Genomic DNA, 561,553 nt, shown 5'->3' on the forward strand with positions numbered 1-561,553 from the left:
AAAGATGAACTCCCTCATCGCAAACCTCAAGACCATCTAGCTTATGTGATCAACACGGACGACAGTCATCTCCCAGGAACCCACTGGGTAGCCGTTTACTTTCCTCAAGAAGGATGTGTGGAATATTTCGATTCGTACGGATTGCCCCCTTTGGAAGACGATATCATCGACTTTATTAGAAGAAATGCTGAAACCACCCGATTCAATAACGTGAAATTACAAGGCACAGATTCCTTGGTGTGTGGACAGTACTGTGTGTATTTTCTGCATCATCGCAGCCTGGGCTATTCCTTAGAACATTTAGTGACTCATTTTGATCCTCGTTCTTCTACTAGAAACGATGTGAAAGTAGATCGATGGTTTTGTGACCATTATGCTTATCTTTTTCTCAAGCTAGGAAACGTAGTGTCCATCAATGGCCTAATGATTTCCAACAGTGGAAATCACAATGTCATTCACAACGTTGTCAGCCCTGTTTAAAGTAGACTGTAAATTGAGAAAAAAATGTTTGTGATTTGAAAAAAATTGTTTGATGTTATAATGTTGGATTATTGTTAAAAATGTTAGAGTTGTTGTTTAGTGTTAAGTGATTATTGAATAAAAAATGTTGTGTTTTGAAAAAAATGCCTTTGTCTTTTGTTTGGCTGTAAGAATGTTGGATTCATGCTCTTTGACTTCTTTCTATCCCTCTCATGACACTCATTGAACGTTGCGGCTCGAAAACCGTGGAGGGATGTTTTCCTTCACGTCCGCGCTTTGACTTTAAGAACCGGGGTTGTTTCCAGTCTAACCATCCATTGTCGACTCATCCTCCTACGAAGATGTGCTCCAAACTAGCTAAGCTAAACGAAGCCTACGTGAATTTGCATAGGGTCAGACACAGTCTGATACCGAAGCCAGAAGAAATAGAGAATGTGAGAATGTTAAAAGTCACTGAAGACCTGATAGAAGAGCTCTTCAGAGAAGAAGTGAACAGGGAGAAAGAAGAATGGACAGAAAAGTACAGACTTCAGAGACAGCAGCAACAGCAACAACAACAACAAACTAGCTAAGCTAAACGCTGCCTACGTGAATTTGCATAGGGTCAGACACAGTCTGATACCGAAGCCAGAAGAAATAGAGAATGTGAGAATGTTAAAAGTCACTGAAGACCTGATAGAAGAGCTCTTCAGAGAACAAGTGAACAGGGAGAAAGAAGAATGGACAGAAAAGTACAGACTTCAGAGACAGCAGCAACAGCAACAACAACAACAGCAGCAGCAGCAGCAGCAACCTGAACCTGACAGAGGCTTTGTCGATTGTCGTATCGACACCAAAGAGTTCTTCTTCTCTTTCCGAAGAAGCAGACCTATCGTCAGAAAGTCTATCCTCAGAGGACGTCGCATTCTTAGAAACTAAAAGATTGCCATAGCAAACAAAAAAAAACAGCCCTTTTCAGGGCTACCCCAATACTCTAGAAAAGAAATAACAATCGAGTTGCCAATGTGTGTAGGTAGAGTAGTGTGAATATAAACACTAACTCTTTTTTATAGTGAGAGGGTATGTGTTTGTGTATAGGACTGTGTGTTTGTAAGTGCTCACGTACGTTGGTGTGGATAGTAGATTAAGATCATGTTTTTGGCTGTTTGAGGTGTGGGGAGAGTAGATTTGGGGTTTGATTGCTTTGCGTATGTGGATAGTATATTGAAGTGATTAATGAAAATTTTTCTTAGAATAGTAATGGGTAGTATAAAAAAAGTGAGTGAGTGTTTCTTTTAGGTCCGCGCGTTGTTTTGGTCATGATCTAGGTAAGATCAATTTTATGTTTTTAGGGGGATGTTTTCCTTCACGTCCGCGCTTTCACTATAAATTGAAACTCGCTGGGCAGTCTAGCTACCCTTGTTGATTAATCAACACAAGAATGAATAGCAGAATAAGCAAACTTCTTGAACTCCAGATACATCTGGAATATGTCAGGCGCCTGTTAAATGAACTGGCCGCGGAGGCTATAGTAGAAGAGGAAAGAATAAAGAAGGAAGAGGAGGAGAGAAGACAGAGGGAAGAGGAATAAAAGAAAATAGGAGAGAGGATGTCGTACAATATTCCCGAGACAGAGGATTGGGGTGCTGAAGCGAATCATCCTCCCTCTGCGCTCCCCAGAAGAAAGGTGAAGGGAGACTGGGGAAGAAGATACGTGTGTGGCGCCAGGCCAGGAAGGTGCCATCATTAGATAGGTGCATCTGGAGTTCAAAAAAAAAAAAACAGCCCTTTTCAGGGCTACCCCAATACTCTAGAAAAGAAATAATGATCCATTTGCCAATGTGTGTGTGTGTGTAGGTAGAGTAGTGTGAATATAAACACTAACTCTTTTTTTAATGGTGTGAGGGTATGTGTTTGTGTGTTTGTGTTTGTGTTTGTAACTGATCACGTAAGTTTGTGTGAATAGTAGATTATGGGTTTGTTTATTGTTTATTGTTTATTAGCGTATGTGGAGAGTATAGTTTGGGTTTTATTATATGAAATGAGAAAAGTAGGGGGATGTTTTCCTTCACGTCCGCGCGTTGTTGGGCCATGATCTAGGTAAGATTAATTTTATGTTTTAAGTGGATGTTTTCCTTCACGTCCGCGCTTTTCGTATAAGAACCCACAGTATTCGTCGTTCAAACCATTTTACAAAGAAGATGGCTTCGAACCAACTGGACAAAATGGAAAAATTACAAGAGGTTTTAGACAATTTAGGAATGATGGAGCAGATGTTAGTAAGACTCAATGAAGACCACTATTCCTATAGTCCCCATCGTGTAAAGATGGAAATTAATAACGTAAGAAAAGTAAAGGACATAATAAGTGGTGTCATGAAAGAGATAAAGGAGGAGAAGGAGGATGAAGAGGAAAGGATAAGAATAAGAAAATGGAATGAAAAAATTGAAAAAGAAGAAGAAAATGAGAAGAGGAAGAAAGAAGAGGAGGAAGAGAAGAAGAAAGGAGAGGAGGAGAAAAAAAAGAAAGAAAAGAAGAGAAAGAGTGTAGGAGAGAAAATAAGAAGTTGGTTGAGAAAAAGAAGAAATTAGAAGCAGAAGAAGAAAAACCAAAGGCCCTTTTTCAGGGCCAGCCATATTTCTCGAAAAGAGAATGACTTTTCAATTGCCTACCCCTTTTTTTAAAAATTTTTAAAAAAAAAAAAAATCCCATGTTCAATTCCCCTTGTCCCTAAACAAGCCCAAACTCTATTCCCCATGTTAAATTCCCCTTGTACATAAAGTGACCCACGATTTATTCCCATGTTAATTCCCCTTGTACGTAGATTTGCCCACGATTTATTCCCATGTTAATTCCCCTTGTACGTAGATTTGCCCACGATTTTTCGCCATGTTAAATTTCCATTGTACGTAGATTTGCCCAGAGGTCCCTGTAATGCTAATTTCCATTGTACGTAGGGTGTCCCACTTCACTACTAACATGTTTGAAGAGTCTTTTAAAAAGTAAGCCTAATTTGTGCAGCGTTGTCCTTTATACGCGATAGTGTGCAATACAGAGGGAGTTACCTAAAGTTCTGCAAAATGACAAATTCGGCATATTGGTTGATAGGCAAACTATATGTGTGGATATCGTCTGCTTGGATTAAATATGTACCCGCCTATGGTTTGGGATGTTTAAAAACACACAGAGGCATTCATGTACCACGCGGATATAGACCGAAAAAACTAATAATATTCTTTCTGATGCAAATAACGTGACATAAAAGGCACATAATAATATTAATAATGAGGACTTTGTATAGAGCCTAATCTTTAGAAGCTTTAAGCAAGCATTAGACAAGTTACCAAAGCCTTTGTGTGTCATTAAAAGTATCGTTTGTCCTCATGAACACATTTATTTCCCTATATTTTATTTACATAGTCCATGCATTAAGTGGACAAGTAACAAAGAGTTTCTATACCCCATAGTTGGCCATACCAGGGTCTTATATATAAGCCAGGGTCTTATATGCACACATGGGTCTTATAGGTACCAAATGGTTTCATATGTACATATGGGTCTTATATGTACACATGGGTCTTATATGTCCATATGGGCCTTATATTTACACAAGGGTAAAACATGTACACAAGAGTCTTATATGTACACAAGGGTATTACATACACACATTGGTCTTATATGTACACAAGGATTGAAAAGATAGGATGGATTTAAATAAAAACATAGCTGAATTATCGAAATCTATCCATTTACATTAAATAAATATTCGAAAAAGAAATGCTGGATATTCGTTTCACTTCTACTCAGACATGAAAACAAAATCTGCATCATGACAAATTAGACAACTAGACTGATAGGCAAGTGATACAGGTGTATGTGACCTGGCTGTACGTGACCTGGCTGTGCTATACATGCCCATCGCCAAAGGCCCATTTAAGCCTATATGGAAAACCTCAACCAGGTGATACGCACCTGTATCACCACCTATTAACCTATATTACTACTACTATAACGTAGGTTTATCCTTATTTATGTAAGTTTGTTCGTCCGTTTGCTTATATGTCTGTCCACATGTGTGTGCATATACACATATGATTAGTGACGTGGAGGCATCATTGTGAGTTACTGGATCAGTTGATGGATAGACTGAACATTTGGTGTCATTGATGTTCTAACAAACTGCACAATGAACGGTGACCCATCAGGTTTTGTTTTTGGTATATAAGTCAATACCGCGTGTGTGTGTGTGTGTGTGTGTGTGTGTGTGTGATTTGGAATTTTAACGTAGGTTTTGTAAATCAATATCCTTAGGGTTAGCATATAAACTGATTAAATTAAGGTGGTGTGATTTTTCGGCGTCATAAACATATTAAGAAAATAAGGAAAAAGGAAGTCATTGCACCAAAACTTGATTGATGGAAAATGTACCATGCCGGAAATATTTATGTTGGCAATATTATAGTACAGATATCGAGCATCTGATTGGTTGAAGCTGTTTATTTTGATTGAAGTAAAGTTGGTGAAAATGGGTTTCAAGGGCTGTGAATATTTGCACAACAAATTTCAACAAGTTGTTGCTCGGAACCTTGCAGGAACAGGTTCTCTCTCTCTCTCTCTCTCTCTCTCTCTCTCTCTCTCTCTCTCTCTCACACACACACACACACATGAGTTAAGTAAAATAATTCTTTCCTGTAAAAACAAAATCGCGTAATAACTAAGAATATTTTTTCCAAGATTATGGTCATACCATTCGAAGAACAAAAGACAGTATAGTATTATCTTTGATTGTTTTAGTGTAATGAAATCGTTCGAAACTTACCGGAATTCATTTAGTTTATTTTCCGACACTTTTAACGTCGGATTTATTCAAAGGAACCGCGGGCAAAAGAGAATAAATAAGTGAAGGAGTCATCGTGTTTCTTTTATTCATTGTATTTGTACATTCCATTAAGCATTAGCTAATCAGTTTTTTGTTTTCAGTCACATATATTGTTTATTTGATGCTGTAGAACTATCGCTCGCCAAAAATAATCGACTTATTGAATATTCTATAGAAATCATTTGTGCATATCTCTTAAAATATATTAACAGTGTAATCATCATCATCATCATCATCATCATCATCATCATCATCATTAAAGAATATAGAAGTGAAAGTTATCTCCATAACATCTAAACTGGCCATTGTTAGGGTGGTAGAAGCTCTGCTCTGTTGATGTTTTATTCCGTTTGTTTGTTCTTTGTGTGTGTGGGGTGGGTGGGTTGCCCGTCATTTGAAAATATTTATTTAAATTGACAGTTCTGTAAGCATTAAATTTGGAAAAATCTGTGTTCAATATTTTTTAAAGCGGCAAGGCACATAGGGAAAATCGTCCATGTGATCTAATTTAATATAAATAGAGGCCAGATAGGGAAAATCGTCCATGTGATCTAATTTAATATAAATAGAGGCCAGATAGGGAAATTGTCCATATGATCTAATTTAATATATATAGAGGCCAGATAGAGAACATCGTCCATACAGACCAGATAGAAAAAAATCGTCCCTATTATGCAATTTAATATACATACAGGCCAGATATAGGAAATCGTCCATATGATTTAATTTAATCGTCCATACAGGTCAGATAGAGAAAATTGTCCATATGATCTAATTTAATATACATACATGTCAGATAGAGAAAATCGTCCATACAGGTCAGATAGAGAAAATCGTCCATATGATCTAATTTAATATACATACAGGCCAGATAGAAAAATCGTCCATGTGATCTTAGTTAATATACATCCAGGCTAGACAAACCAATGTATAATTCACATGTTTCAAACATTTAATTCAAAATGATGTTGACTTTGTTTCTATACGACATGACCATTGGGTAATAAAATAGACTTTTATTCAATAACCAGGGAAAAGTGACACGCAAGGGCCAAGGATTTTAAAGATGAAAATCCTGTATTGATTATTGCTCCGAATGTGAACAATACAATGCATTTAACTGTAAGACAGCAGTAATGACAAGGTTGTTTCAAGTTAGATTTAGATCAAACGTATCGTATCCATGGCCAAGCAGATTAATTTGGGACGCTGTAACAGTATTTCTATCAAAACATTATTTGCATTTGTTATTGTCCTTACTTTAATGTACACAAGAATGCGACTGGTAACACAATTTAGACTTGTTTTGTCGCAGCATATCCTTCATTTTTATACTATTTGCCACAAAATTTGTGCTCAAAGTCATGAATCCAAAATTAAAAATCATCACCATAATTGTTCAATTTTCTTGACATTTGGCATGTTGGTAGAAATACAGACTATAACATAATCGTAGCGATTCTTAGCCTTCTCAGAGTTAAGTCGCAGAAGATTTAAATTTTGTGCAGTTTCGTGAGCACGAGTCTAAAGCACGAATGATTATCTGGTATTTTATTTTCTGTGAATTTTGTATCATTTGAAATTGAACATGTAAGTAGACGAAGTAAATGTAATAAAATCATGAATGTTTCGTTGACAGCTCATTTTGAAGGTAATGAGTTTTACAATTTTCAAATTTTGAGCTGGAGTTTGGGTTTATTTTCTTGAGAACACGGGGCCTGCGCAGAAAATGTTTACAGCTGTCAGTGTTATGCAAAGACTTGTACAATAATAATAATAATAATAATAATAATAATAATAATAGTAGTAGTAGTAGTAGTAGTAGTAGTGGTAATAGTAGTCGTAGTATTATTATCGTTGTTGTTATTATTATTAATAATATCATTATTATTATTAATATCATTTTGTTCCAGTAGATGTTATCATCATCATCATCATCATCATCATCATCATCATCATCATCATCAACAACATTATTATTATTACTAATACTGTTATTATTGTTATTATTTATATTATTATTATTATTATTATCCATTTCCACAGATCCATCTCAAAAGAATGACGAAGGTGATTTTGCTTGCGGTCCTTCTGCTGTTTTGCATGGTGGCTATGTTAAAAGCATTCGTCCAGAGACCAGTTTTATCAGGCGGCTCATCGGCATTTCTCCCCTTCTTACCTCGTATGTATAAGTAAAATCGCTTTTTTGTCCAATGATCATCTCCATCTTTTCTTCATATTAGTGGCTGATAAATAAAAACGCAATTACTTCCCTTTCCTGTTTGTTTATTTTAAGCAACAACATAAGCAAACCGATGACTTTCGTCCATTGTAAATTCTACCCATTACGTCTAAAGATAGCATAGCAAATATACACTCCAAAAGACATCAGTATCGATTTAGCGATACGGTTGGCCATTTTAGATATCCCCCAAACTCCGTTCACCCCACCCCTCCCTACCTAATGTAGTTCTTTGAAGCTCATTGTTTTGTTTTCTTAACTAATCCTGATATTGGGAATTAAAGGAATTCATGATAACACTGGATATGCTTTATAGCATGTTATATACCGGTCTCTCATGAAATGAAGTTTTACAACTACCTTAAAATAAAAGCTAATTGTGTTCCTGCTGCGACTATTCAATGCTTGCATTACGGCAATATTTACCTCTCTAAAGTTTCAAAGTAAAACGATGTTGTTTAAGCACTTTCTATTATCTCGTTTATTTCAGTGATCGGAGTACTGCCCTTACTGGCTGCTGTCGGAGGCGGAAGAGGGACGGAGCCAGGGGACATAAACGTGCAACTGGCAAACGATGCAAATAGCTCCAATTATGCCTACAGCGCTGTCAACGCCTCGGCTTTCTCATATTATAGTTAAACACAGTAAGTCTGTAAGTACCTCACTCCAAATAAATAACTGGGTCGACAGAAAGACTGGGGACAGACAAGCACAACGATACGATACCGTAAAAGACGAGATACATTTCTGCAAAATATACTATTTAACATCCTTTTATATATAAGGCAGCAATAGATAGATAAAAAAGGACAGAGGTAGAGTAAATAAAAGAATGGGACACCTAAAAAAATGACTACCGTAAGAGGGCCCGGGTCGAACAACACCTTTTAAATTTATAAAAGAAAAATATTGCTTGAACAAAAACTAAGAGAGCCCTGGGGGTTTCTTACCCCAGGGCCTGTGATAGCTCTCTACGGCTCTGTATTTATACAGTCTTTGATGAATATAAGGTATATTTCTCCAATTCGAAGTGAAAATAAGATATCTTTATCCAGTTCGTGCTGAATAAATATATTTCTCCAGTCTTTGGTAAAAGTAATGTTTTAATCGTATCCTCACGAATATAAGATCCTTTTTTTTCGATCATTGGTGAACAGAACATATATCTTATCCATAACAAATAGTCCCTCATTGCCAGTTTGTCTCTGTGAACATTTTGTGACAAGACATTTGGAGCTTTTCAAATAGAAACAGGCTCCACGTTACCTTTGTATCAAGTACTCAACAACACGTTATTTCGAACCTGTGTATCAAATTCTCAACAACACGTTATTTCGTACTTTTGTATCAAGTACTCAACAACACGTTATTTCGAACCCTTGTATCAAGTACTCAACAAAACATTATTTCGTATCTTTGTATCAAATATTCAACAACACGTTATTTCGTACCTTTGTATCAAGTACTCAGCAACACTTTATTTCGTCCTTGATCTTCAAATTGTATAAAATGATTTTTAAGTCTATCTTTATTTTCTTTTTAGTGCCATGACGATTCAGATATCGGCGAAAGGGTGAAACGTGCAACATTTTGTTTTCATTAAATTCCTTTAGTCAATGCACTGAGAGTAGTGTTTTCATTAAATTCATTATGTCACCGCATGTGACGTAGTGTTTTCATTCCATCCGAATTGTGTATTATCTTGACATATTACATATCTATGAGAAAGAAGAAAAGAAACCTCATTTTCCTCCCTTCTGAAAGCAACTACAGGATTTTGATTTAGGAAATGTCTTCGATTTGTATTTATACTTCAATAAGGAAAACTGAAGCATTAAAAGGAGCAATAGTAACTAGAATAACATATATTGGGTACTGAGAGATCTAATATTTGATATTAACGTGTTTTACAATATGTAATGTATCGCAAACAAATAAACTCCGAAAACTACAGCTATATTATTGAAATATAATTATGAATACTTCCTAATTTTTTAAAGAATATATATATATATATATATATATATATATATATATATATATATATATATATATATATATATATATATACCAAATTCTCTGGTAATGTTGGTACATAAATTAAAATACACGACATCAATGTACTTAATTTAAAATTGATTAATTTCCCAAGGATCAATCAGTTTTAAAAAAAAGATATATTCATGTATTTAACTTCATCGTCGGAACCATTATCATCGTCGTCATCATCATATTGTCATCAACAACAACAAACAACAATCACAACGACACTAACAGTAACACAAACAATGAACGACTACAGCAATACTGATAATTCTAAGAAAACCCACAAAATGCGGTTCTATCACTCTGGAAAAGCTTGTTTTTAAGTTTCACATTCAATTAAACTAGCCCTTTCTTATCTTTTTTCCTCGAAACTTTTGAGTTTATACCAAAATGACCAGAAAATGCCAATCATCTAACTTTGCTCGCGTGGAACTAACTTCAGTAATTTGCTGTGGTCCAGCACTCAGTATGTTTGTATAGTCAAAGTCCTACGTGACGGTAATGGGACAGCCTCTGTCCAGCATGACAGTATCCGTAATGAGACAGCCTCTGTCCGGCATGGCATTGTCGGTAATGAGACAGCCTCTGTCCGGCATGACAGTATCCGTATTGAGACAGCCTCTGTCCCGCATGACAGTATCAGTAATGAGACAGCCTCTGTCAAGCATGACAGTATCCGTAACGAGTCAGCCTCTGGCAAGCATGACCGTATCCGTAATGAGACAACCTCTGTCCAGCATGACAGTATCCGTAATGAGACAGCCTCTGTCCCGCATGACAGTATCCGAAATGAGACAGCCTCTATCCAGCATGACAGTGTTTATGTGCTAATAACACCACTATCTACATGACATTATCATGATATAAAGACAATGTGTGTGTGTGTGTGTGTGTGTGTGTGGATTGTGTGTGTGTGGGGGGTGATTTAGATTTTTTAGCGTAGCTTTAACAATTTGAAAGTTATATCGCTATGATGCCTGCAGTGTGGCAGTTTAGAGTGATGCATAGCACTGGGGCATCATGCCGCAGACATGTAGCATGATGTCCCACCAAGTCACATCATCCTGACACCAGGCCGACCAGTCATAAAACTGACCTCTTAATGCTGAGCGCCTAGCGAGGAAGCTGTTAGTACCATTTTTAAAAGTCTTTGGTTTGACTCGGCCGGGGTTCAAACCCACGACCTCCCGCATCCTTGGTGGACGCTCTAACCTAATCGGTGTTGTTGTATAGGTAATGGGACAAGCAGGTTTATACATGACAGTATAATTTGATTATGGCTGTATTACTGTATAGGTAATTCGATAACCTCTGTCCAGCATCACAGTGTTTATGTGCTCATAACAATACTGTTGTATAAGTCATGTGACAACCAGGTTCCTACATGACATTATTATAATATAAAGACAATGCTCTTGTAATGGTAATATGAGAACCTGCATTTAACATGACAGTAGGTAAGGTGAAAACCTGGATCCTACATGAATGTACCATGTGATAATGACAATACTATTGTATTGGTAATATGACAGTTGTGAGGTGACAACCTGCATCCTACATAACAATATAACGTACTAATGACAATAATGTTGCCGCTTTACTAATAAAATAGTACACTCTCAGAATTTAGTTCAAGGTGACTTTATAAAGACGAGTTTCCTTTCACACATAGATTTACATCTAACAATATTTTTTAATTTCTTCGCGAACAAATTTTACTTGTAACGAGAGGTATGCACTAACGTAACATTGGCCTCTGTGGTATGCCCGCATTACTAATGTTGTATTCGATTTGGGGCCAAATAATGATATATCCATCGAACTGTCCATTATGGACGTACGTGTTTGTCTCTCTGTCTGTCTATATGTATGTCTGTCTGTCTCCCTCTCTATATATATTCATCTGTCTATATGTGTGCGCGCCTGTCTATCTATTTATCTATCTATCTATCTATATATATATTTATCTATCTATTTGTCTGTCTGTCTGTATGTTCGTCCGTCCGTCCTTCGGTCGGTCGGTCCGTCTATGTATGTATGTATGTATGTATGTATGTATGTATGTATGTATGTATGTATGTATGTATGCATGTGAGTGTGTATGTGTATGTATGTATGCATGTATGTATGTATGTATGTATGTATGTATGTATGTATGTATGTATGTATGTATGTATGTATGTATGTGTGTGTGTGTGTGTGTGTGTGTGTGTGAGTGTGTATGTATGTATGTATGTATGTGTGTGTGAGTGTGTATGTGCGTGTGAGTGTGTATGTATGTATGCATGTATGTATGTATGTATGTATGTATGTATGTATGTATGTATGTATGCAGGCATGCAGGCATGCAGGCATGCATGTAGTGTAAGATTATTAATTGAATCCATGTTCACAAAGCATGTGAACTCATTAAGAATAAATTGCAAAGCAGTATGGAGGTTGAGAATCACTTCGAAAACCGAATTTTTCCGCTGTAGAAAATAAATAAAATTAATAGCTTCAAAGCTGCCGTCCCTTGTTTACGAAGTGATACAGTTTGAGATACACTATAAACTAGAAGTCAACTCTCCTCTCTACAGGGAAGTTTATGCACATCGACTGACCGTAGAAAAATTTGTTTAACAAAAACGCTCAAGACACATCTTTGGCTTAGAAACCTTGATATTTTTTCTAAAAAGTATTATTTCGACAAGCAATTTTTAATATTCCTTACAACATTTAATACTCCAGGCGAACTGCCCAAAGGAACATACTTAGCCGAATTAGCTGAAAATAATTTAAGTATGAAACTTTGAGGCAACTATAAATGGACTTTAGAGTTAAGAAATTATTAAGAAAAGCACCACATCATTATCTCGTCAATCACTGAATGCATTCAGTTGGTTACCCTACTAAACAAGATGACATAAGAAAAATATTTCATGACTTACTCATTATAATAGCATAGCAACATTAATGACTCTGTCATCAAATACCTAGGAAACTGTGACACGAAATCTTTTGCAGTATCATTTAAGATGAGCAATACCTGCATGTGTATTGCCAAATTGGTATTTTAAAATTCTAAGTGTCCTAGATTTAGTAAAATGAAAATACAGGTGTCATGTTTACTTCTCAATAGCGAACAAGTATTGTTTGAATGTTTAAATATTTTTGACCAAAAAAACATTTAATTGGGCTAATAATAGCATACATCTGAAGCAGTTTAACATGATTTGCGTTATGGTTACAATTTCTCCTAAATATAGATTAATTTTTAATTACTTAAAATAATAAATCTGTCACTGGCTGCTTAATTTGATTTTAAGATAATGCACGGCACTGATCAAGGTTCTTGATCACATTATATAACCAGATGTACGATTTTCAAATTTATTCTTAATTTAAAAAAATATAACAGTTTTAAATTTCGAAAGTGTATTGCATATTTTTGTTTACCTTTTTGTGTATAGAAACTTATTATATACAGTGTTCCTTGTATTATCTACAAATGCGTTGATTTTAGTGTTGATTAATAATTCATACTTCGCGTTGGTTTTTGTGGTGCTAATGGATATCCACTAAATAAAATCGTGTACTTGAAAATAAAATAGAAATCTGCTTCTAAAATATCAATTGTTTATCACCATCTTTACAGTTTTTTAAATTAGTGATTTGATCTATTTCTCGTTTCATCATATAAAGTTTATTACGGGTATGAAATGACACATGGCAAAGTTATGATGATTGTTAGTATCAGTTGACATAAAAACCTACATTAAATTTGACCTACGTAAATCTTCATGTGCTTTAAAGTTATTATTCATGTAACTAGTACTTGCTGTTTGGTATATCATCTCTGTCAGGTACCATACTATTTCCTCCACTTATACCAGAATCAGTTATTGTAAATACACGATAATCAGGTAGTGGCTATAATACTGTTTCACGTTAATATTAAAACGAAATTATGGGTCAGTCCTTGCGTACTCTAATAAGAAGCTGAATCCAGTCTGTAGCTTGCGCACATAGATTGTTAACATATTTATTCAAAATACATCACACAACATAAAATTATTTTTAACACAGTACTCGTGCGTTAAGAACACCACGAGATTTTTTAATTCAGAATGCTTTATAATACTTTTTACTAATTTATAGTGATCCTATTAAATCGGTTCACCTAAAAAACTGTTTTATATTGGTGATAAGTTAGTTTCTTCGTGCAAGTTAAAACTATCAATATATATATATATATATATATATATATATATATATATATATATATATATATATATATATATATAGATAGATAGATATAGATATAGATATTCAGTATTTTGGAATAAGTTGTGGTCAAATCTGGTCAAATTTATGACGTGGTTAAAGTTACGCCTCTCCGTATCTATTTTTGTTTAGCCGTAGCTAGTAGCAGTTTATTGATTGGAATATATATATATATATATATATATATATATATATATATATATATATATATATATATATATATATATATATATATATATATATATATATATATATATATATAGAGAGAGAGAGAGAGAGAGAGAGAGAGAGAGAGAGAGAGAGAGAGACTTTTATCGCCCATCACTGATTGTTATTTTCTTTACTATCTACACTTGGTTTCATGATAGGTTCAAAATTACAAACAAATGTACACTCAACATTCTTTGATCATAAAAAGGAAAGAAACATTTTGCAAAACTTGTTCTGTTCTTGTTTATCTGGAACGAACTCAACTATGATCAATCATTAATCCCACATTAATGTCACCGATTTCATGAAATAAACTCAACATGTCAACATAGGGTCACTTTCTCTTTCTCTGCTTCTAGCAGGCACAATATAATTTCTCCCATGTCATACATAGAATGAATAGAATGCGTAAAGGAAAAAGCCACTATCTGAGTTATAATTTTATATTTCAGTTAACTCTATTAACTCGAATATAGGCTATTGCCTTTATCTTGTCATGTTCTTTATTTTCATCAACCATGAATAATAACTGAAATGCAATATGTGTGACCTCTATATGACATTTGTGAAACCAGTGTTCCAATTTCGTCAGAGTTATAACTCCATTATTTGTAGTATATAGGACAAAGAGGAGAATTAACGCTATGGTAGAAAACAACAACTTAATACAAAACTTTTTAATGGGAATAGAGGCTTTTGCCTTTACCCATTATATTAATTATGTGTATGACTTTGTTGATCTACATGCAGTTTTAATTTAATTTTCTAAAAGCATAGCTTATGCTTATGCTATTTCAAGTCTTTGTTTAATTCTTCTAATATCATGTTATTTTTAACATTTGACTACTGTTTATGATGTTTAACGATTCCGTTCTGTGACAACATTTTTATGATGGAACGTATTTAGCAATCGGAATATAAAAGTATAACTCAAATTTCAGATGATTTGTCATCGGTCTTATTATCCGCTTTAAGAAGTGCTCAACTTCATTAAATAGTTCACACAAATCTTGGATATTTTCTCCTGAAAACCACGCTCGTTCAGTTGTTAAATGAATCTTAAATCCTTCTAATGACTGTGTTTTGTTTTTCAAACCTTCTTGTTCAGCTTCTTTCTTTGCTTAGAAAGCACTGAAGTTTTTAAACAGTTTGTCAATATTAAAACTCCATCCTTTGCTTAGGATGCATTTGAGTAGATTCAAATCTATCTTCTCAAGCTTTATTTAAGTTCTTTTATTTACCTACATTTTATTAAATAAATGTGTTATATATATATATATATATATATATATATATATATATATATATATATATATATATATATATATATATATATATATATATATATATATATATATATATATATAGATAGATAGATAGATAGATAGACAGATAAATAGATGTGTGCATGTACGTGCGTGCGAGTGTGTGCGCGCGCCTCGGAGGGACATAAAAAGAGTACAGGAAATGTACACAATATTCAGCATAATTACCCAGTGGCGTTGTGCATTGAATTTGGACAAATTAAATGTAAGAAACGTTGAAAATAAGGAAAAAGGAAGTATATATCGTGTCCTTAATTGGCTGGAAATTTACTGGGCCTGAAGCATGTAAATTTACAATTTTGTTCGTACCATTGAGCTAGCAGCCGATTGGCTGAAATAGCTGATCTTGATTCGAGTAAAGTTAGGAAAAACGGGTTTCACAGGTGAATATTTGCACGACACATTTTAAGCCTGTTTTGACTTGGAGCTTAACTGTAACAGGTTATGTCTGTCTGTTGTCTTTCTCTCTTTCTCTCTCTCTCCCTCCCTCGCTTACTCACTCGATCGATTGAGTTGTGTAAAGTGATTCATTTATTCAGATAGAAGATGTTAAAGAATATTGATATAATTTTCAGATGCAAGAAAAGGATTTACAATATAGAGTTAGCTACCAAAATGTCACACACAATGCTACATTATTTCCATGTATTTAACGTCGATGTGTATCGTACCATTGTCTCTTATTTAATCCCTCTATGTATTACATTATTTTAACATTCATAATACCAAGGTGAAGGCTAATTAGCCAAAAAGAAAGGAAAATCATGTTGACTTCGTGTATATATATATATATATATATATATATATATATATATATATATATATATAATATATATATATATATATATATATATAATATGTGTGTGCGTCTGTCTGTGTGTGTGTGTGGTATACAGAATAAATACCAAAATAGAGAGTATGGCGAAATCGGAGGGAATCATTTAAATTATACACGCAATCGGTTCTTTTAATATCGTTGGTGAAGAAGAAAGCTGTTGGTATTTCAGTATTTTTATACTTTAAATGGCTTAGTTTAACATATCTATGCCAAAAGCGTCAAAAGCTTACTTTCTGGGTCGGCAGATAATCTGCTACTGATAGATTATATATAGGAAGAGACTGATTTTACACAAAATACGCAGTTCTTTGAAAATTCTTGCAGAAACTTGCAAGTGCAAATTGGTTGAGCCGATTATGTTTTCCATGAACACGTAAGTGAAACGTTTATATAGTCGTTGGAAAAAATATTTTAAACAGAATTAAAAGTGAGTAGCGAAAGATATATATATATATATATATATATATATATATATATATATATATATATATATATATATATATATATATATATATATATTCAGAATGAGGACGGTGAGAACTCTTGGCATTCTGATCCTGGTAAGCCTGGTACCCATGTTGAACGGAATCTACAGGAGACCTGTTATTGTCGATCGTATTGCGGGCGGTTCAGGACTTACTAATGTCCTTCCTCGTATGTATCATTTTTATACCTCTGAGTAATTTTAGACCGGAACTAAAAAACATGTTTTCGTTTTAGGACGCGCCTATATTTGAACAAAGTGTGGCACATGAATCAATATCACAACAAAATATTTTTCTTTTTGGCCATTTATAAGGTCCCAATGCAACTGCAAAATAGATATGGTCCACGCAAAGCTTAATGGACACCAACATTTATAGGGACAGACTTTAGCAAGTAAATTTGAGGTAATGATAGTATTATCTATTTAATTGTTACGAGTGGACCAGTCCTACGATCGCTGGAGGAAATTCACACTGACTCGTACATGATGTGTACCCTAATAACCTTTCGTCTTTCTTGTTATTGAATCGAATGCATTTCATCATGAATAATACATTTTCATGCTCCAAAAGAAGAAGAAACAATAAAAACATCAGCTATTTTATTTTGGTGACACTGTCATCTTTTCCGCATCCCATTTCATATAAGAATTGTATTTATTTTCGGCTATTAAATTCGGTTGGTTTATAGTACTTGACTTTTGTATTTATTACATCCTTCTACCATAAACTATCGTATAAATTTACTATTGTTGAGGAATGAATATATAATGAGTGAATAAATATTTAATGATATAATTACGGTAAGAATAATGTGTAAACAGTGGGCTGTCTTTGTTTTTATCTCATGTCTCTCTGACATTTCGAGCTATGCATGATGATATCTGGTTATTTTGTAGTGCTTGCCTTAGTGCCTTTGCTGACTCTTTTTGCTGGAAATAGAGGAAATCTGGAACAAGGGGATATACGAATCGGAGTGGAAGATAACGCAACATCCAGGCAATACATTATGAATACGATCAACGCAACAGCCTTTAGCTATGCTACGTAAAGATGTGAGTATCCATTTCCATTTTCACCACACACACACACACACACACACACACACAGACACATATATATATGTAGATAGACAGATAGATACTGTGTTGCCTTAGACAAGAGAAACCATTAAATGGATATTAATTGGACGATAATTACTTTGCTGCGTATTCAAGCCATTAAAATATTGGAGATAAATATGATATAAACAATCTAAGTTAAAAAGAAGACAAAAACTCACCACTTTTTATATATTGACTAACCTCCAATAACATCATCTCAACTTCTCTTCTGATTCCTGGAAACAGAATGATTTTAGACTACAAAGAAACATCAAGTGAATAAAAATCATCGTAATCAAAGAGCCAGCAGCAATTAATTTGAGTTTTATTGATAGACTATCAATTATTGATAGATTATCTTACATAATAATTCTTATTTAATAAAAACATCCAGGCAACATATTATGAATACGATCAACGCAACAGTCTTTAGCTATGCTTCATAAAGATGTGAGTATCCATTTCCTTTTGCACCAACACACACACACACACACACACACATATATATATATATATATATATATATATATATATATATATATATATATATATATATATATATATATATATATATATATTGCCTTAGATAAGAGAAACCATTAAATGAATCTTAATTGCCTAATTGGACGGTAATGTCCCATACATACATATATATATATATATATATATATATATATATATATATATATATATATATATATATATATATATATATACTCGATTTTATGTTCACCAAAGTTCCAGGCTAGTTCCCATTTTTCAATATCATTAGTACTGCGTGTCCTATAGGACTTTTGTGAAACTCGTGTTCCAATTTCGTCAAAGTTATAACTCCATTATATGTATTTGTAGTTTCTAGGATAAAGAGAAGAATTAACGATATGGTAAAACATACATGCATGCATGCATACATACATACATACATAAATACATACATACATACATACATACATACATACATACATACATACATACAAGCGATTATCATATGGGAAATAAATATGAAATAAACAATATAAGCTCAAAAGAAGACAAAAACTCCCCACTTTTTATATATTGAATGGCCTCCGATAACATCATCGCAACTTCTCTTCTGGTTCCTGGAAACTGAATGATTTTAGTCTAAAAAGGAGCATCAAGTGGACAAAAATCAAGCTAATAAAAGATTCAACAGCAATTAATTTGAGTTTTATTGATAGACGTTAAATTCTCTAACATAATAATAATTTTTTTTGAATTATTTATTTCTTATTTTATTTATTGTATAATTCTTTATGTTACAGTGCCAAATCGATGTTATTATGGTCAGATGGATGGGAAGACAATTGCTGTTTTCACTGTAGGAGATTGTTCCCTTATTAAAGTATAACGATAAATTTTAGCAAAGTCTTTTCTTTCTTTTCTTTGTCATAAACACCTCCACCCATCTAAAGAAAATGAAATATAGCCACGAAAAGCCTGATAGTTGTGTGTGTGAAAATGGTTTTTGGCATTCTTTTAGACAAGGTCGTTTATTTTATTCGTCTCATAAAAGAAATCACGCAAGGAAGTCTTGTCATAGGACCATACGACTACAATGTGTCCAATTCAACTAACTAGTCACTCTATTCGGTCGATAGATTGCTAGAGTGTACAATGATATTTCTACACCATTTCCCAGTTTCAGAAAGTTTTGCTCATAAGAAACATATCTTATACAGGGGACCAAAATGTCCACAGTACACGTATATCAGTGTGGAACGTTTCATATTACAGGGGACCAAAAGGTCCACAGTACACGTATATCAGTGTGGATCGCTCCATATAACAGGGGACCAAAAGGTCCACAGTGGATATATATCAGTGTGAAATGCTCCATTATAAAGGGCACCAAAAGGTCCATGGTACACGAACAGCAGTGTATAACGCAGTGTGTAATATACCCGTGTGTAGTAGACACACTCACATGAAGAACTCGTAATTAGTTCTCATCTATCTACACAGTCATTCCTGATTCCTATGAAAGAAATCAAGGTAAATAGGATTAATTATAGAGAATTATAATTATGAACCGGACAGAACGGAAAGTACTATCCCTGGATTTTGTAGGATAATGCTTGATAATAGTAGGCAGATATCAGTCTTCCTGATATTGATGCATAGATCCAATCAATGAACGAAATGTATGATAAACTTGAAATTCAATAACGACGTCAATATTAACATGGTCTGCAGACGTTGAAGAAGATTGTGGCATTATTAGAGAAGCAGCCGTTATTAGGATATGCATAACAATGTAATTTCCAACACTGAAAGTAATCAAAGTCAACAATATCGTACCAATATCTTTCTTATTCGAATATAAATCTTGGTACGCGTGCCGAATAGCGAAGATATGATGTCCAGAACTGCATCAATACCTTGAGAGGCAGGTGCGTGTTTGTTGCAGCCGTAAAGAAAAATGTCTCATGTAAATTTATTTTGGGTTACATATGATGGGCACCGTATAAACAAATGTTAAATAAATATTATTATTAACATCATTAACGAATTCCACTTATTGATACTGTTGAAATTTTAAATGTAAGAACGTATGAATATGGAGGGCACTACTTGAAAAAATTCCCAAGTTTTTGATGCATTACCAGTGTTATAGGAAATACAAAAGTATAGCATCTTCACAAATGATATATTTAATGAAAAACAATTTTTGCAGTTGACATTATCAAAAGTAAGTATTATTTATTCATGTTCCAGTTCATAATTATTGGTGACTGACGTTACTAGAGTTTTAATACCATTGACTATGAATAGACGCAGATCTTTCCATTAGAGAATCGATAACAGACCATAAAATTATCCAGAATGAAATAATTAAATTTTAGTATCACATGTTTAAGAAATTAAAACTCAAAACTGAATATCAGCGCAGAGTTGAAGGCAATAAGTTACTTCATCACCTTTACACGATGAGACTCTAATTTTGATAATAAATAAACGTATTTTCAATTCACGAGAGTTTAAACGAAACAGAGAGCATGCAGTAGAGATTTGATAATTGTACGCATGTCGTCAGCACAAAACGTTCTTACTTTCTATATGTATCGAAACGGAAGCAAAGGTTAATTTTTGATCACTTGTAATTACTACTAAATAACCCAATCAAGCTGAAATGACCACTGCACATAAACATTTCGAAATTCAAGTTTTGTTTTCTTCTCTAGACTTTGCATTTGTGGATAATTGTTTAATGCGATGCAACGCAAATGTCCCTTAATCAACAGATCAAAACATTGGTGGGAAAAAATAACTAACCGGGTTGGCAACCTTGTAAGAGAACAACATAAACAAAAGAGATTCTGGAAAAGCTGAAGTTTTGTTATTGCATGCTGATAATAACCCATTTTAAACGTTTACAGTGTTCTTCATGTACACAAGTAAAATTTAAAGAAAATGAATGGTAAAATTATTATATTCATAATCTTTACAGAAAGAAACACAGTTTGGATCCCATTCCATGTTTATATAAATGTTCCGATCATGTCCATTCCAGTCTGCGATAATGTCGATTCTGGAACATGTCTAGAACGTCAAGTGACTTTTTTTACTTTCTGACTTTTGCAGTGATGTGAGGTGTGTAGTCGCATGTGCTCACATTGCATTTTTCAATAGAATCTCTTGTGTATTTTCTTTCAGCTAAAATGAAAGCCCAAACATGAAAATCTTCATAATCTTTCATCTCGCTTTTCCGGTGACTGACACCAATGTAGTACCAGTAAATAAAGAAAAGATACCAAATCAAATCAGCACTGGCATATTAAACCGTCTTAAAAGATACCAAACAGACATTCTTATTATTGAAATTGGGTTATTTTAATTCAAATGTATCTGACATATTTAACGTTAGTAGTAGTATGACAACATCGATTTGAGACCGACCGACCGAATACGCTTAAAAATCCCTAAACTCTTTCTAATACCTTTATGAATTTTCTCTACTCGGGAAGGATACATACGAGTAAGACCTGCAAGTGCAGTTGCCAGGTGGCACACTAGTCAGATATATTTCTGTGAGCTGGCACGCAGATCGATTCACTGGAAAATCATTACTCTATTTTCACTGCCGGTAAATAAGATGCCTACTTTGGGTCGTTTATCTGTATATGTGCTCGGAGACATCGGAGATTTTCCATTTCACCCTTTCGAACTCATCGACGCTAGTCGTTTTATTCTCAGTGTCCATCCAAAACAGCTTGGTAATTTTGCTGAGACTGCTTTATATCGAATTTTCAAATGAACACATATTTGTGAATGTAACCGTAACGAACTTATTCAACCAGAGCCGCATTGCAATACATACACCGCCGAATGTAAATGCGATTGGCATAACTATGATAGTTACTGTGGTCACAATTCCCGTCACACGAAGGCGCAACAGTGGGCGCAGAGGTGATTCTGCAAATCGCGTCTGCAATCCCACATTCGCGTTTGCATAATGCAAAACAAACGCTGTTATATTTGGAGCAGAACATTTGTCATGATAACCAAACATTTGAGCAGACAACCAACTAGCAACCAGACAATACAGTTGCAACCCTCTTTGTTTTTATAAAACCGCAAAACCTGTCGCTAAGGCTTGCGTCCGTTTCGCTCACATGCAAACCGAATATGTGTCTTCTTTGTCCTACAACCCGCCATCGACCGCAAACACACCAGCTCGCGATCGCAAGCAACAAAAGAATCGGCAAATTTTGTCCTACTATAAGGATAACATAGCATTTCAAAACAAATTGAAGCAACAGGTATGGACTCGAACAACGAGAACAACGCATGCAAACAGTAACAACGATGACGTAGCAAAGAAACATTATCAATCGAGCAAAGTTTGCTGGCATTGTTAGGTCAAGCGTAAAAGAGTGCATTAAAAGGGGTTTATGGGAAGAGCCTAGAGGTGCTGTAAAGCGTTTTGTTTACGCTGTTTACGCTGGTTTCGGGTTTGCGGGCATGGTCGACGTGTTGGTGTCCTGGAGATGTTTAGTTAGCCAGAAAAGTGTTGGGGTTATTCTATGTCGTGCGATCAACAAAGGGTTTTGTTTACCGAATTTGACATATCGATGGTGAATCTGCTTTGCAAGACATATATTCTATGCAATTCAACCAACATAACCAAACGATTTTTTCGTATTGCATCTGTGGTACGAACCTTGCCTATCTTGCTTCAAATCGGTGCCATGTATTGTTGTAGATTTCCTAAACGTGGAACTTGTTTTTCTATGAAGAATCCGTATATAGTGTATTCTTTTATTGTTTCCGATACGATCGCCTTTGCTATTGCATGCTTGCAAAACACAGACAGGTTCTTTGTCTTCCTAAATATAACGCTAAAGTTAACATAAACAGCGCTAAATTTGAATTGTTTGCCGCCTATGGTCAGGTAGGATCCACTATAAGATCTGGGTATTTTTCCATTTCGTGATGTTCGGTCTATGCCCCATGCGTTCTGTTGTTCGAATATGTTTCCACAAAGAGGCTTTGTTGCACTGCTCGCTTGCTACCAAAAGACATTGATCCTTCTTTATATTGTACGCTCGTTTTGCAAGAAACAATATCTACTACTGAGCCAGTTTGCGTTTGTGCTTGTTTTCCATTCCATTCACTGCATACCTTGCCTAGCGTGTGCCCGCTCAGATGCTCGGTTGGAATCTCTTGGATTGGCCAGTGCAGTGCGGTAATAGGCAAAGCAGACTTGCAATGGTCTATTGCATGAAACCAACATCGTGTTTGCCTCTCGATGTTTAGCATAGTAGCGGAGCGGCGCCGATCGATTCCTTCCTAGTCCACTTGCAGTCCGCACGGAAGATTGGGCTACCACAAAAACAGACTTCAAATGGTCGATTGCACGAAACCAATATCGTGTTTGCATCTCGATCTGTAGCATAATATCGGAGTAACGCCAGATCGATTCATTCCCAAGACACTTGCAATCTGCACTGAAGATTGGGCTACCACAAAATCAAAGTTGGAAACCGTTGCCAAGACAGCATTTTCCTATTTCTAGTCGTCGTCGCGGTTGGCGAAACATAGATAACTACATCACATGCCACGCAACGAAGATGGTTTTGTTTTGTTGGTTTGTTAGAAATAATGTCCGATCGAGTTCTTTAGCAAGATTGCCCCATTGATGGCTTGTACGTTCTTTTTAAATTTTCTCTTTGTATTCAAAGGAAATAAATTATTTGTTGACTTTTAGAAAGTGTGTTGGTTTTTGTTCTTAACTCTTTTTTGAAAACCAATGAGTCGTAATAGTTCACCACTCGTCAACCATTTGTAAATCAGTGTTCAGTATATATTCTATTTCGTAAGTGTCATTAGATGAATGCGCCAGTGAGCCATCATCAGCAATGAGTCTCGTTGCACTGAAGAGGTCATCGCCTATTTCGTCAATATGCAAAATAAACAATTACGGCCTTAAACAGAGCTATGTGATACGCCAGCCACAACATGCAGGCTATTTGATTCGGCACTATTTACAAAAACCGTTTGAAGTCTATTTGACAGGTATTCAGAGAACCAACAATCTATCTTATATATATATATATATATATATATATATATATATATATATATATATATATATATATATATATATATATCTTACATCTTATATCGATTTTATATCTATCTTATATCTATCTATCTATCTAGCTATCTTATATCTATCTGTATCTATCTCATATCTATCTGTATCTATCACGATGTCGCATTCAGGGTGAATAGCTAACTCGCCCGTTGTTACCGAAAATTGATCAGTTTTCTTTCAAACCGGTCAAAATCTCACAGACCAACAACTTTATTGTGAAAATAGTTTATTATATATACGAGGTTTATTGTTTGGAGTCGACACCATATCTGTAGATACAAAATAGTCAAATTGAACATTAGGGACACATGGCTATACATGAAACTAGTATAATTATGATTATCATAGAATGGTTAGCACGGTACGAGAAGTCAGTAGTTTCAAAGATGAAAATGGAATAGAGAAAATCTGATCCATCGTACAGGCGATGAAAAAAGCAATTTTCAACGATTGATTAAAATATTAGTTATCGCTCAAAATCGACTGAGGTTTCATCTTACCATTGAGATATTTGGCCTCGGGGACCTCGAAAATTTAATAAATTTATTTAACTGTAGACTAGGTGCTTTTAGCTAAACAGTATGACTTCAGGAAGAGGAAACTGATTCTCTGTTTTCTGGTTGGCTGGAAAAGGATCATGCCGGAAACTTTATTTTTATTCGATTAATAATTTAATAGACCTAGAAACTCGTTGGATAAACTAGCTGACATTGAATCAAGTAAAGCTAGAGAGGAAAACTTGGTTCCGAGTGTTTGACAGATTACAAGAACCTGCAACCACGCTTTGAGAGGATCTCTGTTACAGGTAGTCTTAACCTTTAAACAAGTTTAGGTTTTGATTTTTTCGGTTAAAATACTTTTTGGGTAATTATAATGGTAGTTTTAGTATAGAATAAGTTGAACATGATGTCGCTTTAAACTTTTGTTACAAATTATATTTATACTGCTGTCTAATTCAAGTATCACGACGCGATGCATAACTCGCATTCCTCTATTAGTTTCAACTTTATAAAAGGATACTAACTTTGACGGTTAACGTGCTCTTGATTGTAAATATGGTTCACTCTGAAATACCGCACAACTGCTTAATTAAGAGAAGATTTTTTTACACAGCATTCGAAATGTCGTATTGTTTCCATTTTTCAGTGCTCATAATTTCTTTTCGTTATTTGAGGTTTATGTACCTCGTCAGAACCACAAAGCACTTTCATTGTTTTCACCAAAGTTAAAACTGTTGCTTAACTGTGATATATTTATACATGTTGATCGTTGTGATTATATTTTGTCGTAATTAATGATGAAAAAATTCCAATAATGACATGATCTCTATCAGATAATGAAACTTAATTTGAAGTTACTTCTAAAACATCATTAAGAATATAAATTTAAATTTATTGATCAAACAGATCAATCCCTGTTGTGTGTATGTATGTCTGTCTGTATGTATGTATGTATGTATGTATGTATGTATGTATGTATGCATGTATCCTTTTATAAGAAACATAGATTTATTGGCGTAACATCTCTAGTTGTGCACTGACAGTGTCTGTTTTAAGCAACAGGAAATCCCCAAACATTTATATCAGCAGGTAATTTTCTGAATTTAACAGAATCTTGAAAATGAACTACTTAAAGTTTACTTGTTTACTATCTTTGTCCATTTACAAAAATAGTGTCGGGTGTTTTTTTAGTACTTTAGATTGTATTATTTTACTTCTAATTGCATAAGGACTTAGAAGACATAAATGGGTCGTTACCGGACGGCTTAACAAGTTATTATGGTTGTTATTTGAAGATCAGTTTCACATCATGTTTTTCTTGTTCTTCAGGATGAAGATCCTTAACATTTTATTCATTTTGTTGTTGCTGTGTTCAGTTTCTCCACTACAAGGACTCAGTTCTGATGGATCTAGTGGATCTGAACTCTATTTCCTTTTGCCACGTATGTACCAAACATTTTGTAATCTTCTTCTAATCTTTATTACAAGTCGCATTTAACGTCAGTACTGTAATGATAATCCCCAAATAACTAACTTGTTTCAATGTGTAGGCTTACTACAGTTATACTGCATTTTATTTTATTTTTGTAAACATTTTTTGGGGGGCACGTTTGCTTAAAAAAAAAAAAAACTTTCCTACCACGATTAAGCAACCATAGCATCAGGTAAACTAAATTAAATTTGGTATACCTGATGGTATACATAAATAGATGACTTCATTGATCTCATTTAGACACTTAGGCGTCATCGAGATAGCAGAAAATGAGGGGGAAACAGATATAAAACAAACACTGCACAAAGCACAATGATGAAATAATGATTTATACTGTTGTGTGTTTCCTGAGTCCTACCTTATTGGTAGAGTCGACATCGAAGTACTAAGGTCTGTCGTGTGCGAAAGACACGTCTGCCAGAAGGAGAACACGGATATGATCATCTTCGGCAACATCATAAAAGGACCATGATAAGTAGAGTACTATAACATCTGCAAATCAGTAATGCATAACTTCTCTGTTGAGCCTCTTGGTGGACCTTGTCGGTAGGGTCGACAGAGATGGACAATGTGTGATGCTGATTTGTTATTGATGCATTGTCGCCTCAACAGTTGCATCAGTTCAGTAGTATTCACGATCTTCTCAGTTATTAAGTTGGTCATTTTTCTTAGTATCAAGTATTCTCAATGTCTTGTCCAAGTTAATGTTTGGCCCTTTCTCAATGTCTTGTCCAAATTAATGTTGGCCCTTTCTCAACGTCTTGTCCAAATTAATGTTTGACCCTTTCTCAACGTCTTGTCCAAATTAATGTTTGGCCCTTTCTCAACGTCTTGTCCAAATTAATGTTTGGCCCTTTATCAACGTCTTGTCCAAGTTAATGTTTGGCCCTTTCTCAACGTCTTGTCCAAATTAATGTTTGGCCCTTTCTCAACGTCTTGTCCAAATTAATGTTTGGCCCTTTCTCAACATCTTGTCCAAATTAATGTTTGGCCCTTTATCAACGTCTTGTCCAAGTTAATGTTTGGCCCTTTCTCAACGTCTTGTCCAAATTAATGTTTGGCCCTTTCTCAACGTCTTGTCCAAATTAATGTTTGGCCCTTTATCAACGTCTTGTCCAAATTAATGTTTGGCCCTTTCTCAACTCTTGTCCAAATTAATGTTTGGCCCTTTCTCAACGTCTTGTCCAAATTAATGTTTGGCCCTTTCTCAACGTCTTGTCCAAATTAATGTTTGGCCCTTTCTCAACGTCTTGTCCAAGTTAATGTTTGGCCCTATTGATGACAACATTATTCGTCAAGTTTATTTGGACAGAACGTAAAATTATTACGTCACAAAGTCGTCGGAGATACAACTATACATAGACGAAAAAGATATTACTCCAAATTCCAACCATCATGGTATTATACAAAAGCATTTCCCCATAAGGGACAAGACTTCTCCCTATGTGACAACCGAAAAGCTTGTACATGTTACAACTCATACTAAAAGTGCTTTAGTCAACTTTTGGGTCTCCTAACTTTACCTGAAAATAAATAATACATGTAAACTAAACAAAATGGTAAGAACTCTGTTTACTGTGAAGTTGCACGCGGCTTGCTTTTGAAAAAGGTTCTGAAAATGTCAATATAACATTCTGCAGCGCTTGAAAAGGTCACTTCTCTAAAGATTAAGAAACCACGTGACCTTCAGTTTGGCGGGTTACATTGTAAACATTCACGGGCATTAAAGTACTAACGACAGAACCAAAATTCTCATTTTCCGAATTATCACTGTCTTTAGATTGGGTTCCAAGTCATTGATAATTCAATCATTGTTAACAACGTAAAATCTCACTTAATATTTTTCTTCTTCTATTGTAGTTGTTTTCCTTCTTCCACTATTTTTCTCTGGTTTCCGTGGTTCCAGAAATCAGAGGATAGCAGCACTGAAAGGGGACGACGTCGAGGTCGATAATAGTAATGAGGCTGACGCATCGGATGACGTAGATGTGAATGCCAATGTATTTAGCAATTCCCATGCATCATGAGGTGTTTATATATATATATATATATATATATATATATATATATATATATATATATATATATATATATATATATATATATAAAGAGAGAGACTCTATAGAGAGAGAGAGGCAGACAGACAGAGACAGAGAGACAGGCAGTTAAAATTGGATGAGTTGATGGAAACAAAGAAGAAAGAATATATAGATTAGACGATAGACAGATTGATAGATGAAAAAAGTATAACTGTATTTGGTGGCATATGGGGTTAGATATATTTAGCTTATGTGGAACGATAACACATACATGTGAAAAAAGAGAAACAGTGCAATTGATACAATTATTGGGTGCTAGGTGGTATATGGATAGAAAGATCTATAGATATATATGCAAAGGGTACATATATTTTTGTACATGTAACACAAATAATAATATTATACGGTTAGAAATTTTTTAATTGATACTCGAAAGATTCAAACACAGATCTGCTGGTAAAACCGCTCCCATTGCCTTGCCTGCACGCACCAGTTCACATTCCATCAAGACTAAGCACACATCACCGAAAAACTGATGCTACCAAGTCGGTAGTATATGCACTCGCGCGTAGCATATATACGAGTAGATCATGTATTGCGTCAAGAAATCCATATAAACTTATTTTATTTAATTATTATAGCGGAGTGGCATTGATAAACGCTAACCCTATTCTCTAGATACATATGGCATTACAGTGATATAATTCTCAATAGTGAATGGTAAGATTAGTAGTTATAGTTTCTCAAATACAATCTCTCAACTTTCTCTTGATACAGTGTCGCAATTTTCTCTAGATGCAATGTCTCAGTTTTCTCTAGCTACAATGTCTCAATTTTCTCTAGATACAATTTGTCAGTTTTCTATAGATACAATGTTTCAATAGTAAAATCAGTAGTAATTTGCATTTAGTCTAGAACCGCCCGGCATTATAATGATAAAAATTCTCACATAACGTTTTTCAGTGCGTCCGCCACATCATTTCCAAGTAAACTAGAAACATCTTCATACAAAACAAAATATTGTCTTAACAACCGAGTGTGTGTTTTATGTCGAAGTAAGTTGGGTGGCATGGGGGTTATATCCTCTAAAAGATGATTAATTTTCTGATATTTTATTTCAGGCTAATGATGTTATCGGAGTTTCGGCACGAAATATTCCTTGGAACAGATGGAGGCATTTGTTGCACAATGTATGTTTACTGATTAAAATTTATTGAATGCCAGTGATGTCTTTGAAATCAATTATTTAACGAACTAGAAACAGCTGTGACTTTAGTGGTTACTATGGCGCGTAACCAGTTGACTGTGGCTTTTTCAACTTCTCTCTCTCTCTCTCTCTCTCTCTCTCTCTCTCTCTCTCTCTCTCTCCTATGTTTTATCTGATAGATGGTGTACATTTATTTTTTTATGACAGGGTTATTATGGCACGTGCTCCACGTGTTGTATTAAATGACCCACAGGTGCAATTTATCTAGAAATAATGTCGGCAGTGCGCTAGCATCGTTACCGTTACGTATGTCACATATGGACTCGTACAGTTTTGTAGTTGTGTATATTTGACTGTTATATACTGGATTTGATACGCAAAGTCAAATAGAAACACTTCATGGCAGGCAAAGAAAACTATGTCCTGGTAGTATCAAAGAAAGGTCGAAGTCAACTTTAAATATCCTCTGAAAGAAAGGCGTTTTTCATTATAAAAACAGAATGTAGCCGTATATGTTTTCAAAATGTTTAGATACAAATATGGCGTCTTAAGTCCACGTTACCTAAAAACTGTATCCATATTCGCTAGCCAAGGTTCCAGTTATGTTAACACTATCTCACGATCTACACCTTTCACTGGATGCGGCAACAAGCCACCACAGCCAAAAAAAATTAAGTTATTCAAATTTGAACACTGTTCTTACACTATCGAGACAAAGGGAGCACATAACTTGAATGGACTAATAAATAATCAAATGCACCTGTAATATCTTATTTCTGGTACGTATTCATACTTTCGATCTTAAGCTTACAAAGTATCCTTTTGAAGTCAATGGTCTCCACCATTTTCGGTCGATATACAATTCACGCTATTGGTTAGCTGACATTACATAATAAGGGAGGCAACTCTTGAAATCCAATAAATGTCGCTAGGACATATCACTAAAATGACTGCTCGATCCGCAAAGGTGTAGATAGGGATAGCATATTTAAACCTTGCATAGGGAAGATGTGTGAGTTTATTAATCCTTATTCGGCATAATATGCTTGTGCTGTCACAGCTGGTACTTGCTCATATTTTCCCAAAGGAGCCTCACAAAAGTCAGACGCTGTAATTCAAGGATAAAAACAATCGGATTAACATGAGATCTCTACTGTCCTACGTGAAGATCTGACAACAACCGCTTTGGGGTCATATTCGGGTGAGCTATGTTAGTGTCATCGGCACTAATTTTATTAGATGAAGTCTTCTTATGTCGTCATGTTTTGGATAATGAGCAGTATGGCTGAAGACCATCACTGTGTGCCAAAGTTTTGATTCACTTTCAGAATTCTGAAAGCTGCATTTCCTCACCAGAGCATGACCTCTGACCGGTCGCTGTCAGATCTTCATCTAGGACAGTGGAGATCTGATTATAATCAGATTGGGATAACATCAGGGAAAGTTTAATAATCGACACATGTTCAGATGCAATAAATAATTTTTCTAAAGGGAAAACAATTTCATAATCACAAATAACACAACCATCATGTAGATGAGCAGAGTCTTCATCTATATTTTAATAACTGGTCAGTTGAGAAGAATGTCATAATCGATGATTTAATATATATTACACGATCAAAATTATTTTTTAAAAAACAACAAAGGAATTTGTCTTGTTACGTTTCATGTTATAATATATAAATAATTTACTTGTGTATTTTAAGAAAGATACAAAGGTAAAAAACATAAATAACGAATGTTCCAAAGGCACGTACAATAACGCATGCCAAAACGGTACACGTCGGATGACAGACACGCAGAAAATGGGTCGCAGGCTTCGACTACAAGTCTTTCGAACTGTAGATGTGCTCACTGAAATTCAACGTGTCTCGATCAAGTAAAATAACATTTTTTTAAAAAATGGATGTAAAATCAGAGTTTAAAGTTGTTGTGGATTCAAATAAATGAATCGCTTCCTTTTCAGAGACATAGCAAAAATATGTTTTAAGACCTGTCTCTGTGCGTTGGAAAGACAGAAAGAATATTTTCCATGTTTCTGAAAGCAACTCCAATATCATAATATATTTTCAAATTGTATTGTTTTCAATCAAAGAGTGTATGAAATCGCGATAATTCAACAGATGAGCGAATTATATCCAATTAAGAAAATGTATAATAATTAACGTTACAAAATGTCTCATGTGGCCAAACTGAACACCTGCTCAAAAGAGATTACGTGTATGACATCGCATTATTAGTGTAATTTTCACACTAAGGGGAGCCGTTTGACAGCATGCCGTAGCTCTAATTCTTCTTCTGAAGAAATTAATTCATCATTGTGTTTATATATTAAAATGGCCAGCAACCCAGCAAATCTTCAACTGAAGGTTTCTTAGAACACACTCACATGATGAGTCAGATCCAACAGCAGCCAAATCAACAAAGGCTACTTTGCAAACTTAATAATTACAAGGTATCACACTATTCAAAAACACAATCACTGTACTCCCATTTGCAAATACGTCGATTCATAATATAGAAGAACGCGGATGAAATGTATATTAGACTATTCTTTCTAAATTTAAAAATGACCGTAATCATTACCTGCAATACGTTATTTATTAATTTTCTCATTATATAAATAAGGCGTATTTGAAGCTGTGAATTTCATACCCTCATCAAGAATCAACTAATTTATCAAATACACTGCTGTCGGGCATTTCTGCGCACCTAAGGTTTCGTTTCCAATACTGAAGCAAAACGCATACCGAATTCGAGCGATTGACAAAACTAAAATACAGCAATGCCTAACATTTGAAAAATGCAATTGTCACCAGAATATTCTGTTAAAATAATATTAAGTTTGGACACAGATGATACCACCCCCTGTTTTCATAACTCGCGATATGTCGGCCTATTCTGCGCATAGCTTTGAAAAGATGTCATGTTTATCCATCGGGCTACAGAAATGAAATATATTACTTTGGACTGTTTCCGTCAGCATTTCAGTCGAGTAATTAGGTCAGGTTTATAGCTAGTTTTACAAAATTCAACGTAAAAATGCCAATAAATGGCAAGAGATATTAAGCAAAATAAAACGGTCTTGTAAACAAAAGTTAATAAACATTTTATGAAAAATAAGCTATTATGTGGAAGAGAAACAACAATGGGGAAGAATTGCTATAGAATTTAGAAACAGACTATACGCCGGGGAATTTGTTGATAATTTATGTTCTAGCGGCAAGTAGACACGTTGGGTAGCAAACGATTTTGTACGTGTGGGACAACTTCTTACAAAATTTGAAACTTGGATTAAAATATAGTTTTGTTTTAAGGTACACATTTCCATCTTTTATATAATGTATTTATTTGTATGATTCTAAAAGATGCATAGTAAATCGAATTTTCTGGGTTACAGGTTCAAGACGGTCATGGAGTGGGTCTTCACGTTGCCATTTAGAAGTCACAATTTTATGTGCATTTTAAGTCTAAATGTGGGATATTTTTGTACACTTTATGAATATCACTTTTCTTAATTAATGTACGATTGTTCTTTCTGGAGACAAAATGGAATTTTGACCCAAAAGAGCACGTGATTCAATGTTTACAGAAATGACGTATCGTTGCCCAGAATTACCCCACGCGCAGATGTGGCCGACATGGCGGTATATCTCGATTTCTAACTTTGTCTTACTGCAATTAGGTTCGCATGCCCACTTACAATTAATAGGTCCACTGTTGGACCCAACTCATATGTACAAGAAAATCTTCACTAATTGCTTTTAAAATAAAAAAAGGAATCTTCAAACTCTCAGATAAATCCTAACAATATTACAAAATGCATTTTTTATACACGCAGTCATTGGTTTCACCATAGTTCAGTGCAAATAGAGTCGGTTAGAAAATAATTAAAATTTATTTGAGATAATAATAAATCTTTATGAAATAGTAGAACCGTGTTAAACAAAATCGGTTAAAATAACTGTAACGGCTGTATAATGATGAATGTAAATGATAATCCTATTTCCGAATGGCGGCACTAATAACTATAATTAAGATGGAACGTATCATTATATTGTAACAACAATGTATTGAGATTAATAGTATCATAACAGGTAAACATGTATCACGGTCAGAAGCATATCTATAGCAACTAATTTAATTTTCAAACACGATAACAAATTAGATAACAAAAAGAGATGTAGAAAGGTAGACAACTCTTCTAAATATCATGTTCGAAGAAGGTTTAGTTGTAATATTTAAAAACTTTCACTCCCTATTATATTATTTATTGAGATTTTTAAAGTATTATTGTACTACAAGCACACACTTGTAATTTGCAATTTAAAATGTACTGAATATTTAAAACAGCTAAACTAATTCCATCAGGGATTTGTATTTACCTCAGATCAGTCCACATGGGATTAAAACTAATAGTTTACAGAGATACAGACTATATAGAAGTATTTTACGATGGTTTGATCAAACTCTGAAGCTAATGTGTGAAGAATTATATCCGTACAATTCACAACAGCTATAGATGAACATTATTTAAACTCAACAAATATAAGACATGTGTGCGAAAAGGAGCTTCAAGGTGCCAAGGTTCGAGGGCCACCATCACTTAATAGATAAATACAGAGGTCTAGCAAATAGCTAATTACTTTTAATTGAGATTTAACATATTATCAGTGATTTACATATTGCCTATTTTTCACATTTGTATAGATATATGTCTATTTAATCTAAAATTGTGTTATATAAATCATTTGAATGAGTAAGATACATACAAAGACAACGTCGGACAAAAATAGTTGTCCAATTATCAGGAATGGAACAAAAATATGCATGTATATGGCACGTAGCCAACTGGATTTAAATTACAGTTATCCAAACTGCAGTCATGAAATTGCAGTAGAAATATGTTCAGATGAAACTAAAAATGTCAAACTTTCAGGAAAATCATCATTTGAAAAGAGACCAACCACTGACGATGTCTTGGTATTGGTCAGTTTAAAGAAATAAAAATAAAGTTATCGAATCAAATTATTGTGGATTTATAGTGCAAGAGTTTTCTAAATAACTAATGTATGAATTTTACTACAGCAAGCTGAGAAAATTGTACGGTGACAAACCGGAGAACATCGAGTTTTCTGGCACTAATCATTATCAGAAAGATAACATATCTGGCATCCCACGAATGAAAACATACATTTGAATGATGAATGCAACGATGTTCTCATTCATTAGTTATGTGATCTCAAACGATGTTCTCATTCAATAGTTATGTGATCTCAAACGATGTTCTCATTCAATAGTTATGTGATCTCAAACGGTGTTCACATTAAATAGTTATGTGGCCATTTCAGCAAGTTCTTCTGCTTATAATGAACAAATTTCACAAAAAGGTCCGGAAAAAAAATGAATGATGAAATTAAATATCGAAAAGAGCACATATTTACTAAACTGAAAATGACAAGGACAAGAATTTACTCAAATCATACAACAATGCAATGTAAAGTATTTAAAGAATAAATTAACTTTGAGTACTTATGACGTCAACGTTTTCTTTTATAATAACATTCATGTAAATATCTTACACTACGAATACGTAAAAACCATGTCACTGATAAGGAAAATATAGCAGCATTAAAATGTTTAAGAGTATCTACAATTTCTCCTTTTATTTCATCCGGAATAGCATGGTTCCCTTCAAATGAAGTGCTCTTTTTTCTTTGTTGTAAAACGAAACAATCACAAAACGCGTATTCTCTATGAAATCTTTGCTTACAGAGTTATAATTTTGTATAATCACCCATCCTGACATTTCCAAATGCTTACTAATAAAAGCAACCTTGATTACTACCTTATTTAGATTGCCACATACATAAATTATTGACAATTTATTTGCACCTTAGCAAATATTAACCATAACTCTAGTAACGAATCTAATTTCAGAATCTGTTAACTTTTCATCGTAGGGTAAGAGTTTTGTCCCGTCAGAGAAGATGGACAAAATATTACGATGACGAAGACACGATTTTTTATTATACTTTTTATCATTTTATTTAGTCTCTATCAAATTTAGTTCATAATTAGTTTTGACACCATTGCTCACTTCATTATGCTACTTTTGGTCAATTCTTTCTAACGCTATTTATTTTTACAATACAGGGTAATAACTAAACCAGTAAACCCAAAGCCGCCGTAATAATAGTAATAATATTACAACGGAAAGTAACTGCAACAGCCTTACTTAAATGTCCTTTTCTTTGTATCCAACACAAAGATTACTTTTCTTTACTCCATCTTTCTCTCTAAATTGTTATGCTTTCATATATTTGATAGTAGATAGTTATATATATATATATATATATATATATATATATATATATATATATATATATATATATATATATATATATAGATAGATAGATAGATAGATAGATAGATAGATAGATAGATAGACAGGTAGGTAGGCAGGTAGGAAAAATAGAGGTCGTTAATAGTACAGATTCACATCTCTCTTTCTCTCTCTCTCTCTCTCTCTCTCTCTCTCTCTCTCTCTCTCTCTCTTTATCTGAATTGTCATCTCTATCCAGATACATTTAGCTGTGTATCGAATATCTCAAGATCAATATTTTCTCTCTTCCGGATGTGCCCAGTAATTTATGCGTGTATGCAGATATAATGAGACATATTTATGTAGAAAAATAAGCGGGTGACAGAATTTTGCGATACTTCGACACTTAGATACCTCAACTGTATGTATGTATGTTGTACGTATGCATGTATGTCTGCATGTGTGGGTGATGGATGGCTCGATGGACATAATGATATAACGTCGAATTTCATCAATAGATGAAATACGTATATATAACGTTCCATTTTAAAATTTTTAGCCGTATGTGGGAGTCGCAGGAAGTGTAATTTTATGCCCATGGCATCACAATGTTGTTCATTGCTTTAGGATAAAATAAGATAATGAGGAAGACGGAAGATGGATTTAAAGATTTTTATTTTAATTGGTGGAATCATACCATACCGGAAAAGTAGTAAACTTATTTTACATAGGGTAAAGGAACTATCATCTGATTGGTTGGAACACTGTGCCTTCATTGCCAGTAAAACTTGAGAAACAGCTAGCATACGTTTCAGGTAGTAAATATTTATCCCACTCATTTCCATCAGCATAGGACAAGATATTACAGGTAAGATAAACTTTCTTTGTCACACATACGCTTCTACTTCATATCCTCTCTTTCTGTTGTACTGGAATTAAGGTCGCTTTGAGAAAAAATAATTTTCACAGTAGCATTAGAAGAAGAAGTTACCGTTTACTTAAGTTGATATTTTCAAGAACATACATTGCTGACCAGTCTAATTATTTGATTTTTCGGTTTAACAATTCAAGTTATGCATGACACAAAGACGACCACAAATAATATCGCTTCGTAACCGGAAACTAATATTTCTATTACTATTTTACCTGCCTGCTTAGTTTGTGTGAATTAGTAACAATTTAATGAAACAAAGTACAAAATCTGGTTTAGAAAATAAAAAATAAGTACGTTGCCCTATCTTTGTCAGGAAATCCAGTTTAATGCTGCAGTTAATGAAGGTGTGACACATGTTTCAAATGAGATTTTTAAAAGCCTATCAAAATGAAGACTTAATTTATATATAACCCACTGATCATATTTGATAATTAGGCTTTAAAATCTGAAAATATTTTCGTATTTTTATGATCAATTAGACACTGTTTTATTAGTTTCTCTACAGAGCTTGATGACAATGAAGAGTCCGGTGATAGTGGCGATCTTTGTGCTTTTGTGCTCAATCTTTCCACTGTATGGATATGTAGTGGACCGACCAAGTGGATCTGGTGGATCATGGATCACTGCCTTGTTACCTTGTATGTAACACGTTACTGAAAACTTAATTTAAAATCTGTATCCAAATAGATAAGTAAATAACGGAATATATAAACAAGTATATCAATAAATAACCTTCAGGTGCTGTGCAATTTCAGTCCGTTTATCTACCCGTCTGAATAACCGTTATGCTTTCCCCTTATCAATATTTTTGGAAATGACATTTAAGTATAGTGTGTAGGGACTTGTCAAGTTGTGCAAATGATGTAGTACCGTTATTGGTCAAAACATAAATGCTCGAGGTATAAACAAAGTAGTTAAAATTATTGTTTTAAGTAATCGTCAGGCCCGCCTTAAGTACACTGGATATATATCTTTCAAGAGTGTGTTCCTGATTGTTTCGTTTTTATTCTTTCCCTTTTGTAATAAACGAGGCAGTTTTGACATTAAAGAATGCAAGTCTACCTGAAAAACAACAAAGCATGAAATTACATTTCTCAAGAACCGTCCATAAAGTTTGTAGTAAACATGTGTTCAGATTCAAGTATGTATGTATGTATGTATGTATGTATGTACGTACGTACGTACGTAGGTAGATAGGTAGGTAAAGGTTATTCTCATCAAACATTCGACTTAGAAAAGTCCAAACAACTTTCTCTTTAAAAAAGCAAGACTTTTCAAGTCTTTAAAATGTTCGTTGCCGTCAAATATTTCATAATTACTGACGACATCTTAGTAGTTGACGTCTATACAAAACTGGAAGATATTGCAATTTAAAATAATAGGATCTTTTTACGTAGATAAATAAATAGTAACCTTCTGCGAAATTCACATTCTAGTAATCATCATTTATCAACTAATGTGAAGATAATTGGACCAGTCATATTTGAGTAGACAAAAAATAAATATAAAAAACTACATGACCAGCCAGAATATGAATGCAATTATGTGAGTGTGTGTTTGTGTTTTGAATTTTTTACGTAGCTTTAACAATCTTGAGTCATATCGCTACGTTGTCTGCAGTGTGACAGTTTATAGTGATGTCTAGCACTGGGGTATCATACCGCAGACATGTAGCATGATGTCACACCTAGTCACATTTTCCTGACACCAGGCCGACCAGTCCGAACACTAACCTTTTAATGCTGAGCGTCAAGCTAGGCAGCTGTTAGTACCATTTATGTATATAAAAAAAAACACTGGGTTTACTCGACCGGGAATCGAACCCACGAACTCCCGTATCTGAGGCAGATGCTCTAACCACTAGGTCACCGGAGATGTCGCAATTAATTGAGCAACACACCAATTCACTCTCAAGAGTATATGATAAAAGTACAAAACAAATATTCAGCAATATGGTTGGATTACGGGGATATCATCTTGCTAAAAGTAGTATTTACAGGTGTAGTAATACCTGAGATAAAAATTAGATATTCAGTGGCTCAGACAAACTATCTAGCTGCAATATTTATGGCAGATAAAAATCAAGAAATCATAAAAAGTTACTAAAAAGTATAAATAATACTATTAACCTTCTTTTGCTTTTAGCGGATCAAAGAGAACACTAAATGTCAGTATACATTTTAAGTTTATATGATTCACTCTTGAAGCCCTTGATCACGGCATATAGCGCCGAACTGCTAAGAGGAACTTCTGCAGTTCGTTTTCTGATATAGATGAACTTTATGTTTTACTCTCCATGAGAGAACTGCTTCGTTGTCAAAGGTGGCCTCTCCAAGATCAAGTACACCAAACGATCAAAGACAAATATAAATAAATACAAGTCAAACCCCGCAGTTATGGAAAAGTTCACAATCTTCGCACAAAATACAGGGCAATGCTGTGTGAACGAATGAAGCAAACTATAAAGTAAGAAAGACACCAAGGAGGAGCCGGTCTCATATGGGAGTCACACACACAAGAATAAACAACATAAACACAAGTGACAAGATACAAACGAAATATAAAATTAAAATACATAATTTCCGGAGAACTAAATCATTTCGTGGCGGTGATTCGTTATGCATTTCCACGAATACCATGTACAGAAGCAGAATATTTTGACATCGATATGGGAATTTTACGAAAATGTATAATAAAGTTCAAACGATAAATATTTAAGAGCACAATTATGCTTACACAATATAGTGAAATAAATATACTGAAATATTTCTAGTCAAATAATTCAAAATTAAGACATATACATATTGCACCATTTCCAAAACAAAAGACAGAAGATTATAGCCACCTTAATGTATGAAGAATCAATAGACAGAATTTAAATTATTTTAAAAACTCAATAAAAATATTAGGAGTTATTTAAAAGGAAAATAAATTCGTTTAGCTTTTATACTTGGAACATTAGTGATTTATAAGAATTGTTCAATGACATTGGACGATATTGAAGAAGTTCATCAAGGGGAAAATATACAATTTGATTCATTTTGAGAGCACTACTATATAATTTGTATGCACTTAAATAATTTTACTAAATATGTTGCACAAATCAATATACATCATTTACACAAACTTGGACAAAACTGTTTGTTTAGCAGAATGCTACATTATCAAACCTTTGAGCGCAATACATTTTTATATCGGTATAATACAGCATAAAATGCAATGCATACATTATAACGAGATATAAAACATCTTCCAAATGGCAAGGAATGATTCCACGCGCTAAATAGTACTGTAAGAACGTGAGGCAAAATATAGTTTACCATAAGTACAGTTTTATTTAAGCAAAATAGTCTATTTTAATATCTGACACAGGGGTAGGCACAACAAATTTAACTATATCATCGAGATAGAATGTAAATAGTGGCTTTACTGCTGCAAGCCTACTTACCTTACGTGAACAATGACATAAAACATGGATTTGTAATACATTTTTAAGATAGATTCATTGAGTAATATTAAATGACAAACATAGAAAATTACTATTTTATCAAAAGAAAAAGCACGTAATAGTATTTCTTAGAACACATTACCTATTACTTATCTGCGATCGTGACTTTTTACGTTTCAGTGGCCCTTCTAGCTGTAGTATTGTTTTCGGGTTTCTTCCGTGATGGTACACTAGCAGAAGACGTAACCCTCACCAATAGCAACGGTGCAAAGGGCGACAACGTAATATACGCAGGAATTAGAAGTGATGCTTATTCACATACCTAACTGAGGTTAGTAACTTTTTGGCAATGAGACTGAACTATAGAAAGACAGATAAGATAGATATATTCACAGATAATGTTTATTTTTTTCCATTGTGATAACGGAGAGGAGTGTAAATAGTTATGGGTAAGAATATGGTATTTTTTCGGGATAGGTCACAGGGGCTTAAAATTGATTTGTCATACATGTACTTTATAATAAGTACTATAGTACATGTATGACAGGTAAATTTTGAGCAACGATACGAGCCCCTGTGAGGTTGGTTTGGTGTTCTATGAAAGGGTCCGATCTCAGGCCATCTTGAGCTGGGAAACTTTGGTGGAAAGAGGAATTTAATAGCAAAAACATCCATAGACTTAACATTGGGGAAACAGTGTGGTGGTATAAAAAGAATTTTACCTTACGGTTGGGTCGCACTGGGTATAAGTACCCACATACACTGACCAACACCCAAAGCAAACTTAATGACATCAACACATACTGACCAATACTCATACCTTCTGGGCGATACAGTTTTATTGACCATCACTACACTTATAACAAACACCTAAACATACAATAACCTAATATCCAATACAAGCATGAGATGCGTAAAGGGGAATTATGCACACATATAAGTTTAAATTTGTTTGAATTTCGAATTTTCTCAATTTTGTGTCATTCATATTTAAATTTTGGGTTTATTTAATTTTAAAATTGCTTAATGTAACGTTTCAAATTTTAAAAACTGTTAAGTATGCAAATATTACATTTCTTTTGAAATATTTTTGGAAATCGGTAAAATAATTTTATTACAATTTATGTAATTTACAAATAAATTTATACAAAAGTTGTACATATATTTTTGGTACCTTTTAAGTCTTCAAATTTAATTTTTGAACTTTTTAATTTTTCTCTTTTAAAGATTTATTTTTGTTATTGATTCATTTTGCGCTGGATTGTTTTGAATATCAGTAAAATTGTGTGGCCATAAACTTATTGCTGAGTCTACTTATAAGCGCATATATGCAGTAGGTGTTGGTCTGTATGTTGGATGATGGCCAATATGACTTTGTTGGTCTGTTGGCTTGGTTACTTGTACCCTGAGTGACCTAAATGTAATGTGAAATTCTCATTTACCACAAAAATAAGCCTCAAATGTAAAAACTATGGATGATTTTAATGTTAAATTTCCCTTTCCTACCATATTATCCCAATGACAAAGAGTTGGGCTTTTCCATTGACATACCCATCATTTTATCCACCATCAAATTGAATGTTAAAGATAGGATTATCAGGAAACCCATCTTTTAGTAGAACCATTTCCTTAACAATGAAACCCCAAAGTATAGTGTACTTAGTGATGTTTTATTTTTGGAGGGGGGGAGGCATCTTCCAGAAATATATGAACCTGTACAGTTAGATCAGAACCGAATTTTTTTAATATAATAACCTTCTTTTATTTTCAGTGCTGTGACCTATCGCCATGGAAACAAAACAGAAACGTGGATTGCGGTGCTTTTGTTGTATAAGTTAATTTTCTCATTTTCTCATTAAAATACAGTCAAGCAGTGCGTCTTTATTTTATATGGAAATAAGGCAGCACAGCATATTACAAATTAGTAATGCTATTTAACTGATTTTATTGATATCCAAATTGGTTCTTTCAATCACGGAAGTTATCTTTGATCTTTGAACTAATCTGACATTTATGAAAATTAATGTATCAAGAGTCTTCAGACGTGTTTCTAAAGTTCAGATAATGACTTGTATGTGTTGCTATCTACTATGTAATCATAAATATAATACACATTATACAAGCATGAACATGGATTATACATGCATATATATCATACACTATATGCAAGCATAGACATCATACACTATATGCAATCATAGACATCATACACTATATGCAAGCATATATATCATACACTATACGCAAGCATAGACAAGTCAGTTTATATAAAATTTGCGGTCCCATTAAAATTGAAGAATATGACAACTTCCTTCGCATTATTTGTAGAGGTTGCACTATGTAAGACTACATTAAAATGGTTCATAGTTTGCATACATACGATTCTAGCTAGTTGCCAACTGCTAAGTGTGTAAAATTTGTATTCTCCTTCAGTTACATTATATTAATCTTCTGACTCTCAGTAGCTTTAGGGAATGTATTTCAATCCCTCCAAAATGGCAAGTGAATCTGTATAACATTGGGAGAGGAATATCAAAGCATGTGTGTGTAGAGAGTGACAGAGATAGATCATATCTAAAAGGCTGAGCAGGACAAACCTAACTTGTCCTTAGTGACAGCTGATCTGGTCATCATATCTAAGAACCTAAACAGGACAAAACTAACTCGTCCTTAGTGACAGCTGATCTGGTCTTCATATCTAAGAACCTAAACAGGACAAAACTAACTCGTCCTTAGTGACAGCTGATCTGGTCATCATATCTAAGAACCTAAACAGGACAAAACTAACTCGTCCTTAGTGACAGCTGATCTGGTCATCATATCTAAGAACCTAAACAGGACAAAACTAACTCGTCCTTAGTGACAGCTGATCTGGTCATCATATCTAAGAACCTAAACAGGACAAACCTAACTTGTCCTTAGGGACAGCTGATCTGGTCATCATATCTAAGAACCTAAACAGGACAAAACTAACTCGTCCTTAGGGACAGCTGATCTGGTCATCATATCTAAAAAGCTGAGGAGGACAAATCTAACTTGTCCTTAGCGAAAGCGGACCTGATTGTCATAACAAGAAAATTTAACTGTTGTTCAGGATAAGTAGCACCAATAAACGTGTGGAAATGAACAAATTAATGATGGAAATCAGGCCATCACATAAGCTCTCTAGTCTATAATGAGTTAAGATACAAAACTTACATTAAAGTAATTAAATAAGACAAATGTGAATTATTGGTGTAGTTTTGGTGGATAAAGGATTTTAATTCTGCCATTCTTGCATATTATTGCATTGCTTTATAGTTCATAGTGCTAGTCCCCAGTCAAATGGGAGTATCCCCACTCAAAATAGCAGTTAGAGTCTAGAAGAAAGAACACGACACCAGTGTGATACCTTTCAGAATCACAATATCATCGGCTTTGACTTGGATGGAGACTGAAAGAACTTCAGTTCAGCAAGAGAGGGAATTAAGCAATAATAAGTGGCAAGTACTGGATAATTAAAATTAGTTTTACCTTCCCAACCAAATGTGAGGCTGATGGAAGAAGATAAGCCATCAAAGTGAACTTACTGTACTACTGTCATGAGGACAATCTATTTGACTGATAAACTGGACCCAAAGCATAAATGCCCTCACTCTGGCATTACACTGATTGATGACAATACTGACAAGAAAGTGGAGTTACATTGCCAAAGACAACATTGATAATATCATAAACAAAAGAAGATGATCCAATAGCCTTGACTTCATGGGGTATGATTTTCATGAAAAAGGTACGCGCTCTTGGTGAGGGACTGATAAGCTCCACATATAGTATATCTCAGGATGGTGACTGATGTCATAAGATAACTTTCTGTGGTGGAAAGAGATGGTAATGATATTTTCTTTTTTCACTCATGTGTCAGACAAATCTAGCTCTTTTACTAACCTTACTTTTCTTACCTCAGTCTAGTTGTCTCAGACAGGTTATCTCAGTCATGGTATCCACGCGCTAGGAACTACTTTTAAGAAGAGAAAAACCCTGTTGTCTTCGGCTGTGCCTGATGGAGTTGTTATAAAAAGTACAACAACAGCTAAAACATGTATATAACAAAAAGAAATTTACTCACAAAGCAACTTATGGCAAAATTTTTCATTTCTGTAACTTATTATATTTTCAGGTCAGTGTCATTAATGTAGCTATAAATATCTAATTCTTCAAACTTTGTCAAACACTCCCAACTAGCCCCAGCTGAATTAAACACTCCCATCCAGCCCCAGTTGAATCAAACACTCCCAACCATCCCAGTTGAATCAAACACCCCCAACCAGCCCAGTTGAATTAAACACTTCCAACCAGCCCCAGTTGAACCAAACACTCCCAACCAGGACCACTTGAATCAAATATTGTAAACAAATGAAAATTCCTGCACTTACCATTCAGAGTGGTTCATTCATTAGTCAACACGCTATTCCACAAGAAGATTTTCATGTAGCATATCATTGTGCCAGTAAGAGCAACATTTCTCATATTTCCAGGACAGTAAATATCCAAGAATATCACTCATTTTATATCTCTTCACAGCTGTTACACACTTGATTAGACTGAGCTGTGTACTTTACAAGACCATTGCCTACCATAGATTTTTTCTAAATCAGAACGGATAAAAGTTATCCGTATAAAATATTGTAATTTCTTCTTGTTATTTTCAAATGACATCCATTTTCTCGTGCTTTGAAATTGTGTACTTAAGAGTCTACTGGGCACCCATTTGCTCTCATTAACAAAAGCATATTAGTAGTAAAATGGGATACCGTAGCCTCAATGGGAATTAGCATTACAGGACCCCTTGGGATCGTTTAGCCTCAAATGAAATTTAACATGGGGAAAAATCGTGGGATCGTTTAGCCTCAAGGGAAATTTAACATGGGGAAAACTCATGGGACACTATAGCCTCAAGGGGAAATTAACATGGGTGGGACTGTATAGTCTCAAGGGGAAATTAACATGGGTGGGACTGTATAGCCTCAAGGGGAAATTAACATGGGTGGGACTGTATAGCCTCAAGGGGAATTGAATAGGGGAAATGGAATAGGGTCGGGACCCTATTTTAATAGGGTCCCGACCTGATAGGTCTATGGAAAGGGAACAGGGGAGAGGGATATAAAACACACACACACATACACACACACACACACACACACACACACACACACACACGCACATAAAAAATAAAAAATAAAAAAAAATAAAAAAAGGGTAGGCAATTGAAAGTCGATCTCTTTTCGAGAGGTGTGGGTGGCCCTGAAAAGGGCCTTTGGTTTTCTTCTTCAAATTTCTTCTATTTCTCCACCAGCTTCTTATTTTCTGTCCTACACTCTTTTCTTTTCTTTCTTTTCTTCCTTCTTTTTCTCTTCTTTCTGCTTCTCCTCCTCTTCTTTCTTCCTCTTCTCATTTTCTTCTTCCTTTTCAATTTTCTCGTTCCATACTCTCATCCTTATCCTTTCCTCTTCATCCTCCTTCTCCTCCTTTATTTCTTTCATCAGAGCACTGATCATTTCCTTTACTTTTCTTAAATTGTTGATCTCCATCTTCACTCGATGGGGACTATAAGAATAGTGATCCTCGTTTATGTTAACCAACATTTGCTCCATCATACCCAAATTGTCCAGGACGTCTTGCAATGTTTTCATTTTATCAAGTTGGTTTGAAGCCATCTTCTTTTTTATTCTTTGTAGAATGGTTTGAACGACGAATACTGTGGGTTCTTATAGTGAAAGCGCGGACGTGATGGAAAACATCCCCCAAAACATAAAATTGATATTACCTAGATCATAACCAAACAACGCGCGGACGTGAAGGAAAACATCCCCCTACTTTTCTCATTTCATATGATCTACTATCCACATACGTGAAGCAGCAATAAACAAACCCCAAATCTACTATTCACACACGCAAAGCATTAAAATGAAACCCCTAATCTACTATCCACACAAACGTACGTCAGCGCTTACAAACAATCACACACACACACACACACACACACACACACACACACACACACACAAGAAAAAAGAGTCAGTGTTTATATTCACACTACTCTACATACACGCACAGGCAAATCGATTACTATTTCTTTTCTAGAGATTGGGGTAGCCCTGAAAAGGGCTGTTTGTTTTGAACTTCAGAGGCACCTGGTTAATGGTGACACCTTCCGGGTCTGGCACCACAGACACAACGTCTACTCCAATCATTTGTCCAATTGATTGGAGTGGTTGGAAGAGCTGACGGGGGTTGAGTGGCTTCACTATCCCACTCCTCCGTTTGCGGAATAGTGAACACTTCTTGTTCCCTCTGTCTTCTATTCCACAGTCGAGGATGGACAACTGGTCTCCTTGCCTCCTGTGGGTCCTGTACTGGTTCTTGTTGTAACTGGGGTGCAGCCATTGCCTGTGGAGGTTCCATCACCCAAGGCTTCACATCACAACTCGGTCTCATGAACAGGTGACACCTGATCTCTCTCTTTCTTTCCTCCTCTTCTTTCATTTTTCTCTCTTCCTCCTCCTGTTCTATCCTGGCTTCTTCCACAAGGGCCTCCGCAGCCAGCTCGTTCAGGAGGCATCTGGCATACTCCAGATGCATCTGAAGTTCCATTAATTTATTCAGTCTGCTGCTCATTCTACTCATTTTTACTGTTGATCAATCAACAAGGGTAGCTAGAATGTCGAGCGATTTTTAATTTATAGTGAAAGCGCGGACGTGATGGAAAACATCCCCCAAAACAAAATTGATCTTACTTAGATCTTAACCAAGCAACGCGCGGACCTAAAAGAAACACTCACTCACTTTTTTATACTACCCATTACTATTCTAAAAAAATTTCATTAATCACTTCAATATACTATCCACATACGCAAAGCAATCAAACCCCAAATCTACTCTCCCCACACCTCAAACAGCAAAAAAAAAATCATGATCATGATCTACTATCCACACAAACACATACACTCACACCACAAAAGTGTCAGTGTTTATATTCACACTACTCTACCTACACACATTGGCAAATGGGTTGTTATTTCTTTTCTAGAGTATTGGGTAGCCCTTAAAAGGGCTGGGTTTTTTTTGTTTGCTATGGCAATCTTTTAGTTTCTAAGAATGCGACGTCCTCTGAGGATAGACTTTCTGACGATAGGTCTGCTTCTTCGGAAAGAGAAGAACTCTTTGGTGTCGATACGACAATCGACAAAGCCTGTCAGGTTCAGGTTGCTGCTGCTGCTGCTGCTGCTGTTGTTGTTGCTGTTGCTGCTGTCTCTGAAGTCTGTACTTCTCTGTCCATTCTTCTTTCTCCCTGTTCACTTCTTCTCTGAAGAGCTCTTCTATCAGGTCTTCAGTGACTTTTAACATTCTCACATTCTCTATCTCTTCTGGCTTCGGTATCAGACTGTGTCTGACCCTATACAAATTCACGTAGGCTTCGTTTAGCTTAGCTAGTTTGGAGCACATCTTCGTAGGAGGATAAGTCGACAATGGATGGTTAGACTGGAAACTTCCCCGGTTCTTAAAGTCAAAGCGCGGACATGAAGGAAAACATCCCTCTACGGTTTTCGAGCCGCAACGTTCAATGAGTGTCATGAGAGGGATAGTAAGAAGTCAAAGAGCATGAATCAACATTTCTATAGTCAAACAAAAGACAAAGGCATTTTTTTTTCAAAACACAACATTTTTTATTCAAAATCACTTAACACTAACTAACAACTCTAAGATTTTTAACAATAACTCAACAATATAACTTCAAACTTTTTTTCTAATGACAAACATTTTTTTCAATTTACACATTATTTTAGACAGGGTTGACAACGTTGTGAATGAAATTGTGATTTCCACTGATGGAAGTCATTAGGCCATTGATGGACACTACGTTTCCAAGCTTGAGACAAAAGATAAGCATATAGGTCACAAAACCATTGATTTACTTTCACATCGTTTCTAGAAGAAGAACGAGGATCAAAATGAGTTACTAAATATTCTAAAGAATAACCCAGGCTGCGATGATGCAGAAAATACACACAGTACTGTCCGCACACCAATGAATCTGTGCCTTGTAATTTCACATTATTGAATCGGGTGGTCTGAGCATTTCTTCTCATAAAGTCGATGATATCGTCTTCCAAAGGGGGCAATCCATACGAATCGAAATATTCCACACATCCTTCTTGAGGAAAGTAAACGGCTACCCAGTGGGTTCCTGGGAGATGACTGTCGTCCGTGTTGATCACATAAGCTAGATGGTCTTGAGGTTTGCGATGAGGGAGTTCATCTTTAGCACAGACGACAGGATTCCAAGAAGCCGTGTACGAACTGTGGTTCAAAAGGTAATAAAGTTCCCAGGTATCCATTGATTTGTGTGTTTTTTTCTTCTTCTTCACAGGTAATAATAAGTGATCAATTCGATCCTGACTTTCTGCTTGAAAATGTCCGACAAGTAAAAGGCGTTTAGCTTCGTCTCCCCACTCTGATTCAGGACAGCTTCGATACGATGAATCTCTTGAGTAGTTAATGGTGGACAAGAATGTTCACGCAAGTCTTTATACCACTGATGCAACACGACTTCGATTGAGATGAGACTCCAAGCTTCGTCCAGATACTCGTCCAATTTTTCTTCTTGACTCAGCATCAGGCATTTATCGTGTTGAATTTGACTGGGATGATCGTTTTGGCATCCATAGCACTCTTTTTGATCAATTCCGTCATTTTTTCGACCAAGTGTTTGGCAAAACAGGAGACTAAATGGGCTTCTTGTTCTGGCCATCTCGACTTCATCATGATAACTTCTTCCACGGTCTCCTTGCATTCCATGTCCAAAGTTTCTCCACTAGGTAAAGAAGGATAACAGTCTTCCATGGCTTCTAATAGTCTAGAATGACTCCTCTCAAACTGTTGATTTCTATGGTATTGTCAAATTCTGCATACAGGATGACGTTCACCGTCTCAGTTAGAGCTTCTGCAAACTGAAGTTCCACACGAATCTGACCAGATTTTATAGGGTGGAAATGTCCCTCGTCGCTGCCTTGGTCTTTAGTGAAATCAAAAGCCCACAAAGCATATCCTCCTGGATAATCCTCGTACGTAATACCGTGACTGGTGTTGGTTCCTAACTGTCCCGTGGCTTCGTACAGGGACAAGTACGACCTCAAGTAATTTTTCTTCTCAAAGTCAGGTTCGAAAGGTCGGGTACACAAGGTTTTGCCATCGCGACTGACTTCAATCTTGGACACTTTGTAATGTTTAAACTCAAAAGGATTTTGATTGTGGACTCCGTTGAAGGCTCTATTCTCGACCATACCAAGGATTAAACGTTTAGGTAACTGCCCTTGGAACAGATGATCTTCGATCATGGATCCCTGTCCAGCAGGAATGGTGAAGGTTTTCACTTCCACGCGACGTATGTGATACTTGGCGGTCGTTCTGCTCAACGTCTGACTAATGTCGTTTCCCACTTTAGGTAACACTTCCACACGTCGTATGTAGAGTCTGGCTTCTTGCATGATGGTTTTGTAATTGTCACTAGTAGCCACTAAATGAAAAGCGACGCTGCTACGATTCAGTCTCAGGCGAACATTCACCCCATTCAGCAAATACTTTTCTTGTAACCACATGTCCAAATGCAAACGATCCATCAGTTCTAAACTCTGTCCATTTATGATTTTGTCTCTTCGTTCTACAAAGCCCTCATTGTGGTCTTTTTTGCATCAATTTCGGTTTGGTCAAACTTGTCTGCATCGTCAGCTTCCCATACCACACAAGCATTGAGATGAGTGTTCTTGGCGTCTATTCCGTACGTCAAGAGATTTTCCAGGTACGCTCGATAAGGGTAAGTATCCATGCTGCTACTGACCAGTTTGTTATTCAAGTACAAATCCACTCCGCTAAACAAGGAATGCATGAAATTGTTGACGGGAGCTACTGGCTCGTCATCTATAACACCTCCTGTTTTATCAAGAACTTTGACTTTCAGGTACAAGTAACTGCTATTCAAATCGATGTAATCTTCGGGCTGTCCTTTGATTTCAAACTCGATGGGAGCGGAATCCATCAAAGAGGAGACAGGGTGAAATTCCACCCATTGGGATTCTTGCATGGTCATCATAGTGGGTGGCATGGCAAACAGATCCAGTTCCGACATGGAACAGGCGCAAGACTTTCGGTGCATCATTTTTTTGTGTCTCAATAATCGAAAACGTCTAAGTCTCGAACGGTTTTTCTTTTCTTTGCCTTTCTAGCTTTAGACGCGTGAAGTCTGGTGAAAGGGTGTTTTCTTCGTCGTCTCTTTCTGCCTTGTCCTTGCTGAATGCCTGACTCGGTAGCGTGCAGGGCATTTATAGGTGTTTCTCGTCGGCTCAAAAGGTCTTTGCCGGTTTGCAACAAGACATTTTTGCCTGCCCTCAGGAAGGCTTCTTTAGGGTTTTGTTTGTCGATGATGACATTTTGGAGAAATTCTTTGCCTTGTGTCAATGCCGCATCTTTCAAGGCGTGCAATCCGAGTGTCACCATCGGTTTCAAGACTGGGGCCACCGAGCGAAAGGCTGATTTTAACATATCTCCTAAACCGTGGCCTCGCTGTCGAGCAACGCTTCGGTACACTGGATATATGACCTCCGAGTCGTGAGAGAATCGTTTTCGAATATGGAGTTTCACTGTGACTTTCCCTTTGGTGAATGGAATATTTTGTCCCAGATCTCCTTTTATAGCAATGTTGACCGTGTCCAAATAAGATTTGCTGACGGGCAAATAGTGAGGATGTACAAATTCGCAGTGGACGTGATAAGTGTTTCCACCTTCCTGGTCATTGGTCGTGGTAGAATCCACTTTGAAAGGAATGACACGCAGTAACGGCACGGAGGTGTGTCCCACCACGTTGTACTCCACCACATCGGAGTACACTAACATCAAATTCAGTCCTTGGTTCAGTTCTACTGGGGTAAGAAAGAACTTGCTAAAAGAATCGTTGTCGGAAATGACTGGCAATTCGTTTTTCTTCATCATGGCCATCCTCATGTCCATGTCCCCGCCCAACATGTCAAACAATTCAGGACAAAATAAGAAAGACAACATTTTGTGCCCCTCAGGAAATTTCATCAGGAAGCGACGAGCTACTTTGTGGTACTCCAGGGTGACACTTTTTCTGACACTCTCCAAAGCTTTCAGAAACACGACATTAAACCTAGAGCTTATGGTGCTGACCAAATGTTGACCACTAAAATAATAGCCTGGGGGAATGATCAAGGGATAGGTCGTCTTTTGAGTTTCTGGGTTATATATTTTGTGATCATATTTGACGTGGGTATTCAAGTACTGTTGCATTTGCTCGTCATGAACTTCCACTGAAAAAAAATTTTGATTGGGAAGGACATTGAGGACTTGAGTCGGGTGAATGATTTCTACCAAAGCCACTTCCCAATGGGCTTCGTGATCTATGGCCTGAGGTAATTTGGCCGTGTAACAGCACAACGTGTTATTGGGAAACACCTCCATGGAACTGTCACTGGGTAAGGTTAAGTAAAATTGGTTAGTGTGACTCATAATTCCAGAGTTCTGTGGCTGTCCGAGGGGTTACTGGACGTCAGAGGCGTGTCTCCGCCCAAAATGGGGTTGTTGTTGTTGTTGTTGGAGTGGTGACTGACACTGGCACTGGACACAAGGTTCCCGTGGTTCCCGTTCGAGGAGAATTTCGGGGAGGGATTAGGAAGCAGGTAACCGATGCAACTGCTCAATAAAATGGTCCACAATTGTTTGTCTCCTTGTTGCAAACTCAAATTGGCAATGGCTGCCCCGATGACACAATACACCACGAAGATTTGGCAGAAAAAGACGATTTGCGTTTTAGGCACACGTTCTCCACACCACACCCACAAGGGTTGCTTTTGTAAATCTTGCAGAGAAGAACTAGGTGAAGGAGTGGTCGACGTAGCTGCGTCTGTGTGAAAGGGCATGATGGTCACTTCTTTTTATAGTCGATGACTTGCGAAGCGTCGATCCAAGAATCAAAACTGGGTGGATATCCTTTTCAACGTACTTTGACTTCTTTGACACGTCGTTTACCCACTTTACGGGTTCTGCGTTCGAGAATGCTTTCGATGTCGTACACGTCGTCTTCTTTTTTGGTGACACGTTGTAACTCGGGCAAATAAAACGTTCCTTTGAGCACTTCTCCGTTTATGTCTTCCAATTTATAGACGTCAGGATGACGGCTATGCACTTGACCAGTGACACGAAACAATTCAGTGGTCCAGTTAGGTAAGTAACCTTTGTCGAAAGTGCGTTTGGTTTTGTCAATGCGCACCCAATCTCCTACAACCAACACTCCACTTTTCTTGGGGACGTACCAAACAGGCGATCAGACACCAGCACTTCGTTATCGGGAGTCACCTCTTGTGGGGCACGTCCTATGCTTCGATGGTAAGATTGGTTGTACGCTTGCACCAGGTGGGGTAAGATGTCGATGTACTTCAGAGTTTGGTGATGCGTAAAATATTTCCACATGCGTTCTTTCAAAGTGCGTTGAAAACATTCCACGATGCTGGCTTTGGTTTCGGGATTGTCGGTGGTAAAAAAAAATGAATGTCACGTTTCTTTAATTCTTTTTGGAAAGCTTGGTTCAGAAATTCGGTGCCTTTGTCCGTTTGCCATCGAAGAGGGTGACGACCGCTTTGTTTCAACACTCGTTGCAGGGCTCGCACTAACTCGCTGCTCGATTTGGAAGTCAAGGGCACGACCCAGGCAAATTTGGAAAAGACGTCGATGACACAAAACAAATATTTGTAGCCACGATTGTAGCTGGCCAAATGAGAGACATCGGCTAAGTCGGCTTGCCATTGATGATCGATGCCTTCCACTTGGGTGCGACTTCTGGAAAACTTGCGTCGAATGGGTTTGTGTAAAGTGTAAGTAGCTTGTTCTTGTAACCATCGTTGCACTTGAGGTAAACGGAGACTTTTCAGTCGAGTTTTGGCAGCACGATACAATTTTTGAACTCCTGCGTAACCTGCAGGATGGGAGGGATCATATTAAATGCTGGCTAACACTTTTTCCATTTTTTTGGTTTGTGTGTTAATAAGGCACCCACTCTTGGAAGATGCTACTCTTTTTCTCTTGGGGTATTTTCTTGGATTGTAAAGCTTTGCGTGTGCGACCGGCAATAGGTGTCGAAGAGGAGGAGAAGAATGTCTGAACTGGGGATATTTTTTCTTGTTTCACTTCTGTCTTCACCTTCTTTTTCTCTTCTGATGAAGAAGGGGTGGTCATCATCTTTTTAATCCATCCAATTCTGGAGGTAGGTGGTGTTGTTAACTTTGCGTATTTGTTCTGGTGGAGTTTGAAACCCTTCCTCTTCTTCTTCTCTTTTTTCTTTCTTGGTCACTGGTAGTAGTAGTGGTGGTGGTGGTGGCAGTGATGGTGCTGGACTTTTCATCAAGGTCTTAAAATCTTTCAGAGTGGGAAGAGCTGTTTCGTCTAAAGCTTTTTGGTGAGAGAGTTGCAGTCGTTGCAAGAGTTGACCGTACTTTTGCGATTTTTCTGTTTCGGACGATCCATCAAGGTTTGCAATTCGTGTTGTAACTGGGACATTTCGCTCAAATGGGGATTGGGAGGTAAATGCGGTTTGCGTAGTTCTTGCCAACGATGGTATTCAATCTATCGTTTGTAAGGCACTAAAGCTAGTTTTCGTCCTTCCATGGGATGTCAAGGGTCGATTCTGAGATCTTTGGACTCCAGATGGCCTTTTTATCTTGCTCCCATCAGTCCTCCCAACATGGTTCCCAAGACTCCTTTCAGTAAATGGCCTAGCAAGAGGGGTAAAATTCCTCCACGTTGGACCAACATCTCCTTCTTTTGTCGGAGGGGGATTTTCTTTTGAACCATTTGACGCACAACGTGACGATGTTTGCCTAAGCATTGTTCCTGGTGTTTGGATCGTGCCTTTCAAGACGTTCAAACAACATTCGCACACGGTATCGATGACCTCTTTGGAGGCTGATTGAATGAGTTTTTTTCGTAGGGGTGGAGAAGCTTTGGACAGGACAGATAACATGTCCCCATGTTTGACTAAACGAGGAGGCAGTCCTTTCTTTTTCTTTCCTTGGGGTTGTTTAGAAGAGGGATGTTTTCTGGAGGGTGACATCTTTGTGTCTTCAACACCAAAAACACTGATACCCGACTTGGTCACACACCTTTTTTATACTGGAACGCGTCGCCACTGATTGTCTTTACGTCGTATCAACTTCAGGACAGTCATGACACGTCGTACAGGGGTACGTAACGGACTAAATCGAGTCAGTTCTTGCTTGGACAAATCCAGTAAACTTTGTAACATGCCCGATCTTTCTTGAACTTTGATTTTGGGAGCAGGTACTTTGTGAGCCGCAGCCACTTCCACTAAATTGGAGGGTCCTGCCACTGGGGAAGTTCTTCTTGGGGTCATCAACGGAGAAGTTCTTGGTGTGATCAACGTCTCCAAGTACTCTTCAGTTCTTGGTGATATCAACGGAGAAGTGAATGAACCTGAGGCTGCCGGAGACGCGGTCACCGCCTTTGCAGGTCGTGGTTTGCGAGTGTAAGGTTGCGTCCTGGCCGAAGTGCCTCTCTTGCGACTAGTTTTCTTCTGTGGACTTTTCTTTTTCTGGGGACTTTTTCTCTGTTTCTTTTTCTGGGGGCTTCTTATCTTTTTCCGGGGTGGTGTCTGGTAAGAGGAGGGTCCCGCCACTGGAGAAGTTCTTGGAGACACGGGTCTCCTTGGGGACCTGGTCTTTTTCTTCTTCTTGGAGCTTCGTTTGACTTTTTTCTTGGGGAGAACTTTGGGGGCATTATGATCCCATCTTAAGAGAGAGCGAATGATGACCCCTCCTAGAGTACCGCTCGCTCCAGGTTTCAAAATGATTTGTTTTTTTGGTTTGAGTGTCAATGCGGGGATCGGCCAGTTGGGTCAAAGCGACTTTGTTTCGATCGAAAAAGCGTTTGGTTTGATGAGGAATCTGAATGATTCCTTGGAGTAATTGATGTGCTGTCACCGTGAACCATCGTAAGACTTCTTTTAGACTAGCTTCTAAGACACGAGCCCGTATTTGTGGATTTTTTTCTCGGCTGATGCCATACAAGGCACGAATCAATTTGACGGTTAGATGTGATTGAAGGGACGTCATGTTCACACTGTGTGAGACAGACAAAAAGGGTCTGAGGATTTTATAGATTGTTTTGGTGCGGTTAAGTCGAGGACGGAGACGTGTACAGGACAGGCCCTCCGTCTTGGCACCAGTGGTGAAACAAGTGGGTACGAAATCGCAAATACTCGGGGGTCGTAGGTTTCAAATCGACGAGTAAATAGGCGTGTGGAGTGTGAGTGGCATCGTCGTACGCCTGAGTCAACCAAGGCGTTCCTAACTGTTTGGCTAAGACTTGCACTTGCGATTTATCTCGAGGGCTTTTAAACAAGACCACGTAATGCGCATTGAGACTGATGGTGCGATGGGCTTTACTTTGCTGAAACAAATTTTGGGTGATGCAAACGACACTGGCATTACGGTGATGCCCTTTGCGCGTGAACCACATTTTAATTTCTTCTTCGTCTTCTCCTAACATGTCGTCGAAAATGACCAAATGGGTTTGACGGGAGTCAGAGACGATGCCGTCGTCTTCTTTAGGAATGCCTTCCACAAACACGATGGAATCGCCTTGACTTTCTCGCAAGAGGCTGTACGCCGATTGCCACTCTTTGTAACACCACACGATCCGCTGAGGTGGTCGATCGATCAAATGATGTTTATGTTCGATCAAACGTTTGACGAATTCGGTTTTGCCTGAACCGCTAGCTCCGGCAATGAGCATGTTAAAGGGATGACGAAGATACAAAGCCTCCCAACTGGCACGATCTAAGTGTTCGTCGATGACTTTGACAGTGGAGGAAGAGGGAGCAGAGACAGCAGAAGCAGCCATAGTGTCAGGAATGTCACTTGTGACACGAAAACAAACAAGACGAGGGTTTATATACTTTTTTTTCAGAACACGTTTATTGAATGTTTTAAACATGAATACGAAAGACAAAAATACATAAAAGACAAAGGCTTAAGTACAACAATAAAAGGCACATGATAACTATCAACGTGGAATAGAAACAAGTGTCTGTACAACATGTTTTGGGTAAAGTTCTGACCAGTTCTATAGGGGGTAAGGTCACACAAGTGTCCTCCCGAAAGGGTCTTTCAGGCCTGTCCACGACAGTCCTGTCCTGGGTGACGGGTTCTTCTGGCACCGTCACTAACACAGGTTGAAAAGTGACTTTTTTCTTTGGACGTTGAAAGGAAGGATCACAACTCTCGAGCATACTGGGCCACTTCTTGGGTCCAAGCCTCAAAATCCCATTTTTTCCAGGCACGGACATCTGTCCAGTGGGGGTGTAAGTCACAAGCTACACACACATCGTCATACACGTCTTGGGTAGCTAAAAGTTGACGAATCTTTTTTTCTCGTAGAGGTCGAGAAGTATCCAGATGAAAACATAAGGCTTTGAGCAAAAGGAGTCTCTCGTGAACATTTAAAGGCACCACTTTCATGTTGAATGGGGTGGTAAATACTGTTCGTAAAGAGTCCACAAGGAAGCGGCTGGTAAATGAAATCCCAGAAAACAAGTCACTAAGACACACACCACTTGTCGACCCAAATTGAATGGATACAGTTCTTGTAATAATCGATGGTAATGATCCACGGTTTGAATATGGTCATTGAGTTCCTTCCACGGAATCTGTTGGATTACATGTGATAAAAGTCGTGGCATGGCAGCCTGTGTTTATAGTCTCTTTGTTTTGGAAACAATACACGTACTTTCTAGCCAGAGATCTTCGTTTTCCAGTGGGAAATTTAAATGTTGCATACTGTAACCGAAACGTCAGACTTCGTTTAGAAGTTTCCTCTTCCGTTAAGTAGATTCCACGTAAAATATGTCGGTAATCCTTTACCTTTGTCTTCCTCAATGTGTTGTACTAGGTGAATCTCGAAGTAACCAAAATGATCAACACGTCGATCATCGGGGGCCTGGAAGTACTGAACAAGGTCTGGCCACTGAAACAATTTCTGACGAATCAGTTCTTTTATGCCATTCAGGTAACAGTGGTTAAACATTTGGTGACGTAACGGATGCAACTGTTCTTTGCGTTTGACTTGTATTTTGACCAGCTCTCGGTAAATGCGTTCTCTCAACTACGCAGGCAAAGCACGAATGTTCTCTTGTAAAGTATCCATGAATAGGTCATACTAAATCCTCTTTTGTCTGACACAAGAAATGTACCGTTTGCACAGACATGGTTTTACTTCAGTGTCGAATTTAAATCGTTTAGTTACTAATTTACACATTACAATTCGTTCAGAAGTTTCCTCTTTCACTAAGTTGACATTGTGTATAAGATGTTGGTAATTCGTTAACTCTTCCTCTGGAATTCGATGCAGTAAGTTTACAATGTAGTAGATATAATCATCAATAGCAAACCAATCCTTTTTAAAACTAGGGGATCGTTGATCAATGTCTGTCCATTGGAACACTTTCAACTGAATCAGTCCTTGTATAGCATTCAGGTACCAGTGATTAAACATCTGGTGACGTAACGGATGCAATTGTTCTTTACGTTTCACTTGTATTTTGACCAGCTCTCGGTAAATGCGTTCTCTCATCTCCACAGGCAAAGCACGAATGTTCTCTTGTAAAGTATCCATAAACAGATTATGGTAAGTTACTTCAATGTCTCGGTCCCACTAAGGGTAAGTAATGTCAATTCGGTGACCATCGAGCATGTTCTACGTAGGCCGAATCTTGCGTTTCCCAGTGGTGAAGTGACACACCGCAACTGAAGCACTTGACTTTATCTCCTTCGCCCAAGTAGAACAATCCGGCTCTGGCTAATTCTTCGGGGGTCGGTCCTCCCAGATACTTAGGCCATTTTCCTTTGAACGATTGAAGACGATTTTCAAAGTCGCAGTATTCCGACAAACGCACAGGAAACGAATATTCGTCTTTCACAGGTTCGTTTCGATGAGGGTTGGGTGACATGGACAGGAGTTTGCTCAGGGCTGGATGACATCCGATGGGGGGTAAACGTGAAGGTGAACATCCACAATCACCATGAAACCAAGTAAAGAGTCCACAAGGACGAGCGGCATCACTTTCGCATCCCTCAGGTTTGACACGCACAGCATCACTTTCCATGATAGGGGTAGTGAGAACAAAGTTCCCATGATGCTTTACGGCATCGCTAAGGTCACAGCGTACAGCATCGGTCCAACCGCAAGGCTCACAATCACATTCTACTTCAGAAGCCCTACACTTAAAGTGTGCCTGTCTGAACTTGTTTTGTGTTTCTCTGAAAGTATTCATCTTGTTCGCTTGGTCTTGGTAGTCACAATGAACTATCGATCTTGCCTAGAGTTCCTTTTTATATACAGACCAATACCAACGTGTCCATACGGTAAGGTGAAATGATTGGGAAGTCTCACTCGCTTCTGGTACACGATTTGATAGACTTTTTCCAAGGGTCGACTGACGATCTGGTGAGTGGGTAAACGTACAATCTTGTTCGGTTGATAGGTGGTCACTTTAAAGTGTTCATCCTCTCCCGATTGCAAGGCTTCTTTCAATACCCCAAAGTTGACCACACGACTGGTACGATAATTCAGAGTCAATCCTTTCACTTTACACGTCGTGTGCACTTCTCCTTGTGGGTCCCGGTATTCGTAGCCGTAATTTTTGGGACCGCCACAGACGAAACTTAGAATCTTGTCGTCGGGATGCTCGTCTGTCCAGGCTCCTAAACGGTCTCCTTCGATGTCAGGGTGCTGTTGACTCGGGTGATGGATGTAAATGCAACTGTCCGTGTCAAAGTACAGGACGCGTTCCCCTAACAGTTCTAAAGCTTCGTACAATTTTAAGCGAGCATGAGCTGTCACGTAAGCTGCAATGATGACATTTCCAAAAGGGTCGTCTTGTACAAAGTCCAGATCTTCTTCGTAATTGACCAAGATTAAATCCTCGCGAACGACGTCCACGTGTTTCTTGAATTTGGTTTTGTCGTGAATCATCTGGAAGTAGCGGGAAGGTTCGGTCAAATATTCCGTCTTGGGTAAACACGGTCGTTGTGCCATTTTACCCCACAAACAATTTAACATCACTTTGGCAAACGATCGCCTGCCTTCGTTTTTCTCGATGTGATCTAAAGGGATACCTTCTTGTACCCAGTACTTCTCTTTGAATGTCTTTTGGTCTTCGTGAGTGTGACACCAGGACGGATAGCCGCTAGCTTCTTGTTTCAGTTTCAAAAAGGCATCCACGTAGTCGCCGAAAATGCCTTTCTGCGTGGGGTCCCCCTTGTGGTATTGTTGTGTCTTGGGAAAGTGGCAAATTTCGTACACTTCTAACAGTTGATATCCCATGTCCAGAGCTTTGAACAATTCTACGCTGACCCACGTCCCCGTCAAGGCACGTTCTTCCTGGGTGTGCTGACAAGGCTGATCATGGTTGCACGTTTCGGCACAAGTACGGCACAAAGGAAACATCAGTTTGCCTTGGCAATGGTGAGGTAAGACGGGGTGGCACAAGTCTTTGGGAGGCAAAACTTTGCACTTGATCAAGCCTTCGTATTGTCGAATGTTTTTCAGGTCGATGTGTTTCGTCAGCAATTGCGGGTGCCCTGCAGGAAAGTGACAATATTTGCACACGTAGGGATACAGCGAACACACGTCCAAGTATTTGATTTCTTCTCCTTTCTCTTCGTCGGCTTGGTACAGCAAACAGGTGGCATTGGTCCTTCCTCCGTACAAACTATCCCTCGGGTTCAGGGGGTCCATGAACTGGTAACTTTCCACGAGGCGTTTAAATTCGGGATCGGTTTTCAAACGGTGATCGTATTCGTGTTCCCACATTTCCACCACTTGGTATCCTTCCTGTTCTAACTTTAGGCGTCGCTGACAAGTGACCTGGTACAGGTCTTCCATGGGTCGTTGTAAAAACTGATTTTTAGTGTCACGATCAGGGTAGCAGACGGGACATCCGTGAAATAAGCAACCGTTAAACTCGTACACGATCTTGGGGTTTTCTAAGTCCCAGCCATCGACCGAATACGTTCCGATGGTCTTTTCGCCTCCTCCGTTACGGGCATGCTGAATCCACTTGTCTTCCTTGTCGCACAAGTAATGCAACCAGCGTAGGGCTTTGACCGAGTATTGACGTTTGACATAGTTAGTCGTTTGAGGGCTGATGACAGCTACGGTGTTTTCAGGCATGAATCGTTGCCGGTACACTAAGGAACACGCTTTGGCAATGGTGCAAGCTTCTTTCAAAGGATCGACCCCTCCGTGTTCCATGAACAGTTCTCAAAATTTTCCACAGCAACGCCGTAAAATGTCCACGTCGGAACGACAATACTTTAGCATTTCTTCCTGAAAGTCGAAAAGGTCTGAGGCGTGAGTTTGGTACCAAGTGTAGAAAGCTTCTCGTTGTTCGGTACGCATGTTGTCGGGGTCGTAGTCTTTAGCCTCGGGCAAATGGGGTAGAACGGCATGTTGATTGGCTTCCGTATTGAAAAAGTGTGGAAAGTACCCTTTAGCCATTTCTGTCATTCCAAATGTTTTAGGCATTCGACTCAAAGGCATGGCCAAGTAACTCATCGAATCTTTAAACTGTACTTGTCCCAATTGCATGGAAATGATTTTGGCTCCGTTCAAAATCACTTTAGGTCGTTCGGTGCCTTGTTCCGTATAGTACCTCAAAAGAAACTGTCCATCGTATCCGGAGAAACTGTGAGCCATCACCGTGGCATGACGATGACAATCTCCGTAACGTTCGATGTCCTCTTGGCTCCACGTCTTGTCGATGGGGTCTAAGACCCATTGGGCAAAATCGGCTAGCGTGTTCTGTCCCCGAAAGATTTTTTCACGCCCTCCAGGAATCTTACTGCAGTGAGGGCAATGACTGAAAATAGGTTCTTGAATGCACTTCTCGCATGCTCGATGAGCCACGCAGAAATTAGGAATGTGAATGCCGGTCTCTTGCATGCATTCGAAATCGAAAAAGATGAAATTGCCTTTCTTCTTGTGACCATCCTCTGTCTCTGATTTGGGTTGGTATTTTTGCACGTAGCAGTGGTGTTCCAAGTCCACGATGTGGTGACAAATGTGACATTTTTTCTTTCCTGAACATACGTGTGCCTTGGCATTATTGGTACGTATGCCTTGTCCACACGTAGGGCACAATCTCAGGAGTTGACAAGCACATTTCTGCTGTGAACCTTGCGTCTTCAAATGTTGTTGGTAACAGGCACGGCTGACAAACGTGCGCAGACAAGCAGGACAATGCACTGGGTCTTGCCCTTAGTTCAGACAGGGTGGAGAGGCCAAACATCCTGAGCATTTCGATCCACAATGTTTGTGTTGCTCTCGATTGTTATAGCCATAGTCACATTTCTCACAGTAATAACCGTATCCCAGGAATGCGGTGATACTGGTAATGGTATCGAAATGGTCATCGTGATGATAGAGGTGAATGTATTTTCCGTCCTTAAAGTCTTGGCCTCGAAACAACAGAGGTCCGCGCACTTCTTGAGGGTGTACTTTCAAGGTGTATCGTGGAGCTAGGGCATCTTGCAACTTTTGCATTTCAGAAATGCCACAGGGTTTGTCTTTGGGCAAGCCGGCTTGTTGTAACAGGAGTTCTGCTTCGTTTCGTTGTTTGGCTCGGTCCGATTGTCGAATAGTTTTCCAGGCTCTTTTCCATTCTACCGTGTCGTTCTTGTTGACATAAGTTCGTCCCACCACGATAGCCCTGGCTAAACACATCTGGTCTTGAGGGTTGTGAATTCGGACGAGGCTCTTTTTGGTGCTGCGAAGGTCGTCCACCAATAACATCTTTTTGCGTCCAGTCCCTTGAGGAGGAGAGACGTGGGTCATGTCCAGTGTGGCTTTTCCATCGGTGATGTCAAACTGGTCATTAGATTGTTGTACGTGTTGAATCTTGTCCATGACTTTGGAAGCGGTCAATTCTGCAGGGGTGCTAAACTCGATCCAAACAGGGGATTTCAAACCGTCGTGTTGTATGGAAAGTCTCAAGCGGTTGTCTTCTTTGGGTTGACATTGTCGCTTGAGTGTGGTGAGTAAAGAATTCCACACCCCGGTGATGAACCCTTCTGCTTTCTCTAAGGGTACTTCGGACTTGAAATCTTTAAACTTCACCGTGTATTTGTAAGCCGTGGTTCTAAATTTTCTAGAGGAGCGCTTTCCTGTCTCTCGAATGGAATAGAATTTTTCAGGGTTAACTAAGGGTGGTGAACTTTGTTTAGAGGGTCTGGATTCTGGTTCACTCATGTCCTCTTCAAAATCACTGGCATGAATTTGTGCCAAGACTTCAGCTCTGGTACGAGGCGATAGATCACGTTTCTGCCTCTTACTTTCTTCTTCTTTCTTCTCAAATGAATTGGATCGTTTCATCTTAGTGAAAAACGTCAAATGACTAAATTTTAATCACCATGGGCTACTTTATAGTCCTAGCAGACCAGCGTACATAAAGGGTGTGTGTCTTGTCCTTTCACTATTCATTTCACTCTCTAACCGAGCACAACGATGGAAGAGACTACCTAAATCGAAGCTTTGCGATGGGTCATTAGAAAATTTTCTTCAGACCAGCCTTCGGACTACTCTCCTTCCTTGCGAGATAAAAGTGAAGATAATTGCTATATCTGCCAAAAGAAAGGGCATTGGTCTTCAGAGTGTCCAGACCGTCAAGAAAGCAAAAAAGGGGTTAGAAAAGACAAAAGTCGAGACACCTGTTATCATTGTCAAGAAAAAGGACATTGGTCTCCAGATTGCCCAAAAAAGAAACAAGAGGAGTCAGAAGAAGAAGAGAGGGATTCTTTAGAGAAAGAAGAGGAAGAAGAAGAAGAAGAGGAGGAGAAAGAAAGTAGACAGGTAAAGAAACAGGAGAAGAAAAGAAGAAGGGAGGAAAGTGAGGAGGAAGAAGAGGAAAAGCCTGTGACTGTGACGAAATTTAGAAAAAGGAGAGAGTGAAAAAATGAGACAGAAGAAGTCTATGAACTTTTTTAGAGTGATTTGTTGTGAATTGTGAATTGAATTGTAAATATTAATAAAAGAATAAATTAATTATAAAAGGTAAGTGTCTTTGAGCTTTTGATTTTAAAATCAGAACCTATACTCACGCACTCATACACAGACACGTACTATAGGGGTAAATGGGTTGTTTTTTTTTTGTTGAGTTATTGGCAATTGAAATTGTATCTCTTTTCGAGAGACGTGGGTGGCCCTGAAAAGGGCCTTTTTTTGGTGTAGGGGTGAGTTTAAGCAATCAACTTTAACTGTCTTAAGCCTTTGCCACGGCCGAGGCCTACTTCTGATGATGATTTGGTTGAAATCACTAAGGGTGGTACGGTAGGCTTAGTCACAGGGCTGGAGTGTTTAGCTCGAAAAGGTCGTATTCTCTTCGGTCGTGATAAAGAAGTCAGATACATTTGTTTCAGACTTCTTAACTCCGCTAAAATGTCCAACAGTACCGTGACGGTTTGACTTTCACCCTCTTGTTTCTTTGCTACTTCTTCTTCTTCTTCTTGTTTTTTTCTTACCTCTTCTTCTTGCTGCTGTTGCTGTAAAAGAAAAGCTTGTTCTGCTTCCTTTTGCTGCTGCATAAATTTCTCCAATTCTTCTTTCTGTCTCCGTCTAAAATTCTCCACGTGTGGTAATGAAGGAGAAGGTGACGAAGGTTCTGGAACAAATTCTTGCGAGGTAAGAAAATCCACATAATCCCAATTCACCTCTTCTGAAAGTAAGTCCGGGTTCACTTGTGTAGTCTCAACGGCAGGTGCACCCCAATGGATCGTTTTCTGAGTTTCCGTCATGTTGAAAAACTGTTGCATGGACTGACTGCACACAGGCGATAGCGAATCTATATAGACTAAGTGACGTCACAGACTGCTCTCTTCGGATTGGATGTGGGCTGACTGAATTTTGTTACGCGTGTTTGGATTGGTCAACGAACTCAATCCGTTTCAATCCTTTCTGTCCCTATAATTAAGCGCAGTTCACTGTATTGATTCACCTGTTCTCGGCGCCTCAAGATGTGGACCGACGTTCAATCTTCAACCCTTGTCTCTTCGATGATGTTCAGAACGGACATACCGATGTATGTCTGATCCAAATGGACTATTGTCCATAGGACAGATACTAGTCTATGGATGAGAAGAGTTTATATAGAAAGACAAGAATGCCTCAAGAGGGTACTTGTGTACGGACCTGCAGTCAGAAGGAGTTTAAGAAGAAGAAGAAGATGTGACAGATGCCCTCTATGTTAATATTAACATAAAACCAAAGGCCCTTTTCAGGGCCACTCCAATTTCTCGAAAAGAGATAGACTTTCAATTGCCTAGCCCATTTTTTATTTTAATTTTTTTTATTTTTTTTATTGTGTGTGTGTGTGTGTGTATGTGTGTGTGTTTTATATCCCTCTCCCCTGTTCCCTTTCCATAGACCTATTCCATTTCCCCATTTCAATTCTCCTTGAGGCTATACAGTCCCACCCATGTTAATTTCCCCTTGAGGCTATACAGTCCCACCCATGTTAATTTCCCCTTGAGGCTATAGTGTCCCATGAGTTTTCCCCATGTTAAATTTCCCTTGAGGCTAAACGATCCCACGATTTTTCCCCATGTTAAATTTCCACTGAGGCTAAACGATCCCAAGGGGTCCTGTAATGCTAATTCCCATTGAGGCTAAGGTATCCCACATTACTACTCATATTCATGCACTTTAAAATAAAAAAACGCACGTTGCTCAAGATGATCATGATAAAACACTTGCAACATGCAACAATTATAAGTTTGTTTTCCTTCTTGATTATTTGTAGTGTTTCTAAGAGCACACACACACACACACACACACACACACACAGATATATATATATATATATATATATATATATATATATATATATATATATATATATATATATATATATATATATATATATATATATATATATATATAGCTGGGGCCCCGAGTGGCCGAGTGGTCTAAAGCGCTCTTCGTTATGGATCACTGCCATCTCACCTCTGTCTGCGGCGGTTCGAGTCTAAGATTCAGCCAATGTAGTTATGTGAGAAAGCTTGCCAGTACCTTCTCGTGGGTCGGTGGTTCTTTCCGGGGTTTTCTCGGGTTCTTCCTCCACCATTAATACTGTCCGCCATGTATAGCCTATCGTGTGCTGAAAAATGGCGTTAAACCCTACAACAACAACAACAACATATAGCTAGATTCTACTAAGATAATCATCCATAATTTCACAAAAGGGTGCAAAACCTGATGACCATTACAAAGAGTGAGAGGCAGTAATAGCACTTGATGAATAGTGTGTTTTGAATCTAACAATATTGCAAAGGTGTACGATTAATTTAATTTAAATGGAAATAAATTGGGCGAGGAAATAATTTATGTGTTGTACCTAGGCAAGTAAATCTCAATCGTAGAGTTATATTATTTTGTCTCTCCCCTCGGCAGAGCCTCATGAGGAAGCATATAATGTAACCCCTTGACTGGGATTTCCTTGTCTCAGCCCAAAGCCAACATAAATTCTAATATTCTCGTTTTATTTAGCTATAAACATAAACTTAAATTAGGCAAATGGGTACATCTTGACCATCCCTAGATGTGACTGACACTCAGAATTTCAATAAAAGCAGGAGGTGCTTAAGGCATCCGATTCTTGACTAAACACCCCAAATTGACCATGAAGAGAGAATGAATATTAGTTATCACTGAACCGTAAACAACTAATTTCAATGAAAAATTCTTTTCCTCCCAAGTCGCCTAAATGGTCTAAAGTGCTCACCATTCCAGATCACTACCGTCTCACCTCTGTGTGTGTGTGGGTTCGAGTCTCGGGCTCTCCCAAAGTCGGTATGTGAGAAAACTTGCCATTAGCTTATTGTTGGTCAATGGTTCTTTCCGGGGTTTTCCCGGGTTCTTCCTCCACTATTTATACTGACCATCATGTATAGCTTATGTTGTGCTGAAAAATGGTGTTAAACCCTACAAAAACAACAACCCTCTCCTCACCAGTGCTAAGGAGAGAAGGAGGATTACTGTATGGGTAAGGTTCCTTAAGCTTCACTCAAAGCTTAAAGATTTACATAAAGTCCAAAGAATAAAAACGGTTCCACCATGGCATTAAATATCTTGAGACTGGTCTCTATAGCTCAAAGCACCTGATTAGTTCTGAAAGATATCGGTCTAACCCAATAATACAGCCCTTAGAGAACTTAAAAGGAATGGAGAGGACTGCCCAATAGCCAGTTAATGCTAGACACGGATCAATCATTTTTCTTGAAAAGAACATATGTAACTACATTTATCGGGGAAGCGGGTATTAGGATCAACATATTTTCAAATTCAACAATTATAGAACCGCATTATAAACCTTTAAGTTTACTGCCTTCTAGACTGAGCCTGAGCATTTGGCAACAATGATGAAAAACTGATCTAAAGTAGTAGATTCAGATCATATTGTTCTTTTATTCATGGTCTCCAAGGATTAATTGGAGGAGGGAATACTCTTCTTGAACTGGTGACTAGCACCAGGAAAAGACAAAGTGATGGAACGACAGCAAGTAATATATTAATATTATTAAAAGTAATGACTGAAAATAATTAAAAATATAAGTCCAATCTCCAGCACATTTTGCATTAAAGTAGGCACTCGCCAGTTAATTCAAAGTCTCAGAGAGCTAATTTCTTTGACAAATATTTCAGTGACAGTTATGTTGAGGATTATCAGCAAGTCTTTGCAATGGTCAGAAGAGTGACTGCAACGTCCAAACCAGTGAGACGATGAAGTTATGGGATAATGTTTGATCCTCATAAATTCTATAGCTTTGTATTTAAACTGTCTTTAGTGTTCTTATAGATCTCACGAGTTATGTAGGTGATTTCGTATGCCTCATCAAAATTAGGCTGGAGCCTTGCTTTGACACGTTTCATCCATGCATTCAGCATGGAATTGGACTCATACAACTTTTCTTCCATGATGTCATTAATTTGCATCAGCTTTCATGCCCCCAGTATGTCAGCCACAGATATATCATTGCCACAAAGGAACATCTGGTCTTTCAGGAAGCAGGTTTCCATGTACATAAGAGACTCTGCCAGACCTAACTTGAACCTTTCAACTTTTTCTGATCAACAGGCTGGTTTCGCATCCGTTGGATGAGTAGCTGAAATGATAAATAAATTAACTATACATGAATTGTAAAAAAAAATTGTCTTCCAAATTATACAGGGTCTTAATTCAAAACCAGTACATGATGTACTCAGCTTGACAAAATTAAGGTGTGGATGGCGTGTGCATGTGTGGATAATGATTTTGGAAAACATTATTTCGGAAACTTTGTTGGGGTCATGGATGCCAAGAGGAAACATAAAATGTAAGAAGCCCTGATTTAATATGTGATTTCAAACTCCAATTCGTGCAACTGGAATAACTGTCAGCTAATGTTGATGGAAAGGAAAGGTAATGTTATATGAATTTTAGTTTATGAGGTTTATGCTACATTTGGTTTCAATCCATTGTGTCCTTAAAAAAGTACTCAGTAATAATGAAATTTGTGATGTGAGGGCAAGATTTATATGATGGATGGTTGCCAAGGTTGTTCAACATAAAAAATTCAATTTAATGAACCTTATAACATATAGGTGCACATCATATCTGACGAAGTTGTTCAAAAGCTTTTGTGTGAGAAGAAAACATCTGATGGACAGTACATTCAAGTTACCTTCTGTCTTCCGCTTATGAATACCTTGACCATGGAGGTAGCGGGGGTGACTGTGATATCATACACGATTTAGTCAAAATTAAATTATGGGTTAAGTTACGTTAAAAAAATCAAACAGTTCTAATGATACTGCTATGATCATGAAACAAGTCTCCTAATTACATATTCCGTGCTGTGGCCTTGACCTTAGGGATTGGAGCATATTGGATCAGTATGCAACACCTCATCTTGCCATGATGTTCAAATTCTGGGTAAACTATTATGAAATGATGCATATGTTTCAAAAGTTACAACCCAGGCAAAGAAACAACTAACTGAGTTAATTATTTGTTACTGTGAACTTGACCTTTTAGTGGGCAGGGTGCTACATGTCTGCTGCATGATGACGCAGTGTTAAACATCACTATAAACTGCTACACTGGAGACATTGTAGCAATATGACTGAAATTTTTTAAAGCAATGTCAAAAATCCAAATCACACACACACACACACTCCAGGGAGTCCATAATTAGAGCTCTTATACGTACCTGCAGTGTCTAGTGTATTGGCAGCCCTTATGAGTTCGATAAAAAGAGCAATCCCACATGCATGCAGTAACTTAGTGTTCAGATAAAATTCTAGATGAAATCTTTTAAAAGTATTCACTGTCATTACAAAGTGTTCATTGCCTTTTGGACTACAGCACTACTTTCTAATTATTGGTGACTCATTCAAAACACATTCTGAGTGTATCACTCTGATACATCAAGACATTGAAAACTATTAGAATTCATTTGAAACATTCTATAGTTTAGACTTTTGAATGGACATTAAAGATTATTTGGGATTTAATTAACAATACTGTAAGTGTCTTTGTATTTTCACTTTGTATTTGTTGATTTAGCTAAATTTGTTGGTTTTGCATTTTTCTGTTACATGGTTAAAGACCATATAGTCATAACAATTGACAAATCTATGTGGTTATGATCTAATCACTGAGATTTAGTAAAGTTACACTTCATGATACAGTTACCTTCTTTGGTCATACTGATATAGTATTACCAGAAATCCATCTAATTATCAAGTTTAACATAAATAGCACCCAATAAATTACCTGCAAACACGAAATTTCACTGTCTCTGAATTATACATTATAGGTTGCCTAGACCTCTATTTGCAATATAGGTTATACATACATCTTTTCACGATAAGGGTTAGTCCTTATCAATGCACACGACCTTTCCAAAATTCATTATTCTAGGAAGAATGGTATCCATACAATGTGCCAAAAACTCATCTGCTAGATGTAAAAATAACAAACAAAATATGAAATATAGGTCATGATGAGCTTCTTTTATTGTAAAACACTTAAACAGATGCATGTTTTTATCAATTTCACAAATCTAACATGTAATATTAGATAAATAACCAACAAACACAAAGTTTAACCCAAGACAATGAACATATATGGGCAGCAACCTGCTTCTACAACGAAGAAGTCCTATTCAAGATGTTTCTAAGTAGGTCTATATATACATTGCATGCAAAAACCCTATGTGATAGAGCAAATTCAAAAACATAACACAAGTCAACAAAATGTGAATTGTAGGCCACAGCGAGCATTTTGTTTATAGTTGTAATCCTAAAAGAGCTGTATAATATCATACAATTTAACGAACCGTTACAAAACACCATTGAACCTCTCACCCAGTTTCATGATTCCAGGCATATCAGCATAACATACAAGCATACTATAAGGACATGAGCTAAACACACAAATTAGACCTAAGCAAATAAAATATGAAATCAAGGTCTTACTGAGATGCATACAGTCACCTAGTTCCCTAATTCTTTCATATTACAGCTTACTCAATAAACCTGTTGGCCAAGGCACGGATTTGTCACGGATTCTGGTTATTATTGTTGTTGTTAGGTTTAACGCCATTTTTCAGCACAAGATAGGCTATACATGGCGGCCAGTATTAATGGTGGAAGAAGAACCCGGGAAAACCCCAGAAAGAACCACCGACCCACGAGAAGCTACTGGCAAGCTTTCTCACATACCAACATAGGCCGAACCCGCGACTCGAACCCAGGCAGACAGAGGTGAGATGGCAGTGATCCGTAACGGTAATGCTTTAGACCACTCGGCCACTCGGGCCCCCGATTCTGGTTATTAAAAAACGTGTATTTGAAATCCCACTCTTATATTACAGCCTTTGAAACATGCACACGGAAATAAGAAATCCGCAGGGCTAAGAGGTGGGTTATTGACCGAAATATTTAAATTAGCCCTTATTGGTTGTCAAACCTCGTGTCTTTATATGTACAAAGAATAACATTACGGATTCTCTTTGGACATGGATCCAATAGTATTAAAGTTATCCCAGTCAGTAACATTGTGTCAAGTTGCATATTCATAGACTTGAACACTGCTGACAATAAACTTATGGCATGTATATTTGCATGTTTCGTAATTTACTGGAATCAATCAGTCAGTCGTCACTGTTCATACGAGGGGGGAGTACATAATTTTGTGTAGTAACAATTACAAAATTGGTTAAGATTGATACAGTTTTGCAATAACCTGTTTTCTCAATAATGTCTTTTGAAAACTTAAATTATGTGAAATAATATGGAATAAAAAAATGTTGCAATATACATGTAATCGTGGGTAAATTTACATGTATGTGTATCATAACAAGCCAAGTTATAATGAAGAAATCTTTTCTTGAAAATATTGAAAAAAATACAATCTCTGTTAAATTAAATTTAACATTATAATAACATAATAAACCGATACATCTTTTCCTCTGTATTTATTTTTCTTTTCAAATGCACTTGCGTATGTGATTTTTTTACAATTGTTTAAAAATCTTTGTTGGAAATCAAGTTGCAACTTACATTCTGACTGCAAATATGTCGGAACCCGTGTGATCATTGTACTTCAATACATAAAGCAAGATCCGTGTGATCATCGTACTTCAAATGCATAAAGCAAGACATGTGTGATCATTGTATTTCAATGCATAAAGCAAGACCCGTGTGATCATTGTTCTTCAATGCATAAAGCAAGACCCGTGTGAACATTCTACTTCAATGCATAAAGCAAGACCTTCAAAATTGTAAGTTAAAATTACGTATCCCCTCATTTCAGCAAGTTTTCTAAGTTCACATTTCCGTGTCATTAGCAGGAATTCTACACAAGTGGTGGAATCCTGTTGATGATGAAATACCAGGAATCCTTGCTCAAATTAGGTGTCCTGCTCATGCACAATCTGGTTTATGATTTGTTCTTAAAAATCTACAGATTCCTTGTCTAAGCCGTGCCATAGCCAGGTGGATTCCTGTTCATAATTTCTTATGGGAAAAACACTAAAATGATCCTACGTCAGTGTGTGTGTGTGTGTGTGTGTGTGTGTGTGTGTGTGTGTGATTAGGACTTTTATTGTAGCTTTAACGTTTTTTCACTCGTATTGGTACGATGTCTGTATTGTTGCCGTTTTTACTGAATTCTAGCACTGGGGCCTCATGCCACAGACATCTAACATCATATCCCACCCAGTCACATTATCCTGACACCAATCCATCCACTCCTAACACTAACCTCATAATGCGGAGCGGCTGTTAGTGCCATTTTTATAAGTCTTTGGTATGATTGAGCAGGGGTTTGAACCCATGACCACCCGCATCTGAGGCAGATGATCTAACCACTTGTCCACTAAAGCGGTCCCCAAGTCAGTGAAGTATAAAATATGGATTACAGTGACCAAAATCTGTGATGAGAGTGAAGTATTCATCAAGTTGCAAAACCTGACAAAGTTTCATTACTCTGGGTATAACAGTGTGTATATACGATGCAGTAAACCCTTTTTGGTCCTCAGCTATACATAAAACCTTTAGCTAAGCCTTAAAATGTGAATGTAGGTCATAATACCTTCTTTTCTGCACAGTTATGGTACTATTACAAATATATACAATGCTATCATTGAATGATTCTAGCACGAACAGCTAAAACACAAATTTAACTCATCTGTGAAACAGAAAATGTCAGTCACATTGACCTACTTTTGCAATGAAGATAAAGCACATGTACTCATACTCATTGAGACGCATCCATTCACCAAGTTTCAAGAATGCAGGTATAACAGTATCTATACAGGGTGCACAAAAGTCTGTGTTAAATGTAAAAATTTCATCAAAAATGAACACCTTAAGCACAAAGTTTCTCCCCTTATGATGCTCAATAAGGCATAGGCGCTATGAAACCCGCTCCAAAGTGTTGGCTAGGAAGAAAGAATAGTTGAGATTAAGTAAGGCTTAGATAATATGTACATGCATATGTACATGCATATGTACATGCTTTGGTATATGTAGACACCGATTCTGACATAAATGGTAGTACAAACGTTATCCACTCCTTTGCTATTTCTCTTTTCTCAGATTATCCAGGGGAAGTAAATGGTGACCAAATAAATTTATAAGAATTCCTTATAAAAACAACCTCAGATCAATAGGCGTTAATAGTCTTGTTTTGTCTGAAAGAAACAGCCATGCATAGTATATATTAAGGCTGCGATTAAGTTGAAAGAAATATCTCAATTTTAGACAATATTTGTTTTATTTCATCCTAGTTATTAGGTTATATACACAAAATAAAGGAATAGGTCTGTACATTTTTGATAATTTAATCTAACCCCCCAAACAATTTTAATTCAAATATGTGAGTCCCAATATGAAAACCGTAAAGGTTTATATGGTCAATGTAAAGGCCAAACATATATAGACTATTGATATTAATTTCACTTTCATCAGCATGTAAGTATTAGTAAAGAATGCAACCATCACATAACAAAGAAACTAGCCGATTAGAAGCTGAAGACATGGGATAGATGGGAATCAACGTAAAGTTCATTTCCTGTGGTATAGCTTTCTTTTAACCTTTTTTTATCACCATATTTGACTCTAACAGTTTAATCAAGAACATCTCAGACATAGGTCATTTTAAGTTTAAATTTTTATATAGTTGCATATATATTTTTAATTTGCTGTATGTATCCTACTTCAAAAGTTTTATCTCTCAGGATCCACTGTTAATCAAATATTTTCTTATTTTGCTATTTTATATGCCCATAATGATCCTTTCTTTCTAATAATGTTGGTTAGTGAGTACTAGTCTTCATATCTGCACATGCATAATATTGCGTACACTGTACTACACTCTTTATAGCTGTACATGTATACTGTTGCTTAGACTGTACTAGTCTTAAAAGCTGTACATGAGCAGCAGGGAGGGTGAACAGACCATTTTTAGGAGTGCCTATTTTTGAAAACCAAAGCCTCTAACCGACCGAGATTTTCTTTTTTGGGTTAGGTGCTAGGGTCCATTTTCGTAAATTGGCCCCAGGCAAAGTTCTTATATGAAGGCTATGATGTCACGTTTTCAGCTATTTAAAGATATGATATATTTGTGAACTGGGTGTTTTGGGCTTGTGTTGTTCTTGAAATTGATGTCAGGCATGTACACCTTCCATACTTACTCTTCATTATGTTGATAGTGAAATACCAATAGTCGGCTATGAAGAAGAGCTAGCCTCACATAGAAGTAAACACATCAGTTTGGGGCAAGTAAAATATCTCAAAAACGGCATGGATGACAAGCTATTTTCAATTGCATCAGCCTGTTTAGTACACACTGTTTTGCAGAGTTGCCATCTAGGAAAAGGCTTGTGTTTGCCCTGTGAGCATTAAATGGTTTCAGAAATGACCTTCTGACATGAACATTTCAAGTAAAAATTTGGGGTTGAGTTGCATAAACTTCTGTTACGAACTGCCATTGACTTCTTTGGTCAAGTGGATAATATTATTATGCTTTGACTTAATATAGGTATTAAAAATGGACCTTTTTGACTTCACTTGTGTATTTGATTTTGTATACGATTTGTTATACTAGGTCCCTGATTGCGGCATAAAATTTGTACATAAAAATTGGTCATTCCCTCTTAGTTGATTTTGTTACTTTTATCTTTGTCTCTCGTGTTTTAAAATTTGTATGTGTGTTTTGTATAGCGGTGGCATCGCTGATCATCTACGGATGGTACCACTAAATATAACGTATCCCACTTGAGCCATCTCATGAGATTAAGTAGCAATTGCCTCTTACCAGACCCATATGGACCTATGATAATTACTCTGATATAATTTGTTAGCGCTGGATGATGCTTGACTGGCTCGTGCTTTCGTGTCGGTGAAAAATCAATGATATCCATGTTGTATAAATATAATAAATAATATGGATTTATATTGTGATTGATACATAGCATTAACCTAGAGACTAACGACAATAATAGTTTTAAAAAAATAGCGCGTACTTAATGGTAATTGTTTAAATTATTGTACAATTCAAAACAAATTTCTCTCCCTTGACAAGTCATGGAAAACATTTGGAGATATCGATGCTTGTTTAGGAAAATTACGAGGAGCTCCATGGCCTAAACATCCAGAAGAAAAACATGTTCCTGGATATAATGAGTGTGGCCCTGGAACCCCACTTGATACCCGATATGATGAGAAAGATGAACCAAGACCTACAGAATATCCAATAAATGCGATTGATCAAGCGTGTCACGTTCATGATGCAGCGTATAGCGTATAAAAATAAGAATTTACAATATCGACATAGTATTGTTTCACTCATTAAATGTCATAAAAAAAGATCTCAGAAAAACACTTGCTAGCTTCGTAGTAAAATCAGCGATGAAAGGTAAACTAGTATTAGGAGCCTGTAATTAATCAACCAATTAGTATTATACAGGAATCAAATTTCTTATAGCCCAACAGGATATTGGAGGGGTAGCGCAGCGATCAGTAAACTTGCTGATGCAGAAAATGTCACACGTTTTGTTGATGCAAATTGGTTAGCACGACTGGTGATATGACAAATGTAACTACCACCACCTAAACAAATTTAGTACGCACATTTTGATGACAGTGCTCCGAATGAAATTCATCGGGCAGATATTTTGTTTTAACCACACGATACTATTAAAACACGTAGACGTCAATTACACACATAGAAATACGCGCTGACTGCTGTTGACGTTGCAAGTACCTAGAAAAAAGCAGAACCAATATCAACTAAAACAGCAACTGAAATTGCATCTGCGTTTGAACGGATTTATAAACGAGGACCCTTGCAATGGCCACAGTCGGTACAGGTTGATCCTGGCAGGGAACTTCTTGGTGCACTATCATCTCTGATGAAAAATATAACGTCATTGACTCGATACTAGCGAATCCAGTCAAGTAAAAGTCAAGTTTTATAGCAAATCTGGTCATCTTGTGTGTTGGATGTCCAAATCTCTTAAAATATGCAGAACAATCTCCCATTCTAAGAATACGTCCAGGATAACATGCAACCATATCAACCAAGATAACATCATTATAATCGTGTATGGTATTACATAATCCGCCGTGTCCGTATTCCACACAACTGCGTTGTAGTTCTTCAAGAAATTCAAACCGTCTTGGTTTCCATGAACTTTCCTCCTGAGCAAAATGAGCACCAACTGATGGAAATGTAAAACCATTACTCAGTAATTGTTCAGTATCGTCATGGGTGAATTTCAACCGAAGAATTTTCATTTCTTCGTGGAGAGATTCTGTACGATAAATATATCCATCAGACCAAACAAACTTATCATATTTTCCATCAATGGAACTTTGAAACTGCCACATGACTACAGGATAGCTTTTGCTGATATTTCTGATAAAATCAAACTTATCACCGTTATAGAAGTTAAAAGTTCGATTTCGTGAAAATATTGTTATAGCCGAAGTCCATGCATGCGCACAATGATCAATAATAGTTATCGGAACTCCTTTCGATTTATTTTTCGATTCGTACAAAATCTCTCCGGTTATTGTTTTAGCCATTATTAGAAGAAAAAACATTCCCAGTTCAGCAACATCTTTGATAGACACTCCGGTATCTTTGACTGCTTCTGTGCCCACTCATTTTTGTTTACCTCTTAGATCTGTTAAACCGTTTCCACGTATCGCGTTTGTGAAGTGTTCTTACTTTGCTCGGTTACACAATTCAGCGTAAAAAATTGCATTGGTTTGAAATCATCAACCCTAGTTTTATTATTCAGCGGATATATTGCATAAATAACTGCACTCACAGGATACCCTCGCTCATAATACGATTTGTCAATACCGTAACAATACTTCCAACGACGTTGTGTAATCGAACAGGGTCACGTTTGCCACGGATAATCCAAATATCGTCGACCTCCGCTAGAAATGTTACATTTAAAAAATATTTTTGATTGGCGAGATAATTAATAATCGTCGCCGCTCGTTGGCTTTCATTGCAGCATCAATAACATCTTCGGTGTTGCTCATGATTCTGACTTTTGGCCACATATGAGAGACACCATTACTAAGAAATTCTTTCTTGGCTCCTGGAATATTTTTAGTCACAGTTTTCATCGGATCAACCGAAGCTTCGCTCGGCAAGTCAGGAGTTCGTTCAAGATCGAATCTAGCTTCAAACAGTTCAATTGTAGATAATCTCTCAAACTCTTCCATATTATAATTAAGACAATTATATATTTAAATTGAAGTACAATTGTGTGTGTGTGATTTTGGATTTTTAATGTAGCTTTTAACAATTTTTCAGTCATATCGCTTCAATGTCTGCAGTGTGGCAGTTTATAGTAATGTCTAACACTGGGGCATCATGCCGCAGACATGTGGCATGATGTCCCACCCAATCACATTATCGTGTCACCAGCCCGACCAATCCTAACACTAGCCTCTTAATGTTGAGCGCCAAGCGAGGGTGCTGTTAGTACCATTTTTTGGTAAGTCTTTGGTATGACTCGGCCGACGATCGAACCCACGACCTCCCGCATCCGAGGCGAACGCTCTAACCACTAGGCCGCCTGAGCGGTTGAAGTATTGAAGAATCTATGTATATACTAATAGCACTACTACTACTAATAATAATAATAATAATAGTTCAAAAACAATGAATAACTGCAAATGGTTAATGATCGGTTCTTCAGCTCCTTGTAACAAATCTTGCATAAATAAAGTATGTGTTCTTCGCATGAAAAGCGTGCGAAGTGGATGTCTAGGACCAAAACCGTGTTTAAAGTGTGGTGTTTGGGTTAGAGTAGAAACACAGTTGTGTGTGCAATGAGGTGGTAAAAAATACAGAGAGTTGAAACGATAGTATGATTAAAACAAAAACGCAGATGAATCTCCAACAAAAATGGTTGAAGACAATCTCGCCAGATTTTCAAAATAATTATTTAGACAATTAATACTATATAAATTGGAACATAATGAGTTTGTGAAACATCCCATCATCAAGAAGAATCTCGTGATGGTATTATCGTAAATTGTCGATTAATAAAACCGGTCGGTACTGTCATTAATACTGGTTATCTCAAAGTTTGTGCTGGGGAAGAAACGTTGTCTCTCCCATACCTTTATATAAGACTGTTTTCATATACTAATCGAAAAGGGTTTTGTGATTGATCATATTGATGCAGATCCAAAAAATATCTCTTTATACAATTTACAAGCTGTTACACAAAGTTCAAATTTCAAATTTGTTAAGACTGGCTCTAATGATTAGAGCGCGAAAGCAGTTAAGTCTATGAATGTAGAGACTGGTAAAGAAATAATATTCTCATCAATGAATGCAGCTGGCAAACTGATATTTTTTCCAGCTTCGCTGCAACACGTCGGGGATAAAATATACGAATCTGAGCATTCAAAAATATATAAAGAAAAAATAATATTTCAGTATCTCCCGATTGTATTAGATACAAACACTCCGGATATAGGGAGATAACTCTGTCAAGAAAAGCTCTCTCCAGTAGTGTAATTATGTAGTTACCTCTGCGTGCTATTTATTCGACTTCCACTACTATTTATTTTTGTGTCATAATTAAGTAATTTAATTGCCTATGTGGCAATGAGCAGTCAGTGAAGTAGTGTAATTTTTTTTAATTTGCTGACGAATATTTATACATTTTGACTTCGTCCCTGGTAAATTCAGAACAAAAGTAATACAGCTAATTTATTTTCAGATCTCTAGGTAAGATAGCTGTTTTCACAGACTTACATGTATTTTAACTTGACATACATAATTGTGCGATTATTTAATACGGTGAATTTGAGAACCGAAATAAATCCACGCTGCAGTTTACAGTAAATATTGACTCAGTATGCTGATCATTTCTCAGCTTTTTTATTAGTTGTAGGAATCAAGTAGAGGTAACATCATAATAATTTCTGAAACATATATTAGCAAGGATGGTCCGTGGTAAAGTGCTAGCGTGTTGGAATCTCATAATCTAGGTATGGTGTTCTAATCCCATGACTAACAAATTTGTAGATGTTGGGCGAGAATCGCAATTTTAAATTAATAGATGAGGTGCTCCGTCCCACGATTGAAACAAGTACACCTTCCCACCATGTCACAACATGATGGGTGCTCTTTTGTACTCTCCCGTGGTTGATAATGTTCGAAGGTGTGCTGAAATCTGTTGAACATAGAGATAAAACCAATATATGTATTGTGTATCTTAATTAGGATTATATATTGCTATAAATAGCTTGATATAATGCTGTAAATATGCTACTATATGTCCTTTGCATCCTTAGAACTATGATTGTATATGGTGCTGTAAATAGCGTGACGTATGCTGTGCCGTCCTTAGTGCTAAGATTATATATACTTATAAAGATTTCGTATCGCGATCTGGACTTGATAGAATGTCTCTAGGCAATCTATGGGTTTCGTATGGATATTGTACCGTCCTTCCATCTAAGTTTGTAAACACTTCGTATCGCCCACTGAGCCTGCTACAATATCGTTTGGTAATCAAGAGGTTCACATAAGGGTTGTGTTGCGTAAATATTTCGTATCGCGTTCCGACTTGCTAGAATATCGTTTGTTATTCTAGGGTATCACACGGTAGATGTGATGTCTATAGAAATAAAGTTTGTGTTGTGTAAATATTGTTTTTAACTTTATATTTATATTATTATGTAATGAATTTCAAAAATATTGATGCTATTACTTCTGCAATTCAAACAAAATCTCGTTATCAACTTAATCTTGATTTTTTTGTGTGATTTTGAATCATTACAGCAACGAAAATTTGAAGATAGTCATACAGTACCAAATCATTAAAGTGATTTAACATCATATGCTACAATCCTTGGCGACAGTCAAATATACAGAAGTTGAAAAGTTCGTTTCTCTCGCACGCGATTGAAAAAAGTAGATCAGAAATCAAACGATTCATTGTAAAAATGAACGCTTTCTCATTTAGTGATTGTGAACGTCAAACTGTTAACACCGAATAATGACACGTGTAATATTTATTCTGATTCAATTTATTTATTTGTTCCTTATCAAAGTCAAGAATGAAATTATTATTATGTAATTTATTTCTATTAGCATCTACCCCAGAAAATTCTGTAATCTGACTAATTTTCATTATTTTGAGTACCATTTATACCCGAGCAAATTATGAAATTTTGACGAGAATGATTAATAATATTTTTAATGAAATTATTATAAAACATTTTCAGTAGGATTTTAACTATTTAGAGTGCCAATTACCCCAGCAAGTTATGAAATCAGTCATATAATTATTATTTTGAGTACCATTAATCCCAAGAAATTATCAAATTTAATCAATGATCACAATTTTGAGTAACATTTACCACAGCAAGTTCAATAATCAGTGAAGGAATATATTATTTTCATTCCGACTAAAATATTTATTCAGATTATAATATTTCTTGGGTAATTTTCTGTTTTCAGTAGGATTTTCACAACGTTAAGTATCATTTACCCCAAAAACTTATAAAATCTGACTGATTTCAATATTTTAAGTATTTTTTAAAATATTTTGAGTACCATATTATCAAATTATAAAATCTGATTTTCACATTCATGAGTATCTTTTGCCTTAAATCTGACTTATGATCAGTAAAACGTAAATTACGTTATAATATGTCTATGAAATTGTAATATTTTTTCTTTCTGTTTTCAGTCTGGTTTTACAATTTTAAGTAACATTTAACCCCATCAAATTATAAAATCTGACTAATGTTCACAATTTTGAGTACCATTTACCCCATCAAATTATTAAATCTGACTGATTTGTACAATTTCGAGTAATATTTACCCCATCAAATTATACAATTTTACTAATTTTCCTAATTTTGAGTAACATTTACCTGAAATCCTGACAAGAATCAGTAAAATATAAATTGTTATAATGTACTTTATTTCCCCTGATTTGGAATCAGTATTGAAAATCAATCAGGAACGTGAAGATCTAAGAAGAGATCTTTCTGATCTTACATACATATTTATATTCAAAACTGCATGTCACAAATCAAGCAAGTGTCTGATTTGGTCCGTAAGCTTCAAATGTATCTATGACAGCGGATTCTGACATCGCAGATAAACTTGATCAACGGATTCGAACAAAATAAAAGATCCAGTGGGTGCTTGAGGTGTGAATGTGTATGAAATATACCCCTCCTTGACTGGATTTTTCAAGACCTTCTTAACAGCTGCCATCAGTTGCATCATATACAAGATTGACTGCGATTGTTGATATTATATTTGCAACTCATGGCGAAATATGACGACCTCCACCGTATGAATCATTGTTATATCTTAAGAATACCTGCCGATGGGGTAAGTTTTCTCCATGACACGATGATTTTAGGAAACGCTTTATCAATATCATTAACAGTTTTCTTTATTTTTCGCTGTTAAATGTTGGCAATTTTAATGTTGGTAATTCTATTTAAGTTATTTTAAAATGATTGAAAAACTCCTGTTTAAGGGTTGTTATATGGGGTTTTGTATAATAATCAATGAATTCATCACCAGTGCGAATCATTGTTCCAAAAATAGGTTTATTGATATATCTAAGGTCTGATGTAATTTGGTTTTGATGTATAGTTTCAATCATCTGTTGTTTTATATCATCATCGCAGTGTTGTGTAATGCTGGAAAGTAAATTTTGTAGTTTGTTCATTGATTGTTTAAACTAGGAAATAATAGGGTCGGAAAATGATTTGATCTTTTGTTTTATCGACGATCGGATTTATTTTAAAAACACGCATCCTTATATTGAAGGGAGTATTTCACAATCGGAAGCAGTAAAACGAGAAATAGTTTTCAACTGATAATCTTTTCGATAGACTGGACATTTTTTAAAATATTTATTTCATTTGTGAGGAAATTCATCTCGTTTTGGTTCTAACGGTTCATGATAAACAGGTGCTATATCTGGCCATCCTAACACATTACGAATCGATGAGTGATAAATATCGACGGCATAATCTAGCGAGTTTATTTCTATCGCAGCTGATAATGTTGGTTCGTGAATATTGATCGATTTAATTCTGTGCAGGAATCCATCGTTGATTTGTTCGATATGGTAACTGACAGTAGTTATACTCACAACATTCCAGTCTGGGATTCCATCTGATTTATTCTTATACGAAAATACCAGAGATTTATTTGCTTGCAACCCACTGAATGACGTTGATCTAATATTAGGACAAATATAATATAGTTCTATTTCTTTCTCTGAAATCGCAGTTGGAAAGTTGACGCTAAATTCAGGCTTGGTTGAGATTGTTGATATCAACGTGGTTTTTGATTGATTTGTATTAGCGATGATTTGCTGCAGTAATTCTTCCGATGACGACATTATTTATAACCCCTAGATTCTAAATCGGACGTAGATTCTGACACAGCCATTGCCTCATAGTAAATCTTAATTATTTATGTGAACTCACTATTCCATCGCTAATACATGCTGATATCAAAGAAGATAATTTGGAATATCTAACGTTGCTGCATGTGACTTTGTTGTATACTCATGCAATTTTGTATCTGTACATGTATATATTTTCTTGGGTGATGATATTAAGAATACCAGCAATTGTTGTTGCAACTGAAAAAACAAATTGTTACAACTGCTGGCGATATCATTGTTATTGTAGATAGCAATACGCCGGTTTCAGCAATAACAGCAGACGCCGAATACACAAAATATGTTAATAACAACTACACGTGTGCGATGTTTATTTTTCAAATATAGTTTTATTGTATACTTGTCAACGATCTTTTTCAGTTTGGTTTGCCATTCACATACTTGATAATATTTATAATGTTGAACGTTGATTTGGGGGAGCTCATTATATTTTAAGTAGGCGGTAGTTTAGTGACTACTTCAAGACACCACTAGTACAACAAACCTAAAACAAAATTCTTCTGGTTCCACAACAAATGTTTCCTTGTCCTTTTGCCCCAACATCACTAACATAGATCCAGAGGGTCCTATTCGGGGATAACGCCGTGGACTAGTGCTAGATATCGTAAATGTGGTAGTAATGAGTATTGAGAACCTGTATATACCGGGAACGTCTGCGCGATTTTTGATGTACTTATTGAGTGGTGTCCATAATGCCGATCCATAGGCTACTGGTTGTATTACACTGTATGTGATCTTTTTGATGTCAGAGAGCTTAATACCGATTAATGTTGGGGTTCGGAGGAAATCATCAACAAGTTATAAACGACTGTATATTCGAATCGAATATTCAGATCTACATGTGGTCATTCCATTATTGATTGTCATTAACGAGTTCATCATCCGAATGTTGCTATCGTCGACGTATTTCTTCGTTGCAGCTTCATTGCTTGAATTTGGTTCTCCAAGTCCTGTAATTCTGTTACTAGTCATATTGAGAGAACCAGTCATTGCATCACCTGCATTTAGTAAACGATCACTGATCTCAGTTCTGATCGCGTTGTTATTGCTGTATATGTATCATTTTGTTGCCATCATCATCGATTTTGGTTAAGACTGCTTCCTCCGAGATTTTAATTTAACCGTTTTTAGTAAACACCACTAAGTTATCTTTGGTCGCATCTTGGACAGGCAGAATAATATCTGTCAATGTGATATTGCTCGTCTTTAATCGTCCTTGGTTATCCTGAAAAAGTTTGGTTCATATTTGCGAGACTCAGAAGATTAGCGAGCTCATCCTTGGGTTGCATATTTAGATAAGTCGCCTTGCTGAGTTTTACTCTGGCGAGAAGATCTTCGTAAAAATCTACCATTATACTTTTAAGATTTATTTAAAACAAAGGTGGGCGGCTATACGGTCTACTTGTTTACTCGTGCACGCCTTTATGAGGTGATATTGTTGATGATGACACAGCGGCGAGTAGAGCAATTAATTCACGGCCACGTATAGGCATATATATTATTGTCTGTGTTGGTAATGCTAAATACCAGATCTGAGTGTTCTGAAGTCCACCGACGTATTTTAAAAATTCGTTAGGTTTCGCCAACCCATACGAAGCGAACAAAGCAATTCCACATGGATCAATCTCGTATGCAAGCCAGTGAGTACCTGGACCAGAACTTTCATCGAGATTAATAATACCGGTTTTTAACACAGTTTGTTTGTTTTGGTAATTGGTCATGCATAAAAACACTTCTGAAGTTTTTAATGTTTATTTTTAGCAGCATCAATTAAATAAAAATTGGACATAGGAAGAAGACGCTTTGCGTCTAACGAAGTGTCCCGTGAAGTCATAAACCCTTTCCGTACCATGAGTGCGGGTTTGCTAGCAGTCTTAGACCCTTTCCCTTCTTTTTGAAGTCTTGATTCCGTGACCAGTTGCTTTCTTTAGTGCCACCCCAGCAGCAGTTCCAACAGCACCAAATTCAGCTGATTTTACATCAGCTGGGGCCTCAGCGGCTATTAACGCTGGTATAGCTGCAAGAAGTAGAAATATACCACCCGTATTTACTGCGCCTTTCATGGCGCCCGCATAAAGATTAATCCGTACGCCAGTCTTAGATTGTTTGTAGTCACTGAAGTGCTTGATTTGACTTTAATTCAGTGATAGTTTATTTGGGCCACCTGTGATTTTTTCTTGCTTTAGTGTTATTTTTGTTCCGTATTTCTCTGCTGATTTCGATTGAAGTTTTTTAAATCTGACCAGGGATCAGAGTAACACTAACATATTGACGTGACATTATGATATCATGAGTGATTGAAATACATGTTTTCCAGTGGGGCATCAATAACTCTCATTCGTGCACCATCACCTTCAAGTAGCATTGTTTTATCCGAGAGTATAAGAGATTGCTCTGTACCCACCAGGAATAACTGATGGATCAGGTATTCTGGGTGGTGATCGTGCTCCACGAGCATGGAAGTTTGTATCAACGACTGATTGCCTGAATATATCTAAATGTTCCAAGGACAAGTAATACATTGGATACAGCGTTGTAATTACACCCTGAGATATCTGCAAACCAGAAGCAACATTCTGATCATGCCCCATAAATGTCACCAAACGATGATATGCGTATGCTACATGATTGCGATAAAGACCCAGAAATAATTCATCGGATGGTTCCTGATGCCCATTTATCCTTAAAGAAACGTCAGAAACTCCAGGTGTGTCAAATGCCATTGAATTTCGTGTTTGTATGCTTTCTCGTGCATTTTCCTGAAATGCGAGGAATATATGTCATGGTGCAGAAAGACCCTGCTTTGATGATATCTCCCATGTAAATAAACCAGCAACTTCGCTTGAAATACTATCCGTTGTCATCCTCAACTATGACAATGTTGATTGTCTACCTTGACTCATAAACGGGAGTAACGAATTGTTCTTCGTCGATCGATGAAGTCATTACAAACGAAAGTTTTTTCAGCCTTACTACATATTCAATAACTGTGTTGGGTTGCCAGATTGCATCGTTGTCGTTGTCTTTTTTAACAAGTACAACTGCATGCTTGGCTCCGAATATAGTCTTTCTGACGTCTAAAAATCCAAATATATGTGATAGTGGAACCACACACGAAAATTCCTCTTCATTATTTGACATTAATCTACGTGCCGCAAATCCTAAGTTGAATTCATCGTTAATTGATATTGCTGCAACGGTAGGTCCATCCCCTGCAGCGTTTCTTACGTTACCTATATTTATCTTTTTGCCTTCTTGATGATCAGTTGTATCCTTTGCAAACATCATTGACGGAAAAGCTGATCTCGAGTAATCATCGCTGTATCTTGCAAGGCGAAGTATCCTCGTGACAATATCGACGTTTGCCACGCATGATTCAATGGGTCTTCCGTCAATCATGTATATGGCAATTTCAAATAACGCCATAATACCGTTGTTAACAAAACCAGGTCGATCACCAATTCTGATTCATTTACCATCTGCTTGTAAAAGAAAACATTCTACTTCATGGAATTCCTTAGCGGGTAAGAAATATCTGCTTGTATCATGAACTTGCAGTTCGATTCGCCCAAGCTGATCTGGCTCTCATAAGTATACTATTGATAATCGCGCACCAATTCGTCCTTGAGAACTGGTACATCGATGTCAAATGCTGGATCAGATACACGTTTGAACATATTATTATAATTGCTATCGTCTAACACGAAGAGCACTTCCTGCTATCAGATTATCAGTTATATCTTTTTCTTTTTCTGACATGGGTACACCAGCCAACTCTGCTAGGTTTTGATTTGCCGCCTGATTGTTTATTTTACCAACATCGGAAGGCATAATTTCAGTGCTGGACAATTTTAATACCTGAGGTTTTCGTCGTATTAATCGTGTTAGTCTATCCTTGATTGCTAAGAACACTTTACTAGCAACATCACCAACAGTACCAATACCTTTATCACGAACAGCGTCAATAGCTTCCATTCCCAGTTACTGTGTAATCGGTATTGCTTTTGGAACTCCTTCTAATTAGACCCTGAACATTATCACAGAGTCCATCACCATAGATCGCTTTATAGGATAGTAGTCGTGAATTATCACCCTCACCATGATCAGTCCACGTTGATCATTATGTATAATTATAATTATCTTATTTTACTGTCACTGATCGAAATACATGCCCTCAAACACTGAAAAAAATCAACGAATTCATCGATGAGAGACCCATAGACATTAATGACCATGATACCACCTGTAAATAATCATTGACAAATATCAGCTGCTCCGCTAGTGATTTCTGGGGAATGATTACTGGCTCGTCTTCCACCAGTGAGGCTATTTAGTTGTTCAACATCTGCAAGGACGTTGCTGGGACGTGGAGTGATAAGGTGGCTTCCACTGGTACCTGTACCAATATCAGTAGTAATGTGGGGCACCCTAGCCTCAATGGGAGTTTAATGTTAAAATAGTGTCCCGGCACTCTAGCCTCAATGGAAATATAACATGGGGAAAAAAAGCCCGGCACTCTAGCCTCAAGGGGAATTTAACATGGGAAAAAGTCTTGGGCAACTCTAGCCTCAAGGGGAATTTTTTGAAAGGCATTGAAAGTCAAGGTCTTTTCGAGGCATTGAAGGGGCCCTGAAAAGGCCCTTTGGGTTCATGTTAACATGCCATGCTGTTAACATATAAGGCATCGTTTTGGTCTTCTTCTTGTCTTCAAACTCTGTCTTATTTCAGGGCCATAAATGAGAACCCTCTTTAAACATCCTTGCCTCTCCACGTATATTCTTCTTTTCCACACACAGGTATCCGTCATTCTAACAATAGTCCACGAGGATCGGACGTACATGGGTAAGTCCGTTCTAAACATCATGGAAGAGACAAAAGTTGATGATTCCACGTCGGTCCACATGTTGGTGACGAGAACAGGTGAAGGAATGCAGCAAACTGTGGGTATTTATAGAGAGAGGGAGGATTGAAACGGATTGAGTTGATTGACCAATCCAAACACACGTTACAAAATTCAGTCACCATGCGTCCAATCGGAAGAAAGGAGTCCGTGACGTCACATGTCCTATATAGAGGCACTAGCGGCTGTGCGCAGTCAATCCATGCGACACAGTGAGCATAAACATGGCGAAAACTCAGAAGACCAAGAATTGGGGTGCACCGGCCACTGAGACTACCCAAGTGAACCCGGACTTACTTCCAGAAGAGGTGAATTGGGATTTTGTGGATTTTCTTTAGCATGAATTTGTTCCGGAACCTTCGCCACCATCTCCTTCATTACCGCACGTGCAGAATTTTAAACAAAGACAGAAAGAAGAATTGGAGAAATTTATACAACAGCAAAAAGAAGCGGAACAAGCTTTTCTCCTACAGCAACAGCAGGAAGAAGAGGTAAGAAAAAACAAACAACAAGAAGAATCAGCCAAGAAACAAGAGGGTGAAAGTCAAACCGTGACGGTACTGTTAGACATTTTAGTGGAGTTAAGAAGTCTGAAACAAATGTATCAGACTTCTTTATTACGACCGAAGAGAAAAAGACCTTCCCGAGCTAAACAACCCAGCCCTGTGACAACACCTACTATACCACCCTTAGTAATTTCTACCAAATCATCATTTTCATCGACAGTACGAAGTCCAGAAGTAGGCCTTGGCCGTGGCAAAGGCTTAAGGTAGTTAAAGTTGATTGCTTGATAAATTTTGTTATTTAAAGCCCACCAAGACTCAAAGGTCCTTTTCGGGCCACCCATGTCTCTCGAAAAGAGATAGTATTTCAATAGCCAACATCAACTAAAACTCAAAAATCCCTATCTTTACCCCTATAGTACATGTGAATGATTGAGTGCGTGAGTGTAGATTCTTATTCTAAATTAAAACCAAGAGACACGTTTTATAGACTGTTTATTCTGGTACAAAGTTACAATCTAATTCACAACACCACATAGCACTTTAAAAAGTTCATCGACTTCTTCTTTTTCTGTCTTCACTCTCTCTCTTTTTTAAATGTCTTCACTTTCACAGCTTTTTCCTCCTCTTCATTCGCACTTTCTTCCCTTCTTTTTTCTCCTGTTTCTGTTTCTTCACCTGTCTGCTTTCTTCCTCTTCTTCCTCTCCATCACTCCCCTCTTCTTCTTCTTGCTCCTGTTGTTTCTTAGGGCAATCTGGAGACCAATGTCCTTTTTCTTGACAATGATAACAGGTATCTTGACCTTTGTCTCTTTTAGTTCCTATTTTGCTTTTATGACGGTCTGGACACTCTGAAGACCAATGCCATTTCTTCTGACAGATATATCAAGTATCTTGACTTTTATCTCGAAAGGAGGGTGAGTAGTCCGTCGGCTGGTCTGAAGAAAATTTTCGGATGACCCCTCGCAAAGCTCTGATGAAAAGTTCGATCTGTGTAGTCTCTTCCATTGTTCTGCTCGGTTTGAGAGTGAAATGAATAGTGGAAGGACAAGACACACACCCTTTATATACGCTGGTCTGTCATGGCTATAAAGTAACCCATGGTGTTTAAACTTTAGTCATTTGACTTTTGCAGTCAAGATGAAACGGTTCAATCCAATTGATAAGAAAGAAGAAGAAAGTAAGAGACAGAAACGTGATCTATCGCCTCGTACCATTGCATAAGTCTTGGCACAAATTCATGCGAGTGATTTTGAAGAGGACATGAGTAAACCAGAATCCAAACCCAAAGAGTCTTCCTCTAAGGTTCACTACCCTTAGTCAACCCTAAAAAGTACTATCACATTCGAGAGACAAAAAAGCGCTCCTCTAGAAAATTTAGAACCACGGCTTACACGTACACGGTGAAGTTTAAAGATTTCAAGTCCGACGTACCGTTAGAGAAAGCAGAGGGCTTTATTACCGAGGTGTGGGATTCTTTGCTCACCACACTGAAACACCAATGTCAAGCCAAAGAAAATGATCGCTTCAGACTTTCATACAACACGACGGCTTGAAATCCCCTGTTTGGATCGAGTTTAGTAGCCCTGCAGAATTGACCCCTTCCAAAGTCATGGACAAAATTCAACACGTACAGCAATCTAATGACCAGTTTGACATCACCAATGGAAAAGCGACACTGTTTGTGACCCACGTCTCTCCTCCCAAAGGGACTGGACGCAAAAAGATGTTATTGGTGGACGAGCTTCGCAGCACCAAAACAAGTCTCGTCCGAATTGACAACCCTCAAGACCAGATGTGTTTAGCCAGGGCTATCATGGTGGGACGAACCTATGCCAACAAGAACGACACGGCATAATGGAAAAGAGCCTGGAAAACTATTTGACAATCGGACCGAGCCAAACAACGAACTGAAGCAGAACTCCTGTTACAACAAGCTGGCCTGACCAAAGACGCACCTTGTGGTATTCCTGAAATGCAAAAATTGCAAGATGCCCTAGCTCCGTGCTACACCTTGAAAGTGCACCCTCGAGAAGTGCGTGGGTCTCTGTTGTTTCGAGGCCAAGATTTTAAGGATGGAAAATACATTCACCTTTATCATCACGATTAGCATTTAGATACCATTACCAGTGTCCCTGGATTCCTGGGATACAGTTATTACTGTGAGAAATGTGACTATGGCTATAACAATCGAGAGCAACACAAACATTGTGGATCGAAATGCTCAGGATGTTTGGCCTCTCAACCCTGTCTGGACGAAGGACAAGAACGAGTGCATGGTCCTACTTGTCTGCGCACGTTTGTCAGCCCTGCCTGTTACCAACAACATCTCAAGACACACGATTCACAACAGAAATGTGCTTGTCAACTCCTGAGATTGTGTCCTACGTGTGGACAAGGCATACGCACCAATAATGCCAAGGCACACGTCTGTCCAGGAAGGAAACAACGATGTCACATTTATCACCAAATCGTGGACTTGGAACACGAATGCTACATGCAAAAAATACCAACCCCAACAAGAGAAAGAGAATGACCACAAGAAGAAAGGCAATTTCATCTTTCTCGATTTTGAATTCATGCAAGAGACTGGCATTCACATTCCTAATTTCTGCGTGGCTCATCGAGCGTGTGAGAAGTGCATTCGAGAACCTATCTTGAGTCATTGCCTTCACTGCAGTAAGATTCCTGGAGGGCGTGAAAAAATCTTTCGAGGACCGAACACGCTAGCCGATTTCGCTCAATGGATCATAGACCCCATCGACAAGACGTGGAGCCAAGAGGACATCGAACGTTACGGAGATTGTCATCGTCATGCGGCAGTGATGGCTCACAATTTCTCCGGATACGATGGACAGTTTCTTCTCAGATACTATACGGAACAAGGCACCGAGCATCCTAAAGTCACTTTGAACGGAGCCAAAATCATTTTCATGCAAGTGGGACAAGTACAGTTTAAAAATTCGATGAGCTATTTGGCCATGCCTTTGAGTCGAATGCCTAAAACGTTTGGAATGACAGAAATGACAAAAGGGTATTTTCCACACTTTTTCAATACTGAAGCTAATCAACATGCCGTTCTACCCCATTTGTCTGAGGCTCACTATTACGACCCAGACGACATGCGTACCGAACAACGAGAAGCTTTCTACGCTTGGTACCAGACCCATGCCTCGGACCCTTATGATTTTCAGGAAGAAATGCTTAAGTATTGTAGTTCCGACGTGGACATTTTACGGCGTTGCTGTGGAAAATTTCGAGAACTGTTCATGGAACACGGAGGGGTCGATCCTTTGAAAGAAGCTTGCACCATTGCCAAAGCATGTTCCTTAGTGTACCGACAAAGATTCATGCCTGAAAACACTGTGGCTGTCATCAGTCCTCAAACGATCAACTATGTCAAACGTCAATACTCGGTCAAAGCCCTACGTTGGTTACATTCCTTGTGCGACAAGGAAGACAGATGGATTCAGCATGCCCGCAACGGAGGGGGGAAAAGACCGTCGGAATGCATTCGGTAGATGGATGGGACTTAGAAAACCCCAAGATCGTGTACGAGTTTAACGGTTGCTTATTTCACGGATGTCCCGTCTGCTACCCTGATCGTGACACTAAAAATCAGTTTTTACATCGAACCATGGAAGACTTGTACCAGACCACTTGTCAGCGACGCCTAAAGTTAGAAAAGCAAGGATACCAAGTGGTGGAAATGTGGAAACACGAATACGATCACTGTTTGAAAATCGATCCCGAGTTTGAACGCATCGTGGAAAGCTACCAGTTCATGGACCCCCTGAACCCGAGGGATAGTTTGTATGGAGGAAGAACCAATGCCACCTGTTTGCTGTACCAAGCCGACGAAGAGAAAGGAGAAGAAATCAAATACTTGGACGTGTGTTCGCTGTATCCCTAAGTGTGCAAATATTGTCGCTTTCCTGCACGGCACCCGCAATTGCTAACGGAATACATTCACCTGGACCACATTCGACAGTACGAAGGCTTGATCAAGTGCAAAGTCTTGCCTCCCACCGACTTGTACCATCCTGTGTTACCTTACCATTGTCAAGGCAAACTGATGTTTCACTTGTGCCGTTCTTGTGCCGAAACGTGCAGCCAAGACCAACCTTGTCAGCACAGCCAGGAAGAACGCGCCTTGACGGGGACGTGGGTGAGCGTAGAATTGGTCAAAGCCCTGGACATGGGATACCAACTGTTAGAAGTGTACGAAATTTGCCACTTTCCCAAGACACAACAATACCAGAAGGGTGACCCAACTCAGAAAGGCATTTTCGCCGACTACATGGATGCCTTTTTGAAACTGAAACAAGAAGCCAGTGGCTATCCTTCCTGGTGTCACACTCACGAAGACCAAAAGACACTCAAAGAGAAATACTGGGCACAAGAAGGCATTACTTTAGACCACATCGAGAAAAACGAAGGCAGGCGATCGTTTGCCAAGGTGATGTTAAATTGATTGTGGGGTAAAATGGCACAACGATCGTGTTTACCCAAGACGGAATATTTGACAGAACGTTCCCGCTACTTTCAGATGATTCACGACAAAACCAAATACATGAAACACGTGGACGTCGTTCGCGAGGATTTGATTTTAGTGAATTACGAAGAAGATTTGGACTTTGTAGAAGCTGACGCATTTGGAAATGTCATCATTGCAGCTTACGTGACAGCTCATGCTCGCTTAAAATTGCACGAAGCTTTAGAACTGTTAGGGGAACGCGTCCTGTACTTTGACACGGACAGTTGCATTTACATCGATCACCCGAGTCAACAGCACCCTAGCATCGAAGGAGACCGTTTAGGAGCCTGGACAGACGAACACCCCGACGACAAGATTCTAAGTTTCGCGAGTGGTGGTCCTAAAAAGTACGGCTACGAATACCGGGACAAACAAGGAGAAGTGCACACCGAGTGCAAAGTGAAAGGACTGACTCTGAATTATCGCACCAGTCGAGTGGTCAACTTTGGGGTATTGAAAGACGCCTTGTACTCTGGAGAAGATGACAACTTTAAAGTCACCACCTATCAGCCAAACAAGATTGTACGTTTACCCACTCACCAGATCGTCAGTCGACCCTTGGAAAAGTCTATCAAATTGTGTACCAGAAGCGAGTGCGACTTCCCAATCACTTTACTTTGCCTTATGGACATGTTGATATAAAACATTGGTTGTAAGAGGATAGCCATTCACCAGAAGGATGACGTCGCCACAGCAAGTATCGAGTGAGAAACTGAATGAGAACTCCAAGTTCAAACCGCACCATTTTGCTGTCTTCTTGCCTGACAATTGTGATTGTGCCAACGTGTGGAAACGTTTCAAAAATGGCCCATGGATAGGGAAGGATTACCTACTTCGAATGTTTTAGCTAGAACAGGATTTGTCTACCTGAGACTGGATTGGGATACGAAGTACAGTGTTTCAGTTGTGACCTGAAGTTACGAATGGATCTATGTATCTATAAAGATTCAGCTATTCTGGAACATACTCGATGGTCTTCGCATTGTCCTTACCTTTCTAAGGCCTTTCCACCCATTACACTACGGTACAATTATGACGGCACCTTCCAAAACAAGACATAAAAAAGGAACGATGTACAAGCTTGAGACTTCATTGAGACTAGTATAAAAAGGGACAATGTCCAACATCGACAGTTCATTGTGACTACCAAGACCAAGCGAACATGATGAATCCTTTGAAAGAGACAACATTCCAGTTTGGAGATTGTAAAAAAGTTTTATCTTCCCCTAGTGTGACTAATATTGGATGGATAAGACCCATGCATTGCGACGGAAAATGTCCGCAAGGAAACTGCAAGTGTCCATGCGGTTACCATTGTAATTGCGTAACGGAGTTTGCAGACGAGTGCGATTGTGAGCCTTGCGATGGGATCGATGTTGTACGTTGTGACCTTAGCGATGCCGTAAAGCATCATGGGAACTTTGTTCTCACTACCCTTATCATGGAAAGTGATGCTGTGCGTGTCAAACCTGACCGATGCAAAATCGATGTCCTTGGTCATCGTGGACACTTTATTGTGGTTCATGGTCAATGTGGATGTCAACCTTCACGTCTACCACCCTACGGATGTCATCCAGCCCTGAGCAAACTCCTGTCCATGTCACCCTTCCCTCATCGAAACGAACCTGTGAAAGACGAATATTCGTTCCCTGTGCGTTTGTCTGAATACTGCAACTTTGAAAATCGTTTTCAATCGTTCAAAGGAAAATGGCCTAATTATCTGGGAGGACCAACCCCCGAAGAATTAGCCAGAGCCGGATTTTTCTACTTGGGTGAAGGGGATAAACTCAAGTGCTTCAGTTGCGGTGTGTCACTTCACCACTGGGAACCACAAAATTAGGCCTACCTAGAACATGCTCGATGGTCACCGAATTGTCACTATCTACCTTTAGTAGGACAATATATTTAAATGGATACTTTACAAGAGAACATTCGTGCTTTGCCTGTGGAATTGAGGGAACGCATTTACCGAGAACTGGTCAAAATACAAGTGAAACGTAAAGAACAGTGGCATCCGTTACGTCACCTGTGTTTGAATCATTGGTACTGAATGCTATAAAAGGACTGATTCGTCAGAAAGTGTTTCATTGGTCAGACCTTCATCAAGTACCCCATGGTTTTGAAAAGGATTGGCTTGTTATTGATGATTCTATTTCTTACAATGTAAACATACTGCACCGAATTCCAGAAGAAGAGTTAAAGAGTTAATAACATCTTTTACGGAACGTCAACTTAGTGAAAGAGGAAACTCCTGAACGAACTGTGATCTGTAGGTTAGTAACTGAACCTTTCAGATTTGCTACTGGAGTAAAACCATGTCTGTGTAGACAGTACATTTCTTGTGTCAGACAAAAGAGGATTTAGTATGACCTATTCATGGATACTTTACAAGAGAACATTCGTGGCTTGCCTGTGGAGTTGAGAGAACGGATTTACTGAGCACTGGTCAAAATTCAAGTGAAACGTAAAGAACAATTACATCCGTTACGTCACCAGATGTTTAACCACTGGTACCTAAATGCCATAAGAGAAATGATTCGTCAGAAATTGTTTCAGTGGTCAGACATTGTTCAACACTTTGAGGTCGTAAACGATCGACATGTTCATGTTTTTCGTTACTTCGAGATAGACCTACTGCAACGAATTGAGGAAGAAAAGTTGAAGAATTACAAACATCTTTTATGTAACATCTGTTTAGAGAAAGAGGAGACTTCTGAACGAACTGTAGAACGAACTTTGGAGTGTAGGTTAGCACATGGAGTATTTAGATTCCCTACTGTAAAACGAATATCTCTAGGCAGAAAGTACATTTATTGCATCCGAAAAAAGAATATAAAAACAGGCTGCCGTGCCAAAGCTTTTATCACATGTGATTGAACAGATTCCGTGGAAGGAACTCAATGACCATATTCAAACCGTGGAAGATTGCTAACACTTAGTACAAGAACTGTATCCGTTTAATTTGGGTCGACAAGGGGTGTGTGTCTTAGTGACTTGTTTTCTGGGATTTCGTCTACCGGCTGATTCCTGGTGGACTCTTTCAGAACAGTACTTTTAAATGGTCACGAAAGACTCATTTTGCTCAAAGTCTTGCGTTTTCATCTGGATACTTCTCGACCTCTACAGGAAAAAAAGATTCGTCAACTTGTAGCTACCGAAGACGTGTATGACAATGTGTGTAGCTCGTGACTTACACCCCCATTGGACAGATGTACGTGCCTAGAAAAAAGGGGGTTTTGAGGCTTGGACCCAGGAAGTGGCCCAGTATGCTCGAGAGTTGTGATCCTTCCTTTCAACGTCAAAAGAAAAAAGTCACTTTTCAACCTGTGTTAGTGACAGTACCAGAAGAAGAACTCGTCACCCAGGACAGGACTGTCGTGGACATTCCTGAAAGACCCTTTCGGGAGGACACTTGTGTGACCTTACCCCCTATAGAACTGGTCAGAACATTACCCAAAACATGTTGTACAGAAACTTGTTTCTATTCCACGTTGATCGTTTTCATGTGCCTTTTATCGTTGTACTTAAGCCTTTGGCTTTTATGTATTTTTGTCTTTCGTGTTCATGTTTAAAACATTCAATAAACGTGTCCTGGAAAAGTATAAAAACTCTTGTCTTGTCTGTTTTCGTGTCACAAGTGACATTTCTAACACTATGGCTACCTCTGCTGTCTCTGCTCCCTCTTTCTCTGCTGTCAAAGTCATCGACGAACACTTAGATCGTGCCAGTTGGGAGGCTTTGTATCTTCGCCATCCCTTTAACATGCTCATTGCTGGGACTAGCGGTTCAGGCAAAACCGAATTTGTCAAACGTTTGATCGAACATAAACATCATTTGATCGATCGTCCACCTCAACGCATCGTGTGGTGTTACAAAGAGTGGCAATCGTCGTACAGCCTCTTGCGAGAAAGTCAGGGCGATTCCATCGTGTTTGTGGAAGGCATTCCTAAAGAAGACGATGGAATCGTGTCTGACTCCCGTCAAACCCATTTGGTCATTTTCGACGACATGTTAGGAGAAGACGAATAAGAAATTAAACTTTGGTTTACACGCAATGGGCATCATCGTAATGCCAGTGTCATTTACATCATTTAAAATTTGTTTCAACAAAGTAAAGCCCATCGCACCATCAGTCTCAATGCTCATTACGTGGTCTTGTTTAAAAGCCCTGGAGATAAATCGTAAGTTTAAGTCTTAGCCAAACAGTTAGGAACACATTGGCTCAGTCAGGCGTACGACGATGCCACTCAAACTCCACACGCTTATTTACTCGTCGATTTGAAACCCACTACCCCCGATGATTTGCGATTTCGTACCCAATTGTTTCACCACTGGTGTCAAGACGGAGGGCCTGTCCTGTACACGTATCCGTCCTCGAATTAATCCCACAAAAAATCTATAAAAACCTCAGACACTTTTCGTCTGTCTCACAGTCTCAACATGACGTCCATTCAGTCGCATCTTCCCGTCAAATTGATTCGTGCCTTGTATGGCATCAGTCGCGAAAAAAATCCACAAATACGGGCTCGTGTCTTAGAAGCCAGTCTCAAAGAAGTCTTACGATGGTTCACGGTGACAGCACGTCAATTACTACAACGGATCATTCAGATTCCTCATCAAACCAAACGCTTTTTTGATCGAAACAAAGTCGCTTTGACCCAACTGGCCGATCCCCGCATTGACATTCAAACCAAAACGCAAATCATTTTGAAACCTGGAGGGAGCGGTACTCTAGGAGGTGTCATCATTCGCTCTCTCTTAAAATGGAATCCTAATGCTCCCAAAGTTCTCCCCAAGACAAAAGTCAAACGAAACTTCAAGAAGAAAAAGAGCCACGGTGTCAAGACCAGGTCACCAAGGAGACGCGTGTCTCCAAGAACTTCTCCAGTGGCGGGACCCTCCTCTTACCGGTCACCACCCCGGAAAAAGAAAGCCCACAGAAAAAGAAACAGAGAAAAAGTCCCCAGAAAAAGAAAAGCCCACAGAAAACTAGTCGCAAGAGAGGCACTTCCGCCAGGACACAACCTTACACTCGCAAACCACGACCTGCAAGGACGGCGACCGCGTCTCCGGTAGCCTCAGGTTCATTCACTTCTCCGTTGATGACACCAAGAACTGAGAAGTACTTGGAGACGTTGATAACACCAAGAACTTCTCCGTTGATGACACCAAGAACTTCTCCAGTGGCAGGACTCTCCTCTTTAGCGGCAGTGGCCGCTGCTCACAAAGTATCTTCTCCCAAAATTAAAGACCAAGAGAGATCGGGCATGTTACAAAGTTTACTGGATTTGTCCAAGCAAGAACTGGCTCGATTTAGTCCGTTGCGTACCCCTGCACGACGTGTCATGCCTGTCCTCAAGTTAATACGACGTAAAGACAAAGGTCTGTGACCGAGTAAGGGTATCATTGTTTTGGTGATCCTGAAGACTCAAAGATGTCACCCTCCAGAAAACATCCCTCTTCTAAACCCCAAGGAAAGAAAAGGAAAGGACTGCCTCCTCGTTTAGTCAAACATGGGGACATGTTATCTGTCCTGTCCAAAGCTTCTCCACCCCTACGAAAAAAACTCATTCAAACAGCCGCGAAAGAGGTCATCGATACCGTGTGCGAATGTTGTTTGAACGTTTTCAAGCGCACGATCCCTTTGTCCAAACACCAGAAACAATGCTTAGGCAGACATCGCCATTTTCTTCGCCAAAATGTTCAAAAGAAAATCCCCATTCGTCAAAAGAAGATGTTGGTCCAACGTGGAGGAATTTTACCCCTCTTGTTAGGCCCATTGCTGAAAGGAATCTTGGGAACCATGTTGGGAGGACTGGTGGGAGCAAGATAAAAAGGACCTCTGAAGTCCCAAGATCTCAGACGTAACCACTGACATTCAATGGAAGAACGAAAACTAGCTTTAGTGCCTTACAAACGATGGAGGGAATACCATCGTTGGCAAGAACAACGGACCCCACATTTACCTCCTAATCCCTATTTGAGCGAGATGTCCCAGTTACAACACGAATTGCAAACCTTGATTTATCGCCAAGACTTGTCCGAAACAGAAAAATCGCAAAAGTACGGTCAACTCTTGCAACGACTGCAACTCTTTCACCAAAAAGCTTTAGACGACACAGCTTTACCTACTCTGAAAGATTTTAAAACCTTGATGAAAAGTTCATCCCCCACACCACCACCACTACTACTACCAGTGACCAAGACACAAAAAGGAGAAGAAGAAGAAGAAAGGTTTTAAACTCCACCAGAAAAAGTACGCAAGTTAACAACACCACCTACCTCCATAATTGGATGGATTAAAAAGATGATGACCACCCCTTCTTCATCAGAAGAGAAAAAGAAGGTGAAGACAGAAGTGAAACAAGAACCGCTATCCCCTGTTCAGACATCCTCCTCCTCGACACCTATTGCCGGTCGCACACGCAAAGCATTAGAATCCAAGAAAATACCCCAATAGAAAAAGAGTAGCATCCTCCAAGAGTGGGTGCCTTATTAACAAACAAAAAATGGAAAAAGTGTTAGCCAGCATTTATTACGATCCCTCCCATCCTGCAGGTTACGCAGGAGTTCAAAAATTGTATCGTGCTGCCAAAACTCGACTGAAAAGTCTCCGTTTACCTCAAGTGCAACGATGGTTAGAACAACAAGCTAACTACACTTTACACAAGCCCATTCGACGCAAGTTTTCCAGAAGTCGCACCCAAGTGGAAGGCAGCGATCATCAATGGCAAGCCGATTTAGCCGATGTCTCTCATTTGGTCAGCTACAATCGTGGCTACAAATATTTGTTTTGTGTCATCGACGTCTTTTCCAAATTTGCCTGGGTCGTGCCCAAATCGAGCAGCGAGTTAGTGCGAGCCCTGCAACGGGTGCTGAAAGAAAGTGGTCGTCACCCTCTTCGATGGCAAACGGACAACGGTACCGTATTTCTGAACTAAGTTTTCCAAAAAGAATTAAAGAAACGTGACATTCATTTTTTTACCACCGACAATCCCGAAACCAAAGCCAGCATCGTGGAACGTTTTCAACGCACTTTGAAAGAACGCATGTGAAAATATTTTACGCATCACCACACTCTGATGTACATCGACATCTTACCGCACCTGGTGCAAGCGTACAACCAATCTTACCATCGAAGCATAGGACGTGCCCCACAAGAGGTGACTCCCGATAACGAAGTGCTGGTGTCTGATCGCCTGTTTGGTACGTCCCCAAGAAAAGTGGAGTGTTGGTTGTAGGAGATTGGGTGCGCATTGACAAAACCAAACGCACTTTCGACAAAGGTTACTTACCTAACTGGACCACTGAATTGTTTCGTGTCACTGGTCAAGTGCATAGCCGTCATCCTGACGTCTATAAATTGGAAGACATAAACGGAGAAGTGCTCAAAGGAACGTTTTATTTGCCCGAGTTACAACGTGTCACCAAAATAGAAGACGACGTGTACGACATCGAAAGCATTCTCGAACGCAGAACCCGTAAAGTGGGTAAACGACGTGTCAAAGAAGTCAAAGTACGTTGGAAAGGATATCCACCCAGTTTTGATTCGTGGATCGACGTTTCGCAAGTCATCGACTATAAAAAGAAGTGACCATCATGCCCTTTCACACAGACGCAGCTACTGCGACCACTCCTTCACCCAGTTCTTCTCTGCAAGATTTACAGAAGCAACCCTTGTGGGTGTGGTGTGGAGAACGTGTGCCTAAAACGCAAATCATCTTTTTCTGCCAAATCTTTGTGGTGTATTGTGTCATCGGTGCAGCCATTGCCGAGTTGAGTTTGCAACAAGGAGACAAACAATTGTGGACCATTTTATTAAGCAGTTGCATAAGTTACCTGCTTCCCAATCCCTCCCTGAAATTCACTTCGAACGGGAACAACGGGAACCTTGTGTCCAGTGCCAGTGCCAGTCACCACTCCAATAACAACAACAACAACAGCCCCATTATGGGCGGATACACTCCTCTGACTCCCAGTAACCCCTCGGACAGCCACAGAACTCTGGAATTATGAGCCACCATAACCAATTTTACTTAACCTTACCCAGTGACAGTTCCATGGAGGTGTTTCCCAACAACACTTTGTGCTGTTACACAGCCAAATTACCTCAGGCCATCCAGTTAGATCATGAAGCCCATTGGGAAGTGGCTTTGGTAGAAATGATTTACCGAACACAAATCAAAAACATCACTGAAACTCAAAACACTTTTGACGTCGAAATTCTAGACCAAACAGTGCAACAAGCCATGATTACCACTAATCAACATAAATTACTTCCGAAGGACACAGTACCCCGCAGCAGCAGTGACACTTCTCCTCCTTTTTACATTTATCACTTTAAAATTAACCCAAGCCATTATTTTAGTGGTCAACATCTGGTGGAGGCAATCGCTGACAAATTCCATGCAGCATTTGACAAAATTCTGACCACACTGAAAAAACGTGTCACCATTGAGTACCATAAAGTGTCTCATCGTCTACTAATCAAATTTGAAAGTGAGGAAAAAAGTATACGTATTAAATTTTGCCCTGAATTGTATGACATTTTGGGTGGAGACCTCAATATGGTCACGGATAAGCAGACCAAAAGGATTAACATAGCAGACATTGACAACAACGGACATTTTGCGAGGTATTTTCGTTTCCCGGTAGCACTGAACCAAGGACTGAATTTGATCTTTGTGTACTCCGATGTGGTGGAGTATAACGTGGTGGAACACACCTCCGTACCGTTACTGCGTGTCATTCCTTTCAAAGTGGATTCTGCCACGACCAATGACCAGGAAGGTGGAAACTCTTATCACGTTCACCGCGAATTTGTACATCCTCATTATTTGCCCGTCAGCAAGTCTTATTTGGACACGGTCAACATTGCTATAAAAGGAGATCTGGGACAAAATATTCCATTCACCAAAGGGACAGTCACGGTGAAGCTCCATTTTCGAAAACGGTTCTCTAACGACTCGTAAGTCATGTACCCAGTATACCGAGGTGTTTCTCGACAGCGAGGACACGGTTCAGGAGATATGTTAAAATCAGCCTTTCGTTCGGTGGCTCCGGTGTTAAAACCGATGGTGACACGCGGATTGCACGCCTTGAAAGATGCGGCATTGACACACGGTAAAGAATTTCTCCAAAATGGCATCATCGAAAAACAAAAGCCTAAAGAAGCCTTCTTGAGAGCAGGCAAAAATGTCTTATTGCAAATGGAAAAAGACCTTTTGGGTCGACGAGAAACTCCTAAAAATGCCCTGAGCGCTAGTGAGTCAATCATTCCTACTTCCCTAACGCCACAGCAAGGACAAGGCAGAAAAAGATGACGAAGAAAACACCCTTTCACCAGACTTCACACTTCTAAAGCTAGAAAGACAAAGAAAAGAAGAACTGTTCGAGACTTAGACGTTTTTGATTATTAAAATATTGAGAAACAGAAAAATGATGCACCGAGAGTCATGCGTCTGTTCCAAGTCGGAACTGGATCTGTTTGCCATGCCACCTACCATGATGACGATGCAAGAAACCCAATGGGTAGAATTTCATCCCGTCTCCTCATTGACAGATTCCGCTCTCATCGAGTTTGAAATCAAAGGACAGCCCGAAGATTACATCGATCTGAATAGCAGTTACTTGTACTTGAAAGTCAAAATTGTAGATAAGGGAGGAGATACTATAGTAGACGAGAAAGTAGCTCCCGTCAACAATTTCATGCATTCCTTGTTCAGCTCAGTGGATTTGTACTTGAATAACAAACTAGTCAGTAGCAGCATGGATACTTACCCTTACCGTGCCTACCTGGAAAATCACTTGACGTACGGAATAGACGCCAAGAACACCCATCTCAATACCTGCGTGTTATGGGAACCTGATGATGCGGACGAGTTTAACGAAACCGAAACTGATTCATCCACAAAACTCAATGCGGGATTTGTAGAACGAAGAGAGAAAATATTAAATGGTCAGAGTCTAGAACTGATGGATCGTTTGCATTTGGACATGTGGTTGCAAGAGAAATAGTTGCTGAACGGTGTAAATGTCCGCTTGAGACTGAATCGCAGCAGTACCGCTTTCCGTTTGTTGGCTGATAGTGCTGCCGTCAATCCCAAAAGCAAAATCAAGGAGGCCAAACTCTACGTACGACGCGTGGAAGTGTTACCTAAAGTGGGAAATGAAACCAGTAACATTTTGAGCAGAACGACCGCCAAGTATCCAATACGACGTGTGGAAGTGAAAACGTTCACCATTCCCGCTAACCATCATTCCATGATCGAAGATCATCTGTTCCAAGGACAGTTACCCAAGCGTTTAATCCTTGGTATGGTCGAGAATTCAGCCTTCAACGGAGCCTTCACTGAAAATCCTTTCAACTTTCAGCACTTTAAGGTAAAGAAAGTCGAAGTCAGTTGCAATGGCAAGACCTTGTGTACCAGACCTTTCGAACCTGACTTTGAGAAGATGAATTACTTGAGATCGTACTTGTCCTTGTACGAAGCCACCGGCTAGTTAGGAACCAACACCAGTCACGGCATTACGTACGAAGATTACGCAGGAGGCTATGTTTTGTAGGCTTTTGATTTCACCCCTGACCAGGGCAGCGACGAGGGACATTTCCACCCTATAAAGTCCGGCCAGATTCGTGTGGAACATCAGTTTGCAAAAGAGCTGCCAGAGACAGTAAACGTCATCCTGTATGCAGAATTTGATGATACGATAGAAATCAACAGTTTGAGAGAAGTCATTCTAGACTATTAAAAGCTATGGAAGACTGTTATCCCTCTTTACCTAGTGAAGAAACTTTGGACATGGAATGTTTGGAGACCATGGAAGAAGAATCCCAAGACAAAGACGAAGAAATCATGATGAAGTCGAGATGGCCAGAACAAGAAGCGCATTTAGTCTCCTGTTTTGCTACAGTCCTGGCAGAAAAAATGAAGGAATTGATCAAGGAAGATTGCTATGGATGTCACAATGATCATCCCAGTCAAATTCAATACGATAAATGTCTGATGCTGAGTCAAGAAGAAAAATTTACTTGTCAGACATTTTCCAAGAGAAAGTCAGGATCAAATTGATTACTTACCATTACCTGTGAAGAAAAAAACCCACACAAATAAATGGATACCTGGGAACTTTATTATCTTTTGAACCACAGTTCGTATACTGCTTCTTGGAATCCTGTTGTATGTGCTAAAGATGAACTCCCTCATCGCAAACCTCAAGATCATCAAGCTTATGTAATCAACACGGACGATAGTCATCTCCCAGGAACCCACTGGGTAGCCGTTTACTTTCCTCAAGAAGGATGTGTGGAATATTTCGATTCGTATGGATTACCTCCTTTGGAAGACGATATCATTGACTTTATGAGAAGAAATGCTCAGACCACACGATTCAATAATGTGAAATTACAAGGCACTGATTCCTTAGTGTGTGGACAGTACTGTGTGTATTTTCTGCATCATCGCAGCCTGGACTATTCTTTAGAACATTTAGTGACTCATTTTCATCGTCATTCTTCTTCTAGAAACGATGTGAAAGTAGATCGATGGCTTTGTGACCATTATGCTTATCTTTTGTCTCAAGCTAGGAAACATAGTGCCCATCAATGGCCTAATGACTTCCAACAGTGGAAATCACAATTTCATTCACAACATTGTCCGCCCTGTCCAAAATAGTGTTCGTGATTTCAGAAAAAATGTTTGGTATTTGAAAATAAATGTTTAATGTTATATTGCATAGTTATTGTTAAAAAATTGTATGGTTACTTGTTAGTGTTAAATTATATTGAATAAAAATGTTGTGTTTTGAAGAAAAAATGCCTTTGTGATTTGTTTTGACTATGGGTATCCTGATTCATGCTCTTTGACTTCTCTCTATCCCTCCCATGACACTATTTGAACGGTCCGACTCGAAAACCGTGTAGGGATGTTTTCCTCCACGTCCGCGCTTTGACTTGAAAACCAGGGCAGTCTCCAGTCTAACCATCCATTATCGACTCTTACTCCTACGAAGATCTGCTCCAGACTAGCTAAGCTAAACGAAGTCTACGTGAATTTGCATAGGGTCAGACACAGTCTGATACCGAAGCCTGAAGAGATAGAAAATGTTAGAATGTTAAAAGTCACTGAAGACCTGATAGAAGAGCTCTTCAGAGAAGAAATTAACAGGGAGAAAGAAGAATGGACAGAGAAGTACAGACTTTAGAAACAGCAGAGAGAGCAGCAACAGCAACAACAGCATCAGCAGCAGCAACCTGAACCTGACAGAGGCTTTGTCGACTGTCGTATCGATACCAAAGAGTTCTTCTTCTCTTTCCGAAGAAGCAGACCTTATTCTGGGAGAAAGCCTATCGTCAGAGGAGGCCGCAATCTTAGAACCTAAAAGATTGCCATAGCTTCAAGTTCACACAACACCCCCCCCCCAAAAAAAAACAGCCCTTTTCAGGGCTACCCCAACCTCTAGAAAAGAAATAACAATCGATTGCCTATAATAAGTTTAAAATAATAGAAGTGCGTGTATAAGCCCATGAATTCTTTATCTTAGTTGAAAAAGTGTGTGTGTGTGTGTGTGTGTGTGTGTGTATAAGTATTTTCTTTAAGTGGCTTGTCAAAATTTTTTAGAATAGTGATGGGTAGTATAAAAAGTGAGTGAGTGTTTCTTTTAGGTCCGCGCGTTGTTTGGTCATTATCTAGGTAATATAAGTTTTGTGAGTCTCATGGTGGAATGAAGAATGCAAACAAGCCATCACTGATAAGAAGAAAGCCCTCAATAAATTCAAACGCACCAAAGATTCTATTGATTTCACTACATATAAACAAAGGGAGAAAACCCTTAAAAACCTAATTAAACAGGCTAAGGAAACAACATGGCATAATTACTGCACAAGCATCAATATCACAACTAGTACTAAACAAGTCTAAGATAAGATTAGAACAATTAGAGGGAAGACAACTAACACCACCCCAAAAATAGCGGGAGCCATTACTAATAAAGATAAAGCTGACCGACTACCTCAGCACTTCTCAGAAATGAGTAGTAACACCAACCACACCCCAGCATTTCAATTACATAGGGACAAAGTAGAAAGAACACATACTAATCTCTTTAAAGACCTCGGTCCCAAAGTCTCGAACCTAAATAAAGATATTACAACTTATGAATGGGACCTAGCATTGAAAACCAAAAACGAAACTAGACCAGGGGAAGATCAAATAGGATACACAATATACAAAAGTATCCCAAATAACATTAAACAAACAATTATTAAACTACTAAACCAAATATGGACCTTAGGCAAATTACCCGATAAATGGAAGCACGCAATAGTAATTCCAATACCCAACCAAGGAAAAGACCCTAACGATATTAGCTTTTACAGACCCATTTCCCTAACAAACAACATTTGTAAGATCATGGAAACCATAGTCACCAACCGACTAAAACACCACCTAGAGAGCAATAATTTAATCTCCGATAATCAATGAGGATTTAGAAACAAACGATCCACCACGGATCAACTAATACGATTGGAAACCAAAATCAAATTAGCGTTCAACTCCAAACGCAAAGCTGATAGGAATTTAATTGCACTATTTATTGACCTCGAAAAGGCATTCGACCTTGTATTGACAAATGGCTTATTAGCAGAACTCAACCACTATGCCATCACAGGTCGAATGTTTAACTTCATTGAAAACTTTCTCGCCGACCGTAAAATAACAACCAGAGTCGGCGACACCTACTCTGAACCACACACACTTGAAAACGGTACACCACAAGGGAGCGTACTCAGCCCAGCCCTTTTCAACATCATGATTAATGACTTGGACACCAACTTAACATCAAATCTAATTGAACTCTCACAATTTGCTGATGACAGTGGACCATGGAGAGCAGGAAACCCCTCCAACCACAAAGTAATCAGCGATATTCAAACAAGTTTAAACAAAATAGGGAAATGGGCTGATAAATGGGGATTCAAATTATCCCATGAAAAAGCCATAGCAGTAGTGTTCACCGCCAAACGTAAATCACAAAATCAGTTTCCAAAACTTACCATCCAAAATCAAGAAATTAAATTCGTAAAGGTAGCACGATTTTTAGGAATGTACTATGACTCTAACCTAAACTGGGGACATCACATACACGAACTAGTCAAAAGGTGCAATAAAGACCTTAACCTTCTTACAAACATTAAAGGAACCACCTGGGGATCCAATCAAGAAACCTTACTAGCATTATATAAATCATTAATTAGATCTAAACTAGATTACGGATGCCAAATTTACAACTCGGCACCCCAAATTAACCTCAAGGAACTATATAGCATACAAAGAAAGGCCCTAATTATTTGCACTGGAGCATTACCATCCACATCGCTGGTGGAGCTTCAAATCTTAACTGGAGAACTGCCGCTCCACCTTAGAAGACAAGAACTCACCCTCAGATATGCAGCCAGGTTAACAACACACCCCGATACACACCCCACCCGCCTAGCTATAAATAAATGCAACATACCTTTGAGAACTAAATTAACAAAAAACATATCAGCAGGGAAAGTAGTCCATCAATTAGTTAAACAACTTCCTATAGACAACCTCCAAGCAGAAACTGCAAATCACTATGACAAAGAACCATGGATAAATACCAACCCTTCAGTTAACACCCTCATTACGACATATGGAAATAAAAACGAACAAGAACTCAAACTAAACACAATCTGTACAGAAGAGATCAACTCAAAATATTGCAACTACATTAAGATTTACACTGATGGATCAAAAATAACAGAACCACCCAGAACAGCAGCAGCTTACGTAATTCCCGAACTTAACATTAAAGTAGGACGAAGACTACCAAACCTCTGCTCCATATACACAGCTGAATTCTGGTCCATACTTGAAGCACTCAAATGGATTGAAGAGAACAAAATACCCCAAGCAGTAATAATAAGTGACTCGCTAAGCGTCATAAACTCCATACTTAATAACAACACCAAATCAAGAGAAAATTATCTTAGACAAACCAATCTATTGTTAAAAAAACTAAACAATAATAACTTACAAGTATAATTTATGTGGATTCTGTCCCATATTAACATACCAAGTAACGATATGGCAGATATAACAGCTAAACAAAAACTAAACGAAACCACTCACATCAACCTAGATTATAACATATGTGAACTCTATAGCATATCTAAAACTCTCATTGACAATAAATGGCAGGAATTATGGAACACAAACACCCAAGGCAGGAAGCTAAAAACCATAATCAAAGAAGTCTGCAGAAATAGGAAATCACCCAAAACAAAAGGCAATGACCAAAAATTCATAAATAGAATGCTCACAGGCAAAACCAAGCTGGCCAACAGCTTCGAACAGTACATAGGACCACAACCACATAACCCTAACTGTTACCACTGCAGGGTCCCAGAAGACCTAGAGCACATTTTTAACAAAAGCCACACACTTGAAAAACAAAGGACTAAGTTTAAAATTAAACAATGTAATATTGGATCCCCAGTCACATACCCAGAATTCTTGATGAACACAAACCCCAATATCAATCTAACATTCGAAAACATCATACGTTTTATACACGAATCTAATCTAATTAAAAAAATTTTTAAAAAAGCATATCAAGACGAGTCCAAAATATTACAAAATCACTGTTTGGGAATTACGACGGCCGGCTAGGTTTCGTGGGTTCACAGACTGACACAGCCGTGCATAGCCCCGAATAATAAAAACCAAATAAAAAGGACGTATCTAATCTAATTATAATTAAAAGAAATACAAGTAAATCAAGACCAGTCAAAAATAATACAAAATCACTGTTTGGGAATTATGACGGCAGGCTAGGTCTCGTGGGTTCACAGGCTGACACAGCCGTTCATAGCCCTAATAATTAAAACTAATTAAGACCACAAAAACTTAAAATAGGAAAATAGGAATTAATTCAAACAGGACTACATAATAACATGCAAATAACTAAAAAACAATTTTTCACTCCAAACCAATAAGACAAGGAATCATAATAAATAAGGAACTGAAGACGTAAAATTGAAGAAAGAATTTTTTTTTAAATATATAAAAAACTAAAAATAAAAAAAAATAAAAAATTTAAATATATATAAAAAAAATATTAAATTTTTTTTATCTATACCTTCTTAATACCTCACTCTTTAACCATCTTATAGTCTCTTGACATGAAAATTAACACCTCTACCACCACATTCTAACCCAGGTGACAGCCATCAATCAACAAATAACTAGAATTACCGACAGGACCCTAAATCAGGTCATATAAGGTGGACTTCAACACAGACCATCAGGATCGTCCTCACTAAAACAGATAGGAACAACACGACCCCAAATTATCAATATATAAGGTGGTCTAAACTCCAAAGACTATCAGATCCCGCAGCACAAGGCTGCAAAATAATAAACTCTCTGCTTAAGGAAGTATAACTCCAAATTAACACGTATAAGGTGGTCTAAAACCCAAGGACCATCAGATTCAGCAGCACAAAGCAGCAACGAAAAACAACACTAATTAGAATACTAAGACACTAAAAACCAATACCAATCAAGGTGGTCTCAAGAAAAAAAGAAGAGGAGGAAAAAGAGAGAGGAATGGCTATACCATAGCCACAACAAGGAAATTTCAGAATCCCAGAGACAGAAGATTGGGATTCTGAAGCCACTCATCCCGCCTCTGCACTCCCAGCGAAAAGAGTGAAAGGAGACTGGAGTAGGAGATGCGTGTGCGGTGCCAGGCCGAGGAGGTGCAACCACTAACAGGTGTCTGTGTAGTTGAAAAAAAAAAGCCCTTTTCAGGGCTAACCCATACTCTAGAAAAGAAACAGTAATCGATTTGCCAATGTGTGTATGTGGAGTAGTGTGAACAGTCACTCCTTTCCTAGTGTGATTGTATGTGTTTATGTGTGATTGTGTGTTTGTGTTAGTTTGTAAGCGCTGCGGTACGTTTGTGTGAATGGTAGATTATTGGGTTTTGTATATGATCACGTACGTTTGTGTGAATAGTAGATTATGGTAATGTTTTAGCTGCTTGCGTGTGTAGATAGTAGATTATGATTTTTTATTTTTTATTTTATCTTTTTTGCTGCTTACCGTGCGTGGATAGTATATGTGGGTTTGATTTTGATGCTTATCATGTGTGGATAGTAGATAATATGAGATGAGAAAAGTAGGGGATGTTTTCCTTCACGTCCGCGCTTTATCTAAAAGAACTCACGGCGTTAGTCGTTCGCACCATTCCACGGAATAAACAGAGAAGATGGAGGTGACAAAATTATTCAATCTGTTAAAAGATATCTATTTCTGGATAATGGATGTTGAATATGTTGTAGAAATAATAGAAAAGGAATGGAGTGATGGAGATAGGAAAGACTTGTTAACCATTCAAAAAAGTCTAAAGGTAGCCAGAGATCTCATTGTAGGGATGATAGAAGAAGAAGTGAATAAGTCGAGAGGATTTATTGACCCCCCTTATGTCGGAGTGGGAAGTTTGAAAGAAGCACTGGATCATGTCATCCAAGTCCGGTGCTTCCTAGAAAACCTATTGTATTGGACGGAGTGGAGGAAGGTAAAATGGGGGTTGGACAAGTTGAAGAAAGGGGAAGATCTCATGAGAATGGTAATGGAGGAAGAAGTCAAGAACATCAAAGAGAAATGGAGTAAAGAAAGAAAAGAAAAAGAAAACAAAAAGAAAAAAGGAAGAGTTTTAGCGGCTTAACAATAATTGGATAAAGATACAGACCAAGTTCAAAGCGGTGGGTCATCCTGACTGGATGCCGGAAAATGATGAGAAGAAGAAGAAGAAGAAGAAGAAAGGAATAGTGGAAAACGTCAGGAACTGGATAATGAACTGGAGAAAATAAAAGAAGAACAAGAAGAAGAAGAAACCCAAAGGCCTTTTTCAGGGCCTCTTCAATGCCTTGAAAAGACCTTGACTTGCATTGCCTTTCAAAAAAATTTTTTTTTAAAAATGTTGTATATATGTTTATAATCCCACCATCTATTCCGTTGTTAAATTCCCCTTGAGGCTAGAGTTGCCCAAGACTTTTTCCGATGTTAAATTCCCCTTGAGGCTAGAGTGCCGGGCTTGTTTTCCCCATGTTAAATTTCCATTGAGGCTAGAGTGCCGGGACACTATTTTAATATTAAACTCCCATTGAGGCTAGGGTGCCCCACATTACTACTAATATCACCTACGGTGTCACCAGGGGTAGAGATCGCATCTTCATCGCTTGTTATTTGGGCTGGATGCTGTGATTGTTGTTTTGTCGTTGTTGTTGTGGCTCTTGCTGTTGTAATTGTAGTTGTCGTTGTTGAAACATTGCAAAATATTTATCTATTCCATTCATAAATGAAATATATCTGTTATCAATATTTCGGGCCTGATCAACTCCGTAGTGTAAACGAAATATCCATTTGTATCAGTTATCACGATTTACAGTATAATTAACATACTCGGGTTTCAAAAATTCTTTTCTTTGATAAAACTGCGCACGGCAAAGGCATATAATTCATTCGTGTTTTAATTTCTTTTTTGATGATGGTAATACCTTCTTCTGTAAATTTAATTGTTATTTCAGTTTTCTCTCATGTTTATTCTGGTTATGTTTCTGGTATGCGATCCTTTATCCTTTAGCTGGTCAATACCTTCAAGTATTTCTTGTATTTGTGTTGATACGTAGCACCACTATTTCACCTGGAAGTTCTCTTAGAATATTATTTGTTTTGTTTTGGTTTTTTTCGTTCTTTCTGCTTTTTTTCCAGTTGCTTTAGCGGTTTCCTCAGATACATTAGCGGTTTGCTGCAACGTGGGAAGAAGACCCATGGTAACCTTCGTAACCAGTTCGTAATTATTCCTCACCTGGTGTAAATTCCACCTGAGACTCCTGACGATCTTGTAGTTGTTGCTTGACAGAATCACGAACAGTGAGATATTTCTTAATTGCCTCTAGTCGCTGTCGAACTAGTTTAGATGTGTGAGATTACATTATTGATATAAAAATAATTTAATTACTCACAAACTACAGCAGCAAGTGACGATCAGCAATAAGTGTAATGATAGACCCACAATGCGGTCAGTACTTGAAGTATGAGTGTCGCTAAACGTATATCATATAATATACGACATACTGTGATAACATGGCCACATTTTAGGCCATTGACACATTGACACGTTCGAGACTAAAGGCACTTCAGCATATTGAACATTGGAACTTATTTGGAACACCGCTGGAATTCAAATTAAACTCCAAACGTTTGGACCTGCATAGAACATTTAGGACTATTTTGGATTTAATTCAAAATATAGTAAGTTAGTTTTAAAGTTTCACTTTGTTTTCCAGAGAAATAAATTATTTCTTGAATTTTATAAAAGTGTTGGCTTTCGAACGTTCTGCAACAGAGTTTACGACCATAAAGCCGTAACATCACACAGGTTAGATATTCAATGTCAAGAGACAATTATTCTTCACTATTAATTTATTTTCATTACAAGATAGAAATTGCACATGTTTGAAACAAAACTAATAAAAAGGAAGGATTGATTCATTTCAATGCCGCCTGGGTATTAATATAGATGGTACAAATATACAGAAGATAGTGCGGAAAGTGTATCTCTGCATCCTAGATCAGAATGCGTGATAAAATAAAGTATATACATATTGTTACGACTCAGAAAATAATCTATTTCTTTTGACTTATTGCAGGATTGCACGGTACATTTAATATCAACGTACTTATAGATGTAGACATGTGATGTTGACAATGCAGTTTCATATACATTCTAGATTTGTGTACCAACATATTGTTTTAAGCATATTATTATTTTAACTAAATATTTAGTAAGACTTGATTCATCTAATTAAAGTCTGGACATATTTTCCACACTCAAACAAATAGGTCTGTTGTTCAGTTTATAACTCGTTTAAACAAGTTTTGACGCATTTTGAAGAAACTCAGAAATCGTTGAAATGACTTTTGCAACTCATTTCAACGAGTTCAGAAGATATATGACCAACTTTAGAACTCTTTGGAATGAATTTGAACGTTGTTTGAACGAGATAAGTACTTTGAATGACTAAAATTCTCTTGTATACGAGTTTTATCTTGTTTGAATGTCGTGATAAACTTGTTTGAATGAGCTCAGAAATCACCAAAACTATTTTAAATGTCATTTAAAAATGAAGTTCTTGTTAGTTTTGAACGAGATTGATAATCATGCCAACAATACGAAACAGATTATTAAACATGACAAAAGCAACATGGAGCCAGATTGATTTTGCTTTTCATTAGTGATGATGATATCGAAACTTGAATTAAGAAAGGTACTTCCCAATTTATTGAAGACGAGCACAAATTGGACATCTGTGCCTACAGCTACGCATGGCACTCCTCCTTCAGCTCCTATTGATGCGGATATGCCAAGAAAGGTGGCGTGTTACAAATTTTATGATTCTAAAATCAGCAAAGAAGAGTTCTTTTCTTTGTCATTGCAAGACATTATTGTACTCGAATTTAGTCAGTTAAAACCATCTTTGTACTCGTTCTGCTTTCAACGTGTACCTCTTACTGTGTGCTAACAATTGATTGATACGAGTGTCTATAACGCTCTTTGGATAGTTGTCCAATTTGCTGTTGTCTTCAATGCATTGGAAAGCGTTTTTCTTAACAAATGTTTAGCTTTCTTCATCACTAACGGAAAACGCGATGAATCAATGTTCCTGTTGTTGTTGTTGGCATGATTTACAGTCTCGTTCAAAACACACAGGAATTTCATTAAAATGGCATTGAAAGTAGTTTTAACGAATTCTAAAATCATCTAAACAAGTTTATTACGTTTTTCAAACGAGATTAAAACTAGTTTAAAGAGATTTTCAGTGTTTTAAGTAAGTACTCGTCTCATTCAAACAACTTACAAATTCGTTCCAACTAAGCTCGTGCAAGCATATCGTGATCTCATGCAAACAAGATTTAAAAGTCCCTTAAACGCAATCTGAAGTCGTTCAAATAAAACCAAAACTTGTTCAAGCTAGTTCTAAACTCGATCAACCAAATTATTTTCTTGGGTGTGTGGATGATATCCATAAATCAACTTCTCTAGTAACATAATGTGTTGTTACATTAACAATAATTAAGATACCTTTCAATATAGGAGGTCCCAGATAAATTCCTAATGACTTCATAGTCAAACAAGCGCATCTGACTGGCCATCAATACAAAAGGCAATTGTTTTATAATTATATTTGACTCACCCAGTATTAGTGCCTCTGTTCTGTTGGACTTATTCTAATGAAACTCCCAGACTTCTATGAAGTGAATCAATTCTTACATTTTAGCAGTTCCGTTTCACACATCGGCAATTTTCATCTAGTATTTAGATTAAAATGATCATAAGGAATAAGGGTCTGTCGTAACAATGACTTGAGGTTAATTGCGTTACGTTTATGACTACAGCAGCTGAGCAAGAAAAATTATAATATACGTTCAATCGAATGGTGGCACGGAAATCTAGGTATTGGGGTCCCGGAACGGTGGTAGCAGACACACCCGAGTGTCATTCCAGTAATTAACTCTCATCTAATACACAATCATGTAGGGCTCCAATTCGGAACTCTAGGTACATATAAATGTATATAGATGGTAACAATATATAGCAGATAGAGAGAAAATAAGTGCTTTTCTCATATCCTACTTCAGGATGCATGATAATAGAATATATATATTGGTGTATAATTCTCTGTCTCTCTCTCTCTCTCTCGCTTTAGCATTTACAAATTTTAAAAAGCATACAGTGTCTCGTCATGTCAAATTCCAACAAACCCAATGGTATTATCAATAATATCAAATTTTTATATGGAGCCGTAGTGTCATTCATAATGTTAAGTTCACAAAGGAGGTCATTGTTTCATTTGCATAATGTTTCCCCATTTTACTCACAGTCATTATTATAGCTTATGTTAAATCTCTTACATTATCTACCATCCTTAGGCACACCACCCCACCAAATAATCAAAATCAACAAAACAAGACAAAGAAAATATAACAGAATTAGCTAAAGTAATATGCATGTATCATTCGTGTACCATCTCAAGCACTAATTTGAAGGTTGAATATACTGTACTTGGATAATTATCTGGTTCTGACGTTGAAATGTACCTATTTGTTGACAATATGAAATTGTTTTTCTAATGTGAAAGATTTTGAAAATAAATGCAATCTTAACATTTTAATGACAAAGACTGGAGGCTACGGGAAATGATTTCTTTTATTTTATTGGTCCGATATGATGATGATGTATTGTTTGTACAATTCCTTAACCAGTGTTTGATTGTAAGCTTGCCTTTTACAGCGAACCAGCCATGGATGTTATCATATTGTTATAATATCGTTATCATATTCTTATCATATAGTTATCATATTGATATCATACCGTTGACTCTTAACAAGTAGATGTAAGATCATTTTTTAACATTAACATCCGGGAACTCACCTGTAGGACTTACACCACTAATTGTATACAGCAAATGAGAGCCATTCTAGAAATGGCTGACCCTAAAATAGAATATATATGGGTTTGGAGGAATATGAATGTTTGATAATGAAAAGTACAATTTTAGTTCTAAACAGTAATGCTTGCAGGACATATCTTGTTTGTAATTAAGCGCTATAGATACATTTTTATATTGATGTTGTTTATGTCCGTTTCAAAGTTGACTTTGGAACACTCAGTGCTAAACTTAGCAAATGGTTCTTTAGCTGCCAACTTGAAAACACGTTTCAATCAAATGTACAGAAAGAAATGACGAGGTCCATAAAGTTTTTATTTTCTAACCACAATCTTGCATCATGGACGGGTCTATACCGAAAAATATAGATCTGGTTATCACCATTTGCAGCATTTATAATATTAAGTTTTGATGTTTTGTTTACATAAGCATCTATTGTTTAGTCCGTTTGAGACCGCTCCGGTGACCTAGTGGTTAGAGCTTAAACCTCAGATACTCATGGGTTCGATCCCTGGCCGAGTCATACCAAAGACTTACAAAAATGTTACTAACAGCAGCCTCGCTTGGTGCTCAGCATTAAGAGGTTAGTGTTAGGACTGGTCGGCCTGGTGTCAGGATAATGTGACTGGGTACGACATCATGCTACATGTCTGAGGCATGATGCCCCAGTGCTAGACACCACTTTAAACTGCCACAGTGCAGACATCATAGCGATATGACGGGAAAATTCTTAAAGCTACGTAAAAAATCTAAGTCACACACACACAATCCGTTTGAAGATCTACGTCACTTCAAGTAATGAAAAATAATGATGTATAGATAGCTAAAACAATACTGCCCCGGGTGAGGATCGAACTCACAACCTCCGCATCACCTAGTCTTGTGTCGAGCACAGAGAGAATACTGTCTATAAGTACGGCGCGCTAACCGATTGTGCCACCGGGGCAGCTACATACGACATATGACTAAGCAGTGATATTGTAGAATGTTGCTATTGATGGTGTTTCGTACCTCACACATCATGATAGGGATATAATTGTGCCTCAGATTGGGATTAAATGAGATCAAGGAGGTTTAAGCTACACAACTGATATTAAGCAAAATGAAAAAATTTAATTCTAGTTTAAAATAGTATCGTGTTTGTGCCAAATAATCTCATAAAATGGAACTTTGCCTTTTGAACTAATCTTTTTTCCATATGTAACTGTCATAATGTTTCTTTCATATAAAGTCTCGTTTGTACACTAAAGTCTCGCTAGTACAAAATGGTCCTATGCGTCATAAATAATACCAACCTAAGAACGGTTAATTTAGAACGGTAACGTTTTATTTTATTAGCGAATCAAAGTGATATATTACTAATTCGAGACTGACTTAAATTAGAAGCAAATAGACAGTTATATCAAATAATTTCTGTTCAGGTTATTACTGCACAGCATGGGTCCATTGTGATTGTGGTATTTAATAGAAGGTATCTCGAATAATAAGAAACATGGTTATTAGCATTTGGCTGCACATAATTCGAAATTACATTGTTTTGAACAGTTGGCCAACATTCCGAACCTACACTTTTGTCAGTTAATTAGCACCATCCCACCACCCAGTTTTACAGCGGTAACGTCATTATCCAGAAGGGGTTTATTATCGTAACCTTATGGCAGGCATATATGTGGTAACAATAATAGAGCGACTTTTATCTTGGCCTTCATTAGTGATTATTTTCAGTGCTCAGACATTTAAAAATAAATCCTGTTGCATGCATCTATTTTAACTTGAACTAATCACACTCATCTAGGAATAGTCACTATTCTTTTGTTTACTGGTTGAAATGAAGCTGTTATTTCTGACAAATATCGTATAAACAATAAGTTTAAGTTTATCACAATACGGAAAATGAATGAAACGATAAGAACAATTCGAAATAAGCGTTCCACTATTAAAACCTACCGAATGCAGACGGTGCAATGTTGCATCTATTGTAATAAGTGACACCTAAACTTAAAAGCAAACAAGTCGGAAGTTATGACATTTTGAAAGGGATCAATTCGTCATATAGATAAAGTCTTCTAAGAGCATTTTGGATATATAAATAGTAAAAAAAATTCTTTACTTGGCGTCTAATAAAGCACAACAAACAGCTGCTGTTTATGTTTCTAAACACAACTGAGATGTTTGCTTGCTTCCTTCCACTGGATAATTCCTGATCATTAGTTATTTCCCATTCTCAGAGCATATATTTCTTCAGAATTCGATCAACATTAGTTGCTGATGAAGGCAGTGTGACGCTGACGAAAAAGATTCGAATTTTGACGAAATGTATGCTCTGAGTATTTGAACTTTCAAATGATCATGTTTCTAAATATTTTTATTCTTCCTCTACGAACATGTACATATCTTCGGGTAGTGTGTAATTTATTTAAATTATATTCTTGTCGTGCCAAGAATTAATTATTTAATTATAGTGCTTAAGTAGGGAGCTTATTCGCAGTAACTATATTTGGGATAAACGATTTCAATTTTCTGAAATGAAAGCATTAAATGTTTCAATGTAGTGAAAATGATTTTGTTTTTTTTTTGTGAATTGGAGAGAATAAGTACGTTATGTATATTTAATTTACGATGTGCACCTGAACTTTGTCCATCACTGAAGATAACGTTGTGATGCGTACCTGCTGCTTGTCATGTCAGTAAATTAATGAGCTATAACTAGGTTGTTTACTTTAGTTTGGGTTCAAGACTCTGCCTTGAATATGGCCATAGAAGATTCTATAAATGAATTTCTTTACTGTTTGGTTTAATTTCCCATGACTATCATTTAGGGTGTTTTCCAATTAAGGTTAATGCGTCACGGGTTAAGTTGGGATGTATATGAAGTTGAGATTAACAAGATTATTTATTCACATCTTAGCATCCGTCTTTGTGGAATCAATTCAAGTTGTATTCAGTTATAATATGAGAGGAATTATTCAAATTGTTCATTGGAATTACAAAGTGTTCATTGCTTGGATTAATACTATTTTGGGGTTATTGTGAAATCTTTCAAAGACATTCTGATCTATATCATTGTGATACAAGAAAAGTCTTGAAGCATCAAAGTATTCAAGGCTATTGGTGCATCAACACATTCCGGACTTTTGAAATTCATTCGAAACCCCCATACATATGGATTTGTTATATGAATATTAAGATTATTTATAATTTAATGCGCAATAGTGTAAGGTCCTCTGACATTTCATATATTAGAGAATTAAACTATTTGTTTAATTTTGCTGAACTTGTTGGTTTTACTTCTTTCTCTTACTAAGTTTATGACCATAGAGTCGTACTACTACTATATTTTGAAGTGTTGGACAAACGTTATTTGTGTTAGTAATTGGAAACACTTGTATTGCCTACAGTTACGTATTGATTGATGTAAAACAATATCATGCACAGAAAATGTGGGTATTTTGGTACGATACCTATTAAATAATATATGGCTTGGTAAAGCGTGGATCAGCCAGTATGTTGTCAATGCAAATGTATTCTTATCATTTGTCAAACAACATTTAGCTGACCAGTTTGTTCAAACATTGGCAATCTCAGATAGTTGTTGTTGCGGATTTAATGTTATTTCTCGAAACTTGACAGGCTATTGAAGGAGGCATGTCGATCTGGTGGAGGAAAAACTTGGTGAAACCTGAAAAAGAACTAAAGACCCATGGAAAGCAACTTTCAAGCTTTTCGTATAACGACGTTGACCGACGAGACTTTAACCCTTTACAGAAATGATCTGATGGCTATCTTTCAAGGCAAGCGTCTTAGATCACTAGACCCGTGGGGTCCGTGCATTCAGTTGTGGAGGAATCCTCAAGATCTACGACAGATGAATAACGAAGTTCCTTTCAATGCATACATTTCAGTATTATAAAACACGTTTACATAATATGCGTATATAAATTGGTAAGTGTAGCAGACCACATCGTAAGTCCTAATGAACACAGACTGTGTGCTTTTTGTCATGTACTGGAAGACAAATACCACTTCATCATTGGTAGTAAAAGCTATTATCTGTTTAAAATTAAACAGATCGTCGATATTGGAATCCACCAAGTATTTACAATTTAATTCAATTAGGAAATTTTCACCATACTCATGTTATCAGACGTCTGTGTAATTTTTAATGATGGACCTTCTTTCTGAGATCTGGTTGGACCTTCATTCTGAGATCTGGTTGGATGGCAATATAATCACTAATATGTTGTAGATATTGATATATATTGTAAATTGTTTGATAACTTCATTGGTTTTGAACACTGACATTAATGACAATTTAGGGCACGTCCGACACACACACAACTACACACACAAATACATAAACACACATACACATACACAAGCACACACAAATAGTGAGAGACAGAGAGTTATGCATAATTAAAATATTTGTTGGTTTCTTCCATGAATATATGGTATGCATATCTGTATTTGTTATTTGACCTTTGTCCAAAATCGCGTTAGTGCTGGACCTGACCAGTAACATTTATTTTGTAACATAATACATGGCTATTATTTCTCTAGGAAATAAATATCAAATATTCAGATCATTATTAATTGTCCACAATTTTGGTTCAGTTTGATTTAAAGATACAGTCTTGATTCTCACCTTAGAATCTTCCAGAAAGAACATTTTCTATTTATTTGAGAGAATGTTTCCGGAAAGAGGTATTCGCAACAAAGGTAATTATAGAGGGGTGTATGAACTTGTTTATATTAGGATGATTCATTCTTGTTTTACAATTCAAAGCAGAATCAGTCTTCTTGTGGGTTTCTTTTTATTCTGTAATTTGGGTGGATTATTTTATTCAAATTATTATTCACTGGAATTACAAGGTTGTCATTAATATTCTTGGACTGGAACATAAATATGGAATTATAGTGAATTCAGACACAGACATTTTGGATTATATCATTGAGATACATCAAAAGACTGTGATAACATGTCCACATTTCAGGCCATTGACGCATTAACACGTTCGAGACTAAAGGCACTTCAGCACATTGAATATTGGAACTTATTTGGAACACCACTGAAATTCAAATCAAACTCCAAACGTTTGGACTGGCGGTAGAACATTTAGGACTATTTTTGATTTAATTCAAAATATTGTATGTTAATTTCAAAATTTAGCTTAGGTTTCCAGAGAAATAAGTTATTTCTTGAATTTTATAAAAGTGTTGGCTTTCGAAAGTTCTGCGTTTAAGACCATAAAGCCGTAACATCACACAAGTTAGATATTAAATGTTAAGAGACGATTATTCTTCACTATTAATTTATTTTCATTACAAGATAGAAATTGCACATGTTTGGAACAAAACTAAGAAAAAGTAAGGATTGATTCATTTCAATGCCGCCTGGGTATTAATATAGATGGTACAAATATACAGAAGATAGTGCGGAAAGTGTATCTCTGCATCCTAGATCAGAATGCGTGATAAAATAAAGTATATACATATTGTTACGACTCAACAAATAATCTATTTCTTTTGACTCATTGCAGGATTGCACGGTACATTTAATATCAACGTACTGCATATTATGGATGGCGATCTGTGATGTTGACAGTGCATTTTCACATACATTCCCGATTTGTGTACCAACATATTGTTTTAAGGATATTATTATTTAAACTTAATTTTAGTAAATATTCATTCATCTAATTAAAGTCTGGACAGCTTTTCCACACTCAAATACATAGGTTTATTGACCAGTTTATAACTCGTTTTAACAAGTTTTGACGCATTTTGAAGAAACTCAGATATCGTTTAAATGACTTTTGCAACTCGTTTCAACGAGTTCAGAAGATATTTGTACCAACATTAGAACTCGTTGGAATGAATTTAAAAAGTTGTTTGAACGAGAGAAGCACTTTGAATGACCAAAATTCTCTTTTAGACGAGTTTTGCCTTGTTTGAATGACGTGATAAACTTGCTTGAATGAGTTCAGAAATGTAATTTAAAAATGAAGTTCTTTGTTAATCTTGCCAACAATAAGATAAAGATTGTTAAACATGACAAAAGCAACAAAGAGCCAGATTGATTTTCCTTTCCATTAGTGATAATGCTTTTGAACTTTGAATTAAGAAAACTACTTCCCAATTTATTGAAGACGAGCACAAATTGGATATCTGTCCCTACAGCTACGCATGGCACTCCTCCTTCAGCTCCTATTGTTGCAGTTATGTCAAGAAAGGCGGCGTGTTACAAGTTTTATGATTCTAAATTAAGCAAAGAAGAGTTCCTTTCTTTATCATTGCAAGACAATATTCTACTCGATTTTAGTCAGTTGAAAACCATTTTTGTACTCGTTCTGCTTTCAAAGTGTACCCCTCATGATTTTATAACACTTGATTGATACGAGTGTCTATAACGCTTTTTGGACAGTTGTCCAATTTGATGTTGTCTTCAACAGATTGGAAATCGTTTTTCTTAACAAATGTTTAGCTTCTTTCATCATCAACGGAAAACACGATGATTCTATGTTCTTGTTGTTGTTTTCATGATTTACAGTCTCGTTCAAAACCAACAGGAATTTCATTAAAATGGCATTGAAAGTAGTTTTAACGAAATCTAAAATCATCTAAACAAGTTTATTACGTTTTACTAACGCGATTAAAACTAGTGTAAACAGATTTTCAGTCTTTTAAATAAGCACTTGTCTCATTCAAACAACTTACAAATTCGTTCCAAATAGTTCTAAGTTCGTGCAAGCATATCGTGATCTCATGCACACAAGATTGAAAAGTCCCATAAACGCAATCTGAAATCGTTCACATGGAACCAAAACATGTTCAAGCTAGTTCTAAACTCGATCAACCAAATTATTTTCTCGGGTGTGTGGAGGATACTCATAAATCAACTTCTCTAGTAACATAATGTGTTGTTACATTTACAATAATAGCTATTCCTTTCAATGTACAAGGTCCCAAATAAATTCCTGATGTCATATAAACATACAGGCGCATCTGACTGGCCATCAATACAAAAGGTAATTGTTTTATAATTATATTTGATTCACTCATTATTAGTGCCTCTATTCTGTTGGACTTATTCTAATGAAATTCCCAGACTTCTATGAAATAAATCAATTCTTACATTTTAGCAGTTCTGTTTCATACATCGGCAATTTTCATCTAGTATTTAGATTAAAATAATCATAAGGAATAAGGGTCTGTCGTAACAATGATGTGAGGTTAATTATAATATACATTCAATCGAATGGTGGCACGGAAACCTAGGTATTGGGGTCCGGGAACGGTTGTAGACGGCACACCCGAGTGTCATTCCAGTAATTAACTCTCATCTAATATACAATCATGTAGGACTCCAATTGCGGAACTCTTAGTACACTTAAATGTATACACTGCTGTCGGTCCTTTCTGCGCACCTAAGGTTTTCGTTTCCAATATTAAAGCAAAACACATACGGAATTCAAGCGATTGACAAAAAAAAAAATAAAATACAGCAATGCTTACCATTTGAACAGATGCAATGGTCACCAGATTATTCTGTTCAAAATAATATTAATTTTGGACACAGAGGATACCACCCCCTTGTTTTCCTGTCTCGCGATATGTCGGCCTATTCTGCGCGTAGCTTTGAAAAGATGTCATGTTTTTCCATTTGGGCTACAGAAATGAAATATATTACTTTGGACTGTTTCTGTCAGCAGTTGAGTCGAGTAATTAGGTCAGGTTTATAGCTAGTTTTGCAAAATTCAACGTAAAAATGCCAATAAATGGCAAGAGGTATTAAGCAAACTAAACCTATCTTGTTAAAAGGTTAGTAAAGTTCAATATTTTATGAAAAATAAGCTATTACGTGGAAGAGAAACAACAATGAATAGGATGTAATGTGATTACAACGTCTTGTTGATGGGGAAAAATTCCTACAGAATTTAGAAACAGACTATACGCCGAGGACTTTGTTGATAATTTGTTCTAGCGGCAAGTAGACACGTTGGGTAGCAGACAATTTTGTACGTGTGGGACAACTTCTTGCAAAATTGGAAACTTGGATTAAAATACCGTTTTATTTTAAGGTACACATTTCCATCTTTTATATAATGTATTTATTTGTATTATTCTAAAAGATGCATGGTAAATCGAATTTTCTGGATTACAGGTTCAAGAAGGTCATGGAGTGGGGTCTTCACGTTGCCATTTAGAAATCACATTTTTATGTGCATTTTGAGTCTAAATGTGGGATATTTTTGTACACTTTATAACTTTTCTTAATTAATATACGATTGTTCTTTCTGGAGACGAAATAGATTTTTGTCCCAAAAGATCACGTGATCCAATGTTTACAGAAATGACGTATCGTTGCGCAGAATTACCCGACGCGCAGAACTGGCCGACATGGCGGTATAGATGGTAACAATATATAGCAGATAGAGAGACAATAAGTGCTTTTCTGAGATCCTACTTCAGAATTAATGGCCCCTTCAAACAAACAGGAGACCTCAGGATCAAGTGATTGTCGTTTGTACCCCTGATTAGAATAAAGAAAAAGTGTCGTTAAAAGAGGATCACTGTGATCAATAGCTTCTGATTGATCCCAACAGCAGTGAAAGTGATCTCATCAAAAGCCTGACCAATACATGTGTAAGCTAAATGAATACTTTCTTTATCAGCATCATTCTCAAGAGCATTCTTTCCCATAACGCTAATAACTGCACAAGCTGGGAATAAATCGGGAATTCTTTTTCAATTGGATCGACGTTCTGATCCAAGCAAGGCTTGTCTGTTACAAGTGGATTAACCACAATGTTTTCTCAAACCAGGTCGTTGCCGAGTAATAAATGAATGCCCACAATGTGTAAAACAGAGACTGTTCAGACTGTCAAAGGTCCTGACACTAAGTCTGATGACAAATTTACACAATGAAAAACAACAATAACAAAGCCGCACTCTACTCTCTGAATAAGAACGCTCTCATTAGAAGAAGACTTCTCAGAAAAAGGCAAGGTACCTGACAATAAAAGACTGTGAGAAGCTCCTGTGTCCCTTAAAATATAAATAGGGATAGGATAGCCCGAATCACCAAAGAGTGATATAGAACCCTTAAATCTTCGATATGAATGGTTTGTAATTATCCATGATAAAATCAGACTAGGGTTTAATAGACCCAACAAATATATTGCTTTCAAAAGAAGACTGTGACCTTGCCTTCTTAGAAATAAAAGCATTTGGAATAGGTCTGTCTTGATTCGGATGCTAATGTTTCAATTTGTAGCAATCAGAAATAACTGGTCCTTTTATCTTGCAATATGTACACGTAGGAATAGACAATGATCTTGAGTCAAGCTTATCAGAAGCTTCATTTGTAGAAGTTGTGCCAGTTTGAGTTTTAGAAGGGCTTGTATTAGGCTGAAATGCTCTTCTGCCAGAAGACTACTGAGTGGAAGTCTTATTTTCAAAAGGAACTTTATGAGTTGAAGAATAATCAGCTCTAGCAGTATTTTCCAAGCTGACGCTCGTCAAAATATGACTTAATATCACTATGGACAGAGTTTTGGAAATCTTCAAGTAATATAAGTTGTTTAAGCCTTTCATAATCTTGTTCAACTTTCTTGGCTAAGCACCATCTATCAAATAACTGCTCTTTTTCTCTAGCATATTCTACATGAGTTTCCCCAGAATCTTTTCTATAGTTTCTGAATATTTGCCGACAAGCTTCAGGAACTAACTCATAACCCCTTAATATGCATTTTTTGACCGTATGATAGTCACCACATTGTTTAACTGAGAGTGAACGGTAGCCTTACCAGTGATTACACATTGTAACCATTGAATCATATGCACCCATGGCCACTTCCGACTTTCAGCAACTTTTTAAAAATACGGAAAAGATTTGTCTACTTCATTTTCTCTTTAAGGGGTCACTAATCTAGAACTTTTTGCAAGATCAAAAATTAAATTTGTATTTTAAGAAGGAATGTGCTTTTCACTTACCTGTTCCATTTCTTCCATTCCAAATTGATATTATTCCGTCTCTTCCTTCTCCCTTTGCATTTGCATTTACATATCTCTCTCTCTCTCTCTCTCTCTCTCTCTCTCTCGCTTTATCCCTTTCTTCTTTTTGCATTTGTTGTTTTTGCAATTGCATTTGTCTTTCTTTCTCTTTTTCTTCCACTTGTAAATACATTAGATTTTCTTTCACTCTTTCCTGTCTCTCTTTCTCCTCTTCCTCATATTTCACAGCATTTGTTTTTCTTGTAACTGCATTTATCTTTCTTTCTCTTTTCTTCTGTTTGTAAATGCATTTGTTTTCTCTTTCTTCTTTTTGAAGATCCGGCTTCCTCAACCCCAATTCCATCTTGTATTTTAATTCCAATTCCTTTACTGTTGTGTCAGAGTCTCAAGCAAACTTACTGATAGAAACCAAAGCACTTTTATCCAAAACATTCTTTTCTACCAGGTACTGAACCAAAATATTTCTTATTCCCTGTTCGTTAAGGACTCATTCACCTCAAAAAGATCAAATTTTCTGCAAGATGAATCAATTCATCTATTTTGAAAAGATCTAATAGTTTCTCACTAGGATCTGAAAGGAAGACTTATACTTTTGATGACATTTTAGAAAAAGCCAAAATTCAAAATTATCCAGGACGAGCTCCCAATTCTTATGTTACGTGTTTAGGCTTGAATAAACAGTAACACAAGCAAGAATGAAAACAAAGAGCGTTTAAAAATATAATAATTTATTTCCTTGGAGAAAGTCTGTTAAGATGAAAAAATAAGAATTTACTGTTTCAAGAATCAAATCCAAAAATAATCCAAGAATAATCCACGAATAAAATTTTAGAAGTCCTAATAATAAAATGTTCTAAAGATTTCAAGTCCCAACGAAGAATATAAAATGGAAGACGATGACTTATGCTTTAACCTATAGTATGTTGAAGTCTTCAGTTCCGTGTAGAAACAAGAAATAAACCTAACCCGTTTTGAAAGTCCGAATAAATTTGTATAAGAGCTGTCTTTGTTCACGATTTTCATATGAGCACACGTATTTTTCAGGCAAGAAAGAATTGATCCTTTTGAATCCGAGTAACTTGAAATAACTCCAAACGTCATAACACTCTCCAGTGTAAGTAAATAAAAGTCAACTAATTGAGAATATTTCTCTAAGACACAGGTTATATCCTATTCTAAAACAAAGTTTCGAAACTCTCCAAGTTTCGAAATCGAACATGGGCGTCCCTGATCGTGTTTATATCACGTATATCTAACATGACCATGACGAAAACCAACGATTTACTCCAAGAGATAAAAAAAAGTTGTCCCATAATGATCTTGACAACAGCCAATAATTTTAAAATAAAAATAGAACTTATTTAAGTGGCTGCTACTAATTTTCAATCAAAGCCAGGATCTTGGTCAAAATTTGGTTGTTTACAAAAGAACGATTCAAGTCAACTGCGTGTCTGGAACAATATCATCTCCAGTGAATACATTACAATAGCATGTTATGAAACAAAAATTTCAAACTGACAAAAACAAACAAATAAATTAAACTAAATATATATTAAATCAGATTTAATTCAATCGAATATGCATAACAATAGATGCATTACGTGTCTGAAGAGCAATGATAGTGGACGATGCAACTGCCATCATTCATCGACCACTGCAAGACATCCTTTAGCTTATGACTCTTGGAAACTCATCCAGCTCTTATTTTACTCTCTTTCTCTTTCTTGGTAGTGGTAGTGTCTGTTGTCGTCTCCGTGAATGATTTTTTTTTCTATAGTCATTATGCTCCATGCTGTTGAGGGATTGTGATTTAGTTTTTGGTCTCTTCTAAAACGTTCAGCTGAAACTTTTCAAGACGTTGCAATAAAATTTCCCGTACCATTGTGACAAAGTTTGATCAATCCATCAAAGTTTGTAAATGTTGTTCTAAGTAAGCCGTCTCAGTGATATCATAACTGGGTGGTTGTTTTTGTACCAGAGGTGGAGGTCCATCTACCGTTTTAAGAGACAATAGAAAAGTGTCTTCCTTCCATAGAGTCAAGTGGAAAAGTGTTGCTGTCCTTCGAGCATGCACTCTTATTTTTATTTTAATGCAGTGTTTCCAATAGAAGACTATCTACTGCTGCTCCAAACAATGAAACAGAGGAATTGTTCTTAGTAGAAGAAATCCTCTATTTCCAAATGTTTTTATTAATACGCTGCTGCAGTTTTCGCTTACGCTATGCTCGAAAAATCTTCAATGACGTTGTTTCCTAAACGCGATTTCCCCATCTTCCTCATGGGAATATGTTCAAATACTATTCACATTCAGGATTGATGGATTCTATTGAAGGTTTATGAATGATCCGACTTTCGCATCGGTGTATTCAGTTTGATTAATGCCGACAACACCTTAATGTTTGGCTAAACGAGGAATATACAGGTTCTCCAACTTGCTGTGATTGTGTCCTCCATGATAATGATGTTGTTCACACTTTAGGCATACATGTGAAAATGCCTTGTTATGCAAGAATTTTTGCTGTTTGGTCCTCGTATGAGCTTTATTTTGGCCACTGGACAAGGAAAATAATGCCTTTTCAATGGATGCGTTATTTTTGTCTTTGAATGATAAAGTTTTTAACAGGCCGGTTTTGTCTTCCACTTTAGTCTTGGAGTACTACCTTTCCTAAGCTAGGAAGGACATGCATCCATTGTGCTGTCTTCTTCAACTGATTGGGAAACACGTTTCTTAAATCAAGTCTATCTGGCATCAGCAATAATGAAAGTCAGGATAATGCTGATACAGTTGTGACTGGAGGTCCACTTTTCCACTGTTTAAGGGTTTACAAGCAGTGCTGTTTCTCTTTCAATGTGGACTCGTAGCGTTCTTAGTCTTCTTTGTTTTGTAATGTGTGTTATCTCTGCAAATGGTTTGTGTGTGACTTAGTAGAAATTTTCTTCTTTGTCTACTTTTTTGTCTTTGGATTTTTTCTCCTTGCATTGTAGGTGCTGCTTCATAGGCATTCGATCGTAGCAGCGAGCGAATAATCAAATGCATCACGAACCTACTGTAATCCTAACCAATTAGCCAACGACCAATCTGTCTCTGGAACCCTTGAACAACACCACGTAATGGGTACTGATACTGATAACACTATGCGCTTTGTTTGATGAAATCATTGTTGTGAATTGTAAATGATATATTGTGATTATATCAATACACTGCAAATTAAAGTTTAATTTCTTAACTTCACCTAACATGTCATGACGAAATGGATTTGACTATAGTACAAGTAATACACATTATGTCTGAGTTCAGTAAAGATTACTACAAAATAATGGTGTAGGTGTTTAGAATTTGATTACACAAACCTTTAAATAGCGATTTTTCACATTATTTGGATCCACATACATCCATATTACTTTTAAATATCAGTACTTATTCCCCCCCCCCCATAAAATCATAGGACAAAACACAATGTTAAACTACGTGGATATTTTTCGACGAGGTCAAGGTAATGGTGTGATCCAATACAAACGGATTTAATGTATCGCACTGTGAGGTCACAATGAAAGATATACATGTTGAAAATAAAATACGTACCCGACTGCTATTTTCTTCATCTAGTTTAGTAGCTCGCCACTATTATAAAAGTTCACAGTGATCACAAATTTTCGTCTGGACGTTTCTTGTTTCTTAATGACTCTCAAGATGCAAATCATTCAGTAATCACGACTGAATAGACTTTATTTGAATTATATAAGTATTAAATTTTACACCAATAATTAATGATTACTTTAAGATCAGTAATCCCGTCGGAAGGAATATCCTCCACAAATGAAATCATCTTGTATTTTCTTTCAGATACGAGTAAGCAGATTTCTACATTTTGTAACACCAAATTATATGTTGTGGAGTATGGACGTACAATAGTGGTATTTGTATATAAAACATTTGATACAATCAGCTTTAATAGAACCAAGAGGCGTTGCAATCAGCATGTTAAAAGGATATCGAAGATACAAAGATTCCCAGTTTTGACTATTACAATTTTTGTCACACATTCTGTGAACAGAAGCAACCATGACTGGAGAGTTTTGTAATTCTTAGAGTAGTTGATCACACATGTGTAACTATTTATCCGGACATCTGATCAAAAACATTATCAGACACGTGAATTTTCCCAGTGTAAAAGCAGTTGGTTTAAAACACTGTTGACACTTAATTCTTGGTCAGCATGTTATGTTGACAAGGTGTAAAGAACGGCTTACATTGTGGTTAACGTTCATAAATAACAATTCAAAACATTTTTAAACAACCTTATTCGTCAACAGGTGCATGTTTTGTTTCGTTTGTTGTTGTCACTGGTTCTGTCAACCCGTAAGGCAATGCTAAATATGGCATTGAGTCTGTCCAGAAACGATATTCCTCTTCTCAGATGGGTACTAAGACTATGGCCCCATTTCTGATGCTTTCTTTAATTTCAGCAGCACCTTTCAACTATTGGAGCTGTTTCACATAGTGTCGTCGTAACAATCTTTCATTTTTTACCAGGTACTCGACGCTAAACAGTGAAATATCTCTCTACAAGGAAAAACCTTTTTCCGGTTTTTGAAGCCTTTGTCACAGTTTGTGCAAAAGTAGTGTAATCCTTTAGTATTTGGGATAGCGTTAAGTGATGACATGGGCTTAAACTTTGAAGGGATATATACCGGGCTAAATCTTTTTGAATAGTCTGCATATTGTGGAGTGTGTATATATATATATATATATATATATATATATATATATATATATATATATATATATATATATATATATATATATATATATATATATATTCTTTTTTGTAATTGTATGTATGTAATTTTATCATTTCCCGTCTCTCCCTCGGATGTGTTTAAACGAAACCATATATTTTACTTTTCTGCTAGGATACGTTTCCTTGATGATTAATCCAGTACAGAAACAAAACTCAATCCAGTAGATAGCCTATGTGTTCATTATAACAACTTGTCTGTTAATTTGCATAATAGATAATATGAATGCAGCAAAGTCACTTATTGAATTCCTTTTGTTACAACGTGAAGCAGTATTTAGTGTTTCTTTCACAAATATCACCATTTAAAATCAATATAGAAGAAGTTGTTAAACACGACCACGACAACGTACGCTATGCTTGATGTTTGAAAGAAGACGACACCTTAATCCAAAATTTATAACTAGCAAGTTTGTTTATCACAACGTGTAGGAATGCTTGCTGACGTGTCCTACAAAATATATTGGAAGATCAGAATAGAAGCAGCACATGGAATCAATAATGTAATTAATGCTTGTTCTTCGAGGTATAGTTGCCCATTCTCCAACGTGAAGTAGTAAAACTTAACAAAATCAGAAATTGGAAACAACAATGTACTTTTTGCACTGCTGTTTAATCGTACATTACATCTTTACAACAAGTTAATTAGCTTTGCGTTCCATATATGTATATATGATTTCTCTTGCGTTCCCCAACAGTGACCAAGAAAATAAGAACAGAGGCAGCAATTGAAAACAACACTGTGCTTATATTTGATGTTTTAAAGTAGTCAATAATGTATGAGGAATTTGGAACTAATGACATTGTTTTATCACAAAGTGTGGCAATGACGTTTGATGTTCAACACAAAATTTCAAACAACTGCGATTGAAAATAGTAATGTACGTAATAGCTTAAATTTAAACAGTGTGGCCTTGCTTTTCAATAAGTGCAGCAATGTTTGCTGTCACGTTCCTGAACACTGGCGCAAAAACAAAATAAACTGAAACGGCAATTAAAAACGGCATTGTATTTTGTGCTTGTGCTTGCCGTTTAAAAGTTCACAACACGTTGTGCTAAATTTAAACCATTTTGACCGTATTTTGACAAACTGTATCAATGAGTGCTGTTTCGCTACCAAAGAGTGATCAAACCAGATGCAATATTTGAAAACAGCAGCGTATTCAATTAAATGAAAAATTCCACAAAACCTTACACAATAGACCTCATGCATTCATTTTTTACAAAGTGTCGTGTTCTCCATGAATGTCGTGAACATTAAGACCAGTAACAGTGATTGAAAACAATCTACGTTATGTTTACTGTTTCAAGCACAAGAGACGTTAAGCCAAACTTAGGACTTGCGAGTTCCTTTCTCAAAATGCGGTGCAGTAGAGAAACACAACTGAACCAGTCATTGAACTAATTCATTTTTTCCCTAGCTATTGTCTAAACAGGAGTTGGTAAATCAAAAGGGGTCTGGTCTAGGAAGCTTTCAGTCATAATAAATAGTGAAAAGTCACAATAGATATTGATTAGACGCAATATATATTCTTTATTAACATGGAGCTGCTCAGTCATAATAGGCAAAGCTTTAGTAGGGATTGGTAAGACGAAATATATGTTAACACTTACAATAACTATTGGTTGGTCATAATAGGATATAGACAGTCAGAATAGGTGTTGCTCAGGTCCAGTAGGTGTTGACCAGCCTGAGTTGGCCATTTTTATTAGGCATTGACCATTTAGACTAGATGCTTGTCAGTCGCAATAAATATTGATTAAGCAGGGTTAGCTTTACTCTTATATTTACGTACTATGACCTTGACATATCTTGTCATATTTTGATTTCCCATAGGCTGACCATAGCACCACCCGTTATATTCACCCCTACGTTTTGTTCATGGCGTCATGTGTTATTAGAGATATAAAATGTCAATGTTACATTCTCTAATGGACCCATAATGTCCCGTCCATGTTTAATTCCAGTAAGATCGCACTGTGGCCCAGAACTGCAAATTCTTTTCGAGCACCATACCCGCCCAAAACTGCTAATTTTAAATTCCCATACGGCCCCATAGTCCCCCTTTGACAGTATTTCCTGAAAACCGGATTGTACCCCATATAATATTCCTCTTGTAAATTAAATTAAGCTTTATATTCAGGATGAAGAGGAACGATTCCGAAAGATGGAACTAAATAATGTACATCCATAACATAAGAAATACGACAGGTTTAATAACATAAAGCTATTTTATACGAAACATGAACAAATGGGTACTATTTATTATTTCCTTTTACCCAATATATTTATAACAGATTTTTTTAAACGGGTATGTTATTACCATAACGAAAGTACAGAGAAATGTTTTGCTATAACAGTTGCGAAACTGAACGTATATAGAGCAATATAGAATTAAAGAACATACGGAAAACATATTATTTAGAACTTTGAAAATATTCTTTTATATAATGTTTCATTTCATTTTTCATCCAATAATATATCGAGAGATACTGATGAATAACGCATTTTACATTATGTTGTTCATTAGGTGCACGTTTTCATATCATTTATTAATAGTTTATTAAATAATTTCACTATATATTTGGCAACGATTATGTATTAACGAAACACTTGATGATACATGCAATTTCAAATGAAAACTCAAGATTGACCAGCCGCATTGTTCACGTAGCAATCATATGTTATTATTACATTTCCAACTGGCTATCCTGTATCGAGCATTTAAGAGATTGAATATACACAATGAAGAAGATGGAATGAAATGATATATGCCCTAACCATGATCACAAACAACTTTGGGTTTCAGTTGAATTTTCCAATTCCAACTGGGATTAAATCTGTCTGCAATGTTGATAATTTGCAAACATGTCGATTTCAAGGGACAAACATAAATTAAGAAAATATGAAAATATGAAAAAATTAATAATAAATGTGCACAACTTGAAATCTTCTTTCTGCATTTGTGCTTTGTCTATAATTGTTACTAAACTGTTTGTTTACTGGCATGTTTCAATCATGATAAAGAAATTGAATGTGCCTTCTACCAGTGAATACCCCCGTACCTAGAACAATTTCACAATTCTCATCAAAACCGCCTCAAAAATGAACTTGACATATCAATATTGAAACCCTTTTCAAGTATTCTGTTACTTCGAAGGTTTTACTTGATCTCATTGGCCTTCATGTATCTAGTGTTTGATAAGATATATATATATATATATATATATATATATATATATATATATATATATATATATATATCTTGTCAAACACTATTTGCATGAAGGCCAATGAGATCAAGTAAAACCTTATATCACATATTGTCATCTTTCTTAAAATGTTACAAAGATGGTCAAAATATGCCCTGTATCTTAACGTTAGGAAACATTACGGAATTATACATACTTTTCTGAACACTGTGAACGACATTATTCTCGTTGTATTAACATGACATACTTATCTACATATATATGGGCGCCATCTTAGTGTTAAGTTCCGTTAGGGTTCAAATGCAATATGGGTGACAGTCTTAGCGACCACTTGATGGAAATCCAGTTAAAAATTATATATCAATGAATGAAACGATTAAGTTTTGTACATTTTGTTTATAACTTTCATAACTTTCGTTTTCAAATCGGTTGTGGATGCAAGCTTACCGGAGGTGCAAGTTGGAAATGAATCAGTCATTATTTGCTTCGTGTTTTCGTCATCTTCACAATTATGATTTACTTTGATTGGCATAGTTGTTAGTTATGAATTTCGTTTCTATAGTCACAGCAAATAATAAAGCTGATTGACTTTCCTCTACCCATTCTAAGGGTATCTTACAACAATCAATGACATGCGTGCTGGAGACAGATCATTAAAGCGATAGCTCGATTTAGTAAGGCAAGAGTTCAGATTGAAAAAATGTGTAATATTTATATTCAGGGGCTCCGTATTAACATCAATGGTTAACAAGTTTAGTCCAACCAACAATTTTAATGAACGTAAAAGATAATTACTTGACATTAAATGGTTTCAGTCACTTCTATCGAATTTTACAATTCTAATTGCTATTAAATCTGTTTGCAAAGTTGATCACTTCGAAACACATCAATTTCAATGAACGAACATAAAATAAGAAATATGAAATTTTCTTTCTGCATTTGTGATTTGTCTACACTTATTACATAGCTGTTATTTTACTGGCATGTTTCTATCATGATAAAGAAACAATGTGCATTCCACCAACGAATACTCCGTACCTAGAACGATTTCACAATTTTATTCACAATCTCCTCAAAAATGAATTTTGCATTGACATATATGAACCCTTTTCAAGTCTTATGTTATTACATCAATGGAAGAATTTACTTGATCTCACTGATTTTTATGCATCGAGTGTTTGACAAGTTGAAACATTTATTTTGCTGATCTAGATTTGATAGATCGTATTTATGAAATGAAATGATAAATGCCGAGACTTGGTCACAAACAAATTCTAGCTTAGTGGAATTTAGTTATCTTAGGAATGATCAAGTGTTGGAACAATATACATGGTCAATGGAGTGTCTGGTTTAATGTCTTATTTTGAGGGGATGCAAACAAAACTCTTGTATTTTGTATTAACATACAATTGTCATTATTGTGGTATCGTATTTTGATGTAGTTCTTGTAGTACAACATTTTATTTCCTCATTTTATGTAACATTGTTTGTCATATTATTAGTTTCTTTCCTATAGTTTTGATCCCTTTTCATAGTGGTCAGTTTAGCAAGGTCTGTAATTCTGTATTTCTATACAATTTAGCTTTTCATTATTTCTTAATAATTTGGGACATTTTGTTCTTAATTGAATTTATCTAACTGAATGTAAATTCGAAGAATTGTTGTGAAATAATATTTGTTCCCATTGAAATATTTACTGATTTAATATTACAAATATTTTTTTAAAACTTCTATGTTTTTCGTTAGTAATAAATTACAATAACAAAAATCAACTATTAAGCAAGAATCTGAGGGAATTGCAAAACCAGTTAAAACAATTTTTCTCGTTACAGTCGATTTAATAATCGTATATGGACTTTTACCAAACCAGGATGCTAACTTGAGGCGAATATTGCTAATTGCGTTAATATCGTTTAACACTTAAAAAATAAAACATCCACAATTAACACAGCTTATCCTCCGACATTAAACTCTGCTCTTAAGGTAACCTTAATAATTCATTTGAAATAGCTATTAACGTATACCATTGGCCTAAAGTAAAACATGCTTATTGAAGAAGCTGTACAAATAATAAATCCGGTTTTTGTTTGCCAGTTCACACCTGATTATGTGATATTACGTGGGTAACAGCCAAAATAAATAGTCGTATTTCTGTTCTGAACATGAAGGCAAGATTGAAATAATACCTGGCTTCGTCAGAGCTGTCAAGAGACAACAACTATGAAGGAAAATATTAAACACATAGCAAGGCTGCCTAGCACATTTACAAAAGTGGGGAAACCAGTTAGTACTACGAAGTCTAATTTTCAAGGATATGCGAAACATATCCTTTATTTTGCTTTAAAGCATATTAAATGACAATATTAGTAGCATTTACTGGAGGAGCAATATATAACGGTCTAGAATTTATAGTAAGCATAAGTTTGTTCAAGCTATTTTTTAAAAATCTATATGAAGGTCACTGAAAAATCCTTGATGAAATTCATAGAAGAACTAAGGAAAACAATGCAGCGTACACTGAAACAGAATCGCGACACTTATCAGTTTGAAAGATAAGGAGATTAAGGTTTGGTAATTAACTATCTCGATACATCTACAAGCTTAAAAAATAATGAAATCTGACCCATTGGCCAATAATTCATAGATATGTACGAAAATGGAACTTTGAATATATGACTAGCGTGAGAACTGTTGATATAACTTCTAATCAAACCTTAACAAATGTAATAAAGGATTCATCATGACTGAATCTAAAAGATAGTGAAACCGATTATATGAAGCATTTCAATCGAAAAACTAATGATCACTGTGGAAGAATTGCATAATATGTTTACGTCGCAGGGTTATGTGTTAGATCGGCAATTAATAGAAGACACTAAATTTTCATGCGATAAATAGTAAAAAGACACTCATTTAGTGTTATTAGCGTAAAATATTGTTTATATTGAACATCATAGAAAATGTTGAACAAGTTAAGCCCATACAGATAAATAGTTTAGGAAACGGAGATGTACACAAAATGTACAAACATTTTGCTTGTAATGTGCACATAAATATTAAAAAGATCCAGTTCAACTCTTCTCGTCTTCTAGAGTCTAAGCTATTCGGTCCAGCCGTGGTTGAGCAGTTATTAAGTAAACGTTCCTAAATGAAATTTATGGTAAGAGTGCATATAAAATTTGCACCAACTTTGATTGATACAGTACATACAACATTTTTTTGTTCTCCTTTATTTGTTTGTTTTATATTTCTGATTTATTTTTGGTCAGAGGGGTTAAGCATGTTTATTTTAAATTTATTTTACTGTAATTATCTCGACAGCCGTTATGTACAATATGAAAAACTATCATTCAGATGTAAGCGTTATCAAATTATTTATGGATGACAGAACAAAATTTTAATTCTGAAATAAACGATCTTCGTGAAAATGTGAAAATTTACCCTAGTATTTTATACTCGAAAGAAAAAAGTCCATTGAAAACGTTTTTTGTTGGACCGATATAGTACCTGCGGTTCTTTCAGATTAAACAGCTTTAAGAAAATGTATTAGGAAAATAAAATAAATAAGCTTGACGGAGGCGAAAGAATCTGTTTGATTACAAAGTAGACGGAGCTTGAAAATTCTGACAACCAAGGGAGCAGAGATAAGGTAAAGGATTCATGTTATAACCTAAAATGTGTGCAGCATCATACGATGAAAAGTAACCGTATTGATCGATACATTATATTTCTCGTGATGGTATAATCAATATAAATTTCATCTTTTGGTGACATATTATGGCTAAAAAAAACAAGTTTTAGCATATGTTATTTGAGAATTTTAACAACATATTTTTAATATCCTTCAATTATCCTGTGTCAGTTCTAAATAAACATATCTGACTTCTAATTCAGCGAAACTCTTGCAATGGTACGTCATTCTGTCTTATCTTCGAGCAATCTTACAACATTTTATCTTAGGTAATTATATTTTATATATGTTATCGTTTATTTTTTCTCACTTTGTTTATCCCAAACTGTCTATTTTGTCCGTGATATATATAAAACTTGTGTTAATTTGTTAATCAACAGAATCTGTATATGTCGTTAAATGTTTAATTTTGTCTCAATATTGTTTTTTAATAGCCTGTTATAATAATCATCATACATCTGAAACTCACCTTTAGCACGGTAAAGCCGTCATAATATCTGAGCACAACACAAAGACTTTCACATTCACATCCTTTACCTCAAACAAAAAATATCAGCAACACCAACATTAAATTCACACAATCAGTACGAAACTTGGGTTTTACTCTGGACAGTATTCTCACATTGCACCAACCTGTCATGAACATATGCAAGGCTGCATATCTTGGGCTGAAACGCAACAGCTCCATTCGCAAATATCTTTCAGCTGATGCCACTAAAACACTTATATGTTCATTAGTATTTTCAAGACTGGAATATTGTAACTCAATTATGTCTGGTTCATCTCAATAGTTACTTCAGACACATCAAAACACAGTTGCTCTGATCATACTTAGAGTACCACGACCAGAGCACACCTCCCCGCTGTTCTGTACCCTACACTGGCTCTCCATTCGATCCAGAATCAAACACAAAATGTGTTCTCTGTGCTACATTTCACTGATAAACTCTAGTCCAACATACCTATCCGACCTCACCCATGTGTACACACCAGCAAGATACTTGCTCTCCTCTTCTGACAATCGTATACTCATTATTCCCAACTATGATAACAAAGTCATCTGGACAGCGTTCTTTTGCATACCAGGGCCCAGCAATGAATTGCCCAGTGAACTTAGACACAAAGACAGAGTGATCCTATTCAAGAGTGCTCTCGAAACTCACTTATTTCGACTGCAATAACAAACTTAAAGACCTAATAATGTTTCCTACCTTAAATATTCTGAGCATGTTTTTTGTTTTCTAATTTCATGGTGTATGTTTTTGTAATCATTTCATTATATATGTTTTTATCTTATAGGTGTTGTCTAATGTTGTAAAGCGCTTAGAGCTTCTAAAGTTTAGGTGATATACAAAGTCCTCATTATTATTATTATTATTATTGGTTTAGCTAATTTATTTTATTATTAACTGATATTATATCTTCATCTATTATTCTTTGTTTTTGTTGACCTGCTGAGGTTGGGGTTGGCAAATGAAATATCTTTTTGAAGTTTGAAATATTTCTTTGCGTCAGTAAATATTTTACATTAGTTTACTTTCCTACTTTTTTCATTTGTTTTCTGAAGACGGTATTATCTCTTGCATTTAAAAGAAAATCTTTTCAAATTCTATTGTTGATTTTTGTTATAAAGATGTATGAAGTGATATGTATGATCATTTGCGCGTTTCTGAAATTAATTTAAGTGGTATATGTTTCTTTGTTATTTTTATTCTGAACAGAAAATACAGCATCAAATAACGATAGTGAATAACATACATTTGTTTTTTTGTTTTTTTATTTTTGTTAACTTGCATAATAATTTAGGTGCTGAAGTTTTTTAAAACCATTTTATCGTTTATAAGTTTCTTTATAGTTGGGATATATCATATCACCAGAAATTAATTTCTTCTGATGCCAAATGAGAATCATTCTGTTAATCGTGAAAATCTGTTGATAATTCGAAATCTAAGTATAAAATTCCTCCAGATGCATTTTTAAGCCTCAAAATGACATGTCGACTTCGACAATTTTATGTTTCTTATTCATACTCACATTCAAAGTTTCAAACGGGAATGAGTTAGAGTGTGACCCAACTATAACAACTGCTGGTTCATATTTCATACAAGAGATGATTTAGACCAAGATGCATCGTAATCTCCAATATTTCTCCATTGTTATCGTCAATGTAGTTATAATGTTCATGGTTTGCTTTGGCATATCTATTAGGTACCATACGTATTCATCTTCCGATTCTAAATTAAATCATTAAAAACATATCCTAACTTCAGAAAATATATTTTTCCTAATTATTTTCTAACTAACATCCGGAGCTATTTATGGTGCACTAAGATAAGGTACTGTCTGAAGCTTACAACATCGTGTAACAAATTGTAGTAAGCGTTATTTCCTAATTGCTTATACCTCAAAAGTCTAGAAAATGGTTATTATTCCCCACAAACTTTGCTTTTGTGACCAGGACAGTGATATTTTGCAATTTACATATTTTCCAGAACTTTATAGATAGATTCAGTGCTGAGTAAACTTGGAATAACTTCTAGAACTTTCTAGAACTTTCAAGCAATATAAACAGTAGCATAAATATAGGGACATTAAGCCCACCAGTTTGCTTTAGTTCCAGAAGCTTAAGTGATACATATTTGTATTTTGCTGAGGCGGTATCAAAAGGCTGAAAATATCCGGCAGACTCATTTTGCTATGTCTGCGGTCAATTTATGAAGACAAGAGCGAAAACTTTCTCCGTAGAAGCGTCTGCTAAGATGCGTGAGGTCTACAATGCATATTTCTGCATGCATGTCGGGGATCAAGACAAATCCTGGTCACTCATTTCACCTGCAAGCACTGAAAAAAGACCTGAAAGGTAAGATGGATAATTGGTGCTCGAAATGTTATGTTATAAAAAATGTGTTGTAATTTAAAAATTCTAAACGTTTTTAATTTTAAAATATTTTACAATTTTAAATGTTATTGAAAACTATATCTTATATGAAAAATGTTGTGATGAATATATTACACATCCGTTCGTGAAATAGTTGTATTTTTGTAGGATGGTACAGAGTGGAAAAGAGATCCATGAAGTTCTCTATCCCACGAATTTGGCTGGCACATACTGATCACTCAAGCAACTGCTACTTCTGTATGGTGGACCCTTCCAATAGTTGAACTGGCAAGAATGCACCTGCTATCACGTATCCGGACCTTCCTTCATCCATAGCACGGTGCCACACCAACCTAAGCTCCGCGTATCCATTCCTCCGGAAAGAGAGCAGCCGTCTTTAGAAGAGAGCAGCAAATCAGAGAGCGAGGAAAACGTTGTAGATCCAGATGACAATTTCAGAGGTGGAACTGAGGAGAGAAACCCATACTACCCCCAACTAAAAAGACCTCAACGACTTGATCGGACATCATCTTGGTCTCACCAAGTCCAATGCCGAGCTTTTGTCGTCTAGACTCAAGCACTAGAATTTGTTGGATGAAAGAGTGCAAGTCGCAGATCAGAGGAAGCGTCACCAAGTTTTTCAGGATTTTTCATCCGTCAAGATTGGCTCTGCTTCTGCTACAATGTGTCCAGTCTGTTCGAGGCAATCGGAATCACCTGTAACATAAATGAGTGGCACCTCTTCATTGACAGCTCATTTAGGAGCCTCAATGCCGTGCTCCATTATAAGAACAAGTACCTGTGAGGTAATCTGAGACTTAAAAATGGTGGCATTCCTGATCGGTCTCCAAGGCGGTTTTACCAAGATTCTTTGACTTTGGGACATCAAGACAGTAATAATCGATTACTGAAAACAGGCTCGTTTTTCATCCTTTCTATTATAATTGTGAAATTATTTGTGGTTGTGAACATTGGCCATCTTGTTATTGTATTTTTCACAATCGCTTCTGAGTTTTGTTTTGCTGCCTCCTCTTATTTAAATGTCTCATGTCTAGTATTCCAATGATATTTCGTTATACTTTGTCGATCTTTACATCGTTCGTGGTTGTTATTCGACTTGCTCTGTTGGCACGTATGACATAAAACTACAACGTTGAAAGTGAGGAAACGTCTTCTTACAGCTTCCATATAATAACAGATTTAGCAGCGTCTTTCATTTTGCCAGAACATATACTGCCATTTATGTTCTTATGAAATTGTTTAAATCTTAAAGATATCATCCAGCTTGTCGTAATGAGGTAACAGCTCCTCGTAAAATACACTGTGCATATTTTCCCCTTAACGTCTTCTAATTTATATACAATACGGTCTCCTAAAATTACTTATCCAATTAAAACTACATTCCGTGAATTTGGATAGATAACCTATTGCAAAAGAATGACCTATATTTTGAGATTCTCACATATGTTGTATTTTGTGTTCCATAGGTGTATCTAGTTGTATACTGTCACGGAATTGTGTAGGAGTTATATCAATATGTATATGTTGTCAAAAATGTACTCGGGTTTCGTTGCCGCGTACAGCGTCACCCGAGGGTGGTATATTTTTTCGGCTTAGTTATTTCGAAATCCTGAGCGAAACTCAGACCATGCTGCACGAACAAAATGCTTGCAGCGGGGAACCTAAGTACCTAGCTGCGCATATCTGTCACAGCTAGTGTACTTACAGAGCAAATTCTCTATAAACAAATCACATTACGCCAAGTATTGTCAGGACGCTTACCCCTTTACAGGAGCAAATCTCCAGCTGTAGAGCTGCCTAAATGTCATGCCTTGTATATGGTTTGATGTGGAGTCACTAGCTGTAGAGCTGCTTTATACATGCCTGCCATGCCTTGTACATCGTTTGATGTGGAGTCACAGAACTCTGTGGGGATTCCTGTGACGTATACGCTGTGTTTTGGTGACGTTGAGTCGGAAGAGTGGACTGGTTTTCTCGGTGCGAGGGACCAGGTCTTTGCGACCAACGAGTCTGTGATGTGAGGGATCCTTCAGCAGACTGAGAGGAGCGGACCATGCGTGGGTGCTTCTCTGGCCATTTACTAGAGCGCGTGGAACCGGAGTTAACATCTTGGTCGTCAAATGGGCGCCACGATAGTTGTAGTGTTCCATGTTATTTCCACAATTACATTTATGTCATTCATTCCTATTGTTATGTCGTTATATGAACGATCGATAGGTTCATAATGTCATTCATCCCTATTAAGTTGTTATTTGAAAGATCGATACGTTCATAATTACACGTATTGTTATATCGTTATATGAACGATCGATAGGCGAATAATTACACGTATTGCTATATCGTTATGTGAACGATCGATAGGCGAATAATTTCATTCATTCATATCGTTATATGAAAATATCGTTATATGAACAATCGATAGGTTTATGTTGTTAATTCCTATTGCAATGCCGTGGTGTGAACGATCGATAGGTTTATAATGTTATTAATTCCTATTGCAATGCCGTTGTGTGAACGATTGATAGGTTCATCATTCCATACATTACTATCGTTATATGAACGATCGATAGGTTCATAATGTCATTCATCCCTAATGCTATGTCGTTATATGAACGATCGATAGGTTTATGTCATTCATTCCTATTGTTATGTCGTTATATGAACGATCGATAGGTTCATAATGTCATTCATCCCTATTGCTATGTCGTTATATGAACGATCGATAGGTTCATAATAACACGTATTGTTATATAGTTATATGAACGATCGATATGTTCTTATTTACACGTATTGCTATATCGTTATGTGAACGATCGATAGGCTAATAATTTCATTCATTCATATAGTTATATGAACAATCGTTAGGTTTATAATGTTATTAATTCCTATTGCAATGCCGTTGTGTGAACGATCGATAGGTTTATAATGTTATTCATTCCTATTGCAATACCGTTGTGTGAACGATTGATAGGTTCATCATTTCATTCATTCCTATTTCAATATCTGGTTACGATCGATAGGTTCGTAATTTGCACTGCGTTTCAATATCGTTTTATGAACGATAGGTTAGTAATTTACACTGCTTTTCAATATCGTTATTTGAACGATAAATAATTACATTCTTTTCTAAATCGTCATTTGAACGATTCATAATTACATTCTTTTCTAAATCGTTATTTGAACGATACATAATTACATTCTTTTGTAATTTGTTATTTGAACGATACCTTCTTTTTATATTGAGGTGTAGGTCACTTTTATTTTGTTGATCGGTGATAGGATTTACGTTTGTTTTGAAATTCCATTCGTTAATAAAAATTAATTTGGAGTTTTGTTTTCTTCGTTGAGTTAATTGTTGATAGTTCCATGTTAGGAACGTTATAATTTTCCTTATCTTTTGATTATAATGGTGTCAGATTTGTTATATTTAAATTGCGTTTATTAATAAACATCTTTTAAACGCAGTTGCTTTTGATGTCTTCCCTAATCCAGTCCCAACCCGGCTTCATCCTGTGACATATACTCAAATACATTAATCAATCCCTTAAATAAATTTTCTTCCTTCATTGCTTTCAATGGTACCATTAATGTATCCATCATAAAAGTATAAAACCGAAACCGCCAAAAACCAGAAAAAGATAATAGATAAATTCTCTCCTGACGGTATTGCCGCTAGCAAGGACCAAACCCAATTAATCAATCTTGCCGCTTATGATATCAGACCAGAGACAATAATGTAAAACCCAAATATGTTGATCCTCTGAAACATGGCGACTGGGATTGCGACATATATCGTATTGCTACTGATACTCCGCAGATCAGATCTGATGAAGATTTTAGACAGTTTAACTTTTTTTAGACAAGCAGTAGATGAGTATATTGAAGAAACAAAACAAGAAAAATGACAAAGAAAAGAAGACATGAAGCAGCGACTTGCAAAAGCAAGAGCAAACAAAAAGTTTCAAGAACAGGTAAAAAGAAAAATAGTCAAAACAATAAGTGAAGAAGATGAAGAATTAGAAGCAATGGAAGATGCGATAAGGGTTATGGGAGAAAGAAGAAGATAAATATTGTCTGGCTCCAGTGCCACTGGAAGTGGTCTTGTTACTCAATGAAGCGGTCGAATTACTCTATGTCCCAATATTGTCCTTGCCGATGTTGAACAATAAGAAATTCTGATTGGCGGAAAACGAGCCGGTAATAATTCCCCAGAAATAATTAATGAAGCAGCTGATATTTGTCAACGATTATTTACAGGTGGTATCATGGACATTAATGTGTATCGGTCTCTTATTGGTGAAATCTTTGATGATTATCAGAGTGATTGAGGGTATACAATTAGATCAGCGACAAGAAAATAAGATGATTATACATAATGCTCAACGTGGACCTGGTCAGGATAATAAATTCGCGATTAAAAACATATAAAGTTATCTACGGAGATGGACTCGGTGATATTGTTCAGGGTCTAATTAAAAGAATAGCCCGAAAAGCAATACCGATAGCAAAACAATTATCAATGAAAGCTGTTGTTCGTGATAAAGGTATTGGTGTTGTTGATGATATTGCCGGTAAAGCATTCTCGCAATCAAGGACAGACTAGCACTATTATTTTGACGAAACCCGCAGCCAGTAAAATTACCCAGTACCGAAGTTATGCCTGCAAATTTCAATAAAATAATAAATCAAGCTGCCAATCAAAAACTAACAGAGTTAGCTGGTGTACCACTATTAGAAAAAAATACAAGTCTGATAACACGATGTGGTTTTTGTGTTAGACTATAGTAATTATAATAAAATGTTTGAACATATAACTGATCCATCATTTGACATGGATGCGCCAATTCTCAAGGATGAATCTGTGTGTGATTATCAATATTATTCTTATAACGCACGAGAGCCAAAATCAGCGTGGGAAAATCGAACTTCAAGTTTAGGATACAAGTCGATAAATTTTACCTGCTGAAGCGTTTATTGAAGTAGAAAGTGAAATTCTGAGAACAAATGATACTGAAGATGGAGATGATGTTAGAGTTGGTTTTGTTCATAATGGTATTACGGCGTTATTCAACAGTGATACATACATGATAGACGGGAGAAACATTGAAATATGTCAGAACGAAGTTAACGTTGCCACGACGATAGCAAGATAGTCTAGAAAGTTATTCAGATGATTGTTCAAGACCAGCTGGTCCGTCAGTGATGTTTATCAAGGATAATTTTGATCAACCTGACAACAGACAGCATAATATAAGACAACCAAGAAACTTCGCCGACAACGCTGACGTTGATGTGTGGCCGGTGGTTCATGGTGGTAATCGAGAATTTAATTTAGGATTGGCAACACGTCGATTAATGCTTGAAGATTGTTGCATAAGATTTTCATGCGCAATTGCACTTTCACATATCTTTGGATTTTTCAGAAATGTCAGAAAGGTTATTTTTGGAGCTAAGCACACAGTTGTCTTTGTAAGACAAGCTACTGACGATGATGCAACCTGGCGCCCTGTTGGTGATACTGGTAAAGTAATGCTGACAAAACTTTCGTTCTGGATGCCTGTAATGACTCTATCAATCCACGAAGATCAACGGTTCCTGTCTTTTATGAGACAAGGTGGTAAATCAACATTATCATGGTTGATGATGACCAGCGATAGTATGGTTGATGATGACGACAGATAGTGTTCAATGTAATATTAATGGTTTATTCATATGGCATATATCATCACAACAAGGTTTTGCACCGAGACATATATTTGTTGCTTTTCAAGATGCTAGACGAGTAAACTCACAAACACGCAGTCCAATGATGTTTGACAAACTTGGTGTTACTGAAGTTTCATTAAGGATAAACGGGCATTAAGAATCAGCTGAAGATATAGTAATGAACGTTGACAATAATAATGTTGCGCGTGCATATCATCGTTTCATGACATTAATGGGACGTGATCAAAATGATCATTCTGGTCTGCAAATATCACTACTAGATTTTATAACGCTGCATCCAATTTATTACTTTTCTCTGAACAACTTAGACTGACTCATGAACTATTTCATTTGATATATATTTTCGAGCTCGAGTAAACGCTCGAGTAAACGCATTGCCCGCTGGTGGTAATTATAGAGCAATTGCTGTTATTCTCAAAGACAAAACAATGTTACTTGAAGGTTTTGGTGGACGAGTGTGAGCCATCGATGCTACAGTAGAAAACATGTAATTAGATCGCTCATGATATTTACAATGTCACCTCATCATTCTAGGGTCAGTCTAATTCCTGGTCAGATTAAAAAGCTTCAATTAAAGTCAGCAAAGAACTGTGGAAAAAGAGTATCACTAAAAAAGATCAGATCACAGGTGATCAAAATAAACTATCAATGTCAACTTAGGCATCTCAATGACGCCAAACAATCAAAAACAGGCGTTAAACGTAATCGTTCTGCGAGCGCCATTAAAGATTCAATCAAGACTGGATGTATATTTTCACTTCTTTCAGCTATACCAGCATTTATAGCCTCTACGGCTCCAGCTATTGCAAAAGTAGATGCACTTGGTGCTCTTGGAACTGCTGCTGGAATGGCATTAAAGAAAGCAACAGGAAAAGAAATAAATACTTCTAAAAAAGGGAAAGAGTCTAACATTACAAGGAACCCCTCACAAGTACGAAAAAGTCTGAGACTTCCAGGAACACTTCGCTGATACTTCCTATGTCCAATTTTGATTAACTTGATGCTACTAAAATATTAAATTTTAAAAGTTTAAGAGGTGTTATTATGCGTGATCGATTACCAAAAGCAACCAATCCGTGTTGAAACGGGTATCATTCATCTCGGTAAACGTTCTGGTCCAGGTACTCATTGGGTCGCATACGTGATTGATCCACGTGGAATTGTTTATTTTGATTCGTATGGGTTGGCACCACCAGAAGAATTTTTAAAATATGTCGGGACTCATCTTCAAAATACTCCTGTCTGTTATTCAACATTACCAACACAGACAATAAGCGATCCGTCAATTTGTGGCCATGAAGTAATTGCTGTACTCGAAGATGTGTCAAAATCTTCCGATTCTTTTTTAAATAAAAACTGATCATATAATGGTTGATATTAATAAGAAAAAAGATGATATTGATTTTTCGAATTCCGCTGCTAGAGATGATCTCTGGAGTTGACCGAGTAACGTTAGGTGGGTCGACATAGTTCGTAGAGTTCTCGGTGGACCACGTATAACATTCCAGTATTTACTGACTGCGGTATAATCAGAGACTCAAATGTATCAAAAGCAACTATCAGAAATGAAATTAGAAAGTGTTGCTACCCGTTTACGATCCACCGGTGATGCAATGACTGGTTTTCTCAATATGGCTAGTAATAAAATTAATGATCTTGGAGAAACAGAATCAGACAAAGACGCTGTAACAATAAGATATATCGACAGTAGAAACCTCTCAATGACGAACTCGTTATTTTCAATTGATAATGAAATGACCGCATTCAAATCTGATTATAATACTCATGTGAACACAAGAATAAATGAAATTGTAGACGAGTTCTTTGGAAAACCAGTAGTCACCAGTATTAAAAGCTCTGAAATTAATACAAAACTCGGTGATATTAAAACAGCTATCACAGATATTGAAACGATTAATAAAAGATTAGGTTTGTCAGAGATCCTAAATCATTTTCAGAGCCAATCATGATAGCGCAGATTAATATCGATGATATTATATAAAAAATCTAGAAGATGTTATCTGTGGAATTCCTGATATTGTTAAAAAATGTAATCAGATTAAAATTCCTCACAAGCTGATCATCAACGTGGTATACATATTATCGTCAGGATCATCAACATGGTCACAGCAAAATAACACTATTAAACATACCGCGGAAGCAAACTGCTGTGTATATGCTTTTTATGTGCAAAATTTTGTATATTTACCAAGTATCACTGGTGTCATTAAACCGATAATTTTTTTAACCATGTATATTGTGTTAAATAAAGGAGACGAAGAAACATTTATGCTTGAATCATCTGATAAAAAATTAATTTGTAGCAGAAACACCTCAATTGATTACTTAAGGATTACAATATAATTTGCATCTAGATAAATGTTCAACGTTTAAGATATAATCAAACACTTGAATGCCAAAACAAAATAAAAAATATTGGTGATAAGTATAAAGTAAAAGTAAAAAATATCGCGCAGACGTGTATTTGTTCTTGATATAATTGTTTATTCCGCATCTGCTTTTATTGCTGGAACTGACGTATTAGTATCAACAATAGCAATGACATCACCGGCAATTGTAACAATTTGTTTATCAGCCACAACAACAATTGCTGGTTTTCAAAATATTTTTGCAAAAAATGCATGTTCTTGTACAAACATGAATTTAAACAATTATTCGGTAAGAGAATCTAAAATCGCTATCACTGTTCATGAACCAACATTATCAGCCGCGAAAGAAATAAATTCGCCAGATTACGCTGTATATATTTATCAGTCATCAATCAGAAGTGTGTTGGGATGGACTGACGTCCCGCCAGAATATCTAGGACCACCAGAACCAAAACTCGCTGATTCTATCACAGATAGGAAAAAATTATAACAACTCTAAAAATATCAAAATGATTATCAAGGTATCACTTATATACATTTTCTAGAAGTAGAGAAACTTATTTTACGGCGTCTGATGTTGACAGGCTTCGTAATTTAGCAAGAACTATATATAACATGTCACCAACTGATCGAATAGATTTCATCGATGAAGATTTTATTAACGCATTTCCCGATAAGAATAAATCTGAGTATCAACGGGTACTCGGTGATTTACAAAACTTAATTTCCAATATCTCACAATATTACAATGATGATATAAAGCAACAGATTATTGAAATTATATAGCATCTAAAACCAGATTATATCAGATCTTAATTATATTAATAAAGTTATCGTTGAAAACAGTGAACGCCCCTGGTGGTAATTATAGCGATGATCTAGTTAATGTAAAAGAGCGACCTTTCAAAATAACATCCAGGCAATTATTTCAAAATGATTATAAAATGACAAAAGAACACTTACCAACATTTGTAATACCACGATTTAATACCAACGAACTAACAAAATCAGTCACTATCTTATCATTGAAAACTTTCCCAAATTACTTAAAGCATGGAGAAAAATAGCCCCAACAGCAAGTATTCTCAAATATAACAATGATCCGCACGAAACATTTCGTCATCTTTCACCAGAAATTGAAAATATAACCTAATCTTGTATGTGATGAAATTGACGGCAGTTATCAAACAGAACTTGAAAAGTCAAATCAAGCTCAACAAGGATATATTTTATATACATTTACACCCCAAGTAAAATTTTGAGATTGAATCTGTATTTAAGATCCTAGATCTTCACGTTAATGATTGATTTTCAATCCTGATTCATAATCAGGGGAAATAAGATCTGTATATATAACAGAATTTATTTTTTACTGATTCTCGTTCAGATTTCGGTAAATGGTATTTAAAATTATCCAATAGTAGTTAGATTTATAATTGATAGGGTAAAATGACAATCAAAAGAAAGAAAATCAGACAGATTTTATTATTAATAGGATAAATGATACATAAAAACGAAATTTACTTAGATTTATAATTGATGTGGTAAAATGTCACTAAAAAAAATACAAATCTCATTGAAAATAGAAAATATTTTTTTTTACATAATAATAAAAATAATTTCACATTTGATTTGTCATGTAACAAATCAATATATTATAACAGCATTTATTTTAAATGATCATCAGCTAGATTTAATCAAATGTATGGGTATATTACCGAAATTAAACCAGATTATCAAACAATTTCATCAAATTGATGGGGGTAAATAATACTAGAAATAATAAAAGTCTCATCGAAAACAGAAACAATTAAAAAATTACGTAATAATAATAATGTATCCTTGACTTTGTCAAGGAACAAATGAATATAACATGATATAATTTATCTTTGTACTGATTCTCGTCCAGATTTCTGGTAAATGATACTTAACATCATGAAAATCAGTCAGATTTTGTAATTTGGTTGGGTGAATGGAACTTAAAATCATGAAAATCAGTCAGATTTTGTAATTTGGTAGGGTGAATGGTACTTGAAATTGTGAAAATCCTATTATAATTGTATTCTTCACTGATTCTCAATTTTGATGGTGTATATGGTGTTCGAAATTGTTAAAATCAGACGGATTGTATAATTTGGTGGGGTAAATAGTACTTAAAGTAATAAATTTAGGACTGATTTTATAACTTGATAGGGAAAATGTTACTAACAATTGTTAAAATCCTACTGAAAATAGAAAATTACATAATAAATATTATTATCAGAATTTAAAATATATTATTTTCATAACTAGAATAGGTATTATTATTAGAATAAATACTGTAATATAGATAGAAATTATTATCAGACAAAAAATAAAAATCATATTCTTCAGTGATTATCGAATTTGTTGGGGTAAATGGTACTATAAAATAATTATAGGGCTGAATGAGAATAGATATTATTATCAGAAATAAATATTGAATCAGAATAAATATTATCAGAAATAAAACTAAATCTGAATCAGAAACAAATGAAAAGAAAGTTTGAATCAGATATAAATAAAAACATATGAATGAGAATAAATATTATTATCAGACATAAGTCTGAACCAGAATAAATATTATAATCAGAAATAAAAATAAATTAGAATCAGAATAAATATTAGTATAAAAAATAAAATATAAATCTGAATGAGAATAAATACTATAGTCATGTTATTATTTGGTATCAAAACTTTTATAATCGCTAGTAATTTTGTCATTGTTTTTATTTCTCAATCCGTTGCACCAGAAAAAGTTGAAACGCTCGCAGTCAAAAAGTTCACGTTCACAATCACTGGCACTGCTTTCATATTCACGATTAGGCATAATCTTTTTTGTTTTGTATTCGTGAGCTAATTCTGAGCTAATGTTTTCATTTGCACGTTAGAGAAATACAAATTTCTCAACTTCTGTATCTTTCACAGACGCCAAGGATTGGAGCATAGATTGTTGAATCAACTTAATGAACCTGTATTCTGCTGGTTATTATATATGTCTTCAAATTGTTGATGTTGTAATGATTCAAAATCACAAATAATTTTTTCAGGATTCAGTTTATTACATATTACACATTTAATGTTTTAATTTTTTAATTGCAGAAATTATAGCATTAATATTTTCATAGTTCATTATCCAATAAATATATATTAAAATTATATTCCTCAACGAAGACAGTATACAGCTGTGTAGTATAGTGGGAACAGAATCCCTAGATTACTAAATGATCTTTTACTTACCTGTTCACAAATGCACTTCTAGACTGACACCACGAAGAATGCTGGGGGCCTTTTTGTTCCAGAACAACTGAATAAATTCCAAACTAATTGAATTCCAAACCTAGTTCAATTCCAGAACTAATTGAATTCCAGAATAATAGAATAACGAACAGAGTTTCCACAATGATTGACAGAATAACCAGCAGAATTTCCAGAATAACTGAGTTTTAAAATAACCTGCCGAATTTCCAAAATGATTAACAGAATAACCAACAGAATTTCCAGAATGATTGACAGAATTTCCAGAATAACGCAATCACTTGATCTTCTGAAGCATTCTGCGAAGGCATTAATTTCAATAAAAGGCGTCCAGAATTCTTCGTGGTTTCAGTCTGAAGTATATTTGGGAGAGTGAACATGTAAGTAAAACATTTTCTTGAACAGTGTTATGTTAATTGCCACACAGACATTTATATTATTGTATATTATTGTATATTAGTTACTGAATAATGACACAAAAATAATAATACGCAGTAACAAGTGGGGTAACTACTTAATTGCTCTACCGGAGAGTGCTTTATCTGACAGAGTTGTCTCCCTTGATCTGTTTGTATCTAACACAATCAGGAGCTACTGAAATGTTATGTTGATTTGTATATTTTATTCGCGACGAGTTGAACTAAAGTTATGCAAATATCAAAATATTTCCCAACTGTATTCATTGATTGAAATAGTATTTATTCACCGTCTCTGTATATACGGATTGAATGACCCTCTTTGCAATTATTTGTACTTACCAGTACCACCGAGTGGGAATTGGGAGTATGTGTAATAGCCTGTAAGCTACTAAAGGAAATATATTTTGGATCTGAATTAATATAATCGATCAGAAGATCGTCTTCTATTGACCTGTGAAAACACTCGTAGATAAATCTGTAACAAACATATATTTTCTTTCCAGCATAAAATCTGAGATAACCAGCATTAATTAAGTTACAAACAGGTCGTTTGTTTTTTTCGAAATTGGATGTTGTGGTGTGGTTAAGACGTTTTATCATAGAGTTCTTTGTGATGACAGTAATTCCACCTCAGCGAGAATTGCGGGGGAACGACTTGATGGAGTAACCAGAGGGTGTTAGATCCGCACACTTGGGCTCATCGACTGATGTTTTAATCCATGTTTCTGTCATGAAAAATACGTCAATATTTTGGTCGTTGATAAAATTACCTATTTCTGTGCGCTTTTTCCGGTGATCCTACTGACTGGGCATTGAATAATGCAATACGCAGAGATATTTCTTGGATAGTTGACACAAAGGTTGACGAATTAATAGGGATTTGAATTAGGTTATCTAAATTAACGGTCAATTTTTTTAAAATTATAACTAATGTTTTATTTATTTCATTATCGCTATGGCCTCTGAACTTGATATACCAGGAGCGTCAAAAAAAAAAACAACTCTTGTGTTAAATAACATTGTTTTACTTCATGTCAGTGTTGTTGAGAGCGCGTTAGCGATGAATAAAACTCGTTGACTCTAGGATATGCTATAACGATTAATTCGTCACAATGATTACCTATTTCTGATACTAATATTTGGATTATTGATGATCGTATCGAATGGTCAAATTTAGTTTATCTCGCAGTGTCTCAAGTCAGAAGAATATCTCAGCTGCGGAGGGTTATTATAGACTTCGAATAAAATCAAGTTCAGAGACCATTCCGATGATGAAATAAGTAAAACATTAGTTATAAAAAGTGTGACAAAATAAAAAAACGCGACTTTGATTTCGACGCTGAATTTATCATGACGCTGAAACAGCGACGGAATAATCATTGTGCGAGCTGTAACACAGTAATGTTGTGGCAGTATTCAAATAATCATTCAGGATGGTTTACCGTTGACAGAATTAAATGTAGTTTTGGTGACACACGCAAAAATTTGATGATGACCTGTCTTGAGTGTAATCGACGTCGAGGTGATAGTTCACAAAAGTGAACGCTGTGGTAATTGTGTGGCTTCAGGAATTACTTGCAATCGTTCGCGTGCAAATCCACGTTGAGGAGCAGTTGAATCTAATATGTAGAATGCATATCTACCCGTGGATCTTACCACGCTGCAAATTTTACGTGTTGTCACACTACAAATAGGATCAGTCGCTCTTTTTTTACCACTTTCAAGTTCACCGGGTTCATATGAACACCTCACAATCATATTACCTAGTACTGGTTGTTCTGAAAAGTCATGTCTTGTATTAGTATATATTTTTTTGTGATCGCATTAGTAGGTTTCATAGAAATTGCACGAGGAATTTCATTATTTAACGCAGCTATCAAACTTGGTAGTCTTGCAACCCATTCACGAGATCTCTTGCCTTTCTGAATTATTTCATTTGCATATTGATATCCAAACAATCTCTCAGCAAGAGTTCGATTAAATCGTTCAACAAATGCCTGATCACAATGATTTGAGGTGTGTTATCGTCTTATTTTGACGTTATCTTGTTTCATCAGAGATGATACTATACCAAGAAATTCCTTGACTGGATCAACATGTAGCAACTGTGGCCATCGTAAGGGTCCTCGTTGATAAATTCGTTCAAACGCAGATGCAACTTCAGCTCCTGTTTCAGTTGAAAGTAGTTCTGCTTCTTTATACCTACTTGCAACGTCAACGAGAGCCAACGCGTATTTGTATGTACGTGAACGACGTGTACCAATTTTAATGGTATCGTGTGGTAAAAATAAAATATCTGATTGATGAACTTCATTTGGAACGCTGACATCAAAATGTGTATACTGATTTTTTAAGGTGGTGGTAGGTAATTTTGCCATATTGCATGTCGTGCTAACCATTTCAGCAACAGAACGTGTGACATTTCCTGCTCTAGCCTCCAATATCCTCTTGGGCTATATTAAGTCGATTCCTTTATAATAATAATATGTTGATTAATTACCGGCCCCTAATATTAGTTTACCTTTCGTCGCAGATTTTACTAGGAAGTTAGGAAGTTTTCCTCTGAAAGATTTATTTTTATGAAATTTAACGAGTGAATCAGCTTCACATCTGCAATATGTCCTTATTTGTATACGTTACATGATGAACGTAACATGCTTGATCAATTGCATTTATTGGATACTTTCCAGGTCTTGGTTGATCTCGCTCGTCAAGTCTGATATCAAAACGAGTTCCAGGACCACAATAATTATACCCAGGAAGATGTTTTTCTCCGGGATACTTAGCCATTGAGCTCCTGGTAATTTTCCTAATGAAGCAGCGATATCACTACCAGACACTTTGTGTCCGGACATAAATTATATTTTTTGTACCACATTTTACACATTTACCTGTAAATGCACGCTTTTTTATATTATTGTTGTCAATTCACTTGTGGGGGGTGGATGTTCTACATCGAACGTAATATAGATATATATTATTTATTATGTTTGTACAACATGGTTGTCATTGATTTTTCAGCAACACAAAAACAAAAGCAAGTAAAACATATTTCAGCATTACCGAATTCCATCAGAATGATAATAATAGGTCCATCTGGATCGGGTAAAACACAATTACTGCTTAATTTGATGATGAGATGGCTCAAGTGGGATAAGTTATTTTTAGTGGCACCATCCGTAGATTTATTTTTTGTTTGCTTGTTGTGGGGTTTAACACCATTTTTCATCACAAGATAGGCCATACATGGCGGCCAGTATTAATGGTGGAAAAATAACCCGGGAAAACCCCAGAAAGAACCACCGACCCACGAGAAGCTACTGGCACACTTTTTCACATACCCACATAGACCAAACCCGAGACTCGAACCTACCCAGATGGCAGTGATCCGTAACGGTGAGCGCTTTAGACCACTCAGCCACTCGGGGCCCCGCCATCCGCAGATGATCAGAGATGCTACGATGTGTTTAAAGATTTGAATGAAAATGCAAAATTAAAATTATTGGACGAGGATGGTAATTATATTATTGATTTCATCACCGATATTGATGAATCCCCATCTGTAGATGATATCGATGGATTTATTAATAATCTCGTAGTATACGATTATGTAATGCCGGACAAACAATCAAATACAGCTCTGATATTTTCTCGTGGCAGACAAAAAAACACCGATGTTATTTATATACGTTACTCGGGGCCCCGAGTGGCCGAGTGGTCTAAAGCGCTTGCCGTTCCAGATCATTGCCATCTCACCTCTGTCTGCGTGGGTTCGAGTCCAAGGCTCGGCTAGCGTGGGTACGTGGGAAAGCCTGCCAGTAGCTTCTCGTGGGTCGGTGGTTCTTCCCTGGGTTTTCCAGGGTTCTTCCTCCACCAATTATACTGGCCGCCATGTATAGCCTATCTTGTGCTGAAAAATGGCGTTAAACCCTAAAACAACAACAACATATACGTTACTCAGCGATACACATAAATACCTAAAGTGAACAGAGATAACTACAATATTTTAGCTGTGTTTAATGAAGTCGATACACATATTCTGCGAAACATTCATCAGACCTGGTGTTCAGGGGATATGGATATGATTCAGTTCAAAAATTCTTTTCGGAAGCACAATTGACTTCACACGGATTTGTCAAGATAATTTTACATGATCCTCAATCGCGATATTATATAGGTCGTGATACAGTATTTGGTTGCAAGACTGATAAAATAATTATTTAATTACTCACACACTAACAGTAGCAGGAAGGGTGCGACCAAAAATGAGTGTCCAACGGGTAAACAAATACACATACAAATTTGAAAACACGAACGACAAAGTAACAAAACCAGCTAACCCAGCCAGAGAAAATCTCGGTCGATCAGAGGCTTCCGTTTGACGTTATTGACCCCGTATTTTCATTTTTTTCGTTCGAAGTTTTATATTTGATAAAGGGACTTTCAAGCAAGTGATCTTTTCATCCTCCCTGCTGCTGAACTTGATGAAATCCTTCTGCTACATATGATTTCTGGTTTGAGTGAAAGGAAAAATATTCATTAATTTCACTGGACAACAAATTTTTACAAAAGTCATGTTACTGAAATAAAATTAGTCAATTCTTATCAATTTTTATGTGCTGAACACGAATATGACAGTCAAATTGCAAAATTGGCTCTAGTTTTTTTGTAATCTGCAAGAAATTAATGTTTACATAACGAAATGCATTCCAATAGTAAAAGGTCAACTGTAATAGCCTACCTATAAAAAATCAAGTCATTGACTACATCTTAGATTTCTTCGCCTGTCTCTTGTACAGCTGTTCGGGAGCATCTCTGAGGAGTGTCCAGCAGTAGTCAGCCAGCATTGTAGTGGACCATTTTCCCTGCTATCTTTGTTCCATTGTTGCGATATCTTGATGAAAACGTTCGCCGTGTTCATCACTAACAATACCACAGTTGCTAGGAAAGAAATCCAAATGGGAATGAAGGAAGTGAATCTTTAGAGACATATTGCAGCCAAGTTTCTTATACTTCATCAACATGTCTTCTACTAGTTCCTTATAGTTTTCTGCCCTAACATTTCCGAGGAAGTTTGTAGAAACTAGGCGAAAAGCATTCCATGCTTGTTTCGCGTCACCTTCCAGCAAGTTGTTGAACCGGTCATCTTTGAAAAGCTCTCGAATCTGAGGACCCACAAAAACTCCCTCTTTAATCTTTGCTTCGCTGAGTCGAGGGAATTTTTCATGCAGGTATCGGAATGCTGGCAAAGTCCGGTCAATGGCTTTCACGAAGTTCTTCATCAAACCTAGTTTGATGTGAAGGGGTGGTAGCAAGATTTTCTGAGCCTCAACCAGAGCTGGGTGTTGGATATTCTTCTCTCCAATGGCTACATTCTGCCTGTGAGTCCATTCCTTCCTCATGTAGTGCATTTCCCTTGCTCGGCTATCCCACTCGCATAAGAAACACATGTATTTTGTATATCCTTGCTGCAGTCCCATTAAAAGGGCAACTACCTTCAAATCACCACAGAGGTGCCAGCTGTACTTGTTATACTCAATGGAATTCAGTAGCTGCCTTAAGTTATCGTATGTCTCTTTCATGTGGACAGCATACGCTACTGGAATAGATGGAAGAATGTTTCCATTGTGCAAAAGCACAGCCTTGAGACTCAGTTTCGAAGAGTCCACAAATAGTCTCCATTCTTGTGGGTCATGAGTGATTTTTAAAGCATTCATGAGGCCCTCAATATCGGAACAGAATATCAGATTACTTTCCTTTCTGAAGAAAGGCTCCAATTGCTGGTGGCGCTTTCGATATGCAGTAATTGTGACATCTTCTTCTAGAAGATTCCATTGTTGGAGTCTTGATCCTAGCAATTCTGCCTTGTTCTTTGATAAGTCCAAATCACGAATCAGGTCATTTAGTTCTTCCTGTGTTATTCTGTGTGGGGTTGATGATGCACCACAGTGAAAATCTGGATCACTGCATGCTGATGGACCAGGAGAAGAACAGGTCGACTCACCTTTGTCTTCGTCAGATGAATCAAGAGAATATTCTGCTGGAGGTTCTGGAATAGGAAGTCCCTCACCATGTGGAACTGGTCTCAATGCAGACGGAATGTTTGGGTAGACTATTCTCGACTTCTTTCGCTTCGTTATTCCGCCGGAAAGAGGAGGAACCAAGCAGAAGTAACAGTCATTTAGGTGGTTGCTTGGCTCTCTCCACACCATTGGGACTGCAAACGGCATTGATGACCTTTTGCAATTCAACCACTGTGAAAGCTGTGTTGTACATGTAGCACAGCATATATGCGGAGCCCAAGGCTTGTCTTGGTCACCAACCTTGCATCCGAAGTAAAGATGATATGCCTTCTTCACTTGAGAATTGATACTTTTCTTCTGGTTGGCAAATGTCACTTCCCCACAAATATAGCAAAAATTGTCCGCGGTATTAACACACTTTCGAGGCATTACTGTTCTTTATTGTACGTAAATGGATAAAATAATAAGTTTTATGTAACAGTAGCTTGAACTGTCTCGCACAACGTCTAAAATATTTTAAATGCTGAACCTATCTGATTGGGCTTTATATAGTACACTGCTTACGTCAGCTTCAGCAGCCGCCTGGCATTAGTATAATAGGCCTACACATGTATAGTACACTGCTGACGTCAACTTACTTCAGCAGCTGCATGGCATTAGTATTGCATTGCATCAGAAAATGATGCAATCAACTGTGGATGATGTGAGCATGATGGTATTATGCAATGTTACATCATTATTCCGGATGTTGCTGCAGTCCTACTGGAGAAATTTACACAGTGAAACATAGAAAATGAGGTATATGAATATCTTCAAAACGAGAGCCAATACAAATTTTTCACGGTTATATTCGTGTTCGGCACACCAAAATACTACAGATTAGGGCCTTTTCAAGTCAGTAATGATTTCACTGTTGACCAGTGTTTTTTTATCTAAATAAAGTAATTATATTTCTATCGAACGTATTACCTTTGTAACCAACATAAACCTTTATGTACGGGAATCGTGCCTAGTCCATTGTGTAAGATGCAAGTAAACTGTTTTGTCATCGAATCTCTATGGACGGAATATTTTGTACGGTTTAAATATTGCTTCTTATCGGACACAAGACAGATGCTCTTCCATCAATAATTGATTAATATTCGTTAAAGCAGCTAGAATTTGTTTTCGTACTGCCGAAACCCTAAAAAATGTTCATTTGCTAATGTTGGTAATTTCTTAATACCAGTTTTAATTCCTTCCAAAAATAGATGTTATTAGAGATTAAACCCACAATACACCAACAAAATCGAGACTGAAAAGATAGGGCACATTTAGCCCGGTGTATACGGCATTTAGGGCGCGGTATTGACCGATATATTTATAATGGCCCTACCCAGTAATCTTGACTTGTGTACGAAAGAAAGGAAACCAGTCATGCCGTTTATGTGAGCTTGATGTGTCAAGTTTTTGTCGAAATACATGTAAACAGCTATGGGGACATAAGAACTGCTGCGCTTATTTCATTGACCAACCTATTTTATAGTACATATTTCTGTCCCTCTAACAAATAAACAGTCTAACTTTATAATGACCCTTAACCTGTTCAAAACCCTGGTATTAAATCAACATGGATATTTCTCTATTTGATAAAGTATACAGTGTGAAAATATTTATTGGTCTGGATATTGTATTATAGTTACGGCAAGGGACTGAATTATTAAGCCGTGGGGACTGCTTCTCTGCAGACATTATATTATAGGATTGACATATCTAAGCTAGACAGGATACTGGAAGTGCATCCAGTCACCTTGTATGCATTAAATTATAATAGCTGTTATAATTAAGTGACACGGGCTCAGTAAATGTAAAGCCCCGAAGCCGCCATTGATTATAAATTTCACCATTCTTCTAATGTAACTCAAATTTGGAAGTCAATTGTTTTAAAACATATAAGACATATAACATTCCCTCAAATAGCCAAGATACGAGGCTTAAACGACGTTCAAATATTTAGTTTAGAATTAAGAGGTGCCACCCCTTAACTAAATCAACGAAGTCGTTCGTAAATCCGTTCTTTGTCGGAAGTGCTCCAAAAGCAATGATGTGATACAATCGACAAATACAGTTAGTGATTAATCCAATCACAATATTCGCACTTGCTGCACAAAATTATTCGACAGCAAAAGGAAAAGAGAAAAGTCCGCCTTTTGTACTCGAAACTGAGAAGAAACAGTGATGCAATATATAAAGATAGGACCAAACGTAAACCAATCGTATATGGTTTGAACCTATATTTCCGCCTGAAATGGTTTGCGTGTATAATTAGGTATCACCTTGCTGTTCACTACAAACCGCATATAAAGCAGATAAATGACCTACACAGACATAAAAGAAGATCCAAATTAGGGAAATAAAAAGATTTTTGTTAAAAAACATACTGCAGAAGTCTGATGGAGCATGACAAAAATCTCGTTTAAGCAAAATAAAACAACAAAAAGCTGAAGTATGATGAAACATGATTAAGAATTTCGTGTATGTAACAAGGACCAAAATTTACAGAGCGGAAAGAGGAAACAAGTTCTACAGAGAAATGCGGCCTCTGCCCTGTGGGTAAGATTTTTCTTTCCTCTTCCTATCTACATGATAAATGCTTCAAGCAGTAAGGTGAGCATAGGACGAAGCGTTTTCAAAGCTAGTTATGTGGGTAATATTGTAGGTAATAAAAGTGTGGGGGCAGGGTGAGGGACACTGGTATTTTATCGTTATTTGTGAATGTGTTTTTGGGTGGGGGTTGATCGGTGTCCATACTTTTAAGATCACTGTCCTGTAATTTTCAACAAAACGTGGAACGGGGCCGAGGGTTTAGTGTCAAAATTAGGCAGTCGTCCCAAAAATTAGAAATTTGTGCGAATATGTTACAAATTCTTGTTTCGAGTGAAGAAAACAAAATATTTTTTTTTAATGGTGAGAATGAGAAATTTAATAATCAAACCCTTGAAAGTAGTGTTTTCAGCAAATTGTGGAAAAATTTAGAAACATGGCAAAACATGGGTCAAAATATTAGGTGACATCCCCGGGAGCCTAGGATCAAGAATACAAATTTGATATAAACTTAACCTAATTGTTTATATTACTTGCAAATATTTTGATATCAAATTAATGAAGAAACTTTATTAGACTGTACCACAAAAGAAAATATTGTACATTTGGAGGGAATTTGGTGTACATAAGAAATCTGGACCAAACGTTTTATGGATTGTACATATTTTACCTTTTTTTAATTCTATAAACCTTTTACAGAATTTTAAAAGATTTACAGGTTTATTTTCATGGTTTAGTACTTATTATGTATGATTTTGGGATAGCTTCATCCTCCTATATTTTCAGAGCATTTCCTTATATTCGTAAATCGAAGCCGTATAGTCATCATTGTGCTGACGTGCTGTTAAACATGCAACTGCTTCTCGCATTTTTTTTCTTCATTTTTTTGTTGCTTTTTTTGGGGTGGGGGGTTCGCTTATATTTAAAAAGCCAAATGTTATGGTTTTATTCTTGTTGCTGTCTGTTTATGATGATTGTGTTCTCAGTGATCTTTGTTTTGTAATTTTATTCTTGGTTGAGGTATTTTGTTTGTATTTTGTTGTTTACTTTTTACCCACTTTATTTGTAAGATAGAAATAACAGCCACAAGTTTCTTCGACGACGTCAAAGTTTGTTAAGATTTAATTACAGATTTTATTTTGATTATATTATTTTGGATGATTCTCATCATGCTTGTAATAAATAGTTTTGGAGCTAAGATATTTTATATCATAACATGATCGCCTTCTCCATTGACACCGGGATCAAGATTAAAGCCGTCGAGCATATTCGTTAAGGTTTTTGGTTAATGATTTATCTTTGTTTATATTTCCCAAACGTCTCCATGGATTTACTTCATGCTTAGGACGAGTCATTATGAAGCTGAGAGAATTCATTTGGCAACACGTGTGCTTGCTCCTTTAGCTTTCCAGTCAATGTCGAAGTCATAGAAAATGTGGGTAAGGTTTTGATTAAAGATTTTTATTTGTCTGCATTTCTTAAACCCCTTCAATCTTCAATGGATTTTCTTTATATTTTAGATAAATCAGTGTGAAATCAGAACGATTCCTTCTGGCAAAAGTTCGCTTAACCTTTTCACCTTACTGGATCAATACTTAAGCAGCAGAGAGGGCGAACAGACCATAGAATTCCGACAAACAAATAAAACAAACAAAATAAAATCATCTGTAGAAAGGTCCAGATTTTTACAAATAAACGTTTCCTTGAGATGTTTTTATTTCTGTTGAAACCAACCCCATCAATAAAACCCTAGTTCGAAAACGTAGCTGAAAAATAAAGTACTCTACGTGTTTATTTATTTTTTTGTTTAATTACTGGACGACCAACATTGGTAGGCGCCCTCTCTGCTGCTATTAATTAAAACATTTTATCAAGACCCACACGATATCTTGTTCTTGGATCATGTAGATTTATTGTTATAAATCCATGCGGAGTAGCTTGCGCTCGTGAGAAGAAATTTCTGAATTTAATTATATCCATGTCACCACCACACCAAGTTTGATGAATATTTCTAAGTGTGTGTGTCTACGCCATTAAACACAACCAAAATATTGCAGTTGTCTCTAATGACCTTCGGAATTTGTGTATATCGTTGAGTAACATAGATCACATCTGTATTTTTATGTCTACCGCGAGAAAATATTCTAGCTGGATTTGATTGTTTATCTAGCATCACATCGTCGTATAAAACTAAATTATTAATAAATCCGTCTAAAACATCTACGGATGGTGCTTCATCAATGTCGGTTATAAACTCTATAACATCATTACCTTCATCCAGTAATCGCGCGTTTTCATTGAAATCTTTAAGTACATCATAACATCGTTGATCATCAGCGGATGGTGCTACTAAATACAATTTATCCCATTTCAACCATCTCATTATCAGATTAAGTAATAACTGCGTCTTACCCGATCCAGATGGTCCTATGATAATCATTCTGATGGAATTCGGTAGCGCAGGATGATGCTTAACAGGTTCTCGTTTTCTTGTCGCTGAGAAATCAATTATATCCATATATAAATAATATGAATTTATATTGTTTACGCTGTAGAGTTAAAACTCCAACTACTGATTTAGCTACGGTTACAACAAAAAATAAAAAAATAGCATATGGTGGAAAATGTTCTTTATGCGGTAGAAAGAAATTTTCGTTTTTACCTAATAGGCGCGGTGGTGATATTGCTAATTTGATGTCAAAGTTTCCAGGTACTCCATGGGCTAAATATAACGGAGAAAAACATCTACCAGGATATAATTATTGCGGTCCTGGTACCAGACTTGATATCAGACTCGATAATCAAGATCAACCAAAACCAGGCGAGGAACCAATAAACGCTATTGATCGAGCTTGTCACGCTCATGATGTAGCTTATAAAAGTAAAAATATACAAGATAGACATATTGCGGATGTGAAATTAATTCATGCGCTAGATTCTATAAAAAATAAAAATATCAAAGAAAAATTAGCTAATTGGTTGGTAAGATCCGCGATGAAAAGTAAACTCGTATTAGGGTCTGGTAATATATAATGGAATTAATTTATTATTCACCAAGAGGATACTGGAGAGGCAAAGCAGCAATTGGTAAACTTGCTGATGCAGCAGCGGTTAAACATTCTACTGCTAAAACGTGGTTATCCAAACAAGCAATATGGCGAATTTACCTACCACCACCGAAACGAATTCACTACGCGTATTTCGATGTCAGTGTTCCTAATGAAGTTCATCAAGCAGATATTCTGTTTTTACCGCATGATACTGTACGTAGAAAAACGTACAAATACGCGTTAACCGTAGTTGATGTTGCAAGTAGATATAAAGAGGCAGAGCCGCTATAAACGAAAACATCATCTGAAGTAGCCGATGCGTTTGAACGAATTTATCAACGAGGACCATTACGATGGCCACAATTATTACAGGTTGATCCTGGTAAGGAATTTTTTGGTCCAGTATCATCGTTGATGAAACAACATAATACCAAAATACGACGAGGGCATACTGCAATTCATCGTGATCAGGCAATTGTTGAGCGATTTAATCGAACACTCGCTGAGCGGTTATTTGGATATCAATACGCGAAGGAATTTATTCAAGATAAAAGATCTCGCGAATGGGTTGCAAGATTATCAAGCGTGATAGCTGCATTAAATAATGAGATTACACGAACAACCAACATGAAACCCATTAATGCAATTACAAAAAAAAATATACCAACACAACGAAAAGATGTTGAAAAACAAAAAATATTGGGTGATGTTACATGCAGATATTTATATGAGCCTGGTGAACTTGAAGGTGGTAAAGCGAGAGCGACTGATCATATTTTGAGTGTTACCACACACAAAATATCCACCGTGACAAGATCGCCAGGTAGACCTGCAATCTACAGATTAGATTCGGCTGCTCCTCAACGTGGATTTGTACGTGAACAACTACAAATAATTCCCACGGATACACAACTACCACCGCGATCACTTAACTAGCACCCCGACGTCGATTACACTCAAGACAGGTCAACATGGTATTTTCTCGTGTATGACCGCGACTATTATCTTTTCTGTCTACGGTAAATTGTCTTGAATCATTACTCGAATACCTCCACAGCATTATACAATTACAACTGGCGCAATGATTATTCTGTTGCTGTTTTAACTCAATAATAAATTCAACATCAAGATCAAAGTCGCGTTTATTTTTTTTGTCGGATTGTTTGTATCCTATTAATTTTTTTCTTATTATATCATCATCGATGATGTTAAATTTATCAACGATTTCAGGAATTATAATTCTACGTAATTGAGATATTTGTCTGACCCTCGATACCGCTAAATAAACTAAATTTGACCACTCGATACGATCGTCTACAATCCAGACTCGTGTATCAGAAATAGTTAATCCCTGAGACGAGTGGATCGTCATAGCGTATCCCAACACCCATGGAGATTTGTCAGCGCGTAATGCATCTTCGACCACACTGATATCAACGGCGACAATATCATTTAATACGAGATTCTATTTTTCAGTCTGTCCTGGAATATCAACATTAATATTCTGTTTTCGTGTATCTGATGGTCTATAACACAACGGTACGGGTAATTCTGAGTATTTTTCTTTATGTAGCTGAAATAACTGCTGTTGTAAAGCGTCTCTGATTATTTTTCTGCTTGCTACTATCAGATCGCTGGGTCTCCATAATTTCAAAAAATCACTCATTGAGGTCTCTGAGATTACTCCGCGTATTATTTCACACTGAATTTTGTTTGATTGTAATCTGATTAATTTTTTTAACTCCTTTAAATTTGCATCGAGAGCTCTATGATCATTATCTATTTCTCCGTAATAATCAACGAAATTTTTTAACCAATCATGTGGAGATGGTCCAACAAAAGGCGGCGGTTGACCATGATCGCCACACACCACCACAGCGGTATTTTTCGTCAACAACAAATCAAGAAACGTTTTTAATGTATCCAATGACACCGAGCATATCTCATCCCAAATAATTATTTTAGGTATATCTTTTTCTCCCATTCGTTCAGGAGTCCATGTATCCCCGCGCCATCGAAAGAAACTATGATACGTGCACGATTGTACTTGCCGTTGTTTCATCTCGCTTGCAAGTCTATGTGTGGGTGTCAGTACGATCATATCTGAATTTCTAAAAACATTAATTGCTCGAGTCGTTTTGCCGCATCCACCGGGTCCATTGAGATATACTGTCTTATATCTAGTTATTGGATCACTCAACGATGGCGCTTTCGACATTTCTGATATTTTATTACCCTTACGATAAAAATCTCTCATTGGAACATCTGCTGATTCTGTGTAATTGTGTAATATTTATTTTTTTATCCTCCACGAACTCCATCGTTCATCATTACTTGTAAATTTCATAACAGATTCTAAATATTTACTCGAAATATAAAACGAATCTGTTGCAACTCTGACTGCGGTCTCAGGAAATCTATTAATCATCGATAATAAATTTATAGAAACATAAGCCAACATGGAAGATCTTAGATGAGTATACTGTGGGGAGACGTCATTTATGTAGCTAACGATCGTACCTAATTTTGTTCCGTCGGATAAATAAACACTTTCTCGATTTACAAATATATTTCTCGCTGTTGTATCAGCGATTATAAAATCGTACTCGGCATCATCTAGAATTAATCGTGCGTGATGTCTTTTATGATCATATGCACCACCTTGAGTAAATTTGCCTATAATTTTTCTATCGAGATCTTTTGCGGTTTTGAGTTTAATCTCGAGAATTTTAGGAGCTTCTTTGATAATATCATCTTCGGAAACATCAGGACATTTTTCCTTAAACTCGCTAATAACTTCATCGGCACTGATAGAATCTGGCATGGGTAACCAAACTTCGGTCTGCGCGTGATATGATATAATTGCCTCACTGACCACCAACGATGTCAGTATCGCACAATCTAGCATATATCGTAATAAAACTATAGGTGCCCAACGTTTTTCACAAAAATGTCTGCCAAACCAAACATAACAAATCTTGTGAAGATTTTCGTTAAGCTCGAATGATTCAATACAGGCGAATCCAGTCAGATCAAAATCAGGTAATGGTCCATTAATTGCCACTCGCGTCATCTCGTTTGTAGGGTGACCAAATCTTTCAAAGTACACAGAACAATCTCCGTATCCTAGAAAACTTCCCGGATAACATTCAACCATATCAACCGAAATAACATCATTGCAATTATACTTGGTATTCCACAATCCGCCGTGTCCGTATTCGACGCAACTTGCGCGTACATCCTCGAGTAAATCAAATCGTGTTGGTTTCCATGAATTTCTTTCTCTGGCGAAATGAGCCGCAACAAATGGAACGGTAAAACAATTAGTTAGTAATTTGTCAGTATTTTCCGCGAAAAACTTTTCCGCGAGATTTTTCATCTCGTCATGGAGAGATTCTGTTCGATATATTTCACCGATTGGTCTGACAAACTGATCAAATTCACCTTCCTCATTACTTTTAAATAACCATACTGATACAGGATCGTGTTTAACTATTTCGTTGATAAAATTAAACATACTATCTGGGAGGTAAAATCAAACAGTTCGATCACGTGGAAATATTGTTACTGCGTTGGTCCATGCGTGCGCGTTATGATCAATAATATTTATTGAAGCTCCTTTCGATTTATATTTCGATTCGTACAGTACCTCTCCCGTTATTGTCGCTACGGTTATTGGAAATTTTAATATTTTTCCTAACTCAGCAACATCTTTTATTGTAGCACCGGTATCCTTAACTGAATCGCCCACGAGTTTATTTTTTTACGTCTTAAATCAGTTAATCCATTTCCACCCATCGCGTTTGTAAAGTGTTCTATTACTCGTTCGGCTACACAATTTAACCATGAAAATTTCATGGGTGCCAGTTTATCAACGTTGGGTTTTTTATTTATCTCATAGATTCCATAAATAACCGCTGTTACAGGATACGCTCGCTCATAATACGGTTTAACAATACCCGTCAATAGACCCGGCCTGGAATTTTTACTTAATATGGCAATTTTATTGTTACCAAGGACAGGATCATATTTGTCACGGATAATCCAACTACCTGTTTCTGTTAATACAATAAATTTTACTTTGAAGAAATATTTTTGATTGCCCTCATATTCAGTGATGTAGTTAATGATAGTTGCCGCTCGCTTGTCATTCATTGTGGCGTCCTTGACAGTATTGCGAATAATCTTGAACGTTGACCATGTATGAGATGCACCATCTGTGTAAAATTCTTTCTTGGCGTCGTGAATTTTCGAGATCAAACTTTTATTTTTCGGGTCAACCGGATCTCGTACTGGTAAGTCTGGAGATAATCTGTCGAGGTTGAGTTTATACTTAACAGGCCTAGTTTGGGATAATTCCTCAAACTCGTTCATATAATTAAAACAAATATTTACATAAAAAATATTATATATACAATGTCTCAATGCGGATGGTTGATGATCGGTTCAGTAAATCGATGCAACAAATCCTGTAGAGGTGAATTTTGTTGGATGCACTTACAGGGCATACGGCGGTGGAGTCTAGGACCAATACCGTGTCTGCGGTGTGGTATTGGGGTGCGAGGCAAAACAGAATTATGTGGAAAGTGCGGGGAAAAACGGTTCAGAGAGCTTAAAAGATATTATGACAAAAAAAAATAATAATAGTGAAAACGCTATAAAATCCGTGGAGGATTATATATCAAGATTTCAGACAAACAATGATTTAAACAAATAATATTATTATAATGGAGCAAAATATATTTGTCCCACATCCTGTCATTAAGAATTACGAATCAGATCGTAATGGCACGATTAGAAATTGCATGTTGAAGAGACCGGTTGGTACTGTTGATAATACTGTCTATCTTAGATTTACTCTTGGAAATAAAAGATATCTCTGTCATAGATTTACGTACGAGCGTTTCTTCGGAGTGATCAATGACGGTCTTGTGATCGATCACATTGACGGGGACACTCAAAATAATAGTTTATCCAATTTACAAGCTATCTCACAGAGCGAGAATAATACACGTGGTAATACTGGAAGATGTAAGACAGTTTCTAGAAGGGCGGTAAATTCCACAAACACAGAAACTGGCAAAGTAATTATATTTCGTTCGATATGTTCTGCTGCGAAACATTTTGATATTCACCCGCATTCAGTACAAAAAGTATCAGAAAATATATATAAAACCGCTTTCTCGAAAAAATATAAACAGAGAATCGTCTTTCAGTGTTGTTAACTATCATCTCTATCTCGAATTATATTTATTAACTATCATCACCACCTTGAATTAATTTTTTTAATTTATGTCACAGTATTTCCTCCATACACTACTGAATTTTTGATTATATAAAGGGGAGATTACTTTGTAGTATATAGTTTTCTTCGTAGATTTTTGATTTTTTATGATCGTAATTAGTCAGTTTAACTAATTACGTCGTAATTAATTATTCGTAGAAGTATATTTATGGTTTTTAAATATTCCCCATCAAACAACATTACGAGAAATCAGGGCAATTTTACAACTGCTGTTATTGATCCGCAGGTAACTGTATATGCTGCATTTACAATCAGCTTAGAAACCGTTGTTATGGTGTACAGGTGTATTTCACAATCCGTTATTGATTTCGCAGGTTTGTATTTGCAGTCTGTTTTATAATACAGATATATTCAGAAACCGCTGTTATAATTCAGAAACCGTTATTTGAATGTAGAAATTATTATTATTCAGAAACCGCTATTTTAGTGTAAATATACTTGAAATTAGTTCCTTAGTTATATATTAACTTCCGAAACATATGTTTCTAACAAGATTCGATGGCTCAATCGGTATCGTATTGGACTGTGACGCTCGCGGTCCAGGATCGAATCCCCATGGCTGGCAACTTGTCGGTGGTGTGCGCATAATTGCGACTTTTATAATTAATTGGGGTTCCGCCTGCCCCTCTCCGCTCTCAGAACACCATCCTACCATGTCAAACGTGGTAGATACATGTTTTTGTATTTCCCACGGGTTGATTATTTGGTGGGTGGGTGTTCTGTTGAGCGGAGAAAATGGCCTCATCTCATTTTATTCATTCATTACATCTCATTTCATCTCATTCATTCATTACATCTCATTACATACTTAATGAACCTGCTAAAAGACTCGAATAGAGGTTCATTCATAATATATATTTGTGCCGTCCTTAATTCATTCATTGCATACTTAAACCTGCTAAAAGACTCGAATAGAGGTTCCATTTCATAATATATGTTTGTGCCGCCCCCCCCCCCTTGGGCCTCTAGACCGTTGTTTGGCGGGTTAGGGGCTCTCATAGAGGGTAATGTTCTGTGTGCCTGATGAACTTGGTAGAATGCGATGGCAAGCTACGAGTTCTTGGTTGTACTGTCCTTGAAACATCCCGACGAACTCGCTAAAGACTCGATAGGGGTTTTATAGGGATAAAAATTTAAATTTTAAATTTTAAAGATTTATATATTATATAATGAACCATGAAAATATCAAAGACATTATTTATGCTATCAAAAAAACTAGAAGAAAACAAAATTAATATGTCTGATGAACTAAATTCTGAAAAAATAATATCTGATTTTGAAACGTTAGAAGAGCTTAAGAATGAAAATAAGTACGTTCTATCATCTCAATATAAGTTCATAAAGCGGATTCAGGCAGCTATGTTTCAATCACTAGCTATGGTGAACGATGATCAAGTAAATAAATTTGTTCCTCTTTCTGTCGCAGTAGAAAAGGTCAGATTGGGATTATCCAGCGAGTACGAAACGAATAAAACAATCAGTACCCGCATAAGATACTTAAGAAAAATGATGTCAGCAGGTAACGACCAAAGCAACCCTGTCTGAGATTATATTTATTCTGAAATATTTTATTTATTCTGAAATATTTTATTTATTCTGAGATTATTTTTATTCTGAAATATTTTATTTATTCTGAATTATTATTTATTCTGAAATATTTTATTTATTCTGAATTATTATTTATTTATTCTGAGATTATATTTATTCTGAGATTTTATTTATTCTGAATTATTATTTATTTATTCTGAATTATTATATTTATTCTGAATTATTATTTATTTATTCTGAGATTATATTTCTTCTGAGATTTTATTTATTCTGAATTATTATTTATTTATTCTGAATTATTATATTTATTCTGAATTATTATTTATTTATTCTGAAATATTTTATTTTTTTCTGAAATATTTTATTTATTCTGAAATATTTTGTTTTTTCTGAAATTGATGGGTTAGTTGGTACTCAGATTTATGTAAAATGATCAAATTTGCAAATTTGATGGGTTAGTTGGTACTCAGATTTATGTAAAATGATCAAAATTGCAAATTTGATGGGCTAGTTGGTACTCAGATTTATTATATTTTTTCTGAATTATTATTCTTTATTCTGAATTATTATTTATTTCTGAAATTGATGGGTTAGTTGGTACTTAGATTTATGTAAAATGATCAAATTTATAACTCTGATGGGTTAGTTGGTACTCAGATTTATTATATTTTTTCTGAATTATTATTTATTTATTCTGAATTATTATCTATTTATTCTGAGATTATATTTATTCTGAAATAGTATATATTTATTCTGAGATTGATGGGCTAGTTGGTACTCAGAATCATGCAGATCAATCAATTTTGTAATTTTAATGGGTTAGTTGGTACTCAGAATCATACAAACCAATCAAATTTATAACTCTGATGGGTTAGTTGGTACTCAGATTTATTATTTATTTTATTTTCTGAATTATCCATTAGATCGTCGGGTAAAGTTGCCTGATTCTCTAATTGATTTTAATTGAACAAAATATCAAAACCAGTAAAAATTACAAAAAATCAGTAAAATTAGCTCAAATATCAGTAAAATTAACTCAAATATCAGTAAAAATTATCTCAAAAAATATGTAATTTTTTACTGATTTACTGGTCTTGATATTTTGTTCAAGTAAAATCAATTAGAGAATCAGGCAACTTTCCCCGACGATCTAATGGACAAAATCACCCAAGATGGGTAAAATACCACTCAAAAACACGAAATTTGTTGATTTTTCACTCAAATTCAGGAAAAAATAAAATATTTCTGATAAAATAAAATAAAATAAAATAAAATAAAATAAAATAAAATATTTCTGATAAAATATTAATAAAATATTTCTTAATCCACCCCTTATTTTATTCATTCTGGAATATTATTTTTTTAAGTTGATTGACTTTAATACAGGAGTGTGCATAATTTAGAATCTGATCTCTGCTACAAATGATCTCGATAATATGTTTTTGACGAAGCTCATCTAACTGTTCTTGTGTTAATAAGAAATCCTCGTTTCCGTATTTATCACTAACTAAATTAACGTTAAATTGTTCTGTATTTTGTGAAAACGTTGTTCTGATGGCGTTTTCAAGTACTTCTTTGTCATGTATAAAAACAAGCACGTGTTGGTACATTATATAATATTTACTGTATCTTTAAAATCAAAGATCTATGATTTCACATACAGATTTATCACAAGTTCTTCTCCACGTATGTCAATTAAGCGATTAAGGTGGTCTGTGAGCTTAAAATTTATTCGTGTTAACATATTATTGTGACACCGCAGATACACAGGATTAGTTGGTTCTTGCACGATTAAACTTCCAGGGGAAACTTGTGGTGTAAATGTATATAAAATATATCCTTGTTGAGCCTGATTTGATTTACCGAGATCTATTTGATAGCTGCCATCGACTACGTCACAAACCAGATTGACCACGATCGTGCTGGTTATATTAACGATTCCCGGAGATACGTGCCTGCCACCGCCATGTGGATCATTATTATGTCTGAGAACAGTTGCTAGTGGTGCTAGTTTTCTCCATGCGTCGAGTATTTTAGATAAAACTCATCAATGACATCATTGACAGATTTTCTTAATTTATCTGGATTATAATCATGAAACTTAAACGTTACAATGTCAGCTTCGGGTATTTTGTATTTGGTTGCGAAAAATCTTCTATGATCGCCCGATGATTCAAAAACCAGGTTTATGATTATATTATGAAAATATTCAATAGTATCAGCTATATTATTTAAAATTTCTACTCGTTTAATAATTTCTTCACGCGTAGATGTCAAATCAGACAAATATTCTCGAAAACTATCACGTAAATTGTCTAGTTGTTCTGCGTGATCTGAATTTATGATACTAATGACATTATTGATATTTATATCGTAAAATGAATTACCACCATCAACGTTGTGTAAGAGCCAATAGTACTCACCAATATTATTGACACGAAATTGATCCCGTTTATCCCATACACGTTTTTCTATGTTCCACCAGAAACTTGTATAATTCATTTTAACATTATGATGAAAACTTTTCGATGATGTAAAATCATCCCGAGTTGGTTCTGGTGGTCCTTCATACACCGGGGGAATTTCAGGCCAACCTAGTACGGATCTTATCGTGGATTGATAAATATCAACGACATAATCAGGAGAATGTATCTCAACCGTCGAAGATAGCGTCGGTTCATGAACGTTAATTGATATTTTTGCTTCTTTTCCGGTTATTGATTTTATTCTACGTTGAAATTCCTCATTGATTCTTCAGTCTCATAACTACCAGTGGGTATTCCAACATCTATCTAGTCAGGAGTACCATCTGGTTTGTTCTTGTTAGCAAATACAAGTAAATTATTTGCTGGTGTACCATGAAATGATTTTGATCTGATATTTGGCCAGCTGTAATATACCCGTAATTGAGCTAACGCTATTTCTTTTACTGGAATTGCAGTAGGAAAATTAATACTAAATTCAGGATCAGATGAACTTACCGAGATCATCGTTATCTTTGGCGGAGTTGTGTTAGTCACTATCTGCTGGAGTAATTCTGTCACTATTAATACTTGTATCTTTAATACCGATACCTTCGTCATATATTTTAGTTATCATTGAAAACTCGAAATCAGATATAATTCCATCACTGAGACTCGCTGATAACAACGAGGATAATTTCGAGCATGCTACCATCGCTGTGTGTAATTTTATTATGTAATCGGATAATTTTTCGTTCGTGCAAGTACATATTTTTTGCGATGATATTAAGCACACCTGCAATCGTTGTTGCTGCTGAAATACAAATAGTTACGGCTACTGGTACCATCATTGTCACCGCTGATAATATTGCTCCAGTTCCAGCAACAACAGCGGATACTGAATAAACAGTCACATCAACGATAACTAATCGTCGTCGATATTTTTTTACCTTTACTGCATATTGTTCGACTTGATCTTTTAGCGCCGCCTGCCATTCACGCACTTGATTGTACCTGTATTGTGCACCATCCATATATTTTTATGCAGTAACCAATTGAGGTGTTTCAGCTACAAATTCCAAACACCACCAGTAAGATGTTGCGGTTAATTTCTTATCAGCTGCTTCCAGCATAAATATTTCTTCAGTTCCGCTATTTAATATATAACAGATACAACCCCGGAAAATCTATCGGTTGAATAACGCCATGGATACGTTGTAAATATATCAAATCGCGCAGCACTGAACACGGACAACCTGTACACGCCAGTGACTGTTGCGGTATATTTTATATTTTTATTTTGCTGCGACCATGTTGCAAATCCCGATGATACTGTGTATACGATGTTTGTGATATGTCCGGGAGTTATTCCGGTTGGAATTTTAATCAAACTGGTTTTGTTAACGATCTCAGGAATCCCCGCTACGATGTCTTGCTGTGTTTGTTTGATCGTGTCAATGTTGGTCTTGATATCTTGCTGTGTTTGTTTGATCGTGTCAATGGAATGCGGAGAACCAAAAAAATCTTCAGCGGTTTTTTGATGGTTTCTGCGAAATCTTGAAAAGCGCCCACGTGAACATCATACTCAGCCCGTAACGTGGATAATTTATTATCTACGGTACCATAGCTAATGTCAACATACTTTTTCGTTGCAGCATCTTCACCGGATGTTGGATCTCTTAAAACTACTATTTTGTTTCCGTTCATGCTGAGTTCACCCGTCATTGTGTCGCCGGTGTTTTTCACGCGATTAGCAACGCGTCTTGCAATTTCATCTCTGATGGTTGCAAACGACATACTTGAATCCCTGATTCTGCCGCCGTCAGTAAACACAGGAATATTATCTATAACTGCACCGAGCACTCGTCGAACTATATCATTCCATCTGATATTGCTCGTTTTTAGTTTACCATATCGATCTTGAAAAATAACAACCTCATCTGGATCAACTCCAGCCAGGTTCATGATATCAGCAAGTTCATCTTTAGTCGCATACTTCGACAGATCAACATCGCCGGATGTTCTCTTAACACGTGAGAATCTTCTTCCGTAAATATCAACCATTATAATAAGACCTGTTGTTTAAAACGCTTTACGCGAAACGAATCGGTTACTTGTATAATCATGCACGACTTTATGTGGCGGTTTGGATGATTTTGATATAGCGTCGAGTACATTAATTACTTCACGGCCACATATTGGCGGATCTGTCATTGTTTGTGTGGGTAGCGTTGAATACCAAACTTGTGCGTGGAGTGGCGCGACATACTTGATAAATTCAACGGGTGGAGCTAACCCGTATGAATCAAAATAAACGATTGCACGTGGATCAACCGCGTATGATACCCAATGAGTACCGGGTCCTGAATTCGAGTCTAGATTAATAATACCTGTTTCAAGTTTGTTTGGTCGGTCCGGCAATTGATCTCGCATAAAAACACCTCTAAAGGCTTTTATTTTAAATCTTTTAGCAGCATCAAGTAAATCAAAATTTGATGCTGGAGTATCTAACGTGGAAACCTCAGACCTCTTCCCCAACGAGATCCCGGCAATCTTAGGCCGCGTCCCTTTTTTTGTATCCATTTCCTGTTGTTTTCTTTAAAGCCATTCCAGCAGCTGTTCCAACAGCACCTAACGCGGCTGCTTTTGCTACGGCTGGAGCGGCAGCGGCTATTAATGCTGGAATAGCCGCAAGAAGCGGAAATATACCACCCGTTTTAATCATGTCTTTGATGGCGCTCGGAGAAAGATGAAATTGAACTCCAGTTTTTGATTCCAGGGCTTTATTGAAATGTTTAATCTGATTATTTGTCAACGATAATTTGTTTGGACCACCACTAATCTGATCTCGTTTTAGTGATATTTTAGTTCCGCGTTTGTTGGCGGTTTTTGATTGAAGCTTTTTGACCTGACCAGGAGTCAGAGTAACATTAACATGACCATACGACATTTTTATATAAAATATATTTTTCTAAATAACATGATTAAATATTTTCCACTGGTGCATCAACGACCCTCATTCGACCACTACCACCTTCAAGTAACATGGCTTTATCGCTAAGTATGATCGCGATTGCTCTATAAGGACCATGAACAACTGGTGGACCAGCCGCGATTTGTGGCAGGGCATTAACACGAGCTCGAAAGTGTATATCAACGACAGATTGTTTGGATAAATCAAGATGTTCTAGTGAAAAATAATAAATCGGATATAGACCTGTAAAATCTAGTTGTGATATTTGCAAACCAGTATCTATATTTTGATCACGTCCCATGAATGACATTAAACGATGATATGCACGCGCTACATGATTTTGATCAAAATTTAACAATATATCTTCAGCTGGTTCTTGATGTCCATTTATCCGTAAGGAAACTTCATTAACTCCAAGGTTGTCAAATATCATATGTGAACGTTTTTGATTATTCGTCCGAGAATTATCTTGCAGCGCAATAAAAATATGCCACGGTGCAGAAACACCTTGCTGTGATGCTATATGCCATGTAAATAAACCAACAACAGAACTTTGAATAGCATCTTTGGTTACTGTTAACCATGATAACAATGATTTACCGCCTTGATCCATAAAAGAGAGTAATTTTTGTTCTTCAGTAATAGATGATGTCATTACTGGCATCCACAATGAAAGTTTTGATATATTTACTTTACCATCAGCAACACCAGCACCTCGCCAGATTGCATCATTATCATCACCTTTTCTTACGAGCACAATTGTGTGTTTAGCTCCAAAGATTACCTTTCTAACATTTCTGCAAAATCCAAAGATGTGAGACAGTGGAATTGCACACGAAAAATTTCTATTATCTCCCAACAATGCTGCTCGGCGTGTTGCAAATCTTAAGTTGTAAGTCGCATTGAAACCTCCTATAATATCAAAAGCAGCACCTGGTCTGTCTGCGTGTTCAAAATCAACTGGTTGTGGATCAGATGCAGTATCTCGAGGTGTCCTTATTTTAGTATACTGAACATGATCAGCGTGGTTAGTAATATCCTTAGCAAACATCATTGTTGGACCAGCCGATCTTGTAAAGTCGTCAGAATATCTCGCTAGACCAATTATTGTTGTAGCAACATCAACATCCTTCTGAATTGATTCAATATTTTTTCCATCAATCATGTATGTGGCGCTATCAAACAACGCCAAAATCCCGTTGTTGACAAAACCAACACGCAAATTAGCGGCATATGGCGTATTAGCTTCAACATTCGTTACAAGTCTACCTTCTACTTCAATAAACGCCTCAGTGGGCAAGAAATATCTACTTATATCATGAACCTGTAATTCGATTCTCCCCCGCTGATTTGGTTGTCTTGCGTCATAAGAATAAAACTGATAATCACGTATAGATTCATACTTAAGGACAGGTGCCTCCATATCAAATGCTGGGTCTGATTCGCGCTTGAACATTTTTATTATAGTTACCATTTTTCAAATGATGATCTAAATCATCGTCGACGAAGACCGCTTCCTGCTATTAAATTTGCTGTTATATTTTTTCTGCTTCTTCAGATATCGCCGCTAGTTTTTGATTTGCAGCCTGATTTATTATTTTACTTACGTCTGCGGGCATCACCTCAGTACTTGGTAATTTTACCGGTTGTTGTTTTCGTCGCAATAATCGTGCTAGTCTTTCTTTGATCGCCGAGAACGCCTTACCAGCAACATTGACAATTGCACTAGGAGCTTTATCACGAACAATATCAATGGCTTTCATCGATAATTGTTTTGTAACGGGTGCTACTTTTGGAGCTATCCTTGTAAATAATCCCTGAATAACATCACCAAGTCCATCTCCGTAAGTAGTTCTGTAGATTGGTAATCGTGAGTTTACCACTCTCACCTGCACGGGTTTACGATGATTATCATGTATGATCATCTTATTTAATTTGCTATTTATCTAACAACTAGTCATCAACAAGTTCATCGATAAGTTCTCGGTAAACTCCGATATCCATGATACCACCTTGAAATAATCGCCGACAAATATCAGATGTTTCATTAATTATTTCTGGTGAATTATTTCCGGCACGTTTTCCTCCTATGAGAACCTCTAACCGTGACACATCATTAATGATATTATCAGGACATAAACCAGATCCTCTTTTAGGTTCATCTTGAGGTGTTTTAAATACTGGTGGTTGCATTACAGGAGAAAGTACTTCAGTGGTGACCGGGCAGTCACTTTTTCGAAATCCATGTGGTGATTCTACTGGTGAATATGTCATTGCCGGCGCAGAAATTTTTTTACGTTGTTAAGGTTGAGGAAGCTGATACTGGGAGAGTTGTTCTTGTTGTTTCAGTCTCTCTCCATAAAGTCTTTTTACTTCTTCATTAATAATTTCATATCTTTGACCTCTAGCTTGTTTTTTGTTGTAATATACGCGATATATATATCTAATAAGATTATCATCATTTACATTTTCATGACGGGGTTTTAAAATACTAGATTTATTAAATATGCTATTTAATATTACCTCGGGTAATTGTTCTTCTTTAGTATTTCTAATTTCTTCAACAACCCCCTTCCTAAATTTTGCAATCAATTCTACGTTTTTTTTCTACTAGTTCGGGTTCAGGTGTATGTTCTTTTTGCACGTCGGCGACTTCAGTACGAAGTTTTCCAATTTCTTCAAGTATTTCTTCGCCAACGGGTGGAGGTTGAGCCGCAGCTATTTCCCTGGCTATGTCAGGTGGAAGATCTCGTAAAATCTTCTTTGTCTGTTTAGTTCTTCTTGCTATTTTTTCAGTTTGTTCTGCTGCTTGTTTTGATACCGGAAGAAGATCTTCTTTGATGACAGTTGTAACTTTCTCAGTAGCTGCAGTGACGGGCTTAAACAGTTTTTTAGTGTCTTCTTCGTATTCAACTCGTGCTTCTTGCTGCGCTTGTAGATTTTTTTCTAAATGAATCTCGCACTGGAAGAAATTTTTTAATTGCTTCTAATCGTTCTCGTGCTATTCTTGCAGTATGAGATTCTGGATGTATCATTATTTTGATATAACAATCTTTTAATTAATAGCAGCAGAGAGGGCGCCTACCAATGTTGGTCGTCCAGTAATTAAACAAAAAAAAAATAAACACGTAGAGTACTTTATTTTTCAGCTACGTTTTCGAACTAGGGTTTTATTGATGGGGTTGGTTTCAACAGAAATAAAAACATCTCAAGGAAACGTTTATTTGTAAAAATCTGGACCTTTCTACAGATGATTTTATTTTGTTTGTTTTATTTGTTTGTCGGAATTCTATGGTCTGTTCGCCCTCTCTGCTGCTACTTAGATTGTGGATTCGATATTCAGGCCAAGGCCTTCTTGTGTTTCTGATGATGGCAGTCATAAATATAACTCATGTTTGTTGAGGATGCTGGGTTATCATTGTTCGTATATTTATTCTGCTTGGATTAAATACATTTCTTTACTTTTTGAATTTTTACTCCTTTTTTTGAGTCGGTAGGTTATTGGTATTTTAAAATTGTGATTTTCAATAGAATATCTCCTTGTGTATTTTAGGCTATCTTTTTCGTTACAACTGATGGTGGTGACTAATTTTATTGATCTTGCTTTTGAAAGAAACCAGTTGTGAAGTGTAGTATATGTTTTTATATGTTCCCGTTGTGCTGAATGTTTACTTAAAGGTGGCATCTGTGGTAATAACATCTGTGTTTTAAACTGTTCACGACATTTGCTAGGTCGGAATTGCTATTTTTGGTTAATACACCACCTGATATAATTAGTTCTGAACTCTTACAGTTCACCATCAGGAGGTGTTAATTTTTTATGCCTAATCTATACGATTTGTGCGCGTTATACAAGGTAATAACTGTATATACTGCCTGAAATCCTCTCTAATAATGTAATTGTAATGTTTATTTTGTATCTGTGTTGGGTTTTGTCCACATCTGAGGGGGGTGGGCATACCTGATTAATTACTTTTTTTGTAAACACCATATTACTTAGTTAATTTTTGTGTAAGATTGCAGATACTATATTAAGATTATTATTATTTTCGAGGAAACATGTTTATTTGGTTGTAGTTGTGTTAGTTTTAATTTGAGTGGATTTATTTATTTATATATTATTATCACTGGAAATATAAAGTGCTCAAAAATTCTTAAGGAATAAATCACTATTCTGGAATTATTGTGAATTTATTTTGAGACACTTTGGATTATATCATTCTGATACATCAGGACTGTTGACACGTCAATACTATTCTAGGTTACTGGTATATCAGCACATTCAAAATTAGAAATCATCAGAACAACTCTATAAACCATTCGAAATACGTTATAATTTTGGACTTGTGACCGACGTTTTGGAACAATTTGTTATTTATTTCACAATAGTGTAAATTCTTTGCAAATTTTCACTTAGTATTGAGGGAACAGTATATTTGTTGAATGTTATAAAACTTGTTGGTTTTCGCTTCTTTCTGTTGCTTAGTTTGAGACCATAGAGTCGTAACATTTGCAAACATTTTACGGCATGCCGTTTTATCGAAACGATTTAACGCTAAAGCGCAGTATCTGTATAAATTGGTTTATTTAAAAAACGTATCGGACCATCTGGCAGTTAGACATCCCACAAACAAATTGAATCGGTTGATAAGTTTATGTACAAAACTCAAATCTGAAATGGTTGACTGGAAAATGACACTGCACAAACAATAAGACGACAAAGTGATAATAAAGGCAAAGAAGCTATAGATTATTAAGGGTGATAACATATGAAATGATACAACATGCTTTAAAGCAATCATAAAGATGGATGATATATATTTGGCCAGTTTGTAGCTGCTAGTATGTTTCACGCAAACAGTTTTTTGTTACCTTGTTGTGCTGGCACACTGATAAATTGCGAACAAATTTGATGATAACCCTTCTGTTTATCATTTTGTTTTAGGCACGTATCTTTTTCTTATCATTTAGTTTTTACGATTTGTTCTCCTAAATCTGCCCGCTTTAATTATCCTAATGAAACTCATTGTATCCGTTTCTATACTTTATAAAAATATATACTCCAAACATTGACAATATTTCATAATGTTTCAAAAACGATATTACTTACTGCAGTAAATTTGAATTAAGTTTATGTTTCTTGAATAAAATGTAGTCGCCAATATATACATGCTTCTTTAACGAAATTTTCTTAACAATACAGTTAGATGAACTCGGAAAATTATCCCGTCTACAGTTGTAGACATGTACAATAAGAGTAAAGTTTTAAAGAATAAGTTCATCAATGTTTATTAGTAATGTCAAGTTTTCCGGTCACGCACGTAGCAAAGTGTAACGTTTGAAAATGAAAGTTATCCATGGATAAGAGTTTTGACGAAAATATAAATTCGAAACAAAATGTTCCATTTAAAAGGCTCTAATAGTTTTTTAACTATAATCCCGGTCTTAAAATTACGATCGATTGTTAATTGAAACTGTACGTAAATAACAAGCCAAACGATTGAGGTTGTTTTTATTAAGTAAATTTAAAGTCTAACCCACCCACCCCTCTCTCTCTCTCTCTCTCTCTCTCTCTCTCTCTGCTATAAATTACAATAAACTTATCACAGGATCCCAGACAAATATTCTTAGCTGAGAATGTATGTATACTAACGAAGAAAGACAACTTGCCCGAATATGTCTGACAAGATTTTCTAAATTAATATCTGACTATATTAATGGATGCTTCTAGATGAGTCATTTTAAACTCATGAAATTTCACAATATGCATATGGAAAACTATAGAATTACAAAAGAAGATATAAATGCGTATTATGATAATGAAAACACAAATGGGGAGATACATGCATGGAAGGATACGTGGCAACACACACTGGGTAATAAATGCATAAAAAGATACACAGAACCACAAATGGGGAGAAATGTGCGTGGAAACAAGCGTGTAGATAAATTCGTAAAGAGATACAAGGAAACACAAAAGGGGAAGATAAATGCGTAGAAAGATAACGTGAAAACACATGGGGAGATAAATGCCTAGAAAGATACGTGAAAACGCTCATGGTGAGATAAATGAGTAGGCAGATACCTGGAGAAAAAATGGAGACATAATTAGCTCAGTACATGTAGTTTGATGTGGCTAAATAGTTTAAAATAATACGGATTAAATTCATAAGAACTCGTGCCATGGAAAAAAGAATAAATGGACATATATCTTACACATTCGTGACCTAACAGATTGTCGACACATGGAGTAACGATGAATCATGAGAGTATGCATTTAGTTATTTGAACTCTCTTTTGTTGCCTTTGTTAAACTGGGAATAAAACCTGTCATGTGCTTTTTTAGAAACGTAGCTGGCATGGTTTTCCCTGGCTGTAAAGCCGACAGCTGCTATGAAAGCGGAATACAGGTTATGATTTTGACGATCTCAGAGTATACAGGGATTGACAAAAAAAAGACAAACTAATCTTCGCTGCAGAGACGTCGAGAAACGGTTGAGATTTTGGATCGACAGTCTATGTGAGAGTTCTGGACAATAACGCCAGGTACATTATGAAATCACTAGACAGTTCTCTATGTGGACACGTGACACAAGACAGCCAATATAAATGTATTATATCGTGACGTGTTCATTTTCAGTTGTTTCCGTTATCATATATTGCTAATTATAGATCTCTTAGCAAGGACAAGTAACTAGTAAACTAAATAAGAAGTAATTGTATCGCTCTAATCTGCGAACATCGTCGATATTAGTATTGGTATTAGTATCGTCAACTATTTTAAGATATGGAATATTATTGAATATCACATTACGGAATCGAGCATTTTATCCTCCAGAGAATACTTATCCATCGTAGACAATATAATAAATTTCTCAACAATGTCTGAGGGAGAGAGGTTTTCAATTTTATTCCAGAATCTATTATTGCAGCTCTTCGGTTCTTTTTCCGAGTTAAAATAAGTGATCACTTGCTAGGCTTCTTTTCGCTACTAATGGGCCGCTTTGGGGAAGGCTGAGGATCTGGTCGAAGCTTCTGCGGTTTGGAGGAGGACGTTTTTCCCTTAAATTTGTTCTTGCTCCTTGTGTGGGGCCGAGAAAGACTGTTCAACTTTACTGAAAAGTAAAAATGTATATTTTAATAATATCTTACTGATAACGCAGCAAAGTGGTATGAATTACATGGAAGATATGGACTAAAGTCAAGGAATTCTACGAATTTAAAGAAAGATAAATTTACAAGTCTTGGCATCATATTTAGTTACTGAGCATGCATTATGATGTAGTAGTATTCTAAGTAGACATGTTCAGACAAGAATAACCATGACTGGACAAGGTACACAATTTCCTGAAACACAAAAGTCAAAGCAAGCGAAGGCAAAACTTCGCTACTGGAAATCAGGAAGACAAAGATCAAGACATTCGAACAAATCATTCTAAATTTCTTATAAGTGCAGAACGAAGTCGAGACATATAATCTTGTGTAAGTTCCGTCGGCTTATTTTTAAAGTGCTAACTTTTGAGGTAGACATATTTTCTAGTAATATATACCATAATACCTTTGATAAGAAAATGGTTTTTTGTATATTTCAAGTCATCCCAACAGCGATATATCTCAAAGAAGTTGGCCATATTTACCATTACATACATTTGGAATTATTGAAAGAAACAAATACACGTTTATCTTTACTTGATACATGATAAGAATATTGATGATCGTTCAGAAACTCTGTACTTCTTTTACAAAGACACTTTATCCGATCTGTTTACAAAATACGTGTATAAGACATCAATTACACACTGAGGCGACCTTTTTTTTACATGGTATGTTGTAACACACAAATTACACACTAGGGGAATCTTTTAGGCAGGCTTAGGTTTGAGATATCAATACCTCGTAGCCCGTTTCAATTCCAAACCTTCTGTTTAATACCACTATTGCACTGAATGCTATTACTCAGTTACACTGTTGGAATAATATACATTTACTTATGTGATATACAATAATCCAGCACTAGGCCTAACTGGTGTCTCCCCAAATGAAACTAATACATTTTTGATAATGCATATATGCACGTATTATTCTATTACATATGCAAATAAATTTACACCCGAACACACGGGTTGCTTGTTTTAATTAACGTTGCTGTATATATATATATATATATATATATATATATATATATATATATATATATATATATATATATATATATATATATATATATATATGTGTGTGTGTGTGTGTGTGTGTGTGTGTGTGTGTGTGTTGTCAGAACTTTCCTTCTTTTCTTGCTGACTAAGGGTTACGCAAGGTTTACGAAAGCCGGATAGAGGCTTGTGAGGCCAACAGCAGATGGCCAGCTATGTGTTTATTTAGTAATTATACGGTTGATCCGGCTAGTTGCTTCAAAGGGATTTTAGCTCTTGTGTCGCTAAGGAGAACAGATCTCTGGGCTCACAGTTACACGTGAGAAGATTTGTGCATACCAGCTAATCGGAATTAGAGAAATTTATAAAATCTACCAGTTGGATGAATTAATGTCCAAGACAGGCAAGCGAACAATGAAACATTTAGTCATACCTGTGTAATATTAATCAGTAGGTTCCTAATATTTGTTAGGATCGAAGGATACAAGGATGTATCAAACAGGATTCTGGGGAAAGACCACTCCTAACGAACGAGACTCGTACAAAAGGGGAAGAGGAATTGAACTGTAAAAAATAGAAAGGTTCTACAGGTAGAAAATCTCTCACCTGAATATTGGTGTTGATTTGCGAAGATAGCAATTTAACAGCTTGTATATTATAACGTATAGATAATGCATTAGGACATGGAATCTAGCATCTTGTAGAATTATTAGATAATATTACATCATAGTGTATAACTGAATCTATTAGAAAACTGAATTGGGATGTGTATTTGCATTTGTCAGTATGCAGACAAAGAATTATGTGAAGTTGATTTTTATGGATAAGTATGTATGTATTTCTGTGTATCATTCTGTAATTTGTACGACACAGGCAATGTGAACGATTACCGTAACGACGGTTGATTGCTGTGCCAGAATATAATATTTAGACGGGTTTGCGTGTGTTTCAGAACTTCGTAAGTAATATTATTTGTACGTAGAGCAAGGCGTGTATGGAATGAATAGATTTTGGTGTGTGAGCACAGTCTGGTGAAATGTTCGCCATTTGTCTGATGAAAGACTGGTAGTTTACGAAGATTAGTATAGGGAAAACATGATGTACATTCCTTATTTTTTCTTCAGGAAGCACCCAGCGTGCACGTAAGACACGGCAATGAACTCCCAAGAGAGAAAAGGAGAAAATACGATAATTAGTACATAAGGAGTGCAGAAGGAAAGAGTACAAGTGGTACCACAGGAATGGTGCAGGAGGAAGGAGAAATACCACAGGAAGCGGCACAGGAAGACTGCAGGAGGCAAGAACATTGGAGACTAGAAGAGAAAAGAATGAAGATGAGTACAAAGGACTAATCACTGAAAGGCATTAAGACGTTAACTCTCATATGATGAAATTAGACATTTGTTAATATGACCATAATGTATTAATTCATGAGTAAAGTGTAATTGGGAGATTTATATCTAGACATTACATCAAGAGGTCTTTTAGGATTAACACTGATTAAATTGTTATATATTTCACCTTGAGCTGCTCATGCATTTAGGCTCTCGTCATTGTTGACTTGAGGCTTGTGAGTCGTCCAAAATAGAAATGTCCACCTTTCAGTCATATTAGTCCTCATACTGTGACTCTCTCTCTCTCTCTCTCTCTCTCTCTCTCTCTCTCTATATATATATATATATATATATATATATATATATATATATAATCTTGATTGCTTGTTCACGTGCAGTTGTCAGCATGATAAAGTCATAGATAATACGAAACGCGAATTCGGATTTATCCGTGCTGACAATACGCGATCTAGATATCAAGAATTCCTATGATATCATTATAGTCGCTATATACCTATATATTTTCATATAAATTAATAATATCCCAAAACGTAACCGAGAAAAGAAAGTGCTTAACATTGCAACCTTTCAGACATGAAGTAAATCCTATGTCATAAACCGAATCCTATTTTTAGAAAAGCTGATAAATATCAGTTTCATGTATGAAGCGTTTGTAACAACAGTCAGTCGTTTTCACTACTTACACCTTTAGCAACATTAGCTCTGCGATTAATGAGACAAACAGGAACATATATCTAATTCAAAGTTATTGTGCAGTTGTTATATTTGTATCACGGAAGGGACCAGCTGAATAATTAAAAATGTTTCTATAAGAAAAGCGGCTGAAACTTACAGGAAACTTAAAGGATCGGCCTTAGCGAACATAGGGCCCAATTTGGATCATTTCCGCAACGGGGCCCCCTGTGAGCACAGCATTTTGAAATAAACTTTTAAACAAGTTTTATATGATATTGCACTTAATATTTTCTTCCATCGCTTTAAAATTACTTTCTCTCTATAAAAATATTATAAAAAATTAGTAACGTGGGCCCCTGTGATCTCTGGACCCGATGGGGCCAAATGGACCCAATCTCCCTAAGGCCGGCCTTGGAAACGTACGAACTGTTTCTGGCGGGTCATTGTGAGAGGCTCTGATCGGAAAGTGGCAGGGTAATTAAAACATTATTTTGACAGTTATTGACAGTGTGATTGAAGAAACGGTTTGAACTTCGTATATGATACAGATTTGTTTACAAAAATGCTACTTATTTCCTATGACTTGTGAGGCTACGGTATAATTATTATTCACGCTTGTTCAGTTTTAACCATTAAAACAACGAGGAAAAAAGTCGTTTAAGCCTCATTTAAGAGTATGGTAATACGCAATCAGAGAATGACGTCATCGTTTTTCCACTTTGGGGATCTGACGGTAAAATTCTGGCTCATTCTTGGGTAGGAAACGGATCATTATATATTCAAAAGACTTAACTGTCAAAATCCAAACCAAAATACTTAGGAAGTAATTTACATCAATACTTTTTTTAAAAAAAGTTTTGAACTCGGTCTTACCATCGTGTCATCTTATCACTTGCCTCAATAAAAATATGGATGTGGTGGAATTAAATTCCGATGTGGCAGCCCACAAGGAAGTGTTCAGATTTCAAATAGTGAATCGTCCCGTCCACAAAAACAGCAACCCTGAGGCAAATCATGTTTAGCTCCTCTATTTTCCTCTTAAAATTCGATATTTTCAGCACACGAAAAAAGGAAGTAAAGATTGAAATTACTGATTGGCGTATTAAGATCCAATCAAACTTGTCCGATGAGGAAAAGACCATTAACGAAGGTGTTGTTTATGTCAATGCTTGCGGTTGTATTAGTTCCTGTACAAGAGAGAACATATACTGCTAAAAAATATTGAACAAGTATACAAACTTTGATAAATCAGTATCGTTTTCACGATATAATATTTATGTCAAGTTTGCTGTTAGTCTTTTTGCACACAACCATGTGATTTACATTCTTCCATTCGACTCAGTTATTGACATTTTGTATTGCGTATAATTTATTGAAATTGTATTCAGCCTTTATCGAAATAGTACAGGAAAGATCAAATTGATTTATAGTATGTGCTTAAACAATTGTGCAAGTTTGTAGGATTTTCAAATATATTCCTATCATGCAAACAAATAAGCATTTTGCATGAGTTTTGACATCTGCAATCTTTAATAAGGAACACAAGCTAAATGTAAGCTATTATAAACGGATACCTGACAACGTTTTGGGATCTCTGTATAGCTAAGTTCACTACCTAAATCGCTGACGGTGACAGTTAAGATTCATATTTGAGGACAATAATTGTTTAATCTTAGGCTTCCTTTGAACGTTAAATAACAAAACATCGTCAAGTCAACATTGATATGGCGTGAATAAACGAAGAGGATAAATGAGACCGGTATGATTAACTTACGTCAATGACATCAATTACTTCATGAAGTACAATACATATAATCTTCCGTGCATGTAGCAATAACACCAACTATAAGACACTTCAAAACAAAAGTAGAAGAAAGAAGATGAATATATGGATCAAACAGCTTTCTTTACACAAGTAGTATACATTTTAATAGTATGTAGCAAAGAGTGATTTAATAAAACTGCACATCTTTACATTAACAAATACATTAAGAAATTCCTATTTCAATACTCCTAAAACGTATACTATATACTACTCTCAAATTTACTTCACGAGTCAGATTTACGAGTATTATATATATTGGAAAAACCTTTACTAAACAAGTGTGAATATAAAGACATATCCGTCAGCATAACGGCGATGAAGCAAACATACAATAACAATTGGTTTTGTTCTACACTTCATAAATAATATCGCAAAGCTATATTCTACTAAATTCTGTAGCTTCCAGATAGGTGAGAGCAATATTTCACCAGTGTAACATGGAATCAACATCGTCGGTATCAGGATATAATGCCAACATGTCTGCAAATTTAAGTAGATAAATGTGCAGCTAATGCATGAAAAGACAATAATGGGTACAAATACAATTTGACAGTGATATATATATTTCACAAGCTACGTTATCATAAAAACATAAAAACTAAATAGCAGGTTGACAAAGAGTGGTGCTTTTAGAGAAATCTTTAAGGAACGAGAACGTGCAAAACCTAAATCGCCGTTGAACTGGGAGGATTTTTAAATGACATAGATAAAGGTAAAGATAGTGCACCTTTTATTGTACGTAAATATACAGATTTTCAGGAAATATTTTTTAAGCTTTCATTTGGCATTTTTAGTGCCACAGTAAATGGTGCAATGAATATCGGAGCTACAGTTATGAAGAATGCATGTCTCTGAGGTACAGTCAGTTCCAAAATGTAACAAATCAACAATGAAAAGCTTATTAAAGAAAAAGAAAAACGGCAAACGATAGTAAAGAACAGTATAAATAACATAAATATGAAGACTGAGGAAAATCAATGAAATTAAGTTTGCATTAGAGTGGAAGAATTGAAACGGTTAAAGAGAGAAAACATGAAAAAACTACATATAAGTCTGAAAAAGAGCAAATAGAAGCTTCTTTAATTTTGCAGGAAAAAAGTCAATGCCATATTAATTTTAATGAATAATGAACATTGAATAGACAATAGCTACAATACTGCTATTGTAGATCTAGAGACCTCATAGCCTTTATGAATAGCGACAACATTGAAGAAGTCCAGTCCTAAACCATTGAACTCGAGCCTAATAAGATGCACTAGTCCTAAACCATAGACTATATTTTCAACGTGATGTTTGGCGATGGTCTTCATAATGAAACAAATAGTATAGCACCATAGTTATGTCCGGTACCTCAGTTTAACGATCCACTTAATCCAAACATTGTACAAGTAATGATCAAAAAGGAAACTTTCTGCACTGAAATTTTAAAATACACACCATTAAAAGTCCCTAACAATCCAACGTTCCAATTCGACAATGACGACTCAAGGAACAAATACAGAGCAGTTTCACATACGATTCGACAGAATCAGTTAGAATATAATGTGTGGATTGTTAGAATATAATGTGTGGATTGTTAGAATATAATGTGTGGATTGCAACACCTGGTAGTGGAATTTATATAGGCATTTATCAGATTTAAATGTTCCAAAGTTTTTAAAATCTGCTTACTGGTTTTACGTTGCTTTTCAGATGTTAATACTGCCTTCTGAGTATAAAATAGTTTTACCTGATGGGGATGCATTTACACTAACCAGCAATGGCAGAATTATGAAGCAATTTATTTTGAACAGCAGAAAGTATGACATTCCACTAAATCATAACTGAAGTGGTAAAAACAAAATACTTGATCAATAATTGGGATCTAAACTATAAAACGTTACACCAGGTTTTGGACATCCTAAGAGACATGATTTATTATAAAATTACGAAACGTTAATAGAACAAAGAAGCAAGGACTGTTGAATAGCAGAGAACACTTAAGTGTCATCCTATGCAATTGATAAGATGGCAAAAACAACGATGAGTCAGGACGTTCGACATACTCCTCTCAACAAGTATTGAATTCACTAATAGTGGAATATGTAGATTGAAGCAATGCATGAGAACATATGTAATTTGCAACTGAGATGGAGACGTTATGAACCGAATGTCTATTTCAGAATATGTTTTAACTGTTCTAGATATATTTTAAAAGAAAAAAGAGTTAAATGTTTCATGAAAACGGAGCGACCTTTGAAAAGAAATAAAAGAGTCAAAAATTAAATATGAATATGATGAAAGTGGCGATTGTACATTTCTCTTACTGAGAGGCACGATTATGAAACTGAGCATCATCCTTGGATACAATACCAATTTAACGAAACCGAGTGACTGGTTTAAACTGAGGTTAAACATTACTATCATAACCGACGTACCTAGGTCCATTATTAAAAAGGCTGATGAACAGTATGTGACAGTGCGACATAAATCTGAAGGCAATAACAAATACGAAGCGAGTAAAAAGTTAGTAATACTGTTATATATGCAAATGAGACTGTTTTGTGCTGGCCACTAATGCAGTTCTTTTGCTCATAGTTTATCGGACGTACAGATGATTCGTAAAATTTTGAAACACTACAATATACAATATTATTATGACATAAACAAATAATCATTTATAATGATATCAGCCTGACAGAGACAGCCCAAAATGTTGAACTGGAAGTGAATATCAGCACGAGCAAGTTAAAGAAAATAGATCAGATAACAAATAATAACCCTATTCGATATTTTCAGCAAAAAAAGGAAGTAAATATTGAAATTACTGATTGGCGTATTAAGATCCAATCAAACTTGTCCGATGAGGAAAAGACCATTAACGAAGGTGTTGTTTATGTCAATGCTTCCGGTTTTATAGTTCCTGTACAAGAGAGAACATATACTGCTAAAAATATTGAACAAGTATGCAAACTTTGATAAATCAGTATCGTTTTCACGATATAATATTTATGTCAAGTTTCCTGTTAGTCTATTTGCACACAACCATGTGATTTACATTCTTCCATTCGACTCAGTTATTGACATTTTGTATTGCGTATAATTTATTGAAATTGTATTCAGCCTTTATCGAAATAGTACAGGAAAGATCAAATTGATTTATATTATGTGCTTAAACAATTGTGCAAGTTTGTAGGATTTTCAAATATATTCCTATCATGCAAACAAATAAGCATTTTGCATGAGTTTTGACATCTGCAATCTTTAATAAGGAACACAAGCTAAATGTAAGCTATTATAAACGGATACCTGACAACGTTTTGGGATCTCTGTATAGCTAAGTTCACTACCTAAATCGCTGACGGTGACAGTTAAGATTCATATTTGAGGACAATAATTGTTTAATCTTAGGCTTCCTTTGAACGTTAAATAACAAAACATCGTCAAGTCAACATTGATATGGCGTGAATAAACGAAGAGGATAAATGAGACCGGTATGATTAACTTACGTCAATGACATCAATTACTTCATGAAGTACAATACATATAATCTTCCGTGTATGTAGCAAAAACACCAACTATAAGACACTTCAAAACAAAAGTAGAATAAAGAAGATGAATATGTGGAAGAAACAGCTTTCATTTTCACAAGTATTATACATTTTAATAGTATGTAGCAAAGAGTGATTTAATAAAACTGCACATCTTTACATTAACAAATGCATTAAGAAATTCCTATTTCAATACTCCTAAAACATATACTATATACTACTCTCAAATTTACTTCACGAGTCAGATTTACGAGTATTATATATATAAAAAAACCTTTACTAAACAAGTGTGAATATAAAGACATATCCGTCAGCATAACGGCGATAGCGATGAAGCAAACATACATTAACAATTGGTTTTGTTCTACACTTCATAAATAATATCGCAAAGCTATATTGTGCTAAATTTTGTAGCTTCCAGATAGGTGAGAGCAATATTTCACCAGTGTAACATGGAATCAACATCGTCGGTATCAGGATATAATGCCAACATGTCTGCAAATTTAAGTAGATAAATGTGCAGCTAATGCATGAAAAGACAATAATGGGTACAAATACAATTTGACAGTGATATATATATTTCACAAGCTACGTTATCATAAAAACATGAAAACTAAATAGCAGGTTGACAAAGAGTGATGCTTTTAGAGAAATCTTTAAGGAACGAGAACGTGCAAAACCTAAATCGCCGTTGAACTGGGAGGATTTTTAAATGACATAGATAAAGGTAAAGATAGTGCACCTTTTATTGTACGTAAATATACAGATTTTCAGGAAATATTTTTTAAGCTTTCATTTGGCATTTTTAGTGCCACAATAAATGGTGCAATGAATATCGGAGCTACAGTTATGAAGAATGCATGTCTCTGAGGTACAGTCAGTTCCAAAATGTAACAAATCAACAATGAAAAGCTTATTAAAGAAAAAGAAAAACGGCAAACGATAGTAAAGAACAGTATAAATAACATAAATATGAAGACTGAGGAAAATCAATGAAATTAAGTTTGCATTAGAGTGGAAGAATTGAAACGGATAAAGAGAGAAAACATGAAAAAACTACATATAAGTCTGAAAAAGAGCAAATAGAAGCTTCTTTAATTTTGCAGGAAAAAAGTCAATGCCATATTAATTTTAATGAATAATGAACATTGAATAGACAATAGCTACAATACTGCTATTGTAGATCTAGAGACCTCATAGCCTTTATGAATAGCGACAACATTGAAGAAGTCCAGTCCTAAACCATTGAACTCGAGCCTAATAAGATACACTAGTTCTAAACCATAGACTATATTTTCAACGTGATGTTTGGCGATGGTCTTCATAATGAAACAAATAGTATAGCACCATAGTTATGTCCAGTACCTCAGTTTAACGATCCACTTAATCCAAACATTGTACAAGTAATGATCAAAAAGGAAACTTTCTGCACTGACATTTCAAAATACTCACCATTAAAAGTCCCTAATAATCCAACGTTCCAATTCGACAATGACGACTCAAGGAACAAATACAGAGGAGTTTCACATACGATTCGACAGAATCAGTTAGAATATAATGTGTGGATTGCAACACCTGGTAGTGGAATTTATATAGGCATTTATCAGATTTAAGTGTTCCAAAGTTTTTAAAATCTGCTTACTGGTTTTATGTTGATTTTCAGATGTTAAAACTGCCTTCTGAGTATAAAATAGTTTTACCTGATGGGGATGCATTTACACTAACCAGCAATGGCAGAATTATGAAGCAATTTATTTTGAACAGCAGAAATTATGACATTCCACTAAATCATAACTGAAGTGGTAAAAACAAAATACTTGATCAATAATTGGGATCTAAACTATAAAACGTTACACCAGGTTTTGGACATCCTAAGAGACATGATTTATTATAAAATTACGAAACGTTAATAGAACAAAGAAGCAAGGACTGTTGAATAGCAGAGAACACTTAACTGCCATCCTATGCAATTGATAAGATGGCACAAACAACGATGAGTCAGGACGTTCGACATACTCCTCTCAACAAGTATTGAATTCACTAATGGTGGAATATGTAGATTGAAGCAATGCATGAGAACATATGTAATTTGCAACTAAGATGGAGACGTTATGAACCGAATGTCTATTTCAGAATATGTTTCAACTGTTCTAGATATATTTTAAAAAAAAAGAGTTAAATATTTCATGAAAACTTAGCGAGCTTTGAAAAAACATAAAAGAGTCAACAATTATATATAAATATAATGATAGTGGCGATGGTACCGTTCTCTTACTGAGAGGCACGATTATGAAACTGAGCATCATCCTTGGATACAATACCAATTTAACGAAACCAGTGACTGGTTTAAACTAAGGTTAAACATTACAATCAATACCAAACGTACCGTGGTCCATTATCAAAAAGGCTGATGAACAGTATGTGACAGTGCGACATAAATCTGAAAGCAATAACAAATGCAAAACGAGTAAAATGTTAGTCATATTGTTATATATGCAAATGAGACTGTTTTTGTGTTGGACACTAATGCAGCTCTTGTGCACTTGGTTTCTCGGACGTTCAGATGATTCGTAAGATTTTGAAACACTGCAGAAAACACTATTATTATGACATAAACAAATAATCATTTATAATGATGTAAGCCTGACAAAAACAGCCCCAATGGTTGAACAGGAAGTGAATATCAGCACGACCAAGTTAAAGAAAATAGATCAGATAACAAATAATAACCCTGTCGCCATCAAAAATACTCCCATAGATGAAGTGGATCAGTTCATCTGCGTGGGCAGCGAAGTGGCAACATATTGAAACATTGAGACAAAAGTCAACTGAAGAATTATCAAAGTTACTTGGTCTTTTACCATGCTGAAAAACATCTATAAATCAAAGTAATTTGCGAAGAAAGCCAAAGCTAAGAATCTTCAACAGCGATGTCTTCAATATGCTATTATATGGCACAGAGTAATGGAAGTTTACAACAATAATAGATCTCAAACTAGAGACGTTCCAAAACAAATGTCTGCGAAGGATCTTTCAAATAATCAGCCCAAAAGAGATAACAAACAAATAGCTGCATCAGAGGACAAATACAAAACCTGTTGTCCAAACAGTGACAAGGAGGAGATAGAGATGGATTGTATGTGTCGAATGGCACTATTGTCACTGCCCAGAACAGCCATAAGCTGGACACCAGACGGAAAGGGTAAAAGGTGTCGACCCATGAATACATGGGGAAGAACAGTTGAGAAGAAGAGGAAGGTGATTGGCCTTACATGGGAAACGATCAATAGACATATCAAAGAACGGCAGCAGTAATGATGTCTCAAGGAAACCTTATGTGCCACCTGACACACAAAGAGGAATGAATGGATAAATTGATTGGCTGAAGAAGCTAATATAATCTAGTAATTTAAATAGTTCACGAAATACGGACAAAGTCCAACTACGAATTGTTTATCCTCTTTAATAGTATGTCAGCACCTCTCAGCAGAAAATAACATATTTGTAACATAACATATTTAGAAAGGAAATATAAAAAACTGTCCTCGCAAACAATAAATTGGCAATATTTATTAAGCTCTTTTTAATTTCGAAGCGAATGAATATTTCCTCCTACTGGAGCGGCAACCTTTTCAGCTTATTCCCCTATAAAACCGTTTAACAAAATTGCCATGGACAGAGAAAAGTTGATATGGTCATCACAACAGTAGTGGATAGAACAGCTTTTGTTATACCCTTTTTTAAGTTGTTTAGCCATTCTTCTAATGATAATCTTTCTCATTTGAGTTGAAGTTTATTTTTCTAACATTTCTATAAAACCATTTCAAATGCCCAGCTAAATGCGCCATTTTTTCACTTTAGACATTTTATAACCATTCTTGCAATGCATCCTTTCTAGTTTACATCTTTTTATTTGCTGATATCTTTTGGAAGTCTTTCATCTGTTTTCCATAACATGTGCCGATCAGATTGCACATATTTTAGTTTTAATTTGATACAACATTTGCTTGACCTCGTAAATCTTCCCTCTTACTTTCTCCCCTCTTCCGTCGTCTCTCCCTTGCTTGAGTAAAACTTGTCTCATTTTAGCGAACCCGTTAGTTAAACGGCTAATATGTCTCATTAGCCTGGCAGTGTTCTCAGTGACTAATATAACTTGTTGCCTTAATACAAAAGTAAGTCCTTATTTTAATAACCTTAGCAGAATACAAATACTTGAATTTTGTTGCTTAGCATTGTCCAACCTGATATAACCAACATCTTTCCGGAATGGTCTGCAATAAAATATCTAACCACTAACAATAATATTAGCTGCTAAATCATCTTCATGCTGCCTTTAATTCAGATTTGAACTGTCGTTCAACCTGGTTTTACATAAGAGAGTTTTCTGTCTCATTGTTAAGTCATTTCCTATCAGCTCGCATTGCACTTCATTTATACATTGTATATTTTTTATCTGTTCGTCAAATACGTCAGTGAGTTCAGCGAAACCTTTTAGCGCAGATGTCTTTACCTCGTGAGGTTTCAGCAAAAGGTGCTGAAGTTTGAATGAAGGCATTTGCTATATTTACAGTATTGTCAACTTTAGTTTGAACTTGTTTATCTACCATATCGTCATCATCATAAACGGCCTGGTTCAAAACTGTTGCCACCACTGTCCCCTGTTATTTTTGCACATAAAGAATGAATCTTTTAATATATAGTTTTCTTTCTTTTTAAATAGCATAGATTGTACTGTCTGAAAACAAGTACCCACGACACTTCATTCGGCACACGTGGAATACAGAGGCCATAAATCGCCAAAACGATGCAAGACAGACCCTCGATCCCTACGTTACGAGTCCTATGCTTTACTAACACAGTCCCCTCATGCAGTAAAGTATTTGAATTAAACCTTAATTTAAGGATTTTATCAATAATGAAGTCAACAATCTTAAACATAATAACATTTATATTGTTTGTCTTTCCTCTTAGTCACTTTTTAATGTCTCGGTTGAATATCATGTATCTAGTATTTGACCACTTAAAACCATTATCATTCTTACTCAGATTCAGACAGACCATACGGAATGAAATGATCAAAATAATGGTAATCGCCACTGACCTGTTCAGGCTTTGTACAATTTAACCACCATTTGTAGAACTCAGTTGGAAAGACAATTTATCATTTATTTTATTAATTAAATTTACAAAATAGATTTTTACGCAGGTTGTCCTTCCACTGTAATATAACTCTCATTTCAAGTAAAGCAAATTAACATTATGAACATTCGAAAAACCAATATATACAATTTTGTTCATGTACGTTATATTGTTTATTTTGCGATGTTTTGTTACTCACTTCTAAGTAACGATTGCTCAATTCCAGTTTACTGTATGTTTTCGAAAATCTTTCTCCTTAATATTCTTTCTATCCTCTCATTTTATTTTAATTTTTCAACAATTTTGGTAGTCTAGCTTCTAATTACATTCTTCCTTATATTTTATCTCCACTAGAAAAGTTGTATTGATTTTGTTTGCTGTTTCTTTCGTTTGATTTTCGTTGTTGTTTATTTTCTTCTTTTTTCACTCTTTAGTATTTGTATTGTCTGTGTTAGCAACTTTCTTCTTGACTGCATTCTTCATCTATTTGTATATATTTATATTTTGTGAAACTCGGTTACATATTTAACTTCTTGACAATGACAACATTTATTTTCCCTATTAAATTTGAGCTAATTTCTTTACAATGCAATAAGAATCCATTTTGAATTTCGTTGCAAACAAACAGCAAAGATACAGCGAATGATGAGTGTAAGATTGACAAATCTTATCGAACATTAAGTGTAAGTAGCTTCACAAACAACCACAAGATCCACGTACAACTTAACGTGATAACCTTGCACAAGAATTTTAAAACCAAAATGGTGAGTGTTTGAAGAATGAATAAGAAGAATCAAAAGGACCACAATATGAATGAAAACATCAGCGATCACGATGTCAAGTAAGCATTGTTTAATAGGTCGTGGTATGTTATTCTGAGCATGCTGCTTATTGGGTCTAAAAGTCAAATTAATTTTTCTTCACACAGTCTTCAACATCAAATTGTTACAAATGCTGAAGAAGAACGAAGTTCATGCTCCGCCTTTAACAACGAACAGTCAACCAAATTACAATAAAATAAAACCATGTTTGTACTACGCCACAGGCAATGTGTATCAGAGGTACAAATCACGCTGGCAAAGCCTGCACTTCGTCAGCATTTTCTGGTCAGACTTGTGCTATATGAATCACTTTAAGACCATTTTCCTATTTCTGTTTATATTATATCATTCGGCTCTTTGTGTCTTTGTTCCGCACAAGACCAGCTCCCTGACGTCTTCCTGCTTACAAAGGTACTTCGCTTTCTCGTGGCAACTTTGGTTCAATTGTATCAGCATATCTATAAATGTTTCCAGTGTTACCGGGCTCTCATGCGTGAACTCCATACAAAAGCAGCTGCTCTCAGAAGTCCATTTGACTTCCTAGGGTGCTTCATTTGTTGAAATAATAATTTTGCTGCATTTCTCTTTGTTAGCATGCCTCGTATTTTGTGCAACTGTTTTAAATCATTCCTTAAAATGGAACTTATATTTATTTGTAACGCGGAATGTAGTTGACATTCTTTATATTGTATCGTTGTCTCTGTAGACACCAAGATCGTTCTCATTTACTGGAGATGCTAAGTTGTTTTATATACGGTTCTTGTCACCATTAATATTTGAAAGATATGTCGCTCATCAAAACGCATATTTTATCAGCTATTTTACAAAGCATACATACCTATGTGGCACAAAATTAGATCGATCAAATTGCATCCTCACTATCATAATGGAAGTGGAAAACTAAATGACGCCGTTTTATGACCATGTGCTGACCTAACTTTATATAAGAGAAGCAAATAGGATTTTTCAATGTTCAAATGGAATACAATGTTAAGATTTGTGACGGACAATCAACCATCAGGCCTCAAAGTCCTTTCCAAGCTCTTCTGCAAAGGCCTGGTCAAGTCAAACCATCAATGATCATCATTTTGACATGATAAATTGCTAGATAAATACAATATATACCATATACGTTCCAATTTGAAGTTCTAAGTACGACAAAAATCTATACTTGAACGGCCTGCGATAACACACTTTCTGACGACGGCAGATGAGATGAATTTGCAGTTGCATGTGTCCAACCAGCTCGAAATTGGCAATGAGTTCGTCAACAGGACTGAACTCTAGACTGTACACAAGTCACGAATCTGGAAAACTGATGGGCCGAAAATTTAGTTTTATTTACCCTTTCAAAGTATTAAATCTAGCTTTTACTCCAAGACTGATGCAGGTAAAATTCTGACCTGCCAATTCAAGTATAAATTATAATTCTTACATTATCCAGCCTGAGTGTGGATGTCTTGACGTGTACGTGTCCGTGACAATAGCTGTACTCAAACATCAGAACATCCGACGGTTTGAATCAAAATGTTTCCCTTTTCCTTTTCATTATCTCGCTTTTCTAGTAATTTTTAAACAGTATGTATTTCTGATGCAATTGTTCATTTAAAACAATCACATGCATACTGCAAAGTTAGACGTATGCAGGAGCCCTCTCGGGAAGGACTCAGTTTTGTTCTCTCTCTCTCTCTCTCTCTCTCTCTCTCTCTCTTGCTCCTGAAAATCATATCTCTGTAATCTTGGTTTATATGAATTTTACCTGGAACAGACATGAGTCAATTATTATTGTTATCTTGACAGCATTGTAAAGCTTTTGTTGACAGCATGAGACGAATCCACAACGTCTCCACATAATTTTGAATGAAACCCCAAGATATTGTTTTCAGCAGCTGTAAAAGTACACAATCAAAATGTATTGTTGCAGAAGACTTGTTTGAGTAAACTTTCATTCTCTGAAGAATTAAAATAAGATTCCTGTATAGCTTCACGGTATAGCAAACGATATAGTGTAAGGTATATCCAAATAGTTTATCCATGTGACAATAGCTACCACATACTTACGCATTAGGTCGGGATTAATGTCTTCCAGGTTATTCAACAAGGACGTGTAGTGAAGTGCTCCATTGTCACTCTGTCCTGCAAAATTCATAGCAAAACCAACCAGTAAAGTTCAGCAGGTACATGAAAAAAACTGACCTTGTCTCTTCTGAATAAAGTCTGATAAGAATATTGTACTGCCTTGTGTCTACGATTTGCTCACAAGATGACAATATGCATTAAAAAGAACCAAGATATATGTGCAAGTTACAACCCCACCGACTTAGGAGAAAAATATACATGAAGGCACACAAAATGTGTCATAAAGTTGTCTTTGGCCCAACATATTGGGCTGATTGGGTATTGCACAAGTGCATTATTCAGGGTGCTCTACAGGTTCTCCTGTCTTTAATGACATGTGAATTCGATACTTCAGGTAACAGCACATCAGATTAAGTAATACGGATTGGGAATTCTATGCAAACGCATCAGACTAAGCAATACGGATTGGGAATTCTATGCAAACTCATCAGATTAAATAATACGGATTGGGAATTCTATGCAAACGCATCAGACTAAGTAATACGGATTGGGAATTCTATGCAAACGCATCAGACTAAGCTATACGGATTGGGAATTCTATGCAAACGCATCAGATTAAGTAATACGGATTGGGAATTCTATGCAAACGCATCAGACTAAGTAATACGGATTGGGAATTCTATGCAAACGCATCAGACTAAGCAATACGGATTGGGAATGCTATGCAAACGCATCTGATTAAGTAATATGGATTGGGAGTTCCCTGCAAAATCATCCGTTTAAGTAATATGGATTGGGAGTTCTATGCACACACATCAGATTACGTAATATGGATTAGGTTTCTATGCAAAAGCATCATATTAATAAATATGGATTGGAAGTTCTATGCAAACACATCATATTAATTAATGTGGATTGAAATTTCTATGCAAACACATCAGATTAAATAGTACGGATTGAGAGTACTATGCAAAAGCAGCAGATTAAGTAATATGGATTGACAGTTCTATGCACACACACATTTGATTAAATACTATGGATTGGGCTTTCTATGCAAACACATCAGATTTAGTTATAGTGATTGGGAGTTCTATGCAAACACATCATTTTAAGTAATATGGATAGTGGGTTCTATGCAAAATCATCAGATTAAGTAATAAGGATTGGTATTTATATGCAAACACATCATTTAATATGGATAGGGGGTTCTATGCAAAAGCATCATTTTAAGTAATATGGATTGAGAGTTCTATGCACACACACATCTGATTAAATACTATGGATTGGGCTTTCTATGCAAACACGTCATATTAGGTAAAAACGGACTGGAAGTTCTATGCAAACACATTAGATTAAGTAATATCGATTGGGATTTCTATGCAAACACATCAGATTAAATAATATTGGTTGGGAGTTCTACGTGAACATTAAATTACGTAAATCGGGTTGCGAGGTGGTCAAACACATTACACTAAATAACACGGATTGGGGATTCTACAGGAACACATTAAATTAACTAATACTGGTTGTGGGTACTATATAGGGTTCTTTAGTAACATATTTGTCTAAACAACACTGGATGTGGGTTTTTAAAAGACCACGTTAAATTAAGTATTACGGATTGGGTGTTGTATAGGACCAAATTACATTATGTAATACTGTCTGATGGTTCTATAAGAACACTTAAATGATGTAATAAGCTTTGGTGGTTCTAAAGAACACATTATATTACGTCATATGGGTTTGCGTTTTTATATCACCACATTAGATTCAGTAACATGTGTTAGGGTTTCTATAAGAACACATTGATTAAGTAACAGACGTGAATGGTTCTACAGAAACACACCGAATTAGAACGTGTTGAGAGTTTTATAGGACCATGTTAAATTAAGTAAATGGGGTTGGGCTTGAATAGGAACATATTAGATTAAGTAAGAAGACTTGGGGTTTCTATAGAAACGCATTAGATTTTAATTAATACAGGTTGGGGTACTATAGGAACATATTACATCAATACATATTGGTGGGGATCTATAGGAACACATTAAATTAATTAATTCTGGTTGGAGGTCCTAACATTGGTTACACTGGTCAACAGTGAAATCATTACTGACTTGAAAAGGCCCTAATCTGTAGTATTTTGGTGTGCCGAACACGAATATAACCGTGAAAAATTTGTATTGGCTCTCGTTTTGAAGATATTCATATACCTCATTTTCTATGTTTCACTGTGTAAATTTCTCCAGTAGGACTGCAGCAACATCCGGAATAATGATGTAACATTGCATAATACCATCATGCTCACATCATCCACAGTTGATTGCATCATTTTCTGATGCAATGCAATACTAATGCCATGCGGCTGCTGAAGTAAGTTGACGTCAGCAGTGTACTATACATGTGTAGGCCTATTATACTAATGCCAGGCGGCTGCTGAAGCTGACGTAAGCAGTGTACTATATAAAGCCCAATCAGATAGGTTCAGCATTTAAAATATTTTAGACGTTGTGCGAGACAGTTCAAGCTACTGTTACATAAAACTTATTATTTTATCCATTTACGTACAATAAAGAACAGTAATGCCTCGAAAGTGTGTTAATACCGCGGACAATTTTTGCTATATTTGTGGGGAAGTGACATTTGCCAACCAGAAGAAAAGTATCAATTCTCAAGTGAAGAAGGCATATCATCTTTACTTCGGATGCAAGGCTGGTGACCAAGACAAGCCTTGGGCTCCGCATATATGCTGTGCTACATGTACAACACAGCTTTCACAGTGGTTGAATTGCAAAAGGTCATCAATGCCGTTTGCAGTCCCAATGGTGTGGAGAGAGCCAAGCAACCACCTAAATGACTGTTACTTCTGCTTGGTTCCTCCTCTTTCCGGCGGAATAACGAAGCGAAAGAAGTCGAGAATAGTCTACCCAAACATTCCGTCTGCATTGAGACCAGTTCCACATGGTGAGGGACTTCCTAGTCCAGAACCTCCAGCAGAATATTCTCTTGATTCATCTGACGAAGACAAAGGTGAGTCGACCTGTTCTTCTCCTGGTCCATCAGCATGCAGTGATCCAGATTTTCACTGTGGTGCATCATCAACCCCACACAGAATAACACAGGAAGAACTAAATGACCTGATTCGTGATTTGGACTTATCAAAGAACAAGGCAGAATTGCTAGGATCAAGACTCCAACAATGGAATCTTCTAGAAGAAGATGTCACAATTACTGCATATCGAAAGCGCCACCAGCAATTGGAGCCTTTCTTCAGAAAGGAAAGTAATCTGATATTCTGTTCCGATATTGAGGGCCTCATGAATGCTTTAAAAATCACTCAAATCCCACAAGAATGGAGACTATTTGTGGACTCTTCGAAACTGAGTCTCAAGGCTGTGCTTTTGCACAATGGAAACATTCTTCCATCTATTCCAGTAGCGTATGCTGTCCACATGAAAGAGACATACGATAACTTAAGGCAGCTACTGAATTCCATTGAGTATAACAAGTACAGCTGGCACCTCTGTGGTGATTTGAAGGTAGTTGCCCTTTTAATGGGACTGCAGCAAGGATATACAAAATACATGTGTTTCTTATGCGAGTGGGATAGCCGAGCAAGGGAAATGCACTACATGAGGAAGGAATGGACTCACAGGCAGAATGTAGCCATTGGAGAGAAGAATATCCAACACCCAGCTCTGGTTGAGGCTCAGAAAATCTTGCTACCACCCCTTCACATCAAACTAGGTTTGATGAAGAACTTCGTGAAAGCCATTGACCGGACTTTGCCAGCATTCCGATACCTGCATGAAAAATTCCCTCGACTCAGCGAAGCAAAGATTAAAGAGGGAGTTTTTGTGGGTCCTCAGATTCGAGAGCTTTTCAAAGATGACCGGTTCAACAACTTGCTGGAAGGTGACGCGAAACAAGCATGGAATGCTTTTCGCCTAGTTTCTACAAACTTCCTCGGAAATGTTAGGGCAGAAAACTATAAGGAACTAGTAGAAGACATGTTGATGAAGTATAAGAAACTTGGCTGCAATATGTCTCTAAAGATTCACTTCCTTCATTCCCATTTGGATTTCTTTCCTAGCAACTGTGGTATTGTTAGTGATGAACACGGCGAACGTTTTCATCAAGATATCGCAACAATGGAACAAAGATACCAGGGAAAATGGTCCACTACAATGCTGGCTGACTACTGCTGGACACTCCTCAGAGATGCTCCCGAACAGCTGTACAAGAGACAGGCGAAGAAATCTAAGATGTAGTCAATGACTTGATTTTTTATAGGTAGGCTATTACAGTTGACCTTTTACTATTGGAATGCATTTCGTTATGTAAACATTAATTTCTTGCAGATTACAAAAAAACTAGAGCCAATTTTGCAATTTGACTGTCATATTCGTGTTCAGCACATAAAAATTGATAAGAATTGACTAATTTTATTTCAGTAACATGACTTTTGTAAAAATTTGTTGTCCAGTGTTATTATCCTTCATATACTAAAATTATAAGACATAACTAAATTTTGTATAGGATATCTGCTCTTGGTACGAACAGCTCTTATTACAGCGACATTCAGTACAACGGTATATTCGTGATTAAGATATAACGTTAATGAGTTCAATGGTCTTAAGTAATAAATTTGACTTTTATCAGGGAATATTCCGCTTCCGACTCGGACTGCGATTCTGCGTTAGCACGTGCATATGTTTGTGATATATTATCCATCTCTATAATCTGTCCCTGGTGTAACCCCTCTTACTAATCACACTATCATTCCTGGGGATTTTACTTTTACTGGGAATATGTCCAAGGATAATATGGTTAATATTTATATTGTTAAAATAGTTTTAAATATGTGATATCTAAGAAATATTTAAATATGTTTCTAAGAAATAGTATATCTAACAAATATGATATCTACCTAATAATAATTCAATGAAGTAATTAAGATATGCTGTTTTATTCGTTTCAGTCATGCTTATAATAATAATAATAATAATAATAATAATAATAATAATGCGGACTTTGTATAGCGCCTAATCTTTAGAAGCTCTAAGCGCTTTACAGCATCAGACAACACCTATAAGATAAAAAAAAAAACATATAACGATATGATTATAAAAAACAAACACCATGAAATTAGAAAGAATATAAAAGAAGAAGAAAACATGCTGAGAATATTTAATGTAGGAAACATTATTAGGTCTTTAAATTTGTTCTTGCAGTCGAAATAAGTGAGTTTTGAGAGCACTCTTGAGTGGGATCACTGTGTCTTTGTGTCTAAGTTCAGAGGGCTATTTATTCCACGTTGCTGGGCCCCGGTATGCAAAAGAACGCCGTCCATATGACTTTGTTTTCATAGTGGGAATAATGAGTATACGATTGTCAGAAGAGGAGCGTAAGTATCTTGCTGGTGTGTACACATGGGTGAGGTCGGATAGGTATGTTGGACTAGAGTCCGACAGTGAAACGTAGCACAGAGAAAAAACAATTGTGTTTGATTCTGGATCGAATGGATAGCCAGTGTAGGGTAGAGAGCAGCGGGGATATGTGCTCTGATCGTGGTACTATCAGTATGATCCGAGCGCCTGTGTTTTGAACTTTTTGAAGTTACCGGAGTAGCTATTGAGATGAACCAGACATAACTGAGTTACAATAGTCCAGTCTTGAAAGTACAATGAACACACAAGTGTTTTAGTGGCATCAGCTGAAAGATATTTGCGAATTGTGCTGATGCGTTTCAGCTCAAGATATACAGCCTTGCATATGTTTATGACATGTTGGTGCAATGTGATAGTACTGTCCAGAGTAACACCTAGGTTTCTTACTGATTGTGTGAATTTAATGTTGGTGTTGCTGATATTTATTGTTTGAAATAAAGGATGTGAATGAGAAAGTCTTTGTGTTGTGATCAGAATGGCCTCAGTTTTATCATCATTCATCTGCAGCTTGTTACATGTCATCCATGATTTCAGATCAGAAATGCATTTCTCTACACCTTGGATGGTAGCATCAACTTCAGTTGGGTGGCCAGATTTGTATATTTGCGTGTCATCAGCGTAAAATTGGTGAGACACAGAATGATGATCTATGACACTTGAGAGTGGCTGAGTGTACAGAATGAAGAGAACAGGTCCAAGAACAGACCCCTGTGGAACACCACAACATAGATCAACTGGGCTGGAGTGTATTCCATTTGCAGATACAATTTGTGTCCTGTTGACCAAGTAGGACCTGAACCACAGTAAGGCTGAATCATGAATGTCAAATACATGCTGGAGATGGTAAAGTAATATATCATGGTCTATTGTGTCAGATGCTCCAGACAAATCAAGGAGGGTGAAGACTGTAATCTTTCCGCTATCCAGCGCAGAGAGAATGTTATTAACTACTTTTAGAAGAGTAGTTTCAGCACTGCGGCAAGGACGATATGCAGATAGTACATTGCTAAAAAGACTGTTTGAATTCAGATGGGATACAAGCTGGGATAGAACATCCTTTTCTAAGATTTTTTTATATGAATGGGAGATTAGACACTGGGCGGCAGTTCTTTAGTGTTGGTTTCTTCAGCAGAGGCTTTCCAACAGCAGTTTTGAAAAATGATGGGAATTCCCCGGATGAGAGAGAGAGGTATTAACATCAGTTAGTGAAGGCAATACTGGATCTATGCACTCAAGCAGCAGTGATGTTGGAATTGTATCAAGTTCACATGACTTTGGTGCACTCTTCATCAGGATTGTACGTACGAAATTCATGACAAAGATAAGAAGATAAGACGACGACGATAACTCCTCTAAATTTAAGGTATAATTCTTTACAATTATAAAATCGAATGAAATGAATTTGACTGTTGTATCGAGTTGAGTGCATTGTGTTTGCACGTGAGCATATCAATATGTCTAGGACATTTAAATATAATGCTAAGGGCTTTATCCAAAGGTGCTGGACGAAACTGCGCACAGTGTCAATTCAACAGTTCTAAAGATCAAAATCAAATTCTGTGTTATGCAACGGAAATGCGGTCTGAATGAGTTCGTGTCAGAAGAGAACCCATACTGATTGTTTTCAGTCACTGTGGATTTTGTTTTCAGTTTAGTATCTGGGCAAGTATATTTTAATGATACTTGTGGAATTACAGTTGCCATTTCAGTTTACATTAAAGTAATCCTTAAATATGGTGTGATAATGTAACAGGATCTGAAAGCATGAGTAACTACAAAGTGTATCTTCTAAATTAATAATCATTCCATTTTAATGAAAGCGGCATTGGCATGTCGTGAAATATAGTTAGAAGCATAAAAGCCTTCTGATCTGGTAAAAAGACTATTACCTTTCGCGAAATGTTTCTTTCTGCATGATAGCATGCGTATGGGAAACGTCACCTAAAGAGACCAGACTACTTCTAAAGGGATTAAATCTTTTCAACGTGTCTTGACAAGAAAATCCTACTTTCCATGGGCTGCTTTACAATTTACACACACACACACACACACGCACGCATATATATATATATATATATATATATATATATATATATATATATATATATATATATATATATATATATATATATATATATATATATATATGCATGGACATAGGTTTATCGTCATACTTCAACCAGTTTATTGTCAACACGTGTAATTCCACTATAGCTAAATTATTTCATGGCAAACGTGTTACCGAGCGATACATAAGTAAATTCCCCCCGCTGATTAATCGCGATGCGTGAGACACTTTGTGTTGTCAATGAATATCGAGGCGTTAGCAAATATATTATTATGACTAAATAAGACCGGATTACTGTTACTCACTTTCTACTCGTATAAGTATGTATGTTTCTCTGCCACCAACAAGCTGGCAGGCGTAATCTTTCAACCTTCCCGCCAAATTTCTGACTTGTCCCTCCTGGTCTACAAGGTCAAGGACGACTGGAAGAAAAAACAAATAAGTGTTAGCATCGTCCAGTTGTCACTCAAATGACATTTATGCATACAGTAGTTGTAGGCAAATTTATACTGTCAGCAAAAAGTGATCTATAAAGTATGTAAAATTTGAAAAAGAGTCGTGACGGTATTTGGCAAGAGTTTCTAATTAATTTTGTTTATTCAATTAGTGTCTGATTTGAATTCAGTATAACCAATGAGTAGGTATACTTACTGTCAGTTAAGTACAAGCCATTAACATCTTCGTTTCTTGCAACTTCCTCATTATTAGTAGTAAGGTGGGATAGATTAGCGTCAATGGGAATTAGCATTACAGAGACCCCTGGGACAGATTAGCGTCAAGGGAAATTTAACATGGAGAAAAATCGTGGGTCAGATTAGCGTCAAGGGAAATTAACATGGAGAAAAATCGTGGGACGGTTTAGCGTCAAAGGAATTTAAACAGGGTGGGACTTTATAGCGTCAAGGGAAATTGAACATGGGATTTTTTTTTTAAGTTTTTTTAAATTTAAATTTAAAAAAAGGGTAGGCAATGGAAAGACTATGTCTTTTCGAGAAATATGGCTGGCCCTGAAAAGGGCCTTTGGGTTTATGTTAATATTAATATTAACATAGATGGCATCTGTCACATCTTCTTCTTCTTCTTCTTAAACTCCTTCTAACTGCCGGTCCATACACAAGTACCCTCTTGAGACATCCTTGTCTTTCTATGTAAACTCTCCTCATCCATTGACTAGTATCTGTCCTATCAACAACAGTCCACTTGGACCTGACATACATGAGCATGTCCGTCCTAAACATCATGGAAGACACAAGTGTGGATGACTCAACTGTGGTCCACATCTTGAAGCGACGAGAATAGGTGAATCAATGCAGTGAACTGCGCTTATTTATAGGTACAGGAAGGATTGAAACGGATTGAATTCATTCACCAATCCGAACACGCGTTACAAAATTCAGTCAGCTCGCATCCAATCCGAAGAGAGCAGTCTGTGACGTCACGTGGTCTATATAAATTCGTTAGCGCTTGTGTGCAGTCAATCTATGCGACAGTGATTCAACATGACGGAAACTCAGAAAACGATCCATTGGAGTGCACCAGCAGGGGAGACTGCCCAAGGGAACCCGGACTTACTTTCAGAAGAGGTACATTGGGATTTTGTGGATTTTCTTACCTCGCAAGAATTTGTTCCGGAACCTTCGTTACCTTCTTCATTACCGCAAGTGGAGAATTTTAGACAGAGACAGAAAGAAGAATTGGAGAAATTTACGCAACGACAAAAGGAAGCGGAACAAGCTTTTCTCCTACAGCAACAGCAACAGCAACAGCAACAAGAAGAGGTAAGAAAAAAACAACAGCAACAACAGCAAGAAGTAGCAGCAAAGAAACAAGAGGGTGAAAATCAAACGGCTACGGTACTGTTGGACATTTTAGCGGAGTTAAGAAGTCTGAAACAAATGTATCAGACTTCTTTATCACGACCGAAGAGAATACGACCTTCCCGAGCTAAACACGCCAACCCTGTGACTAAGCCTGTCGTACCACCCTTAGTGATTTCAACCCAATCATCAGAAGTAGGCCTTGGCCGTGGCAAAGGCTTAAGGCAGTTAAAGTTGATTGGTTAAACTCACTCCTACACCATAAAGAAAAAAGGCCCTTTTCAGGGCTACCCACATTTCTCGAAAAGAAATACAATTTCAATTTGCCAATAACTCAAAAATAAACCCCACCCATTTTACCCTTATAGTACGTGTCTTTGTATGAGTGCGTGAGTGTAGCTTCTTATTTTAAAATCAAAACTCAAAGACACTTACCTTATATCATTCATGTATTCTTTTATCCATTTTTTACAATCCAATTCACAATTCACCACAGAACACTTTAAAAAGTTCGCACACTTCTTCTTTCTCCTTGTTTAGTCTCTCTGTTTTTTGAATTTCTTCACCGTTTTTTCCTCATTTTCTTCCCTTCTTTTCTTCTCCTGTTTCTTTGCCTCTTTTAAATAGAATTGTCTTCTTTCTTCCTCTTCTTCCTCTGAAGAATCCCTCTCTTCTTTCGAAGAATCCCTCTCTTCTTCCGAAGAATCCCTCTCTTCTTCTGAAGAATCCTTCTTTTCTTCTGACTCCTCTTGTTTCTTTTTTGGGCAATCTGGAGACCAATGTCCTTTTTCTTTACAATAATAACAGGTATCTTGACTTTTGTCTTTTTTAGCCCCTGTTTTTTTTCTTTTTTGACGGTCTGGACACTCTGAAGACCAATGCCCTTTCTTCTGACAGATATAGCAAGTATCTTGACTTTTATCTTGAAAGGAAGGAGAGTAGTCCGTCGGCTGGTCGGAAGAGAATTTTCTAATGACCCCTCGCAAAGCTCTGACGAAACGTTCCATCTGGGTAGTCTCTTCCATCGTTGTGCTCGGCTTGAGAGTGAAATGAATAGTGAAAGGACAAGACACACACCCTTTTTATATACGCCGGTTTGCCATGACTATAAATTAGTCTATGGTGTTTAAACTTGAGTCATTTGACGTTTTGCACTCAAGATGAAACGATCCCATTCATTCGAGAAGAAAGAAGAAGAAGAAGAAAGTAAGAGGCAGAAAAGTGATCTATCGCCTCGTACCAGGGCTGAAATCTTGGCACAAATTCATGCCAGCGATTTTGAAGAGGACATGAGTGAACCAGAATCCGAACCCTCTAAACCAAGTTCACCACCCTTAGTCAACCCTGAAAAGTACTATTCCATTCGAGAGACGGAAAAGCGCTCCTCTAGAAAATTTAGAACCACGGCTTACACGGTGAAGTTTAAAGATTTCAAGGCCGACGTACCCTTGGAGAAAGCAGAAGGGTTTATCACCGAGATGTGGGATTCTTTGCTCACCGCACTCAAGCGACAATGTCAAGCCAAAGAAGACGATCGCTTGACACTATCCATAGATCACGACGGTTTGAAATCCCCTGTTTGGATCGAGTTTAGCAGACCCGCAGAACTGACCCCTTCCAAAGTCATGGACAAGATACAACAGGTGCAACAATCTAATGACCAGTTTGACATCACCGATGGTAAAGCCACACTGAAAATGGCCCACGTCTCTCCTCCTCAAGGGACTGGACGCAAAAAGATGTTATTGGTGGACGACCTTCGCAACACCAAAAAGAGTCTCGTCCGAATTAACAACCCTCAAGACCAGATGTGTTTAGCCCGTGCCATCGTGGTGGGACGAACCTATGCCAACAAGAACGACACGGTAGAATGGAAAAGAACCTGGAAAACTATTCAACAATCCGACCGAGCCAAACAACGAAATGAAGCAGAACTCCTGTTACAACAAGCCGGACTGTCCAAAGACACACCCTGTGGCATTCCTGAGATGCAAAAATTGCAAGATGCCCTAGCTTCACGCTACACCTTGAAAGTGCACCCTCAAGAAATGCGTGGAACTCTGTTGTTTCGAGGCCAAGATTTTAAGGACGGAAAATAAATTCATGTCTATCATCACGATGATCATTTCGATACCATTACCAGTATCACTGGATTCCTGGGATACGGTTATTATTGTGAGAAATGTGACTATGGTTATAACAATCGAGAGCAACACAAGTATTGTGGAATGAAATGCCCAGGATGTTTGGCCTCTCCACCCTGTCTGAGCGAAGGACCAGTGCCTTGTTCGACTTGTTTGCGCACGTTTGTCAGTCTTACCTGTTACCAACAACATTTGAAAACACAAGGTTCACAGAAGAAATGTGCTTGTCAACTCCTGAGATTGTGCCCTACCTGTGGACAAGGCATACTTACCAATAATGCCAAGGCACACGTATGACGAGGAAAGAAAAAATGTCACATTTGTCACCACATCGTGGACTTGGAACACCACTGCTACGTGCAAAAATACCAACCCCCACCAGAGAAAGAGGACGGTCACAAGAAGAAAGGCAATTTCATCTTTTTCGATTTCGAATGCATGCAAGACACCGGCATTCACATTCTTAATTTCTGCGTGGCTCATCGAGCGTGCGAGAAGTGCATTCAAGAACCTATCTTCAGTCATTGCCCTCACTGCAGCAAGATTCCTGGAGGACGTGAAAAAATCTTTCGGGGACCGAACACGTTAGCCGATTTTGCCCAATGGGTCTTAGACCCCATCGACAAGACGTGGAGCCAAGAGGACATCGAACGTTACGGAGATTGTCATCGTCATGCCACGGTGATGGCTCACAATTTCTCCGGATACGATGGACAGTTTCTTTTGAGATACTATACGGAACAAGGTACCGAACGTCCTAAAGTCACTTTGAACGGAGCCAAAATCATTTTCATGCAAGTGGGACAAGTGCAGTTTAAAGATTCGATGAGTTACTTGACCATGCCTTTGAGTCGAATGCCTAAAACGTTTGGAATGACAGAAATGGCTAAAGGGTACTTTCCACACTTTTTCAATACGGAAGCCAATCAACATGCCGTTCTACCCCATTTGCCTGAGGCTCACTATTACGACCCCGACAACATGCGTACCGAACAACGAGAAGCTTTCTACGCTTGGTACCAGGCTCATGCCTCTGACCTCTTCGACTTTCAGGAAGAAATGCTAAAGTATTGTCGTTCCGACGTGGACATTTTACGACGTTGCTGTGGAAAATTTCGAGAACTGTTCATGGAACACGGAGGGGTCGATCCTTTGAAAGAAGCTTGCACCATTGCCAAAGCGTGTTCCTTAGTGTACCGCCAACGATTCATGCCTGAAAACACAGTGGCTGTCATCAGTCCTCAAACGACCCACTTTGTCAAACGTCAATACTCGGTCAAAGCCCTAGGCTGGTTACATTACTTGTGCGACAAGGAAGACAAATGGATTCAGCATGCCCGCAACGGAGGAGGCGAAAAGACCATCGGAACGTATTCGGTCGATGGCTGGGACTTAGAAAACCCCAAGATCGTGTACGAGTTTAACGGTTGCTTATTTCATGGATGTCCCGTCTGTTACCCTGACCGTGACACTAAAAATCAGTTTTTGCAACGAACCATGGAAGACTTGTACCAGGCCACTTGTCAGCGACGCCTAAAGTTAGAACAGCAAGGATACCAAGTGGTGGAAATGTGGGAACACGAGTACGATCACCGTTTGAAAACCGATCCCGAGTTTAAACGCCTCGTGGAAAGTTACCAGTTCATGGACCCGCTGAAACCGAGGGATAGTTTGTACGGAGGAAGGACCAATGCCACCTGTTTGCTGTACCAAGCCGACGAAGAGAAAGGAGAAGAAATCAAATACTTGGACGTGTGTTCGCTGTATCCCTACGTGTGCAAATATTGTCGCTTTCCTGTAGGGCACCCTCAATTGTTGACGGAACACATCGACCTGAAAAACATTCGACAATACGAAGGCTTGATCAAGTGTAAAGTTTTGCCTCCCACGAACTTATACCATCCCGTCTTACCTCACCATTGTCAAGGCAAACTGATGTTTCCCTTGTGCCGTACTTGTGCCGAAACGTGCAACCAGGACCAACCTTGCCATCACAGCCAGGAAGAACGTGTCTTGACGGGAACCTGGGTCAGCGTGGAATTGTTCAAAGCTCTGGACATGGGATACCAACTGTTAGAAGTGTACGAAATTTGCCACTTTCCCAAGACACAACAGTACCACAAGGGTGACCCTACTCAGAAAGGCATTTTCGCCGACTACGTGGATGCCTTTTTGAAACTGAAACAAGAAGCCAGCGGCTATCCTTCCTGGTGTCACACTCCCGAAGACCAAATACAATTCAAAGAGAAATACTACGAACAATAAGGCATCTCTTTAGACCACATCGAGAAAAACGAAGGCAGGCGATCGTTTGCCAAAGTGATGTTAAATTGCTTGTGGGGTAAAATGGCACAACGACCGTGTTTACCCAAGACGGAATATTTGACAGAACCTTCCCGCTACTTCCAGATGATTCACGACAAAACCAAATACATGAAACACGTGGACGTCGTTCGAGAGGATTTGGTCTTGGTCAATTACGAAGAAGATCTGGACTTTGTACAAGACGACCCTTTTGGAAATGTCATCATTGCGGCTTACGTGACAGCTCATGCTCGCTTAAAATTGTACGAAGCTTTAGAACTGTTAGAAGAACGCGTCCTGTACTTTGACACGGACAGTTGCATTTACATCCATCACCCGAGTCAACATCACCCTGACATCGAAGGAGACCGTTTAGGAGCCTGGACAGACGAGCATCCCGACGACAAGATTCTAAGTTTCGTCAGTGGTGGTCCCAAAAATTACGGCTACGAATACCGGGACAAACAAGGAGAAGAGCACACGACGTGCAAAGTGAAAGGACTGACTCTGAATCATCGTACCAGTCGAGTGGTCAACTTTGGGGTATTGAAAGAAGCCTTGCAATCGGGAGAGGATGCAAACTTTAAAGTGACCACCTATCAACCGAACAAGATTGTACGTTTACCCACTCACCACATCGTCAGTCGACCCTTGGAAAAAGTCTATCAAATTGTATACCAGAAGCGAGTGCGACTTCCCAATCACTTCACCTTACCGTACGGTCACGTCGGTATTGGTCTGTATATAAAAAGGAACCCTAGGCAAGATCGATAGTTCATTGTTCATTGAAGTAACTTACCATGTCGTTGACGAAGAGGAGTCAAATGTTGGACATCACCGAGACCAGGGTTTTGAGGCTTGGACACAAGAGGTGGCCCAGTATGCACGAGAGTTATTCAAGGAAAAAAGTTACTTTTCAACCTGTGTTAGTGACGGTGCCAGAAGAACCCGTCACCCAGGACAGGACTGTCGTGGACAGGCCTGAAAGACCCTTTCGGGAGGACACTTGTGTGACCTTACCCCCTACTATAGAACTGGTTAGAACTTTACCCAAAACATGTTGTACAGACACTTGTGTTTATTCCACGTTCATGGTTATCATGTGCCTTTTATTCTTGTACTTAAGCCTTTGGCTTTTATGTATTTTTGTCTTTCGTATTCATGTTTGAAACATTCAATAAACGTGTTCTGAAAAAGTATATAAACTCTTGTCTTGTTTGTTTTTCGTGTCACAAGTGACATTTCTCACACCATGGCTACCTCTGCTGTCTCTGCTCCCTCTTCCTCTACTGTCAAAGTCATCGACGAACACTTAGATCGTGCCAGTTGGGAGGCTTTGTATCTTCGCCATCCCTTTAACATGCTCATTGCTGGACCTAGTGGTTCAGGCAAGACCGAATTTGTCAAACGTTTGATCGAACATAAACATCATTTGATCGATCGACCCCCTCAGCGGATCGTGTGGTGTTACAAAGAGTGGCAATCGGCGTACAGCCTCTTGCGAGAAAGTCAAGGCGATTCCATCGTGTTTGTGGAAGGCATTCCTAAAGAAGACGACGGCATCGTCTCTGACTCTCGTCAAACCCATTTGGTCATTTTCGACGACATGTTAGGAGAAGACGAAGAAGAAATTAAACTGTGGTTTACGCGCAAAGGGCATCACCGTAATGCCAGTGTCGTTTACATCACCCAAAATTTGTTTCAACAAAGTAAAGCCCATCGCATCATCAGTCTCAATGCGCATTACGTGGTCTTGTTTAAAAGCCCTCGAGATAAATCGCAAGTGCAAGTCTTAGCCAAACAGTTAGGAACACCTTGGCTGACTCAGGCGTACGACGATGCCACTCAAACTCCACACGCCTATTTACTCGTCGATTTGAAACCTACGATCCCCGAGGATTTGCGATTTCGTACCCACTTGTTTCATCACTGGTGCCAAGACGGAGCGCCTGTCCTGTACACGTCTCCGTCCTCGACTTCATTTCACTCCCCATAAAAAAATCTATAAAAACCTCAGACTCTTTTTCGTATGTCTCACTCACAGTGCGAACATGACGTCCCTTCAGTCGCATCTTCCCGTCAAATTGATTCGTGCCTTGTATGGCATCAGTCGAGAAAAAGATCCACAAACACGAGCTCGTGTCTTAGAAGCTAGTCTCAAAGAAGTCTTACGATGGTTCACGGTGACGACACGTCAATTACTCCAAGGAATCATTCAGATTCCTCATCAAACCAAACGCTTTTTCGATCGAAACAAAGTCGCTTTGGTCCAACTGGCCGATCCCCGCATCGACACTCAAACCAAAAAACAAATCATTTTGAAACCTGGAGGGAGCGGTACTCTAGGAGGGGTCATCATTCGCTCACTCTTAAGATGGGATCCTAATGCCTCCAAAGTTATACCCAAGACAAAAGTCCAACGAAGCCCCAAGAAGAAAAAGACCAGGTCCCCAAGGAGAACTTCTCCAGTGGCAGGACCCTCCTCTGACCAGACACCACCACCACCCCGGAAAAAGAAAAGAAGCCCCCAGAAAAAGAAAAGTCCACAGAAAACTAGTCGCAAGAGAGGCACTTCGACCAGGACGCAACCTTACACTCGCAAACCACGACGTGCCACGGCGGTGACTGCGTCTCCGGCAGCCTCACGTTTGTCCACTTCTCCGTTAATGACACCCAGAACTGAAGAGTACTTGGAGACGTTGATCACACCAAGAACTTCTCCGTTGATGACCCCCAAAAGAACTTCCCCAGTGGCAGGACCCTCCAATTTAGTGGCAGTGGCTGCTGCTCACAAAGTACCTTCTCCCAAAATCAAAGTTCAAGAAAGATCGGGCATGTTACAAAGTTTACTGGATTTGTCCAAGCAAGAACTGGCTCGATTTAGTCCGTTACGTACCCTTGCACGACGTGTCATGCCTGTCCTCAAACTAATACGACGTAAAGACAATCAGTGGCGACGCGTTCCAGTATAAAAAAGGCCTGTGACCAAGTCGGGTATCAGTGTTTTTTTGGTGCTCCTGAAGACTCAAAGATGTCACCCTCCAGAAAACCCCAAGGAAAGAAAAGGAAAGGACTGCCACCACGTTTAGCCAATCATGGGGACATGTTATCTGTCCTGTCCAAAGCTTCTCCACCCCTACGAAAAAACTCATTCAAACAGCCTCCAAAGAGGTCATCGATACCGTGTGCGAATGTTGTTTGAACGTTTTGAAAGGCACGATCCCTTTGTCCAAACACCAGAAACAATGCTTAGGCAAACATCGTCACGTTCTTCGCCAAATGGTTCAAAAGAAAATTCCCATTCGTCAAAAAAAGAAGATGTTAGTGCAACGTGGAGGTATTTTACCTCTCTTGTTAGGCCCCATACTGAAAGGAGTCTTGGGAACCATGTTGGGAGGACTGGTGGGAGCAAGATAAAAAGGCCCTCGGAAGTTCCAAGATCTCAGAATCGACCCCTGACAACCCCATGGAAGGACGAAAACTAGCTTTAGTGCCTTACAAACGATGGATGGAATACCATCGGTGGCAAGAAAAACACACCCCGCATTTACCTCCCAATCCCAATTTGAGCGAGATGTCCCAGTTACAACACGAATTGCAGTCCTTGATGGATCGCCAAGATTTGTCCGAAACAGAAAAATCGCAAAAGTACGGTCAACTCTTGCAACGACTGCAACTCTTTCACCAGAAAGCTTTAGACGAAACAGCTCTACCCACTCTGAAAGATTTTAAGACCTTGATGAAAAGTCCAGCACCATCACCAGTACCAGTACCAGTACCACCAGTACCCGTGACCAAGACAGAAAAAGGAGTAGAAGAGGAGGGGTTTCAAACTCCACCAGAAAAAGTACGCAAGTTAACAACACCACCTACCTCCAGAATTGGATGGATTAAAAAGATGATGGCCACCCCTTCTTCCTCACAAGAGATAAAGAAAGTGAAGACAGAAGTGAAGACAGAAGTGAAACAAGAACCGATATCCCCCGCTCAGACATCCTTCTCCTCTTCGACACCTATTGCTGGCCGCACACGCAAAGCATTGCAATCCAAGAAAATACCCCAAGAGAAAAAGAGTAGCATCCTCCAAGAATGGGTGTCTTATTAACACACCAACCAACACAAAAAAATGGAAAAAGTCTTAGCCAGCATTTACTACGATCCCTCGCATCCTGCAGGTTACGCAGGAGTTCAAAAATTGTATCGTGCTGCCAAAACGCGACTGAAAAGTCTCCGTTTACCTCAAGTGCAACGATGGTTACAAGAACAAGCTACCTACACTTTACACAAACCCATTCGACGCAAGTTTGCCAGAAGTCGCACCCGAGTGGAAGGCATCGATCATCAATGGCAAGCCGATTTAGCCGATGTCTCTCATTTGCCTAGCTACAATCGTGGCTACAAATATTTGTTTTGTGTCATCGACGTCTTTTCCAAATTTGCCGGGTTCGTGCCCTTGACTTCCAAATCGAGCAGCGAGTTAGTGCGAGCCCTGCAACGGGTGTTGAAACAAAGCGGTCGTCACCCTCTTCGATGGCAAACGGACAAAGACACCGAATTTCTGAACCAAGGTTTCCAAAAAGAATTAAAGAAACGTGACATTCATTTTTTTACCACCGAGAATCCCGAAACCAAAGCCAGCATCGTGGAACGTTTTCAACGCACTTTGAAAGAACGCATGTGGAAATATTTTACGCATCACCACACTCTGAAGTACATCGACATCTTACCGCACCTGGTGCAAGCGTACAACCAATCTTACCATCGAAGCATCGGACGTGCCCCGCAAGACGTGACTCCCGACAACGAAGTGTTGGTGTTTGAGCGTCTGTTTGGTACGTCCCCGACGAGGGCTGTCCCCGAGAAAAGTGGAATGTTGGCCGTAGGAGATTGGGTGCGCATTGGCAAAACCAAACGCACTTTCGACAAAGGTTACTTACCTAACTGGACGACCGAATTGTTTCGCGTCACTGGACGAGTGCATGGCCGTCATCCTGCCGTCTATAAATTGGAAGACATGAACGGAGAAGTGCTCAAAGGAACGTTTTACTTACCCGAGTTACAACGTGTCACCAAAAAAGAAGACGACGTGTACGACATCGAAAGCATTCTCGAACGCAGAACCCGTAAAGTGGGTAAACGACGTGTCAAAGAAGTCAAAGTACGTTGGAAAGGATATCCACCCAGTTTTGATTCTTGGATCGACGCTTCGCAAGTCATCGACTATAAAAAGAAGTGACCATCATGCCCTTTCACACAGCAGACGCAGCTACGTCGACCACTCCTCCTTCACCCAGTTCTTCTGTACAAGATTTACAAAAACAACCCTTGTGGGTGTGGTGTGGAGAACGTGTGCCTAAAACGCAAATCGTCTTTTTCTGCCAAATCTTCGTGGTGTATTGTGTCATCGGGGCAGCCATTGCCAATTTGAGTTTGCAACAAGGAGACAAACAATTGTGGACCATTTTATTGAGCAGTTGCATCGGTTACCTGCTTCCTAATCCCTCCCTGAAATTCTCCTCGAACGGGAACCCCGGGAACCTTGTGTCCAGTGCCAGTGCCAGTCACCACTTCAACCACAATCAGAACCCCATTTTAGACCGAGACACGCCTCTGACGTACAGTAATATCCCCTCGGACAGCCACAGAACTCTGGAATTATGAGTCACCAAAACCAATTTTACTTAACTTTACCCAGTGACAGTTCCATGGAGGTGTTTCCCAAGAACACGTTGTGCTGTTACACGGCCAAATTACCTCAAGCCATCCAGTTAGATCACGAAGCCCATTGGGAAGAGGCTTTAGTAGAAATGATTCACCCGACCCAAGTCCTCAATGTCCTTCCCAATCAAATTTTTTTTGATGTGGAAGTTCATGACGAGCAAGTGCAACAGTGGATGGATAGCAATGTCAAATATGACAAGAAAACCCGTACACAAAAGTACACTACCTATCACTTGTTCATTTCCCCAGGCTATTATTTTAGTGGTCAACATTTGGTCAGCACCATAGCCTCCAGGTTTAATGTCGTGTTTCTGAAAGCTTTGGAGCATGTCAACAAAAGTGTCACCATGGAGTACCACAAAGCAGCTCGTCGCTTCTTGATGAAATTTGAACGAAGTAAAATCGTGTCCATTTTATTTTGTCCTGAATTGTTTGACATGTTGGGCGGAGACATGGACATGAGAAAGGCCATGCTCAAGAAAAACGAATTACCCATCGTTTACGACAACGAGTCTTTTAGCAAGTTATTTCGTGCCCCGGTAGAACTGAACCAAGGACTGAATTTGATGTTCGTGTATTCCGATGTGGTGGAGTACAACGTGGTGGGACACACCTCCGTACCGTTACTGCGTGTCATTCCTTTCAAAGTGGATTCTGCCACGAACACTGACGAGGAAGGTGGAAACACTTACCACGTCCACCGCGAATTTGTACATCCTCACTATTTGCCTGTCAGTAAGTCGTATTTGGACACGGTCAACATTGCTATAAAAGGAGATCTGGGACAAAATATTCCATTCACCAAAGGAAAAGTCACGGTGAAACTCCATTTTCGAAAACGGTTTTCTCACGACTCGTAAGTAAGTCATGTATCCAGTGTACCGAGGGGTTGCTCGACAGCGAGGACACGGCTTAGGAGACATGTTAAAATCGGCCTTTCGTTCGGTGGCCCCGGTGTTGAAACCGATGGTGACACGCGGACTGCACGCCTTGAAAGATGCGACACTGACGCAAGGCAAAGAATTTCTCCAAAATGTCATCATCGACAAACAAAACCCTAAAGAAGCCTTCATGAGGGCAGGCAAAAATGTCTTGCTGCAAACGGGCAAAGACATTTTAGGCCAACGAGAAAAACCTATAAATGTCCTGCACGCTACCGAGTCAGGCATTCAGCAAGGACAAGGCAGAAAGAGACGACGAAGAAAACACCCTTTCACCAGACTTCAAGCGAGAAAGGCCAAGAAAAGAAGAACCGTTCGAGACTTAGACGTTTTCGATTATTGAGAAAAGAGACAAAAAAATGATGCACCGAGAATCTTGCGCTTGTTGCAAGACGGAACTGGATCTGTTTGCCATGCCCCCCACGATGATGACCATGCAAGAATCCCAGTGGGTGGAATTTCACCCCGTCTCCTCACTGACCGATTCCGCTCCCATCGAGTTTGAAATCAAAGGACAGCCCGAAGATTACATCGATCTGAATAGCAGTTACTTGTACCTGAAAGTCAAAATTCTAGATAAGACTGGAGGTGCTATAGACGATGAAGCAGTAGCTCCCGCCAACAATTTCATGCATTCCTTGTTCAGTGGAGTGGACTTGTACTTGAATAACAAACTGGTCAGTAGCAGCATGGATACTTACCCTTATCGTGCCTACCTGGAAAATCTCTTGACGTACGGAATAGATGCCAAGAACACTCATCTCAATGCCTGTGTGGTATGGGAAGCTGACGAACCTACCAAGTTTGAAATATTGGAAACTGATGAAAAGAAAGACAACAATGATGGATTTGTAGAACGAAGAAAGAGAATCACGGGAGCCGACACAAGTTTAGAACTGATGGATCGTTTGCATTTGGACATGTGGTTGCAAGAAAAGTATTTGCTGAACGGGGTGGATGTCCGCCTGAGACTGAATCGTAGCAGTGCCGCTTTCCATTTGATGGCTGATAGTGACGGTTACAAAACCAAAATCCTAGAAGCCAGACTCTACGTACGCCGTGTGGAAGTGTTACCTAAAGTGGGAAACGACATCAGTCAGACGTTGAGCAGAACGACCGCCAAGTATCCCATACGACGCGTGGAAGTGAAAACCTTCACCATTCCCAAGGGACAGCGATCCATGATCGAAGATCATCTGTTCCAAGGACAGTTACCCAAACGTTTGATCGTTGGTATCGTCGAGAATACAGCCTTCAACGGAGCTGCGGAAAAAAATCCTTTCTACTGTCAACACTTTGGCGTGTCCAAAATCGAAGTCAGTCGCGATGGCAAGACCTTGTGTACCCGACCTTTCGAACCTGACTTTAAAAACAAGAATTACTTGAGATCGTACTTGTCCCTGTACGAAGCCACCGGACAGTTAGGAACCAATACCAGTCACGGTATTACGTACGAGGATTATGCAGGAGGCTACGCTTTGTGGGCTTTCGATTTCACTCCAGACCAAGGCAGCGACGAGGGACATTTCCACCCTATAAAATCCGGCCAGATTCGTGTGGAAATTCAGTTTAAAGACCGAGACCCTGATGAAACGGTGAACGTCATCCTGTATGCAGAATTCGATAATACCATAGAAATCAACAGTTTGAGAGAAGTCATCCTAGATTACTAGAAACCATGGAAGACTGTTATCCCTCTTTACCTAGTGGAGAAACTTTTAGTGTTGGATTATTGTTAAAAAATGTTAGAGTTGTTGTTGTTTAGTGTTAAGTGATTTTTGAATAAAAAAATGTTGTGTTTTGAAAAAATTGTTTGATGTTATACTGTTGGATTATTGTTAAAAATGTTAGAGTTGTTGTTTAGTGTTAAGTGATTTTTGAATAAAAAATGTTGTGTTTTGAAAAAAATGCCTTTGTCTTTTGTTTAGCTATAAGAATGTTGGATTGATGCTCTTTCATTTCTTACTATCCCTCTCATGACACTCACTAAACGTTGCGACTCAAAAACCGTGTGGGGGATGTTTTCCTTCCCGTCCGCGCTTTGACTTTAAGAACCGGGGTTGTTTCCAGTCTAACCATCCATTGTCGACTCATCCTCCTACGAAGATGTGCTCCAAACTAGCTAAGCTCAACGAAGCCTATGTGAATTTGCATAGGGTCAGACACAGTCTGATACCGAAGCCAGAAGAAATAGAGAATGTGAGAATGTTAAAAATCACTGAAGACCTGATAGAAGAGCTCTTCAGAGAAGAAATGAACAGGGAAAAAGAAGAATGGACAGAGAAGTTCAGACTTCAGAGACAGCAGCAACAGCAGCACAACAACAGCAGCAGCAACCTGAAGCTGACAGAGGCTTTGTCGATTGTCGTATCGACACCAAAGAGTTCTTCTTCTCTTTTCGAAGAAGCAGACCTATCGCCAGAAAGTCTATCCTCAGAGGACATCGCATTCTTAGAAACTAAAAAAGAATGCCATAGCAAACAAAAAAACAGCCCTTTTCAGGGCTACCCAATACTCTAGAAAAGAAACAACAATCCATTTGCCAATGTGTGTAGGTAGAGTAGTGTGAAAATAAACACTAACTCTTTTTTAAAAAAATGTGAGGGTATGTGTTTGTGTGTTTGTGTTTGTAAGTGGTTAAGTAAGTTGGTATGGATAGTAGATTAAAATGATGTCTTTTTTTGGTGTTTGAGGTGTAAATTTGGGGTTAGATTGGATTGCTTTGCGTATGTGGATAGTCTATTGAAGTGATTTATAAAAAATTTTAAAATAGTGATGGGTAGCATAAAAAGTGAGTGAGTGTTTCTTTTAGGTCAGCGCGTTGTTGTTTTTTGGTCATGATGTAGGTAAGATCAATTTTATGTTTTTCGGGGATGTTTTCCTTCACGTCCGCGCTTTCACTATAAATTGAAACTCGTTCGGCAGTCCAACTACCCTTGTTGATTGATCAACACCAAAAATGAACACGAAACTGGAGAAACTGTTGGAACTTCATGTGCATCTGGAATATGCCAGGCGCATATTAAATGAACTGGCCGCGGAAGCCATTGTGGAGGAGGGAAGGATAAGAGAGGAGGAGGAAAGAAGAAACAAAGAAGAGGAGGAGAGAAGATATAAAGAAGAAGAGGAAAGAAGATACAAAGAGGAGGAGAGAAGATACAAAGAAGAGGAGGAGGAGGAGGAGGAGGAAAAGGAGAGAAGAAGAAGAAATTTCAGAATCCCAGAAACCGAAAATTGGGATTCTGAAGCCACATATCCTGCCTCTGCTCTCTCCCCCCAAAAGGTAAAAAGTAACTGGGGGATAAGATGTGTATGCGGCGCCAGGCCTGGAAGGTGCCACCATTAACCAGGTGTCCATGAAGTTCCACAAAAACAGCCCTTTTCAGGGCTACCCAATACTCTAGAAAAGAAATAACCATCAATTTGCCAATGTGTAGGTAGAGTAGTGTGAATATAAACACTAACTCTTTTCTAAGATAGTGTGAGGGTATGTGTTTGTGTGTTGGTGCTTGTAAGAGCTAAGGTATGTTTGTGTGAATAGTAGATTATGGGTTTCTTTATTGTTTCTTAGCGTATGTGAAGAGTATAGTTAGGGTTTTGTAACAGCTCACGTACGATTGTGTGAATAGTAGATTATGGATTTTGTTTATTGTTTCTTAGCGTATGTGGAGAGTATAGTTTGGGTTTTATTATATGAAATGAGAAAAGTAGGGGGATGTTTTCCTTCACGTCCGCGCTTTCACTATAAGAACCCACAGTATTCGTCGTTCAAACCATTCTACAAAGAAGATGGCTTCTAACCAAATGGACAAAATACAAACATTGCAAGACGTTTTAGACAACTTAGGAATGATGGAACAGATGTTAATAAGACTCGTTGAAGACCATTATTCCTATAGTCCCCATCGTGTAAAGATGGAAATTAATAACTTAAAAAAGGTAAAGGACAAGATTAGTGGTGTCATGAAAGAGATAAAGGAGGAGAAGGAGGATGAAGAGGAAAGAATAAGAATAAGCAAATGGAACGAAAAAATTGAAAAAGAAGAAGAAAATGAGAAGAGGAAGAAAGAAGAGGAGGAAGAGAAGAAGAAAGAAGAGCAGGAGAAAAAAAAGAAAGAGAAGAAGAGAAAGAGTGTAGGAGATAAAATAAGAACTTGGTGGAGAAAAAGAAGAAATTAGAAGCAGAAGAAGAAGAAGAAGAAGAAGAAAACCCAAAGGCCCATTTCAAGGCCAGCCATATTTCTCGAAAAGAGATAGCCTTTCCATTGCCTACCCTTTTTTTAAATTTAAATTTAAATTTAAATTTAAAAAAACTTTTTAAAAAAAAAATCCCATGTTCAATTTCCCTTGACGCTATAAAGTCCCACCCTGTTTAAATTCCTTTGACGCTAAACCGTCCCACGATTTTTCTCCATGTTAATTTCCCTTGACGCTAATCTGACCCACGATTTTTCTCCATGTTAAATTTCCCTTGACGCTAATCTGTCCCAGGGGTCTCTGTAATGCTAATTCCCATTGACGCTAATCTATCCCACCTTACTACTATTATTTAACGGTAAGATCTGTATGATTTATAAAGCTGGACCTCCTGGTGGCTGAATGGTCTAGAACATTCGCCTTCACCGATCACTGCCATCTCACCTCTGTCCTCGTAGGTTGGAGTCTCGGGTTCAGCCATTGTAGGTATGTGAGAAAGCTTGCCAATAGCCTACCGTGGGTTGATGGTTCTTACCGGGCTTTACAGGGTTCATCCTCCACCAGTTATACTGGCAGCCATGTATGGCATATCTTACTTTGAGAAAAAGCGTTAACCCCGAAACAAAAACAACAATTAACAAGCCAGTCTGTGGAAGAGTTATAAACAGATTAACTCTCTGGGTATAATTAAAGCCGCGGTTGCGCAGCATCATAGAATTTTACAAAGTATTGTCACAGGTGATTAACCATAATTTATTTTGGGTATCTGTAATGCATTTCGTCTATGGTATGTGTTCATCTTCGTCATGATTCATATTGTTGTTGATAATTATCTTACTATTTTAAGGGGGAAAACAAACTTTAATGTTTGTGTTACAGAAGCATGAATAGCTTTTGAATACATAAATATGTCATGCTAGTATGTCATGTCCAGCCTACCAAGCTTCAGGAGTAGGCTTACGTCTGACTCATAATATAGCTCTTTCAATCGTGAATTATTGCGATGTATCAATTTCTCATTTTTTGGCATCAATCTGAATGTCTGAATGTGTTTAATTTATTTTATTTGCATTTTTGAATTGTAATTATGAATTAATTTGCATTAAGCATTAGGTACTTAAAAACACCACTGTCATGCAAAATACGACTTCGATAATTTGTCATGACTAATTATATGTAACTCATTATCTTTATGACAAATATTAGGCAATGCGTTTAGGAATGATCTTAGTGTACGGTAGTTTTTCTCAAGTGTATTTGCCGCTACTTTTAAATGTACTAGTGATTTCTTTATGGTATATGGCTATACTCAACAAATTTGACTGACTGTGCACCGTTGATTCTTATGCAAACAAATTCGTCACGGCACTGAAGACAAGGGTGCAAGTCTTCAATCTTGTCCTAAAAATATAATTAGATCACAAACTGCCAGTGTTAAAACCAAGATGCTGTATTATACACCCGTGCATCTGAATTAAGGACCCAATTGGGTATTTACAATTGAAGAAAACTACACCTATTGACGTAGTTGCGTGTGTTCAATTGTGCCTTACCGTCATCTTCGCAATTGCACTTTATCCGGATCGACTCCAAAAGGTTGTGACTGCTGCACCATGGGTTGAAGATTGCCTCCTGGTTGTCTATGAAATAAGACGGAATATTTATCTGAACTGTGAAATATATATATTCGCTTTCCATGAGTTCTACTGCTAACAGACAATATATGCAGAAGTTCAGATGGCAACAGTAAAGACTCTAAACACCGGATGACGCTGTGGACAAGACAGCACTGTTTTAATTGAACATTTGTTCACATACGGAACATTTATCAGAAGCAATGAGTGTATACTTTCATCCTTCAACAAAATTCTGGATGAACATTGAGACAATTTCAGCATTTTGTTAATCCGCCGAGTGTCTTTCACATAGGAAAAGTTAAAAGTCGCAATCATTTATAGGAAAAGGTTTTGAATATAGTACCGTAACCTGCGCCTAATCGAAACCGTTTTTATATCAATGTATGCTTTATTGACTGGTATCGCTGGGTTTACCTTTTTCTGAAAGGACCCTCCATAATTTGCTCATCACATGACCTTTTCTCACGCATATATCAGTAGACTACGGTGATTCGGAATTCAGTTCGAAAATGCCAGAGTCTCGCACTATACCGGGAAATCTAAATGGTAGTTATATTCAAGTCTCACTTGGTTCAACGTCATACTTCACGGACGGTAATATACATTTTCATAATACAGTCATAAGAAGTCATGCGGCTAGGCGATATCTTGTTTTGTTGCTTTTTCTTTCGTCAGTCTGATCAAAATCAGATCACCACAGTCCTACATGAAGATCTTACATCGACCGCTTAGGGGTCATGTTCTGGTGACTTTTGAATTAGCCAGTGGAAAAGCAGCGTTCATAAATTTCTAAGCGAATCAAATCATTCGGCACAAGTTGGTGCTCTTAGCCACGTTTAGTCTCACAAATGCGAAGATATAAGTCTTCATTCTATTAGATGATAAAATTAGCGTTAGGATAATAACGTAGGTCACCAGAACATGAGCCCAAAGAGGTCTGTGTCAAATCTTCACGTAGGACAATGGAGATCTGAGTTGATTTTAATCAGATTGTTCTTTCTTTGAGTTATAACAATTCTAAAGTAAGCCCAATAAAGTGCAGGACCTAAAAATAACTAGAACTAGTACACAAAATGTACTTGCGATTTACAGTTAACATACTAAATCTTTAATTTCATTCTTTCAGTAACACCGTTCTACCGTGTGTGTGTGTGTGTGTGTATGTGTGTGTGTGTTGATCAGATGTTATTATCGAATATTAATTCCCTCATGCGAAGCAAAGAACATTAAGACATCCGATTCTTGCGCCTTCAACCAGGTCAAAGGTAAGAACTGTAGTACATTTTATTTGCACCTTTCAGGTCCATAGTTCAATACTCAGTTCTGGCGCGTATAAAATTAAGTAATCAAACAATCACTTATCGGTGCCATTTGGCTAAAAAGAAATAAGCTATGTGCTAAATTACAAGCACACTCTTAAGTATTAATCTGAGTTGTGTTGAAGGACAATGGTTCCACAAACGCTATCAAATTGATAGTCCAGGTTGAAGGATAAATTTATAAAGACGAAAACCTTCTCGTGTTCAAGTAATTCGTTGTATCACTTATGAAAATAGAACACCAAAAATTGACCGATTGGAAAGCAGCCGTTTAAACCATTTGAAATGTGTTGCCTGTAAAGCTAATTATGTTTTGAAAAACTTTGATCCAGAGAGTATGTTCGGTCACTCACTCTGCGTAACGTTTGTACTGGTATCAGCAGCCCTGACACCAACTAAAAGACCAAATTTAGCTAGTGCTTAATAGGACAGATCAAATAAATGTGGTTTCATTGTGTGTCGTTGAAAATATTTATATTAAAAGTTTTAATGATACATGTATACAATAGTATTAGGACAGAATCTTAAGAAAAATAAAGAAAACAAGAACTGCATGCTAATATTATTGTTATAATTATTTAACACGCCTAGTCGTAGAAGTAAATTGCCTAGAATTTTATTGAAATATTTTAAAACCTTTCTGGTCATTGTTTTCTTTCAATTATTATTTAATGTCGTGCCGTGCTCTTTTCATTGTATTTTTGAATTGTATTCAATGTCGTTAAATGTTCTTTTCATTGCATTTTGGGGATTTTCTTGAATATTTTGCAATGTTGTAGTTTTTGTACTTTACAAAGTATGCTGCAATGTTTTTCTCATTGTATTTTCTGTATTTTACTGAGTATTTTGCAGTGTTTTTTCTCACTGTTTTTGAACTTTACAAAATGTCTCACAATGTTTTTATCATTGTATATTTTTTCTTTCACCTTTTACCTTCTTTTTATGATCGTAACGTTTTTCTCTCCGGCCTCGAGGATTCGGCTCAAATGACCCAGATTGGATTATTAGAACAGAACGTTTGAGTAAAAGTAATGATTTAAATTTTCTCTAAATTGTGTTAAAAGTAATTTTTCATTAAATTATATTGAAAGTAATGTTCTACTAAAATATGTTAAGATCTATTTCTGTACCACAACTGAATTTTATAAAGATAGCGCCATTAAGAACAGATGCAAATCTCTCTTGCACTATACATTTCTCTTGTATCTTAAGGTGAGCAAATACATACACTGGCAAATTCCTAAAAGTATCTGATTAAGTAAGCTACAAGCTGCACTCGTTTTCTAAACCAAAGAAGTCGATGCGGCATAATTGTCTGTCTGGTGACGTTAGCAACACAGTCATTTTATGTGAAGAGAGACGAAAGTCTCGTTCTGATTCGAGACGAACGAATGCAAGAAAAACTAGTCGTATGTCCGTATATGGCCACGGACATACGTTCAAAATTACGTATAAATTGAGTGCAGGATTGCGCAAAACCAGTTTGTTCGTCGAGGAATCAGAGGGACTCTGTCTTTTCTTACAGGTAAGAATCGTCTGTGTTAGTAACTTCTTTGAAGAATATGCACTATTTAATATTTGAGATTCGAACGGTAAAGTCAATATTTTTGCAACACTTTTCTGAGTTTTTTCTATTTTATATTATAAGTAATGAAATGTTTAATTGTTTTAAATTTATATTTATTTGTATTTATGGTAATTATTAAAGGAAAAGAAGAATCTGCTAACAGCTTCATGTTTAGATTTAATGTGGAAATAAAATATTCTTTAAGTAATAAAGAATAATGTTTAGCAACCTATTCCAAATTAGTATTCTATTTTAATTTAGTAAAATACATTTCTTCAAAATGATTGCTGCATTAATCGCAACTATTGAATTTTATACTCTTTGTCTATCATCAAGTTAATCAAGATTTGACTATCTGTATTACATTCTAAAATGCAGAAATTGTGCAAATGCATGAAGTTGGTAAGCTCGAAGGGAAAGCGTAATTTTATATGTATTTCTTGTATTTTATATATAAAGGCTTATATATGTATCTCTAGAATGTAGTATTATATAAGCATATTCTGTCTTTTCTTACAGTCGATCCCGTTGTCTTTTCTTACAGTCGATCCCGTCGTATCTCTCGCATCGCCATTTCCCCAAGATGTAGCCGTATCTACACCGTCATGAGTGACTCCTCTTTTAAGAGAGCTTGAACTTCTCTCTCTCTCTCTCTCTCTCTCTCTCTCTCTCTCTCTCTCTCTCCATGTGCAAACCATTTCTTAAGTGATGAGTAATTCCTTCCCATAACAAGAAATGAAAAGAAGATTATGGTACACGAAATATATTCATAACCATAGGACCCCCATGAGCCCACCTGTATGTCGTAAGAGACGACCAATTAATGCAATCAAATAACCGTGGTGAACAGGCATATTAAGGTCGGAGGGGTTTGTCTTCTTGGGGATTTCTACATCCTCGTTTTTCTTTTTATTTATATTTCGTTTTTGTTCCATACCATATAGCCAGAATTGAGCTACATACAAACATGCATGCATCCATGCATATATATATATATATATATATATATATATATATATATATATATATATATATATATATATATATATATATATATATATATATTTATTTAAGAGGAAATAAAGTCATAAAATCAGTCATACATTTTCATGCAATGAAAACGTTTAGCGACATAGCTACACGCATTCGAATCTGGTTTAAAATGCATGATAAAATAATAATGGTATGTTAAAATAAGGCGCAAAGCGAGAGATATCGTTTACGACTTTTACTCTATAGGAATAAATGATTCAATTGTGGAATAAATTTCGCGACACGTCTAAATTGCAGATTTGTACCAGAGAAACATTAGAGCGAGGTATCGATCGAACGATCACTGGGAAGATTAAAGTATGCATAAAACAGCTGCTCACTAAATCAATGCACGTCGGAAAGCAGATGACATTAAAAACGCTTTATGGCTAGTGATAATACTATTGACCGCCAAGTTCGCTATCCTTTCATTTCCAATATGAAGGTGAGACTACTTATCTGTTCAACGTTGCCGGGAGACCGATCTCAAATCAATAAACCACGAATCAATGAATCATAATACAAATTAATGTGTGAAGTCAATCCCCAACTCAAGCCTAAATGGATGGTTATTTACGAGTTCTCACTTCAAAAACGAAATGCAGTAAACAAGTTGTAAAATCTTAATGTTTCACCAGCCTTGGCAAAGAAGGCTACTGAAATCAACAAGTTTAATAATATTATGAAACGAGCACAAATATCACATTATATTTATATTAAATGAAACAGTTACCTGATGCCGAGTCATAATACTATCATTATGACTTTTACAACAATCGGACGCTTCGGACTTCACGCTATACCATGTGTGACGTTATTTAACGAAATTACGCATGTGTATTACATGTGCAGTATGATGAGGAAAAGAAACATAACAAGCATAGATGAAATGTGATAATTTCATATCATAAAATATATTCAAAGCTAACCGACGCTAGCCAATCAACTGTCCTAATGACGAATCCTGCTGCTGGAATAATACTAGTGAATCAATGAAGTATCCCTTTGATTTTGCAAAATCTTCCACGTCATCTATTAAATCGAGGTAATGGCATCTTCTTGTGTGCCACTGAGCTACAAGACTATAGCTGGACATTATTGTTGTGCTGACCACTTTTCTTCCTCCTTGTGCTCAAATTGACGTTAAAATCACTTCCTGAGTTTGATCACCGCATCCTCTCTCTCTCTCTCTCTCTCTCTCTCTCTCTCTCCATAGATAGAGACGGTAAGACAGACAGAAAACGAAATAGACATACAGAGCTCTTTTTGGCCATGTTGTCTAAGGCGCTCTCCTTAATAGATCACTGTCAGTGGCAGCTATTAACTAGATCGCATTCAACATGATCATGTGCTGATCTCCAAGAAAGGATGGAACGAAGTCCAATATAAGGACTCGAGATGTTCAAGAATTCACTCGACAGGTAAATGGAATTTAAAACTCAGCTGCATGCACGAATCCACTAGATTTCTTTTTGAAATGCAAGATATCATATGTGCAATATATTTTAATTATACATTTACATCTACAGGCTAAGCGTTTATCCCTGGATCCTGCATAATAAACTTGGATACATTTGTATATGACAGATATTATATAAAATGATTCTTGTCCTCAGCCTTAAAAGCCTTAATTCCTTTCAAATTAAATAACTTGAAAGAAATTGTGTCACCTGCAGCGTTGGGTTTTTTCTTCTTTTTTATGACAGTGTCCCAGTGGTTTTCGTGACTTCCATCTAGTCATGCCCACAGTATAGAGAGCGAACCATGTGCTATCTAGTTTTCTTTTCTTTCCTTTTATACAGACGTATGTATGCCATTTTGAAACGTCTGATATGTTAAAATTTAGTGTACTCTCAGTTTCATCAATAATAGTACGTACAGATAAAGCAGCTGTTTATATATATATATATATATATATATATATATATATATATATATATATATATATATATATATATATATATATATATATATATATATATGTATGTATGTATGTATGTATGTATATCATAACAAGAAAGGGGGTCCTGACATTGGTCCTTGAGAAATTTCCGTGATAACCTGCAATTGACACAAATGATTTTAGAGCTATCGTTTAAATATAACCTTTAAAAAATAGCTCTACATTTGAACGGTCGTAAATTCAAAATTTCTTAAATAGAGTATTGTGATTGACCAGATCAAATCTTTTTCTAACATATAACACTATACTCCATTTTATGACACTAATAATTAGTAATGCTTAATTTAGCTTAAATATATGTTATTGTCGCAAATATGATCCAATGGAATTTGGCACAATCTTGAACAACTTAATTAGTAATGCTTTTTAAATCCTTCGATAGGAGTGTCATCTTCTAGTTTAATATATGGCTCTGCAACTCTTTCTTTGCTTTTCGACCAATTATAGAATTCCTTCGTTTGTATCTAGGATAATGTTTTAATCATTAAATATGTCGATTGGGCTTGGTTATCTAACATTCAGTTGTATCTTCTTATATAACTGGGCACAAATTAACATCGTTACTTTTCTTTCAATCGTTTCGACACTTGCTGAATCTTCACGAGGGTAACTGCTGACTGAGATCGGGAATTAAACCTTCTGTGCAAAATCTATTTCGGTGTGCATCTTCTTTTTATGACCTATATTTGTAAATTATGTATAGAGGTAATAAAGTTCCTTTGAGGTTAATACTGGCACATTTCCCAACCCTACAAAATCACATAGACAAGCACGACAGTTTGATTGAAACGTTTAATGCAAGTCCAAATGGGCTTTGCTCAACTCCAGTCATTATCGAAACACAGAAACGGTACTAAATCCGTGTATGACTGTAAACTTCATCCCTTCCTCTCCTTCCACGTCGTTCGTCCTAGTTGAACTTCGGTGCAACCTGAGATTGCTTTATATAAAAAAAAACGCCTCTTTGACAAGTCTTCTTTCTTCATAATATTTTTTTTAATTTTATTTTTTTATTTATTTAGCTTCCATAGAGAATCAAACGTAATTACTCTCCAAAAGCAACTCAAGATCACGCTACAGCAAATTAATCGGTTGATCAGATTCTAGTTAACGCCTCCCTATGAGCAATCACTAAGCCTTAATAAAAGCAAAATATTCGAGTTCCTTTAAATGTGCAACCATTACATGCCCTCTGACGTCATTTTCATGCCAAAAGCGTATAAAAGTTATGTTCTGTTCAGTTGTTATTCCTGTGACATGACAATGTCAGGATACACTCTTTAAATGAATGATACAACATGGATTTGGTGAGCATATTTCATTGACAGTGATATCAATTTCAACAAAGAATATCATCTTTGCAAGAACTCATCATAACTTATAAAAAATACTGAAAAATGTCAAGGCCCATTATGTTCGATTTTTTGTATTTAACAAAATATAGCCCCTTCACAAGCTCTTTGACTTTTTTCCATTCGGGAAATGCTAACTAGATAGCACGTGGTATTGTGTGATTATGAAAAAGGGTGCTTCATTGATCGTTTATTGCATGGGTACAGGCTATCTTTTCAATCTTGTTGTTGAATAAACAGGTTTATTAATGAATAGGTACTGTTGTCTTATAAGTGCTTTTATACTGATTGCTATGCCTACTCGAGATATTGAAGTTTAGCTAACATAATGCTAAGTCATTAATAGGCCTCCCCAACACGTATCCAACTACGTTCAACACGGGGGGGGAATGCCAGCAGTCTAAATGATTTATACTGGAGGTGCCCCAAACTGACCCAGAGCGTGCTGGAACATAGGTATAGACGAACATAATGTCCCTCTATCTTCAGTCAGTGATCCGATTAAATTGAATAAGGAATTGAATTAATACCTTAGTGTATTGCTACAGGTTTGAGGACATATATGTTGTTGAGCCTTTGAAGTGTGTAGCCATTTATAGTTATTCTTCAATTTCAACCTCCAATTTGCCCGTATTTTACATATTGTTAAGACGCTGGGCAACGTCATTCTGCATAATGTACAACTCTTGTTTCCAAGTGGTGTTGAACTACTTGGTTTGTCAGAAGTGAGGTGCAGTAACGAAAGAATTACATTAGTCCAATAAAGCAACGGTTTAGACAAAAAACTCGACTGCAAAACGCCTCTCTATCAAAAGTTTTGTTTGATTTTAGATTACAGAATTATGGAGTAGACGTCTCTTATCATGCATACCTGCAGTCTTCTAGAAAGGAGGGGGGGACTGACTTAATGTCCCCTGACTATATTGATATTTTCCCTATAATGTTTTCCTAAATTCACTCTGTTTTTTGTTGGTTTTGGTAGTGGTCGATTAAAAATGTAAAGAAATAAATATGATATATATATGCATTACTGCTATCTAAGTTTATTTATTTATTTATTTTATTTTTATTGTTTTTTCTTTGTTATTTAAAAAAAATGATGACAAACCCGCAAACCAGTCAGCGACGATATCAAATTTTGAATTCAGTTTTGCAAGTTTCTGGCGGACGATCATCCGGCTAAATGTACGAGGAACAGAGTCTTATAATATGACAGGCTTTACAATAATCACTGAAATACCTGACACCGTTCATTTTTAGTATTATTCCTGCCACTCCGTAATGACAACAAATAAATAAATATTTCGGTTTCAGTCTTATGCAAGTGTTGATTGTGTTGCTAATAGCGACAAACGTGATCTATCCATTCAGATGTAACAAAGTTATCATGACTTAATTCCAACCAAAGGCCTGAGGGCAGCTCAAAATGGCCAAACAATTACATTTGAATAAAGGTAGAGGACGTTCCGATTAGACTAAAAAGAAACATACAACATTTTTATATGTAAAAAACTTGGTAGAACTTACGTGAATTGTTATAAAATGAATCTTATCAAAATTGTGCTGGCCATACCTCAGCCGGAGAGTCCTCGGCCTTTTCCATCCGCATGAGTTTTGTTTCCAGTGGGCCTTATCTAAAATAAGCATTAATTAGCTTCATTTTTAAGAAAATTCATTGCTTTGTTGACCTGTTTACCTCGACCAGTTCCAGCGCAATGGCGCAAAAAGCCTCAAATTAAATTGCCCGATCCCAATACATGCCATACAAGAATGCTCTGCAAATTCTATCTACACAATTGGCTAATTAATACATTTGAATGACGGTCAGATAATTATGCTGAGTAATATTTTCAAACTGTCATTACGTTTCATGTAGTTATACTAATTTCCCATAACTTCTCGTGACATTTCAAATCTCTAATTTTAAAAGAAAAACTCTTTCTTTAGTTCGCTGGAAAAAAAAAACTCCATAAACTGATTTGTCATCATTCTCTCACTTTGGACTTCAAACACCTGATTTGTAAAGAAAAAATTATCTGAGTGAGCCGTCGTAAAGAAAAGACGCATTCAAGTTAAATATATCTAGTTCTAATTTACACTCAAAATTAATCCGACAGATAAAATATTCATTGATGACCTATTTTTAAAGACTACAGCTTGAAGACAATACAAGCTTTCAAATCTGGTACCTGGTGTAGCTAGGAGCTGAGGTGAACCAGTGGTCTCAGGCGCTCCCCTTACATATCTCTCATACATCTCAACTCTACGCGTGAGTTCGAGTTTCCGCTCGACCAGCGTGAGTTCGAGTCTCCGCTCGACCAACGTGGGTATGTGAGAAACATTTGCCAGTAGCTTCCAGTGGTTTCTCCTCAGTTCTTCCACCAACAAATGTACTGATCGCCATGTATAGCCTAACATATGCTGAAAAATGTAGCTAAACCCACCAAACCAAACCAAATCTAAGTCTTAATTTTCATAGATGGAAAATTATTTTCTCTACCTTGATGATCAATCACGTGATATAATGGGTTACTTTATATCTAGGTTGTTTAAAGGATACAAAATTGAAAGTTAGAAAGTTGATGGTATGTTTGCTTTCAGAAGCAAAATGTTATTTTTACTTCCCTGTTTACAGCTTTCGTCTCTCAGATTGTGCATGCATCTTGCATAAAGACAGATGCTTTCGTACGATTCTGGCGAAAATCTACAGGATTATATGTATATTTTGTGTACATAAAATCTGATTTTAGCTCACATTCAGTCCTTTAAAAAAATCGTCGTTATTTTCATTACTTTAATTTCCTTAACGGGGAACGTTTTCTTACTTATTTTGTAAATTGGAGATAATGAAATAAATTATAATTAATGTTTGACCAATATTTGACAATCGCAACATTTAAATAATAAAGATTAAAAACAATTAAAGTGTTCATTGATTTCCAAAGTCAACTTAATTATCCTAAATTGTATCGATGATATTTTGGTATTACGGTTGGTTTAATCTTACTGAGATATCCCGGATTATATTGCTATTAACACCGTCTTAACTCTCTACGTCCAAACTTTCGTTTAAGACGAGCCTCGGAAATTCTGGAGTCGGATCTTCGCACACACCCTATCACCATATCTCACTCCCGGGTGGAATTTCTCTCCTAGCTTCACCGCCACCCCCCAACCCCCATCTCCACGGGAGAAAACATAGCTCTTGAGTCCTTTTTCTAATGACAGAAAATTTATACTAGAGAAACATTTCCACTTCTCATATTAATTTTCACAGGTAAAGAAAAGAAGCCATTCTTTCCTTTATTAATGAGCTGCACTGTCTCATTCGCAAGCGTACTGGACTCGTGACAAAAAAGGGTGGCGGTTCGAATCCTACCATGGACCAGTTTGTGTCTGCTACCGGGGTGTCTCCTAGTGTAAGGCACTTTACTCCAATTGCCTCTGCACTAAATAACCTACTTTTATTGTTGTGCCGTAAATCACAAAGCCAAATCCTCCATCCTCCGTATATTCAAGTACAGAGGTAAAATGTAAAATCTAGAATAAACATCGAAACAGAATGTTACAAAGAAAAACTATTTATCATTGTACTGAAATTTTAGTATGACAAATCAGGAACATGGACTGTGCTTCTTCGAAGATATTTTGCCCAACACTACAATATTCGATACAAATGTTAGCACGCACAATTTCATCCTTATTTTGCCCAACACTACAATATTCGATACAAATGTTAGCACGCACAATTTCATCCCTATTTTGACGACACTAAAATATTTGATTGAAACGTTGGCACACACACACAAATGCATTTGATCATATTTCACAAAACAGCCAGTTAATACATCTCAATGATAAAATTCGTCATTTTTGATTAAGGGGATCTAGCTAACAATAGAGTAAAACTTCCTAGGTTAGATATTCTGGTAAAGGGTGAAAAATAATGCTAGAACGACTTTCAGCTTGAAGGAAATCGACTCTTTTGTACTCTTCCCATAGAAAAAAAAATGGCTCGGTAATATAATTTACAGGGTTTAATGCAGTGCCGGATTAAACTCTGTGGAGGCCCTCAGGCAGTCGAAATCTTGGGGCCCCGATCGCAACATATCTCATAATACGTTCTTAATTTTTCCAACCAACAATTTTAATAAACCAATTTTATTACACAAAACAAATATTAACAATTATTAATGTTAATAAACAAATAAACACTTTATGTTGTTAAACAAAATTATTAAATAATTATTAAGTAATTTTCTTTCAAGATCAAATCAATATTATTTTGATCCGTTGTCGGGGGGGGGGGGGGCTAAAAGGCGTGGAGCCCATAGTAGGCCGGTGCTTACTCTGCTGCCTATTTGATAATCCGGCCTTGGTCAAATATTACTGGATTAGAATACTCCACCCCACTCCTACCCACTCGCGAACTGGGGATGCTACTTAAAAGGCAAATATGGTCCTATATCCAAGAGCGACTTTTTCTAAGAAGAAAATTTACAGTGGTAAAGTTTTGCACAGAGAAGTGAATTAAGTGTCATTTTTGTCGTTTTGAGGGAAAACTGATCGAGGAGAAAACTATCTCTACCAGACCGACTTCACATTTCCCACCAAAAAGAAAAAGTAGGATTAATTTTCCTTTTTGAAAGGAAAGCAAGGTTTACATCTCATATTTCGACAGACCTGTTATCTCACTGAATGCCTTACCTCCGTATTTCACAATAATGAAGGCCCTATCCATCGTTCCTGGAGCTGGCCACACTTCTTCCTCCGGTTGAGGCTATTCTGGAAAAGAGTTCCACTGTCTATTTCAAACAATACATTATCCAATATTTCCTATGCTGACTTTATCTTCTTGATCAGATTACCTTTTTCCAGCTTACAGAATAACACCTGTCTGAAAGTAAAATACAAATTTATTACACTGGCTGCCGACACTTTGTGTGTTTGTGTCCCAACGAATAACAACTTTTAAGTTGGAAACGGTTGTCTTTTCACATGTGACAAATGCTGGTAGCTTTTGTTAAGATGGCAAAAGCTTGTGGGTACTGTTTTTACTGCTTAGCAAACATTCACTTGAATCAGACCGTTAATAGGAAAACGTTCAATACCTAACATGTCAGCTAGACCATGAGAATTTTATCGCCGTTACCACCAGGGTCGCTGCACACCATACACATAATAGCTCAACACACTAAGAGTGCTCTAAAGCGCTTCACAAAAAAAGCAGACGACACTTTTGCGCCAGGTTTGGATTGAATTTCCGACTTGGCGCAGCCTTGAGTCATATAGCAGGTCCATACATCACAGGGATTTGTGGAACTCGAATATCAGCTAGTATGGCCGAATTTGTTGTACGCATATCGTGTTTATGCCTATATCAAATACCACAATAGTCGGGGTGTTAGGTTTAGATTATATACCGTATTAACCTCGTTATCCGTAAATCTTCGACTAACCGACTGTATTAGTATAGAAGTTTCCATTCGAAGATACCTTCATACAATCGTAGGACCTTGTCATTATCAGATAAAAACATACTATTATAGAGCTTAATAATACAGTAACAAAACGTAACAGAAACTAATGTCAGCTCAAGTTTCATAACACAAGGACGATGACAATTAACAGAACAGTAGCATTAAGAATAAACTGAAAAGAGTGACACATTTCTGTCGGCCGCCATTATTGTTTTTGTTCCTGATAACCATCTTGACGGAGTAATTTAGAACAGAAAATTCGCTCTTTCAGAAAACTACCTCCCACTATATAGTAATGAATGGTTGGTTTAAGTTAAAACGTGTCTAACTTTAAAATACGTTATATGTTTAAACAAGTCTTGTTCAGTTGCATGAAGTAATTTCGGCCATAATTAGGAAGTACGATTAAATATCAACGTTCATGCTAACTCATAACAACACATCATTTGGCATCGGTCCATTGTTGGATGATTTATGTCCTTTCAAACAAGTCTTCAGACAACAGGTGATAAATGTGTTGTGTATACCGCAGTACGAACCAATTTGCTGACTAATTTACTTTTAAAATTGTTTTACTCCGCTGTACACACGAAAGACTTTTTATGGTAAAGTTATCTAGTGGTTATTAACGTACCTCGGTAGAGAAACAGGTAAATAGCTGGGAGTGTATGAGGTCAGTATTTAGTAACGTCTCTTCTCTACGGCCAGCTTGTTTTGTTTTACACAAAATCCATATTAATATCCATAAACAATATTAAAATACTAGTAAAGGGCAAGTTATTCAAACATTTGACCAAAATCATAATGAAAATGATGTGACTACTATGTTAACACATTCATCCACCCAACTCTCTCTCTTTCTCTCTCGCTCGCTCTCTCTCTCTCTCTCTCTCTCTCTCTCTGACAATAGTCAGTATTTAGTAAATGGCCCAGACTATACCAATCATTTTATTAACTTTTAAAACCGGAAATGGGGTGAACACTAGGACATTAAAAATCAAGTTATTAAAATCAGTAGACTATGACAACATTGTTATTATTGTCTAGTTCAAGGGATACAACATTTCTGAACCACTGATAATTGTCTTACCCGCTGGAATTTCTTTATTTCGCGTCTGGATGACGGGAGCTCAGTGGTATATGATTTATAACTTCATTTTGGCAGACGACTACTTATATCTCAAGATACACATATTAAAGTTCTGTACACCTTTCAAAGTTTTACACTACAGTTTAGCTGTGATGAATTTTCACTGATCAGTCGATGTAACAAAATAACGATTACAAACATTAATAATCCAAATATTCTAAATGAATTAAACATGGAACACAATTTCATCGAAATCCTGTGCTCTCTCTCTCTCTCTCTCTCTCTCATACATAAGGGAGCGAATACGTCTAAGTAGTGAGAGAGAAAAATAGACATGAACTTGCATCAAGTAACCTACAAGAACCCGGGACTTCTTAAAGCTTAGGTGTACACGTTACATGGTATTTTAAGACAGTTTTCGCAATACCAATGATACAAAGTTGCAATAGCCTGTCAAGATTACACTGGTCAACAGTGAAATCATTACTGACTTGAAAAGGCCCTAATCTGTAGTATTTTGGTGTGCCGAACACGAATATAACCGTGAAAAATTTGTATTGGCTCTCGTTTTGAAGATATTCATATACCTCATTTTCTATGTTTCACTGTGTAAATTTCTCCAGTAGGACTGCAGCAACATCCGGAATAATGATGTAACATTGCATAATACCATCATGCTCACATCATCCACAGTTGATTGCATCATTTTCTGATGCAATGCAATACTAATGCCATGCGGCTGCTGAAGTAAGTTGACGTCAGCAGTGTACTATACATGTGTAGGCCTATTATACTAATGCCAGGCGGCTGCTGAAGCTGACGTAAGCAGTGTACTATATAAAGCCCAATCAGATAGGTTCAGCATTTAAAATATTTTAGACGTTGTGCGAGACAGTTCAAGCTACTGTTACATAAAACTTATTATTTTATCCATTTACGTACAATAAAGAACAGTAATGCCTCGAAAGTGTGTTAATACCGCGGACAATTTTTGCTATATTTCTGGGGAAGTGACATTTGCCAACCAGAAGAAAAGTATCAATTCTCAAGTGAAGAAGGCATATCATCTTTACTTCGGATGCAAGGTTGGTGACCAAGACAAGCCTTGGGCTCCGCATATATGCTGTGCTACATGTACAACACAGCTTTCACAGTGGTTGAATTGCAAAAGGTCATCAATGCCGTTTGCAGTCCCAATGGTGTGGAGAGAGCCAAGCAACCACCTAAATGACTGTTACTTCTGCTTGGTTCCTCCTCTTTCCGAAGCGAAAGAAGTCGAGAATAGTCTACCCAAACATTCCGTCTGCATTGAGACCAGTTCCACATGGTGAGGGACTTCCTATTCCAGAACCTCCAGCAGAATATTCTCTTGATTCATCTGACGAAGACAAAGGTGAGTCGACCTGTTCTTCTCCTGGTCCATCAGCATGCAGTGATCCAGATTTTCACTGTGGTGCATCATCAACCCCACACAGAATAACACAGGAAGAACTAAATGACCTGATTCGTGATTTGGACTTATCAAAGAACAAGGCAGAATTGCTAGGATCAAGACTCCAACAATGGAATCTTCTAGAAGAAGATGTCACAATTACTGCATATCGAAAGCGCCACCAGCAATTGGAGCCTTTCTTCAGAAAGGAAAGTAATCTGATATTCTGTTCCGATATTGAGGGCCTCATGAATGCTTTAAAAATCACTCATGACCCACAAGAATGGAGACTATTTGTGGACTCTTCGAAACTGAGTCTCAAGGCTGTGCTTTTGCACAATGGAAACATTCTTCCATCTATTCCAGTAGCGTATGCTGTCCACATGAAAGAGACATACGATAACTTAAGGCAGCTACTGAATTCCATTGAGTATAACAAGTACAGCTGGCACCTCTGTGGTGATTTGAAGGTAGTTGCCCTTTTAATGGGACTGCAGCAAGGATATACAAAATACATGTGTTTCTTATGCGAGTGGGATAGCCGAGCAAGGGAAATGCACTACATGAGGAAGGAATGGACTCACAGGCAGAATGTAGCCATTGGAGAGAAGAATATCCAACACCCAGCTCTGGTTGAGGCTCAGAAAATCTTGCTACCACCCCTTCACATCAAACTAGGTTTGATGAAGAACTTCGTGAAAGCCATTGACCGGACTTTGCCAGCATTCCGATACCTGCATGAAAAATTCCCTCGACTCAGCGAAGCAAAGATTAAAGAGGGAGTTTTTGTGGGTCCTCAGATTCGAGAGCTTTTCAAAGATGACCGGTTCAACAACTTGCTGGAAGGTGACGCGAAACAAGCATGGAATGCTTTTCGCCTAGTTTCTACAAACTTCCTCGGAAATGTTAGGGCAGAAAACTATAAGGAACTAGTAGAAGACATGTTGATGAAGTATAAGAAACTTGGCTGCAATATGTCTCTAAAGATTCACTTCCTTCATTCCCAGTTGGATTTCTTTCCTAGCAACTGTGGTATTGTTAGTGATGAACACGGCGAACGTTTTCATCAAGATATCGCAACAATGGAACAAAGATACCAGGGAAAATGGTCCACTACAATGCTGGCTGACTACTGCTGGACACTCCTCAGAGATGCTCCCGAACAGCTGTACAAGAGACAGGCGAAGAAATCTAAGATGTAGTCAATGACTTGATTTTTTATAGGTAGGCTATTACAGTTGACCTTTTACTATTGGAATGCATTTCGTTATGTAAACATTAATTTCTTGCAGATTACAAAAAAACTAGAGCCAATTTTGCAATTTGACTGTCATATTCGTGTTCAGCACAAAAAAATTGATAAGAATTGACTAATTTTATTTCAGTAACATGACTTTTGTAAAAATTTGTTGTCCAGTGTTATACTGTACATTTTCGGTTAGGAGGAAGATAGTGTAATGTATGTAATGCTTTGTTTGTTTTTTATTTCTTTCTTACATTTTTATAAAACCGATTTTTAGTAAGGATCTGAAAGCAGATTATATAATATTAAAATGACAGAAGGTCGCTTTACCTACTAGCCTTTCTCTCTCACTTTCTTCATTTAAACCATTTTCATGTTTCAATTATAACTGTGTTTTATATTTTTTAATCAATATGAATCAAAATAGAAGTTCAGAAAATAAAAAAGCAAATTATCAATTTCAAAGAAAATTGCGATTACTCGCAAAAGGTAAAGAACCACACATTTTATTGCGGACACAAAGAAAGGGTTGTGCAGAGTTCGTTCATTGCAGTCATTCTGTCAATACACATTTGTTTGCAGTCAATCTTTACTGCTTTTGAAATGCAAGTAAGTTTATCTGTATGTGAAGTAAAATAAATGTCGTTGAGAAATGTATAAGTCTCGTGATATATTAACGATACAGCGCACACACACCACCACCCACACCCACATCCACACACCCAGCAGAAAACTGGGCAAGACTATTGGGAAGAAATAATGCAAGACGAGCCTCCTTAGACAAGAAAAATAACAAAATTTAATCCATAACAATTAATAGCGACAAATCCATTACAACCTAAGTTATGTCAACAGAATTTGATAGCAATGTCTAATTTGGATTTATTTCGTCATAAAAACGAGTGATGAAAATAGCTCAATATCCACGACTGATTGCATCACCTTCCTCTCTTGATCCGTGTATCACACGTCTACCTATTCTATCTAGTCTTCCTATTCTGAACGCTTCATCTCTTTCTGGACTTTCTAGCATTTTATTCGGAACACGTCATCTCTTTCCGGACTTCCGTCCTCAGACTGTCCCGTCTCTCCAAGAAAGCTGTTTCATTAAAAAACAAAATTACCCCTAAATCTCTATACGTATCACTTCCTATACGTACATAAAATTGTCTCACTTTCGTTGCTCAGAAACATAACTAGCTATCCAAACACTGCATAAATCCCGAAAGAATTCGATAGATCATCACTCTCATTTCATAGCGACTGGCCATAAATTAACACGTGAGCAGTGAATCTAACACAGCCGTATCTCTTTACCTACGCTACCACATGCTAGATTACTATCGCATAAAATTCACAAAATTCTAGCTCACAGCAATCCCTAATCTACAAGATTATTTAAACATTACAAAATCATATATAAATATGCGATTATCGTTTACTCACTATAATCACTATCGCCCTAACAGACAAAGGAAATTATTTTATATAACCCTATGAAAACTTACTCATACGAAAATCTGGATCGCATGCAATCCGTCAATTATATCAGTGAACCAGTACCTTTAAAATTAAAGAGATAAATTGCATAACAACTCTAATATCAACAGATTTCCAGGAAATCGAATAAGCGAGACATAATATGGATCCTAATCATATCAAACACATTTGCATAAAGCAATCAATCACAAATAGAAAATTACGTGAAAAATGTGAATTGGGTACCTTAATGTTGTTCTCTTTCAGAAAGTGTGTGCCCTAGCATTAACATCTGTCTTTTCTTACAAGAGAGCCACCTGGTCCCTTTCTTGTTTAACAAGGAAAGCACTATTATTTTTAGGCTTCCTCGGTGCCAAACGTTTCCTTTATCAGGAATTTTCGGACTAAAGTATTTCGATCAATGTCGTCACTTTACATTCACATTACTTCCCAAGTGTACGCCTTAATTTACTCTGGCCAATCGTCAGCAGCGATTCCTAAATTTTCCCAAGATAATAATTTCTTTTGTCAGATTCTGGACAGCCTAGAAACTCTGAACTACGTTGCATATCAACTTCTCTTTGAAAATGACTATTTTACATGGGTTCCTATCAATCGGTTATGTTTGGTAGCTCAAATGTTTACTTTTTAGGTACAGCGTTGCGAAGCCCCGGTCAAATCTCAATGAGTCGTAGATGCTGGTCTTTCAAGTTTAACACTGACATGGGGAGGAAGAAAAGTATAAATGACCATTCACAAAGACTTTTCTGGCAAAAATGTGATAAACTTCTAATGCTCAATGCATTCAACTTTAAGGTTCAATACTTAATCAAAATTCGACACTTTCCAATCTCTGTGTGTGTGTGTGTGTGTGTGTGTGTGTGTGTACTATATCACCTACCATATATATATATATATATATATATATATATATATATATATATATATATATATATATATATATATATATATATATATATATATATATATATATATATATATATATATATATACTTCCATTAACTTGACTAACCCTTACTACTTGAAGAATTAGCCCCTTTCTCCACAGGACATACAATAACAAAACAGCATTAAACGAATGTTACCACATACCCAGATGTGGCATGATGCTGACCCAGTTTAAAATATTTATCATTGACTTTCTGAATCCCACAAATTGTCCCGGATATTGATATGTTTCCCAAATTATCACACCCAGCTTCTTGTCAAATAGATACCTGATGCTAGTAACTGCTGTGTTACCTATTGTCCAATAAAGCTTATCATGTAAATTGAACTTTGAACATTTTAACTTTTTCCCACACTACAATGCCTTTGGTCATACTCACGTGTAGGACAGTTTTGAGTTCTGCTTATACACATAAAGAAACATTAACAACACTAGGTTAAAGCAAGTAAAAGAATTTAAATACCTCGGAACTCTATGAGGATGGAAGGATAGACAGAGAAATCGAATGAAAAACTCAGAAAACAAATAATGTAAACAAAAAAAAAACATATACTAAACCAACCAAACTATCCCTATGGACACAAAACAAGACAACTAGTAAATGCTATATTCATCCCGCCGCACCGGTGGTCTAAGTGGTTAGAGTGTTCGCCTCATATGTGGGAGGTCGAGGGTTCAAACCCAGGGCGAATCATACCAAAGATTTCTAAAGATGGTACCATCAGCAGCCTCGCTTTGCGTTCAGCATTAAGAGGTTAGTGTTAGAACTGGTCCGCTTGGTGGCAGGATAATGTGACTGGGTGGGACATGATGATTTGTCTGCAGACATCGTAAGAATACAAAGAAGCTTGTTAAACGTTAAATATCACACACACACACACACACACACACACACACACCAACAACAACAACAACAAGCAGCTCAAGCTTACAATATAAAAAATCAGACTTTAAAGAAAAGGGAAGATTGAGGGTGAATAGATTGAGTACTGGAAACATAACCAAACCTCTTTATGACAATTAACCAAGTTTCACAACCAGTTTTCTAGACCGAAAACTCTCCCTGCGAAACTTTAAGACGCAAGCAGTATGACAAGACAAAATAGCAATCTTGAGTAGAGATCCGACAACATTTGTAGACTATTTATACCATTCTACATTGACGTCTTGTGAAGGAATACGACAGTCGTTCAGTAGCGAACATTTTTGAAAATTATAAACAATTTCTTTTTGACCACTCAGATTGCAGTACAAGTGAATACAATGTCGTCTCCTAGGCGCTGTCCCTATAATTTAGACTACATTAACTTTCCACTACTTGGCAGTATTTTAAAAACACGAAATTCATTCCTCCTTAGGGAAGGTTATTAACAAAATATGCTATTTTAAATGATTACAAAAGTTGATTTTAAACACATTGTATAAGATACTGAATTTTTATTGATGGAACGAACGACGACAGACAGATAAAACGATAACCCATTGAAAAAAGTAAGACACAGTTAGTACTGGCAAAAGATTTAAACTTTTATAGCAGAAATGTATAAGGTTATATTTTTAAGGGTCTCGCTTGCGAAGTTATTTTGGGTGATACTTCAGTTGTAGACATAACGACGTATAATAGAGTCAGGAAAGTTAATAACAAGCGCATGAAGCAATCAAACTTAACGGAACAAACTGAAGGAGGTCGGAAAATTCACATATATTGGTAGCCAGTATCATTAACTGGAGGAACAGAAGAAAGTTTACAACACAGGCATGCCTTTAACACTCTTGAACTTGTATGGATATCCACCATGCGCTCTACAAAGAATAAACTTGGGTCATTAGTAGCTGTGTCAAAGCAGCCTGCAGTCCTTTGTCAACAAATGTCTCTGAAATCTACTCAGATTCAGATAGCCAAGGACAATAGACAACACAAACCTAACTAACCTACCAGCAACCAAACACCCATTGAGATAGCCAAGAGAAAGTAGAGTTGGATAGTGCACACACTGAGGAGGCCGGCAGACAACATCACGCGTCAAGCCTCAGAGCGGATCCATTCAGTCAAAAGGAGGGTGAGCAGGCTAAGGAAAACAGTGAAACGTTCCACTAAGGAAGAGATAAAGATGACGGGAACCACCTGGGGAGAGGTCACGAAGGCGGCACAAAATAGGTGTGCGGTGGAAAATATTTGCTGAGGCAAATCACCCCACAATGTTGTTGTTGTTGTAGGGTTTAACGCCATTTTTCAGCACACGATAGGCTATACATGGCGGCCAGTATTAATGGTGGAGGAAGAACCCTGCAAAACCCAGGGAAGAACCACCGACCCACGAGAAGCTACTGGCAGGCTTTCCCACGTACCCACGCTAGCCGAGCCTTGGACTCGAACCCACGCAGTCAGAGGTGAGATGGCAGTGATCCGTAACGGAGAGCGCTTTAGACCACTCGTCCACTCGGGGCCCCCACCCCACAAGATTTCAGATTTAGAGAAAAAAGAGTGATTTTACAAAACATGGATCCAGTTATCACCGCTCGATTTTAAAATCAGAATTGTCGCAGAAAATACTGTTGTGCTTAAGATATGAACGATAATTGGATATGGTAATAAAAATAACTTATGTTTGAAAACAAAAACCTAAGTCGTGTGGGATACTTCACAAACGACTACAATATCAGACGGGATTTAGGATATGAGACGAACTGTAAATAATGGAAACATTGAGGTGTAGGTACAGCTGTGATTAGATCGCTCTCGAACACTTGCGTAAGGATTAAGTTTGATTCGAGAGTAACCGGAAGTCATCCGGAACTGCTCTCTGCTTCGAACCAATAATTCTCAACTATGTTAATTGTAGAGACAGGGACACTGTGTAAATCTTTTGATGAAACTGTAGTAGAAAGCTTTACAAGAATAGACGTTACAGCTGATACATTCTGAAAAGTTGAAGAATTGTTGATTTACTACGCCACCTACTGAAAAATGAAAACTTTTTACATAGTCCGGGTTACCTACAATTTAAAGATCTGCTCGAATGCATTAAGCAAAACACTGCTAAAGCAAAGGCACAGGACGCTGCTACTACTGATATTACGTTAAACGCAACCTAACAGTGAAGTTTGAAAGATGACTATTAAACCATGACCGAGTAAATCAGTTCGCGGTCAGCATGGCACGTACTAATTAACATTGTCGTATGCACTAGGCGCACAATAATTTACTAGCCTGCGATGGGGGAAGGTGTTCCTGTTTCGGACATGATTCATTTGTAATGGAGATAACGGTTTGAGACATAGAGAGGTGCAGTAAATTTGTTGATGCGACAACGGGAAGACAATCCAGAGACAATTTTGGGCCATTGGAAATAAGCATCATAAAACAAGTGATCTCCAGAAATAGTTACTAATAAAGGATGAATAGAAAAAATGTTCCAACTTTGATGGACGTGTTAAAATTTGGCGGTTAGATAAAGTTAATTATGACTGGCTAGGCTATGGGGGGGGGTGTTTCCCAGACGAAATTTAATGTTTTAAGTATTATCCCTCATAAAATTAGTTAATCTAAATTACTGTGGGAAGCCAAGAAGTTGACTCCGGAAAATGAAATGGATTTCTCTTTACACATTGTTCATGGGACGGTGTCCGGAAGCTGAGGAACGTAAAGGAAAAGAGCAATTCAGCTTATAGCAAAGAGATTGAGTCTCAGAAGGCACAAGGCTTGTCTCAATCGCATACAAATTATTCATTCATATAAATGTATTCATTCATATAAATTTGTAACTATATATTTGAATTAGTTTGTTTAAATTCATACAATAATTTCCTTGAGTTCAAAAGTTACGTGCTTGCATTAATTTGTCTTGAATGTTACATGACTCATGTGTTCTAAACATGTCATACAATATTTCCCTATTATAGATTCGTTCGCATTTGCTCGCTCATATGTAATAGGAATTACGTGTTCTATGAGTTCCATGCTGGGAATGTGTGAATTTATCTGTCTTAAATTATATGAATCATGTAAACTAGGAGTTTATACTACTATGGCTGGAAGTGTTGTGCCAACGAATTTCTAGTTAGCAAATATTGTAGTTAAAATATGAAGTGAATTTCGTTAATTCATTTGAATAATTAATAAGCGAATACTGTTAACAGAGGGACAGTGGTATTTGACATTAGAACGCCTGCCGACTCACATACCGTCCAGTTAGTGATTTATAGCCCGCAGTATGGCGTAGTAATAATTACTGAGATGTGTAGTAATGTCATTGTTCCTTTAGGAATGCGGCTAACATCTAGGAAAAAAACATTAATTTTATGATAAATAGGGTCGCGTGTATAGGCAGCCAGGCTGCGTACTGACCCATATTGTCCTTAGTTTCTGTTGAATTACGATAAGACGATATCTGGCGTAACAAGAATGAGAATATTTGAAGGGAAAAAGTTCCAAATGTGAACCATACCATGGGAAAGGAGAGCAAACAACAACGTTATGATTGTTGACCCTAAGAGAGGTTAAATATATACAGAGAAGAGGAAATGGAACACGGCGACTCTGACATGTGACCAACTGGACTTTGAGAGGGCCAAAAGCAACCAGGATATGCAGGCATGCTGAGCAAATGAGTTCGGACATTCACTCGATTTCGTGATTTTTTCTTGTTTTATTGGTTTAGCCAAATGGTTATTTGCACTCTTTATAAAATTGTTAATTTTATTTCAGTGAGAAGGTGTATCAGTCAAATGTCATATTCAGTTTCATTTTGTTTATGCAATTGATTGAAATGATATATTTAGTTACGGGGGTTCATGATGTTCTATTCTACTTCTCTGCTCAGATCTCTGCTATTACATCCATTAATTTCATATTTGATGTTATTATTCACTCGATGCGGGAAATAACATCGTGGTCGATTATCTCCAAGATAATGATAACCAAACTAAAGGTCACATAACAAATGGACCATAACACGCAATTGTGACGCAAATATAGACTGCATGGAAGTGCGAATTTAGGATTAACCATCATTACAGATTCTTGTCGATGTTTGACCTGTACAAATAACAACCTTGTAGTTAAAACATAAAGCAATAATTCCGACGATTTTATGTATTTAACATCGTCAGTAAGTTCTTACTATATTTTCCAGTAAATTCAAGCTGAATCAGACAGAGTTCAAAGACGATATCAGTAAATTAAAGTTAAATCAAAGTTCAAAGTTGATATCAGTAAATTCAAGCTAAATCAGATAGTGTTCAAAGATGGTATCAGTAAAGTCAAGCTGAATTAGATAGAGTTCAAAGCTTATATAAGTAAATTCAAGCTAAATCAAATAGTGTTCAAATACACCAGTAAATTAATGCTAAATCAGACAGGGTTCAGAGACGATATCAGTAAATTCAAGCAAAATTAGATAGGGTTCTGTATCAACTTATCACAATTAAAATGGCTTCTCGCAGACATCCTTTTATCGAAATTTAGAGATTGCTGGTATCATTGAAAAACGTTGATGTCTGCAACGGCAAATATAAATCAGAAGAGATAAACAATACGGTAATATAATCCAAACATTTACAACCAAGAAGACTGGAGCCCTAGAAATTAATTAACGTGTTGTACAGATAAAATATTGAAGGGAACATTTTCCGTGAAAGATACTGACAAGTGTTTAGTGGTGAACGAAGTGAAATTTAAATAAAAATGCAATTGTTATCGTTCCCCACGTTTCTATGATTTCTCTAACTAGACGATAATATAAATGATTCCTTCTAGCAACGTAAAGCTTTATACAGCATTCCTGAATATTTTGTTTCTACGCAGGTATATTTTCCTCGCTCGAACTCGTGCTGCTAACTTGCTTTCTGAAGACCAATAATTTTTCATTGAAAACTTGAAGCAGTTCACTTTCTTTGCTAGTACAAATGTAAAGTCTTTCTGGCAATTCCCTTCAAATTTATCCAAAAAGGAAACTATAGTTTTGCTTCGAATATCTTGTCCTTTCTTGCAGTTCAACTCCTTTATTACTGCCAATATATTGTCATTTTCTTCTAAAGAATCATGGTGGTATGTATCTGGCATCGTTTACTTTATCCGGTATATTTCGATATATGATCATGTTGTGTTTGAGAATTTCTTAAAATTCAAGAGTTTTTCAAAATAGCGTCTTTTGAAAATACTCTATTTTTTAGGTTGACCACAGGGTCGGGTAACCATCCCAAGGTCACCTGACAATCTAACATTTCTGGTTATCAGATAATCTAGGGATAACAAAAATAATCTGCAGAAAAAGAAAACACACACACACACACACACGCATGCACACATGCATATGGCACACACTATAGGTGACATGGACTTTTGTGATATTACAGTATTTTGTTCCTGTTTACCATCAAGTCGGATACAAGTTACATGTTCATTACTGAGGTCCATTTTTGAAGAAATTGGTTCTCTTTCTTATTTACTATAGCAGTGTATTTTTAAATGTTCCTATGCATGCAACTAATTGCTTAAAAGAAAAAAATAGAAGGATTTTTCATATTGAATCTGTAAGTATAATATTTTGCCAAAATAAGCAGGAAATTATACAATCTGTCCAGTTGTTCAATTCCTAAGAATGTTTCTTTTTTGGACAAATTTATAATATTTGGGCAAAAAGGTGCAAAAACGTCAATTAAACGGTACCAAAACTGTAAAGTAATACTGCAATCATAAAAGAGATGCTCAATACTTTCATTTTCACTCTTACAGAAAGTACATTTGTTGCCATCTAATATGTTAATTCTTTTCAGAAAATCATTAGTAGCGATTATTATATGATTAATTTAAAGTTAAAAGAGATCAACTTGGTATCTTTGGTACAGCATTTCGCCCGGCTATAAATCTCAGACCACTCCTCACTATTTATATTTTTATTAAACACTTGCATCCAAGTTTCTTGCTTCGCAGTGTGTTGCCTTTTAGATTTTTTTACAAGATCTTTGTAAACAAACTTGAATGAATTTTGCTTTTGCAAGTTCACCATTTTATCCTCCTGCTTATCAGAATTAGTATGTACTAAATGTTTTTTATGGCGTCTTTCCATGCTTTTGGAATTTTGGATATTAAGGATAAGTATTTCAAAAAATCATCCCTTCTGGTCTTTTGTTTTATTATATCAAAAAGTATTAAATTACCGTGATCATCTACTAGATCATCCACAATTTCAAAGCCGGCTTCTGTCCAGGATTTGTATTGATCGAACATTTTAGGGGGGACAAAATTTAAAATACTCATGAATAGATACTCATTAGGACTTTGCGGTTCCTCTTGCCAATTAAATACTGCCAAAATTACATCTCTCCAAAAACTGTTTTTAATGAACTTACTAAATTCTTCTAATTTCCTTCTCCCTAAATTCCAAATATCCTTTTTATTTCTGAGTATAGTTGTATTGACTAAGTTCTGCCACGTTCCATTTTCCTTTTCCAGCAATCTTTTAACCCATCTTATATTAATATATCTAATGAATGAAAATATGTGTATCATATTTAGTCCTCCCTAATTTCTGGGAAAACTAGTATATCACGTTTTATTCTCTCTACTTTTCTTAGTTTCTTCATATAATTAATTTCCACCATTTGTTGTAAATCTGAAGAAAATTCTAATGCAAGGAGGGTCAAGTTAGAAGAGGACCAAATTAGGCTTATTTCTGGACATATTCTTTCATTAGAAAATTTCCTGTTTCCAATCCAAATAGATTTTGTTTTTGTTATGTTACATTTAAGTCCAGATAATAGAAAAGAAACTTGCAACATATTCATAGTTGCTTCAAGAGAACATTGAGATCCATCAAGAAAAATAAAAGCGTCATCGGCATACTGACCCAATTTATATTCACTGGCGTCAAAGATTGATACCGTTATGTTTTTAAAATATAGACAAGTAGGGGACGATGAGTATTCTAGAATTTTGTGAACGTTTATCGCGCAGAACCCAAACTAATCGTAGCAGACGACATTATATTTATTTGTACTTCACTAAGAGTAGTTCAGTATTTTTTATTCGTAAAATAATTTTCATACAAAAACATCGCATCACTATAGGAGATAGAAATACACAAACTTATATGCGATTTAGAAATGTTGTAACCCTCTAAAGGGCACAGTAATGCAAAACGTTATGAGTGTTCTAGTTGGGTTTTCTAGGGGTGGTGGAGGCTTTCGTTTTATTTTGTTTTTAGTTTGATGTTTAATGCTCTAGTGGTTACATACATAAGTTTGAAATAAGAAATAAGTGGTCCAATATCGGTCATTGCTAACTACCATAATCCAGCAAAGAGCGGTGCCAGTTAAATGGTTCAAGTTGCTTTCTACATCTTGTATAATGACCTTATCTTTTGTGCAGGTAACCAGATACTTTAAATGTTACTCCCCTTTCCAACCTCTGTGCCCAAACGTTTAATAAAATAAATCCAGTATTTACAATGTTAGAGCCGTGACACTCAATATGGTGACGAAACCAAATTGTCTAGCTATGATGACTTGTCTTCTAAGCTCGAGACCCCACTTTGTATTGTATACATAAGCTCGAGACCCCACTTTGGTACCCAACAGTCTAATTGTATTGTATACCTGAGCTCGAAACCCCACCGTGGTATCGAACAGTCTAATCGTATTGTTTATCTGAGCTCTAGACCCCACCATGGTACCCAACACAGTCTAATGGTATTGTATACCAAACCATGGTACCCGACACAGTCTAATTGTATTGCATACCTGAGTTGCAAACCTCACCATGGTACCCAACACAGTCGAACTGTATTGTATACCTGATCTCGAACCCCACCATGCTGCCCAACACAGTCTAATCGTATTGTATACCTGAGCTCGAGACCCCACCATGGTACTCAACACTAATTGTACTATATATAACTGAGCAGCGAACCTCACCATGGTACCCAACAGAGTCTAGTTGTATCGCATACCTGAGCTTGAGACCGCACCATGGTACCAACACAGTCTAATCGTATTGTAAATCTGAGTTCGAGTCTCCACAGTGGTACCCAACACAGTCGAATTGTATTGTATATCTGATCTCGAACCCCACCATGCTGTCCAACACAGTCTAATCGTATTGTATACCTGAGCTCGAGACCCCACCATGGTACTCAACACTAATTGTACTATATATAACTGAGCAGCGAACCTCACCGTGGTACCCAACAGAGTCTAGTTGTATTGCATACCTGAGTTTGAGACCGCACCATGGTACCAACACTGTCTAATCGTATTGTAAACCTGAGCTCGAGTCCCCACAGTGGTACCCAACACAGCCTAATCTTATTGTACACCTGATCTCGAGACTTCACTATGATACTCAATACAGTCTAATTGTATTGTATACCTGAGCTAGAGATCCCACCTTGGTACCCAACAGAGTCTAATCGTATTGTATAGCTGAGGAAACTCATGAAAATATCCCCAGAGTGTCACAAATTATGTAACTGACAAGCCAATGTAATGGATGGGCGGTTAATTTCCCTTGCCAGGACTTTTAACCTTAGAATCATGAACCTGATTTCATTTTTAATTATTCCTCATTTCGATGCGTATCTTGGTAAAGTTTCAATAAAGTATCTCCAGTATTTGAAAAGTTTTAAGTCGGACGCATAATTGATCACCAAGTTACAGTTACAGTTGTGATTACCTCAGTATGGCTATGGTACACAACATGCCGTGTAGTTATGATATATGTAGATGTGAAAGGTTCAATAAGCGTATACCTTATAAGTTCAAAAAGTATAGCCCGATCAAGTTCTTCCTAATGTATAAACAACAATCCTAGTGATGCTTTAGTGTGATATAAATAGCAAATAATGGTCAAAAAAACCGTTGGGTGATATTTTTATCCAGACTTGTTCGTGCTCCGACACAGAGAATGTCATTTATCACATGAAGTGGGCAAGTAATGATTCTTGACAAAATTATCCTTTAATCATGTTGACTGCATACACGGCTATATATTTTAATGCTGGGTTCTTATCTATGGTTCATAATGTGTTATTAAGGAACAACTTGGCACGTTTTACAGCAAGTTTTACAGCAAACCTTTAAGAAATATGCTTTTCGGGTGAAAATTGTGGTTGTTTCAACACAAATTATATCAAGCCTTACAAGAAACAACCATGGCATACAGAAAGCTTCATATTTATATAGGTTATAAATTAATCGAGTCACATAACACAATTGTTACATTGTGTTTGTGTTGAAATGTGTGTTTATTTGATTGTGTTGAAATATGTGTTTATATATAAACAATTAAGATGTGCGGGATGTAATTTTACTTTTGCCTTAACTGGCAAAACCAGTTGTGTCCTGAATTTTGCGAATAGGAAATTCCGAGACAGCAGGAGATTTAAGATTAGAATACACATATAAACGTTGTTTTTTGTGGGTTTAACTCCATTTTTCATCAGATGATAGGTTATATATTTCAATTGATTCGTCGTCACCATACAGTTGGGATACAGAATTTGAGCGGCAACCATTAGCAGCATTTGAACCTGTCTCTATGGATTTTGTACGTACAATCCTGATGAAGAGTGCACCAAAGTCATGTGAACTTGATCCAATTCCAACATCACTGCTGCTTGAGTGCTTAGATCCAGTATTGCCTTCACTAACTGATGTTATTAATACCTCTCTCTCATCCGGGGAATTCCCATCATTTTTCAAAACGGCCATTGTAACGCCTCTGCTGAAGAAACCAACACTAGACCATAACGATTTAAAGAACTACCGCCCAGTTTCTAATCTCCCATTCATATCAAAAATCTTAGAAAAGTTTGCTCTATCCCAGCTTGTATCTCATCTAAATTCAAACAGTCTTTATAGCAATGTACAATCTGCATATCGCCCTTGCCACAGTACTGAAACTACTCTTCTAAAAGTAGTTAATGACATTCCCTCTGCGTTGGATAACGGAAAGATTACAGTCATCACCCTCCTTGACTTGTCTGCAGCATTTGACACAATAGACCATGATATATTACTTCACCGTCTCCAGCATGTATTTGGCATTCATGATACAGCCTTACTGTGGTCCAAGTCCTACTTGGTCAACAGGAGACAAATTGTATCTGCAAATGGAATACACTCCAGCCCAGCTGATCTATGTTGCATGTCACAGAATTAGGCAAACAAATAACTTTGCCTTAGAACTATTTGACTATTTCTCGTTGTACATGCGTACAACGTTATCTAGGGTGAATAAGTATTTTTCCAGGTAAGCGACTGTATTAACATGTACCTCGCCAGAAATTACTTGCGACGAAGGGACATTAATAACATGATATGCACGGGTATTTTACCCTGACTTTTGCTCACTGTCCTATCGATTTAAGTAACATCGATTTCTAAACCGAGACTGGTCGTTTTCGATCACGTCAAGGAGTGTACGATCTCCATTGTTCTCCAGCCATAGGGCTGATTGTGACTGTCGCTGTGATTGTGACTTCCACTGTGGTTGTGATTGTGACTATGACTAGAGCTGACTAGAGTTTACTAGAGATGTCTGAAGCTGTCTAAAGTTGTTTAGCGCTGTTTGGAGTTTCCAGAGTATTTAAGGCTGCGTGCTGTCGATACGCATGTATGTATGTACGTATGGCTGTGCCACGGACGTAGACGTAGCAAATTCAAAAGGATGTCTGTACGTGTATGCGTATGACTGTACATGTGGTGGATCTATAAAGGGTGCGAGCGGCCGATAAGAGTGTAGGTCAACCCAAGGAATCCTGCGACTGTACAAGGGGTCTAGAAGCATACGTTTGGTTTACTTTTTGTTCCAAATGCATTTTTATGTTCATACGATTATTTTGAATCTTAGTTGTGTTCATAAAATTATTTTGAATCTTAATCCGAGTTCATATTTGAGATTATGTGACTCTCTCTTGTAGTGTAGAATACTGTTTGAATACTTTCCATGAGTTTTCTTGGATCTGTACTTCATATTGATTTCATATTTTTGGTTTATTTTCAATGTGTGAATGTTGTGTAGAGTGATTTGAGTCAATCGTATGTTGAGAGCTTGAGAGAATCATTGTATTTTTACATCATATATTTTTCTTTATTAATTCATTTCATAAATGTCCATCTTTCTCACATTGTGTTTGTCTTATTCATTTAGTCCAAGAACCCACTCGGTTTCTATTCTGCGAAAGGGGTTCCACAGGGGTCTGTTCTTGGATCTGTTCTCTTCATTCTGTACACTCATTCGCTCTCAAGTGTCATATATCATCATCCAGTGTCACACCAATTGTACGCTGATGACACCCAAACATAAAAGTCAAGCCACCCAATTGAAGTTGATGCTACCATCCAAGGTGTAGAGAGGTGCATTTCTGATGTGAAATCATGGATGACATGTAACAAGCAGCAGATGAATGATGATAAATCTGAGGCCATTCTGATCACAACACAAAGACTTTCTCATTCACATCCTTTACTTCCAACAATAAATATCAGCAACACCAACATTAAATTCACACAATCAGTACGAAACGTAGGTGTTACTCTGGACAGTACTCTCACATTGCACCAACATGTCATGAATTTTGTGCAAGGCTGCATATCTTGAGCTGAGACGCATCAGCTCAATTCGCAAATATCTTTCAGTTGAGGCCACTAAAACAATTGTGTGTTCATTAGTACTTTCAAGACTGGATTATTGTAACTCAATTCTGTCTGATTCATCTCAATATCTGCTCCAGAAACTTCAAAAAGTTCAAAACACAGCTGCTCGAATCATACTTGGATTACCACGATCAGAGCACACCTCCCCACTGCTCTGTACCCTACACTGGCTATCCATTCGATCCAGAATCAAACACAAAATTTGTTCTCTGTGCTACGTTTCACTGTCGGACTCTAGTCCAACATACCTATCCGACCTCACCCATGTGTACACACCAGCAAGATACTTACGCTCCTCTTCTGATAATCGTATACTCATTATTCCCACTATGAAAACAAAGTCATATGGACAATGTTCTTTTGCATACCAGGGCCCAGCAAAGTTGAATGAATTGCTCACTGAACTTAGGCACAAAGACACAATGATCACATTCAAGAGGGCTCTCAAAACCCACTTATTTCGACTGCAAGAACAAACTTAAAGACCTAATAATGTTTCATACCTTAAATATTCTCGGCATGTTTTTTTATGTTTTCTAATTTCTTGGTGTTTCTTTTTGTAATCATATCATTATATGTTTTTATGTTATAGGTGTTGTCTAATGTTGTAAAGCGCTTAGAGCTTCTAAAGAATGGGCGCTATACAAAGTCCTCATTATTATTATTATTATTATTATTATATGCGGCCAGTATGTTTTGGTGGAAGAAAAACTCAGAATGACCCCGGAAGAAGCGCTCACTCCAGGGAAGCCATTGGCACGCTTTCTCCCATGCCCACGTTGGCCGAGCAAATACTCATACCCACGTGGACAAAAGCGGCTTGATATTTCTACATATAATTTATATATATATATATATATATATATATATATATATATATATATATATATATATATATATATATATATATATATATGAAACCGGTCTCATCACATATAAATGTGTCCAAACTTGTCTTCATGAAATTCTTCGTAAAAGTCTCGTACAAAAGAGTGAAGTGGTACTTCATGACATTTGTGTATCGTGTGCCTGACTACGGCGCTGTCGCTCCTCCCCCTTTTCAATAGCTATTGATACCGTACCTTGCAAAGAACTTATTGAAATATTTGAGGGTCTCTGTCCATGTTGAAATGACTGGTTATCTATTAAAAACTGCGCACAATGAATGAGATGACAGAACTTCTGTTATGGGGAAATCCTTGTTCTATTTTTTACATCCAAAAGGTTACACATGTTGATTCTTGAGCTGCTTATGTACAGAATGCATAGGGTTTTTGTCATTACATTGTACTTTGCATGATCATCCGATATTGGGGTTTTTTGTGCTTTTTTTTTAATTCAACGGGAGAGACATCCCCGTCAGATCATACTGCAATCTTAAAATCTTCAGAATTTACCCTTTGGACATCACAAATGAAGAAGGTCTTAACAACTGAGATTTCCATCAATCACTTTATTATTATTATTATTATTATTATTATTATTATTATTATTAATACGTCTTCAATGATTAGTATTTCAGTATTTAGGTTAAGTCCGATGAAGAGAATTTATTCCATTACGATACCGGAGCCGGGGTGACTCTGTAGTTAGCATACCGACTCACGACCGAAATGAGTTTCTAATCCTATCATGGGACCAGCCTGTGTGATTTATCGTTGTGTTTCCTTGAGATAGGCACTTTACTCCAGCTTACAAGCACAAAATGAAAATTCAGTACGTTACCATTATATATAACTTTGAAAGAAAATAATGTAATTTATTCAACATCTGCTCAAAGGAGCTGAAACCCTAGTCGTAAGTCCCGTCTACCTAACGCAATATGATATGATAAGAATAAAGAATAGTAAAGTAATGAGATGGTACTAGGACAGACTGTTGAAAGATTATACACATCAAAGTTATATATAAAAAAACTTCACGATGTTAGTTACATCTTTGCTCAGTCCAGTCCAATATTATGTACAAATCTACACTTTAAAATCCCGACCTAATTTATAGAAAGTGTCCATTCCTTGTTTCACTATCCACCCCCCACTATGTATTTATTCACTTTTCTTCATTTCTATTTTAAACCTGTCACCTGTCATACCATGTGTTATATTATTAAATTCGTGGATTCAATATTTTAAACTTTTCATGTATCTCAAATGTAGCCTTTCTTGTAAAGGTAAAGTAATCGGCACTGTAGCGTCCCGAGCTTTAGGTCTGCACAAGGTCAGCTTTTACTCGATGTCAACTTGGGATTTTAATCACAAGACAGGAAAGCTATTTAAGTTTCAACGATTTAATAAACGCTAATAATGGTAAATATTAACGGTACCATATGCATGAACAGATCAAGAATGAAGTAAGAACTCTGAAATAGATCCAGGCGAGTAGATAATACCTAAAATTCTTTAATTACATAAATGTGTGGCTCAGAGCAAAGTTAAGAACGTACATAATAAAACAATCACTGCAAACAAATAAAGTATTTCTTGGGAAAGAGTACAACCCAAAACGAATTGAATCGTAGAACACGAAAAACGGTACCACTCGAATGTGTTTCCCAGTGAGTTTAGTATTATTATGGTCCAGAATGCACTACTACTTTGAAATATAAATTTTGAATCGTTTTTCTTCTTTATAGCCAACTAAATGTCACTTTAATGTAATATGGAAATAATGAATACTCCCTTTAGGGATAGTATAATGAATGCTCCCTTCTATATATATATATGTTTAGTCATTTACCGTGGCAGCAGTACTGATGTTTTAATATACGTATCCAGTTGAATTTCCATATGCAACAATTATATAGCAGTAGAATAGATTATTGTTTTATCACACGAGTCAATATAGATGTTGGCCATCGGTTAAACCAACGCTGTTGTAGTATAGCACTGTTAAGTCTACGGGGGTGGGGGGATCAATCTTCAACATTGCAGAATATATTGTAGGTTTATTTCATATCATTTGGAATATTATATCGTCTGTAATGGTTTATATTGGTATAATGTGATCTCTATAGTAAGCATACCGCGGTCGTATTAGCTCTATTTCACTGTCCTCTTATTTCACATAGATAGTCTCTCTGCCGATCGTAATGCGTCTCCTAGAATACGGAACACGACTGGTATTTATACCCTTGAGACCCACTGGTCTTACGCAGAGATTGATGGGAAAAACCTTGGTCGTAAGTGCGTGAGGGAAACACACGAGTATATCGATTGACACTTAACAACACCTTACAAACGCTCAAAAGTATTATGGCGGGTGAATTGTGATTCGCACTTGCACAAATACTTTGGCAGTGGAGTTAATCTATATTTGGGTACTTGATGTGAAGATACTCACATCAGAACTTAACTCTTTATCCCAGAAAACGAATATATTAAGGTAAATAGTGTTAGAGGATATAAAAGAGACCAAAACACAACGACCAGAAAGACTGATTTGGACCAACATTGACAACCTTGTACGAAGTAAGTGCCAACCACAGTTACTCAAATTAACAATATATTAATAAGACAAAACTCACTAAACGTGATATTAAAACATTTTTACAGTTATTTATTGTGCCTAGCCACCCTACAAGTCCTTTATGTCTTCATGTACTTATTAAAATCTATCCCATTTTGTTGACCACTGATATATATATATATATATATATATATATATATATATATATATATATATATATATATATACCGTATATGAATTACTGAAATTGAATATTTAATGTTGAGAAGTGTGAAAATTATGTTTAAATGAACCACACACTACTTATATTTTATAACACCAGAGTTAATCACAATACCCCCCTCTAAAAAAATGAGTTCTTCCACGAACTTGAATATATGTTTGTCATGAAAGCCTAAATTGAATGATGTCACACTGTACTGCAGTGTCACAGTTTGTCTGGATGGTGCTGAGTCAGTCATTGTGCCAGTTTCCATTCGTATCCTATATGTAGGGTCTAGCAGGAATGAGGTGTTAAGTTCATAAACTTCACCAGTAGGGAGGTAAGCCCTTTCAGTTCGCCTGATCATTACCACTCCCTCCGGGACATGGCGAACTTCCCGGTTTGGGCACACTAGCGCTCGATCCCTCATTGGGCGCAGTAAATCAGCCGCAATCCCAGTGTGGTATGAGGAAGGGGCACCTGCGAAAAAGACACGAGGGTCACTGTGCAGATTTTCATACAGACGCCCTACTGGTGGTTCTACTGCTTCTAGTAGTATTGGTTTAGTCCAACTCCCCAGTGGCATCATGCGGTCATGTCTTCTAGGGGGAAGGGGGAATAATTTTTCCTGGTCTGCTGTCTGTAGTGGAATCTCAGAATCGGGTAGATCAAACTGAGGAGGTGAACCTGGTGTGGCTCTTTCTTCCGGATGGAAAAATGGTACTACGGCAGATTCAGGGAGAGCTGTCCCACTTTCCCGGAATTGAGGGATAGCAGTTTTCTCAAGTAGTACCACAGGTAATCAGTAGAATGCATGACCTTCCCTGTGGATAAGTGTTTGGGCTCCCAGCTAGCATGCTTTTGGTGTGCGGGAAAGGATACGGAAGTCTCGTCACAGTTTCCGTTTCCTTCCACGACTTAGTAGCTTCTTTTGGGCATGGCGGAATTATTAATGAAGATCTCCCACCATCAGGGTGACACTTTTGAAGATGATGCTTCAACACAGTGGCGTCGTTGGGGGGGGGGGGTGCGGGGGGTGCGGACCGTACCGGGTGACACCATCTCAGAGGGGTGACACCAAAATGAAAAATTGCAAATTTTACAGAGCACACACTGCTCGGTCTAGTCGGATTTCATTAGCGGATAACCGATCATAGTTAAATACATGACTAGCACAGTGGACTTATTTTAAGAAGAAGAAATCCATGGTGGAAGTCTGGAGGGGTGACACCATGAGTTTACCGCACTGGGTGACACCAACCCTAGCGAAGCCGCTGCTTCAACATATATGTCCTGTTGGTCGGAAAAGACTTTCCACAAACTCCACAGTTTCTGACTGGCCCATTAGCATCCCTACAGTGACGCTCTCTCTGGGTCGTGGTGGAGAATCTCTTCGGACAACGTGGGTCTTTGCACCAGAACATCTGTGAAAAAGAATGACACATGGGTCTCTGATCATGTATTCATTTGTGTAACATTCACGTTATAATATTTGTTAATTAAATCCTGTTGCAAAAATTGTCCCCTCCGAGAAGTGTCTTTTGGGCATACTCGAATTAAAAGAAAAACAAAAAAAAACAACAGCAACAGACATTATTCTTACTGTTCAGCACTGAACCATGTCCTACTTTTATATATATATATATATATATATATATATATATATATATATATATATATATATATATATATATATATATATATATATATATATATATATATATATTATTAATTGCTTTGAATGTTTTTAGCATAGTACGGCTTTAGTTTATTAAAATGTACATATAGTTCTTGTGACTTTCCAGGCAGTTTTATCTTATAGACCAGATCAGAGCATCTCTTAACGACAGTACATGGGCCATTCCAATAGTTCTGTAATTTTGATGCATGTCCATGTTTTCGTCGTCCACTGAAATACCAGACCTTATCACCAGGACTGTATTTGGTTTGCAATCCTATGTCGTGTTCATAATTACGTTTCTGTCGGTCGGCGGCTTTATTCATATTTTTGCGCGCAATATCATGTATCACATTCATCTTTAGTTTCAGAGTATACGAATAATCAAGTGGATTCTGTTCAGATTGTTCCGGTGTTAGACCAAATAAAAGATCAACTGGTAGAGACACCTCTCGTGCAAACATCATTTTGCAGGGAGAAACTCCTGTACTGTCATGACATGAAGATCGATACGCAAGCATGGCTAAAGGAAGATGCCGATCCCAATCATCCTTACTTTTAGAGACATATTTTGTGAGCATAGATGTCAATGTTCTGTTGAAGCGTTCAACTAACCCATTACTCTGAGGGTGATAAGTGGTGGTTCTGGTCTTGTGGATGTCCAAGAGATTACAGATGTTTTGAAAGAGCGTTGATTCGAATTGTCGACCTTGATCAGTGTGTAACTGCTGAGGCACTCCGAAGCGACAAACAAATTCATATACAAATGTTTCTGCTATATTTTCCGCTTGAATATTAGATAATGGAAAGGCTTCAGCCCAACGGGTGAAGTAATCTGTTATGACCAAAACAAATCGATTTCCACTTTCAGTTTTCGGTAAAGGGCCAAGAATGTCAAGTGCCACTCGCTCAAGTAGAGCACCGACCTTGTATTGTTGTAATAGTCCCTTGACTTTTTCGTGGGTGGAATTCGAGCTTGACACTTTCCACAGCTTCTGCAGAAGTTTCAACATCGTCTTTATATCCAACCCAATAAAACCTATCGCGTACACGGTTTACAGTTTTGGACACTCCTAAATGACCAGCAGTAATATCTTCATGCAACATTTTTAGAACCTCCTGCTTCCAACATTTTGGTACCAGTAGTTGATGTTTAATGTTGTTTGTAACATCCTCCCACCATACCCTATACAGAATTCCATCTTTCAGTAGGATCCGATCCCACTGAGCCCAATATGTTTTCATTTCTTGTGAAAGATTTGAAATTTCGGGCCACAGAGGACGCTTGTTTACAGTTTTCCAACCATGCAAAGCGGACAGAGACTCATTTTGAGCTTGAGCAGCTTTGATTTCTTCTTTGGATATTTTATTATACCAATCGTTGCCAAGAAAATTTCTAGTCGTCTCCTGTATTTCACAAAACGATTGCGGCTGCGCAACATTTTTAATTGAGAATTCCTGTTTATTTTCTTTGGTGTTGAACTGATTTCTTGTAGTTACACGCACTGAAATTTATCAGCTTCTGGATGGTCCTCGTTAGGATTACAACAAGAATCTTTCAGTTCTTGTCTTTCACAATAATTACACGTCTCACGTGGTCTTCTTGACAAACTATCAGCATTTTGATGCTGTTTGCCAGGACGGTGAATGATTTTGAAGTCATATGCATTGAAAATTTCAATCCAACGAGCCATTTGTCCCTCAATGTTTTTAAATCTTAACAGCCAAGTTAAAACACCATGATCAGTTCTCACAGTAAAGGGAACTCCATATACATAATGATGAAAGTGTTTCACAGATTCAGTGACTGCAAGCAGTTCTCTACGGATAACGCAATAGTTTCTTTCCGCTTTACTGAGAACTCTACTAAAATATGCTACTACTTGCTCTCTTCCGTCATGAACTTGGGCCAAAACAGCACCGATGCCGCATCCGCTAGCATCTGTATCAAGGATAGACTGTTGCCTGGAAGATGGATAACATAGAATTGGTGCAGATGTAAGTGATATCTTTAACTGTTCAAATGCGGTTTGACACTCTTCAGTCCAACAAAACTGTACTTGATTTTCTGTGAGTTTATGAAGTGGTTTTGCAGCTGATGCCAAATCTTTGACAACCCTTCTGTAATAGGAGCACAGACCCAGAAAACTACGAACTTCGCGTACATTTTTAGGTTGGGGCCAGTTTTTGACTGCCTCAGTTTTCTTTGGGTCTGTAGAAATTCCTTTGTCGGAAACTATATGTCCAAGGAATGTCACCTCTTTCCTAAAGAAACAGCATTTATTGGGAGAAACTTTAAGGCCAGCTTTTTCGATACGAAAGAGTACCTCTTTCAAATTTTTGATATGTTCATCAAAAGATTTCCCAGTCACAATCACATCATCTAAGTAAATCAAGCAGATTTTCCAGTGAAGACCATGAAGGACAAGTTCCATAAGTCTCTCAAACGTAGCTGGGGCATTACACAGTCTAAAGCTCATAACTTTAAATTCATAAAGTCCACATTGTGTGGAAAAGGCAGACTTTTCTCGGTCTTTTGGAACCACTTCAACTTGATTGAATGCACTGGCAAGATCAAGGGTTGAGAACCAAATAGATCCTCTAAGTGCGTCCAGAGAGTCATCAATTCTCGGCAGAGGAAAAGAGTCTTTGCGAGTCAAGCTATTTAAACGGCGATAGTCGACACAAAGGCGAGGTGACTTGTCCTTGCGTTCTACCAATACAATTGGAGCACTCCAAGGACTCTTAGATGGCTTAACTATACCCTGACGCAACATCTTCTACACTTCGGCTTCGACAATATCTTGTTTGGAGAGTGGTAGTCTCCTTGGGGGTAATTTTACAGGCATAGCATTCTCTGTATCAATCTTATGCTGTACTAGATCTGTTCTTCCTAGCTCTTCCTTTGTTTTTGCAAAAACTCTAACATGATCACACAGAAGTCTGCGCACTTCTTTTTGCTGATACGTGGTTAGATTTTCTTTGCAGCTCGCCCACAACTCTGTTAAGTATTCTGGAATGGGAATGTTGAAATCGTCTCCAGCGCTAACATCAGGGTTACTGGGTTCAGTTGTCAAGGACTCTTGTATAGGATCTAATGTTACAATCTTGTCAATCATGGAACAAGAGGCTACATTTGTACATCAATAAATTCTGCATGGCTGATCAGAAATATTTACTACACGTAATGGCACTTTTCCAGAACTGGGATCCACTACAGATCTTGCAACTACAACACCCTTTTCTGAAAGTTTGGAGTTGTCAGCTTCAACAACTGCCATCGTGGAATATCCAAGTTTACCATCAATTCTTGCTTGAACAATCATCTCTGTACCAGCTGGAACAACAACACTCTCCATGATGGTAATTCTGCACACTCTTGGTAAATCACTTTCAAGCAAACACTGCACTGAATTTCCGCCTATAAATAGTTTACTTTCAGCTACATCAATTTTGCATTCATATTCAAAGAGAAAGTCATAACCCAACACGATGGGTGTTTGAATATCAGCAATGACAAGTCTATGCTGAACACTTTTCCATTGATTTTAATAGGGAAGGTGACATAACCTTGTATGGGAATTAAACCCCCGTCTGCCATTTTGAGTTGAAAACTCTTACTATCGATAGATGGTCGAATTTCTTCTGAAATAGCTAGATACTGGTTTGGATGCAACACAGAAAGAGTAGATCCAGTATCCAACAAACATAAAAGTTGAACACCAAAAATTTCAGCTTCAATATAAAGACCATTATTTGAATGTTGGGAACATATATCTCTTATCCTAGATGTTGGCCCTTCATTGGCACCAGCTGAAGCTTGGGCCGGTACTTCAGCTAATTCACGTTTCCCTGGAATTCGTATGAAGTGGAATCAGTTCTATTGTTTTCCCGATGAGAACTTGGTCCATTCCTGGAATCGGTCTGTGCACCTTTCTTATTACGTAGAGGGCACTCATTCTTCCAGTGGCCTTCCTGATGACAGTAATGACATTTTCCTTTTCGCTGGTGGGCTCCTCGACGTGTGTTGTTATTTCTGTTATCGATTTGGTAGTTACTGTGTTGGCTAGAAGCACTCACACGTGCTTTCTCCAAGGCATCCAGCCTGCCAGAAATATCCTTCAGAAGCTTTCCAACTTCCCATACCTCACCAACTCTGGGCCCTGAGCTGGTGACAAAACTGGATCTTCCCGGTTCAGTATCCTGCATCCTCATTGTGTGAGGCCTCACCCCAAGTTTCACGTTCCGTCCGGATCGGAAGGACTCGAACTCCAAAGCCAGATGAGCTGCGTCATCCATGGACTTTGGTTTTCCCTGATGCACTGCCCACTCTATATCTGGATCATTAAGGGGATCTAGAAACCAATCCCGGGTCAACTACTCCCTAACTCCTATCGGTGCTGCTCGATATGCCTTGTTCACTAAGCGTTTCACCTCTTGTGCTAGCACGTTCAGTGACTCCCCTCGCTTATGTTGACGGTGTTTCATTTCTTGTCTGTAGAGCTCTGACTGGTTATCAGGTTCGAAGCGTGCAGCAAGGGCAGTAACCAAATCATGGTAATTCCTTCTCTGTTCATGACTAAGGTCGCTCAAAACACTCTGAGCACTTCCCCTCAGACTGACTGCTAATTCGAGGGCTTTGTTTTTATCATCCCACCAGTTCAATTGACTAACCATCTCGAAGTGCACATGGTAATCCCTCCAGCTGGAAGTGCCATCATATGTAGCAGGCTGTCGACCACGGGGATAGAAGGCAGCAAGAATGTGAGCTTCATCCTCTCCTCTATGCCTGAATACACGACCACGCACCTCCATTGGTGATCGTCTCATATTGTTCTGAAAGTTACTATTGACATTTTCACACGGAGAAGAATACTGTTCTTGTCTATAACTGGTACATCTGGAACTATCTCCCTCACCGTGATCATAAGTGGTACAACGCTGCCTCTCTTGTTCTTTTCTGCGAAGCTCTTCCACCTCCTGACGTAAACAAGTTAACTCCTCTCTTACGGCTGACAAGACATCATCCTCACTTGAAGTTTCATAATCAACTTCGTTAACCACCTCCCGATCTGGGTCGCTAGGACTTTGATGACGAATTAAGACTTCCCCACTGGGTGATGCTGGGATCATTTCTCGGGAAGGTGGGAGACACATTCCACCGGCAGGATCCCGACCAGCAGGTGATGATTCCCTTGATGACATCCTGAATTAAGGTCTGATGGTGCACTTAATAAAGATACTGCAAGCACTGATCATCGATCCACACCGCTGCCACCAAAAATTGTAGCGTCCCGAGCTTTAGGTCTGCACAAGGTCAGCTTTTACTAGATGTCAGCTTGGGATTTTAATCACAAGACAGGAAAGCTATTTAAGTTTCAACGATTTAATAAACGCTAATAATGGTAAATATTAACGGTACCATATGCATGAACGGATCAAGAATGAAGTTAGAACTCTGAAATAGGTCCAAGCGAGCAGATAATACCTAAAATTCTTTAATTACATAAATGTGTGGCTCAGAGCAAAGTTAAGAACGTACATAATAAAACAATCACTGCAAACAAATAAAGTATTTCTTGGGAAAGAGTACAACCCAAAACGAATTGAATCGTAGAACACGAAAAACGGTACCACTCGAATGTGTTTCCCAGTGAGTTTAGTATTATTATGGTCCAGAATGCACTACTACTTTGAAATATAAATTTTGAATCGTTTTTCTTCTTTATAGCCAACTAAATGTCACTTTAATGTAATATGGAAATAATGAATACTCCCTGTAGGGATAGTATAATGAATGCTCTCTTCTATATATGTTTAGTCATTTACCATGGCAGCAGTACTGATGTTTTAACATACGTATCTAGCTGAATTTCCATATGCAACAATTATATAGTAGTAGAATAGATTATTATTTTATCACTCGAGTCAATATAGATGTAGGCCATCGGTTAAACCAACGCTGTTGTAGAATAGCTCTGTTAAGTCTACGGGGGTGGGGGATCAATCTTCAACATTGCAGAATATATTGTAGGTTTATTTCATATCATTTGGAATATTATATCGTCTGTAATGGTTTATATTGGTATAATGTGATCTCTATAGTAAGCATACCGCGGTCGTATTAGCTCCATTTCACTGTCCTCTTATTTCACATAGATAGTCTCTCTGCCGATCGTAATGCGTCTGCTAGAATACGGCACACGACTGGTATTTATACCCTTGAGACCCACTGGTCTTACGCAGAGATTGATGGGAAAAACCTTGGTCGTAAGTGCGTGAGGGAAACACACGAGTATATCGATTGACACTTAACAACACCTTACAAACGCTCAAAAGTATTATGGCGGGTGAATTGTGATTCGCACTTACACAAATACCTTGGCAGTGGAGTTAATCTATATTTGGGCACTTGATGTGAAGATATTCACATCAGAACTTAACTCTTTATCCCAGAAAACGAATATATTAAGCTAAATAGTGTTAGAGGATATAAAAGAGACCAAAACACAACGACCAGAAAGACTGATTTGGACCAACACTGACAACCTCGTACGAAGTAAGTGCCAACCAGTTACCCAAATTAACAATATATTAATAAGACAAAACTCACTAAACGTGATATTAAAACATTTTTACAGTTATTTATTGTGCCTAGCAACCCTACAAGTCCTTTATGTCTTCATGTATGTATTAAATATATATCCCATTTTGTTGACCACTGATATATATATATATATATATATATATATATATATATATATATATATATATATATATATATATATATATATATATATATATACATACATACTGAAATTGAATATTTAATGTTGAGAAGTGTGAAAATTATGTTTAAATGAGCCAGAAACTACTTATATTTTATAACACCAGAGTTTATCACAGGCACCTTTTCTTGTATACATGTAGCATAATGTAAGATGGTCAATATTTACAAAGCTTTCGTGCACAAATTTTAAGTGTACATATAAGAGGTATCTTAGACAAAATTGTCACTGACACTGAGTTTTTAGAGCTTGTATATTTGATGACTGAAACATGCCCACACTTGTTATATAATCTCAGATATTGAAGACCATTTCTTTCTCCGCGTGTTTGATCTTTTAACGAGCCTTTCGTAAACTCTGAATGAAGAAATGTTGCATTGTAAATATGCTCCTCGAAACAAATCAGTGTTATTTATTCTTTAAACAGAAGTAGGACTTTCGAGTGGAAGAATATACAGAAATATTTACATTTCAGAGTGTTCAAATAGAATTAGCTAAATCGAAACGCTGTTTAGGCTACCTTAGTAATATCAATTTTGGTAGTACCCGGTACCGCCTGATTTGTCATCACAGTGGATGGCGTACAAACTTTAGAAACTGATTGCAAGGGTACGAATTCTCTTCCAATACTATTTAATATCGTCTCGATTAGATCAATACAAAGTCCTTAACACTTGGTATGAGGACTTATTTTTGTTTTAAATAAGAACAAAACTCCATTATTTCTGTTTTTCCTCCGTTGAAAGCATGAAGAGATGAGCATGTTGACCGCAGAAAATGTTGCGGTGTTCCGCATGGATTCGAAGCAACCATATATTTAGATATTTTATTGAGTCAAAATGTAGTCATGAGTTAAACGCGAAACACCGTATCAGTATTAATATACTCTCATTTCAGGTCACGCTAGAGAGTTTGAAAGCCACTCTTGACAATACACAGACTGGTTGAAAATCCTACAGAGTGTATGAAATTGACATTTGATTAGTTTTTCAAAATCCCCTTAATTTAGCTACAAAAATAAACTTGTGTGACTATTTGTTGGCGATATAATAAAATAATTACCATGGTATGTGTATATTTGGACAGATGTATATATTTGGTGTATTTATGGATTATCTGAAAAAATAAAAGAAACTGTGGCATAATTTTACTGATTATAAAATACAGCAGAATACAGAAGAGAGACCTGATCTCGATCTCTCTCGTTTGGCGTTCAGCATTAAGAGGTTAGTGTTAGGACCGGTCGGCCTGGTGTCAGGATAATGTGACTTGGTGGGACATCATGCTACATGTCTGCGACATGATACATCAGCGCTAGATATCACTATAAACTGCCCCCCTGTGAACAAGGCATTTTGAAATAAACCTTTAAACAAGTTTTATATGATAATGAACTCTAAAATTAATTTCTCTCTATAAATATTGCTATTACTAACGGGCGGGACCCTGTGTAATCCAAGGAGACTCAAACACACCCAATGCACACAGTATCAGCCCTCGGTTTCTCCCTGGAGTTTATGAATCTGTGCGATCTGGCCCTTCATAATGTTTCATTGTCAATTAGACTCTGTTTCAAACTTTGTATGTCTGCAATAGTTTCCAACTATATTATATTGTACTAGTTTTAAAACTGTATTATTTCTTTTAATTATCCCTCTGCTTTGGACCGTAAAAGATGGCTGTGTCTTGTAAACAAATAGTTTATCATCCATTAGCTCCTTATCCAAAGAGTAAATACCTACGTTGTTAAGATGGTCTACCTGGTCAACATCTTATGAAGGTAAAACGTTGTTATCTATACACTGAAGGTCAATAGTGTTGATAAAATGTGTCTCGTTTAGCAATCATACAAAGGTCATGTATATTTTTTCCATTATAGCGGAATATTTTGTTTGTATTAGCTGTAATTTGTCAGCCTGGTTTATTATCTCTGTACGGTTTACTGGCTAGGAGTTCAAGCTAAAGGTGTGCAAACAAAGATTACCAATTCTATCTTCACCATCTTTCTGTAAATTGCATTTGATTCATGCAATTATCTGTGTTCGTTGTGCCCAATAGTGATCAGCAACACCTTCTTGAATCTGGTACAGGTCAAACTAAACTTCCCCATTGTTCCACAAATGATATTATATAAAATGGTCACTGTTTATTATAATGTTAAATCTAAAATCTTGTTTTGCACTATACAACTGTATGTACTAGTTTATAAGTTGAGTCAGTCTGAAAAAAAAACAAAGATCCTGATCTGCCGTGGCATAATGCGCGTGCAGATCAAGGTCTATGTTGTTTGTACTACTGACTAATCCTAACAAACTACACAGACCCAGATATGCCGTCACATTATGCGACGGCAGATCTGGATCTGTGCAGTTTGTAGTTGGACTCAACTTATAAACGTACTTGAGAATGTAACATTTTCCTAATATGTGCACCAGTATGTTTGTTTATTCCCTGGGATGTTAACTGGTGATTTTTTTTTTAAAGAATCTATGACACTTGAGAGCGACTGAATATACAGAATGAAGAGAACAGGTCCAAGAAGAGACCCCTGTGGAACACCACACATCAACTGGGCTGGAGTGTATTCCATTTGCAGATACAATTTATGTCCTGTTGACCAAGTAGGACTTGAGCCACAGTAAGGCTGTATCATGAATGCCAAATACATGCTGGAGACGGTGAAGTAATATATCATGGTCTATTGTGTCAAATGATGCAGACAAATCAAGGAGGGTGTTGACTGTAATCTTTCCACTATCCAACGCAGAGAGAATGTCATTAACTACTTTTAGAAGAGTAGTTTCAGCACTGTTGCAAGGGCGATATGCAGATTGTACATTGCTAAAAAGACTGTTTGAATTCAGATGAGATACAAGCTGGGATAGAGCAACCTTTTCTAAGATTTTTATATGTATGGGAGATTAGAAACTGGGCGGTAGTTCTTTAAATCGTTATTCGTCTAGTGTTGATTTCTTCAGCCGAGGCTTTACAACGGCAGTTTTGAATAATGATGGGAATTCCTCGGATGAGAGAGAGGTATTAATAACATCAGTTAGTGAAGGCAACACTGGATCTAAGCACTCAAGCGACAGTAATGTTTGAATTGGATCAAGTTCACATGACTTTGGTGCACTCTTCATCAGGAGTGTACGTACGAAATCCATAGAGACATGTTCAAATGCTGCTAATGGTTTCCGCTCAAATTCTGTATCTTTGCAGCTGGAACTTTCCATGATCTTAGCAGTATAGTGAGCTGATTTCGCTGCATGGACTATATTTGGGACATTTAAGTCATGTGGATTGTGCTGCGTAGGGACGAATTGCGACTTAGAGTCGTAATAGAGTTCTGGCGAAGTATACATGTAAAGGGTAGAGCAATCATTATGATTCCTAGTTCATATTTCCTAGTATTGTTTTAATATCTGTGTGCAAAAATATTTGATGTTGTGTTTTTGTTTAGGTTGAGAGTTGCTCTCCCACCGGGGCATGGGGAAGAGCCCTTGCCGCCAACGATTTTCCTGCAATTTAATGCCATGAGTTGGTACTTTCTGGAATTTAAATTCTATCATTCCCACAAGACAATCAAGCACCATTTTATACATGTCTATCATTTCCACATTTGGCCCATTAATCGAAGTGAAGACTCGTATTACAAATTAAATATTACATATTACATATTACAAATTACATATTACAAATTACAAATTACATATTACAAATTACATACATGTTAATATTACAAATTACAAATTATATATTACATATTACTTATACAAATTACATATTACATATTACAAATTACTGATTACAAATTACAAATTACATATTACATATTATTATATGCTCATTTTCTTCCCCGTTAACTTTACATTGTCAGAATCGATCAATATTCCCCGATATTGAACGCGCGCGACAATACACATATATTATTCACGTGAATAAAGGAACTACTTTCTATTGTAAACAAACAATGACGCAGACGCCAGCACTTTTGATTTGTAAACAAATCATATACACTCGCGTAAGAGGCTCTTTACGTTGTGGTTGTTTAAATTTGTTTCTGAATGAACTAAAACATGTTTCGTGGACTGCAAAAAAACCCCAGCTGTTTTGGCACATTCCGCGTTGATACAATGTTACGGATTTAGGCTAGCTACATTATATAAAAGATGGAAGATTAGGTCCTTACAAATAACATACAAGTGACAAGGCATATACTGTTTTCTTTATCTGGTGATAAGAATGGCAAAATAAAATATACTTACAGTTTTACATCCTGAATTTCCTCAAAATGTTTTTTCTTATTCTTAATTCTGCAAATCCGAATTGCATGAGTCATGTCATAGGTTTTCAATCTGGATTACGCATTTCGAAATTGTGCTGTAATTTCGATGATAAGTGCAATTGCATCCTCCTTATTGCACTCAAAATGAAATAAGCGTTAAGTTCCATAGCGTCTTTTTGATAATTGCAATTGAAAGACTTCATTTTTCCCACGTTATGATTTCAAACATTCAGTGACAGAAACAGAAACACATTTGCAGACGTAAACACGCTTCTCCCGCGCCACTTCAATCCGATGTATTTCATGTATAATTTGCACAGATGAATCCAGTCCAAAATCACAAACTTTCGTCGAATCGAAACAAAATACCAAAATATATTCATTCCAGATCAAATGGAAAAGTTGTTGCAATGCGCATTCATTCACAATATGACTGCAAATTTCAATTTTAACTAGACACGCCATTTTCTTTCGAAAGTTATGTCGAGCGCGCGACTAAGTTCATATTTATCTGGGCGGAGTTATGTGCGCATTAATAATGATGTCATTGTGTAATGACAAATCTGCGCTTGTGTATTTAGTTTGGAATACGGCATTCATTCATTTACGTTGTTTCTTGTAGTGTATTTTGTTTATATAATTAAAGCTTAGGTAGAATAAAAAAATGAGCATATAATAAAAAGGTTACTGCATTTGTATGGGAAAATATGAACTCGTTTTGTCGGAAGGATATACTGCACTCACGAGTTCGTGCAGTATTCGATCCCAAAACTCGTTCATATTTTCCCATACAAATGCAGTAACCTATAATTACAAATAACAAATTACATACTACATACTACATATTACATATTACAAATTACAAATTACAAATTATATGTTACGTATTACAAATTACATATTACATACTATATATTATATATTACATATTACAAATTACAAATTACATATTACACATTACAAATTATATATTACATATTACATATTACACATTACATATTACAAATTACATATTACATATTATATATTACAAATTGCAAATAATATATTACATATTACAAATGACATATTACAAATTACATATTACAAAAACACATACAGCTGATTTGTTTAATTAATATAGTTTAAATATAAATACTAAAACTTACTTTTCTCATCAAAACAGCACTCCCGAAATTCCCGAATTAAAACCAAAACAAAATCTAACGCACGTTGTTCTGAAATAGTAACAGTACACAGACATGAAAAATTTTCGCGGAATCCAAGCAACCTTTCACAGCACAACCACGAGTCATGTTTCCTTTTTATCAATGGAACACAATTCAAATAAAATTAACTGGAGAAAAACAATCCTGAAGCAACAATCGTTGAAACGTTTTGAAGTGTGACGTCGTCAATCTCCAACAAACGCAATACACAACTGGCAATACAGACACGATTCAAACCAAATCAAAACTGACAAAAAAATCAGATGATCATATTAACAAATCGGCGTTATATAAAATTAATGACACCTGCAGGCGTGTACAAAAATATACCCCCCCCCCATATTCCTTCCCATAATTCTAACTACTTGTGGTTGTCTGAAGGATTCGAACAGAGACATCTATTTTAACTGATTTGTGCAAAGGCGATATAACTGATCAATGACTGGATCCTTCTTACTTTATGTGATGCGAAAGAGGAAATGCAGAGTGTACGGGGACGCAGATGAATAGAGTAGCAGCAGTTCGTTCACAGAGCACACATTGGTAGCAGAAATAAGTTTGCAAATTCTTGTTATATGGGTGATTTAGGTAATTTGCTGAAAGGTCAGAATTCAACGGTAACAAATTTAAAGTTTTGGTCATTTTCGGAATAAAAATTTTCAGGTATCATGAAATAAGTCACATTGATGCTTTGAGACATACAGTCGTGATAGGTCGTGGAGATTCATTTAAAGTGAGAATTGGATAATTATTATTATTCATAATTGCTATTGTATTACTGATCTTATTTTATTTTCAGTATGCAGAAGTATTTAATGCTGTGTTCAGATTCAGTTTGAGAGAAATAGTTTATTTAAAATTATTACGTGGAATTGCAAAGTGCTCATTGAATTTGAACTAAAATATTACTTTGGAGATTGTTGTGAATTCATTCAAAGCCGATCTGGACAATCCCGTGGTGATACATCAAGACTGTTTACACTTCAGCACACTCAATGTTATTGGTACATCAGCACATTCATGACCTGGAATTCGTTAGGAACACTTTATTCTTTTAGACATGTGACATGACTTTGATTATTAATTTATGATTTAGCTATACTGAAAGTTCCTCTGAATTTTCATTACATAACTAAGAGAATTAAGTCATTTGTTAAAGTTTACAAAACGTATTGGCTTTGCTTCTTTCTGTTGCATAGTGTAAGACCATGCAGTCGTAACACGTCGGGTTATAAGAATAGAAAAGGGGGTGGTATTTTTCAAGGTAAGGATGGGAATGGTATGGACATTATAGAAGTGAGTATGGATTTGTTTATTTTATTTATAATGGGGATTATAAGTGGCAAGAGGTTATGAAAGGTATTATTATTTCTAAAGGATTAAGGTTGTATATTAAAAAACAATTCGCTTAAATCCTACCCTGTGTGGTCACTAAATGAGTGAATGGGTTTGTAGTTCTGTTTAACATATGATAGAGCAGAAGGTAGGGATTTTATAGAAGGATGATATATTTTTGCTTTATTTAGTAAGGGGATCATAGGGTGGTAAGAGGTTAAGGAAGATAGTTTTAGTTAGAAGGGAATTCTATTTTACATCATACGCACACTTCTTCGTAGATGAGAGGGCGCTGACCCTCCAAATGCAGGTATAAAAGTTATAGCGGGAGTGAATGTTTTACTTTTTTTATAAGGTGATCATGCAGTATCAGGGATGGTTGGTTTATTTGTAAGGGATTTAAATTCTATTTATTTTTACCCCTTCTTTTGCTTCTTACACTGGCCACTAAATAAGTGAATAGGATGGTAGTTTTGTTTAAATTAGGAGGGTATGGGAGGGAAATTGAAAGAAGGTATGAATTTTGCTTTGTTTATAAGGGGATAATAAGGAAGGTATAGTGGAGACATAGAAGTTAGTTTTGATAATAAAGGATTAAAATAATATTGTGTACCCCGTTTTATACATCCTACCATGCGTGATCAATAGACGAATGGGTGCTAGTCCCTCCAAACGGAGGTACGGAAGTTATGAGGAAATAGTGGTTTTACTTTGTTAATAAGGAGATAATATGGAAGTTATAGAAGCGACAGAGACTTTAGTTTTGTTTTTAAGGAACTTTATTGTATAACCCTTCTTATACATCCTCCCAAGTTCGTCATTAGATGAGTGTGTGACGCTCACTCCAAACGGAGGGGCCCCGAGTGACCTAGTAGTTTAAATCGCTCTCCGTCACGGATCACTGCCATCTTACCTCTGTCTGTGTGGGTTCGAGTCTAGGGCTTGGCCAATGTGAATATGTGAGAAAGCTTGCCGGTAGCTGCTCGTGGGTCAGTGGTTCTTTTCGGGGTTTTCCCGGGTTCTTCCTCCACCATTAATTCTGGCCCCCATGTATAGCCTATCATGTGCTGAAAATGGCGTTCGGTTTGCATCGATATATTATAGTCTGTTTGTTATGTCGTCCAATTTGACTAATGGTGCTGCCTATATAGCAGAACTTTTCACATTCTTTTAACATTGTTACACCTCGTCTCTCTTAACACATTTAATGTCTTTCATTGCCTAATTTCCAATTGTCGTTACATCTGTCTTATTCCCATTTAACTGAGGTCAATCATTTTTGCTTCTGTCTCAGTGATTAATGGCATGGTTTGCATGGTTTGAAATGACTAGTGTAATAACGCTACGTCATATGCTAAATCTAAGTCGCTTAGCTTCTGACCACAACCCATTTTTTTACTTGTCGGTTTACACATTGACCTCATGGCCCAGTCCATAACTATGCCAAGGTGGTAGACTCATCCATCCTTACCTGACATCCGAGCAAATCTCGAAGAAGCTGCCTAATTCACCTTCCATTCATATGGAACATTGGTAACCCCAGTACAAACTCTTTATGGTGTTGATGAATTTGCGGGAATCACGTATTTTTTAGTAGCTTGTTACAGCTCGTCTCCTTGTATGATGTTGAATGAAATTAATAAGCATTGGTTTCTGCCATGCCATGCACCTGTCTATAACTTGTCGCAACGTAAACTTCTGATCGCAACAGGAAAGACTTGGCCCAAATTCGGCTTGCTGAGGTTGGAAATACTAAGCAATTGCTTCCCCGATCCTTCTAAGTATATTGATAGTCTTACCTTGGGATAGATAGTAAATGTATCCCTCTACACTTTGTGCGGATAGTAAGAATTCCTGTTGTCGGTAGGTTCTATATCATTTCATTGTTCCATCCAGTAGGGACTTCCTCTAAATGCAATACCTTGTTACTTTCTTTCTCCAGAGAGTGCTTCTGTCATTGCGCCACCTTTGGTATTCTGCTCGACTGCTGTCAGTTCCTGCTGATTTGCTGTTTTGTTTTCTTTAGTTTCTTGATTGCTGCCTTTATTTCTGCTACTAAAATGATATTGGGATATATGCCCAACTCTATCGATCTGTCGTTGAAGAAAGTACGGAGAAGCAATGACTTAGCACATATAAAGACGGCTTGAAATTATTGATTACATTGTTCTAGCTGTTCTCCTCGCGTTGTCAACGTTCTTCCACTTGTATCTTTGATTGGCATTCAATGATATATATGCTATCAGGAAGTCGTTTCTTAACTCGTACAGTGTATCAGAGTCCCCATATTTTGCGGCGTGTTCTTTTTCTTTTTCTCTTTCCTTCTATATGCATCGTCTCTTGAGCAACTTCTTTGGACCAACGTATCCTTTTTAAAACTTTCCCGCAGTCGTTGTTTCACTGCTTCGGGTTATTCTTGTTCTTTTGTAGCCTTCATGGTCTTCCTATCGTCTCTTAACCTCCATATGTCATTATGGATCCAGTGCTCGTTTCTTTCTCCTCTAAAAACTTAAAGGACGTTATCCGTTGTGCCATTTGAAATGCGCTTCCACCTTTGCCAGATTTCCTCTACATTTTATCTGCGTCATCTAACAGTACCCTGGACCAACTGGGCAGTTCTGGTTGGAACGTACTTTTTATTACCTCGACTTTCGATTCTTCCATGTCTGTCTTTTTCGGTTCTCTCCTTCTTCGTTATAGTTTTCAGTTTCAACTTAACTCAAGTAAAATCTTGCAGATCCAGCATTTTCCCCCTCCCCGAACCCTTCCATCGTGCACTCGGACATCTTGGAGAGTGGGTGCTCCTATCCTTGAGATGTAGATGTGGTCATGAGCTTTTTGTTTTGCCTGGGTGGGCTTCAAACCCATCACAGAACCCTCCTCTTTTTGTTTTGCCTGGGTGGGCTTCAAACCCATCACAGAACCCTCCTCTTTTTGTTTTGCCTGGGTGGGCTTCAAACCCATCACAGAACCCTCCTCTTTTTGTTTTGCCTGGGTGGGCTTCAAACCCATCACAGAACCCTCCTCTTTTTGTTTTGCCTGGGTGGGCTTCAAACCCATCTCAGAACCCTCCTCTTTTTGTTTTGCCTGGGTGGGCTTCAAACCCATCACAGAACCCTCCTCTTTTGTTCTGGCTTGGGACCGGCGCAGTGACCTTAGAAAGAAAACATTGGCAGAGTTAATTCTGTTGTAGGTAACTTTAAATGTTTGGAAATTTGTTGGGGGTGGGGTGGGGGTTGTTGGGGGGAGGGCGTTTTGTCTAGCATATTCCCCACTCGTTTTAATGTCTCAAATAGCCGCACTTTCACTGTTCTGGACGCTAGCCATGGAATGTTTGCAGTGCACTTCTTTCTTCATTTAAACCATATTTAATGTTTTTATCACAGGCATATCCTTCGTTTGCTTCATCAGTATGAATCAAATAGAAGATCAAAAAAGAAAGCAAATTAACTATTCAAAAAGGGGACCCCAAATGGCAGAGTGGTCTAAAGCGCTCACCGTTACCGATTACTGCCGTCTCACCTCTGGCTGCGTATGTTCGAGTCTCGGGCTCGGCCCATGTGGGTACGTGAGAAAGCTTGCCATTAGCTTCTAGTGGGTCGGTGGTATTTTCCAGGGTTTTCCCGGGTTATTCCTGCGCTATTAATACTGGCCGCCATGTATAGCCTATCATGTGCTGAAAAATGACATTAAACCCTACGAAGCAACAACAATTATTAAAAAAGAACTGTGAATAGCTACAATCAGTGCAGACTTTCATTTCGTACCGGACACACTGAGAATGGGTGTGAAGAGTTCACTTCCTCCGTCGAAACACATTTTCCTGTTCTGAATCTTAATTATGTTGGAAATGTATAAGTGTTAGAGGTGCGCGATATTATCGCAAGACCTGCTTAGAGTGGTATTTTACTTTTTGCTGTGGTACATCATACGATACTGTCTCAATGTACCGGTGCTTCGATAGTTTCCGTCAGTAAGAAATGTACGGAAATTCCCGAGTAATCTAGTTACTAATGTAATGATATTAGCAGCATGTTTTCATTTTGCAATGCAAATTTTTTTTTAAATATGTTTTTATATATAAAAGAAACAGTTATCTGTGTCGCAAATTAATTTTGAATATTTAAAATATAACTATATATATATATTCTTTTTTAATCACATATTTATACACGTGTATCTAGTAAATTATAGACTTCAGCGTCAATATTTCTAATTTTTAACAACTAGATCTATAATGTCAGAATAATGGTGTCCAATATAGTGTAAGAATAATCATCCCACTTTAGTTACAGACTTTAGATTACAACCTGTACAGCAATTAATAGACACACAGAAAACTCGTCTAATATAATGTACTTTCCATTTAATTTTCGATCGTAGGGAGAGGGTGGCTTTTCATTTTTCTGCTTTATTTGATTTTATTTTCTCCAAATATTATTGTATTTTTCAGTGAATATCATGTATATACTATGGTGTTTTGTAGCTGTAAAACAGTTCAAGATATGATTTCCAGATATTGAGAGATGGAAATGTTTTAAAAGGTCCCAGTTCCCGGCACCAGAACATTACATTTCTGGTCAAGTAATATATTTGCGATATACCTTAGTACGTATCGCGGCATGTTGAGAAATACTGTGGTACAACATGTTCGTCGTACCCAGCTCTAGAATAGTAGTTGTATTCGTATGTGGTATAAATAAAATATACGAAACCGCTCCTGTGGCCTAGTGGTTAGAACGTCCGACTGGGACAGCTTAAGAGGTTAGTGTTATCACTGGTCGGCCTGGCGCAAGGATAATGTGACTGGGTGGGACATCATGCTTCATGTATGTGGCACGTTGCTCCAGTGCAAGACATCGCTATAAACTGCCACACTGCAGACATCGTAACGCATGGTAACAGAGAAAATACTCGTAGTAAAAGTATCTTTACAAAGTCAAACCGTGCACAATATTTGTTGAAGGGTCACTGATGGTTACGTGAGTACCGTCATACGACATCACCTTCTTAATGGTCTATATATATTACAATGTCCTTTCGTTCACATTTGACTTCTTGGTTGTGTTCATCAGAAAAATATCTTTCTCGGCCTTGGAAATAAGCCCCAGGTCATTTTGCGACACATAAATACATACATACACACACATACGCACGCACACACGCGCACACACACACATACATACATTTATACATACATACATACACACACACACACACACATACATACATACATACATACATACATACATACATACATACATACATACATACATACATACATGCAATTGCAATATTATTTGAAATTACAATAAAACTGTTGTTAAAATTGCTACCTGCATTTCGAATACCGATAAAACGAACGTCCATTTTATTTTTCTTGTGCAACATGGTATAAAAATATGATCCTGAGGATTTATTAAGAAATCACATTTTGTCTTTTGTTTCCTCGTAGTAATGGCATTTATTATGTAGTAATTTGTTGTTTTTTTTTTTTTTGTTTCTTTCTTTTCCGTGACGAATGTGGAGAATGGTTTGTGTTACTGAAGCTTTAATGGACATATGAAAACATTTTCAATTGTTTAAATAATACGAATGACAGGGCCAAAATGGAAGAAGGGGTGAAACTCAAGGAAACATCAGTACAGTTTGAAATTATATCAGTGATCCACCCCCACCACCCCACATCCACCCAACCACACATCGAATCCCAGGTGTATTAATCAGTAAGGAATATCCAGTAAAACTGAAACCTATAAATCTGTATCTAGAAGCTTTTGTTATAATAAAAATATATTAAAAAATATATGTAGCTAATTATGACAGAAATAAAGGACACAATTAATACAATCTTTTATGGATATAGTCTTTGAATCAACTGAACATTCATTAGTGTAGAGACAATTGAATGCACCATGATGAACAAGCAAGAATTCGTGACATACATAGGCATGTCCCTAAAACATTGGAGTCTGCAAGACACGGCTTTTCTTTTATTGCCCAAATTGTGTCGACTATATAACACGATGTTATGTTTGCCACTGTTTCTGGAAACAAAAGGCACTAGTTGAATGCAAGAGATTAAGGAAATGAGTTCTATAAAGCACGCCTCGTACTGCACTAATATTTAGGCTGAAGAACAATTAGCACATATGTCCGTTAAATGAAAATTTAGACGAAGAAAACCAAACTTGAAAAATAATAATATCCATTTGATATTTCCGTTTTGAATTGGAATTAAGTAGCAACATACGTATTACAGAAGCAGTTGTAAAAACCCAGAATTTTTTGTTGGTCGATAAAACAGGACAGAAATTTCAGTCCAATTAGGCACTCTCTCGCGCTGATGTTATTGGTCTTAATTTCTTGCCACCTTGCCAACCTTCCATAACATGCACAGTTTTTTAGTTTAAACATTAACTGGTCCTCTCCTGATAGCCAAATGTCCCGATACGTAATTGAAATAGGACATAAGGTGATAATAGAGTTTATCTAGAGACGGACAGAAGAGCATCTCCTTGTGCAAATGTTAATTATTATTACAGCTTTACTGACAATAATGATGATATTGAAAAGAACGTTGACTAACATAATGTGGGGTTTGCAACAAAGTAGATATTTGCGTGGAAGAGGAGGGTGTCGTGATCTTTTAAGGACATTCTATGACAATGTTGCAATTATTTGTACCTTTTGTAGACATCAAATTACTTTCCTGTATGAGGCAAATTCTTTGTTCCTAAGGTCATTGAATGTGCAGTCTATATATTTCTAACAATGCATGTATACGATTTTGGAAATAATAATACACAACTGTGTTTATTTTTATAGCTATCTTGCTTCGTATGTTATGCATCCGCTAAACATCACATGTATTCCGATAGAATCAATTTAGTCTCCTTGCCAGAGAATATATATTTCTTATATACGTACTGATAAATCATGCAGAATCGGATCATAAATTGACTCCTTATTAAGTTCTTCATCGTAGATAATTACGCGTCGCGTCATTTTGAGTTTTCAAAATCCCCAAATTTCACATTCTTGGCTGTATTTAGAATCGTACAAGGAGTAGATATCATTTATCCTCATGTTTACATATTGGAATTCGGCGAATGTGGGTATGTGAGAAAGCCTGCCAGTAGCTTCTCGTGGGTCGGTGGTTCTTTCCGGAGGTTTTCCCGGATTCTTCCTCCACCATTAATACTGGCAGCCATGTATAGCCTATCGTGTGCTAAAAAATGGCGTTAAACCCTACAACAACAACAACAACATACTGGAATATATAGGTCTTCCAAATTTCCTACATAGGGTTGGGTGGGTTGGATTCACCTATGTGGCAGATGAACTCAAACTTGACAGGTCAGTTAACCTAATTGGAAGACCTCTTTAAATTTGGTAAATCAATGTACATGTATATTTCCTGTGGTGTTTTGACGAAACCTACGAATTGAATTTTTCGAAATATGAATTAGATATTGCGACATGTGATTGTTGTATCAAGACGTCAGTATCTTTCCTTTGTACGTCATGAGAACTGTTTATGTTGGACATCTGTAGAAAATAAATTTGGAATCAAAGAATGATAATATATAAAGTAGTTGATTATAATATATCTTAGATTAATGTTTGCGTCCCGCTAAAAGTTCTAAATCTCATGAACGAATCAGATGATATTGTCATCATGGATCCTGCATTTGGCAACCGATTTGAACCCAATAACATTTTTTGGTCATTGGCTTGCGAGTTACCTTATAAATAAAAGCAGGTAGATAAAATTTCCCTGTATACGATAGAAGAAAAAAAAGCGTCATAGAAGTAGGATACTGAGACGTGTATTGACAATAATGATTTTTGAAGATTCAAATAATTTTAGGTTATACTAATTTGTGAGGAATCAAGTATCATGCACCTCCTTTTGACGTAAATTAGATTAAAAGTACTTTGCTTTAGCGATGTCATACGCAATTAACGTTGTCGCTTTTTAAAACAAATAAGTGTACTGTTACATATCACACTTAGAACCAATACAATAATAAACAAATACATAAATAATTTATTAAATAATGGTGAGTGGGGTTTTGGGTACCATTTATAGTAGTGAAGTAGTAGTTAATTATTATCAATCTAATTTAAAGATCTGTACTCATGGCGTTCTCCAGCGGTCTTATTTAGGTCTCATTCTGTTTCTAGTTTACATGAGTGATCTCTATTTCCATGTCGGCCAATGTAACAATAACGTATTCACAGATGACAAAACTATTGCATCCATATAGATCAGCTTTGTTCGATAATTTCAACTGAAAGTACTCTGTTGAAGCGTATATTCTCAAACATTCCAACTAATATGTAAAAGGTTTTTTTAATGGATACATTGAACCTCTTATGGACAAGGGTAAATCGTTTCAAGTAATGCATCACATTCCGAAGTTGAACGAATATACAAACTACAATAAGAGTGCAGCCAAATTAATATAAAATAATATTTCCCCAACCCCTTCCAGTCAAATTGATTTTCTGACAGAATAAAATATTGCAAGTTTAAAGCCTATATGACCTAACCTTATATACATATCTAACCTTCTTATCTTTATTTCTAACATTCATGGATGCTTTAGCTCTGATTGCCTTCACTCTGTATCTAAAATTCGCACGACTCCAAATAAAAATGCATTTTCTTATTCTGTCAACACTCCTGCCGCTTGAAAACATTCAGCTTTTTTAATGCCTTTAAACTTTCTGATAAATTTTTACTGAGAGGCGGTAATCTGTGCTGAAGTCAATAAAATAACTCACATGTACAAACAAAATATTCAAATCCACAATTTTCTGTCTAAATCTTGCCACCAATCGTATACTCGTGAGTGTAGAAGATGTTTGTTTCGGATAAAAAGTGACTGCGGCACGTACTGGTTAACTAGAGGCATGCCTTCGGCACATAATCAGTTCGTTCTTGTCGAGCTGACAAAATGACGGTGCTTCGGCGAGGGTTGCAACAAGTACGATTTTCTTGTTGATAAATGTACAAGAGTCTTTTCTGGGTGCGAACCACATGCACCAGAGGTGCAACGACAACGTGTGATAAAGTCATTGCCAGCTGAAAAAAGAACCGCTATTTACCCCCCCCCCCCGAACAATAACCCAATTTCTACACAAACTGACCAATACAAACAGGAACTGAACATAACTATTACAAATGAAACGTATAAAGATTTAACAGTTAAAGAATATTTGAAAGAATTGATCACATTGCCCTTAATGGAAATCTATCTATCATTTGCTGATATTCGAACGCTGACTGAAATTAAGAAAGCAACGGATTTGCTATCGAATGGCAAATCAGCTGAAGTAGATGATATACCAGCAGGAGTCTACAATGTCGGATGCTAAACCTTGGCTCAGAAACGAATCGAACTCTTCCAGTCAATGTTGACTATATGAACAATACCCCATGCCTACAAGGATGTATCGATCGTCCACGTGAACAAACGGAAAGGCAACAGACTATGCGATGACTATGATAATGTTATATCGTTACTGTCAGTAGCCAGCAAAAGTATTACCAGAATTCTGCCGAATCGTCATGCATATCACGTCAACCAAGGGTTCCTGTCTGAGAGTCAGTGTACCTTTAAGATAGAATGGTAGACATAGTGTTTGCACTCGTCAACAACTGAACTCCAACCTGTACACAACTTTCTTTGACCTGCATTTGGCAGTCAGTCGTGAGGGCCTCTGGAACATAATGACAAAATTTAGTTGCCCAGAAGAAGAAAAAAATCGTAATGACTCGGCACTTATATAGTGACATGCTCGCTCGTGTCGTGTACGACGGTGAGTCATCTGAACCATTTCCAGTTACAAATGGAGTCAAACAAGGCTTCGTGTGGTCCTCTGCCATGCTTACATATGCCTTCCGTGACTATTACACTGGGGTCGACAACAGGTACCAGGCTTATGTTAAGTTCTTCAGTCCGAAGAGAGATGGGTAAAAATGAAGGTGCAGGAAGGGACTGCTCGTGATGTGTTTAATGGCGACTGTTCCAAGAATGTTGTTGTTGTGGGGTTTAACGCCATTTTTCAGCACATGATAGGCTATGCATGGCGGCCAGTATTAATAGTGGAGGAAGAACCCGGGAAAACCCCAGGAAGAACCACCGACCCACGAGAAGCTACTGGCAAGCTTTCTCACATACCCACAATGGCCGAATCCAAGACTCGAACCCACGCAGACAAAGGTGAGATGGCAGTGATCCGTAACGGAGAGCGCTTTAGACCACTCGGCCACTCGGGGCCCCGTTCCAAGAATGTCAAGCCTGAGTCTGGTATGATACCGAGTAAGGACCATTTGTCTTCACCCTGTGATAATTTTGGCTTCACAATCAGTATCAAAAAGTCAAAGGTGACGCACCAACCTGCACAAAGAAAGTTTTACTTAGAGCCTATCATCACAGTGAATGGTCATATAACAAATTAGGCGTAAGCTTCGGCAGACTATATGTATTTATGTGCTGGTGCAGAGACATCCGTCTGTAAATAAAACGGACGGTCTACATAGCCATTATGTTTGCCACCCTGCTGTACTCGTGCATTAGCTTGACATGTGCAGACATCATGCCCAGAAACTGTACCATTTCCACATGGGCTGACTGAGAAAACTAATGAGGATAAGATGGCAGGACAAGGTCCCAGATTTGGAAGTTCTCACATAGAGAGGCATTCCTTGCATCTTCATTCTGCTGAGAAACTGCATATGAGATGGACAGGCCTCATCGCTAGGATGTCATACGAGCAATCATCAAAGATCTCCTACGGCGAGCTGAAGGAGGGAAAGCGATCTAGGGGAGGACAGAAGAAACGCTTCAAAGAATCAAACAGGTCATCCTTGAAACACTTCAACGCTAGGGTGCTTTGGGATATCTTAAACAAGATCGTTTCACTTAGTGTAGTCTCACCATACTTGGACTAAAGACAATGATCTGAAGAGACTTGCAGAGGCAATGCAGAAACACGACGAGTGCATATCTCCAAAATGCATTACGTCTTCTATTGATCAAGCAACCACAAGCGGCATGTTCTGTTCAATGTGCCAAAGAGAGTTCGGAGCAGACAATGGGCCTGATCAAGTGTTCACATAAACCAAACCATTGATAGTCTGGTTCTCTCTCCACTCCTTCGCTCTGTTATGAAGAGTAACGGAGTGGAGAGAAGTCAGGGAACCAGACTAAATCATTGAGTACTGTCATGGTCATCTTCGAGCTCGATGGAAGAACAACAATACTGTGTTAATAATTTGCAAATTGCAAGCTAATACATAGATGGCCAAAACAAGACTTTACAAGTGATCCAGTGCAATCAAAAGTGAACAAAACAAAACAGAAGTAGAACTGACATATACAAAAGCGAAGTAACAAACACGTAAACACATTTAAAAGTGAATTTAGCACTGAAATTGGCATAACAAAATGTTGTGTTATTTCACAGCATTAGAACATTGATAGTGAACATTATAAAGAGCAAAAGAAAGCGTGAAAAGAAAACGAAAGGAATGCATGGAAGTATGTTGCTTTACGATTTTTAAATTGTCTGTGTTATCCTAATGGTGTTGGCTTAGGTATACAATATATTTATGTAATTTCAGCTGCAAAGACAATATAGTAATAATAAAAGTAAGCAACAACCATGTTCTTTGCTAATTAGACGTTAAAAAGATTTCATCGGAGGTCACGATCTTTAAAGGGTACAGGTAACACTTACTTGTTTTCTAAAGAAACGATTTTGTATCATTTAGATTAAAAAGCAAAGAAGAAGCTGGTCAGTCAAGATTAAAATAAATTTTAAAAACAACTGTCGAAAGTTTCAAAATATGACACTTATGATTAGATTGCCAACAGTAGGAGTAATCTTAGGAAGAGCAATATCATTACATGAAAATAACTGTATGTTGAAATGATTTGACACTGATGGAATTTGTGAATGGCCATTGAAAATAATATGTATATCTGTATTTTATTCTGAAAAATCAGAGTATATCTTCATTTGTTGAAATAAACAAAATTTACCCCTTTAATCTTTTGAATGTTATCCTTCAAAACAGATAGGTTTGCCAACAATTTTGTCATGTTCAATGTTGTTGTTCTCAAGTTGAATGCCAGAATACCCAACATACTTCCTACTGTTTGTAAAACGCCTAAAATAAAAATCTCCATTTTTTTAAATTATTTTGTTGGCTGGTGCATTAATTTGATGATCTTAAGTTTTCATATATGATGCAATGAACGCATTTGTGTTTTAAAAACACAAAAAGAAACTTCAGTGAACGCATATATATATATATATATATATATATATATATATATATATATATATATATATATATATACATACGCGTGTGTGTGTGTTTGTGTAAGGATGCAAATTTATGTCGATCTATAACGAGCACATTTTATTTGGGCCAGATAACAATTAATTAGATTTATGGGGAACAGATGCTTGTTATACTGCAATGATTTATAATGTATGTGTCGGAAGAGGAAGTGATTCTTAATTAAGCCTTGGTTTACGTAGCCGTTAGACGACTAGAAAAGAGACGGTTAACTTCGATTTTATATCGGAACTCTCAGCTTTGAAATTTTCCAGATCTGTTGTTTGGAATTCTATAAGTCATGTTGACCACAATTGTGGCGCCTATGTATAATAGGCGGTAAATATATTTAATCCTGATTGCTTACGCTATATAAAGCGTGTGGTTCCCACACAAAATGTATTGGGGTAAATTGCCCTCATCGAAGAAAATCTAGTCAGTCTGCAGTTTTCCTGCAAGAGTGAAATTATAAGGGACTTCGAGAGTAAATTTGGAAGAAATTCTCTCGTAAAACATAGGTCAAAGGGACCGGATGCCTGGAAAGTCAACGGATACAGTTTTGGCGGTTGAAGCGAACAAAGCCTGAAGGCACAATGTATTTGCGTCAATTTCACGTACTTCGTTGATACCAACATAATGATTTGCTTGAATTTAATTGTTTATATTTGCATGAATTTATTTATTTAAATCTGAAGATCAATTCTCTTGAAATGAGTGTAACTGTGTTTGAGTTAATCTATCTGAATCCGTACAATGATCTTCTTTATATAAGTTTGACGAATTGTTTGAATTCGTCTTTTTGATTCTTATAGGAATCTAAGAATTTCGTGCAATACTTTAGTTGATATGAGTTACGAGAATCCGTTGATTTCAAATTCACCGATCTTAGGTGGTTTCATGTGTGCTAAAGACTGGAATGTGTGCATTCGCTGAAAATAACGTAGTTAAGTCAAGTAATGAATTTCATTCAGTCATTTGTGTAATTGAGACGAAAACGGAACCGTTATGTCTCGTGTAATGTTAATGGGAATCAGTAATGAAATAGCCATTAAGAAGTACATTAATCTTTTGAAACTAGGTTTGCTTATGGTCTGCCATGTTTAGCTTAACCAGACAGCCTTTGGTCTGTTGGAATTCCGATAGAACGATATCGGACATAACGAGAGGGGAGTAATGATCTGTTCCCAGTAGGACAACTGACAGAAGATTTAGGTCGCCTCTGTTTATTTTGTAAGGGAAAAAGCTTCACGGACGTATCCACTGAAGTATCTACTTACGTATCCACCAACCCACACAACGTGTGAGGGCCGAAATGAGGCGAGACAGTAGGAAGGTCGGAAAAGAGAAAAAGCGAAAGGACCTAGAGCAGTGTTGTCCAACCTTTCTGACACCATGGGCCACTGAAAACTGTTTTTCTTAAAGCCGAGGACCTCAGCAGAAAACTGACAAGCAACGACTATATAGCTGCTCGAGATCTGGCGGGCCATTTACAATCAGCCCGCGGGCCGCGGGTTGGGCAGCACCGACCTAGAGGAACCACCATAGTGAAGTCAGAGATGACCGGAATAAGCATGTTATGAAGTTGTTCAAGGCTATGACTTTGGTCGTTCACTCGATTATATGATGAACTAATTCTGTCATTTAAGAAAGATCGGCTATTTATATAAATATATTTGTGTTTGAAATTCGGTGAGAGATTATTCCAAAAAGAAGTGCATCTTCCTAATGTAATGCATTACCCCAGTTGTGTATGTAATTGATTAAATTTTTGTTTTCCATATGCCGGGGCTCGTGTCATTCGGTTCTATAACTCTGCTCAGATCTCTATTTATTCCATCTATAAATTCACACTTTATTTTAATATTTATTCGATCCGGGCAACAACAATACCGAGAGCGATCACCCTTTAGATCACGATAGCCAAATAAAGCGGACAGCTTGTAAGAAGGTACATTCTCATAATTCCACACCAACAGTAGAACCGCAACAACAACAACAACAACAACAACACACACACACACACACACACACACACACTTTAGTACGTGCTATTTTCGTGCATTCTCTTGGGACAATAACACACATAAGGTAAACTAAAATTGTTCAAATAATTTTGAAATATCTACTTTGTCACTGATGCATATTGTACTAACTTTCTGCTGTAAAATTTAAGACATTTTGATGTGATATTACGAGGGCAGTATTTATTGTATCATTTAAAGAACCCAAAAAGTTTGTTTTCGTGTATGAATGTTGGAAATTTGGACCCTTGAAAGCAACGAGGAATTTGTGATTACTGCTTGATCTACCATCCTCTGAAATCATTATTAAATTATTAAAATTATTATTATTATTATTATTATTATTATTGTTATTATTATTATTATTATTATTCGAACGGTTATAGGTTATCGCAAGTATCGTCGATGCATAATTATTTGCAACGCACGGTGATCATACTGATTATCTCCCTTAATGATTCTCCCTCTTAATTGACACGTAGAGTTGTTCAAGAGCTGGTTGGGTTAGCCGGAGGGGTGAAATAGCCAGTTGCATATAGATCCATATGAATTCATTTAGAAATGTATCAGATTTTGTATTTGAAATCATATCAGATTTTGATGCGAGACCTGTCGACCTTTCAGATGTGAAGGTGGTGTCATTTTACGATAGAGAATCTTATTATCCAGGTAGACTTGACAACAATACATCGTGCTATATAGTCATTTTTTTTTTTTAATGATTGATTAAACCACAAAACCAGACAGTCTGGAATTTGTAGATCAGCAGCATTAAATCCCGATGATAATGAGCTAACTCTCTCTCTCTCTCTCTCTCTCTCTCTCTCATGAAGCTGATATACGAAGAGGATGTGACGCAATGCGTAATTAACTCGTGATAGAAGAGCTCGTGTGGCCATTGTCGTAACCCCAGGGTCAAACTATAAAAGAAGACAGTGCTCCTGTTTAAATTGCCTTACAGTCTGTACAGCTGAAAATGCGATTACACTGTCAGGATTTCCCTTCAAGTAGACATCAAAGTAAATTGATGGAAGGTATTTTCAAATTGTCAAATAATGCATATGAATAGGTATCTGTGGTAGGTGTTTTACCGTTAGTGCTTTTAAACGTGTGGGAGTAATTTATTTATATATGTGAATTTTTTTACCATAAGTTAAAAAAGTTTATTTTTTCACATTTTTTTTCCTTCGCCATATATAACATCTTTTTGCACATATCAAATATATTGTTTGACAAATTTAGTAAGGAATTTGGCATATTTGAGGGGGAAAAAAAATCATATCAGAAAGTTCTTTTAAATATGCAACAAGAACAAACCATTTTAAAAAATATGAGAAGATGAATTTCACCTGTGCACAAAAATTGTTTTCTTTACATATGTGAGATTTCTTTTTGCATATTAAATCCTTCTTACAAATATGAAATGAATTATTTGTTTGGCATAAGAGAACACCTTAATGTTTAATTTGTTCAAAAACAATGTGCTTGCAGGTTATTGTGGGTAAATGATGTAATTTCTGTTTTTGTAGCAACAGGGTAACTTTGTAACTTGCCTTATTATTAAAGTACTTTCAGCTTTCATGGTCAGTGAGTACGTGTTAAATAGAAAGTCCCACACCAAGGATGCAAGATGCCATATTACTGTATGAATCACACTTGTACTTCCCCCACACTGTCAAAAATTTATGTTGTCATAAACGGTCCTCATGGAACCTCATTTATTTTATAATGGCCCTCTCTCAGTCAGTTAATGAAAAGTTAAGGCTACAGGGAGAACTGAGATGTGTTGATGTGCCTAATCAAAGGTAACTGTGCTTAAAGGAACTAGTCTTAAGAGAGTTTTTCTTTTCTACATGTAATTAAACACTAATGCACTTAGTTCTGCATGCTGACTCCCTGTACTGTTTTACCCAAGCTTATAAACTGTCCCAGGTGATTTAAGAGAGAGCATTCCCTGATGACTTTTCTATAACTAAACTTACAAATATGATTGTATTAACTGCAGACCCTTTGTCTACATACCAAACTGCACAAAACTTGAATAACCAAATTATAACCATATATCCACTCTCCACACAAACTCCTTTGCAGCCTTTAATGTTTATTGGAATTTTAAAAAGTGGGAAATTGCAATCAAAATTTATCATTATGAGCTTATTTATTCCAAATTAAACTGCAGTTATCTAACTATTTTAAGCACTTTTTATCTACTTAGCGAGCTTAAAATTTCACAGTAATTGGTCATTAAACTTAATGTTTGACTTTTAATTATTGGAAATTTGCTATCATTGATTTACAGTATGTCCACAAACACATAATCTATCCACTATCATGTGTTGTTTGTTTCAATTGCATGAGCCAGCCCTGTAACCTTACACCATTGACCCTGGGTGGCTGGAGCTAGTAAAATATTTAATGGGAACCACAGTCTCTAAATTTTTACAGTAAATAAAGATGTACTTCTTTATCATAGACATCCTTTTTTTTTAACTTGTCAATTGTTATGTTTTAGGCTCTTTAAATCAGTGACAAGAAAAGAGTGAAGACAACAAGCTTTCTAAAATTTAACAAATAATTTATTTCCCTAGAAAAACCAGGTAAAAATGAGAAAATAACTTAGGCTTTACGAATCAAATCCAAAAATAATCCAAGAATTAAAAAATAGAAGTCCTAGAAATAAAATGTTCGAAATGAATCAGAGTTGGAGTCCTGATACAGAAACCAAGATGGAGGACAATGACACATGCAATAGTCAGTATTGTCCTGATATGTCAACCATTTCTTGTTGAACCTCAGAGAATAATATTTGAGTTTTTAATTCCGAATAAAATTGCAATAAATGTCTTTGTCCAAGAATTCTGTTTGAGCTTTTAAATATTTATAGGGAAAAGAATTAACAATTCCATAGGATAGAATTTCAACTCAAACTGGTCACAACAAAACACTTTTTAAGTGTCAATGGTTTATAGCCCAGCTGATTAAATTCTCTATAGAAAAGAGTTAAACACTAATTTAAGACACAAAACAGATTCCTGTTTGAGGGTCACATGATCATGTTTCTAGAACAGTATAGAAGCTTTTTACATGCCTAACATCACATACTTCCAGTATGGCCTCAATTTCACTTTATGAATCTACACTAAGAAAGAATTAATAAAATAAAATAAAAAAAGTTGTTTTCTTCACTTTCCCTGTTTCTGAATCAAGGTCAGGAACTAGGTCAGCATTATATACAAAGTTTCTTTTTTTTAGGTGTTTTTATAAAAAAACCAGGTCAGACTAATTTCTAGAAAGTGTAAAATCCAGTAAAGTTACATTACAGTAGCATGTAATGGAATAACAAAAAATTGATACAAAGTTTCTTTTATTAGGTGTTAAAAAAAATTCCAGGTCAAACTAATTTCTGGAAAATGTCAAATCCAGTAAATAAAGTTACATTACAATAACATGTTGTTGTTGTTGTTGTTGTGGGGTTTAACGCCATTTTTCAGCACATGATAGGCTATACATGGCGGCCAGTATTAATGGTGGAGGAAGAACCCGGGAAAACACCGGAAAGAACCACCGACCCACACAATAACATGTAATGGAATTATAATAAAAACACAAAAACTAATAAAAAAACAATTAATTAAATATACACAACACAAGAGAATTTAGAGAATTTATATTCAGATTGATGTTCTCTTCTGAACTATGGTAAATACCATACCACATTAAATAATTAATTTTAGCGCTATAATAGATGCGTGACAAATTAGATACAACTCATGGTTAGAATTAAACATGTAGAAGCCTGTACCTTAGGTTTGCTTAACACATTTTCCAGGACCAGGAGTGTCACTGGGGCTTCATTTTGTTTTAAATTCTTGGTAGCAAATATATTCTACCAAATTCTTTTACATAGTACCAGAATCTGAAAACGGGTACTAACATCCTATCAGTTTTTGGGAATAGTTCTTGGCACCCCATTAGTTTTCATTAATACCATATATACTCGCTTAGAAAGAGGAGTCCAACTGCAAACTGCACAGACCCAGATCTTCCATCACACAATGTGCTGGCAGTTCTGGGTTTATTAGGAGTAATCAGTAGAACAAACAACAAAGACTATGATTGGCAGGTGTATCATTCTATGGCAGATCAGTCTTTGTTGTTTGCAGTTTGACTGGACTTATAAGCAAGTGTATATAGTAGGTAATGGTGTCTGTCCAGTTCTCATCAATAGATTCTGAGGTTCTACCTGTTTTTGTCAGCATGTACTGGTGATGTACCAGTTGTCATCAATGGCTACTCCAGAGGTCATACCACTTGTCTTTATGTGCTGTTTACCTACTGATCATTGTCGATAAGTAGTGGCATCCGACTAGTTCTCATAAGTAGGAACTGGCATCTTACAAGTTCTCATCGGGGTTCTCAATAAATTTCAAAACTGTAGAGTCATTTTGTTATGTATATTTGATTTAATTTATCTGTTTGTAAGTTTTAGAATCTTTTTATTTTTAATTTCATTACTTGTCAAAATAATGTAGTTTTGTTTAGTAGGAACTTGATATTTTTTCAGTTTGACCATGATTCTTCAGTTGTAAACACCTAAAGCTGACCTAGTTCCTGACCTTAATTCAGAAATCACTATGACAAGTAAACAACTTTTTATTTTTATCCTATTCTTAGAGTAAAATGATTGGTTTTTGTGAAGGTCATACTGGGGCTATGTGCTTTTAGATGTAAATACTTAGCAAAGATTCAGGAAAGTTGATCCTCATCCAGGAATCCATTATGCGTTTGAAGTTACTGTATAATTTTTGTTTATAGCGATATCTTTCAGTTAGGCTTCTAAACACTGGGACATAAAGGTGTTTTCATTTGTTGTGTCATTTTGGAGTTATTTTTTATTTGTATTCAGTTTATTTGGATTCTAAAGGATAATTCTTTTTTCATGGAAATATTTGAGTGCTTATATGGAATTCTTGGACAAAGACATTTATTTAAATTTTATTTGGAAATTCAAACACCAGAATATTATTGACTGTGGAATAAAAAAGAGTTGTAGATGATACAACACGATACTGAATACAGTATATGTCATCGCCTTCCATCTTGGATTCTATGTCAGGACTCAAACTTGAATTCATTAGAACATTTCATTATTAGGACTTCTAAAATTTAATTTGTGGATTATTCTTGGATTATTTTTGGATTTGATTCTTTAAACCATAAGTTCTTATTTCTTCATCTTAACAGAGTTATTCCAGGGAAATAAATTATTTGTTAAACTTTTCAAAGCTTGTTGTTTTACTCTTTCTTTTGTTACTGTTTATTTGAGCCTAAACATGTAACAATTTGAAATCTCAAGAGTCCAAACTGAAATCTCAATAGTCATTGTTTTGACAGTCAAGAGTTCATAACTGGAATAGTGCAGTATTCATATTTGTAAGACCTTCAAAATTACTTAGATTAATTTAAAACTTTAAACATACATTCATCCCATGATTTAGTTGGTCCTAGGTGAAAATTGTGTTGCTCAGACAAGCAGTATGGCTGCAGCAGTGGTCATCTTGCAAATCTCATTATTGCCACTCCTACATAGATGGTTACATCAGCATGGATTTTTCACTAAAAGGCTTCTTGTGATGTCTAGTTGATTCTAAATGAAAGTGCTGCTGATCTAGTGTCCAGTATGGTCACCATGGCAGCCATCTTGAAAAAAATCTTGTTATTGATACTCCTACAGAATGGTTGGTTAAACCATGATGAGGTTGTTCATTAAAATATAATGTCTAGCTAGTCTTAAATGAAAAATGATGCTGATCTTACCTCCAATATAGCCAACTTAGTAGCTATCATAAACATCTTGTTATATAAGTCTGCTTGAACATATAAGGTCATATTGGCCTGGGATTTTCACCAGAAGACTTTTTATTTTGTCCAGATGGTCTTAAATGAAAATGGGTCAGATCTGATGTCCAGTATGGCCTCCACAGCAACCATCTTGAAAATCTTATTATTGCACTTCCTCCTGAATGGAAAGTCATATCTTGAAAACATTGTTATCTCAGCTTCTCACCAAATCGATGGATGTATCAACAGGGTGTTTTCACCAGCAGACTTCTTTTGATGCCTGGTTGGTCCTAAAGGAAAATGGTGCAAATCATGCAGATGTTGTCACTACTCCTCCTGATTAGATGATCATTATGACATGAGGTTTTCACAAAGACATCTAATGATGTCTACTTTGTCCTAAATGAAAATGGTGCCAAGCTGACATCCAGTATGTGTACCAAAAGCAGCTTACTTGAAACCTTATTATCCCAGAAGAATAAGAGAGATGGTTTCAACACTTGACAATTAATAGAAAGTTATGGTCTTGTCTTGAAATTCTTTTCATCTAGTAGAGCATCAGTCAATTTTAGGGACTCTTGTTGCACAAGTGCTTGATTTTAATCTTGTATGACTGTGTTTGTCTATTATGATTATAAAACAGATAAAGGATTATTTTATACTTTATTTTGCAGATTGGAACTGCCCTCTATGATAAATGGGTCTGATTTTCAAGTGTCTTTACACCAGCCACATATGATGACTGTATTTCCATCTCTATGAACATTTTTAATCCATGGAAATTCACTTTTTGACACTTCCTTAAATTTTCTTACAACTTTAGAATATTTATTCTTCTCCGAATTGTTGCTGACTTCCTATTACTTTGGAGTCTGTAGGTTGGAATGATCATCACTGGCAGGTCATTTCTGAAACTGGGACAGAAAAGAACGTACTTTAAGACATTGTGATTTAACAGTTTACAAATATATCTGGTAGAATAAAATTATTCCATTTCGTTATTCAGTCTCAAATAATTCCAAAGCACGAAATAAATCACACTTCATCATGTCTAGTAAATTCTTGACAAATGATCCATTAATTAAAGCATCCAGATATTTTGAACATTTTGCTGATTGCAGCAAATTTATTGCCAATAAAATGCAATTAGAGTTTGCTCACTTACCTTTCACAACTTTGCAAGCCGCCATATCTTATAGTTTTGTCTAATTGATTATAATCTGATGGGTCTTCAGACAAATGCCAATATATGATTAAAAGTTAATCTAGTCAAGTCATAATTGATTCCTTTTTTTCTAACTATAATAGTGATACTATTAGCTGATAAGGTGTAAACAATAGTCTAGAAAATGTCTGTCACTTATGCATATAGTAAATTTGTAATGAACAGTCCACGATCAGGAGGAAATTATTCCGGAGGCAAATATAATGTAATCTTAGATTCATGCTCCAGCCCAAATTAATGTGCATCATAAAAGCTTACAGATGGAATTTCCATGCATCGGAAATTGGTAACATTTAAATTCCAAGAATCAACAGCCTAGGGTATGCCTATATTCAGAACTCTGCTAATTAATAGTACAAAAATTAATGAACTTTTCAAAATCAGTAGTACTTGAGCATTAGAATTAGTTTACATCTTTACCTTCAAGAAACTACCACATAAATTGTTCTACTCAATAAATTTGAGTTTGATTTATTCTGTTGGTTGCCTTGGGTGGCAGAGGGATCTAAGGTGATTGCATGTATGGATCACTGACATCTCACTGATGTACATGTGGATTCGAGTCTCAGGCTCTTCAATTGTGGATATGTGAGAAAGCTTGCTATGAGCTTTCTTTGGTAGTTCATTCTGGAGTTTTTGCCTGGATCTTCTGCTACTGTATATACTTGCCGCCATGTATAACCTATCATGTGCTGAAAAATAGCATTAAACCCACATAAAGATGATGGATTGCTCTGTAGCTTGATGTGTATGCCATTTATCAAATTAGCCTGATGTAGCAAAGGTCATTATCCTGCTGGATTAGCTCACATCATCCAGTTTTAAGATGCTTTAAAATATTTTGTTCAGTGATCTGTTTGATTTCAGTAATTGCTTTCCTTTTACAAATGAATACCTAATATATTGTATTATTTCAAGTTCATCTAGAAAAGGCATTGCAACTTGCATCAACGGCTGTGTAATTTTTCCTAAACAGGTGGATCTCAAAATAATGTCAATAGTATCCATGAAATAAATTCAGGAATATCCAAAACTTTGAAAATCAATGGGTATTATACCTATCTAAACCTATGAAGAAAAACTTGCTTTGAAAAGTGATTAAAGGTTGTGACAACATAGAATTCGAATTTCAAACTATATTAAGCTTTTTGAGAACCTTGATGAGAAATGGTTGCTGATGAGAACTTAGAGGATTCCAGCAGCAGTTGTGTATTTTAAACCAAAACAAGTTTTTTATGAATCGTGATATGTATGCTAAAGTTTGGATACAAACAAATGAAAATTACAATAGCCCAGTCCTCTGTATGTGGCTTTTTTGATGGTGTACTTTTAGTTTATTTGATCCATTTCTACAAAGCATGTATGAATCACATAGTGTGCAAGCTATCAAACATAATTCAAGGGATTGTAAAAGGATTAGGTTAAACATCTGTTAATTAATTGTTGCTGCCCTATTAACATTTTCATTTAAAGACAAATTATGAGTGAGTTTTACGACAGCATGCTTTGATAAGCGTCACTTTTAATCCTTTGTATTATAGGTCCTTTTGCAAATGTTTTGAAACACTTGCATTATATCCTATACCATATTTTTAAAATATAATTCTGGGATTTGGGGACTTATTTTCTTTGTTGCACGAATACAAACATCCATGTTCATCATCGTAAAATCAGCTGTTTTTCAAGTGATTATTACACGTGTACTGATGGCAACTTAAACAATTTCTTTCATACCAAGAACATATCTGCAAATAAGCCTGTTTTTGCTGAAGTGTTGCTGGTTCCACATATAATGTCAGTGGCTTGTGAGCGAGGTTTCTCATCATGTGAGACAAAGGGCTGTGGATGTTTAAAATAGGAAACTGTAATGGAATTGATAGGGGTGATGGAAGAAGGTTATGAACTTAGTGAGTTTTATCCTATGCCTGCATTGGAAAAGTTTACTAAATCTTGATCATTGCTTCTACTTCCATTGTCCTAGCAAATTTATTGATTTATGATGGAATTAAGCTAATTAAATAAATTAATACAGAACATAAACAGTAATCTTTTCCTTGATTCTTTGTAGCTGCACATAAAATTAATGAATGATGAGATATAGCCATAGAGCATTGTTATAGTTGTAACATTATAGATGATCAACGTTATCACTGGTCCCAGCTGCTTTAGATTTTCATTCTTTTATTATAATTTTGAATATTTCAGAGTGAATGAGCAAAAGCAGTCGGATGATATTTCATATCAGTGACACAAAAGTACATGTATAAGGTTCCAAATTATTGCAAGGAGAAAGAACCACTATTATGATTCCTATTTTAGGGCTAGGACTCCATTTTGTTTAAGGAAGGAGTCCTGGGCTACAACTTTCATAATCCTATGCAGAACCCTGCTTACTGCAGAGACTCTCAGAACATCATGGCATCTTGTTGTGGTGACATGTTTAATGGTGCCTTACAACACATTCCCTCTGTATAGCATGACATTGTATTGTGGTGTCTTGTCCAATGGTGCCTTACAACACATTCCCTCTGTATAGCATGGCATTGTATTATGGTGACATGTCTAATGGTGCCTTACTACACAGCCCCTCAATATAGCATGGCACTGTATTGTGGTGACATGTCTAATGGTGCCTTACTACACAGCCCCTCAATATAGCATGGCACTATTGTGGTGACATGTCTAATGGTGCATTACTACACAGCCCCTCAATATAGCATGGCACTGTATTGTGGTGACATGTCTAATGGTGCCTTACTACACAGCCCTTCAATATAGCATGGCACTGTATTGTGGTGACATGTCTAATGGTGCCTTACTACTCTGGCCCTCACTATAGCATGGTACTGTAAGGTCACCACTTAGACTGAGGAAATCATTTCTCCAAGGCAAACAAAGTCATTTGTGACAACTTTGAGACAGAGAAATTTTCAGCCACATTGCCTTATTGATTATCAATGGCATGAATTCATTGAGTCCAAGGAAAGCTATTTTGCAGTTATTGCAAGCAATACCCCAAACTGGCACAGGTGGGAAATTCAATCTTTGTACTTGTTGATGGTACTGACAAGATTAAATCAATAAAGGTTCATGACAGTTCTGGACAGCACAAGACCTGTGCAGTGCAATATGTGCAGAAAATCATAAGCTCTAAGCACTTTACAACATTAGACAATAACATAATCATATATGATATGGTTACAAAAAAACAAACACATTGAAATTAGAAAACATAAAAACATGCTGAAAATATTTAAGGTAGGAAACATTATTAGGTCTTTAAGTTTGTTCTTGCAGTCAAAGGTGAGTTTTGAGCACTTTTGAATGGGATGACTGTCTTTGTAAGTTCAATGGGCAATTTGTTCCATGTTACTGGCCCCTGGTATGCAAAAGAACGATGTCCATATGACTTCATTTTCATAGTGGGAATAATGAGTATATGATTGTCTTCCTGGTGTGTACACATAGGTGAGGTTAGATATGTATGTTGGACTGGAGTCCATCATTGAAACTTGGCACAGAGAAAAAAATTTGTGTTTGATTCTGGATCGAATGGATAGCCAGTGTAAGGGAACAGAGCAGTAGGGAGGTGTGCTTTGATCGTGGTACTCTTAGGATGATCCGAGCAGCTGTGTTTTGAACTTTCTGAAGTTTCTGGAGTAGATATTGAGATAAACCAGACAGAATTGAGTTACAATAGCCCAGTCATGAAAGTACTAATGAACACACAAGTGTTTTAGTGGCATCAGCTAAAAGATATTTGTGACTGGAGCTGATGCGTCTCAGCTCAAGATATGCAGCCTTGCATATGTTCATGACATGTTGGTGCAGTGTGAGAGTACTATTCAGAGTAATACCTAGGTTTCGTACTGACTCTGAATTTAGTGTTGGTTTTGCTGATATTATTTGAGGTAAAGGATGCGAATGAGAAAGTCTTTGTGTTGTGATCAGAATGGCCTCAGTTTTATCATCATTCATCATCAGCTTGTTACATGTCATCCATGATTTCACATAAGAAATGCACCTCTCTACGCCTTGGATGGTAGCATCAACTTCATTTGGGTGGCTAGATTTGTGTATTTGGGTGTTGTCAGCGTACAGTTGGTGAGACACTGGATGATGATCTATGACACTTGAGAGTGGCTGAGTGTATAGAATAAACAGAACAGGTCCAACAACAAACCCCTGTGGAACACCACAACATAGATCAACTGGGCTGGAATGTATTCCATTTGCTGGAATGCCAAATACATGCTGTAGACAGGGAATTAATATATCATGGTCTGTTGTGTCAGATGCTGCAGACAAATCAAGGAGGGTGAGGACTGTAATCTTTCCACTATCCAACGCAGAGAGAATGTCATTAACTGCTTTTAGAAGAGTAGTTTCAGTATTGTGGCAAAGGCGATATGCAGATTGTACATTGCTAAAAAGACTGTTTGAATTCAGATGAGATACAAGTTGGGATGGAACAACTTTTTCTAAGATTTTTTTTTATGCATGGGAGATTAGAAACTGGGTGGTAGTTCTTTAAATCATTATGGTTGAGTGTTGGTTTCTTCAGCAGAGGCTTTACAATGGCAGTTTTGAAAAATGATGGGAATTCCTCAGATGAGAGAGAGGTATTAATAACATCAGTTAGTGAAGGCAATATTGGATCTAAGCACTCAAGCAGCAGTGATGTTGGAATTGGATCAAGTTCACATGACTTTGGTGCACTCTTCATCAGGACTGTACATATTAAATCCATAGAGACAGATTTAAATACTGCTAATGGTTGCCACTGAAATTCTGTATCCCAAATGTATGGTGATGACGAGTCAATTTAAATTGTTTTGTCAAGCTTATCTCTAATGGTTGGTACTTTGTCATGGAAGAAATTTGAAAACGCGTCCAGAAGGTTGACTAGAGATAAGGTAGTTGGAAGTGGTGTACATTTGTTCTTTGAGTTGTTGACTGGTGAGAAAGGTTGTTTAAAATAAAATGATAATAAAATGAAGAAAAAAAAGAGAGCTGTTTTTAATACAGCCTTCACAGTGGTTCATTATGGAAACCATTTTCTGAAAGGAAATGCTTTGAGTAGTCCAGGTGAAAAAACCTACATGCCAACTTTTTTCACTGCTGATCTTGAATCTCTTGGTCTTGATGTAGATGGTGTTGGATAAAGAAAACCTGTCTGAGGTTATTGGTGACACAATACATCATTGCATGGTTTCTGGTTTCTCCTTTGAAAGGTGTTATCATTTGATGATAATTGATGATTCAGATTGGTTTATCTTCCACTCCTTATATATAGAGCCTCTTCTTCGAAAGAGAATACACTCATTCATTTTCATTCTGTGAGGATGGTAACGGCACAACAAATTCACACTTTAAATGAGAGATTTACAGAGAGTCATTCAAAAATAAACCTTCAGCAAGACTTGTGAATACACCTCCCAATATAAAAATGAAACTGTGTTTTGTCTGTCAGCAGTAAATGCATTTGTCTTCAGAATTTATAGTGTCAAAGAAAAGCAAATTCCCCAAAAGATCCAAATTCAGGTCATTCTCATTTGGGGGCCACGGAGTGGCTGACTTGTCTAAAGTGCTTGCCTTTACCAATCACTGCCATCTCACCTCTGTCCATGCACGTTTGAGTCTCGGGCTCAGTCAGTGTGGGTATATGATAAAGCTGCCAGTAATACTCAGTCATTGCTAATACTTGCTTTTTATCGTTTTGTGTGTCTTTCAGAACTAGAACTTAAACACTGTCTTTACTCACTTCTTTTTATAATAGTATGTTTTTGTGTATAGTATGAATATTCCTATCCATTGCAGTGCTAATAGCATGTATGTCTTAACACTCCTGCCCTGGTGGTATATAAGTGTCTCTATAGTGTGTGTATATTCCTACCCTTTTATCTTCTTACACTTAAGTTATAGGGGTTATTAGGGTGGTAATGGAATTTAGTTTCGTTTGTAAGGAGATAGTAGGGGAGTTAGAAGGGTTGTAGGGGGGCTTATTTTTGTTTTTTGTTTATAAGGAGTTTCATTTCTATTTCATCCCCTTTTGTTTACATTCTACCTTATGTTGGTTAGTAGATGAGTCAGTATTGGTCACTCACATGTATTTGTTGTAATTGTGGTTGTTGCTCATTCAACTGGCACGTTTCTTAGTAAGTAGGGTGTTGGTTAGTTAATGAGTGTGTTGGTCACTCAAATGGCATGTTGTTTTTTATGTGTACATGATAGTAGATGAGTTGATGTTACTCGGTACCAAAACCCACTACTAGGAACAATGCAAAATCTCCCTAATGTAATTGAGGCCCTTACCTCCTAATTGCCTCTCTTAAAATATTTTGAACTAGCTCCTTTCTCTGCCATTCAGCTGAACAGGTGGTAGTTCTTTATCCTTTCTGTGCTGGTCTGGACACCTTTTTTCTATATATAATGCATAACATTTCTTGTTTGCTGTGTTTGGAGATAGTGATTTGTCTCTCCTCCAGTCTTGATTCTTTTATTTTCTTCTTACACTAAAGTTATGCTTTTTTCATTCAAGTTTCATTTTCTTTTAATGTACATTCATCTGTAGGATTTTCTTCCTCCACTGAATCCTGAGTTTCTACACTTTTAATCATGGACTTTGTGTTATGAAGCCATCACTTGTTTTCATGTACTTTTTTTTCTCCATTTTTCTACCTCTTTTTTTAGCTTTTTGGGGTATTGTTTTGATTGTTGACACCAGAATGTTGTCTGATTCAAGAGTGCTTGACAGCAGGGGGAAAGAGTGCTGACTTGGTCTTTTCTACTTATACTTTGTTGTTTGTAGCCCATGTGCATTTCAGAGACATGACCACAGTTAGTTCCATCATTGCTGCTGATTGCATTTCACATGATTTTAGTTTATCACTGATGAAAGCCTATTGTGATGAAGATTGGCATCATTCAACATTCAGTTTTGTGATATTGATGCAGGATGTGCAAAAGTTAATTATATTTCAGTATTAATTTTCAAGAAACAAGGTAATTTATTCCATTTTTTTTAAAAAATCATTATTGGCCTTAGTTTAGTTCCTGATTTATATTAATGAAAATAAACCAGCTTCATCTGTTCTCTTTATGGGTTTTTTTGTTTTGTTTTTGGTGGAGAAGGTAGCAATGAACGAAAGTGATGTTCACAGTATCAAAACCATTTTACAAATATAATTTTGTTTTCTTTGATCGTCATTCCATAATGACAGAAAGTGTGGAAAACCATTTTACAGATAGAATTCAGTTTTCTTTGATAATCAGTCCACAATGATAATAAGCATGGAAGACCATTCTAAAGATAGAAATTATTAGTGAAAGTAGAAATTATTAGTTACAATTTTAAATTTACTTTAAATTTCATTATTGAAATCATTTGGATGACTCAGTATTGAAAATCTTGGAAAAGCTGTTTACAGTGTTCTGACATTATTCTAGGAAAACATGAAATTGCTGTGCACACAGTGTTCTGACCAAGTTCTAGGACATCTTGGAATTGCTATATTAACAGTGTTATGACATTGTTCGGGGAAAGCATGAAAGTGCTGTGCACACACAGTGTTCTGACCAAGTTCTAAGAAATTTTGGAATTGCTGACACAAACCTGCCTCTTAATCTTCACCTTTCAGTTTGTATGTACAAGTGCAGATTGATATACTGTGATAGCTATAATCATGTCAGTCTGTTTGTTGGTTGATCCAGGAGTCTCTTCTTTGTCTAACATGAGGACCATCTACACAGCGTGATAGATATTGGTTACATTACTGGCAATTTTGCTGTATTGTTTGTAAGAGTAGGCAATGATTTCAGATCAAGGATGTATCTCCTTAGGTGTAAGGAAGAAAAGTTGCATCATTTTAAGTGCAGATATTATAATAACCTGTGTCTATTGCCTTGTTTATTTTTCTTTTCTTTTCTATCTTTCTCTTTTTCTATTTCTTCAGGTAGAAAGACATATCCAAAGGCACATGCAAGTGACAGATCAACTATAAAATTAAAAGCATAATGGTGAGTCTGCTTACTTGGACCTTCCTCCATTCTCAGAATGTGTTCACTTCGATAGCTTATTATTATTTATGAAAAGTTTAAGCACACACGTTACATTGGTGGGTGGGTGAGTAGTAGTAGTAGAAAAGCAATGTACAGTATTTCACCCATTATCGGTTAGATGGCCAGCCTAATAAATTTGTCAAAATGTTGGGTCTGGGCCTATTAGCTGATGAATTCGTTAGTACATTGTCTGTCAAAATAGATCGAGGCTTTTTAGATGAACAGTTCTTTGTATGCCAAAAAAATGGGAGTGGATTTCTCATCAGAAACTAGTTTAATATTGGATAAATATGGCAAAACATTTCTTTGTCATGATTTTTTTAATTTTTGTGAATGCACTGGTGTATATGTTACTGATATCATTTTATATATTTATAGGTTACTGCCTTTGTATAGGAAAATATGAACGAGTTTTTTGGATGGAATACTGCATGAACTTGTGAGTGCAGTATATCCTTCTGACAAAACGAGTTTGTATTTTCCCATACAAATGCAGTAACCTTTTTATTATATGCTCAGTTTTTATTCTACCTAAGGTTTAATTATATAAACAAAATACACTACAAGAAACAACGTAAATGAATGAATGCCGTATTCCAAACTAAATACTCAAGCGCAGATTTGTCATTACACAATGACCATTATTAATGCGCACATAACTCCGTCCTGATCAGTTTGAATTTAGTCGCGCACTCGACATAACTTTCAAAAGAAAATGGCATGTCTAGTTAAAATTGAAATTTGCAGTCATATTGTGAATGAATGCGCATTGCAACAACTGTTCCATTTGATCTGGAATGAATATTTTTTGGTATTTTGTTTCGATTCGACAAAAGTTTGTGATTTCGGACTGGATTCATCTGTGCAAATTATACATGAAATACATCGGATTGAAGTGGCACGGGAGAAGTGTGTTTACGTCTGCAAATGTGTCTGTTTCTGTCATTGAATGTTTGAAATCATAATGTGGGAAAAATATGAAGTCTTTCAATTGCAATTATCAAAAAGACGCTATGTAATTTAATGCTTATTTCATTTTGAGTGCAATAAGGAGGATGCAATTGCACTTATCATCGAAATTACAGCACAATTTCGAAATGTGTAATCCAGATTGAAAACCGATGACATGGCTCATGCAATTTGGATTTACAGAATTAAGAAAAAACATTTTGAGGAAATTCAGGATGTAAAACTGTAAGTATATTTTATTTTGCCATTCTTATCACCAGCTAAAGAAAACAGTATATGCCTTGTCACTTGTATGTTATTTGTAAGGACCTAATCTTCTGTCATTTATATAATGTAGCTAGCCTAAATCCGAAACATTGTATCAATGCGGAATGTGCCAAAACAGCTGGGGTTTTTTGCAGTCCATGAAACATGTTTTAGTTCATTCAGAAACAAATTTAAACAACCACAATGTAAAGAGCCTCTTACGCGAGTGTACATGATTTGTTTACAAATCAAAAGTGCTGGCGTCTGAGTCCATTGTTTGTTTACAAAAGAGAGTAGTTTCTTTATTCACGTGAGTGCTATATGTGTATTGTCGCGCGTGTTCAGTATCAGGGAATATTGAATGATTCTGACAATGTAAAGTTAACGGGGAAAAAAATGAGCATATAATAAATACATGTATTACATGATTGATACGGTGTTTGATACAGATTACATATAGTCAGTCCCTATATCCTTAATGCACTACCCAATCGATTTGGAATCTTTAAAGATTTTTAACTGGCATCCACAACATAGCGTTATACAGTGTTGCATCTTGAAGTTTTTTTTTTTTATACCATTATCACTCAAACCTTTACTCCTGTGTGCTCCTCAGGTGCACTTTTTTGTTGGAGAAAAAAATAGAAAAACACACCAACAGCTTGTATTTATTGGACCTCCTTTCCTGTCTGTGTTGTTGCTGGCAATGGCCAAAGTCACTAAAGTCGATAAAAATGGGGTTATATCACTACATTTTTTTCCCCACGAGGAAATTTAATCTGGCCTTGATCTGGATTATACAAATACTAGGAAATTATCATAGAATGGATTATGTGATGGAAAATATTAGCCAAAGGAAATGGTGTTACACATAATGCTATCAATGAAGCAGACGTAATTAATGCAATGAATTTAATTTGGTTTTCCTTGATTTACTCTCATGATTATAAATACATTACTCCTTGAGCATGAGGTTTATTCCATAAAAGAGACTTGGAAGTGATTGCAGTGAATATTATTAGGCATTCTTAGATGGAATAAAATTCGTTATTATAAATACATTAGTCCTTGAGCATGAGGTTTATTACATACAAGAGACTTGGAAATGATTGCAGTGAATATTATTAGGCATTCTTAGATGGAATAAAATTCGTGATTATAAATACATTACTCCTTGAGCATGAGGTTTATTACATACAAGAGACTTGGAAATGATTGCAGTGAATATTATTAGGCATTCTTAGATGGAATAAAATTCGTTATTATAAATACATTACTCCTTGAGCATGAGGTTTATTACATACAAGAGACTTGGAAATGATTGCAGTGAATATTATTAGGCATTCTTAGATGGAATAAAATTCGTGATTATAAATATATTACTCTAAGATCATGAGATTTATTCTGTAGAAGATGAAATGCCCTTTTAAAACATTTAGTTTTAGTTTATATGAGTGCATTTATTTATATAGGATTTCTGTGGGGGATATTACATATTTTAAAAAAGGAGACTACATATTTTTGTGAGTGGACGGAAGGTTCTAAAAATGGAGTTTTAAGGAGAGGAATAGATCTATTGAAGCTAAGTGTACCAGTCTTCTCTAACATGTATTGTTAGTAGAATAATAGATTGTGGACAGTTTCCTCAGGTGTTGAAAAAAATGCAGTTACATGTACCACTGCACAGATATGATAGTATGTAATATATTAGTTTCTTTCTTGCCCACACTGTGCAGATTGATTGAAAAGCATATTTCCAGCAGCTTCATGAATATGATCCTCTTGGTTTATTATTTACTTCCCTCTGAGTCTGATTTTAGACCATAACACTTCTCAGACATTAACAGTTCCATCAGACATTAACACTCTCGTCTGGCAGGATACGTATCACTTTTTAGAGGTTAAAAGAAATGAGTGATGGAAATGTCATTGGTGTTGTCTTTGATATTGTAAATCATGCAGTCTTTGGCCAAAAGGTTTTTTATGTTGTAAATTATATAACCTATGGCCAAAAGGTCTTTGATGTAGTCAATCATATAGTCCTCTGCCAAAAGGTCTTTGTTGTTGTAAATGATATAAGCATTTTACATAGGTATTTGATGATGTAAATCAAAGTATTCTCCCAAAGTGCCTTTGATATTGCAAATTGAATTGTATTTTACCCGGGTCCTTGGATGTTGCAAATCAAATTGTAGGTTGCCAAATACCTTTGATATTGGAAATCAAATTGCACTCTGCCAAAGGCCTTTGATGTTGTAAAATGGATTGGCAACCTACGGCACACATGGCAAAAGGTTTTGTGTGGCATATGAAGGGCAGCCAAAATCTCCATTTGAACAGTGTTACTCTCTTGCTGGTGGCACACGCTCGTTCATTAGTAATTAATCCAGAAAAAAGTGGCACGTTATGTAAAAAAGGTTGCCGACCCCTGTTGTAAAATCATTTAGTGCTCTGTAAAGGTATTTAACATTGTACAAAAGAGGTTCCAACCCATGGTGTGGCCCAGTCCTTCGCATTGTGTGCCCATGGCCATGTAGGCAGTCCTTCTTGAAACATGCATTTTCATCGATGATTATACCATTTTTCTGTATTGCTTTCTGATGATGTTTTACATCTACCACAATATGTAACTATCTTATTTAGCAATATAATTACACATATGTAATAAGAATGTTAATTGTGTCATAAAATAATTGTGCTGCCTTAAGGATTTTATCTGTTTTGATCCCCAGCCAATAAAGGTTGGATGCCCCTGTTGTAAATTGTATTGTACTCTACCAAAAGACCTTTGTTATTGTGAATCATATAGTATTCTACCAAAGGGCCTTTTGATGTTGTAAATCACTTAGTCCTCTACAAAAAATGTATTTAAATTAATGGATCTGATAAAAGTGCATTCAAATTTATATCTTTTTGAGATAGTGAAAAATAACATAGCGCATGCAGGAAATACAACATTTAACAATGGTCGTGTTAAATTGGTGTTGCACTGGCTCACTCAGTATTGGGGCATTTTCATTTCTCCGCCAAGCCCAAAGTGGAATTTCCTGTAAACATTTTTCTTGTATTAAAGTCCTACCTAACTCAACAGTGTCATGTCACTGCTTTGAGTGCCTACTCAAGGATATGACCAAGAGAGAACTATGTATGCATATGAAATACAGTATTGTTTTTGTAAGAAAGCATTGTTTTAGGTAGAGACATGCCACGTGATTCTGTTTGTATATGTATTATTTTGCTGATTGTATTCTGTGTAGTCAATTTATCTGGGTAACTTTCAGTTAGCTAATCTTTCCTTTGTCATTTTAATACTTTGAAGATGATTAAAAATTCATTGCTGGAGTAAACACTCCAGCCAAATCAGTTTTTATATAGACCTGCATCCATCCACCCCAAGATTAGGGGGATCAGATTGTACATTTGATCATACTCAATTTGTTTATCAGAAATGTTGTATAGAGTATTAATTTGATAGAAAAATGTGCTTTAGTTTTTCAAGTTTGACCCGTTAAAAAAATGTTATCAGTGGTTACTGCATAGTTAGGGTTTTAAAATCATGGTTACGGGTAGCTACAAATTATATATAATATGAAATGTTGAATTCAGCTTTTGAGTGCTGTTTACTCCAATGGGATAAGAGCATTGTAATTATTTTGAATAATGAAAATAAAACATAAAACAACACTAAACTAATAATATAACATTATGGTTTTGTCTGCATATGTCACACACGTGTCATGGTCCAAATGAAGCAAACAGGTAATGTAACATACAAGATCTTTTTTTAAACATCCATGAGATAACATGTTGACAAATTACCCATCATGCATTTAATCATTAGGTTACTCTATTTAATCCAAGAATAGTTAATGCAACATTATTACAGTTTCTATTTCATCTAAGATAATCTGAAAGTGTAGCTTTTTCAAGGGATGCAGTGTCAAATTCTGCAAGGAACTGAGGATGACAACTCATGCACTCCTGAAGGCAGTAGTGGTTTATTTTTGTTGTTTACAGCTCAAGACATCACAAGAATTTAAACAATGGCAGAGTGCCAATCATTGGGTCAACAGTGTGCATAGGTCTTTACTTCTGAGTCAGCTGACCACAGCTGTTGCATACAAAGAGCTGAGTTTGGCTGCTTTCTTTACTGTATATAATTTGTACTACATGAAAATAGAAGAAAGAAAAGCTTGAAGAAATCCATTGATTAAAGCATTTCCTACCAGATTTTCTAAATAATAAATTTACATGGTGAATTCTTTGAGTATGAAATTGTACCTCTGTTCCAGGGTTCACCTATGTTTTGAGACTTAATGTGGTTTTACCTTTTCCCATAGGTGGTTGCTTAAGACAGGTTGATTGCATTCTGATATTGATATAGAATTCTCATACTGATATAGAATTTTCATATTGAGAGTTGTTCTTCCTTTGAGTTCAAAGATCATCGTGACATTACTGTTTTTTTCTGTGAGTATATGCAGGGCTGATCAGGCCAATTGTCTGTGGCATACTGACCAGGAGATGCTGCTTGGGGTTGCTTGATCAACCTAGGATGTGCTGCAGTTCTGAGATTTATGCTACAGTGCTTCTGCACTGCCTCTGCAATTCTCATTAGTTAAAAGTCTGTAGTTCCAGAATGGATGAGGCTGCCAGGTGGAGCAATCCTGTGCAAAGATCTTATCAAGACTCAGGGTCAGTGTTTAAATGTTTCAAGATTGACCTGAAGGAACCTTTGAAGCATTTCTTCTGACCACCCTGAAATCTCTCCATCATTTCGCTGTAGAGGATCTTCTTTGGTGGTCACTTTTCTGACATGCTGTTGATGTGGCTGGCCCAACTCATCTCATTAGCAGATTTGGGACACTTGGAATGCCTGGCTATGTGAGAAAATCAGTGTCTGGGACCCAGTCCTTTCATCCTATCCTCATCAGTTTCCTCAGTCAGCCCATGTGAAAATAGTTCTTTTCACCATCCAGGTTTCACATGCATTTAGTAGGGTTGGCAGTACAGTGGCTTTGTAGACCTAGTTTTGTTTGCAGACTGATGCCTCTGTGCTCCCAAACATTTGTGCTTCATCAGCCAAAGGCCATGCTTGCTTTAGCATTTCAGGCATTGGTTTCATCAATGATGTGACAGTGTATTGCAGAGATCTGTGAACTTGTCCACTGCAAGGAGGGTTTAGCCATTTACGGTGATTGCAAGCTGAACATAAGACTTTCCTGCTGCAGGTTGGTGCATTGTCACCTCTATATTCATGATACTGCTTGTAAGACTGAAATTATCACAAGCTGAAGGGAAATGGTCCATACCCTATTACATATTAGACTCAGGTTGCATTCACGGAACATTCACGTCCTGTAACTTCATCTTTGACTGTAGTCTCCTCAGATTGAAGAGCTTGCCTTGACTGGTATCTGAAATTAATTCCAGTGTCATAGTCTTGTATCAGTAAGTATGGCAAAGAACATACTGCTGAGGGTTGTGGCCTACACAGAGCATTGTTTGACTCCTTTGCTGACTGGGAATAGTTCAGATGGCTCAATGTTGTCCACGACACAAGGTGAGCATGCCTTCATGGAATTGCTGAACCATTGTTATGAATTTCTGTGAGCTACCAAATTTTGCCATTGTTTTCCTGAGGCCCCCACAACTGACTGTGTCAGAGGTTTTTGGGAGGTTGATGATTGTTGTGTACAGGTTAGAGTTCTGTTCATGTCATCAGGAGTTGAAAGTTGCAAACACCATGTCTATGGTCCTTCATCTTTTCCTGACTCTCAGGCAGGAGCCCTTGATCAATATGATGAACAAGGTGATTCAGCAGAATTCTGACAAAGATTTTGTGGGTTGTTGACAGCAAAGAAATGTCCCAATAGTTGTATCAGTGTTCTTTGTGGCCTTTCTACTTGTACAAGTGGACAATAGATGTTTTTTTGTTCTCCTTATGTATAGTTCCTCAAGTCTACATTCACTGGAAGAGTTGTCAGTTTCTCTGCCATGTGTGAGCCTCCGGCTATGTAGACTTCTGCTGGTATAGCATCTGCTCCAGGTGCTTTGACATTTGACAGCAGGTTAGTTGCTTTCACAGTTTCAGTCAGCACTACTGCATGATCAGTAGGTGATATGTTGGCTTTTCACTTGGGGCATTTGACACGTGCCTTCTCATTGGTAAATGATTGTTGATTGAAGATGTTATTGAAGTGTATTGCCCATTTTTGTACAGCAGTATTTTTTCTTTGTTAGTGAGCAGTGTGGTGTTGTCAGCACTCAGTATTGGAGATGTTCCTAATGACTGTCTTCAGAGTATCATAGGAGTGTCATTCCTGTCTGTGTAGGACTGAATTTCATCTGCTTTGTTGCTCAGCTGAGAGTCTTGCAGCTACTGGAGTTTGCATTTGATGGTCTCTTGATGTTATTGAAGGCTGCCTTCATAGATAATGATATGCTCCTTCTACACAGACCTTTTGTAGCAGATGTTTCTTATTCAGTTGTCTCTGTATGAGAGCAGCATTTTTGACAAACCAGTTGTCTCTGTATGAGAGCAGCATTTTTGACAAACCAGTCTTGATTGCATGTGTGTGGTGGAACCAACGGTTTTGGATGCAGCTGAGTACACAGAGTCACAGAACGATGCCAAGTTTCCTTGATATAAGTCATTTCAAGTTGGCTGCACAGTTCTTCATCAAATGACTATTCCACATTCTCCTGCTTCGATTGGAGATTTCAGGTTTTTTGGTACACTTTTTAGTCATGTGGTTGTCTGTTAGTTCCCCTATGATGATATCAATGAAATGCCAGTGCTTGGAGTGTGGGTGCTTCCAAGATGTCTTTTTGCATTTTGGCATGCAGAAGGTTATGTTGATGATTAGGAGATTGTGTTCAGCCACAGAATTCAGACAGGTCTGGATGGGGGAGTGAGGGTGATTCTGCACAGCTTTCACTCACTTAACTCCAACTTGCATGCAAGTCATGACATTATCAATTGGCAGAGCAGTGGGTGTGGATAGAATGAGAACAGTAGAATGCAGACCTACACACAGGTGGCTCAGGGTATAGGGTTGCTTTTCACTGGACCAAAGTAGGGTTGCTTTTTACTGGACTGCAGCAGTAGTGGAACTTGGCAACCCCAGGGTGACTGAGCAGCTCATTTTAGGATCACACTGCTGACCTCCATTACATGGGAAAGGGGCTAGAAAGGTGCCTTAAAGATTGTCTGCTTCACTTTAACCTTGGTCAACATACTATGGTTTACTATGATCCCAAATTAGCAGTCAAAAATCTAACAAGGAGACAATTCATCATCAGTACCTGGAATGTATGCATACTAATGGGCAGTATACATCAGCATATAGCCCAGAGAAAAGAATGGCTTTAGTTGGTATAGAGCTGGCCAGATTCAACATCCAGATATCAGCCCTGAGTGAAGCTCACCTAGATAAGGAAAGACAACAGAGTAGTAGCCAACTACACCTTCTGAAGTGGCCAAAGTAAAGAAGAGGATCATGAAGCTGATGTTGGCTTTGCCATCTAGTCAGCAAGCTCACGAATCTCCCAAAGGATGTGAATGACAAACTAATGCAAATGATACTCCCTCTGTCAGGAAAAAAGACATTCAGCTATCATCACTGTGCACCAACCATGACCAACACAGAATTGAGATAGGGACAAGTATTATATAGAGCTGGAATTTCTTATCACAGAAATACCCCAAACTAGCTTATCATCTTTGGCACAGATCACCAGACATGACCATGTGTCATTGGCGAAAATGACTATGGCAAATATTAATAATAATGGACTCCTTCTATTGAGGAAAGGTGCTGAACACTGATAGACTTCTCAAGCTGATATAGCATTTCCTTACTAATATGTTAGCTGATGACACTACAGTTTCCACACTTGCAGAGAGAGCCTCTCAAGTAGAACTATAACATAATCTAGGTAAGACTGAGAAAGAGATAGTGTGGAATCTAGGTAAGATTGAGAAAGAGATAGTGTGGAATCTAAGTAAGACTGAGAAAGAGATGGTGTGGAAATAACACAAAGTTAATAATATGTGACAGAACTAAATCTAAGATGGTTGGAACAAGGCAGAGATACATGATTTGTCTACAAATTGGCTCAAGCAATATACACAGTTCTGAGTGTCAAAATGCACATTGATCCACATTTACAATGGACCAGTCACATTGACTTAATTTGTTCCCTAATTTCCTCACAAATTTATATGCTGTTGGAACTGAAATTTTTTGAGGTTGGCTTGCATTTGGAGTAAGGAAGAACCCTAATGATGTTGGGCTTAAAGGTCAAGGTCACTGGTTGAAAGAAAACAAAAATAGTTTCTGAACAAAATAACACACCTCAGACACACTTTGTGGATGGGTTGCATTTGGGGCAAGGAAAAAAAGCTATAGATTTTGATGGTCGCATACTGAAAGAGAAAAGAGTTCTCCATAAGCTATAGTTACCAAACTTTGTTAATTGCTTGCACATAACTTAAGGAAGAAATTGTTTGATTGTGGAGTCAATAGTTCAAATGTCAAGGTCACTTTGACAGAATACAAAACTGTTTCTGCACAGTAACATTGGTTATTGATGTCATATCTCAGCCACTCTGAGAATGGCTTGCACTTGGGGTAAGGAAGAAGGTTGTTTTGTTTTGGGTGAAAGGTCAAGGTCACTTATTAAGAAAATAGAGGACTGTTAAAGATCTGATAGGTGCATTTGCATGAAGATACTCTTCTTTTTTGCCGAATGTAGCTTCTTCATACATTTTTCTCAATCTCATGGTATTGGTATGCATTCATCAAATAGTGATTTGTTTTGTTTGCTCATCTATTTTTATAAGAAAGACCAGCAAGAAGCCTTAGCTTGGTTAAGATTAAAATGTATCCTTTTTCAATTGACCATGTAGGATACTCAGAAAGTATTACAAACATTTGATCATTTTTCTTTTTGGTTGTTATATTGGTATTGACCTAAGTAAGGAACATCAGCATATGCTAAATGTATTGCCAACAATAAATAAAGAATTTATTATGTGTAGTACATGTAATAGTAGTATTACTGATCAAAGGTACAGGCGGGTCTCTTTCATTTTGCCATGACCTGTAAATGCAAAACTGTTATTTGACCTGTAACAAACTGTTACAGTTGGAACAAGTATTAACATGGGCCATGCCATCATCTTTAACCTGGACCTTATCATCTTCAACCTGGACCTTATATTCTTTGACCTGGACCTTATCATCTTCATCCTGGACCTTATCATCTTCAACCTGGACCTTATATTCTTTGACCTGGACCTTATCATCTTCATCCTGGACCTTATCATCTTCAACCTGGACCTTATCATCTTCATCCTGGACCATGTCATCTTCAGCCTGGACCTTATCATCTTTGACCTGGACCTTGTCATCTTCAACCTGGACCTTGTCATCTTAAACCAGAACCTTATCATCTTTGACCTTGACCTTATCTTTGACCTGGATCTTATCATCTTCAACCTGGACCTTATCATCTTCAACCTGGACCTTATCATCTTCAACCTGGACCTTATCATCATTGACCTGGACCTTTTCTTTGACCTGGATCTTATCATCTTTAACCTGGACCTTATCATCTTTGACCTGGACCTTTTCTTTGATCTGGATCTTATCATCTTTAACCTGGACCTTATCATCTTTGACCTGGACCTTATCATCTTCAACCTGGACCTTATCATCTTCATCCTGGACCTTATCATCTTCAACCTGGACCTTATCATCTTTGACCTGGACCTTATCATCATCTTTAAATGGGCCTTGTCATCATCTTTAGCATGGGTCTTGTCATCATCTTTAACATTGACAATATCATCATCTTTAAATGGGCCTTGTCATCATCTTTAGCATGGGTCTTGTCATCGTCTTTAACATTTACTTTGTCATCATCTTAATCATGGGTCTTGTCATCATCTTTAACATTTACTTTGTCATTATCTTTAACATGGGTCTTGTCATCATCTTTAACATGGACCTTGTCATCATCTTGAGCATGGGCCTTGTCATCATCTTTAACATTTACATTATCATCACATTGTTGTTTCTTGTACATTAACTAAGTGAAGAGCATCATGAATAATGCCACCTCATGAATTAATAGTATTTACTAGTAAGATAATGGATTTGGAGTAGACAGATAGCCTTTTACTTTTGTACAGTTTCTGAGTGAAGTGGATGGGTGGGCAGGGAGAAGTTCTGATGGTCTAATGTGATAACAAGTTTTCTTAAATGAAGGCATTACATCTTTTACCTTTATATAGGTTTTACTTCCTGTCAGACAAGAGTTATAGTCAGACAGTTTTCTGATGTGCACACTATAAGGGAGTTTGGAGGGGAGGGTCCCTCCTGAACTTTAAAACTCCAATATTTTTATTTATTTATAATGCATATGTTCCTGTTAGTATCAATGCTAACACCATCAGATTTAGCATTACTATAAATGGGTGACAGCCATGGCTTGGTCATGACCTTCTTCAGCACTGATATTGACAGGAAATACATATGTATTTGTTTTTTTATATTTGCCTTTTTTGTGACCCATCACTGGGGCAGAGTGGGAGATGGAATATTCAACATCCATCTGCGATTGAAGAAGCATGTAATCACTCTAGCTTCTACATTTTGTATTTGATTTCAGTGAGATTTGCTGTGAAGGATCATCCCAAGAAGGGCACAGATGAGTTCAGTAATAATCACATTTGGCTGGTGTTTCTAAGAGCTTTGACCATTTGCTTACTTATCATATGCATTCCCAGTGGCTTCTGAGCACACTGTAAAATTAATTTTTCATTTCATTTCAAGCAGATATGCTATGATGCTTCACATCAATGAGTTTGATGATGGCCAGATTTTGATCATTTTCTAGAGTTTAATGGACCACAAGCATTTCATTGGCATGTGCACACTCTAGCATTCATATCTTTTATTTGATTTCAATACAGGTCTTGGATAAGTTGAATCAAAATCAGATTTATTATTTATTTTTGCAGAGTTAAGGCCCTTGATGGTCTTGAATAAGCATTCTTCTGACTTATAAACACTCTTGCATTCACATTTGTTGTTTAATTTCAAACAGATTTGCAAATAAAATTCTCCTCAACAAGGTCTCAGATGGATTTAATGATGATAAGACCTTTGCAATATTTTGCAGAGTTAAGTCCCATGATGGATGCAGGCACTTCATTGTCTTAACTGTGAAACTCTTGCATCAGTTTCTTGTGTTTGATTTTAACCAAATTTCCTGAAAAGCTGATTCACAGCATCTCAGGTGAGTGATAATCAGCAGATATTGACCATATGTACACTTTTGTTACTAGATTGATTAAGAATATCCCAATATCTTGTGAAAACCCGAGCATATACAATTTTACATTTATTTGAATTGAGCCAAAATTATTAGCAGTGAAGGTCAATATTAGAAAAATCTTGGATTATGTCAGTTATTGCTTATGATTGTGACCACTCTGGTGACTTAGTCGTTAGAGCATCTGCCTTGGATGTGGGAGGTCGCGGGTTCAATACCCATCTGAGTCATACCAAAGACTTATAAAAATGATACTGACAACTGCCTCACTAGGTGCTCAGCATTAAGAGGTTAGTGTTAGGACTGGTCAGCCTGGTGTCAGGATAATGTGACTTGGCACATCATGTTCCATGTCTACAGCATAATGCCTGAATGCTAGACATCATTATAAACTGCCACAATACAGACATTGTAGACATATGACTGGAAAATTATTAAAACTATGTTAAAAATTCAAATTATACAAATCACACACTTAGGATTGAATATATATATATATATATATATATATATATATATATATATATATATATATATATATATATATATCACTCATTTTATTGTACTCAGACCATTTGGCAGTGGGTGGCAACTTCTTGTGTAAGATTCAATTAGAGATGAAATTTGATCTTGTGTATACTATATGTTACTTACTTAACAATAAGCATGCTGTGTTTTTTTTTTCAAGACTCTTAACTTCAGTTTTTCATGCCGTATACCATATATACTTGGCTATAAGTTGAGTCCATCTACAAACTACATAGACACAGACCAACTATTGTATATTGCACTGGAAGATCTGGGTCTGTGCAGCTTCCAATGGGTAATCAGTAGAACAAACAATATAGAACCTGATCTGCCAGCTCATTATCAGGGTCTTTGTTGTTTGTAGCTGTACTTGACTTATCAGCAGCATTTACAGCATAATGAAGAGATGGCCAAAAGACTGTAGATGGCAACTTTGTGGGAAGTAATTGTGATAGCTTTTACCTTTCCGTGAAAGTTGTTTGTAAATATGACCTGTGTATGTGCTTTCAGCCAATGAGAACTCAATCAAACAGGTGAATATTTATTTCATTTCCTCTTCCACATACATGTATTTTGATATTTGTCCGCTTCCTCAAACAAAAAATATAACCATGAATATCTACATACTGTATAATTGATGTCTTAATTTATATATATATATATATATATATATATATATATATATATATATATATATATATATATATATATATATGTATATATACTGTTTGTGTGTGGGTGTATATATATATATATATAATGTTTAAGTTACTTACATGTGTATGAATATCTGTCTTCTCTTCATGAATAAATAAATACAAGATGATAGAAAAGTCTGCCAACTGTCAGTGTGACCATGTATTCAGTTTTTGTCTGTCTGTCTGTTATTGTGAGACAGCGATGATTTCCAAATAGGTAAATCTTGGTTCCTTTGATTATTTCAGGCAAACTACACTGTATATACATAAAGATTAGATTTCCTGAATTTTGTAAAATTGTGCAAAATTTGCAAAAGAGTAATGCCTTTTTAAATTGGGGTTCCAATTACTAAATGCATTTGTTATAGCATTGTGGATGTTGTATGGTGTTTCAATTAGTGCAGATAATTTGGGGCTCTGCTCAATCCCAATCAGTTCTTTCATGAACTTTGTGTCATGATCATGTGACTGGTTGTACGGATTGTTACCTGGATAGCAGAATGGCCTAGACTTAGTGTTGTGCTGGAAGACATTTTATTAATTTTAAAACCAGTTAACTCATTTCTCTAAATCTTGCAAACAGTACTTCATCTTTCTAATTTGATATTTTGGTAATCAGTATACAAAACATTTTTGCTCAATTGATCATAAACCTGTTGAGTTTATGGGATGATATGCTGCTCATCATCTGTCATTCATCTGTCAATTAGAACAAGTTTATTGTTGATACTCCCCATAAATGATTGGGAATGAAATTTTATATGCACGTTCATCCCATAGTCTAGTTGGTCCCAAATAAAAATGGTGTTGCTTGGGCATCAAATATGGCCACAGGATTGGCCATCTTGTAAATCTTGTTATATTGACTCCTCCTGATTTGATAGTCATGTTAGAATAGGGTTTTCACAGAAATTCTTCTTAAGTCTAGTTGATCCTAAAGAAAATGTCCAATAAGGCCCCATGGTGGTTATCTTGAAAATCTTGTTATAGTTACTCCTTCTGAACGGATGGTCATATCAGCATGAGATTTTCACTACAAGACTTATTATATTGTCTAATTGGTCCCTAATTGGTGCCAGAGGTCCAGTATTCAGCAGCCATCTTGAAAATCTTGTTACAGCTACTCTTAAATGAATTGTCTTATCAAATCATGTTTTCATTAAAAGATGTCTTATGATGTATGGTTTGGCCTAAATGAAGATGATGACAATATGAGATTCAATATGGCCACTACAGCATTTTAAAATCTTGTTATTGCTACTCCTCCAGAATGAATGGTCACATCAACATAGGTTTTTCACTCAGTGACTTCTTATGGTGTCTGGTTGGTTCTAAATGAATATGATAACGAGCTGATGTTTAAAATGGCCACCATGGCAGCCATCTTGAAAATCTTGTTATTGCTACATGAATGGAAGGTTATATCAACATGAAGCTTTCACTGAATGTCTTATTATGATGGCTACTTGGTCCTAAATGAAAATGGTACCAATGTTAGTCCAACATGGTCACTGCAGTGTCCATCTTCAGAATTTTGTTATGGGTACTTCTACAGGGATGGCCATATTTGCATTGGGTTTTCTCACTGAATAACTTCTTGCAATGTCTGGCTGGTGCTAAATAAAAATGGCACTGATCTGACATCCAGTGTGGTCACCATGGCAGCCATCTTAAAATTCTTGCTATCATTACTCTGCTTGAACATAAAGTCATATTGACATGAGGTTTTCACCAATAGGCTTCTTACGATGTCCAGTTTGTCTTAATGAAAATGGTTAAAGTGCTGCCTGTTACGATGTGGAGACATTCAAATTCAATTGAAAGCAAAGGAAGTCTTATAGATCCCAATTCCACAGAGAGCCCACTGAGCTTCTACAGAAGTGCATCAGCACTTCTCTACCAGCTCTTCCACAACTACAGTGATTAGAGATGCAAACATCAACAAAAAATAGAAAACTGGATAATCTAGTTTCGGAATGCAACCAAGACAAGCACCTGCTACTACCCAACCAAATAATCCCTTTCTTCAAAGAAGATAGGAAATAACTATCAGAATTTGTCAGGCTACAGAATGTAGCTGATTATCTTGAAGAGTGCAACCACAAGAGACAAATTAGTTGGAGGGTTAGAGATCAGCTTATGCTCAAGATTCACTAATTGCCACATTTGTGTAACTTTTTGGAGCAATATACTCCCGAAGAAACTAGCAACCCTTACTTGTACTCATACACTCAACACAGCGGATAAGTAAAAAGCCTTTGAAATGGAGAGAGAAAAAAAACACTCAGAGACAACTAACTGCCAGATCAGCTTGATAATATGGATGCAGCATTAAAATAAATTTATCAGTAATTGTGTGAAGCCAAATATGGTAAATTACTTAAGGATAATACTGAAGTGAGAAAGGAAGTTAAAGACTCTTTTCTTAATACACTGACTTACCCAGGGTCAGATTAAGGCCTTTGGGGACCCTGGGCACAGCCAACATAGGGGCCCGTAGCTATCTGCCTTGTCCATAGATATGGTTACAGTACTATTAACAACATTCCCTGTGAAATCAGACAATAATATACAGGGTCCCTTGAGTCTTGGGGGCCCTGGGCACATTGTCCACTTTGCCCAATGGATAATCCGGCCCAGGACATACCCAATCATGAAGGTTTAACACCAGTAGCCAGAACTGAGGCTGCTAATAAACCAGAATATCATCTCTCCAATCAGTATCTTAGCCCTCTTAACCAGTGTGCAGTAAGATCTCTTGTGCTGGACAGGTTCCAAAGGAACCAATCTTTGTGCAGAAATTTGGTTCCAAATCAAGCAATCAGTTAATAAAAGGTAAGATTTTGAATAAGCACCCAGGTTTTATGGGTTAAACATTGCAAAAAGGTACTAGATTGTGAGACCATTAATTGCATCTTATGCTTGAAAATGGATAAATCTAAGATATTTTCAAGAACATTCGTTGTACCACAAATTGATTTATTCACTTACTAACCTGCTAGCTTTGTGGCAAACAATATGTAGGTGAGACTAAAAGGGAATTTCAGTTGAGAATAAATAAATACCTCAGGGATATCTGCAACATGAAGGGATACCACAGTCTCCAATCTCTTTAACCAACCTGAAGACAATATAGTGTTCATTATTAGATAATAGAAATCATAGGATTTTGAGATCTTTAGTAGCAACATTATTCAGAAAGACAGAGAACATTATGGGATACACCAGTTATATACCTTACAGGTAATAGGGATCAACATCTCTCTTTAAATAGTCATTTCTAACTTAATGAAAATGGTGATGTCCAGTACCACAGCATCCATTTTGAAAATTGTGTTAATGTTACTCCTCCTAAATAGAAAATATTGTTATCTCTTTTCTTTTCCAAATGGATGGCTATGTCAGCATGGGGTTTTGGCCAATACACTTCTTATGAAACATAACTGGTCCTAAATAAAAGTGATGTGAGTGATACATCAAATATGGCTGCCACAATATGTCTTACAAACCTTGTTGTCACTATTCCTCTTGAATGGATGATTATTGTGACATATTTTTGCCAAATCCTGAATGAAAATGGTGCCAATTGTATATTCAGTATGGCTGTCAGGATGACTGTCTTAAAAATCTTGTTGTCACTCTTCTGAATTGTTGATCTTTATGAAATGGGGTTTTCATCAAAAAACTTCTGATGATGTCTACATGTATTTTGTCCTAATGTGAATGATGCCAATTTGAAAATCCCGTTATTGCAGAAGAAGAACAGGTATAGTTTAAACACTTTACAGTTAAAAAGGAAGAAATAGTTTTATTTGAATTCCTCAAAATTCTTTTGGCTCACAGTAGAGCAACAGTCCTTTCAAGTGTCTCTTGTATTTGACTTCGTTCCCCACTGATCTCAGTATGTCTTGTATATTTTGCCATCCAAAAGTTAGTGCTCAGATGTCATTGTTACTAACCTTGAAAAGTTTAATTTTGACAAGTTAAATAACACTCTGTTCCTTTTCCAGGATACCTTTAGCTGTTTTTAGGACACCTTTATCCATTTTACCTGTTTGTCCTATACATTTGACATTGTGCGCAGTAACCTACAGGTTCCATGTCTAGTGCCTGCTCATTCTTCATAGAAGACTGATGTTGTAGATTCAATAGTCTGAATTGTTTCTTTGTCCTGGAATCTTTCAATCAGTCCTAACACCTGATCCAAGTCTTTGTTAGGGGAAAGAATAATTATGCCAATTATAAATTAGTAGTTTTGAACAACTCTGTCACTCCACAATCCAATGTCTCACATTACACACAAAAACGACACATGTTTGTGGACACCAACGCATAGCAGTGTCCTTAAAATAGATCGTGGGTGATATAGCCAGCAAACTAACTAGCAATAACCAATTCATTTGTTTTCAATATGATAAGCTATTGCAGTTCAGTAAAATATATCTCACTGTATACATACTTTTTAGTCAAGTCAAAGTGCACAGACACAGATCTGCTGATGCATAATGTGCCAGCAGATCTTATTCTCTGTAGTTTATTAGAATTGGTCTTCCTTTTGATTTGTAGAACAAGATACGTTTTTGTGACAGTAAATTGCTGTCTATATTGTTTGCTGTTGGACACGACATATAAGCCAGTAAGCATGGTAAATTCTTTTGTTTTTTTCTTCAATATTTCTGTGTAAATATACTTTTCAACAGAGGTTGTTGTTGTTGTTTTAGAGTTTAATGCCATTTTTGAGCACACGGTAGGCTATACATGGCGGCCAGTATTAATGGTGGAGGAAGACCTCAGAAAGAACCACCGACCCACGAAAAGCTACTGGCAAGCTTTCTCACATACCCACATTAGCCGAATCCAAGACTCCAACCCATGCAGACAGAGGTGAGACGGCAGTGATCCGTAACGGAGAGCGCTAGACCACTAGGTCATTTGGGGCCCCTTCAACAGAGGTCACAACTTTCTGAGACCATCATTATTACCTGACTAAAGTTTGATTGAGAAATTACATGTGAAATTACCTTCACCATCATGTATTATAAATTGGGAGACTGGCTTTAAGTTATATCCCAGTTATGAAAGAATAATTTCAGCAATAAGCCAAGTTAATGCAATTCTGGTTGAAGAAAACTGAAGAAACTAATTAAATTCTGGAAAGTGAAATGGATCTGTAGCACTTTGTTAATTATTTTCTATTACGTGATCTGACAAAAATAAATTTTCAGTTCAAAAGAGCAGTTTATGTACAAGACAATATAAAACAAGCCAAGAATTTTCCATTTTTATTGCATGGTCCATACTTCAAAATTATAAATATAAATAACAAGATGTCATATATACAAATGTACAGACACATATATAAGTACAAATTAGTCTGCCATTGTTTGACATATATAAAGTAGTTGGTTCAGTCAATTTATAATATGAAAATTAAAATGAATATTATAATTCCATTGTGTTTTCAAGATAAAGTTCTTAAATTACAAAATCACTTGTACATTTAATGGAATCTCTATTCACTTGGACATAGCCTTTTTCTCAATCCATTCACTTAATGAAGAATCACCTGGTAGCCTCCTAAAAAGATTTTTCTATATAATTCAACAAGACTGATGAATCTTGGTCACAAATATGATAGTCATGTTTTTTATTTCTGTATTATGTTTAAAGAAATATTTAGAGTGTGATCTAACAAATAATATCTGTTCCACAATGTCGTTTGATTTTTCAAGTCCAGATATGCATCCTATGACTGCTGTCTGGTAATATAAACGCACTGTTATTTGAATAGCCTTGTCTAGACATGTTCTCATTATCATAGGTGATAGGGCTGTCACAAACTGACTCTCCTAACAAAACTCTATTAAATCTATACAATTTTGTCAGACATCGACAATGTATGGATTTTAATGGGGATGAAAGCCGTTAAATATCTTTAATATTTACTTTATTGTTGGATAATTAAATGCACTCTTCAGTAATCAGCTAACCTCAAGACTGGGCATTCATTTCATTAGTGTTGGATAATTCAGTGTACTCATCAGTAATCAGCTAACCTCAAGACCGGGCATTCATTTCATCCATGTTGGATAATTAAATGCACTCTTCAGTAATCAGCTAACCTCAAGACCGGGCATTCATTTCATCCATGTTGGATAATTAAATGCACTCTTCAGTAATCAGCTAACCTCAAGACTGGGCATTCATTTCATCCATGTTGGTGGGTCACCTCTTGCACAGTTCTGTAGTTCTTTGATGAAACAAATATCAATGTATTTAACTGTTATCTACAGATTGTAAGGGCATAACTCAAGTTGCAATGAATTTAATACAACATGGCTCGAAACACTGTTTCATTTCCAAGCAAGGATAAAATACAATTATTTATTGATTTCTAAACTAACAAAAGGACTGAATACAATTTGTCATTTTTATGGCTTGAAGTATACTGTTTCTAATTCATAAATTAACAAGTAAAATGGAAATGAGAATCTACCTTCTTTTTTTTGTAATCATGAATTTTAAAGTATACAAGTCTTACAAAGCTGTGAATTTGTACAATCTGCAAATGCTAAAAAAAAGAAACTGCCAAGAAAAATAAGTACTTATGTGTGAATTTACAGTATGGTTACCTAGTGTGCATGCCAAACAAAAGGGAAATTGAAAAAATATGAAGATAGAGGTCAAGCAAAATGAAATTTTGGTCGGTGCAGTCAGCAGGAATGTGGAGGTATTCCCTTCCATTTTCTGGAGTGGTTTTGTTAGCCGTGGTCACTAGCCTGTTTCACTAACCTTGTAGCTGATCGGAGCGAATCATTGATTCATTAGTTCAGTGGATCACTGTCTTGTTATTTGAGGTTTATAAACCTCCTTGCTGCCAGTGGAGCCAGCACAACCAATTTTTGGGTAATATGACTTTAGCATGCTTGTTTATAGTGCACTATATCACAACCCGATGTTTGCGACCAGTACACCATATTCAAATGACATTGTTTAATGCAGCAGGGATTTGGCTTATTTTGCATTTGAATGCAAAAAGAAAAAGTAGAAATGGCTAGACAGCACTCTCAGTTTGTTTATCAAATGGAATTACTTTCCTCCTTGTTTAATGTATTTGAATTATAAAGCATAATACTGTCATGGTATTATGTAAGTTTCTTGTTTCGGTATTTGTTGATTTATGATATTGTTGATGCAAAACTATGCCAGAAGTGATCCTAAGTATGTCCAAAGGATTAGTGACTGGTGGGATGAAATGTTGGTATGACCCTTCAGTGACCATTCATTGCACTCCAGAAAAAGGTATTGAAGTACATGCATAGTCTGGCAGAATTATCTTTCTCAATGCAAATAATCATGCATAATGTAAATACTTGTGAATAAAGCATGCACACTGTTATACATGTTTGTAGAGCGGAACAGGATGTAACTGTTCTAATGAGTGGGTTCTTTGGACAGGTTACGTAGGTTGTATGAGCTGGACAAAATCATCAAGAGAAATCATAAATACTGAGCAGGTATGCTTATTGGTATTGTTTATAATTGTTGATATGATCTTTACTACATGTGCTACTATTATCATTTTATATATTAAACTTGTGTTGTCTTCATGGGTTCGAGTCTCAAGCTTGGCCTATGTGAGTATGTGAGAAAGTTTGCCAGTAGCTTCCCTTGGGTTGGTGGTTCTTATGGGGGTTTTCATGGGTTCTTCCTCCACCGGTTATACTGGCTGCCATGTATAGCCTATCATGTGTTGAAAAATGGTATTAAACCCAAAACAATAACAGCATCATTAAACTTGTGTGTAAACAAAATTATTCTGTTTGGTAACAAAGTAAATACTGATAAGTCAGATTACTTCATTTTGGCCCTAATCTGCTAGTTAAGCATTCCAGAAAACCAGTTGATCACTCAAATTGTTTTGTCAGTTTTTTTCCAGTTCTTTGTCTTGTTTCTGTTTCACTCTCATCTTTCAAATGGTACGTATTTATCAGGTCTAGCTATTGCTTAATAGCCACAATTGGGCCAATCAGGTCCAACCATTGCTTAGTAGCCACATAGGCCAGTCAGGTCCAACCATCACTTAGTAGCCACATGGGCCAATCAGGTCTAACCATCACATAGTAGCTGCATGGGCCAATCAGGTCCAACCATTGCTTAGTAGCTGCATAGGCCAGTTATCAGGTCCAACCATCTCTTAGTAGCTGCATGGGCCAATCAGGTCCAACCATTGCTAAGTAGCCACATAGACCAATCAGGTCCAAGCAATGCTTAGTAACCACATGGGCCAGTCAGGTCCAACCATCACTTAGTAGCCACATAGGCCAATCAGGTCCAACCATCACTTAGTAGCCGCATGGGCCAATCGGGTCCAACCATCACTTAGTAGCTGCATGGGCCAATCATGTCCAACTATCGCTTAGTAGCTGCATAGGCCAATTATCAGGTCCAACCATCTCATATTAGCTGCATGGGCCAATTATCAGGTCCAGCTGTCGCTTAGTAGCTGCATGGGCCATTCATTAGGTCCAACCATCACTTAGTAGCCACATGGGCCAACCATCAGGTCCAACCATCGCTTAGTAGCTCCATGGGCCAATCATCAGGTCCAACCATCACTTAGTAGCCACATGGGCCAATCATCGGGTCCAACCATCACTTAGTAGCCACATGGGCCAATCAGGTCCAGCCACAGCTCAGTAGTCACAAGAGCCAGTACTGGAAAGTTTTACTGTGCATGTACAGAATGTTGTTTTTTAAAAGGGAGAGAGCAAACATTTTTTTTTCAACCTGCAGAATTTTGATTTTATGCAATTTTCATCAGCTCTATCATCTAAAACAATTTAACTTTTTTTCTTCTTCAAAACCCATTTAAGGTTGATAAACTAGTGCAAGTAACTGAATGATACAGTTGAAACTTTCATTCCCTCTGGAAACAAAATTTGTTGCTAATACATCTCCAAACATTGTCTGCATGTATATGAAGTGCCATTTTGATGAAGGGCCAAAAAGGTGGCCAAGTGGTCTAAGGAGCTTGCCATTAAAGACCACTCACATCTAACGTTTGTCCTTGTGGGTTCGAGTCTCAACTCAGCAAACATGGATAAGTTAGAAAGCTTGCAAATATCTTCTTATGGGTCAGTGGTTCTTCCCAGGGTCTTAATGGGTTCTTCCCGCACCATATATTCTGGCTGCCTTTGTAGCGCATCATGTGCTTAAAAAATCATGCTAAACCCAAAAACCCTATGCTTTTCTAAATCCTAGCTTGAACACTTCTCTGTCAGTCCCTCTCTCTTCCTTTACATGTCTGATGGTATCTGCATGTATAAAGTGCAATTTTCATGTAGGCAGTGCCCGGCCCTTTTAAAATCCCAATGGTAACACTCTTTATGATGTTCTCTGTTGGTATACCCCCTCTGTCCATCCACGTCTGATTTTTCATACACATGTCTGATGCATGAAGTGTCATTTGATGTAGGGAGTGCCCTGTTCTTTTTAGATCCTAGCTGGAACACAATGATGTTTTATATTGGTCAATCCTTCTATCCATCCCACATATTTGATAGTTCATACATATATCTACATGCATGAAGTGCCATTTTGATGTAGGTAGTGCCCTACCCTTTTTAAATCCTATCTGAAATACTGTTATGATATTCGTTGTTGGAGCATTCACTCAGTCCATCCACATGTCAGATTGTTCGTTCAGTTGCCATTTTGATGCAGGTAATGCCCTGTGCTTTTTTAAATTCTAACAAAAACACTTATGATATTGTCTGTTTGTCCACCTCTCTGTCCATCCACATTGTATTGTTCATATCTGCATGTATATCCTCCTGAATAAAAGGGGTCAAGAAGGGTCTGGGGGTATTGTTGCTCCCTTCCTTTTTTTTCTATCGGAGATGTTCAAACAACCAAAAATAATCAAGGATTTCAATAGCAGTGACATACTTGGTTTTATGTACAAGTCATACGTAGTCCTAACAAAAGAATATATATATATATATATATATATATATATATATATATATATATATATATATATATATATATATATAGACACACACACAAGATTTTTGGGGCTAAATTGTTAAATTACTCCATGGAGAGGAGCAGATGTTGTACAATGATGATAGATTTTTTTAATAGATTTTGATTATGCAGTCTGTAATAATGTGAATCTGTGAGCCATACAAGTTTCTCTCATTATATTGTGGAGTAGGAAAATTAAAACGTTACTTCCTAAGTTATGGCTTAGCCATCAGAGGCCCATGTTTGTACATTCCTGAAAAGTTTTATCGTATTGAATCAGAAACATGCAATAATTCCATCACTTTCAGGATCATTTAATAATCTTTGCAACAGACCAATATACAAGTAAGGAATAGTCTGCAGTAGTGTATGTATGTGTGTGTGTGTGTGTGTGTGTGTGTGTGTATGTATGTGTGTGTGTACAAATTTTTAAAACTACTTTTGATCTGAAATCAGACTTTATCAGAAAAATTAGATGCCTAAGTAACAATACAGATGTTGTATACATTTATATTAACATCTGTGCAAAATGACTTACTTTGAGGGTTATTTTTTACTGGTATTGTAGAAACAATAAATTTAATCACCACTACCTAGATTTCAAACCTCAAAAAAAGAGTCGAAGTAAAATTGAATGAGATAAATATAAATTCAAGTTTATTCTGCTCAATCTTCTTTGGTTAAATCAATATAAATCCCATCATTTGAAGGACTTTCCCTTTATAGTAGTTAAAAATGTAAAAGCCTTCTCACTTCACTGCAAGTTTGCGCTGTCCTATCCTGACTCTGGCGTTAAATCTCCAGTGAGTTACTTTCACTTTCATGAAATGGCATTACTGGATGTCGACTTATTTCTTGATCATTGTGCTTGCTGGATTTGATAGTATATATAATTATGTCTTTGTCACCTTTGCTTTGTGTGTATCAGCCATACAGTTTTAATTGTTTCCTGTTCCGAGTACATTAACAGATGTGAATCAGTTACTCTATCTATTTATGCAGCTTACTCTTACCTACCAGCTGTAGATTTCACTAAACTTACCTGTTCATCTTTGCAAGTCTGAGTCATTCTACATCAGTGCTTACAAAGGTGTGGTATTCCCAGTGTATATGAATTAATCAAGAGGAATTCATGAAAATAAAGGCAGTTTGTTGTTGGCAGTCCTGTGTGCAGTTTCAGATTACTTTCCAGGAATAATTAAATTGTTACCTTGTACAGTAGCCTAAAAATAACTATACTGCTCAATGAAATAAAGTTACAGTATCATAGGTATATTGATGAAGGAACTTAAATGGTAATATACTTATCCACTCAACTCCCACCCCCAACTCGTACATGCAAGTGGTTTATGATGAATGTGATGCATGTTGTTAGAGTTAAACAAATGAAAATGAGGCATGTGGTCAACATTTTTTTTATTTGAGAGTACTGTATCCATTCCTATAGGTAGCCTGTAGATACACAGTGTGTGTGTCTGATTTGGATTTTTAACATAGCTTTAAAAAAAATTCAGTCATATCGCTATGATGTCTGCAGTGTGACAGTTTATACTGATGTCTAGCACTGGGGCATAATGCCGCAGACATGTAGCATGATGTCCCACCCAGTCACATTATCCTGACACCAGCCCAACCAGTCCTAACACTTAAACCTCTTAATGCTGAGTGCAAAGTGAGGCAGCTGTTTGTACCATTTTTTAAAGTCTTCGGTATGACTCGGCCAGGGATCGAATCCATGACCTTCTGCATCCGAGGCGGATGCTCTAACCACTAGGCCACTGGAGTGGTTCAAATACATAGTGAACTTTGATAGCTAAATCATGTCTGATAGTAACAATTATAATAATACTTTTTTCAGAGAGTACAACTCATATAATTAAATATTAGCAACAGGTAACCTTCCATTAGGCCATCTGGGTGGAGGTGGGGGTAGAGACAGAATATTTACTACATGTACAAAATATTAATTTTATAATGAGAAAGAATGCTGTGATTTTGGGGTTTATGTCATACAAAAATTTTCGTTAAAATGTATGTCCCCATCAGTATACAAGTTGTAGCTGCATACTTTTTCTTTGTATTTTCTGTTTATTTGCAAATAAGTTTGGGTTATTAGTGAAACAAAATAATTCTCATGGAATAGAATATGAGAGATGTGAATTTTCAACTAAATTGAACAAAATTTCAAATTCAAACAAGTTTCTAAAATACAGTGTATTAGAATGCTATTTTATTTCAGTTTCAACCAAATTATAGTTTGCTTAAAAAAATAAAAAAATATTTGTACCTATTTGAGATTGTGTGATTTGTTACTGACAGGGTTTATCACAATTCTGCACAATGTGACTGGAGCCTTGTGTATCTGCTTAGAGTTTGGCCTTGTATGTCCACTTAGGAGGAGATAACTACGATAGAATGTAGTCTTGTGTACCTGCTTTGGAGGTGATAATTACAATTGAATTCAGTATATTTTATGATGCTCTGAAACTAGCACACTTAAGACATGTCAGCGACACTAGAATTCCACTTTTCATATGATGCTCTGAAACTAGCACACTTTAGACACGTCAGCGACACTAGAATTCAGCTTTTCATGTGATGTTCTGAAACTAGCACACTTAAGACATGTCAGCGACACTTGAATTCAGCTTTTCACATGATGATCTGCAGCTAGGACATTTGCAAGCCTTCTTGCTTCATTGATGGCTTGCTTCAAAGGATGTTTAGAGAATACATGTGGTTTATATTGTGTAATGTAAAAATGTTTTATATTTAATTGAAGTTTTACTTTCAGTGTTTTGTATGAAAGGATTTGAGTGTACAAAACCCAGAACCTTTAAAAGTTATTTATCTGTATGTTTGCTGTTGAAACAGTTTTCTATTTTCTCCATTTTCATTTTTAGACTATGACTAGTCATTCAGACAGAAATCAACTTTTTATGACAGCGTCTTTGCCATTTTTTAATTTTACTCAAGACATAAATCATGTATCTGAATTTTGGGTGACCTTGTTGGAGTACATACTATATCTGAGTGATCAATAATATTTTGTCTGTTTATAGCTTAAACGGTCTGCCGTTCACCTGAATAGGACTGTGACTTAAGTACCTGGTGAATTGCAAGGCTCAGCATGTATTAACCTTATTACCAATGTCTGTCTGATCTTTGCAAATATTTGAACGCAGTGACAAAATAGGTTTCCAGCTGTATCATTATAATTTTGTTATATAACATTTTGGTGAACTAAACATTGCTTTAACATATTTGTTAACAGAATAACGGTGCTTAATTCATGGTGGTATCATTGTCATGAAAATTTAGTTGATTTACTCCCCAATTTCTGGCAGGCAGGGCTGTTTTAAAAAGTGGACTTTATAAGCAACCTCCCAGGAGCACCATTTTGTGAAGTTTGTGATATTTTGTTGGTGGGTGAAAACATTTGGTTTACTCAGGTCTTCCATTTCATTTTGACTTGATAAAGTTAACACCTATTGCAAGAAAAGCAAGTGTTTGAACAAATAAATGGAAACTACATTCCCCTTCAGGCATGGAAATTACTATTTTGTTGAAACAAATTTGAACACCACCATTCTCTTCTCTTTGAGGGTATTAATCCTTACTACCTTGATAATAATGGCAAACCTACTGTAATGCATTGCTGAATTGGATATATTTGTGGTTAAATAGGTCAAAAAGTCAAAAATGTAATTCATTGCAGCAGACTAGATCAACCCAGTCTTGCCACTCTCTCAAGTCTGTGATACTATGGTCTGTGTATGATTGGGATTTTGTACATGAGGTGAATTTATGGAAAGGACGTGCGTGTGCTGTGCTGCAGAGAGAGTTTTTTTCTTGTATGCATCAGTTCAGGAGCAAACTTGATATGTAATAGAAAGATAATACATTCTTTTCCTGCATAACAATACCAGATATATTTGATCATATGGTACAAAAGCATATTTGTTGGTACTACATGATGAAATATATCAAGCATTGATGTAGAAAAAGAAAATATGTCATCTATCTCTTTGTCTCTGTCTGTCTCTTTATATATATATATATATATATATATATATATATATATATATATATATATATATATATATATATATATATATATGGACCCATTGAAAACCCTCTTGACCAGTTGGTAATAGTTTGATACAGGGAGTTTGTGAACCTGTCCTTTTTTGTTAACTATACACTTTCTTTTTTAATGGGCATACTACTCACAGTTCATTGACTTCCTGGTTTAGTGTTTAATCCATACCTTGTCAAGCATGAAGATCAGTAAATAATATATGTGTTGTAATGAACCTGCCTTGCAGGTGACTGTTGTGTATCAGGTGGAAATCAGCTAGAGCTTCTGTGCTTATCAGTTTAAAAGCACAAACTTCTTGTAGCATAACGATCTACATGATTTGTATAGCTTTTTACAACTGTAATCTTTGCAGCCAATCAAATAATGCCTAGTGGCAATATCAACTGTTTACAAGCATGATCAAAATGTGGAATACTGCACATTGGTTCATATCATGTTGAAGTGTCAATGAATACATACAATGGACTTCTAATAGGTTTATGGATCTGCTTGAGATTTACATGCAACTGGAGGTAGAAGGAACACAGTGATTGCAATCTGAGGTGATGTCATTACATGCACTGGTATGTGTACCTGATACTAATAATCTCTGCAATTTAGTTTCACATTTAAACTGTTCTTTGGTTTGCTAAAGATGATGATGATGATAATGATGACAACAAAGGATCCTACCTGCAGGGTAATGTATGTTTTACAAAAGTAAGCAGTCTCAGCTGCTATAAATAGAGGGGTCTTGACCAGTGGTCACATATTTTGCTTGCTCATCTTTCAGTCCTGCTGGAACCAAACAGTAAATTAACTTCTGTCTTTCCAGTAGGTTATTCCCATCTGTTTTAACACCAAAACTAAAATGCCATTTAAAATCGGCATATTGGAAATATACTGCTGAAGCCTGAATGCCATAAAAATCATAGAAATATTGTTTCCTTTATTCATATTTCCACTGCTATAGTCCTCGGTGTTGCAAGCAATGTAGTATGTCACCGTTATCATACAAGTTGCCAAGATCAGCCAGTTAGTGCTGGGTTGTTGTGACCCATTAATACAGTACAACCTTTTGACACTTGTATTTTGTTGTTGTTTGTTTTTGTTGCTTTCTTGTGGTTGAAGTGCAGTTTATATGATAGTTCTGTGCCTGGCATCTGACCACATTTTGTTATTTTAACAATTACTAAGAAGAAACTAATGAACTTGGCCCACAGTTTCATCCTGGGGTCTAGTTGGTCATAAATTAAAATGGCCTTCCTCAGACAGCTGAGATAGATGGTCATATCACTTAGGGATTTTTACTGAAACACTTCTTACAACATGTAGTTCTTCCTGAGTGAGAATAGTTTTAATGGAAAATATATACAAAAAGTAAAAAAATAAGAAACGTTATGGATTATGATGAATGATTTTAATTTAAATAGAAGAAAATATACAATTGCACTGTAAGTGACACTATAAGCTAATAATAATTTGATAATATAATTACAAGATCAGTGTGTAAAATACCAATAAATTAGTAAATAAACGATGGACAAGGTAAAGCTGAGTGTTTGTCAGAAGTGCCTTTACAAACTTTGGGCAAGGAATAGGTGGGTGTTTGTCAGAAGTGCCTCTTAGGCAAAGTAACTGAGCCACCACAGTACCCATGGGTGGGGATCTGTGATTTCCAAGTTGTCATTCCAGGGGTAGGAATCCAGGTGGGTAAAGACAGAAAAGGAATTTGTGTTGACTGCACAGGGTGTGGCATTAGCAGTTGCTAAGTTCTGAATTGGGACCAGACCCAGTGGGGCAAGAAAAAAATTTATTCACCAACAAGCATTTCATACAATCTTATACAATATTGTTTTTCCTAAATTTATGTTTTGGACACAGTCTAAGAAATTTTGGTCTTTCATTTTCAAGAGAAAGCCTGTGTTTTGCTTGTAATCACAGGGGCTTTTATTCTTGTTTATATTTCAATACATATACATGTAGCAATATAAATAAATAGTACATGTGTTACTTATATTTAAATGTTTTCTCGAATTTACTAAAATAATTTAAAATCCTTTTGTGTCTTTTGTCCTCAAAGATTCACTACATTTGTCTTTTTCTTATAACTGCCATTTTGTGCAGACGTCCATGTGATGAAGCATCTCTTTAAAAGCGAGGCCAAAATCATGGAAATTAAATACATTAAACCTGTCTTAAAAGACCTCTGCAGTGAAAGACTACCTGTTTTGAGAGACCAGATTCGCAATGTCTGGATTTATTGATTGCTCTGAGTTATTACCTGCTGTGAGCACCTGTATTGAGAAACCATTATTTTTTGGCAGAGCAGCTGGTCTTCCTTGGGACAGGTTTTACTGTATGTCTATGACAGAGAATACACATTGATGTCAGAAGGATTTCATTTGCTATGCCATAATGTTGAATTTTATTTCTTTCCTAAACTAGGTTGTGTTTATACCAATTATATATTACAGCTCTCCCCCCATTATAGTGTGACTTATTATAACATTATTCCAGATATAATGCAGTAATACTAAGTTGTCCACAACTATAATTATACCATTGAGAGATCTGTATTTACCTTACAACACACACCTCTATGAAGCCTGTTCCATTTGTTGTTTATGACTGACCATCATTAAAGTATTTCAGTTATTATTTGTCTTAAATGACCCTAGAATTATATTTCATTAAGAATCTGTATTTCCTTTGCTTTCATTGTTTTTTATGTTTTTTTTTGTAGTGAAGTGTGTAGTATAGATTTTCATGATCAATGGTCATCTACTTATTTGAGTTCAGCCATAGAGGAGTTGACAGAAAATATTGTTCCTTATTTCCACTAATTATTTTCACAGGATAAACTCAGTACTACGATTTGAGTAAATAAGGTTAAAAATGAATGTGTTGGACTGGTCATTGATTTTTTTGTCATCAGAAAATTTGCGTTGTTTACTTGCAGTCACTAATTTGATCACCTACTTGAAGACCATACATTATTTTGAGGATATCTTCATCTGTTGCTATGGTACGCATACCATATTAGGAAATATTTCACACTTGAAGCAGAAACATTGTATTGCCATGAATTATAAAAGCAGCAAGTGATAATGCAAAATGTTTAATTTCCGTTCTGAAATAATTTTTTGTATCTGTACAACAAATGTAGATTCTCTTTTTATTTTATATCGTTTAAGGCAGAAACGTGAGCTGCATGGATTTGTCCATTCTTTAACAGTGCAGTTAATGGCCATATAACTTTATCAATAAAAACGAAAATCTAACATTTTACAATAATTTGGAAAGGAGTGTTAGAAATCTATCTGAAGAATCTATTGCTTCAGACTGAATATTTTCAAAATAAGACAGTTTTATTTTTTTTTAAATGACTTATTTGTGTTAACACTTTTTTTCATGGATTCATACAGATACCATTATGGGGGTGGGAGGTACACTAGTCACAAAGTGGTCAGGTCCAAAGGATGCTTGAGAGCTGTAAATTGAGTATCTTAACGATTATGAGCTTACTACCTACTTTATTTGGATTATTTCAGCATTCAAACACGAATTCTCTGTTGCCTTAGCAAGCTTATAATCTAGTTCAGTAAAAGTCACCGAGTGGAGATTTTGAGTTGCTTAATATCAGTTTGCTGTCAACACTCGCCCAATCCAGATTTTACCAATGTTTTCAGACGTGATTCAAATTAAACAATGTTTAGTATTATATTCAATCCATAATTTTACCCTAAAAAAATTTGTTTCTTGTGGAGTTTAAAAGCATATGTAACGCTGAATGTCATGGGGAAACATGTAAGTTCATTTAGTGATAATTTGCACAGTTCACATTAAAAAAACTATTGTCAATAAGCAAAACCTACTTGTTGTTTGGAGTTTATATTCAGGCATTTTTTTCTGGCACCTTCTCATTGCTTATATAAATGTTGAGTATTTGGCACATTAATGTTTTCATCCAGATTGAGAGAAAGAAAGTGGGAGTGATGGGGAGGGAGGGAGGGAGAGAGAGGATAATAAGAAGAAAAATTAATTAGGTTTATGTGTAGAAATAATACATACATTAGAGCAAATATATTTCCTAAATGGAAAATGAAAATAGGTCAGGTGATATTGCCAGATTGGTGATACAACTTTTATTGCCAATTTGGCAATATCCATTTTTTCACAGTTATATATTTAAATATCTCATTATCAAATACATAGGAAATATTGTATATACTTACTCTAGAAATCATAGCTCAGTTACTTAGATTTTTTTAAAAACATATCCATTTAAATGAGGTTCAGTTACTTAGACTTTTTTAAAACATATCCATTTAAATGAGGTCCAGTTACTTAGATTTTTTTAAAACATACCCATTTAAATGAGGTCCAGTTACTTAGATTTTTTTAAAAACATATCCATTTAAATGAGGTCCAGTTACTTAGATTTTTTAAAACATACCCATTGAAATGAGGTCCAGTTACTTAGATTTTTTTAAAAACATATCCATTTAAATGAGGTCCAGTTACTTAGATGTTTTTAAAACATACCCATTGAAATGAGGTCCAGTTACTTAGATTTTTTTAAAAGCATACCCATTGAAATGAGGTCCAGTTACTTAGATTTTTTTTAAAACATACCCATTGAAATGAGGTCCAGTTACTTAGATTTTTTTAAAACATACCCATTGAAATGAGGTCCAGTTACTTAGATTTTTTAAAACATACCCATTGAAATGAGGTCCAGTTACTTAGATTTTTTTAAAAACATACCCATTTAAATGAGGTCCAATTACTTAGATTTTTTTAAAACATACCCATTGAAATGAGGTCCAGTTACTTAGATTTTTTTAAAACATACCCATTGAAATGAGGTCCAGTTACTTACATTTTTTTACAAACATATCCATTTAAATGAGGTCCAGTTACTTAGATTTTTTTAAAACATACCCATTGAAATGAGGTCCAGTTACTTAGATTTTTTAAAACATACCCATTGAAATGAGGTCCAGTTACTTAGATTTTTTTAAAAACATATCCATTTAAATGAGGTCCAGTTACTTAGATTTTTTTAAAACATACCCATTGAAATGAGGTCCAGTTACTTAGATTTTTTTAAAAACATATCCATTGAAATGAGGTCCAGTTACTTAGATTTTTTAAAAACATACCCATTGAAATGAGGTCCAGTTACTTAGATTTTTTTAAAAACATATCCATTTAAATGAGGTCCAGTTACTTAGATTTTTTAAAAACATACCCATTGAAATGAGGTCCAGTTACTTAGACTTTTTTAAAACATACCCATTGAAATGAGGTCCAGTTACTTAGACTTTTTTAAAACATACCCATTGAAATGAGGTCCAGTTACTTAGATTTTTTTAAAACATACCCATTGAAATGAGGTCCAGTTACTTAGATTTTTTTAAAACATACCCATTGAAATGAGGTCCAGTTACTTAGATTTTTTTAAAACATACCCATTGAAATGAGGTCCAGTTACTTAGATTTTTTAAAAACATACCCATTGAAATGAGGTCCAGTTTGAATTTATTTCACACTTGTGTAATGAGAGTTTACATGAAGCAGTATCTCAGATTTTATAGGTCACTTACAGATCATTTATTTTTTTGTATCACATTTTTCATGTTATGTGCCAAGTTTACCTTATTATTTATTATTCAGTGTAGTAACAAAGCCTAAAGAAGCCTTGCATTATTACAGTGTTTCACAAGTGTGGAGATTTTAAACATTTTAAAGATTTTACAATCAATCCAGTTTACACTGGTTTTAGGTGTGTCATTCTTATGATTTTTTTTTTTAAAAATCAGTTTTCATGTACAATTAAAACACAATTGTTATTGTTCAGTCCTTATTGATGATTGTATTACATAACCAGGAACTTAATTTTAAGGTAAGAATTGGTGCAAGAAAGAAACAGTTTAGTCACACATACACACTAATATCTACAGTTTTCATTTAGTTTTGAGACTTTGGGCATCCAGTTTTAGCCATACTGGCCATAGACCAGATGTTAATAGGATGGCCTGCGGTCTATTCATTTGTTTGTCTGTTAGCATAAGTTTGTTATTGATATGTCTCCTTAACTACCTAGAGGATTACCATGAAATTTTACACACACATTCATCCCAGATCTAATAAATTATAATGAAAATAATTCCAGTTTGATATTTGTTATGGCCAACACAGTGGCTATCTTGAAAATTGTTGTTGTTATTCCTCCTGAATTGTTTGATTTTTGTGTGGGGGTGGGGTGAAGGTAATGCGATTTTTCATTACACTCTTATTAAAAAATACTGTATGTACATCTTTACAAGTCAGGTCCAGCTACAAATAAAATAGACCCTGATAGTTTCCATCAGCAGAGCAGGTCTGTGTTATTTGTTCTACTTATTACTCCTAACAAACTGCACAGACCCAGATATGCCAGCGTATTATGCGACGGCAGATCTGGGTCTATGCAGTTTGCAGTTGGACCCAACTCATAAATGAGTATATATGGTGGTTAATAATAACAAGCCTTGCAATTATAATTTATTTCACATCAGTAAAGAAAAGAAAAAACAAAATCTTGTATAATCAATCCAGTTGAAACTGCTTTTAGGCATAGGATAGTTGTAAACTATTTGCAGATGTTAGAATTTTATGTACACTTGAAACACAGTTGTTATTACTCAGTTCTTATTCATAATTGTGTCACATGGCTGTTGAAAAAAAAAATTAAATTTAGGAATTGGTGTTGAGTGTCAGTCAGTTCTTGGGAGTCTTATTTATAAAAATGCATCAGCAACTTGTGCAACAATCCCCTACACTTAAATGAAAGTGCCTACTTTATTAACACATTAAACCCAGGAGGTTTTTGTCGTTTTCGTCTGAAATTCGAGTAGGAAACACATTTTGAAAGCTATTTCTAAATACATCCTAAAACACCAACTTCCAAGTGATCTTCCAATAACATACTGCCTAGTTGTGTTAGAAACATCGTTTTTCATTGGCTATTTGGCTCATGCATGAGCAGAAGGGTAAAAGTTGGAGTTCTTTTCTTTTTTTTATAATTTTTTTGTGCTTAATGGACTCATTATTTTTATATCAAGACCACTCTTTATTCCAAATGCCCATCTTATCCTACTTTTTGCAAAGGTTAATTTGTCTTTTTGCAGTTCCAGTTCATACCAGTCTGCTTTAGATCTAAGACCAAAAAGTCTAAAAATACAGACACTAAATTGGATTCCGACCATGGGCTAATTTTCCTTAGAAACAAATCGCATCCACAAAATGAGGTTTTTCCCTCTGTATTTTGTAGTGCAACTAGAAATTCCAGATTATTTGGTATCATTGCAGAGCTATGTTAGTGTATCATACATGACCTTGAAGCTACAGAGCTCTGCAGTAGGCTACTACTTCCTGACATGTAAAGTCATCACCAGGGTTAATGTGTTAATCACTTTGTGACTGTTTTGAAGGGAAACCTGATTGGTTTATTCAAACAGCATGAAAGGTCATGTTGGGTCAGCATTGTGAGAAAATTTTACTTGTGCTTTCAGTCATTGGTTAAGTAGATTTATGCACATTCCTGACATATTGTATCTCAGGCAGCCACGAGTGAGAAGAGAGCACGGTCAATAGTTAGCCCATGGCTTGTGACATTGTGGTAGATGATTCACTTCTGACTTTTGATCATTAGAATTGAGTGTTACTGTGTACTTGCTAAGTTTCAAGAATTTTGTGTTGTTTAATTGTGTTTGCTTTTTATTCAACAAATATGATGTAAAGCTTAACTACAATGCATTTTCACCCATGTCTTTGGTTCATTGTATAGCCCAGAAATAAAGAGCAATCTTAAAATATCCTGGCTATTACCATCAAACAAAAGTAAAAGTTCACTTTACTCTATATATTCATTTGCAGAAATGCTTATGAATTTGCAGGTGTAATAAGGCTGTTATCCCCATTGTAACAATACATCTACATGTACTCTTAGCCTCATTTAACACAAGATTCTTCATTGTAACACATGACTCTTATCCCCATTATAATACAATCTCATATCTCCATTGTAACAAGAAAGAATTAATCCCCATTCTCACAATGTTCAAACCACCATTCTAACAAGATTCATTGTAACACAAGACTCTTATCCTTTTCATAACAGAATATTCTTATCCCCATTCTACTACAAAATTCCTATCCCCATTCTAACAAGGCTGTTATCACAAGATTCATCCTCATTGTGTAAGACAAGACTGATCCTCATTATAACACAAGACTCTTCATTGTAACACAAGACTCTTATCCTCATTGTAACACAAGACTCTTATCCTCATTGTAACACAAGACTCTTATCTTCATTGTAGCAAGAAGGAAATGTCCCCATTTGCACACACCTCCATTCTAACAAGACTCTTATCCTCATTGCAACACAAGACTCTTCATTGTAACACAAGACTCTTCATTGTCCCCATTATAATACAACACTCCTATCTTCACTGTAGCAAGAAGGAAACATACCCATTCTCACACACCCCCATTCTAACAAGACCCTTATCATCGTTGTAACACAAAAATCTTATCCCCATTCTATCACAATATTCATTTTCCCATTCTAACAAGACTTTTATCCCCATTCTCACAAGACTCTTATCCCCATTGTAGCACAAGACTTATTTACATTCTAACACAATATTCATAATAACCATTCTAACGCAGTTATCATCTCCCCATTCTTACACATGATTCTTTTATCTCCATTCTGACAAGACTCTTATCTCCATTCAGATGAAAGATTCATATCCATTCTAAAACAAGACTCTTATTCCCATCCTAACACAGCTATCATATCTCCATTCTAACACAAGACTCTTATTCCCATCCTAACACAGCTATCATATCTCCATTCTAACACAAGACTCTTATTCCCATCCTAACACAGCTATCATATCTCCATTCTAACACAAGACTCTTATTCCCATCCTAACACAGCTATCATATCTCCATTCTAACTCAAGACTTTTATTCCCATTCTAACAAACTTATGTCTCCATTCTAACATAAGACTTTATCACTGTTGTAAACACGATTCTTTTCCCATTCTTTTACACGGGACTCTTATCCCCATTCTCATACAAGCATCTCCATTCTAATTCAAGACCCATCAACATTCTGACAAAACTCTCATCCTTATTTGAGCAAAGTTCTTATTACCATTCTAACACAATACCCTTATCCCCATTGTAACATAACCTTTATCCCCATTGTAGCACAAGACTCTCTTTCCCATTCTAACACAAAACCTTTATCTTGATTGTAACATGACCAATATCCCCATTCTAACACAAGACTTTAATCCCCATTCTAACACAAGACGTTAATCCCCATTCTAACACAAGTTTCATGTCCAAAATATAACAAGACTGACATGACTATTATCTGCATTATGCAATACTCATGTCAGCATGTCTAACAAAGGACTCTTATACCCCTTTTATCACAGGATCCTTATCCCCATTCTATTAAGTCTTATCCCCATTCTATTAAGTCTTATCCCCATTCTATTAAGTCTTATCCCCATTCTATTAAGTCTTATCCCCATTCTATTAAGTCTTATCCCCATTCTATTAAGTCTTATCCCCATTCTAATAAGTCTTATCCCCATTCTATTAAGTCTTATCCCCATTCTATTAAGTCTTATCCCCATTCTATTAAGTCTTATCCCCATTCTATTAAGTCTTATCCCCATTCTATTAAGTCTTATACGCCATTCTGACATACTTTAGACAGTTTCTTTCAACAGTGGAAGACAATTCAATTCGTCCTGACACAAAGTACCAAGGTTGCTCAGTGTTGAGCATGCTTGACTTGTACTTAAAGTGTGTAGGTTTAACTACAACCATTGGATCAGTCTGGGTCAATTGCTTTGGTGTGTCCATGGGCAAGGAAGTTTGCTCCAAACGCTTCAACACTTAAAAATCTTAACATGTTCTTGTGCTGTCAAGACGCTACACAAAAACAAAATCTTCATAACAGTTTGTCATAGAGGGAAATTACATCACAGTGGAATAAAACTTTCCAGTGGCTTGTAGAACCACAAATTTTGATGTCCATCACTTTATAAAGTGTAACTTTTACAGGTGTGTTTTGAAACGGAATCATATATGGGGTCATGTGGAGGTAAGATGAGTGTAAAAGACTTGCAGATGGTCTCATTAATGACATTTGTGTTAACACTCAGAAGTAATGTAGGAAATTTTGTAAACACTTTAGATGTTGTGTAACATTCTTATGAATTTAATTTATTAAAACTGATGGAGAAGGATAATGGACATGTAAGTAAGCTGTGTAAAAGAAGAATATCATCATCAAGAAAGTACATCCCATTTGTTTGATGGGCTAATCCAGGTGGAAGCTGAGCAAAGTTTTGTTGACTGAGATGCATGTCCATTCGAATTTCTCTTATAACTTTGTGGGAGATAAAAAAAAATAACACTTGTTGGTGACCAAGACTAGGCTTAAAGTACAGGTTACACCCAAACGCAATGAAGTGCAGTGGCTAACTATTGAAATCAGTACTCTGCAGCATAATAAATGTTTCACCATTTATTGATTGATTTTTTTCTAACAATCATGGAAAGAAATCAGTCTGTAAGAAAACTGACAGTGTCATCATTTATAATAAAAGAAACTTACTGAGAGATCAGTTGATCAAAATAAACCTGAAAATTTATTTCATTTTATTGTGGTGAAAGCAGGTACACCGTTGGTTGAGAAGTTGGGTATGAACATCAGGTCGACGTTATCCAATTAATACAATTTTAAATTTTTTATTTGGAAGGAAATAAAGAAATACATTTGCATGCAGAAGAAAAATTGATGGGATGAACAACAAAAATATGAATATATGCAATGATGTCATTTTACTGATTTTGCATAAAATGTGGATTTAGTTCTAAAGAGATTCTAATTACTTTTTTTTATCAAAGGTGAACAGTTGAAATCAATTTTTTCGGATTGGTCATAACTATTTTGAGAGTTTGTGAAGGAATGAGTATATATAGCCAGCTTTACGCCAATAAATCAGTCTCAAACCTGTACTAATACTAACAGAAGTTTCAGGTTCTCGTGGGTCGGTGGTTGTTCCCAGGGTTTTCCCGGGTTCTTCCTCCACCATTAATACTGGCCGGTATGCATAGCCTATCGTGTGCTGAAAAATGGCGTTAAACCCAACAACAACAACAACAGAAGTTTCAGGGGATTATCTTGCCTGTTTTTAAAGTGTGAAATTGCATGCAGACGTTTTCATCTGTACACATTGTACATTTAAATGCCTACTAGTATATATCACAAGTCAGCTGAAGGGTCCTGTTGGAAATACGTACAGGAATATTTCCAGATCAAATCCTTTGTTTAACAAGCTGTTAATATCTATAGAATAACACTACCCTAACTACTGTTACTATCTATAGAATAATACTACCCTAACTACTGTTACTATCTATAGAATAACACTACCCTAGCTACTGTTACTATCTATAGAATAACACTACCCTAACTATTGTTACTATCTACAGAATAACACTACCCTAACTACTGTTAATATCTATAGAATAACACTACCCTAACTACTGTTACTATCTATAGACTAACACTACACTAACTACTGTTACTATCTATAGACTAACACTACACTAACTACTGTTAATATCTATAGAATAATACTACCCTAACTACTGTTAATATCTATAGAATAACACTACCCTAACTACTGTTACTATCTATAGAATAAAACTACCCTAACTACTGTTACTATCTATAGACTAACACTACCCTAACTACTGTTACTATCTATAGACTAACACTACACTAACTACTGTTAATATCTATAGAATAATACTACCCTAACTACTGTTACTATCAATAGAATAACACTACCCTAACTACTGTTACTATCTATAGAATAAAACTACCCTAACTACTGTTACTATCTATAGACTAACACTACACTAACTACTGTTACTATCTATAGACTAACACTACACTAACTACTGTTAATATCTATAGAATAATACTACCCTAACTACTGTTAATATCTATAGAATAACACTACCCTAACTACTGTTACCAGAATAACACTACCCTAGCTACTGTTACTATCTATAGACTAACACTACACTAACTACTGTTAATATCTATAGAATAACACTACCCTAACTACTGTTAATATCTATAGAATAACACTACCCTAACTACTGTTACTATCTATAGATTAACACTACCCTAACTACTGTTATGTGAGGTCCACTACTCATAATGACATGATCATACATGGTTGAATTTCTTACCACAAATGCTGCATTTCTGATCCAAAATTAGATCAGACTTGGAATATGTCTTCAAGATCTTGCAAGTTAGATCAAGAACAGGATCCACACATACCAGTGAACAGGATCCATACATACCAGTGAGCTGATTTGCATCAAATCGGAACTCTGCAAGCCATGTTTCTCAAACAGTTTTGATCAAACTTGAAATCTGGGCTTATGGTTTAAAGATCTTTGGTGAGTTTAATAATGAGCAAGATCCATGCATATTATTGATCTAACCTTCTATTTGATTGGCTAAGTTCGATAATGAGGGAGATCCATGCATATTATTGATCTAACCTTCCATTTGATTGGCTAAGTTCGATAATGAGCAAGATCCATGCATATTATTGATGTATGACCAACCATTTGATTGGCTAAGTTTGATAATGAGCAAGATCCATGCATATTATTGATGTATGACCAACCATTTGATTGGCTAAGTTCGATAATGAGCAAGATCCATGCATATTATTGATGTATGACCATCCATTTGATTGGCTGAGTTTGATAATGAACAAGATCCATGCATTAACCTTCCATAATTTTGATTGCCTGAGTTTGTTACCTCAGTCTGTAAGCCCTTTTTGTGATTTGATTTTGATCAGACTTGAAATATTTGCTAATATCATCAAGAACTTGGACATTTTTGATAATGAGTGAAATCCACAGATAGTAATGAGGCAGCCTTGACTCAGATTGGCTCAGCTTGTTACCCTACTGGAAGCCATATTTCCAATCCAGCATTTTTGAGATGTGGATTATGACCATGTATCATCAAGATCATTAGATAATTTTGGTAGCAGATGGGATCCATGCAGTTTAATGAGGTGATCCTACATCTAATTGGCTGAGCTTGATGCCACTGAAAGCCATATTTTTAGTCTGATATTGATCAGACATCATGTGAATGCTCATGATATCTCACATGAGTTTGATAACCACTGTGGAAATTTCATGAACAGCTCTTGAATTATCCATGAATTGTTCTAGAACACTTTTCATGAACCATTCATAAAATGCACATGAACATTTCATGAGCAGTTCTTGAACATTAAATGGCTGAATTTTCAAGAATGTATGACCCTAAATGTTCTAGAACATAAGTTCTTGAACAGTTTGTGAACATTTTAACATGGATTGTTCATGACCTGTTCAAGAACTAATATTCTAGAACAATTCTTGAAATTAAGTTCTTGAAAATTTGGCCATTTAATGTTTATGAACAGGTCATGAAATGTTCAGGTGCATTTTATTAATATTTCATGAACAAGTGTTCTAAAAGAGTTTATGAATAATTACAGAATTGTTCATTTCTGTCAGACTCACTGTGAATCACAGTCCAGATAAAACTTTTGAACCTTTCGTAATTATACCTAAAGTAGATACTTGAACACTGTTATGCCGTTAACGATTGAACTAACATAAAACAAACATAAAAACAAATTTTCACTTCTTTAATAATGAAATTTATTTGGCAGAAAAACTTTCAGGAAAAGGTGGGGATTATACCAAAATTGTCCAGTCTTTTCCACGAAAAGAGTGATAATCTGGCCTCAAAATGTCATACTTTTTACCTTTTTTTAAAGATATTTTCTGATGGGGGTGGGGGCAGGGATTGGTGTAAGGGTTCTAGTCCAGTTGGAACCCTTAGTGCTCAAGAGACCATTTCAGGATTACTGCGGTCATATGACTGAATAATACTTTTAAAGAATCAATTATTACTTGCTTAGGATTATGACGTTTTCATTTTGACGGTAAATCTTGTTATGTTACTAACCAAAACCACAGGCCCTAAGTAATTGTGAAAGAGTCTATGGTCAGGCCTATTTTACGAGAAATGTTTTAAAATAGTTTACCTTCAATTCCTAGGATGGCTGCATGGTAAGGTTTCCCTTGAAATTTAGCCATTACTAAATCTTTTCTGTACTCATCACGGCGTAGCTTCAGTATTATAGTGACGCCTTTTATTGACCAATTCCTTTCATTGTGATACCAAAACAACAAACAGTATTTTCAACCTTCTATCAATGAATCCATTTTGTTTAATATTCAGCAAATGAGCACGATGTCCGTTGGCGTAATATTTCAATTTTGAATTGACCAACCGCATCAGCAACCATTATTTGGATTTATCTCTGCTATTTCTGCAATGTAACATATGACCCATACGATTGACCTCGATGTTGCGAATGACTTTAAATAGTAATTATAATACAGTATCATGTGCTAGGGGTTACTTTGCATGTTTATGAGAATCATAAAGCACGAGTTGCATGGTTATAATATTACTTTTTGATTTCATTATTTTGCTAAGTCTAAGGCCATTCAGAATTACATATTAGATTCTTGTTCCTGATCTCATCTTTTGAGACATCCTCTGGTTTTATAATTGCCTAGAACATTTCATTTTAAGTAATATTGAAAACAGGGAGTGAGATTGCAGTTTAAAAGGTTAAGTTTATGACAAAAGTAGTCTCTTTCATTGAATGGTGCTGTATTCAAAATCAAATGAACATACATTTTTATGAAGTTTTCAGTTATTTCAGCTGCAACTTTTGTGTGCTTAAACTATTCTTGATTTGTTTCCAAATATTAACATAAACTTTTCAGCTATTTAATTTAATTTAGTTGCCATTCTTTTTGTTCTTGAACTGTTCTTGACATGGTCCAGAATTCTGTCAAGAACTATTCATGAGCATTTTATGAACTATTTAAATTCATTGTAGTACATTAACTGTTCTTGATATTTTCATGAACTCATTCAAGAACAGTTCTTGAACTCTTATGATGTATTTTTGTTCTTGAATTGTACTTTATTTGTTCTTAAAGTTATTCATGAACTGTTTAGGAACTGTAGTTCATGAACAGCCAAAAAACGATTTGAAGAATGTTTCATGTTCATTTCAAGAATAGTTCATAAAGTTCATGAACTGTTCATAATTTCAAGAACTCCATTTTGCAGGGGAATGCATTACTTCTATAAAATAGACATTCGAGTCTAATACTGTATTGTTTATCAGCATTTAATTTGATTTCCTGAATGTCTTTCATTATGCCAGAGAAGTTTGATTCTGTTTTTATTAGTTATCATTTTCTCAAAGTTACTAATTGTTGGAAGTAATTTGTTTTTGAGTCTCAAAACACAAAGGAAGCTAACAAAGCTGTGTGTGAGATTTTTGACATCAATGCTTTGAAAATTGTTTTGTATGGAACTGAAAGTTGGAAGCAAAGGAATTTGCCTGAATGGGCAGATAAGAGTTAGAGTATGTATTGGTAATTTATATCATCCATACCGCTATCACTGGACAGAAATCCTATCACAGTTAAGATAATATGGAACATTTTGCTTTATATTGAAAAGGTGTTGAATGAGTTGTTTTTTTTGAATTTGTAAAATAATTTTGGATAGTTTTGATGTCTAACTTCATCTCGTGTTTCCATTTAGAAAGAATAACTTTATTTATTTATTTATTTATCACCTTGCCATCAAAGTTGGGTGGAGTTTTGGGTATAGGTAAGTAATTAACATCTTGCAAACAGTGATGTAATGTTTTGCAAAATTATCTTACTGCCATATTAGACCAGCAAAACTTAATTACATCCTATGCAGGAATCATCAATGAGTAAAGTTCTAAAATGATGAAAATGAAATGCTGCATGGCTTGTTGTTTTAAACAAATTGCCATATTGGTGCCCACTATTAAAATAATTTGTTGACAGCTTCCCAGTTACAGTATACATCCAGTAGCATCAGTATGACAATGCAGGGGTTGAAAATTCACTGAGCCATCTTGAAATGGCACAGACAATTCCAGGTATCAAGTAAATGTTAAATTAGAGCTTCTGATTTGACCGTTCACTCGATCAAATTTAGGTCGTTAACATTGACTTTTATATTTGTAGAATAACCAGTTGTGCAGAAAGTTCAGTCTGGATGAATAAAATTTGTAATACTTGCCCAATATTTCAAATCCCTTCGTTCAGCGCCATTAATAAAATGAAAATAATTTTAGGTTTAACCCAACTATTGCACACAAACATTTCTTCCAGGTGTTTTATATATAATTATTTTCAGTCAACCACCTGCCCTCATTCTTTTAAATATAGTATTTAATATTCCACACACTTGCTGGTTCTGTCAGTCATAAAATTATTTTTAGTCATGACCATATAGTTTTTTTGCCCATTCATTTATGTGTTTGTTCATTCATATGTCAGTTAATTATGCCTTCAATATCTAAGATCTTATTTGGCCAGCACATGGATGCATCTAAGGGACATTAACTCCTATGTAAGGGGCCACAAGTGGCAGAGTGGTCAAAAGCACTCACTGCTATGGATTACTGCTATCTCACCTCTCTCTGTGTGGGTTCGAGTCTCAGGGCTCAGCTAATGTGGGTGTGTGAGAAAGCTTGCCAGTAGCTTCCTGTGGGATGGTGGTTCTTTTCAGGGTTTTTCTGGGTTCTTCCTCCACCAGTTATACTGGCTGCCATGTATATCTTGTGCTAAAAAATGGTGTTAACCCCATAGCAGCAACAGCCAAAATTCATGAAAATTTATATTTGCATGCACCTCAGGGTAACTCCATCATACAACCATTGGGTAACTGGTTTGAATCTTGTTCAAACCAACCTGAATCTGCTCTTAGGGCATACTCCTTTGCAAAGCTGTTGACCTCCTCTGATTCAGTTCTCAATACCAGTCTATATATAGTCCTAATCTTCATTTCTTTTGTTGGCAAGGGAATACATGTTTATGTGTAAACACTTTGTTACTATTACAGTAACCATATTTTGTTTGTGGCTTTTTATACCATGATTTTGTGGAGTTATTGCCTCTGCGTCCGTTAATAGCCAACTTTTACCTCTGCATATTGTTTATAGCTATCATTGGATTGCAACCAAATATAGAACATGTTCTTTTCGTGAGATCTTCGACAAGTGTGCTTCTTAGGTATCTGAACCATCATACGGTGAAGTTGTGGTTCAACCCTGATTATCGATATTGCTTTTTTTATTTCTGCTCAATAAGTCGATTTATGTGTTTCATACTTGGTACATGTAAAAACATTGGAGCTTTATGTTGATGAAATCGTTAATAAATTTAATTTTCATGGTTCTATGTTATTATTAAAAGAGCTGTATCATCTATTTGTATGAATTTCCTGTTAACGTCATGATCCAGTAATTATTTGTTTTGTTTGGGTGAATATCTAAATTAGCTCAGTATTGATGAAATCTGAGATGAGTGGAATTTTCAGCTATTGTTGGATGGAGATGAAGCCAGTGATTTTGTAAGCGCCCCATTTTCATTTCTGCACATTAGCTCAATACATTATTGTACAACTAATGAAATCATTATGATGAGATTGATTTTAAGCATTACATGTAATCATTTGACAGTTGAATCTGAACCACCTTTCATTTCCACATAAACATTGGGGTTTTTTTTGTTGGATTGAAACTAAATTTAGATTTGCAGATTTATATTCATGAGAATTATTAATACATAAAATTTGAGTTTCAGTATTTTATAGTGTCAAGCAGAACTCTAGCCCTAACCTGTCTGAATTGTTTTTTCTCATTTATAAAATATAATTGTTTTTTGTATTATTAGGGCTCAGCACCATACTATGGATACTCAGCAGTAATCACTGTCTTCATCTGTCTATCATTCCACCCGTCTGTCCATTTACACTATTTGTGACCATCAGAATTCTGTAACCTTTACTTGTAATAATAATAATAATAGAGGACTTTGTGTAACGCCTAATCTTTAGAAGCTGTAGGTGCTTTACAATATTAGACAACACCTATAAGATAAAAAACATATAATAATATTATTACAAAAACAAACGCCATGAAATTAGAAAAACATTAAAAATAAAATAGAAAACATGCTGAGAATATTTCAGGTAGGAAACATTATTAGGTCTTTAAGTTTGTTCTTGCAGTCGAAATAAGTGAGTTTTGAGAGCCCTCTTGAATGTGATCACTGTGTCTTTGTGTCTAAGTTCAGTGGGCAATTCATTCCACGTTTTAATTGGATCCTATTTGGTAAGTGAATTACTTGTGATACTTGGATGTGCCTTTTAAAGGTTTTGTTGTTTCAGGTCCAGTTTACATAGAGTTATTGTCCTTCTTTGATTAATAAAACACACGTATACACACACAAACACACACACACACACACATACACACAGACACACACAGAGTTGTATCAGCATAAGGCCATTACCAAAAAACTTCTCCTTGGTCCTAAATGAAGCTAGCTTCACTGCTGTCACATCTGATGTGGCTGCCACAGTGGCCATTTTGAAAATTTTATCCCTACATATCATGAATGAATGGTCATAACAACATACGGTTTTCATTGAAAGGCTTTTTCTGCTGTCTGATTGGTTGTAAATGAAAATGGTACCAATCTGACCTCCAGCTTATCACTCCAGCTTGTCCTAGATGGCTGGTCCTATCGACATTGGCACTTTCACCAAAAGACTTCTGAGCTAGTCATAAATGGAAATGTTGCACATCTGATGTCCATAATATCGGATACAGCAGATAATTTGAAAATCTTATTATCACTGCAGAATGTTACAGAAGGTTTCAACACTCAGCAGTTAAAAGATGATTCTATTTTTAATTATTGGAAATTTGTTTCAGCTAGTAAGTGCCAGTAGCATGCTTTTAGTCCAGATAGCTGAAGAACCAGTCAAGAGATTCCCATGCAGCTGTGTGTGAATATCATCTCAGACCTAAATGAGCCTTTTATATGTTTTGTCTTGTAAACTGTATTTTTGATAGAATTATGACCCTTGAAAATTAACTTGTACTTTTACAGGGATGTTGCTTGCAATTGGCATGTCTCAAGAACCATCGAACATATTCTGATGCAGTTTGGTATGAACATTGTCTCCTGCACATAATGTGCCTTTTATGAGTTTAATGTCATTTACTCTAATTTTCGACAGAGTTGTGCTCCTTGTTGAGCAAATCTTTGTCTTGCTCTGGAATTTTGGAATGTTGCTTGTTGTCAGCATAGATTAAGAATCCTTCAGATTTATTGTAATTGAATTTGTGAGAATAATTGTCTCCTGGACCAGTATATGTATTTTATGGATTTTGCCTCATCAGCACTATTTTGGATAGAGTTATGGGCTTTGTTGAACTTACAGCTATATATTTGGAGTTTGGTTGCAGTCTAAAGACATATATTCAACATATTCTGATGTGTTTTGATCTTAACATTGTTTCTTTGACTTGGGTATCCAGTCTTTTCCACTTTGGAGAAGGGTTTTACTTTAGACAGTGTTATAACCTTTGGCAATCATTTTTTGTTGTTATGGTTTTACAAGTCCATAAGGCAATTAGTGAGCTTAAGGTATGGCCCAGCATCTGGTGCCCATTATCTATTGTCATTTGCTGTTTTCAAATTCTCCTAAACTACCTAACCAGTTTCAAACAAAGTTGGCATGAAAAGCCATGTTTTGTACAAATGATGCCTTCTCACCATTAAATATGGTTCAGATTAATAAAAAGTAGAAGAAACTTGAAATGTTGTCTCAAACACCACTCAGCAGAAAGGCTTTCAAGCTTATACAAATAATGCTGATGCACTGTAAGATATGGCCACAATTACTAAAATGGGGAAAATCTTTTAACAGTTTCTTCCCCCCCCCCCACAAAAAAAAAATATAACTTGTCAAAATTGGACCAGATCTGATAGAGACCATCATGGCCTGAAGACTTTGAAGTTTGTACAAAGTATAGTAATTGAATGTGGTACTAAAATGAAAGACCTTTAAACAACTTCTGCAAACCATTTTTCCAAAGCTGGCATAAAGCATTCTGGTATGAAGAGGTTTTGCATTTGTTGGTGTGGGCTTATTGCCATTTTTCAGCACATGATACATGGTGGCAGTGTAACTAGTGGAGGTGGAACCAGGGAAAACCACCAATCCATGGAAGCTACTAGAAAGATTTCTCAAATACAGTCATAGGCCAAAAATTAGACCTGTACCCACATGGACAGATATGAGCCGGCAGTGTTCGTTTGAGGCAATTACCTTTGACAACTCGGCTACCTTGGGCTCCTTTGAGTTTATTGATGATGCTGATTCGTAATTCAATATGGCTGCTATTAGTGAGATCAGAATTTTTTTTAATGACCTCAGAAAGCACAGAACAGAATTTGACCAAGTTTGACAGAAAGCCCTGTGGTACAAGGGCTTTAAATTTGATACTGATCTGCTCTTGTAAAAAGACATATCAACAGAGTTTGACCAAATTTGACAGAAAGATCCATGGAATGAAGAACGTATAAATCTTAGTACAAGTGATGCTTATTCACTATGAAGTACTATTTGTACTCGCTTGAGTCGAATTGCTTTGACAGAATGTATTTCGGGTCCTTTCTGTATAGGACAAAGGATGCTGATACGCCATTTAATATGGATGAACACATTAAACCCTAGCGACGAGTTAACGTGGCAGGCGGTAGTAGCCTACTGCCAAGCTTTATAGCGTCATGGTCATGCATGATACACTAAAGAGGGTGGTATTATAAAAAGGTAGACAGATGTAGCTCTACAATGATACCAAATAGTCTGGAATATCTAGTTGCACTACAAAATACTGATTAAAAAAACTTCATTTTTTTAATCCGACTTTTTTCTACCCAAAATTCGCCCGTGATCGGAATCCGATTTTGTGTCAGGATTTTAGACTTTTTGGTCTCAGATCTAAGGCAAACCGGTATGAACTGCAGACTGATGAACCTTTGCAAAAAGTAGGATAAGATGGGCATTTGGAATAAAGAGTGTTCTCGCTACAAAAATAATGGCTCAGTTTAGCACAACAAAAAAAAAAGAACTCCAACTTTTACCCTTCTGCTCATGCGCGAGCCAAATAGCCAATGAAAAACAATGTTTCTAACACTACTAGGCAGTATGTTATTGAAATATCACCTGGGATTTGGTGTTTTTGGATCTATTCAGAAATAGCTTTCAAAATGTGTTTCCCACTTCTGTCTGCGTGGATTCCAGTCCAAGGCTTGGCTTGCGTGGGTATGTGGGAAAGCCTGCCATTAGCTTCTCGTGAGTCGGTGGTTCTTCCTGGGTTTTTCAGGGTTCTTCCTCCACCAGTTATACTGGCCGCCACGTATAGCCTATCTTGTTCTGAAAAATGGCATTAAACCCTAGAACAACAACAACAACAAAATGTGTTTCCTACTCGATTTTCAGGCGAAAATGACAAAAACATACAGGAGTTAATGTGTGAAGATACAGAATGTAGAGAAATCTTAAAACAGTTCATGTCATGACATTTGAAGTCAACAGCATTGGGGGAAACAATTTCAGCAGAAAACATTTTTGTTACCCAGCTAGTTAGTAGCCAGTGAGTAATATCTTTAACTTTGAACTTTTTTGATTTATATTAAAATTTAAAAAATTTGAATTTATTGTTTTTATTTGTTTTCCATTTATCATTAGCTTTTTTTAATGGTGCCCTCAGTAGAAATGATTTTCAGTAGTTCTTGCTGTTGATCAATTTATCATTTTGCCCTGGGTTGTCTGAGTGACTTTGTGTTGTTTTCACAATGTAACTCGTTTTCTTTCATTTGTATTTTGATTATATTTGATTTGATAGATTGGTTGAAAATTAATTAGGTGTGTTTGAGGACTGCTTCAGTTCATTGTTTGCTTAAATGGGATCAATAAGACATGTTAAGATTTATTTTCAGCATTGTATGTCATGATTTAGTCCTGTCACTGCCATTACCTGTACATATACAGAAAGTCGAAGTTTTACTGCAGACATTATATTCTTTTGGAAAATATAAAACATGTCAACCATTTCTAATACTGATTCACACAATAATCATGTAATTTACTTAATAGAACAGAACCATCCTGTTCTTTATGATCATTGAAACTTGTGTTCCTTACATTATTTGTATCCCTATCATTCACAGGATACATTACTTGTGTCCATATCATTCACAGGATACATTACTTATGTCCCTATTATTCACAGGATACATTATTTGTATACATAACATTCACAGGAAACATTGCTTGTGTCCATATCATTCACAGGATACATTGTTTGTGTACATATTATTGACAGGATACATTGCTTTTGTATCTGTCATTCATAGGATACATTACTTGTGTGCATATCATTCATCTAATACATTGCTCACATCATTTATATGATACATTGCTTTTGTCCTATCATTTATTGGATACACTGTTTCAGTACATATTCACTTGATACATTGTATAAATACTCACATGTTAATTTATATTGTCATATTGATTTGCATTTCTATAGACATTTCAGTTGGAGAGTGACTTAAGTGTTTAAGACTATTTTTTATAGGAAGTCTATTAGTCATTTCCTGTCTCCAAAGAGTTCTTCGTTGATCATGTGATCTCAATTAAATATCATATGGCAGGATAATTGACTCAAGTTGGAAATAAACAAGCATTGTAAATTAGCAGTGAAGGATCATAAAACGGACAATTAGATTTTCCATCAGCTGATTAAGTAAACTCATTATATATATATATGTTGAAACTGGTTGTATCTTGAATCATGTTGACACATACAGATGGACAAAACAGTATAAAATTGTTATTTGGTAGTAAAACATGATATGATATTATCGTACATGTATTACTGTGTCTTTTCATGGTGCTGGCCCCTTAGTCCAAGTAAATTATTCTTTCTTCCAGTTATTAACCAGACCAAAGAGCAACATGATCCCATCTTAGTCCACTTCTGACAATTGGAGTAACATCCTTCTTTTCCTTATCTACTTCAGCATGTGTTTCCTGGACACTCACTGTTTCATTATTTAAGTCATCTTGCCATTTGCAGTTTAACCATATCCTTTTCTTGTGTTGTATTTGCCTTTTTTTTCCCCTCAGTCCTTGTTTAATTACCATGTTCTCAAATCCCATTGCATTGAAATTTCAAGGTTTTGCATACCTTGTTATAGTATTTGCATACCCACTTGTTTGTTTGTACCTCCTCCCCCCACTGATTTTAAAAAGAACCAAACAATTAGTCATTAAATTCATAATTTCTAACTTCTATCATGTTTGTCACCAAGGGGTCCCTAACACTGTTGAATTTTTGGTTTTTCAGTGCAAACAGAAGCTCTCGATGTGAACAAGCAAACAGACTGCTTGTTGTCCGTTTGTAGTTTATAGAATAGTCTATTTCTGTAAAAACTGTGCCACCTGCATCCAGTATTTGCAATGTCAAGTTTTAATATTTCTAAAACAGTTTAAACAAATAAATAGGAGGAATTCTTGTATACCTGTGTTCAAAGTAGATCCAGACTTTTTGGAATTAATGACATTTTAAAAGACAGTGAATTACATCACATCTGTTGCTTGAAAACCTACACTGGCTCAAGCATATGGCAACCATGTTGCTAAAGAAAATTTCATTTGATTTGAAACGTGAACAAGTTGTGTTTGCAATGTGTTCATTAATTTTTACATGTACTGTACATGGATTTTCCACAAAAATAGGAGGGATTTTATAATTTTTTACTTCAAAAAACATGTATTGTTTTATTGTACATTGGCAGGTGCTAGCAGCAAAGTTGCTGGGGTAAACCCCCAGACCTCGGCATTTAATGACACCATTGTGTTTAGGACCCACTGGCCATGGTGAGGTTAGAGCCTGTAAATTATTGAAAGAAATGATTCAGTTTTGTTCATTTTTATATCCTTGATACCTTCTGTTTTAAAATTGGCAGGGGAGTACATACAAACAAATGGGATGATGTGAGAATAATATAGCATTTGTTTATTAGGGAGGGGGGGTAATGCCATTTTTCAGTACATTATTTGGTGGAGGAAGAACCCAGGAAGACTGGAAAGAACCACCAACTTACATGAAGCTACAGGCAAGCTTTCTCATATACCCACATTGGTCAAGTTAAGACTCAATTTCAAATGGACAAAGGGGCCCCAAGTGGCTGAGTGGTCTAAAGCGCTGACCGTTCCGGATCACTGCCATCTCACCAATGTTTGCATGGGTTCGAGTCACTCCAAGACTCGGCTGGGTATGTGGGAAAGCTTGCAAGTAGCATCTTATGGTACGTTGGTTCTTCCCTGGGTTTTCCAGGGTTCTTCCTCCACCAGTTATACTGGCCGCCATGTATAGTCTATATTGTGCTGAAAAATGGCGTTAAACCATAGAACAACAATCACATGGACAGAGGTAAGACGTGCAAGTGATCTGTTAAGACTTGGGCCTTAGATTACTTGGCCAACTGGGGTTCCCACCTCGCTAGAGAAGCAATGCTTCGTGTTTTTGAGTCCTCTTTTAGTAATTAGTATTAGGGTAAGTAATTCTTTCTCAGTTGACATTCTAGTTCATTGTGTTACTTCTTGCATTTCCTTTCAGAATTTAATAATACCTCAAGGTGTGAGTAACATCAGTCATAAAAAGGCTACTGGGGACAAACTCCACCTCCATAGCACCTGCTGCATGTGTATGCATGGGTAGTTGTCCTATTTGTTGTCCTTGGCTTGTCAAGGTATGGGGCATGGAGGAAGTTGCCATGCCTATAGGGCCAGAAAGAAGGGACCTTCTTCATCACTAAGATTCCCTCCGTTCCAATGAGGGCATTGGTTCTCACTCAGGTTTTATGAGGGAACTGGCTATGCAGATGCCTTAAGGCAATTTACACAGCCTGATATCAGAAGGGGTGGTATGTTCCCTCCTATACACATAGCCACTTGTTTCTACTTCTGGCTACAGTTTTCTTTCAACCGCTTTGCCCCTTACTCACCTACCCCAACTCCAATAGGACTTGGCTGCAACCAGGTGGAGATTTTGGCAGGGACCTGGGCCCATCTCCCCATCTTGGCTGTCTAGGTTTTGGAACTGAATGCCCTGACACTAGCTATCAAATGACTTCAGATGCTGATCTTTTCTCAGCTGCTTCCTTCATTTGAATGGGGAATCATTATCTCTATATGTATTGCAGAGATTGTTAAAGGCCATTACCTAAGCATCAAGAAACACACTCTGGATGTCTGTGGTGCTCTCTGCAGAGTTCCTTCACCTCTGTAGCAACGTCACCTTAAAGACATACAAAGCTTTTGCTAGAGCACAGCAAAAGCTTTTCACAGGCTAGCCCTGTTGGTGCAAAGATATTATTTGAAGGTTGAAGAGCTAATCCTTTTAGTGGCCTCGCAATATCAGCATTACTGGTCCTGTAGACTCAGCTACCACTCCTGGATAAACTGGTGAAGAAATGCCCCCATCCTAGAAGGTTGTTGGCTGGCATTACTGAACATTTTAAAAACAGGTATTGTCGGTAATGTAAAAGCAAGATGAAAACTCCTTTCCACCAATCTTACTCATGACATTGTTGCCAGAGGGAGCAGGGGAGGAAGTCTTCTGACCCATCCCCAAGAAGGCAATCATCTCTGCAGAGTCATCCCAAGGCCTGTTCTTCTCAACATTCCAGTAGTGTCAGATGTGTCTTTTTCAGAGGCTTGCTCAGACCTGACAGATGATGTACAAGTCCTTTCCACAATAAAGGAGGGTTACCAACTTCAGTTCGGAGAACCTCCACCTCTTTAAAAAAACCAAATACATTTGGTTTGACTAGACCCAGTTGGTTTCTCTGTCATTATGGGATGAGGTGTATACTATTATAAAGAAGAACATAGTAGAGAGAGTGACAATCATGCAAGCCTGGCATTTTAGAATTGTCATTGACTTCTGGCTCAGTCAGGAATACCATGAGGCAGAAAGAGGGGGTGGCCTCCGTTGATCTTCAAGATGGTTATCAGCACATCATCATCTTCCCAACCCACAGGAAACTCCTGCAGTTTTGTCTGGGATTAAAAATCTTCTAATTTCAAGCTTGTTCTTTTGGTCTTTCTTCTACTCCTAGGTCCTTTACTTTGATGAGGGGTTTAATAGCAGCTTATTTAAAGTCCAAAGGGGTTGCCATCCTCTAGTATTTCAATGCGTGGTTGTTGTACAATGACCTCCGATGTGCCCTTCTGTAGGGTCTGTCTCTCTGTTTGGAGATAGTGACTCAACTAGGCCAAATTCCAAGTCAGAAGTTATACCTGATCCCTTCTCAGAATTTTTACCTGTTGATCAAATTTTCTCACCTGTTAAGGAATATTTCATTATCCTTCAAATAGAATCTGACAGATACTTGTTGTCATAGCAATATTGAATGAGAAGACTTTGTTGTCTGCTTAGCTTTAGGTTTCTAATCCTAGGAGACCAGATTGTACTGTTGTTCAAACTTCGTTTAAGATTTTGCTGTGTTTCTCAGCTTTGAAAATGATCTTTCTGCATACAACTCAATACAGGATGGTATTATGATTTCAGCACATATTGTACACGCTTAGGTAAGTATTTTCAGTATTTTGTTTGATGTATGCTCTGAGCATAGAATCACCCCCAACCCTACCCTATGGCTTCACTTCACTCTGTCCTTGAATCAAGGCAGCATTTTGAAATTTTGTTTTCAAAAATGAATAACACTCAGATAAAGCTCTTACTACCAAAAAAAAATGTCTTGCATTTTATGTATGGGGTAAATAAAACCCAACTTTAGGGAATGTTGCCACTGATCATGAACTTGTGTAATTTAACCTAATGGGCTAGCAAACACAGTTGTCAGTCATTTAAGTAATCATTGGTTAAGGAATCTGGTTAAATAATCTGTGGTTAAGTAATCTATGGTTAAGTATTGTATGGAAAAGGAATCTTGTTAAGTAATCTGTGGTTAATTAATCTGGTTAAGTAATCTGTAGTTAAGGAATCTGGTTAAGTATTGTATGACTAAGGAATCTCATTAAGTAATATGTGGTTAAGTAATCTGTGGTTAAGGAATCTTGTTAAGTAATCTGGTTAATTAATCTGGTTAAGTAATCTGTGGTTAAGGAATCTGGTTAAGTAATCTGTGGTTAATTAATCTGGTTAAGTAATCTGTAGTTAAGGAATCTGATTAAGTATTGTATGGCTAAGGAATCTCATTAAGTAATATGTGGTTAAGTAATCTGGTTAAGTAATCTGTGGTTAAGGAATCTATGGTTAAGTATTGTATGGAAAAGGAATCTGGTTAAGTAATCTGTGGTTAAGTAATCTGTGGTTAAGTATTGTATGGCTAAGGAATCTTGTTAAGTAATCTGTGGTTAATTAATCTGGTTAAGTAATCTGTAGTTAAGGAATCTGGTTAAGTATTGTATGACTAAGGAATCTCATTAAGTAATATGTGGTTAAGTAATCTGGTTAAGTAATCTGTGGTTAAGGAATCTATGGTTAAGTATTGTATGGAAAAGGAATCTGGTTAAGTAATCTGTGGTTAAGTAATCTATGGTTAAGTATTGTATGGCTAAGGAATCTTGTTAAGTAATCTGTGGTTAATTAATCTGGTTAAGTAATCTGTAGTTAAGGAATCTGGTTAAGTATTGTATGACTAAGGAATCTCATTAAGTAATATGTGGTTAAGTAATCTGGTTAAGTAATCTGTGGTTAAGGAATCTTGTTAAGTAATCTGTGGTTAATTAATCTGGTTAAGTAATCTGTGGTTAAGGAATCTGGTTAAGTAATCTGTAGTTAATTAATCTGGTTAAGTAATCTGTAGTTAAGGAATCTGGTTAAGTATTGTATGGCTAAGGAATCTCATTAAGTAATATGTGGTTAAGTAATCTGTGGTTAAGGAATCTGGTTATGTAATCTATGGCTGTGTAATCTGATGGATGTTTATTTTTCCCCAACTGTACCTTTTAATTGCCTTTATGACAATTTACTATATAAATGATGTGATGGTACTTTATGAGCATTAAGCTCTATGAATGATGACTGTTTGCTATTTAACAGATTACAATCTGTGTCAGCAAGAAAGGACTCCTTTTTCCAGTAAGATTTTCATGAAATCAGGTTTTCTAAACATAAATATGCAAGGAGTTTGGTAGTTTAAAACTGTTTTTCATGTAATATTTCCTGATACAGATGGTGTGTAATAATGGCATTCACCAGCTAGCAATCTAGCTATCACAAACACACACACACATATATAACCCCAGTGTATATGCATGCTTAAGTCTAGTAGATCTAGATATTTTTAGATATTATCAGGTCTTTATCTTTGCTACTACAGTTGTCCTGGTTTCATGATGTGCTTTACTTGGTATCTTTCCAGGCAAGTCAAGGGGTCATTTCTCTCTGAACTTCAAGCATGCCCATTGATTTGAAAGATAAAACATGGCAGGTAAATTGATCAACTATTGTCTAGAAGAATTTGCAACAAAAGAAATCCGAGTTCAAAGTTGCCTTTTTTACATTAGGAAACTGTGATGTGTTTACAGGATTGTATGTAGTAAGACATTTTGTAATTTTGTTCAAGGTAGTTGTCGAGTTATTGTTGCTTTCAGCATGGAATGTGACATTAATTCTATCACAAAATGCCATCTTTGTTATCATTATATATTCTTTTATCAGTCAGAACCAAGTTGTCATTATTTAAGTTCTTGATAAAATGTGGTTAAGTTTTAAAAATAAGAATTGTTCCCAAAATTTTGTTATTGCATACATTTAGGCTTTTATAATAATGATGCAGTTTTAAATATTTTTGAGCCATTTCTGTAAAAGATGGCATATGTAGCAAGCCAAAACAGTTTTTGGAACAAGTGGCCCCCCACCCCACCCCCGCAGGTGAAACATTACTATCCTTAGTAAACAAAAACAATTGACCAGTCAGTGAATTCATTATTAGACCTGTTGGGTATTCACTATGGTGATATCCATGTCCACTACTTGGACTTCAAATGTGTGGAAGTTTTAAAGAAACAAATGCAACGTTACGTTGTTTTTGGAGTCTAATAAAGATTATTATCAACAGTAATTTTAGGTTAATGTGAAATGCATGCTAACTGGATTAGTTTATTTCAGCTGTGTCAATTCCGATATGAGAGCCATATATATTGTTTCAGCTACGTACATGTACAAATGCCAAATATGAAACAAAATAGATTGGTAACCCAAGGTTTGCAAAGATGAGTACACCGTGGCAATTAATTGAACTTAATGATTTCTTGATGATTTGCAGAAAGTCTTGCTTGAGAATGTCAAGTTTATGTAAACCATATTAAAACACTCCATGTTCTCAGTGAGGCTGTCAGATACTGATGTATGTTCTAACAAGCTTTGGTCATACTAATGTATAGAACACAAACACTAAAGTATTATATCAAGGAAAACTGCAATATAATAGGTTCTTGATTGCCAAGAACTGAAATCAGATTAACACACACACACACACACACATACATATATATATGTGTGTGTGTGTGTGTGTGTGTGTGTGTGTGTGTTATGAATGGCATTGGTGAATTTAGGACATTTAAAGTGATGGATATGTGTATTCTTGTTATAATGGGTATGATTATACTAAGTTTCTTTATAGAGAGGAATGTGTTATATGGACATTAGTATACTGAGGGATTTTATAGTGGGAGATATATGTATTCTTATATTATAATGGGTATAATTCTTAGTTTCTTTATAGTGAGTGTAGTGAGTGATATATATTTCCCCATTATAATGGGCATCAGTAAACTGAGGGCTTTTAATGTGAATAATATATATATATATTCCTGTATTATAATGGGCATCAGTATACTGATGAGTTTTATTGTTAGAGACCTCTCTACTCCAGTGTTATTATGGCATCAGTATCCTGAGGAGTTTATAGTGAGGGATCTCTCTAGTCTGGTGTTATAATGAACCACAGTACACTGAGGAAATTGCAGTGAGGGACCTCTGTTTCTTTGTCCACCTAAAATGATCACGCTGACTTCATGTAGCACATCTACATCTGATGTCCAATATTGATTACCAAACTATTTTGTAATACATACTGTCGCATAATTTTTCTGTCATTTTGAGGTACAGACAGGACAGATTATGCTGTTATATTATTTATAACATAGCTTTTATCTTGCACTAATATTAGCTACACAAAATCATGGAGAAACTGAATATGTTTTCAGATCAAAAGATAGGTAATTTGTTAGAAAAGATAGTTGGATGTCGCACAGTACACATCTGGGCACTACTCACAGATAATGACAGCCTTATGGCAAATAAGGCCAATCTTGCATTAGTAAATGCAAAGTTGCAGAAACAAGTTTATTTTAATGAAGTAAAAGAGGAAAAATGACAGAAACTGTACACATTATTAGTGAAGCTGAAATAAAATCGTTTTTAAAGTCCAAACATGTGTGACAATAGAAGGAGTGGATGAAGCTATTCACACCATGATGGAACTGGAATTACTGTTGTGTGCCATTAATTAGTCTGAAAATAATTTCATATACAGTCAAACCTAGGCCACCCATGGGGAAAGGTCAAAATGGCCTTTGTAGACAGGTTACCTGTCCATGCAGGTTTCACCTTTAAAACTTGGTATTGGAACAAATACCATGCACCAAATAATAATAATGATAATGATATTATTATTATTATTATTATTATTATTATTATTATTATTATTATTATTATTTAATTTAGTGAACCATTTAGTAAAATTCAAAATGGATGTAGATGTTGTTTGCTCACAAAGTTTGCTTCATGCAAGATTACTCCATCCTTCTCACTTTAGTTAATCTTATAAATAGATCATCACTGACTTGTACATTTTTTAATAAAACCCAAACTCTGTATTTGGTGAAATTATTTTCACAATACACATTATTTTTATCAGTGTAAGGTTGTTAATCTCAATATATATAATAGCTAAGAAAGCTGTAATCCTGGTTTCATATTATTTGTGTAAATTGATTTTACCACTCCCAGCCATTTGAACCAAGGTTTGTCAAGACTGTCTGCCCTCACTTGTTTGGTTTCCAGACTTCACCATATTCTTCTTTTTCTGCAAAATTAATGTCAGCATTAATTGCAAATAATTAAAACAACACCCTTTTTCATGCTGTTTGCAGAAGCAAGTTTGTAATGGGGTGTTTGATTTGGTTATCATTGTCTAGAGAATGATTGACCACGGTTTTATAGCTTGGATAGAGTGAAAAATAAAAGCATGATATTAATGGATGGAATAAAGAGAGATGTAAGCAGAGATATAGAATAGAACAACATGAGCCCCCATATATAAAATGTAACAATTTAATAATTTATCCTAACCAAAATAAATTTTACAAGATACTTGAAGGATACACTATTATTAGCAAATGGTTTCCAAAACATTATTACAAAATGCAGTTATAAGTTCTGTTTATACCAATTGTCAAGTTTCATCATAAAATCAAGTGAGCAATTGAGCTCAATTGTCTAGCATGCCTGCATATCTGGTTGCTTGCCAGTCACTCCAAATTTAACATTGTTGGCAGTTTAGAGTTGACATATTCCTTCTGCTCCTCTCTCTATCTCTTTTCCAGCTTCCTTGAGGTATCAACCATACTTTGGTTGACTTCTCTATGCCTGTATGATGTATATATGGAGCTATTTCCCTTTTAAAAGCAAATAAATAGGCAATCTAAATATTTTGTCAGGTAATCTGGAATAGAACATTATCCCTGCTTGTTATGTCAGATATTGTCATATCATAATTCAACAGCGCACAGCCTGACAGCTGATCTACAAACCTAGTACCAGAAGATTCATTAATTTCCCTAATGGGCTATTTAGCATCCCTAACTAAACTATAACATAAACCAGACACAGTAATAAATCATTATGCCCTGCTGTAGATTATAAATAACTAACTGGACTAAATGTCGACCAGCAGGTGCTTCATTTCACAGTTAAAAGAATTCACATCTTAATTATACAAATGAATCAACGAAATTCACTGTTTCATGTTGCAACTACATTATTTGCTAATAATCCAACATGTGACATACTATAACCCAGGAAAACTCATTTTCAGCATACATGATTCATATCATATAAGACAAATAAATTCACACAGTTGTCTCACTAAATTCTTAGAATACACGATTCCTATAACAATCAAGACAACAAATTCAAGCATTTTCCTCAGAGTCAAGACTTTAACCTTTTACAGAAAAATTTGGACTGACTAATCTTGCAATGGAGAATACTCAAAATGTTGACATTTGTCTGGGAAACACATACCACCTTATTAAGCTTACCCTGTCAGGATTAAATTTATCTAGACGCCAAAAATTAACACATGCATATCCATGTTAAAGTATCTCCTCAGATTTCTGTGCTTTCCAGATAAACTGATTTCTGGACAGTCTCATCTTTTGAGACTTATTTCAACTAATACAAAGTTGTCTCTGCATCATTTCAGCTCCAGTTATTTTCTGATACTAAGACCCCAAGTTCACCCAGCCTTGCCCATCTCTCTGGCCGTTATCAAAATGGACTCTAATTAAAAATCAACCATGCCCCAAACCAGGGACATTAAAACTGTATGTTCTAGTACAGGCTCTAACTTTAACACGTTAAACAAACATATTCATCACCTTAATTGGATGTGTTTAACCCTGACCCTGCAATGTTCACTCATTTATGTACTGCCATTAAATCTTGCAAAATTCACACTGTTACAAGGCTCTAACTTTGTTCTCAATTGTTAATTTAACTAATACAGACTGCTGGGGCCCCTGTTGGCCAGGTGGTCTAAGGCTCTCACTTTTATAGATCCATGACATCTCAGAACTGTCCATATGGGTTCAAGTCTTGGGCTTGGCTAACATGGGTATATTAGAAAGTTTGCCAGTAGCTTGCCATGGGTCAGTGTTTCTTCACAGGGTTGTCCTGGATTCTTCCTCCACCAGATATTTTAACCATGTATAGCCTATCATGTGCTGGAAAATGAAATAAATCAGTAACAGCAACTCACTAACTACCATAAACCTGTGGTCAGACGGTTGTAGCCATGAGCAACCCCTCGATTTAAAGTATGATGTTATCATATATTTTTGGACAAAGTCCGTTTATTCATATAGAAAAGCCAGTGTCAGGCGGCAATGACCCTAGGCTTTGTTGGTCTGGGTGGATGACCTACTAAGCTGCTGTAAGCTCCTTTGTGACATTTCATGGATTTTTATAGACCTGTGTTATCACTAGCATTTACATGGGGCTTTATTGGTCACTACATTTATTAAAAACACAATATCAGTTACTTTTGATTGTGAGACAAGATTTTCAGCTTCTGAACAAAGAAAATTAGAATACTAGATCCTGTATGCCTGTAAGTATTTTGTTGATTTACTTGATGAGAATTGTGTGTCCTTTATTTATTTTATTTTTTAGATTTGAAATGGACCTTTGCAAAACATGCTCATATTAGAGAACAGAACTTGAAAATTCTTTTACACTTTGTATTTCACCACATAGTTAATGGTATATTTAGTATCAAACAGCTATAGAAGACTGTAGTAATCCATTTTGGAGTTTATTCTAACACTGAAATTTGGATGGAAAATTCCAACAGTGATTTTTGGTGGGTATTCAGTATTTTGCCCTAGCCTTTAGTTCAACAGTATATTCCACCAGACAACACTATTTGAGAACATTTCCATGGGGAGAAGGCAATAATAGTATACAAACATACATACATACATATATATATATATATATATATATATATATATATATATATATATATATATATATATATATATATATATATATATCTGTGTGTGTTTGTGCACAATGCCTTTGTATGTGCATACATTAATATTTGCCCTACCTGTTTGACCATTTCATCCTGAGATCATAGTTGTAACACCTTGAGGTCAGATAGAGTTTAGTAGACGAACATTGACTCATATAGGTATTTTTTCCTTGGTCAGCCTAACAGCTGTTGTTCTTGTTGTTGTACTGAAAGTTCTTTTGTCCTTTCTTCGCAGCAATATCCTTCTGTACAAAGGAGGTAGTCCCAATCTGGAACCGCAGTTCAACACTGGCTCCCTCTCCATGATTTCAATAGCTTCCCTTATTTGTCTCCTTAGGGTACTCTGATATTATCCCAAGAAACAGTATGTCCTGGTTCTTTGCAATGTTCACCAGCTACTGTCAGGGATTCTCTGTTGGTGTGTAAGTGTTCTTTGTTATACAAGTATTTTTTGGCTCTTGTTTCAAGGCTTCTAGTGATCTCCCCAGTATAGTCTTTTTCACACTTGTCACATAAGAGTTTATCAATGACCAAGCACTTCTTATTCGGAGAAGGATTTTATCGTGATATCAACATATTGTTGATCAGGTGACTCCAGTCTAAACATCATTCCTCAGATGAAGGCATTGTGACATGGTCTGAAGCTAAGGAATCATGATTTAGTTTGCAGCAGAAAGGTATTGATTCCTCTTCACATATTATAAATGGCAGTAAACATATTCATTCTAGGAAAAGGTTATACATTAATTAAATGTGTTGTTCAGAATTTCCTCTGAAATTCAAAGTGATATTTTTATTGACAGAAACTGGCAAATCCCAATGCATGACCAGAGATTAGAGATTCAGTTCACAAAGTAATTGAAAAATGATGATCAGCCAGAAAATATTTCCACCATTATTAGAAACAGTAAAACCTTTAAATTATTTCTTCTTCAAAATCCTCCAAATAGAATTTGACCTAATTTGATAGAAAGCAAATTGCCAAATATAATTTGACCAAATTGGATAGAAAACAAATTGTACAAATGATACATATCTACCATCAAATAAGGCCATCATTGCTAAAAATAGAAAATCTTTTAAATAACATTTCAAAATCCTCAGAACGAATTTGACTGACTTTGATAGAAAGCATTATGACATGAATTCCTTTCAAAGTTTGATCAGAATTTTATGTACCATAATAAATTCATGCACAGCATCTCATTTCCAAATATTTCATAGTTGTTACGAGTCACTGTTATTGCTTAAATTTGAAATGGCTGATTGGATGCAATTTATTTCCATATGAATAAGATAGTTTCTCTTAGGTATTTTGTAAAATAACTTTTAGGGTTTGGCAAAAGATGTAATGCAACACTAATGGGATCTTTTTTACTACAGTTTTAGCAGTATCATTGAAAATATTCAAAAATATTGTTATGATTGTGTGATAAGGGAGTCACCAAAGGACCATTCATATTTATGATATTGAAGAATCACCAGAGTACCATTAGTATTTATGATATTCAAGAGTCACGAAAAGGACCATTCGTATTTATGATATTGAAGTCATCAAATAACCATTCATATTTATGATCTTGAATAGTCACCAAAGGACCATTCATATTTATGGTATTGAAGAGTCACCAAATGAGCATTTACCAATGATTGGCAGACAATCTCCCATGGACAACCTTAGTTGTAGTGATTTCAACCATCAGGTTTCCAAATTCAGAAAACTTGTGGACTTGAAAAGAATCTGAAGGTTGTATTTTTGTGGTAAATGTGACACAATTTTCTGAGGTGGCAATTCAGAAGGAATTGTTAGCTTTCAGACTTAACATTAGGTGCCTTCACATTCAGAAAGCATTAGACTTTAAAAAAAGGCTTTAAAGGTAACTTAAATATAACTGTTCAATTTCTTCCATCCTCTTTGTATTTTGTGTATTGATATAATATTAAGTTCTGTTATTGTTGAGTTATACGGCTGTAAGCTTGAGAATGGAAGTTAGTCCCGGTGTGTTTAAAGGTTTTCAGGACTCCAAGTCTAGGAATAAATTGTTTATGGAGATTGGGTAATCACATTTTACAGCTCGATGGCCTTTGATGCTAACATTCTATGATGCTAGCAATCACAGAAATCTTCAGCAGTGATAAACATTCTCAGGTGGAAATTTGTTTTAATAAGATGAAATATATTAGCAGTTGTGAATTTATGGGCTTTGTACTATTGTATGAGATTTTCACCTCAAAGTCGTTGATGTCTGTTATTGTAACATATTTTCGTCATGAAGTCACTGAATCTGCCATTGTAACATATTTTCATTATGAATTCCCTGACGTATATTGTTGCATATATTCTACATTGTATAAATGATGGTGCTGGTTGAATTTCTTGCCAGTTTGTAATTCATCTGTTCCTGTAAATCAAACTTTCTTTAGTATAGCAGTAAAGATTCTGAGAAAGAGAACATTTTGAAAGAAAAAAAACCATTTAATAGTGGAAAATGACTCAATTCAGAAACGAAAATTCCATTGTGCATTCCTTTCTTGGTACAGTCTGTTTCAACATTTTTCATGCTACTTGGGAAATTCCATTGCCAACCTAGAAATGCTAAATGACTAACTGATATACTGGTGATTGAACTGGTTCTTTATTTGTATGCTTTTATTGCAAGTTGTTAAAGACATTGAAGGACTATACTGCTGTTTGACATAAAGAAATTCTTTTGCTTCTTGAATGGACATGAAAATAAGAACTTTCATATTTGGATTTTATTGTTGTAGTTTCAGAATCTCAGACAAAAGTTTTCAAGTTGTCTTATGGATTTTCCAACAATTCTTTATGGGTAATAAATTGTGTTTATTTATTGACACTGATTTTTATAGGTGATTGCTTTATTTACCCAGGTATTCTGTAAGGACCTTGGTCTGGAAGGTGTCAACTCTCCTTCTGACCAATTCTTTCACCATATTAAATTGTCATAATAGGTTGAAAAATTGCCATAACACATTGTAACATAGATTTTATATATTTTTTAAAAATTATATGCATTTTTAAAATTTGTTTTACTGTAACAAATATAGAAACAACTTGATTTTCACCAATCAGGGCAAATTCATTTGCCATTTGAAATGTGTCTATATTGTAAATGTCATTGGTTATCAATGTAATAAATTATTCTAAATCTTGAACTGGTTTTTATCTTATGTCAAGTTTGAGTTTAGTCCTGTATCTTATCTGAGTGTTGGCCAAGGTGCAGAGTACCACTGTAAATCATACTGATAACACAGATCCTTGGCATGCAGTCAGGCTGTGTGACTGAGGACCTACCTATTCAGCCTGGTTATAAGACAATTCCATGCCCTTTAGTCTGGAAGTGATACCTGCTGGTGCAAGATAGGCAAGTTCCACAGGAAGTTGGGTAGTTACTATGCTACTAGGGGTAAGTAGATTGATTGAGGAATTAGGTCCTTTATTGGCTGAACTGTTAGGAAGTTTCATAATATAAAGTCTTTTAGAACATTATAGTTCTGTTTATAGAAAATATCTCTGCACTGGATTTAGTAAAAATGTTCACAGTAAATTGAGAAAGCCAGAATGAGGGTCAAGTCCAATATTTTCTCTAGATGTATATGTTTATTTGGTTGCATCATTGCCTCTTAATTGAAACCTAAATTGTACCCCCATGGCATTCATCACAGCCCATTCAGTTGTATGTAAATGTTCCCAATCTGTGAATAAAACCCAGACATTCTTGGCAGACCATGTTAATCATGACCTTTCTTAAAAATGAGAGATAGGAATATTTGTTATGAGATAATTTTGCCAGAATTTGCATTCTCTATGTTCAGAATAAAACCACATACATTTAAACTTGCTATACGATGACTTTGTTTCCAACTTGAAAGTCATTTAGAGGTCAAGAATATATAATGATCGTTGGGTTTAATGAAGAACCATCCTTACTGGAGGTCTTTACATGTATGTTCACATTAGCCAACCTAATACTAGACTTGTAAGGTTAATTTGTGTACAGGAGGATTTGCCTGCAAGTATCTGATAAGGTTACACATTCAATACATTTGAGACAAAAAAACAAAACACCCATTGTACAAAATTTACAAAACTTAGCTTTATAATTTTATTCCCATAACAAAGCAAGGTACCAAAATACCAGTGATTTATTTTTTGTCAAAATGAAATGTTTATCTTAATAGGCTGAAAAATGTCCCAACCAGAATTGAAATTTGATACTTCTGAACTCTTGGAATATTTGTGACAGCTTTATAAATTATCATAAAAGAATTATGAGTTTCAAACCACATGTTTGATTTGTTTAAAAATGAAGCTTTTTGTGGGAATACAACTGAATACCTTCTTAGTGGTAATCTATCTGTGAAATAAAAATGTTTTATTATAAGATCAGTCTTTGGAGAAAATAATGTGGATGTACTCACTTGCACTATCATAAATATTACAAGTCATGAAAACCCATTTTGAAAATGAACTGTAACAAACAAAACAACCTTGTTGAAGCTTTATTTGAGGGAGCAGCACAGTTCATGTCCCACTTTTGGGCATATTCAGAAAATTTAGAAACAATATTCCAAACAATTTTTTTTGATTAAACTTATATTTTGGGGTGAAAAGAATGACTTATTTGGAGATATTAAGCTTGAGTACAACAGATATATGGAAAACATGTATATGGATGGTATTAAGTTTAAGTACAATGGGTATACAATATTAAGCTTAAGTACAACATGTATATGGATGGTATTAAAAAGTACAACAGATATATGGAAAACATGTATATGGATGGTATTAAGTTAAAGTACAACATATATACAGTATTTGGCTTAAGTACAACAGGTATATGGTATTAAGCCTGGGTACAGTATGTATACAATATTAAGCTCTGGTACAACATGTATATGGTATTAAGCTTAAGTACAAAATATATATGGATGGCATTAAGCACGAGTACAACATGTATACAATATTAAGCTTAAGTACAAAATATATATGGATGGTATTAAGCATGAGTACAACATGTATACAATATTAAGCTCTGGTACAACATGTATATGGTATTAAGCTTAAGTACAAAATATATATGGATGGCATTAAGCACGAGTACAACATGTATACAATATTAAGCTTAAGTACAAAATATATATGGATGATATTAAGCATGAGTACAACATGTATACAATATTAAGCTCTGGTACAACATGTATATGGTATTAAGCTTAAATACAAAATATATTTGGATGGTATTAAGCATGAGTACAACATGTATACAATATTATACTTAAGTGCAACAGGTATATGGATGGTATTAAGCTCAAGAACAACATGTATATATTATTAAACTTAAGTACAAAATATATATGGATGGTATTAAGCATGAGTACAACATGTATACAATATTATGCTTAAATACAGCAGATATATGGATGGTATTAAGCTCATTACAACATGTATATATTATTAAGTTTGAGTACAACATGTATATGGTATTAAGTTTAAGTACAAAATATATATGGATGGTATTAAGCATGAGTACAACATGTATACAATATTATACTTAAATACAGCAGATATATGGATGGTATTAAGCTCAAGTACAACATGTATATATTATTAAGCTTGAGTACAACATGTATACAATATTAAGCTTAAGTACAAAATATATATGGATGGTATTAAGCATGAGTACAACATGTATACAATATTATACTTAAATACAGCAGATACATGGATGGTATTAAGCTCAAGTACAACATGTATATATTATTAAGCTTAAGTACAACATGTATATGGATGGTATTAAGCTTGAGTACAACATGTATCTGAATGGTATTAAGCTTGAGTACAACAGGTATATGGATGGTATTAAGCTCAAGTACAGCAGGTATATGGATGGTATTAAGCTCATTACAACATGTATATATTATTAAGCTTGAGTACAACATGTATATGGATGGTATTAAGCATAAGTAAAACATGTATATGAATGGTATCAAGCATGAGTACAACAGGTATATATTTAGCTTGAGTACAACATGTATATGGTTTTAAGCTTGGTTTTGGTGTGATGCTTTACAGCACAACAATACAAATAGGTTATTTAGTGCCATGTTAATTGAGTAAAGTGTCTTGAACACACCACATTAGTTGACCCAAGCTGGTCCGGCAGTAGGATTTGAATTCACACCCTTTTGATCCTGAGTAAGGTACACTAACCACTCAGCCACAGCATCACCCAATGTTCAGCTTGAGTATAGCTTTTACATAACTTTGGCACTGCAGCTATTCCAGTTGTTTATTAATGTAAAGGACTTTGATTACTTGTGAAAGCTTACACCCTACATTACAGTTTTGTATAGAAAAATGAATATACATATACAATGTTGTTTAGAAATTTCACAAAGATGGATTATATAATTCAGCATGGCAAATAATAGTATTGCTGTGTGACATGATAATATCAAAATATGGTTAGGAAAGAGGGGGAAAGATGGATAAGTGTGGGGAAGCAGTTATGTTAGTGTATTTGATATCACAGGAGAGTCATATGATAGCATTGTGATAATACTAAGTGATAAACATGAGTGTTGACCTCATTACATGATCAGACATGTGATGATATTTGTGTAAGCATCTAGGAGAGGGTTGATGTAAATTAATAGAAATCTTAACCCACTATGAACATCTTGTGACAATTATTAGATGTACTTAAGTAATATATTTCATATTAACATTATTGGACTGATGTCTTTAAGTAACATATTTTATTCCCTTATGGGACCTGTAAATTTTATATTAGAAATTTTATTTAGTTTTTACAGTTATCTAACTGTCCCCTTATTATATGAATTGGTTACTGACCTTTAGCTCCACAAGTCATAGACCAGAGGAGCTTTTGGGATGGTCTTTTGTCCATCATATGTCTGTCCATAAGCACATGTTTGTTATTGCTACTCCTCCCAAGCTACCTGAAGGATTGCCATGAAACTTGACACCCACACATTCATCAAATGTTGGGCCTAGGTGAAAATCGTGCCACTCAGATATCCAGTATGGCCACCAGAGTGGCCATCATTAGTATTTTGTTGCTGTATTGCTACTTCTCAACAAATGGTCTTATATCATCGTTGAGTTGTAACCAAAAGATCTTTTGTTACATCTGGTTGGTCCTAAATGAAAATGTTGCCTTTCTGACCTGTAATATGGTCATGGCAGCATCCATCTCAAAATTATTGTTATTGCTATTCATTCCTGAACTTCCAGACATAGGATTTTGACCAGAATACTTATGATGTACAGCTGGTCATAAATGAAATCTGTGTCAATTGTACATCCAATATGGTTGCCACAGTGGCCATCTTGAGAATCTTGTTACTGATCCTGAATGAATGGTCATATCAACATGGGTTTTTTGCTAAAAGACATTTTATATCTTTCAGGTCCAAAATGAAAATGATGCCACTCAGACATCCAGTATGGTTACCACATTTTCCATCTTGAAAATCCTGTTATCACTATCAAACTTCTAAATGAATTGATAATATATCAGCATAGAGTTTTCCCTGAAAGACTTCTTATGTTGCTGATAACTAAAAATTCTGTCAATCTGATCTGCAATATGTCACCACAATGGTCAGCTTGAAATCTTGTTTGGGCTACTTCTAGACAGCTGGTCATATCAAATGATGGTTCCACCAGAAGACTTTATGGCGTCTAGTTGGTCCTAAATGGAATTGGAGCCAGTCTAACAGCCAGTACAGCCATATTGGCAGCCACCTTCAAAATATTTTTATTGTGACTCCTCCATAAAGAAATATTATATAAACATGGGGTTTTCATCTTAAGACTTCATATCGTCACTTGATGGTCCAAAATTAAAATTGCACCATGGTGGTCATCTTGACAATCTTGTTGCCACTCCTCTTAAATGAAAATTCATTTTTTTACATGGGATTTTCATCAAGATAATTATTATGGTGTCTGGTTGATCCTCAATGAAAGCAATGCAAACATAGGGGCCATCTTGAAGACGTTGTTACCTTTACTCCAAATCAGAATGGAGTTTTCACCAGGAGGCTTCTTGTGATACCTAGTTGATCCTAAATAAAAATGCTACCAACCATGTATCCAATATGGCTACCAATTGAGGCTATCTTGAAAATCTTGCTGTAACTGCCACCTTGAATTGATGGTCTTATCAACATGGGGTTTTCACCAAAAGATTTCCAATGATGTATAACTTGGTCCTAAATAAAAGAAATCATGCTAATCTGTTGTTCAATAGGTTCACCATAGCAATTAATTTGAAAATCTTGTTTTTTACTGAAGAATATCAGGGATGATTTCAACACTCAGCACTTAAAAGGAAGAAATTGTCTTATCTTGAAATCCTGGAAATTTTAATCATAATTCTAATCATACAGTAGAGCACCAGTTTCTTCGAGAGACTTTTTTTCCAGAATTTCAAAACCCCAAAATATGAGTGATTGACGTTTCCAAAGATAGATCCATTTTCTTCTGCATTTCAAAGCACTAAATGTTGGGTGATTACTCTTTCTAACGATAATGTCCATTTTTTGGCAAATTCTCACATTAATAGCATGACAACATGTTAAACATTTCTAAAAATCAAGCCAGGAGAAGACTTAGCAATTTTTGTTTATACATTTTTTATCTTTGATCAAGTCACCAAGTTCTGATGTTTATTCTTTTCAGGGCTTTTAGTTATTTTAATACCAATTACAGGGAACATGTTACACATATATTAATTGATTAGGGATAGAGTTTAAAAGACTAGGACTTTGTTAGAGCTTTAGGGCAAATTTCAACTTAGCTATATGTTGTTTAGACTTTTCATCCTATGGCTGTGAGTCATTATACTGGTACACATGGATGAATTTGGAGAAATATTAAATTACTATTATGTTAAATTTATCTCCTTGACCTACTTTTCATACTTTACTGGTTTTTGACAATATCATTGCAGCTGTTATCCCTGTAGTCATTAAATGTGTGCTTATTATGTTTGCTTTTTGCAGGTGTCTTTATTATGAATTTCAGTAACGTTTTACAGGTAATAATTTGATACTTTGAATAGGGAATAATTTCTGTATCAAAAGATAGGACATTATGCAAATTGTTTAGGTGGTCTTGTATTTATATCTTTTTGATTGTGACGATTTTATGGTCATTAAAGTTCACGCATGGAATTATAGGCTACTATGCATTGTTAGGCCTCACCATGAACTACTGTTTTGAATGATTTTGGTCTTTTTGTGATTAATGTATATACTCATTTTTAAGTGCAGCTGCAAACTGCACATACCCCAAACTGTTGTTGCATAATGTGTTGAATGATACGGGTCTTTGCAATTTGTTTGGAGTAATCAGTAGAACAGACAACATGGACCCTGATCTGCCAGAACATTATGCATCAACAGATCAGAGTCTATGTTATTTGCAGTTGGATTCTGCTTTAAATGCAAGTATATACAGTGCATATTTTTGCAAGTATTAGCTGATGAGTTTTCAAATTTTAGACATTAGAAAATCTTAAGCAATGTATTTCCCCCATCTGTTGGGAATTTAGACAGGAATGAAATTTGTAAGGTTAGACAGGAATGACATCCATATGGTTCAACAGGAATGACATTCATAAGGTTAGGTGGGAATGGCATTCATAAGGTTAGGTGGAAATGGCATTCGTAAGGTTAGGTGGGAATGGCATTTGTAAGGTTTGACAGGAATGACATTTGTAAGGTTAGGTGGAAATGGCATTCATAAGGTTAGGTGGGAATGGCATTCGTAAGGTTTGACAGGAATGACATTCATAAGGTTAGGTGGGAATGGCATTCGTAAGGTTAGGTGAGTATGGCATTCATAAGGTTTGACAGGAATGACATTTGTAAGGTTAGGTGGGAATGGCATTCGTAAAGTTAGGTGGGAATGGCATTCATAAGGTTTGACAGGAATGACATTTGTAAGGTTAGGTGGGAATGGCATTCGTAAGGTTAGACATGAATGACGTTCATAAGGTTAGGTGGGAATGGCTTTTGTAAGGTTAGACATGAATGACATTCATAAGGTTAGGTGGGAATGGCATTTGTAAGGTTAGGTGGAAATGGCATTCATAAGGTTAGGTGGAAATGGCATTCGTAAGGTTAGGTGGGAATGGCATTCGTAAGGTTAGACATGACTGACATTCGTAAGGTTAGGTGGGAATGGCTTTTGTACGGTTAGGTGGGAATGGCATTCATAAGGTTAGACAGGAATGACATCCATATGGTTCGACAGGAATGACATTGATAAGTTAGGTGGGAATGGCATTCGTAAGGTTTGGTGACATTCATAAGGTTAGGTGGGAATGGCATTCGTAAGGTTAGGTGAGTATGGCATTCATAAGGTTTGACAGGAATGACATTTGTAAGGTTAGGTGGGAATGGCATTCGTAAAGTTAGGTGGGAATGGCATTCATAAGGTTTGACAGGAATGACATTTGTAAGGTTAGGTGGGAATGGCATTCGTAAGGTTAGACATGAATGACGTTCATAAGGTTAGGTGGGAATGGCTTTTGTAAGGTTAGACATGAATGACATTCATAAGGTTAGGTGGGAATGGCATTTGTAAGGTTAGGTGGAAATGGCATTCATAAGGTTAGGTGGAAATGGCATTCGTAAGGTTAGGTGGGAATGGCATTCGTAAGGTTAGACATGACTGACATTCGTAAGGTTAGGTGGGAATGGCTTTTGTACGGTTAGGTGGGAATGGCATTCATAAGGTTAGACAGGAATGACATCCATATGGTTCGACAGGAATGACATTGATAAGTTAGGTGGGAATGGCATTCGTAAGGTTTGACAGGAATGGCATTCATAAGGTTAGGTGGTAATGGCATTCATAAGGTTAGGTGGGAATGGCATTCGTAAGGTTAGACAGGAATGACATGGCTGCAAGTATTAATGGTGGAGGAAGAACCCGGGAAATCCCCAGAAAGAACCACTGACCCTCGAGAAGCTTCTGGCAAGCTTTCTCACATACCCACATTGGCCGAACCAAGACTCGAACCCACACAGACAGAGGTGAGATGGCAGTGATCCGTAATGGAGAGAGATATACCAATCATAGTCATGAAACAGTTTGCATGTTGACAGTCATTCTACAGTATTTATATTATTTTTAGAAGAGTTATGCTGTTAATGTGACTTTAGATTCGTACCTTATGGGGTAAGAGTTGGATGCATCATAGCCTGGGGTGTATAAATGTGAATAAATTTAGTACAGTTCCTCAAATATATTCAAAGATTGATTTATTCATTCCTTTAAAATTAATCAATAATTACTTTTCCAGACTGCAGTTTTTGAAAAGCTCACAGTTACTTTTTCAAAAAACAAGTTGATCCAGATATTCTAAAAGACTTCATAATGTATGACAGGTAAGTCATAATAGATAATTTTTGGCATATGGAAAGTTTGTTTGGGGGTGGGGGTTGCACTACTGGTCATAGTCCAGAAAAGCTTATGGCATGGCCTGTGGCCTGTTGTATGTCATCAAATGTCCATCAGTCTCTTAGCACAAGTGTTTTTATTGCTAGTGTCAAAAATCTGCTTTGGAGAATTGCATTGAAACTTTACATACATATTAATCTAAAGGTCTAGCTGGTCTAAATGAAAATGGTTCTAGCAAGACATCCAGTATGGCCACCATGAGGTCTAGGTCAGAAGCCTTTACACATACACAGGGGTCATGCTAACAGGCAAGGTAAGCAACTAAGTTGCCTAAAAATTGTAACTTTGCCTTCTGTTAAGAAAGTGAAAAGGACTTTTTCCTATGATTATTTTAGAGATACATTGAGAGATTGTAATGTTTTAGATGCTTCCTCACCAGTGTTCCAGTGTTGTGTTGTAGCTCAAAGCAAAATGTAGGCATCAAGCCGTCATATAGCTGGTGTTGATATCAATTGTGCCAACAAGCAAACTCTTGCACATTCACAAGCATGTGTTTTGATAGCTGATTGACTACTAACCCTTTCCCAGGTAAATTAGCAACTATCACTGCCCAATTTACACATTTATTTATCCTTTGATGATAGATACATACAAACTTGTTTCTAGTATGTAAATAGCTGTTTATTTGTACTTTAAGAATAGAATTGGTGAAATGAATATTTTAAATGCTACATGTACAATATTGTAGTCAAAAAATCAGTTTGGAACAACAAGTGAACCTGTCATAGTGATATAGTAGCAGACATTGCTGTGTCTGGGAAGTACCACATTATTAGATTTTCTATTTTTTGTAAACCATTGGGCAAATATTGTCAAGAAAAATGTACAATTCATAGAAAGCCAAGTCTAGATATTGTGTTGTTGAAGATTTAGCTTTAAAATGCAGTTGTATGGGTAAGAAACATATGGGACAATACTATGTTGTGGAATTCAATAAGTTCTCTAAGGTGAAAGCTATTTTCTGACTTCACTCATTTTTGTGAAAATACATATCAAAGCATTGAAGCAAATACTGTTTAACCAGTATGTTATTACAAATGCATCAGCAAATAGTGAAACCTTACATTTGCAATCCTATCAATGACTGTTGTAACAAAAGTATAAAGTGAGTGGTTACATTAAGTAAACCCCATTTTCTAAACATAGATATACTCACGTGTTGGCTGTGTTGATTAGGTTGAAAAGAAGGGTTTAATTTATTCATATACTTGCGTCAATGCTTCATTGCATTGTCTGTGAATAGTTACTATAGTGTTTTATCAGCAACAAAGAAATTAGGACAAACAGTATAATCTGAAGACACGTACATTTGCTCTCATATACATGGTACAGAGGTTGTTTCAAACAAGTTTATAAATCTTTTCAAGTGCCATTTTATGGTGAACTTAATCTTTATACCTATTATATACTTATGCTCGTACAATACTCTTGTTTCTTAATTTCTTCTGCTCCACGTTTCTTTCTCTTTTTTTTCTTGTATCTTATAGTGTTTTTCTTTCTTCAGGCTATCCTCTTTTCTCTTTGCACCTATACCCTGTTTTAATTGCTCAATATATAGCTGTTTTGAAGCCTTTATACAGAAAACAAGACTTATGTAGAGAAAAAATTGTAAGGTAGTCCGTGGGATGGCTCCTCAACCCATGGCTACCTATGTACGATGAATATTAAACAGAAAAATCTGAATTAAGGGTAGTTGATTAAGCATTTTTACTAACTTAAAATAATGTAATATTGTTTCTCAGTTAAAATTAACTTGAATGAAAAACATCTATTGTTCTTTTTTTAATGTGACCGAAGTACACTGCATATGAATATATACATTTGCAGTTTACTAGTATTGTAACTGGATTTGGTTTTAATCAATATATACTCTATAATATAATAAAGTGCAAGACAGTTTACCTATTCACTACTGAAACAGAGTTGGAATTTGTTCTAGTATAATGCTGTATAACTTGGAACAGAATTTTCAGCATGAATGGGATAGATTTTTTCATGTACAATTTCTGGAGGGACACCCATGTGATTTCGTTGTAACGGTATGAAGAGTAATGTGTGTTGAAAGTCACATGTGAAGGTTTACCTTTCACAAAACTCAGCAGTACGCAAAATTCATGTTCCACACAGTCATTGAAACTTGGCAGATGTGTCATTCTTGATTAACAATACTTTTGATTCTGCTCCCTAACCCCAGTTCCTCCCTAGCTATGATGTGTTATCTTTTTCAATCTTTCACTGAGCTGTTTCCATTCATTAGTCCCCCATTCCTCCTCATGCCACCATGTGTAATCTTCCCCAATATTCCACTGAATTGTTTACATTTATTGGTTTCAAGTCCCTCCCTTAGATAGCATTCCACTGAATTGTTAACATTTACTAGTCCCCAGTTCCTCTTCTAGCTAACTTGTGTGTTCTTCCACAGTAGTCCACAGTTGTTTACCTTCATTGGAGAATGTGAACTTCACATGTTTCAGAAACCTCCTGATGAAAAGGTCTATTTGGTATTTTGTTAACATCTAAATAAAAAAATATATGCATATAAAGTATAAAGTGGTAGTGACAATTTTTTAAATATTGTAGTATTTAGATTAATTGAATCTTTAAATGCATGTTTAATTTTTTTTTAATTTTGGGTTGGACTGCAAAGCAGTTCTAGTTAATGGATTAATGATGTTCATCTGTCTGTTGGAAATATTAGCTTGGATAAGGGGACTTTGTATCCCTCAAGGTAAGAAAGGCACTAGTGACAGGTAACTACATGAATTATATTAGTAGCATTTGTTGCATCCCCTCCCGCATAATTCTAGATATTCAACTATAAAAGGGTTCCCGCTGTGTATAAACACTGAATTGCATCGTGGTGCTGTCAGAAGCTATAATTAGGAAACTGTAAGCAAGGTCATACTCTGCTTGAAAAATCAAAATTTCTTAGCAGCATGCGAGTTCTTATGCATTGTTTTGAAGTGTTTTCTGAAATAAACATAATATACTGGTAAAAGAAATCAAAATACTTTATATGTGCATATTATTTGTGGAAAAAGCACATGGGCCTTCTATATTTTGTTGCAAAAATAAGTATGTATTTGTGTTTAAAAGAATACATTAGTTCAAGACATAAAATGTACTCTTTTGGTCATTGTTATGGTCCTAATTAACTGGTTCAATTGACTATTAGTTCAGTTTGATCCAGTTTTTGCCTTGATTGATGTGATCATTTCCTTTAATCAAGAATTTATAATACACTGTTTAATCTTGTTAATAATTGTTTTATTACAACTTAATATATTAATGTCTATTTCACTGTCTCCAAGTATATATAACCTTCACTTCAAATTCTATATCAAGATCTATTACACTGTCTGTAAGCTCAAATGACTTTACTTCAGGTACTATATCAAGGTCAATTACACTGTCTATAAGCTCAAATGACCTTCATTTCAAGTACTATATCAAGGTCTGTTACACTGTCTGTAAGGTCAAATGACCTTCATTTCAAGTACTATGTCAAGGTCTGTTACACTGTCTGTAAGGTCAAATGACCTTCATTTCAAGTACTATATCAAGGTCTGTTACACTGTCTGTAAGGTCAAATGACCTTCATTTCAAGTACTATATCAAGGTCTGTTACACTGTCTGTAAGGTCAAATGACCTTCATTTCAAGTACTATGTCAAGGTCTGTTACACTGTCTGTAAGGTCAAATGACCTTCATTTCAAGTACTATATCAAGGTCTGTTACACTGTCTGTAAGGTCAAATGACCTTCATTTCAAGTACTATATCAAGGTCTGTTACACTGTCTGTAAGGTCAAATGACCTTCATTTCAAGTACTATATCAAGGTCTGTTACACTGTCTGTAAGGTCAAATGACCTTCATTTCAAGTACTATATCAAGGTCTGTTACACTGTCTGTAAGGTCAAATGACCTGTATTTGAGTACTATATCAAGGTCTATTTACTGTCTGTGAGGTCAAGTACTATATCGAAGTCTGTTACACTGTGATTAAGCCCATATGACCTTCACTTCAGGTACTATATCAAGGTCTGTTACACTGTCATTAAGCCCATATAACCTTCACTTCAGGTACTATATCAAAGTCTGTTACACTGTCATTAAGCCCATATAACCTTCACTTCAGGTACTATATCAAAGTCTGTTACACTGTGATTAAGCCCATATAACCTTCACTTCAGGTACTATATCAAAGTCTGTTACACTGTCATTAAGCCCATATAACCTTCACTTCAGGTACTATATCAAAGTCTGTTACACTGTGATTAAGCCCATATAACCTTCACTTCAGGTACTATATCAAAGTCTGTTACACTGTGATTAAGCCCATATAACCTTCACTTCAGGTACTATATCAAAGTCTGTTACACTGTGATTAAGCCCATATAACCTTCACTTCAGGTACTATATCAAAGTCTGTTACACTGTGATTAAGCCCATATAACCTTCACTTCAGGTACTATATCAAAGTCTGTTACACTGTCTATAAGCTCAAATGACCTTCATTTCAAGTACTATATCAAGGTCTGTTACACTGTCTGTAAGGTCAAATGACTTTCATTTCAAGTACTATGTCAAGGTCTGTTACACTGTCTGTGAGGTCAAGTACTATATCAAAGTCTGTTACACTGTGATTAAGCCCATATAACCTTCACTTCAGGTACTATATCAAAGTCTGTTACACTGTGATTAAGCCCATATAACCTTCACTTCAGGTACTATATCAAAGTCTGTTACACTGTGATTAAGCCCATATAACCTTCACTTCAGGTACTATATCAAGGTCTGTTACACTGTGATTAAGCCCATATAACCTTCACTTCAGGTACTATATCAAAGTCTGTTACACTGTGATTAAGCCCATATAACCTTCACTTCAGGTACTATATCAAGGTCTGTTACACTGTCATTAAGCCCATTTAACCTTCACTTCAAGTACTATATCAAAGTCTGTTACACTGTGATTAAGCCCATGTAACCTTCACCTCAGGTACTATATCAAAGTCTATTTACAGTCTATAAGATCAGATGACCTTCACTTCAAGTACTATATCAAGGTCTATTTACAGTCTATAAGGTCAGATGACCTGAACTTCAAGTACTGTATCAAGGTCTGTTACACTGTCATTAAGCCCATATGACCGTCACTGATTTCACGGATAAGTGTGTATGCCTTTTCACATTCAACAGTATTGTTTACAAATGACAAGCTTGTGTTTCCCTGAAAATGTAATCTGATTATATGCGTATTTAATAATTATTGCACTTTTATTTACTTAAGACAAAAATTTGAAGCAGTTTAATAGGTATTTCATATTAGTTTATTTTCCTGATTTTAGTTATGCCACTACTAGGTTAACAAAATTAAAATCTTTATTCATTTCCTTTTGTACACTTTTTAAAAATGTTGTCTTTTTGTAGTTTTTAGTTCTATCAGTCATCTGTCTTCCAATATCCATCTGTCCATCAATAGCATGAGTTTGTTATCACTACTCCTAAACTCTCACCTGTCTGTGTGGGTTTGAGTCTCGGGTTCTGCCAATGTGGGTATGTGGGAATGCTTGTCATTAGCTTCTCCTGGGTCGGTGGATCTTTCCGGGGTTTTCTCGGGTTCTTCCTCCACCATTTATACTGGCCATCATGTATAGCCTATCTTGTGCTGAAAAATGGCGTTAAACCCTACAACAGCAAATCAACAACTACCACTCCTAAACTACTCGGAGGATTGCCTTGAAATTTTACATAAACATTCATCCATTGGTCTAGTTGGTCCTAGATGAAAATAACATACAGTATGACTGCCACGGTGGCCATCTCACTAAACTTAATATCTTGACTCCTTCTGAATGGATGGTCATGTCAGCATAGGATTATCACTTACACATCGCTTATGATATCTGCTTGGTCCTAAATGAAAATGGTGTTTATCTTATATCCATTATTAAAATTTTGTTACCACTACTCCTGAGTGGATGGTCATATTAACATGGGTTTTAACTACAAGACATACGTTTTGACTTTTTGGTCATCATAAACTTAGTAACAGAAAGAAGCAAACCAACACGTTTTGTAGAATGTAACAAATAATTTAATTCTCTAAGTTATAAAATGAAAATTTAAGAAGAACTTGCTGTATTTTGAATTAAATCCAAATAATCCCACCAAACATCTAAACAAGTCCGAAAAAATTAAATGCTCCAAATGAATACCAGGTCTTGGAATGTGCTGGAGTGCCGACATTCTTCATGTATCACAATGGCATTGTTTAGAACTCCTTTAAATAAATTCTGAATAATCTCAGCATTTTAGTCTAGATTCAATGAGCACTTTGTAATTCCAGTGAATAATCTAAACAAATGATTCCTCCCATATTATATGAAAACATCACGTTAAACACATTCTGCAGAATGATATTAAAACAAGAATGTAGGAAATAAGAATGATATAACTGTCCACCTATTAGGTCCTTATATACAACCATACCCATACACACACATACACAGACAAACACACACACACATATCAGTAAGCGTGGCGTAGAACATCATGCTGAAGAGGGTTGGAACCAATACACAGCCTTGCTTGACTCCATTGGTGACTGGGAATGGTTCAGATGACTCACCGTCATGCACAACACGAACTAGCATGCCATCTTGGAATTGCCAAAGTATCACAATAAATTTTTTGTCTGGAACCACATTTTGCCATACTTAAAAACACACGGGAAAATATTCCATAAAGAGTTCTTTTAATTTAATGCTGTTTTTTCCACTTTAAATACGTCACTTGAATTCCTGTAATTGAATTCTACCATGTATTATGTCAGCTGAGTAAATGAACTTTGCAATTAAAGTTTCTCTTGATAACTTTAGTCTTTCCATCATTTTAAGCGTCATTCCTGGTATCCACATTGGGCCGCTTTTGGCAGATTTTTCATTGTATTGATTTCCATAGGATAAAGCCAATGTAGATCAATAAATCCTGACGTATTATTATGATTATCGAGGCTAACATTGACTTCATTGGTATCATCAAGATTACTTCGGTATAAAAGCCTTATATTGTTGATATTGATATTCCTTCTGACCAGAACATCATGTTCATTTCAAATTGATAGTGTTAATGGTGTCATGATGGATGTCTTGAAAAAATGATAGCTGCTACACATAATGGATGGTCATGTTTACAAGAGTTCGACATATTGTTATCAATGAAGTATATCAGATATGGTTTTTACATTCAGCAGTTGAAAGGGGTACATATTCTTGTCTTGCTTTGCTATAAATTCATTTCGTCCATTAGAGCTTCAGTCTCTTCAAGAAACTTTTCTTTTTCTTTTTATTTTACGTGTTCTGAATTAAGGCCAGAATTGATTATGCAACGGCCTGGTGTCTGCATACCGTTGTCCATTGTCCACCATCCATTTTTTAGCAAATGCTTCTTATTGCAACTGCTCCCAAATCATTGCAACAGTTATTACGAAATGACACAACCTCACAAGCACATTTTTATCCCGTGGCATACGTGGTTCTACAAGCAAATAGTGCCCATTACAATAATTCATACAGCCACCAGGGTAGAGAAATTTTAATAGTATTACTTTTAAGTTGGGGAGTCGGAGTGATTAGCATGCAAGACTCGCGACCAGAAGGGTAAAGATTCAATTCTTCCGTCAGATCAGACTAGGTCGGTTACCATAGTGTGTGCATAAGCACATTTCTACATCTGCATCTGCACTAAACAATTTTCATGTATTGCTATTCCGTAAAGCACCAGGCTATACATTTAAATCATTTAAATACATGACAGTTTAGTTATAGATTTCTTTCGAGATGTAGTTGAGCTGAATTGAAAATGGTAGCCATTTGCCATTTAATACGTTTGCCAAGGCATATCTTTTGTATCTTTTTTTCAAATTTAAATTATTTTCAGTTGAATAGATAGATTATAAAAGAAAGCACTGTTCTCAGCAAAGCTGTATCCCGGGAAAATACCGGGAAATTTTGATCATTTACAACAATTATTTTTCTTGGCATTTGTCATTTTGCAGCTTGGCACATCCATTTATCCATTGAATGTATTTCCTTTATTCCCATTTTTCAGAGGCAACGTCGAATGTGTTTTTTTTTTAACCCCTTCACAAAAGGTTACATCAGGAAAATTATCCAGAGTCTTCTAATTGCTTTCATTTCTAAGCAGCTCTATGGTCAAATTGATATTTTTATGTACAATCATTTTATTTACATTTTATCTAATTTAGGTATATACATGGAGATAAAAAAAAACTTGAAAAACTAGCATACTAGTGTGAATTAAAGGGTAGACATCATTTTTCTTAATGAAGGTATGTTTTGATTTTTAAAAGTAGAAGTCCTTGATTTGCTGCTATAGGTCAGTGTTAATATTTGCCTAACACGTCATACTATCAGGGTTCCTTGAATCCATAAAAGCCTGGGGGAGGTGGCACCATCCCCTTCCCCAGTAACAACTAGCAGACTACGGTGCAGTCAGAAAAAAGTGGCACATGCACAATTGTGCGCACGCCACTATAATTAAACTCAACAACAACAAAACACGTCATTCTTTGAGTAGAAGTTGTATGGTGTATGTTGATATTTTTTAGGGTTGTTTGTTGTCAGTGATAACAGATCATTTTGACAAGCCCATTTGAAGGTACATTACCAGCCTTATCGGTAATGACTACACTGTGCGCAGGTGATGATTTTTAAAAATGATGGAATAAAGTATGGGATATTTTGGATATAGAGCAAATAAAGACTAATAGATAGCACAAAAATTTCACGAGAAAATTTTCTACATTTTTAAGTTTCTTTATTGATCGATAGAATTGTGAATTGGTAGACAAATTTGAAACTTTCATTGTAGTCACATAATTCTTTCTCAGATAACTTAACTAGCTAGACATTTTCTATAACAGGCAGTTTTTCAAACAGTTCACATATATCATGTAATGATCTATTATTCTGCAAAATAGCCAGGTGTCAGTCCCTTTCTTAATGATTAGCTATAAAATTATTGGTTTATTGTTTGGCAATAAGTCAGTAAGACCAAGTGGGGTATGCCTTGTGATATGACCCTTGTTGACTGTGCCTGTCTGATCACAGTGGTCATTTATAACTTCTCACAAAATGCTTGACCTATTTTTAGATGAATCTACAGGGTGCTTTCTGGCATGAAAGTCTTTAAAATTTGTTGAAATTATGTTGAATTGACATCTATTATGGCCACTATTGCTAAAATAAAATACATGGCATCTTCTATTAAAAAACCAACGCTCAACATAATTTGATGATATATCATCCTGCCCAAAAAGTCTTTTAAATTTATTAAAATGATGACTCTCCGTCATCCAACTGACCTTACCTTATTGACCTGTTAACCTCCGACAAACATTCAGTATTTGTCAAAGAAAAGCGTTTCAGTTTCGGTGATATGTTTATTAACAATGATTTTTTTTCTTAATTATACTAAAGTAGCATAAATGATACTGCCCTAGGCAATGAATGTATCTTTGTATTTCAAGTTGGTACAGTAATAACATACGTGTTTTATTTTAGTCAATGATGAACATTAGTTTTGAAAGGCAATCCCTCTAAGAGATGTTAATGTGTTTAGTACACGGTCTTATCCTTATTAATTTGAACTTTCTTTAGTTTATGCTGCCATAGAGGTAAATAAATTTAAAACGTATAACAAAAGATTAGATAGTTGCTATTTAGAAGTACACTATTATAAGTAATAATTTTAACGTCTAGCACGCTGTTTGTCATATGGAATTTTAATTAATGAGGTATGTTTATGTAAACAGGTAAATACATGCTTAATATATCAGAAGATATTTGAAACCATTTTGTTTGTATTTCTTTGTTATTAATTACAATTTTCGTCCCCACCAATCATTTAGCTCAATGACTGAATGTTAAGTCACTCGAGTGTCTGAACGATTTAGACATTAAAATATTAATTTTGGGACAAACCAATGTTAAAGTGTACATTTTTAGACTTTGAAATAATGCAATCTGGAGTCCCATTGCTTCCTATAGAATACAAAACTCGCGCAACAAAGCCCAAAGTTAGGTGGTTCTCCACACATATTCTAGGTGCTTTCATTTTTATATATTATTTTCAGTTTCTAGCATGTTTTGTTCTTCAAATTATCGAAGGCACGTGCTTTTTTACCTAATTTTGTTTAAACAGACTGTGACATTTGCCATCAGTTGTGTCTATGTTCAGCAGATCGTGAGAGAGACCACAAGTTTTATCCGTCCAAGGTTCGTCTAAGTTTCGGGAAAGGTGTAAATCTGACTCCGCTTTTGCAGAGAATCAGATTATCGGCTGTTCGACTTGCATAGATACCATTAACTCCTTTTTACCATTGTTGATCGAAAACTTGACGAACCGTTGCAAAAGTATTTATAAACATTTTGATAACCCAGCTTATTATCGCGACAGTCAGCTTATCAGAGGAAAACGGCGGACGTATACGATCCATGGAGGTGCGTCTAATGGTTAATCGAATAGCCTGATTGGCAAGTGGCGATAGGTCAGTGTGGCACTCACAACTAAAAGTATGATAACTTTTAACTGGGGGGCCCCGAGTGGCCGAGTGGTCTAAAGCGTTCGCCGTTAAGGATCACTACCATCTCACCTCTGTCTGCGCCGGTTCGAGTCTCAGATTCAGCCAATGTAGATATGTGAGAAAGCATGCCAGTAGCTTCTCGTGGGTCGGTGGTTCTTTCCGGGGTTTTCCCGGGTTCTTCCTCCACCATTAATACTGGCCGCCATATATGGCCTATCGTGTGCTGAAAAATGGCGTTAAACCCCACAACAACAACAACAACTTTTAACTGACTTCAAAAAAGTGTTCTGTTTATTTTAAACAATTTATACAGAACCCATACTAGCATGAAAATGTGAACAAAGATGGTGGTCCTCTTTCAAATATGGCCAAAGCTGGAAAACACTTTAAAGACTTGTTTAAAAAAAAAGCTCAGTAGAATTTGACCAAATTTGATGCAAACATCCTGACATAAAGTGTTTTCAGGTTTAGACACGTGATGCCAATCTTCCATTAAAATATGGCTGATGTTACTTATAATAGACGGTCATTTCAACAGAATTAAGCTAAATTTGATAGAAAGCATCCTGTAGCGGAATGAAGAGCTGTCATTTTTTTTTAAAAACAAATTCCACCTGGTTGCTAAGGAAAGTAAACCATTGTTTTGGGTAATGACTTGATGATAAATAATGTCCTGGGAAGCATTCCCACCAAGTTTGATCATTATTGGCTTGGTCGTTTTGAAGAAGTTGAAAATGGATTTTCCATATTTCTGTGCATAATCACTGTTACAGTGGAGAATTTGATGGTAGGGAGAATTTGCATGTCTTTATTATTAAATTGAATGTTAGTATCTAATATTGGATAGACTTTAAAGAGGAATTGTTTAGATATGTATAAAATGCATCTACTTTGGCTTGCATGAAGTGCACTTTCCAATGATTGTGGTAGCTCGTATGATTATGTTACTTTTATGATAAGAAAACATTTAACAGTTGCCAGGTGACCAGCATGAGTCAATAAAGTACTGATGTAATAGTGATAGAAATCGGGAAGAAAGAATAAACAAAATAAGATGAGGGAATGAATGAAAAATTGCACTTCGATACACAGCTCTTTACCAACTTGAAGCAGATGATGCAGTTTAGATTGAAGAGATTATATATATATATATATATATATATATATATATATATATATATATATATATATATATATATATATATATATATATATATATATATATATATAAGAGTGGATTTATAGGTTTAGCGCCATTTTCAGCACATGATATATATGCATGGTGGCCAGTATATCTGGTGGAGGAAGAACCCGGGAAAACTCCGGTAAGATCCCCGACCCACGAGAAGCTACTGTCCAGCTTTCTCACATACCCTACATTGGACTAGCCCAACACTCGAACCTATGCGTACAGAGGTGTGATATATTCTCAAAGGTTGGCCGGAGAAGGGGTTGTTAGCTATCTTCGGTGTTAATGGTAGGTCATTGCGCGTTTACCATCATTTGCTCTGGATCGAAATACTATTTTCTACATCACCCTTTGGTTTGCACTGGGTTTCCTGTGGGTGTTTTAATAAAACAGAATATATTTCAGGTCTCAGACCTTGAATAATTTTACTAATCATTACGATCTGGAGGGGAACGACTATAGATTATTGGTTTGTGCGCTGGATTTGCTACCAGAAGATGGTACCAACGGATCAGGAAGGACTGGCTTCTGTTGTACGTCGCTGGGGAAGGCACAATATAGCTGTGTAGCAGTAAAACTCAAAACCCCAAAAAGAGAAGGATTTTTCAAAGTTTAGATATATTGCCCAGGAAGTGTTTCTGGATCCGCTCAGGTTGGGCATGATTTGGTCTGGATCTGCTGTTTTGGCTAAATGTACATAAACAAAATACACTGTTTCATATCTTTAACCAGACAAACATGGAATTAGTTTATAAGCGTTTCCTTGTATTTTCAATATGTAATACTGAATCTAAAGATGTGTCAACAAAACAAGTTTCAGTGGAGAATTTTATGCCACCCGTAGAATGTTGTTGTTGTTGTTGTTGTGGGGTTTAACTCCATTTTTCAGCACGATAGGCTATACATGGCGGCCAGTATTAATGGTGGAGGAAGAACCCGGAAAACCCCGGAAAGAACCACCGACCCACGAGAAGCTACTGGCAAGCTTTCTCACATGCCCACATTGGCTGACTCTTAGACTCGAACCGCCGCAGACAGAGGTGAGATGGCAGTGATCCGTAACGAAGAGCGCTTTAGACCACTCGGCCACTCGGGGCCCACCCGTAGAATGTATTGTCAGACATGCTGTCTATACTCATTTATTAGTTGGGTCCAATTGCAAACAACATATACCCTGATCTGCTCTTAAATAATTTGCCAGAAGATCTCTGTGTTCATTGCTCTACTGATTGCTCCTAACCAACAGCGGAGACCCAGATCTTCCTTTGCGTAATGTAACCAGTAGATATGGGTCTATGCAGTTTGAAGTTGAATCTGTTTTATACCCGAGTACATGCAGTAATTGTAATAAATTTATTAATGTATCCAGTAACTGTAAATAAAACAATGCCTCTAAAAAGTTTATGTTTCTTAATTAATTACAGAAAACTGAGGTAAATATATATTACCTGATTAAGGATATATCGGGGGCCCCGAGTGGCCGAGTGGTCTGAAGCGCTATCTGTTACGGATCACTGCCATCTCACCTCTGTCTGCGTGGGTTCGAGTCTCGGATTCGGCCAATGTGGGTATGTGAGAAAGCTTGCCAGTAGCTTCTCGAGGGTCGGTGTTTTTTTCCGGTGATTTCCCGGGTTCTTCCTCCACCATTAATACTGGCCGCCATGTATAGCCTGTCGTGTGCTGAAAAATGGCGTTAAACCCTACAACAACAACATGGATATATCGTATACACTTGCTTATAAATCAATTACAATTACAAACAACATAGACCCTGATCTGCTGTCACATGATGCGCTTTCAGATCTGCGTCTGTGCAGTTTGCATCTGGATTTGCCTTAAAAGCGAGTGTATAGGGCAACTGATCATAAGTGTATGATATTACATTACACAGTAATCAGAGAATACAATAAACGTTCAAGATTGACGCCAATTAAGAAATCAAATCAGCACCATTAGCAGGCAGATAAGTGAAGCGATATTTAATGGCCAGTATTCATTGAGTTTGGAAAGGTCTGTCTCTGGATTAGACTGCTTATTGTTCGGAAGAAATATTATTATTTGTTTGTCATTGCGTGTCCAGTGCCGTGAAAATTAAACCATTTCAATACAGTATTGGGTTTCAGACTTATATTACACAAGCAAGGATAGTTTCAAAAGAAGATTACACTGAGATCCAGTGCAAAGTTAAGATTTACCTTTCCATACAAAAGAGAATATTCTTAATTTTTGTCTTTGTTCAAGTCTCTTTGTTGAACATCTGTAATACTTCACAAGGCACCTCCATAAAAGGTATTTCACAATCTGTCGAAGAAATATAAAATGTCTAACAAACGCTAACCTTTTAGAATTTTTCACAGAGAAGAAAAACAATCATTATTCTTTCTTACCAGTCTAAGGTTTATTTGACGGGACTATACTTGTTTTGATTGTTGTTTTTCAACAAGAACTTATTTATCATTATTTGTTGTTATTATTATTTTTATATATATTATTTGTTATTACTATTATTATTATTATTATTATAAATTATTCTTATAATATATATAAACGCTCTGAAGAACCAGTGATCCATGGAATCTTCAGGCAAGCTCTCTCGCGTATTGGCCGAGCCTGTGACTACAACCCACGCGGACAGAGGTGAGATGGCAGTGATCGGTAAAGGCGAGCGCATTACATCACTCGATCACATCGGAGCACCTTATTAAAGATGCATTTAAAAAAAAATAAACAACTTACGTAATAATAATCCTGTCAGTAAAATAAGTTGACATTTTAAGGACCTGTACCTGTTTCTATTCTTGGCATTTGTTAATTGTTATTCGTAGGTAAGCACAGGTCAGAGAAAAATGACCTGAATGTAATAATAATAATAATGATAACCTGTTTCGCCAGTGTACATAACTTTACTCTAGCTCCCACATAGTACTCTTTTTACGTGCATGCTTGTTGTAGCGGTTGCTACTGCTTTATTTGGCTATCGTTATCTAGAGGGTGATCGCCCTCGGTATTGTTGCCGGATCGAGTAAATATTAAAATGAAGTGTGAACCATATAGATGGAATAAATAGAGATTTGAGCAGATATATAGAACAGAATGACACGAGCCCCCGTACATGTTAAAACTAAAATTTAATCAGTTACATAAACAACTGGGATAATGCATTACATTAGGAAGATGCAGTTCAGTTCGTAATAAATCTTTCACCGAATTTCAAACACAAATATATTTATATAAATAGCCGATTTGTTTTAAATGATAGAATTAGTTCATCATATAATCGAGTGAACGATCGAAGTCATTGCCTTGCACAACTTCATAACCTGCTGATTCCGGTGTACTCCAACTTCACTATGATGGTTCCTCTATGTCCTTTCGCTTTTCCGACCTCCCTACTGTCTCGCCTCTTTTCGGCCCTCAGACTTTGTGTGCGTAAGAGGATACGTAAGTACGTAGATACTTGGATAAGTATGTACGTGGATCCGTCCGTGGATCTGTTTCCCCTTAATAAAATAAACAGAGAAGCGACCTAAATCAGTTGTCCTACTGGGAACAGATCATTACTTCCCTCTCGTTATGTCAGATATCGTTATATCGAAATTCCAACAGACCAAAGGCTGTCTGGGCAAGCTAAACGTGGTAGACCATAAACAAACCTAGTTTCAAAACTTTAATTTACTTCCTAATGGCTGTTCCATTACTGATTCCCATTAACATTACACGAGACATAACGGTTCCGTTCTGGTCTCAATTGCACAAATGAATGAATGAAATTCATTATATATCTTAATTACGTTATTTTCAGCAAATTCACACATTCAAGTCTTTATTATGCGTGAAATCATCTAAGATCGGCGAATTCAAATGGATTCTTGTAACTTATATCAACCAAAGTAATGCACGAAATTCTTAGATTCCTATAACAATCAAGACAACAAATTCAAACAATTCGTCAAACTTATATAAAGAAGATCATTGTACGGATTCAGATAGATTAACTCAAACACAGTTACACTCATTTGAAGAGAATTGACCATCGGATTTAAACAACTAAATTCATGCAAATAAAAACAATTAAATTTTTAAGCAAATCGTTATATCGGTATCAACGACTTACATGAAAAAGATGCAGATACCTTGTGCTTTCAAGCTTTGTTTGCTTCTACCGCTAAAATTGTGTCCCTTGACTTTCCAGACATTGGATCCCATTGACCAATGTTTTACGATATAATTTCTTCCAAATTTACTCTCGGAATCCCATAAATTTTCACTCTTTCATGAAAAACGCAGACTGACTTTATTTCTTTCGATGTGGGCAATTTAAACCCCAGAAATTTTCGTGTGGGAACCACGCCCCTTATTTAGCGTAACTAATCATGAATCAATATATGTACCGCCTTTTATAACCAGGCGCCAAAATTGCGGTTAACATGACTTATAGAATTCCAAACAACAGATCTGGAAAATTTCAAATCTGACTACCGATATAAAATCGAAGGTACCCTTCCTTTTCAAGTCGTCTAACGGTTAAGTAAACGAATGCTTAATTAAGAATCACTTCATCTCCCGACACAAACATTAGAAATCGTTGCAATGTGTAATTCCGGTTTATTTTTTAGCTTGTGCAAAGGATGCATTGGTATTATTATTTTATAAATATTATTTTGCTTTACTTTTCTTGTTCAATGTTTGATGGATCCAAATAAATGCAGTCAATACAAGAATTTGATCCAGAATAATCTGGTTCGACAAGTTATTTCCCTTACGGAGAGGCTGCATGAGGGAGCAAATATGTCTACACCTAAAAATAATCCTTTCGGGCTTTTTTCAGTGTGGACCATATGTAGTTGATTTTCTAAATAGTTCAGCCAAAAGATGTTTAAGAACACGTTTTCAGTTGCAATTTTAGCTATTTGCCGTGTGGCAGAAAATTGTCTGTTACATACACAAAACTGCGTAGGTGTTTTGTTCTTATTTTGGCGGAATGGACGAGTTTGATATGGTGTAGGGATACGTTGAGTCTGTCAGGGCTAGACGTATTCATAAGCCTCATATTAAATGAGTTACTGCCCCCGACTCATTATTAAAGAACGAATGCGGTTTTGTATTATTACATACCCTTTACGCTTTTATATATTTTTAGCTTTACTGAATGAATAAAATTCAAATCGAACTAGATTTATAATTTCGATTCACTTCGACTAAATATATCTACGCGCGGAGAGTAATAAAGGCACATACGTGGTTCGATTATGTGTGTTTGATATGGAAATACAGATTGGAAAGCTGTATCGAATGCTAAATAAACCTTTTAAGATTAAATCGGTATTTAGTAAAAGAGATTTTTATGCCAGGACACCGACCGCCAGCTTCTCAAACATTCAAACACAATCCTATCTTTAAGCAGCATAAATATAGTGGTTGCTGATTAGATACATTTTCTTGGGGCACACTATGCATACAAAGCTCCCAGATTTTCTTTTAATGTCAGTGTTTTCCAGAAACACACTATGTATAGTATCTGCCAGATGTTTCAGTCTTTGTTTTCCAGGAACACACTATGCTTAGTATGTTTCCATGGACACACTATGCATAGTATGCTCCAAGATTTTCTTTTACTGTCTTTCTTTTCCAGAAACACACTTTTGCATAGTATGCCCCCAGCTGTTTCAGTCTCTATTTTCCTGATTATCCCAGATTTTTCAGTCTTTGTTTTCCAGGAACACACTATGCTTAGTATGTTTCCATGGACACACTATGCATAGTATGCTCCAAGAATTTCTTTTACTGTCTTTCTTTTCCAGAAACACACTATGCAAAGTATGCTCCTAGATGTTTCTTATTTACTGTCGTTTCTTTCCAGGGAGACACTATGCATAGTATACTTCCACATTTGTTTTTGCAGTCTTCGTGTTTAGTGACACACTATGCATAGTATGCTCCCACATTTGTTTTTATAGTCTTCGTGTTTCAGTGACACATTATGCACAGCATACTCCCACATTTGTTTTTACAGTCTTCGTGTTTCAGTGACACATTATGCATATGCTCTCACATTTTCTGTCTGTGTTTTCTAGGAACATATTATGTTCCAGATTGTTCAGTTTTTGTTTTCTCGGGACACACTGTGTTCACATTTTAGTTGGTCTATGTTTTCCTGAGAAAAACTATGCTACCAAATTTTTCAGTCTTCGTTTTCCTTTGCTTCTAGATGTTCTAGTTTGTGATATCCATGGACAGATTCATACTTTGCTTCCAGATCTTTCAGTGTCTTTTGTCTGGAATTTTGGCAGACATGCTGATACAATCAAGTAAAACTTCCTGAATACAGTTATTTTCCACTTCAGATTATTCACAAGCACAAAATATCACGTGCTATACTAGTGAGTAAAGCCTTGTCTCATGTTTTAATTACGATAGTGTACTCATCTGGAATCTTGTCACGAGAAATTATGAAAGGAGGACACTTGATAATAAGTATTTAATATAATTTGTTTGGAATTATGTACGAAGTCGATTTTTGCAGCAAAATTGTTGAATTATGCAAAGTCGTTAAGTGATGAGTGACGTAGGTTCGAATTCTGTTAAGAAGAGCCTTTTGTCTCAGAACATGGTGGTGGTTGTCCCGAACAAACTTAGTCTCTTGTCCTTTTTTCAGATTACAGATAAACGTTATCACTCAGCTAGGTCTTTGTTCCCTTGCGTAAATTTAAAAACACTCAGATTATGTAGATGCACGTTTATTATTTAATTCACTTTGACAATGACTGAAACAGAAGTGTGTGTGTGTGTGTGTGTGAATGTTTATATAGCATCACTTTGTTAGAAAGTGATACTCTTTACAAAGTCTCTTGATTTTGATAAAGAACAAACATGAAACGAAAGCTTTTTGTTTTCTTCATGATTTGACTTAAAAGAACATCCTTAAACAAGAATGTTGCCAATATTAGTTCAATATTTATCACACTAAGTACGGTAGTGGCCTCTTGTGCAAGGCAGGATATGTTTACAGATGAAAGGAGATGACCCAGATAAGAAGTATTCAATCGAAATTGAGAGAAGTTTTACATGTGCTATGTATGACTCAAGCGACCTCTATTGTAATGCAGGATACCGAGGCATTTGTCCCCAGCCAAACAATTCATAACACAGCTTTATCTGGATCAGGAACTACATTGTCCACAGTAAGTAGATAGGTAGACGTTTAGCAGCCGTATTACTTTTCCAACTTGGGAACATGCATAGGACTATTTCTTACAGAAGTTGAGGAAACACTATTAATGGTAAATGATGTATGTGCCACAAGTGCATTTGGATGTCATCGTTTTCAACTTTTAATTAGAGCTTGATTTCTTATGCAGCAGTCCCTTATGATTGACCATTATATGGGCAACTTTGATGAAGTTTTTGTCCCTAATATTTACATCCTTTACGTATTTAGAGGGTCTGTCGTGTCATAGTAGACCTAGTTTTATAGTAGAGTTTTATTTGCTTTTAATATATCGCCGTGAAATAACTTCCTGATTTAATTTCTTCACTGACTCGCAGTGCAGGTTACTTTTCATGAACCATGATGGAATAATTTGCTCATTCGTGTTTACTTTACATTTTTTCTTAAATAAGAATTTTTATGCTACTGTTTTCGTGAGATTAAAATATGATTTGAAGTTGAAGTTCTGAAAACAACGTACCGGATTACAATTCCCTTAATAGTTTTTTTTTTTTTTAAGTGGATTAACTTGTCAAAGTTTCTTACCTTGCTTTTTAGTGCGATTATGCTGATCTTTGTTCTTTTTTAACGGCACATTTAGCACTTTATTTCAAGGATAATGGAAATATTTGCATTGCCAAAGGTTACACTAGGCACCCCACTCAGGCTGATTTTGGTAGGTATTGAAGCCACTAATCTGGGATTGCAAGTTAAATTGTCAACCCAACTAAGCTGCATTATGTCCCTTGATTCTATTGATTATAATGTAATGGTTCCATTTTAAATAGATATTGTCGACTGTAGTTTTGTTTATGTTGACACAAGGGTCGAACAAAGGTCTGGGATTGCAATAATGGACCTGCATAATCAGGTATGATTACCGTACTACTGGTATTCGTGCCAGATTATCCCGGTCCGATTTTACAATACCACACATTTAGATATGTGCCATGAAAACTGATATACCCGGGTGGTGGGTGGTGGTGGTTCAAGTAAACTAAATTATGTTTCAATGGAGATGCACACAATAAAGATACAAATGAAGTCTGAACTGTTTCTATGATGCTTCTTGGCTTGATTTCTAGATATAAAATGAGTAGGGGATTTCAGTCCCAAAAATTATTTTTATTTAAAATCAATTTTCAGAAAACATGGTCTCACTTTATTTCAGGAAAATGAATAGATTCTGCAACTCTTGATAGTGCTAAAACACATATGAATAGCATCAGTTTTAATTCGGACAATTCTTTTATATGTATTTATAAACTTTTTTCAGCTCAATTATATCAGTGTTTACGTAATACTAAACTTGAGAAATGATTAAACGTAAGGACTGAAAAAACTATTTATAGAAGGACCATTATAAGGGAAAGATAACTCGATGGGTCTTTCCAATTACGGACAATACAATAAAGTTAAATAATGGCAACAAACTGAGAGAAAAAAAACAAAAAGGCCTCCATCCAACTTCTGACTTCACTTCAGTGCACATTGTTTTTGGATTGTTAAACTACAAGAGAAAGGGAAAATTGATATTCTAGTATGTACATAGTGGCTAAAGTCTGTCATTGTTTGCATCTGATTAGTGTATCATCCTTAGAATAATTATTTTTTGTTTTTAGTAATGTATTTTTTTAGTAAGGTACACACACAAACATATATATATATATATATATATATATATATATATATATATATATATATATATATATATATATATATATATATATATATATATATATATATAATTGTTGTTCTTCAAACAATGCATGCAAATTAGGACAAATTATACTTGCCTGAATTACTTTAGCGGATTTTATACAGTTTTCTGTACTTGAATGATCATGACTAGTAATATAAAATGTGGTACCACACATAATCTTTGTGATGCTTTTTTTTATTTTTTTTAACACTGCAAGTGCGCAATGACTACTACAAAGAGAACACTTAGCTTTTATTAACGAAACTACCATCACCATAATCATCATTATGACAACTGCTGCTAATTGAAAGTTTAAAATATGACATGCAACATTCCACGAGTAAAAAGCACTTTCTGTGAAATAGAATATAACATGGTTTCTTATATTAGGTGTGTGTGATCATGGTTTGGTTTGCTGTTTCAGGACACGGCATAATGCCAATCCGTTAGTATTAAGTGCCTTACCCAAGGATAAATCGGGGATTACTGTTTTTGTCATGTGTTGTTATTTGAACTTTTTCTATCTCAAAGTTTATCAAAGATTCATGTATTATCTATGAGTTCCAGATCCCCTAAGCAATAGTCATGCAATAATTTGTAGGTGTAATCAGAATCATCACCATCATACACAATGTTATACCACTCTGCAAGGGGTCCCCCGAGCGGCCGAGTGGTCTAAAGCGCTATCCGTTACGGATCACTGCCATCTCACATCTGTCTGCCTGAGTTCGAGTCTCGGATTCAGCCAATGTGGGTATGCGAGAAAGCTTGCCAATAGCTTCTCGTGGGTCGATGGTTCTTTCCGGGGTTTTTCCCGGGTTCTTCCTCCACTATTAATACTGGCCGCCATGTATCGTGTGCTGAAAAATGGCGTTAAGCCCTACAACACCAACAACAACAACTATAACCACTCTGCAAAGCCAGGAACAGTTGATATAGATAGCCCTCTGTACCAAACCCGTTGCTCGTCTTCCTGACAGTAATGTTTTGCTAAGTTCTCCGTTGGAAGTGGTAACTTGTCATCGAAGCCAATCCGAGGAAGAATGTCAAGAGCTTTTGAAATTAGTTGTCCATCATTTGTCAGGAGATCCTGGACACTGAGTTTCTTTCCGTCATGGGAAAGGTTAAAGACATAAGCTTGTTGAATTTTAGCTTCAAACTTAAATCCTTTTCTTTTTCATTGTTTGTACATATTTCTTCAAGTTGCCTATTCATAACCTCAGGACTTTGCCACAACCCATCGTAAATAATTGACGCGGTTAATTCTTTTTCTCTTATATGTTCTTCTTTTCCAGTTCTTCATTTTTATGTTGTCAGCCTTTCAGTGTTTATAATTGTGTACAGCTATTGCCATTTCGTTCTTTTGCATAGTTCTCCCTCAGTTTTCTACACAACTGATGTGCACCTTTCAAAAGTTGTTCTTGTCTGCTTTCGTTTTGTCCAAACATTCAAGCGTCCTGTTGTTCGTAAACATTATACAGACTCATTTCAAATCTGAGTTGCATTTGGTCTCTGTTTTGTGAGAGTCTGCCACGCCAACTACGTGTTCGGGAAATGTCTGTTTTGCTGCCGACACACTCTCTTTGAGTTTCTCTGAAGGTTCGGGAAACTTGCTTCATAGCAAATGATCTTTCACACTTTTGCTAAGGTAATTTTTCCATGAGGTAAACAACAGTTCCAAGAATTTGTCACGCGACTGTCGAATATCATTGTTTCTCTCAATCAGCTTGTTAAACATGACATTCCTGTCAATCGTGTCAGCTGGAAAGAGACTCTGATTTCCAGTCATGAAAGAAGCTTGATCTTTCGCAATGGCTTTCAAAAAAGCTTCCATATCGATATGGTATCTATTCATATATTAAATGTAGGTACTGGATTCGATTAAGCGCAGAAATGGCGCTGTGAAGAACTTGCTGCGTTATCCGAGGCCTTGCATCCAAAAAATGTGTAGCTTTTTTTTCCATCGGCAGACACTCGATGCAAACGTAAGTTTCTTGTTTTATGAACATTATCAAGAAAATAAACAGAGTCGTGTCTCAAATAATACACGACTTCAGCATAATAAAGGAAGTTTTGAGAGATCGATAACAGCCACGTTTTTCATCAGCACCTTCAGCCAACGCTTTGGCCCTTGTTTAGATCGTTCCGATAGTACGGATTTATTGGTTTTGCAAAATAGTTTTGTGGGGGGTGTTCAACAGCCCTTACTGGCTTGTCATTATTAGCATCCTCAAATTTGAATAACACTTTCTCTAGTTTCAGCTAACCCTCGGCACCAGTAGTCCAAATTAAATCTATGGGAAAATAACTCATGAAATATAGTTACAGTTATAGAAATATGGAAAAACAAATAGAGGGTGGGTGAACCTTGCCTCTCCCATCCCATATATATATATATATATATATATATATATATATATATATATATATATATATATATATACTAACCCTTTGAGTCCCCCTTCCCGAAAACATACAATTCGATAGCCAGCAGGAACATCGGTCAGGTTGTGTGTGTGTAGGAAAGGTTCATGTTTTGAACGTTCGTTGATTTGTAGGGTTATCAGTCTGAACAAGGGGTTCAGTGGCCGTATGCTTTATTGGTCTTTATATACGCTAGCTCAGTGTCTATGAGTCTATGATGTTAGCAGTGAATTAAATATTTCACGTTCAGTATCAAGATAACAAACCCACTGACGTAAGCTGTATTGGGGTTGAGTTGATTTAAAGTTTCTCTTTGTACTTTACTGCAATAATATAAATTACTTGTTTTACCATTATATGGCCAAAAAATCTGAAGCTTTCATTATTGAAGGGGAGTTTGAAAAACTAATACGTAATTAGATGCACTTGGTAAAATAATATGATCACCAGTAATGTTAACCCGTAACTTACTTGTCTGTCGAAAATCATCGTAGTGTATTAATGTGTCGTTTTGCTTTCGTGAACATTTCTGGTTCATGTTAGAAAGCAATTTGCTAATTTGGACAAATTATAAAGTGGCTTTACTATAAAAGAAAATGTTAATTTTGTTTTGCCTTTGAATGAAAACCCAAATTTTCTGCATAATTGCTCAGTGCATTTTAATATTGTTTTATGTTTTGTTTCATGACAACGGTGCATTGTTTTGTGTCATTGCCTCAGTATGTCCTTTGCATGATGGAATGCAGATATAGCTGAGAATCATTTCCTAAAAAGCAATACATGAAGTAACTTTAAAATTACTTTAACAATGCAGCCAATGTTTAATTTTTTGCATTTGTAACGATTTCCATTTTAGCCCAAATTTCCAAAGAAGAAAATCCAGATCAAATACAATTATTTTGACTGACCTACTTTAATGAATATCATAAATGCACTTTTAGTTTAAAATTGTTTTATTCAGTAAATCAGATTTTAGAATTCTTTGCCAAATACGGTATGCTATTTTTGTTTTAAACTAACTGCTTAAACTTTACCTTTGATATATTGAGAGTAACTGCACATTTGGACCAATGAAGCTGCTCCCAGATGTGTTCAGGCTAATTAACCTTCTGACCAATGAATCCATTTTCAAATATCTTTATATTAACGAACCGTCTGACTAACAAAACCGAAGACCATTGAATCCCATTGCTGTCGGATAACTTCCGATTAACGAATATTCAGATTGTTCAGCTCTTCAGCGTATTGCTTTAAACCATGTACGCGAACACTTTGGTTTGTGTACATAATGGCTTTTCTCCATTTCGATTTGGAAATTCAGTGTACTGTTTAATAGACATTGTGTTTATTTTCTTTTGTATGTCGATTAGTTTAGTGATTTATATAATTCACTCAGCATGAACCCAAATCATTCTACATTTGTTTGAAGTGAGCTGCTGGACGTTATAATTGTTTTCCTTTAGATGCTCCTGGCTTGCCTGTTTGCGGCAATAAATTGGTCAAATATTCGCCAAGAGAAGTTCTTGTATATATGTGCCTAAATGGAACTGCACCAAAATATCCCTCCAGAAAGTTTCAATGTATTTCCATGCAGTATCGATAAATCAGAATTGTAAAACGTATCAGTGTCAACCCACAACTGAAAACTCCAAGAAATGTTTTCAGTACTCGTCCAATACTCTCTATGGAATCCACTTCCACAACTGATAAAGTCAGCTGAATATATGAAAAGATTCCAAAAGAATTTTATTCCAATATATGCGTTTCTAGGAATGTTAGAAAATTTTATAATAACATGTTTATGTTAAGTGTAAACGCGTGCTGTATGTGTTTGAGATAATTTGAGCTTCGTCTCCCATTCACCGAAAAGTAGTATTTGAAAATAATAGTCCTTTTTTACTGGTACACAGAAGAGATTAACGGTTAAAATAGATATGATAGTTGTATGATCTCCAGATATGGCTGGCTTGTAATATGTAAAACTGAGTTGATTTGTTTTAACACCAATTAAAGGTATAGATCATATAATGTATGAAAACGGTTTCTTCGTTTTTTACATGGTATATAAAAAAAAATTAATATCAAATTATCTTATTTGTCAAATGTCATTTTCTTTTTGCTATATTTGATAATGCAGTAATAGTAAGAATGTGAGACTTTAGTGAAATAAGGAAATGGAATACTTCAAATAGTAAGAGATCAAGCGGTGTACCCAGCTGAACACCAGAATCAGCAGTGACATAGTGTACAATCGTTCGGATTATCTCTGTGATTTCTTTGTCTACTACGTGAAATACTTGCTGTCAGATACACATATAACCTTATTTTGCAAACAACTTTCATTTGACAGTAACAGATGGTTGGGTTGTATTGAAGCTTTGGACAGATAGTTATGAAGGATTATCGCCGGACGCTGTGCAAAGTACCTTAAAAAATGAAATGTTACTTTTGCCTGTGTTCCCATCCTATGGATTAAAACGTGGGCATTTTCCCCTCCTAGATCATTAATCATGTGTTCCTATACTGTCGTAGACCATGTGTGGATCTAACTCCTGTCCCAGATTGTGTGTAATTACTGTTACCATCTCTGAACCAAAAGTTTACTACACAGTGAAAAGGTCGATTTGTGGGATTAGAATACGAGATCTCCCACATCACTGAGCATATTTAAATGCCGTTGTTTTGTTTGTTTTTTTATAGTTTCTTGTGCAGAATTTTTCACAGATCCTTTTATGCCATGATTTTGATATGATTTTGGCGGGGAGGGCTTGTTATATGAGTAAATAAATAATCTCGATCGCCTTAATCTTTTTTTCATTTTTATTTAATTAAGGTCTAGTATTTCTATACAAGATAGGGTAACTTGGTTCCACCTGAATCAGATAAGTTTTAATGATTCTTCACACCTGTCATTGGAGAGCCGCAGTGGCCCAGTGTTTAGCGTGCCAGACTCACGAGAAGTAAAAGTGCGGGTTCGAGTCCTACCGTCGAACCAGCCTAGGTCAGCTACCATGGTGTGTTTATGTGCATGGTACTTTACAGCAGTTGTCTAGTCACTAAACAACCTATTTGTGATGCTGTGCCGTAAAGCTCCAGGCCAAACACAAGTCATCTCCAGAAATAAAGAATAGCATAGTCACTTGAGTTTTATAGTGATTGGTGAAAGTTATGATTATAAATATTACATTTTTACATATTACATAATCAAACGGGATAAAGCATTATATTTCATTTCTAACAAGGGCAAGGTGTTAGCTTCATTTATCCTGAATGTAAAAGCTTCAGGTTGTCGAGTTTATATATACACTTAAATTATTGACAGTATTTTTACTTTGTATGAAATGTTATCTGTCTATTTTGGTTTTTAAAACAGAAAATCAGAATTAGTCTAATAAACACGTACGTGCAATAGCAAGCTGCATTAATAGAAACAGTTAAGCTCAATAAGATGCAATTAATTATTGCATTCTTGTATCAGTGAACTCAAAAGATTTAATTTCTGTCAGTCGAAAATCATGTACATTGAGGTTATTGGATGAAACAGTCAGCCGAAGAAAAGAAAATCTAGGTTTCTCAGTTCTCATCACATCAGAAATCGACCATTTAATTTTCGAGGGGTAGGTAAAACTTACTACATTCATCCCCCCCCCCCCCCCGCGCGTTCTGATTTGCAGAATAAAAACAAAAATAACACTAGCTAGAAACAATTTCTTGAGCTGAAAGAAACAAAAAATGTAGAGGTTAGAAATATAACCTCAGCACTCTCCGCCCCAAATCGTTAATTGCCTGCCCCTTTCAGCAGACTCCAAATATAAACACGCTCGCGATATGGCCCGCTTTTGGCCCATTGCACCACACCTAGGGTAAAATGTTTGCCGAACTAGGCCCAAACTGAAATTCAACACTGATTGAGATGGTATTTTTTTACTGATTACCATAGAAACTTTTGAAAACAGCTTATAAAGGTGTCTTTGGAATAGACACCTTGACATTGTTTATCTGCAGCTGAGCATGCAAATTGTTTGAGAGATTTATGGGTTTCTATAGCAGGTCCCTTGTCCAGGTATGTACCTACCCGTCTGTCGTCTGTTACCAAAATAGGGCAGTTTGTGTACGGTTACTAAGTGCAGATATAAATACAATTACGACTGTGTCAACCTGGTGTTAGATATAGTGTGCACATTAGTTTTTCGTCTCCAGTCATGTGCAGATGAACAACCCCATTCAACACGGTTGTTGACTGACTCACACCTGATCCGGAGGGAATATCGTTTGTGTGTGCTGAAATATGAAATTGGAACATTTATACATACATACATACATATCCCAAGGCATTCGGAAGTAAGAGATATGATAATGTAGAAGAACGGATCTGATTGGAACTTAGCAAGTGAAAGTAAAGGATGTAGTAATCTACTGGGAATATAGTTTCCTATCATTGGAGCTTTGTTGAACAGTTATATTTTATCATTAAACAAGGTTCTGTTAAAGGAAACATAAGAAACGCACAGGTAATTACTTGTTTTTCATAGTATACGGCCATTTTATAGATTGATATGATAATATTTGTCAAACCTGCTTCTTTTTCAGTATCGTAAACAACATATTTATACATGTTCAAGCGGTTCAATTTGGCTGGGTTCCAGCCCGTTTAATATCGAAATGTTTGCTTCCTATCTCGGCTGTTCTGTTTGACAACATAAGTAAATACACCCATCCGTGACAAAGGTGTAGTGTTTCCTGCAGTTTTGTTCATCCAGCCTACACGAAAGTATCATGAAAAACTCCACACACGTTCTGATATGTCGCACAATAAATGTTAATTAAATAAAAGAAAGCTGTGCACGTATTTGCGGATTTTGTAATGGGTCATATAATCAGTTGTGTAAGCTCATGTACTCAGTTTTCTATGATACCTGCATAGACCAGTTCAATTCCACTCCCTCAGTGTTTGTTCTTGTTAAAGGCACTTAGATCCCATTTACTCGGCATGTTATACCCAGTAACGTCTTAAAAGAACCGTTAACCTACCCTACACCCACCCACCCCATCGCACATGATATAAATAAATGATGACGAATATGATGATGATATGTTTTCATCATATACAGTATACCCATTATGTACACCCTTATTTTATTTCTTTTTTTGCATAGTTTTGACAGTTGAAAATTTCAAAAACTCGCGTTTTCATATTTATGTTTTCCTTCATGTATGGTATTCAGTAAATACAGTACGACTACAACAGTATTATTGTCGAGCCCTCATATAATCTGTTACCATTTTCAAGAAAAGAGTACCTTAATCCAGGAACTGACATCTCGTTAATCCTATATGTATTTTGATTTTTTGCACATCAAAGAGTATGCATACTAATTAAGTCAGCTACAAATTGTCTTAAATAGATTTCAGAAATAGTAAGAGGAAATTTGGTCGAAATTTTCGAAATTAAAAATTTTCTCTATGCACTTCTGCCTATTACATAACAAATTCATGATGAACCCAAACCCGAACATTATCTTCATTGTTCTTTTATCCCTGTTGTTGTGGGGGACCAAAGTTTGAGATTTTTTTTGGGGGGGGGTAGCCGTTAACTAACTTTCCTTCCACATATTGGATACCTCGTAGATAAATAAAAAAAAAATTCAAGTCCTGGATTTAATACAATTCGTGACAAACACAGATTGGAGAGCACAACGAAAGGTCTTACTCCGGTTATACGGGCATCAATAAAATCTAAGCTTTGCTCTAGCTCGACCTACTACGGATCAGCTCGAAAATCTTGCCTGCATACGCGTGATCCGATACATAATCAGTGATTTGGATTTTGGGAACTTTTAGAACTTCCATTTCACAAATTCTCCATGTTGAGGGAAATGAATCATCATTTTAAATAAGACGAATTTTATCCTTAAGTCATGAACCAGTCCTATCCTTTGTCGTGGTAAATTCAGTGTAACTAGTTTAGTTACCATACATCTCTGTATACAGACGGTTCGAAGGTTGCAACTGCCGGTGCAAAATTTCACGGCACTAGCTGAGTCTTGTACAGGAAGGATAAAGCCTCCATTTTTCAAATGAAGACACAACAGCTATGGTAAGGTCGTTGAACTGCTTTGACACCTATCAACAACAAAAAATAAAAATAAAAATGAAACAAAACGTTCTCAGGATTTCACTTCACACTGAAAGCTTGCAATATTTTCCGTTTGACATGCCGCTAATACCCAGACCCATACAGAAACATAATTTGGTAATTTAAACCGGATGAAATATTCTGTACTGTTGGTTTCCTATGTTCATAAAGCAGCCAAAGCTGCTCCGCAGTCTTCCGTTCCTGGTTGGAAGATTTCGTGTAACTCTGTATATTCTATATACTTGGCAAATTATATGGTATTCCTCGTACAGAACAGATCGCTAGGATGCGTGGGTTTTGTGCCTTTCGTGTAAAAATGTACCTACCTCATCCATGCATATTTCCTGTATAGTGAAGATCGACACTAACTCATCCATGCATACTTCCTGTATATTTAAGATCGGCACGAATTAATACGTCGTCAGTTTACACTGACAGTAGAACACGTTCTTATCTAATATTATCAACTTCCACTACGTAGGACGGACTTCTTCAAAGATTCTCTGTGTGTGTGTGTGTGTGTGTGTGTGTTACATTAAGGTATATTTGTCATTGTATATACCTTTTAAAGGTTTGTATAATCTTTACCGTCTTTCATTTTGGACTACATATTTCCATTTATTTGAAATGGTTAATCTTACTAAATACTTTGCATTTTTTTTTCTTCCTCTGTATATTTTTTATGACAACTTTCGATCACCACTATAGAGCCATTATTATGATAACATGTTGGTAAACTCATAATGTGAATACGTATTAAGTTGGAGGCCAAGTTAAAGTGAAGCGATCCTTTTCGTCATCCGCGCCGTCAGAAGCAGTTTATTAAGTTTTTAGGTAAAGATCTCATCACACTTGGCAGGATTCGTTATAAAGCTAGCATAATTTATTCCACGACATATTCGTTTGCCACCTTTATCAAGGAGTCCTGGCTTTAGTCCTAGAAAATTTATGCGAAGGCTTGGTTCAAGTTTCTTTTTCATTTTGCTTCTACATAGCAAAGACTTATAAAAATGGTTCTCGCAGCTGACTCGTTTGGCGCTCAACATTAAAGGGTTAGTGTTAGGACTGGTCTGTGTGTTGTCCGGATAATGTGACTGGGTGGAACATGATGCCACATGTCTGCGGCATGATGCGTCAGTGCTAAACATCATTATAAACTGCCACACTGCAGACATCGTAGTGATATGACTCAGATTGTTGAAGTTGCGTTAAAAATACACACACATAGATATTTTGCTTATATTTTCGTAACTCCATGACAAGATTCTCGTTATACCGAGAATGAATCCTTATGAAGCTAAGACAGTCTGAAAACAAAGACAATTATTTTGTTTACGCGCTTGCTTGATCCTGTGTCTTTGATGACAAGATCATAGCAAATTGACGTTAGGATTTTCGTTCAAGTTTTTCTTTTTGTTTTTTGTTTGTATTTCTTAAGACCATTGATTGGTTTTCTTAATACTTGGTATGAATCATGATGAAGCACTGTTAGATGGTTTTGAGGCATCACATGAAGAAAGGAAAGTTCTTGACAAAGTTGTATTCTACAATTCTAACAACGTATCGAAATATGTCGTATACTTGTATGTCATTCCCTTCTTGGAATGACAGCTCTTTTTCATCACTGTTAGGAAAGTCATTTGCTATGTGAAACAGACAGTTTATCAAAACCACTACTCCTGTGCTCCCGTGTGCTAAGAAAATGCACTGGAAATAGCATGTTACACTTAACTTTGTCTGTGCTTAAAAAAATATATACAAATTTTCACTAATAGGCATTATACTCTTTTCTGAAAGTACACGTGTGAATTTATAAAATATTAAAAACCCTGAAAGTTATCGGTTTTATTGTTAAATATGTATTCGCTGAAGTGCATAAACTGAAAATAGCCATGCAACTGTCAGTCTTTCGAGGAGATGCACATCAGAGACACAGTTTCGTACTCTTACAATTAAATAATTCCCTACTATTCAGATGTCAAAATCAAGAAGAAACCTAAACTTGCCCCAAAATGTACATATTCATTATTATAACTGGGATTACCAGTGGTAAAATGAATCTTCTCCTTCAATTTGTAACCCTTTGCAAAAGCGTTGAACTTCTCAGCAAAACATATGAAGCAATACCAATTTATCCTATGACGTGCGTTTGACCCTTTGATCTTATAGTCAAGGTCACTGATGTGGAAAATTTGGGTTAATGTTTTTGTTAAAGTTTATGTACGCCCGCCATTAAGCTTGACATATAATGCTATAATGTCCATCCGTCTCTGTGTTGTAAATTTCGTTTCCGCACAATAATCCGAGTTGTCCACCAACTATCGTTGCCAATCTGTATTGATGGTTTGCACTTGGAGTAAGGAAAAACCCAATCGTGACTGAAAACAAGCAGATACAACCTAGTGTTTGAGGGTCGCATCCAATTACATTTACAAAATACGGCATGGCTTCAGATATCACAGTCAGACCTGCAGCCTATAGGAACTTATAATGCCTGAACTGAAAGAAGAAAAGTGATTTACAGACGATACCTTGAATTCTCAACCATGTACATTTCATTAAACTTCTGTGGATAACTTGTGGTAAGGAAGAACCTCATTGATTTGGGGTCAGACCGCTGAAGGTAAAAGTCAGTAAATGAAAGACGAGTAATGATTTCCTAATAATAGCACGAGTTCTTCAGTCTTCACCAAATACAGTTTATCAAATTTTTTGTACGACTTGCAGTTGGCTTCGAGTCTAGGGCTTGACCAGTGAAGGTAGGTGAGAAAGCTTTTTTTTTTACTTACAGGCTATTATACTTTTTCTGAAAATAGTTTGATCTTGATTGTTAGTTTACAAACACCAGGTGTTATTTAAATCCTGACCAAGTTTCGAAATTTGTAGCAAGTCACGTAAACAACGTCTGTTTTTATTTCTTAGAGTAAAATGATTGGTTTTCGTCAGGGTCAAACTGGGTTTATGTGACCTTTAACAAGTACGTAGTTTCCATAACCTTCGAGAAGATGATCACGTGACCCCTTGTTTACGTTTTTGAAGACCATATAGCCTCTATTTTGGAAAATTATTCTTAGTTGCAGCTGTGCCATTTCTTACACTAGAAGTTGTATGTTGTGCTGTTTGGAGTTATTTCAAATAACTTGGATTCAAAAGGATTAATTCTGTTATTTTTCTGGAAAATAAATGTACTCATGTAAAAATTGTTCAACAAGGACATTTTAAAACAAAATGTATTCAGCCATCAGAAACCGGAGTAATAATTCTTGTTTCTACAAGGAACTGTAGACTTTAACACCACAGATTGCAGCATACGTCACCGTCTTCTAATGGAGTCTTCTTCGGGATTCGAACTTGAAATCAGTGAACATTTTGTTATTAGGACTATTAAATTATATTCGTGGATTATTTTTGGATTTGATTCTATAAAACCGTAATTTTTTTAATTTTTACTGAATTTTTTTACATGGAAATAAAATATTATATTTTTCAAAGCTTGTTGTTTTCACTCTTTCTTGTGTTACTTTTTATTCGAGCCTAAACACGTGACATAAGAATTCATATTGGGACAGAATGAACCTCAATAGTGGAGAGTTTCCAACAATCTGAGGGAGATAACTCTCTTAGTATGTTTATACACGTGACTGGACACTGTTTACGACATCGCCGCTGTACGCATTTTATGAAGAGCGCTAACATGATGATGATGTCTATTTAGTCATATATCACAATGGTGCCGATGTGATGTCCCATATGGTCACCATGACATCTGTCTTGAAAAGCTTGTTATCCTTCAAAACGGAATGCCATATCCGCCTTGTGTACCAATCTGACATCGAATATGTCCACTGCGACATTTAATTTAAACATGTAATTGCTGAAGAATATCAGAGATGGTTTTAAACATCTGCATTGAAAAGGACAATTGTACTACCTTAAATGTTTTGGAAATTCTTTTTGGCCTGTAGAATGCTAATCCCCTGAGGGACTCGTGTTTCTCAAACTTCCACAAATGACTCCTTTTCACCGTAAAATCTCGTTTGTCATATATTATGTCCATACTATTGCTTGATTTTAGAAGAGTTCATCAAATGTCATTCCAAATCGATGTTATCTGTTTAAAATTTGGATTAATCTGAAATCGCTATTTTATTTTCACCAGAGCAGATTTTGAAATTTCCAGTACTTTATATTTAGTCAGACCAGAATAGCTTCAGGGATTGTCTTTTAACACAGCTTTGTTATCAGTATTTCTGCTAAACTACAAGGAAAAACACATTCATCCCATGGTTTGGTTGGACCTGAACGAAAATAGTGTCACCACAGCGGTTATCTTGAAAACCTTGTTATCTCTACTCTTTCTACATGAACCTTCATACCAAGATGGAGATTTTCACTAAATTATTTTTTTTCATGTCAAGTTCGTTCTAAAGAAAAACATTGCCAGTCTGACGTTCAATATTTACGCCATAGCAACCATCATGAAAACTTTGTTATCACAACTTCTACTCAACAAAAAGTTAGTGACGCTAGATTTTCTCCAATACTTACGGTTTTAAATGAAAATGTTGCCGATCTGACACCCATTATCAGTTGTCCATCCAAAACGGAAAGTCGTAGAAACATGGTGTTTTCACAATAGGATTTCGTATGATATATAGTTTTTTTCTTAGATTAAAATGATGTCTGTGTCGTGTGTCAAATTTGGCTGGCACAATGGCCAACTTATCATTACATCTCGTGAATATATGATCATATCGTCATGGGGTTTCACTAAAGATTTCTTGTAATGTTTTTTTCATCCGAAATAAAAACTGGTACTGATCGGATATCCAGTATGTAGCCATCTTAAAAATCTTGTTTTGGTTACTCATTTTAACTGGAATATCATTTTGACATTGGGTTTTCATCAGAAGAGTTCGTGTGGCGTCGAATCGGTTCAGATGAATATGACTGAGCCTCAGTATGGCTAGGGTGGCTATCTAGAAAATATTGTTGTCTCCAATAGATTTCTTATGCTAACTAGCTGGTCTTACATGAAAATATAACTGCCATAAGGGTTGTCCTGGAAACCTTTTCATTACTGCCCTAAATGGATGATGATTATGACACGCTTTTTTTCATCAAAGAGTTATAACAATGTATTATTTGTCCTAAATGAAAATGGTGACTAAGTGACATCCATTATTTAGACTTCAAAAGTTAATTCGATAATCCTGTTATCGCTGATGAATACCGAAAATTATTTCAGGAGTTAAAAGGAAGCAGTGGTCTTGTTTTTAGTTCTTCAGAATTATTTTCATACGTTATTGCGCCAGTCCGTTCGATTAAAGTTTGCTTAGTTCTTCGACCCAATATTTCTGCCACAATGCCCCAGTTTTAACAAATATGCAGTTCATGTTCTTTGGGTAATTACCCAGAGTTTATTGGTCTGCTTTCACATATCGTATTCGGATGTAACAAGGGAAAGTCAGAACTGGGATCAAAATTTGGCTCTGTATAGTAAGGTCGCTAACAGGAACTTTTCGCAACGATTTATATTGATTGGCATTATCTAATCTTCTGAAGTGTTTAGTTTGATACCATCCAGGTGGGTCTCTCATGAAACTTAATTACGTCACAAATCCTGGACCAAAGGTACTACTTCTTCCAAACCAGTATAGACTGAGCAGCAAATATCCCTAAAAACGTCACAGACATTGGGACAAGGGCACTACCTCGTCACAGATCAGTTCATATTTAGCAGCAGATGACGTGCTTATGGAAAAAATCTGCTTTTACCAGCATACAGCACTGCAAATGTCGGTAAAAATTAATTTCATCATCAGCTAAATTATAGTCAATTACTTAGGTCGATTTTTTGAACAGAACTATCAGTTGCTAATACCTCTCTCTTGAACAGAACTAGTGTAGTGTCAGTTGTTAACCTCTCTCTTGCACAGAATTGGCTGGTAATGACAGCTGTTAACTTCTCTCTTGAACAGAACTGGCAGTGTACTGTCAGTTTCTAACCTCTCGCTTGGACAGAACTGGCATTGTTATGTCAGTTGCTAACCTTTCGCTTGGACAGAACTGGCATTGTTATGTCAGTTGCTAACCTCTCGCTTGGACATAACTGGCATTGTTATGTCAGTTGCTAATGTCTTGGACATAACTGGCATTGTTATGTCAGTTGCTAATGTCTTGGACATAACTGGCATTGTTATGTCAGTTGCTAATCTCTCTCATGAACAGAACTGGTAGTGTACTGATTTCTGCGAATATTGTCAGTTTAAAATTGCTTGATGTTGCATATTATAATGCCAATACTTGTGATTCCTAAATGTATCAAATGTGCTGTAAAGGTGATAATAGAAAGGACGTGGGAAAAAAATCAAAAAGACCCCGTGGAAACCAGATGCGATTCTTTTTACGTCACTTTATATGTTGGGACGGTAAATTCGTAAAACAACGTTGCATGCGGATAAAAAAAAGCTAAGCTGTAGCCTAACATAAATGTTCTTGTAAAAAAAAAATCTTTCTTTGCTACGGATAGCAAGGTGTTGAAATTATAGGACAAAGCATAATTTCATTTGAAATGAGCACAAATGTAAAACATAATTTTCAGATGATGAAAACTGCAATTAACAATTTGATTAGAGGCCAGTGCAGAAGAGTGTAGTTAAATAACATTGAATGCATTCATATTCTTCGGATATTTATTATACCTTGCCCCGTATGACATGATGTCACGAACGGAGTTATTTATAGATGTTATTTGTGATATGGGTAGATTAACCTAAATAGTACCGTTGTCGTCTGATAAGACTACCAGTTCGAGAAAAACAAGATCACCCGTGATTAGGTTGGGATTCTCTGAGAATGTAATGCATATCTTTGTCAAAATTGTAATACAATCTTTTGTGAAGAGCAGATCGGTGGCAATATATGACAGACAATAGCGCAAATACAGTACAGTGTTAAAGAACCTTTTGTAATAAGTTAGAGCATTAACATATTGTTAAGGTCAGAGATTCACACATCGTCTTTCTAAATTTCCATTCAAACAGTAACATGTGTTCTAATGTCCTTATAAAACGTATTTATACACGTTTCCAGACACATTTTATGTGTCAGCACGACAGTACATGATGTAAATAGTACACTGATTACAGATACATACTTTTAACTCTGATAAATCATAACACTCGGGCAACGATAATTATACGTACTGGCAACGAAGACAAGGGCAGAAATCGAAACCATGGAAAACGATCTTGGCCAGTTCCTGTTTTTTTAAATTATAAAAGACAGTAATGTTGAAGTCAATATCCGTGCGTGCGACTGTAAAACTAGTCATCGTTTGACATACTTGCTGAAAAATGTACCGGTGTAGCAAAGATATAGTTTTCGAAAACAATAAAATGTAATAACGTTTAACAACATCTCGAAAAAACACTGAAGATAATGTGACCAAATTTGGCAGAAGGCATCCTGACATAAAGACCTTTAAAAGTTTATTATAATGATACCGATTTGCCTTCATATGACCACCGTTAGTTTAAAAAAATAGAGAATAGTCTGACAAAATTTGCCAGAACATATCCTGTTATAGAAAGATACCAAATCGCGAAAATCTAACGCGGCTATGGCTACCATTACTAAAAGTAAAATAAAAATCTTTAAATGACTTCTCACAATACCTCATAACAAAATTTGATCTAATTCTACAGAAAGCATCATGGCAGAGAACTTCCAGCATTTTTGTTTCACAAATGATATTGTTCTAGCATCAGACATTGCCATCGTTATTAAAAGGATAAAAACTTTAACAGCTTCTTCTGAAAAGCTGCTGACTAGACTATACCCAAACTTTAAAAAACGCATCCTGACATAAAGGGATTTTATGTCACTCTTAAATGTTATGAGTGATACAAAAAATAATTTTTCAATAAGTTAATCGTGTAATAATACTAGCGAGTAAAGTGGAGCCAGGGTGGTGTATTTTGGATTTGTTCCTTAGTTTCGTACTACGAACAGCATATTCCTTGTATGTGATATACATTCTGAAGAAAAGATTGTACATCTTGGTTGCTTAAAACTTAATGAAAAATAGGACGTTGATGCAAGTCCCATATCACTCGGTACCACTCGGATTATGTCGAATTATGTGATTTTTCATGGTACGTGTGAAAAGTGGTCCTAGATTTCAACAGAATTCCAGACAAGACGAAAATCTTCCCTGAAACCGTTATTTTTATGACGGTGTTGTCGAACGGAAGAACGATTTGCAGCTAACCTCTCAAATATGTATTATAACACAAAGTTATTTAACAAAGATATATGTGACATTTTTGTTCTTACCAACGAGGAGTATGGGTAATGTGGCTTCATATAAAACACATGTTCACCGGAGTTTTGTCGAAACCGATGGATGTATACTCTAGTACTGAACTGTTCATCACTTAAGACCTGTAAGATTATATTCGTTGTTCATTTTGGAATATTCCTGATATACGTACACATTGATTGCTTTGCTTACAATCCATCAATCCTTTGGTTTCCACATTTCTTGCGCATTCAGCTGAAAGTAGTTAGACTCCTCCGTAAACTTATTTCCATTGAAGGTTGTATTTTGCGAATAAAACGCTTACGACGCAGCTGACGTTGACTAGTTTCATTTTAACGCATTGTCGTTATTTTCTACTTGTGTATAATTTAGTCTGAACGTTTTCGGCGGTTCCTATCGTATGATAGAAAATATTTATTCGACTTGCATCGTAGGAGACTTTCAAAGACCTGAAAGGCCAATCGTCGCGCTTTGGGCCGTGGGAGAGTTAGATCTATTAGATGACGCATTTGAGATTTACAGCTAATAAATTATTGAAAAGAAAAATGCTTTTACATTTGTAATATGTGAAAGATGACAAAGTCGGTGAAAAGTATACGAGACCTTGTTTAACTCGATTTTACGACCTGCAGTAAACGGTATGCTCAGGTTTTCTGTTTTCTGGAAAACCAATGTGATCTCAACATTTGTGTTATACCGACAATACTAACTGACCAACATACAATTGCATTGTGTATTTGATTTGAAGTGTCGATCATCTTCAAATGTTATGAATTTTTTTAGATAAGCGTCTATTAATGTTTGAACTAAATAGTTATTACATCATACATTCCCGGTATGTACGTTCCTCACTTGTCGATGGATACTCCGTTAAGAATAGAGTAAGAAAATGCACATCAACCTAATACTATTTTGTGTTTTGTGATAGCTTGGACTCTTAGCTAGTAAAAATAGTGCTATTTCGAATCGTTGAATGATCGATCGAAAAACTATTATGAAATTGTCCAGTATCCTAAGGAGTTAATGAGGACCATTTTACCTAATTAATGGTCATATGGAGGTTTTAGTTTAAACTTTTATTATAATCGTTCATACCTCAAAACTGCATATACTTTGTTTGTATAAATTTGTTTTGCATCGTTTATGAATACAAGGGTTTAAAAGTATGGCTATCACGCAAACTGATGTAGGTATTACCTGCCCCTGATGTGTACGCGTAAGTCACGTGTCGCTGAAAGAAAGATCTCGCTATTGGACCACTTATTGAGAATAACCAGCAATAGGTTATGAAATCAGGGGTGATCCTCTGGAAATTTATGAAATGGAAACGATTAACACTACATCTGCGATCAATATGGTCCTTGATTAATGTAGGGGAGAAGAGAAAAAACACAAATGTTGACAGATATTGGAGGGAGTTTGGAAACTGTAGAGCTTTCGAAACGCAGAAGCGCAATCTTGGCGTATTATAAAACTTGCACATTTATACGATACATTAGATTCGTACTTTAAGTCAAACTTTTTGACAATAAAAACTCTTGGAGAACAAACTGCAGTTCAGTGAAATGGAACGGAAATGGTGACCCCAGCCCAAACAAATGTAACCACTCCTGTTATAATATTTCGCCATGTTCTTTGTGATATTTCCATTAATTTATGCACTACTAATTTATAAAGTGCAAGTTCTGCATGAAACGAATCAGCAGTTTTCAATACTGCACCTTTTTGTCCCGTCCTCTCTCTCCCTCTCTCTCTCTCTCTCCACCTCGTTGATATGATAAGTCTAGTACTTTAATCAGCGTTTAGTAGGATTTATAGAATTTTGATCATCCTTGACATGGTTTGAAAACAAATTAGAATTCGAAGTAGGCCGTCCCGGAAAGCTGTTATAGTACTTCTTTAGTTTGACGTAGTATAATCAACAGATCCGTAGTTTTCTGCGCCTTTCTTTGTTTACTAATTTGTGGATTTCCATCATATGTGAGCTGAATCATTATGAAGCTAAGACAGTTCATTGCGCGACATGGCGCTTGCCGCTTTCACTTGAAGTCAGTCTCATAAAAGTTGTGTTAAATTTTGGTTTAACTGTTGTTATTTACAGACGGAATCGACGTGCACACCCTGACTTTCTCGTTCTGTGTTTGGTCACAATTTGTGACGGCAAACTGGGTAAAATCTGTCATATTTACTTGAAAGTACAATGCAAACAGTACACTTCTACATTATTGACTGGTTGGCCTGTTCTTGAATGATGTCATACATAATAACAGACGGAACACTAGTAGGTTATTTTGGAAAATATAATTCTTCACTAAAATGGTAAATTTCGGAAATTCGGTAGGAATAAATGTTATCGGAGAAACGTGTGTTGTATGTTTTGGAATTTTAACATTGCTTTAACAATTTGAGTGATACCGCTACGATGTCGGCAGAGTGACAGGCAGTTATGGTGCAGTCATGTGGTATCATGTCTCATCCAGTCACATTATCCTGACACCAAGCCAGCCAGTCGTAAAACACAAACCTCATAATGCTGATCGACAAGCGAGGCAGCTGTTTGTAACATTTTTGTAAGTTGATATGACTCGGAGGGGGTCCGAACCCGCAAACTCCCGCCTCCTAGTCGGATGCTCTAACCACTTAGGCTAGCGGAGCAGCGCCGGAGAAATGGATTTCTAATCATTACAAACAGTTCATGCCATGTAGTTCTTTCATATATGGCTGCCGTTTTTTTTATAACTAGGTAAACCTGTAAACCGTCTTCTCAACACCATTCCACAGAATTGCCCTAACTTTAGCACAAAACATCCTCATATTGAGGGCTTCTAAACAGATACATGTGGTGCTGATCCGCCTTTAAATATCATGAATTTTACTTTAAAAAAATAGACACACTTTAATGGTTTAATAATGGCTATATAGATTATGACCTAAATTTACAAAAGTTACTGTGGCATGAAGACTTTCGAAACAGATTGGTGATCCATAACGAAGTATACTACTAAATATAGAAAACCCTTCAGCAGGCAAATCAACACAAAGCGGATGACAGAACGTATCCTGACATGGTTTTTAAGTTTGTGCTACCTGTCTGTTATCAAATATGGCCACTAATAGTATACAGTCTTTAAAGAACTTCTTTAAAACCGCTGTGTAGAATTTGACAAAATCTTGTAAATTCATCTTAAACAGAGCTGTACTAAATTAGGGGGGCCCCAAGTGGCTGAGTGGTCTAAAGCGCTGTCCGTTACAGATCACTGCCATCTCACCTCTGTCTGCGTTGTTTCGAGTCTAGGATTCGGCCAATGTGGGTATGTGAGAGAGCTTGCCAGTATCTTCTCGTGGGTCGGTGGTTCTTCCCGGGTTCTTCCTCCACCATTAATACTGGCCACCATACATAGCCTATCATGTGCTGAAAAATGGCGTTAAACCCCACAACAACAACAACAACAACTAAATCATGTAGGATGCATTCAGGTCTTTTAAATTTCTACAGATGATGCCAGTCATTTTTCACCCAACTTGCATCATTGGAATAAGGAGCTTCAGAGGTGAAGATTTTACCCAGAACCATTGTCTTATTGCCCCATCAAATATCTTATTGCTTTGAAGCTGAAGGCTGTTACTTTATTTTACTGTTGCTTCCCATGATGATCTTATGTTGACTGCCTCATTGATATCTGTTGAAAAATGAATTGTTGTCTCTGGCTGCTTTGCAGAAAGTGTTGAAGGTCATTATCAAGGCTTTGAGACATACTTTCTCCATGATCATGGCAATCTCTGCAAAATGTTCCAAATTCAGTGGGATTCTGCTTAGGGGTCATCAAAGGTTTTGCTGGAGCACAACAAAAAGTCTTTTGAGGACCACCCCTCAAGACTTGCACAGACAGTGGCATCGATTCCTGGCTTCACTGTTGGGCAAATAATAAAATACACTGCTTCTCTTCCTAATTGTTTTAAGCTGGTGCATCTGCAGAACCATACACAGTTTAAAAGTCCTTTCCAAACACCGTTCTACCAACAAGATGGAAGGGAATCTTTGGAACCCTCCTTTTCCCAAGGAGGAAGGCAGTAATCCCTAGGGAGTCACATGAATTCATAAGCTCCCTTCTTTTCAATGTTACATTAGGTGCCAATTAAGCATTTTTCAGGCACTTGATTGGACTTCACATGTGATGCATGGATTCCTCCACAAAAAGGACATGTTGGACACTCATCTGGTTCTACCAGTCCTAACTAGTATTCGCAGTGGAAGAAATGTACACCCTCGTATGGAAGGGTGCAAACATTTATAGTCTGTGATTTTATCCAAGGATGTTCCAAGTTTAAAAGTGGGAAAAGTTTCAACTCATTACCAGTCTTCTCCCACTTAACAAGTTTCTTTTACAAGAGCGTTTGAAGCTATAGACATCCAGCCAGACAATAGGATGGTCTCTGTAGATCTCTAACATGCCGATCTTTACTTCACCATCTCTTCAACCAACAGGAAATTGCTGTGGTTTTATCTGGAACAGGAGATCCATCATTTTTGGGCTCCTCTTTAAGCTTTCAGTGGCAGATTATTCACCAGAGTGATACGCGTAATAGTGGCTCAATTATTGTCCTGAGTGGTTCCCATTCTTCAGTACTTCAACGACTGCTTGACACACAATGTCAGAGGTGCCTCAGTGAAGGGTCTATTTCTCTTACGGGAGGCAATGACTTATCTGGGCCTAAAACCTAATCAGAAGTCTAATCTGAACCCTTATAAAAGTTTTGTCAATGTGAGATGAATTTTCCTGCTGATAAAGGAACAACATTTGTTCCTCCCAACAGAATCTCACAACTACTTTAGCCCATAGGAAAACAGGTAAAGAAGACTTTGCTGTTTGATGGCTTCTAAATTTCTCTTACCTGTGGATATAGAATGTAAGAACAGGCTTGGTTCCTCTAGCAAGGCTGCATCTGTAGCCTCTTCAGTTCCTGCTTCTTTCAAACTAGAAACTTGCAAGAACCCATGTCTGCATTGATCCCACTTTGTGAATTGCGTTCCATCCTCTTTTGATAATGAGACCAGAGGAGGCAAGGTTAATGAAATGCCTTCCTCGACCACAAATCGTTGGAGCCATGGCAAAGTCATCTGTGGTGTCACAAGAGATAAAACACATGACCAACTCTCCTTTGAGTGGTCGGAGGCGTCAAGCAATGTTGGGGTTGAATGATAACATTTGGGGAAGGAGGGGTATTGACCAAATTTGCTCCCCATAGCAGATCATATACCCATTCTTCATTCAGAGACTGATGATCAAAACCATGTGACCATTCCAAAGATTGGTGTCCAATGCCTAGTCCCAGCACTTTGTGAAGAGTGACCAGTGACCTGAGACATAACTGGACGTCTATGATAATCAGCATATGCCAGCAATCATTGAGCCTATTACTGGTGCACAGTAACCAGAGACAATTCTTTAGTGACTGTTGCTTTACACATTATGCAGTGACTGGTACCAAGTATACAGTAACCCGTAATAATGCTCAGTAACTCATTTAACACACTTCCCAGTGGCCAGTCAATGAGCAGTGACCAGTCAGATGACGTAAACCTTTTGGTGAGTCACTGTTCTGAGAATTAAACTCCAATGAATGAGATCTCAATTAAAAATGGGTTCACTGAAACATGATGAAGACAGCACTTCCCTTTCATAAAAAATACATGATTCATTTCCAGGTAATGGTGATTTCCTCCAAAGGAAATGCAGGGAAATCTTCCATCTCAAGTGCTTACAACTTCCTTTGATGTGCATGTGATCACATCCTTGCAAAAGTGGGTGTTTTCCATACTCTGGATAGAGTCACAGACCCTTTTCTTTTTAAGCTGGTTACTTACCAAAATCATAGATTTTCCAGTGGCACAGTGAGTTTCTGCCAGGTCCCATACCTCTTCAGGCCAAAGGCAACTGAAACATCCATGTATGCACACATAGTACATGCTAAGCAGTGTGTGTGGGGGGGGTGGGCACCCATTGTCTTCATTATTTTGTGTTGATTATTTTTCCACTGGAATGAAAGCTCTAGTTTGCTACTGTTCACTAATTTAACCTGCAGGCCCACAAGTTTATGAAAAGCAATGAACTTATTATCTTCATTGTTGCAGACCATGGAATTTGATTTATAAATAGATTCAAATATCCTGCATTTTTGGACCTGAACCAGTGACCGCAGATTCAGACCTGGTCTCTTTTGTCCAACACTCAGTCCTAAAGTTTTTGTGCAATTTTTCATTTGCACAGACTTAGAACTTTACTTTTGATTGGCACTTTGCAGTCATTATTGTGCTAAGTTGCTATGAAACACTAAGACATACATACATACATACATACATACATACATACATACATACATACATACATGTTCATTTATGATAATACCTGTCAGGCAAAAAATGTATGCAGTTTTATGCAGCTGCAAATGTTTCACAGAGTTTCTGAACTGTTTACTTGTATTCTCTCACTTCATTAAACATCATATCCCAGTAAAAGGACACAAAAATATTTCAACTGTTAGTTTATTGTATCTTTTAACGGAAGAAAGTGGATGTTTATACTGGCAAAAAGAGTGTAACTCTTCACTAACATGTTCAGACCCATATCGTGACTAAAGAGGAAAGTGGTTAATACAAGTATAGAATTAGTAAAATTATATACAAAATATAATTTACATATCAAATAACTGGGTATAATAAGTTTTCTTTGCAAAAGGTTAAAATTTTGAGAAATATATGTTTTCATTCAAAATCTTTGAGTTTATTTTACCACAGTTTGTTTTTCATTCCAGGCTTCCTAAAGATTTAATTTTCAGTCAATTTTTTTCAGAAGTAATGAAGCTCAAGGTATCCACTGTATTTCTTCTGTGGCAGCGAATAAGCTAGGTCAGCTAACAAGCATGCACAACCCGTCTCACCCTGGATACTATGAGAGGGGTCCACCAACACACTTCCGAAGTTGGAATGAACATGGATACACGCCTCCATACCGTTATGCCAAACAGCATAATGGACATCATGTAAGACAATTTCATCCTCATCACTCTAACTATCGCTATGATTGGCATAATCATCATGCTCCACCGCTTCATCGGCCACCCTACCATTCCAGTCCTCCATCTCAAATTATCCACAACCATTGGCGGCAAGCACAACCACAGGCAGTACCTAAGATAATTATACAGAGGTCTAGCATAAGAGAGGAGAAAGGTAAAGTGCTTCGGCTTTCTGGCAGTTCAAAGTCCCCACCATTGTACCATGTCAAAACGAATTCACCTGCAGTCAGTGGACCTAGTCCAAAAGACTATGGGCAAATAAATTTACCACAGGAAAGAAAATTATTTTCTGGTAGAAAGGAAAAAAGGGTGAAAAAGGATGCAACTGCTGTAAATGAAAAGTTATCAGAACCTAATGCAAGTAAGCCGGCATTAAATGTGGTAATATCTGATGGTGTAAGTGATAAAAAGATTAAGGAAGCTTCACCAAATGCTTCAGAAGGTATTTCCCAAAAAGACATTCAGTCAGAAAATCCTTCTAGTCAGCAGGGTTCTAGTGCAGATGCAACAGTGACACATTCCAAAATTGGAGGTGAGATAATACCCATACATTGCATCAGTGATATCTGTTTATCAAAGGACTCTCTAAACAATTTTTCAAATCCTTTAACATGTAGAGATAATTCAAAGAGAGAGGATTCTAAGGACTTGAAAGGAGATTTTAGTGTTGAGGACAGCACTGAGAAAATGGAATTTAATGTGGGTAAATCTTATAACATGAAGAACTGCAAGAGAAATTCTTTGATGAAGCTGAAAAAGCGCTATCCAGAACTGCAGAAATTATTTGGAAAAGATCCGCTTATTAAATTACGAAGATTGTCAGCAGCCAAAATTGCTAGTTATGAGTCAAATAAATCCAAAGGACATATTATTGGTTCAGTCAGTGAGAAAAAAGGTTTCGAACTCAACAAAGAAAACAAAAGCATCAAAGGTATTTTTGTTGATCCGAAGGTAATGTCTCTCTCTAGAACACTCCAGAATCCACCAAATGGCAAAAAGCCAGTGGAAACAATCTTTAAAAGTACAGTATCTCGATTGAAATCTGCAAATCCATTTCCAAAGTCAAAGAGAGATGCTCCTAAAATCTCATGTACAGACATATCAAAACTGAAGATGAAGTTAAAAAATGTTGAGGTACCAAGGCCTCCAAATATTTCTTCAGCAACTTCTCACAACGTCAATAGCATTAATCCTGAGCCATCCAGTGAAACAAATAAGAAAGGCAGCATATGTTTAGACATCATTTCTGCTTCAAGTAGTGTTTCTTTGAATGAACATGCTCAAGAAGACACTATCACAAGGTTCCATAATGAAGAATTTAACGATATCACTGCATTCTCTTCAGTGACCAAGGAAAACGAGACTGAGATGCAAACTTGTAATAGTGAGATTGCTTGGACTGAGACAGAAAAATGCAATTTGCCTGGAAATGCTCCATCCAGTTCTCAGAAGGACACAGTGTCTGGTCAGATTTTGTCTGAAAGCATGCCAGCACTGACCATCAAAAGAGATGATCAGATGCAAGAGAATGGTCAAAAATTAACCAATGAAAGTAGCCCATCCCCGCCACTTCTGGAGCCTCAAGTAGTTTCAGAATGCTCTTCTCTTGGGCCTGTTGAGGGACAATCATATGCATCAAACTTTGGGAGACAGGCAGATTTACAGGGGGATAGTTCGTGTAATAAAACAATACTGAAGCTTGTAAAGGAGAAAATCATGCAAAAGAAGGAGACAGTGAGACATAGTAATTCTGCATCTGACTTGGCTGAGGGTACCTTTCTGTCTGAATCATTTGATGATAGACAGAACGTTGATACATCAGATTCAAAGACACTACAGAGAGGGCAAGGTGAGGAGCTCAAATCAGGTTATGATCAAAGGCAAGTATCTGGTGAACTACATGCAAGTTGTGGTGGAGACAAGACAGTTGACATTGATCAGAGTGATAGGGACCTTACGGCTCCTTGCAGTAAACCTGCTATTCCTGTAAGATATAAAGACAGTATTAGCTGTCTTCCATCAGGCATGGACAATAGTGTTACAGGTGAATCTATGAAAAATTATATTGTAGCTGTGGATAGTACAGCTGCTGGAGAAGAATTAAGGACTTCAGAAGCAAACCAAACAGTATTAGGCAGTGGTACAAATAGAGTTCCAGTTTGGCAGTATAATTGTTCTGAGGAAATGCTCATAGCTGCAGATACTCTGTTAAGTGTTGGAAATTTACCAGCGTGTGATGCAGCAGAAACAGTTGGAAATGAGAATTATCCCATGGACAAATCAAGTTTTTATCAGACAGAGTATTTGATGTGTCCTGAAGAAACAGTTGGGTTGGATTTGACTGTTAATTCAAACACCACAAAAGGTGATACCATTGTGGACTCATTGAATTCAGTTGGTGAAAATAAATCTGATGATGTCACAGAAAATTGTGTTGCAGATATTGAAGGGGATAACAATTTGGTGAAAAGGAAAAGGTTAAAAGTAGGCAAAAGAGAAAAAGTTAATAAGGATAAAGTTGAGAAGTCTGGTGAGAAAGAGGAAAGTCAGGCTTGTGACAGTGATGCAACTTACATCTACTCAGATTCAGGTGAAGACTCTACTATGAACCACGTGATAGATGGGGTTCAGGAGAGGGGCAAGGATGGTTCTTTGCCTTCAGGAAACTCCAAAAAGTTGTCAGACTTGAAGAAAGATAGTGAATCTACAAAATATTCTTCTGATGCTCAAAAGGCTAACAGTGGTCAAAAGAAAGGAAGAGAAAAGAGTAATTATGTGGTGAAGAGTAGAGCAAAGGGTTTTCCATCTGATCTTATTGAAAATAATAATGTATCAGATGGTGGAGAGCAGAAACGAAAGAGAAAGTTGTCTCAAGATAATGACACAGTCATCAAAAGGAAGAGGGCATCTCCATCTTTAAAAGTTGTTATAGGTAAGGTTGATTCAGCAAAAGTGAATGGAGGACAAATAAACAAAAATGCAGATGGAGAAAATAAAAATGATTCAGGTAGAAATATCTCAGACTCCAAAGAAATCAAAAGTAAGAAAGCAAAGGATAACAAGAAAATTCCTGAAAAAGAGAATGCTAATGTGAGAAAAAAGAAAAATGAGACCATGAAAAAGGCAAGTGGTACAACAGACTTGAATAGATTGCCATCAGTTGGCAAGAGTGATAGAAAGATTCCAGATATTGTTCAAAGTGGCATTCTTGAGGAAGAAGCAGAAGGAATCAAAAAGTCGGGGGCCATCAGTGCCAAGACAGCAGTGGTAAAGGCGACTGACAGTGTTAGTAGAAGGGGCAAGAGACTAGGGGGTAGGAGAGGGGGAATAACCAGAGCAGACATTTTTCAGGAAGGTAATGGACCTCAACAGTCAGCTGAGGAAGGAAAGGCCAGGAGAAGGAAAGGTAGTCGGAGGGGTAGAGGTCGTGGACAGAAAAAGTTTACAAGGGTTGTAAAACGTCATGGGAAGGACTTACAGATACACCTCAATGAAGTTCTACATCATGGTGAGGGTAAGTCTGCTTTTTATCTTGCTTTTCGTTTTGATGGAAAACAAATGGTATTCTTTAATTTGTGCCTTAGTTGGGAGTAAGGATGCTGATCTGAAATGTTTTATATGATTTATATTACTACAGTGCACTATGGAAATATTGTGTCCTTTCTGTGCTCTCAAATGGTAGAATTTTTCAGATTTCTCATCTTGTAGTCAACAGCCAGGAAATGTGTTACAGTTAATAAGACATGCAAGCAGTAGACAGCAGTGTGATTTTGTAATGCAGCATCTTTCATCTAAATGTCACACTATGATTGAACATAGCAAGCATACGTCATATTACTTCTGATATTTTATGTTAATACAATGCCTTCTAGTTCAAATTTGTTTACGCAAGCTGGTTTTATGCATATTTTCTTGATTTTAAATTTTGAACTTCCTCGAAGGTGGTTTCAGTCACCTTTCAGGTTTTGGAGCTTCAATGCAGATGCACTTTGATTGACTGTAATTGTCTGCAGAACATGCCTTTTAACTAATTTGCATTAAGGTTCCACATGGAGAGCCCCAAAGACTCTTTTTCATTTGTGGTGCATGAATGCATTTAATAGGAATTTGACATGTGTTTGTGCTGACAGTAATACATGCTTTCCACTAGATATCTCTCTTCGTAGCAGACGGGAACGTTATCTTTGATCCATGTCCTACATTGTTCAACACATTTTAATGTGTTTTTCTGTGGGAATTTGAGTGGTAGATTTTATTTTTAAAAGACATATACACAGAATTGGCTTAAAAAGATATTCTTCCTTCTCTCCATAATTTAAAATTCTTTCTTGTATCTCAGGAAGCTTTTAACATGTTTTTTTGTGGAATATCTTTGCACTTATGAAGTTTCTGAAATAGGGAAGCTTTGTGTTGAGGGTGTAGGGAGGAATATTTATTGGTTGTTGAATTTTATTCATGTAAAAACATGACATAGATGCATTTAATTAAACAGAAGAGCACTCTATTTCCTTTTTTTGCATGGCTGCTTTCTTTTTGTTCACCAAATATTTTTGTATTGCAAGGAGGCTATGTATGGCATAGAGATAACAAACATTAATTTCTTGTGTTACCTTGTAGGCATTGAACAGACCAGTAATTTTTTGTCTGAAGCAACACAGTGAATAATATCACTTGGCAAAACCAAGCATGCAGTTTTATTTAACAAAGATCTTGCAAGTTGATCATCACAAGGATTTCAGAATCTTATCTACAGTTATTCATTTTGAATATGAAACTATCCAGGATCTTGCCACAGAGGGAAATGAGGAAACTTGATGCCTTAAAACCATTGTGCTTCTTAGACTATTGTTTGTAGCATTTTGAAGCAGACAGCTCTTTAAAATAATTGCATTCCTTTTTTGAATATATTCTTATTCAGGCAGCTATTGAAAACCCTGATGATTTTTATAATGTTGACAACAATAAATCCCACAGCTTAATTTCTGGTTGAATCGGAAATGTATTAATTAGTACAAACCTGTACTTTGCTGGATTGTTCACCTATTTTTCACATGCATGGCAAAAGATGCAAACAAATTTGACCTTTTAAATTTTCTAATATATAGACAATGTACAAGTAGAGTTTAAGGTAGACTGGCTATACATGTGGATTTCAAATGTAGAAATGTAATTTACTCAAACACACACATAAACGTTGTCTTGTTGGGTTTTTTTTGAGAATCTTTTATATTTGTAATGATTATTAGTACCTTCTTGGTTCAAAATAAAACAAAATCAGTACCAATGTTCATCATTCTTCCAAGATTACATTTTCTTTTACTTCGTCTCTTTCCTTTAGTTCTCTGCAACTGCAAGGACAAAAAAGTTACAGTTTGTTTTTTGGCATCATTTAATTGTGTTTCAGAAATGATCAAAGGAGATAAATTTTATACTAAGTTATGATAACCAATATCTCTAAGTGAATTACCATTACAAACTTTCTCTCACCTCTTAGTACTGCTTCAGTGGCCTAGTGGTTAGAGCGTCTGCCTCGGATGCAGGATGTGGGAGGTTGTGGGTTCGATCTCTGGCCGAATCATACCAAAGACTTACAAAAATGGTACTAAGAGCTGCCTCGCTGAAGTTAGTGTTAGGACTGGTCGGCCTGGTGTCAAGATAATGTGACTGGGTGGGACATCATTCTACTTGTCTGCGACATGATGCCCCAGTGCTAGACATCACTATAAACTGCCACACTGCAGACATCATAGCAATATGCCTGAAAAATTGTTAAAGCTATGTTAAAAATCCAAATCACACACACACACTCATCTCTTAGTGAATTACTATCACAAACTGTTTTTCAACTTGTAGGGAATTGACCAATCGCCAGTTGTCAATCATTCTGCTCGATTGACCAATCAGAGAGCGCTATTATACACACCTCCAGGCACTGTTTACGTCCGCCATATCGACTCGCCTATTGTATATCAATAATTTTTTTCAGTTCTTCAGTTGAATGCTTCTAGATCATAAATATGTCATCAAAAAATCTGAACCAAAGAGATGGATTAAACTTTTCGTTTTGAATAAAATCCTTTTCTAAGTCACCCATGAAAGGGAAGAGTATATAGGAGCCATATTAATACCCATTATCTGTATGTAATTCGATTGATTAAATTGAAAATAATTATTTGCCAAGATAAATTTTTATTATTTCACAAATATCTTCGCTAGATAGTGTGCTATTATTAGGATTGTTATCAAGAAATTATTTGCACGTTTCAATACCATCTGCGTGTGGAATGTTGGTATATGGTGATGTTACATCTAATGATACCAGGACTGAAATTATCAGATAGCTGTGGAATAGACTTCAACTTTTTAATGAAATCAGTAGCATCTTTAATGTGTGAAGGAAGTGATTTCATTAAAGGTTGTAAAACAGTATCAATAAATTTGGATAGGTTTTCAGTATATGAATTACAACCTGATATAATGGGTCATAATGGAAGATTTAAAGGTTAATTATGGTCAGGATTTGTATGAGTTTTGGGTAATATGTAGAATTGAGGTGTACCTATGTTAAGAGGGAAAGTATCAAATTCCTCATATATGGAATTATTATTTTTGAGGTGTACGTATGTTAAGAGGGAAAGTATCAAATTTCTCACATACGGAATTATTATTTTTAGCGATCTCATTAATGCATGTTGAAATTTTTTATTTAATTTCTAATTGACATTCAACTTCTTTAACATAATCATCATGATTCACAATAATAATAGTGTTTGACTTATCATCCTTTTTAATCACTATACTGTCGTCATTCATTAGATTATATACAGACTTAATTTCGTCCTTATAAATATTAATATGATATTGCTTTAATTTAATTAATATCTCTTTTGTGATCGCGTATATATAAAAATATATGTATGAATCACGTAAAATGATGACTTAATTCTGTTATAAAAAGGTTATTTGAGTGACAAGTTCTGGGATGACTTCTCCAACCAATTGGGGTGACTTCTCCAACTACTCAGGGGCGACTTCTCCAGATACGTGGAGGCGAGTTCTCCGCATACCGACGTAACTTAGAGAAGTGCAAGTGATGGATAAATGCTCTCGCTTTCTGTCTCTGTCTCAATGTTGTTTCATATGGCAAATATTGCTCACCATTATTGTCTGGTATGACTTTTAATGCTATCATGCCTGCCATTTTCACAGAATGTTTGTCGGAAGTTAAGAGGTTGTCATGTCACGTGTTCGGTAGGCGAAGCAATCTACCTTCTGGCATAAGGTCAGTTATAATCACAAATCAATGGATTACTGTCAGAAATATTTTCTTATCTCTCAGTGAATTACTATCACAGACCATTGTTCATCTCAATGAGAGTTACTATCACAAACTATTGTTCATCTCAGTAAATTACTATCTCAAACTATTTCTCATTTCAGTGAATTACTGTCACAAACTGTTTTTCATCTCAATGAATTACTAACAGAAACTACTACTCATCTCAATGAATTACTGTCACAAACTGTTTCTCTTTTGTCAATGAATTACTGTCACAAACTGTTTCTCTTTTGTCAATGAATTACTGTCACAAACTGTTTCTCTTTTGTCATTGAATTACTATCACAAACTGTTTCTCTTTTGTCAATGAATATTTCTGTCACAGAATGTTTCTCATCTAAGTCAGATACTGTCACAAAGTATTTCTCATCTGTCAGTGAATTAAACTGTTACAAACTATTTCTCATCTCTTGTTGAATTAACTCTCAATTTAATTTCGTAGTATCAGTTTTCATGAATTTACAAAGTAGCTATCTGTGAAAAGCTAAATTTGTCACTTGGTAAGGGTGTCCTTCTTTTACAGAATGATCAGTTTTGTTTGATTACTTGGACCCATGGCAGCTCAGTTGATTGCACATCAGACTCATAATCCAAGGGTCTTGGGTTAGACACCCACTGATGCCAGCTGAGGTCAACTGCCTATTTTGTCCTTGGGGAAAGGCACTTGGATTCATTTCCTGATCTTGATATACCCACTAATGTGTTGTTAAATGTGCCATTATTACCAAACAACCATCACCAGTTAATTCAATTTTTGGTTCTTTTGTCAACAAACAAATTGACAAACAAAATTAATTGTACATATTGGTGATTGTACAGTGAAAATTGTATATCTAAAATATCATAAAATGAATTAAGAACAATTCTAGAAAAATCCCTACATCATATCTATATATAATCTAAAGTGCAGTGTATTGTCCAGTCAGTGACAGCAAACATGTTTTGATACTTGTATACATACCAAAAGAGAGAAAAAAATAAGACAAAAATATAGATGGAAGATAGCCTTGAATGCCCAAAGCTACTATTGCAGTGTACATGTTATAACTGATTATTTCCTCCCAAGTAGCCATGGGCTGTGAAGATCATTTTCCTGTATGGAAGTAGTTTATTAATGTACATCACTTAGATCCGGGAATTATTACAAGGATGTTGTTAGAGGTATATATCTGGTTGCCATCAGTTGATTCTTCTTGTTAGCATTGATGTTGATGGAAGAAATATGTTTGGTACAAGGAGTTATCAGATTTACATTTTTGCTGTTAATAACACCTGTATATGTTAGTATGGACATTTATGTTTGAGAAGTTGTATAGGAGTTCTCCTTGTTGTGGCAGATGATACAGAATTGCTCTGCCTGTAAGTAATAAGTTGTATAGGAGTTCTCCTTGTTGTGGCAGATGATACAGAATTGCTCTGCCTGTAAGTAATAAGTTGATTTATCACACATAAACATGGTAAAATTTGACATCTTGTTTATTCAGTACACACTTAAATATGCTTTAGTCATATTAAATTTGCATGTGGAATATCTACTTTCACATCAGTAGTTTCAGCAAGCAAAATATAGTTGGGAGGAATGAAAGAGTCAAGATTAAAATTAAATCAGTAATTCACCAAGAAGGTATATATTTTTAGCATATGTAATTAATGAAAGGACTATGACTCTAATAGCTCACTTTTTATTAATGAATAAAACCAACACATTTTGACATTGAGACAGATAGACGGAATCAGGGAGATATTTGAATAATCAAGGGCAATAACAATAAATAGGACCTTGGTACAATTAAATGTTATATTTTTTTAACTGTTAGCATAAGGCTTCACCCTAGAAGTTTACAAACAGGCCCCATGCCAGGTCAGATGGTAATAATAATTATTACCTAGTTGATTGACTCTGTACTTTAACCTCAAGTGCATGCACCATTTTTGTCTTGGTATTTGTTCTGATAAACTGTATAGCAAGGAGTTCCAACAAAAACAGTATCATATTTTCTTAGCACATCCTGCTTTTTCCATAAATGCACAGTTCAAACACATCAACAGCAGTGTTAGCTCAAGCGGAACATATTCTCCTGTCCTTCTTTCCCTTCCAATGTTTCAATGAAATCGGAAAGTCAGATTCAGTGGGGTTGGCAGGGAGAGTTTGCTCCTCAACCTGGTTTTGGTGACATTCTAACCTCTAAATTTCTGTTACATTCTGGTGTGAGAATGTGCATAGTGAGGGTAAGAACAGCCACCTTTGGTGGATTAGGAATCTCTTACATGTGATTGGTGTATATGAGACCCCAGTGTAGACATTTGGTTTCTTGGATACCGGTAGCTTGAATTCCCAACTATAAGTGCTTTCTTTTGGACCATTCACTTCTGCTAGTTGCAGTGATTACCTCTGTACTTCTGACCTGACCTGCTCTTGTTCAAAATCCTGAATCAAAGCTTCCAGCTTCTTTTTTGCTCACAGGCATATCTCTTGATTGACAAAAATTTGTTAGGTTTTGTCCCTAATATGGAAAAGGTATACACGATATTACTGTCATTTTAGGGGAACCTCTCGTTCAGTTTCTTTATTAGGCTGACAACAAAAGACACCTTTATGTTGTTATTATTTCAGTGTCCTTGAGTATTGACATGGTAGTCTTTAATGACTGAATGGATATCTGAGACGCTTGGAAAGGCTCACCCATCTGTACCTTTCTAAAGTTGATTGGCAGTTTTCTAATCATACTTTAGTCTGTGACATGTCTAGGACTTTTCCCAGAAAACCAGGCAAAGTTCAGTGAACATTTGAATAATGGCCAGGAGCATGTGCATGTACGTAGTTGAAATAAAGTGATAATTTGACAGTGTCCTTGAATATGCATTTGATTTGACATCATTCTCATTAAGAAAGATTGTAAATAATTTCTAGAGATTGATATGTTGAAAACAATCTACCTCCTCAATTTTCAAATTAGGTTCATGTTGTAAAAATTGTGTTTCATTTAGTTTATCGCATGGTTGCAGATGTCATGAAAAAAATAAAACATATTAGTTATGGAGGCTGGGTACTTTTTTAAGTAAGGAATTAAATTGACTGCTTGTGAACTGAGTATGACATGTCTGTGAGAAATGTAGGTTATGAATGACTCTAAGCAAGTGGTCTGTAACATCTGCTATTGTTCCTGTCTTGATCATAGCCCATCACTACCTAGTCTAATTTGTTATATTGGAACAGTCATTTATTTTTTAAGTATTCAGCAACCTAACCAGTGGCACCAGTTTACCTTGATATTTTGAACATAATTTGCCAAGTTCAACACATCTGCATACACATTAAGTTTCCGTTGCATATTAAAGCCAGTGTTCTCTTATGTAAAAATACTCACATAAGAAAAATTTGGCATCCTAATGACTTTTAAGTACTCAAATGTGTCATTCACAGTCGAGACCAGTGTGTACTTTATACTGCTATAGTGTGAAAGCTTGTCAGTACTAGGGTAGCCAATCTCATCAAACTTTAAACATTTGTGCAGTCTGGCTTGTTCTCCTAGGATGCCAATATACTGCACACATTCCAAGGCTGTAATTAGGCCCTTTCCCTTGGCATTCAGCACCAGCTATTTCAGTAGTGGTTTAGTATCTGACCACCATGTTCATAGTGATCAATAAGTTTTGTCTGTAAGTTTTTTGATAACATTTAAGATGTAGAGCATTCATTAATCAGGATAGAGTAGTCTTTGGTTTTAATATTACATTTTAGAACAACAGTTAATATTTCATTTAATGTCAGTAAATATGCTTCAATGGCCATATTGACATGCATGTTGACAAGTCATTAAGACATTTGTCAGCCAATAAAATTGATCATCTCATCCTTCTAAATACAGTAAGATTGTAATTTTCACGAGGTGACATGACTTTTGTTTCATTCTGTGGCAGCTTTATATGAATACAGTAGAAATGTAAATGTCAGTGGTGATATGACTTTTCATTCTGGTGGCAGCTTTATATGAATATAGTAGAATTGTAAATGTCAGTTGTGACATGACTTTTGTCAAGCTGGTGGCAGCTTTATATAAATACAGTAGAATTGTAAAATGTCAGTTGTGACATGACTTTTGTCATGCTGCTGGCAGATTTATATCAAGATGATAATGTAAATGTTGATGGTGACATGACTTGTCATATTATTGTCAGCTTTATGTAGATACAGTAAAATTGTAAATTTCATAGGGAACATGACTGGACAGAATTGAACAAATACAGTAGAATTGTAAATGTTGGTGATGAGTTGGTAATACATGTCAGCTTCGTATAAATACAGTAAAACTGTAAATGTCAGTAGTTTTATGACTGTTGACAGCTTTTATAAATACAGTGGACTTGTAGATGTTATTGGTGACTTGACTTGGCTATACCAATGACACTTTTATATAAATAGAGCAGAAAATGTTTGTGGTGACCTGCCCACAGTCATGCTAGTGACACCTTTTTTGTAAATGTTGGTGGTGACATTGGTTGCCATGTTAGTGAATGCTTTTTATAAATACAGTAGAATTGTAAATAATGTTGTGGATGTGCCTTGTGTCATACTTGTGTCAGCTGTATATAAATACAGCTGAATTGTAAATGTGGTGACTTTACTGTGGTCATACTAGTGACAGCCATATATAAATAAAGTTAAGACTTGTAAATGTCAGTGATGACGTGACTTTGGTCATAACATTGGCAGTTTTATGTTATTACAGTAGAATTTTTATTATCAATGGTGATATAATTTTGTCAAACTGGAGTCGGTTATAGTAGAATTGTAAATGTCTGGTGACATGGCTTTGATGGTAATTGAGGCAGCTTTAGATAATTACATTAGAATTGCTATTGTCTGTAGTGAAAAAAATTGGGATATGCTAGTGTCAATTTAACAAGTAGAATTGTAAATAGTGTCAGTGGTTATATGGCTGTTATACTAGTGGCCAGCCATATATAAATACAGTAGCACCGTAATTATCAATGATAACATGATTTGGGCCATAAAAGTGCCAGCCTGATACAAATATCAAGGCAGAGTGCTGTTTGCCTGCCAAAAACAGAGTGCTGGTTGCCTGTCAGGGTAGAGTGTAGGTTGCCTGTTAGAGTAGAGTGCAAGTTGTCGGACAGTGCAGGGTGCTGGTTGCCTGTTGAGGAAGAGTGCTGGTTTCTTGTTAAGGCATTTTCAAGTATGGTAATGGCTCTTTTTAGAATACCATTCTAAACACAAAGACGTTTGTATTCACTCCATGATGCCTTTAAGATTTATACTGTAAGTGAAAACTGCAGGTTAATTATGCCAACTTCATCTTTAGAATGCACATGTACAATGTTGTTTTATACGATGTATATATGCCATCACTTGCAGGGCCTTCCATTAGATTTGATGTTGATGGGGATACAGGCTATTTTTTTTAATGTAGCCAGGTGTAAAGTAAAAGTAGTTAGGTAAATCACCTGGATCCTGACTGACCAGGAAAGCCCTGACATGAGGTCAGGAGATCACATTATTTGAGTAGTACAAAAACTGGAAAGTATGCAAGAAGCACTTCAGTAACATTCAAAATGATGTGCACTTTATTTATAAGCATTATTGTAAAACTTGACAGAGTTGGAATTCTTAAACAGTGCATTAAGAGATATTTCATTTTGTAGAACTTCTTAAGTATCCTGCTAAACAATATTACAATGACATCAAATTGTTTATTTGCAAAATATTATAAAGGAATGGTGTATTCACCTGAGGAACTGTCCATAAAGATGATATGAAAGCACTTTAGGGAATAAAACGTGAATATTTTTCTGATCTTCTGTTACATTAACTAATTTTTATATGTATTATCTGGCAAATGAGACAGATTCATTATATATATATATATATATATATATATATATATATATATATATATATATATATATATATATATAAAGACATTTTAAAGAAAACCTGAAATATTGAATATTGTTGCTCTCATATCAAGGAAAAGTCATTGAAATAGAGAAGCTGTTGCATATGTTAGTCTCTAATTCATAAACTAAACACACTCAACTAGTTGTTTACTTTGGTACATACATGTACAGTGAACATGTTTATCATTTGTGTAGTTCACCAGTCAAACAAAGGGCACACAAAGGGCACACCTTGTTTTGTGTAGCCACAGGTCATTGTCACATCTGTGGTGTAGGGGTGTGACACTATTGGTTTGGTTATAAGTGTCAAATTTTCACTGTTCTGAAGCATTGATAAGTCTGGAATGTATTTACAACAGTGTATGTATGTGTATGTATGCATTGATAAGTCTGGAATGTATTTACAACAGTGTATGTATGCATTGGTGCATGTCAGTGTTTTATGATATTTTAAATATGGATTAGTGAAGGAGTTGATCAAAATTTGCTTTATTGACTGCATTATATTCAGATGTTCTTTGAAACTTTCATTGTCAAGGTTTATCACATCTGACAAAGAAATTAGAGGTAGATAATGGATCATTTGTCACCAACTAGGCGGACATCCGTTTTTGTGTTCTGCACTTGTCTTTTTCTAAATTCCATCTTCAATATCCTGTAGCAGACTCTTTGATTTGGGGAATCAGCAACCAGGGCTTACATTGTTGGATTATGGCTTCTTTTAATTATTTTTCTAACAATTCATTTTTACTGCCATCAGATGGTCAAGGTAATTTTCTTCTTGTTGTTTTTTTTGGGTTTAACACCATTTTTCAGCACATGATAGGCTATGCAAGGTGGCCAGTATTAATGGTGGAGAAAGAACCCTGGAAAACCCCGGGAAGAGCCACCGACCCACAAGAAGTTACTGGCAAGCTTTTTCACATAACCCAAATTGGCCGAATCCTAGACTTGAAGCCACACAGACAGAGATGAGATGGCAGTGATCCGTAATGGTGAGCGCTTTAGACCACTTGGCCACTCGGGGCTCCTTAATTTTCTTACGTATGTAAATGTGTTAATTGGTAACTACGTACTTAATCCAAGACACTAGGAGATGCTCAAAAGGGAATTGGATTTGACCATGGTTTCATCAGAGTTGTCTGACTTTGTTCATGTCAGCAAGCACATGTATATTTCATCAAGAGCACATTGTATAATTTGTTAGAACTTGATTCAGGTGATTTCCTTGTTGCAGACTCAGATGACCTGCCAACCATTCTCCCACCAAAGCGTAGGCGAAGACCTCAGCACACCCCAAGTCATCAAAGCTCAGACAAGATGGACAGAATCATGGCTGAATTTCCTAAACATAACTGGCTGATCACAAAATACCAGTCTGAACCAGAGGACCTCAGCTTGTATGACAGTAAAAAGGTACTTTTTGTATGCCTGTATACATTTGTTGCCATCAAATAAGTTTTGGTTTTCATGAAGATACACCCTCCTGCAGGCAGCCTGTCAGGCTATTAATGAAGACTTTCTAACTGACAAGGTAACCTATCACACTTTTAATGATGACTTTCAAACCAATAAGGCAACCTATCACACTTTTAATGATGACTTTCAAAACCAACAAGGCAGCCTATCACAATGTTCATGTTGACTTTCTAACTGAAGAGGCAACCTATCACGCTTTTCATGGTGACTTTCAAGCCAGTAAGCCAGCCTATCGCACTTTTCATGGTGACTTTCAAGCAGACAAAGCAATCTATCATATTTTTCATGACTTTCAAAAGCAACAAGGCAAGTTATCACACTTCTCATGATGACTTTCAAAATCATCAAGGCAACCTGTCACTTCTCATGATGACTTTCAAAATCATCAAGGCAACCTGTCACTTTTCATGATGACTTTCAAATAGACAAGCCAACCTATAACACTTTTCATGGTGACTTTCAAATAGACAAGCCAACCTATAACACTTTTCATGGTGACTTTCAAATAGACAAGCCAACCTATAACACTTTTCATGATGACTTTGTAACTAAAGTGGGTGGTATTATAAAAGGTAGACAGATGTAGCTCTACAATGATACCAGATAATCTGGAATTGCTAGTTGCACTACAAAATAGAGAGGGAAAAATCAAATGTTTTGGACCCGATTTTTTCTACCTAAAATTCACCTATGGTTGGAATCCAATTTTGTGTCTGGATTTTAGACTTTTGGGTCTCAGATCTAAGGCAGACCTGTATGAACTGCAAATAGACAGATGAACCTTTGCAAAAAGTAGGATAAGATGGGCATTTGGAATAAAGAGTGGTCTCAATATGAAAATAATGGGTCCCTTAAGCAAACAAACATAAAAATCTCCAACTTTTACCCTTCTGCTTATGCGCGAGCCAAATAGCCAATGAAAAATGATGTTTCTAACACAGCTAGGCAGTATGTTATTGGAAGATCACCTGGAAGTTGGTGGTTTAGGATGTATTCAGAAATAGCTTTCAAAATATGTTTCCTACTCGAATTTCAGACGGAAACAACAAAAACCTCTAGGGGTTAATGTGTTAATGAGTGGCTGCATAGTTTAACACTGTCCATTTGCACCAAGAACATTTATCGTACCTTTTCAAATACAGGATGTTAGTAGGTACTCAATCAACAACATAAATAAATAAATCAATTTACCATGAAGGGAATTCCAACTCACATATTATTTGATACAGCTGACACAAAACAACTTGTTAATTGGTATGACAGTGATCAGCAGTAATTTTCATTGCTCCAACAAATTAGTGACAGATGAGGTTTTGGTGATCTATGGACAAAGTCATTCACTGCAGATTAATATTAATTTCAAGCCCTGCATGAGATATGTAGGCCTGTACACTTTTACACTAACTGTTTTATTCATTGTGTACATACTTGAAATGGCACACAAAAAAGTACAGTTTGTATTTTGAAACCCACCACAACAACAGATTTGTGCTTGTATAAGCGTGATTTCCATAAAGGAGAGAGTACTTTTCAAAACTGCTGTATATAGTCATAACCTTTGGCATGAAATGGTCATGATTTGAATAGCTTCTTGTTCATGAAATATTCTTGCCCCTGATTAGTTTATATAGTTAATTTTCTGAGGTAATGAAAAGGTAAAGTTTGATCAACAACTGACATTTCCTAGATTACTTAATTCTAATAATGTATTATCATCAGTTTTCATGGGGGACCAACTTTTATGGTTTTCGTTGTTGCCCCAAACTACGAATTTAAATCCCCAACAAAATTTGCGCCACGTGGGATGATGACCTCCCCCGTTTTCTTTCAGTTTTTCAACCCTAGAGATTATTAAAGCTATTAGTATTTGATAAATCAAGGTTAATTCTGTAATCTGGTAATTAAATATTAGCTCTTACATGTGTTTGTTTTCTTTTTTATTGTAACCTTTTGAAACAAGAATTACAACTGATTTTATACTGTTTGAATGCACACATTTGATACGGTATCCGATAGCTGTAATTTTGCACTCACTGCCTTAAATCGATATGTGAGGTAAGTAAGGTTAGAGAGAAAATAGAGAAAAAGCATGAGGTATTCAAACAATAGTAATACTGAAAATGAAAGAAAAAATAATACAAAATAACGGTATATCAAAATAAAATTTAATACCTGTTCAAATCGATCACTGATTTGAGTACAACTGTTGTTGAAACAATTAAATCCTTCTGAAAGCACATTTCATTTTAGCCATGCATTTTTAATCCAATAGAACAACAATCCTGTAAAATACTATAACTATTTCTTGAAACACTATTATTGAACACTATGTATATACACTAATTACAGCAGAGTATTAAAGCTCACACTTCACAGATTTTAGGACACAGCCAATGTATCAATCAAGTCTCTTGATACTCGCAAATGCTTCTTAGGTAAATAATCCCCAGATTGCTGAATTAAACAAGCCCACTGATAATTATGTCCGATCTTTCACTCATTGCCGTGTGAGCTGCAGTTATCCATTCAGCATGAATTGGCTTGATTAGTGAGGTTGCAAGGTTTACTAATAATCTGCAAAACGACAAATTCAAGTACCCACGAAAATGCCCTTTTTTTTACAAAACCACAAAAATTGAGCCCAACAAAAATAAGTGATAATAGATAGCTACTGTATGAGATCTAATACTCTACATGGTTTTTGGCAATAGTGTTGTTTCCCAAATAAACCGTTGGCATGTGTGTACTGTTTCTCTCAACAAAAGCTGTAATAACTATTATGGTTTTCTCAATAAAAGCTGAAATACCTTTTATAGTTTTCTCAACAAATGCTGTAATACCTTTTATAGTTAAAAGTCATTTACTCATTTCAGAAAGTCAAGGTTGATGAAAAAACAGCTGAAGACAATGATTCTGCTGTACTAGAAACTGATATGGGAACTGATCAAAAAGAACTTCAGAATCTTGATTTACCTACAAATCAACCAGAAAAGGAAAACAAGGATAATGATGCAGTTACTGAAGAGGACAGGTAGATATATCTAAGTTTGTTTCTGTTAAAATAAAAGGAGGGATATAAAAATTCTCAGTAGAAAATGCCTGAAAGTTCTAACAATCACATGTGATGCATCAGTATAGAAAATTTAATCATTTTTTTTTCACTCTTTTGATAAATAATTATATTATTGTCAGACCTGCTGTTTTTTGTTGCAAATAAAACAAAAATTGTAGCGGTGATACATTTTTTCTAGGATTATTTCAATTTTTTTGTGGTGATGTTTTTCTTATCTGTTTCATTTCCAAAATATTTAACTCCACATGATATCACTGTAGGATGAATATTACAGAGATTTTGTAAATCAGATTGTTCAGTCTTGAGTTCTTTATTGGTTTCTTTCATTTTACATGATTGTTCAAATTTTCAGTTTTGACTCTCCTCTGTACATTGATATGGACTCTGTAAACGAAAAAGAAGTTGATGAAGACAGTCCAACTCCTAAACAACATCCACTAGATCTCTGTGTCAAAAAGAATGGTAAGGCAGGAAATAAAGACAATGAAGTTGAAAAGTATCAACAGTTTTCATACAGTAGATACGATAAAATATTAGAATTATACATCACTTAATTTTTAAGCCCATTCATATTAATAAATATTAATTTCTCTCAGCAGCAGCTGCCAAACTGATCTCCTTTCTTTGTAATGGTTAAGGTCTAAACACCAAATTGCATTGTAATAATTGAAGAGCTTTTTCCGAAACAGAACAGTATGGTTCTGCACAAATTTTAATAAATTCCCTGTTCAGAATGAGTGAATACATGAAAATCACATGCAGTAAATTTCCTTTGAGCATAAGGAAGCCTGTATCATTCATTAATGTCATCACAAGTTCAGTCTGATAAAGCATTTGGTTTTTAATCAACTGCCCTAATGGAGAACCTACTCAGTGACTTTTTACTTTTGATTATTTACATGATTTCATTGATTAACTCATTACAAAAAGCCTTTTATTAACTGCACTTGGCATTAATGCACAGTTGCTATTACGCAGTTGTCAGTGTTCACTGGTGATGTCTCTGTTGTTATATATGGTCCTAATGCTTACATTTTAGTGCCATTTTCATAACACATGATCATTACCTTTGTTCTGATAATGAAGATACCAACTGTAAGTTTTATGTTTATTTGATAAACGTTAGTTATCACACATTGTTTTCTTGAGACATATAATAAAGGGTCTAATCATACCATTCTCATATAGAAATTGCATCCTCCCAATTGAAAATCTTTCCATTGCAAACATACTAGAAGGGTAATTATTACAGTAACTGTAGAAATAGTTTATTTGTAGAGTTTGTACCTCAAGCAGAACTCCATTCTTGTTAATATTTCTTTCCATTATGAAAGTATTATCATGCTGTAATCACAAGCAATTATCATCAGTAACAATGCCTATTATTGTATCACTTGCAGACAAGGCTAGTGTCACCTTCAGGCAGCATTCCAACCCCCCTGTACAGCTGGTCCATCCACATGTTCACAGACCCCCCACTAGTGGTTCCCTTGGACAGCTGTCCACAGCCTCCAGCATATTGCTCAGGGACACAAAACATGCACTGAGCAGTGTGGTGGTGAGTTCTCAATCATCAGACATAACCCAGGGCATTGTGACAAAGATCTCAACAGATTGGTCATCTTCTGCTACAGGGTCTGCTGGGACCAATGGTGATTTGATCTCTGAAATAATTGACCTCGGAAAATCCATTCATGTTCCAGAAAATTTGCTCAAACATGGTGCTTTGCCATCTCCATTGTGTAATGACATTAGTGACACGCAAGCATTACATGATAGTTGTGTTGAAAAAGAAGCTATCTTTGATACAAAGCTGGAATCAAATGAAAGTGAAGCTAAATTTGTGCAACCAGCAGTTCCAAGACTAATTCCAGCATCAAGCATAGTGCCAGGGAGTAATTTTTCACCTGCAGAGCACACACAGAATCATGACATTGTACTTTTGCCAGTGTCTCTTGGTCCATCCACAGGTATTGTACCAAATGTTGACCAAAGACAACTCAATACAAGTAATTCTCAAGTGATACAAGTATCCATGAAAAATGGTGCCACAGACATTTCGGAGAATAGAAACTTGCTGACTAGTCAAGAAAGAACTCTTAAAGTTGGTGGAAATGATGAACAGCTTTATCCATGCACTGTTTTATGTTCATCCGCAGTTCAGATGACTGAATCTTCAAATGAAACTAATATTGTTTCCCTTAACACTGATTCCACTTCCCCTACCACAGTAACTACTATTAGTTGCTCATTGCTCTTACTAGAGGAGCATTCTGCATCATTATCATCCAATCCAGGTGTAAGAATTACAGAAAGTACCCTTGTAGCCAGCCATCTTTCACAAGGATCGATACCTGCTGCAAGCATTGGCAGTATAAAGTTATTAGATGGATCAGACATTGATATTTTTGATATAAAATGTAATATTGCTCATACCAAATCAGAAAGTATTGGCAATGACACTTCCTTGAGTACTACGATTCCTGAGATTCCAGAAAAGAAAACTAAGATTGAAATGCAGCCGAACTCTTCTGTAAAGTGCAAATCACCTAGCTCTGAATGTGAAACAGTTGGTGTAGTCATGAACACAACCATAAAGAACTTAATGACTGATATATGTTTTAGTGATAAACACAATGCTGTTGGAGTGATGGGCAAAGGGTCAGAAAATATGGCAGATAGCACTCTTGATATGACTGAAGAAGAGCCACCCATGAAAAAGTATTGTGAATATCCATCTTCAAAGGAGCCACCACCTTTGATGATGGCACAGACATTAGTGGATGCACAATCAGTTTCACCTGACAAAAACATCTCTTACATGGCAAATGACAACAGCATGCATATTTGTTCTCCTGTACACAATGCAGTAGTTGAGTTAGACCCTGAGATCCAAAAGCAGATGGAAGAACTTGACAAAAAAATACAACAAAATGAAAAAGAGAAAGAGGAGATGTTGAATGCAAAAAAGAAAATGGCTGAATTGATTGCAAGAAAAAAAAGAGAAAAATTGAAAGAACAAGTGAAAGTAATGGAAGAACAGCAGCAAAAGCCAATTGAAAATTTGCCAGCACAAACAGCAGTTGGAATGCAGGATCCCTTAAATCATATACCTTCATCAGATTCAAATCAGGCAAATCTTAAAGTTAGCAGTTCACATCAGGAGCAACCATGGTCCAAACATCAGACTTCATTTAATGAGTCTACATGTCTAGAACAAGAAAGTGCAGCTTTGCAGGAACCAGTTTCAAAGCAGCAACACGAATTACCTCAGCCTCATTCCCGAGAGAAACAGGCACCCTTTCAGTTGCCAGTTTCACTGCACCAACTACCCATGAAACAAAATGAAAAACAAAAGGAACAACAACAGGAGCAAACTACAGATAAACGGCTAGTACACCCAGAAAGTTTTCAGCAACAGGCAACCCCACGATCACAAAATATGCATGAGCAACAGGCAACCCCACGATCACAAAATATGCATGAGCAACAGCAGCAAAACATACCTGATCAACAGCATCAACCCTCTCAGCAGCAAAGACGATCAATACCACAACATACATTACTTCATGACAGGCCTTCACTGTTCCTGCAGCCATCATCTCCAGCTCAGATGTCACAAACATCTCAGGTTTTTCTTCAGCGTCCACCCCTGACAGAGCGAACATCATCTCAAAGTCATTCTTCAGCAGATAATATTCTGCCTCAGATACAAACACAGCAGCCATTATCTCAGCAACAGAATCACACATCACTAAAGCAGATGATACAAATTCAGAATCCCCAACAACAGAACATTCAAGGACCTAATGTACCCAGGCAACAGCTATTACAACAGCAACTATTTTCTGGTCAACAACCAAACCAGTTAGCTGGAAATCAGTTTCAACAACAGCAACTTGTCAGCCAGCAACGTTTTCATTTACAGTCTCCATTACACATGCAGCCATCTCAAGCTGCACGGATGCAATCACCAGCACATTTGCAACAGAATCAGTATCACCCTGCACAACATCCATCATTAACTCAGCAACAACAATATTCTCGGATGCAGCAACAAAACTATTATAATAATCAAGCACAACTACAGCCACAACAGCAGCAGTTTCAGCAGAACTGTGTGAAAAATCAGACTCAGTCACAAACACATAGTATAGCACCTGGACATTCTTCAGTTCAGACAGTACAGCGTCCTAACATGCAGCATCAGCAGCAAATGCAGCATTATCAACAGATGCAACAGCAACAACAACAGCAGCAGCCAAGACCACAACTGTTTCAAGCCAGACCAAGTAATTTTGGGAATACTTTTCAAATACCATCTTCTCAACAACATGAGATGCAGTCTGTTGTGATGCAGAACAGTTCAAATGAGTTCCAGTGCAACTTGAACCAGTTGGGATCAAAGAGTGTGTCACTAGGTTCAGCCATAACTGGAACTTCAAATGTCACTCCTACAATTCCCCGACAAATTACTTTGGCAATGCAAGAAGCTCAAAAACGGAAACAGTTTGGCCTGCCAGAGATTCAACCAGCACATTGCAACAATGAGAAATCCTTGCTGAGGAGAGATTCTGAACCTCCTCCTCCAGCTCACATGAACTGTGTAAGTCTTAAGAAGTTGATGAGGAAAATGGATAGGAATGCTATGAAACTGACATCAACTATAAAAGCATCTTGTCCATATTTACAACGAAATGAACCTATAACATGTCCTCCATTAGATGGCAGAAAATCAGGAAGTAATGAGATGAAAGCACCAGCCAAGGCACATAGTCAGCCACCCTTTAATATAGCTGGCAAATTGATTGTTCAGCAGTTACCAGGAAAAACACCTTCAGTCAACAGACCGATCAATGAAGACAAGGAAACAGCAAGACATTCCAGTGTACCTAACACCCCAACAAGTGCAACATTGGGTGTCCAACTTCCGCCTCGAGCTTCCTCAGCATCTGACAGGCATTTACAAAGGTCTCAGTCTATCTCTGAAATAGGTCAGCCTACCTTGACATTCCATCCTAATAGCCCATCATCTGCAACCTTATCAAGGTCAGCATCCTCTTCACAGTCCTTCACAAACCTATCCATACAAGAAGAATCCAAACTCACTGAAGTTAATACACTGACTGTTGCTTTATTGAATTCACAGCAAAAAACTGAAGGAAGTGTGAAATTCACAAACACATCACAAACCCTTGCACCCCCAACCATCCACTGTCAGGATGCAATTGCTTCCTCAAACACAGATAATTCCAATATAATAGACCTAACTAAAGAATGTTCAACAGTTCAGAATTCGAATGACTTGCAAAAAGATGATACTGAGAAAGCTGTCCAGCTTGAACTCAATAAGGCCATTGCAAAACGATGCAAGCAGGATTTACTAAATGCTACAATGACAGGAGAAGATTGGACTCAGTTGGACCAGCAACCTTCCAAGGCCTCTCACCAGACACATGGCATGAAATTACCACTTGGACCCAGCAGTACTATTGTGCTAACTGTTGATAATCAACCCCATGCTCAGCAGGCTTCACTGCAGGTTTCTCCAGTCCTAGTTTCAACACCAATGAATGGCATTCAGAACCAACAGCACCAATGGCAAAAAGTAAATGAGGAAATGAATGCCATGAAATCTGTCCTAGTTTCACCACCACAGAAGCAGCTTCCTGTAAATCAAGGTCCAGGACTTATGATGAGAACTTCGTCAGGCATGCAAGTATCAAACATGCTGACCATGCAGACTCCAAATAATAGGTTATCATCTGGCCAAGGAGGAAGGATGCCTCAACTTCTGCCAAAGGTCCAAAACCCAATGATTCGGATGATTGGGTCTGCAGCAGTTCCAGTTCATGGAGTCATGATGCCTCCAACTGCAGGAAACATGCAGATAAACAGGCCATGTCACCCTCAAGCAGTGATGATGCAAGGGCCATATAGAATGAATCAACAGCATTTACAGGCCCAGAGACAGTACCAAAATCCAGAGATAATGAAACACAGGACAAGGCAATATATAGGTAATTGACATTTTAGCTTAAAGTTTCTTTTAAGTTCAACAATTTTCTTGATTTGGAAAATGTAGCATGTTTATTTGTTGTGCTTTAATTTTATGCTGAATTTTAAGTTTCAAACAATCCATATGATTCCATATTATAACCAATATAACTTGTATTTTTCAATGCTAATTATGTCATGCTCATTACAGGTGCTCAGAGAGCAGGTATTATGCCTCCACAGCAAATTCCCCTTCAGTCTTCTGTAGAGATAAATCAAGATTCCAACAGTTGTGCGCAACCATTGCGACAACAACCTCCACTAAACCCATCAGCTCAGGCAAATGCTTTTAATCAAAACAGACAGCAACCACAACAGATAGCTCCCGCTCCACAGCAGGCATTTCTTCCCATGTCCTACCAACGGCAGACGACAAGCTCGCAAGCCAGATTTGCACCACTGGCAACGTATGTGACTAGCTCAGGTCATGGTCAGCATATGCATACCCAGAATTCCATGGTTATGAGAAATGAACAGGTAAAGTGTTATCATCCATGTTAATGCAGTACATCTTCAGATATATTACTTGAGCCAATACCAGATGAATACTTTCAGTATATCTCAGCTCTGACATCTCTTGCCTCTGCAGTGCAGATGCTCTCATCTGAAATAAACTCTGAAAGTCCTGTTTGCTCTGAAAGACTTCTTAGTTGTTACCACAGAGTGTACAATAGTAGCTTCCCCACAAATGAAATTTACGATGAATCCGATGAGTTTATTTTATGATTTTATTGGTCAAATTGAGTCACATAAATATCTAGTGGGACACTATATGTATGGTATACACATCATAATGACACAGAAATCTGTCACTGTTTAATTAGATAGTTGATCATTTTCACCAAACATTTGTTTCTAAATTAAATGTATCCTGTAACTTGTACCTGGTGATACATGGAACACATTAAGAGATAGACTACTGATACTTGAAATATACTTTAATATATGTTGTGCATGGAATAAAATGGCTCATTCACTTTATTTTCTTTACACAACCTTGTTTAATTTGAAATATCTCTGCAAGGTGTTTTAAAATGTTTGCATATAAGCAACATACGTTGACAAGGCGTACAAAAATTCCACCCCAACATGCAAGCCTGATGTAATTATTCAGAAAGTACTTTTGGAAATGTTATTATAAATGAAATTTATTGTGTCAGAACTAGCTTACTGACCTCCATCCCCTTTATCATTTTCTATGTTATCTCTAACCTACTACTTACTTAAATGTTTACAATTTCTGGCAATAAATATCCAGGTAGCCATCTATTAAAGGCCAGTTATGAAGAACCTCTTCAAAATATACATTTTAGATGCTATTTATGGAACATTATGCACAGATTAGAAATTTATTTTTTCCAGGAAAATTTACTAAAGCCAAATTTCTTAAATATATAGAAAAGGAAATGAGTTATACTGTATGATTTCTACAGTATTACATCACTGGACAAGGTTTGCAGTTACAGTGACATCATTTCTAGAAATAGCTGATCAGTCACTATTGTAGAAGTGTATTGATTGCAGGTCCCATCAAGTAGAAATGTCTGATTTTGTGGAGTATAAAGTTGCAAATTATTATCAAATACACAAAAAAGAGAACCTTTTCTCTTTTTCAAATTTATAAATGAGAAAGTTGAAAGATGCAGAAAATGGTGATCTACTGATCAGGGCCATCACACATGCACCACAATCGGGGAATGGGGGGGGGTCCAAATGCAAAATTCATGCAAGGTGTCATTTTCCCCAGGACCAACCCTGCTACTGATTATAATGTGTCAAACCATGTAATAATGTGAATAGCTACTGCTCATTCTCAGTTTTGTCCAGTCATATTACAGGCACTAACACATTGACAGATCATACTAAGTTTTGTCAAGTCATATTACAAGCAATTACATCTTGACAGATAATAATAAAGTTTTGTCCAGTCATAGTACAAGAGCAATTGCACCGTGACAGATCATTCCAAGTTTTGTCCAGTCATATTACAGGTAATAATGCCATGACAGATCATTCCAAGTTTTGGCCAGTCATAGTGTAAGAAATTACACCATGACAGATCATTCCAAGTTTTGGCCCGTCATAGTGTAAGAAATTACACCATGACATCATTCCAAGTTTTGGCCAGTCATAGTATAAGCAATTACATCTTGACAGATCACACTAAGTTTTGTCCAGTTATAGTACAAGCAATAACACCATGACAGATCATTCCAAGTTTTGGCCAGTAGTATTACAAGCAACAGCAAATTATTGATCATTCTAAAAGTAGCAGACAAGGATTAGAGATGGCATACAGTCACTCACTGGGGGAAAATGAGCGAGGGAGAGGAAGAATATTGACAGTGATATATGACAAATAAATTACCCCTTGTCATACGGTACAGAAGCGTTAACTGCAAACACATAACTTCATTAAAATAATCTTAAAATGTATACTGGAGAAATAAGAGCAGCAAATAATCAAGGACAACTTGGACAGATATTATGTTTGGACAGTGGTTATATTTCAAGGGAGCCGTGTGCAGCATTTTTTAAAATGGCATTTTTTTATTGTCCATAATTATGACTAAATGTAGGCCTCTGATGTGTTTATTTCCTTGCATTTTATTTACTTTAAAAGAAATTATGCTGAGCTCACTCTTCTTCACTTCAATGCAGCGATGTCAGAATTGTTTGGAAAAGTTTTTGTTTCCTATTTTCTCTCGATCAGTCTGTTATTTCTTAATTGTAGATTTAGCATTAGTCAGTACAATTTCTTACATTTTCAAAGGATAACTACCAGCATTTGTTTTAATTCAGTGCATGCTGCATATTTTCTGTGTTGTTGTAGAGCAGCTGTCATTGGAGCAAGCTAAATCACTGGGTATATATGTTTAGCTAGAAACTGTGTGGTGATAAAAATATATATGCACACATATGCATGCATACATGAACACAGCTTGAGGGAAGAATTATTTAATCAGAGTGAAGAGTATAAACATGCAGGCAGTGGTATAACTAAGGATAAACATGCAGGCAGTGGTATAACTAAGGATAAAAATGCAGGCAGTGGTATAACTAAGGATAAACATGCAGGCAGTGGTATAACTAAGGATAAACATACAGGCACTTGTATAACTAAGCATAAACATGCAGGCAGTGGTATAACTAAGGGTAAACATGCAGGCAGTGGTATAACTAAGGTACAGTTAACTAAATCGCAGCATAGGTGAGTACTTATGTTATCCCACTAGCACAGCTATACGGATTATATGTATCTTAAACGGGAGACCTTAGTCTCACATCATTATTTAAAAGAGAGGTATGGTTGGACATAATTTCCTTACTGAAACATGCAATCTTATCTGGAATATATATATATATATATATATATATATATATATATATATATATATATATATATATATATATATATATACCAAGCTGTGATACTAAGATTCCAGAATGCACAGGCACCTCATCATTATAGCCATTTTAGCAAGTTTGTTCTAGTAATACATTTATTCTACATACTTTTCAAGGATAGGTCATACCTGCACCAAATATTGTTGTGAGGGTCATACATTTAAATGCATTTGTTCATAAACAGTGTAATAATATTTTGTACATGTATTAGGAATGAATATGCAGTTTTCAGATATAGAACATTTTTAAGAGTTTAAACATCCATATTTAGTCATTAAGTGGTATATTTTTCGTTTGTTCTTCTTTTCTTGTGAAAATGTTCAGGTGCCTAGTTTTGTATTATATGTGCACTTTAGCAAATATATTTCACTAATTCATATCCATCCCTAAATTAGTATGTGCATCCCACCTTAAGTTGGTTCTTCATATAACTTGATAACTCGGAATCGTGTTACACGGAGCTGGTGATGATAATTGCATTGTGTTTCAGAAGGAAAGGGGGTTGGGACAGAAGATTCATTTTCTTCAAATTTAATCAGATACTTTTATTTTATTATATGCCCGGCATCAAGCAGGTATTAGTAAAAAAAATGGTACTAACAGCTGCCTCGCTAGGCACTCAACATTAAGAGGTTAGTGTTAGTATTGGTCAGCCTGGTGTCAGGATAATGTGACTGGGTGGGGCATCATGCTACATGTCTGCGGCATGATGACCCAGTGCTAGACATCACTATAAACCGCCACACTGCAGACATCGTAGCGATATGACTGAAAAATTGTTAAAGCTACATTAAAAATCCATATCACTCTCACACATATCACACACTTAGATTCAGTCTTATTACCCATCAGCCCCTGAGTGCATGTTGAAGCTGCAAGTCGCACACTAAGGTTTGGTCATGGGGACCCATTTTATATTGCCTGGATTCCAATACATATTTAAATATTGCCATGAAACTCGCGATATGGGTACATCTTGGAATGACATTGTGTTGTACACTATATGACTTCTTAAAAAGACCCCAAAAATGATGTTCTGACTTGTGCCAGATAAGTAGTTGCGTCTTGAAATACATTTATAGAACTATACTTTTTATAGTTACTGTATAGCAAAGATTTGCTGACGTGCCTTTTATCACCAAGAAGTCGCATCTATATTCTTATATCCTTGTTGTTCTTTCAAAGACAAATGTAATTGGGCCACCTCTTCACGGTTGATAATAACTTTGTTTCGATTCGCTATTTGCATTGCCATTCTTCGGATTTATGATTCTGTTTTTATGATATCTTTTTTAGTTGAACTTGGGGATTTTTTTTTTAAACATTACTTTTAATTTATTTCGCTATATACCAAGTACGTGCAGTAGTCATTCACAGGGTAGACAGGTTATTAGCATTTAAAGCATGTCAAGTGCAGCATTATTCTGTTTACTTGTGCGTTATTTCTGCGACATCCTGTATAAGTAAAATTCAGTACTTCAGCACCAAAAATAGATGTGCTTGGCCTTTGTTTGCTGTATAAACTTTTCTTTCCAGACAAGTGCATAGGTTTGATTTCAGTGTTTACAGACACACAAAAATATGTATTAAAGTTACTTTGAGCCACTAAAAGTACGTTGTTTTTTATTCTAATTGGATTCTATCGCAAATATGGTTAAATAAATTTGATGGCAGTATAACCGAAGTCCGTTTTGTTTTAAAAGATGCTCTATAGACAAATAGCGAAGAGTTTGAAATGAAGGTTTTAAAAGATAACGACTCCGGTTATCCTGCAGGGGTTAAAGATCAGCTCTATCAATCAACTCCAGTTTCTTGCAGGTCTTAAAGATAAGTTCTGCATGTCCACTCCAGTTATCTTGCAGGACTTGAGATAAGTTCAAATGAATTTTTGTCCTCTAATGTTGCCAGCCGTAATAGCCTTTTTGAAATAAATTATTGCAAGTTATGACCATCATCTGTTTTTTTATATTGTATATATTATTTTTTTTAATTTATATATTTTAGCGCAAAGTAAGAATGCATTTGTTGTACTAAGATTTATGTTTTAAGTGGATTTTGCAAATTCGTTTCTGTCATTTTTTTGCTTTTATGTAACATCCTGTTTTATCTTATGTTCATGCTAGCCAAAATGGACACTGCTTTCTTCTAACAAGGATCAAACGGTTGCGTATACAGGTATTGTAACAAATATCCTTTGTTCTTGCATGTTCGTGGTCACTTTATTTTATTGGGAGGTAACTTTTGTTGCTATTCAGCTGTTCTTCAGTCTAAAATCATATATTTCCGGAATTATAGCCGCAAGATAGATCTCATAAAAATGCTGACAGTCCCTAGTTGAACTATCGCACAAGTTCTTTTTTTACAAGCCCATTTATTCGAGTAATTCTTTGCACACGTGAACAACGAATTTTACGTAGGACAAATAATAATTTTAATAATCGAATTGAGTTAAATGCCGCATATATTACGGAGACACGTATTTATAATCCTTCGTTGAGATCAAAGTTGGCTTTTCTCTTCAGCCTTTTACTTATCTGTCTACATGTTCCTCAGTTCGAAAGTCTTGTAACCCGCACAACTCAGCAACCCTTTGCCATACTTCATACCATGTGTTAGGTGAGCTGCGTATAGATATGAAAATGGCCTTTATAAATCTTCATCACTCCAACCCGCTGGCTGAGTTCCAACCCTTTTTTCAAACAATTTCAAAATTGTGGCGGTTTCTTGAACCGAGATAATTCAGGAACCATTCAGTGTATCCTGATGCAGTTTGTGTAATCACCGTCTCCTTGGCTTACATATAGCTTCAGGAGGTCTAGTCTTATCATTCAGTTTTATTTGACAGATTTAAGGGGCTTGCAAATGGTGACTTTATTTTGTATTAATCATAGTATTTAGATGACTGTTAATTACTGTTTGGCACACTCAGATTAGACTCTTATTTAGAAGCAACTCCAGGTAATAAAATTTTGATATATTATTTACCAGCAGGTATGGGAGCGAAGGATAGCATAAACCGTCAGTGTTATTTTGGCAGTTCCCAGTAATTACTGACATGTCCATTTCAAAATATAGCAGTCAAATATGTCCGATATAATGACATCTTGTATTAACCTGTTTTATAACATATTCAGAGACATTTTTTAAAATTCAGTTTAAAAAATCTAAATGTCTATAATAGTAATTGTCCTGATAAATCAAACCTTTGTAGCACTGATTTGCCCGTCTCAATCAACCTTAGCCTTCTAAACTTATCCGTCGTAACTTGTCTGTGTTTGAGAACTTTTGATCTGAACGAGTCTAAAGATCAAAAAGTATGGGAATAAGGTACAGCTATCATACATTTTGACCACCTCAAATAATATCGTTATATTTTTAGCAAGGTATGTCCAATGAACCAAGTTCAAAATTAATACTATTACATTAATTATCTTGAAGCAGATTTGTTTCATATAGGTTTATTGGCTGCGTGGAAAAGATTAGATGCCAGTATAAGCTTCATTATCAGGCAGTTTGCTACATTTAAATTCACCATAAATGAGAGACACTTCTTGGACGAGAACTTGCAAAAGCTCCTATTTTACCACCTAAACAGTGTGACAAAAGTGTCCATGAATCCATGAATATAAAGAATCAAAATTATGTGTTTATTAATTTTGAGTTAGACCAAAATAATTTTTATTTATTTTACAAACTGCATAAATTTGTGAACTTTAGCACAAATTAGATCCAAAATTAATCTCTGTTAGATGACAAAGCACACAGCACACAAGTTTATCTCAAATGGCTTGATCAGAGATATTCATAGAAGCATTGTTTTTATGAGGATACTTCAAAGACTTGCTAGAAAAGAGCTTGTGCCACACACTAATTCAATGCTAGATTGATAACTTTTTTTATAAATACAATATACCAATGTATGGCATTGTAGGATAGCATCTATTTCAGCCAATCAGTGATTAATTTACTGACACTTTCTGCTAATCATTCATACAATCGGAAATAGAATGACTTCTTTACCATGAAAAATATCATATTTTCATAGAATGTACATGTACTGGTACAATTTTATTTTGTCGCCATTTCAAACCTATGCATTTGTGTATTTGAATCTCGTTTACTGTCACTTTAATTTTCGTTTTTGCTTGACTCAGTAAATCATTTGACGATTCCTTTTGCAATACCAAGACAGTAGATTCCATAATGTTATTGTTAAACTTCTTTCACCTTTTCTACACTGATCTTTCATTGTCATTCAATTTACATGCATCAGAATGTTAAGCATGTCACTGTTTTCGAACTAGAGCACCTTCACGTTCGATATGTTTCTTCTTTTCAAATATAATTTAGGTATTGAAAGGGTCCCATTGACACTCCAAGGTAGTGTAAAGACCCAACTTTTGTGAATATTTTTTGTCATGAGATAACTTTCTTGTACATCGGCATTTAATTGTATCTAAATATGTACATATCTTTGAGAAAAAGAATTGTAACATAATTGCAATCCACATTATTTATTACTATTGCTAATCACTATACATTTTGAGAGGGAACATTAAGCTAATTCCGATTTCCACGTGTAACTTTTTATCGTACATTGTTTTAAGTATGGATATATTTAATACCTATTGAATGTCAACATTTACTTTGGGAATTTTATTTTGGCTGCCATACACTATAATTACGGGTGACCCGAGTGGCCTGAAGCGCTCACCGTTACGGAACACTGCCATCTCGCCTGTTTGCGTGGGTTCGAGTCTAGAGTTGGGCCAATGTGGGTATGTGAGAATGCTTGCCAGTAGCTTCTCGTGGGTCGGTGGTTCTTTCCGGGGTTTTCCCGTGTTCTTCCTCCACCGTTCATACAGGCCGCATTGTATAGCCTATCTTGTGCTGAAAAATATTGTTGAACCCAAAAACAACAACAACAACGTACTATAATTACTGATATACTGCATTCATTTTACCTGAAGTTAAAAAGGATTTTCGATAGTTTTATTTGAGATTAAGATTAATTTTAATCATACTGGGAAGTTCTTATGGCGGTGGTGGATATTCATAGCGAGCTAGGTTTTTTAAAATATTTATTTTTAATAATCATTATTGTTCGTAATAGGTACCTCGTTTGCACACACATGCCAAATACAATGTTTTTCCTCTTATTTAATGGGAAAATAAAGACTAATTTATGCAGAATGTATACGTATTTACTGAACACTACATCTGATCTCTCCCCGATCCAGATTCAAGTTCCATTTTAAAGCTGTTCTTCAATAGAAAAATCAAATGGTGGAATGAAGTAAAGATACTATTGATTTAGTAACTTCATTGATAAAATATAATAAAGAAAAATGCAAAACTGTAGTCTGTGAAAAAGGATTGGAATTCATAGAATTCTGGTACTACTGATTATGGATGTAAATGAAATAGTTAATTTCTCTATTGCATCTTTTTTGTAATGTTAATGCACTATGAAAATGGTCATCATGACACAGGAAACAATGCTAGCAAATTCCTCGACAGTTGTGAATATATAGACCATTCTGGAATAATGTAAGATATGATAATATGATCTTATGTTGGGTGGTCTTTCCCCGTGAGTAAATAATTAAATATATGAACATTCCTGTTTTGTCACAATGTCCGGTCGTACGAAATTGCTGGACCATTGAGAACCCCACTGAGCAATTAGTTAGCAAAGGTACTACTTGGGAGAAATTGTCAGGGTGAAATTTTCTTTAGATTGTCGACTACATCATGGTATGAGACGGTGATGCAACACACATGTGAAAGTTATAACATGATTTTTACTTTTGAATTGCATCACATTACACAGCAAAATTGATGTAGTTCACAAGCTAAAAAATTAATTTAAGCTTCTACTGCATCACAGTGTACAAACAATTCAGCTATACAAAGTGCTGCAAAAATAGTGATGTTATGAAAACATCTTTGTTCAGGACTTAAAATGCAAATATCTGTTGTGGCTACAGTCGAAGAAACGCGTTTCAGTTTATGTAAAATAGATTTAAATATAGAGGCCAAGAACATAACACATATAATTTGAATTACAAACGCTCAAAGTACATACCAATGTTTATTAAAATATTGGCTAACGACATGCTTTGGATAAAGAGACTAAGAATCATACTGTACAACCGAACAAAATACATTTCAGACTTAATACTTTCATGAAAGAATGAAAAGAAACAAGTTAAAAGGACAATCCGGTTAGTAGAGAGCTTGACTCCTTAAAACAACTAGGTAAATATTGATATGATGAAAATATACAGAGACAGTGAAACATTTTAGAGAATAACACCTAAATGTTTAAGGAATATTTCTACCTTCAGACACCTGGAAATATTCACGATTAGTATGTAACAAAATAAAGTACATTGTTGCTTTGTAGCATATTTCAAGAATTTTTAAAGGTTAGCATAACCAACTACAGTCTAGACACTTCTCGTCTTAACAGTGCTGCTGCATTATGACCTGATGCAAGATTAAACGTAGCATGAGTAGAACTTTGGAATTTTTAAGAAACCCGTATATCTCTGACGACTGTGAGTGGAAGATGTTGAAAGAGTAGTGTAATAACACATAGATGAATGAAAGCAATTCACGAATACTCCCAGATAAAGATGCGAAGGTAAAAGATAGTGGTGTGTACGAATAGTCCATGTCCATTATGTACCAAGATAATGACTTGTGACAATATCAGTGGCTCGGCCATGAACCATTGTGTTAGGAGAGAAACGTTTACCCATCTTCAGAGTACTTATTATCAAACGACAATGATTTATCAGACGTCAAGAAGTAGTTGAGAAGTAATTATGTACCAGACCTATTAGGTACATTGACAGCTAAAAAGTTGATATTGAAGACATTCAAGACTACGCAAAATGTTTCCATTTCAGGAGTGAAATATTTCTTTGCATGAACTAAAAGAAGGTGGACTTTGTTATTATACATTTGTTTTTTAAGGGAAACATGTCGACTTTGTGACTTTTTTAAAACTCTGTGCCAATGCAGTTAACACTGCGTGTACAAGATTTATTAACATATGTATAGGTTACTGCATTTGTATGGGAAAATATGAACGAGTTTTTAGTTTGGAATACTGCAGTAACCTTTTTATTATATGCTCATTTTCTTATTCTAACTAAGGCTAAATTATATAAACAAAATACACTACAAAAAAAAAAAAAAGTAACTGAATGTATGCCGTATTCCAAACTAAATACACAAGCACAAATTTATCATTACACAACAACATTGTTAATGCGCACATAACTCCGCCCAGATAAATGCGGACTTAGTCGCGCGCAAGACATACGTTTCGAAAGAAAATGGCGTTTTTGTCTACTTATAATTGAAATTTGCAGTCATATTGTGAATGAACTCGCATTGCAACAACTTTTCCAATTGATGTGGAATGATTAGATTTTGGTATTTTTGTTCATTCGACGAAATTTCGGGATTATGGACTGGATTTATGTGTGAAATTCCACATGAAATACATCGGATTGAAGAAGCGATGGAGAAGCTTGTTGACATCTGCAAATGTGTTTCTGTTTCAGTCGTTGAATGTTTGGAATCATAATGTGGGAAAAAATGAAGTCTTTGAGTTGCAATTATCAAAAAGACGCTATGGAATTTAATGCTTATTTCATTTTGAATGCAGTAAGGAGCATGCAGTTGCACTTATTTTCGAAATTACAGTACAATTTCGAAATATGTAATCAAGATTGAGAACCTATGACATGGTTCATGTAATTCGGATTTGCAGAACTAAGAAAGTACATTTTGAGGAAATTCAGGATGTAAAACTGTAAGTATATTTTTTGCCATTCTTATTATCAGTTAAAGAAGACAGTATATACCTTGTCACTGGTATGATATTTGTAAGGATCCTTTCATGCTTATGTTGTATAGCTAACGTAAATCCGAAACATTGTATCGAAAAAGTTAACGTGGAATGTGCCAAAGCAGCTGGTATGTGTCAGTCCACGAAACATCTGCTTTACTTCATTCAGAAACAAATTTAATCAACCAAAACGTAAAGCGCCTACTACGCAAGTGTACATGATTTGTTTACAAATTAGATGTGATAGCGTCTGCGTCCATTGTTTACAGTAGAAAGTAGTTCCTTTATGAGTGCAATATGAACTTGCGCGCGAGTTCATTATCGTAAAATATTGAACGATTCTGACAATGTAAAGGTAACGGAGTAAAATAAATGAGCATATAATGAAAATCATTTACTACATATAAAAAGAGGTTTCGAAAGTCGACATTAATTTAGGATTGCGTCTTTTGACACAGCTTTACGACAAAAAAACAATTTCCGTTTGTTGTCGAGTGTAACAGTGACAATGTATCTCGAATAGAGTCGGGTCATAAATTATTCAGCTAATGACAATTTTCTTGATTTGTTAAGAACTTATTTTCAAATAAGTAATATTTTAAACTTCCTTGCTGCTTCGAGTTTGCAAGTATTTTATTTTTGTAGCATCTCGTCATTGCTTATATAAATACGCCATACATTTTTATTCAGTTTGTGTTTACTGAACACGATGAAGCGCAATCTGCCGTAGTCGTTATACTTTTTAGGTGGCGATCCGGTTTCTGAATTTTGTTTCGCGACTTTAAGGTTCAGTTAAGTCGGATACTGCCAGATGACTTTTGGAGTTTGGAATTCTGATATGTCATCTGAAACTCTTGATAATTTAGCAGATCGTTGCCGATCAGCGTTGCGAGTCGACCAGACGTTCCCTGTAGTTTCCTCGTCTTCGTCCAGTGTTTCTGCAGCCTTCCTCCAACGGACTTGAACGCTCTCTTCTTTCGCCTTTCGTTGCACTTATAATCGCCCGAACGCATTTAGACTGTTGTTCAGCGTCTTCATTGTTGAGAAATAGACCTGCGAGTCCGAGCTCCCTAGCCAGGTTGCAGACATTTTAAGGCCTTCTGTTTTAAGTCATAGATTGTTTTGTCTGCGACCGTCTCAGGTGTACGAGTTGACATGGCAAGGGGTGATGTTGGATTTGTACTTCCGCCTCCTGCTGTCTCTGGGGTCGTCTCACCTTCTCTTGTTTGTTTGTTTGTTTGTTTTTTGTTTTTGTTTTTTGTAGGGGGGATGGGGTTGTATCATTTTATGTCGTCTTTTGATATGCTGTTCCGGGTTTCCGAGTATGGGTTTGCACCATCTTTGTTCTCAGTTGCGCTTCCTCGCTTGAGACTACTTGTGTTCACTCCGCGCCGTTCTCCATTGTCGAGAATGTGTTGAATGTGTTACTACCGTAATCTGTTCTTGGTTGGGCAAGTTTACAGATCTGCCAGCTCTTACGATTATGCCGTGAGTCTTACGAAAATGACACTAAAAATATCCTGATAATTGGTTCATCCCTGTTTTGTTTGATCCGGGTTTCATTTTAGAATTAGTGAAATTAGTCAGGGAACCAGACTAACTTTACAGCTGCACCCCAGACGCTTTAAACTGTACCTATTTGTTCATGCGAAGCGTTTGCATGATCAAACTGTTGGTTATAGAATTTTTATAAATTGCGCCCGTGTTTAAGACGAAATGAAATATAAGCTTCTAGAAAAGTGTTAACAATCAACACAGAAGAATAAAAAGGAGTATTCAGATTCTTGTGAATAAAAGCTGGAAAGGACACAGTTACATTTATTTGACATCACGTGCAAATTTGAGTATGTCTTGTGGCGGGAGATATGATTGCAGCGTCATGTGAAATGGAAAAAAATTTAGAGATAGCAACAAGCCATTAGCTGCATAGGGTTTGGAACTTGAGTTTGTGCAACTGTACTAGTGGTAAATAAAGTCTTCGCGTACATTACAAATTTTTCAGTTGAACATAATGTTTATCGTTGATGCGTCGAACTTTTAATTACGTTTTCCAGTTTTAAAATAGCAGTTATTGATATTTTGTTACACCTTACTGAAAACTAGTCAATCGTACGGAAAAAAATCCACTGCCTTATTGAGATAGACTCGTCAGGGTTGGCAGGTCTCAGTTTGGCTCAGACTGGATCCTATGTGAATCGCGCCTTTACTGGCACTGTTTCTGCTGCCCTTCTCACATCAAGACTAGGCTGCGTAGTTTTCTAGGATTATGGGATGGTATCATTTCTGATTCCATCGTTAGCAGTATTACTTTATTGTTTGATGTCCTTGCTGAGAATAAATGTTATAATATGATTCAATATTCTCCACAGAAATCTGAAGTTAGACATAAACTTGTCAAAGATATACAGATTTGTCTTGCTTGATTAACAACCATGGTTAAAATTCCACATAGCACTGTATACGGAATTCGGTAAACAAATTGAAACTTTCAGATAACCATAGTAAAAATAAGCAGAGATGTAAATTTCAGAAAAACCTACCAATGTCTAGGAGATTATTTATTAACGATGACGTAGTACTAGTTAGTTTGATAAATAAGAAAATCAAATAATCAACACCATTTTACAGCACCTTTTTCGTGATTGAATTAAGCAATTTGCTAGTGTAAATTTTAGTGCAGGTGGAAGAGCAGATACGGTGATACAATGAGGCTATTCATAGTTGACCTTGATCTATGTTGAGGGAGAAATCTTTTAGAATGATATAAAATAGTAGGGTTTTTTTTTGTCACTAGTGATTATACCATAGGATAACATATCTGGTTACAAATGAGGAGTAAGAAAGTTCTTGGAATTTTCAAAGATGAGTTGAATGTTGTACATGATAGACAGGTGTGTGTGTGTTAAGGTCAAGCTACATTCATTCACAGTTGACAAGGACAAACGGAAATGTGTATTAAGCAAACGTTAATCATCGAAAGGTACAACCACATTCTTATTTAAGAATTTACCAAAATAACGCCATCATCTAGCATAAAAGAAACTTAACATTGTGCATGGCATGAAGTGTCTTTTTAAGAAAAGTAAATTACTCTGCAAATATAGAACCCTGTTTTATTGAAAGTAAAATCGGGGCGCTTCTTGTCTGTGGTATTTTGCTTTAGCTTATCTACAGTTACATTGTACATATGTGAAGTTCTTTTCACCGAAGATGATTTCCATTTCTTTTCTGTTAAAACACTACTTGAAAACAGAATATTACTTAAGGTTTTGATTACGTGGTCCAATTTGTAAATGATCAACCGAACGTATTTAAACATTTCTTCCACTTAAAGCGTTTTGGCTGAGACTGATTTCATTTTTGCAAAGTATGGATTGTTACAATAATCATGAGCAAGATATTTATTTCTCGATAAATATCAACTAGTAACCTTTTCCATTTATCTGATTTTTCATCATGACTGTCACAATTGCATTATCATCACTGAGTAACCGCATTTTTATGTCTTTTTGAACAGAAATGTTGGACTGATAATGACAATTTAAAAGAACGAACTTTTAAGTTCTGACTCTCTAAAATTCAGTTCAAGCACCCATTCCACAATTAGCCACACTGCAAATTATATTGCTTGGTTTAGGTTAGCAAAGTCATTTCGGTTCTTTTAAATTCATCGTCTTCGGGCCAATAATTTCTTTGAAATTCATCGTCTTCGGGCCAGTAATTTTGCTTGAATCTTCACTAGAGCATCTGAAACAAAATAAAGATAAGTGTTTTTGATCTACAGACAGATACCGTGTTGCAAATCATCCATGTATACTGGCCGCCATGTATAGTCTATTTGTGCTGAAAAATGGCGTTAAACACTACAACAACAACTCTCTCTCTCTCTCTCTCTCTCTCTCTCTCTCTCTCTCTCTCGTCATCAACCGTTTCGGTTGAAGACTACACTCTCTTCGAGTTTGCAGTACAGGTATGGAGCTATTTTCCTTCAGATATAATACGAAACTTAAAATTCTTCAGATGTTTTTTTTACCTCACAGGATCAAACGCTTTTCCTACTCTTTTTGCGTCAGATATTGTCTTGTCGTGATTAAACAAAACTTGGCTATGGTCAGCTATCAGATAAACAAACAGCCTATTAGAGTACATTTATGTATTTTCTAGCGGCTATTGGTATTCCTACTGGAACCGTGATTAGACCTATTAAAAAAAAAGTTATTACACCCCGCTGTGCGTTTAAATTAATAGCTTTGTCAGAGTACACAAGTTCATACATTTTTTCTGACAGTATTATATAAATATATATATATATATATATATATATATATATATATATATATATATATATATATATATATATATATATATATATATATATATATATATATATAATTATTTTGATTTTCATTCTTTAGTCCAAGCATATTACAATAAAGATACTTAAATGCCGTTCATTATTATTATTATTATTATTATTATTATTATTATATATCCAGTGAATATGGTATGCTTGATAATCTATTTGGGCATTTTTATAAACTAGCCAACACGACGACCCACTAAATTAGTTAAATTATCATCATTTCGCAACTTTTTATGGATCTTTCAAAAGAAGCTACCACATATACTGAGGCGGCATGTGGAGTTTTTAATTTAACATTGTTCAGAGCAGTAGTTTTCGAATTATTATAAAATTTCCTAAATATTTAATCTGTACTGTAATGTTAGCCGAGTACAGTTTTAGCCGCATCATATACATGATCTATAGCGTTTCTATACTGCATTATTTTTTCACGATCTCTCTATCATGTTTGATCGTGATTATCTTCCTGGTATCATGTTGGTAATTCCCGTACGTTTGTGTTAAACATGTGAAATATTTATATCATTTCTCTGAGAACTTTTGAATTCAATACAGCTAGCTTTGTGCCATTATTTATGATGCGGAGATATTGTATAATAGTTTGCTTTTGCTAGATGGCTTCATGTTCTGACTGGTCCAGTAATTTTTAAATAATACCCTCGAGTCTATGTTATACTAGTAGAATCTGCATTTTATATTTCTACACGTATTTATTTAATTCCTACCCAGACGAGAAAAGATTGCACTATTCTGAAGTTTATTCTGTTCTCTGTGATCAACTTCTTTAGAGAATGCTTGTAAACATGTTTACGTTCCAGAACTTGCCAATCTCAGGGGATGGTTTGGTTTATTTTATGGCAAATTTAGTGACGAGGTAATTGAACTAAAGTGCCATGAATAAGAACACAACGCTGTAGTCTACCTGGCTTATCCAGTGTTCGATCCCGCATCCTTTTGTTCGTGCGATGGGCACATTAACCACCGAATAGAAACGCATGGGGCCTATTCTACATCCCCATACCTCACGTTATAGTATATGTTTACTTAAATCGAATTGACAAAGCGTGACTTTTATCAATCCTGTTATTGTCATAGGAACTCTACACCAAGAAAATTAAACTTCAAATTGTATTTCGGTCACACAAACCCTAAACAATAAATCGGAAAATAAATGAACTAAAAAGACTCGTCTGTATAACCTTTTACGTTTTAAATATCAGAATGTCACATTGTAGGAGACCGTATGTCACACTTTGAAAAATGCAACGTAAATTTATCAGATACCTACTACCCGGTAGGGGCCCCGAGTGGCCTAGTGTTTTAAAGCTCACCGTTTCGGATCATTGCCATCTCACCTGTCAGCGTGGGTTCGAGTCTCTGGTTCTGCCAATATGGGTGTGTGAGAATGTTTGCCAGTAGCTTCTCGTGGGTCGGTGGTTCATTCTGGGGTTTTCCCGGGTTCTTCCATTTATACTGGCCGCCATATAAAGCCTATCTTGTGCTGAAAAATGTCATTAAACCCAAGAATAACAACTACCCGATATATTTAGTGCACAACATCCGGTTTTCTCGTTAATAATAATAATCATAACAGCCAAGCGAACTGGATGATTTATAAAGAATTCAGATGTATAATTGTACCTACTTATTAGGTGCTCGCTAATAATTATTTAGATCAACACTCAGATTCATCTGCGATCAACGTTTTGAGTTTATTCTTGAGAGAAAACGTCTTATCAATGGGTTCAAGAATACCCCCTCCCACCTCTTAATATTAGAGACAGCTGATGTTTGATAAGCTGGAACGAAGAGACGTGTAGGAAACCACTGTTTGTCCTTTCCTTTGCTTCAATTTCTATTTCACAACCTTCTTTGGGTTCTTGCTCTTTTGTATGTTCCGCTGTAGTTATCTGTTGTCATAAATCAGTTAGAAATGCTTATACTTCTTACCGCCTTCTTTCACAAATACAGCTGTTCTCGTTGTCATATATTTGGGATCATTCGCAAAAATCATTCGCCAATTCGCGCTTAATGATTTATCAAGTATTTGGAATCATTCGCGTTTCAGTGGATGGCAAGCATTTGGAATCATTCGCCAATTCGTACTTAAATGATATAGAAGATTTTGGAATCATTCGCGGGCTCGTACTTCATGCCTGTCAAGTATTTGGAATCATTCGCGTTTTAGTGGTAGTATTTTGGAATCATTCGCCGAGTCGTGCTTAAATGCTTGTCAGGTATTTGGAATCATTCGCTACAAAGAGCATCTTTCTCTAGTAAGATGAACAGTTTTACACATGAAAACCAACTCTATTACATTCAGTGACGTGAAACGTCTATTGCTATGATAAAACGGGGATAACAACATTGTATGCTTCTGTATGTCCTCGCTAGTGAGCTTTTTCGATTATAACCTTTACTCCACTTGGAGATACTGCTTGAAATATGCCATTTAATCTGCCCTTTTCAGAGTCTGTTTTAATAATAATAATAATAATAATAATAATAATAACAATAATAATAATAATAATAATAAGTATTGCATTAATCTAAACGACACCTTGGCGGTTAAGAAAAACATAATACAGTGACATTAGGATAGACCTGTTGTGACTTCATCATTCTTTTCTAAGCATGGAGAAGATAAAATAATGTTCAGCGAAGTTTTGTATTTTCAGGCTTTCAGAAGTTCGTTGCTTTTATTTTGATTTATTTTCTTTTATATATTTTTTTCTTCAAATTTTTAATCAGATTGTATATACATTTGTCAGCATGATTTATCGTTGTCAACAAACATTATTTTGCAGTTGTGACAGCATATCAGCGTCCGAATGTCGGGTTTATAATGCATTCTTTTCATTTGCGAGAAGTAAGGGTTTATGAAGGGAATAGTTTTCATACTAAGTTTATACAGGTCGGATGTATTTCCTTTTATTATAATAATCCAGTTACACCTTTTTCTGAATTGTAATGTTCTAACTGTTTTCTGCTTTTCATAGGTATTAGTGTCAAGGAAAATATTCTTCTTTGATGTTTGAAAATATTTTATTAGAACAAACGAATACGTTTACTAATAAACTATTATCAAGTATTCGTGATGTGGCAATGTCGCCATGTTTTAATTCAGAACTTCGAAATATTACAAACTATAAAACTTAGATGGCAGGCAATTCTCATTGAAGAAGACCGTTTTGTTGTTTCAGTCATAGCATGCATTCCGTCATTTTCATTATTTTGACCATGCTTTCATATTTCTCAATAGCTGCCGAATCGGCCTGGCAAATTGGGCAATACTGCCCCTCAAACGAATCCTGTAACCAGTACATCACAGCCAGTCCAAATTGTATCCACTTCTCCGACACAAACAACTATTTCTACACAGGTCATGACATCAATAGTCCCATCAGTGCACCCTATCACATCACAGACCAGCAACAACATGTTTCCCAAAGAGGTGGAGCCTACCAGCAACAAGACGGAAGCACACCTGCAGCAAATAAACGGAAGCTGCGTGATGTGTGGTAACTTTTCCCTGTATCTCTGCTCCTGTTGTAAAAAGATGTGGTATTGCAGTCCACAGTGCCAGGTGAGTAAACTCAAGCTTGATTTAGTTACTTACAATTGAGTCGAGTTTTGTTTGGAATGTGAGAGGGGGATTGGTACATGTACCATTGCGTGTATTTTTAATAAACGGTCATAAAATCAAAATATTTATTCTCATAACTGTTAATTCAGTTAATAAGTGTGTGTCTCGTTCAGATGTGTTCATAATGTTATAGTGGAAATATTTTCGACTGTAAGTGTGAAGTTAATTGCTTGACTAGGAAACGTTTGTGGCGACAATAAGTTGCATAACTTTTGAAACAGTTATGTGCATGATAATTTATTCCAAGATAATTTATTTTGCCTGAACAATTCCTTCAACTTGAATTTATATTTCCTGTATGCGATATAACCCTTTTTGGGCACGTTCTTCATATCATTTTGTCAACTTTTGATGGATAAATACTCCTTAGTTTTCGTTCGTACAAGGTATTAGCAATATTTTGTAATTCTTTTACGTATAATTATTGTTTGCAGTTGAAGCACTGGACAACTCATTCACAGGAATGCAGAGAAAGCACAACAACATAAAATTTCCTTGGAAGATGAAATTTTTGTCAGGGAATGACATTTCGAGTCTCTTTCATATTTGATTGGAAAGTTTTATATGTCCATATTTTACGTGCCATATCCAACAGGTATTTTTCTGTACATTTTGCTTAATAAAACATATTCATATGTACATTACAGGCGATATTTTATTTAAATATGTGTTTATTCCTCTTATTTCCCATCAAAATTGCGTCGTTGGCAGACGTATAATAAATTTTTATATAATTGTAAATAAATTTAACTAATGCAATTTTAGTGGGGGTGCATGTTTGCTAGCTTTTATATTAAAATGACTTTTATGTGCTTGAATGTTATTACGTGTCTTATTGAGCGTCAGTTTGAATAGATGGCATTCGTATGCAGAGCATTCATTTGTATATTTATCTATGACTGTGAATATACTGCCAGTTTGCTTTTACCTACCATGCATTCCCAGTGTCATTTTTATATGTACATGTATATACATAGCATTTTGTCATCATTTACCCATGTTTTACTTACGTCGCTTATCCATTAAGAATTTCAGAGTAACAACTTGACTGCAAATATCAGATGCATGTTGGGGTTATTTTCTGATCTCGCGCAAGGCCTGCATTTATTGACCAACACCAGATATAAGATAAATGACATTTCAAGTAGGTGCCATGGAAAAGCTGAATACTTAACGGCTTTTGGCATGAGGCACAAGCTCTCCATATATAATTAGCTTTATAGGAAATACCTGTCCCATCAGCCCTAATGGATATATATATATATATATATATATATATATATATATATATATATATATATATATATATATATATATATATATATTCCTTTATGGACATCGTACATGTCAAACCATTATAATAGGAAGAGAGTTGGAGTTGAGGTGTGCGCTTGTTGTGAGTAGTTTGCGACTTACAGACTCTTGGATCATCTCGGTGTTGTTCATTGGTAAACATTACGATGTTCAGATGTGCTACTTAGTTACGTTTTTTCTTCCCCTTCTAGGCAGTTACGTCATTTGGGGGGATGGGGCGGGGGGAGGGATTTGCCTCCCTCCTGAATTTTCATGTCATGTAAAATTGATGTTGGCTATATACGACAATTAACAAGCCCGTCAGGTTTTGCCCTCCCCCCCCACTCGAGTTTTGCCCCCCACCCAAAAAAAAAATAAAATTAAATGACGTCCCTGCTTCTAAGGACAGTGCAGCCCAGCCAGATGATTTTCTCAGAACTGGACTTAACATGGATTCATATATATCAAGTTCACTAATCAATTACGGATCTTTTATTTCAGAAATAAAAAAGAAACTCATTGTAAATATAGCCTCCCATATTGCCATTGTACTCATGTATATGTTTCATTTCTGACTCATTTATTTGAGAGTTTCTATTAAATATTTTAAAGGTATTTTATACTATTTGTACGCTTATAATTGTCCTTAATATACTGTATAACCGTGTGTGTGTGTGTGTGTGTGTGTGTGTGTGCATATATATATATATATATATATATATATATATATATATATATATATATATATGGGGGGAGAGAGAGAATGAGATGTTATGTGAATAATGTACAAAAACGTATACGAAGTTTTTAATTTTAAAAGTTTGTAATGTCACATTGTGTTCCTTGAGTAGCAGTTGCTAAGATGGTAGAGCGTAGGACTCGTAATCAAAGGGTCATCGGTACGTTACCCGCCCAAGCCAGCCCGGATCGACTGCCTCGATGGATTCTTGCTAAAGGCACTTAGCTTCCCTTTCCTCAGCATGATAAAGAGTGTAATGTGTTGAAAGTGGTGTTCAAACCATACAAAGCAACAGATGTTGACAACAAAGGGCATTATCAGTTTTGATTTTTGTATTTTGTATATATTTTTTGTTTCACTTTCGAAATCCAGTGACATCATTTTGAGTGGAAAGAAATACATTCTGTTTTTATGATCAACTGGTGACTGTGCTGTAGCTTTCTTCTGCAGAGCAGATTAATTTATACTATTTACCTTCACTTGAATTCCAATTATTAACATGTATACAATTAGGTAGAATGTACCATTTATACATCATAAATTTTACTTGGAAAAATCCTAAATCTTCACCCCACAGGTTCATTGTAAACTAACCTATATTTATTTAGCAATAACAATTGCACATGCATTCTGTTCAGTTCACTGAGATTCAATATATATGTGCATTTTTGTACCAACTGTTTGTATGAATTTACTTCGCAAAATCTTCTTAGCAGTTTTGTATATGTTTATTTTAGTCGGGTATCGTGTTTTGTGTTTCCTTAGTATCATGAACTCATTGAAGCTTATTTTGTTTTTGTTTTTTATGTGAGCAGCTAAAAGCTGATTATTGTCAGTGTTCTTGGCATTTGTTTTTATAGAAATTAAGAACGGCCAATCACATGCTTGTAAAATATTCTAATGAACCATGACAATATAGTGTAAAAGCACCTAGTTTATTTCGAAACTGTTTTTGTATTTAAAAATTTTTTTGCACATTTGTTTTAATGCCTACTCTCATCACCTGTACACACCTTGCTGCCTCTTTGTTGATTTGTTTGCTTTTATCGTATTATTTGTACGCGACCATTCGAATACTTTCTTGGATGGCAGAAAAACAAACTGTCGTTTACTGAAATATTAAGTTATTTGTCTCCAGACCAATACATTTTGTAAACAGTAACTTATAGAGACAGTATTTAAGCTTGTATGTCAAATATCGATAATTTATAACAATACAAAATGAAGTCAGTTAATTGAGGATTATTTGTAGTACAATGTGTGTTCAACTCATCAGTGTTTTTGCCCACCAACACACTTGTTTACAAGTATGAGAATCCTCAGTGACCTGTAACTTCACCATACAACATTCTTTTTAGAATTAATGATAAATTGACAGTTTCTGTTGTTTGATTTCTAATTAGAATATAAAAGACATAGTTTTACTGTTGGACGTATTGTATCGTGCCGGACGCAGTATCATCCGGAGATATCTTTGACAATCAAAATATTCCTGGATTCAATTCTTTCATATTGAACAGTGTAGATTGAATCAGATTTATTGTCTAATGTTCTTTTTATTGATATGGCTACAAGTGGTTTTGTGTTTTACATTGAAATGAAATGGTATTGTACACATCTTTAATAATGTAACATTAAACCATATTTTAGTGTTTGTTATTTGAAGATATTTTATAACTATACACGTCTTTTATAATGTGGCATTAAACTATATTTCAGTGTTATTTGAAGATATTTTATAACTAATGAACAGCTTTGTGTCCCAAATTTAAGGTTTGGGAGATGTCATGTTATTAGGTTCTTGTGTCTGTTTTCGTTTTTATTCACAGAAACGACGTTCTTTTAAAAACAAAATGTTTTAATTTATTTGTGTAAATAAATTTTGGGAAATGTACTTTCCAGTGGCGAGGCCTTCCTTCATTGAAAGTATTTTTGATAACTATCGTCAAAATTCAGCAGATGGAGGTGGAAATAATATTAGTTCCGATTTATATGAAAGCACGTATGCTTAAAATATTCTCAGTGTTCATTCCATTATTAATTTAAATGGTTGGTTTTGGTGTTTGACGGCACGGCAACACTTTGAAGACTATATTGTGCTCAGGCAAGTTGAATAAAGTGTCTTGCCCAAGGGCACACCACAAGAGCCGTTCGGGGCTAATCCAGTGGTGAAAATCTAATCCGCTTCCATCTGGTAAGGAGTTCGACGCCTTAGGCACAAGGTTTCTCTTTTTATGAACATTGTTTAAGAGTAGATTTTGCAACTTTGGTCTTTCATTTGGAGTCGTGATTTTTTATCCAGCGAGGAACAGTTTACATTTCCTACACTTTGAAGTTTGTAATATCTAAAGACCCTCAGTTCTAGTTTAAAGTTAAAAATATTCATTTCAAATCTGACAAACTTTAAAATGAAGAGATTATGTGCATTGATTAAGTAGTCGCTCTTCTCGTTGTTTCGCTAAATTAATAGCCACATACATGTTCGTTCGAAAGAATTTTATGGAAGGGGATCTGGGCAAAACCAAAATCAGCGGGATATAATATTATAATGCACATTAGACTTAAATTATCGGTTGTTGGTGAGATGGCTGTACTCCATGCCGACACCCATTACCACATATATAACCGACTGTTTGATGTTGGAAATAAGAAATTTACAACCATAGTTTTGAACGGCATCATATTGATGTCAAATAAAGAAAGAAGGTGTTGATCTCAAGTAAACCGTCACGGCTTGCAAAACAAGACACTCTATTTTAGGAAATCCGATAAAGTCGCGCCATTACAGTTTGAAAATAACGGCTTAATTAATCAGTAATTTTGATTCGCTTATTTTCGCGGGCTTATTACCTTTGATGTATGCATGTTTTCGAGTTTTATATAACAAATTATCGATTGATGATAGGAAATTGTTCTATTTCAGCATGTAATTGACTTTGTATGGAGGAAAAATAAACTGATCCTTTGAAATTAAGGAATTGATAATGGATGGCAAGTTTCATCAGTTGCTGCAATAACGCCTTACGCGATTTTGTAACTAGATTGGTGTGTCAGCAGATCTGGGTCTATAAAGTTGATTTAGTGTAATCAGTAGGACAGACGACATAGACCCTCAGTTTATGCCACGCTAGATCAGGGTCTGTTTGGTTTGCAGCTATAATCGACTTATAAGCAAGTATATTTGGTACTTCTAGAGGAAAACGTATTAGGAATTAGACGGCTTGTTTCTTCAAGTAGACTATTTTTGATATTGGCTTTTTTTCAGATTGTTATAAATGTTGTATGATTAAAGCTCCAAGGAATCCCGTTTTGAAGCTGTCGATCAGACCTGCTTAAGACTTGTCTAGTGGTAATAACAGAGAATTCATGCGAATACAAAAAGAGAGTATTAATGTGAATACAAATGGAATTAGTCTTGTGAGCGTGTTTACATCTTGGATGTTGCAGCATCACATGAACAATAAAATATTTAGAGGAGTAAAGATTGACAACGAAGGGGATCCGTCTTGAACGATTAACGAAAACTTGTTTCCCGCTGGGAGTGAGGGTAATGAGCCCAATCTACCTGCCTTAATACACCATAAAAAAAATCGAGAAAATAAGTTGGGGGGGGGGGGCGGTTGCATGAAATTACGCATAAAAAGTTTCCATAAAAAAGCAAGAAATACCCCTTTTATAGACCAGAAAAAATACAGAAAAGACGAATGGCGGAATGAGGCGTTTTAAGCATATTTTATTCATTATCACTTAAAACATCATTGCCAGTTTATGTTGATATTAAGAATCCTCAAAATGAAGCACCGAGTTGTTATCCTTAAGTTTTATGCGTTTTCACTTTACTTTTTTGAGTTGTGCACCTTTCTAGATGCTGTATCTCAGCATGGCGTATGCACAGTAGAAGTCGGAGTTTTCGTTATTTAATTCGTAGATTATCGGATTCGTATTCGAAAGGTCGCAGGTTCGATGCATGCTCAGAGCAGCCACATTACCTGTCGGTGTGTCCTTGGGGAAAAAGGACTTGATTCCCATTTTCTTGGAATGACGCAGCCAAAGAAGTGTTAAAGGTGTCGCTAAAACAAGCACAAATTTCTTCGATTCATTTACATAGACAATTAGTTACCAAACCATGTACGCATTATAGCTTGTTAATACATGTTTGCTGGTGGCTTTATGCTTTGACTATAATATATGTTGTAGTGTGACACTTAATATAAAGACATATAAATCGTGCAGTGTGCAAATACATTAAGTTTTTGTGTGTAAATTAAGAAGTGCTATATTCTTGTAAGCCACCCAGTACTGAAACTGTGTTCATCCGCGATTCAAAAGATGGGAGACTAGATATATCCTGGGAGGAAACGTCTAGTAAAGGAAATCACGCACCTTTTGATACGGTAATTGTGGTAAGTATGGCTAGTTTCAAACAGGGGTCCATTAGCATCAGACCTTAACAAAAATAAAGTAGGCACGGAGTTGTGAAATATGACACGTTCTTGTTAAATGAGAGGAGGGGGAATGCTGGATATATAAATATGAGACAAGTATAGCCTGCATTCTTATCGGCCTTCATTTTGTTGAAATTATCAATAGCGATCAATCAGCGAAAAAAATATCTTTTTATTTTTATGTTATTTTGTTTTCATTCCCTTGTGACAGAGACCATTTCCTTTTACAAGCATATATTTTCTAAAGTCGATAGGTACGCTCGCTTATGATCTCGGGTATGGCAGGAACTTGTCACATATTATGCTTGTTCTGTGGTACTTCCTTCAGGAAACAGTTAAGTGGGCTAGTTCTAGTTACTCGGTTGCAGAGCTGCATGTCCAGAATCTGAAAGAAGACGGTGCTTGTCTTATTGCCACGAACTGAATATTTTAGTGATTTTACAGTGTCGTTACTTTATTGATGTGCTTGTGTGTGATGTGGGTTCAGTGTTTTGACTCGCCATTCCAAAATATGAATCACCGATGATTATAATGAGTATTCAGTCCTCCAGATTTTACTTTGTATATTTCCAAGAAAAGTCTATTAAATAAAATGTAAAATGTTTGTCTCTTTTAGTAATTTCTTTAGTTCACTCAACAGCAGACTTGATTAAACGCATATTATACATAACAAATGCGAAAATAATAATAAAAATGGCAGTTCATGTTAACACCTGGTTGAATTAAACTTTACACTGTGTGATTACCGTCTAAGGTTCATTTGGTTTATCATGTCCTTTTCACCATGTAAAGAGTAAGGTTCAGAGTTTTTGTTTTAAACATAATTTATGACATATATTAGAAAAGCAAAATGGTTAGGCAAAAGTTTTTTCCAACTTAGGATGATCTTTCCCACAACCAATACGAAATAGAGTACTTCGCGATTCAGAAGGAACATAACAAAGCTGAAAATGAATGTAAGAAATGAAGTGAACTCGGACTAAAACTAATAATAATAGTAACTGTTAAGACATTAAACTACGACAACGATATTAAAGAATATGCGTTTCGTTTAGCTCTCCTACAATCTTCAATATGTTCAAAAATGGTTATTACGTCCAAGAAACGGGTTCATCTATTTACAAACTTGTGTAATTAAGAGTTTGAATATGTTTATTAAACGCGATAAATCGAGCAATCTTGCATAATTTACATTCAACGTTATAATAATGAACTGTTTCATTCGATTAAGGGCAACTGTACAATGGCATGACAAAATATTCAACATAAATATTGACAGTTAAATAACAGTACAAAATATATCGTATAAATTTTATGTTATATAGTATGTATCGTACATTTTATGCCACATGGTATAGCATGTATCATATACATTTTATGACACATAGTATAGCCATATCATATAATTTTATGTCACAGTATATCATGTACATTTTATGTCACATAGTATAACATGTATCATAAATTTATGTCAAATGGTATAGCATGTATTATATACATATTTTGTCACATATTGAGTAGTAGGATGGCACATGCTTGTTTTTGTTTAATTGCTTTCGGAAGACAACTATAATTGGGGTTTTCTCTGTTGTGATGTAATTGTTCTATAATTTTATAGTCCGAGGTAAAATAGTCTTATATGTCAGTTGTAAATGACGAATATTTTAGAAAAAAATGTTACAAGTTCGGGGACGTGTCTACGCTGATTTAAATGTCGCCAGCCATATTCTGCTGTGCATTTTTAAAGGTAAGCAGCCATATTCTCTTCTGCGTTCCTTTACCGGTAGCAAGCTAATTCTCTCCTACACTTATTTAAAGGTAGCCAACCATATTCTCTCAGCGCTCTTTTAAAAATAGCCAGTAACATTATTCTACGTACTTTTAAAGGTAGCCAGCCACATTCGATTCTACGCACTTTTATAGGTAGCCAGCCACATTCGATTCTACGTACTTTTATAGGTAACCAGCCACATTCGATTCTACGCACTTTTATAGGTAGCCAGCCACATTCTCTTACTCTCGTTTAAAGGTAGCCACCCACATTTTCCTAGATTCTTTTAAAGGTAACTAGTCTCATTCTCTTATGCGCTCTTTTAAGTAGCCAGCAACATTCTCCTACGATCATTTAAAAGTATCCAGCCACATTATCTTCTAAACTCTTTCAAAGGTAGCCAGCCACATTATCTCCTATGCTCTTTTATAAGTATCCAACGACATTCTCTCCTTCGCTCTTTTAAAGGTAACCAGCCATATTCTCTTCTTCGCTCTTTTCAAGGTAGCCAGCCTCATTCTCTTCTGTGCTCTTTTCAAGGTAGCCAGGCACATTCTCGTCTACTCTCTTTTTAATATTGCCAGCCACATTATTTTCAAGGTTTCCAGCCTCGTTTTCTTCTGAGTTACTTGAAAGGTAGCCATCAACTTTCTTAACATCGCTCTTTTAAAGGTGTCCAACAACATTTTCTTCTGTGCTGTTTTATAGGTTCCCATCAGTATTCTCTTGCTCTCTTTTAAAGGTTGCCAGCCACATTTTACTACGCTCTTTTAAATGTAGCTAGCCACATTCTCTCCTACGCTCTTGTATAGGCTGCCAGCCACATCCTCCTACGTTATTTTCAAGGTAGCCAGCCTCGTTCTCTTCTGACTTCTTTGAAAGGTAGCCAGCAACTTTCTTTCCTTATCTCTTTTAAAGGTAGCCAGCAACATTGTCTTCTGCGCTCTTTTATATCTAGCCAGCAACATTCTCCTTCACTCATAAATGTATCCTATAATCCAGCCACATTATCTTCCAAGCTCTGACAAAAGTAGCCAGCCACATTCTCACCTGCACTATTTTAAAGGTAGCCAGCCATTCTTTTCTGATTTCTTTGAATGGGAGCCAGCTACCTTCTCCCCTGCACTCTTTTAAAGGTAGACAGCGACTTTCTGTCCTACGCTCTTTTAAAGGTAGACAGCTACCTTCTCTCCTGCACTCTTTTAAAGGTAGACAGCGACTTTCTCTCCTACGCTCTTTTAAAGGTAGCCAGCCACGTTCTATATATGCAAACTTGGGGCTTGCACTCCTCATAAGTTCTGTTATGATTCTTGCTTCTTAATTTTGTATATGTTCAGGTTGGTTAGAATCGCTACACCTATCACATACTCCATCCTTATACTTTGGATGGGTAAATATATATATATATATATATATATATATATATATATATATATATATATATATATATATATATATATATATATATGTGTGTGTGTGTGTGTGTGTGTGTGTGTGTGTATCTTAGTGAACTGTATTATTTTTGTTTCATTGGATCGCTGTCGTTTTTCCGACCATCGTTGATGGTTTTCGAATAGATTCTCAATTGCTGATGCACTAACATACATTACCCGTCAGTTTGAGCTGTCTTTGGTACAAAATCAATAGATATATTATCTGAAGTAATTTGGAATGCGACGTTTGAGTAGATGAGTCACTGTTGAAAAATATCTTGTTTTTGATGGATTTAAAGAGAGAGACCATTGTTAGGTCCATTTATGTAGTCTCTCTGAGTCCTGATTTCATTTAGTGTTCAATAATATTAATATCTATCGAAACGTAAAATAAAGAATAATCGTCAGCAAGTATTCTTGTTATACTAGATACATGTTCTGCAATATTTTGAATTAAAAAAGACAAAATGTAGGGAACCAAGAACGGTTCCTTGGGGGACACCTGCTCTAAACTATTTCGTGCATTATGCATTGGAATTAAAAAGAAGCCTTAAATTATAGTACTTTTTTGGAGGGAAAAAAATCAAGTTTTGCGTGTTTCTTTTCGTTCCATATTCGCTATGTTTGTGTGATAGTCCTTTTGTGTCAACACGATAAATGATTTTAGATAAATAACAAAAAGAACAACATGCATATATAGTTACGCGTTTATAGCACGTTTGGGGTTTGGTAATGAATATAAAACAGTTTTCCATATGGTGGAGAGAATTTGCTCTTATTAATATGTGCACGAAAGAGACGTATAGTGGCTTTGCTTATAGAATTCGATTGGCCCTGATTAGTCTGACTGATAAGATTTGGCCCTGCCGTTTTGGCAAGAGATAATGACATGATGACATGCTAACTTTCTGGTTATCTAATTTGTATACGGTCAAAAGCTTTTTCATTGCGATCAACAATCGGAGGTAGGGAAACATCCGTATCATCAACGATATAGACCGATGCAAAATTATCATTTAAGTCGTTTGTTTTTTCGATATCCTCAAAAATCAATTTGTATGGACCATTTTCTTTCTTAACAAGTAAACGAGAAACCAAGTTTAGATGTATTCCTTTAATCAAAATGGAACAAACTTCCAGTGATGTTTCGAATTTGAAGATGTAAACTTTAAAGTTTCGGTCGTAGAAATGTTGGCTTTGTTGTCTTTTTAAGGTTATTACTTCATTAACGTGCAACACGTCTGCCTCTTACTGAATATTTTGCGTACTTAATACGACTCCCTGGCCCTGCGATCGTGTGAACAATGTAATGTTTTTGTGAGGTATTACGGTTAAAGCCAAGTCAAAAAATTGTGATGTGAAAGACTCGTTAGCACCAACAATGCTTTGTTTGCTGTTAAGAAATCATCCCAAGGAAATTTGGTCTCATCTCTAAAGGAATAAAAAAAAGTCCGCACAAAGGTATTGGCAAGTTTTCTGACTATGACTTTGTTTAATCTGCAAAACCGCTTAGAGAAAGGCAAAGGATGACACATGGTCTGAAATCGATGATTTAAATGGAATAACAATGTTTTGCCTAATAATTGTCGAATTTGAAATTAGCGTTGGGTCTTATACAGATCTTGTTTCTATAGTTCTAATCAGTTGTTGAACGGTATTTGCTCAATCGTTTACCAATACTGAATCTTTTAATTTAAAGCATCGTACATCCAGCAGATCTTCTTGTATATCACGATACTAATAACGATATTTCAATACCATTTAAATCTTCAATATTTATAATGGGGGTCGGTAAATAAACGAAGATCATGACACCGCCACGTTTATTTATTTTTGACTATTGAGCAGATTACCCGGTAGTCGAAGGTCGTTAAGATGAATACACGTTATTAATGTGTTTCGTTAAAGCACAAAATATCAAACTTATGTAGCAGTTGTTCATTTACTTGGAATTTACTTCATATGCTTCTAATGTTGAGACGAAAATCTCTTTGTTATTATTATTAGTGTTGTTGTTGTCAGAAAAAAATTACTTTCAGATAAGAGTGATCGGTCTTCCGTGTTTTACAAGGGACTAGGTTTTGTTTTCATACCAACATAAGGAATATCTGAATTCAATTTGTTAACAAAAGCGTATTTGTTGATGACAATAATAAGATCAAACACAAATTAAAATTGTTGGTGTGATTATGTATCAAATAAAACTTTTGCATTTGTTGTGAATTATTTTCCACAAATAACTCGCAATTGTTTATGGTGGTCGTACGTGGTGCACAAACTAATGCATTGAAGTATCTGTATCGATAAAGCTTTAGACTTTTAATACCTGGGGTAATAAATAAACATGACATCTTCAGATTGAAGAATTTCGTTCAAGGATGCATAAAAGCGACTACTTCGAGTTAAACATGAACGAAATAGCTAAACGATAAAACTAATATAAATGAGACTACTTAAGTTATCACATCATTAAAAAATGTAAATACATTAAGAATATCAGAATGGCATATTTATTTATTTTGAGTTTTAGGAGTATAGTATTCAACATTTTCTTTCAATAGCATACGTCGTTTAATGAAACCAGAAACCACACGTATATGACGTACAACGTCCAAAAAATAAAAAATCCGTCCAACCATAGGCGTTCTTGCTGATACTTGCAGGTGATAAACTCAGATAAGTACTAAGCAAACCGGTTGCATGGAAATTGTCAAGAAAAGTTAGTACACAAAACAGAAATCAATTTTTATTTTGATTATTTTGAACTTAAATGCTTATTACAAATTTTAGTAAATTTGAATTGCAATATCCGTTCCCCGTTTAGCCTGATAAATATCGGTTCAGGGAATTAAAGTAAGATGATCAGGTTGGCACCCCTTACGATTACGGTTCAAAGAAATTTTATTCAGATTCCCTTTAAGCAATCCTACTTTTGAACTCGTGCATATTTTTGAAACCTTTTTGGATTTCCGATCTGTAAAAGTATAAAGACACTGAAGTACAACAAATTATAAACTGACTTCATGGTTGTACGTATAGTATAATTCTATCCATTTTCTTTCGCTAGAAGAAAAAACGGAGTGATAAATCTAGTGCTTATTGAAGAAATACAAAAAAAAAAAAAAACAACGAAATAAATGAAAACCAAATTGTTCTCCTCAAAAGTTTAAACTCGGAATTAATTCGCACGTGCGTTCTCCTGTGAAAGCTTGATATCTATTATGACAGTATTCTGTCTTTTCCAGTTGTCCTTTCCCACCGACGTTGATAAAGTCTTTACTTTTGGCTGCTGATACTTTTGCCATCTCTCTTTGGTGTCATAGTGACTATTTCATCGTAATCAAATCATTCGGTTGTAGTCATTACTCTTCTGTATAGCGACGGGCGGTAAACTAATTTCTCAGATTTACATGTTTTGGGTCTCTGACCATGACATTTTTCAACACACACACGTGTGTGTGTGTGTGTGTGTGTGTGTGTGTAAATAAAACAAATCAGTTTTTAGAATTCAGCTGATACACGGTCAATGAAAAATCAGATTGGTGATTTAGTCGGAACCAAGTTGGAACAAACTACAGTAAGAGCAGTTTCCGTCTAATTGACGAATTAGCCTGAACCACATTGTACCAAATGTAGGGAAAATGCTGTTTTTAATTTATTTCCCCGTTCATAGATTTTGCTAGATTTTATTTATTATTTGTGTGACCATGGAAGATCGGCGTTTAGGTCATATGTCTAAACCAAGTAATAAACTACTTTGTTAGTACTGTTATTATACTGAACCGTTTTCACAGGTCTTTATTTAAGCATAGGTTAGTTTCGTAAATTGACCTAGGCTATTTTCGTATAATCACGTATGTTGGTTTCGTAAATTTGTAATAGAGGGATATCTTAGGCAAACAAATAATTTATAATTTGTGACAAATTGTTTTATCAATGTCTTGAGTATTTTGTACTTGACGAGATCAAACATATGGAATTTGAATTATTATAATAGATAAGTAGTAAATTTATAACGAAGGATAATGCAATATTTTATAATTTTGATCATAATGCGAATGTTTCTTAAATGTGGCTTGAGCAAATAAAATCTGTATATTTTGTCATGCGATAAATAGAACATTACATTTGTACTAATTTCAATTGAAAGTTACGAATTACAATTATTCTATTCTTTTCCACGTACAGGTTCGCATTTTGCTCGAATATTTTCATAAACTTTATTTAAAATGAGCACGCATGTAAGATCCTCTTTGTAACGCATGGAAGTGAGTAAGGACGTGGAGACAACGCAGACGTAGAAAGCAACATATATTACAGTTTAATAAAAGAACAAGATGGAATATGAACAAACTATTTTTCACAAAATGTTTTAAAATCTTGTTTTCTGGCATTAAGCCAATATCAAATGGATATGTTCTTAACGAACCTTGCATACTAGTATTCGTGCCCATAATTGTTCCCGTCTTGTTTCCACAGTTGAAATAGAAATGAAATATGCGATTGTTTATCGTCCTGATGAAGGACTATATTGAAAAGTGTCCGTTTACTGCTTACTTTCCAGTTTTCTTCGCATGATTAGTACGGATTTATGCCCTCGACAAACGTGCTGGTTTGATTTGATTTCTGATGTAACTGTTGTGTGATAGTGTTGGTTGCCACGGAAACTGTGCTAGGAAAGTAATAAAGAAGATTTGCACATTTTTCATCTTTTCCACTTATATGTCGTTGATACTGTCTATCTACAAACTATTCACTATTACCTTATGTATTTCTGGCATAAACTAATTTTTTTTTAAACAAAGGCTTTAAAATCGAACCTGGTAACCGGTGACAAATAAAGCTAAATAACAAGTTAACATGAAACGGTTTCAAGTTCTGTTTAAAAAATGAGTCAAACATTGTGCGTTTCAAACATTGTTTAAAAGTGTTGGTTGGTATGTCTGATTTTAGGCCTTTCTAGAAGCTTCTGTGTTTTCATATGCGGAATATATAGGTGTGTCCTCGTGTTCCTGAATGTTTCTTTAGCTACGTCGCAGCACACACACGCACACAGTGTCTTAACTAAAGCCTAAGCCTCGAACGATTTAAAACTGGGTTGAATCATATGTATTTGTTTTGCCTTCTTAATCCAAAACTTATCTATACCTGTTCAATTGTAACTTGGCTATCGAAAGAAAATGAATGTATTGATTTCTTTAGTCGTGTTTCATCGTTCTCGCAGCAATGACATCTTGTATTGGTGAGCCATGTGTCCCTTAGATCGTTTATGACCTCGTAACGGTGTTCACAAAAGAGTTAAAAATAAAGAAAGAGAAACAGGCTTTACTTTAGGAATTACTGTAATGGGTATGAGTAATTTATAAATGGCATCTCAATTTTTTGTGGAACTATCGAACACGTTTCACATATTCATATGTAGAACTAGAAGAGGAAATAACACCACTATAGGACTCAACCCTGGTTTATATAATAGTTTTATGCATGGTGTTGAACTGAATTCTTTTGTTTGTACTTTTTCTCAAAGCTACAAATTTGGTGCGATTAGAGGAACGCATTAAATGTAGTTACAAAATTTGTACAGGAATAATATAATGATACTAAAAAGCAAATTGTAATTCAAATTTGAAGTCGTTTTAACTGGAAAGATTAGCGATTACTCTTAGATACTGTCTTTCTAAATGATGATTGCATGCATTGAATAATTACGTTCCTGGTCCCAAATTCTCCAAATAATTTAATCAACATATGACCTTCAGCTCAAAATGAGAGAGTTTTATATATTATAATTTTGATTAACATTAAGTTAAATTCGTACCTTCAGGATCTTCCGAACTTCGGTTTCTCTATGCTAAATTTAAATTACATTGATATGCTCCATGTATTATAATAAGTGCGTTTGGAGTCAAGTTCATTCTCGAGTGTCTTGCTTCATTAGTTTCAAAAGTACGGGGATTGGTCTTCTTTTCTTTGTAGTCTGTATCTTATCAGAAAAGCATATCATAGGTTTACCGTGTAATATTACATGAACTCCAAGCTGGATCAATAAGATAAAAGTGAACGAGTACTAATAGTATTCATGTAGTTTTGTCAACCCAATGTATACATACTTGCTATGTGACAAAGTAATGCTACATTTAACAGATATATAAATCTGTCTACTCCCGAGCCGAAATACGTAATTAATCTATATCATTCGAGAGATAAATTACGAAAATTAAGGATCGACTTGTAAACTTTCCAGTGCAAGCTGTGTTGTTTTCCAAGGAGGAAATCCACTTCAGATCTGATCATAACTAAACGAGTCTAAATCAACAGTACACACCATTGATATATATTCCCATACTCATTTCATAGTGTCGACGCTATAAAAATATCTCCATTGCTTCAACTAAGCTTTAGAACTTGTCCAGTAAAAACATTCTGTGTTCGTTTTCGTCAGTATGTTTACATCTTTAAACTTTAAAGACTTCTCTAATGAGGCGATATATATCGTAATTGTTTTATTTCTAATGAGAGAGAGAGTTGACATGAAAATCTCTTACTCTCATGTACTGTTAGAAATATCGTAGATTTTATCAGGACCAGAGAAATATATATCGATATATTTAATCATACATATGTTGTCCAAACAAAACTACATGCATTTTATTCCTGCACCGACACGCAAATACTATGGCAGATTATACAAGTTCAAGTTGGTGCTTGTCATATATATATATATATATATATATATATATATATATATATATATATATATATATATATATATATATATATATATATATATATATATATATATATATATATATATATATATATATATTTCTTTACGTCGGTAGTTTCCCTCAGTAAATTTTCTTATTATATGCTCATTATTTTCTCCGTTAACTTTACATTGTAAGAATCGTGCAATATTACCCGATACTGAACTCGCGTGCAAATACACATATTGCAAGCACGTGCATAAATGAACTACTTTCTATTGTAAACAAACAATGGCCGCAGACGCCAACACGTTTGATTTGTAAACAAATCATGTACACTCGCGTAGCAGGCGCTCTTTCGTTGTGGTTGTTTAAATTTGTTCTGAATGAAGTAAAGCAGATATTTCGTGGACTGCTATATACCAGCTGCTTTGGCACATTCCGCGTTAACTTTTTTGATGCAATCTTTCGGATTTAGGCTAGCTATACAATAGACGCAAGAAATGGTCATTGCAAATAACATGCCAGTGACAAAGCATGTACTGTCTTCTATAGCTGGTTATAAGAACGGACCAAAAATATACTTACAGTTTTACACCCTGAATTTCCTCAAAATGTACTTTCTTAGTTCTGCAGATCCGACTTAACCGAGCCATGTCATAGGTTCTCCATTTTGATTACACATTTCGAAAATGTACTGTAATTACGAATATAAGTGCAATTACCTTCCTTACTGCACTCAAAATGAAATAAGCATTAAATTCCACAGCGTGTTTTTGATAATTGCAATTGAATGGCTTCGTATTTTTCCCACATTATAATTTCAAACATTCAATGACAGAATCTGAAATACATTTGCAGATATCAACATGCTTCTTCCTCGCTCCTTCAATCCGATGTATTTCATGTGGAATTGTCATATATAAATCCAGTCCAACATCACAAAATATCGCAAAGTCGAAAAAAATACCAAAATCCATTCATTCCAGGTATAATGGAAAAGTTATTGCAATGCGCATTCATTCACAATACGACTCCAAATTTCAATTTTAACTTAACATGCCATTTTCTTTCGAAAGTTACGTCGAGCGCGCGACTAAGTTCAAATTTATCTGGGCGGAGCTATGTGCGCAATAATAATGTTGTGTAATGATGAATCTGCGTTTGTATATCAGTTACTTTGTTTCTTGTAGTGTATTTGTTAGCATAATTAAGCATTATGTAGAATAAAAAATGAGCATATAATAAAAAGGTTACTGCATTTGTATGGGAAACTTTGAACTAGTTTTGTCGGATGGATGTACTTGACTCCCAAGGTCTATTCGGAAAACTCGTTCATATTTTTCCATACAAATGCAGTAACCTACAAATATCGCACACCCAGCCTGGAACTACTTATACAACTTGAAATATTACATATTAGTCCACTTATTTAATATCCGGAATGATTTACTGCTATACATTTTAACTTATTGAAAAATGCCAACACATGTTTGTAATTTTAAGAAAAGCAGTCATATTTGGTAAAAATGGACGCTTTTGCCGCTGGTTGATAACATGAAAGTACGGTAAGTAGTGATGAGCACTTTGTGTGATTTCACTATATCTAAGCCGAAAATTTGGAGTTAGTTGAGGTGGACGGAGTGCTTGACGATGAGTTCTCAGATGAGCATTAAACTTGAGAGAGAGAGAGAGAGAGAGAGAGAGAGAGAGAGAGAGAGCACTTTGCCGCTGAAATCTTGCATTGAAATTTTCTAAATCCAGACTTAAATCTAGACAAAGTAAGAAAGCCTCGGGGAGTAATATTAATGTCAAGATTCAAGGCATGGTTAGAAATGCCCCACGCTTGGAGAAAACTTTACCCCATGTTTAGTTCCCAAGAGAATTCAAAGACAATGTACATTATCTTAAATATCAAACTTATCTAAACACACTGGTCAACAGTGAAATCATTACTGACTTGAAAAGGCCCTAATCTGTAGTATTTTGGTGTGCCGAACACGAATATAACCGTGAAAAATTTGTATTGGCTCTCGTTTTGAAGATATTCATATACCTCATTTTCTATGTTTCACTGTGTAAATTTCTCCAGTAGGACTGCAGCAACATCCGGAATAATGATGTAACATTGCATAATACCATCATGCTCACATCATCCACAGTTGATTGCATCATTTTCTGATGCAATGCAATACTAATGCCATGCGGCTGCTGAAGTAAGTTGACGTCAGCAGTGTACTATACATGTGTAGGCCTATTATACTAATGCCAGGCGGCTGCTGAAGCTGACGTAAGCAGTGTGCTATATAAAGCCCAATCAGATAGGTTCAGCATTTAAAATATTTTAGACGTTGTGCGAGACAGTTCAAGCTACTGTTACATAAAACTTATTATTTTATCCATTTACGTACAATAAAGAACAGTAATGCCTCGAAAGTGTGTTAATACCGCGGACAATTTTTGCTATATTTGTGGGGAAGTGACATTTGCCAACCAGAAGAAAAGTATCAATTCTCAAGTGAAGAAGGCATATCATCTTTACTTCGGATGCAAGGTTGGTGACCAAGACAAGCCTTGGGCTCCGCATATATGCTGTGCTACATGTACAACACAGCTTTCACAGTGGTTGAATTGCAAAAGGTCATCAATGCCGTTTGCAGTCCCAATGGTGTGGAGAGAGCCAAGCAACCACCTAAATGACTGTTACTTCTGCTTGGTTCCTCCTCTTTCCGGCGGAATAACGAAGCGAAAGAAGTCGAGAATAGTCTACCCAAACATTCCGTCTGCATTGAGACCAGTTCCACATGGTGAGGGACTTCCTATTCCAGAACCTCCAGCAGAATATTCTCTTGATTCATCTGACGAAGACAAAGGTGAGTCGACCTGTTCTTCTCCTGGTCCATCAGCATGCAGTGATCCAGATTTTCACTGTGGTGCATCATCAACCCCACACAGAATAACACAGGAAGAACTAAATGACCTGATTCGTGATTTGGACTTATCAAAGAACAAGGCAGAATTGCTAGGATCAAGACTCCAACAATGGAATCTTCTAGAAGAAGATGTCACAATTACTGCATATCGAAAGCGCCACCAGCAATTGGAGCCTTTCTTCAGAAAGGAAAGTAATCTGATATTCTGTTCCGATATTGAGGGCCTCATGAATGCTTTAAAAATCACTCATGACCCACAAGAATGGAGACTATTTGTGGACTCTTCGAAACTGAGTCTCAAGGCTGTGCTTTTGCACAATGGAAACATTCTTCCATCTATTCCAGTAGCGTATGCTGTCCACATGAAAGAGACATACGATAACTTAAGGCAGCTACTGAATTCCATTGAGTATAACAAGTACAGCTGGCACCTCTGTGGTGATTTGAAGGTAGTTGCCCTTTTAATGGGACTGCAGCAAGGATATACAAAATACATGTGTTTCTTATGCGAGTGGGATAGCCGAGCAAGGGAAATGCACTACATGAGGAAGGAATGGACTCACAGGCAGAATGTAGCCATTGGAGAGAAGAATATCCAACACCCAGCTCTGGTTGAGGCTCAGAAAATCTTGCTACCACCCCTTCACATCAAACTAGGTTTGATGAAGAACTTCGTGAAAGCCATTGACCGGACTTTGCCAGCATTCCGATACCTGCATGAAAAATTCCCTCGACTCAGCGAAGCAAAGATTAAAGAGGGAGTTTTTGTGGGTCCTCAGATTCGAGAGCTTTTCAAAGATGACCGGTTCAACAACTTGCTGGAAGGTGACGCGAAACAAGCATGGAATGCTTTTCGCCTAGTTTCTACAAACTTCCTAGGAAATGTTAGGGCAGAAAACTATAAGGAACTAGTAGAAGACATGTTGATGAAGTATAAGAAACTTGGCTGCAATATGTCTCTAAAGATTCACTTCCTTCATTCCCATTTGGATTTCTTTCCTAGCAACTGTGGTATTGTTAGTGATGAACACGGCGAACGTTTTCATCAAGATATCGCAACAATGGAACAAAGATACCAGGGAAAATGGTCCACTACAATGCTGGCTGACTACTGCTGGACACTCCTCAGAGATGCTCCCGAACAGCTATACAAGAGACAGGCGAAGAAATCTAAGATGTAGTCAATGACTTGATTTTTTATAGGTAGGCTATTACAGTTGACCTTTTACTATTGGAATGCATTTCGTTATGTAAACATTAATTTCTTGCAGATTACAAAAAAACTAGAGCCAATTTTGCAATTTGACTGTCATATTCGTGTTCAGCACATAAAAATTGATAAGAATTGACTAATTTTATTTCAGTAACATGACTTTTGTAAAAATTTGTTGTCCAGTGACATCCATTTCAGCTTTAGAGCTTCAAAAATATGAATTATATTTTGCAAGGAGCAAGTTTAAATGGATGAACTTAAAATTTGTCCATTAAAATTACCGAATTTGAAACTATTAAAAAATGTCAACACCGTTTGTAATTTTAATATTGCATGAAAATGGCTCTTTTGAGAATTTAGAGTTGGTCGAGATTGGCAACGATATTTTGGACAGTATGTTCGACCATGAATTCTTATTGGAAGCTGGTGTTTCCAGATGACACCAAACACGAAAGAGAGGGCGAGACCAGTTACTTCGCCGCTGAAATCTTGTACTGAAAGTTGAAAGATCCAGACGAAGAAAGAAAGACTTAGGGACTCGTGTCAAGATTATAGGAATGGTTAGAAATTATTCCACGTTTGGAGAAAACTTTAACTTACCCCTGTTTAATTAATAATCTAAATTGATGCCTGACTGATTACTATAATGAAACCGATTAGTATGCACTATGATAATCTTAGTAGTTACAACACCGCTATAGACAGATAACTAACAGAGAGTTACTATGGCTACGACATGTGCTCTTCAGATGAGTTTGCCAAGTGCCACAAAGTTCTGAATTCTGGGCTCGACGATATTAAAAAATGTTTCAAGAAGTCGCAAAAAACAACTTTTGAACCGTTTACCGGTTTGATGTCGTTCCGATCTCCAGCCCTAACAAAAAGAAAAGGGACGTTCCACAAAAGAAAAAATACCCCACGTTTATGTTTTAGTTATTTGCAATCGTCAAGTCTAAGAAATATTTTCTCCTTTGATAAGTTAGTGTTTTTTGTTTACTGTTTTCTCCTTATTATACCAATAGTGTAAGTAGTAAATTGTAGGCTTCAGTATCAACACTTTGATTTTTATCAAAATACTATTGAATGTCAGCTTTATGTCTTTAACAGTATAAACTATACTATAGGCTTAATCGTCCCGGTTTAGTTACAGCTTTTAGATTGCAACTTATACAAAGGTTGGCATAGACATATCAAATTCCTCTGCTCTAAGGTTTTGTAAACTGAACTTGTGGAGTGGGGCTAAGACTGTTATTTTCTTTTGAACGGAAATATTTTGCTTTATTTTATTAAAATGTGTTCCTAATAATAACATATGTATACAGTGGTGTTTTTTTTTTCTTCCTATAGATCAGAGCAAAATAGTTTTCCAACAACCGACAGGTAGAAATTAAACATAAAGGTGTCATGCCCCTTCCCCAGCATTGAATTGATGGTTCCTAATATAACTGCTTTATACCGTTGTAGATATCACGTGGTACGTTTCGAAATACCTTATCATACCTCAATAAAATAATTTTCGCGATACCCAGCTGAGAGACAGATGCCCTATGTAGGACAGGCAGGACGTCATGCCAGGTAGAGGATTAGCGTTGTAATTAAGATGGAGTTATTGGTCATATTATCCGGAGGAAGTTTGAACTAAATCCTTTTCCAACACTGATGTAGCCAATTATGGCTACCCTGGACTGGTATCATGGGTTAGAAATAGCCAATAATGCGCTAAAAGTGCCGTAAAACGACCAAACTCTACCCTCATCCATCGACATCTTTATTACTGTTATATGGTATTTATCACTTTCGAAAGGCTAGTAAAATAAACAAGAAAATAAAAATGCATAAAATATCCGTCCAAACTTTATACTCTGGGATTCCCTTTTTATACTCTGAGATTGCCCTGATTATACTCTGAGATTGCCAAACACCTTGGAAATGTTAAGATTCAAAGGATATATTGGCTTACACTGTCTAGATTGAAGCTGACGTGTATTTTGTTCGAAGATCCATTTTTAACTGATTATTACAATTATTTATCCTATATATGTTTTGAATTTCATAGATTTAGACACAATGAAGTACCCTATACACATTTCCTTTGCGGCAGACAATGTATATTTTGCAGTACATGTGAAGACGGTCCTTTGCTTATGCACTCCACGAAAGTACGGTACAGTACAGACCTATTTTTTTAATTTAAATTTTGCAAGATCGAATTAATTAAATGCTCTTAAATGTTAGTTGGCTTTGATCTGTGTGTGTGTGTGTGTGTGTGTGTGTGTGAAGAAATGCAGCTCCGTAAGGCCTACTGTATGTTATTTAATTTCCTCACAAAATGGGTTGACTTATAACATAACAGTATAAAACCTTAAATCCTTTGGTTATACTTCTTTTGTCAGGAACCAACATATGTTTATGTTCGTTTCAGTTATGATATCTGTGATAAATTCGCTATGTTCAGGCACGTTACACACAAAAAACCTATTATAGACACAAAACATTTTCTGTTTACTATTGTTCCGAATCCCCGCTGGCATCACATCAAAAATAGTTGTGTCATGTGCACAAGGCAACCTATAATCTTGAAAAGACCAAGAATGTAAAAGAGAAAAGAATAAGAAACGAAATCTCGTTTCTTATTTCTTCTGAATAGTTCTAGTACAATACTGGTGTGGTAGAAATTGCAGTTCTATTTATATGCACGTAGTGAAGAATAATGTACCAACAGTGCAAGAGCAACAAAATGTCACGTAGACCTTAATTGGTGTATATTTTTATTTAATATATCAGCCCAACGTTGCTCCACGATCATATTTTGAAAACTAGTTTGCTCACAAAATTATACACTCTGCTGAAATTTCTTGGATGATCAAGGCTGCATTACTATCAAATTTGGAACATGTAGTCATCAAACGCAGATGATTGCTTGGATGCGTTGTTACCCGTAATTATAGATGGCCTGTCCTTCCATTATTTCTTCTTCAGGTATTCATTGTTAATTTGAAATCGATAAATAAGTCTCTTATTTTCAGAATGGAGGCTACGCCGTCCTGATATTCCACTTAAAAATATCTCCTTCATAAAAGTGTTCAGTTTGTTTATTTCCAGAACCAGTTCACTATATCTGACTTGTCCATCTATAACTTAGAGCGGTCTCCAATAAAAGTATCTACTGCTAACTATTTTTAAATATTCTTGAGTCATCTACTCCACTACTGTAATCATACAATCAAACAATTATAGGATTTACCCTGCACTGCTTAAGCACACCTTTATTTGTGTTACAGCTTTTCACTGCAAATTCAAAGTGATTTATTTTTGTCTGTGTTCATCGCATCCGCGAAAACCAAACAATTTGCTATTGTAATAGTAAACATAGTTTTGGAGGGACACATGAACTTATCCAGACAAGCCTTTCTCCCACATAAGTCTCTCACCTTCGCTTGACACGGGTTCAGCGTGTAAATGTAATAGTAAAACCTTATTTGAAGCGGGTCTTTAATTTTAGTTAGCTATGAACAGTCATTGACATAGACATGTACAAATAAACAAACGTTAAGCAAACTTAGTGGCAATGTGCTTGAGTAGTAATTCTCTTTTCGAAGAGATCCGGGTGACCCTGAAAAGGGTCGTTTGGTTTTTATTTTTAGTCACCACTCTCCAAATATGGCATAATCTTCAGCGTGAGCTTCACATTTGGTACTTTCACATTTAGTACATTTATCACATTTAGTACATCTATCACATTTAGTACATCTATCACATTTAGTACATCTTTGTTTCAATCCATCTCCTCCCAAGGATTGATGGAGACAGTGAATCTAAACTCAGACCTATTTGCCTCCATCTCTCAATCATCTGTTCGTAGAACCTGGTGGGGTGAGGGAAGGGCTGTTGTTGCATTTGTTATTGTTGTTGCTGTTGGTGGTTTTGTTCCTTTGCTTCCATCTGTCGCAGGTTTTCTTGTAACCTCATCCTCATTTGAATGAGGAGCACGAATTTCTCTCTCTCTCTCTCTCTCTCCCCCCCCCCCCCTCATCTAGAGCTCCATTTCCCTTTTTTCTTCATCTCATGCAGTCTTGATTTTCAGCACCTCTTCATTCAGGACTTCTTTTACAAACTATTTCGCTACTTTCAAAGAAATCGTCTCCCTCTTCAGGCGCATCTTGTTGGGATCCCGCATCATCTAATCTAGTAGACTCAGGAATTACTCAAACTGATGGCTTCTCTCCATGTTCCAGCTCTGAAGTGTTCTGTCATTCTTCTCATAGGAAATTAACAAAGAATAACAAGACTCTCTGACTGATCATGAATTATAGTCATTTATGGCCATTACGCTTTGTACGATTCTTTAATAGCAGCACATGTGTCTTCTTAATGTACCGTCGTTTGGGTATAAGAACCACAACCTGCCGTATCAATGTGTACTCTGCATGCTCCTTAATGTTACTGTTCAGAAGCCTCAGCTGATGTCACCTGATGATTTCCCTTGATTATAGTTTACTTGGATACCTCGGCCGAAATATAATGGTGTCATCTTGCCACTGATTTGGAATAGAGGTATCTGTGCTAATTTTCTTACTTCTTATTTGTAAGAGAACAAGGAATTTCTTTCTTTTATTTGTTTCCTTTTAAACGGGATCTTGCTAGGTGTTGGTTAACTTCTTTTGGAACTCTCGACCCTGATTTTGGTTCTTTTGGTTTTGTTTGGAACCAATTTATGTCAGTATGTGTTGATGGTTTTGGATTGTAACCACCTTATATGCTTTGATTTTATGGATCAGGTTTTCCTTTATATAATCTGGCAAGTTCACTTTTTCCCAAGGTATTCTGATTAGATTAAGTCCACTTCATGAGGGTCTTGGGTTTTTGACCACCTTATATTTTCTAATTTTTAGGTCAAAGCTCTAAATATTATGTACGGGATTTATTTAATGTGCCAGCTGTTGCCGCCTTTTGCATCAAGACCTGATGGTCTGAGATTTTGGACCACTTTAATGTTTCGTATGCATTAATTCGTCAGTTTGTATGGTTATAAAACATGATACTTTATGCTTGCTTTCCAATCATTGCTATATTGTGTGGCTGGGTTTGATGACTTGGGTTTAGGGCCATCTTGTATATAATTAAAGTTTAATTGAGATAAGAATTAAAGTATTGTATTATGCATATACCTATAGCCTTATATCGTTTTTTATTGTTATTGGGATTTTTTAATTAAAGAAAGAAAAAAAGAATAGAGTTATAGAGGAATAATATGTGCGTTCGTTAGAGCAGCTTTAAGTTTCAGTAGGTGAGATATTTGTTCGAGGTCTAGTTGTTACTTATTTTATATTATTTGACTTTATTTTGAGTATATGATAATTTGTTATGCTGTTTTTGATTTGATATGTATCTTAATTTGTGCATATCATATTCTTGTTAGCCCAATTTATGGTGGACCCGTACGCATTTGCGATGTAAGTTTCTGAAAAATAACTTCTTTCACACTTCCCTCGGTGGTTTTTTCCCCCCTCGTCCCGCCTGGACAAGTACTATACCTTTATTTAATATAAAATGTATGCTATATTTTCTCTTTTGTTTCGGAATTTAGTAGGTAAATGGGGCAGGGGCTTTTATGTGAGGGATTATCAGAGGACTTTAAGGGGATTATTTGTTATGTTGTTTTCTCTATTAATTATTGCTCTAATTTTAGATTTATTTTGGTTAGTTGAACTTACGAGGCGTGGAGTTGTCCACCTCCCCCAGGATGAAAACGTGCGAAATTCCGACGTCATTTTTTGGTGAGCCAACCCCCCTCACACCCTACCCGGTGGATTGGCTCATATCATCAACTATATCTGTGTTGTTGTTGTATTACTTTAGGATTTTATACATCATTAGGTGATTATCTTTTACCTTTTGTACCTATTCCAGAAAAGAAGCACAAGATATTGCTAAATATCGAATTGATATATTTAGTTTCTTGTTGCATGAATTTTGGATTGGTTAATGTTGCTTTTAACTTTTGAAAGTGATAATCTTTCCTGTTATTTCCTTTTAATTATGTTAGTAGTGAAGTGGGATACCCTACGGACAATGGAAATTCCAGTCAAAACACCCCTGGGACACTCTACGGACAATGGAAATTTAACATGGCGAAAAATCGTGGGACACTCTACGGACAAGGGGAATTAACATGGGAATAAATCGTGGGACACTCTACGGACAAGGGGAATTTAACATGGGAATAAATCGTGGGACACTCTACGGACAAGGGGAATTTAACATGGGATTTTTTTTTAAAAAAAATTTTTTTAAAAAAGGGGTAGGCAATTCAAAGACTATCTCTTTTCGAGAAATATGGCTGGCCCTGAAAAGGGCCTGTGGGTTTTCTTCTTCTTCTTCTTCTAATTTCTTCTTTTCCTCCACCAAGTTCTTATTTTATCTCCTACACTCTTCTTCTCTTTCTTTTTTTTCTTCTCCTCCTCTTCTTTCTTCTTCTCTTCCTCCTCTTCTTTCTTCCTCTTTTCATTTTCTTCTTCTTTTTCAATTTTTTCATTCCATTCTCTCATCCTTATCCTTTCCTCTTCATCCTCCTTTTCCTCCTTTATTTCTTTTAACAGATCACTGATGATTACCTTCATTTTTCGTAAATTGTTTATCTCCATCTTCACTCTATGGGGACTATATGAGTAGTGATCCTCGTTTAGGTTAACCAACATTTGCTCAAACATTCCTAAATTGTCCATGACGTTTTGCAATTTTTCCATTTTGTTAAGGTGGTTTGAAGCCATCTTCTTTTTATTCTTTGCAGAATGGTTTGAACCACGAATACTGTGGGTTCTTATACAAAAAGCGCGGACGTGATGGAAAACATCCCCTAAAACATAAAATTGATCTTACCTAGATCATAACCTAACAACGTGCGGACGTGAAGGAAAACATCCCCACTTTTCTCATTTCATATAATCAAACCCAAACTATACTCTCCACATACGCTAAGAAACAATAAAGAAACCCATAATCTACTATTCACACCAACCTACTTCATTAGTTACAAACACAAACACACAAACACATACACTTCCACTATTAATAAAGAGTTAGTGTTTATTTTCACACTACTCTACCTACTCACATTGGCAAATTAATAGTTATTTCTTTTCTAGAGTATTGGGTAGCCCTGAAAAGGGCTGTTTTGTTTGGAACTTCATGGGCACCTGGTTAATGGTGGCACCTTCCAGGCCTGGCGCCACATACGCATCTTATCCCCCAGTTACTTTTTACCTTTTGGGGGGAGAGAGCAGAGGCAGGATATGTCGCTTCAGAATCCCAATTTTCGCTCTCTGGGATTTTGAAATTTTTTCTTCTCTCCTTTTCCTCCTCCTCTTCTTCTTTCTTTCTTCTTTCCTCTTTATATCTTCTCTCCTCCTCTTCTTTGTTTCTTCTTTCCTCCTCTCTTATTCTTCCCTCCTCGACAATGGCTTCCGCGGCCAGTTCATTTAATATGCGCCTGGCATATTCCAGATGCACATGAAGCTCCAACAGTTTCTCAAGTCTCGTGTTCATTTTTTGGTGTTGATCAATCAACAAGGGTAGCTGGACTGCCGAACGAGTTTCAATTTATACTGAAAGCGCGGACGTGAAGGAAAACATCCCCCTAAAAACATAAAATTCATCTTACCTAGATCATGACCAAAAAAACAACAACGCGCGGACCTAAAAGAAACACTCGCTCACTTTTTTATGCTACCCATCACTTCAATAGACTATCCACATACTCAAAGCAATCCAATCTAACCCCAAATATACACCTCAAGCAGCCCAAAAAAACCAAACAAACATCATTTTAATCTACTATCCACACCAACCTACTTTATCACTTACAAACACAAACACACCAACACATACCCTCAAAATTTTTAAGAAAGAGTTAGTGTTTATTTTCACACTACTCTACCTACACACATTGGCAAATGGATCATTACTTCTTTTCTAGAGTATTGGGGTAGCCCTGAAAAGGGCTGTTTTTTTTGTTTTGCTATGGCATTCTTTTTTAGTTTCTAAGAATGCGATGTCCTCTGAGGATAGACTTTCTGGCAATAGGTCTGCTTCTTCGGAAAGAGAAGAAGAACTCTTTGGTGTCGATACGGCAATCGACAAAGCCTCTGTCAGGTTCAGGTTGCTGCTGCTGCTGCTGCTGCTGCTGCTGCTGTTCTTGTTGTTGCTGTTGCTGCTGTTTTTGAAGTCTGTACTTCTCTGTCCATTCTTCTTTTTCCCTGTTCACTTCTTCTCTGAAGAGCTCTTCTATTAGGTCTTCAGTGATTTTTAACATTCTCACATTCTCTATTTCTTCTGGCTTCGGTATCAGACTGTGTCTGACCCTATGCAAATTCACGTAGGCTTCGTTGAGCTTAGCTAGTTTGGAGCACATCTTCTTAGGAGGATGAGTCGACAATGGATGGTTAGACTGGAAACAACCCCGGTTCTTAAAGTTAAAGCGCGGACGTGAAGGAAAACATCCCCCACACGGTTTTTTCGAGCCGCAACGTTCATGAGAGGGATAGTAAGAAATGAAAGAGCATCAATTCAACATTCTTATAGCTAAACAAAAGACAAAGGCATTTTTTCAAAACACAACATTTTTTATTCAAAAATCACTTAACACTAAACAACAACTCTAACATTTTTTAACAATAATATAACACTATAACATCTAACATTTTTTTCTCAATTAACAATCTACTTAGAACAGGGCTGACAACGTTGTGAATGAAATTGTGATTTCCACTGTTGGAAATCATTAGGCCATTGATGGACACTACGTTTCCTAGCTTGAGACAAAAGATAAGCATAATGGTCACAAAACCATCGATCTGCTTTCACATCATTTCTAGCAGAAGAACGAGGATCGAAATGAGTCACTAAATGTTCTAAGGAATAGCCCAGGCTGCGATGATGCAGAAAATACACACAGTACTGTCCACACACCAAGGAATCTGTGCCTTGTAATTTCACGTTATTGAATCGGGTGGTTTGAGCATTTCTTCTCATAAAGTCGATGATATCGTCTTCCAAAGGGGGCAATCCGTACGAATCGAAATATTCCACACATCCTTCTTGAGGAAAGTAGACGGCTACCCAGTGGGTTCCTGGGAGATGACTGTCGTCCGTGTTGATCACGTAAGCTTGATGGTCTTTAGGTTTGCGATGAGGGAGTTCATCTTTAGCACAGACGATAGGATTCCAAGAAGCCGTATACGAACTGTGGTTCAAAAGGTAATAAAGTTCCCAGGTATCCATTGTTTTGTGTTTTCTTCTTCACAGGTAATAATAAGTCGTCAATTCGATCCTGACTTTTTGCTTGAAAATGTCTGACGAATAAACGGTTATTCGTTCTGTTTCCTCACTCTGATTCAGGAGAGCTTCGATACGATGGATCTCTTGAGTGGTTAATGGTGGACAAGAATGTTCACGCAAGTCTTTATACCACTGGTGCAACACGTCTTTGTTCGAGATGAGACTCCAAGCTTCGTCCAGATACTCGTCCAATTTTTCTTCTTGACTCAACATCAGGCATTTATCGTGTTGAATTTGACTGGGATGATCGTTTTGACATCCATAACAATTTTTCTTGATCAATTCCGTCATTTTGTCGACCAAGTGTTTGGCAAAACAGGAGACTAAATGGGCTTCTTGTTCTGGCCATCGGGACTTCATCATGATCACTTCTTCTTCTTTTTCCACGGTCTCCTTACATTCCATGTCCAAAGTTTCTCCACTAGGTAAAGAGGGATAACAGTCTTCCATGGTTTCTAGTAATCTAGAATGACTTCTCTCAAACTGTTGATTTCTATGGTATTATCGAATTCTGCATACAGGATGACGTTCACTGTCTGTTTCAGTGTTTCTTTAAACTGAAGTTCCACACGAATCTGGCCAGATTTTATAGGGTGGAAATGTCCCTCGTCGCTGCCTTGGTCTGGAGTAAAATCGAAAGCCCACAAAGCATAGCCTCCTGCATAATCTTCGTACTCAATGCCGTGACTGGTGTTGGTTCCTAACTGGCCGGTGGCTTCGTACAGGGACAAGTACGATCTCAAGTAATTCCCGTCATCAAATTTAGGTTCGAAAGGTCGGGTACACAAGGTCTTACCATCGCGACTGACTTCGATTTTGGTCACGCCGAAGTGTTGAAAGTTGAAAGGATTTTGATTGAAGGCTCCGTTGAAGGCTGAATTCGAGACCATACCAAGGATTAAACGTTTGGGTAGCTGTCCTTGGAACAGATGATCTTCGGTTATGGATTGCAGTCCGCTGGGAATGGTGAACGTTTTCACTTCCACACGTCGTATGGGATACTTGGCGGTCGTTCTGCTCAACGTTTGACTGATGTCGTTACCTACTTTGGGTAACACTTCCACGCGTCGTACGTAGAGTTTGGCTTCTTGGATTATGCTTTTAGGAGGCTTAGTAGGATCAGCAGCTATCAAATGGAAAGCGGCACTGCTGCGATTCAGTCTCAAGCGGACATTCACCCCGTTCAGCAAATATTTCTCTTGCAACCACATGTCCAAATGCAAACGATCCATCAGTTCTAAACTTTTCTTGTTTATGATTTTGTCTGCTCTTGCCTCAAAGCTGGAATTGGATGTATCTGTTTTTTCTAACTTGCCCGCTTCGTCAGCTACCCACAGCACACAGGCATTGAGATGACTATCCTTGGCATCTATTCCGTACGTCAAGAGATCTTCCAAGTAGGCACGGTAAGGGTATGTATCCATGCTGCTGCTGACTAGTTTGTTATTCAAGTACAAATCCACTGAGCTGAACAAGGACTGCATGAAATTGTTGACGGGACCTATTTCGTCATCGTCTTTTATTCCATTACCATCCTTATCTAGAACTTTGACTTTCAAGTACAAGTAACTGCTATTCAGATCGATGTAATCTTCGGGCTGTCCCTTGATTTCAAACTCGATGGGAGCGGAATCGGCCAATGAGGAGACGGGATGAAATTCCACCCATTGGGATTCTTGCATCGTCATCATGGTGGGGGGCATGGCAAACAGATCCAGTTCCGTCTTGGAACAGGCGCAAGACTCTCGGTGCATCATTTTGTTCTGTGTTTCAATAATCGAAAACGTCTAAGTCTCGAACGGTTCTTCTTTTCTTGGCCTTTCTCGCTTGAAGTCTGGTGAAAGGGTGTTTTCTTCTTCGTCGTCTCTGTCTGCCTTGTCCTTGCTGAATGCTTGACTCGGTAGCGTGCAGGGCATTTATAGGTGTGTCTCGTCGGCCTAAAATGTCTTTACCTGTTTGCAGCAAGACATTTTTGCCTGCCCTCATGAAGGCTTCTTTAGGGTTTTGTTTGTCGATGATGACATTTTGAAGAAATTCTTTGCCTTGCGTCAGTGCCGCATCTTTCAAGGCGTGCAATCCGCGTGTCACCATCGGTTTCAACACCGGGGCCACCGAACGAAAGGCTGATTTTAACATGTCTCCTAAACCGTGTCCTCGCTGTCGAGCCACCCCTCGGTACACTGGATACATGACTTACTTACGAGTCGTGAGAGAACCGTTTTCGAAAATGGAGTTTCACCGTGACTTTTCCTTTGGTGAATGGAATATTTTGTCCCAAATCTCCTTTTATAGTAATGTTGACTGTGTCCAAATACGACTTGCTGACAGGCAAATAGTGAGGATGGACAAATTCGCGGTGGACGTGGTAAGTGTTTCCACCTTCCTCGTCAGCGTTTGCGGCAGAATCCACTTTGAAAGGAATGACACGCAGTAACGGTACGGAGGTGTGTCCCACCACGTTATACTCCACCACATCGGAGTACACGAACATCAAATTTAGTCCTTGGTTCAGTTCTACCGGGGTACGAAAATACTTGGCAAAAGTATCGTTGTCAGAAATGACTAGTAATTCGCCTTTTTGTTGTTCTACTTTCTTCCTCAGCTCCATGTCACCACCCAACATGTCAAACAATTCAGGACAAAACAAGAAAGACATGATTTTGGACCCCTCAGGAAATTTTATCAGGAAGCGACGAGCTGTTTTGTGGTACTCCAGGGTGACACTTTTTTTGACACTTTCCAAAGCTTTCAGAAACACACCATTAAACCTGGTGGCTATGGTGTTGACCAAATGTTGACCACTAAAATAATAGCCTGGGGGAATGAACAAGTGATAGGTGGTCCACTTTAGATTTGGTGAACGGGTTTTCTTGTCATATTTGCTATGGGTATCCAAGTACTGTTGCATTTGTTCGTCATGAACTTCCACATCAAATTTATTTTGATTGGAAAGGACATTGAGGACTTGGGTCGGGTGAATCATTTCTACTAAACCCACTTCCCAATGGGCTTCGTGATCTAAGGGGATGGCTTGAGGTAATTTGGCCGTGTAACAGCACAACGTGTTATTGGGAAACACCTCCATGGAACTGTCACTGGGTAAGGTCAAGTAAAATTGGTTTTCGTGACTCATAATTCTAGAGTTCTGTGGCTGTCCGAGGGGATATTACTGGACGTCAGAGGCGTGTCTCCGCCCAAAATGGGGTTCTGGTTGTGGTTGTTGGAGTGGTGACTGGCACTGGCACTGGACACAACGTTCCCGTTCGAGGAGAATTTCAGGGAAGGATTGGGAAGCAGGTAACCGATGCAACTGCTCAATAAAATGGTCCACAATTGTTTGTCTCCTTGTTGCAAACTCAAATTGGCGATGGCTGCCCCGATGACACAATACACCACGAAGATTTGGCAGAAAAAGACGATTTGCGTTTTAGGCACACGTTCTCCACACCACACCCACAAGGGTTGTTTTTGTAAATCTTGCACAGAAGAACTAGGGGAAGAAGGAGTGGTCGACGTAGCTGCGTCTGCTGAGTGAAAGGGCATGATGGTCACTTCTTCTTTTTATAGTCGATGACTTGCGAAGCGTCGATCCAAGAATCGAAACTGGGTGGATATCCTTTCCAACGTACTTTGACTTCTTTGACACGTCGTTTGCCCACTTTACGGGTTCTGCGTTCGAGAATGCTTTCGATGTCGTACACGTCGTCTTCTTTTTTGGTGACACGTTGTAACTCGGGCAAATAAAACGTTCCTTTGAGTACTTCTCCGTTCATGTCTTCCAATTTATAGACGGCAGGATGACGCCCATGCACTTGTCCAGTAACGCGAAACAGTTCGGTCGTCCAGTTAGGTAAGTAACCTTTGTCGAAAGTGCGTTTGGTTTTGCCAATGCGCACCCAATCTCCTACGGCCAACTCTCCACTTTTCTTGGGGACAGCCCTCGTCGGGGACGTACCGAACAGGCGCTCGAACACCAGCACTTCGTTGTCGGGAGTCACGTCTTGCGGGGCACGTCCGATGCTTCGATGGTAAGATTGGTTGTACGCTTGCACCAGGTGCGGTAAGATGTCGATGTACTTCAGAGTGTGGTAATGCGTAAAATATTTCCACATGCGTTCTTTCAAAGTACGTTGAAAACGTTCCACGATGCTGGCTTTGGTTTCGGGATTCTCGGTGGTAAAAAAATGAATGTCACGCTTCTTTAATTCTTTTTGGAAAGCTTGGTTCAGAAATTCGGTGCCTTTGTCCGTTTGCCATCGAAGAGGGCGACGACCACTTTGTTTCAACACCCGTTGCAGGGCTCGCACTAACTCGCTGCTCGATTTGGAAGTCAAGGGCACGACCCAGGCAAATTTGGAAAAGACGTCGATGACACAAAACAAATATTTGTAGCCACGATTGTAGCTGGCCAAATGAGAGACATCGGCTAAATCGGCTTGCCATTGATGATCGATGCCTTCCACTCGGGTGCGACTTCTGGCAAACTTGCGTCGAATGGGTTTGTGCAAAGTGTAGGTAGCTTGTTCTTGTAACCATCGTTGCACTTGAGGTAAACGGAGACTTTTCAGTCGAGTTTTGGCAGCACGATACAATTTTTGAACTCCTGCGTAACCTGCAGGATGGGAGGGATCGTAGTAAATGCTGGCTAAGACTTTTTCCATTTTTTTGTGTTTGTGTGTTAATAAGGCACCCACTCTTGGAAGAGGCTACTCTTTTTCTCTTGGGGTATTTTCTTGGATTGCAAGGCTTTGCGTGTGCGACCGGCAATAGGTGTCGAAGAGGAGGATGTCTGAGCAGGGGATATCGGTTCTTGTTTCACTTCTGTCTTCACTTTCTTTTTCTCTTGTGATGAAGAAGGGGTGGCCATCATCTTTTTAATCCATCCAATTCTGGAGGTAGGTGGTGTTGTTAACTTGCGTACTTTTTCTGGTGGAGTTTGAAACCCTTCTTCTTCTTCTTCTTCTTTTCCTTTTTCTTTCTTGACCACTGGTACCGGTACTGGTACTGGTACTGGTGATGGTGCTGGACTTTTCATCAAGGTCTTAAAATCTTTCAAAGTGGGTAGAGCTGTTTCGTCTAAAGCTTTCTGGTGAAAGAGTTGCAGTCGTTGCAAGAGTTGACCGTACTTTTGCGATTTTTCTGTTTCGGACAAATCTTGGCGATCCATCAAGGATTGCAATTCGTGTTGTAACTGGGACATCTCGCTCAAATTGGGATTGGGAGGTAAATGCGGGGTGCGTTGTTCTTGCCACCGATGGTATTCCATCCATCGTTTGTAAGGCACTAAAGCTAGTTTTCGTCCTTCCATGGGGTTGTCAGGGGTCGATTCTGAGATCTTGGGACTTTCGAAGGCCTTTTTATCTTGCTCCCATCAGTCCTCCCAACATGGTTCCCAAGACTCCTTTCAGTATGGGGCCTAACAAGAGAGGCAAAATGCCTCCACGTTGAACCAACATCTTCTTTTTTTGACGAATGGGAATTTTCTTTTGAACCATTTGGCGAAGAACGTGACGATGTTTGCCTAAGCATTGTTTCTGGTGTTTGGACAAAGGGATCGTGCCTTTCAAAACGTTCAAACAACATTCGCAGACGGTATCGATGACCTCTTTGGAGGCCGTTTGAATGAGTTTTTTTCGTAGGGGCGAAGAAGCTTTGGACAGGACAGATAACATGTCCCCATGTTTAGCTAAACGTGGTGGCAGTCCTTTCCTTTTCTTTCCTTGGGGTTTTCTGGAGGGTGACATTTTTGCTTGTGGGTTCCGGGACATTCACCGAACAGACACTAACGTCGATGACTTAACGCACACCCTTTTATCTTTTTTTGGGACTATCGCTTTGTCATAAAGGTGACAATGTTTTTCCCAAAATCGCCAAGGAATCCTCCCCTTTGTTGACGCCTCTTTTTCTTGGAACGACTGTGTCTTTTCTTAGGGTAATGTCGATGCTTGGCTAAGCGCTTTGTCGGATGACGCGTCTGCCTTTGTCTCTTTCTTTTGTGGCTTCTTGGAGGTGACATCTTTTTTACAAGTTCACTGATACCCCGACTTGGTCACAGGCTCTTTTTATACTGGAACGCGTCGCCACTGATTGTCTTTACGTTTTATCAGTTTGAGGACAGGCATGACACGTCGTGCAGGGGTACGCAACGGACTAAATCGAGCCAGTTCTTGCTTGGACAAATCCAGTAAACTTTGTAACATGCCCGATCTTTCTTAGACTTTGATTTTGGGAGAAGGTACTTTGTGAGCAGCAGCCACTGCCACTAAATTGGAGGGTCCTGCCACTGGGGAAGTTCTTTTGGGGGTCATCAACGGAGATGTTCTTGGTGTGATCAACGTCTCCAAGTACTCTTCAGTTCTGGGTGTCATCAACGGAGAAGTGGATGAACGTGAGGATGCCGGAGACGCAGTCACTGCCGTGGCAGGTCGTGGTTTGCGAGTGTAAGGTTGCGTCCTGGCCGAAGTGCCTCTCTTGCGACTAGTTTTCTTCTGTGGACTTTTCTTTTTCTGGGGACTTTTTCTCTGTTTCTTTTTCTGGGGGCTTCTTTTCTTTTTTCGGGGTGGTGTCTGGTAAGAGGAGGGTCCTGCCACTGGAGAAGTTATTCTTCTTGGGGACCTGGTCTTTTTCTTTTTCTTCTTGGGGCTTCGTTGGACTTTTGTCTTGGGGATAACTTTGGGGGCATTAGGATCCCATCTTAAGAGTGAGCGAATGATGACCCCTCCTAGAGTACCGCTCCCTCCAGGTTTCAAAATGATTTGTTTTTTGGTTTGAGTGTCGATGCGGGGATCGGCCAGTTGGACCAAAGCGACTTTGTTTCGATCGAAAAAGCGTTGGGTTTGATGAGGAATCTGAATGATTCCTTGGAGTAATTGACGTGCCGTCACCGTGAACCATCGTAAGACTTCTTTGAGACTAGCTTCTAAGACACGGGCTCGTGTTTGTGGATCTTTTTCTCGACTGATGCCATACAAGGCACGAATCAATTTGACGGGAAGATGCGACTGAAGGGACGTCATGTTCACACTGTGTGAGACAGACGAAAAAGGGTCTGAGGTTTTTATAGATTTTTTGATGGGGAGTGAAATGAAGTCGAGGACGGAGACGTGTACAGGACAGGCCCTCCGTCTTGGCACCAGTGGTGAAACAAGTGGGTACGAAATCGCAAATCCTCGGGGGTCGTAGGTTTCAAATCGACGAGTAAATAGGCGTGTGGCGTTTGAGTGGCATCGTCGTACGCCTGAGTCAGCCAAGGCGTTCCTAACTGTTTGGCTAAGACTTGCACTTGCGATTTATCTCGAGGGCTTTTAAACAAGACCACGTAATGCGCATTGAGACTGATGGTGCGATGGGCTTTACTTTGTTGAAACAAATTTTGGGTGATGTAAATGACACTGGCATTACGGTGATGCCCTTTGCGCGTGAACCACAATTTAATTTCTTCTTCGTCTTCTCCTAACATGTCGTCGAAAATGACCAAATGGGTTAGACGAGAGTCAGAGACGATGCCGTCGTCTTCTTTAGGAATGCCTTCCACAAACACGATGGAATCGCCTTGACTTTCTCGCAAAAGGCTGTACGCCGATTGCCACTCTTTGTAACACCACACGATCCGTTGAGGGGGACGATCGATCAAATGATGTTTATGTTCGATCAAACGTTTGACGAATTCGGTTTTGCCTGAACCGCTAGGTCCAGCAATGAGCATGTTAAAGGGATGGCGAAGATACAAAGCCTCCCAACTGGCACGATCTAAGTGTTCGTCGATGACTTTGACAGTAGAGGAAGAGGGAGCAGAGACAGTAGAGGTAGCCATGGTGTCAGAAATGTCACTTGTGACACGAAAACAAACAAGACAAGAGTTTATATACTTTTTCAGAACACGTTTATTGAATGTTTCAAATATGAACACGAAAGACAAAAATACATACAACCCAAATAGTGATGTACAGGAATATAAAACACAGCAAAGCGATCAAAGTGGAATATAAACAAGTGTCTGTACAACATGTTTTGGTTAACCAAGATGTCCTAGGGACAGTGTGTAATGTTCTTACAGTCTCTACATGAGGTATTGTCACACAAGTGTCCTCTCGGAATGACCTTTCAGGAATGTCCATGACAGTCCTGTCCTGAAGCGAGTGGTTGTTCTCGGTGACGGGTTCTTCTGGCACCGTCACTAACACAGGTTGAAAAGTAACTTTTTTCCTTGAACAACTCTTGTGCATACTGGGCCACTTCTTGGGTCCAAGCCTCAAAACCCCCCTTTTTCCAGTCACGAACATCTGTCCAATGAGGGTGTAAGTCACAAGCTACACACACATCGTCATACACGTCTTGGGTAGCTAAAAGTTGACGAATCTTTTTTTCCTGTTGAGGTCGAGAAGTATCCAGATGAAAACGCAAGGCTTTGAACAAAAGGAGTTTTTCGTGACCATTTAAGGCCATGGAGGTGGTAAGTACTGATCGTAAAGAGTCCACAAAGAATCGGCTGGTAAACGAAATCCCAGAAAACAAGTCACTAAGACACACACCACTTGTCGTCCAAAATTGAATGGATACAGTTCTTGTAATAATTGATGGTAATGATCCACGGTTTGAATATGGTCATTGAGTTCCTTCCACGGAATCTGTTGGATGACATGTGACATAAACCGTGGCATGGCAGCCTGTTTTTATATTCTCTTTTTTTCGGATGCAATAGACGTACTTTCTAGCCAGAGATCTTCGTTCTCCAGTAGGGAATCTAAATCTTGCATACTGTAACCGAAACGTCAGAGTTCGTTTAGGTGTTTCCTCTTCCTCTAAGTAGATTCCACGTAAAATATGTTGGTAATCCTTTAACTTGTCTTCCTCAATGCATTGCACTAGGTGAATCTCGAAGTAACCATAATCATGAACATGTCGATCATTAGCGACCTCAAAGTTTTGAACAATGTCTGACCATTGAAAGAATTTCTGACGAATCAGTTCTCTTATACCATTCAGGTACCAGTGGTTAAAGATCTGGTGACGTATCGGATGCAATTGTTCTTTACGTTTGACTTGTATTTTGACCAGCTCTCGGTAAATGCGTTCTCTCAACTCCACAGGCAAAGCACGAATGTTCTCTTGTAAAGTATCCATGAATAGGTCATACTAAATCCTCTTTGGTCTGACACAAGAAATGTACTCTTTGCACAAACATGGTTTCACTTCAGTGTCGAATTTAAATCGTTGAGTCACTAATCTACACATTACAATTCGTTCAGAAGTTTCCTCTTTCACCAAGTTGACATTGTGTTCAAGATGTTGGTAATTCGTTAACTCTTCCTCTGGAATTCGATGCAGTACGTTTACAATGTAGTAGATAAAATCGTCCATACCAAACCATTCCTTTTTATAACCAGGAGGTCGTTGATCAATGTCTGTCCAATGGAACACTTTCAATTCAATCAGTCCTTGTATAGCCTTCAGGTACCAGTGGTTCAAACACCGGTGACGTATCGGATGCAATTGTTCTTTACGTTTCACTTGTATTTTGACCAGTTCTCGATAAATGCGTTCTCTCAACTCCACAGGCAAAGCACGAATGTTCTCTTGTAAAGTATCCATGAACAGATGATTATGGTAAAAAGTTACTTCAATGTCTCGGTCCCACTAAGGGTAAGTAATGACAATTCGGTGACCATCGAGCATGTTCTACGTAGGCCGAATCTTGCGGTTCCCAGTGGTGAAGTGTCACATCGCAACTGAAGCACCTGACTTTATCTCCTTCGCCCAAGTAGAAAAATCCGGCTCTGGCTAATTCTTCGGGGGTCGGTCCTCCCAGATACTTTGGCCATTTTCCTTTGAACGATTGAAGACGATTTTCAAAGTCGCAGTATTCCGACAAACGCACAGGAAAAGAATATTCGTTTTTCACAGGTTCGTTTCGATGAGGGTTGAGTGACATGGGTAGGAGTTTGCTCAGGGCTGGATGACATCCGTAGGGGGGTAGACGTGAAGGTGAACATTCCCCTTTAAAACGAAACCCAGTAAAATGTCCAAGAGGACGAGCAGCATCGCTTTCGCATCCCACAGGTTTGACACGCACAGCATCACTTTCCATGATAGGGGTAGGGGCACTAAAGTTCCCATGATGCTTTACGGCATCGCTCAGGTCACAAGGTACAGCATCGTATCCATCGCAAGGCTCACAATCGCACTCGTCTGCAAACTCCGTTACGCAATTACAATGGTAACCACATGGACAATCGCAGTTTCCTTCCGGACATTTTCCGTCGCAATGCATGGGTCTTATCCATCCAATATTAGTCACACTAGAGGAAGATACAACTTTTTTACAATCCCCAAACTGGAACGATGCCTCTTTCAAAGTATTCATCTTGTTCGCTCGGTCTTGGTAGTCACAATGAACTATCGATCTTGCCTAGGGTTCCTTTTTTATATACAGACCAATACCGACGTGACCGTAAGGTAAGGTGAAATGATTGGGAAGTCGAACTCGCTTCTGGTATACAATTTGATAGACTTTTTCCAAGGGTCGACTGACGATGTGGTGAGTGGGTAAACGTACAATCTTGTTCGGTTGATAGGTGGTCACTTTAAAGTTTCCATCCTCTCCCGATTGCAAGGCTTCTTTCAATACCCCAAAGTTGACCACACGACTGGTACGATAATTCAGAGTCAGTCCTTTCACTTTGCACGTCGTGTGCACTTCTCCTTGTTTGTCACGGTATTCGTAGCCGTAATTTTTGGGACCGCCACTGACGAAACTTAGAATCTTGTCGTCGGGATGCTCGTCTGTCCAGGCTCCTAAACGGTCTCCTTCGATGTTAGGGTGATGTTGAATCGGGTGATGGATGTAAATGCAGCTGTCCGTGTCAAAGTACAGGACGCGTTCCCCTAACAATTCTAAAGCTTCGTACAATTTTAAGCGAGCATGAGCTGTCACGTAAGCCGCAATGATGACATTTCCAAAAGGGTCGTCTTGTACAAAGTCCAGATCTTCTTCGTAATTGACCAAGATCAAATTCTCTCGAACGACGTCCACGTGTTTCATGTATTTGGTTTTGTCGTGAATCATCTGGAAGTAGCGGGAAGGTTCTGTCAAATATTCCGTCTTGGGTAAACACGGTCGTTGTGCCATTTTACCCCACAAGCAATTTAACATCACTTTGGCAAACGATCGCCTGCCTTCGTTTTTCTCGATGTGGTCTAAAGTGATGCCTTCTTGTTCCCGGTATTTCTCTTTGAATTGTATTTGGTCTTCGGGAGTGTGACACCAGGAAGGATAGCCGCTGGCTTCTTGCTTCAGTTTCAAAAAGGCATCCACGTAGTCGGCGAAAATGCCTTTCTGACTGGGATCACCCTTGCGGTACTGTTGTGTCTTGGGAAAGTGGCAAATTTCGTACACTTCTAACAGTTGGTATCCCATGTCCAAAGCTTTGAACAATTCTACGCTGACCCAGGTTCCCGTCAAGGCCCGTTCTTCCTGGCTGTGCTGACAAGGTTGATCTTGGTTGCACGTTTCGGCACAAGTACGGCACAAGGGAAACATCAATTTGCCTTGACAATGGTGAGGTAAGACGGGATGGTATAGGTTCGTGGGAGGCAAAACTTTACACTTGATCAAGCCTTCGTATTGTCGAATGTTTTTCAGGTCGATGTGTTCCGTGAATAATTGCGGGTGCCCTACAGGAAAGCGACAATATTTGCACACGTAGGGATACAGCGAACACACGTCCAAGTATTTGATTTCTTCTCCTATCTCTTCCTCGGCTTGGTACAGCAAACAGGTGGCATTGGTCCTTCCTCCGTACAAACTATCCCTCGGGTTCAGCGGGTCCATGAACTGGTAACTTTCCACGAGGCGTTTAAACTCGGGATCGGTTTTCAAACGGTGATCGTACTCGTGTTCCCACATTTCCACCACTTGGTATCCTTGCTGTTCTAACTTTAGGCGTCGCTGACAAGTGTCCTGGTACAAGTCTTCCATGGTTCGTTGCAAAAACTGACTTTTAGTGCCACGGTCAGGGTAACAGACGGGACATCCGTGAAATAAGCAACCGTTAAACTCGTACACGATCTTGGGGTTTTCTAAGTCCCAGCCATCGACCGAATACGTTCCGATGGTTTTTTCGCCCCCTCCGTTGCGGGCATGCTGAATCCACTTGTCTTCCTTGTCGCACAAGTAATGTAACCAACGTAGGGCTTTGACCGAGTATTGACGCTTGACAAAGTGGGTCGTTTGAGGGCTGATGACAGCCACGGTGTTTTCAGGCATGAATCGTTGTCGATACACTAGGGAACACGCTTTGGCAATGGTGCAAGCTTCTTTCAAAGGATCGACCCCTCCGTGTTCCATGAACAGTTCTCGAAATTTTCCACAGCAACGCCGTAAAATGTCCACGTCGGAACGACAATACTTTAGCATTTCTTCCTGAAAGTCGAAAGGGTCCGAGGCGTGAGCCTGGTACCAAGCGTAGAAAGCTTCTCGTTGTTCGGTACGCATGTTGTCGGGGTCGTAATAGTGAGCCTCAGGCAAACGGGGTAGAACGTCGTGTTGATTGGCTTCCGTATTGAAAAAGTGTGGAAAGTACCCTTTAGCCATTTCTGTCATTCCAAACGTTTTAGGCATTCGACTCAAAGGCATGGCCAAGTAACTCATCGAATCTTTAAACTGTACTTGTCCCACTTGCATGAAAATGATTTTGGCTCCGTTCAAAGTCACTTTAGGACGCTCGGTGCCTTGTTCCGTATAGTATCTGAGAAGAAACTGTCCATCGTATCCGGAAAAATTGTGAGCCATCACCGTGGCATGACGATGACAATCTCCGTAACGTTCGATGTCCTCTTGGCTCCACGTCTTGTCGACGGGGTCTAAGACCCATTGGGCAAAATCGGCTAACGTGTTCGGTCCCCGAAAGATTTTTTCACGTCCTCCAGGAATCTTGCTACAGTGAGGGCAATGACTGAAGATAGGTTCTTGAATGCACTTCTCGCACGCTCGATGAGCCACGCAGAAATTAGGGATGTGAATGCCAGTCTCTTGCATGCATTCGAAATCGAAAAAGATGAAATTGCCTTTCTTCTTGTGACCGTCCTCTTTCTCTGGTGGGGGTTGGTATTTTTGCACGTAACATTGGTGTTCCAAGTCCACGATGTGGTGACAAATGTGACATTTTTTCTTTCCTCGACATACGTGTGCCTTGGCATTGTTGGTAAGTATGCCTTGTCCACACGTAGAGCACAATCTCAGGAGTTGACAAGCACATTTCTTCTGTGAACCTTGTGTTTTGAAATGTTGTTGGTAACAGGTAGGGCTGACAAACGTGCGCAGACAAGTGGAACAAGTCACTGGTTCTTCGCTCAGACAGGGTGGAGAGGCCAAACATCTTGAGCATTTCCATCCACAATGTTTGTGTTGCTCTCGATTATTATAACCATAGTCACATTTCTCACAGTAATAACCGTATCCCAGGAATCCGGTGATACTGGTAATGGTATCGAAATGGTCATCGTGATGATAAACATGAATGTATTTTCCGTCCTTAAAATCTTGGCCTCGAAACAATAGAGGCCCGCGCATTTCTTGAGGGTGCACTTTCAAGGTGTAGCGTGGAGCTAGGGCATCTTGCAATTTTTGCATCTCAGGAATGCCACAGGGTGTGTCTTTGGGCAGTCCGGCTTGTTGTAACAGGAGTTCTGCTTCGTTTCGTTGTTTGGCTCGGTCGGAACGTTGAATAGTGTCCCAGGTTCTTTTCCATTCTACCGTGTCGTTCTTGTTGGCATAGGTTCGTCCCACCACGATGGCACGGGCTAAACACATCTGGTCTTGAGGGTTGTTAATTCGGACGAGACTCGTTTTGGTGTTGCGAAGGTCGTCCACCAATAACATCTTTTTGCGTCCTGTCCCTTGAGGAGGAGAGACGTGGGTCATGTCCAGTGTGGCTTTACCATCGGTGATGTCAAACTGATCATTAGATTGTTGTACGTTTTGAATCTTGTCCATGACTTTGGAAGCAGTCAATTCTGCAGGGGTGCTAAACTCGATCCAAACAGGGGATTTCAAACCGTCGTGTTGTATGGAAAGTCTCAAGCGATCGTCTTCTTTGGGTTGACATTGTCGCTTGAGTGTAGTGAGCAAAGAATCCCACACCTCGGTGATGAACACTTCTGCTTTCTCTAACGGCACTTCAGCCTTGAAATCTTTAAACTTCACCGTGTATTTGTAAGCCGTGGTTTTAAATTTTCTAGAGGAGCGCTTTTCCGTCTCTCGAATGGAATAATACTTTTCAGGGTTGACTAAGGGTGATGAACTTGGTTTAGAGGGTTCGGATTCTGGTTCACTCATGTCCTCTTCAAAATCACTGGCATGAATTTGTGCCAAGATTTCAGCCCTGGTACGAGGCGATAGATCACGTTTCTGCCTCTTACTTTCTTCTTCTTCTTTCTTCTCGAATGAATGGGATCGTTTCATCTTGAAAGCAAAAAGTCAAATGACTCAAGTTCAAACACCATAAACTACTTTATAGTCATAGCAGACCAGCGTATATAAAAGGGTGCGTGTCTTGTCCTTTCACTATTCATTTCACTCTCAAGCCGAGCACAACGATGGAAGAGACTAACCAGATGGAACGTTTCGTCAGAGCTTTGCGAGGGGTCATTAGAAAATTCTCTTCAGACCAGCCTACGGACTACTCTCCTTCCTTTAGAGATAAAAGTCAAGATACTTGCTATATCTGTCAGAAGAAAGGGCATTGGTCTTCAGAGTGTCCAGACCGTCAAAAAAGAAAAAAAACAGGGGATAAAAAAGACAAAAGTCAAGATACCTGTTATTATTGTAAAGAAAAAGGACATTGGTCTCCAGATTGCCCCAAAACGAAACAAGAGGAGTCAGAAGAAAAGAGGAATTCTTCAGAAGAAGAGAGGGATTCTTCAGAGGAAGAAGAGGAAGAAAAAAGACAATTCTATTTAAATGAGGCAAAGAAACACGAGAAGAAAAGAAGAAGGGAAGAAAGCGAGGAGAAAGAAGAAGAGGAAAAGAGTGAGACGGTGAAGAAATTCAAAAAACAGAGAGACTAAAAAAGGAGAAATCAATGAACTTTTTATTAAAGTGTTGTGTTGTGAATTGTGAATTGGATTGTAAAAAATGGAGAAAAGAATAAATGAATGATATAAGGTAAGTGTCTTTGAGTTGTGATTTTAAAATAAGAAGCTACACTCACGCACTCATACACAGACACGTACTATAAGGGTAAAATGGGTAAGTTTTTTTTTGAGTTATTGGCAAATTGAAATTGTATTTCTTTTCGAGAAATGTGGGTGGCCCTGAAAAGGGCCTTTTTTTCTTTATGGTGTAGGGGTGAGTTTAAGCAATCAACTTTAACTGCCTTAAGCCTTTGCCACGGCCAAGGCCTACTTCTGGACTGCGTAATGTTGATGATGATAATGATTGGGTTGAAATCACTAAGGGTGGTACGGTAGGCTTAGTCACAGGGTTAACGTGTTTAGCTCGGGAAGGTCGTATTCTCTTCGGTCGTGATAAAGAAGTCTGATACATTTGTTTCAAACTTCTTAACTCCGCTAAAATGTCCAACAGTACCGTGACCGTTTGATTTTCACCCTCTTGTTTCTTTGCTGCTACTTCTTCTTGCTGTTGTTTTTTTCTTACCTCTTCTTCTTGCTGTTGCTGTTGCTGTAGGAGAAAAGCCTGTTCCGCTTCCTTTTGTCGTTGTATAAATTTCTCCAATTCTTCTTTCTGTCTCTGTCTAAAATTCTCCACTTGCGGTAATGAAGAAGGTAACGAAGGTTCCGGAACAAATTCTTGCGAGGAGAGAAAATCCACAAAATCCCAATTCACCTCTTCTGAAAGTAAGTCAGGGTTCTTTTGGGCGGTCTCCCCTGCTGGTGCACCCCACTGGATCGTTTTCTGAGTTTCCGTCATGTTGAATCACTGTCGCATAGATTGACTGCACACAAGCGCTAGCGAATCTATATTGACTACGTGACGTCACAGACTGCTCTCTTCGGATTGGATGCGGGCTGACTAAATTCTGTAACGCGTGTTAGGATTGGTGAATGAACTCAATCCGTTTCAATCCTTTCTGTCCCTATAAATAAGCGCCGTTCACTGCATTGATTCACCTATTCTCGGAGCCTCAACATGTGGACCGACGTTGAATCTTCAACCCTTGTGTCAACGATGATGTTCAGGACGGACATGCTCATGTATGTCCGATCCAAGTGGACCGTTGTCTACAGGACCAACAGCAGCCTGTGGATAAGAAGAGTCTATATAGAGAGACAAGGTTGCCTCAAGAGGACTCTGATGTATGGCCCTGCTGTAAGACGAAGTTTGAGGAAAAGAAGATGTCGCAAATGCCCTTTATGTTAAGGGAATATTAACATAAACCAAAGGCCCTTTTCAGGGCCAGCCATATTTCTCGAAAAGAGATAGTCTTTGAATTGCCTACCCCTTTTTTTAAAAAAATTTTTTTTTAAAAAAAAATCCCATGTTAAATTCCCCTTGTCCGTAGAGTGTCCCACGATTTATTCCCATGTTAAATTCCCCTTGTCCGTAGAGTGTCCCACGATTTATTCCCATGTTAATTCCCCTTGTCCGTAGAGTGTCCCACGATTTTTCGCCATGTTAAATTTCCATTGTCCGTAGAGTGTCCCAGGGGTGTTTTGACTGGAATTTCCATTGTCCGTAGGGTATCCCACTTCACTACTTATGTTTTAGTTAGTCTTGAGACCGTTTAGTATGTTTTATCGTGTCTGCTTGCATTTGTCATTCCACCACGGGGCAGATTTTTTCGGACTACCCACCCACCCACCCCAGCCACCGGTATAGGTATGCTTGGTTCATGCGCCGGGGACAATGTTTTCACAATGTTTTGCTTGAATTTATCTATACTGTAGACAGTTGGAGATATCATTACAGATGGATCAAAATGCTGCTCATTCCGCTTTTTGTCGTATTTTAATATTGGAATAGTGTATGTTTTACTAATATGAGTTGTTCTTTCCAGGGTGATGAGTACTGGGAAGTGGTCACTTCCTAGGATATTTGGTTAATTTCCCAATCGGTACTTTCTGCTCTCATGGGTGTAAATATAGTTAGGTCCATTGCTGAGAGTGCTCTGTTTTCTATACTTTTTCTAATATGGGCTCCGGTGTTTAGCACCACTAGATTGGCCTGAGCGACCCACCTTTCGACGTTCCTCCCTCTCCTATCCATGTAACTCTCAATCGTTGATTATGGGCATTACAATCTCCACAGATAATTCCATATTCACCCAATGTATCGGCAATATTATGTTAGGATTCTGTCTGTGATTTTGCTCCCGTCCAGCTCGTATATATTGATTAAATTAATTATTTGAGTCAAAATTTATTTATTATTGATTGGTAATCGGGTATTATGCCTGTGTTTTGTATGTGCTTAATGGTTCTAACTTCAACGCTCGAGAGTGCGTCACTGACAAAGGTTGCCAATCACTCTCGCTCTATTCCCTTTGATCTCTGCTTGAAGTAACATGATCGAAATATATTTAGAATTGTTGTCTAAGTGTTTCTCATTGATGTATATTATACGAGGTGTATTTGTTTCATTATTTATTTTGATAATTAGTTCTGGGATGTTCTGCATGATTTCTCTGCAGTTTCACAGCCAGATATGTGTTCTATTTGTTGATTCCATTTCTTAGTGAGGTGTTTACTACTATTGGTTGGTGTATTTTAGCTGAGATCAACGTCACTAATGGAGAAAGTATTTGCCAAGCAGGGCGCTCGTTAAAGAACATATTTGCTCGACGGGTCTAAGATTATCGTTATTTGGTATGGTACATCCGTCTAGTACATCCCGTATGTATTAAAGCATATTAGTCACTGTGATAAGTTTACTTGGGTTTTCTTTGCTGGCTTTGTTTAACTGTGTGCATGAAGTTTTCCGATTGAGATTTCATTGTCTATTCATTTGTTTGATTTCTGGTGGTGGAGGTTATTGGGACAACCTTTCTGGTGTTAAGATAGGTTACTATATTTAACTCACTGGGGACAGCAGTAGCCTTTGGATTCATATTATTGTTTAAGGAATTTGTTTTTGTCATTCCTAAAGATTGGCGTGTATGTTGTTTGGTTATTTTGTATTTCTTGTTCGAACCTAAGGTTTCACATTTTTATGGGATGTTAATCTCCATCATATTGTTGATGGTCTCAAGTTCACGGGTTGTTATTGGGCAATCACGTGATTTGGGGTGATGCGGTCCCTGACAGTTAGCACATTTTTGTCCTGCGTAGGTACAGTTTACTGAGTGTTGTCCCTTGATCTAATCACATCTTTGTTTGATTTAATAGTTGTTGGAGTAATGACTCCACCCTTTACATTTATTACAGAGTCGGTTTTAGGTTGCTACTTTTGTAGAATTTTCTAACTGACTCAGTCTAATTAGCAAGGGCACGTTTTGGTGAAATTCCAGTAGAACTGCCACAGACTCTTCAAACCTGTTCTTAAGTCAAATTGCCTTTGTTACTTCTGTGCCAAATTCTGGCAATGTCTGTTATCTGATTGACTGCTTTATTCTTATGTGACTCGCTTAGCTTGAATACTTGATAGCATAATGATTTAGGTTGTCCCAATTTGTGGGTTGAATTTGCCAGCTTCATGGAATAGTGACGGGTGACTGTCACTCGGAAAGAGTTAAACTTGTAGATTTCCATGCATTTCGGTGCATTTGGTTACTTGTTATATGGTTTTACACCAAATAACAATAATGTGTTTCGAGGGTGAATGCTTTTAAAATTTCTGCCTCGAATTATTTTTGAATGTTCTGACATTATGCTCCTACTGCTGTTTTTTTTAAAAATATATTTCCCTACTTGATATGAATAATGCTAGTTCCTTGGGTAACATTTGTATATTTTTGGAGGGAATGTTATTGCTTCTTTGTTTGTTTAGTTGTTTGATTTTATTGACTATGTTTTTTTAAATTTATTCCTTCCTAATTATATTTCCCTGTGGGGAGACTTTGAGTGGATTACTTTTTGTTTGTTTCATTTATTGATTGGGTTGTCGCCTGTTTGTGGTTCTTGGTTTTTAACCTTCTTAGTTGGATTCATTATTTGTTCTGAATCTTGGTTTTGTTTTCTAATTCCTGTCTTTCTCGTGTTTGTAACAAATAAAATTGTTTTATGGGTCTTTGATTGGCAGTTTCCTTTTCTGGTTTTGTAAGTTTTCAGAGGTTTGGCTTTTAGGGAGGTTCTGTTAATTTGAAGATGCTGTCATCGGTGTTGTTATCGTAGATCTGTATTGCGCTCGAACCCCTTGCTTTCGATGGTCCCGACATTACTGAATGATTGATCATTATTTTACGTCACTTATGACCATTTCGCTGTGCGCGAGGAGAATGAATGCACCGCAACCTTAATCTATCGTACGGGAGGGGAAAATAGCCACGCTCCTGTACTTATTTATGCATGTACCGCGTCTCCTTAATTAATCGTCTCCTGAGTGAACTAACCAAAACATCAGTCCATCGTGTCAAGCACGGTTCTTTGAACTTTTGTTTGTTTGAGTTTTACTGTCGCGCTGTGTCGAGGGGATAAAAACCTCCAATTGATATTCGCATGTCCCTCGATATGTATCCATGGACGCGGAAATGGAGGAAATCGCTGGCTGGACTCCCTGCGCGTCATGGGGATTGCTCAAACGTTATATAGTACTATATTCTACCCAGTTAACTAAATGGGCTATTCCCTACTGTCAATTGTGTGCAAGCCAAATATTATAATTAAGATCACGCTATGTAGTTACAATTTTCCTACACTATCTAATTTAGAAATTTTGTTGACAAATTGTACTTTCCTTTCCCGAAACAAAAGCCATCAGGTCTAGGTGACCCAGTGAAGTTTTGCAGCCTTGGTTGGGTATAGTTAAGTTCTCTTTTCAAACGGTGCATAAGAAAGGATCCTATTTGATTATAATATCAGTTGATATAAAATTGGGTTTTCAAGCCAAAATGAAAATCCTTGAACACTAAAGACAAGTTTGGTTTGTAGCCCTTAAAAGGGCTGTAATCCAACCTCGGATTGTGGTGGGAACAGAAACAGCATCAGATGTTCGGGCGGCATAAATTTTTCTTTCATTCTCCCATAGGTCTTGTAGTGGGTGATAATGTCCGCTATCACACGATTTTGACTCTGGTCGGTACGGGATGGGTTGCGCCTGGATGCCATGGACCTTAACCGGTTCAATGGTGATCAATATCACTAGGGGAACTGGACACGTATAGTTCTTGTCCTCTAGTGAACTGATGTTTGCATGCTGCATGCATGAACTTGGGTTTCGTTGATCTGTTAAGTCGACCTTCTCCCTGTTGTCTCTTAGTTGCATCCATTAGAGTCCTCAAACCCTCTGTATGTTGTTCCGCCACTTCATTATCTCTGTGGAGGATACCCATTCCCCTCTTTTCGATTTGATCAACGATATAGTCCACCGACTGCGCCATTTGTCTAACAGTCGGCTTTTGCTTTTGTTTCGACAGCTAGTTTTGTTTTTCTGTCATTGCTGGTGGTGGTCCCTTTATTTTATCCTGCTTTCTTGACACTGATGATGTTATTGATCTGTTATTGATGCTGCTTTTGTTGCAATTTGGGATTTTTCTCTTCCTCACGCTTGGTAGTCACCTCCTGCACCACTTTTACTTTATGTTGCTGTCTTTTTCCGCCTCAACCCTTTACATCCTCGGCAACGTGGGGGAAATTACTTACTCTATATTCGCCCTCTCTCTTGTTTTGATGCTAACTCTATGGCTCTCCGTAGCTCCTCGGTATGTTGTTGGGCTGTTATCCTGTTTTTTTATATAAGAGAATGCCGATCCCACACTGTTCCACGTAAAAGATTAGATATTCCGCGAAATGTATCCTTTGGTGGACGGCTGCTGTTGAGTCTTATCCATTGGTTTATCTTGTCGTGGCGGGGTTGTTTCCAGTATTGTACATGCAGGTTAAGTTGTTATGGAAGTAGCAGTAACTGTTATTGAGGTCGAAGATGTTGTTGTTGTGGCTGAAAGGTATTAATGCATTATCTGACATTGCTCTCTGACGTTGTTTTCTTGGGGTGGTTGGGGCATTGTATTCTGACTCTTTTGTTACCTCTCTTATTGTCTTTTTCCCCATGCCTAGTCCCCTTTTTAAGTAGGATTCACTTATCTTACTTTGGGTGTATGTGTTGATATTGGAGGTATGGGTGGAGGTCTTGTAGATTGAAACTCCATGGTGGGGTGGGGTGCTTGATGTCGGTCGGGTCTGTGAGTCTTTAAGTTCCCTCTGTAGACTCGTCGTTCGTTCTCCTTGTCCCTGTCTTATTATATCTTGCTTGATGTTTGTCTCAAATCTTCTCGTGAGCTCTCAGACTCGAGCACGAAGTGACTTTAAGGCCGAGTCCCTTCAGTGCGCCAAGATTATCACCGCTGCTGGCTCCGTTTCTTCTTTTTAAATTTGCTTCGTGCTCTGTTAGCTGGAATGACTGACTGACTGATCTTCAATTTACTTCGTGATCGCACATTCGGGTATCTATAAAGCGTTAATTCCAGTACTGCTGAATTCCTAATTTCTCGTACAGGCTGGAAAGAGAAACCCCCGCTTAAGCAAGTATCACATACTATTTAATTACAAAGCGTGTGTGCCATTCGCAATAATTAATTCCACAAGGGGTGGGAGCTTAGCCCACTCAAACAGCTATCCCTACTCGGCAAGCTAGGCATACTCATTCGGGGATTAAATTAAAAAAGATTAAATGGTCAACTACCTAATGACATCCAGTCCAGAGTGCATCAAGGCACGAGTCTTGGGCTTTGCTTTGTGTGTGTCTCAAAATGTAGGAACAAACATATCCAGGAGAGGGAAGGATGTCGAAGGACGAGAAAGTCGGGTTGGAGGCCCCAAACGTCAACTGGAACTTTCTCGAACTCCACGAAACTCTTATTTATCGAATTCTGCCAAGCAAGCTAAGTAAAGATGTGCACAATTACATGTTGTGTGTCAGCCACATATGTTAATTAAAGTCACACTTATTAGCTGTACATTTTCCCAACACAAAGAATTTTAGAACTGAGAAAGTGTACATTATTATTTCGAAAATGCAATTCCAGATTGTAGGACTAAGTGGTCAAGACACATTTTGAGGTTACGGTCGATAATTTTGAAGCAATATTTTGGGAGGGCGCAAAGAGGTCATGTTTGTTTTTTCAAATCAGTGATATCGAAATGGGTTTTCTAGCCAAAATGAAAACCCCGATATGGCAATTTCAATATTAGCCCTAAGAAGGGATATTTTCTCTGCGGCACATTATACTTCTTACTGGTAACGTATTTTTCAACACATTCCGCCAGGCACGAGTCCCATCAAACCTTGCTCCCGGAAATGGGACTAGATCATGCATTTCTGAAAGCTACTCCTTAGCCTCGACAAAGCATGAAATGGAGTGATTCTGGTATGCTTCCTGATAAAATTTGCTCAGGATCCGACCTCCAAAATGCCATTGGACAGGTTGGGGTTTCTGAGTTCTCAGCGATCGCAAGCTATATACTTCATAAAAACTGACAAAGTGACCGGCTTTCATCTTATCTTACAACGATGGTTGTAGCCCCATATATTGTAGTCTGTTTGTCTGGGAGGCATTCCTACACTTCAGCCTATTTTATCTCTGCTTCTTCGTCTATTTCATGTTGCAGAGAAGACTCGAAGATGTTGCCTATATCTGGTTTGGTGCTAGGTTATGGGTTATTTGTCTGTGCTTCACCGTCGAAGGTTATAGGATGCCGCAGCGTGCTGGTAGGAGTGAGACTACTACTCGTCAAATCGCTATGTTCTTGCCTCATCTCTGCTTTTGAACTGGAATTTCTGGGTTAGGTGAAGACTGGTCTATAACCCTTCTCCGAGCCTCTTTTCTCCTCTTCGCTCTCTTCCTAGTATTCACAGTTCTAGCTGCTTCTCACATCAATCCTTGTTGGACTTGATCCTCTATCGTTGAATCCCACACCATTAACAAGGTAATTCACTTTCTGCCTGTCCTCAGGCTCCATCTTATTGCTAGAGCCCTACCTAGAGCCTTGAGGGCCCATAGTACAGGTACTGATATTACAGCGGTAGCTGGTAAAATAAAAGGTATAGCGCCTCCTGTAGCTGGAAGGACTGGTGAATGCATTACTTTATATTCGTTAAGCGCGGACGTGCCGGAAAACATCCTCCAACGTAGAGATGCTGACGTAAACGAAACATCTCAATGTGTAGTGCTGAATACAAGTACTGATTCTCCATTTTATTCACACAAACATACTATCATTGGCACTTAAAGACTTATGATTCACAAAGGTTAAGAGTATTTATACAGACGCTATCACACTGGGCTAAGTGGGGTTTTAAGTTCTAGTTGTCTTAGTCTACATGGAGGGTGACTGAAGGAGGAAAGAGATAAAGAAACACATGCGGATAAAGGATATCCAAAGATTATACAAGGAAGTGTAGAACAGAACATAAAACGATGAGAGAAATTTCGTTGTGAAGGGCTTGAAACAAAAGCAGAGGAAGCAGATGGTAAGCAGGACATGAAGACTCGGTATTAAATCACCAGACACCTAAAGAGCATGAGTCGAACAAACCATAACCTACTGATGAAAGACAAAGTAGACAAACTCATCTTTCACTTGAGGCAGAAGATCTCAGGATGGACGTAGCACTTCCAAAGCATCTTACACGGATCAGAGCCACCGAACGTAGCGGACATTTAATCAGCAGTGGATGATCATAACGTCAACCTAGGCTGTATCGCTGAGGCTGAATTTAAATAAGAAGCCATAAAGGGACTGTAAACAAATCTAAAAAGTGCCTGATGTCAATGGAATCTGCTCAGATATGCAGTAAGCTGAGGATGACGAATCACCCAAGATCATCTGTAGACTTTTCCATCAGATGTAGAAATCGATATGACGAGGGATTACACTGCTATTCCTCACAAACAAGAACTTCAGGAGAGACATGTCCAAATGAATTTCAGCTTCAGTGGACAAAATTATCTTCAAGCAACAAATAGTTCAGGCAAAAGAAAAACTGCACAGACCATACTTTCAAAGTCAGAGAGATTCTTCAACAGTCTAACGAACGGATCGGCACTATTTACATCGACATCATAGAGTTTGAAAAGTCTTTTGAAAGCCTTTACTATATAAAAGAATATTACTGAGACTGCGAGGATCTCGAAGCCACATTCAGATGCACACACGGATGGTCCTCTCAATTTGTTGTCCGTGAAATATTGAACATATCTACTTGCTTTTAATATATATATATATATATATATATATATATATATATATATATATATATATATATATATATATATATGGAAATTTGTCAAGGGCAAAGCTGAAACCTTTTTTTTTACTACTCATAACGTGCTTCCATTCCATACGTAGGTGACTAAAACCCATTATTTTAATTTTATTGTATATTTAAATCGGTAAACTTTCACCAGCATAAATATTTGTATTATGTTTGTGTCGATAAGGTTAACACGATGTGAACACCGGTAAGTCCTATTACTGCATTGATAACAAGAAGTTACAGACGTTTATAATTTAGACAATATTTTGTATTTTTCCGATAATTTTTGTACATCCAATTATCCGAATAACACGTAAAGTCCCAATGCCGCCGTTACGTACAAAATGTTGTCATTGCCAAATGATCGGAATACTACTGAATCTTGAAAGATAATAGTCCTAGATATCGTAGGGTTTCATTAAAACTATATAATATCGTCGTTTCATCACATGATGAATCGCATATTTCTCCTTCACACGAATTAATAAGATGCTGATAGACAACATGCATGGGTCTACCGAATTCAGTCGAAGGCTGGAACACAACATTTGGTAGCATCAGCATTGTAAACACATGATTCCAGCACCATGCTATGTCGGATACGGTAAATGTTCCTGATGTGATACGTTATTCTCGCTTTGCTTTTTATATGATGCTGCACTAGGCCTAGCGTTTACGTGTATTGCTTCTTTAAAGGCATTACTGACGTATACTATTTTTAAGTCCGTGTTTTATTATTACCACTTGTGATGGAAATCCTCATCGAATGGCTTGGTCTACAGCCCAAAATCGTTATTTAAAGTATAAAGTGTTCCAGCAAAATACCAATGTTTACCCGAGCCTTATTGTTATCTAATGCACACTTTTGCTTCTCATAATCGCTTAAAAAAGTAGTCCTACCCCTCCTCATTCCCTCTTGAATCAATTTGTCAGCCACGTGAAAATGTTGTTATTAAATTAATCACTAACGGAATTTGTCGAATGTATCACATCACTACATTTAGAGCAATCCCGAGAATGAACGGAATTACTTGCGACTTCGGAAAATGAATTAAGAGGTGGCATTTCTTAATTCTAAACTGAATATTTGGACGTCGTTTAAACCTAACGCAATGCTTCAAGGAACGGTTAATGTCAGATAGTTTATTTTTCTTCTTAACAAAACATTTCCTTCCTTGCAAACTTTACTTAGATTGGAACATTGGTGAATTAATGACGGCAACATTAGGACATGTTTGCTCTGAAAAGTGTATTTTATTAAAATAATTACTGTTCTTGTACCAAATCAAATGAAGAGAATATTCTTCGTTGGCTCATTTCTTGTGCATATAGTTAGGAAAGTTATAGTTAAAGAGTAGTAGAATCTGAAATCCCTCAGAGAGAGACATCATTAAACTAAAGATTGTGAATTCATGGTAAGCGTACGTATTTTATTCTGTCTGAATTCAAATTTGAGTTATGGTAATTTGAAATCTTTCAGTTTTGATATGTAGCAGTTATCTCACTATAATTTCCAGAGTTCCTTGATTACGGTTTGCAATTATTATTCTTTCCTGATGGATTTATTCAGTGTTTACCATCTCTCGTATCAAGGTGTTGAAAACTACAACCGCAAGTCAGCAGGGTGTTATGTTGTATTAACACAAGTTTTGCCATTAAATTTGTATCGCTTGTCTCTGGTGTATTTTGACATTAGGTAACATTATACATTAATCATTGATCAGAGACATACCAAGGTAAATTCAATCAATCTTTTATCAGATCATTCATGTGAAAACATGTTTGAACAAGCCGATTTAAAATCTACTTGATGAGAAGTGGAGCATTATTGTTTTTAGGAATTGTTTTATGTTCAGGCTTGTTTTGATTTCCTCAGTGCTCACTCGATGTCGAGAGGGAGAGAAAAAGGAAAGAGAGAAAATGAAGGAAAAATAATTAAATATGAAAAATATAATAATCAAGGGCAGTGGGAACATGACTAAGGCTATACAGCCACATTTACAATACGAGGGATATCGCCAGTATGGCGATATAATTGTGTCACTATCACGCAATATCTCGTTATCAAACATATAATAAGCTACAATCTAACATATAGTCAGCTCCTACATTAATCTCTAAAATCAATATTTGTAGTGGAGTTCCATGGGTAGTATTGTAAAGGATAATTAACTTTGAATAATGGGTGAAATATCATACTATAAAAGAGTGATCTTAAATTAGGTTTGTTTCAAAAGAAACCCATTAAATACGATCCTTATCTAACAGTCCTTCATTAGTAGTCTGCGAATTCAGTGGGTTTATAAGCAAGACGTGGATATCAAATGGACTGACGGCTGTCGTTGTTATTCATATTACAAATATAAAGGTATGTCTTGATTTCACCTGCAAGACAAATCTCAGATTTCTGAAATGGTGAGAATTTGTTAGATGGATGTTGGTTTGTGAAATAGGGTAAGTAAACTTTGAGCCAAACAAATAGTTCGTAGACATAAGAGAAGTAATAATGCTATAAACTCTGATATACAAGAGAATGTCTCGTAATCGATTGTACCTGAAACTCATTTTTATGTCTCCAAGCCCAAGAATAAAATTCCTCACCGTGAGTAGTCTGACCCAAACTTTGTGTTTCTCGTGAATGAAAATTAATTATGACTAGAAGCTAGCATTCGAAGATCTGAAATACTGCTGAATACAAATGGTCTTTGAAGAAAATCTCCCACATCATGTGCCATTAATAAGAATAGTATTTGAGGGATCTTGTGCAAACAAGATGTGGAACTTTGCAATTACGTGGCCGTCTTCTTAGACCGATTCAAACGGGAAGGGAAAGAGAGAAATCATTAATCGACGATTGTAATGGATTGTCGTTTGTAAAATAAATGGCATAGCCGCTAACATTTCATTTTCCAAATCAGCCCGCAACGCACTGAAAAGTAACTGTCAAATAATGGTACAACTTAATGCTGTTATCAAATAATCAACCGTTTATGGTTTTCTTTTTATTGTTGCATATTTACAAATGGAAGATATACAGTTAAGGATCACATTTCTTTGAAAACCGCTCACCAGATGGCATTGTTGAACAATTTTATTGTCTGCACAGACTTTAAGATTTTGAGATCAGTCTCTATTGAAGTTATTGTCCGTGTTGTTCTTGTTTTTCTTGATGTTCCATTTTGACTAGAGCCCATATAGTAAACAGTTTGACCCTCTAAAACCAAACGATGATAAACAGGAAATATGTTTACACGATACCTAACCATTGTACCCTACAAATGTACGTCATTACCTAAAAATCATACCGCTATAAAATAACAAAAAGGCTGGATCATCTTACCAGATATATATCACAGATAAGCAAGGACAAATACGCCTGACATTTTTGTCATTCTTTCTCAATGACTGTGGTAAGAATAATATAATTTATTCTTTGGACAGTCCCCAAGAATTTAGATAGTTTGTATCCATGGTAACATAACCCTCAGATAAAGAGCCCTCTGCTATGAACAAGCCTAGCTACTGGCTGTGGCTGGTATTAACAACTATATACCTACAGCTATTAATGCCACATACTGTGTGCAAAAAATGCAGCTGCAAATAGTGTATGTCATATAATAATTACTGTCTTGCTTATGGGCATTCCATTCTGTTAGAAATGCCGTGTTCTTGTTTTGTTTTTCCAGTCACAAAATTAGTTTCTTGAAGAGATTATAACTACATTGAGATCTCCCGTCGATTTCGAATTTGTTCAGTCTCAAAGAATGATGGAACTGCATTTTTTTTTAATTTTAACGGATATACATTTCAAGAACAAAAAGATTGCGACATAATTTAAGAAACTCCAACATAGCCGACAAATGATGAAGAAAATGTTTCTATACCATACTTATTACATACGAATCTCTTATGTAGGATCACTTGCATAACAACGAAATTGTAGAACGCACGGTACTGATTCAGTTCCCATAATAAAACTATGCAAACACCATGATATTAACAATTGAGTAACTTTAATTTTCTGAGTGTTCATGATCAAATCTATATTTATCAGTATAGATGAAATCTGAATGTCAACTTATGTGTAGAGAAAAGGATATGAGCCGCGGGATTTTCTGGACCTACATCTGTTTAAAACATGTGCTTTCAATTCCGCACTAAAGAGTCAGGTGCTAATTTCAGTAATGAGTGTTCAAAACTCAAGACTGTTTAAGGACTGAAATTCCATCAATAAAACATTGTCTCTATTTTTCAGTTACAACAAGGATAAGCTTTCAAAAGATTCTTTTTCCTAAACAATAACTTAACATTATTAACCAATCCTAGCCAGCCAAACCCATATTTAGTCTATTTTATGTTCACCCATTTCCAGGCTGATTACCATTTTTCCATACAGTTAGTACCGTGTGTCCTGTAGCAGCTTTTGCAGGCTAAAATTAAGACCGAAAATAGAACTTTTGAAATTGATCTTCCTTTTCATTACAACTTCAATTAAAAGATATATTAATAATTACATAGGAAATTTGGCATATTCTGAAATCAAAAGCAGATTCAAATTCGTACACATGTTTAGTTTTTATTTTTTTAAAAAGTTGTCTGATGAATACGATAGATAATATCATTATTCGATGGATGAATATGATAGTTAATAACAGCCAGATCCATTAGCAAATGGATGTTGATAGCAGAGGACTTGGCAACTGGGGTGTCATATTACCCTGGATAGAAACTTTCAAAATTCTTGTGGACAGTCTTCAGAGTAATTTGTGATCTGACGTGTCGTCTCTCGTCAGCAGATATTAACATGCGATTAATGACGAGTTTTTATTTTGTTTTATTATACCCATGTTTTGCTTTTTAACATTAGAGATTGAATTAATGATTTTACAGCTTCTAGAAAAACGTGCAACGGTACATTAATTTCGTCTATGAACTTTTGATTCTATGTTGAAAATGGTGAACTTATTTCGTTATGACATAGGATATGAAATGACCAGAAATGAACAGTAATTAACCAGTTGATTCCAGGTCCCCACACCTTACTAATACACTACAACGTTTGTACGACATCAAACAAGGCAAAGTCTTCAGTTAATGGTACGATCTATGAATCAACAGTGGTTTATTTCTCCAATTATCACAGTACTAAGATAGTATACACATCTGTAAGGTTTACTATTGCAAATTAGCTACTGGCTAATAACTTAATGGACATTTTATGTATTAGTTGTCTTACAAAGACCAATCACTGACATATAAAACGAGAGGTACAAAATGTCAACATTGTAAACATTATGCATTTAACAAGTATGTTATGTTAAATAAAGAAGTAGACGACTAAGATTTGCATGCTTGTATGGTAGCTCTATAACTTACAGAAATTTAAGTCAGCAATTGTGGATTATATTTCACGCAGAGTACGAGACAGTATTGTGTGTTTTTAATTTGTATTATTTCTTGGCTTTTCTCCATGATTATATAGTATGCACATCGGTATTTTGTAGCCAACTTTTGTTCATAATCAACCTAACTAGTAACATTCAATTTGTAAACAACATACGATAGTGCATGATATTTTTCTATATTCAGATCATTATTAATGGTAAACATGTTTACTTCAATTTGGGTTAACGATACAGCCAATGTCTGTAATTTATTCCAATCATCACTTGGTAAATAAAATTAATCAACGGCAGTGTTTTATGACAATGGCATCTGACAAAGACTCTGAAACCTTTACTGACTTTGCATACATCGCACTTTTTCATCTACTTTTCTAAATCTTTGTCAATTTAAATTTTACCTGTTACGTCTGTTTCATTTGCTATACTGATTCTAATTTTCAAAATTTGCTTGCATTATTCAGTGTTAGTTAGGGTAACGAGGATTCTGTTAGTTTTCTCTTCAATCAAATCTAATTTATTCTGAGTTTGTTTATCTGTCATTTGAAAAAAATGATAGAAGTTGGTGTAATTCATTTTAAAATGCATAACACATGATCCTGATATTGACAAATAAAATCAATAAAATCACTATGTTCATGCTGGAATAATCGCGGTTGTGCTGATATTAACACATTGAATAACGTATTGGGAAGTCCTCGACAAAGCCGTAAAGTAGAATTAGTTAATAATTATAAACCTAAAGTTTTAGAACTCTGAATACTGATGAGCAACAATACAGAAATGATTTTAAAACAATTGTAGACAACACATTTCAAATTTATTTACGACACTAATGGAAACAAAGTAAACATATACGTAAGGAAGAAAACAAGCCATTACTCAGGTGAAAATACATCAAGAGTTGATTCTGTTGATAAGCAAGCTGGAGGATTAAGCTAAAATTATATCAGCAAAATGTATTTTTCCCATTATCGTTTCAAAACTAAACTAAGTTAAAATGGTCCCTACGTTTTCAATAAGAGGTGAATTTCAAGCTAGTTTAAATAAACGTAAAGACACAAACGATGTATAAACGATATGTTAGAACCTCCTATTAAACAAAGACATATATAAAGCAAACGTAAACAAATTAAAACGGCTCATACTGTTTCAATAACAAGTGAATTTCAAACTAGATTAGATAAATTTAAAGATACAAAAGAAATATGAACTAAATGTATATTATAACCTCCTATTATACAAATACAACATTATGTATCTTATAACCTCCTATTATACAAAGACAACATTATGTATCTTATAACCTCCTATTATACAAAGACAACATTATGTATCTTATAACCTCCTATTATACAAAGACAACATTATGTATGTATCTTATAACCTCCTATTATACAAAGACAACATTATGTATCTTATAACCTCCTATTATACAAAGACAACATTATGTATCTTATAACCTCCTATTATACAAATACAACATTATGTATCTTATAACCTCCTATTATACAAAGACAACATTATGTATCTTATAACCTCCCATTATACAAAGACAACATTATGTATCTTATAACCTCCTATTATACAAAGACAACATTATGTATCTTATAACCTCCTATTATACAAAGACAACATTATGTATCTTATAACCTCCTATTATACAAATACAACATTATGTATCTTATAACCTCCTATTATACAAAGACAACATTATGTATCTTATAACCTCCTATTATACAAAGACAACATTATGTATCTTATAACCTCCTATTATACAAAGACAACATTATGTATCTTATAACCTCCTATTATACAAATACAACATATACAGACATATAAGGAAATGAAGATGCAGTTAGTGAAAGTAAATTGGACTGATATTGTCAAAATTAGTAGGGTATTTAAAGATGAAAATGATGATTTGTGTGAATTATTACGTACTCAAGGATGGCCATACGTAGCGTGTCTTCCCATAATAAAGTGTCTGATCAATAAGAACCTGTTACATAGAGGTGTGTTCCCCTAATATCGATACAGCTGAAAAACAGATGGTCAAAAATTATTTTTCAACGAGACATATTCTTGCTATATGGTCGCTACGCCCCTGCATGGACCGTGAAAGCAACTGGGAAAAGTGCTTTTATCTTATCTGATTATGTCATTATGTTTTCCCACTAATTATGTTATTCTTTGCAGTCTTGATCCGATATATTGATACAGTAAAACAAAGGTCAAGAATTCATCACCTATTTCGGCAAATGTAAACTAGACCAACTTCTGCAAAATTTGTGTCAATATAAGTGATTTGTTTCTTTCATGGTCACTGTGAATTATGCGGATTTATAATTACAATGCTATCACCAATTTATTTTACTTATTATCGTCATGCCTTTTATTCAAGTCGCTTCATTTATTTACGTGCATTTCTTTACAAGTAACTACAGATTCTGCAATCATTCGTTTTTGACAAGATCTGTATTTCATAGTCGCGTTTAATCAGAGTTTAAAAATACCAGATGATTGTTTAAATTTGTTGTAGCCAACAATACTAAACTTTTCATTACCATGTAACTCGAAAGCACAATACCGTCGCCACCAATGTCATTTCCAATAAGCTTTGTATTGGTGAAATTCTCCCATAATGATTTATATGAGTCATAACTTGGCTTGCCTAAAATTAATAGTTCTATTAATTTTTCAGCAGTGTCTGATACTGACGAAACAAAATGTTTAATCAATGTTTCGTTTGGAACTTGACCAAATGATATGTGAATCACAAGTGATCTGATGGTTTGATTTAACTTTTCAGTATCATCATTGGTCAATGCGTTTTTATTTTGCAGAGAACAGTATATCCACCTCATACGTTCCTATGGATTGACATTATTATAATTAACAAAGTATACTGATTTTAGTGTGATTTAGTACCATTCCGATTCAAGAATTTATGTGTGTATTACCTAAATATTTCGTTCATTTGTTTCAATTGTTGTTCTTCTTCATTATTAACTAGTGTTTATTTTTTCGTTCATTTACGTTGAATCATGATCTAAGAAGTCATTGTAAACGTATTGCACATTTGTTGATTTTTTTAAAGATCTTCCATGTTCTTATCTGGCTTAAATGCAATGTCATAAGGTATGGGGATTTTGGAATCAGAAACTAATTGTGTATTTGAAGGTAAACTTAAATTCCATATGCTGATTTTACAGACACTGGTACATCATGATCTGCAAAATGCCAATAAGATATTCTACATCCAGCTTTAACCATCCACAATACCCAGTTTGTCTGAATCACGAACGAGTTTTTAGAGTGTGTGTGTGTGTGTGTGTGTGTGTGTGTGTGTGTGTGTGTGTGCGTGTGTGTGATTTGGATTTGTAAGGTAGCTTTAACAATTTTCAGTCATATCTCTACGATATGTGCAGTGTGGCAGTTTATAATGATGTCTAGCACTGGGGCATCATGCCGCAGACATGTAGCATGATGTTCCACCCAGTCACATTATCCTAACACCTGATACAAACCTCTTAATGCTGAGCGCATAGCGAGGCAGCCGTAAGTACCATTTTTATACGTCTTTGGTATGACTCGGCCGGGATTCAAACCCGCGACCTCCCGCACCCGAAGCGGACGCTTTAACCACTAGGTCACCAGAGCGATAGGGTGAGCGAGTTTTGATGATAGAAAAATTGACGATGGTGACCAAGAACATATATACAAAATTTAAATGTCTTTCTGTTTGATGTAAGTGTTCTATAAAATATCCATCCATCTATCTATCTGTATATATATATATATATATATATATATATATATATATATATATATATATATATATATATATATATATATATATATTTGAAAGCATAAACTTTGAGGGTGTTACAAAGATGAGAAAGACGAGTGATTTCTTATTTCAGAGGAAACCGTTGTGATATTTATAATATTACATCCTATGCGTTGACAAAAATAGCCAATACGACACCTTTCTATTAAACCATTCTAAACTCAACCATTCTCCTTTCCTCTAATTTGAATGTTAGGTTTACAACTGACAGCTTTTATATGGAACCCATTGAATAATCTGTGCATCTTTGAAAATGTATAATGAATACATGTATAATTTCCCAGTATTCCATGTTCAGTATTAACATAACATAAGGTTCAAGTAAACGAAAAAAGAAACAATACGTAAACCCTTTGAAAGACTGGCGAACAAATTAAAATATTCTTTTCCACCCTTAAAAGGGTTGGTATATGTTGTGGGCTTGCACCATTGAGGCTACGACAAAATTTATTACACTTAACTTACAAAAGGTTTCCACGATGCTTGTATTCAGTAAGCACATGTTTCATGACGGGTAATAATAGATCTTTTCGAAGGCATAGTCTGCACAAATTATATTAAAAAGGGTTTACAAGATATTTCACCGACACTGAGCACAGATAATAAGCAATGTTTAATTTCAATCTCCGAGGAGGCCGTGGTTTATGCAGAAATTGAATGGCCTTTACATTCGAAAAATATTCAGACTAACGTGAGGCCCATACAAACAGAATTAATTACTGTAGCCGTACAAATACATTACAAAAGAATTTAATATTTTACAAGGTAAAATACAATTTATAATCGCCACAAATAGCCTGTGAAATAAACTGAGTTGCTTGGGTAGAAATAAACACTATACACTTGATTAAATTATTTTACAACCAGGATAGAAGGAAATGCATGAAAGAAAATCGGTGACACTGAATTTGAACCGACAGATAGGCAATGGATGGTTATCTTTATGCAATACATTTTAATAGCATACCTATACGAAATCCTTCGTATCTTTCTTTAGGTCGAAAGTATCTATCTATCTATCTATCTATCTATCGGATCTATCTATCTATTTCTCTTTATATATATATATATATATATATATATATATATATATATATATATATATATATATATATAATATATATATATATATATATATATATATATATATATATATATATATATATATATATATATATATATATGGGGTGGGGAGATATATATATATATATATATATATATATATATATATATATATATATATATATGGGGGGATGGGGGTGTCTGTGTGTCTGTTTGTGTTATCAAGTTTTATGCCTTTACAAAGATTCGATTAACTTTGTTATATATTTTAGGCCGAATATAGTCAAGGAAGGAAATACATAAAAGATTTTTGTTTACGGTGAAATTTCTATAATTTCTGTAATCCTTTCATCTTTCATAACAAACATTCTCAACCTATTATACACTAGTATATGTTATCTATGGAATTACAAGTCATGGAAGATTTTGTCTTTTACATTGTTTATAGGGAAATAACCTCTTCGATAAAGGACTGCTCCGGTGCCTAGTGGTTAGAACGTTTGCCTTGGATGTGGGAGGTCGTTGATTCGATCCCCGGCCGAGTCATACCAAAGACTTACAAAAATGGTACTAACAGCTGCCTCGCTAGGTGCTCAGCATTAATAGGTTAGTGTTAGGACTGGTCGGCCTTGTGTCATGATAATGTGACTGGGTGGGATATCATGCTACGTGTCTGCGGCATGATGTCCCACTGCTAGACATCACTATAAACTGCCACACTGCAGACATCGTAGCCATATGACTGAAAAATCGTTAAAGCTACGTTAAAAATCCAAATCACACACACACACACACACACACACACACTTCGATAAAGTAATCTTCTTTTCAATGCTTGTAATCTTCTTTTCAATGCTTGTATCGGAACCGTTGTACAAATAATTGTAATTAAACTCTCTCTCTCTCTCTCTCTCTCTCTCTCTCTCTCTCTCTCTCCAATGTACAAATTCTGAATCGAACGGCCTGTGCCATGTATATTTAATTTGTATTTGTTAGGGGTTTTCTCCATGATTATATGTTACGTATAATTGAATTTTGGACTTGACCTTGTCCAAAGTCAAGTTCATTGTGTACCTGACCAGTAACTTTCATTTTGTAAACAAATAATACATAATGTTATTTCTCTATGGGAGTTGATTAAATATTAGGATCAATATCATTGACTTTAAATACTTTTTGGGGGGTCTGGGTCTAGGACATTGGTATCCCCCATGAAGAACATGTTGTACTTGGTGTTTCCCATTTTCTTATTTGTTTTCCATATATAATTTTACTAATAGATTGTGTCTTGTTGACAACTTAGGATAGTCTTATCTTTCTTCTTCTTGTGGGGTTTAACGCCATTTTTCAGTACACGATAGGCTATGCATGGCGGCCAGTATTAATGGTGGAGGAAGAACCCAGGAAAACCCCGGAAAGAACCACCGACCCACGAGAAGCTACTGGCAAGCTTTCTCACATACCCACATTAGCCGAATCCTAGACTCGAACCCACGCAGACAGAGGTGAGATGGCAGTGATCGGTAACGGAGGGCGCTTTAGACCTCTCGGCCACTCGGGGCCCCTTAGGATATTCTAGAAACGAACTTTCGTGTCTTAGCTTTTTATATATTATTGTTTGCTTGGGAACTTACGCATTCTTGCATTTAAACGTCTGAGGCAGAATCTTATTGTTGCATTCTGTATTTCATTTGGGTGGAATTACATATTCAATTTATTATTCACTTGAAATAAGAAGTACTCATCCATACTATTTGTGGACTGAAACATTAACTGAGATTTATAGTGATTTCCAACAAGAACATTTTTGGATTGTATTTTGTGATACAACACAAAAGACTGTAAGCACACAGCCATACTACATGCCACAATCACATTAACATATTTGCGACTACATGCATATCATCACATTTAATATTGGAAATTATTTGGAATGACATTGAAAATCATTAGAAATTTTATACATTTGGACTTCTGATAAATCTGTTATAATTATTTGGGATTTAATTCGCTTTACTGTACATTCTTTTTTAAATTTTCACTTTGTACTCCAGGGAAATAAATTATTTGTTGAATTTCACAAAACATGTTTGTTTTTGCTTTTTTTCTTTACCTTAGTCTAAGAACATCGAATCGTAATACCTGAATCGGTAAACATGGCAACAAATCTCTTTTTTAGTTCTCAATTACAAAACATTGTCTGCATTTAGACGGTATCAGTCACAGTATATCACACGTGAATTAATCTCAGATGCAGTCAATAAGGAATCTGCAGGGGTAGAAAAAATCCTTCAGCTTGCTGTATTTTCAATCAATAGGGGAAAAAATGAGGGAAAATGTACATTAGAAAGAAAAGGAAAGCTTAGCAATATAATTGCGATACATTTTTTAATAAATCATATTTCTGTAGTATTCGTCCTTATATGAGCTACGATAACTGATGATCCATGTGACACAGAACGGATAATGAATCATCATCATCATCTTTATTTCTTTCCATGGAAGATTACATGATATAAGAATAAATCATCTGAATACAATCAATAAATATTTTTAAAAAAATTCTATATTAGAATACAAATTCTTACACAATATCAATCAACAAAGTGTTCGTCAACTCATAAGTTGCAAGTTTCAGTACCTTATTTACAGAAGATAGCTGCACACTGCATGACAAAGTATGCTGCATACAGGACGAATAGCTTGGAGTTTTCTTTGTTGATTACTCCTGATGGTAACCTTTTACCTAAAAGATATTGTAGTTGCAGCTCATCTTCTGCATTAAATAACGTAATGTGCAGGCTCAGGGGAAATTTATCAGTAAGGAAATCCCAGAAAGAATTTCGAAAGTTCGACATATAAGGACAACTAACACAACAATGAAGTATCAAGTCTGTATAAACATTCCCACATCTAATACACATATCAAGCTGTGTTTGTGGAACAGCAGCCCATAGTTCAGCTACATATGTAAATACCTTAGTGTGTTGTCTGGTTTTAGCCGACTGCCACACTGAGGCAGGTCGTAAGTATTCGTGTATCGAAGAGAATCTATCAAAATCTGCTTGATTAGACATACGAACTCTCCAGAGGCTATTTTCAAGACCAACAATTTTTGACCTTACAATTTCTTTCCAATTATGTTTATCTGGAATTTCAGAATGATGTAAATAATCAGTTAGGTACCCGAGCAAGTCAAACTTCTTTGAGGTATAATATAAATTTGAAATTAAGCCGCAGCTTGACATGCATCCGCTCAAAATGAAGTGAAATAACGCAACGTTAAACACACGTTTAGTATGTACCTTGTTAGGCATCAAACACAATCTGTGTAAAAACATCAATTTTCTTCTATCAATTGCGGACTGCGCTGATGTCCATCCTAGCATTCCCAGGGCAATGTCTGATCTTGTATGTACTGGAAAACCTTGTAAATGTTTGGCAAAATACCTCAGAGTTTTATCCAATAAAGCGAGGTCACTTTTTGAAATGTTACACCATAATTCACTTCCATAAAACATTGAAGGGAAAATTACCTTTTTAGTTACATTTGCAGCAACCAAAGGATTTAAACCATTCGGTTTAATGCCAATACCAAACAGACCGTGAAAAGATTTTTTCCCTTTCTTGCAGGCATCGAGTATTGCGTCATGCGACGTCAGCTTTGAGTTAATCCGGTGACCCAGGTGTGTTGCCGAATCGGTAACCGGCAAACATGACGGGCCAAGATACCATTTCATATTGATATAATTCTTGTATTGGGGTCCGAAAATGACAATGTATGACTTTGTGACACTAAGCTCGAATCGCCACTTATTACTGTAGTCGTATGCTATATCTAACAGCTTTTGTAGATTGCTAGGATATATAGCCAAAAGTGAAATATCATCAGCTAGGGTTGGATTTCCCACAGCTAAGGATCCAATCTTTGCTCCAAATCCACTATTTTCTAACTGTAGCAGCAAACCATTTATAAATATTGTGTACATCAAGGTTGACAAAACACCCCCTTGTCTCACTCCTTGGCCAATTGAGAACCAATCTGAAAATTGCCCATTTACAAGAACTTTACTCTGTAAATTTGTATACATGTTAAAAAATATCAAAAGGGATTTACCCGTAATTTCCAACGTGAATAATTTAAAAAGCAGTCCTTCGTGCCACACGGTATCAAATGCTTTTTTTGTATCAAGAAAAGCAGCAAAAACCCGTGAACCCATGTTTACATTATATTGTACTGATTGCAACAGCACAAAACTCGCTGTTGTGCAGCCTAAACCTTTTTGGTAACCATGTTGTTGTGAACTGGGTATACTAGAATTAGTATCTTTGAGCCAAGTTACCAAAACGTTCATGAATAATTTTCTCAAAGATTTTGTAGATAACAGGCAGTAAAGTAACAGGCCTGTAACTTTCGAGGGAGTTCTTTGATTTTCTGTTACCTTTGTACAGTGGTATTACTAACCCTTTTTTGCAATCTACAGGTATGTAAGATTGATCAATCATCCGAGTAAATAAAATTGTCATATACTCGATGAGGTAGTCGCTGCCATAGATCAAATGTTCATTGCAAATTTGATCATGGCCCGATGCTTTTGATTTCTTTAGACCTTTAATGATTTCTCTTACTTCGTTTAAACTGATACTGGTCTGTAAGGCCTCGATATGGCTTACTTCGTCCTGTAGACCCCGATTTAATTCTCTCTTTAAATTCATAAAAGTTTCCGTCAAAACTATGGTTTAAATTCGGCGTGTGAATGTCCTCATAGTATCTGGCAAAGCCATTTGCGATGGAATCATCATCACGGACACAAACTCCATCAGTTGATAGTTCCTGACAAAAATTTATATTGTTCCCTCTCTTAATGTTGATCATTTTCCAAAAGTGTCTTACATCGCATTTATGTGCTTTTTCAATTTCTTCATACACCTCCCCCATATATTTTTCCACAGCCAGTTTTTGAACGTTTCTAAAGTCTCTCTTCTTATCTTTATATTCTCTGTAAGAATTAAACTGACTACCCCTCGGTCTTCCCTCATTTATCCAAGTATACCTAGCTTGTCTTTGAAGTTTATGTGCTTCTTTGAGTTCATTTGACCAGTATGGTTTGGCATGATAATTGAATTTAGACTTTGGAAGCGCGATGTCGTTTGACTGCTGTATTGCATTAACAATGTGCCGGTAAAAGCTATCAACATTGTCAGAAATAGTATCTATATCTAAAGTTTTCAGGCGAAGGTCCAGCTCAGATTGATAGTTTTCCAAGATATCAGCGTTTAATTTATTCCAGGCTATGTTGTTTCTCTTCATAGACTGACTGAAGTCTCTCCCACAGGTCACTGTACGAAGGGAAGTAAGGATAGGGAGGTCGTCAGATATCACGTGCTCTTCGTGATCTGAGACAATGTGCACACTTCGTAATCTACCTATGCATTGATCCGACAGTACAAAATGACCAATCATCGTTCTTGCTGGGGTGAACGTATAACGGGAACCAGTGCATATTATTAAATGTCCAGCACTCACTAGATTATTATATCGCAAGAACTCATGAAATACTCTGTCTTTGTAATCTTTGAAAGTGTCTGGTTCAGCTACTGCATTGAAATCACCAGTAAAATACACGTCCCCCAGCTGTGAGTACTGATCATAGAGATTTTGAATCAACTCAATTTGCGCTTTGTAACAATCTATGCCATATAATAGGGTCGGCATTTATACACAAAAAATATATACATTTTGCATATCGGGAAATTTGAATTATATGCCAACAACTCTGTCACTATTAACTTCATCTATAAAGTTAGCATATCTCATGAGAGAAGTTTTGCAGAAGATTGCAACTCCCCCTTTACCTCATTTTATTAACGTGCTATTAGAGGAAATATCCTCTGCCTTAGAAGTGCATTTATAATCAGAACGAATAGTATCGCAAAATGGAAGTATGTGCTGTAATAGTTTATGTTCAGTTACGCAAGCTACGTCAACATTATATTTATCCAGCATTGCACTAAAGCTAAGAGCAGAGGACATAATTCCTCTAACATTCCAGGTCAGTATATTAAGATTCATATTAACTTGCAATATAGGCATATTAATACTTATGCATCGTGAAAGCAGGACTAAAATGACAAAGATGACAAAACACATTAACTTACGACAGAACATAATGGCAAATTTATAAACAATTAACTGTCACCCTAGTCACGGAATATCGCATCCTGCACCTTCATTTGCCTCCTGATCGCGATTGCTAAACCTGTCTCGCCAAGACTGATTCCCATACCAATTTCTTACATAAACACCTTTTGGCCATGTTACATCATTTTCAACAGTGTTGCAGTCTGAATTATATACAGTCAGCTTGGCCGATAGACAATTACGTCTACTGTGGATAAACTTTATGGATAACGATCTATATCGTATTCTTTCAAGAATTTACCGAGGCCTTCAGCAGTAGACTTGACGCCAATGCCACCCACATAAAAGCGCCTTGTTCTACGTCTAACTACACCTTCAAATACAACATTCTCATTACTGTCATCAACATCCTCATGTCCAACAATACTCTCTGAACCTATTTCTAAACCTGATTTACCAAATGATCTAGGTCTTTCTACCTGACCCCCAATAACGGTATGTATCTTGCTAGGAGGGGTTTTCAAGTACCTTTCATATCCATTGGGACTACATAATAGGTTACTTACAGCTGGACTATTCGTGCGAACGACATCCGCATAAGACATGGGTTTACTCAAAGATTTCATCAGCTTAACTCTAAGTTGCTCGGTGATGGTGTGGAGAGTTTCATTTTCTTTCATCAACACGCTTTTTGAGTTGTTTTCAGTGACTTAATCTCATTACGGAGCAGTTCTATTGTTTGAGATTGTGCTTGTACCTTATTGTTTACATCAGCACGGAATGCATTAAGGTCATTCATAGTCACCAATGTGATTTGGGTTGCCTTCAGAGATATAATCTCTTCTCTGAGCGAAACAACAGTTTGTTATAGATGACCGCAATCACTCTTGATTTCCGCTAGCGAGAGTCTTGCTGAATTAATCACTTGTTCTTATATGAGCTACGATGACTGATGATCCATGTGACACAGAACGGATAATGAATGCAAACACTGCAACTCCAAATGTATATACATTTTGCACTCAGATGTATGAGTCTATTGACGACTGGCCTAAAAACATGTATTGGACGATACGGACTACTTGGATACCAGAGATATTGTAGAGTATGAAGACAATAATGAAGGTAAATCGAAGGTTCTTTAGCCAATGAACCCTTTGAGTCCCCATCATACCTTCGCGACCGGAAGTGAACAATCCGTACACGTGGTTAGCATGATAAAAGAACGTATGATGGAAAATATGCAAAACATACATTGACTTATGGTGCGCCAAAGGTTGCATGATCCGTTTCAATATGTTGGTATGGAATTAAATGATTCTGTATTTACATTTGACGAGTATTATATATTATTATATTTATAGTCAATGATTTAAATTTTATATTCATATTTGTTATTTATAGCCAACAAATATCATTCAGATTCAATCTATTTTACTTCTATTGATTGATATATAATATTGTAGTGTGCATTTTCAGTGAATGTATTCTTATTAAATATATTCTACAGCATTTGACAAGACACATTGACTTGGTTGGGCAGTCGCGTCGGTGTCTATGCTCAGATATACAGCTGCGTACGAAAATTTTGAGAAGAGAAACGTAATGCATTTCAAACCAATTATATAAATGTTTTGCTAGTGTCACCTTGGTATGAGAAAAAATCACTTTATAATTTCATGACCAGTATTTACACTGAATATACGCAAACACTTTCTTTTTCCTTTGTTGTTCGCAACGCGAAGATGGGAATGCCTCCGTCATTCTATACTTGCGTATGAGGAAAAACGATCATGCTTCGCGCTTGCTGTAGGAACAACTAAACATTTGAAGTCTTAACTCACAGGAAAATTATTTTCACCAGTCAGGAGATTGCACGAGAAAACCAAGGTCCAAATGATTCGATCTAGCTATGTACCAAATCAAACTTTCTACAAGTTCTATTTACAGAATAACAGCCGATCTTTCGTATAAACTAAGTTCAAGTTAATTGGTTAAATTGTATTTGATACCCAAAAAGTACATGTATTAGAGGTGCTAATTTCATTGATATAAATGTTATTTATGAACTGCTGGTATTAGAACTTAAGCGCCACTCCGATGGCCTAGTGGTTGGAGCATCCGTTTCCAACCCCAGCCACGTCATAACAAAGACTTACAAAACTGTACTAACAACTGCCTTGCTAGGCGCTCAGCATTAAGAGGTTAGTTTTAGGGCTAGTCGGCCTGATGTCAGAATAATATGACTGGGTGGAACAAGATGCTACATGTCTCCGGCATGATGCGTCAGTCCATCACTATAAACTGCCACACTGCAGATATCGAGCGATCTGACTGGGAATTTTTTTTTAATGCGTGCTAAAAGTGTCGTTATCGTCTTGTTACAAACTGGATATATTTTCCAGAGTAATATTATTTTATCATACATGGGTGATAATTTAGTTTCCTAGTCCCGGTATGTTATCCATAAGACCAAACTTTACACCAAATGTATAATTTTCTATACCTTCACATAAAGCAATGTGCCTTCAAAGTGGCACCCATTTTGAACAGTAAGAATATAAGAACAAATGCTTAGAACTCGGTGTCAAATGTCATATTTTCTTTACTATTAACTAATGTTCACGTGATGATATACACGTACATGCACGACAACCAAAATAATCTCGTATATGTTTCTGTTGAATTAGACGCATTTTACGTACTTACATGTTTTGTTTAATCCACGACTTTTTGGGGTAACAGATACCGTAAGTACAGGATAGCGATTCACGATGCATCCTTTCGAGGTAAGTCTGCAGGAAACATGTCAGAATTCTACTCAAGTATTCATATGTTTTAATAGAAATAAATACTTAATAGATATGCGTAATGGATTTAGATTGTATTGAACAGATGAAAATATGCAATATTTGTAAAGGTGTTTTTGTTTTAAATAAGAGTTGAATGTATCTGTCATATGTGAATCTTAACTGAGCATATATATACATTTATGACTGCCATAGCTCAATGTGGCAAGCGACTTTATTCGTTAGAGTTATTATTCATCTGTATCACACCGATGAAATCAAATACACCCCATGCATATTAAATACCATTCACATGAGAATACGACAAATACATGGTCCATTAAAAATATATCTTTCATGACTATTGTGATGACATCTTCATTATAAATTATGTCTCCCGGTATTTCTGAATGCCTGAAACTTGACAGAAAGGAGAGTCTTTCTATTCTCATGTGTGGAGGTATCTTGTTACAATGCCGATGAAAAATATGTTTTGAATGTCACAGCTGTGCAATCTATATGGCAAGGTGATGTAAACAGAACCTGAAGCAACCTGTTCAGTTTGAGTCGACTGAACTACCTTTGTTACAGGTCTGGATACATGTTGACTCCGAGAGAGCTCATTAAATAAACGAAATACAGTGAATAGACAAAGCCATGGGAATACAGCAGACTTGCACTGTATGATGGAATTTGCATGCAAATACTGAGCGACGTCATAAAGAATATTTTATCAATTTCTTATATCCAGATTTTTCTAATACTTTGCAAAGATATCTCGAATGACATCATCTATCAATCTTGCAATACAGTGAATATGGGATACATGCTTGAAATGACACAGAAGCAACATTTTCATGCGGAACGTGAATATGTGTAAATTAAGACTAAAGTATATACCAGAAGTCATGTAGGAATATTGTCTTAATTGCGTCACCTATTCGCCACCCAGTAAGCCATTTTATATTTAAATAAATATGTTAAGCAAATAAATGTACAACTTTCCTGAATCTGATAGCATATGGACAATTGTTTGCGTCAAAATAATATCCACATTGAAAACTTCGTTGACATCTGCGCCACACTTCCGGTGCATGTGCTCCCGCAGTTAATTACCATCCTCTAGCTTTATAGAAGATACGAGTCGCCGTAGTATTTTGCTCATTACACACCGGGACAACCAATCACTGCAGTTCTGGAGAAAGTTTCTAAACTAGCTGTATTTGAATTTATGTCACTGTTTTGCAAATAACATCGAAAAGTAATCAAAAAGAAAAATTGGTAAATTACTGAGGTCTCTGTAAAGGGACTAATGCTCTGTGGCGGTCGCAGCCTGTAACTAGCATGAACATTTAATGCAATCGGCACTGAACGAGTTTATGTCTTTAGCAACATCAGTCCAATTTAGATAACTATAAAATTGTGGGTGATGTAGCCCCAAACAACCGCTTATGCAACAAACTACCAAATATGTTGAGGGTAGTTGCTAGCTAAAATGCAAACTAGTCTGCGAGTCTTTCCTACACGGCATTTTAGTTCTAGATATATATAGCTCAAATTAACTGCCGAGCATATGTAGCCCAATGGAACTGTATCACAGACTACTATTTCTTACGATATCAGTGTTACAGAAGGGTTATATAAAGCATGGCAAATGCCGTCTTCAATGGCGGTAACTTCCAATGACCATCAAATATATCTCAAGAGGATTCTGTAGTTTTTAAATCTTTAATATCAAATGGCAGATCATTTTGCGCTAGTTATTTGTGTGTCGATACAGTTTTCGTTTACTTGTACAGCTGTTTATAAAGTTATTACATTACTCCTTTATCTGATAATGCTTTTAACAGTGGTCAGTATTAAACGGGATCGATATTAGTCCAGGGTTAATATTAAGCTGGGAACATTAGTAGTGAATGGGGACACTTTACGGATAATGGGAATTAGCATTAAAAACACCCTTGGGACACTTTACGGATAATGGAAATTTAACATGGAGAAAAATCGTGGGACACTTTACGGACAAGGGGAATTTAACATGGGAATAAATCGTGGGACACTTTACGGACAAGGGGAATTGAACATGGGAATAAATCGTGGGTCACTCTACGGACAAGGGAAATTTAACATGGGATTTTTTTTAAAAAGTTTTTTTAAAATTTAAATTTAAATTTAAATTTAAATTTAGGCAATTCAAAGACTATCTCTTTTCGAGAAATATGGCTGGCCCTGAAAAGGGCCTTTGGGTTTTATGTTAATGTATTCATTAACATAAATGGCACCGCATTGGTCTTCTTCTTGTCCTTAGGCTGCGTCTTACTGTTGGTCCGTACATCAGCACTCTTTTCAGGCATCCTTGTCTTTCGACGTAGATCCTACGTATCCACAGGCTGGTGTTTGTCCTGTGGACAACGGTCCACTTCGATCGGACATACATGAGCAAGTCTGTCCGAAACATCATGGAAGACACAAGGGTGGATGACTCAACTGTAGTCCACATCTTGAAGCGACGAGAACAGGTGAATCAATGCATTGAACGGCGCTTATTTATAGGCGGAGGAAGGATTGAAACGGATTGAGTTCATTCACCAATCCGAACACGCGTTACAGAATTCAGTCAGCCCGCATCCAATCCGAAGAGAGCAGTCTGTGACGTCACGTAGTCAATATAGATTCGCTAGCGCTTGTGTGCAGTCAATCTATGCGACAGTGATTCAACATGACGGAAACTCAGAAAACGATCCAGTGGGGTGCACCAGCAGGGGAGACTGCCCAAGGGAACCCGGACTTACTTTCAGAAGAGGTGAATTGGGATTTTGTGGATTTTCTCTCCTCGCAAGAATTTGTTCCGGAACCTTCGTTACTTTCTTCATTACCGCAAGTGGAGAATTTTAGACAGAGACAGAAAGAAGAATTGGAGAAATTTATACAACGACAAAAGGAAGCGGAACAGGCTTTTCTCCTACAGCAACAGCAACAAGAAGAAGAAGAGGTAAGAAAAAAACAACAGCAAGAAGAAGTAGAAGCAAAGAAACAAGAGGGTGAAAATCAAACGGTCACGGTACTGTTGGACATTTTAGCGGAGTTAAGAAGTCTGAAACAAATGTATCAGACTTCTTTATCACGACCGAAGAGAATACGACCTTCCCGAGCTAAACACGTCAACCCTGTGACTAAGCCTACCGTACCACCCTTAGTGATTTCAACCCAATCATTATCATCATCATCAACATTACGCAGTCCAGAAGTAGGCCTTGGCCGTGGCAAAGGCTTAAGGCAGTTAAAATTGATTGCTTAAACTCACCCCTACACCATGAAGAAAAAAGGCCCTTTTCAGGGCCACTCACATATCTCGAAAAGAAATACAATTTCAATTTGCCAATATCTAAAAAACTCACCCATGTTACCCTTATAGTACGTGTCTGTGTATGAGTGCGTGAGTGTAGCTTCTTATTTTAAAATCACAACTCAAAGACACTTACCTTATATCATTCATTTATTCTTTTCTCCATTTTTTTACAATCCAATTCACAATTTATAACACAACACTTTAATAAGGAAAAGTTCATTAATTTCTTCTTTTCTCCTTTTTTAGTCTCTCTGTTTTTTGAATTTCTTCACCGTCACACTCTTTTCCTCTTCTTCTTCCTCCTCGCTTTCTTCCCTTCTTCTTTTTTTCTCCTGTTTCTTTTTCTTCACCTGTCTTCTTTCTTCCTCAGAAGAATCCCTCTCTTCCTCTGAAGAATCCCTCTCTTCTTCTGAAGAATTCCTCTTTTCTTCTGACTCCTCTTGTTTCTTTTTTGGGCAATCTGGAGACCAATGTCCTTTTTCTTTACAATAATAACAGGTATCTTCACTTTTGTCTCTTTTAGTCCCTGTTTTTTTTTCTTTTTTGACGGTCTGGACACTCTGAAGACCAATGCCCTTTCTTCTGACAGATATAGCAAGTATCTTGACTTTTATCTCTAAAGGAAGGAGAGTAGTCCGTAGGCTGGTCTGAAGAGAATTTTCTAATGACCCCTCGCAAAGCTCTGACGAAACGTTCCATCTGGTCAGTCTCTTCCATCGTTGTGCTCGGCTTGAGAGTGAAATGAATAGTGAAAGGACAAGACACACACCCTTTTATATACGCTGGTCTGCCAGGACTATAAAGTAGTTTATGGTGTTTGAACTTGAGTCATTTGACTTTTTGCTTTCAAGATGAAACGATCCCATTCATTCGAGAAGAAAGAAGAAGAAGAAGAAAGTAAGAGGCAGAAACGTGATCTATCGCCTCGTACCAGGGCTGAAATCTTGGCACAAATTCATGCCAGTGATTTTGAAGAGGACATGAGTGAACCAGAATCCGAACCCTCTAAACCAAGTTCACCACCCTTTGTCAACCCTGAAAAGTACTATTCCATTCGAGAGACGGAAAAGCGCTCCTCTAGAAAATTTAGAACCACGGCTTACAAATACACGGTGAAGTTTAAAGATTTCAAGTCCGAAGTGCCGTTAGAGAAAGCAGAAGTGTTCATCACCGAGGTGTGGGATTCTTTGCTCACCGCACTCAAGCGACAATGTCAACCCAAAGAAGACGATCGTTTGAGACTTTCCATACAACACGACGGTTTGAAATCCCCTGTTTGGATCGAGTTTAGCACCCCTGCAGAATTGACTGCTTCCAAAGTCATGGACAAGATTCAACACGTACAACAATCTAATGATCAGTTTGACATCACCGATGGTAAAGCCACACTGGACATGACCCACGTCTCTCCTCCTCAAGGGACAGGACGCAAAAAGATGTTATTGGTGGACGACCTTCGCAACACCAAAAAGAGTCTCGTCCGAATTAACAACCCTCATGACCAGATGTGTTTAGCCCGTGCCATCGTGGTGGGACGAACCTATGCCGACAAGAACGACACGGTAGAATGGAAAAGAACCTGGGACACTATTCAACGTTCCCATCTAGCCAAACAACGAAACGAAGCAGAACTCCTGTTACAACAAGCCGGACTGTCCAAAGACACACTCTGTGGCATTCCTGAGATGCAAAAATTGCAAGATACCCTAGCTCCACGATACACCTTGAAAGTGCACCCTCAAGAAGTGCGCGGACCTCTGTTGTTTCGAGGCCAAGACTTTAAGGACGGAAAATACATTCATGTCTATTATCACGATGAACATTTCGATACCATTACCAGTATCACCGGATTCCTGAAATACGGTTATTACTGTGAGAAATGTGACCGTGGTTATAACAATCGAGAGCAACACAAGCATTGTGGATCGAAATGCACAGGATGTTTGGCCTCTTCACCCTGTCTGAGCGAAGAACCAGTGCCTTGTTCCACTTGTCTGCGCACGTTTGTCAGCCCTACCTGTTACCAACAACATCTGAAAACGCAAGGTTCACAGAAGAAATGCGCTTGTCAACTGCTAAGATTGTGCCCCGCGTGTGGACAAGGCATACGTACCAATAGTGTCAAGGCACACGTATGTCGAGGAAAGAAAAAATGTCACATTTGTCACCACATCGTGGACTTGGAACACCAATGTTACGTGCAAAAATACCATCCCCCACCTGAGAAAGAGGACGGTCACAAGAAGAAAGGCAATTTCATCTTTTTCGATTTCGAATGCATGCAAGAAACCGGCATTCACATTCCTAATTTCTGCGTGGCTCATCGAGCGTGCGAGAAGTGCATTCAAGAACCTATCTTCAGTCATTGCCCTCACTGCAGCAAGATACCCGGAGGGCGTGAAAAAATCTTTCGGGGACCCAACACGTTAGCCGATTTTGCCCAATGGGTCTTAGACCCCATCGACAAGACGTGGAGCCAAGAGGACATCGAACGTTACCGAGATTGTCATCGTCATGCCACGGTGATGGCTCACAATTTCTCCGGATACGATGGACAGTTTCTTTTGAGGTACTATACGGAACAAGGCACCGAGCGTCCTAAAGTGACTTTGAACGGAGCCAAAATCATTTTCATGCAAGTGGGACAAGTGCAGTTTAAAGATTCGATGAGTTACTTGGCCATGCCTTTGAGTCGAATGCCTAAAACGTTTGGAATGATAGAAATGGCTAAAGGGTACTTTCCACACTTTTTCAATACGGAAGCCAATCAACACGCCGTTCTACCCCATTTACCTGAAGCTCACTATTACGACCCCGACAACATGCGTACCGAACAACGAGAAGCTTTCTACGCTTGGTACCAGGCTCACGCCTCGGACCCTTTCGACTTTCAGGAAGAAATGCTAAAGTATTGTCGTTCCGACGTGGACATTTTACGACGTTGCTGTGGAAAATTTCGAGAACTGTTCATGGAACACGGAGGGGTCGATCCTTTGAAAGAAGCTTGCACCATTGCCAAAGCGTGTTCCTTAGTGTATCGACAACGATTCATGCCTGAAAAGACCGTGGCTGTCATCAGTCCTCAAACGACCCACTTTGTCAAACGTCAATACTCGGTCAAAGCCCTACGTTGGTTACATTACTTGTGCGACAAGGAAGACAAGTGGATTCAGCATGCCCGCAACGGAGGGGGCGAAAAGACCATCGGAACGTATTCGGTCGATGGCTGGGACTTAGAAAACCCCAAGATCGTGTACGAGTTTAACGGTTGCTTATTTCACGGATGTCCCGTCTGTTACCCTGACCGTGGCACTAAAAATCAGTTTTTGCAACGAACCATGGAAGACTTGTACCAGGACACTTGTCAGCGGCGCCTAAAGTTGGAACAGCAAGGATACCAAGTGGTGGAAATGTGGGAACACGAGTACGATCACCGTATGAAAACCGATCCCGAGTTTAAACGCCTCGTGGAAAGTTACCAGTTCGTGGACCCGCTGAACCCAAGGGATAGTTTGTACGGAGGAAGGACCAATGCCACCTGTTTGCTGTACCAAGCCGACGAAGAGAAAGGAGAAGAAATCAAATACTTGGACGTGTGTTCGCTGTATCCCTACGTGTGCAAATATTGTCGCTTTCCCGTAGGGCACCCACAATTGCTGACGGAACACATCGACCTGAAAAACATTCGACAATACGAAGGCTTGATCAAGTGCAAAGTTTTGCCTCCCACGAACCTCTACCATCCCGTCTTACCTCACCATTGTCAAGGCAAATTGATGTTTCCCTTGTGCCGTACTTGTGCCGAAACGTGCAACCAAGACCAACCTTGTCAGCACAGCCAGGAAGAACGGGCCTTGACGGGAACCTGGGTCAGCGTAGAATTGTTCAAAGCTATGGACATGGGATACCAACTGATAGAAGTGTACGAAATTTGCCACTTTCCCAAGACACAACAATACCACAAGGGTGACCCTACTCAGAAAGGCATTTTCGCCGACTACGTGGATGCCTTTTTGAAACTGAAGCAAGAAGCCAGCGGCTATCCTTCCTGGTGTCACACTCCCGAAGACCAAATACAATTCAAAGAGAAATACTACGAACAAGAAGGCATCTCTTTAGACCACATCGAGAAAAACGAAGGCAGGCGATCGTTTGCCAAAGTGATGTTAAATTGCTTGTGGGGTAAAATGGCACAACGACCGTGTTTACCCAAGACGGAATATTTGACAGAACCTTCCCGCTACTTCCAGATGATTCACGACAAAACCAAATACATGAAACACGTGGACGTCGTTCGAGAGAATTTGATCTTGGTCAATTACGAAGAAGATCTGGACTTTGTACAAGACGACCCTTTTGGAAATGTCATCATTGCGGCTTACGTGACAGCCCATGCTCGCTTAAAATTGTACGAAGCTTTAGAACTGTTAGAAGAACGCGTCCTGTACTTTGACACGGATAGTTGCATTTACATCCATCACCCGATTCAACATCACCCTAACATCGAAGGAGACCGTTTAGGAGCCTGGACAGACGAGCATCCCGACGACAAGATTCTAAGTTTCGTCAGTGGCGGTCCCAAAAATTACGGCTACGAATACCGGGACAAACAAGGAGAAGTGCACACGACGTGCAAAGTGAAAGGACTGACTTTGAATTATCGTACCAGTCGAGTGGTCAATTTTGGGGTATTGAAAGAAGCCTTGCAATCGGGAGAGGATGGAAACTTTAAAGTGACCACCTATCAACCGAACAAGATTGCACGTTTACCTACTCACCACATCGTCAGTCGACCCTTGGAAAAAGTCTATCAAATCGTGTACCAGAAGCGAGTTCGACTTCCCAATCATTTCACCTTACCGTATGGACACGTTGGTATAAAACATTGGTTGTAAGAGGATAGTTACCCCACCAGAAAGATGACTTCGCCACAGCAAGAATCGAGTGAGAAACCCGATGAGAACTCCAAGTTCAAACCCTACCATTTTCCAGTCTTCTTACCTGACTATTGTGATTGTGCCCGTCGATTGGACACGTTTCAGAAATGGCCTACGGATAGGGAAGGATTACCTTTTTCGCATGTTTTAGCTAGAACAGGATTTGTCTACTTGGGACCTGAGTCAGGATTGGGATACGAGGTACAGTGTTTCGCTTGCGGACTGAAGTTACGAATGGATCTATGTATCTATAAAGATTCAGCTATTCTGGAGCATACTCGATGGTCTCCGAATTGCCCTTACCTTTCTATGGCCTTTCCACCCATCACACTACGGTACAATGTTGACGGTACCTTAGAGACGGTACCTTCCAGAACAGGACATAAAAAACGTAAAAAAGGAAAGATGTACAAGTTGGAGACTGCATTGAGACTAGTATAAAAAAGGGGCTATGGTCAAGATCGATAGTTCATTGTGACTACCAAGACCGAGCGAACAAGATGAATACTTTGAAAAAGACATCGTTTCAGTTTGGGGATTGTAAAAAAGCTGTATCTTTCTCTAGTGTGACTAATACTGGATGGATAAGACCCATGCATTGCGACGGAAAATGTCCGGAAGGAAACTGCGATTGTCCATGTGGTTACCATTGTAATTGCGTAACGGAGTTTGCAGACGAGTGCGATTGTGAGCCTTGCGATGGGACCGATGCTGTACCTTGTGACCTGAGCGATGCCGTAAAGCATCATGGGAACTTTAGTACCCCTACCCCTATCATGGAAAGTGATGCTGTGCGTGTCAGACCTGTGGGATGCGAAAGCGATGCTGCTCGTCCTCTTGGACATTTTACTGGGTTTCGTTTTAAAGGGGAATGTCCACCTTCACGTCTACCCCCTTACGGATGTCATCCAGCCCTGAGCAAACTCCTACCCATGTCACTCAACCCTCATCGAAACGAACCTGTGAAAGACGAATATTCGTTTCCTGTGCGTTTGTCGGAATACTGCGACTTTGAAAATCGTCTTCAATCGTTCAAAGGAAAATGGCCAAAGTATCTGGGAGGACCGACCCCCGAAGAATTAGCCAGAGCCGGATTTTTCTACTTGGGCGAAGGAGATAAAGTCAAGTGCTTCAGTTGCGGTGTGTCACTTCACCACTGGGAACCGCAAGATTCGGCCTACGTAGAACATGCTCGATGGTCACCGAATTGTCATTACTTACCCTTAGTGGGACCGAGACATTGAAGTAACTTCTTACCATAATCATTTGTTCATGGATACTTTACAAGAGAACATTCGTGCTTTGCCTGTGGAGTTGAGAGAACACATTTATCGAGAACTGGTCAAAATACAAGTGAAACGTAAAGAACAATTGCATCCGATACGTCACCGGTGTTTGAACCACTGGTACCTGAAGGCTATACAAGGACTGATTCAATTGAAAGTGTTCCATTGGACAGACATTGATCAACGACCTCCTGGTTATAAAAAGGAATGGTTTGGTATTGACGATTCTATTTACTACATTGTAAACGTATTGCATCGAATTCCAGAGGAAGAGTTAACGAATTACCAACATCTTTCACACAATGTCAACTTGGTGAAAGAGGAAACTTCTGAACGAATTGTCATGTGTAGATTAGTGACTCAACGATTTAAATTCGACACTGAAGTGAAACCATGTTTGTGCAAAGAGTACATTTCTTGTGTCAGACCAAAGAGGATTTAGTATGACCTATTCATGGATACTTTACAAGAGAACATTCGTGCTTTGCCTGTGGAGTTGAGAGAACGCATTTACCGAGAGCTGGTGAAAATACAAGTGAAACGTAAAGAACAATTGCATCCGATACGTCACCAGATCTTTAACCACTGGTACTTGAATGGTATAAAAGAACTGATTCGTCAGAAATTCTTTCAATGGTCAGACATTGTTCAACACTTTGAGGTCGCTAATGATCGACATGTTCATGATTATGGTTACTTCGAGATTCACCTACAGCAATACATTGAGGAAGACAAGTTAAAGGATTACCAACATATTTTACGTGGAATCTACTTAGAGGAAGAGGAAACACCTAAACGAACTCTGACGTTTCGGTTACAGTATGCAAGATTTAGATTCCCTACTGGAGAACGAAGATCTCTGGCTAGAAAGTACGTCTATTGCATCCGAAAAAAAGAGAATATAAAAAGAGGCTGCCATGCCACGGTTTATGTCACATGTCATCCAACAGATTCCGTGGAAGGAACTCAATGACCATATTCAAACCGTGGATCATTACCATCAATTATTACAAGAACTGTATCCATTCAATTTTGGACGACAAGTGGTGTGTGTCTTAGTGACTTGTTTTCTGGGATTTCGTTTACCAGCCGATTCTTTGTGGACTCTTTACGATCAGTACTTACCACCTCCATGGCCTTAAATGGTCACGAAAAACTCCTCTTGCTCAAAGCCTTGCGTTTTCATCTGGATACTTCTCGACCTCTACGGGAAAAAAAGATTCGTCAACTTTTAGCTACCCAAGACGTGTATGACGATGTGTGTGTAGCTTGTGACTTACATCCCCATTGGACAGATGTCCGTGCCTGGAAAGAATGGGATTTTGAGGCTTGGACCCAAGAAGTGGCCCAGTATGCACGAGAGTTGTTCAAGGAAAAAAGTTACTTTTCAACCCGTGTTAGTGACGGTGCCAGAAGAACCCGTCACCCAGGACAGGACTGTCGTGGACAGACCTGAAAGACCCTTTCGGGAGGACACTTGTGTGACCTTACCCCCTGTTGAACTGGTTAGAACATTACCCAAAAGATGTGATTGTTGTACAGACACTTGTGTTTATTCCACGTTCATCGTTATCATGTGCCTTTTATCCTTGTACTTAAGCCTTTGGCTTTTATGTATTTTTGTCTTTCGTATTCATGTTTGAAAAAAAAAAAAACATTCAATAAACGTGTTCTGAAAAAGTATATAAACTCTTGTCTTGTTTGTTTTCGTGTCACAAGTGACATTTCTCACACCATGGCTACCTCTGCTGTCTCTGCTCCCTCTTCCTCTACTGTCAAAGTCATCGACGAACACTTAGATCGTGCCAGTTGGGAGGCTTTGTATCTTCGCCATCCCTTTAACATGCTCATTGCTGGACCTAGCGGTTCGGGCAAAACCGAATTCGTCAAACGTTTGATCGAACATAAACATCATTTGATCGATCGGCCACCTCAACGGATCGTGTGGTGTTACAAAGAGTGGCAATCGGCGTACAGCTTCTTGCGAGAAAGTCAAGGCGATTCCATCGTGTTTGTGGAAGGCATTCCTAAAGAAGACGACAGCATCGTCTCTGACTCCCGTCTAACCCATTTGGTCATTTTCGACGACATGTTAGGAGAAGACGAAGAAGAAATTAAATTGTGGTTCACGCGCAAAGGGCATCACCGTAATGCCAGTGTCATTTACATCACCCAAAATTTGTTTCAACAAAGTAAAGCCCATCGCACCATCAGTCTCAATGCGCATTACGTGGTCTTGTTTAAAAGCCCTCGAGATAAATCGCAAGTGCAAGTCTTAGCCAAACAGTTAGGAACGCCTTGGCTGACTCAGGCGTACGACGATGCCACTCAAACTCCACACGCCTATTTACTCGTCGATTTGAAACCTACGACCCCCGAGGATTTGCGATTTCGTACCCACTTGTTTCACCACTGGTGCCAAGACGGAGGGCCTGTCCTGTACACGTCTCCGTCCTCGACTTCATTTCACTCCCATGAAAAAAATCTATAAAAACCTCAGACCCTTTTTCGTCTGTCTCACACAGTGTGAACATGACGTCCCTTCAGTCTCATCTTCCCGTCAAATTGATTCGTGCCTTGTATGGCATCAGTCGAGAAAAAGATCCACAAACACGAGCCCGTGTCTTAGAAGCTAGTCTCAAAGAAGTCTTACGATGGTTCACGGTGACGGCACGTCAATTACTCCAAGGAATCATTCAGATTCCTCATCAAACCCAACGCTTTTTCGATCGAAACAAAGTCGCTTTGGTCCAACTGGCCGATCCCCGCATCGACACTCAAACCAAAAAACAAATCATTTTGAAACCTGGAGGGAGCGGTACTCTAGGAGGGGTCATCATTCGCTCACTCTTAAGATGGGATCCTAATGCCCCCAAAGTTATCCCCAAGACAAAAGTCCAACGAAGCCCCAAGAAGAAAAAGAAAAAGACCAAGTCCCCAAGAAGAATAACTTCTCCAGTGGCAGGACCCTCCTCTTACCAGACACCACCACCATCACCCCGGAAAAAGAAAAGAAGCCCCCAGAAAAAGAAACAGAGAAAAAGTCCTCAAAAAAAGAAAAGTCCACAGAAGAAAACTAGTCGCAAGAGAGGCACTTCGGCCAGGACGCAACCTTACACTCGCAAGCCACGACCTGCCACAACGTCTCCGGCAGCCTCACGTTTGTCCACTTCTCCGTTGATGTCACCAGGAACTGAAGAGTACTTGGAGACGTTGATCACACCAAGAACTTCTCCGTTGATGACCCCCAAAAGAGCTTCCCCAGTGGCAGGACCTTCCCATTTAGCGGCAGTGGCTGCTGCTCACAAAGTACCTTCTCCCAAAATCAAAGTTCAAGAAAGATCGGGCATGTTACAAAGTTTACTGGATTTGTCCAAGCAAGAACTGGCTCGATTTAGTCCGTTACGTACCCCTGCACGACGTGTCATGCCTGTCCTCAAACTGATAAAACGTAAAGACAATCAGTGGCGACGCGTTCCAGTATAAAAAAGGCCTGTGACCGAGTAGGGTATCAGTGTTTTTAGGTGCTCCTAAAGACTCAAAGATGTCACCCTCCAGAAAACCCCAAGGAAAGAAAAGGAAAGGACTACCACCACGTTTAGCCAAACATGGGGACATGTTATCTGTCCTGTCCAAAGCTTCTCCACCCCTACGAAAAAAACTCATTCAAACGGCCTCCAAAGAGGTCATCGATACCGTGTGCGAATGTTGTTTGAACGTTTTGAAAGGCACGATCCCTTTGTCCAAACACCAGAAACAATGCTTAGGCAAACATCGTCACGTTCTTCGGAAAATGGTTCAAAAGAAAGTTCCCATTCGTCAAAAAAAGAAGATGTTGGTCCAACGTGGAGGCATTTTACCTCTCTTGTTAGGCCCCATACTGAAAGGAGTCTTGGGAACCATGTTGGGAGGACTGATGGGAGCAAGATAAAAAGGCCTTCGGAAGTCCCAAGATCTCAGAATTCACCCCTGACAACCCATGGAAGGACGAAAACTAGCTTTAGTGCCTTACAAACGATGGATGGAATACCATCGGTGGCAAGAACAACGCACCCCGCATTTACCTCCCAATCCCAATTTGAGCGAAATGTCCCAGTTACAACACGAATTGCAATCCTTGCTGGATCGCCAAGATTTGTCCGAAACAGAAAAATCGCAAAAGTACGGTCAACTCTTACAAAGACTGCAACTCTTTCACCAGAAAGCTTTAGACGAAACAGCTCTACCCACTTTGAAAGATTTTAAGACCTTGATGAAAAGTCCAGCACCATCACCAGTACCAGTACCAGTACCAGTGGTCAAGACAGAAAAAGGAAAAGAAGAAGAAGAAGAAGGGTTTCAAACTCCACCCGAAAAAGTACGCAAGTTAACAACACCACCTACCTCCAGAATTGGATGGATTAAAAAGATGATGGCCACCCCTTCTTCCTCACAAGAGAAAAAGAAAGTGAAGACAGAAGTGAAGACAGAAGTGAAACAAGAACCGATATCCCCCGCTCAGACATCCTCCTCCTCCTCTTCGACACCTATTGCTGGCCGCACACGCAAAGCCTTGCAATCCAAGAAAATACCCCAAGAGAAAAAGAGTAGCCTCTTCCAAGAGTGGGTGCCTTATTAAGACACCAATCAACACAAAAAAATGGAAAAAGTCTTAGCTAGCATTTACTACGATCCCTCGCATCCTGCAGGTTACGCAGGAGTTCAAAAATTGTATCGTGCTGCCAAAACCCGACTGAAAAGTCTCCGTTTACCTCAAGTGCAACGATGGTTACAAGAACAAGCTACCTACACTTTACACAAACCCATTCGACGCAAGTTTGCCAGAAGTCGCACCCGAGTGGAAGGCATCGATCATCAATGGCAAGCCGATTTAGCCGATGTCTCTCATTTGGCCAGCTACAATCGTGGTTACAAATATTTGTTTTGTGTCATCGACGTCTTTTCCAAATTTGCCTGGGTCGTGCCTTTGACTTCCAAATCGAGCAGCGAGTTAGTGCGAGCCCTGCAACGGGTGTTGAAACAAAGCGGTCGTCACCCTCTTCGATGGCAAACGGACAAAGGCACCGAATTTCTGAACCAAGCTTTCCAAAAAGAATTAAAGAAACGTGACATTCATTTTTTACCACCGAGAATCCCGAAACCAAAGCCAGCATCGTGGAGCGTTTTCAACGCACTTTGAAAGAACGCATGTGGAAATATTTTACGCATCACCACACTCTGAAGTACATCGACATCTTACCGCACCTGGTGCAAGCGTACAACCAATCTTACCATCGAAGCATCGGACGTGCCCCGCAAGACGTGACTCCCGACAACGAAGTGCTGGTGTTCGAGCGCCTGTTCGGTACGTCCCCGACGAGGGCTGTCCCTAAGAAAAGTGGAGAGTTGGCCGTAGGAGATTGGGTGCGCATTGGCAAAACCAAACGCACTTTCGACAAAGGTTACTTACCTAACTGGACGACCGAATTGTTTCGCGTCACTGGACGAGTGCATGGCCGTCATCCTGCCGTCTATAAATTGGAAGACATGAACGGAGAAGTACTCAAAGGAACGTTTTATTTGCCCGAGTTACAACGTGTCACCAAAAAAGAAGACGACGTGTACGACATCGAAAGCATTCTCGAACGCAGAACCCGTAAAGTGGGCAAACGACGTGTCAAAGAAGTCAAAGTACGTTGGAAAGGATATCCACCCAGTTTCGATTCTTGGATCGACGCTTCGCAAGTCATCGACTATAAAAAGAAGAAGTGACCATCATGCCCTTTCACACATCAGACGCAGCTACGTCGACCAGTCCTTCTTCCCCTAGTTCTTCTGTGCAAGATTTACAAAAACAACCCTTGTGGGTGTGGTGTGGAGAACGTGTGCCTAAAACGCAAATCGTCTTTTTCTGCCAAATCTTCGTGGTGTATTGTGTCATCGGAGCAGCCATCGCCAATTTGAGTTTGCAACAAGGAGACAAACAATTGTGGACCATTTTATTGAGCAGTTGCATCGGTTACCTACTTCCCAATCCCTCCCTGAAATTCTCCTCGAACGGGAACGTTGTGTCCAGTGCCAGTGCCAGTCACCAGTCCAACCACAATCAGAACCCCATTTTGGGCGGAGACACACCTCTGACATCCACTAATATTCCCTCGGACAGCCACAGAACTCTGGAATTATGAGTCACCAAAACCAATTTTACTTAACCTTACCCAGTGACAGTTCCATGGAGGTGTTTCCCAACAACACGTTGTGCTGTTACACAGCCAAATTACCTCAAGCCATCCCCTTAGATCACGAAGCCCATTGGGAAGTGGCTTTAGTAGAAATGATTCACCCGACCCAAGTCCTCAATGTCATTGCCCAGCAAAATACTTTTACGGTGGAAGTTCATGACGAGCCATTGCAAGAGTACTTGGATAAGAATGTCAAATATGACAATAAAATCTATGATTCTCAACTTAAAACGTGGACCTACAACTTTGTGATTCCCCCAGGCTATTATTTCAGTGGTCATCATTTGGTCAGCGCCATAGCCTCCAAGTTTAATGGTGTGTTTGGGGAAGTTTTTAAGAAGGACAATTTCAGGAACAAAAGTGTCACCATGGAGTACCACAAAGTAGCTCGTCGCTTCTTGATGAAATTTGAGCGAAGTAAAATCGTGTCCATTATATTTTGTCCTGAATTGTATGACATGTTGGGCGGGGACACGGAGCTGAGGAAGAACTTAGAACGAAAAACATCACCCGAATTACCAGTCATTTTCGACAACGTGACTTTTGGCCAGTATTTTCGTACCCCGGTAGAACTGAACCAAGGACTGAATTTGATGTTCGTGTACTCCGATGTGGTGGAATACAACGTGGTGGGACACACCTCCGTACCGTTACTGCGTGTCATTCCTTTCAAAGTAGATTCTGCCACAAACGCTGACGAGGAAGGTGGAAACACTTATCACGTCCACCGCGAATTTGTCCATCCTCACTATTTGCCGGTCACTAAGTCGTATTTGGACACGGTCAACATTACTATAAAAGGAGATTTGGGACAAAATATTCCATTCACTAACAAAGGAAAAGTCACGGTGAAACTCCATTTTCGAAAACGGTTCTCTCACGACTCGTAAGTAAGTCATGTATCCAGTGTACCAAGGGGTGGCTCGACAGCGAGGACACGGTTTAGGAGACATGTTAAAATCGGCCTTTCGTTCGGTGGCCCCAGTGTTGAAACCGATGGTGACACGAGGATTGCACGCCTTGAAAGATGCGGCACTGACACAAGGCAAAGAATTTCTCCAAAATGTCATCATCGACAAACAGAACCCTAAAGAAGCCTTCATGAGGGCAGGCAAAAATGTCTTGCTGCAAACGGGCAAAGACATTTTAGGCCGACGAGACACACCTATAAATGCCCTGCAGGCTACCGAGTCAAGCATTCAGCAAGGACAAGGCAGAAAGAGACGACGAAGAAGAAAACACCCTTTCACCAGACTTCAAGCGAGAAAGGCCAAGAAAAGAAGAACCGTTCGAGACTTAGACGTTTTCGATTATTGAAACACAGCAACAACAAAAAATGATGCACCGAGAGTCTTGCGCTTGTTCCAAGACGGAACTGGATCTGTTTGCCATGCCCCCCACCATGATGACCATGCAAGAATCCCAATGGGTGGAATTTCATCCCGTCTCCTCATTGGCAGCCTCAGCTCCCATCGAGTTTGAAATCAAAGGACAGCCCGAAGATTACATCGATCTGAATAGCAGTTACTTGTACCTGAAAGTCCAAGTTCTAGATAAGGAGGATGGTGCAGTAGAAGACACTGAGAATATAGCTCCCGTCAACAATTTCATGCATTCCTTGTTCAGCTCAGTGGACTTGTACTTGAATAACAAACTAGTCAGCAGTAGCATGGATACTTACCCTTACCGTGCCTACCTGGAAAATCTCTTGACGTACGGAATAGATGCCAAGGATACTCATCTCAATGCTTGTGTGCTGTGGGAACCTGACGAAGCGAACGAGTTCAACACATTAAAAAAAGACAATGACGGCTTTGAGGAAAGACAAAAGAAAATCCTAGGTGGAAAGAGTTTAGAACTGATGGATCGTTTGCATTTGGACATGTGGTTGCAAGAGAAATATTTGCTGAACGGTGTCAATGTGCGCCTGAGACTGAATCGCAGCAGTGCCGCTTTCCATTTGTTGGCTGATAGTGATGCTACTAAAGGTGGCAATCCTAAAAGCACAATCCTACAAGCCAGACTCTACGTACGGCGCGTGGAAGTGTTACCCAAAGTGGCAAACGACATCAGTCAGACGTTGAGCAGAACGACCGCCAAGTATCCCATCCGACGTGTGGAAGTGAAAACGTTCACCATTTCTGCTGGACTACAATCCATAACCGAAGATCATCTGTTCCAAGGACAGTTACCCAAACGTTTGATCCTTGGTATGGTCTCGAATGCAGCCTTCAACGGAGCTTTCAATCAAAATCCTTTTAACTTTCAACACTTCGACGTAAAGAAAATCGAAGTCAGTCGTGATGGCAAGACCTTGTGTACCCGACCTTTCGAACCTGACTTTGCCAAGAACAATTACTTGAGATCGTACTTGTCCCTATACGAAGCCACCGGACAGTTAGGAACCAACACCACTCACGGCATTACGTACAACGATTATGACGGAGGCTATGCTTTGTGGGCTTTCGATTTCACTCCAGACCAAGGCAGCGACGAGGGACATTTCCACCCTATAAAATCTGGCCAGATTCGTGTGGAACTTCAGTTTGCAAATCCTCTGACAGAGACAGTGAACGTCATCCTGTATGCAGAATTCGATAATACCATAGAAATCAACAGTTTGAGAGAAGTCATTCTAGATTATTAGAAAGCCATGGAAGACTGTTATCCCTCTTTACAAAGTGGAGAAACTTTGGAGACGAAATGTGAGGAGACCGTGGAAGGAGAAGAATCTCAAGACAAAGACGAAGAAGTTTTGATGAAGTCGAGATGGCCAGAACAAGAAGCCCATTTAGTCTCCTGTTTTGCCAAACACTTGGTCGACAAAATGACGGAATTGATCAAGAAAAATTGCTATGGATGTCAAAACGATCATCCCAGTCAAATTCAACACGATAAATGCCTGATGTTAAGTCAAGAAGAAAAATTGGACGAGTATCTGGACGAAGCTTGGAGTCTCATCTCGAATAAAGACGTGTTGCACCAGTGGTATAAAGACTTGCGTGAACATTCTTGTCCAGCATTAACCACTCAAGAGATCCATCGTATCGAAGCTCTCCTGAATCAGAGTGAGGAAACAGAACGAATAACCGTTTATTCGTCAGACATTTTCAAGCAAAAAGTCAGGATCGAATTGACGACTTATTATTACCTGTGAAGAAAAAAACACACAAATCAATGGATACCTGGGAACTTTATTACCTTTTGAACCACAGTTCGTATACGGCTTCTTGGAATCCTGTCGTCTGTGCTAAAGATGAACTCCCTCATCGCAAACCTAAAGACCATCAAGCTTACGTGATCAACACGGACGAAAGTCATCTCCCAGGAACCCACTGGGTAGCCGTTTACTTTCCTCAAGAAGGATGTGTGGAATATTTCGATTCGTACGGATTGCCCCCTTTGGAAGACGATATCATCGACTTTATGAGAAGAAATGCTCAGACTACCCGATTCAATAACGTGAAATTACAAGGCACAGATTCCTTGGTGTGTGGACAGTACTGTGTGTATTTTCTGCATCATCGCAGCCTGGGCTATTCCTTAGAACATTTAGTGACTCATTTTGATCCTCGTTCTTCTGCTAGAAACGATGTGAAAGTAGATCGATGGTTTTGTGACCATTATGCTTATCTTTTGTCTCAAGCTAGGAAACGTAGTGTCCATCAATGGCCTAATGATTTCCAACAGTGGAAATCACAATTTCATTCACAACGTTGTCAGCCCTGTTTGAAATAGATTGTCAATTGAGAAAAAATGTTTGTGATTTGAAAAAATTGTTTGATGTTATAGTGTTGGATTATTGTTAAAAATGTTAGAGTTGTTGTTTAGTGTTAAGTGATTTTTGAATAAAAAATGTTGTGTTTTGAAAAAATGCTTTTGTCTTTTGTTTAGCTAGAAGAATGTTGAATTGATGCTCTTTCATTTCTTACTATCCCTCTCATGACAATCACTGAACGTTGCGAATCGAAAACCGTGTGGGGGATGTTTTCCTTCACGTCCGCGCTTTCACTTTAAGAACCGGGGTTGTTTCCAGTCTAACCATCCATTGTCGACTCATCCTCCTACGAAGATGTGCTCCAAACTAGCTAAGCTCAACGAAGCCTACGTGAATTTGCATAGGGTCAGACACAGTCTGATACCGAAGCCAGAAGAAATAGAGAACGTGAGAATGTTAAAAATCACTGAAGACCTGATAGAAGAGCTCTTCAGAGAAGAAGTGAACAGGGAGAAAGAAGAATGGACAGAGAAGTACAGACTTCAAAAACAGCAACAACAACAACAACAACAACAACAACAACAGCAGCAGCAACCTGAACCTGACAGAGGCTTTGTCGATTGCCGTATCGACACCAAAGAGTTCTTCTTCTCTTTCCGAAGAAGCAGACCTATTGCCAGAAAGTCTATAATCAGAGGACATCGCATTCTTAGAAACTAAAAAAGAATGCCATAGCAAACAAAAAAACAGCCCTTTTCAGGGCTACCCAATACTCTAGAAAAGAAATAACTATTAATTTGCCAATGTGTGAAGGTGGAGTAGTGTGAAAATAAACACTAACTCTTTTTCAAAAAAAAGTGAGGGTATGTGTTTGTGTGATTGTGTTTGTAAGTGATAAAGTAGGTTGGTGTGGATAGTAGATTAAAATGATGTTTGTTTTTTGGGCTGTTTGAGGTGTATATTTTGGGTTAGATTGGATTGCTTTGCGTATGTGGATAGTCTATTGAAGTGATGGGTAGCATAAAAAAGTGAGCGAGTGTTTCTTTTAGGTCCGCGCGTTGTTGTTTTTTGTTTGTTTTTTTGGTCATGATCTAGGTAAGATGAATTTTATGTTTTTAGGGGGATGTTTTCCTTCACGTTCGCGCTTTCAGTATAAATTGAAACTCGTTCGGCAGTCCAGCTACCCTTGTTGATTGATCAACACAGCCAGAAGAATGACTAGCAGAATAGTGAAACTGTTAGAACTCCAGATGCACCTGGAATATGCCAGGCGGATAGTAAACGAACTATCAGCGGAGGCTATAGTAGAAGAAGCAAGAATAAAGAAGGAAGAAGAGGAGAGAAGACAGAGGGAAGAGGAGGAAAAGAAAAGAGAAGAGATGATGTCGTTTAATATTCCTGAAACAGAGGATTGGGGTGCTGAAGCGAATCATCCTCCCTCTGCGCTCCCTAGAAGAAAGGTGAAAGAAGACTGGGGAAGAAGATGCGTGTGCGGCGCAAGGCCAGGAAGGTGCAACCATTAGATAGGTGCATCTGGAGTTTAAAAAAAAAAAAAAAAAAAACAGCCCTTTTCAGGGCTACCCAATACTCTAGAAAAGAAATAACAATGGATTTGCCAATGTGTGTAGGTAGAGTAGTGTGTATATAAACACTAACTCTTTTTTAAGATAGTGTGAGGGTATAAGTTTGTGTGTTTGTGTTTGTAAGAGCTCAGGTATGTTTGTGGGAATAGTAGATTATGGGTTTCTTAGCAAATGTGGAGAGTATAGTTAGGGTTATATTATAAGAAATGAGAAAGTAGGGGGATGTTTTCCTTCACGTACGCGCGATGTTGGGTCATGATCTAGGTAAGATCCATTTTATGTTTTTAGGGGATGTTTTCCTTCACGTTCGCGCTTTGAGTATAAGAACCCACAGTATTCGTCGTTCAAACCATTCTGTACAGAATAAAAAAGAAGATGGCTTCGAACCACCTTGACAAAATGGAAAAATTGCAAAACGTCCTCGACAATTTAGGAATGATGGAGCAAATGTTGGTTAACCTAAACGAGGATCACTATTCATATAGTCCCCATCGAGTGAAGATGGAGATAAACAATTTACGAAAAATGAAGGTAATCATCAGTGATCTGTTGAAAGAAATAAAGGAGGAGAAGGAGGATGAAGAGGAAAAGATAAGAATAAGAACATGGAACGAAAAAATTGAAAAAGAAGAGGAAAATGAGAAGAGGAAGAAAGAAGAAGAGGAGGAAGAGAAGAAAGAAGAGAAGGAGAAAAAAAAGAAGAGAAAGAGTGTTGGAGATAAAATAAGAAGTTGGTGGAGGAAAAGAAGAAATTAGAAGCAGAAGAAGAAGAAGAAAACCCAAAGGCCCTTTTCAGGGCCAGCCATATTTCTCGAAAAGAGATAGTCTTTGAATTGCCTAAATTTA

General features: G+C 36.8%; 2 protein-coding genes, 1 non-coding gene and 1 pseudogene across 13 annotated transcripts; 1 reads left to right on the plus strand and 3 right to left on the minus strand.

The window, feature by feature from the left end:
• Positions 1-115,389: 115,389 nt before the first annotated feature.
• Trnai-uau (transfer RNA isoleucine (anticodon UAU)) lies at positions 115,390-115,500 on the minus strand. Its single transcript has 2 exons — positions 115,463-115,500; positions 115,390-115,425 (listed from the first exon to the last, which is right to left on the minus strand). It is a non-coding gene; the product is annotated as a tRNA-Ile (tRNA).
• Positions 115,501-179,496: 63,996 nt separating this feature from the next.
• Positions 179,497-329,832, minus strand: LOC149776785 (uncharacterized protein C22orf15-like). Of its 3 annotated transcripts, XM_089941475.1 has the most exons (9): positions 329,699-329,805; positions 321,690-321,745; positions 295,191-296,465; positions 276,800-278,482; positions 236,724-236,913; positions 224,700-224,786; positions 206,328-206,444; positions 198,490-198,564; positions 179,497-182,045 (listed from the first exon to the last, which is right to left on the minus strand). In XM_089941475.1, exons 5-9 carry the CDS (start codon positions 236,755-236,757, stop codon positions 181,897-181,899), a joined length of 462 nt encoding a protein of 153 aa, XP_089797601.1. In that variant the 5' UTR covers positions 236,758-236,913; positions 276,800-278,482; positions 295,191-296,465; positions 321,690-321,745; positions 329,699-329,805; the 3' UTR covers positions 179,497-181,896. The 3 variants fall into 3 exon arrangements, with proteins under 3 accessions (XP_089797601.1, XP_089797600.1, XP_089797602.1); XM_089941474.1 differs by lacking the exon at positions 321,690-321,745 and having other exon boundaries at positions 329,699-329,832; XM_089941476.1 differs by lacking the exons at positions 276,800-278,482; positions 295,191-296,465; positions 321,690-321,745; positions 329,699-329,805 and adding an exon at positions 237,128-237,335.
• On the plus strand, positions 290,199-473,209 carry LOC149776786 (uncharacterized). 9 transcript variants are annotated; one of them, XR_016416126.1, is made up of 13 exons: positions 290,199-290,379; positions 304,732-304,795; positions 361,318-361,386; positions 378,147-378,231; positions 422,752-426,491; positions 437,473-437,651; positions 440,588-440,745; positions 441,140-441,249; positions 442,188-446,807; positions 446,996-447,321; positions 452,376-452,427; positions 465,745-466,068; positions 466,563-473,209. XR_016416126.1 is itself a non-coding variant. In XM_089941469.1 (13 exons), exons 4-13 carry the CDS (start codon positions 378,221-378,223, stop codon positions 466,614-466,616), a joined length of 9,486 nt encoding a protein of 3,161 aa, XP_089797595.1. In that variant the 5' UTR covers positions 290,199-290,379; positions 304,732-304,795; positions 361,318-361,386; positions 378,147-378,220; the 3' UTR covers positions 466,617-473,209. The 9 variants fall into 9 exon arrangements, 8 of the variants coding, with proteins under 8 accessions (XP_089797595.1, XP_089797592.1, XP_089797594.1 ...); XM_089941469.1 differs by lacking the exon at positions 452,376-452,427 and having other exon boundaries at positions 442,188-444,208; positions 444,245-446,807; XM_089941466.1 differs by lacking the exons at positions 290,199-290,379; positions 304,732-304,795; positions 361,318-361,386; positions 452,376-452,427 and adding an exon at positions 333,026-333,321.
• A 16,417-nt stretch (positions 473,210-489,626) lies between these two features.
• LOC149776787 (uncharacterized) lies at positions 489,627-519,068 on the minus strand (annotated as a pseudogene).
• Between the last annotated feature and the right edge of the window lie 42,485 nt (positions 519,069-561,553).

Source organism: Sinohyriopsis cumingii, chromosome 18 (genome assembly GCF_028554795.1).
Source record: "Sinohyriopsis cumingii isolate HCF-2022 chromosome 18, ASM2855479v2, whole genome shotgun sequence".
Taxonomy (NCBI): domain Eukaryota; kingdom Metazoa; phylum Mollusca; class Bivalvia; order Unionida; family Unionidae; genus Sinohyriopsis; species Sinohyriopsis cumingii.

Coding starts and splice junctions, on each gene's coding strand:
- LOC149776785 (XM_089941474.1), bottom strand. CDS start 236,757: ATGGATAGGGCCTTCATTATTGTGAAATACGGAG. Junction 224,787..236,723: donor CATTATTGTGAAATACGGAG/GTAAGGCATTCA, acceptor CTTATTTCATAG/ACAACCAGGAGGCAATCTTC. Junction 198,565..206,327: donor CATACTTATACGAGTAGAAA/GTGAGTAACAGT, acceptor TGAATTTTGCAG/GACAGAGTGACAATGGAGCA.
- LOC149776786 (XM_089941466.1), top strand. Junction 426,492..437,472: donor AGTTCTACATCATGGTGAGG/GTAAGTCTGCTT, acceptor TCCTTGTTGCAG/ACTCAGATGACCTGCCAACC. Junction 466,069..466,562: donor ATTGCAGTCCACAGTGCCAG/GTGAGTAAACTC, acceptor TATTGTTTGCAG/TTGAAGCACTGGACAACTCA.